The sequence below is a fragment of the Crotalus tigris genome, unplaced genomic scaffold (assembly GCF_016545835.1).
Source record: "Crotalus tigris isolate CLP2741 ecotype Arizona unplaced genomic scaffold, ASM1654583v1 scf7180000024370.6872682, whole genome shotgun sequence".
Classification (NCBI taxonomy): domain Eukaryota; kingdom Metazoa; phylum Chordata; class Lepidosauria; order Squamata; family Viperidae; genus Crotalus; species Crotalus tigris.
In genome coordinates this window covers 2,199,623-2,652,498 of record NW_024100540.1, presented here as the reverse complement: position 1 = coordinate 2,652,498, position 452,876 = coordinate 2,199,623, and the positions used below count along the sequence as shown (strand labels likewise).

General features: G+C 39.3%; 10 protein-coding genes and 1 long non-coding RNA gene across 36 annotated transcripts; 4 read left to right on the top strand and 7 right to left on the bottom strand.

Annotated features, from left to right (window-relative positions):
- The first annotated feature begins 9,337 nt into the window (after positions 1-9,337).
- LOC120301152 (histone H3.3A) lies at positions 9,338-11,384 on the top strand. 2 transcript variants are annotated; one of them, XM_039327968.1, is made up of 4 exons: positions 9,338-9,524; positions 9,994-10,132; positions 10,427-10,580; positions 10,683-11,384. In XM_039327968.1, the coding sequence occupies exons 2-4, from the start codon at positions 10,005-10,007 to the stop codon at positions 10,809-10,811; spliced, it is 411 nt and encodes a 136-aa protein (XP_039183902.1). In that variant the 5' UTR covers positions 9,338-9,524; positions 9,994-10,004; the 3' UTR covers positions 10,812-11,384. The 2 variants fall into 2 exon arrangements, with proteins under 2 accessions (XP_039183902.1, XP_039183901.1); XM_039327967.1 differs by having other exon boundaries at positions 9,343-9,524; positions 9,991-10,132.
- Positions 11,385-11,904: 520 nt separating this feature from the next.
- On the bottom strand, positions 11,905-43,785 carry LOC120301151. 6 transcript variants are annotated; one of them, XM_039327964.1, is made up of 16 exons: positions 42,719-43,785; positions 37,598-37,705; positions 36,280-36,355; positions 34,839-34,995; positions 33,560-33,605; positions 29,870-29,928; positions 29,687-29,722; positions 26,777-26,829; positions 25,077-25,140; positions 21,619-21,815; positions 19,689-19,734; positions 19,524-19,589; positions 14,164-14,223; positions 13,849-13,931; positions 12,946-13,040; positions 11,905-12,140 (listed from the first exon to the last, which is right to left on the bottom strand). In XM_039327964.1, the coding sequence occupies exons 1-16, from the start codon at positions 42,753-42,755 to the stop codon at positions 12,106-12,108; spliced, it is 1,218 nt and encodes a 405-aa protein (XP_039183898.1). In that variant the 5' UTR covers positions 42,756-43,785; the 3' UTR covers positions 11,905-12,105. The 6 variants fall into 6 exon arrangements, 4 of the variants coding, with proteins under 4 accessions (XP_039183898.1, XP_039183897.1, XP_039183896.1 ...); XM_039327963.1 differs by having other exon boundaries at positions 25,008-25,140; positions 34,839-34,992; positions 42,719-43,782; XM_039327962.1 differs by having other exon boundaries at positions 25,008-25,140; positions 42,719-43,777.
- Positions 43,786-45,475: 1,690 nt separating this feature from the next.
- On the top strand, positions 45,476-63,566 carry GALK1 (galactokinase 1). Its single transcript, XM_039328047.1, has 8 exons — positions 45,476-45,726; positions 47,644-47,833; positions 48,940-49,059; positions 50,989-51,124; positions 54,093-54,274; positions 54,764-54,914; positions 56,591-56,753; positions 61,204-63,566. The coding sequence occupies exons 1-8, from the start codon at positions 45,556-45,558 to the stop codon at positions 61,276-61,278; spliced, it is 1,188 nt and encodes a 395-aa protein (XP_039183981.1). The 5' UTR covers positions 45,476-45,555; the 3' UTR covers positions 61,279-63,566.
- A 1,238-nt stretch (positions 63,567-64,804) lies between these two features.
- Positions 64,805-165,091, bottom strand: ITGB4 (integrin subunit beta 4). Of its 8 annotated transcripts, XM_039327912.1 has the most exons (42): positions 164,715-164,814; positions 135,644-135,777; positions 133,106-133,278; positions 131,465-131,547; positions 130,659-130,757; positions 129,725-129,929; positions 126,889-126,985; positions 123,238-123,409; positions 122,065-122,328; positions 120,543-120,632; positions 119,612-119,731; positions 118,128-118,292; positions 117,874-117,950; positions 116,114-116,325; positions 115,036-115,139; positions 114,358-114,453; positions 101,293-101,425; positions 99,578-99,688; positions 98,096-98,202; positions 97,251-97,284; positions 95,600-95,785; positions 93,661-93,764; positions 92,881-92,939; positions 92,546-92,569; positions 90,997-91,145; positions 89,770-89,949; positions 88,775-88,923; positions 86,862-87,066; positions 85,628-85,779; positions 83,860-84,040; positions 82,828-82,965; positions 81,207-81,389; positions 80,508-80,639; positions 76,031-76,252; positions 74,135-74,284; positions 73,710-73,880; positions 71,627-71,779; positions 70,448-70,636; positions 69,735-69,890; positions 69,364-69,528; positions 67,047-67,163; positions 64,805-65,756 (listed from the first exon to the last, which is right to left on the bottom strand). In XM_039327912.1, exons 3-42 carry the CDS (start codon positions 133,182-133,184, stop codon positions 65,614-65,616), a joined length of 5,556 nt encoding a protein of 1,851 aa, XP_039183846.1. In that variant the 5' UTR covers positions 133,185-133,278; positions 135,644-135,777; positions 164,715-164,814; the 3' UTR covers positions 64,805-65,613. The 8 variants fall into 8 exon arrangements, with proteins under 8 accessions (XP_039183846.1, XP_039183844.1, XP_039183847.1 ...); XM_039327910.1 differs by lacking the exons at positions 135,644-135,777; positions 164,715-164,814 and adding an exon at positions 164,971-165,091; XM_039327913.1 differs by lacking the exons at positions 135,644-135,777; positions 164,715-164,814 and adding an exon at positions 164,834-164,936.
- Positions 165,092-176,710: 11,619 nt separating this feature from the next.
- LOC120301218 (SAP30 binding protein) lies at positions 176,711-219,133 on the bottom strand. 2 transcript variants are annotated; one of them, XM_039328129.1, is made up of 13 exons: positions 218,900-219,022; positions 218,366-218,443; positions 217,660-217,770; positions 216,478-216,587; positions 213,785-213,832; positions 193,488-193,530; positions 183,617-183,705; positions 182,576-182,667; positions 181,313-181,373; positions 180,707-180,758; positions 180,323-180,381; positions 178,873-178,954; positions 177,741-177,922 (listed from the first exon to the last, which is right to left on the bottom strand). In XM_039328129.1, the coding sequence occupies exons 3-13, from the start codon at positions 217,715-217,717 to the stop codon at positions 177,741-177,743; spliced, it is 876 nt and encodes a 291-aa protein (XP_039184063.1). In that variant the 5' UTR covers positions 217,718-217,770; positions 218,366-218,443; positions 218,900-219,022. The 2 variants fall into 2 exon arrangements, with proteins under 2 accessions (XP_039184062.1, XP_039184063.1); XM_039328128.1 differs by lacking the exons at positions 217,660-217,770; positions 218,366-218,443 and having other exon boundaries at positions 176,711-177,922; positions 218,900-219,133.
- A 4-nt stretch (positions 219,134-219,137) lies between these two features.
- Positions 219,138-285,072, top strand: RECQL5 (RecQ like helicase 5). Of its 6 annotated transcripts, none has more exons than XM_039328126.1 (20): positions 219,138-219,492; positions 220,230-220,436; positions 222,386-222,507; positions 223,074-223,592; positions 226,012-226,117; positions 227,246-227,357; positions 227,566-227,728; positions 230,397-230,479; positions 264,253-264,480; positions 265,671-265,767; positions 267,524-267,560; positions 268,919-268,977; positions 270,271-270,344; positions 271,630-271,723; positions 273,540-273,680; positions 275,241-275,887; positions 276,275-276,344; positions 279,661-279,912; positions 281,927-281,999; positions 282,890-285,072. In XM_039328126.1, the coding sequence occupies exons 2-20, from the start codon at positions 220,316-220,318 to the stop codon at positions 282,988-282,990; spliced, it is 3,099 nt and encodes a 1,032-aa protein (XP_039184060.1). In that variant the 5' UTR covers positions 219,138-219,492; positions 220,230-220,315; the 3' UTR covers positions 282,991-285,072. The 6 variants fall into 6 exon arrangements, 5 of the variants coding, with proteins under 5 accessions (XP_039184060.1, XP_039184059.1, XP_039184057.1 ...); XM_039328125.1 differs by having other exon boundaries at positions 219,138-219,955; XM_039328123.1 differs by having other exon boundaries at positions 219,138-219,993.
- On the bottom strand, positions 232,878-237,328 carry LOC120301220. The gene is made up of 2 exons (XR_005554836.1): positions 236,283-237,328; positions 232,878-233,570 (listed from the first exon to the last, which is right to left on the bottom strand). It is a non-coding gene; the product is annotated as an uncharacterized LOC120301220 (long non-coding RNA).
- On the bottom strand, positions 238,096-261,685 carry SMIM5 (small integral membrane protein 5). 3 transcript variants are annotated; one of them, XM_039328132.1, is made up of 5 exons: positions 261,347-261,685; positions 252,491-252,580; positions 249,929-249,989; positions 241,823-241,979; positions 238,096-240,376 (listed from the first exon to the last, which is right to left on the bottom strand). In XM_039328132.1, the coding sequence occupies exons 4-5, from the start codon at positions 241,947-241,949 to the stop codon at positions 240,261-240,263; spliced, it is 243 nt and encodes an 80-aa protein (XP_039184066.1). In that variant the 5' UTR covers positions 241,950-241,979; positions 249,929-249,989; positions 252,491-252,580; positions 261,347-261,685; the 3' UTR covers positions 238,096-240,260. The 3 variants fall into 3 exon arrangements, with proteins under 3 accessions (XP_039184066.1, XP_039184065.1, XP_039184067.1); XM_039328131.1 differs by lacking the exon at positions 249,929-249,989 and having other exon boundaries at positions 261,347-261,682; XM_039328133.1 differs by lacking the exons at positions 249,929-249,989; positions 252,491-252,580.
- A 4,170-nt stretch (positions 285,073-289,242) lies between the features above and the next one.
- On the bottom strand, positions 289,243-354,154 carry MYO15B (myosin XVB). 4 transcript variants are annotated; one of them, XM_039328094.1, is made up of 43 exons: positions 354,017-354,154; positions 351,950-352,024; positions 346,267-346,324; positions 341,895-342,025; positions 341,249-341,344; positions 338,283-338,518; positions 338,013-338,191; positions 336,878-336,950; positions 336,037-336,234; positions 335,843-335,937; positions 335,500-335,597; positions 335,231-335,312; positions 333,188-333,274; positions 331,505-331,599; positions 330,085-330,582; positions 327,890-327,986; positions 326,842-326,937; positions 323,166-323,319; positions 322,759-322,843; positions 321,876-322,071; positions 319,017-319,132; positions 317,992-318,051; positions 317,198-317,273; positions 315,725-315,843; positions 314,450-314,568; positions 313,427-313,568; positions 312,766-312,877; positions 311,089-311,249; positions 310,764-310,885; positions 306,891-306,954; positions 305,610-305,682; positions 304,269-304,345; positions 302,987-303,063; positions 301,654-301,784; positions 300,919-301,013; positions 299,423-299,500; positions 298,222-298,318; positions 295,753-295,901; positions 294,033-294,154; positions 293,072-293,199; positions 291,771-291,904; positions 290,482-290,622; positions 289,243-289,775 (listed from the first exon to the last, which is right to left on the bottom strand). In XM_039328094.1, exons 2-43 carry the CDS (start codon positions 351,950-351,952, stop codon positions 289,716-289,718), a joined length of 5,010 nt encoding a protein of 1,669 aa, XP_039184028.1. In that variant the 5' UTR covers positions 351,953-352,024; positions 354,017-354,154; the 3' UTR covers positions 289,243-289,715. The 4 variants fall into 4 exon arrangements, with proteins under 4 accessions (XP_039184028.1, XP_039184031.1, XP_039184030.1 ...); XM_039328097.1 differs by having other exon boundaries at positions 294,033-294,115; XM_039328096.1 differs by having other exon boundaries at positions 351,950-352,081; positions 354,017-354,152.
- Positions 354,155-398,477: 44,323 nt separating this feature from the next.
- Positions 398,478-408,609, top strand: LOC120301196. 2 transcript variants are annotated; one of them, XM_039328085.1, is made up of 4 exons: positions 398,478-398,643; positions 398,835-398,895; positions 402,094-402,181; positions 407,646-408,609. In XM_039328085.1, exons 3-4 carry the CDS (start codon positions 402,175-402,177, stop codon positions 408,566-408,568), a joined length of 930 nt encoding a protein of 309 aa, XP_039184019.1. In that variant the 5' UTR covers positions 398,478-398,643; positions 398,835-398,895; positions 402,094-402,174; the 3' UTR covers positions 408,569-408,609. The 2 variants fall into 2 exon arrangements, with proteins under 2 accessions (XP_039184019.1, XP_039184018.1); XM_039328084.1 differs by having other exon boundaries at positions 398,478-398,715.
- Positions 408,610-411,772: 3,163 nt separating this feature from the next.
- On the bottom strand, positions 411,773-451,121 carry LOC120301153 (LLGL scribble cell polarity complex component 2-like). Its single transcript, XM_039327969.1, has 22 exons — positions 451,107-451,121; positions 446,144-446,463; positions 444,107-444,269; positions 442,236-442,368; positions 441,370-441,424; positions 439,979-440,133; positions 435,440-435,657; positions 433,757-433,824; positions 431,505-431,658; positions 431,269-431,373; positions 428,552-428,844; positions 426,821-426,959; positions 426,170-426,314; positions 424,996-425,112; positions 423,104-423,270; positions 421,919-422,180; positions 421,159-421,312; positions 419,795-419,841; positions 418,832-418,879; positions 416,644-416,686; positions 415,588-415,649; positions 411,773-412,452 (listed from the first exon to the last, which is right to left on the bottom strand). The coding sequence occupies exons 1-22, from the start codon at positions 451,119-451,121 to the stop codon at positions 412,448-412,450; spliced, it is 2,868 nt and encodes a 955-aa protein (XP_039183903.1). The 3' UTR covers positions 411,773-412,447.
- Between the last annotated feature and the right edge of the window lie 1,755 nt (positions 451,122-452,876).

The window sequence follows — 452,876 nt, the reverse complement described above, 5'->3', positions numbered from 1 at the left end:
AGTGTAAGTTAAGGAAAGCTGATCATCATACTTAATCTCATCCTATTTAATCTTTATTGGAGTCTAGGAATTAATTGTTCACATATAATGCTAAACCATAGTATTTATTTGGAGCCAGCCACTATTGTTTGTAAACTACTTTTGGCCATTATGTGTGAATCAGAGTATTATTCTTAGTAAGTTATATATACTGTAAAACAATTGTAGTTTATTTGATAAGTAAACCTAGGCAATAGTGCTGTTATTTGACTATTATCTAGGATCATGGAAACACTGTAGATATTTATTTACTGAATTTCTATTGTATACTAATGAATTGTACATTTACTGTGATTTATAATGTAATTAGAAAAATACATAGTAAAAAACCAATAATCATTCATAAATCCAAATGAGAAAAAAGTCAGTAAGAAACATTGTCATACAGTATTTAAAAAGATAAAACAATGTTGGATACTATCAACATAGATAACTTTACCAAAGGACCCTTGATTCCATTTGTATTGCTTTACAGAACAATGATAATGTTTTTGCCAGTCTGTAATGTAAGAAATGTTGCCCATGAACCTCCAGTTATCTCACCTTCCATGGTGGAGATAAATAACTTTTGCTGTTGAAATGAGCACGTTGGCTGCAATGGATTTTGCCTAGAGAAATCAATTCTGAATGCACCTATGTAGAAGATTTCAAAGGTCAAATGAACTGTATTTGGAAATCTATTGGCAACCAATGCAGCATCTATATTATTGATGTGATATGTTTGAAGCAGTTCTTGACTGCCAAGTACATAGCTAGCTGGATTTTTCAGTAATTTCAGTTTTCAGAGATAGTCCCAGGCAGAGGATATTGCAGTATCTATCCTCTGATGATGAGAGCATGAGTTCCATTTCCAGGTTCTTTCCTCATAAATATGAACACAGTTGGCACACCAGTCAAATCTAGTCGAACAATAATTCCTGATATAGATAGAACATAACAACTACCCTCACAACAACTAGTAAACTCTCCTGTTAGCTTCTTATTTACTATATTTGTGGAACAACCAAAGTACCAATTCACAACAGCTACCCAGGTATTTTGTGAAACAGCAGAAGGGCATGCATAATTATTTGGAGCCATATGGGACATCACAAACTGATTAGTACTCTTCTCCATGATGATTATTTCATTATTTTAAAAAAATCAAATTACTTTCTATTGTACTCAAAAATCAGTGGTGGAGGATGAATGAAGCAGGCATGTAACATTCTTTTGTTGAGTGTTGTTGGGATCTATGAGCATAGGATTATGGTTTGGCTGGATAGAACACTGTAAGGACCCACCCCACTTTGCATCTTAAGAAGACAGAACTCTTGGAATAGCTCTTCCAACAGGAATCCTTTATTAAGAGAAAATGGTTGCAGGCATGCTAGACAGGACTTGGGGTTCAAGCTCTCCCATTCAAGGTTTTAAGGGGTTCCCCAGTAGTCCCACCCAATCAACCCCCCTTCCAGTGATAGTTTCAAGTATCACAATTCCATCCCCTTTCTTCTTCCGTCTGGATGGAGACTTCAGATAACTACATGAAAGGCAATTACTCTTCTTTGATATGTTAAAGCTTAGAGGCCACAATAAACACACATTCAGTCCTTTGAAGTGTGCTGAAGGAAGTGAGGGCCATAAAGCCCCTTTGCTCTCCCCCTTTTCTCCCTCTTATGGCAGAATCCAGAGAAGGCAGAATTGGGAGTTTCTATGTTTGATAATTAAAGATGAAATATAATTGGATTCTGACATCCGGCCCCTCTTAACAATAAGAGAGATCCACCTGAAAGACAACACAAGTAAAAAATTTAGTTAGGCTTGTTAGGATACTCTGTGTGAAACTTCTTCAATAGCTTCGGGGCTCTGACGTGACGTTTATGGACCCACTCATTTTGTGAGGCAGGGAGGTGTTTCCAGGCAACTAGGTACTGAGTTGTTCCACGATATCTCCTAGAGTCAAGGATCTCTTTTATTTCGAAGTGTTGTTCCCCCTCCACCATGATTGGAGGTGGTGGGGGGGGGATTTTTGGCCGTAGAGGTGACTGATGCTCTCTTTTCAGCAAGCTGCAATGAAAAATTGGGTGTATTTGCCTGAGGTTTTTGGGTAATTCTAATTCTACTGTTACTGGATTTATGATCCTTTTAATTGGAAAAGGTCCTATATATTTTGGTCCAAGTTTTTTACAGGGCTGTAGGGACTTTAGGTATTTTGTAGATAAGTACACCATTTCTCCTATAATGAATGGTGTAGGCTCAACCCTTTTTTTATCGGCTTGTGCTTTGTATGCCCGCCTAGCTTCATCTAGTGATTTTCTGACTATTGGCCAGGTGTTTTGTAGGCTTTTCCATCCATTCTTTCAGTGAAGGGATCGTTGGTTCTTTTGGGGTTAACTCTGGCATAGGGTTGAAACTTTGGCCGTTGGCTATTTGAAAAGGAGTGTAGCCTGTGCTGGAGTGGACTGCATTATTGTAGGCAACTTCTGCAAAAGGAAGTAAGTCCGTCCAATCACTCTGTTGGAAATTTAAAAAACATCTCAAATATTGCTCAAGTACCGACTGGCAGCGTTCCGCTTGTCCATCTGTCTGAGGGTGATGGCTAGATGTCAGTCCCTGAGTGGTCCCTAAGAGGGATAAAAATTCCTTCCAAAATGTAGACGTAAATTGCACTCCCCTATCAGAGATGATGCGTTGGGGTGCCCCGTGCAATCTGTAAATGTGCTGGATAAAAAGTTTTGCTAAGGCCTTTGCAGTGGGAATTTTTTGGCAAGGGATAAAGTGCACCTGTTTGGAAAATAGGTCCGTGACTGTCCAGATAACAGTATTCCCATTGCTTTCAGGCAATTCCACTATAAAATCCATGGCTATTTCCCTCCAGGGGGCTGAGGGACTTGCCACTGGTTGTAACAGCCCTGGCGATTTCCCTTGCAACCTCTTTGCTGATGCACAGGTTGGGCAGCTGGCAACATAACTTTCTATGTCCTTTTTTATTGATGGCCACCAAAATTGCCGTTTAATTAAGTGTAAAGTTTTTACAAATCCAAAATGCCCTGCTGATTTTGTGTCATGGCAAAGTTGCATGAAAGTTAGTCTTTGAGTTGTTGGTATATATAACTTTTCCCCTACCCAAGGCAATCCGTCTCTCATTGTGCACACATGTTTGTTTTTCTGGAACCAATCATCTGTTTCCAAACTTTTTCTGAATTCAATCCCAGTTTGGCTGTCCAGTTGTGGTTTTATTTTGGCTTGGGTTCTTGTGGTTACTGGCGCTGCCAGTTGTGATTCTGCCATTATTGGTCTAGAGTCTGTGGTTCGTGCGCTGTTATATTGGGGCATGCGAGATAGTGCATCTGCCAGGAAGTTCTTTCTTCCTGGTAAATGTTTGAGCTTAAATTGGAATTGGTGAAAATGCTGGGACCAGCGGGCTTGTTTGGGATTGAGTTTCCTGGAAGTTTTCAGGGCTTCTAAATTTTTGTGATCAGTCCATACCTGGAAGGGGATTTTGTTGCCTTCCAGGAACTGTCGCCACGTGAGTAATGCCCAACGTATCCCATAAGCCTCCTTCTCCCATACGGGCCAGCGCTGTTCTGTTTCCGTGAGTTTCTTAGATGTATATGCACAGGGTTGCAATACTGCATCATCATTTTCTTGTAATAGCACAGCCCCCACTGCCACATCACTTGCATCTGCCTGTATTATGAAGGGCTTGTCCATATCTGGGTGCCTTAGTACTGGTTCGGCAGAAAAAAGTCTCTTTAGTCTCTCAAACGCTGCTTGGCACTCCATTGTCCATGTTAGTGGCTGGCTAGGTTTTACTGAGGATGTTCCCTTCGTTTTTAGTAAGTTGGTGAGGGGCAAGGCTATCTGTGCAAATGAGGGGATGAATTGGCGGTAAAAATTTGCAAAGCCCAGGAAACTTTGTAGTTGTTTTCTTGTGCGGGGTGGTGCCCATTCTAATACTGCTCTGACCTTCTCTGGGTCCATTTCAATGCCCTGTGGGGATATGCGATAGCCTAGGTAGTCTATCCTTTCCTGGTGGAATTCGCATTTTGAGAGTTTGGCATATAGGTGAGCGGCTCGCAGCTTCTTTAAAACCGCTCTGACAAGTTTGACGTGTTCTTCTTTTGTTTCGGTAAAGATAAGAATGTCGTCCAAGTAAACAAGGACCCCCTTAAACAGGTGCTCCCTTAGAACGTCATTGATTAATTGCATAAAGACTGCAGGGCCCCCTTGTAATCCAAATGGCAAGACTTTGAATTGATAGCACCCCATGGGGCAGTTAAATGCAGTCTTCCATTCGTCCCCTTCCTTGATTCTCACGCGATAGTAAGCTTCCCTTAAGTCTAGTTTAGAAAAAATTTTCCCTTTCGATAGGTGTGACAGCATGTCTTTCATGAGGGGCAGCGGGTATAGGTTGCTTTCACTGATTGTGTTCAGGGCCCTATAATCCACGCATAAACGTAAAGAGCCATCCTTCTTCTCTCTAAAAAGGACCGGGGCAGCCACTTTAGGCTTAGCTGGTTCAATGAAACCTCTCTCCAGGTTTTTTTTTATAAATCTTTCCATTTCCTCCTTCTCCTTTGGGCTCATGGAGTATAATCTGGGCTTCGGGAGTTTTGCCCCAGGCTTGAATTCAATGGTACAGTCTGTGGGTCGGTGGGGGGGAAGCTCATTCGCCCTCTCCTCACTGAAGACTTCAGCAAGGTCCCTATATTCCTCTGGTATTTCTGTTAATCTTTTTTCCTCTCCTATGGATGCTTTTTCTATTCTTGATTCTGGTAGCCTCTCTTGGGGTTTTAAGTCCATAGGGTCCCCCTTCGGGAATTTGATTTCTGTCGTCCTCCAATTTACCCAGGGGTTCCATTTTTTCAACCATTCCATCCCTAGAATCATTGGGCATTCCATACCTGGGGTCACCACAAACGTTAAGTCCTCTTCATGGTTGCCCAGGGAGAGGTGTATTGGCAGAGTGGCTAGGGTAGCTGGCACCCCCCCTGCTATGGATCCATCTAGCTGGCCAAATGAGATTGGTTGTTCCAGTCTCCTGGATGGGATGCCCAGATTCCCCACTAGTGTTGGGCTAATGAGGCAGCGGGTGCAGCCAGAGTCTATTAAGGCTTTCACCTTCACAGCTTCGGGCATGGGGGGGATTAATATAGTCACTGTTTTGAAGATGGGTGTGATGCGTCCACTTACCAGGGGTTCGCCTTCCGAGCTGTCATCTGAGGCATCCACCGTCCCTGTGGTGTAGGCTGGAGTTCTTTCCCCTTGGTGAGCAGAGGTGGGGTTTTCTGCAATTTCCATCATTTTCATGGCTGTTTCTTTTGGCTTAGCTGAATACCCTCTGGGTTTGTTGATTGGGGATCTGTCTGGGTTGTGCTGGGGGGCCTTTGAGCGGCATTCTACAGCTCGATGCCCTTCTCTTCCGCACTTGAAACACCCCATCTGCTTCTTGGCTGTATCCGATGATTTCACCGGTTGGTGTGTCAGCTCAGGCGGGGGGCGGCTCCATTGTTTTCCTCGGCGATGCCTCTTCAATATGTCGATCTCTGCTTCCTCTGCCAAGACGTACCATTCCTCAAGTCGATGTGGGTCTCCTCGGGGCAGGCAAGCATCATATAGATCATAGTTTAGTCCGTCTTTGAAACGGCCAAGGAGGATGTCTTCTGGCCAATTCAGTTTGCTGGCAATGGCTCGGAATTCTTGTGTATACTCAGCCACTGGGCGTTTGCCCTGCCTCATCGTTGTTATTCTTTCACGGGCTTTGCGATCAGCCAGGGGGTCTTCAAACGTCTTCTCAACGAGGACATGAAACGGTTGAAGTTACTGAGTTCTGGGGCATTGGAGTCATGCAGGTTCACCACCCAATCTGCAGCTGGTCCATCCAGGGCAGATTGCACGATCCGGATGCGGGCTTTGTCGCTGGGGATGTCCTGCCCATATTCCTCCATGTAGCTGAGGACTTGGGTTAGGAAAAACCCCAAGCGTGTTGGCTCCCCTTTGAATTTCACCTCCAACGGTGACGTCTTGGAATGGATCGGTGCCTCCATTGTGGGTGGTAGTGTCTTCCGTCCAGATTTCCATCTGTGGTCCGGTAGGGGGTGGGAGCTCCTGGATCAGTAAATGTCCCTGGGGTTGCAGGTTCCACGTCCCCCTCGGTGTCTCTCCCTTTGTGGCTCCAGGAACTGGGGCGGGCGTAGGGCTCAGGAATCTCCTCTCCTAGGGAGCTGAGAGTTCTCTTCATCAGGTCAATAGCTCTCTCTAGGATCCAGTCTGAGTACGGCATACAGCTTCCTCCCTCTTCACTTGCGTGCAGGGATTTCTCCATCTCCTGCTTCCATTCTGGTTGCTTGGTTCCCCGTCTCAGGGTCACTTTTCTTGATTCCTTTCCCCACTCGCTTTTCTTTCCAACGCCCATCGACCAGCGAGGCTTGTGGTCCTGTGTCTCCACCACTTCTTCTTCTGAGAAATCTGGCCTCTCGGATCCCAACATCTGGCAAGGTTCCAACTGGGTCAGCGGCTCTCTTTCCAGGGAGTTTTCTCCCTCTCTTGCTTCGTTGTCTGACATGGTAAATTTTTGCAAAATCCCCCGGCAAGGGTCTACCTTCCAGGTGGATTAATTTTGCAAGTCCTGTCTAATGTAAGGACCCACCCCACTTTGCATCTTAAGAAGACAGAACTCTTGGAATAGCTCTTCCAACAGGAATCCTTTATTAAGAGAAAATGGTTGCAGGCATGCTAGACAGGACTTGGGGTTCAAGCTCTCCCATTCAAGGTTTTAAGGGGTTCCCCAGTAGTCCCACCCAATCAACCCCCCTTCCAGTGATAGTTTCAAGTATCACAATTCCATCCCCTTTCTTCTTCCGTCTGGATGGAGACTTCAGATAACTACATGAAAGGCAATTACTCTTCTTTGATATGTTAAAGCTTAGAGGCCACAATAAACACACATTCAGTCCTTTGAAGTGTGCTGAAGGAAGTGAGGGCCATAAAGCCCCTTTGCTCTCCCCCTTTTCTCCCTCTTATGGCAGAATCCAGAGAAGGCAGAATTGGGAGTTTCTATGTTTGATAATTAAAGATGAAATATAATTGGATTCTGACAATACTCAAAAATCAGTGGTGGAGGATGAATGAAGCAGGCATGTAACATTCTTTTGTTGAGTGTTGTTGGGATCTATGAGCATAGGATTATGGTTTGGCTGGATAGAACACTGTTTTATCCGAATAAGAATTTTAACATTATTACAAATTAAATTGGTATAGTGGAAACCTCCATCTCTTTTTCACAAACATTGCCCAGATGTTCCACTATTTAATCCACCTGTTGCTAAATAGTCACATTTAACCAAAAAACATTGCAGAAATGGCAAGGGTTTAAAATTTTAATTAGATGGGATAAAGAACTCCTATTCATTATATATCTTACAATAACTGATTGATCAAACAGATTTATCATGGCAAAATGAAAAATTAAAATGGTCCTATAAATAAAGAATAGATAATTTATAAGAGCATCTGGAAGGTTATAGGTTGCCTGTGCTGGTTCTATAATAATGTATGTTGCTTAAAACGAATTGTATTTATCTACATTTAAAAATGTAATTATGGTTGGTATTGTTTTATACCATATCTAGTACTTTGTAAACTGACAGTATATTGGCAGTATATTTATATTCTGTATGTGAATGGAAATAAGATTATTATATCCATTTTTTTCTAACTTCAAATCTGATTATACAACAGTATCTATTGTTTTTTAAAAAATCTGGCTGATTGTGCATTACAAATATGTTTTGTGGAGAAGCATTCTCAGTTTAGTAATAATGCCAAAACAAATAAAATTGTGAATTCATTGACAAGCATACTAGTAGTTTATTTTCTGCTTTGTTAACCTAATTTAAAAATAACATAATTATTAATTTGTACCCAGGTTCTGTACATGGTTAGAAATTGGCCATAGGATCCATAAATGCTACATAATTACATTTTTAAAAATATAGTTTTGAGTTCTAATAGACAGTTACATGCATGTATTTATATATGACAGGTCCAAAATCATCCAGACAGCTTTCATGGTTAAGGTGGAACTTAGAATCCATAGTCTCCCGGTTTCTAGCTGGTGCCTTACCTGCTAGACCAGTGGTTCTCAACCTGTGGGTCGGGACCCCATTTGGGGTCGAACGACCATTTCATGGGGGTCGCCAAACAACGCAGTCCGCCATTTTTTTCCCCTTTTCCTTAGCTGTGCTACTCCCTTTTATTCTATTGGCTTTTGAAAGCCAATAGAATAGACTCTCTTGAATAGAGTCTAATTCTATTGGCTTTCAAAAGCCAATAGGAATTGTCCAGGCTGTCTCTGCCCTGCTGAGCCCGCCAAAAGTCCCATTCTGCAAACGGTGCTGCACCAGTTGAGTAGTCCTCGACTTACGACCGGTTGAGTAGTCCTCGACTTACGACCGGCTGGGGGTCACAGCATTAAAAAGTTTGAGAACCACTGTGCTAGACCAAACTTGTCAAATTGAACTTGGTATACATTTTATATCTAAAAAACACTATCAATGTTGTACTTTACATGCAACAGCCAACTGTCATTCTAAGAATCTAGATTCTTTGTAATCAAACTGACATCAGTTTTGTCATTTTACATTTTGTAAATATGCAGCATGCCATTATACATAGTTATTTGATCATGAAAACTAGATAATAGTCTGTTAGTTTTGCTAATAAAATATTTATATCATATAAACCAGTTCTGTGTTTCATGTTATTTCTTTAAAAATGTATTAAGAAACTTTGGTATATGTTGTTATGTTAAAAGTATTAGGCAAATGAAATGAAAAATTCTGGTTTGTGTACTGTTTATAACTGAACTTTACAAATGTTCCTTATTTATAGGTAAACATAAAGAAACTTTGAAAAATGAAATTTGGTATGATGGCAAATGAACGTCAGGTATAGTCAACTACGTCCTCCTACCTCTGCTACCATTTCATATTCCCTTCGTATTTGCCAGGCTGTGTTTTCTCTAATTTGCCCTCCCCATTGAGTCCAGGACACTCAGAACGGGCTGCTTTTCTTTCCCATTGACTTTCCATTGTAGAGCTTTGCAACAAAAAGTAGGATCCAAACCATGTTTTCTATTGTCCAATCAGAATCACCAGCTTCACTGCAATTGTAATTGGTTTGCTCCAGCCCACGATAGCCAATCAGTGTGCAACTTTAACAACCAATCGGGTTTCGAGCTTTCATCCAATCGCGTGTAGGATGCGGGGAAACTGTCTTTGTATCAGTTAACGTCATGGCGCCGGCGAAAGTAGATGCCAATAGCCCCGCGCGTTGCGTCTATGTATTGTGATGTCATGACGTTTAAGGTTCCCTCCCTCTATAAAGGCAGGATCCCAGCAGAGGGAGGAGACAGTTAAGGTTTCTTCGGAGGGTGTGTAGTACGTACTATTTGTGTACCTACAGCGGAAGTGTTTTTTAAAAAGGATTTGTTCCTTAAAGAGGTGAGTTTCGGCTGGGAGCGAGAGGGGAAAATGAGACGGGGGAAAAGAAAGAGGGTTCCTGTGCTTTGGGGAGCAAATTTTGTGACGAATGGGTGGAGGAAGATGTGGAAGGCCGCTTTGTTCTGGGTCCGCTGCTAAGGGAGGGCCGGAGACTTAATGTCGGCGGTAGTTATCGGTGCTGGGAACGAAGTCGGGCTCCCTCTCCAGCATCGCGCGTGAGCAAGCAGGAGAGAGCAGTTCCTGGCGTTGCGCCGCGCGGGCTGAACCTCCTTGGCCCTGTGCCCGCACGGAGGACGACTCCGACATCTGCCGCTGCCCTCCCGCCAAAGCGCTTCCGTCTCGGGGAAGATGAGCACGAATAGATGGGTGGACGCTGAAGTGCCGGAAAGCCTACTTAGTCCGGATCGACGTTCGGGAACCTTGAGAAAGCTGCCGCGTCGTCCATCTCATTTATTTTCTCTTTCAGAAGAGTAAAGAAAAATGGCCCGTACCAAGCAGACTGCCCGTAAGTCCACTGGTGGCAAAGCTCCACGTAAACAGCTGGCTACTAAAGCTGCTAGAAAAAGCGCCCCCTCTACTGGTGGAGTCAAGAAACCTCATCGCTACAGGTAATAAGACAACAATCCTGGAATGTGTATTTTAGGACAACAGCCAAGCTAATCTGTGGAAATAAAAGGATTAGAAGGGAGTGGTGTATGTTGTAACAAAGCTTCTTTTACTGTGATTTTTGTGTTAAGCCTTTAACTATAAATGTCTTGAGAGCTGTTGTCGGTGCCCAGTCTGTAGTGTATTTTTGCGTATTTTTACTTCGTTGAAACTGTTTTGAAAGACATGTACTTAGAAACTTACTGGAATTGTTATATTCTATGAACAGATTGCCTTACTTTTTCTTTCATCTTCAGACCTGGTACTGTGGCACTGCGTGAGATTCGCCGTTACCAAAAGTCAACAGAACTTTTGATTCGCAAACTTCCATTTCAGAGACTCGTAAGGGAGATTGCCCAAGATTTCAAGACAGACTTAAGGTTCCAGAGTGCAGCCATTGGTGCACTGCAGGTATAAACCTATTCGAGTACTGCTATTCTATTATGTGGGGAAAGGAATAATGTGTCCCTGTAAGCTAATGTCTAACCAATATCTTTTTTATCTTTCATATAGGAGGCTAGTGAAGCCTATCTGGTGGGTCTGTTTGAAGACACAAATCTCTGTGCCATCCATGCCAAGAGAGTTACCATTATGCCCAAAGACATCCAGTTGGCTCGTAGGATACGGGGAGAGAGGGCTTAAAAAGGAAGCAGTTTTTATGGTGTTTTGTAGTAAATTCTGTAAAATACTTTGGTTTCATTTTGTGACTTTTTTTGTATGAAATTGTTTATAATATGTTACATTTGTACTTAAGTCATTCCATCTTTCACTCAGGATGAATGCTAACAGTGACTGTTCACATAAAACTCAGTGATGTGAGCCCTGTTGCTCAGTAGTGACAAGTTGCTAATATGCAGAAGGGATGGGTGATCTTTCTTGCTTTTCATGCATGTTTCTGTATGTTAATGACTTGTTGGGTAGCTAAAATTGTAAGGTACTAGAATTGATATAAATGTGTACAGGGTCCTTTTGCAATAAAACTGGTTATAACTTGATTCAAGTGTTTAACAAATTGGGGCTGTTAAGTTTGACCATACATCACTGTGACAGAATGTGGACTTTCTGAGGGATAAAATACAAGTCTTAACCACAGTGTAACTTACAGTTTCCTAAAAAAATGTAAACCTGGCAGCTATAGAATACACTATGTGCATTTATAATAGCTATTTTATATATTGTAGTGTCAACATTTTTAAATTAAATGTTTTACATTCACATGAGTCCTGTCATTGTTGTGGGAAAAGTAGCATTTCTACTTGGGTTTATGCTTAAATCAGTTGAAGCACGTTTATGCTTTGTATTTATTCCCAATCGCAGTAATAGTTTCCAGCAATTATGTAACAAGTCAATGAATAATCTTTCTGATTTTGTCTGTTTATGTTTTCAGAATAATATAGAAACTAGGAAATGCCGCTCAAGTTCTTAGCTTACAAAATTATTTCAGCCTTGTTTCTAGACTAATTAGGTGACTCATGGAAATGAAACTAGGTACGAGGAGTCCAGCTTTCTGTGCTGCCTCTTAAAGCAATAAGCTGTTCCAGGTATTTCAATCCATTGTTTGAGAATATAAGTTTACAGGTTGTTTTTAAGATTCTGCCCTACTTGTTGGGTGACCCATAATGAGTATTTTAAATTTAATGAAAATTGCAAAGTTGCCTGCTGAGAAACTGCTCAGTTATTTGACTTGTTCCATCAAACTTGTTTTCGGCAAAGATACACTACCTTATGCAAACAATTGCTTCAGCTTGATTTTATTCCATTTTGAAAATTGACATTTATCTAGAACAATTACATCTGGACAGAACTTTAATCTGTGCCAAGCGACTCCATAATCCAAGAGTTGACCCATCAAGATATCACTGATTGATATTAAACTTTAGCAGGCCATTGAGGCTCCAAAAGTAGATAGAAGCCCAGCAGTAGAGCATCACATCTGTCAGACAAACCACTCTGTATGTTTAAATCCAGCAGCTAAAGAAACAAACACAGTTTGTCATGCCCAGAATTATTTTTTGGATACATCACAGATAGCTTATTGCTATATTCATAAATACTTTAATGCTAGATGTGTAGTTGCTAGCACTGCGTGGTGGCGCAGTGGTTAGAATGCAGTACTGCAGCTACTTCTGGCTGCCAGCAGTTTGGCAGTTTGATTCTCACAGGCTCAAGGTTGATTCAGCTTTCCATCCTTCCTAGGTCAGTAAAATGAGGAGCCAGATTGTTGGGAGCAATGGGCTGACTCTGTAAACCACTTAGAGAGGGCTGTAAAGCACTGTGAAGTGGTATATAAGTCATGCTAAGTGCTATTTAAGAACCTTATCTATCTAAAGGACATTTTGGATTTTAGTTCAAGGGATGTTTACTCCAAAAGTGAATGAAACAAATGGATACAAGTTTCGAAATCTTCAGACATCAAATATAGGACTATATTATGTTACTGTGCTGCCTTGGCCTACTTTTTTATTTCTTAAGCCATTACCCCTTTATTGAGGAAACTGAATGTAAGAATAGATTAGTTAGAAAGCCTAACCAAAGTGATATCAAAGAACTATGAGCTTTATACTGTATATATTTGGCCATAACTGGGTTGACTTAGCAAAATTTCATTAATACAACAGGACTGCCCATCCCAACCCACGCATTCTGGAGAATGCCTAAGCGGAAGGAAATGTAGAAGAGGTATAAGAAAATGCAGCTGAAGTATAGAGTAATACAGAAACCTTAATAGAATACAATAGTGTTTACTACAACATGTATTCCAAAACGTATTCCTTACCAATCCGTTTGATGATTTCTTCACTTTCCTCTTCAGAATTTGATTCAAAAACTAGACAATCAAAAGTGCTATCTTCTGGAGAGTCAGGTGAAGCTCTATAAAGTAAAGATGGTAACTTTAGATATGCAGTACATTTAAGATAGCATATGACTCATCGCCCATACATATAGCATTACTCTAATGGTCTAACTGACAAACCAGGCTATCAATAAAATGGACTACTTGGTTCTTTCATGCAGGTAACCTAATTCATCTTGGATATAAGCTAGTTTATCAACAATCCAATGTATTCAGGATAACATTCTATGTGGAAGGGAATATTTAATCACACAAACTTTGGTAGAACATTCTAATCAGCATGATTCACAAAGTCTAATACAGTGGTTCTCAACCTGTGGGTCGGGACCCCATTTGGGGTCGAACGACCATTTCACGGGAGTCGCAAAACAATGCAGTCTGCCATTTTTTTCCCCCTTTTCCTTAGCTGTGCTACTCCCTTTTATTCTATTGGCTTTTGAAAGCCAATAGAATAGACTCTCTTGAATAGAGTCTAATTCTATTGGCTTTCAAAAGCCAATAGGAATTGTCCAGGCTGTCTCTGCCCTGCTGAACCCGCCAAAAGTCCCATTCTGAAACGGTGCTGCACCAGTTGAGTAGTCCTCGGCTTACGACCGGTTGGGGGTTGCGGCATTAAAAAGGTTGAGAATCACTGGTCTAATAAGATATTCCTTAAGATTCCTATATTGTCAGTAAAGGACACACTGAAGCATTTGAATGCAATTGACGGATACTGCCTACACTAAAAATTACTACCACTGCCACCACTACTACGTGATTAATGGGACTGGTAAATATGGTCCTGAAATGTCACGTGTATAGATGGTTTTTCAAAATAAAACTTACAAGCTACAAAAAGCAAAGAAATTATTGCTATCCAGACGGCGTCCCACGCAGGAAATGTCTGTATAAGAATAACGGAAAAGAACCTGAAAATGGCAACAATTCTCAGTTAAGGCATTGGTCAAAAGTTCATTTTTTGGAATTATTTTTATTGAATATTAAAACAAAACAAAGATTAGATCTACAATTAAAAATAACAACCCTTAGAAACACTTCCAGTGTCTATTTTAAGTGCGCATTGCCCAGATTATAAAAAATAAATGCAATAAATTATTGAGAGGGCATGATCAAGCACAGTCAGCAAACAAACATTCTAACCTTTGAAGTTGTTTTGTGTTGAACAATTACTTCTGTTTCTTTGACATCAAATAAGATTTCCTGATGAAATAATATTACAACTGTTAATAATGGTGTTAAGTGACAAAGTGTCCCTAATAGAAACTTAAAATTGGACCTGCTATGTTTCCAATTTTCTTTTCCTGTTTTTTCCTTCCACCCAGACAACATCATAGCAACATAGCTTCAACTGAATCACTTTATAGATAAGTGAATTTACCACTTAAAGATCTATGCAATCATTTCTGCAGGTATCTGAAAAAACAATGAAAACCAATCCTTTCAATGTTTCATTAATGTAGCAGTATGACTTTAAACAGTTCTATCTACCGGTATATGCAATGTATAGCAGTTTCAGTTATTACATATTCAACGATGGCAACCTTAGTCAAAGAAAGTGATGAAGTTTGGCCTATTGCAGGGGTAGGCAACCTTGGCTCTTTTATGACTTGTGGACTTCAACTCCCAGAATTCCTGAGCCAGCCACGCTGAGGGGAAAGGGAAAGGTTTCCAAGCTGAACCAAGATGGCTCAGGAATTCTGGGAGTTGAAGTCCATACGTCATAAAAGAGCCAAGGTTGCCTACCCCTGGCCTATTGGCTTCACTTTGCCTTTCGACCTGATATAGTGCAAAATGTTCCCATTAGGCCTTTAAAAACCATCCTGATGCACCTGAGAGAGCTATTATTTATTAATATTTCAGCTAAACAAGAGCAACACATAGACTGGAAAAATGTCTTTTTTATGCCTGCTCAGTGGCATTAATAGGCACCTGATCACATTTCTGCCATATCTCTAAGATGGCAGAGCAAAAATTGAATGTTTGTGTTGATTTGTTATCTAGATCATTACAAAAATGCACAGACAAGTGAGCAACTTGCATTGCCATAGCTATAATATTTGGGTGAGACAAGTTGAACAAGCCAGTCCAGCTTAACACTGGCTGCCAAAGCCAGCCATCACTTAAATTACAAGTAAACCAGGAACAGGCAATTTAGCATCTTTAGATGTTTTGGGTACATTTCCACCATGATAAACACTGTGTGGGATAATGTAAACATATTCTACTTGTTAGAGTTCTGCAGTTCTTTCTGATAGCAGAAAAATCTTCAAGATTACATATATTTGATGGATTTGGCTGTGTAGCATTGCCAGAGTGACCTAGATTTATGTTTCTTAGAACATTTCAAACCCAGGGAAAAAAGGAATACTGAACGAAAACAGGGACACAGGTAGTCCTCAACTTGCGATGGGTCTCTTAGCAAATATTTCAAATCATGACAGACAACCCCCCCCCCTCAGAAAATACTTACAATCCAGTTCCAAAGTTCTAATGGCAGTCCTCCCCACCCCCCAGTCACATAACTGCATTTTGAGTGCTTGGCAACCAGCCTGTATTTATGGCTGTATGCAGCATCCCATGGTCACATAACCACAACTTACAATGTGTTTGGCCAAAACTGGTGTTTACTTCTAATTTGGGGCAAGAATATCCCATAGCAAACAATGGGCTCATTTAACAACCCCAACATTTGCTTTATGACTGCAACATTCACTTTAGGACTGAGGAATTCACTTTACGGCCACTGTTTTCACTTAACAACTGCTGTGTTCTCTTAATGACCACCACAAAAAAGGTTGTAAAATTGGGTTTGGTCACATGACGATTTGCTTTAAGACCATCACAACTTACAGCCGTAATGGGCAGGCACCATCACAGTTGTGATTGGAGAGCTAGCTCTATGCAAAACATTCCATGCATGTACTGCCCTAGACCAGCCAGGACTGAGCAGTCTGTGCCCGGTCTCAAACCCAGATGTTTTTTCCAGGTATGAACCTGATAACATACATGTTCTGGAAGATGTGTTCAGGGATGACAAGCAGCAGGAAAGGAGAGATATGGTGCTGGGAAGATTATGGAAAAAAGGGGCAGCTGGATGACAGTGTCTAATGGTTAAAAAAAAACATCAAAGAGAGGGGCAAAGTGCATAGTGAAGAAAGTTAGGTGAAGATGGGGAGAGGGACAGGTTGGGTATGCTGCACTGGATTCAAATATGGCAGCAGCTGCATGGTTATATAAAGGGAGGAACGAAATTGGAAATATCAGCAGGTGGGAGATTGCACAGCTTTGTAGGAGAAGAGGGGAGAGGGACACCAGGTTTCTCCTATTCATCTCATAAGACCTTTTTTTCCCCTCAGACTTCTGGGAGAAGTATGGCAAACTGAAGACAGCTCTCCAAAAGTAGAATACATGATTATGGCAAAGATCAAGCAACTTGTAACTAGACCGGTTCCTGAAACCTCCTCCTCCTCCTCCAGGTAAAGAGAAGATGAGCAATCGCCACATGTGTTCCGGATGGCTGCTCCCTGTGTGAGAGATCACAGGCCAGCAATTTTCTGCAGGTTTGAGCACTGGGAGATGAGGGGATTAGCCATCTTGCTTGCAATCATGTCAGAGGCTTTTAAAGTACCATATATTCCGGCGTATAAGACAACTTTTGAGAGCGTCGAAACAGCCTCCGAACTCGGGGGGTCGTCTTATACGCCGAGTCGTCTTATACGCCGGAAATAAGGTAGTTTCTAGGCATATAAGACGACTTTCTAGGCATGTGACTCGGCGTCGATCGTCTTATACGCCGGAAATAACGTAGTTTCTGGTGTATAAGACGACTTTCTAGGCATGGAAATACCGGTAGTTTCCGGTGGATAAGACAACTTTCTAGGCATGCGACTCGGCATCAATCGTCTTGCAACCCGGCGTTGAACTAGGGGGTCGTCTTATACGCCGGGTCGCCCTATACGCTGGAATATACGGTATACGGTCAGCCTCATGGGGTAAGCTAAGTAAGAATCACAACCTGATGAGCTAATTCTATTTTATTGTGCAGGTGGTCCTCGACTTACAATGTTTCATTCAGCGACTGTATGACATTACATCATTGCTGAATGAAAGGATTTTATGACACCTGCCCAAAGTTATGGCACCCTGAAGGTCACACGAACTAAATTTGGGAACTTGGCAATCTGCCTGCCCTTACCAACTGACAGCGGGGACGCCTACTGGGTCCCACACCCTCTTCTCCACCACCACCCCATCACAGCTCAGTCATTCACCTTTTCCACAGATCTCCTATGGAGATCGTATTTGGGAAGGAGAGCCAACTGCTCTGCCCCTCGGCCTCTCTATAAAGTAGGGAAGCCACATGGCACTGTCCTGGGATCAGGCACCATTTCAGAGCAGGCATAGTTCATTGTGACCACTTCCCAAATGGCGCCTGCTTCTGGGATGGTGCCACACAGCCTCTGTGTTGGAAGTTCACACTGTGAATTGACTGCTTCCAGAAGATATACAGAAAAGGTGACTGAGCTGTGACAGGAGGGTGGGGAGGTGAGTGTGGAACCCAGCAGGATGCAAAGGCCTGTGGCAACCCAGTGGGGCAGGAAGCAGAGCATGGGGTTTCTCAGGGGATGGAAAAGGCCTTGGGAGGCCTAGGACAAGCCATATTTGAGCTGGGGAGGTGCTGCAGTGTAGGTTTGGGCCTGCGATAGGTCACCCAGAGCCTTCCCCATCCCTGAAGCCCCCCCAATCTACTTAATGACCCCAACCGACATAGCAGGAATTGGGGTCATTAAGCGAGGCAATCACATGGGCACCTCACTTAATTACCATCATAATTTGCTATTGTAATGGGCAAGGTCTATTACAGTCGTAAGTCGAGGACTACTTCTAAAGCTACATTAACAGAATCTTGCAAGCCTGAAAGTACAGTCCTCCCCACCATCTCTTTCACAGCCCAAGACACTAGGAAGGGTCTCTTCTGAAGCTCTTGCCCCACCCATTATCCAATTGCAGGGTGTTCTGTCTCTTATTTGACTGTTCCCTTAGCAGCATCCCTTGGCACAATCTCCAAAGGTCTTTTCCACCATACCTTCACATCACCCTCCCTTCAGACTCCTCACCTTTTCATAACTTCTCAGAGGAAACTGATTGTGGGCTGTAAGATGGGTCACTCCCCTCTTCTGCTGGTAATTCCCAACAGTTCACAAGATCTCCTTTAACTCATCTGTGCTTGTAGAGGTGATTGCTATCCCTCCACAGGGAATCTATTGGACTCCCCCTCTCACGTCTGGCATGCCTGATGTAGAAGGAGCTGTATCATTCCCCACGTTCCCTACTTGGTCAGTCGGTCGGTCACTCACTCACTCACTCACTCACTCACTCACTCACTCACTCACTCATTCATTCATTCATATATTTCACACTTCTTAACTGACCATCTTCCTTCCTCCATTTTGCTATCCCTGAGGCACCCACCACCTCATAGAACAATCTACGGTTCCTCTTGGTTAGTGGCAAATTCCTGCAAGGCCAGGAGTTGTAAAGGATAGTATTTGTTAGAGAATGGTAATGAAAGCAGTGCACCAATTGAGGCACCTCCATATCCACTGTTGCCTCCCATGATTTCCTAATGTGAATTTACCTATAATATAAAGGCCTGGCAATAGAGGATGAAGTATGGGGGTCACCTTAATCCATTATAACTTTCATTCTTTTTTTAAAAAAAATGGTACATGGAAAAAAACAATCGGCTTTTGTGAACTGTCTATCTGCAGAATAGAAATAATTGACGAAATAGATTCCCCTTTACTGTAACAAATCTGTTCCAGAAGATGAAGAGGGCTGAAGTCAATTGGAAAGGTATGGATGATCAAGGAGAAATTCACTTGCGTGAAGATGAGTTGCTAAATGTATCGGGCCGAACTCACCATCATGCAACAGAATAGAATCCGTAACTGAACTTCAGTAGGACCAACTTCCCCCTATCAGCTTAAATATTTTCATGCCTTCATGAACTATTTCTCAATGGGAAAAAAAAGGTCATTGAGGTGTTCAGTCAGTAAATGTGTTGCAAAATGGCATTTGTCTATATCTGCCTCAAACAGTGGATTTCTACTAGTTCTAATCTACAAAATTCTGATACCTGATTTACTTCTCATTCATGACTTAAATGGCACTTCTCAAAGCATTTCCTATTAAAAACAAAAGTTCAGCCACGTTCTGTCTCAGAGACCTAAGGATTACAGAATTTGTTATATAGAAATATGTTTTTATCTAAAATATAAGCCTTATCACCTGTGCTGTTTTCTCATTTCAAATAACCCTATCACCTAAATTCCTATTGGCTTTATTAATTAAATTATCAAGACTGCCATCACAATGGGCTGTAGTGATCAACATTCAATCTGCTTCTTTATTTAAAAACATAATTTAAAATAATGATTTAAGAGGAAAATAAAGTAGTTTGATAAACATTCATCTCTTATTCCCAGCATGGATCTTACCTGCTGTGGTAAACACTTATCTAACACCATGGGTATGCCTACGTCTAATATCTCTTTGCCTCCATACTGGAAAAGAAACCAAGAGATGAAAAAAAAAGTGAGAAAAATGCAGAGTACTACTGAAAACTGAACAAACCCCTTTTCTCTTTAGAAACATAGTCTCACCTTCCCTACATTGGCCTGGCCTATGTACCTCAGATTGTACAGGAGTCTATGGAGAGATGAGATTAAACAGTTAGTTCAAGAACTCTGTGTACAATTTCTTTATTTTCACAATCAAGATACAACGTGTGAAAAAGTTCCAAAAGCAAAGTGAAATTCTTTGCCTTCACAGAAGTTAGGACTGAAGAGCTACGCTTTTTTCCTCAGCCTCTCGTTTCAGTAGTCCTTACTGACAGCACAAGAAGAGTAGTTCTACTACTAAGTAGGCAGTCGTTCTATCATGTCTCATTAATCATGCAATCAAATGGTCTTAGTATCATCAAGACAGAAACCTGAAGCTCTGTTTTTCTAAGAAGGACATATATATGTTAATAGGACTCCTCTTATATTGATTGATCAGTTAAGGTAAAACATATAAATACAGATGATAATAACTATTAAATAATAAGAACAGCAAAAACGATATAGTGGATGACTACTAACAACTGTTAAAAAGACGAGTGGTGTCTCATATTATGGGACTTTTGCCCAGCCTGAATCATAAACATACATTCAAATAATGAGAGAAAAGGAGTATTAAGTAATCCAAAATATTGTTTTTATTGCTGAGATATGAACTCAAATCTTTGAAGTCCAGGAAATGATCGGTTGAGATTCTCCACTCTTTTGCTTCAGGACATGCACCTGCATGGACAGCTCTGCTCTCCTACCTAGTTTTCATGGAGTTCTTCCCTATTTCAGGAAGGGAGGTGCATTCCACTAAATTAATTTTGTATATTGCCAGTTAAAAAAAATATTTATTTAGTATTCAACTCGCAATTCCCAGGATTCACAACTGCATCCCCAACACTTCCAGAGAGCTGGTCTATAATCATCACCAGCAAATTTATACTAGGCAGCTGAGTAAAACCTAGATGGCACGCCACACATGTGACTGAGAAATGCAAACCTGCGTTATTAGTTTTCTCTATAATAATAGATGAAAATGGTGAATGGAAGAAGTTGATCTATCCCAGTTTGGGATACGTTATATAGAGAATAAGCCATATAAACACACCTGTGCCATTCACATTCCACAATGCAAAACATTTCCCTTCCACTGAATCTTGTACTTCCAGGAGCAAGATCTCCTTTACACCATAAGGGCGCTAAAGCTGCAGCTTGTATGAGAACAGGCTGAAAAAAATTGTTTTAAGCAATAGAATAGAATTTCCTAGGCTGGTTTGACCATCAGCTGGCTATTCGCCAACATTTACTAGTGCTTCTATGACTTCCCTGTCACAGTTGATACAGCTTTATAAGAGAACAATGCATATATTATAATGTCTTCTCTAAATCTAATTCTGTTTCTGCACTCAAAAGAAATTGTGTATGTGGTCTTACAAACGCCACAAGGCATTACTTTGCTCTGCCTACGGCAAATGATAGCACAAAGAAATTTGAACCTGACCATAAGTGGTCCACCTCAATTAAAGACTGTTTTCCACCTTTACTCCAAATCTACTACCTTTATTGTAACAGGTAGCCAAACCATGAGTTATAGCACCCATAGGGAAAACCCACTCGTAAAACTAAAGATTCCCCATAGCACTCTCCTAATGCATCTACAATCTGCTGATGATTCAGTTCAGGCAACCTATAACTCCATGTTTTCTGTAGCCACTAGAAATGAGGTTTGTGAGATCTGCTGGACTTCTGTTTCAGGAGGGATATTCAAAAGTATGTGTGTCCCCCACCCTTTATCTGACATTTGAAAGAGGCTGGCTCCCTTCCAGGATTGCCTCTCAGACTAGAGACCGCAAACTGCGACAGCTGAAGGATTGGTGGGTTAGATTTGGGGGAATGACCTATGCACCCAACCAGTGATGATAAGATAGGACTTGTGAAAATCTGCCACACTTTTGTTTTCATAATAGTCCTGAGCAGCCACTACCTGCCTCCTTGCAAACTTCGCTCCTCATTCTCTTCTTTAGGTTTGTGCTCATGCTGGAGTTGGAAGCTGGGGATTTTTTCTCTGAGAACTTTTAGATAGGGCAACAATGGCTTGTACATTCCTCCATCGTGCCATTTCCACCGGATAAGGCGAAAGCTTAGTGGCTTGCCTTTCAGCTTCTGCAGTACTGAACCAGCCTGCAATGAACAGATAAATGGATGATCAGCAAAGGCCTCCTAACATCATCCATTAGATTAGTTATTCCCTGTCCTTGTAATAAATCTGGATCCAGGGAAAGCTGATCTAAATGGTCACTCTGATTGCTACTAGGATATGTCAGTGAAGCTTAACTTATTGTGTATTTTCCTAGTGATTAGAAATCATAACACAGTATCTCAGTTATTATCACAGAGCATATAAGAGTTAACATGTCCTTCACTAGCATATTCTTATTATGGTGAATCCCACAGTCAACAGATGTTTAGATTGGATTTGGCATCTTTATTCACCTATTGAGGCCTTCTCAAGGACCTGGGATAGGCAGATATTGTCATTTAATGATATGAAAGGTACTATGGCAGTGATGGCAACCTTTTAGAGACCGAGTGCCCAAACCACAACCCAAAACCCACTTATTTATTGCAAAGTGCCAGGGCCACATCAGCATTGTGGTGCCCTACGGGGGAAGCGGGGGGGCATGGCTCAGTGGGTGGGTGTGGCTATGGTGATCATGGCAGACTGGGTGGGCATGGCTGGGGTAGGCGTGGCCACCTTGATGTTGCTAATGGGAGGGACACCTGTGGGGGCTGGGCAGGATTGGGATAGATCCAGGGGATCTCTGGTGGGTGGGGTGGTGGGCAGGAGGCTTTTCCTGCAGGGTGAGGCAGGGGGTAGAGTGGGGGTGCCATGGCTGCAGGGCAAGGCAAGGCGAGACAGGGGTGGCTGCTGCCTGACACCATCTGCCCCCACACACAGAGGCCAGCAAGCATGCTCTACCACTTCTACTCGAGCTTGCTAGTCAGCCGCTTCGTCTCCTTTGTGCTGGGCAGGGCTGTTGCTCCAGGCGCCAGCAGTGGCCTAATGGACCTGTGCGAAATGCTGGCGGCGGCGGGCGTGCCCACAGAGAGGGCTCTGAGTGCCACCTCTGGCACGCATGCCATAGGTTCGCCATACTGATCTATGCTGTTCCAAAGAAAGCTGCCTTTTGCAATTGGCCGATGAGTATTATTATATATCCAACATGAAATCACAGCTGCCAGTTCATTAGTTGGTGTCAGCATCCATACACATTATGTTCTTCCCAATAAGCTAGGATGGTGTACAGTAATGTATTTGTATAGAATGTATGTGGATCCAAACCATGTGACCTTTTATAACTAACAGGTGAAAATTTTGTCAACACACACAGTTTCAATGTGGCATCCAAGATCTTTTGGTATGGCACCTGTGTGCCAATAACGACTGGGATTACTGTGGCCAGTTTATGCTATAATCTTTCAATTTAGATTTTTCAAACTTTGATACTTTATGTTCTTTTCCAATTTTTAACATGCACCAAGGATTATTATTTTATGCCAACTTTTTCATGTATAAATCAAGATGGAAAACATATTAATAGATCTGCTTCCCCCCCATAACAATAACTCTGTGAGGTGGGTTAGGCTGCGAGAGATTGACTGATTCAAAGTCAACTACTTGGCTTTCATAATTAAGAGAGGCCTAGCACCTTCAACACTACATCAAAACTGGCTCAGTAATATAATATGTGGATCACTAACAGATTCTTCAGTAAAATGTTGTAGTGTGGAGTGCTTCAGTTTCTATTACCTTCCCGGAAGCTCATTCACATTTTTCATCCTTTCCCTTTCTCCATCACTTTTCTTTCTCAGGATCTGTCAACATTCTGGATTCATCCACTGTATATCCTTGTTGGTCTGTTTTAGAGTGTCCTTCCCTTGTTTCTAAAGACTTTTGTTTTTAATACTTCTGCAAATAGCGCAGTCCCACCAAACGTATCATTGCCTCTTTTTTAAAATGGGAAGATGCTGTTTTGCCTACATCAGTGGTTCTCAATCTTTTTAATGCCGCGACCCCCCAACCGGTCGTAAGTCGAGGACTACTCAACCGGTCGTAAGTCGAGGACTATTCAACTGGTGCAGCACCGTTTGCAGAATGGGACTTTTGGCGGGCTCAGCAGGGCAGAGACAGCCTGGACAATTCCTATTGGCTTTTGAAAGCCAATAGAAATTAGACTCTATTCAAGAGAGTCTATTCTATTGGCTTTCAAAAGCCAATAGAATAAAAGGGAGTAGCACAGCTAAGGAAAAGGGGGAAAAAATGGTGGGCTGCGTTGTTTGGCGACCCCCGTGAAATGGTCGTTTGACCCCAAATGGGGTCCCGACCCACAGGTTGAGAACCGCTGGCCTATATATAGTTATACTCAAAGAATTAAAATTGGCTCTTAGTAAAAAAAAGATTGCAACAAGGTGTTACCATACCTCCTAAGAGAAGCTTCTATATATATATATATATATATATATTACTTTACAGAATTGTACATAACCATTTGAGAGTGATAGGTACTTCAGACAAGATCGGATGATTTTTTAAATCTTCTTTTCCTTTAAAAAGTTCTAGAGATGACACGTTCTTTATCCACACTTCATTTTAATCGTTATTTGTTATGTTTTGTAATGCTAAGAACCATTATTCCAAAGTGTTCTTTGGCTATGACAGGTGCCCTCTTTTTTCTCCTATTTTTTTTACATACTGTATAAAACAGTCTTGATCCTTCTGCCTCAGCAGACTGTTCCTGAGATAAGAGTAGAAATGAATCATCTGTTCTGAGGAAGATAAGGTAGACTAAATAGTCATCTGTGCATTGACACTAAGCATCACTATTCCATGTAAGCCACCCATTCGTCTTCATGATCTCCATGCAACAGACATATAAGTTTGTATCTGAACATTCTATGTTGACTCTCGTAGAAGGTCATCTTATGGAGGGATAATATGGAAGGGGAGGGGATGGGAAAGTATGCTAATAGTGGGGTACTGTTTTAACTCTTTAGCCCTTAAATAACCCACTAATATCCAAAATTTACATTTCTGAAATCTTAAATAATAATCCTAAGTAGAAATCTCATAAAAGTGAAAAGAAAAGGATTTTAAAAACCTGGTACGTTTTCTTTCCCAGTCTTTCTAGATCTCTCCCGCCTTGACTTTTCATCTTGATCTCCAGGTCAAACCCAAGAGTTTTTGTTCAGTACAGTTCCTATAGCAACAATGCCCAACCATCTCTTCCATTTCTTTTCAGGTCAAAGTAGCAGACAATACACCAACTTTCCCTCTTCCATCTCCAGGGATCAGGATGTTCCTGCCTCCCATACCTGTCCATTGCATGCATTCCTTAGTGAAGATCCATTTATCTCATCAATGACATCACCAACTAGTACTACCTCATCCACTTCTGCCTGGGTCTTTGGAAGCACTTCTATTATGAAAATCCGTCCATTTAAATACCTGATATAAAAAAGAAAAAAAATAGAACTATCCTTCAAAAATTGAATTGTTAGAAACTCAAACAAAAGAAGGGAGGAGAAAATAATGAGGTTGGGGACAGCACATTAGGAAAATAATACACCGATTAGTCACAAAACACACATAAAAGACCAAGAGAGTTCCACCCAGAGGTCAATGATGCAGGTGGTCCAGCAACATACAAAATCTTATCCTTCTTCCAAACCTGAATATTTTAGTAAACTGAAGGATGTTACAAAATGTTGGCAAGAGGGGAAAAGGAAACCAGATCAAAAATGCCTGTGCATCAACAACTGTTAGTGGACACGGGGCAGAGAAAGCAGATCTTGTAGAGCAGGTTTTTGTTTGAATGGTTTAGACTACACTTCCATCTGGCCAGCAAAGCTAGTGCTAAGGCATGATGGGAGCTGCAGATCAAAACACCCTGAAACTGGTTATATACTGTACTGGAAATTACCTTATGATGAAGATCTGATGTCAGATGGGGGGTTTTTTTAGGAAAAGGAATGGAAATGGAAAGTTGGTATGATATATGTACTGAATTAATTGAGGAGGGCCCAGTTCAAATGTCTAGCTCCTTGAGACCACTTGCTGATGGAAATGCATTAAGTTGAGATATTGCAAAGAAGTTCAGTTGTGAAGATATAAACCCTATACATCTTCTGGAAATAGTTAAAAATAGTGTATCATTAATTTTGAGCAGAGAAGCAAAACCTCTTTTCCTGCCCATAATTTTTTTGTTTAGCTCACCCACCACTAAGTTCAAAATACTACATATGAAGTTACACTGGGAAGGGGTCAGAATAATTTGGAGGAGGTAATTTACATACAAGAAACATATTAAGTACTCCTTTCCCATCTTTTTTCTCAAATTCGTTTCCAAATTGGTTTCTTCTTTTATATAATGTCCAGGCTTTACAAAAGGCAAATCTATCTGACAGATAGATTGCAAGAACAAAATGCTGAACAATGTTTAATAAACAGCTGTTTTTAACAGAAACAGAAACTGAGTATACTTCAATTATATAAAAACACAGAATTTACTGATGGATGCAGAGTTTATCATGTATGTATGTATGTATGTATGTATGTATGTATGTATGTATATATGTTAAACTTGATTTTCAAGGAATTCTCATAAACTCGCTTCTTCAACCTCATAAGAGCCAAGCCAATATAGTAGTACCTAGCCCAATTATATTCTCCTGAGAAAGTTTTTCAACCTCAGTTTCTATGATTTGTTGAACTTTTATCCAAGTAGGTTTTTTTTTTCATATCCCTTTTCAGCAATGTCCACTGAAATCTCAAAAGTTGAGCAGAATACATAGAACTAAGTTAACATTGTGTGCCAAAACACAACATTTGGATTGGTTTGGCTTAGTGAACTATTATGATTTCTAAACCATAGTTTATTATGCCATTGTTGTATATGAATCCAGATACTGTGATTTATTCAATTAACTACAATTAAAAATCATAGCTTGGTATGATCTATGAATCCAGCAATTGTTTTATTGATTGGATCTTAGTGCTAACTTTCAGGTTAAATTTAAATATTAAACATGGCTGCTAAAACCAAGGGTCGGAAAGCGATATATGAAAGTGCCAAATATCTTACCTCAGCACCATTCCCAATTCTCGGCAGGGGACAGTTTCATAAGTCTGGCACACCTGGAAAACACAATTTGTTAGTAGCACATTTGAAGAAATCCTCTGTCATCAAGCTAATCAACCATTGACAAAAACGGAACATTTTGCTTCTATAGAGCCTCTACATACATCCACTCTTACATAGCTTCTATTAAATGGGATGAAGTATCAAGGCTGGCGAGGTAATTTATTCATTTATCAGATTTATGCCTGTCCATCTCACCTCAGTGACTCTGGGCCACAGGTCGGCAACTTGCGGCTCCGGAGCCGCATGCGGCTCTTTGAGCCTTCCCCCGTGGCTCCCAGCCTCCTCTGCCTTTGCAGAGAGAGACAGAGACAAAGAGAGGCAATTGCGCTTCCCTCCCTCTCTCTCTCTCTCTCTCTCTGTGTGTGTGTGTGTGTGTGTGTGTGTGTGTGTGTATGTGTGTAAAAGAGAGTGCACTCACAGTGTTCTCCGAGGAGCTGAAAAGCTTACTGGGCGGAGCTCCTCCCTTTGCTGCGTCTCTGCAGGAAGCAGAAAGGGCAGGAGAGAGCTAGCTAACCCAGCTAGGCTGACTCAGGAATTCTGGGAGTTGAAGTCCATGAGTCATAAAAGAGACGAGGTTGCTTACCCCTGAGCTTGTTGGACAACAGCTTGAAGCTTGCCAGGTGAGCAGCAGATAGAAGGAGGGGGGGAGAAAGAGAGAGAGAGAAAGAGAGGGAGGGGGAGAGAGAGGGGGGAGGGAGAGAGAGGAAAGAGAGAGAGAAAGAAAGAGAGTGGGGGAAGAGGAGTGGCAGACCAAGGGCAGATAGAGAGGGAGGGAGGGAGAGAGAGAGACAGAGAGAGAGAGACCTTTTGACATCTAAAATGAAGATAACACTGCATATATCCTTTTTTTACCTTTGTGTGTATGTAATTTTATTCTCTTAAAGCATTCTCTTTATCATTGTTTTAATAGTATGGATATTCCAAGAGTCATATTTTTACTTTTATTTTTAGTGTGTGTGTGTGTGTGTATACACACACACACACACACACACACACACACACATACATACACACACACACACACCTATAATAAAGGTAAAAAAGGATATATGCAGTGTTATCTTCATTTTAGATATCAAAAGGGTTTTGCGGCTCCCGGTGTTTTGTTTTGGTGGGAAACGGGTCCAAGTGGCTCTTTGAGTCTTTTGGGTTGCCTACCCCTGCTCTGGGCCCTTTACAAGCAACATCATAAAATAATACAAAAATGTGACTAAAAAAGCACACTTAAAAGCCTACTTACTCTGGGTGGTGAGTTTATTCTTCCATAAGGTAACAATAAAATTTGGGAAATATTTTGTGCAAGATACAATATTTTCTGCAATATTTTGTGCACAGAATATAATTGTGATCTTTATTAGAAGAAATGCATGAACGTAAGAAATTAGGTTTATTGTACACTTGATTTTGAGAAACAGTACAACAAAATGATAACCTTCCACTTGAAATGTTCTATATAAAGTTGACAGTTGTTGAGCGTGGTAACAGTTGTACATAAGTTGTAAATAAGGCATGCCCAAAGATAAATGGAATGCTTAGCAAAAGGTCTAACACTGAGGAAGTGGTAAGTGGAAGTGGTAAGATAAGGACATGTGACATTTCCTTTGCTCCTTACTTGCTGCATAAGATTTGCAGAATGATGATGCCAGAGGTGTGTTGATTAGGATATGCACTTTTTATGCATAGGATGCCATATTGCTAGTTAAGAACTTGAATGATATGCAGAAAATTTAAAATAAAACTGTATATGCACAAGCCATATAGATTCCAAAATTAATGTTAATACTAATGGAATTAACGTAATGAAAATAGCTGTATTTGATAGAAAAAAAAGCTGAGTCAAGGATTTCAATGGCAAATGCTACAGTAAATCAATTATTTGTATACCTGTCATGTTTATGGAGAAATTATATGTATTTTTCTATGTGCATAAGCACTTGAAATGGACTTTATAAAAGTCACCGAAGCCTTGAAATGTCCATTTATTCACAAAGGAAAAAACAGAATTGTTGTTATAGAGTGAAACAATAGCATTAATTGTAGGGAAAGCAGGATTCTAAGGCAGATTTAGTTTCATCACAACTTGAATTAAATTATCCTGATTTTGAGAATTAAGAGGGCAAACCAATCATAGCATGTCTGTATGTTGCTCCCAGCACCTCTCACAATTAGTCATGCTATAGGAGTTGTAAGAAGTCATAATTATGCAAATGCAGAAGCTTATCTCGATTTAATGCACTAGAAACATACTGGGTCAGCCTGAGGCTCAATTCAATAGCATGAAACTATTTTCGTCTTACCATAGTATCTTTTCTCTCCACAAAAGATTATAAACATGTTTATAACAGATACAATTTAAGAACAATTATTAAACTGACAGCCTATTTCCACGATCCAGCAAAAATCAGAACTCTAAACCCTTAGATACAACTGAAATACTGAAAAGGCAAATATTAAAATTTCAACAAAAACATACATAACAAGAGAAGTACTGTTTGAACTTGAGGCTCAAATTTCATAGAACATTTTTTTTTGTAACTGAGGTTGGATGCATGATTAGAAAGCACATTAAAATCTCATTATCAAATTCAAAAACATGCCCCAAATGCAGATTTCTAAAAGTTCCGTGTCCTTGTCACCAGTTCTGTGTAAGATAGTATAAAAATTAAATTCCAGACCCAAAGATGAAATGCCAGTTTGGCCTTCCACTCATGAAAATATTAAGGCTCACATGATCAGTAAAAAAGAGAACAGCAGAATATTATGAGTTATAAATCAGGACAGGAGAATTAATATATATAATTAATTATATAATAGGAGGCATCAAAGAAAGAAAAATTAAACATCTCTTACCGGAAGTTGCCAGCTTTCATCCAAGAAACTGGAATTCTGCAAACAGAAATTCAACAATCTATGATACCCATAATTAGAGATTAAACTGAAAGGCTGAAAAACAGCAAGAATATCAACAAATCCATCATAAGAAAGATACAAAAAAAAAAACAACCCATGATCCAAAGCTATCAACTACTGTACCTGCAAATCTAAGGAGAAATTCATTTCTGTAACCACCAACATCATGGAGAAGAAAGGCTCTGGAAAGCAAAAAATATATATAAGATTTTAGGTCATTACCCAATCACTGACCAGTACTGTAGTAATTTATTAGAATGTCATAGAAATGGTTATGGGGGCACAGCAAATGGACATTTTGTTGCAGTGAGATTCAGACTTCCCAAGATAACATTCAAGCAAATGTCAAACACAGGCAGGATTATAAACTAGGAAAAACTAGGCAGGATTATAAACTAGAAAAATTTAATCTCAAATCAGAAGGCAAGCACATTAAAACTAAGAGTGAGGAGGAAACATATATTCATACCCATAATGCTATGCACTTTCAGAACAAGTGCCTTCACATAAACTGCTGAAAGGAGTAAATTATAGTTAAGCCAAGGAAATCAAGACCTGAGATAAGAAAAGGAAATAAAGCTACATCTAATTTTCATCAGCACTGTTTACTATTCCTCTCTATATACGGTATATATTTCTATTTTTATTTCTACCACATCCATACATTATTTCATACACTGACATTGATGTTCATAATTGTGGCCTCTTTCTTTCAGAGGAACTTCTCAGTTCCTTCCAACCACAACTTTTGCTCTTCCTTTCCTCTCAATCCTTCAAATATTTTAAATACTGTAGTCCAATTCATTCATTCTGCCTATATTTTATTTATTAAATTTATAGCAATAGCACTTAGACCAGTGGTTCTCAACCTGTGGGTCGGGACCCCATTTGGAGTCGAACGACTATTTCACGCTGGTCGCCAAACAACGCAGTCTGCCATTTTTTTCCCCTTTTCCTTAGCTGTGCTACTCCCTTTTATTCTATTGGCTTTTGAAAGCCAATAGAATAGACTCTCTTGAATAGAGTCTAATTCTATTGGCTTTCAAAAGCCAATAGGAATTGTCCAGGCTGTCTCTGCCCTGCTGAGCCCGCCAAAAGTCCCATTCTGCAAATGGTGCTGCATCAGTTGAGTAGTCCTCGACTTACAACCGGTTGAGTAGTCCTTGACTTACGACCAGTTGGGGGTCACGGCATTAAAAAGATTGAGGACCACTGACTTAGACTTATATACTGCCCCATAGTGCTTTACAGCCTTTTCTAAGCGGTTTACAGAGTCAGCTTATTGCTCTCCAACAATCTGGGTCCTCATTTTACAGACCTCAGAAGGATGGAAGGCTGAATCAACCTTGAGCTGGTCAAGATCCAATTCCTGGCAGTGAATAGTGAGTTAGCCTGCAGTACTGCATTCTAACCATTGTGCCACTGCAGCTCCTATTATCTTGCTATAGCGAGCAATTCTGAGTGGCTACATTACCAAGTCAGCACAACATACTTTTTATTGGTACAAATCACTTTATTTTTGTATTCTCTGTAACAATATTTTAGCACCTATTCATTCCTGACCAACCCCTTCTTTTACCACACAGTCCTTAAGTTTCCTCTCCCACTGTATTCAGTTTATTTCTCTTGTCCTAACATACCCAACTTTCACTTGGATATGCAACTTTCACTTGCATATAAAAATCAGACAGAAACATGCTCTTATAAACATTTTTGTTTTTTCATCATTCATTTCTCACAATAGAACTCTTACTGCCTTCCACTTTTTAACCTGCATTTATTTATTTGTCATAAAGTTTCTCCATTCGCTTATCGGTCTTTATTATACATTTTGCCAGGTATAAAAATTCCTCTACTTGTTCTTGTTTTTTTCTCATTTATTCTCCACTCAATCTTCTCTGTTAAATATAACTCCTTTGATTTATTAAGTTTCAGATCCATTCCATTTGTAGAGTCACTCAAGTTTACGGAAGATTCACTTCAAATCATTTGGGAGCCCAGCTAACAACATAGCATTGTTTTCGCAGAACAGTATAGGAACACTCAGGTTCTCAACAAACTTCCAATATTGCCACAAGCACTTAAAAACATCTTTCATAAACAAATTTTAAACAACCCAATGTAACATGACACACCTTTGCCTTACTCATTGTTTAGGGTTGAGCCATTTGCTAACCATAAGCATTACATTTATTCTCCTGGATGTTTTAATTCCATGATGTACAGCTATTTTATCACATTCACTAACTATCAACTTCATATTTGTGCAGAATATTTTATAATTCGAGGTTATTTACTATATCATATGATTTTTCAAAATTAACAAATTTATAGTAAACTTATTTTCTGTTGTTCATTTCTCAGTGTGCAATTCTCCAGATGTACTGGACTTCATTCTCCCAACCATTACCTTGGGATAAGATGGGAGGCCTATAAATTTTATAAGTAAATAAATAAATAAAATAAACCAGCACCTCTAAGTTTTTTATACCGAGCTTGAAGCCTCCAATCACTTAATTAAATTATTATTTTACTCTTCCTCCACAGCTCTTTGAGTGAAATAGCCACTCTGGGCGTTTCACAAGATGACTAGAATGTATAGACAAGTGCTTCATAAAATGCCTTGAAAATAGCTGATGTGCAAATTATCTGAATCCTCATATAAAAGTTTGATGAAGACAAGATGGATTTGCACTTTTCTACATCCCTATGGCGAAAGTTACTTCACAGCAAGAGATAGTCGTAAATTGTTATTAGCAGCAAAATGTGTTTCCTTAATTTAGATGGTAGGGAATAGGATATCCCAAAGTTGCTAGGGAACAATACCATGAAATTAAATTGTACACTACACTGCTGGTGTCCTGGGCATCTGGAGAGCATGGAGCTGTGGAAAGCTGTATTAGCAATTTTTTTTTTCTTGTCTGAGAAAGGAGAAGATTCCAAATGAGAGATATCAGCATAAGATTCTAAGAGAGTTTTAGGATACCTAAAGGAACAAAAAAGAATCAAGCAAGAGCTAAAAAAAGCATTACTAGAAAGAGAGGGGCTGCACAAAATAGGAAGAAAATAGGAAATGGGAAAGAATATGTAAGAATATATAAGGCTATTCAAGAGATACAAAACGGAGAGTAATTAAAACTGAATATTTTTTCTCCTTTAAATATAGCACAATAACAAAAGGCCACGAACATTTTTTTGGATTGGACTTTTTCCAAGAGACCTGGCAAAATTTAAGTTACAGGTAGTCCTCAGCTTACTACCACAATTGAGCCCAAAATTTATGGTGTTAGATGAGACATTTGTTAAATGAGTTTTGTCCCATTTTACAACTTTTCTAGCCACAGTTTTTAAGTGAATCATTGCACTTCTTAAGTTAGTAACAAGATTGTTAAGTAAATCTGGCTTCCCCCACTGACTTTATTTGTTAGAAGGTTGCAAAAGGGGATCACATGACCCCAGGACAGTGCAACGGTCATAAATATGAGTCAGTTGCCAACATCTTAATTTTGATCAAGTGACCATGTGAATGCTGCAACAGTTGTAAGTGTGAAAAATGGTCATAAGTCACTTTTTTCAATGCCATCATTACTTTGAATGGTCACTAAATGAACTGTTGTAAGATGAGGACTACCTGTACTTATATTTTTTTAAAAAACGATTACAATAAAAGCTGCCAACCTTTCTGGGCATAAAAGTATGTGCAAATTCATGAGCTAGGTGAAATTAATTAATTTCCAAAATTGTTATACAGTACAATGATATATTCAAGGAGACATCTTGAGATCGTAGCATAATGATAGAACAGAATTTTACCTGAAAATTCTTCATTGCTCAGGATGGATGTTATTGGATCATAACACTGAAATCAGATTATAAAAACAAACATACAATATACTAAGAATAATTTAAATAAGCTGAAAAATATATGTGTATCATAATATGAGATAATGAGTACAAATCAAGCAAAAAGCGTAAATTTGAGGTTTGACATGTTAAATGTAGAATATTGGAAAACTGTCAAGACTTCACAGGATGTAAAAATAGTAACCCACTCCATTTTTCTGCTAAAAAAAACCCAACGCAATTGGACATTTCCAGTCAGAACAATGTCAACACTATTGCAACATAAGCTTCCCATTAAGAAAGTATCCAGTGTGCTACCAGAAAAAAGCAGAGGACAAGTACAAGGCGCATTGGTCCTTTGATGTAATTAAAATTTAAGTGATGTCTGAATGCAGCTGTGCCTGGGAGGAAAAGCAAAGATCTGAGGGGCAAAGATACCTACACCATTTGTGCATGGAATGGCAGAACAGAAAGCAAAACAAACTAGATGTTAGCAGAGCAGAAATGTCAAAGTGAAACACTGACATTTTGGAAATCAACAAACTGAAATGAACTGAAATGGCTCATTTTGTATCCAGGAAGCAACATATCTTTGTAGACCAGGGGTATCAAACTGCCGGCCCACGGGCCAGTTGCATCATGCAGAGGCTGTGCCCACCCCAGCTCCAGCAATGCGAAAAAAGTTGCGATACAGTGCGACACGTCACATGATGCGGCGAGTTTGACACCCGTGTTGTAGACAAAGAAAAAGATATGCAAAATAGCTGTTATTATTAAGAAAAGCACGTCAAAGTCAGTATTCGGATGCAACACCAAAATGATAGACTTATCTCAGTTAGAATCATAGAATCATAAAGCTAGAAGGGACTTTGGAGGTCTTCCAGTTCAACCCCTGACCTTGGATTGTTGAAGTCCAAGGTAAGTCAATCAATATTACAATACTACAGATCTATTCTCCAACCACATAAACCTTGTTGACACCCCCCCTCCTCCCCAAAATCATACTAATTATAGGAGATAATAATTTCAACATTGGAATCATAGATTCCAGCACTGGATCCAGTCATGTGCTGGCTTGCTTTACAACCACATTGACCCACAACAGAAATTATAGTTCCAATTGTCTCCATAAATTGAAGACTGCCTGTATCTAGTGTTCAAGGACAGGCCTCAAGCAAAAAGACAAAGACACAAATCAAAGTATGGTAATTATTCAAATTATCTTAATTCTTTTGGATTATGTAATCACCTCAAGCAGCCTGGGAGTTCTGATGAGCTGCTGAACAGCAACTGCTAATAACTTCCCATTCAAAGCCAGACGCAGGAAGTACCGCCCTCTTCCTTGAGCTGTCAGCACCTTCTCACAAGAACTTGTTTTCTCAATCATCATGGACAGAAGGGTTCTACTACAAGTGGAAAAGTTCTTGTTACCACAGTCTCTGCTATTGAGTATTTTTAAATGTTGTTTCAATAGTGTTAAAATAGGCGCAAAATAATACAGGCAGTCCTCCCTTAACGATGGCAATTGGGATCCGCAACTTGCTGTGTGCTGCAGTTGTAAAACATGACATCACATGACCATGTCTACTTACAATGGCAGTTGAGGCAATTCCAACTGCCATCATTAGTTGCAGTATCCTGTGGTCACATGATTGCCATTTGTGATCTCCTGCCAGCTTCCCTGTTGACTTGGTTTGTCAGAAGCCAGCAGTGAAGATTCCAAATGGTGATCATGTGACTCTGGGATGCCGCAACTGTCATAACTGCAAGCAGTTGCCAAGCACCAAAATTGGGATCATGTGCCTGTAGGGATTCTGCACTACGAGGAATAGTTATAAGTCTTCTTATTCAACTTTGAATGGTCGCTGAACAAGTGGTCACTGAATGAGGATTACTTGTATGTGCCTTCCATGAATCCTTTCTCTGAAGCAAGTCACGAGATTTTAGCAGCTGTGAATTCCTCACAAAAAGAAAATATTTCACCCTACTGTTCGTTAAAATTATGCTGAAGCTTATAAAATAACAAAAAACACAATTTCTCCATGCCTAATTCAAAAGCAATCATGGGTACGGTGTCAGTGAAACCTGTAACAAGTATGAAAGGCATTAAGTTAGAACAGTGGTTCTCAACCTTTTTAATGCCGCGACCCCCAACCGGTCGTAAGTCGAGGACTACTCAACCAGTCGTATGTCGAGGACTACTCAACTGGTGCAGCACCGTTTGCAGAATGGGACTTTTGGCGGGCTCAGCAGGGCAGAGACAGCCTGGACAATTCCTATTGGCTTTTGAAAGCCAATAGAATTAGACTCTATTCAAGAGAGTCTATTCTATTGGCTTTCAAAAGCCAATAGAATAAAAGGGAGTAGCACAGCTAAGGAAAAGGGGAAAAAATGGCGGACTGCGTTGTTTGGCGACCCCTGTGAAATGGTCGTTCAACCCCAAATGGGGTCCCGACCCACAGGTTGAGAACCACTGAGTTAGAACATCTCTGACTTGCCATTTCCTACTTTTTCAATATGGGACTACAACTCCTATTATTTCCAGCTGACGTGAGCTTTCATTGGATAGGAACGATAGAAGGAAATCAAGTCTGGGAACTTTGAGTTCAAATTGCAACAGTGAGAGAACAGAATCTAATATTCTGAGTTCCCGTTTACAGCATCATCAAAGGCTACAGGAGACTACCCACCTGTGGTGGGTTTCCTGCTGTGGAAGCTGCTCTAGCCAGTGCCAATAGTCCTTCCTCTTGAATCCCAGGACTGGCTCTGAAGTGGGTAAAAGACATCGTTTAGCAAGAATGGTAAGACTGAGAAGTGATTATATCCCTTACCTCCCAGCATACGACTTTTTATCATCTGATAAGAGATAGTCATTTTAGCAGACCTATAATTAGATGATACCTTGGGTTCATAGTGCATTGGCAGAGAATGACCTGGTTCTGTTTTGTGCACACATCAATGTTTTGTGCCTTCCCCAATTGTAAAGAAGTGTTTTATTATTTAAAAACAATTTTGGGGGTCTTTCACACAAAGTACAGTTTGATTACCCATATTTATATATCCTTGAAGCCTGCAAGACATGAACTTTATAAATGTTACATGCAACAGTTTCCTAATGGTGCCATATGTTTCGCAAACTATACTTTACAGAACTGTTACGGTCTGAATCCTGAAGAAGAATATTGAATCAATAATACTAATATTATTATTTAATCTAATAATAGATTAAATATGTAAAATACATACAAAAAATCCTGATTTGAATTTTGGCTGGCTGAGGAATTCTGGGAGTTGAAATCCACAAGTCTTAAAGTTACCACATTTGGAGACTCCTGGTCCAAAGTATGACTTCTTATATCCTTTCTAATTCATTACTCATTCATTACCTTATAGCAGTGGTGGGATTCAAATATGTGAACAACCAGTTGTGTGTGGATGCCATTTCTGGAAGTCCATTCTGGGCCTGGGCAACAAAAAATTAGCTACCGGTTCTGCCAAAGTGGTACGAATTGGCTGAATCCAACCACTGCCTTATAGCCTTTCTAATCCATTAGTGGAATAAACCATGCTCATAGCCAGTGGTTCCTATGGCCCAATGTACAATAATTTGGTATTGCTCATGCTAGTCAGCCTCTATACCAGTGGTTCTCAACCTGTGGGTCGGGACCCCATTTGGGGTCGAACAACCATTTCACGGGGGTTGCCAAACAAGGCTGTCCGCCATTTTTTCCCCCTTTTCTTTGGCCACACCCCTGGCACCTGGTGATGTATAAGTGGTTGGGAGTCACCACAACATGGGGAACTGTATTATGGGGTCGCGGCATTAGAAAGGTTGAGAACCACTGCTCTATACTGAGGCAAATATTTTTAGATCTAGGCTTTCCTTTTTGATTTCAAGAAAAATATTTCCTCATTAGCATGACTTTCTGTAAATCAGGCCTTCAAAACCAACAAACCTTTCAAGTGTATTTCTCAATATTAAGCTGTGGAGCAAAAAACATTACTCACGTTTTAATCCTTTCCGAAGAATCATTTCCAGGATCTCACAAAAAGATTGTAAATGAGGACAGGAATCTGTGTAAGGACTATTGCTTTCCTGAAAGTTGAGAATGCACACTGCAAGAAAATAGAATTTATAAAACTGCATTTTGAATGCAGATTGCAGTAACAGGAGTTAAAATAGCTGTAGAAAAAACCTTTTTTGAAAATATAGTACTGTACATGGTGATTTTGGGGACAAATCTTTTTTTCTCATTTTATAGAATAAAAATGTTAACACATTATCTCAATTATTTAGAATTATTTAAAAACCCATTATTTCTCTTCAATGTAATGGCTTCACTAAACTCTGACACTGGGGATAAAAAGAGATCTCTTAAACCTGACTGAAAGTTTGGGCAATTTTATAGATGATAAGGTGCAGAAATGTCATGTTGTCCCCATCAGCAATTTAGGTATAGCAAACGAGGAACAAGTAAACTTGAAATAAATTACAACATACAGCAAATCAAGCAATCCTATGTTTATTTGGAAGAAAGAATTTGGAGTTTTCGGTTTCAAAACCTTAATTGCTGGCTGAAAACACATCGGAAATCAATAGATTAAAGCAGATTAAACAGTAATTTATATTTAAAATTTAAGATATTTTATAGATTTTATACTTTTCTTTTTTTTACTTTTTTCTTTCTTCCTACTTTCTTGTATTTCCTTGTATTTTTGTCTTTTTATATATATATTATTGTTAACTATTTCACAACTTGTTTAATTAATGTATTTAGATTTGTTAATGGTTTATATTTAAGATTTTTTGAAAATTTTTTAATTAAGCCTGTATTCAGCTCTGGGAAGGTCGGGGGAGGGTATGGGAGGGTTGGGGGGGGTCGGGGAAGGGAACTGTATTGTTTTGTAAAATTTAAAAATTTTCAATAAAAAAAAGCAGATTAAACAGATTAAATCAAGTGATTTGTCTATTTAAATTGTGCTGGACACACCTGTTTAGATGCAATTCTCATTACATTCAGTAAGGCTCAATTTTTCTGAGGAAGCAGGTATAGGATTTTACTTCCTTCTCTCTTTCTGCTTTAATTTCATTAGTAAGAGCATATCCATTGGAAATGTTCTAAGGTGGCTGACTTCCCTTTTAATTGCATTTGCACACAAAGACTAATTTATGGTATTCGCTGTTTTTATAAAATGCTTTTGCTACTTTGGACCTACAAAAACAAGCAAGAAATATTTAATATAAATGTGTGCAAAAAGCCATCAACCATAGGCGTGATGATGCAAATATTGACTGTTCCTTTGAATACAAGTTCCACCTATTAAACTCATTGACTATTTTAGGAAAGAGTTCTTCCTGCTATTTTTTTGTTTACTAAATGGAATAACAGTACTGTATAACAGATCCTGTGTCCTTTCCCCTCTGTCTATAAAGATGATGACTGTGTATTATTTGAATATTTATAACAATTATCTCACCTTCTGCCAAAATGTTCAACATGGTACAATGTGGTACATGTGGTTACATAGAGTTATCATATCTGGGCAGCCAAAATCTGGACCATTACTAGATGGTAGCAGAAAAATATACTGTAGAAGACTAATTCTTTGCTGCTATCTAATGATCATTGATTTCTGCAAGGAACACCCAGCTGGTAAATAGTTTAAGATTGCACAAGAAAGTGCACTGAATATACAATTGAAGCTCATTAATATAATCCCAACTGCTTAGTATTCAGTTTCTTATATGAAATGAATTGCAGGAACAGACTATAATACCTGGCTATATATAAAATGTTGAGCTAACATGGATTCACTTTATGAGTAAGTCTTAACATTTATATCAATCAATCACCCTATATCAATTTGCTTAGGCTCCATTATTGTCACTGTCATCAGTCATTCAGTTGTGTCTGACCCTTGGCAACTCTATGGATCAGCACTCTCCGTGCTCCTCTGTCTCGCAGTGCCTCTTTCAGATCCACCATGGTCATCCTGGTATCATCCTTTATAGGGTCCAGCCAATGGATACTAGGGTGGCCCCTTCTCCTTTTTCCACAGATCGCTTCCAGCATGACTGATTTTTTTGAGTGAGTCAGCTAGCATGACATGGCCAAAATATGACAGTCCTTGTTTTGTGATCTTGGCTTCAGGTAATATCTTAGGTGAGGTTTGGTCTAGGACTTTAGAGCTTAGAGTCCAGGAAGATGAATTCTTTACTATTTCAATGGTCTCACTGTTGATCTACAATCTGACCTGTATGTTCTCCGTAGTTGTCATTACCTTTGTTTTCTTGATGTTAAGGTCAATCCAAATTTTTCATTTTCATTTTTGAATCTCAGGAGTCAAAGCCACTCCAGATCCTTCTTGTTTTCCACGAGCAATGGTAGATTCCTCCAAATGTGCATTTCTCACAACTATTATAACTAGATCCCTCATAACTGAAATTAAAAGTTCACTTTATCCCCTATCGCCATCATTTATATAATCTAGGCACTGTTGTTACACTTATCATTTCCTATAATCAAGTAATCAAGGCCCAGCTAGATTATACTTGTAAGTCCCACCAGTGGTATACATACTACTTATCGAGAACCATCTGGGCTAGACTGTAGTGCAGTGTATTGTATGAACCCAACCTATGTGGTTAAGTTTATTTATCAAATTTACAAACTATCCATCTCCCTCACAGAAGAACTCTTGGTGGTGTACAAATAAAATATTAAAATATTAAAAACTGAATATAAAAAAATTAAAATAGAGGCAAGGATAGCAAAATTTATTATTAAAAGGTAAATAAAAGTGGGGGGTAGGGAGGGCCTTCAGGGCACTAACCAGCCCATGGTTTTGTCTCTTTTGTGAGCCCTAAATGAGATGGCAGAGCCAGGTCTTTAGATATTTTTGAAAGGCCAGGAGAATTGGGGCCTGCCTTGCCTCTGGGGATGGTGGGGGGAGAGAATATTTCAAAAGGCAGTGGGCAACAGCAAAGGGCATTCTTCCTGGACCCTAGCAGATGGAATTCTTTAACTGACGAGGTCTGCAGTATAAATTCCCTGCCTGACCAGGCAGAATGGACTGATATGAAGGGGAAAAGATGGTTCCATAAGTAATCTGGTCCCATGCCATGTAGAGTTTTAAATGTCATAATCAGCACCTTGAATTGGATCTGGAAGCAAACTGTCACCCAATGCTGTTCAGGCAGCAGAGGTGTTGTATGCACTGTTCTTTGGTGCCCAAGATTGCTCACATGGCCACATTTTGTATCAGCTGAAGCTTCCGGGTACTTTTCAAGTGTAAACTCATGTAGAGCACATTGCAATAGTCCAGAGCATGAGAGACCGAATGAGAGATGGCCAGGGCATGAATGACTAAGAGGCAAGCTTCCCTATCCAGGAAAGGGCATTACTGATATACAACATGAAGCTGAAGAAAAGCGCTCCTAGCCATAAATGCAACCTGCTCTTCAAACAGGAGCTGTGAGTCCAGGAGGTTCCCCAAATAACAAGTTCATGGTTTGTGTTGTCAGATCATAGGTTAATTCAGTACTATGTAAACCATGGTTCCAAACCGTGGTTTAGTTGTTATGTGAATGCAGGCAAAAGAATAAAAATCACAATAAAATCCTATGCATGTCTACTGAAGTAAATCCCACTCTGTTGCATGTCATTTATGTCCAGGTAGGGACATGCAAGACTAGTTTGAAGAAAAAGGATAAGGAAACCCATAGGACAAATCATTAAATGAAGAAATAACTTAAAATCAAACTCATCATTTTTAACAATCCCCAGTATGTCACTGCAAAAAATAGATATATGGGGAGATCTGTAATCTATGAAGATTTTATGTCTTGAGACAAAACCTAAACATAATTATATTGTTCATACAAGTAAGAGCCACTACAGAAATTAAGAAGTAGTATTTTTCTTGGTAATGGTTGCATATATTTCTTACAAGATATTGATAGGAAATTAAATTGTTAGCTTCACATGATTTCAGACCTTAGAAAAGTTCATGTTATGTCATGCAAACCAATTTATACTAGTGTGATTCAAAAAAAATGATAAAACATCGTTCTTCTAGGAAAAAAAAATACTTTATCCTATGTGTTTGCACACTTAGACTACAATCCTATCTGATTTATTTTGGGAAAAATCCTATAGAATATAAGAGGATTTACAACTGTACTGCAGTTTGTTTTCTTTATGGAAAAGGAGCAGTGAGAACTTCAGTATTTGCACATTTTTTTCTCTCTGGGCTAGTCCAGTAACTATCTAGTTAGAAAAAAAGATATTTTGGCTGGAAAAAAATCAATGTTTGTAGCTTGACAAAAATACAGTCCCCTAGTTTCTTACTGATGGTCATCAACAACCAGCAGGAAATAGCATTTTAAAAAGTAGAGGCTGACATGAAGACAACAATAAGAAATTACTCTAATAGTTATTCCATACACATTTTTGTCCTTGGGCATCAAAAATGGCTACAGCTATGGACAGGACATTAAATGAAGTAACCCAATATGACAACTAAAAATATTTTTAGTTAAGCAGGACACTGGAGGTGATGTTTCTTACCTGCATATCTATACAGTAGTAACAAAGTAGTAGCAAACATGAAATTGTCTCTTCTATGTATCCCCATGAATGAAGGACATCTGTCTGTCTACCATGATCTTGTCAAGTTTTCATGAGTGGGTGATCATATTACTGGGGGGGGGGGGAGAGACCTGTAATTGACTATACAATGTCCCAACCCCAGCATTTATCCTGCACACTTTGCTTGGACTTCTGGTGAGCAGTTCCCCGATTCCATCCCCTTCTTAACTGGAATCTAGAAATCCAATCTTAAATATTGCCACAAATGAGATAAGAGTTCTGTAATCACTTGAACGTGGGGAGCGGAGAACACGTGTCCGGTTCGGCGGTACCAATGTTCTAACAAAGAACCAACTGCTTTCATCTGACATCTCTACCGGGCTTTTCTTCTCCATGACAACTGGGTGACCATCCGAACCCCGCTCCATTTAAGCCCCAAACGCTACGTAAGACGGCTACTCGGCTCTCTCCAACACTTCGTTTTTCAAACACCCCTTCTTCGCACAACCCGTCACGAGTCTCTCTTTCCCTCACTCACCTTTCAGAGCGCCCAAGAGCGGCTCTTTCCCACTCATCCTACTTTGCTTTGCTCCGCTCTGCCTTCCCCAGACTCCGGCTCAGCCCAGCGTCCCGGACACAGCCTCCGCTCCCGCCTCCGCCCGATGAAAACTGTCCGCGAGCGACTTTCTCCGTCAAACACCCGGCGGCAGGCAAAACTCTGGAAGGTACCATTTCTCCGGCGGGGGAGTGTGTGAAAGAGAATGGAAGCGATCTTCGGGCCGGCTCAGTCGAACTTGCCAGGGTTTGGAGAGAGGTGAAAATAAGCCCAAAAGTTCAGCGTGTATCCTTCCCGGATATGATTAACGTTGTTAGATCTTCCGGGATAACTAATTGTTCTCCCATCTCTTTCGCGTGTGTCCGACGTTGATGTTTTGCCCCGCCACTGCTCGCCAGGAATCAGTTGTTGTTCGATGAAATCTCCTTAATACGGAGCTAAAACTGAGAGCCCAGACAAGTGGCAAACTTTACTAACCGACGTTGGCTCATTTCGAAAGCTGAGCAAGGTCTAACCTGGAGCAGAATGCCCGTGGAATCCTTGAATGGGAAACCAACAGGAAATTCAAGGTTGTAAGCAAGGTCAGCTCAAGGGTCTGTGGTGCCCCTAAGCCACATTGATTGAATGTCACCACCTTCTGCCAAAATACAAGATTTTCCTTTTTAGAATGATTCAGAAGGAAAAGCAGCATTGGCACAGCCCCCTAAATTTTGGCAGCTAAGCCAGTGCCTACTTGGTCTTAACCTAAAGCTGGCCCTGGATGTAAAGCAGAATAGGAAGCGGAAGAAACATCTTTGAGGGTGGCAAGAGTAAATCTGACTTAAAAACAAAACAAAACAAAAAACCTTGCATGGGCATGTCCATGAAGTCAGCAAACATCAAACTTCACTTGAATATTTTACAGTGGACGGTCTGTCATCATACATCTTCATGATGCATGTGACTAATATGTTTGTTAAATACCTGCCTTGTCTTTGAATGTAGCTCTTTTCAATCAGTAGCTGTTTTCAATCAGTCACAAATTCTAGAACAGGGGTCCTCAACCTTGGCAACTTTAAGACTTGTGGACTTCAACTCCCAGAATTCCTCAGCCAGCTTTGAAGTCCACAAGTCTTAAAGTTGCCAAGGTTGAGGACCCCTGTTCTAGAAAGAAATAAGAGAACTGCAAGAAGGAGGCCACCAACAGCAGTTTTTAACTCCAATGAGTGCTGGCTGCCACGTACACAGCATAAGTTGTCTGCCAAGTTTGGCAGGTTTTTCTTCATAACAATAAAGATTCTACAAAGGTTAACTAGGCATCTAACTTTACTACTGAGTGCAGTCAAATTGTTTCTAGTTCACACATGTTCTCTTTTTTATTGTATTTGTGAATTGAGCCCTACACATAGGAGTGCTATGGCACCTTGCTTGTCTGTGATGGTTTTAATTCTCTAGAATTCCATATCTTCTATGTTACTGTTAACTCCCCAAGATTCTATTGCATAATTTTATAAATCTTTTAGAAGATAGTATCAACATCCGTAAAGACAAGGAAGATGGAAGCAGTCATGGAAAAACAAGGAAAATCCCCCCCCCCCAAATCTTCAAATTCAGAAAGAAGTTCCAAACTCAAATTGGTATGTGAAAGAACACCAATAAATAGATAGTAACTGATTTAAAGATCAAACAAAGAAGAAATATACTAAAATTCTATATATCCAAGATACATTAGAACAGGGCCCCCAACCCTTGGTCTGTGGACCGGCACTGTGCTGCAGCATGCCAGAAACTGATCCAAGAAACATGTGAAGCCCCATCCATGGGATGCAGGCAGCACACCAAACCATGCCCCTCCGGTCTGTGGAAAAACTTCTCTCCACAAAACCAGTCCTTGGAGCTCAAAAGGTTGGAGCCACTGCCTTAAAAATAACATGAACTTGTCTTACTATCATAAAAAGTGTTGAATGTTGGTGTAGGAGAAAACATTTGGAATACCACAGATAGACAAGAAAATAAACAAAGGGGTCATAAAACAAATCAGTTCAGAATTCGCATTCAAAGCACAAATGACTGGGCCCAAATTATCGTATTTTGGACCCAATACAGGAAGACACAGTTCCCTTGAAAAGTCTCTTGTGATGGGAACCTGGAAAGAGGGCAAAGAGCAGCAAGGTGAATGGACTCAGTTACAATGGTGGTTTGTGCCCAAGAGCCATTTTGAGGACAGATCATCCTGGAGAAGATCTAATGTAGTTATGTGGTTGGTAAGAAATAGTCCTGACTTAATGATACATCAAATGATTTTGCAAATTCTGAAAGCATTTTCTGCTCAGGTTATTGGGCAGTTAACTTGAACTTTAAGGAGTCCAAGATATTAATCTTAGTTAATTAGTAATCAGTAGAGAGGTTTTTGTTTTCTTTGCACTTTTGTTTATTTATGCGCCACCCTTCAAAGAACATTAACTTAGAAATAACCAATCATTATTTACGTAAACTATAGCAAAGCCTTTGGGGGGGGGGTAGATTTGCACTTTCGTTCCCTCAGTACCAGGACGCTATTTTGCAGCGGAGATAAAAAGCGCAGAGAGTTCTTTACGAAAGAAAAAGTGAAGACAAGATTTGAAGTTACACCAGCGACCCCTACAGGACACATAGGAGCTGTGCTGGCGGAGGAACGAACTGGACGCCCGACAAAAGGCCCGCCCGGCGGGCCGGGCCTTGATCGGAACGCGGATGTTGGAAGTGAGAGCAGTCGCGCGTCTGCGCAGATCGCCGGTTCGCTCTTTCCGGGGACGGTAGTTTTAATACTCGAGACTGCAACTTGCAAGTAGATCGGGATCATGGAAAAAAAGAGCGAATCCAACCCAGTGGGGTCGTTAGTAGTAGCCGCTCGGGAAGTGTACAAGAGGGTTTATGGCGGAGAAGATCCTAAAATTGCAGTGTCGGCCCCCGGAAGGGTAAATTTGATCGGAGAGCACACCGATTACAATCAAGGTTTCGTGCTGCCTATGGTAAGGAAGCAAAGCCGTGCAGAAAAATCAGATAACTTCGGCTGTGCTTCTTCCAGTTTTATGGGGATTTTCCAAAGACATCTCGTGAAATTCCTTCTTGTTGACTTCATGGATGCAGAGGAGGAGAATAAAAAAGCCGCGTCTGCCATTAAGATACTAATGTTGTTCCTAACTATGGAAATGCCGGTATTTAAAGAGATTATTTTTTTGTCAATGGTAGGCAAAGCTGCTGAAGACTACCATTAAAGATTTGGCTCCTTTCAGGAATATTCTTGATCTTTTCCACGTCCAGCAAAGTTAAGCCTGGTTGGATTGCGCAGACGTGGAGTTAAATATTCACTAAATAGAAAATGTTAACCTATTTTCATTGCCCTTCCCTAGCATAGTAATGAATTCAAAGGCAAATGTTCCTTAAAAAGTTGAAGTTTATCTCTAAACATTATGGTTTCCTGTTGCAAAATTTTTACTGGATGAAGAAATATCTTTAAAAATTTAGCAAGACATAAAGTTCCCGAGTGTGAAAATGCTGTTCTGACAACATCCGAAGATATTCACTGAACCTAATTTCTTGAAATAACTCCAAAAACTGTATGTGTACAACATACTGAGTTAACCTGGGGCTAGGTTTGCACAGCACATTCTATTAGAATGTAGTTTTATTGTTTATAGCTTACTACAGTATAATTTGCTATACTGTATGTGAAGTGGTTTCTTTTTTTCTCCTTTACTGAATCTGTTTGCATCTAGAAATGGTTCTTAAGATGTTTGCCTCCATTACAAGTTAAAGGGACAGCTAAATTTTACTACATTAATATTTTACTAAAAATCTATTCTTAAATCCCAAAATATCTTTGATCACCCTCTCCTAACTGAAAGTATGCTTTCTAAAGAAGTTCTACTCTTTCTACGTCTGTGGACCATAGGCTTGGAAGTACTTTCCAGAACTTATTATGGGATGGTACCTACTTCAGTCCATTAGATATATTGAACTATAATGCCCATTGAATAATAAAAATCTCACCCGGATCCTAAAGAAGTACAAATGGAGTAATTGCATATTCTCTGTTCCTCTGTGGGGCTTCATTTGAAGTTGTAAGCCACTTATTTCTTTGTATTGTACAAGATATTCTGTACAGTGATGGCAATTTACGAACATTTGAATAACAGTAGACTAAATCCAGTTTGATGGAAGCAGTTATCTATCTCTATGTGTGCTGTAAGATTCCCTCTGCCTCTCCAAACTCATTTTCCTACCACTTTTTGCAGCTCTGATTTGAGGATATCTGGTAGGCGGAGTTGGACACCATTTTGCAATAATATCAACATTGTTTGAAAAAAAAATAGCTTGACAACATGCTGATCCATAATTTATGTAACTAAATTAATCCAAATGCCTTGGTTCATTGAACTCATCATACTGGCTGAGTTTGCATAATATCAAGCCATAGATTAGTCAGGTGTGGTGTGTGAAGTCAGCAATTATGTATTTTGGGAAACATGTTTTTACACAAAGGCATATTTTTAAGGCAAGTTTTTAAGAACTATATAGGAGAAATCGGTACAAATCAAAGGATTTTCTTCACTATAATAATTATCCATAGTGACAATCTCAAAAGAGTTATTCTTCTGCAGCTACACTCCTACACATATTCCTCCTCCTCGTTTCTATTCATTCTTGTACTCCTTTGCATTTATAAGGGGGAAATACCATGCCAAAAGGCTTTTCCAGAAAGCTTGCCCATCTTTTTTATTCAGTTACAGCACGCATGCCATACCTGTTGTATTCCAGATATTGTAGAACCACAATCCTTAGCAGTTCTAGCCTGTTGTGGGGGACCCTGGGAGTTGTAGTTCATCAACTGCTGGAAGAGTGGATGATTTTCCACTGCCGCCCTATACAGTGCTCTCTTCCTTCAGGCCATACAGATGAGAACAGTGGTAGTTGGGAGTCCAAGGGAAGATGGAATAATATCCATAACTACGACTGCAGAGGAAGCGGAAGAGCCTAAAACTGTGCACTTTCCAGTCCCAAGGGAAGATGAGTCCTTGAAACCCGGAGAACCTTGCTGGGCTAATTATGTAAAAGGGGTTATCCAGCATTATAAAGGTAAGATCCAAAATCAGTCAAAGATCGAGGTTATTACATTGGCAGTTGAGACATCCATAAGGAGGGAGTAAGGAAAGTTTAGATGGCAGCTATAACCATGCAATCAAAACTGCCCTTTCCCCAAGTGACCCCTCCCACAACAAACTCTTCTCTTTGGCAGGAATTTGGTGGTGAAAGACTATAATATAACATTATTTAATAGGGAGATTGAAATATTCCCTATCCTCTCACTCTGAGTAGGTCTTTAGGAAGATTTTCCTGCTAAATCCATCTAATGGGGTGCTAAACCATGGTTGCCATGTAACCCATTAAATGGGTTCCCATCACCCACAAAGCTGAGATAGCAGTGGGATAGGCCAGTGGTTCTTAACCTGGGCGATATTGCCCCCCTGGGGGCAATTTCATTTTTCAAGGGGGCGATGGAATGAAAAGGGGCAACGTGGGGGTGAAGGAACGAAAAGGGGGCGATATGGGGGCGATGGAGCAAGAAGTTTTGGGGACACTTTTGAGATTTTTTCGTACAGTGAATAGCTGTATATCTGTCGTACAAAAACATCAGATGATCGCTATTAATGGATTGAATTGTGTTTTCAAATGTTCCTCCAACTAGCTTCAGTACAGAACACTGTACATATGTGAATATGCATCGCTTATCTTCATGTGCATTGCGCAGCAGCCTCTACCCATACAGTGGCATGCCATTGGCCAGAATATGGGAGATATGGGGGAAAAGACTGGAAATAAATTATTTGCATCGATATGTCCTGATGACAATTTTAAAGAAAACAAAAAAAGTGTTTGCATAAATTGAAGAATTATTTCCTATGTTGTGATTGAGAGGTTATGTTGGGGGGGGGGGCGATGACAACTTCCTCATTGGCTCAAGGGGGCGATTTGTTCAAAAAGGTTAAGAACCACTGGGATAGGCAATTCCAGCCATTTTGTCTTTGACCCCTTGAAAGAAGTGTAGCTCTTTATTTAAAGCATCTTTCCCAAACGGTGACAGATTTTTAGTTAAATCAAAATAGTTAAATTACAGATTATTTGTGGGACGTGCCTTGAATTATGTTGTCTTCTCCCTATGCTGTTTTTCTGTTTCATTGTAGCTGGCCCTCTCCCAGGCTTTGATGTTGTGATAGAGAGTAATGTACCAATAGGTGGTGGTCTCTCAAGTTCAGCGTCCTTAGAAGTGGCCGTGTACACCTTCCTGCAGCAGCTCTCTTCTGGTAAGAATTATACTATGCCTGTGATGAAACAGCAGATTACTTGCATTTTCCTTAAAACAAGTGAAGTACTAACTGGATACTTCTTAGGAAGGAAGGAAAGAATTGTTCTTTTCCTTCTTTTCCATCACTTTAACTTGCCCCACCATCAACTGCCTCTCTTTCAATCCTTTCCTCTCAAAATTTTTTTTTCTTTCTTTCTTTCTTTCTTTCTTTCTTTCTTTCTTTCTTTCTTTCTTTCTTTCTTTCTTTCTTTCTTTCAACTTCGAGAGGGAAGGATTGAAATAAGAGGCAGTTAATGATGGGGCAACTTAAAGTGATGGAAAAAACAATAACCATGAAAGAAAAGGAGAAGCTCTTGTGATTTAAATCATTCTTTAAATAAACAAACAAGGTGCATTTTGGTTTTCATATCTGTCTCCTGTGTTTTCCATCAGTTCAAGGTTATTGTTAATGTTTTAGCCAACTAATCTGAGTTAATGAGAGAGAAAGGGAACATAAAGCTTTATTTCCCAAACCCAGACCATAACCTACCAGGAAAAGAATATAAAAGAACGCTTACCAGTTTAGGGTGCCAACAGTGACATTTGAAATATATTTATCCTCAAAATAACTATAGAAAAATATTAGAACAAAGAAAATTGGTTTCAACACATCCAGCATTATTGGGAATTCTGAGATAGAAAACGACCCATCTGGAGAACATCCATGTTGGGGAAGGTTAGGGACTGAGGTGTAAAATGCAGACATTGAAATGGAAGCAAAGAATGTTTCCTGCCTTTCTTTGCTGCCATCAACCAATTCCAGATTTTTGCAGTAGCCCTTTAGAAGGCTACTGGTCTGAGATATATTTTTCAACCTGAAATTTCTATTTCTTTTTTTACTTTTTTTAGCTAAATGAGACTGACTTGAGACTTGACCACAGCTCAAGAACTTTTGTAGATATGTGTTGCAATTCCTGGCAACTCCAAACTGTTGAGGAATGCTCTGCCAAATTAGAAAGCTGCTACCACTGATGGAAAAACACATCAGGCTAGATGGAGAAAAACTGACCTGTATAGGTTCAGGTGTTCTCTTTTTCAAGCACCTCCATGGTCACTGTTAAAAACAAAATAGTGAATTAGAATTTAGTTAGTGAATGACCCTCTAAGGCAGTGGTTCTCAACCTTTCTAATGCCGTGACCTCATAATACAGTTCCCCATGTTGTGGTGACCCCCAACCAGTTATACATCACTGGGTGCCAGGGGCATGGCCAAAGAAAAGGGGGGAAAAATGGCGGACAGCCTTGTTTGGCGACCCCCGTGAAATGGTCGTTCAACCCCAAATGGGGTCCCGACCGACAGGTTGAGAACCACTGCTCTAAGGCAGGGGTGTCAAACTGCTGGTCCACGGGCCAGATGCATCACATGGAAGCTGGGCCCACCCCAGCTCTGGCAAGGGGAAAAAAATCAAGATACGACATGACACATCACGTGACACGGCAAGTTTGACACCCTTGCTCTAAGGCATTAGTCATTTACAAAGCATAGCAGCTGAATTCACACAACATATCAAGGATTCTTGGAGAGCAACTATCCCTGTTGGGTTCAAGCAAGGAATCAGCTTGGATTCACTATGTAAACGTAAGAGGGCTAGGTGTGATCTCCCCGAATGCTTTAGAGTTTTATCTGCTCATTTCCAGATGAGATCTGCCACTCTGGGGAGATTCCTGTGTAACAGGAAGAGAACAATGGGCTGAATTTCTTGGCCATGCCCATTCTGAAGAGCTCAAATCCTGGAAAACAAGCAGTAGAAGGCTGCACTTTTTATATATATCTTCATGTTTTGGCTTGTTTTGATATATGAATTATCATTTTTTTATGTTTCTGTCTCTCCTTTATATGGAAATAAAGTACTAAACTATCAGTGGATATTTTTCTTCCTTGGTACAGATGACAGAAATCCAGTTACTAAGGCACTGGTGTGCCAGAAAGCGGAACACACCTTTGCATTGATGCCTTGTGGTATCATGGACCAATTTATCTCCGTGATGGGGAAGGAAGGACATGCCTTGCTGATAGACTGCAGGTGAGAATGTGACAATAGTTGACTTCCAGTTCCAGAATACGGCAACGCTGGTTGTGCCTGGAAACTTCTCTCCAGGCTGTCCGGAGTTTCCTTCGCCGGTAGACCCCCTAGGGCAGTGTTTCCCAAACTTGACAATTTTAAGGCATGTGGACTTCAACTCCCAGAATTCCACAGCCAGCAACGCTGGCTGTGGAATTCTGGGAGTTGAAGTCCACATGCCTTAAAATTGTCAAGTTTGGGAAACACTGCCCTAGGGGGTCGAAAGTCGCCCTGGAGGGGCGACCACCGAGGAGGAAGCTGGCTGGTAGATAGGGGAGGGCAGCAGCTTCCCCCGAATCTCCAGCTTCTCCTTAGGGCCAACGGAGCAAAGATCGGCCTGTAAGATGGCCGATCACCCTGCTGTACCAGCCAAAAGTCATATCGTCATCTAAGCGTTAACGACCCACCGCAGATGATCCGGGTGAGATCCCTTTTGTTCCTCTCCATACCCCTGCTGTTTTTGCCTGTAGAAGCTGTTTGTGCTATCATTTCCCTGTCTGGAGAAAGTGGCTTTAGTAATTGTGGGAACAAACGCGTTTTACAAAAAGGACAGAAAAAACAAATAAATATTCATTTAAAGACTATACTCTATTCCTACTTACATTGTGCTGTAGAAAAAAACTGTTTTTTGTGTTTTTTGGAGTGGTATTACATCGGCAGAGTATTTCTTTTTCTATTCTCCCTTTAAAAGATAGAAAAAAGGAAAAAAAACTGATGTTTGAAGAAATTGTTTTAGCTCTCTGAGGACACCTACTGGTCAAAAGTTAATATTGGATTGTTGTTTATTTGGAGATGAGAGAGCTTTGGCCTTCAAACTGTTTTTCAAGAAAAAAGGTAATTTGAGCTAGCTGTGTGATCTGTGGGGGTAGATAATGTTCAACTGTAACCTTCACTAAAAAGGAAAAGGACTCTTCTTCAATTATTGCTAAAATAGAGAAGCCCCAATCACACTTAAATGTAAACTTATACTGGAAAAGATCTATGAGGCTAAAGAAGAAATATGTACTACAATAAAAGAGGCTACTACAGAACTAAGAGCCAGAATCTCTACTTTAAAACTTAAAACTGACTCCCAAACTACACTTGACTACTCTACAAAACAGATTATACAAGAAGAGATTTTAACTGAGGATAAGGAGAATCTTATTTTGCCTTACAAGCAAGACCAGGGAAAGCAAAGACCAAACTTTGGACTTCTGAAGCAACGAGGCTTTATGGACAAGAGAAACAGAGGATTAAATCAGAGATCAAGATGGTCGGTATCGAATCAAGCAACAAAAAGAGACCTATTATCTGGAAGGGAAGCCCTGTTATGGAAACCTACCTGGCAAAAGAGGAAAGCTAGAATAAGATTGAAAAATGAAATTTAAAATTTTTTAAATTGGATTAAAGGCAACCTAGAACTATGGACTGATGTAAGGACTGAGATTTTGAGTTTGAAGTAAAAAGATGTCTTAGAGTTGGAGTGAATCAATAATTAATTGAATGTTAATTAAATAAGACAACTTGTTTGTCCTATAACATGTGAAATTTAAACTTTACTTAAAGGATTGAAATGCTTTAAGGTTTGATATTAATTTGTTAATTCAAAGAGATTGATTAAGTGAAGGATTAGATATCTATAGAATAGTTTGATAAATACATATATTTAGATGTGTTTAGGATAGATTAATATTTTTGTTTAAAAACGAGATATCTTTCTATATAAGGGATTAAAGAAAATTTAGAATATCAGGAATGTTCCTTTTAGAATGTTTATTTCTATGAAAATTATGATGTAATGGAATGACAAAAATTGAAGAGATGTTTCAGATTTGAAGTGAACTAATAGTTAATTGAAATTTAATAAGATGATATGATTTTCTGATATATGGACATTATTAGTCATGATAATTAATTGGAGATTTGAATTTTGTTTAATAGAATGACATGATTTAAGGTATGATATTTTTTTAGCTTGAAGAGATAGATCAATTGATAGATTTGATAGGTACAGGATAGATTAATATTTTACTCTAAATAAGGGAGAGTATTGGAAGAAGAAACAAATAAAATTTTGATAAAATTAAGAAAGTAGAACATATGTGGAAGGGATATTTGAATTGAAAATGTTTTTATTTAAAGTTTATTTGATTATGGTAGAAATTGATGAAGCTTAAAAACAGGTTCAGGTTGAATAAATTTAAGCTAGAATTGGATATTCTAAATATACTATGCTATTTGAGGGAAAAAGAGAGGGAATATTTGACGTATTGATCATATTATGTATATATGTCTTGTTTTAAGATGTTTGATTACCCCAACACCACGGTGTGTCCTGAATATGTTGCTTTAAGAACTTAAAAAAACAATAAAATTTGTTTTTTTTTTTAAAAAAGAGTGTGACAATAGTCGTTCTCTTGTAACTACATAGAGAGATCTACGTAGTTACAAGAGAACATTCCATCTACGTAGAGAGATCACATCTCCACACATCAGTTATCTCATTTAACTAAGCTCACAGTATTCAAAAGAGAAGAATAATGTTGCTCTGTAAAAAAAAAAAAAACTTCCTGTAAAATTCTCAAAGGGCATTCAGATAACCTTTCCGCCTTAAGCACTGGATGAGTTGCTGAGGCTGGGGATAGAGCTAAATCCATATCCTTTAAGTTGATGTTTAAGATCCAATTTTTAATGATTGTATGAATATTTTTATAGAATATTAGACATTGTTAGAATATAACACACACCAAACTCATGTCCGTTTTAGAATTCAGAAAGCAGATTTAAAGTTTAAAGCGTTGAATCTGTAAAGTTGTTTTATGTGGGCAGTGCACTTTGGTTTCTAATGACAGCTCATTTCGATATTTCTTATGTATAAGTAACTAAACTCAGCAACCACCTTTAGCATCATTTCATGTGGTCTGGTTATGTCTTCTTGTTATTCAAGGTCCTTGGAAACTCGCCTGGTCCCTTTGACCGACCCAGACTTAGTTGTTCTCATCACCAACTCCAATGTACGACACACTTTGACAGGCAGCGAGTATCCCACGCGCCGGCGACAGTGCGAAGAGGCAGCCAAATTGCTGGGAAAGGCAAGCCTGAGAGAAGCCACCATGTCAGACTTAGAGGGTAAACATTATTTGGACAGGGTGTCTGTGTGTCAGCCTCCAGCCTTCAGAACAACTGAAGTTTTGTATCTCTGCTCCAGTGCAAAGGGAGTTGAAACGGAGAGAGGCAATTTGCATACTGGGCATATAGGTAGTCCTGCTCCTATAGCACAATTGGGACTCGCAACTCAAATCATTAAGCAAAGCAATTGCTAAGGGAAACCGTGACTGGGCTTATGATCTTACTTAAGCTTGCCTTTGCTTTACAGACCTGCAAAAGCTATAAATGCTAGGATGGACTGTAAAGTTACTTTTCCATGACTGTTATTAATTGTAGATGGTCATTGTACAAGATAATTCCTTGTACATGAGGACTGCTACCCGTACTGTCATACAGGAGGTGACAGAATGCACATTGGAAGCTCAAAACTTTCCACTCGGGGATCATTTTTAACCTTTCAGCCCTAATTGAATCTTGTTTCATTTTGTTTTTCTCGTCTTCTCTCTCCAGAGTCCAGGAGCCTCCTGAGTAAGGAGATGTACAGGCGAGCCAGGCATGTGAGTGGAGAGATTGAACGCACGGCTAGGGCAGCCGAGGCTCTGGAGGCCAGGAATTATAAGAGGTTTGGAGAGCTGATGGTAGAGAGCCACAATTCCTTACGGTAAGGCCACAGTCTGAAGCTGATGTACAGTCTAGGTTATTCCTTTTTATTTTTTTAAAAATTAACATTTACAGAATCAAAGGGCCAGTTTTGGATTTCCACGTAAAGATTTTCCTGTATGTATGTAGATTGGATGTACATGTACACCCAAGCTATTTATTGCAGAAGATCAAAACACCTGGTAGTCCTCGACTTACAATGGTTCATTTAATGACTGCTGCAGCATCCCCAATTGTCACGTGATTTACATTTGGGTGCTTGACAATTGACTCAAATTTATAACGGTTGTAATATAATAAGGTGACCAACCGTCCTCCTTTAGGGAGGACAGTCCTTCTTTTGTAAGTTCTGTCCTCCCTCTAAAAGTGTCCTCCTCCATGTCCTCCTTTTCGATATTTGAAGACTAATCTGCAGGGCTTTTTTTCCCCTCATAGAACGCTCAGAACGGCGTTCCGGCACCTTTTTTTGATGGTTTTTTTTTTTTAACTTTTGCATGAGCTGTGCTACTCCCACTATTGGCTTTCGAAAGCCAATAGGAATTGCTGCTGAGCGCGCCAAAACACCCGGCTGGCAAACTTTGCACATGCAAGTTGTCTGTATTATTGTTGCAATGAATAAAATGTTTCTTTTATTTACGATATTTTTTTCTTCAATTTATTTGTGTCCTCCTTTTCATTGTAAAAAAGTTGGTCACCTTAAATATAACGGTTGCAAAACTGCAGTGATTCACTTCGCAAGTATGGCAAGAAAGGTTGCAGAATGGGGCAAAACTCATTTAACAAATTTCTCACTTAGTAACATCAACTTTGGGCTCAATTGTGGTCATAAGTTGAGGACTACCACTATTGTACATCTATCGCATCTCTTTGATTTCACAGAATTAAGAACACCTTAATGTAGACCTACTATTTATTCCTCTTACATTCCAAATTACTACTGTTTGTGTATCATCAGAGGGACCCCTAAACACAATCTGTCATGCCTTTGGCCAGCTAAGACATATTTTTAAATAAAATAGAGAAAGTATAGACTAGATTGTCAGCCTTAATTATACTTGTTCCACATGGGACATTTCTTCCTAAGAGTAAATGAAGTCTGTTTGGCGTATCATATTCTTTTCCATATCCCATCAACAAAGATCTACATGCAGTGTAATGACATAGAGTTTATCTGTTGCAAGTGATATACTTTAATGCAGGGGTGGGCAATTAATTGTCCAAGAGGCTACATGAGAAATTGAGACTATTGTGGAGGGCTGAACCAACAGGGCTGTGAAGGTGCATAGGCACGAACACATGCACAAAGGTAAACTGAAAAAAAAAAATAGTCACCTTCAAAATGAAAGCAATCAGTTGTATTGTGTGTATAGTGTACACTTATTTACATTTGATTTCTAATTTCTGATTGATCTCATGCGGGCCGGACAGGGACAGCCAAAGAGGTGGATGTGGCCCAAGGTTGTAAAATGCCCAGCTCTGCTTTACTGTATCCCAAGGTGAGAATTGGGTACTTCTGTGATATCAACCCACGTCTATCATTATATTGATTAGGTCTACGAAACTCCTAACCTTCCCCCCCCCCTTGTGCATAGCTTCCTTCTGTATAGTAATTGACAATTTGGGGGGGGGGGGGTTCTCATTTTTGTTTAAAAATCACTTATTTTTTCCTTCCATCAGGGATGACTATGAAGTTAGTTGTCCAGAATTAGATGAACTGGTAGCTGCTGCCATGGAAGTTCCTGGAGTTTATGGTAGCAGAATGACTGGTGGTGGTTTTGGAGGTTGCACTGTAACTCTTCTTGAGTCTGGAGCTGCAGAAAAAGTTCTGAAGCATATCAAGGTATGTGGGGAATCGGGCTATAAGGATGGGCTGCTAGTTCAGCTCTCTAATTTCCAGCAGAGATGAGCAAAATTTTAACATCAGATTTTCTTCTTGGATTCTACGTTTAGTTCTTCTAGATAAAAAGCACTCTCTGTGAGGATAGATATATGTTAGAATAAAGGCTGTAATTGATGCATGCAACTATTTTTGATATCAGAAATTCCAGTAGGTTCATCAATAAATTTCATTCTTGAATTCAGTCCTATTTTTTTACCTGGCTGCCTTTTGTGGTCTAATTCCTCACTGTAAATCTAAGTACAGATTTTTATGAATCTGAACATATATCCTGAAGAGATGTATAGAGTATTGGTTTAGGGGTATGAGTGATATAAGGTATAAGACCGAAATAAAACATGAGGTTTATGCTGTGAAAATGGGTGTGTTCACAATCAAGCTAAGCCAATAGGAGGGCTCTTTGGGCCTGGCATGTTGTATGGACCCAGCTACAGCAACTTATAAAACATGATTTGTGCCTTAGTATAATGGGTGATCCGGGTGAGTAGCCACTATTGTTTTTCAAACAGATTATGATGGCACAGTGGTTATAATGCAGTATTGCAGACTAATTCTGCCCAGAGCCAGGAGTTTGATCCTGACTGGGATCAAGCTTGACTCAGACTTCCATCCTTCTGAGGTCAATAAAATGAGGATCCAGATTGTTGGAAGTAATATGCTGATGTTGTAAACTGCCCAGAGAGTGCTGTGGACTATGGGGAGGTATATAAGTCTAAGTGCTATTGCTATTGCTATGACTAAAGTAAGGCATAACTTATGTTAGGCTTATATCTTGCCCTATTAGCAAATATTTATTTTATTTGTTACAAAATTAAATGGTTTTATTAATTTTATTTAAATCAGCTAGTATATTTGGACAAGTGCTTTTGGATTGTTAAGATTGTTAAGATTATTGCCATTTCCAAAATTTAGATACTCAAAAATTTGCCTGCTTCAGAAAAATGATACATAACTAAAGTGATGAATTTAACAACAAATTTCATGTCCCGGTAGTCCAATTTAATCCACTGAAATGATATACCATCTCCAGAAATAGCTTTGCTTTAAAGATAGAGCATATTCTTGCTAAAATTCAAACAATGCTCTCTATAATTCTTGACAGAAAGGATAAGAATAAGTTACCTTGTTCTTAAAAATGAAATTGACTTGTTTGCAAGTTGACAGTTTGCCAGAATACAGGTGTTACATTTTGAACAAAGAATCTAAATAGATTAAGAGGAATTGTTTCTTGATTACAGGCACTAGTGATTTTATTAATAATACTGCAGTTGGAAAACAATATCAGAACATTTTCCACTAAGGTCAAATTCACCAAAACAGGAGTTATTTATCATTTTACTATGTTTTTTTTATAATTAGTTTTATTTGATTTGTAGTCTCTGATAGATAACCTTTATTATCATTTTTTATTATGGGCACACTGGCGCACATTAAAAATGATATTCTGTTGCCTGCTCTCAGAAGTGTACACATACATAACACACATATAAACATGCTATATACAACATATGTATATACCTGCACCCTTACATATAAATACAACACAGCTGAACAGAACTGCTATTAAGTAGAAAAGCTTCCAGCATCTGTGTTATGGTACAAATCTAGGTTGCACACAGCACGAATGAGTGCATAAAACATTGTTTTATTTTGAACATGAAACAAAATTTTGTATCCTGGAAGTTTTGCTGAACCATTTTGGATCAATTATGGTTTAACACACACACACAAAAGAAGGCAAATCTAAAATGTTTGTGTTGTTTCAAGTTTCAATCTGAAACAAACCTTGTAGGATCCCAGAATTATTTTAAGAAGTGAATATAGCCAGAATGGTGCACATAGTAATAGTAGTAAAGTTGGAAGGGACCTTGGAGGTCATCTAGTCCAACCCCCTGCTCGGGCAGGAAACCCTACACCATTTCGGACAAATGGCTGTCCAGTGTCTTCTTAAAAACTTCCAGTGTTGGAGCATTTACTGCTTCTGGAGGCAGGCTGTTCCACTGATTAATTTTTCTCACTGTCAGGAAGTTTCTCCTTAGTTCTAGGTTGCTTCTCTCCTTGATTAGTTTCCACCCGTTGCTTCTTGTCCTGCCTTCAGGTGCTTTGGAAATAGCTTAATTCCCTCTTCTTTATGGCAGCCCCTGAGATATTGGAATACTGCTATCATGTCCCCCCTTGTCCTTCTCTTCGTTAAACTAGACATACCCAATTCTCGCAACCGTTCATTATATGTTTTAGCCTCCAGTCCCCTAATCATCTTTGTTGCTCTTCTCTGTACTCTTTCTAGAGTATCAACATCTTTTTTACATCGTGGTGACCAAAACTGGATGCAGTATTCCAAGTGTGGCCTTACCAAGGCATTGAAGAGTGGTATTAATACTTCACGTGATCTTGATTCTATCCCTCTGTTAATGCAGCCTAGCACTGTGTTGGCCTTTTGGGCAGCTGCCGCACACTGCTGGCTCATATTTAAGTGATTGTCTACTAGGACTCCGAGGTCCCTCTCACAGTTACTACTATTGAGCATGGTGCCACCTATGCTGTACGTGTGCATTTGGTTTTTCTTGCCTAAATGTAGAACCTTGCTTTTTTCACCATTGAATTTCATTTTGTTAGTTAGTGCCCAGTGTTCAAGTCTGTCCAGATCCTTCTGTACCTGAAGCCTGTCTTCTGGAGTGTTGGCTATTCCTGCCCGCTTGGTGTCATCTGCAAATTTGATGAGTTCCCCATCTATCCCTTCATCCAAATCGTTGATGAAGAGGTTGAAGAGTACTGGGCCCAGAACAGAGCCCTGGGGCACCCCACTACACACTTCCCTCCATATAGATGCAGTTCCATTGAGGACCACTCGCTGAGTACGGCCGGTCAGCCAGCTACGGATCCATCTGGTGGTGGTTCTGTCTACCCCACATTTTTCTATCTTGTCAAGTAGTAGGTTGTGATCTACTTTATCAAATGCCTTACTGAAGTCCAAGTAAATTATGTCCACAGAATTCCTCTGATCCACTAATTTTGTCACTTGGTCAAAGAATGCAATAAGATTTGTCTGGCATGATCTATTTTTGACAAACCTCCTCTCTCCTCTCCTCATCCACGTAGCATATGCACTGGCCTATCTCTCCCTCCATCTTCTCAGCATCTAGCCTGCCTCTCTCTGCCTTCCATCAGCCATGACCTGTCACAAGTGTATTGGCCTATGTGCCTGCTTATTCCTGAGATGATCCCAGCAGGAAGAAACAGGCTCCAAACATATCCTTCTGGATCCTGAATTCCCAGCATCTTCCTTTCCTCCTCTGCCTGTCTCCAGCCACTGATGATAATGTCACACCCTCTATCTGCCTCTCTTTCTCTCTCAGCAAAATCTGAGCATTAAGGAAAACAAAAGTCAATCTTGGATTTCCCCCCCCCCCTTCTTGCTGCCCATTGTAAACCACATTTGTCCAGAACTACCACATTTCAATCCATACTGGAATGAAACACCCTAATTTTGTTCTGTATATAGACCAGAACCTGCATGTATGGAATATTTTTTAGATCTCTAATGTAACACTATTAATTGTGAGGGAAGCATTTTTATGTCTTTAGAGGAATGAAATAGAAAGTGTCTGTGTGTGAGAAAGAAAGATGTTAACAACATTTAGCATCGATAGATGAATTTAGTTCTGAGGAGAAAAGTCTATGCTGGGGAGCATAGAAACTATCTTGGTCCAACTGCTGCTTATCTTCCCACAGTTTCTTTCTTAAGAACTGTTTCTTTCTGCTACTATTAGAACTGTTGTTGTTTGTATAAAAAGACTTCAGTTCAGACACAGGCAATCTGCTGCCTTCTGGGTGTCTAATTCCTTGACATTGGCAGTTTTGCCTACAGTAGATAGAAGACCAGAACATTTGGAAGAAACCAGGTTGTCCATTCCTGGCTTAAATGTCCATTATCAGCATATGTTTTCCATTGCTAAATTTGCTGTTTGAGAAAACTCATATGCTTGCTGATAATATCTTTGGCTTCCCCCCCCCCTTCAATTGTGTCCGATTATTGGAGACTGTTTGAACACGTCTTTGCAGTTTTCTTGGCATGGTTTTTCAGAAGTGGTTTATCTTTGTTTGCTTCGCGGGTCCGAAAGTGAGTAGCCCAAGGTCACCCAGCTGGCTATGTGCCTAAGGCAGTACTGGAACTTATAGTCTCCTACTTTCTGGCCTGAAGCCTTAACCATTGCACTAAAATGGTTCTTGTTTTCGGTTTACCTCTTAAGAATTGTCGTCTGACTGATATAAAGCCATCCGTTATGCCCCAAGTCAAATTTCCACACTTGTGAACTCCCCCCCCCCCGATATATTTTGTGTCCCTTGATCATTCAGATAATTGCATATCATGATTTTTCCTTTTATCAATTAGGACAAATACAGCAGGAGAGCGACATTTTATTTCACAAAACCCGCTGATGGATCTAAAGTGCACCTCCTGTCTTGAAAGCTCTTCCGCCTGGTCTATAGGATTCACTGCTGTACTAAGAAAAACATGATGCTTTGGGACAGCCTCCCTGGACATTAGCTTGGAGCAAAGACTTGACTTCTTCCATAAAAGGGAGCATCAGTCACAGATCAGTGAAGTCATTGAAAACCTGTGCGCGCACACAGATGGTTTTTTCTTTCAACCAAGAGCCCCAAAGAGATTTTTTTTGTCTCCTTTACAAGACAGTTTGGAGCACAAAATTTCCTTTTCAGTGAAACACTGTGATGAGTTTGACTAAATAGTCCTTGATTTCTGCATACAATTTTCTATAAGAAGTTCCTTCAACAATCTGGATGGAAATACTGGGTCGGACAAAGTCTGGCATAAACTCCACAGCTCCAAAGCAATTCCTTTTTTAATCTTCCTAAGTAGAGACTAATGGAACTAGGCTTACTCCTTTAGATTGTGCTCTAAGTATTGCTTCTATTCTTTCCTTCCTGCTTACCCATTAATGAGCCATCTTCCAATAGTGAATTATCCACTAAACATCTCTTGAATAGAGTCACTTTGTGATGAGTTTCTCTATTGCATTCCATATTATCATTTGTTAATGACTAGGACAGGCTGATGTGAGATAATACCCTCAACCCATATAATTGGTATAGTTAAGTGTTGTGGTAGAAAGTGACAACTGTAGTCAGTCACAGTGAAGTCAAAATAAAACAGGCATCATAATGTCTATGAGATGATGTGATTGTGTAATTGCATCATGACTTCTGATGCAAAATTGTGTTATTTGTATGATGCCATGATGCATGTATCTTTTGTCTCCCCTCCCTCTGCCCAAATTCTGATCCAATGGACATATGTAATTAAATTAAGTAAAATTTACAGTAATGATAACCTTTCTTGCAATATGATTTTCAACTTAAAGTAATTGGCTATGCTCCCTTGTATGAAACCTTCATGTGGTTAATTGGTTTTCATTTTAGCATGATATTGATCCAGCATGATTTGTAAACGTTATGCATAAGCACAATGTCTTAATAAATCAGGGTTAAACACATCATGGATTAGTAATGTGTAAGCCCAGCCAATACCTGGTTAATATCAACTGTTCATTAACCAGATTTTAAATTATCAAATACCTAGCCTGTGTTATCATGTAAAGCTTAGTGTTTTGTGCAGCCATTATATCCCAACAGTACTATTTCAACTGTATGTTTTGCAATGGCAACAGTTGCGTTAAAAATGAGCTTCAGCTGGGCACTTAAATGCATTCACAAAAATCATTCAATTATTCTTCACATATAACTCAGCTACTAAACAGATGCAAACTTAACTTTTTCCTAATAATATTTTTTAAAGACAGATCACATTGCTATTAATGCTAATCTTTAATGCTAATCTTGAGTACCTTATCCTTTCAACTATAGCCATTTTAGTAACATTTTCAGTAGAAGTTATATATTTTGCTTGTATTGCCTAAGCCTATTGAGGTTTAGGTCTGTATAAGATTTGCATCGTTGCCCTCATTAGCAATCAAGGGGTTTTTTTTACACATAGCATATTTGGAAATAAAAAAAACAACTGTGATCATAGAGAAAATGTTTATTAAGTGCAATACAAAGCCATCTGGTCCAAAGCACCATCTGTCAGATCTCTGAAATACTGAAACTGCATATGTACTTAATTCCATCAACCTCTACAAGCTGTAATGATCTACAAACATGTAATTTATATTATAATGTGTTTTTCATTATACATCAGTGAAAGCATAGGATGCCTTTTAAAACTTCTATTTAGAATGATTATGTTACTAAAATATGGCCAATAGATACCTCCAGGGACTCTTTGGATTATACCAAGATGTATGGCTCTTATGATGAGGGAAAAGTTTATTAATCAGTAGTAAGAGTTTGCAAGAAACTGGAAATCATATCAGAAAAAGAAATGGGAAGCTCTGGAGATAAAAATTCATGCAGCTTTTCCTAGGAAGAAATTATTTGGAACTCCCTTACAAAGGATCCAGGAAATCATTAATCCTGTTGAATACTAAAGAAATCTCGCCCTTTTAAAAGGCAGTCTGGGAACTTTAACAATATGATTCACAGCACTGAATATGGGATTCTAAGAGCTCAAGATTGAAGCATTTTACCTGAATGGCCCAGCTGCATTACTCTTCCTACTGGCATTGATAAGCAAATGTTTAGTTTCAGGAAATGTTATGTCCATCTGTTCTGAGAACCACACACAACTATGGGGCAAGTCGTGGGGTGCAGGATAAGCCAGTTAGAGTTACCCACTCCTTGCGTGATGATTGGTACTGATGAATAAACTCATTTAGATCAGGGCTCTCCAAACTTGTCAACTTTTAAGACTTGTGGACTTCAACTCCCAGAATTTCTCAGCCAGCATGGAGTTGAAGTCTACAAGTCTTAAAGCTGAAAAGTTTGGGGACCCCTGATTTAGATGGATAAGCTGCCACATAATTGTATTCAGACTTTCTCAGTGAAGAATTCCTGGGCAGTTTCTGAAAAATGCAACCACAGCCTTAACATTAATTTGAATTTCAGTTTGTTTCCAGATGGATGGGTCTTAGGATTATTTCCCCCTCCCCCCCCCCAAAAAAAAACATCATGACATGATTCTATCATTGTCAGTTTACCAGTTTTTATGTGGTTGAAAAAAACAAGACGGAACAAGTAGTAGAAAAATGCATGGAAAACAATGACATTTGGACTATGACTGAGGCTGTTGTAAATGCACCATAAGAGCCTCATTCAAAAGTAACTAAATTGTTGGCTAAAAGAAACTCAGTTTATTTTGAGGGCTTCCTCTGTAATGATATTATCCATAGCACAAAACCAAATATTTGACACTAAAGTTCGAACATTGCCTTAATTGTCCCCATGTTGTATCAAGGATTTTTTGGAAAAGGTTTTACAGGTAGTTCTTATTTAGCAATCACAATTGGGACCAGCAACTTCGTCCTTAAGGAAAGCAGTTGCTAAGTGAAACTATCTCTGCTTGTGCTCTTGCTTTAGCTGTCATAAATATGAGGATTGGTCATAAAAGTTACTTTTTCATCACGGTTGCAACTGTAAATGGTTGCTAAACAAGGCAGTTAAACAAGGACTACCTGTATTTACAGTAGTGGCCAAAATTGTGGAAACCTTTTGGGAAAAGTGTATTTTTGAGGTTTGATGGCTAATAACACCACTTTTTTTTTGGAGTAGCACCATGAATTTATATATCAATTGAAAGATAATTTAATCAAGAATGTAATGCAACATAGTTTGTTCAATTATCTGTACTGTATTCTATGAAAAGTTATAGCCAAATAACCAGAAAAAGGAAGTACAACGTGCTTAGGTTGATATCAGGTAGCTTTCCTTCATCTGATTGTAGCCAATGAGCATGAGTGTTTAGAGAGCCAATCAGGTATCATCTTGTTTAGGCAATGGGCCAGTCAGATCACAGTAGGATTCAGTTATTGATGTCATGTATTAAAGCTGACAGGAGGACATTTGTCAGTGTGTTATGTGATTGCTATCAAGTTGGTTGGGTTTTTTTGTGTTCTTTCATTTAGTGAGCTTGTAAAACGTAATAAAATTAAAGTAATGCTACAAAGAGTTGACTGATTGCCCAAAAAGCGATGTAAAATAGTATTATTAAGCGAACAAGGCTACAGTTATAAAGAAATTAGAAGAAAAATTGGTGGCAACTTAACCAAAGGTGGCATTTCTACTGTATACTTTTCCCAAAGTATTTCCACAATTTTGGCCACTACTGTATTTTAGCAACCTTACATCATAAAATAGGCAACAGTATTTTTGTTAATCTGCCAGTGAGTTCCTATATACTGCACAGCAGGGGATTGTACTTACCATACATACAACAATTAGACTAATTCCCCTGCATTGCAAGAAATGTATGTGACAAACAGGATGTTATCGGAGCTCAGAAGAAAAAAAAACTGAGGATGATCTTAACATCAACAAAGAGGAAACAATCCAGTTAAAATATGCAAAGTTAAAAGGAATGGTCTGAGGTAAAGATTTCAAACCAAATCCAGAGCAGCAAAGCAGATACTTATGAGTTGGACTCAAGAGTAGAACTAGCCAAGAGAGTTTTATAACCAAGTATTCTGCTAAAAGCTCCTTTCACAAGATGCTAGGTTACCAGCTAGGCTGTGTGCAGATACCACCTGGTGGTATTTCAAAAGCAGTGGCCAGTGAGTAGCTTTGGGGGCTAATGGAGCACAGAGGATGCCATCTGCTTCCATCTGAAAGATGGCCACAGAACATGTTGTTGAAATTTGAGTGTCTTTTTGGCAGTTTCCTTGTGGATTTAAGCTTCATAGAATTGTCTCTCTGTCTGTCTGGAGAATGTCCCACTATTGCTGGACATTGTGCTGGTGATGTATTCTTTGGTGATCTGTTTGGTAAGGGTGCCGCCACTCTCCACTCGCTGAGTAGTCATCAGCATCCCATCTGAAATGAGGGAGTCAAATAAAGATTGCATAAACAGCAACTTCCCAGTGGCTAGATTTGCAGATCATACTTAAAGCATAACATTGACCGTTTGAGTTTTGTTGAGTATGTGGTGTAAACCCTGGTTTATAAAAGTGCATTTTGCAAATCCTGCTAATTCTGGTTTATTCACTAAACTGTCATTAAATGATGGGTTATGTACGTTAAATCTGGGTATGTGCATAAACACATGGCCATGCGTATGTGAAAGCTTACATAGTTTATTTTTTGTTTTGTAATCACTAAGCATCACTTTTACGACTTCTGCCCCTGCACGGGGATCTGTTTAGGAACACTCTAGAGCAGGGGTGTCAAACTGCCGGCCCGTGGGCCGGTTTCATCATACCGAAGCCGCGCCCACCCCATTGCCAGCAATGCAAAAAGAGTCGCAATACGTCACGACACATCACATGAGATGGCGGGTTTGACACCCATGCTCTAGAGCCATTTATCTGATACCCCCTAGACCTGTTTAGGCACTTGGGAAAGAGTTAAGCCCCCTTAAAGGTAGTAAATATTCCAGCCCTTCCTGAAGTCATGCTTCTGATATCATCTAAACGACAGACCTCTTTCCTGTGAAATCATCCATAACCTAAAAAGTTTTACATATAAAGCAACATGGACATCTGTCTTAAAAGAGCTCACAGGTGCAAATGCAGGCACTCAATACTGTTTGTGTGATTAATATAATCCTTTCCAAAGGGCCTGAATAGTGTTGGGGTGCTGGTTCTAGTGTGCTTTAAGTAAAAGCTGAGTTTTCTTGAATAATATTGGGCAGAAGTCTCAATTTAATTTTTGCATCAAAAAAGCAATTATTTAACTTAGAAATAACTGCTCTGGTCTTAGCAGTGATAGGAGAGTTTCCTCATATTATGAAAAGAATACAGTACCATTCAGTAAAGCTATGTATGAAAAGACCTGTTCTTCCATCTTTCTGGGGGGGGGGAGGGAAATCTCTTTATTTTTTTATTTTTATTTTTGAAGTAGATTGGAAAACAAGGAAAGAGGCATAAAGGACCACATTCTCTTAACATCAACATAAACATAACTTCAGGAATAGACTGGATTCCTTTCATTTAACTATTTCCGAGTAAAGATTTAAACCTTCCCCTTGTGATCCCAGAGTAGAGATTCAGGTTTGTTCTCCTCTCAGATGAATCCCAGATACTATTCATTAACACTGTTCCAAAGATCTCAGTGAGGTCATTGAAAATCAAGGCATCCCCTATTTCCATCATTCCCTTTTTTTACCTGCATATAAAGGATCCAGTAGGGAATGAGTGATGCTTGTTTGGGTGTTGTATTCTGTAGGGAGATTGAATACTTCCTCCCTGGTGAATTGATGTGTTCCATATTGAGAGAATACTCCTGAAGCAGAAAGAATTGGGGGGGGGGGGATGTAATTCAACGCTTGGATATTTAATTCTCATTCCATCTAATATTATAAAAAATGACTCTGAGAAAAAATACAAGAAGGTGGTGTCTAACGTAAAGCAAAACATTTGTTTTCACAGAGGCATACAAAGCTCTATTCTTTCAAAGACCAAGATGACAAAAAATTATGTTACCTTATTTCCAACTAATCTTCCTAAATATTCAGTTCATTTATTATTTCTCATTTATCATCTATCTCCCATTGAATTAAAATGGGGATGGCAACAGCTTCAAAAGCAGAAACTTGTAAAAATAATTTGCATTACCATGAAGATCAGTTTTCTACTCAGTAAGAAAACATAATTTAGATTATTTAAAATGTCTACCCGTACATGATGTTAAGGAAAAACTGATTTACTGTTCAAGATGCTATATACTCCCATATATTACATTTACACAAATTGGGTTATGAGAGCCCAACTTTGACATATCCATATTAACCTAGCTTTGGGTTTTGGATGCCTTACCAACTGTTCTTTAAGAACACATTCATGTGAGCATTTTTTTTTTAATTTCAAAAGACTTATAGAGCTGCTTATATTGTAACAACTCTGGATAGTGCAGAAAACATTAAAAACAATCAGAATACAAAGTCAGTGAAAACTACAAAAATCCATGGAATCCTGAGACCAAACTTTCCCATACATCTAAGTGTCACCTTACTGGATTCCAGCCTCGTCCTATCCAATGCTTGTGGCAAGAGCCAGCATTTTCAGAGCTTCTAGAACAGGGGTGTCAAACTCACAATATCACGTGATGTGTCGTGATGTATCTCAACTTTTTTTCCATTGCTGCAACGGTGTGGGCGCGGTTTTGCCATGACACATCCATCCCGCGGGCCAGCAGTTTGATACCCCTGTTCTAGAAGTTAAGGAGTATGGGGGCCTGCTGGATTCTGGGAAAAGGGTGTTCCACAGTACAAGGGCAGCTGCAGTGAAGGCATACTTCCTAGGCCCCACCAGAGAACAACATTTAAGGGAAGCAACGTGAAGTATGCTTATCCCTATCTGTCCTTCTGATCTCCAGCCCAAAGCTAAGGCCATTGAATTTTGGGTTTTTCACACCTGATTGGACTGTGCAGTGTTTTACACCTTCTCTGGAAACCAGCTTTGTTACAGGTACAATCTTCAGAACTTCAGAGATTACTGTGATGGCTAAGCAAAGCTTGACATCTGCTCAGTTTTTATTGATCACTTCTTACTAGTTCCTAGTGACACTAGTGACATACAGTCCTAGTGGATAATTACTTAAATATGAGTCAGCAGCATACGGCAGTAGCCAAAAAAGCCAACACAATCCTAAGTTGCATTAACAGAGGGATAGAATCAGGATCATGTGAAGTATTAGTACTGCTTAGTAAAGCCTTAGTAAGACCACACTTAGAATACTGCATTCAGTATTTGGATCCTGCATCCAGTATTTTGGTCATAAAAAAAGATGTAAAGGTCTGGAAAGAGGGCAGAAAAGGGTGGTGGTGGAGGCTAAAACATGAACAGTTGCAGGAATTAGGTTTGTCTAGTGAAAAGAAGGAGTGGGGGTGACATGTTAGCAGTGTTCCAATATTTAAGGGGCTGTCACAAAAAAAAAAGGGGGGGGGAAATCAATCTATTCTCCAAAGCACCTGAAGGCAGGACAAGAAGATGGAAACTAATCAAGGAGAGAAGCAACCTAGAACTAAGGAAAAATTATCTAAAGTGAGAACAATTAACTAGTGGAACAGCTTGCCTTCAGAACAGCTTGCCTCCAGCTCCTTCACTGGAGGCTTTTAAGAAGAAACTGGACAACCACTTGTCTGGAATTGTATATGGTCTCCTGCTTGTGCAGGGGGTGGACTAAAAGACCTCTAAGGTTCCTTCCAACTCTGTTAATCTATTATCCTGCTCTCCTCCAGTTGCTGGCAACTCGCCTTTGTAGCCATTTCAGGTTAGGCAGCAGGAGTAATCAGGCACCACCCATTTGCCCATGGAACACCAGACCAGAGCCAGCACTGGTTATTCCTATAATTTGTACTTTACAGTATGAAAGGAAAGAGGAACTGAAATTTTGTAATTTTTTTACACCTTGGTTGACAATGTGCCCATAACAGCACACCAAGAAGAACAGGTGATAGAAGTACTTTGGCGCCAAAGCATACCTGCGTCTTGAGATTCAATGGTGATAATACCCTCTCTTTCAGGGCCAAAGCCTTGAGTGGTCTTGGCTTGCACTTTGAACTTATATGGAACATTTTCACTCAGGTAAGGCACTGTAAGGGTGGTCTCTGGGTTATCCCCCTCCACATAGATAGTCCTGGGTTCCCCTGAGCAGACAAAAATAAAAACAACAGGTAGGAATAATACATATCCACCCATCCCCTCCTCTTGCTAGATGCTTCATTTCAGGTGATTTTGGTTATTTTATGCAGCCCGGGGCTGTCCCACTTTCTTCTATAAATTGGGAAATGCTATGCTTTAGCCGGGGAAGCGCTGCAACTGAAGTGGGATGTGTTTCAAAAGGCTAACCTACCTCCACCTTGCAGGGTCTCACAAGTGACCATGTAGCCCAGAATTAAGCCATTGGGTTGGCGGGGTCTCTCCCAGCTTAGCTGAAGCGAATCTGGACTCAGGGCTGTGAATACGAGAGGCCCTGGGGCACTGGGAGTGCTCAGGGTAAATGGTGACCCTATCAAATAGAGAAGAATGGTCAGAGTCCTGTTAAAGAGAAAATCAAACCAGTAGCAAGTAGAAGTTCAAAGATTTAGAACAGTAAAGCATTTCACCTTTTCTAATATCTTACACATTTGTTGCTTTGTTGAATCAAGAAAACTAACCCAATTAAACTTGAAATTTACAGGAATTAAAATACTACTCAAGATTCAGTATAATAGTGGATGAATGTAGGATTGGCACTGGGGAAGGCCAGATTTAACTTCTTACTCAAGTTGACTTGCCCTTCTCTCTCTCTCTCTCTCTCTCTCTCTCTCTCTCTCTCTCTCTCTCTCTCTCTCTCTCTCTCTCTCTCTCTCTCTCTCTCTCTCAGCCTAACCTATCTTAATTTTAAGAGAAGATGACACTTCCCAAAAGAAAGGTGGAATATGAATAAAGACTACATGCATTGTTTTCATGAAGAGTAAGCACAGATCTACTTCGAACCACTTTCCCCAAAAGTGCAGCTCAAAAATCAACATTTGGAAAAGTAGTAGCATATCTATGAAATTATAAACACTTCAAAACAATTACCTGGCACAGGACTGAGAGGACTGCGTGGATCCACCTGTGACTCAATAGTTATCACACCTTCTCTTTCTGGACCCCATCCCTCATCACTTTGGGCCTTCACTTTGAAGACATAGGAGTGGTTAGGTAATAGATCATCCACTACCACAGAGTTCTGCATTGGATTGGGAATTGTAAGTCGTTTTATTTCGCCTAAGAAATAGGAGAAAAAACAGCTGTCAATCCCACAAACTATGATAATCAAAACTGCCATTTCTATTGGCAGAATAGGCACTGGTAGTGAATGCAGTAAGCTGAATGCTACAAGTCACATCTTGAGGCAACCATGTGTATAATCTTTTGTTCAAAACCAATTGTGAATGTTTCATGTAAAATTCTTCACAGATGATCAATGCCCTTCATTTTACGATACTTCAAAAGAAAAACTGCATCCTTGTCTCTTTTGTAACACATTATCTCAGAGAAAATGAAAAGAAAACTAAATCTATCAATTCTGTCTGTGGATTATTTGGGAATTAAGGATTTTACACATTTTGAACTTAGTGTTTTTCATCAGGACCCAAATTCACATTACCCCAGTGGTGGGATTCAGCCAGTTTGCACTGGTTCAACAGAACCGGTAGCTAAATTTTTGTTGACTTTGGCAAACCGGCTGAAGCCCTAGCCCTTTTTCGCAAGGCCCAGAACAGACCTCTGGAAGTGTGTGGATGCTGCTTCCAGAAGTCCATTCTGGGCCTTCCGGAAGACGCCACTTCCGGAAATGGCGTCCATTCAAAGAATCGGTTGTTCATGTATTTGAATCCCACCACTGCATTACCCCTATTCCAGTCAAACAGCTCTCTTCTAATAGATCCTTAGATGATATATTAGGAAACAATATTTATTTATTTATTTATTTATTTATCAAATAAATAAACTGTCCATTCCCCTCACAGAGGGTCTATGACGATTCTGCCCCTGCTATGGTGTGTGGAAACATCTGTAAAACATCAGGACAGAGAAATCTGAGCAGTTTAGAAACAGGCCTCAGTAATAAGAAACACCATTTTTTTGGGGGGGGGGAGGGCTGTTCCATGTTACAAACCATGTTCTGATCCCTCTAAAATGGTGCCTTTTGACAAAACAGGATTTTAAGTATATATTTCCAAATCCCACTTTCACCCTAGAGAGAGCTTCACTGACCTCCACTGAGAAGCTGGTATTGCACACTGTATCCTTGTACTTCTTTATCACAGTGGGGTTCCTGCCAGCTGACTTTCAGGGAGGTTGGCCCCAGGGCAGAGAACACCAAGCGAGTAGGAGTGTCCGGAACATTCAGAAGCTGCATTCTAGAATCTGAGACAGACCAGAAAATAGCAGGATTAGATTTGAAGGCAGGGAAAAGACCAAATGCAATCTTCTACATCAGAATGTAGCCAGAAGAAATAAGGGGAACAGCATTGGGCACTGAATGAAAAAAGTGTCTTGGCTGCATTACCTGATAACATATAGCAGGAAAAGAAGAGGAGATTTGAGTTTGTCAGGGAAGCAATTCTTTTTCTTGTCCCCAGGTTCTAGATCCCCAGGGCATGGCAAGGTTCCAGCTGGAGGTTAGATTAAACTCACCCACCCAGACAAACCAGGGCCTAGTCAGAACTTCATGGACATCTTCAGAGTGAGTGGCCTGGCCTTCTGAGGCTGAGGAGGACAAAATGTACCTTGGACTGTTCATTTTGCAGAACTTTTGCTGCTCTCTAAGCCTGGTTGTTTGCTTGCAGACATTTCATTACCCAACTAGATAACATCATTAATGTGAGTGAGTGGGGGTTTTGCTATCTTTTTATAAATAGTAGCTTGCCTTGACAGTTTGGATGGGAATGTAATTTCCTCCTTGGTGGTTTCTTGATTAGAATATCATTTTTTTGCCTGATTGTTTGTCTTGTGTTAAACCCTGCTTATCTGAATATGGGCTGTTGGAGGGAATGTATTCTAGTCTTTTTGTTTCATTCCTAAGCTTTTTCTTGGGTTTTTTTTTTGAACAGTGCATAAATATGGTTTATTTCTGTATGTTTACTGATGGCTGATTTGTCTGAATGTCCTAGGAATTCCCTAGCATTTTTCAATTTGGTTTATGAAGTTAATAGTTTCCCAGTTCAAAGTGAGAAACTGAGTTGGCTGTATTGTGAGATTAAGGAATTGTCTGTGGAGATTCTCAGTCATCCAGGTCATAGTTGTCCCAAAGGTGCTTTTTCAAGAGGCAACCGAACTTTGTTTTTTCTTGAAGATGTTTTGCTTCTCATCCAAGAAATTTAAGATTAAGTTCTTGTTGTGTCTTTCCACTGCTAGTTGGTGTTTCTGAATGTGCTCTGCTAGTCTTTTGCCTGTCTGGCCTACAAAGTGGCTTTTAAAGTCCTTACATTGTTGTTGTAAATGACTCCTGCCTTTTCTGTTTGTTTTGCCCTGTTATTCCGAATGGGAAGGGAACAATTAAATATAATCATAATGGTAGTTGTTCTGCACCCTTGAGAAGTGGAAGACAAAACTATATAGCAATTGTTATTTGAACTACAGCAATTCCTAGAATGTCTCCACCAGGAGATATGGAATTGGTTTCCATGCAAGCTCAAGCCAACCCACCAACGTTTGCTTATCTTCTTGCATCTAGGCAGAGCAGTCAGGAGAGAAAAATCTAAAGCATTTTGCTTCCTCCTTAAAAGATTAGACTCATCTGACCAGACAACCCCTTCCTTTTGTGGAATAAGAAGTTTCCCTCTCTTCCAAATATTTATTTTGGATGCAAGCAAGGTGCTTTCCTTTCTACTGAGGACTAGGTAGTTTCAAAACCAGAGGGAATAGCTGTAATTATAAGGTTGTGAGCTATAATAAATGTAAGCCATGAACCTCAGCAACTCCTTAAACTATATAAATATGCTTTAAAAGGAACATATTGCAATATTTGCCTGTTATGGTCTGGGCAAATGGACATGGAGACACAGAAGAATTGCAGATTGCTAAGGATACTGCCTGAGCACTAACTCCTTTGAGTATGTAATATAGTAATTGAAGTGATGTAGTTAGAACATGAAAGTCAACAAAGTCAAAGAGATGAAAGGTTAGAAGGGAGACCAAATTAGCACATGCACCCAAGCAGGTCTACAAGCAAAGCCACTTGAAGGAACTTAACATGAATAAATTAGCAGTTTATGAGATTTAATCACTTAATTTTAATGTTTAATCATTTAAACAGCCTTGCAGATGATTAGCCATGCTATGCCATTTGTTGTACCTAGATATTTGGAAATCCAAGAAGGCCCATCAGTCATGACTATAGAATCCCGAGCATCACTGCTGTCAGAGTAACCCATCACATTTGCCCTCCTAAAGCCCACATCCTGTGGGATCTGGGGTATCCTTCTACTTTCTTCACACATGGGAGAGAAAACATTCTTGGATGGGTCTAAAGGACATGCCAAAATAGAGAGAAAGAAAGACACACCATTGAGAGTACCAGAAAAGATTGCAGCACCAACACCAGGCACCGTGACTGAAGGAATAGCCTTAGAAAAAAGGATTTTTTTTTTTTCCTATCTAATGCTAACTGGTATGAGAGACTAAGTGAGAGAGAAAGAGCTCAACTAACTGAAATCTCCTTCTGATAGAACACTGAACATTCTCAAATCGCTAACAGATTAACACACATTAGTCACCTACCATGTCCAGACACCGTAGTATACTCTCTTGTTAGCGATGAGTTTCCGATCACTCTTCTCTCGTGGTATACATGTGGACTTAGATGATTTCGGGTTAAACTTCCACTACCAGCAGGGAAGGCAATATCCAGTCGGCCATTCATCAGATGTTCTGGAAATTATTCAATTTGCTGCAGTTAACATCCATAACCAGTGGTATGCATCTCAGCCAAGTTAATTAATATGAGATTTGACATAAAGATATCTTAGAATGCTTGGGCTCACAGTCTGTGCTAATAATGTGGTTTTGTTTTTATTTAGAGAATTCAAACACTACGGTTCATATATCAAGATTCATGGTAGCATGCTGTATGAAATCAGCCAACTGAGGTTACATTAACCAATCCATGTTTAAACAAAATACAGTAAACGGCTCAGTAAGATATGTGAATTCAAAGTTTCTGGTATCAAAATGTAACCAAGTGCCTCCAATAATATTGACTTCAGTTGTATTATTTCCAACCAGATATGTTGGTTGCAGATTAATGGGATTCAAAGCTGAAGACATCTGAAGAGCATCAGTTTGGGAAACATTGACCTCATCTTTATTCTGCTCCTTATCTGTAAAGTACATTTTGGGGCTCCATAAGAACTAACATCCCTTGTGTCACATCACTTAAACCCACATTGCACAAAGAAACATCATTATCAGAATTAAACAAACTGAAAGAACCAATAGTAATAGAGCAAGGGTTAGTTAGGTCAGAAGATGGCTTCATGAATGCCAAATGATGTACCAAATACTAAAGGACATTATATTCAAGTAATGCTATAATTGTTTGAAGAAGAAAATGTTATTACTATGTTAATCCACTTTAAAACAAGCAATCATAAGTTCCAGGCTCTTCGAAAAGACAAGATATGACTATAATTGCTAGCAATTTTAGAGCATTCATTAAGTTCCTGTAAAACTAATATACTCAAATATCTGTCTGGATAATTAGAGACCCTTCATATTCAGAGGCATTATATATACAGGAACCAGATATTAATAACACGCACTCTGGCTGGTCATCTCTTTTTTCTGTTTTCAAGATCTTCAATCAATTCTGTTAACCACTATTGGAAATAATGAGGGCAAGATGGAGAGACATTCTTAAATGAATTATTACAGCAAATGCTCAGGGGAAGGCATTAGTTCTGTCTCAACGGCTCTAAGAATGTGCTGAATTTTTAATAGTTGTTGCAATCATTGGTTGATTACACAATGTAATATCCCCTATTTGGCATTGTACAGATACTTAGGACAACAGGTTCCATCAAGGAGAAGCTGTCACATGAAACAGCTGGAACATACCAATTTAGCATGCTGAAGAAAATCACAGTTGTGAGGTTGCTGTAGCAGACAACACTATTTTCTTATGCTAATGAGATTTCAAATGGGGGGAGGGGACTTCAAAAAGTTGTTGGGGGCGTTCTTCAGAGATGAATGCCAGCAATGGAAAAGGTTGAAGGAAAGAATGGGTGGCACCATCCAGCCTATCTTCTGACCACCATTCCCCCCCCCTCTTTTTTTCACTTCTTCTACCTGGTAGGAGTAGGAACTCTTATTAGATGTCTGAATTGATGGTTTGCAGAGGATTTTTGAAATTAGCATGTGAGTTACATGAAGGGCAGAAATAGGCAACAATTATCTCTCTTTGCACTTCCATTCTGTTTCATTCAATTCCATAGCACCGACTTTGGAGTTAATAACCAATCACAAGCAGTATTCCATTACAAATGCTAAATGTATCATGCCAATAACATGTGCGTGTAGCTTGTAGAGGGGTAGCTTGAATAAATTATATATTCCAAGGCCCTGGACTAGGATGAGACATCATGGTTACTGGGAGGGAAGAAGGTGGCCATCCTTCACCTGGTTGGGGCTGGGAAGTCCCACTCCTTGGTAGGCTGCCGCTGGTTGCATCACTGTCCACTAGCTCAGAGGGGGTGCTACCCTCATGGAGGAAACCCTCTGTGTCCGAGGAAAAGCAACTGCTGTCCGAGTAACGAGGGATCAGTTCTACTGGAAGCCTCCAGGTGACGTGACGAAGGTCCAGCTCGTCCCCCAGCAGCTGCACATATTTCCACCGAGAGCCTTTTGGAACAAGTGAAGGACTTGCATTGACACAATCGGAAGAGTGCAGAAAGCGCCATGAGGGGTACAAAGCAGCTGGTCCATCACCTGCAAGCTACCTGCAATCCTGCCTTAGTGTTTCCTAGCAGCATTTTAGAGGAAAACACAAGGATTCTTGTCGCCCTGAAAGGAGTCTGCGACATGTGCACTGTATTTGTGCTCAAAGTGGAGACCTGAGCAGAATCCATAAGGCCCACTCTCTGATTCTTACCAATAATAGTAGAATTATGACAAAAAAAGCATCTAGAATCAGCAGATCATAGGACTGGAGGTGGCCTCCCTTTACCCTCTATATTTAATAAACGTAATGTTGGATGAGGAATAAAAAAAAATCACAATTAGGTATAAAATCAAATTAGCCATGAACTAGAGTAAGTACTCTGGATATCTCTGAAGCAAGATATGCAGCAACAGGGAGCAAGAGCTAGTTTCTCAAACTGCCTTATTTGCACTAAATTCATCATTAAGCCTTAGTTGTCATCAGATACAAGTAGTCTTCAACTCACAACCATTAGTTTAGTGGGCAAAGTTACAACAGCATTGAAAAATGTAACTTATGCCCATGTTTCACATTTACAACTGTAGCAGCATCCCTGTGGTCACCGATCAAAATTCACATGCTTGGCAACTGACCTGTATTTATGACAGTTGTAGTGCTCTGGGGTCATACCATCACCTTTTGTGTCCTTCTGACAAGCAAAGTCAATGGGGAAGCCAGATTCACTTAATTAACAACTGCAGTGATTTGCTTAACAATTATAGCAAGAAAAGTCATAAAATGAGGGCAAAACTCACTTAACGACCATCTTGCTTAGCAACAGAAATTTTGGGCTCAACTGTGGTTGTAAGTCAAGGACCACCTGTATTGATTTCTTTAATTCAATATATAGCAGGACTCCAAAATCCACATATATCCCATGCAGATTCACCTGAAAACAAGTTTCACGGAGTTATTAATTCAGTAGGATATACTCCCAAATATGCATGTATAAAGAGTTCAGTGTAAGAATAGAAGGGGGAAATCATTTTCAAACTTTCGGTATGATATCAATAGCTTATAAATGGCCCTAATCATACAGCAGCTGAATCATGCTGCATTCAGTTGTGGTCACGCCCAAATAAATCCATCTATGCATTACCGCAACCTCAAAATCACATTACTGTATTATCCTTATCATGTATCTACACACAAACACACACAGGCATACACACAGCTGAACTGAAGCATTGGTTTATAGAATAAAAGATCAGAGCATCACTGTGCTTGCTGAAGCATTTTTTTTCAAATGGCGAAATTACATACAGATAGTTGACTTATGACTGCAGTTGGGACCCGGATTTCATTACAATTAAGTGAGTCACACCCAATTTTAATCCTTTTTTTGCCATGAATATTAAGTGAATCACCGCAGTTGTTAAGAGAATCACATGTTTGTTAAGCAAACCTGGTTTCCCCCATTGACTTTGCTTGTCGGAAGCCAATTGGGAAGGTTACAAATGGTGAGGAGCCTGGAATGCTGCAATCAGTGGTGGGATTCAAATATGTGAACAACTGGTTCTCTGTGTGGATGCCACTTCTGGAAGTCCGTTCTGGGCCTGGGCAACAAAAAATTAGCTACCGGTTCTGCCGAAGTGGTGCGAACCGGCTGAATCCCACCACTGGCTGCAACGATTGTAAATACAGTTCAGTTGCCAAGCACCAGAATTTTGATCACATGACCGTGGGGATCTGTGACAATTTTAAGTGCAAGGAATGGATACGAATCATTTTTTTTCAGTCCCATTGTATCTTTGAAAGGTCATTAAACAAATGGTTGTTCAGTTGAGATCTAGCTGTAAAATGATCAGGTTCTTTAGAACCCTTGAGCTGTATGGAAATTAGTGTATCCACCCCTCTAGTAATCAGTGTTCAATGTCGGAAAATTATAATTGTGGCCTTGTGGATGGGCTAAAGGGGCAGCTTCATTTCAGCACAAGACAATGCAATTTTCTAGTCTCTGGAGTGGTTTATTCTCAAATATGTATACATTGAACAAAACTAATTAAGAGATAAGTGAAGCGGAGCCAGCTACTTCATGGAAGATTATTTCCAAAGCTGAATATAAATAAGGCTGAAGGAACAGCTAAAATGGAAAGGAATGGCCAAGGTAATGCTTGGGAGAACTATACTCTGCAGCAGACAGACAATGTCCAGAAAGAACAAATTATTTTAGGAGAGCCAGACTGGAGGGTGGGGGTGGGGTGGAGTGAGGGTGGGGGGGGGAACCTCTATTCTTTGAAAAGGAAACAGGAAATTTTGCTATTTGACCTTTGAAAACAGATAATTCAGCATCTTTACATATGCTTAACACATCCTAATGTGGGAAAACATTTTAAGATAATATCACTGATTATTTTAAACAATAATTATTAGAATATTTTATTATGTATTACCATCAAGATCTTTTGCTTTAAAAATGCACAGTATTTCCATGATCTGCATTCCTATGGAATCCATAGATATAAGCACTATGTCTGTTCTTGTTCAAAAGAGTCAAAAAATCTTTTACGGCAAGGAATAGAGATGGGGTAATTTCCAGAAGTATGCCTTGGTCAAGACTAAGAATTGGAACTAAATGCTGAATCAAAACCAAATGCAAAATACAGTATACTTGAATCTTGAAATAAATCATATGCCTAAATACAACAACTTATGAACTGCTTCTCATCTATGCATCGTTTATCTAACCCTCAAAAGGGCAAGATTTTGAAATGATGGGCAGTATCCTTTTCTATCTACTACCCAGGTCAAGATGTTAGTGTCAATGCTGCAAATACTGTATATTCTTGCTTTGACAATATGCAAAACTGTCTGGTATTTATTGGGTTAATACTTAGCTTAGAGTGAGGGGGGGGGAAAGCCCAGGGAAAGAAAGAGGAAGTAAACTTTTGACCTTCACACTAATTGGATAATGTGACCTGTGACTGCATGAGAAGGGAGGGGTTTAGCAAGAAAAGCTTGATGCCAGCGAAAGGAAATCAGATTCTGGCATCAACAAGTCCATCATGGTGCCCGGCAAAAATTGTAGCTCTGCAATAAAGACTTTAGGAAACATGCCTGAAAGTTCTTTGAAGTGCTTCATTAGTCGGAACCTGTGACAGTTAGTAGACTACAGGGTCCCATGGCTTAAATGGCATGGATTGATGGGATTAAGAAGTGATTTACCAACATAAGCTCCTCACCTCTGGTGTAGATAATAAGATATGATTGTTAGTCTTTTTGTCCTGGTTTAAATTATTATTGGTTTTGGAAGGCATATTTTGGTTTTTGGATTTGTACTACCTCAATCACTGATAGCAGTTAACCAGGAAACAGGAAATTAAAAAAAAACAAAACCTAAAAATGATGAAATAATTAGTTGGCATAACTATTCCTAGTTATCCCTAACCTGAAACTTTCATTCCCGAGAAACAGATGGCAAAGGCATTCTAATAAGTCCAGGGGTCTAAAGGTGGACTTGTGCCATGATTTTGGGGTTAGATAGAAGTGATAATTTACTATTTTGCTACATTAGAGGAAAATCCGTGAAATGCAAGTACAAAAACAATTTACAGTCTTGTTTTGCTATCAGGGGTTGATAAACCATCAAACAGAAAATTTGCACTTCAAAAGTATGTGTATGGACATTCAGAACTATGAAACCTCCACACAAAATATTCCTCAGGTTTTTTTTAGAGAGTCTAATAGATTCCAAGGGAAAGCACAGGTCAAGTATAGCATCTTAATTTCTCTGTGGACCAACCAGATGCCTCTCGATGCATATGACTGCCTGGATGATGGCATCCTGGAATTGATGTGTGTTGTGTGTATGTATGTATGTATGTATGTATGTATGTATGTATGTATGTATGTATGTATAGATGACTAGAAGGTGCTCTTAAGACTGTTAAATAGGTTGGACCTGATAGCCTAAATGGCTCCTTTGGACTTCTTGTTTCTACTTTTCTTGCCTTGACATTTTCTTGTAGAATTTCTGGAAGCAATAATACTTGCTCTGCCTTAAGATATGTTTGCTTCTAAACAATAGGAAAAATATTTGCTAGCTTGTTAATATGGTGCTCTGCGTGTTCAAGTTGTTTTGCTATTGCTCTTGTATATACATTTTCTCTTATATCTATACATCCTTCAAAAATGGCCATCAAAATTTTTTGCAAGCTATAATGAAGCATACTGTACCAGAGTCATCTGAGACACTGGGGTGCTTGCTACCAGCTGGTGAACGCAATACATCTGTGCTGTACATTAGATAGCTGTCATAGTCTTCTCTTCCTTGTGCATCAATTATTGGTACATCAGGAATGATAGGAACTGCAGAAAGAAAGAAAGAAAGAAAGAAAGAAAGAAAGAAAGAAAGAAAGAAAGAAAGAAAGAAAGAAAGAAAGAAAGAAAGAAAGAAAGAAAAAGAAAGAAAGAATTAGAATTAGATTTTTGATACATTCAAATGTAATGAATCCCAATTTTATATCAAGACACCGTTTGATCTAGTACTTTGATCTAATACCAGACAGTTTCACTGGAGAAAACTACGTCAATGTTGAAGCTCTTTGAGTTAAAAAAAATATGCAAGTTAGGATAACAATTCTGGAATGTGGTTGAATAGTGTGATATATTTCACATATACCATTAAAAGTAAGAATATTAATAAACAGCTTGATCCCTTTTACTAGTGGTGTCACATTAAATACAAAATATATGCCACAATGTATAATTCTCTAAATGTAGCCTATAACACTAATTGTATAATACCTACACAACAGAAGCACAAATTCAAAGGAATATCTCTTAACAATGCTGCATTAGTTCACGTCCAAAACAAAAATTCTGTATTGCAGAAACTTGACTGTACACATTTGGGGAGCTATGATAAAAACTCACTGGACATAGGGCGTTTTGGCTGTGTAGCCAAGTTAATAGTAGCTTCTCTTTCTGGCCCCCATCCAGCTCCATTCTTGGCCTTCACTGTATAGCGGTAAGGCTGTGATTCCCGTAAATTTTCAATCAGAACCATCCGCTTCTTCAGTTCCTCCACCAAGACTTTCTTTACGGGGCCAATGGGTCCTGCAAAATAGAAATAATTTGGTAAGTTTGGTAAGTTTTCCTTTTCATAGGTTGGTGATTTGAACCTGAGGCTTGTTTCTTGCCTTTTCATCACCGGGTCACTGCATTCACAGTGAGTTCTGGTTATATAATATGCAATATGACTCAGTGGTCCAACTCTAGTATAATATGCATATGTGCATGATAGAGTATTTTATGAGAGTGGAATAGCCTTCTACTTCTTATACATAAGAAACTACAGCAAAATCCATTGCTTCCTATCTGAAGATAAAAAAGTATCCAACAGAAGAGAATGGAAATGTGTACTGTGCAGTGAGTAGCTATCCTTATCATTATAATAATTATATTTTTATCCCACCTTTCTTTTTCATATATTTGGTCAACTCAAAGCAGCAAATATATGTAATACTCTTGCCTCCTATTTTCCCAATAGTGTAACAATCCTGTGAAGTGAGTTGGGCTGCGAGAGAGTGACTGGCCCAAGGTCGACCAGTCAGTTTTCCTGCTTATGGGAGGACTAGAACTCATGGTCCCCTGATTTTTAGGCCAGCCCTTTCACTACTGCACCAAATTGGCTCTCAGTGTTGTATTGGATTGGCAAAATCAATCTAATAACCTCTTTTCAATAGGCAAAGGGTTTTATGTGAAGAAATAAGTGCCAGGGTGGAGCAGACCAATATATCTTGCCAAACTGGCTACCTGTATCTTACAAAATTGGATACCCTGAAGTACCAGCAAGAACAGTGTTTTTTTTTTTTTCTAATTGGATTGAGCCCAGAATCTCTTTGTAAAGCAAAAACTTGAAAAGTAAATTTACAGAGAGGAGATAACATTGAATGATGGAAGTCTAGGCACTGTGGGGACTATCAAATAGTATGGAAACAGTTGAATTTATGGAGTGAAAGACAAAGACAAAACACCAGGAATGTTGTAAAACATGGGCTGCCAAATAAACTGCATAAGACTGTAGGATCCAATCTGGGTTGGTCTCTTGGACTAGAGGTTTAGTCTTCCAAACCTTTGGACTCATGCTGGAGCCCATCCTCAGGGAACTTCATGCTAGCCTCTCTGGCGGTGACCAACCCAGATTGGATTCTACAACATTATTCTGAGACACATATATTCAACTTCATTCATGTAATAAGACTGTTCAATAAGAAGTCTAAGCAAGAGAAGCAAAGTCAAGCTTCACACACAGCGCAACCAAGTGTATCCAACCTGGGGAGAGATGGGTGTGTGTTATACTTCCAATCATCGCCATTTAGGGGGTTTTATAGTCTGCAGCTAGGATTAAAAGTTTTGATATCACAGGTTTCAAGAGCAATAGCCCCCAGTGATGTCTTCTAAATGCATGCAACTGAAATACTATCATGAAGATATTGAACCGGTTAGCCTTGATACATGATTTTTAAGGATAGCCCACAGAATTCATGCTTACTGTTTTCCTCGTTGACGAGTCCATAGCTGACCTCATAAGCTGTGATTATGCCGTTTGTTTCTGCAGGCTCAGCCCAGCTCAGCTGCGTCACGGTAGAGGAGATGACGTTGAAAGCCAAGCGCCCAGGCTCACTGGGAACTACAGAGATGAAATGCAGAAACAATTCTGTAACAACTAACTTACAGTATAGCAGTGTTTCCCAAACTTGACAATTTTAAGGCATGAGGACTTCAACTCCCAGAATTCCACAGCCAGCAACGCTGGCTGTGGAATTCTGGGAGTTGAAGTCCACATGCCTTAAAATTGTCAAGTTTGGGAAACACTGCAGTATAGCAATGTTTGAATGCCTTTGAAAGCATTGAAGCGGGAAATAGCACAAGAGCTATATAATACAGTAATTTTAAATCAGATGCCTTAAAAAACAACCAAGTGCTTAATTTAGGATCATTTCAACGAATTCCTTATGGGAATTCTAAAGTTACAATGTGAAGTTTGATGGATAAGTGTATATTAGTTTCAGGTATTAGTAAAAAAAAAAAAAAAGCAACAGACATAGAAAGAGCCAACCAGAAGATTAGTTCAATAATGGTAAACAATAACAAAAGAAATTGTGATGGGGACTCCACATTCATCTTATCCCAAGAACCTAGGAAAACAACCAGGTTTTCAATGATTGTCTGAATGTCATTTGGATGAGAGTCATATGGGTCTTTAGGGGTGATGACATTCCAGAAGGCAAGTACCGTAACAGTGACAGCTCAGTTCCTGGGTTCCGTAAAATGGCAAAGTTTCATTGTTGGGACCTGGAACATACCAGCTCTGTTTGATGTCACTGGATGGGCAGAAATAGTTAGATTCTAACTCCGGGTTAAAGGTCTGGATGCCTCAACATAATCTTCCTGACCAGAGCCCTGTTTTGAGCTTCACCTGAATATGATTCATGAACATGCTGACGCTTGATGGATTAGGCTTGCAGAATGGAGTCCTTAGATGGCTCATTTTTCAATCAAACTCTGTGGGATGCAACCTTACCTTCCTCAAGTGTCCGACAGTGGACGACCTTAGAATAAAGCCCTTCACCCAAAGCGTTATAGGCACAGGACTGCATTTCATAATCACAGTAGGGGTACAGATTGGTCAGCTCTGCCGAAGGTACTTTGGAATCAAGCAGATGAGCCTCTGATTCAGGATCTCCCTGGATCCAATATTTCACCTGCAGTCCAAAGAGAAAGACTTTTTCTTTTAAAACTTTCCATAAGTGGCCAAGAAGTATTTACCATCACACAATTAAAAGATAAACAAGGAAAATTCTCATTCAAAAATGTTACTATCCCTAAACGAATAGAATAAACCAGAGCTTTGCAATGCAATGCCATAATTTTACAAGATGTTCTACGCTTCACAACGTAGTGGACCTAGCCTTTACATTTTCAGAGTCATAATCATAGAGTCAGCCCTGGAAGGTTAGGATGCACATTCCTTAAATTATTAAGGTAATCTGTAAGACTGCTTTCGCTTGTTTTTATAAAAAAAGGGAGTCACCAAATCAATTCAGAATACAATCTATGGTGAGATACTGACTTTCATTTACTACTACTGTATGTTGAATAATTTACAGGCCTAACAGGCAGTGCTTATTCTGATTCTTTGAAACGTTCTGCTTTTCCCCACATTACTCAGTGGCAGCTTCCACAGCCTGACATCACCCAGATATGCTGGGATTGCAATTACCACAATTCCCAAGAATTTAATCTAAATATTTTGGGGCCACCACACTGGAGAAGAGTTAAGGCTTGCGTATCTTTAATAGCTCGGAGCCACACTTAATGTTTTGGTAAATATGGAGTTTTAGTTGATTTTAAATCCAGATTAAAATATATCAGAACTTATGTTGCAGTTTTGTTTGTTTCTCATGTCAAAATGATGTGACACTATGCCTCTGATACTGTATAAACAGTATAACATTGAAAATACTGAAGGGCATTTTTAAAAAATGGAATCATAAGTTAGTATCAACAATGTTAATAGTGATGTTTGCTTCTACAGACAGACCATATGCAAAAGATGTTATGGAAGAAATAGGAAACGAGGAACAAGTTTTATTTCACAAGACAGAGATGGCATTGAAAATAGATCTACAAATATAGATATATGTGCTTATGGAGTGGCTATGCAACTTGTTTGGTCTGAGTGAGGATTGTTCTCTGATGCATAAGGAAAGGCATAAGAGTGAATGTAAAAACAACAGGGAATTAATTTATTAATAATATTTGGAAAACTGAATTCTGATTAAATGAGTGTAAGCAATGTGAATGAATAAAATCTTTAAAATGCAATGCAGCGGTACTTTTGCTTTTTTTAAAATTAAAACAAAGGTGTATTTTCAAAGCAGTTAATATCTATACCTGGATATATAATTCCTGAAAATGTATAGTTAATGCTCAGTATAACATTAGTAAAAGATGAACCACACTAAAGTACATTGAGATTTCATGATATAAAAAAGTACAAATTATTGAGCTTATAAATACTTTTAAAAAGATAAAATAGAATAACATAGCACCCTAAAACTAATATAGATAAGTATTTAATTTCTGACTTCCCCCTGCTTTGTACTCCTACTTGCAATACCTATTGGCATAAACTTTAGGAAGCATATCCTAAGTGTTAGTATTTTCCTTGCGTGTCTAGCAGTGCAGTGTTATGCATGAGCCCCAACTTTAGCGCATGGGACAAGCAAGAGTGTGCTTCCCTCCATACACAACAGTCTTGCATGTCTTCATTGCTTTACTTTCCATACCTTGTATCCTGCTGGTTTGCCTGGAGGGGGCAACCAATTGAAGCGGATCTTTCTAGAGCTTAACGCTTGGGCATTTGGATTAAGAGGTGCTGCAAGAATGCCTCTAGGAGAATATGGAAACTGAACCTCTGATGATATCTCATGCACACTTTCTGGAAGGAGAAAAAAGGTAGAGGAAATTACACTACTTTGTAAACAACTAAAAAAGAGAATCACAGAAGTCGAATGGTAAAGGATTAAGACATGTCATAAACTGGTAGAGGCACAACAGTTACTTCTAGTTCACACACCTGTTAAGTGGTTCTTCTAGAGAAAAAACTTGGGAGAATAAGTGGTATTAAACACAGGCCACATTCTTGGGGCTGATATCTCTCAAAGATGCTAGATGTTCTATTTAGCCTAATAAAAGGTTGTTGCTGGTTCTTTTCTGCTTTTTGCACAATATTTAACATTCTGAAACTGTTTACACAGAAGCATCCTAGTTCACATAAGAAAAATACACCTCAACATATGTTTTGATGATGAAATATGTGTATCCTGTAAGGGAGGTTGTGCAAAGTTATTTGGCACAGTGAAGAATCGATTGGAATAATACATGTAGACATGATACATGTAGGCATCTATTGCAAGGTAATATTGGTCATAATATATCATATTATATGTCATACATTTAGATAACTCCGCAAAGCACAAATAAAACAGGTAATTATAAAAATTATTGTAGTAGCATTTTTATGGAAGTAGAATTATTTCTCTAATTGTATCCCTATTACCACATCAAATAATGGGTAAAATAATATCACTAAAACAGTCCAAATTATACTGGACATACATGATACAGCAGATCTGGCTGAAACTCAAAGCAACGTTGAACAAATAGGATCTAACTCAGTATTTCTCAACCTTGACAATTTTAAGGCACGTGGACTTCAACTCCCAGAATTCCACAGCCAGCAATGCTGGCTTTGGAATTCTGGGAGTTGAAGTCCACGTGCCTTAAAATTGTCAAGGTTGAGAAACACTAACTGTTCACCTACCACACTGATAACTTATGAATGAGAATATACTTTCTGGGAATCACATTATATCAAGTTTCTTAATCTTAAATGCTGAAGCCTCGATGGTTGCGTTTGCCGGAGCCTAGGTAATCAAGAAGTCTAAAAGTCTATACAAATAGGTAAATGATACTTAGACATCAAAATGAGAATTGTCATCAGAAATAAAAGTAGCTCACCTGGGTCAAAAATTGTCACTATGGTTTGAGGATATTTGCCAACTTTTGCCCCAAACCTGGGGTTGATGAGATCTATTGCGAATTGTTTCAGCTGCTGGTTCCGAAGGAGGGTATCAATCTCTGTCAACTCCAGCAATTTGATTTGCATTTCCTTCTGCTTCTCTCCAGGCAGGAAGATCAGATCACCCTCCGTAGAAACATAATCCTGGGAAGGTAAAGAGAGAACACCCTGAACAAGATACTATTTTTAGATTAAAGTATTGAAACATTCATATCCCATCCTTTTGATCCAAAGGCATCACTCAGAGCAACTTACAACATTTTAGAACAGTGTTTCTCAACCTTGACAATTTTAAGGCATGTGGACTTCAACTTCCAGAATTCCACAGCCAGCATTGCTGGCTGTGGAATTCTGGGAGTCGAAGTCCACATGCCTTAAAATTGTCAAGGTTGAGAAACACTGTTTTAGAAGATGGCCTGCACTTTGAGCCATACAAATGTATAGATACATATTTTAAAAGTTCTGTACTATGTAATCGTTTCCTATACTTTATCTATCAGAACCAGAATTGCATTTCACTATTATATATTTCATTCATTCTTTGAGAAAGAAGAACAAAATCTATGTTGACATCTGTAATGCTATTGATTATCCACAAAGTAGCTACAAAGAAATGAGGATGTGTTAGGGGGCCTTGGGAATATGCCCAGTGGGCTGATAATGGACTGAAAGCAACACCAGCAATTTCTTATTCCTAACTTGTTTCTCTTCCTCTCCTGCCTTGGCTATAAAAAGAAGATGGTGTAAGAGCTCAACTACAGAAAAGGCGAAATGTTTACTGTACAAATTCTCCCTAACACAAACCATTGTCTCAGAGGACTTTTAAAGCTTTCGTCCCAATCTTTTCCTTCACAAAATGATTGTGCCCTCTGCTCCACTGAAGCTTAAAAATTCAATTGGCGGGGATGGAAGACCATTTTTTTCTAAGACTTCCCTAAGACAGCCTCCTTCCTCTGAATACATTGGTCTCAATTGTGCCCCAAGCTAAACAAACAAAAAGAAAAAGCAAAAACACTAAAGGCGCACTGCATTTTATCAAACAATGTTTAATCTGCAGTTTTATGTTGCAAGATCTGCTAGTTTATCCAAGGTTTCCCCATTATTATTATTAAATCACCTTTAATTCAGATAGACAGCCTAAGGAGTCCCAGCAATGGAAAGATAAGTTGCATAATAAACAATATATAATGCAGTAAACAAAAAGTCTACAAAGACTAATGAAAAGCCATCTCATGTCAAATTAACTAAACTATAATGAAACCAAGAAGGAGTCAAGATCCAAGTGTCCTCTAGAAGAGTTCTAGATGATTAGGGGTGGAGCCAAAAGATCTCCGAGTGGGAGGTTGTTTGAAAAAACCATTTCAGCCACTGAAAAGAATTACTGTTGAATTTCAGCTCCCTTTAATTCCCTAAAATAGAATTTTTCTCAGGCATAACAAACTAGCCAGGCTAATTTCAGTGGGAAAATGTGGTTGTACAGATAATTACCATCCAAGCCAGGTACTAGGTTAATACCGGGACATCCAAAACTTGTTGGCAACCAGTGTAGGGTCCACAGAGCTAGTCTAATATGGCAGGAATGCTTGCAGATTTGTCAGTCTGCCTTGAGATCACATGTTATTGCTTCCTGCTCTCCTCACAGCTTTATATACTTGGTAACAGAGAGATAACAAAGTATTATTTTACCCATTTGAAAAGCTGAAGCTGAAGTTTGCTTTTCTAAGTGATGTTCAGGATTTCATGCTTTTTTCTAGAAGTTCCCTCTTTTATGCACAGGGCTACAATATGACCATGCAGTGGCCCAATGTTTTTGTGGGACAGTTATGAGAACTCTTTTAGTTTTCACACTTACTTTGCCTTGCTGAGCTGTGAGATCTCGTGTCCTGTATGTTATCTGGGATTTTCCCTTCTCCAATATTTCTCGAACCACAGGGATCTTAGCCAGCTGGTCAAAGCGGCTGTATGAATACACTGGCTCCAGGAAGCTAATGATGCTATTTGCTGAAGAGATACATAGATAATATGTTAACAATCTTAATCATCTAATAAAAGAATGGTTTCATCTAGGCACTATCAGACATACTGTTACATTAACAAGCAGGAAATATTACTTATTGCCTCCATTTCTAAGCTAGAGAACAAGATCCACACTTTAATATTCCTCTAACTAGTTTCTTGATACTTCGCATAGCCTAAGTTGGCAGCCAAGTTCAGAATGTTTTTTTTACTGGCATCCCCAATATTAACAGATATGCCTACCCTCTAAATGGATTTTATGCCTACCCTCTAAATGGATTTTGTTATGTCCTTCACCATTTTCATCCCTCCCTAAATGAATATGAGACTTGAAATACCATAAGCATCTGTTGCCAGAGAAAAATGGAAAATGCGTTTATCACCCGTGATACTGCAGGCAGATCTACTCTTTTCATATAGCTAAAATGATGATCTGTTTATCTCCTAGACCAGGGGTAGGCAACCTTGGCTCTTTTATGACTCGTGGACTTCAACTCCCAGAATTCCTGAGTCAGCCTGCTAATTCTACTTTTTAAAGTTCCGCCAATCCATTTACTCCAACCTTTGAATTTTCCTTTTCAGGGTGTGCTCTGAAGAGTTTGAAGGTGCTCTTAATGTCACAAAAGGAGTTCTTCCACCTCTTGTTTATATTATATAGATAGGACACTTGATTTTTTTCAGGGAACCAAAATGTTTTCTGACTGCCCATTAGAACAGAAGCCTTTTTCTTCAGGAATGTGCTACATTTCACTGTGGTAAATTACAGAAGGCCCGGCCAGAGGTGATTGTCTGACAAACATTTGCCTTCCCCACTGCACGCTATCATACAACCTTGCTCTTTTATTATGGTGATGTTGACCTGGCGACGACCAAATTGCGCAGTGCCCACAGGAATATCCACAGCATCTACTTGCAGCTGTTTTTCATCATCATCCTCTTCCCTGATGAAGAGGGGAACCCGAACATCCACCAACTCTACCCCTTCCTGAAACTCAACCAGGCCGTGGGCATCTGGAGTTTGGATGGAGGCAAAGGAAAGAAGAAGGATTAGCTCACAACTGGAAAGCACTCCTTTTAAAACAATACCTTGGGTTCTTGCTATATAGTTACTTTTCCTTTCTGCATAATACTGGAGCGGTATTTGCATCATCACCATTTATTCCAGGAGTGGGCAACAGTCATTTTACTAGATGTTGCTGAGCTGCTGCAACTCCTAGTATTTGTCATGTTGGCCATGCTGGCCAGGACTGTTGGGAGCTGAAGCTCAGCAACATTTAAAGGCTACAGTTGAGCACCGCTTGGATTTATCTTGACGTTTCGTCTGTCACCGAATATTTATTCAGGAAAGGAAAACAGAATAAGTCCACAGTGTCATGTGACTAGAAATGGCAGAAGCTTGTTTCTGGAATCGCTCCTAGCCTTCAGTGCAAGTGTCAGTCTGCGTTAGGCTGTATGGTTAGTACCTTGACTTACAACAATTCACTCAGTGAATGTTTAAAGTTACAATGGCACTGAAAAAAGTGACTTATGACCATTTTCACGATTGTTGTGGCATCCCCATGGTCACGTGATCAAAATTCAGATGCTCGGCAACTGACTCATATTTATGACGGTTGCAGTGTCCCGGGGTCACGTGATCACCTTTCATAACCTTCTGACAGGCAACGTGAATGGGGAAGCCAGATTCATTTAATAGCCGTGTTACTATCTTAACAAGTGCAATGACTCACTTAGCAACTGTGAAAAAGAAGGTTGTAAAATGGGGCGACATTCAGTTAACAACTGTCTTGCTTAGGGACGGAAATTTTCGGCTCAATCGTAAGATGAGGACTACCTGTATCACTGCTGACGATAGTCATAAAAACAAGAACTCTGCCACGTGTGAAAGAAAATGATTTCCCTCCCAAAAGCTCCCAAATGGGCTCGCTTGCAGAGAAAAAAAATCTATGCCTGGAGGAGCATTCCATCAGAGAAGGCTCCCCCCCACCCCACCCTCCATCAGTCTGAAATGGAGCAGCTCAAACACTAAAACTAAAGAAAGGAGGAGGAGGCCCCTACCTTGCTCAGCAATCACAGTGTAGTAGCCAGGCGACACTTTTAATTCATTGAACTCTCCTTGTGAGACGTGCTTCTCTGTTACTTTGATGATGTCATTCTTGGCTGAGCGGGGAGCTGGGAGCACTGTGTCCACAATCGTGTGGTCCTGCCTGGAAAGGAGGGAAACATCAGGCTGTTTCCCCTGCTCATGCTTTGGTTCTGCCCCTGCCAATCAGAGGCATACTGACGTAGGGCCACGTATGAGGAAGTATGGCGATGAAGCCCTGGTGTCATATAAGAAAAAAAAAACCACGCCCAAATCTCTCAGCCACCCCAGCATGAGCTGTATCCATTGCCCACAAATGCTCACACAAATTTATAACCGCTGATTCACAGACAATGCTGATCTAAAATACTTCTAGCCTTCCGCCGCTAAGGAATTAATGTCGGGTGGCTTCCACTATCCCACAAAAAGGGGCATCTGCAGTGGATTGAAAGACCAAGTAACATGTGGCACCAAAGAGATAACATAGGCTTCTACAGTTTTTAGCTGGTCACACTTCCTGGGAGTCTCTTAATGGCCATATGTCTGCCTTCAAACCCTTCAGGCTAGAGTCAAATCCAAAGACTCACGGAGGAATCTCTCAATGGAAATGTTGAGCCAGCATAATCTAAGTGTAGCTCTTAGCTGCCTACTACAGGTAGTCCTCAGTTAACAGTGGCAATTAGTACTGGAATTGCTGTCACTAAGTGATGCAGTCATAAAGAGGGACAGCATGTGACCACAATGCTTAGCAATGGCAGTTCCTGCAGTCCCACCATTGTTCAACAAGGATGTCACATGAGCACAACTTCCAACTTCCTGCCAGCTTCCCCACTGAGTTTGTTTAAGGCAGGCGAAGGCAACCTTGGCTCTTTTATGATTCGTGGACTTGCTGGCTCAGGAATTCTGGGAGTTGAAGTCCACGAGTCATAAAAGAGCCAAGGTTGCCTACCCCTGATCCAGTGGATCTTGCATTGAGCAGCATGTTGGACTAGATAGTTTGTAAGATACCTTCCAACTCTGAATCTTTGGTTCCAAAAATGGGAGAGCAAGTATTACATGCCCTCTGCATAAAAGCTGGCTCAGAAATTCTGGGAATTGAAGTCCACGAGTCATAAAAGAGCCAAGGTTGCCTACCCCTGGTTTAAGGGAAGCTGGCAGGGGATGTTGGACATCAGGTAACTGCAGGGATGCTGTAACTGTTAAAACTTCGAAGGTCGGTCCTAAATGCTAGTTGTTCATCTCTGTCCTAAGTAGGAACATTCACTGAATAAACTGACATAAGCTGAGGACTACCTGCAATCAGCACAGGTTTCCACATGTAGTAATGAGAAGTTCAGGATAAATAATTTGATTCTCTGCAATGTAAATAAGGCAATGCAGAGAAAAAGACCAGCAGTGATAATGTTAAATAACAACATCCTATTTTCTGGAAGATAGATAAAAACTGTTGCAACAAAGCACAACAGTGGAAATTATTTCTAAGTAGACCTGGAAGTCAGAGTAGAAATGAATGGTTTTGTTTACCTTTTTCCAGCATTTGGCTGAATCCTGGGGAGAAAACAGATAAAATTAATAAATGTCAAGGATTTAATCAAAAGAATATCAAGAACCTTAATCTGACAGACCAAATCAGTATCCTGTACACTTTATACAGTTATTGTAGCATTGGAAAGCTGGTCAGAGGGGAAATTAAATTCTACTACCTCCTCATTCTAGAAAAAAGGACAGTCGTCTCAGCCAAAGAGATATCTCTCATTACATCAGTTCCCTACTCATCTATCATCAACTATTTCCTGTTAAAAAAATAATAATGTTGACTGAGATTTCATTCTTTCTTCCCACACCAGTTATGCTCTCACCTGAATTTTGTCTGCTGGAACTTTTGGACACCTGGGATTATCCTGTACACCTCATTCAGCTGCAAAGAGCAAGAGAGAGTCATTAGATCAGATCCTCAAGAGAACTAGCCCAATCCCCAATCCCCCATCCCATTCATGTTGGAGGCACCATATAAGGTTTAGGATTACCCAGTGACATCACTGTTGCCTGGGGGTTGCCCGTGAGGGCTCCTTTGATGTCCCCATTAAGGAGCCGGAGCCAATGACAGGAGCTCACTCCAACACCCAGCAATACTCAAGTCTCGAACATCAGCTTGCTAATCTCCAACCCAGTGTCCTAACCATGTGAGCCACCACGTTCCTTAACTACCCCAATAATCATCAAGCTGGTACATAAGGACTGCCACAGCTCATCAGATGTTCGGTCAAATATTGGTGTTAAAGGCTTCAGGCCCTTCATCTTCTGCCCTTCACTTGATTTATATTCAGACATCACATCCACAACAGAAGTTGTATCAACACTCAAATCCAAGGAAAGAAACCTTGCACAGGGTTCAATATCTGTGCCTCCTCAGCAAGAAATCTGCATGACGGAGTGTTTGGGGAGGATTCTTTGGTTTATATCTTGTCCTGACTAGTTGGTCATGTTCAGTGTGGACTTAGGGTCTGTCCAAATCTACCTCACCCACCTGACGGAACTATGGTGAGGATAAAAAGAGAAGCAAGTCGTATAGACATACACATACACCCGTCTTATAACAAGGGAGAATTAAAAATAGAACAAATACCCCTACTTCTTACATTTTCCTCCACCTCTTTCTGCACATGCTCATGTTCACGGCTATCCAATTTTGTAAGATTTTGGGTGTAGAGCCGTGTCAATCTGAGAGAGAGCCCATGTGGAACTGGAAATAAGGAAATTAATCCATCAGAATTTGCAGCTGCCAGTCAAGCAACAAGCACAACGAGTTAATACAGAAATATAATGGGAAATAATGATATGGTTCAGCCACAGAGTTTATTTTACACATACCATGTAAACAGTGATTAGAATTCTGAGACACCTATAATCTTGACATAGAGTTTTGCTGGACTTCAAAAATTAAAACCTTACATCATAGTCTTACATTAGTTACACAGTGATTCCTTCTCTGCTTCCAAGATAACTGTAGGTAAGAAGAATGATAGGAATTTCTAACAGATCTATCAGCATATTCAGATCAGAAATTCCAGAGACAGCCCCAAAATTAAACTTACATAAAACATATAGGTTGATGGTGCAGTTACATCTAAAAAAAACTAATGCAATTGTGCTCATGGTCATGAAATATGAATACCATCTCAAAAAACAAGTAGGAGATTTTTTTTTTTTAAATCAGCCTTGTATTAAATCCTTTTCTGTTCAGGAAGCTCTATGGAAAAAGGTAGCTTATAAGTTACCAGTATCTCAGGTTTGAAAATGTGGATAGAGACCATGACTTGTGGGTGTACAGCAGGGGTGTCAAACTTGCAATGTCATGTGATGTGTCATGACTTTTTTTCCATTTGCCGGCAATGGGGTGGGTGCAGTTTTGTCATGATGCATCTTGCCCACAGGCCGGCAGTTTGATACTTCTGGTGTACAGAAAGGACGTGGCTTATTATGCCCATTCATTCTGTGACTGTTCAAAGTTAGGGCAGCACTGAAAAAAATGGAGGCACAGCCAGTCTCCGATATTTCAGCCAACACAATATGCTTGCAGTCACATGACTGTGAACTGGGTGTTCCAGTGCCCAGCTTATGATTGTGACATTGCAGGAAACTGCAGTCATACATCGCCATTTGCGACCTTCTTGCCGGCTTTCCACAAACAAAGCCCCAGAAGGAAAGTTGCAATTCAGTCTAGTAAGTTGCTCCTGATTCTTTATTTCCCCATAGTAACCCCTGTGCCCACGCACAGCTTCCACAGCTTACTTCCAGGCCCTTTCCTGGATCCTGTGACTCATGCAAAGCCTCTGTTGCCCTCCCCAATTCATGCAAAGCCTGCACCAGTTCTCTGTGGCCTCCTGCAACACACGTGCAGCCTGCGCCAGCCTTTGCATGCCCTCCTTTGGCCTCCTGCTCCTTACATGGAATGCTCACCTCTTCCTGCTTAACAACCCATCCATCTTGGGGTTAGGATGGCAACCAGAATTGCCTGGGACTGCTGTCATTAAGCAATGTGAATGTGTGATGTTGTACTTTTCAACCACATTGCTTAACAACTTTAATCCTAGTCTCAATTGCCATTGTAACTAAGGACTACCTGGGCCCTAAAACCCACAGTTCCTCACATACTTTGGAAAGCTTTAGATGGGTGAGACTACATGACTCCTAGATGAGCCGAGGTGGCGCAGCAGTTAGAGTGCAGTACTGCAGGCCACTTTAGCTGACTATGTTCAGCAGGTCAGCGGTTCAAATCTCACCGGCTCAAGGTTGACTCAGCCTTCCATCCTTCCGAGGTAGGTAAAATGAGGACCCAGATTGTTGGGGGCAATGTAAAATATATATATACATTGCTTACTGGTGTACACCGCTTAGAGAGTGCTTGCACTTAAAGCGGTATATAAGTCTCATAAATAAATAAATAAATAAATATTTGAATCAGGTTTCAAACCAGATCCTGAAGGAGTAACTATCCCACTATTGTCACCATTAACTTTAGGAATAAGCTATGTTCCATCTGGACTCTCTTTTCCGCCTTGTAAAATGAGCACTTACTGATATCTTTGGGATTGAGGGCGAAGGATGAGTAGTCTTGCTTGTGCACATTGTTTCTGATCTTCCAGTGGACTATGTCTCTCCCTTTCAAATTACCGCTGCGCACCATTGGGGTGTCCAGGTGATCTGATGCCATCAGACTCTGCCTGAGCAGATAGTGGTCCTCCTTGAAACCAACCATACGACCTTCAGAGAGGGAAAGAAAGTCAATATTTGCACTTCAGGACCTTGGATCCAACTTTACATCTTTTGTATATGTTAAACAGAGTAAATAAACTACTTTTGTCAAAGGAGAAACACCTTGCTTACATTGTAGCATGATTTTCCTTTACCTTTTCCCAGGTGGACCTCATTCTAATTAGTAACCGGTGTTCAGATTGGTAGCAATAAGTTGTATTATTGTTAATGATTAGATTGGCCATCCATGACTTGAATTCCTAATTCTGCCCCTCATTATTGTTATGTCTTACATCTACTTTACAATCATATATTTTAGCATGTGTTCATAATGTATATTCCAGAATCATAATACTATTCTAAAATGCATTTCAATTCACCACATGAAGTTTTATATTTCCTTACATTCTCTAAATACTGTATAAGGGATTATTTTCTCTCTGCTATTCAGAGAGTTAGATGCATAGGTTTTGATCCAGGTTCTCCCAAAAATGAAGAGCTTCAGAGAACAGTTCTTGAAAAGTCCTAATCTTCTTAAGACAGCTACTGCCTAACTGGATACAGGTTGGTAGAATTTATACAGATAATTACTGAGCTGATTTAAGCAACAGGCAGCTTGTATTAAACCTCAGCTGCTAGGTTGTTTTCCCCAACATACTAGCCTTCTTTGAATGTATTATAGGTAGTTCTCAACTTATAACCACAATTAGGACCAGATTTTCTATTGTTAGGCAAGGTTAAGGGAGATGTGCCCAATTTTTCAACCCTTTTTGCCATGGTTACTTGAACCATGGTGGTTGTTAAGTGAATCATATGATCATTAAATGAATCCAGTATCCCTCCCTTATTGACTTTGCTTGTCAGAAGCCAGCTGGGAAGGTTGCAAATACAGGTAGTCCTCCACATACAACCACAACTGACCCCAAAATTTATGTTGCTAAGTGAGAAATTTGTTAAGTGAGTTTTGCCCCACTTTACAACTTTTCTTGCCACATTTGTTAAGTGAATCCCTGCAGTTGTTAAATTCGTAACATGCTTGTTAAGAGAATCTGGTTTCCCCATTGAATTTGGTTGTCAGAAGATTACAAAAGGGGATCACACGACTCTGGGACATGGCAACCGTCATAAACGTGAATCAATTGTCAAGCGTCACTTTTTTCAGTGCTGTTGTAACTTCGAACAGTCACTAAACAAACCGTTGTAAGTCAAGGACTACCTGTACTGATCCCATGACCTTGTATAAATAGATGCTAATTGACAAGGGCCTAAATTTTGATCACATGACCGTGGGAGGCTACAATGATTGTAAGTGTGGATACTGGTTGTAAAGTCACTCTTTTCAATGACGTTGTAATTTTGAATGGTTGCTAAATGAATGGTTGTAAGTTAAGGACTGCCTATACTGCTTTCTTTCAGTCTTGATCTAAGCACACCACTCTAATGCTATTATCACCCATAAATTCAAAAGATGTACCTTGTGGACAACAGGGTAGCAACGCCAAACACCTCTAGATGTAAAAAAAAAAAAAAGTTGATTGGATTTTAATGAAAAGTTCAAAAAAATAAATTCACTGGCAGGAGAATAGACCTTTCTGCTTGTTGCACTTGTTGAAGTGGATGATACAAAATACATTGTTAAGGAGGATGATAGAGCAAACACAAGCTGCCTCCACTTAAAGACACCCATGAAGCGCAACAAGAGAAGCATATTAGCCTGGTTTATATGGCACAGGCACTGTACTAATAGATAAGCCTAATATGACCTTGATCACTTTGGATCAATGATGTAACTGATTATGGCAGTGCATCCTACAAATGCCTTTTCTGCATGCTTATTTCTCAGGCACTTCTCGATATGACTAGTGGTAGAGGATCACTGGCTCTCTTTCTCCATTCATTTTCATTTGCTCTTGGCATTGGTGTTGCAAGGCCATTGTTTCTTTATCTTTCCCACACCCCAATGCCTTCCAATATATTTCATTCCTAATTCCCAATCATTTTAGCATAAAAAAAATATCTCAAATATATTGGAGAAAAGTGATCTTTTAAAATACTGGAAGTTGAAGAAAGTTAGATCTAGATTCTAGAACAAAAATAATGGTCACCACTTAGTCAATATAAAAACTTCAACTAGAAGCTTACACAGAGAAGACAGAAAATTTATACATTGACCTCTAATTCCTACATGATTTGAGAGAAGATTTTAAAAAATCTTCAAATTGTTAGAAAAATGAGTTACAGATTAGATTCAAAACATGCCGCCAAAGCCCCCCTGCCCGCTTTTCCTTTGTTACTACAGGTTAGAAAGATAAATTTTACCTCGCAACAATCACAGTATTTCCAGCATAGGAGGAGCAGCAACCCCAGGAGTAATATCAGAAAAATGAGTAGGGGTATAAGCCAAAGAAAACTTCCTGGTGGACACTCTACATATAATGAAAATTAAAAAAAAACATGTTCCAAATGAATCAAGAGACCAAAGGAAGCAACGTTATCTTTTATTTTCCTGGTTAAGGAAGAGAAAAGTGTTATAGCAAATGCAGCAAATGCTGTAACTCAGTGGCAGAACACATGCATTGCATGTAAAAATTCTGCACCGGCATCTCTAGATAGAGGTAGCCAACTGAAAACTTTCAGAATTCCTGTCAGTTCACAAAGATCAGGCTTCTAGAGCCCAGATTTCAACTCCAAAAGAGTTGGATTACAATCTCACCATCATAGTGATCTCACTAATGCATAGTGATGTTGTGTGCAGTCAATAAATTTTGTACTCTAAAATTTCTGGAGAGATTAATTTAGAGTAGCAGAGTTTAGACTAATTGAGTTGACTTTATTTACTGAAACTTCAGGAGCCACTGGAATTTGAGTGATGGCAACTGGACTTATTTTCTTGTTGGTTTGAGACGTTTCGCTGCCCATCCAAGGTTGATGCAGGAATGGGAAAAGACAGTAAGAAAAGTGACAGACTAAAGGAATCACCTATGCTTCAACCTAGTTTATACATTTCAGTGATTCCCTGTCTTCTCACTTACTCAGACTGAAGAAGCTGCTTGGATGGGCAGCAAAATCTCTCAAACCAACAAGAAAATAAGTCCAGTTGCCAGACAACTTTACCTGAATCTTTATTGACATCCAGGAGCCATTATTGACTGCAGAATGAAAGAAAAGCATGCCTGCAAACACCCTTTGAATCAGGGGGTTTGTTTCCAGGATCAGAAGTCAACTGAGATGTCTTCACATAAAGTCCACTCCTGGTCACTTCAAGCTTTCCTTGTTTCAGCAGCCCAATTTATTTATTTTTTAAAAAATAATTTGTTGTTGCTTTTGCTAAAAGGTGAAGTTAGGTATCTTTGCCAATCAATTATCAGAAAACTACTAGTAGATCCTGATCTACCATGATGCAACCCCATTGATGTGAACAAGAAAATACTGACCAACAGAGTTTCAAAAACAAATGAAAAACTAGTTTACAGTGCCTATTGAAATCTAAATAATAGACCTTCTAATTTATCTTAACTGCTACATTTTGGGAACCCACTCTGTCAGAAATTCTGTTTTATATAAAGCACCACAGAGCAACAAAGAGTACAGTCACCATGTGCTTTACTGTTCAACTATTGTACTATAACAGGAAACAGGAAACTCTCCTCAGAACAAAAAGAAACCATAGATTATAACCATAGATGCACACTAAATACTGCCATCTACTGGCTGAATAATTCTGTAGTAATTTTGTTGCAATACAAAATACATTCTAACATGTATTCCAACATACTCTCTTCATAGAAAGTTAATATTTACCTTTCTTCTTTTGTACAAGAACAGTATTGTTCTGTGATTGATTGGTGTCTTCTTCCCTAGTGTAATGGTAAATGCAATCATCTTCCTCATCTTGAAAGGTACACTTGTTACCTGCAGATTAAAAAAAAAAATCAGATGTAATATTGCCAATTTATGTTGTAAATTCTACTGTTGCAACAGAAAAGGGAGAAGTTCTTATTTTTCCATTTAAGGCCATTCCAAACAAGCACCTTCAGGGTCTGAGTGATTCAATTTTCCAACAGTAAGGGGAAAGAAGCTATCTTAATTTCAAAAGCCTGAACTAAAGAAAATAAGCTTGAATCAACAAGGAACTAAGTTCCAGGACTTTCAATGCAGCTCATCCAAATGTGGCTAATTCAACCCACTATATATCATTGTCATGTAATACATTACATTAGAATATCTGCAATATGTATATAGTCATGATGCAACTCTATTCAGCATGTTTAGATGTGTCTGTGCAAAAGGAGAAGAGGAAAGCTAATTAGTGTGGCATAGCATTTCATGGCTGTATCCTTAGTCTTTGTTCAGTTTATTGGGGGTGTACAAATGCAGTCTTACCAGTAATCACTGATCATTTTCTTATAAGCAGATTATAGTATATTACAATGCTACCCAGCCATTACTGTGACAACAAATCATTAATGAAAATAATGTACTTTAGGTGCCACTTGTGAGATGCTATAAATCGCTAGGGAGATAAGGTCCACTGAGCAGCATGTTTCCACTAAAATGTGATATGTTCACATAATAAGGAAACAGATTTAAACTGCTTATCTTTGCCAACCATCGTCTTGCAACTGCAATTGTGATGTAATGAATATGCTGTGTAACATTGGGAATCAGTTCATTCTTCAATGTTGCATACATGAAAATAGAAACATCCCTGGATTCTTCCTGCCTTCCCCATCCATAATAGATTACTTTGCTTTTAATCAATGTTTTGCATTCTGAAATAGTCTATGCTCCCTGATATGGATGACAAAGTGTATCTTTTTAATTTTGACTATACTGTATTTTAGAAAGACATAATTAAATATATGCTGCTATCAGATTTCAAAAGAAGAGTGAAGTGTATGTAGGTTTTTACCTTACTTTGTGATTTTCTGTCTGGGTACATGTCTTTACATGCATGTCCATTAAAGACAGATGCAGTCATACCCAAGATATTTTACTCCTATGTTTTGGTTCTCAGAAACAAGAGCTAATGGCACAGCAACTGGAACAACTCACACAGTTTTAATAAGTTTTTGCCAAAAGGTAAATTTGAGACAAAACAGGGACAGTAAAAAAAATAGATAACCAAAAACATGGAATGACTTTTAGAACAAAGAAGACTAGGAGTACCTACTGTTTACATCAGGGATGGGCAATTAATTTTCCCAAGTGGTCACATGAGAAACTGGGATTATTGTGGAGGGGCAAACTAAGGGGACAATGAAGATGCATAGGCATAAATGCACACACATATTTTTTTTTTTAAAAAAAAATAGCAATAGCCTTCAAAATAAAAGCAATCCACATGGGATGAACAGGGACAGCCAAAGGGTCAGATGTGGCCTGGGGACCATGAAATGCCCAGGTCTGGCTTACATTATTCTCCCTTTCCCCCCATCCATCAAATTCCACAGTGCAATGTGGAACGTTTGATTTGCATTTGACAATTAAACTGGGCAGCTGAAGAGCTACACTACCTTGATTCAATTCATCCACCAGCTTGATCTTGAACTGGCACTTTGAACATTTCTGTCCCTTCTTCTCTCCAGTCTGCCAAACCTGACACTGGACACAACTTCGGAATTCTTCCTCACATACCCGCTGGAAAGCCTAGACATGAGGGAGAAAGCATGAGAAGGCAGACACTTCACTTCTAGATTAATGATGAGCACCAATAGATAGTGAGGACTGGAGAGATGGATATTTATTTATTAAATTGATTTGCTGCCCACCTTGCTTCGAAGTGACTCTGGGCAGCTTACAGCATTCAGAGCTGTTGAGTCCGTGGCGGGAAAACAGACACGAGAAGCAGCTGGAGTTCTCAGTTTCATTTATTCAGCGTTCAGCTTACAGGAAGATGGCTTCAGCCTCGCCCAAACGCCTCGCAGCCTCTTATATAGGCAACTCCCGGGTAAATGGGTTACTTTTCCCGCGCCAGCACCCGCGCATGCGCACGGCGCTGGCGACAGCCTGTCTGGTCCCGGGCAGCTTTGCACCTGCCCGGGACTGCCTGCAAACGCCCGAGCCGTTTGCAAAGGCTCGGGACATAACACCCCTTTCCCCCGGGCTAAAACTACTACCAACATACAACATTTATTTTATATGACATTTTGCTCCCCAGTGCTCCCACTGTTTACTGGCTTTTGCCTTGCCAGCAATGTTATGTAATCTTCTAGATACTTAGGAGATTTCTTTGCTCTCTGTGACCTTCTTAGCTCTGGATTACTGGCAAAAGTCCCCTGACTGGAGGGAGGCGTGAGCCTGTTCTCTCTATTGTGCCCTGGTGTCTTCCAAGGACTGTGCCCCGATGCCTGGCCTGCTTGCTTGCCCACCGGGCTCGTCAGGCCAGGGCTTCTGTTACTTTGTGACCTGGTTGACCTACCTAGCTGTAGACCCTCAGGCCCCTTGAAGTGATAGCCGCTGCTGGGCGTCTCTGTAGAACCTCCTAGGTCAGTCCAAGACCTGTCAGGAGGCTGTCCATTCCCTGAACCCCATTCTGTGTTTGGGCTCGTGTGGGTTTCTGTACTTTCCCAAAACTCAGGTGTTCCCTGATTTGTGCTAGGGTTGTTGTAGTCGGGACTTGGTTCCTCGACTAGCTCTGTGTATGTTTGACCCCCTGTAGGATTTGGGGTAAGGTCAGGCCAACCTTGGGAATTGTGTGCCAGCTCTCTTGCGGGGAATGATTTGTTGGGATGCCCCCGGGTATCCTCCGTTGCTGGAGTGCTGTGTGATGTGTGTGGAAAGTGAGTATGCCCCCGGGGTGACTCCCTGGCTGGAGTAGGCGTGAGTGCCTGTTGTGTGGGTAAGCTCCATGACTTTCTTTTCGGAGCAATTGCAGAACCTTGGGACGAGGCCGTTTGTGGCTTCCTCAGTGGAGATGGGCAGTAGCTCTTGCCCTTCCCTTTGCTCCAAAGGGTCCCCCTCCCCCCCTGGAAAAGACCCAGGAGTCTCAGCAGAAAAGTCTCGCCTAGAGCGAAGTTGGTCGATGTGCCGACGCAGGACACGACCGTTGTCCAGGGCAACCTCGTAGGAGAGAGGACCTGTGATCCTGGACACAGAAGCGGGGACCCATGTATGACCAGGCCCGTAATTGCGAGCCCAAACCGGGGCACCCACAAGTAGTTGTCTAGGTGCCCTAGGATGTGAGGTAGATGAAGGCAGTCTGTCCGGATGCAACCGGTCAAGTCTAGTAGTAAGTTGGCGCCCCCAACGAAGTTCAGCTGGACTTCTCCCTGTAGAAGTGGACGGTGTGGTGCGATAAGAAAGGAGAAAGTCAGCCAACCTGTGATGCCAGTCCCCGTAGGTGAGTCTCTTCAAGGCGTCCTTTGCGATGCGCACCATGCGTTCAGCCATACCGTTGGTGGACGGGTGAAAAGGCGCAGACGTGGCATGACGAATCAGGTTTGCCTGTAAGAAAGCTTGGAATTCGGAGGAGGTGAATTGAGGGCCGTTGTCGGACACAATGACATCTGGCAGCCCGTGTGCAGCAAAAATCCCCCTCAGTACCTGAATAGTCTTTGCAGTGGTGGTGGATGAGACAGGCACAACCTCAAGCCATTTTGAATGGCTGTCAACAAGGACCAAGAAGAACTGGCCCTGAAAGGGCCCAGCGTAGTCAATGTGCACCCTAGACCATGGGGACTGTGTTTCCTCCCATCTATGCACAGGAGCTTGGGGCATCTCTGGGCGAGATCGTTGGCACAGGTGGCATGCGTGTACCTTAGCCTCAATATCTTTATCTAAAGCAGGCCACCACAAGTGGCTGCGTGCAAGAGCCTTCATACGAACAATGCCAGGATGACCCTCGTGGAGGGATTCTAAGACCCTAGTCCTCATTGAGGTGGGAATGACAACTCTGTTTCCCCAAAGCAGACAACCCTGAGAAAGGGACAGTTCGTTTCTTTTGGACCAGAAACTCTGAAACTCAGGACTAGGGCAGTGCTCAGGCCACCCGGACAGGACCCAGGAGCGGACACGTGAAAGTGTGTGATCTGTACCTGTTTCAGCGGTAACATCCCTGGCACTAAGAGGGAGCTCGGGCAAGGCTTGGATTGATAGAATGTTGACAGCTGGCGCGGGGGTCAGCTTCTACTACTGGCAGAGGCAATCTACTGAGGCCATCAGCATGGCCCATTTCTTTCCCAGGCTTGTGGAGTAATGAAAAATCATATGCAGACAAAAAAATAGACCACCTAAGCATTCTAGGGGAAATGATGTGGGGAGTCTGCTTACGTGTGGTAAACAGTCCCAGCAGAGGCTTATGGTCAGTGAAGACCGTGAAATGCCTGCCATATAGAAAATCGTGGAATTTTTTAATTCCAGCAACAACAGCCAGAGCCTCCCTGTCTATCTGAGCGTAGTTGCGCTCGGCAGAAGACAGTGTTCTGGAGTAGTATGCAATAGGAACCTGAGTTCCATCAGACCTGAGGTGACTCAGGACAGCTCCAACCCCGTAGGGGGACGCATCACAAGCGATGCACACAGGGAGAGACTCGTTGAAATGTGCAAGAACACTGTTAGAAGTGAGCAAGGCCTTGACTTCTTTAAAGCAAGCCTCATGCGCTTGTGACCACAGCCACACAGCCTGTTTGTCTAGTAGCCTGTGAAGAGGCTCAGCTACACTAGCTTTATGTGGAAGAAAAGAATTGTAGAAATTCAGGAGGCCTAGAAAGGCCTGAAGTTCGGCCTTAGACTTTGGCCTGGGTGCATCTAAAATAGCAGTTAGTTTGGATTCAGCAGGATGAATCCCAGCAGCATCAATTTTGAATCCCAGAAATTCAGTAGAAGGCACCCCAATCTGGCATTTGTCTTTTCTGAGCTTGAGGCCTGATTTCCTGAATCTTAACAGGACAGCCCTAAGCCTTTCAGCTAGAATGTGTGTGGAGTCTCCTGCAATCAAGACATCGTCAAAGTAGGGGCAGACCCCTGGTATACCTCGTAGTGTGTTTTCCATAACGCTTTGGAAAATCCCAGGAGCGACATTCACTCCAAACTGTAGCCTTTTTACTTTAAAGGCTCCCCTGTGGGTCACAATGGTCTGAGCTATGGCAGCATCATCATCAACAGGCAGCTGTTGATATGCTTGAGCTAGGTCAAGCTTTGCAAAAACACGCCCCCCCTTGAGAGAGGCCAGGATGTGACTGACCACAGGAACAGGATAGGCATGTTGCTGCAATGCCTTATTGAGTGTGCATTTGTAATCAGCACAAATGCGAATGTCCCCATTTGCCTTTAGAGGCGTGACAATGGGGGTCTCCCACGGGCTGGAATCAACAGGTTCTAGGATTCCCTGTTGGATTAGTTTGTCTAGTTCAGTGTCAATCTTACTTTTTAAAGCAAAAGGGACCCTTCTTGCTTTAATCCTAATGGGAGTGACAGTGGGGTCTAGCTTTAAGGACACAGGTGGTCCTTTGAATGTGCCCAGCTGGGGGCTGAAAACATCTGCAAATTCTGTGCAGACTTCCTGTAGGTCGAGTGTTTGTAAGCTATTGAGTCCTGTGACGTGTATCCCCAGGGCCTCAAACCAATCGAGTCCTATGAGACTCGTTCGTTCACCCCCTACTACTAATAAGTCTAGTGGACCTTCAAAACTCTTGTATTGCACGTTAAGGGTGGCCTCCCCCTTAACACACACTCTTGAGTTCTGAAAATCTGTTAATACAATATCAGAAGGCCTTAACTTGGCCTTAGACCCACTTCTGGAACAAATCTTCCTAAATGTATGCAATGAAATGATGGACAGGGCAGACCCTGTGTCTAGTTCCATAGATAATGGAACCCCTTGTAGCTTCACGTTGAGTGACAGCTTTTTCTTCATGGGCTTGTGTGTGCCTGTTCTACAGATGCTTCTTCGCGAAGCGCAAAAACCTACCCTATTCTGGCTGGGGAATCTGGTACCCTTCAGGCGTTCTTCTTGGGGTTGTGCCTTTCGTCGGCCCAGGCACACAGCTGCAATGTGCCCTTGTTTACCGCATGCCCGGCAGGTAGCGGAGCGGAACTTGCAGTCGGTTCTCCTGTGGCGACCTCCACAACCGATGCACTTGAGCGGAGCCGAAGAGCTTCCCTTCTGGTTCTCTTCCTTCGCGGGGTGTAGACGGTCGACTTCCTCGTCCGGATCCTCCTCGGAGTTTCGTCGGACGTCTTCCTGGTGCACGGACGCACCCTCTGCACTGTTTCTGATCGGCCGCATGTTTTTGACGGCGCCGCCTGCTGCTTCTTCTGCGGTGACTTCCCTTAAGGCGTCTTGGAAGGATAATTCTTCCTTTGCGAAAAGTCTCTGTTGTAGCTCGCGATGCCTTAACCCGCACACGAATCGGTCCCTCAGTCGTTCCTCGAGGTCCTTGAACTCGCAGGGCTTGGCGGCCTTCCGTAACGCGGCGATGTATTCCTTGGCTGACTCACCGGACCGTTGATCCCTTTGTTCGAAGGTGTGGCGCCATGAGATAACGGACACCTTGGGATGGAAATGCTCCTTCAGCAGCTTCTTCAGGTCTGCGTAGCTTACAGACTCTACTGGGACAGGTGCTGCAAGGTTTTCTGCGATTTCGAAGGCGTCTTGGCTGCAAACGCAAAGCAGGGTGGCCGCCTTCAAGCTATCTTCCCTCACTTGGTTTGCCTTGAAGTAGTTCTCCATTCTGGATACGTAGGACTCCCACCGCTCTGGATGTGAGACGTCGAATTCCGAAAGCCTTCCGATTTTCGCCATCTTCGGATCTTCAGGAGACGGGTCTATCAGCCAGCCTACCCCCGAATGCGCACCGGATGGCGGGCAGCTGCCGAGTCGACGCCGTTCCTCTTTCGCCGCTCAGGACTCCTTGGGTAAGCTTACACTTCTTCCTTTCCAGGTAGTGCAAGGCATCCCACCTCGTCGCCAGTGTTGAGTCCGTGGCGGGAAAACAGACACGAGAAGCAGCTGGAGTTCTCAGTTTCTTTTATTCAGCGTTCAGCTTACAGGAAGATGGCTTCAGCCTCGCCCAAACGCCTCGCAGCCTCTTATATAGGCAACTCCCGGGTAAATGGGTTACTTTTCCCGCGCCAGCACCCGCGCATGCGCACGGCGCTGGCGACAGCCTGTTTGGTCCCGGGCAGCTTTGCACCTGCCCGGGACTGCCTGCAAACGCCCGAGCCGTTTGCAAGGCTCGGGACATAACAAGAGCATTCCATGGATATCACATAAAAAGTATCAGAAAGAACAGTACATGCCCCAAGCAAGGAATACTCTTATTATGTGAGATGCAGCCTTGTGAATGAAACCAGTGGAGAAGAAGGGGTGAGTGAGGGAACCTCCCATAGAAAAAGAAACGCTATCCTGATTGGGAACTGGCAGACAGAAGATAAAGCTTTCTACAAAAAGCAGTCTAACAGGGAACTTGATTCTGCTGGGGAATTAATAATGTGAACTTCTATTCTTATGCATATTAAAATACGCCTTGTATCACTGATGTGCCTCCTTCAAAAATAACTGTACCCCCAGTAAACATCGGCAACTTTAGTTTCTCACCACTCAGAAGTAAGCTGCATAGTTTATCCTAGCAAATCATGCGTATCTGCTTTGCCACTTCTGTAGGTATTCTTTAAATTTTATTGTTCTGATTGATTGTTTGATTAATCGATAGGGACAGTTATTCCTGGATTCAGGAAGAGTGAATATTGACAGATGAAGAAAGAGAGTATGCTTTTGTGGCTATATTTGTACAGGCTTATATTTGCGTAATGGATGCTATCAACAACATAATTGCATTATGAAAAGGCAAGGTGATTCAGATAAAGGAACATAAATAATACATTCTTGTTATGTATTTAGTTAAATCATAAGGTCTGTTATAAAAACGGTTAACTGATAGTTCCATTTGAATTATACACTGTCTGTATAACTTTAAGCCTTTTGTTTTAGGTGGGAATGAGTACTTTAAACTGATTGGCCGCCGCCTAGTAGCGGTCTGTATAAATATAAGTCAAGCAGACTGGCTTCTGTGAGAACTTAATAAAGAGCTGTTAATTCAATTCCATGTCTTCAATGTCTCGCTGTTCCCACTACATAACAGTGGCGATGAAGGTGGGATATGCTGCTAGGAGGAAAGAACTAAATCACTAAGGGGTAAGACCAGGCATCAGCACGTTCCTCCCTTCTGCCTGCCAGTATGCAAATGCTGGAGATAGCACATTCCTTGGGACCCGTCCCTAGGAAACTCACAGAAGCCTAGCAGAATAAGGCATTGGAGACGCTGTAACAGCCAGCCATGGCCAAAGTCGGCAAGCTTTCAGAGTTCAATGTAACACACCCCGAACGATGGAGTTCGTACGTCTCAAGAGTAGAAAACTACTTCAGAGTGAACCAGGTAAGAGAAGATAATTTAAAAGCTGCAACCTTCTTGTGCATGTGTGGCCAAGCCACCTTTGATACAGCGGAGAACCTAGTCGCTCCTGCTACATTGGAGTCAATCACCTTCGCTGACTTAAAACGAAGACTCAAGGAGCACTTCAAACCTAGACTGTCCATTATTGCATACAGACATGCATTCGAGGAGAGAGAACGGTAGCCAGGTGAAATTGTTGCTGAATTTGTGTCCGCCCTACACCAAGCGTCCCGGCTCTGCGATTTTCACGACCTAGAGGACCAGCTCCGGGACCAACTGGTATGTGGCTTGAGAAGCAGAGACTTACAGCAGAGGCTGTTTGCTAAAGAAACCCTGACATTCCAGGATGCACTGAAAGAAGTGATGGCAGAAGAGGCCACAGGTGGAGCTGTCAAGGCTTTACATCCCTCAAAGAATTTCCCCAACCAGGAAGAAACCTAGAATTAAATTAAAACTACTAGAAGAAGCCAAAGAGAGAGGGGGATTCAGATTACCTGACTGGGAGCTGTACTACCAAGCTGCAATACTCACCTGGGTGTGGGATTGGATAAATTTAAAAGACAGAAGGTTATTAACTCTAGAGGGTCATGATTTATAATCTGGATGGCTCACATTTTTGTGGGATGAGAGATATAACGTTCATCAATACTTCCAGAGACACCATATCAGAGCAGCATTACTTAATGTGTGAATTAAAGTTAAACAACAGAACTATATAGAAACACCGGTATGGCTCTCAACACTGGAAGCGCTAGTGCATCCAAATTTCATGATCTTGGGAAAAGTAGTTACGTACAGAGATATTCTAAATGAACAAGGGGAACTTAAATCTAGACAAGAATTAAAAGAAAATGGGATACAATTGGAATGGTGGGTGTACCTGCAAATTCAGTTACGTTATAAAAAAGACAAAAAGGAATGGGGTATACAGAGGGATTTGACAATACTAGATAAAATATTATTAGGAATGGAGGAGAAAGCAATTAAAAGAACATATAAATATTTATTGGAATACAAAATGGAAGAGGAGCAGGTAAAAGAAGTGATGATAACATGGGCCCAAAATTTTGGATATAATATCGATTTAGACAAATGGTAAATGTTATGGGAAAGAAATAGAAAGTTAACCTTGGCCACCTCATATAAAGAGAATTTGTACAAAATGTTTTACAGGTGGCACTTCTCCCCAACAAGACTGGCAAAGATGAGAAAAGATATGTCACCACAGTGTTGGAAATGGAAGAAAGTGTTAGGGAGTTATTATGATATTTATTTATTTATGAGATTTATATACCGTTTTAAGTGCAAGCACTCTCTAAGCGGTGTACACCAATAAGCAATGTATATATATATATATATTTACATTGCCCCCAACAATCTGGATCCTCATTTTACCTACCCCGGAAGGATGGAAGGCTGAGTCAACCTTGAGCCGGTGAGATTTGAACCGCTGACCTGATGAACACAGTCAGCTAAAGTGGCCTGCAGTACTGCACTCTAACTGCTGCACCAAATCGGCTCTTGTGGTGGACTATGTGGTGGACTTGTTCCAAAGCCAAAGAATTTTGGCGGCTAATAAAGACTTGGTTGGAGAAAATGTTGGGACTGAAGATAGATCCCAGACCAGAACTGTTTTTATTGGGAATGATAGATGGGAAGTTTAACAAAGAGGAGACATATCTAGTGTTGCATATTATAACAGCAGCAAGGTTGGTCTATGCGCAGAACTGGAAAAACGGAAATTCCCCAGTGGAGAGTGAACTAATTAAAAAAAATTGATATGTGCAGAGATGGATAAACTAACATTAGAAAATAAAGACAAGGATGAAACAGAGTATTATGAAGTTTGGGGTAAGATGTACTATTGGTTAGACTTGAGGAGAAAAAGTCAGAACAAAGAAAGCTCGTCTAGAAGAGAGAAAGTGTAGATTTTCAATCTGAAAGTGAGCATAAGATAGAGATCAGAAAGAATATGAAATAAGAATGGAAATGGAAGTTATGTTGTAAATAGATGTAAATATGTATGTAAATATATAAATAGTATAAAATGCAATATGCAAATGGTATAAAAGATCAATGAATAGGGAGATATATGGTATATGGTATAGTATGTATGGCAAAATAACAGCCAGAAAAGTCATACTGTGTTCAACCTGTTTTTAAATGTTTACTCAATAAAATTAAAAAAAAAAAAGAATTTCCCCAGCCAGACGACTATGCATCATGAAGAGTCAGAGAGAACAGAAGACCCAGATGTAGATATTGAGATCGACCAGGTACAGAAGATCCCAGAAAGAAGGCAGTGGCTGCTTGACAAGGCAGTTTCCTTCCCTAGCTGTCAGGGCTGTGGAGGACGACACCAGCGCTTAGATTGCGGTTTCACGCAGCTGTTTGCCGAGCATGTGGCAAGCAAGGCCACATCGCTATCATCTGTAAAGATCGCCAGAGGGAATTGCCACGTGAAGACTTCCCCAGGAGAGGTAATGGGGTCCCCGGGCAGAATAGAGTAGGGTTTTGCTCCGGAAGAAGGAGCATCCTCAGAACTGGAACTCATCGCCCCCTAAAAGAAAACCTTAGACTAAAAGTCAAGCTGCAAGGAGTTCCATGCTCCATGGAACTGGACACTGGATCAGCTGTGTCTATAATTTCCTATAAGACTTTTAATTTCATCTGCAGACATGGTGGGAAACGAGTCAGACTCAAGCCATCAGATTTAGTTTTGACAGATTTTCAAAACTCCCATATAGCGGTTAAAGGAGAAGCTATGATAAAAGTGACATTCAAAGAGTTTGAGTGTCCCCTCAGTGTCGTGGTGGTGGAAGGCCAGCGAACAAGCATAATCGGCTTAGACTGGTTTGATGCCCTGGGCATCCATGTGACTGGCATCAACAGAACCCAAATGGCAGATTTGGCAGCTGTCTGCCAGGAATTTGTGGACGTATTCAGTCCCAAGTTAGGGAAGTACAAAGGAGCACCAATTACTCTCCACCTTGACCCAACTGTAGCCCCAATCAGAGTAAAGCCTCGTAGAGTGCCTTTTGCCCTTAAGCCCAAGATTGGGGCAGAGTTAGATAAGCTTGTTCAACAGGGAGTCTTGCAACCCGTTGACAGCTGTGTGTGGGAAACCCCCATAGTGACACTGATCAAGCCTAATGGAAAGGTGCGCATTTGTGCTGATTATCAGTGCACTATTAATAAGGCACTGCAGCAGCATGCGTATCTGGTACCTGTAGTTAGCCACATTCTGGCATCTCTACAAGGAGGTCGCTTGTTTGCAAAGCTGGACCTGGCACAGGCTTATCAGCAACTGCCTGTGGATGATGCCTCTGGTAAGGCTCAAACAATAGTTACCTATAGAGGGGCATTCAAGTTTTGTCGCCTGCAGTTTGGGGTCAGTGTAGCCCCAGGGCTCTTTCAGAGTGTGATGGAACACATGTTAAAAACATTCCAGATGTGTTTCCTTATTTTGACGACGTTTTAATTGCTGGGGAGTCAGCAGAGATACTTGCAGAACGTTTAAAGGCTGTTCTTCAGCATTTCCGCGAAGCGGGGCTGAAGCTCAAAAGAGAAAAATGTCAAATAGGAGTCAACTCCACAGAATTCCTGTTGTTCCAGATCGACGCTGCCGGAATACACCCAGCTGATTCAAAGCTCCAAGCTATTTTGCAGGTTCCCAGACCAAAGTCAAAGGAGAGCTGCAGGCATGTCTGGGGTTACTTAACTTTTATCATGCCTTCCTTCCCCACAAGGCTGCTTTTGCAGAGCCTCTACACAGGCTCATAGATAAAAGGGCACCATGGCAATGAACTAGCGCCCATGAAAACACTGCTGTCGTCAGACTCTGTGTTAACACACCTTAACAAAAAGCTGCCTATCAATATTGCATGTGATGCATCATCATACGGGATAGGAGCAGTTTTGAGCCATATAATGGCAAATGGGCAACAAGCTCCCATTGCTTATTATTCAAGGACACTTTCCCCCGTGGAAAGAAATTACACTCAAATTGATAAGGAGGCTTCAGCCATAGTTGCAGGAATAAATTCCATGATTTCCTTTATGGTTGCCCATTTACCGTCTTTACAGACCACAAGTCTCTTCTAGGTCTGTTTACTGCAGACAAGTGAACTCCTCAGATCCTGTCTCCAAGGTTGCTGAGGTGGTCAATCTTTATGGCATCCTACAATTACAGGCTAGTCCATAAGCCTGGTAAGGAAATGGGTCACACTGATGCACTCAGCAGACTGCCCCTGCCTAATTTAGAACCAGACCCCGCACCTGCTGCACGCATCCTGTCAATTCAGGATTTGCCTGAATCGCCCCTTCATGCTGAGGATGTGGCTGCTGAGACAGGCTCTGACAAAACTCTCAGCCAAGTTTTGAACTGGGTGCTGAGGGGGTGGTCAGGAACCAGTCCTGGAACCGAGTTTCAGAGTTTTATTAGAAGACAAGATGAGCTGTCTGCACACAAAGGATGTATTGTATGGGGGCAGTAGGGTTGTAGTCCCACACATGCTAAGGGAAAGAGTCTTAGAATCTCTGCATGGAATAATCAGGATGAAGGCACTTGCGAGAAACTACCTGTGGCGGCCAGGATTGGATAAGGATATTGAGGCTCAAGTTAAAGGATGCCAGGTTTGCCAACAGTCCAGACTTGAAATGCCTCAAGCCCTAGTACATCACTGGGAAACCACGCCAACTCCCTGGTTTAGAATTCACATAGACTACGCAGGACCCTTCCAAGGACAGATGTTCCTCATTGAAGTTGACAGTCATTCAAAGTGACTTGAGGTAGCACCTGTCCCTTCTATGACTACTGCCAGGACCATCTGGGAACTGCGCAGAATCTTCGGTACACATGGCTTACCCGATGTAATTGTATCAGATAATGGGACACAGTTTACTACTGCAGAATTTCAGTCATTTCTAAGGTCTAATATGATTAGACATGCCACCTCTACCCCGTTTCACCCGGCCTCTAACGGTCAAGCGGAAAGGATGGTCAGGACGACCAAAGAAGCTCTTAAAAGACTAACAAGGGGAGATTGGCATCACAGGTTGGCAGACTTTTTGCTCTGTCAACACACAACTCCGTGTACCTCAACGGGTCACAGCCCAGTGGACTGAGATGGGAATGTCGGCTGACCACGAAGCTGGACTGTCTCCACCCAGACAGAGTTGCAACAGAGACAGCACAGCCCAAACCCCTGAGGAATTTGTGAGTCGGCGACCGAGTTTCGGTGAGGAACTATGGTCAAGGGGCACTGTGGGTGGTAGCTATGGTTTGTAAGGTGTCAGGACCACTCTCTTACAAAGAAGTCCTGGCAGATGGGTGCATTTTGCGCAGCCACATTGATCAACTGCGTCGGCAGCAGGCTAGTCAAACCCTTGCTGTTGACCAAGAGGAGAGCCAAGGACTGCCTGACAGCTGTGGTGCGTCTGAGCCACTGGAATCCAGTGCAACTCAAGGAGACATGCTGCACGACTCAGTCATAATTGAGTCGTTACTAACGGAAGGAACTGTGCCCACAGATCAGAGCTTGCTGAAGGAATTATTTCCCAGCATTTCTGAAACAGCTCCGCTCAGAGTCATGGGTACTGGTCTATCCAGACAGACCAACCAAAGAGGGACTGGTCTACCCAGCCAGAAGAAATGAACAGAGACTGGTCTACCCAACCCGAGTAGCTCAATAGACTCTGGTCTACCCAGCCAGCCAAGGGCAGACCAGGAACCTCTGGCTGAGATGCGGCAATCGGAACGATCACGGAAACCGCCAACTTACCTAAAGGACTATGTACATTATATGGATATGTAATTGACCTAGGGGGAAGGGGTGTTATCTATTTAGTTAAATCATAAGGTCTGTTATAAAAAACGGTTAACTGATAGTTCCATTTGAATTATAGACTGTCTGTCTGTATAACTTTAAGCCTTTTATTTTAGGCGGGAATGAGTACTTTAAACTGATTGGCCGCCACCTAGTGGTGGTCCTTATAAATATAAGTCAAGCAGCTGCTAGAGCTTGCTTCTGTGAGAACCTAATAAAGAGCTGTTAATTCAACTCCATGTCTTAATGCCTTGCTGTTCCCACTACACAACAGTTCTTGTACCAACTTTTCCTAGTACAATATAGCAACAGTATATTAAGTCATTTGCTTAACAAATGTGCACTTTCATGCACTTACCGAATATCCAATTTCACAGGTGGGACCAGTATGGGCAGTGGGGTTATCACAGAGGCATCTACCACATTCACATCTCCCTCGTCCATTACAAATCAGCTACAAGAGAGCAAAGTAATTGTTCAGCTTTTTCTTCACTGCATACATGGAGGCAACAGATGCAGTGGTGGGATTCAGCCAGTTTGTACCACTTTGGCAGAACCGGTAACTAATTTTTTTGTTGCCCAGGCCCAAAAGGAACTTCTGGAAGTGGCATCCACACAGAGAACTGGTTGTTCATCTATTTGAATCCCACCACTAAACAGATGGCTTTACCTGATCTTAGAGGCAGATCTCTTTCCATTACCAGGAAACATTTAAAAGAAAGGGAAAGACCGTTCTTCTGCCTTTTTGTATCCAAGGACCACAGATTATACAAACAGCAATAAGATCAACTGTCAAGCTGGCCATACCTCACTAGAGATCTAATCCAATGGTTCCTTTTAAGCTGAATTGACAATACTGGATTCCATCTCCAATTGATTAACTTTGTAATAACTATATATTGGCAGATTTTCACACGGATTGCCATATTAAACACTTTCTGCATCCAACACAGGATTGGGGCGCGGGGGCAACCAATATTTTATTTTCTTCTTATGACCTCTTCTGATAGTTTGTCTGGATGGACAATTTACTCACCCCATTGCTGCTGACACAAATGTCATTGCTTGTGGGACATTCACAGCCAGGGCCTTCCCAACCAGCTTCACATGCACACTGGCCCATGTAGCATTGTCCTCGGTCTGTAGAGAGACAGGTAGCATCAGCACAAAGACATTTAGAGCCAATTTGCCTACATAGCTGGTCTGTTTTTATATTTCTATTTTTAATGAAGTCTTAACTCACCTATTAGCAGTATGGAGGTAGTTCACAAAGAAATATGATACATATTTTTACAGCTAAGTTAAGCAAAGATGTCAAGAATGCATGAATAAAACATCTTTTTTTCCCTTTGTGTTTGCTTTTGTGTGTGTGCCTAATGCATTCTAAAAAGCCCTCAAAGAAAACATATGGACATTCAAAACACTTCTGCATACAACTAGAGATTCCGTTCGAACAAGAACACAACTGGGCCACCTGTCTATTTGCTATAATTATATCTCACTTTTCTTCTAATAAGTTAAAGCAATATGATAGAATCATTCCTTACACAAATGTGGAAGATGTATCTAAGTGATCACTGAGAGTTGACGATGTTTTGATGGCACATAATCAATTAATCATTCCTAACTTGTGAGATAGGATGAATTGAATGAAAATAACTAGCCGGGGGGGGGGAGGAGGGAGGAATTCTAAAGTGACTGAACTCTGCCCAACTTGCATTATTGCAATCCCTATTAGAATTCTGGTGTTTCCTCTTATTAATATTTTCTTTTAGTTGCATGCTCCATAAATAATATAAGACAGGGTCTGACCTGAAAAAAAAAAGATTACTGCCACTAGAAATCTCCAGTTATTCTAAACTTTATCACTGTAGCACCTTGTCTGGGCAAACTATTCTGAACCTTTATCAACAATGGGACATGCCCTCAAAATCACTCTTCTTCAACTTCTTCCAGGGGTGAGGGACTCCAATACCACCAGAGACCCCCAAATTGGCCAAAGCTACTCCAGTATTCCTGATCCATTTAAGAATTGTCTGGTAGTAGTTCACAAGGCTCTATCTGAATGAACTGAGGGCAGAGCGTGCAACATTTTGCCCTCCCCAAAGTTTCACCATTGCAGAGGAATCCAGAAGTGCGGGGACACTGCAAGTTGTCAAATTCACAATACTGTCCATCATAACGCTGGGTGAGATCTTCAGAATAACAATGACAGATCCCACAAAGGCATTCGCCTCTGCCAGAACAGGGTTCTTTATCTCCAGGTCGTGTGCAGGCTGAAGTATCAGTAATGGAGGATGTTGAGCAATTACACAGGTTCCCCTGCCTGTCAAAGAGAGAGGAGGTCAAGTGTGAGAATAGCCACAAGATGCAGAGATATAACATCTTGTACAGCTAATTAGAAGCCCAAGTGATTTAGGGTATTTGACTATTGATAGGGTCTGGTTTCATTTTTGACGAATAGCATAAAGTGCTTTATAAATTGCTATATTTGTTACTGTCCTTAGGAGACATCATTTGATTACTTTTACTCTTACATGGGACTTAGCCAAGCATAGGTAGCTTCTATACAGTTTTTTTCTCCCCCTTACGTTCAATGGTGTCCAGTTCTTAGAGCAGTGTTTCTCAACCTTGACAATTTTAAGGCATGTGGACTTCAACTCCCAGAATTCCACAGCCAGCAATGCTGGCTGTGGAATTCTGGGAGTTGAAGTCCACATGCCTTAAAATTGTCAAGGTTGAGCTGGCTGTGGAATTCTGGGAGTTGAAGTCCACATGCCTTAAAATTGTCAAGGTTGAGAAACACTGCTCTAAGAACTGGACACCATTGAACATAAGGGAAATACTGTCTTAGAGACTATCCAGACAAGTCTCTGCAGTTTTTTGGCAAAGTTTTTCAGAATTGGTTTGCCGTTGCCTCCTTAGGGCAGAGAGAAAGTAACTAGCCCAAGGTTACCTAGCTGGCTTCATACCTAAGACAAGACTAGAACTCACAGTCTCCTGGTTTATAGTCTGATCCCCTAGCCCAGTGGTTCTCAACCTGTGGGTTGGGACCCCATTTGGGGTCGAATGACCATTTCACAGGGGTCGCCAAACAAGGCTGTCCACCATTTTTCCCCCTTTTCTTTGGCCACGCCCCTGGTATCTGGTGATGTATAAGTGGTTGGGGGTCACCACAACATGGGGAACTGTATTATGGGGTCGCGGCATTAGAAAGGTTGAGAACCACTGCCCTAGCCACTATAACAAACTTGGCTAACTATATGGAGAAAGTACTATATGATAATCTTCTATATGTGTTCAAACCTTTACTGGGATGTGAATTCATATACCTGATATACAATATAGACTGGGATATAGACTGGAACTTAGATTGGCCCCCTATCCTTTGGGCCTTTAGGAAAGGGAAGGCACTGCCATCGTCCTTTAGCGTCAAGTGGTAGCAGTGAGCCTTTCCAAAGATTATATTAAACGGGATGTATTACTTGTATTAACCAGCAATCGGATTATATTTTGTGTTTGAATAGTGTAATAATGGTTTTAGGATGATTGAATATTTTTGTTTATATTTTTTATTGTTCTGTGATTTTTAATAGTTGTGAACCACCAATTACATAAATCTATATAAGTGTATATAAAATATAAATATTAAAATATATAATTTTAAAATATATGAATAAAAATATATATGTGGACACTATCTAAAATGTGGGGAAAAAACTTTCTGAGGGGCAAGAAGAGGATTGACCCTCTTATCAGTTTCTCCATTTCATCTACACTTCTTGTTCTTGCAGAAGAAAGGCATAAACTTTCTGGTAGAGGAAAGACAATGGGACCCACACTGAAAGAAAAACCTAATTGTGATACTACTTACCAGCCTGAATTGCACACACATTGTCCACAGACAAAATTTCCATTGTTAAAGCACTTTGGTGATCTAACTTCCTGATTCTGCAAACAAGCAAGAAGACATTACTGGACCTCATTCCAGACACATAACATCCTTTAATCTTACAATTTCTATTAGTAAAAATTGCTCAGACCAAGGTTAAATTTCTTATGTCACATATTGTCCAGGTCTAGAACAATTCTCAGAACTGCTAATCAGAGAAGAGGAAAAGAACCTACCTTTTCACAGGAGCAGGTGTCACAGAGAATTGAGGCATCAATCTCCATTTTGTCACCGAAAGAAGAGGGCTTAATGTGGATAATACCTTTCCGTTCCTTCTCTGGGAGATCACAGATATGCTTGTCATCAAAATGTTTAGTTTTCAAATGCACATTGAAGGTTTTCTGGAGAGAAGAGAGAAGCCTGTACCTTTTTTGGATTCATTTAGAAAAAAAAGCAATTTTATCCACAAATGTGGGAACTGAAAGACTAGAGATAGATCTATTGGGGTTCTTGAGGTCCACCGGAGGTTTTGTTTTATAACTGCATGGTTCTTTATTTCTGGCATGGCTAACTGGGGACCAATGGGAACTAAAATCCAAAATAACTAGTGGGTTCTTTCCTCCTGAATTAGGTCAAAAGCTGAATGGATAGAAACATGGAAATAAGATTTTCTTCTCTTGAGTTTGAAAAGAGGATGCAAGAAGTGCAGGCTTCCAAAGCTATTCTTACTAATTGTTTTGCCTCCCAATCCCTCAAGCAAAGCTAGGATGGAGTCACAACAATCATATAAAATGCAAAGATGATCTGGGATTTGGGACACTACTCTTCTTGATCGAAACAGCCAATTACCAACACTATTAAACCTACTGGCATGGCACTAAAGCTGGGTTTATTTACTGCCACAGTCACTATGGAATAAATTTGATTTATATTCTATCAGAAATTAATACAAATCCAGAATCTTCAATAGATATCTTCAGGGATCAACAGGTTATATCAGTGGCTCAACCTGAGATGATGATATGAGAGACATAGACTGTTCCTATTTGTTTACAGCAGTGATTCTCAACCTTTCTAATGCCGTGACCCCATAATACAGTTCCCCATGTTGTGGTGACCCCCAAGTGGGTGTGGCCACCAATAAGAGGGAGTAGGACAGCTAGGGAAAAGGGAAAAAATGGCGGACAGCATGGTTTGGTGACCCCCGTGAAATGGTCATTCGACCCCAAATGGGGTCCCGACCCACAGGTTGAGAACCACTGGTTTACAGCCAGAGGGCGCTCTTTTGAGCAGGGATATCCTCAGCAGCAGGAATGGGCACAGATACCATGATGCTACTCCAGTAGAGATATGCTTTGGTTTATTTTGTTTTTTTTAATGTTCAGATTTCTGATGTGGAATTTGCTCATTCAGTTATCCCAGATTTACTGGAAAGTGTAACACATGTTTAGTATACGTGGGATTTGGGAGGAAATTGCACTTTGAATCTGTCAATGAATTTTGGCAGTGCAATCTTGAAATGGTGCAAAAAAAAAAAAAAAGTGGTTCAGGAACCGCAGTAGCTCCCAGTTTTTTTCCTGTTGCTTTAAGTTATACAAATTTCTGAATTCAGAGAAGGCCCCCCTAGCCAAAGGAGCTAAATGCCTTTCCAAAATCAAGAGGTTTTTTTGTTTTTAACTGTAAATCATTAAGAGATAGAAATGCAAAATAGAAAGCTTACCAATACACCTTGAACATTATTTAATGAACCAGACACTCTAATTTTATTTTGTAAGGTTATTTCAGTTTTCATGGCTTTTGGGATATCATAAACTCGAACAGTCATCTTGGTAAGAATCCGCTGGGGAAAAAAATAGAAAGAAAACATACAGAACTGGAATGGATTTGGGCGACTGATTTCATAATTTGACTTACTGCAGTTGATCAACAATATCCAGCCATGGCAGAGGGATATATCACGAAATGCCTTGCCAAGCATGATTCTGACCATTTGGTATGAACATTGAGAGAGGGCCTCCTCTTGGTCCCTCCATTATAGGAGGTTAATGGGACTAAACCAGGACACAGATCTTTTCAGTGGTGGCCCCCACTTTATGGAACACGCTTCCCTGAAGGTATAATTGGTCCTTCCCCTCTGTAAGTTTAGGAAAGCCCTCATTACAAGTTTATCTCAGTAGAATGTTTTGGTGCACATTTATATTATTTCTGTTTCTGTTCTTTAATTATTATTTGTAATTCTGATTTTAGGGAAGGAGATAGCCGTGTTATATTCATTTGCTCATATAAACTATCCAGAGTTATATAGATTGAGGTGCTTTATAAATATTGTTATTAATTATCATTTAAAAACTGAATGGGAGTTTATCTGTCTTTTAATCCCCACCAATCCCTCTGAATGCAACTAAGAGCCTACATTTATTGTACAACTCCACAGGCCACCCTTTTTGAGATACGTAGTTTTTACACCCCTGATTTATATCATCTAATTGCCACCTGCCTGGAAATACTTTATGAATTGGTTGAAATAAAAGCTGCTTCAAGAACAAATTGCAAGAATGAAATGTGAGTGAGTAAATCATGTATGGGGAATTATAAGAGAATTGTGTTATCCCGAAAAGTTACAGCATAAAATATCAGATATTGCTTCTTACCTTAAAAGCCGAACGGATCAATTCCACAATGTTAGAAGAATCTTCTTGAAGCCTCCCAATTTCAGAATTTGCAAAATATGTGTGCAGTTTCTAATAAAAAATACTATTTATTTATTATAATATAATAATTTAATATTGTAAGCACAAAATGGATTTAAAATATTAAGAAAACCAAGCACATAGAAGAGTTATTGTTCTATTGTTATTATGACTAACTGCAGAGAAAAACAAATCACCAGTTACAATGCTGCAAAAATTTCCTCTGATTTCTTTCCCTGGATTCTAATGTAATACTTTCCTTTAGCCTTTACTGAAGTATACAAATACAATGGCTTGTCCTTTTAAAATAAATGACACAAAAAAACCCATTGGGTAGACTCTATTCACCTTCGTTTCAACATCCTTTTATAAGAGTTTGATTTCTGAATAAAATTCCCCCAATTCACCTTGGAGGAGCACATAGAGGAAGAAAAGACTGGTTTAGACACATGCAGTGGTGGAATTCAGCCGGTTCGCACCAGTTCTGCAGAACCGGTGGGTAATTTTTTGTTGCCCAGGCCCAGAATGGACTTCCGGAAGTGGCATCCACACAGAGAACTGGTTGTTCACATATTTGAATCCCACCACTGTACACATACAATAGGAAGGCTGGGGTATTTAGCCTTTTCCCTAGGCTTTTTCATTATCTAAGAAACTACTAGTTGCTTTACAAAAACAAAAGACAATTTTCCAAATCACACCTTTGTTTTCTTTCCTATAAATAAAATGTAGTACCATATGATTGAGACTGAGAAAGTGGACCAGAAGAAAGAGGTAAAGTTATTCTCCCTGATATTTCAGCAGAAAAAAAACCCTAAGAACATTGTCCATGGTCTAAAGAAAGTAAATGGAAAGATATTGTTCAAAGAGGCAAGCTAGACTTGAATCTATTGGCATAAATATCTTTTTCTCAATCCAAAAAGCAATAAAACAAAAGATTTAATCACTATAGGATGGAGGTGATAGAAGCAGACCAATGTTTGATGTCATAATACAATTTTGGCTTATCTATGGGTCAAGAGTTATGAGGTAAAAGACGAGATATTTTTGAGTTACCTCTAACATGGATTATTTAGCTAGCCACTGGGTGTCTCCACTGCACTGCAAAAAGCAGATTGAATAGTAGCTTTGGGAAATCAGATACAAGGATATTTCATTTCCCAATCCAGTGTATACATATATATTCTTCAGATATATACAGGCGGTCCTTGAATTACAACCATTCTTAATGACTGTTCGAAGTTACAATGGCACTGAAAAAAGTGGCTTATGACCAGTTTTTCACAATTATGACCTTGCAGCATCCCCATAGTCATGTGATCAAAATTTGGACGCCTGGCAACTGGCATGTATTTATGATAGTTCTTAATTACAAATCTTCCCACAGGAAGCGAACTCAGCTTCTTGCCTTAGGAATAAATAGGTGAGCTAGTTCCCTTGGGGGTTGTTCCCATCTTTTTTCCTGCTTAACGGCATCTTTTACCTCATAATAATCATAGGAGTGGTTGGTGACCGCAAAAATAGGGATGATGTCACTCAGCCTCAGCAGGCGCTCAAGGGTAGACACAGAGGGGTAATCCTGCTTGGTATCAAAGGTGTAAGTCCCTGCTTGATTCAGGTGGCATTTTTCATCGTTCTTTCTCAGGATTCCAGCAAGGACGTTGGCGCCATCAGCTTCATAATGGAAAGCCGACTCAGTGGAGAAGACCAGGAGATGAGCACTGTCATTCCGCCATCCAATATTCTCCTACAGGAATAAGGAAAGTCTAAGATGTAGAGTGGAGCTGGGTAAATCACAGCCCTAAGCCTCATTTTGGCAGCTTCTGCCCTCCTGAATCGTGTTTCTAAATTTGATGGAAAACTACTGAATCCCAGCAGGACAATGTTTTGCACATTTTCAGGAGAAAATAAGGATAGCACACATAACTGTTAACTAAAAAAAACCCTACCCCAAATCATCAAAAATTAAAAAAGCAAAAGTGTCCAATTTTACTTTCCCAAGTGATATAATGTATAATCCCCATAAAAAAGATAAAAATTAGTGTACTTTCTCCATGTGCCAAGAGGAATAGTGGGAATAGCTGCCGGAAGCCCAGAAAGGCCTTTCGTGATGACTTTTGAGAAATATGCTATTCCAGGAATATTAGTAACCACCTGCTATGTCTTTCAAATGAAGCTTACATCAGGGTTAATTGAGAAAAATAACAGTGTCACATATTTGGAATTTCATGCTTATCTTCTCTCCTCAGCAATGAACTCTTCAGCTCCCTAAATTTACAAATGTTATTAGGCACTAGATAGTTTGTTTTTCCCCTGACCTTCATAAAAGTTTAGTTGGTATTGGACTATAATATCCTAACTGCAGGTAGAAGCTGATAATAGCAGAATTTGATAACAGCAACAATCTCTGGGGGAGATGAGTAGTTCAAAAATGTGAAAAATAAGTAAATAAAATAAACAGTCTCCACAATATCTAATTCCAAAGCTCGCCCATTTTCTTATCAAAGTGCAAACAAAGCTGTCTGTGGATTTTTAAAGCAAAAATTTGGCCTAGATTTTCCTACTGCTCTCCCAGTTTGGTATGCAATTAAGATAGTTTTTACCCTTTATAGAGAACCACTATATCTATGCCATCTTCAGTATTCTCTCTGTTTACCTTGCAAACAGTTGTTTGCAATATAGCATCAAAGCCACCTTCAGGAGCATCCAAGTTCCCTGATATACGTTCCTCCATCAGTTCCTGGCTGAATTTATTAATATCATTGGTTAGACGGATGACATTCTTAAAAGAGAAAGGCGGGTCAGCATTAGGCCAAGGTTCCCGCAATCTGAAAGCAAAAGAACAGACAATTTTAATTGGTAACTACCACCAAACTGATTATCAGACATCCTAAATAAGGATCCTTTGCACAAACAGCTTCTTGTTTACCACAATATTTAATGCAATGAATTTGAGCAGAATAGTTTCTATTTAAACCGTAAAAAAGAGATTGCATTTAAATCTCACACTAAAACAAATTCAGCTTTGTCATTTGCAGCACAATATGCAAGCTAGCCATTGTTATTGGTAAACTGGGCTTTAAGGTTTAACACAATATAGGAAACTGCTCAAAGAACCAATGAGCTATAAGAATAAGCTGTGATAAGCAAACATTTTATTAGTAGTAGAAAACAAAGAGGCTTAACATTGCTACTGCTTATGTATGTATCCTACTTCTGAGTAATGAGACATTGGAGCACCAATTCAGTTTCTCAGAATGGTGCCATTTGTTCCTGTTATTTTTGCTTGCTAACACATGATAATACATTTTTATATTATAAGGTTATAAAATAACACAAATACACCCATGCACACAGAGGCTAAAATGAAGAGTTCTTAACCTTAACATCCCTGTTCCTTTTCCAATTGCTAGAAAATTCCATACAATAACACAGGATTTCTTTAAAAGAGCAAACTTGGTTCTCTGTGTATTTTCTTCAGTTTCACCTCAAAGTGATGAAAAAAACAACTACCCCAAACAAGTGTCCCTTCCTACAAATGGATGAGTCATCAAGCAGTTATCAGACTTGCTTGGGCCATTAAAACACTGTTATATGCCCCTTTGTGGGATGATGATGATGATGATACTACTACTACTACTACTACTACTAATAATAATAATAATGTTGAAAGGGACCTTGGAGGTCATCTAGTCCAACCCCCTGCTCAGGCAGGAAACCCTATACCATTTCAGACAAATGGCTGTCCAGTCTCTTCTTAAAAACTTCCAGTATTGGAGCATTCACCGCTTCTGGAGGCAGGTTAATTGTTCTAACTGTCAGGAAGTTTCTCCTTAGTTCTAGGTTGCTTCTCTCCTTGATGAGTTTCCATCCGTTGCTTCTCGTCCTGCCTTCAGGCTCCTTGGAAAATAGCTTGACTCCCTCTTCTTTATGGCAGCCCCTGAGATATTGGAATACTGCTATCATGTCCCCCCTCGTCCTTCTCTTAATTAAACTAGACATACCCAATTCCAGCAGCTGTTCCTTATATGCTTTAGCCTCCAGTCCCCTAATCATCTTTGTTGCTTTTCTCTGTACTCTTTCTAGAGTCTCAACATCTTTTTTTACATCGTAGTGACCAAAACTGGATGCAGTATTCCAAGTGTGGCCTTACCAAGGCATTGTAGAGTGGTATTAATACTTCACGTGATCTTGAATCTATTCCTCTGTTAATGCAGCCCAGCACTGTGTTGGCCTTTTTGGCAGCTGCAGCACACTGCTGGCTCATATTTAAGTGATTGTCCACTAGGACTTCGAGGTCCCTCTCACAGTTACTACTATTGAGCAAGGTACCCCCTATACTATACCTGTACATTTGGTTTTTCTTGCCTAAATGTAGAACCTTACTTTTTCACCATTGAATTTCATTTTGTTAGATAGCGCCCAGTGTTCAAGTCTGTCCAGATCCTCCTGTATCCTAAGCCTGTCTTCTGGAGTGTTGGCTATTCCTGCCAGCTTGGTGTCATCTGCAAATTTGATGATTTCCCCATCTATCCCCTTGTCCAAATCGTTGATGAAGATGTTGAAGAGGACTGGGCCCAGAACAGAGCCTTGGGGTACCCCACTACACACTTCCTTCCATATAGATGCGGTTCCACTGAGGACCACATGCTGAGTACAGCCGGTCAGCCAGCTACGGATCCATCTAATGGCGATGCTGTCTAACCCACATTTTTCTATCTTATCAAGTAGTAGGTTGTGATCTACTTTGTCAAATGCCTTACTGAAGTCCAAGTAAATTATATCCACAGCATTCCTCTGATCCACTAATTTTGTCACTTAGTCAAAGAATGCAGTAAGATTTGTCTGGCATGATCTGTTTTTGACAAACCCATGTTGGCTTTTAGTAATGACTTTATATGCTTCTAGGTGTTTGCTGATTCATTGTTTGATTATCTTTTCCAGAATCTTTCCAGGTATTGAGGTCAGGCTGATAGGTCTGTAATTTCCTGGGTCCATTTTTTTTCCTTTTTTGAAGATGGGAACTACATCAGCTCTTTTCCAGTCCTCCGGTAGTTCCCCAGTGCTCCAGGATCTTTGAAAAATATAGTTCAATGGTTCTGAGATCACATCTGCCAGTTCCTTGAGAACCCTGGGGTGTAATCCATCTGGTCCTGGCAATTTGAACTCGTCTAGGCTGGACAGGTGCTCACTTACTGTTTTCTTGCCTATCTTAACTTGTGTTTCTATTCTGTTTTTTATGGCACTATTTTTGGTAGGTTGGTCTGTTTTTTCCCTTTGTGTAAAGACAGATGCAAAAAATGAGTTAAATAGTTCTGCTTTCTCTCTGTTGCTTGTCATCTTCTTGTCACTTTCCCCCACTAATGAACCAATAATTTCCTTCACTTTCTCCTTATTTTTTATATGTTGAAAGAAGCTTTTTTTGTTATTTTTGACTTTGGTCGCAAGCCTTAGTTCATTTTGAGCCTTAGCTTTCCTCACTTCATCTTTGCAGGCTCGGGCTATTTGCTAATATTCTGCCTTAGTTATGTTCCCCTCTTTCCCCTTTTTATACTTGTCCTTGTTGTCTTTCAATTTATCAGAGAATTCTTTATACAGCCATGCTAATTTCTTTTGAGAGCTGTTATTTTTCTTCTTCATTGGTATTGTGTTAGACTGGACTTTTATAATCTCACTTGTCAAAATTTCCCAAGCTTCTTGCGTTGTATTCCCCTTGAGGATTCTCATCCATGAAATCCTTCACAAGCTCTAAGTTTATTGAAATTAGCTCTCTTCAAGTCCAAGACTCTAGTTTGACTGTGTTCTATTGCTTGTGCTTCCATAATGTTGAATTCCAATATTGCATGATCACTTCCTCCCAAGGTTCCTGTGGCTTCAACACCTTCTATCATTTCATCTCTGTTAGTGAGAATTAGATCCAAAATGGCTAATCTAGCTTTAATGAAGCTATATTCACTGAGACTTTTATAGGCTTCTTAAAAAGGATATTAAAGAGAAGTTTTGTTGAGGGATTAATCAAAGTGATCCTAAATCCATAGAACGAAATGGACTCAACTGACGAATTGATGGCAGAATTAAAAACGAAGGGATTCTGAGTGAGAGCAGATCTATCAACAGTGTGTTAATTGATATCTACAAGATTTGGGTATACGAAGAATATTGCAAGAAAGTAAGAAAGCACTGTCTGAGGAAGAAACATGGGACTAGATGATCACAGATTAGATAAAAGCCTTAATTTTTTCAAAAAAAAAAAAATTCAATGGATCCTGATTAGTTCATTTCCAATGGATCCATCGCTACTACTCACTTTGTGGGCCTCATGTCTGTCTGTGGTGCTGTAACTTTGTCCACAAATTTTCCAAAACCAATAGTATAGTCATCCGTCAGCTCCCTCAAGAAATTTGCTGGCGGGATAGAAGAAAGAAAGGAAGAAAGGAGGAAAATATTTGGGAACTTTAGATTAAATTTTATAATCCCATGATGGAGTTCAGTTACCATAAATATTATGTAGAGTTAGACGAAGTGAAATCATTCACTCCAGGAACCAATTAAAATTTACAGCAAACCTGGGAGATGTTTATGACCATGTAGAGAAAACACCAATGTATTACAAAGGAACCTTAAGGCAATTTGAATATATATTCTTGTTTTTTTAAATTATTTATTAGTATTATGGTAATAAGAGCCAGTCTGGTATAGTAGTTAAGGCACCAGGCTAGAAACAGGGAAATTATTGTGTTTTCAGTTCGTTGGCAATTGACGAAGACACATGGTGAAAACAACAAGCTCTTTATTACTCTTCTCCTACAACCAAGCAAGCAGCAAAAGGCATGCAGGCCTTTTATAGGGCATGAAACCCAGACAGTGTGAACCACTAGGAATTGACCATTTCACGCCTTGCGCAAGTGCACAAGGCTGGCGTCACCCTTTCTGGTCCCGGGCAGCTTTTGGTTTGCCCGCGATCATTTGCAACAATTCTGAGCCTGCTTTCAGCTCTTGCAGGCTCAGGACACAACAGAAACCATCCGTTCTAATTGATAACTCTCTTCAGTCCTAGGAAGCAAGCCATAGCAAACTAATTAAAAAAAATATTGCCAAGAAAACTGAAGGGACTAGCCTAGGCAGTCAATGACTTGAAGACACCAAAATAATAATAAGAGTAAGAAAGTCTCGCTCATTGATACTGCTATACCACCAGGTAATGTTAGGATTGAGACAAGGCAATATTGCAAAATACTAGAACTTGTAGATAGAAGTTAATGCATATGGAGAAAGAAATTTGTTGCTACAGTAATGTAATTGTGATTTGAGCTCTTGGAACAACACCTAAAGGTTCCTCTCAATATTTGGAAATTTTGAATTTATCAGACTTGAACATTTTAATTTTACAAAAATAAAATACACTGCTTGGAACAGCCCACATCCTCAGATGCTACCTTAATCATTCTTAGATCCTTGGTTAGAAGATGAATTATTAAGTTTTCACCATTCTTTGTGAATTTAATTATAGGTTACCCAGGTAAGTTTGAATCTCTCTCTCTCTCTATAGCTTTATATCCTAATTATCATAGGATATGCTAAATGCACTCATTTTAAATCATAGAAAACAACTGTGAAGAGGCTTTATGTTTTAAAGTTCCCTATTCCTTTAAAACATTGGGCTTAATACATTTATCCTTAACCCATCAAAAGTTAAATCTATGTATAAACTATTTATTCACTTTAATCTCTCTATTTCTTCCTCGTATGGTTTTCTTCCCCCTCTCAGCCCCCACTCTGCTTTATCTTAATTTAAGTCCTCTACATCAGGAGTAAATGCCATTTTTGTGCTTTTTGTACTTTGCTGATACAACATAAACAAAAGCAAAAACATGGTTTTTGCTTTTTGAGCTTCAGACATACCCTTCTGAGATTCAAACCTGGGCTGTGTGCATTTTAGGCAGCTGTATTAACCTCTAGGGCACAGGCTCTTTCTCACATTGTCAACTGTATCAGGGAGGGAAGAGACAGGGGGAGGAGATTTACCTTGAGTGTGTGTGTGTGTGTGGTGTGTGTGCGCGCGCGCATAGGAACAGAAATATCCCTTTGAGATGAGCTTGACTGTTAATAACCATGGAAGCCCATGTAGTTATTTGGCAACAATATAGAAGCACTCTTATAGCGTTCTTTTTGGATGTTTTATTAGTTTCCATGGTAGCTACATTATTTCCTGGTGATTACCCATCCAAATACTAATTAGCTTTAACCTTGCATACTGTTTCAAATTAGCTTGGTTGCTGTCACAGGCAAAGAATCAGGACTATTTGTAAGATTGCAGCATAGAAGATTTATCCAAGCCTATACACAAGAATGTGGTCAACTAAAGTTCAAAGCTAAATTGATGCCAGATAATGGTCAATGGAATACAGGAAGGAGTGCACTTGGATCTCTTGTAGGAACGCAAAGACTTTAAACTGATGATGCATTTAACTCCCCCTTCCAGCACTGGCCCATCTTCTATTGTTGCCTAGCAGCCATTAACCTAGGCATAGAATGTGAGGACCACCATGATGAGAAACAACTGAGGAGAATCAAGTGAAGCTGTTAAAATGGGAATAGATCTCTTAGTCCAGTGGTTCTCAACCTGTGGGTCGGGACCCCATTTGGGGTCGAACGACCATTTCACGGGGTCGCCAAACAACGCAGTCCGCCATTTTTCCCCCCTTTTCCTTAGCTGTGCTACTCCCTTTTATTCTATTGGCTTTGGAAAGCCAATAGAATAGACTCCCTTGAATAGAGTCTAATTCTATTGGCTTTCAAAAGTCAATAGGAATTGTCCAGGCTGTCTCTGCCCTGCTGAGCCCGCCAAAAGTCCCATTCTGCAAATGGTGCTGCACCAGTTGAGTAGTCCTCGACTTACGACCGGTTGGGGGTCGCGGCATTAAAAAGGTTGAGAACCCCTGTCTTAGTCCCACATTCCATGCTGAAGCTGGAATAGACCAAGTTTGCAAGAAAAAAAGCCAGCTTTTAACTGCCACATATATAATCCACTTGCTAGTCTTAGATTTTGTTTCCCTCCTTTGCCAACTTCCTTGAAAAATCGCAGAGAATTAACCGACAAACGTCTCAGTCTGCTTTCAAAATGAGATGGTTTAATTTCTCACCAAGGTTCTGACCCATTTCTTTCAGGTTGTCCAAGTCATCAGACATGGAATGTGAAAAATCCATAAGAATGTAGAGGTCCACAGGAAATTCATCGGGCTCAAACACCTTCATGACAATGTTTACTTCATCACCCGGTCGCAGTTTGAGTGATATGTGCTGGGGAGATACTTGTGCTTTCTTCAAAGTTGTATCAATTTGGAAATCCTGCCAGGGAAGATATCAGTAATACATAATGGGGGATCCTGAAAAGATTTAGAGAAGACTATCACAGCAGATTGGTTAAATGTACTGATTCCAAAGATAATATTACAGTATCCCCTATGAGTATACAGGTAGTCCTCAACTTAGTGACCGTTTGTTTAGTGACCGTTTAGTTTAGTGACCGTTTGTTTAGTGACCGTTCAATGTTACAATGCCACTGAAAAAAATGACTTATGACTGGTTTTCACACTTATGTCCGTTGCAGTATTCCCATGGTCACATGATCAAAATTTGGGTGTTTGTCAACTGGCATGTACTTATGACAGTTTCACTGTCCTGAGTGCCATGTGATCACAATTTGTAACCTTCCCAGCAGGCTTCCAACAAGTAAAGTCAATGGGAGAAATCAGATTTGCTTAGTAATTACATGTTTCACTTAATAACTGTAGTGATTTGCTTAACAACAATGGAGCAAAACCTATTTAAATATTGCCTTGCTTAGCAACAGAAATTTTGGGCTCAACTGTGGTTGTAAGTGAAGGACCACCTGTAAATGGTTGCAATAAATGAATAAAACATTCTAACTAATTAGAAATTACTTCATTGAGAATAGCTACTTAAGTTAATTTTTTTCTGACAAATTTTGCATTGGGCTATTCTGGAGGATTATTCAGGTATATATTAATTTTCTTATGTTCATCTCCAGCATTCTTTCACTGTACCTCTACTCACCCTTGTCTTTAATAACTCTCCAGACTTCAGTTTTATGTTGTTTTGGCAGCCATAGCTCCTTAGATTATCTTCCAAATCACAGCGGGTATTTTTGAAGTTCTGGGATGAAAATAATTAGATAGTAAAGTATGCTAAGAAAATAGGCTCAAAATCAAATTGTCTTTAGGGACTCACCTTCTGCCTTAATATTAGGTTAAGGTTAGAATTAGTGGCTCGCTGAAAAATTCTACCTCACTCCTACTGAATTTGGCCTTGTGAAGATGTTATGTTGTAGGTATTATCACAAAGTGGCTGTTATTGTGGCCACTACAGTAGGTAACCAGGCAATCTCTCCAACACCCGATTGAGTTCTCAGCCTCCAAATACAATTTATTTGAACTGTTGTTGTTGTTGTTTGCTCCAATAGGACACAAATTTCAAAGAAGGCATGCCCGTAGAAAATAAAATTATTTTTGTTATTAACCATGTAGACCTCTTGGAGGAAACTTCAGTGAGGCTGGGAATACTTTACAGTCTATAGCCCTCCCTCTCAGTGTTTCTGAGGCGTACTAGTGAGGCAATCAAATCACTATAAAAGCATCTGTGGGTTTATTTTTGTTAATTTGTTCTTTTGTTTTTAATGGGTTTCATTGGTTCTTAAAATGGAGAAACAATGCAAGAAGTCCATATTGTCAGACTGAAGGTGGAGGGAATAACTAATAAAATAAATAGATCAATATCAAATGTTGAATGGACAGGGATCAGAGCCAAATTTCAGTGTCCTAATTCACGTCGTCCTATACTCAATACCTGTGAAAAGCTTTTACCTCATCTGTGCAAAAAGTACAGTTGCTGCTCACTCGGATGCATTCAGTGCAGCTTTTTGCCCTAGAAGCCATACAGCGGTTAACTAGAGAACAAACAAACAAACAAATAGATTAGAACGAAATGGTCTAGAAACAGGCAAAGTTCTAAAATGTGGTCATACCATCATTCCCTTTCAAACTTGCAGTGTCAATGTTTTTTTTTTTTTAACCAAAATTTGATATTGTTCCCAGGAGCTCTCATTTTTTTCAGAAAGGGAGTATAATCACATAAAATTGTGTATTAGTGCAAATGATAATGATGACAATTATGATTATGATCATAGTTGAATTTCCAGGTGTAAAATTCATAGAATTTCATGGTGCCTACACTGATCTTTCATACAATTGGATATGAGGCTTTAGCCATTTTTGCATTTTTACATTTAATCTTAAATGCTAATCCTTTAATTCTTATTTAATTTTGAGAGTATATAATTCCCATTTAGGAGTGCCACTGATTTTATCATGCCTGCAGAGGCATGCTTCCAAACTGCAAATGGCCTGGATTGGGAAGGGTCACAATGCATTCATTATTACATTAATTTACTTCTAGCTTCTGCACATTAAGAGAGCATTGCTTCATTGCAAATGCTCTAACAGACTTTAAAGGAATATATTGAAAAGGAAGTTGTTTATTTTGTTCTATATCAGTGATGGCAAACCTTTTAGAGACCAGTGCCCAAACTGCAACCCAAAACCCAGTTATGCATCGTCGGGTGCCGGATGGGTGTGGCCCATTGGGTGGGCATGGCTAGGTGGTAATGGCAAACTGGGTGGGACTAAAAAGTTCAATCAATCAATTCCAACTTTGCAAGATTTTTTTTTCCTGCGAGAAGTTGAAATTGACTGATTGAGTGGACCTTTTTTTTTTACACGGCGGCGGAGGCCTAAAGCAAAAAGGTTTTATAAAACCCAGCTGATGGCCTAGGACTGGGGCGACAGCATGTGTGCCCACAGAGAGGGCTCTGAGTGCCGCCTCTGGCACCCGTGCCATAGGTTTGCCACCAATGTTCTATATATCTCTTCTCAAGACTTAATTGCAAGAACAATTTAATGGCAACAGAAATAGCATTCAGGAATTATTATGATCTGTAAAGTTCAGTTGGTTCAGTATTTCAGTTACTGATCTCAAGAAAAATACAGTATATCAGAACTGTATGCAATAGTAAAAAAGGCTTATTAAACTATTCTGGAAGGATCAAGTTACGATGGATGTTAGTTGGGCTTGCAATATCCACATGATTAGATTCTCACCGTTTTGGCAGTGTGCTAGATACAACCAAAAAATGGCAAAGCAATTCACTGGTTCTTAAGGGGTTTGACTTATTCCTGGTCTAAAATAATGTCACAAAAAAAGACTCTTGTGTTACACAAGTGTCTCAGCAGCAACAATCCCAAACTTAATCCTTGACTCCCAAACAAGCAATTACAAATTGCTCCATTATCCCCAGGAAAGGGCCAAATTATCTCCTTGGAGGTAGTTAGCCTTAGCCTAGGAACCAATGGTATATATAAACCGTCTTATTTGAAAACAAAGGGATATTTTAGGAATGTTTGGGAAGTAAAAGAAAGTGAAATCAAGAATGTACTTTTTAAACTTACTTTTCTTTCCTTGGCCTAAGATAAAAAGCAGGGAGAACAGAAGCAGCTGGAACCACATCCTTCCCAAGAGCTTGTCCATTCTTCCTGAAATACCGTAGACTGTGGAGTCAGCAATAGCTCAGCTCAGCCTCATCTAATAGTTCTTGAATTCCTTTAACCCAGCCTTCTGTAATCTGGAAGACGTAATTCCAACATAGTTGGGAGCCATCAGATTAGGGAAGGGTTATAGAGGACAACCACAGGTTTCTTACCACTGCTGTTTGGAAGGGTTTGGCATAGAAAATTCCCTGCTGCAGACAAGAGAGACCTCAGAATAACCTGAGATAATCAGCAATATTATGTAACTGAATTAACATCTAGTTCCTGGGCGACCATGAACTAGCAACCAGAAATTCCTGCATGGTTAATATATATACTAAAAATTAAGTTTGTCTCTATCAAATATGAAGTATCGTGCTTGAAAAATTTAGGGATTTGTGTTTGTTTATAAGAGGAGGTGGAAAGTTTTAAAGTCCCAAATCTGAATCTTTGGAAATTCTACTTAATTTCTGAGATTTTGCCAGGCTTTGCTTTTGCACTTTCCAACTACTCTTCACAGGCACAAAATATAAGAAACTTGCTTGGAGGAGAGAAAGAGATGAGTGGGAAGGGATATAGATTCCATGTTCAGTATAAACCAGCCTGTATGGAGCAATGCAGCATCGGTTCATATGATCTTTTGATATTCAAAGAAAGTAACTGAATCAGAGCATCTTCCTAACACTGAAGGATCAATGGCCAGATATTTTGTACAGAAAGGCGCAGACCTCATATTCATGCATGATGGAGCATCCTCACTGGTCACATTAGTGAACTTGCAAATAGTTTGCTCATGTAGTGTTCACGGCTCACATAGTAAACTTTCAAGTACTTTATACATCCTTTCTCTGGTAGTTTTGTGTATTGATGAGGAAATCCATTTCAAGAATGCATTTTCAAAAATGACTATGCATCATTGGCTTGTGCTAAAAGAACATAGAACATATGTTCACAAAGGAGGAGATTTATGGTTGGTTCCACCTCCCAGCTCTGGCCTCTTGTCTTAATTAGTGTAGTGGCATTATAAGCTGCCAGCACTCCAGCATTAGAAGTTGAAAAGGAATGGAGGTATTTATCCATGGCAAGCACAGCGTCAGAAAAAAAGAAGAAGCCCACCAATGAGGCAAGATATGGACGTAAGAATGTAAGATGAGGTTCTTGGTCACAAGCCAGTAGACAAGCACTAATTGCCTGATAATTCTCAATGCTCATCTTCTCTGTGGCTTGCAAATATGTAAACATATCCATGATCAGAGAGCCCTGATGTTCAGTAGATCTGAAAAGAGTCAAAATAGCATACATTGGATTTTTCATTTAAGTAACCATTTCCCAGCCTTGGGAAATTCCCAGTGTGTGTGGACTTTTTTTTTATCAATGGCATGCTGGCCAGGAAATTTGAGGCACTGAAGTGGCTTCTTGAAATCTCTGTTGTTCTTTGCATAAATTCCAGATAATAATGATGCGATTACTCTAATATTAAACTCACCATAACAATAAAATAATTCCTCACTATGCACTGACAGATTTTTATTACAAAACAACTACAGTACCAATCAATGCCTCAGATAATACCACGAGTTAATTGGACATGTTTAAGAGAGAGAGAATAAATTGGGTGCTTTGTTGTGGAACTCTCAAATTATGGTTCTTACACTCAGAACGGGACACTGATGGAAATATTTCGCTTTTATCCCAGAATGTTTTAAGAATGCTTCCTATGTTCATGCTCGTTTCCCCCACTGCAATCACACCAGCAGACAAAATTGCTAGGTCTATAAGTAGGACTTTGACATAGCCCAAAGTCTCTGCTTCAGAGAAGATCTACAAGCAAGGCTAAAGGCTCTTCTTTTTTGCTGCATGTTAGCACTTCTGAATGGACATGTGCCTGTTTGAACTGTTCCAAGGCCATGCAAAGCTTTTGCTACATTGCATCAGTAATGACTATAGCTAGGGAAGGGATAGATTGTTCAGTATTCTTCATAAAACACCCCTCAAATATAAAACCAGCACGTCAGAAAAACAGGCTCAACTGAGTTTGTATACCTAACATGCTGCAAAGACATAATGTATGAGATAATGTCAAAACATAACAATCCACTTGTTCCAGAAGGCACTAGCCTTATTGTATTCCACTGGCCCCAAGTACTTGCTTAAAGTTCTGTTTCAGTTTAGTAAGGTAGGCTTGTAAATTTATTGCAGAAGAAAATTTGCAAGAGGTATTGGATTTTCAAACCAGAATTAGAATATGTTGTATGTCATACTGTCCCAGAGCATTACAAATCTTAATTTAACTTCTATATTTATAGAAGTTCTTTAATATAGTTTAGGAACTCCAATGAACTTGCTCAAATTAAAAACAAATCTGAAGAAATAATCTTTGGAGAGAAAACTATTCAGAATACCAAGGATATACCAAATTCCCTAGCATTAAACCTTGAAACTTCTGTTATGTACACATACCACTGATATGTGGGTGATCTGCAGCAATCAGCCTCCCATGCCAGTAGTTCAAAATGTGCATCCCTCTGCACACATGACTCATGATTCACTGCCAAAACAAGCACCTCTTTTTCCTGAGTTTGGGACTTTCTAGGCTAATAAAAATCAGAGAAAGAGAAAAACAAGTTACAGCTTCCAAACAACACCCTCCTATCAGCTATTTCCTATTGTGCTAACAATTTCCAGCAGCTGTTAAAGAATGCTAGGTGGGGCTGTGGAAAATGCCCAGCCTCCATAGGAAACTCTCGTCTGGGGAGAGCGAGGTGGGTGTCTGTAAACTTGCAAGCTCACATCCTCACAGGGTCTTTCTTTCTTTCTTTCTTTCTTTCTTTCTTTCTTTCTTTCTTTCTTTCTTTCTTTCTTTCTTTCTTTCTTTCTTTCTTTCGTAGAGGTAGAAGACTTGTTTATGGAACTGTTACATGGAATGCTAAACTGTTTTAAATTGGGACACCTTTAAATTGTTCTCACTTTACAAATACTGTGGCTTGGACAGAGAATTTCACTGCAAGCATGCACTCTTCAAGGAAGCCCCAGCAGGTTTTTGGCTTTGGATCTAAAATGCAGCACATTCTAGTGATAATATTCCAAAGCTGTGAGCCACACCCATAATTTATAAACCAGAGTACAGTAGCTGGATTCATACAACAATAGACCACAAAGATAGACTCACTAGATGTCTGCTGCAAACCTGACACTCAGCAGATACCAGCGGACAGCGATACTGTATAAATCTCAACCTTGCACCATCTAATGGTCATCCATAATTTTGCACCCAAATAGGCAAGCTAAATTGTAGTTTAAGGTATTGTGCAAAAACAGCTGATACTTTAAACATTTATTTTTCAGTTCATATCTTGCCTATCCTCCATCTGCTCAAAGTGGCAAACATAGTACTGATAAAGGAGAATATTTGTAGCTCAGGGTTGACATGAGGGGTCCTTGGTGCTCTCTGAGCTTGATTGCTTTCTGGCAAAAAGACTCAAGCACTTCTCCACCAGCAATCAGCACCCAGGTCAGCACAGATTAACTTCAAGGTTAACATCAGACCAACAATCAAGAAAACAGTATCCCAATCAACAAACTGCCAAAGAAGCCAACAGCAACCAGCCCAATCAAAGAATCTCTAAGACCATCCCCACCAACACTGGCAAGCCACCAGAATATAAACTGACAGCAAACAGCACTCCTTATTAGCACTGATGATGTTATCTAGTTTGAATAATGAAATGTCTGCAAGAAAACAAGCAAGCTCAGAGAGTACCAAGGACCCCTCATGCATAGTACTACTCCAACTGGTTCCACCAACAACTCTCTGGCTTTTTCACTGAAAGTGGTCTAAATTGGTCTCCAATTCTAAGTGCAGGATTTTAGCCATTGTACCACATTGGTTGTCTTTCCATGCAAATATTTGGAAAGTATTTCATTAAGGGAGAAAAAAAATCTCTAATAGAAAAAAAAAATGGGAATGTAAACCTGCCTGACTCACCCATACCTGGGCTTAGTCATGCTACGGATTGCATAGAGCAAACACATTGTTCACAAACACACACACACACACACACACACATCTTCCCTGTCTCCTGCATTGAACCACAATATTAACCACTATGCCTGTAGAATAAACTACAGTAGCTAATACTCAGGTATATTATTAAGTTATAAATGATGATTTTCATAGCAAAGCGGCTGGGACCACACATTAAGGCTTGGCAAAAGTCAGATCTGTTCTTCTTTAGTGTGATGCCTGAATAAATCACGAATCTATTCAAACTGGGATTTGAATCCACATAACGCCCTGGAGTCAAACACACCATTCCAACAATTAATATTTTCCAGAACTCATTTTAGCATATTAAACATTTAGGAAGCGTGCTGTAAAATTGTGCTATAAAATGGATGCGTTCTATGCAATTTTTTAAATAAAGTCCATAAAGCTGTTATGATTGTAGGAAATGACTTGGTGGTGCTACATGGGTTGGTTCTGTATGGTTGGTGAATGCAGGAGATGCTTTTAGTCATCCTACTAGCCCTGCAGATAAATAAATAGTTGCCACACAGGCAATTAGCCTCAGGATCAATGAGCAGCTTCTGTACAGCTGGAAGCTGAGCCAGCAAAGGGTTTATAGTGTTGAACCAGCCTTCTTTAGCCCTAAAAACTCACCAGGTGACTTTGGGTGCTGCCTCGCTCAACCTCCCTCAGTCATAAGATAGCTGCTGTGGAGATAATAAGAAGGGAAATCCCCAATAAGTCACCTTGAGAGGGCAGGATAAATCTAACTACATCAGTGGGTCTAGGGGGCCACCAGATGCCTGTCAGGTACAAGGTCCAGCAGCCACTTTATGATCATCAGTATTATTGATAGTATTATTGTACTATTAAAACAAGCAGCTACATTTCTGTCTGCATTGTCCCAAAGGTGCTTTTTCAGCAGGTAACTGGACTTTCTTGTTCAAGAAAGTCCAATTGCCTCCTGAAAAAGCACCTTTGGGACAACTGTGATCTGGATGGCTGAGAATCTCCATAGACATTCATTGTTTCTGGTAATGATATTTTTGTCTGAGCTGTGCTGCATTCATAGAGACTCAAATTATCTCTGCCAGGTAAACATATATTTTTAATTTTTTTTTAAGAGAACAACTCCTGTACTTTAAAAGAGAATGAGCTCAACATGATGGGTTCCCTCATGTTCTGGAAATGTGATGAAGTCTTCCCACCTAGCAGTCGTAAACAGCAGTTGTAGTGACTTGTATGATTACTGATTGTGCATGGAGATAAATAAGATTAACTTCTTCATGCAAGAGCCCTCATCCAGCAGGGGCTCATGTCTAGTTCTAGATAATGAATTATTCTGACATGTCAGTACAGTGCAAAAATCTTTGTGGCTGCAGCTAAGTATACATTTGTGCTATTGGAGTATGTGTGATAATTTAACTACATGGCCAAGTGTGGTGAGGTAGCAATGTCTATTACATCCTTAGAGAGATGAAAATATGAAGCTAATCTATGGTTTAGTTGTACATCAACAGAAGAGTGCATCATGTTTTTGCCACTGAGATTGGCAAAACTGAAAAATGTTAATCTAGTTTGGATCGTTTTCTTTTCTTCTGCAGAGGTGGGGAGCAGGTGAAAAAGGAAACTGTAATTAGCATTTTTGCAGCTTGGCAAGACTTGTCTGTAACTAAAACTAAATATTTTATATAGCAAAGCTCTATAATAACAGACCACTTTTGGTGTCCAATTTATTCCCTGCCTTTTCTTGAGGAGCTGTCAGCCTTTTCAGGTAGGCCAGCTTAGGAAACAGACACACACAAGAAATATCAGAATTCCAAGAAGCTTACTTTGGCCAGCTTTTACAAAGAAAACCTCTATAAAATGTTCTGTAGATGGCATCTCCCACCCATAAGATTAGCTAAAATGTGTTCCAATGTCTCCTCTAAATGTTGGAAATGTAATCTGACAATTGGAACATACTATCATATGTTGTGGGAGTGCACGCGAGCTTGTGATTTTTGGAATAGGATCAAAGAATGGTTGGAAGAAATATTAGAATGAGCGGTAGAGCCAAAACCAGAACTTTTCCTATTAGGTATAACCACGCAAAAGTACAACAAAGGTGTACTTTATTTAATGTTACACATTCTAACGGCTTCCAGACTGGTTTTTGCTCAAAATTGGAGGAATAAAGGAACCCCAACAGAAGAAGAGATCCTGTATAAAATCCTTTCATGTGCTGAGATGGACAGGCTTACAATGATTATGAAGGACAAGACAGAACTCAAATACTTCAAAATCTGGGACAAATTTTACCATTGGTATGAATTAAGAAGAACTGCTCGGATCTCAAGTTAATGATAGGATTGAAATATATATATATAACTGTACATATAATTGTATATTTAATTGTATTATATAGAAGGATGAGACTTATACAGAGGTTAAGAATGATGTATTATGTTTTTGTACCACGAGAAACAAACTGTTAGGCATACTTATTCTGGAATGTCACGCTTGTCCATTTTTGTTTTAATTATATTACAAATAAAAAACTTTTTTAAAAAAAAAAAAAAAGAAATATCAGAATTCAACTCTCTTGATATAGGTCAGTGATGGCGAACCTTTTAGAGACCGAGTGCCCAAACTGCAACCCAAAACCCATTTATGCATCTTCGGGTGCCGGATGGGTGTGGCCATTGGCTGGGTGTGACCCATTGGTGGGATGTGGCCCATTGGGTGGCTGTGGCCCATTGGGGGGGCATGGTTGCGGTGGTAACGGCAGACTGGGTGGGTCTAAAAAGTTCAATCAATCAATTCCAACTTTGCAAGATCTTTTTTTTTTCCCCCGCAAGAAGTTGAAATTGACTGATTGATTGGACCTTCTTTTCTTTTGCACAGAATGGTGGAGGCCTAAAGCAAAAAGGTTTTATAAAACCCAGCTGAAGGCCTAGGACTGGGGCAATGGTGCGCGTGCCCACAGAGAGGGCTGTGAGTGCTGCCTTTGGTACCCTTGCCATAGGTTCGCCACCACTGATATAGGCTATTGTAACAGAATCTTGAAAGTCTTGACAGCATTTTCCTATATCAAAGAAAGTCAAACCAGAGGAAGTTTGACTTTCTTTCCCCTGTTTTCCTGTTTTCTCAGGCTAAGCTCACATGTGCTTAATTTTTTTAATTTCCTGCTCGATATTTTCTTCCAGTCCCTCTCCGAACTCCTCTGCAAGAGCTCAAAACATATCGGGATCTCCTTGATGTAAGCTGGGCTGAGAGTGTGTGACTGGACCAAAGTCACCCAGTGAGATTCGTGGTTGGGGATAAATTTAAAATGGGATCTGGTTCTATATCACATAGACTCCCTACTTTGCATTCCATTGCCGTCTTTGGGAAGATTGTTTACCCTTCTGCAATAGAATGCTATTGATGGTGACATTATCCATTACCACTCCCTTGCTGCCCAGTTCTCACTTTGTCACTTGGAACTTGCAATTTATTTCCTCTGGTTCCAATGGGAGGGGAAGGATTCAGCATTTCCAACTAACTTCTTTCTATCATGACTGTCCTACTGTAATAGGCTTGCCTAATTTCACTTTCTCTTTGCCTGGAATATTATACATAATTATATCAATGATTATTTGCGAGAAGGATTTTTGACCGTTCTTGAAACGCTTTCTCTCTTTTCAGTTATTTCTCCGCCAACTTATATCCAGCAGAATCCCTTCCACTGCCTAGATCCTGTCATCACCCCCAAGGATTTATGTGAACAAATAGTTGCCTCGGATGTAAAGGTTTCAGAGAGAAACTATTAAGTAAGCAATCTTCAAACAGCAGGGGTTCATCTTGCCCCATCTGGCAGCAGGGTTCTTTCACGGTTTTAAAGTTCCTGCCCACTTCATTTTTGAAAAGGATATGTCAAGAATTGAATCTGGGAAAGTAGAAAGGAAGCCAATGACCATTATAGCTAATGGGCAAGGCTGAATGGGGAAATCTTGGAATTCACCTAATGGAATTCATAATTTTTACATTAGTGGGATTACAATGGAAGTGTATTTATTTTCCTCAGAGACCAGTTGATGAGAGGCTGCCCCCCTTCTATAATTCCACCCAGAAATTCCCCAATAGTTTCCATATTTATTTACTATTTCAACTTTTATCTTGCCTTTTTTGTAGGAGCCCAAGGCAGCCTTTGTAGAGGGCATCCTTCATTTTATCCCATGAGCATAGGCATCTGAGTGGAGGGTGGGGGATGAAGCAGGGTTTGGGTGGGTGAAAATTACTAACATGAGCGGTGACATTGCATCTCACACTCTAACTTTGTGCACTTCTTCTGGCAATGTGGCACGTAAGGGGCAAAATTTGTATCATGATGTTGCAACGGTGCAACATTTTGATAAAAGTAATTGATTGCTCTGGATGTTTCTGCCCTCCACAACAACCCCATGAAGCAGATAGCGCTTATGTTTTTCTGTCAGCTGTTTGGTCAAATGGAAGCTTGAACCTGGGTCTTCCTGGTCACAGTTCATAACCTTAATCATCATATTTCTCTGGCTACCTTAAGGTCCAATGAAATGGCTAGCCAGTTTAGAGATGGGTTAAGGATGCTGCATTACAGTACGAGGATTCGTCCACCAGAGACTTCCTGTTACATATGAATGTGAAAGGATCCTTCAGAAGATAGGGATAGGGCCACCTCTTGGGTCTGGGCAGCAGCCCTTTGAGATGAATAAGGAGCAATTTGGTAGTAAGTAACCAATCAGGGGCTGATAGCTTCATGGTGTAAATCTACAACAAACAATTATCATCATGGATATAGAAAACCTCCAGATCTTAGAAAGAACTTAATGCTAAACAACAATCTTGCTGCTTAATAGGACAAAGAAGTCCTCTACTCTTCTTCACAATCTTCAGTGATTAGCATGGGCTGGTAGGATCATGGCTGAAGTTACCTGACACCCACAGTTCAGTGACTGAATACATGGACCACCTCTACCAGAAATTCTTGGTAGCTCTTGGAAAAGAATTTTGGGATCCCCTATCCATATCAGATATTGCTTGATTTCCTTTTATTTCATCTTTTAAGGCCATGTGCACTGCATGCAGGTTTGCTAGACTAGAGCAATCAATCTAGGCAACTGAGGTACAGCAACCATAAGCTTGTTCCTCTGATCAGGGTGGGCTGGGTCGATGGGAACTGAAGCCCAAAATATCTAGAGGGCTCTCACTCAAAAGATCCTGAAGGTACTGTAGTGGCTTTAAAGTGCATTCTTCCAGTTTGTGAGGAGCACCCCCCCCCCAATTGCTATTGTTTGCTTTCCCAGTAGCCAATCTGTCTTCTGGCTTAGTAATGAATGATGCGGTCCTTCTAGTTCTAATGGAGGACAAATGAAGGGCAGCATTTAGTGGCTGCGTCTCTCTTCCCATTAGTGTTCCCACTCATACCTGCCAGATAGGAAAAACAACCATCAATCATTTTCGTTAACACTATGATGTGATTGAGTTTGGCATAGGAAGCTATGAATTGAAACCCTGGCATTCCCTCCTCCACCAGAAAGCATCCAAGCCATGCCAACATCTGAACTATCATATTGAAAATAAATAAATGCCATGTGCTCCCTAGTCCCAGTCTCTGACCATGGCACCATCATGTTTGCTGACAAAACATCTAGAACAGTGGTTCTTAACCTTTTTAATGCCGCGACCCCCAACCGGTCGTAAGTCGAGGACTACTCAACTGGTGCAGCACCGTTTGCAAAATGGGACTTTTGGCGGGCTCAGCAGGGGAGAGACAGCCTGGACAATTCCTATTGGCTTTTGAAAGCCAATAGAATTAGACTCTATTCAAGAGAGTCTATTCTATTGGCTTTCCAAAGCCAATAGAATAAAAGGGAGTAGCACAGCTAAGGAAAAGGGGGGAAAAAATGGCGGACTGCGTTGTTTGGCAACCCCTGTGAAATGGTCATTCGATCCCAAATGGGGTCCCGACCCACAGGTTGAGAACCACTGATCTAGAAATTGTCTATAGAGCAATGTTTGTGCTGAAGAAGATGGAAACACCATTTTATTCAGATTGGCTAACTACAAAATTAGGTAACCTCAGCTAGCTGCTGAAATTTATTGTTTATTTATTACATTTTTATGCTGCCTTTATTATCTTATAAGTAACTCATTATGTATGTGGCAAACATACATAATGCTCCTTCCTCCTCCTCTTTTTCCCCATGACAACCGCCATATGAGGTGAGTTGGGCAGAGAGAAAATGACTGGGCCAAAGTCACCCAGCTAGCTTTCATGACTAAGGCAGGATTAGAACTTACTACTTCCTGGTTTCTAGGCCAATATCTTAACCATTACACTAATGCTGACAATGTCATGAAGACGTGTTACTATAGAATGGTTAATAAGGAACCTTTAAGCCAGGCTTAGGAAGACATATACAGATGAGCCATTAATTCAATATAATGCAGTATAAAAAGTGATATTGTATACATATAACCAAAGTTAGTTTGGATGAATCTTCCTACTGCTGGAGAAGAAGGTCAGTCAGAGTAAGGACTTGTTTGTAGGATATGCTATAGGGCAGCGGTTCTCAACTTATGGGTCACGACCCCATTTGGGGTCAATCGACCATTTCACGGGGGTTGCCAAGCAAGGCTGTCTGCCATTTTTTTCCCCTTTTTCGGCGGGTGCCTTACCTCCCTTGGGCTCAGCCAGCTGGTGGCCGAGTCGGTGGTCAGCCTGCTCTGTCTCTGCCGCTTGCCAGCTATGCCTCGGCCGGCGCAATGGGCCGGGCAGGGAAAGTCCTCGACTTATGACCGGTTTAGTCCTCGACTTACGACCGGTTGGGGGTCGTGGCATTAAAAAGGTTGAGAACCACTGCTATAGGGAAAAAGGAAAATAACAACACAAAAGGCATGTGTCTAGGAGGAGATTATGTAAGGCTGGCAGCATTCTTGCTTGGAAACTAAACACATCTACATCTACATTCTGAATCTGGGTAGATATTTATTCTTTATCTTAAAAGAGTGTAGTACAATCTGGAAAACACATTTATTATGGGAAAGGGAAAGCAAGTGCAAGAGAAGAGAGGGAGTCTTCCTTGACTGTCTAACTACAGTTTGGACTTCTGCCACAATGTGCAAAGCTTGTGAATAATAATTGATTTTAAGGGGAGAGATCAGCCATGCTTAATAAATGTTAATGCTAACACAAAACATGTTGCAAAGTTGTATGTGTGGATCAAATCCCTATTTGATTTAATTAGTTCATCAATATTTAATTTAGTGTCCTCCAGGTAGAAAGTTTCAGTGTCCTCCTGTAACTTTCCGTATGCCCTGCAACTATAGCAGCACAATAAATTGTTACACCAGCTCATCTAGAGGGCACCCAATTGGAAAGGCTGTGTTACTCTAGTGCAGTGGTTCTCAACCTTTCTAATGCCGCGACCCCATAATACAGTTCTCCATGTTGTGGTGACCCCCAACCACTTATACATCACCGGGTGCCAAGCGCATGGCCATAGAAAAGGGGGAAAAAATGGCAGACAGCCTTGTTTGGCGACCCCCGTGAAATGGTCGTTCGACCCCAAATGGGGTCCCGACCCACAGGTTGAGAACCACTGCTCTAGTGTACCCTCTTCTAAGATGCCAGTTACGCAGTTCATGTGTGTACGATGATCACTTAAAAATAGAACAACAGACCACAGATTTCAAGTCCAGACATGCCTACAGATGTACATTTCTCAGAGATATAAAAGCAACACAAAAGAAGGGTCAGGACTTATGGCATTATATGCTAAGCCTCTAGCTTTGGCTTGACCCCACCGAGCTCCCAAAAGCATCTGATGAATTGACCCCATGCTGAAAGGTCTGGATAGATTGATTCAGCTTTTATTTCAAGAAGAGCCTCCGCCACAAAATTCCATCCATACAAAGGGAGAACCTGCGAAAACAGAATCTGCCTTTGTCATTCCATCAAGAACTGTTAAGGAAGGTGGGTTTAGCCCCTAGATCAGTGTTTCTCAACCTTGACAATTTTAAGGCATGTGGACTTCAACTCCCAGAATTCCACAGCCAGCAATGCTGGCTGTGGAATTCTGGGAGTTGAAGTCCACATGCCTTAAAATTGTCAAGGTTGAGAAACACTGTCCTAGATAATTTCTAAATTGTTAGCTAGAATCCAGCATTTATACTTGTCCATGACTGGGCAAAACAATCGTAAGTCTCCCTGAAGAGGCTGGTTTTCACGTGTTCCCCACTTTCTATAAAAGTAAAAATAAGTGTTGGCGGGAGGGAGAGACGACAAAACAGGAACAAAGAAAAGTCTGTTTATGAACCTAAAACCAAACAAAAGAACAAAACCATCTCTCTCCAACCAGCCTTTCCCAATAAACCCCCTTTTATGTCTATTGATTCGGGTTCTTTAATTGAAGGAGGCTCTCTGGAGCTGGACCAACTAGGGAGAGAGAAGAGGTTCAGCCTGACTGGTGGCAGCTCATAGGAATTATCTCCCATTGGGAATACTTGAGCCTGACAGGGAAGTTTTTTAATTTATCTCCCCCCCCCCCAATCCTGATTTGTAGCAGTATATATCTCCATATTTTACCTTCCTAAAGTCTGCAGAATCATATATTGTAGATCTTTGTCATATTTCCATTCTCTGTCTGCACTTACATGGTACTTTTCTGACTTTAACCCATGAGAACACCACCTGAGGGTGGATCAGTAGGCAGAAAAGAGCCCAAATGTAATATATCTGGCCCCCTCTATGGATAAGGTGATTCAAGAGGCCAGTATATAGCTATAGCTTGAGAGTGCCAATGCACACAGTCTCCAGGCCTTTCCCTATTTACACCGGAGCAGGGGTAGGCAACCTTGGCTCTTTTATGACTCGTGGACTTCAACTCCCAGAATTCCTGAGCCAGCATAGCTCAGCATGGAAACCTCTCCCTGTCCCCTCAGCATGGCCGGCTCAGGAATTCTGGGAGTTGAAGTCCACAAGTCATAAAAGAGCCAAGGTTGCCTACCCCTGCACCAGAGAATGGGATTTTTTCCCCCTTTTGTGATAGATGTCCCTTTATGATACTGTTTTCTTGTCATCCCCAGCCCATACCTGCCACAGTCACAAATGGCCCTTAGCTGTGTGTCAGACCCAGCGTGATGCCTACCCATCTATGTCCCTGTATCCGGCGTCGATTGAGATGACGGACAAACCAGGAACTTCCGGTCGGTCCCGTTGAGCTGGCGAGCTGCACCGTTGGCGCTGTTCCTGCATGTTGCCGGCGGATGGATCACGTGGAGTGGGAGGGGCCGTATTGGGCGAGCGCAATGGAATGCAGTTTTTGACTGAGACGCTGGGTCTGACAGGGTTTGGACTTCGGGAAGGCAGGGAGACCAGACTGGGTCTGACAGGTTTCGGACCATTAGTGAGCACAGTACAATCACCGGACTGCGGAGAGACTGGGTGTGGTTGGACTGGGTGTGGGTGGAGTTTTGTCACAGGGTGCGGTGGTTGGGCGTAGCGTGGGTGGAGTTTCCGTATAAGGGGTAATTAGGGTGTGCGCTATGGGCGCGGTGCTGCACTGTATTTAGGGTGCTGGGACGGGGCTCCTCCCAGGGCAAACTTTGTTTCCTACATAGCACATTAAACTTTGTTGGATACTGCAACGTTCCTGGTGTCTTGATTCCCTAAGCACGGCTAGGCCGTTCTTACAATAAGTTTGCCCTCACCCCGAAGCCAGCCGTAACGTGGCGATATGGCAGAGGGAACACGAGGAGAGGACCCGGTAGCGGCTGAGGAGTCTGTAGAGCCCGACGAGCAGCTGGAAAGCCTGGCCGTTGGTGACACAGGAGACGAGCAGCCGGTGGTTCGGCCGAAGGAGAAAGTTCGCATTCCTGTGGCCGTGGAACCAGGGTCCAGGCAGCAACGCTCGGTAGGTGCCGAAGGCGAGTGGTGGCTTGGCCCAGCATTGGGGCTTCCAGAGGATGGCAGGGGATGGAGGTTGGCGCCAAGTTTCACCGGCTGGAGAGAACGCCGGGTGACCGGAGACCACGAGGAGGAATGGAGCTGTTCTACGGCGCCAGGACAGTATACATTGGATGTCCTTAGAGAGCAGTTTGGGGAACGTATTTATCCCGCTACGATCCGTAGCCCCGCCAAGGGCAGCCCGTCCTATTCCTCTCATTTCCACTTGTCAAGTCCGAGGCTTAAATTACAACCAGGTGACCGCTTTACGCTCCAGGACCCTGGAACAGCGCAGGCTGAAACAGAGCGTCCCCGATACGGGCTGGGTGCGCGGGTGATGGGAGTTCAGCTGGCAGGCCCTGATAGGCACGGGGCGGGACCCATGGGAGCAGGACCCCGCCCTATATCGCACACGGAAGCCGTCCCGTACGGAGGCCAGGTGCCAGTCCCATGGCCTCAAAATATGATATGGAATCCTCCCCCGATTACACTCACATTTGATGGTGATCCAGATCGCCTGGTGGTATTCCTTAGCCATGTGCTCAATCATCTGGACCGCTATACCACTCTATACTCCTCCAATTGGGCGATGGTGGTTGCGGTGACGGCATGTTTGCAGGGAGAGGCTGCTGTTTGGGCCGCTGACTTATACAGCGACCAAGCTAGGGAGCTAGCTGATGTAGGTCTCTTCCTCGATGCATTAAAAACGAGATTTGAGGATCCAACCCATTTACAACGGGCGGAGGCCCAGTTAGTGGGCTTACGGCAAAGGGGCAGACCAGTGCAGGAATATATCCGCAAGTTCCAAAAGGTGGCTGGGAGACTGAGGTCGTGGCCAGATCGTCTGCTGATCCATCACTTCCGTGCCGGCTTGGATACCGACATACGTCGAGCATGCGTAGTCAGAGGAGTCGTGGGACGCCTGGTTGATTGGTTCAAAGCCGCTGTGGAGTTGGATCTTGGATTGAGGGATCGTCCCGGAGTACGTGAGGACAGACCACAATCCCGCCGGAATCAGGACCAGCCCGGGGGCAGCACTAATCAGCCCATACCAGGCACTGTACGCCCGAGATCTGTTTTCAGATGCTTCCGCTGCAACCGGCCGGGCCACCGAACTGCGGAGTGTGGAGTAACCGAGCCAACTGGCACGCCAATGGCGATCGGTAGGCCAGGCGCCACGCCAAAGAAAATGGTGGAAAAGTCACGAGTTGCCTACCAGACGGGACAGGTGCCTATCCAGCAAACCCCCGGCGATGCATCCCCTGCGCTGCAGGAATACGAGGAGGAGGGTCCGGTGGAAGATCCAATGGTGAGTGAACCCATAGTCCCATTCACCATCCCGGTAACACTGACAAGCCCGGTTACCGGGGAGTCGATGCCCTTCCAGGCGTTGCTTGACACCGGGTGCACCAGGTGTCTAATTAGTAAGGGGGTAGTGCGACAGATGCGTATTAGGGTGACCCGACTAAAGTCTCTAATTCGCTTTGAGCAAGTGGATGGCTCATTGTTAGGGGGGGGCCCAACCACATTAATAACAGAACCTATCAGAATGGAAGTGGGTGCCCATTGGGAGGTCTTAAGATTTATAGTGGTCCCCTCCATGTCCGAGCCTATTATCCTTGGGTTGGCATGGTTGGATAAGTGGACACCAACCATCTGGTGGGCGGATGGGTCCCGTCATCTAAGGCTTGCAGTAGGTCCCCAACCTCTATCCTCAGAGGATTATAGTAAGGACAGGAAGTTGGAAGCTTCAAAAGCTTTACCGGAGGGGGGTCAGACCGAATATCCGCTGGTGTATAATGATCTCGCAGCGGTCTTTAGCGAACAGGAGTGCAATAGTTTACCACCCCATAGGCTGACAGATTGTGCAATTGAACTTATTCCTGGTGCCAAATTGCCAAAGCCCAGGATGTATCCGATGACATTCGTGGAGCTGCAGGAGATGAGGAAGTATATAGATAAGAACCTGGCTAGAGGCTTCATAGAACCAGCACGGTCTCGGATAGCGGCCCCCGTATTGTTCCAGGGGAAAAAGGATGGGGGGTTAAGATTATGTGTGGACTTTCGGGGTCTTAACGCTGTGTGCATAGAACAGGTTTATCCCCTGCCACTTATGAAAGACCTCCTGACCCATTTGGCTGCCGGAAAAATCTTTACAAAGCTAGACCTCCGTGAGGCATACTACAGGATACGAATTAGGGAAGGAGATGAGTGGAAAACAACGTTTAACTGTCCGCTAGGCAGTTATCAATTCAAAAGTGATGCCTTTCGGATTACAAGGGGCCCCGGCTGTGTTTATGCAGCTGATCAACGAAGTACTGCATGACGATCTGTATAGGGGCGTCCTTGTGTATCTGGACGACATACTTATCTACTCGCAAACACTGGAGGACCACGTGAAACTGGTGCGCACGGTGTTGAGAAAATTGTTGGTTGCTAAACTATACTGTAAGCTATCGAAGTGCGAATTCCACAAGGAACGCATTGATTATTTAGGATTCAGAGTTTCGGCAGCGGGGATAGAGATGGACCCTAGTAAGATACGGTGTGTGTTGGAATGGCAAGCCCCAAGGAACCGTCGTCAGCTACAGCGGTTCTTGGGGTTTGCCAATTTTTACCGACAATTCATCCCCTCTTTCGCTAATGTGGCCCTGCCGTTGACTCAACTATTGCGCACCAAGCATACAGCTAGAAAACCCTGCCCGAGACAGCCTTTGGACTGGACTGTGGCCTGTCAACAGGCCTTTGAGTCCTTGAAAAGATTGTTTGCACGGGAACCTGTGTTAGTACATCCTGACCCAGGCCGGCCATTTGTTATCCAGGCCGACGCCAGTGATGTAGCTGTTGGAGCAATTTTGTTACAACGTAATGGTCAGGGCAATCTACAACCATGTGCCTATATCTCTAAGAAATTCACTGACACGGAACGACGGTGGGCAGTGTGGGAAAAGGAGGCATTCGCAGTAAAATGGGCCTTAACCACCTGGCGCCATCTGTTGGAGGGCGCACAGCACCCCTTCGAGGTATGGACGGACCACCAGAACCTAACAGTTCTCCAAACACCGAGGAGATTGGCGCCCAAACATGTCCGATGGGCGCAATACTTCCAACGTTTTAGGTTCCACCTGAAAGTTGTCCCGGGAGGGAAGAATTTTCTAGCAGACGCACTGTCCCGGCTACCGCAGTACGACAGCAAGAGAGAACAAGTGATCCAGGCCATTATACCTCCATGTAGCACAGACTCCACACGGGTAGAGGTGGGTGCAAAACTGATAGCGTTCAAGGATGAACTGAAAGTAGCTTTGTTAACGGATCCTTGGCTACTAGCTAACCCCGGATTGTTAACCCGCCGTAATGGCCTGGCCTGGTATGGGGATAAGCTATATGTTCCACAGGAGTTGAGGAATCGTGTATACCATCGATGTCATGACTCTAAATTAGCAGGCCACTTCGGATTTGTAAAGACGTTGCATTTAGCGAGACGCCAGTTCTGGTGGCCGGGTTTGAGGAAAGACATCGAAGGGTATGTAAAAGGGTGTCACATCTGCGCAAAGGCGAAGGTGGTACCGAAAAAACCAATGGGATTGCTACAGCCGGTGTCCGATCCAGATCGGCCGTGGCAGGACATCGGAATGGATTTCATCGTGGACTTACCAAATATAAGGGGCTACACGGTTATATGGACGGTGGTTGATCTATTCTCGAAGCAGGTTCACTTTATCCCCTGCAAGGGACTGCCGTCCGCAAGAAGGTTAGCAAAAATGTTCGTGCAACACATCTACCGACTACATGGAGCGCCCCGTCGGATTATTTCAGACCGTGGTGTTCAGTTCATGGCTCGATTCTGGCGCCGCTTCCTTGTAAATATTGGAACCACACAAGGGCTGAGCTCTGCATACCACCCTTGTACCAATGGGGCGGCAGAACGGGCCAATGCAGCAATTGAACGATATCTACGATGTTATGTGTCTTACCAACAATCGGATTGGGTAGATTTCGTGCCATTTGCAGAGCTGGCTTATAATAACGCAGTACATAAAAGCACCGGTTTAACCCCCTTTCAGGTGGTTTATGGGCATGACCTGGTCCTCTTACCCGAGTGCGAATCACAAAAACCCCTCACACATCAGTCAGAGGACTGGTTGTCTCGAGCGAGTCAGGTATGGCGCACGGTAAAGCGGGCGCTGGGTCAGGCGGAACAGGCAGCAAAATATCAAGCTGACAAGGGCCGTAGAATACCAGTCCAGTTACGAGTGGGTGATCAGGTATATTTGTCAACCAAGTATATTAAGTTACAGGTGCCATGCAGGAAACTAGCGCCAAAATACGTCGGGCCCTTCCGCATAGTGCAGGTCATCAATCCTGTAACGATGAAGCTCCAATTGCCAAAACTACTTGGTAAGATACATCTGGTCTTCCACGTAAGTTTATTAAAGCCTGCGGGAAGAGACCCCCATGAAAACCCACCAGGACCCGTCACCCCAGGACGGTATGAAATACAGGACATTCTGGACTCACGGCTGCGGGGGGGTAAAATTTATTACCTAGTATTGTGGAAGGGATACCCCTTGTCCGATGCCTCCTGGGTGCAGAGGGAGGATGTCTTCGCCCCTGTCCTGGTCCGTAGATATCACAAAACATTCCCGCACAGGCCAAGAAGAAAGAGGGGGGTTAAGTAACATGTCATCTCCATGGTCCTGAAGGTGCAATTGATCTGTTACGTTCTATTCCAAGGGGCCTTGTAGTGAGGGGAAGCCAAGTGTCAGACCCAGCGTGATGCCTACCCGTCTATGTCCCTATATCTGGCGTCGATTGAGACGACGGACGAACCAGGAACTTCTGGTCGGTCCCGTTGAGCTGGCGAGCTGCACCGTCGGCGCTGTTCCTGCATGTTGCCGGCGGATGGATCACTTGGAGTGGGAGGGGCCGTATTGGGCGAGCGCAATGGAACGCAGTTTTTGACTGAGACGCTGGGTCTGACAGGGTTTGGACTTCGGGAAGGCAGGGAGACCAGACTGGGTCTGACAGGTTTCGGACCATTAGTGAGCACAGTACAATCAACGGACTGCGGAGAGACTGGGTGTGGTTGGACTGGGTGTGGGTGGAGTTTTGTCACAGGGTGCGGTGGTTGGGCATAGCGTGGGTGGAGTTTCCGTATAAGGGGTAATTAGGGTGTGCGCTATGGGCGCGGTGCTGCGCTGTATTTAGGGTGCTGGGACGGGGCTCCTCCCAGGGCAAACTTTGTTTCCTACATAGCACATTAAACTTTGTTGGATACTGCAACGTTCCTGGTGTCTTGATTCCCTAAGCACGGCTAGGACGTTCTTACACTGTGCTGGAATGTGCACCTGAAAATTAGTGGATCGGAGTTTTGGCAATGCAGAGCTTTCTTAGAATAGACTGCCCAATCCTGAGCTGGAGGGTGTAGAGGGGAAGAGGTTCAGGGTAGCCACACCCTAGAATCTCTCAGGATCTGTCTAATAGGATAGAAGGTTATAGTTTTAGTTTGGCAAGAATCTGTCCAGAATCTGGGCATGATTGGATTTCACTGTGCTGTCCTTGGGCTTCAGCCGGACGTTAGCTGTCCTGGTGTTAAATTTTCCTCTTAAGCTGACAACATCCTGTGACATCTTCAAGATGCATCAAAGCTGATACCTTTTGCTATTGGCATCAAGATCCCTCCCTGGATCCATATCGATACAAGGCTATTGGGTTTGGCAGCTGCCTTTCAAATTGAATGCTTTGGTCAACTCCTCACTTTCCAGCCTGAGGCTTCAAGAACTTCTATTTTGACAGATGGCTAAACCTCTAAGTCTGGTCATGTGCAGCTGAAATCAAAACACCACTATTCAGTGGCAGACCAGAACAAGCACTAAAAGGGCATGATAGGAGTTGGCAGTAGAGGGAGCAAATGCTATGCCAATATATTTTTCTGCTGCCTCAAGGTTGGGTGGAGATGATTTTACCTGAGCTGTACAGTATGCCCTCAGTTCCAGATATAACCTGCAGGCCTATATAGAGATTTGCATCTCAGATCACTGCAAAGTCCACACCCTTCAACTCTGCTAATGATGCTGCTGACGGAGCAGTTACATGGGTAATTTTTCAGGAATATAATTTAGGTACAAAATACTAACAACTACATGGCTTGGTGCCCGTTTTTGGTCTGAGGCCTTTCAGTTCAGAGACAGTCTCAGAGGAATGCATTTGTGTCAGATAGTCAACCCAAATTTGATAATAGTAAATCACATAACCAGTACTGTGGTAGAAAAAGTAATCAAATGCCATAAATTCACTAGAAGAGGAGAGCTATAATATATAAAATAGTCACTTCAGATAGTTCAAGAATGTAAGGTGACCAACCGTCCTCCTTTAGGGAGGACAGTCCTCCTTTTGTAAGTTCTGTCCTCCCTCAAAAAGTGTCCTCCTTCATGTCCTCCTTTTCGATATTTGAAGACTAATCTGCAGGGCTTTTTTTTCCCTCATAGAACGCTCAGAATGGCATTCTGGCACCTTTTTTTGATGGGTTTTTTTTTCAACTTTTGCATGAGCTGTGCTACTCCCACTATTGGCTTTCGAAAGCCAATAGGAATTGCTGCTGAGCGCGCCAAAACACCCGGCTGGCAAACTTTGCACATGCAAGTTGTCTGTAATATTGTTGCAATGAATAAAATATTTTTATTACATTTTTTTTCTTCAATTTATTTGTGTCCTCCTTATCATTGTAAAAAAGTTGGTCACCTTAAGAATGAAATTAATCATCTAGTTATAAGGTAAAGGTACCGGTAGTTAGAAAGTCAAATAATCTGTAAACCTCCGGAAGGAAGGAAGGAAGGAAGGAAGGAAGGAAGGAAGGAAGGAAGGAAGGAAGGAAGGAAGGAAGGAAGGAAGGAAGGAAGGAAGGAAGGAATAGAGTCCAGTATCTGCCAATATTTTTGAACTTGTTATTGGAAATTGCTCAGCAGTAGCACAGCTACATATCCTGACAACCAAAACAGGCATTAACTTTTGCTTTGCATTACAACAAAGTAATGTTATCCTTGCAAATGCTGCTTCTTTAGAATCTTGACATTCTTATTTAACAACATGGAAAACATGAAAATGTGTGAATCCCTTTATTTAATCTAAAGATAATCCATGCACTTGTAGATTTGTTTGTTTAATATAATGGTTTGTGCTTCAAACCCTGGTGAAAATGGTAGCTTGATATAAACAACAAATAACTTTCCATAGGCTAGTTATTAAATAACCTCACCCAATCTGAGCCTTGAATTGGTCTTATTAGTCCTTCATATACATCTCCAGAATAACATCAGGGAACTTTGGCACAAGTTCTGGCTTCATTTGATGCCTAGTTCATTCTGAAATAGTCTATCTTCAAAAATAAATGCACGTAGTGTATGATAGTTATTAGTGCTAGCCTAAGGATATGTGGCATCTAGAGACCATATTGTCTGCTGTCTATTCTATTCTATTCTATTCTATTCTATTCTATTCTATTCTATTCTATTCTATTCTATTCTATTCCTATCAAAAACTGCTAAGCCTCGATGCAAAAATATAGTACCTAAAATCCTGTATTAATAATACTAGAGGTCGATTCATTAAAGATAGAATAAATGTAAACAAAATTTCTTGTGGGCTTTCTTTTCAGAAGGAGGGATGGCATTGGCGTTCCTTAAGCTTTGGCACTCTAATCTACTCAGCCTTGGTCTAAAGCAGTGTTTCTCAACCTTGACAATTTTAAGGCATGTGGACTTCAACTCCCAGAATTCCACAGCCAGCAATGCTGGCTGTGGAATTCTGGGAGTTGAAGTCCACATGCCTTAAAATTGCCAAGGTTGAGAAACACTGGTCTAAAGTTAGCCCTGATAGGAGGGAAATAACATCTTCATGGTAGCCTTCCAAATATGTGCAGTTATGCAGTTGGGGCTAATCGCCATAAGTCCTACAACATTCATGTGATCCTAACTCATTACTGTCATATTTTTCTCTCACTACACAATTATGTGTCTTTCTATCTTGCAGTATGACACCTTGGGGAAAATGTCTTTAAAATCATAAGTGCTTTCCACACAAGGATTTGGTGCTGCTCTTGGATCAGCACCCTACACTCTTGTGACTCCACGCCACCATCAGCAGATTTAGTTCTAGCCCCTCAGCTCAGCACAAATCACACACTTTCTATTTGGCAAGTTGTGAGCCTGGCGCTCTGCAGTGCTTGGTAGTGGGCCATTTCCCCATTAGTGGGAATTATCTCTGCCAATCCCTGCCTCTCTGTAGCTTTCTTACTTTCTTGTTCATCTGCCATTGCCCCACAATGTGTTTATGCCACACTTCAGTTAAAGCAAAGAGGTAGATTTGCAACTAGTGACATTTTTTTCCTCCCATAAAAATAAAGGCGTCAAAGGAAGAAAAGGAAGGATAGGACTAGCTAGAGCAGTAGTTCTTAACCTTTCTAATGCTGCGACCCCATAATACAGTTCCCCATGTTGTGGTGACCCCCAACTTATACATCACCGCGTGCCTGGGGCGTGGCCAAAGAAAAGGGGAAAAAAATGGCGGACAGCCTTGTTTGGCGACCTCCGTGAAATGGTCGTTCGACCCCAAATGGGGTCCCGACCCACAGGTTGAGAACCACTGACTGAATTTTGCACTTTTGCCAGAGTGCTAGTCAGTATGTTTTGACTTCACTTCTGGGACATGGGAATGCTATGCAAAGGGGGGGGGGGGAGTTATAATTATCCTTTATTTCCTCTCTTCAATGATGCTAGTAATGAGAGTGTATGTTGAGAGTGGAGGAGCCTAATTTTCAATGTGTTATTTAGTTCTGGGCTAATGGACCGAGCTGAAAAAAATCCAGATGACCTTTAGATGGGAATCAAGAGTTAGAGTTTTAGGAATCATCTTGCTGGTTGGCTTGCATATTTTGCAGATTGACAGAGTAGTCCTAATCTATCTGTGTGAAAAATGATGCCATCTCTCTACTGCCTCCCTAGAATATGCATTCTTATAGGACGGCATGCAGTTAATGTGATTTTGTATGGTGTTCTGTTTTGTTTTGTTTTGTTTTAAAAGGAACCTAATAAAATGACACATGTAATTTTCCTTATATCTGCAATACTGAACCTAGTTGCTATAAAGGAAAAGAATAAAATCATTTATGGTCTGCATAACACATTTCAATTGCAATGGTGTCACTAATCATGGTTCTGTGGCATTTGCCATGCATGGGGCAATAGCCCCATGGTAAGATGGGCACAAATAAATTTAACAAACAAATAAATACATACATTTGATCAAGGTATAAATTCAGTGGATACTCTGTTCTTTGGCACATTCCACTCCATGGCTACTGAATGTGGAAAAAAAACAAACAAACCACAAAGCAAAAGCTCAATAACCAGTACCCTGAAGACAAAAGTTCCACTATTGGTTATCCCAAACCATGCAATGCTACCTTCCAGCTGTATAAAGTAATGAAGTAAGTCATCTACAATAAAAACCCTCTACTAGATATTTCAGAACTCATTAATTGATGCTAAATAGGAGTGATTTTATAAGTGTGCCCATGTAGTGAAATTTCTGTAGGTAAAGGAGGTGATGAACATTAGGTATGATCCAAGGCCAGCTTTTTGATACAATTAAAATGGACAGAGCAATATACTTTGTAAACAGTTGTTATAATTTTGATATAGTTATCATATTGTTTGATCCTAGTCAAGTAACTGCTTTATCCTTTGGAATGGAAAGGATTTATATATATATATATATAAAACAGATAAAAAACATGATCACCAGGAGAATATAGGTATAAAAATATACTTTACTAAAAACGCCAAGCTTTCGTTGGGGAGGCTCCCAACATCATCAGGGCTGAGAAGCCAGTAAACAATGATGACTTAAATGGGTTTGGCTGACATTTGCACCCGGCTCTTGGACCGCATCACTGGTCCTGGCCGGTCAATCTGTCAATCTCCCCCTAATTTGGGGGAGTGATCTGGGGGAGTGATGCAAGTGATTACACCTTGACATTTTTTAACTGCTATACTGCAGTTTTACTTTTTACAATCTCTTTTGCCTTGCAGCCCCCAACTAGGGGCGTTAAGCAGGCTCAAGTCGCAACTGCAAAACATTACAAATCCAAATTATGGGAGACTAGATGGCCATTTCGAGCTCATTCTGCTCTCGTCAGTTAGCCACACCCTTTTATGGGATTCGAACCTGGGCAGTTTACATACTAGGCAGTGATTTAACCACCAAGCCACAGGCTCTCCTCCCTCTTTGCCAGCTGAGTCAAGGGAGTATATGCAGGAAGTTTTTTAGACAGATGTCTAATTGATTACACCTTGACATTTTTTAACTGCTATACTGCAGTTTTACTTTTTACAATCTCTTTTGCCTTGCAGCCCCCAACTAGGGGCGTTAAGCAGGCTCAAGTCGCAACTGCGAAACATTACAAATCCAAATTTCTTTTTCTGACAATGAATTAAATTGGGAGACTAGATGGCCATTTCGAGCTCATTCTGCTCTCGTCAGTTAGCCACACCCTTTTATGGGATTTGAATTTAATTTAATTTAATTCATATATAAAATAAATATTGGGTCACAACAGGATACACCAATATGATCATTTTTAACCAACATGTAAAACAAAAAATCTACACCGGTGTGCCCAGTTGAACGTAAATGGCTATGGATACATTTTTTTTCTGTAATTAGGGAAGCAGAACTAGCATCTGGAAGACACTGTAGTGGAGATACATCCTTTGCATGCAGAACATCCCAAGTCAAGTGCTGGAAAGTATCTTCCAAACAGTACGGATGTTAGGTAGGCAACATGTGGCCTTCTAATATTGTTGAACCACAACTTCCAATATCTGCCTCCATTGGCCTACCTTACCTAGGCCTGTGAGGGGGGTGACATTCATCAACCCTTGGAGAACTACAAGTTCCCAGACTTTCCACCATGGACACACTACAAGTTCCCACCATTGCCACATTTTCAGTTCCCAGACCAAACTGAACTGGAGGCATTGTCAGAGACTAAAATAATACAAAATACAACTTAGTCTGAAAAATATTGCCAGCCTATGCTTTAGATTGATTATCTTCTAACCTAGGGTTGGATACCCATGTGGCAGCCCTCTGACCACATTCTTCTGGCTCTGAGAGTCCCTAAATTGACTGTTTCTCTTTGCATAGTTTTTGGTTTGTTTTCAGCAATGTTAAAAGACATATCAAAACCTCCTAGAGGTGTAAAATCTAGAATAGGGTCCTCCAAACCTGGCAATTTTAAGACTTGTAGACTTCAAATCCTAGAACAACCAGGAAAACAAAATCAAAGAAAAGAAGAAGAAAACACGTAAGGAATTATGAGCCTTCTCCAATTTCTCTTCCCTTATTTGCCTGCTTGTGAGGGGGATCCTTTGTTAATTTTTCCATCTTGTATGTTTAAGCTTTTGTACTCTGACAGCCGTTCCAACTTGTATGTTTCTGCAAAATGAACTTTTCAATGTGCTGGGCAAGAATCAGTCAGCATTACAACAAGGGAGTGATACAACAGCTCTATTGTTACGCCCAGATCCCAGAAGCTATGAAAGGACTCAGTGTCAGTACACTTTCTTTCTCTCCCTGTCTCTCTTTGGGCATATTTTTTTTTTTCTCTTTCGTAGCTCTGCTAGGCTGCTGGACAACAGTTTTGCATGCATCCCCCCCCCCCCTCAAATTTGTCTCCTGAAGGCCAAATTGCTACTGGCTTAATTCTTAAGCACTTAAAAGTGGTATAGAGCTTATGAAATATAAGATCTCTCCATAGCCGGTATGGTTAATACCCAGATTTATCTCTTGTTTCAGGGTTTGATAATAATAATAATAAAAAAAAGAATGCTCCCTTCTTCTTCCTCTGATATCAATTCCTGGCACTCTTGAAACTTCAAAAAAGGCAAGCAGGCTATGATATTTAAGTCAGTGATAGGCCTGAGATATGTTACAAACTAGGAGGGTCATGTCACATTTGGGCAGCTGGGATGACATTTTCTGAGTTTTCCTGTTTGGGGAAGATCTTTTTAATTGTGATAATTTTGTTTTAGGGCTTATACCTTTTTGCTGTTTGTTTCCTGCCTTAAAATGGTAGAAAACCTCAACACTGAATTTTTTTGGTGAAGAGTTCAAGACAAAGAAAACTTTCAAAAGCTGCACTGTACTCCTAGGATTGCAGGTTGCCCACACCTGATTTAAACAAACAATAAAACTACAGATGCAAAAATATTTGGTTTCCTTTCTATGGGCTAGATCAGGGGTAGGCAACTTTAGCTCTTTAATGACTCGTGGACTTCAACTCCCAGAATTCCTGAGCCAGCATAGCTGGCTCAGGAATTCTGGGAGTTGAAGTCCACAAGTCATAAAAGAGCCAAGGTTGCCTACCCCTGGGCTAGATAGATGGTGGAAGAGTAATGTAACATTTTATCCACATATGTACCTATCACATTATTCACTTTCAGCATAAACAATAATATGCAAAGTGTAGGAAAGGAATGAGTAATAAACAAAAATAAATTTGAAATTTGAAATAAGGGGAAAGTAAAAGAAATGCAGTAATTTAGAGAACACCACTCCCATTCACTATCTCTTTCCATATCTTTCTCCTTAGAAAACCACATCTCCAGCAACACTGGAAGGACAAGCTACTGTATATAAACAGGAAGCAAAGCCACAGTCACTAGCGCTGATAATATTACCTAGTTGGGTAAAGAAATGTCTGCAAGCAAACAACCAAGCTCAGAGAGCACCAAGAACACCATAGATCACCTATAGGCCACAGACAGGTAGTTGACCACGACCCATAGGTTGTGGACTCCTGACCTATTTCATGGCTGGTATCTGTTGAACAGTGTTGGGTTTCAGAATTTCTGACCATGGTCACTAAACTCTGAAGCCCAACATTGCTCAAAAGACCTCCTATTATTCCCTACTTTTCTACCAATATTTAATAATTTTCAAATGTTTCCATCCATTTGATCTTTAATAAACATTCTACCATGATAAAATGCATCTACCTACTCTAATTTTTGCCATCAATATAAAGTTTGCAGTCATTCACTCAATTGTCTGTGCCAAAAACAACTACCTTGATTTTTACTACACTAATTTTCAGAACTATTTTACAGAATTGATCGCATCCTTTCATTTAACATTTGCTGCAAATCTTTTGGGTTCTCAGCCAACAAGGAGGCACTGTCTGCATACTAAAGTGTATGCACATTTGTGTCCCCTAATAACTTTGCACAATGCCTTTTGTGCCTACCCATAAATAAATCAAACAAACAAGGGGACATCATGCATTTGTCTTATTCCAGTGTTAAACCATTTGCTAGGTATTTCCTTTATTCTCATGCAAGCTTCACTTCCATCATATACCACTGTTAGAAAAAAAACAATGAAACTACATCCATGAGAAAACATGAAGTCGAATTGAATATAATTGTTCAACATTTATCCACCAAATAACTTGTCAAAGGCTTGGATGCTTTCAGGCATAGGGCAAGATATCTCCCACCTATTTTGTTACTTTCTTAAAGCTTCTGCTTAAATCCAATCAACTTCACTATCCAGTATATAGAAAGACATGGAACGATAGCATGTTCCTCTACAAATTTGTCTTTGAGAGAAGAAAAAAAAAGTCGCAAGAAGATGGTGCCACACCTATGGTAACATTTGAAGCCATTTCAACTCTTGCAGCAAAAGCCTTGGCAGATAGAAAATGTAAGGAAAAAGATCAGCATTTGAAACAGAGGTCAATAGGACAGTCATTTCAAAGGAGGAAGTACCCTATAGAGAGGGAGGAAGGGAGAAAGAGAAAAATAAAAAAAGTTATAAGACCTAGAGAACATTTTGCAGCTAAAAAGAGAAAATTGGGGGGAAAAAAGAGATAATCCACTTGCAAGATACAAATGGAGGTTTCTGATGTACATAGAGACAATATTACAAATGGCACAAAAAGAGAGGCAGGGACAGACAAAGAGAGCCAAAAGGACAAGATGCAACCTAGCATTGTACCATCTTTTTTTTTTAATTAAAATCTTATTTTGGAACACAAAAGAAATTGTGAGTTTCTATGTAGTAGGTATGTTATGACTTCAGGATGCAAGTAGAGTGAGTCTGCACAAAACCATTGGCAGCACAGGTCATGCTACACTTCAGAATGGAAATGTGTATGCTGCCCAGATGGGTGGCCATATAAAATCAATCAATCAATCAACCAATCCCCAAGGAAATTATTTCCAGACAAAGACATCGGAGCAAGAACTCCGTACCAATGTTCTTCTACAATTACAAGGGCATAATTGCATCAAAGTCCTATCAGAAGATGATCCTGGACAATATACAACTGAAGCTCACAAGGCAGTGGACCTTGAAGCATGCAATTCTTTACTATCGTAGTAACCACGAGGAGACCAACACAGAATTTTTTAATTCTTAAAAGCAACATTAATCCATCAAATTATGATTATAGAAACAGAAACAACACCAAGTCTTAAAACTACCAGAAAAAACAAAAATGGTTAGAAACAATAAACATATAAATGATAAATATATAAGAAGGACAGGTAATCTAATAAGTGATTTAAAAGGTAGATACTTTGAATAGCCTGGGTGAATAGGCCTGTCCTCAGTTTATCAACCTGAAGACAGCATGGGGATGCCACTGGGAAGGCCCTGCTCACGGGCACTGCACTGAAAAAGAAATCCAGCAGGGGGACTACAAATAAACTTCTTCTTTTATAGCATGGATTTTATAGCATGAATTGGGTAAAATTAGGGAAGACATATTTGAGATAAATTTCCCTCTTCCATTCCTTTATGCAAAGAATATGCAAAAAAAATATTAGATCCTAAATGTATTATTTTGACATGTTCCAGATCTCCTGTCATCATATTCCTACTGCCACTCTTTTAGAATATTACTTCCCTTAGATAACCGCTTTTGACAAATTCCAAATTCCAATGAGGCATGAATGGGCATTCCAGTACCATACATGGCCAAAATAGGTGGAAGAGTATTGATAGAACAACAACAACCAAGCTCAGAGAGCACCAAGAATCCCACACAGAAGAGTATATTGAAAACAAACATAAATTAGTCTATACAAGGTGAAACACTGAGAGAAATAAATATCTCATTTGTCTACAAAGCAGTACAAACATAGTTCCCCCCAAACAGTCATTCCGTTTGACAATTCTCATTTTCCTTCCTTCTACAGTAGCTAATGAATACATTTACATGACCAGCCTTCTCATCATAAATAAAGTTAAAAATTACATATTTTCTAAAAGACTTTTTTTTTGCAGATTTTGTTATGACTGCAGTTCAGCTTGATGTAGTATTAAATGGACAGAGGGAAATGGTAGGACTCAACTTTGCATACAAAGTAGGTGTCAATTAGACACACGAGACAACTCTTGTTTCCTTTGTTGCATTCCTCTGTTGTCATAGATGTCACATCACAGATAATACTTTAAGTATGGCTGTTGTAAAATGCTGTGCTCTAACTATATACAGTAAAAGCCAGTACAGCCCTTTTCTTTATCAGAAACATCTTCTGATTTGTCTTGTATTGCTAAACTGTAAAGGAGTCAGCAATCTATTTGGGTCTTGTCTTTCTGTGGCTGAGATATTCCCTCCTTCCCAAATTACCAAAACGTATGACATTTTGACAACTTTTATATGGGGGAGAACTCAGGAACACTTCTTGGAGATCTGAAATGTGACCTATTGCCGTGGCTGCTGTTTTTCCAATAATTTATACAGATATAATCAATTGGCATTGCAGACAATACACTGGTAGTTTTTCCATTAGAGAAAAATTGATATCTACGGTAATATTGCAAACCAGAACAGATATTGGTAGCTAACTGAATCCTTCCTCAGCTAACATCCAAATTGTCTCTCTAACCTGAAAGTGAGCTTAGTGGTAAAGAGAAATATACTATGAATATGCTCTTAACTTCACTTTTTAATTCTCAAGGATCCATATTATAGTTGAGCTCTAGAATTGACTAGAAGTTTTGGAGCTGATTTTTAGTGACTTCCTTATATGCAGACCAATATCATATCTGTCCGTCATCCTATAACCTCACTTTTACCTGTCCTTCTTCCAGATCTGCTGCTTTATCTAGTTTAAACTACTTCTCACATTCAAACAATCTATCCAAATTATCTTAAATCTCATGCACACTGTTAATCTACTTAGCTTCCTCATTCTTACGCCTTTCCTAAACACATTAACATCCGAAATCTGGACAAGTACATTCTTTTTTATTATCCATTATGTTATTCTCAATTACACAACAATCAAATCAGAAAGGGGCTTAAGAGAAATAAAAATGGCATGTGAATCCATGCCTAGAGCCTTAAACATTGATAACACATTAAAAATATCCAATCTCTATCTTCTAACTGCTAGGAGAGTTACTATTATCCTCCCTCTCTCCCCCATTCTTCTCCACTTTTAACAAATTTAACAAATGGCACGACAGGTTGAAATTGATTAATTAAGGGAAACTGTTTCTCACTGTACTGCTATGCCAGGTCCAGCTATGAAGTTGTTAAAAATACAAGAATATTGTGAGGGGGAAATGTTAACATTCTCATTCAGGAAAAGTTCACCTTCCTCCGTTTCAGAAGTTAACGTTATTGTTGATAGCCATCTTCCCTGTAATTTTCTAATGTCCTCTGGAAATGTACACAGAGAGAAAGAGAAATTGCATGGGTATGTGGATGCAAAGGAATTACATGACTAGCCTGGTTAATTCAGATAAAAAGGAGTCTCCCAGCAAGAGACCGAGGGGGGGGGGGAGAAAACGCTCTGTTTTACTGCATCAAACTGGCTGATCAAGAACTTGTGCCAAGTTCAAACTGTGCAAAGAGGGAGTGCAACTTCCATTCTAACTTTAAAGTAGAAAAAAAACACAGAACTACCTCAACGGTTTTGTCTCTGGCTTACCTGTGCACGAAGCCCTGTGTTTCTTTTCACTTTTCGCTCCGATTAATCATTACATTTTTTTTTTTTTAAAAAGTAATATAAATAAACACATAATCAAAAATAAGTGCAGGGACCGAGAACAATTTTTTTTTTTTTTTTGCCACAAACCTCATTCATGCTGGGTCCATTTCAAAGTCCAAATCCTGTGCAACAATCCAAAGAACAGTTACCCACACATCCAGCCAACAACTTCCTCCAGTGGCAAGGGATGTACGTGTGTGCGTGTGCATGTGTGTGTGTTGGGGGGAGAGAGAGAGAGAGAGAAAGAGGCTCCTTTCACTGCTGCATTGTCATTTTCAAATGTAAGATTGGCTTATCCTGACTCCCCCTGGCTCTTCCTCTCCTCCCCCTTTTGCATAGTCCAGTTTTATTTCAGATGCAAAGTTGAAAGAAGGAAGGAAGGAAGGAAGGAAGGAAGAAGGAAGGAAGGAAGGAAGGAAGGAAGGAAGGAAGGAAGGAAGGAAGGAAGGAAGGAAGGAAGGAAGGAAGGAAGGAAGGAAGGAAGGAAGGAAGGGGCTCATCAATTTGACCCACCTCTTCAAGCCTCTTCAAGGTTGCTTCTGATCCAGGGTTGTCTCACACCTTTCCACCCCCTTCACCTTTTTGTGGCTGCTGCCACTGTTTTTTTTTTTTTTTTTTTTTTTAGAACTCACTCTGGCTTGTTTTTCTTTTCTCCAGGAGTTCCTAGTAGCAGCACCTATAGCTGTTAGGCAAGTAAAGTCGGAAAGAAGTAGTTTTCTCTTTATCTCAGGTGTGATTAGGCGTGTTGTATGTATGCAGGGGAGGTTACCTGTGACTCAGGTCTGTCTGGCATTCCTGCGCATTATGCACACCTGCACGGGCAAGAACAGCCCGGGTAGCCAAATCTCTTCTCCATTTCTTCCCAGTACTTTTTTTTTTTTTTTTTGAGGTTCCCACCCACAGGAAAAGGGTGGATGCTAAGCATCGAGACATAGCCCAACCCAACTCTACTTGTGCAACAGAAAGGTTTGCTCGACAGCAAGGATATGAAAACAAACCTCTTTGCTTTTAAGGTGCCCCAGGACAAATTCTTCTAGTTCCTTAATATTTCATCGGCATTCTGTTGCTGAAAGAAAGATTGCTGGATGGCTTTCGAACTTCATTTTCCAATTCTCTCTCTCTCTCTCTCTCTCTCTCTCTCTCTCTCTCTCTCTCTCTCTCTCTCTCTCTCTCTCTCCCCTCCCTCCCTCCCTCCCTCTCTCTCTCTCTCTCTCTCTCTCTCTCTGGATCTTACCTTCCAAACTCCCAGTGCTACCGAAGCTAGATGGTTTTTGTTTTCTGTTATTTGTGTCCAAGGACCACCCTCCAAGAAAAGGTCACCAAAACTGTAACAGAATCAACAATCTCCAGTGTTCTGTTTCCTCCACAGCCGGAGTAAAGCTTGATGGCTAGGCATCCTCTTTTTTGTATATCTAGTGGGTGAAAGGACAGCAGTTTCTTCATTTAGTCTACAGTATTCTTGGACCAAAACCATGATCCATCCAGTTTCCCAGTGTTTGCAGACTTCATGTCACTAACTTGCTGAATAGTCCTGTTAAGGTAATTGATGGCTGGCTCCCTTGGATACAATTCTAGCCCTGTAAGACCAAATTCTAGGAACCTTAAGATGACAACAGACTCCTTTCCCTAAAAAGCCAGCTCTGTTCAAAGTTGGGAATCCCAAGTCTCTCTGTGTGGTCAAATGTAGGGCAAGCACTTCCCCACCTTCTATCACACCCTCTGTCTAAAATCACAAGATCTAAAGCAGTTGACAAAAACAAAACAAGAAAGATAGCAAAGAGTTTCCTTCTGCCCTGTCACTTTGTTGGTGGAGGCATTCTCTTCGTGTGGCAATGTTGTGCCCTCAGCAGGAACTCATTAACAGCATATATTTCCACCGAACTCAGAAATCTGAAATGACTATGCTGTAGATAAGCCTCTGCACATCAAGTATCTTACATCAAAGTTAGTCACAATTGCTCACAATCCCTACCCTAATGGGACAGCCATTAAAGTTCAAAGTAGCGTTAATTATATGTAGTTCTTCCTGATGACTTACCTAAAGGAATCATAGAGATTCAAATCTTCACTAGAAAAAGAGTGATGTAAGGGAAAAAAAGAGAACTTGATCTTTTCCCTTTTGCTGATTTTCATGTGGAAATCGTCTTTCCAGCTGTACTGAACTCAAGGAGGGAAAGAACATTGGTAACCCTCTGATTTCAGGTTAACCACTCTCCAGGGATGTCAATCTATTCAAAAGTCTCTACTGAGTCAAAAATTAAGAAAACGAAGAATATCACAGCACTGAAGAACAGTTGAGACTCTAGAAAGAGTATAGAGAAGAGCAACTGGAGGGGACTGGAGGCTAAAACATATAAACAACAATTGCTGGAATTGGGTATGTCTAGTTTAACGAAGAGAGGGACGAGGGGGGACATGATAGCTGTGTTCCAATATCTCAGGGGCTGCCATAAAGAAGAGGGAGTCAAGCTATTCTCCAAAGCGCCAGAAGGCAGGACAAGAAGCAACGGATGGAAACTAATCAAGGAGAGAAGCAACCTAGAACTAAGGAGAAACTTCCTGACAGTTAGAACAATTAACCAGTGGAACAACCTGCCTCCAGAAGCAGTGAATGCTCCAACACTGGAAGTTTTTAAGAAGAGACTAGACAGCCATTTGTCTGAAATGGTATAGGCAGTGCTTTTTTTGTAAAAAATAAATAAATAAATAAATAAATAAATAAATAAATAAATAAGGTGCCGGAACTCACACATGTCATACAACCCGCCTTGCCTACCATACAAGGTTCTATCCAAAAAAGGTGCCGGAACTCTGTTCTGGGCGTTCTATGACAAAAAGAGCCCTGGGTATAGGGTTTCCTGCCTGAGCAGGGAGTTGGACTAGATGACCTCCAAAGTCCCTTCCAACTTTATTATTATTATTATTATTATTATTGATCATCGCACAGTCAGCCAGATGTTTAGACTGGATTTGGCATTTTGTCTACCTATCGAGTCCTTACCCAGGACCTGGGATAGGCAGATGTGGATGTTTGATGGTATTACAGATATATCGTCGCAGGATGGAAGCAGTTCCTAATAAGGCCGCCTTTTGCAATTGACTAATAGCGAATTTGTCAATGCCAATGGTGTTCAAGTGGTGCTCCAGTTGTTTTGGGATTGCACCCAAGGAGCCTATGACTATTGGTACTACCCTTGCTTGCTTTTGCCACAGTCTTTCTATTTCTATTTGTAGGTCTTTGTATTTTGTTATCTTCTCCAGTTCTTTCTCTCTATTCTGCTATCTCCAGGCACTGCCACGTCCACTATCCAGACTTTTTTGTCTTTCTTATCGACAATTGTTAAGTCTGGGGTGTTATGTTGCAGGTGCTTGTCTGTTTGAATTCTGAAGTCCCAGAGCAGTTTAATTTTATCATTTTCTATGACTTTCTCTATTTTATGATCCCACCAGTTTTTGCTTACAGGCAAATGATATTTTTTGCAGATCTTCCAATGCACCATTGTTGCTACTTTGTCATGCCGCTGCTTGTAATCAGTCTGTGCAATCTTCTTGCAACAGCTTACCAAGTGGTCCACTGTTTCTTCAGCTTCTTTGCATAGGCGGCACTTACTGTCTGTTGCTGTCTTCTCAATTTTGACTTTGTATGCATTTGTCCTTAAGGCTTGGTCTTGTGCAGCCAGAATTAGTCCCTCGGTCTCTTTCTTCAATTTTCCTGCTCTTAGCCATTGCCAGGTTTTATTATTATCTGCTTTCCCAGCTATTTTTTTCATGTATTGGCCATGTAGTGCTTTGTCTTCCCATGCCTCTATTCTGTTCTTCATTTGGTCTTTCTTGTAGGCCAGTTTGGTCTCTCCAGTAGTTAGTAAGCCTTCCTGATATACTAATTTCAGTGCATCTTCATCATTGTTATTATTATTATTATTAATCGCACAGTCAGCCAGATGTTCAGACTGGATTTGGCATTTTGTCTACCTATCGAGTCCTTACCCAGGACCTGGGATAGGCAGATGTGGATGTTTGATGGTATTACAGATATCGTCGCAGGATGGAAGCAGTTCCTAAGGCCCTTTTGCAATTGACTAATAGCGAATTTGTCAATGCCAATGGTGTTCAAGTGGTGCTCCAGTTGTTTTGGGATTGCACCCAAGGAGCCTATGACTATTGGTACTACCCTTGCTTGCTTTTGCCACAGTCTTTCTATTTCTATTTGTAGGTCTTTGTATTTTGTTATCTTCTCCAGTTCTTTCTCTTCTATTCTGCTGTCTCCAGGCACTGCCACGTCCACTATCCAGACTTTTTTGTCTTTCTTATCGACAATTGTTAAGTCTGGGGTGTTATGTTGCAGGTGCTTGTCTGTTTGAATTCTGAAGTCCCAGAGCAGTTTAATTTTATCATTTTCTATGACTTTCTCTATTTTATGATCCCACCAGTTTTTGCTTACAGGCAAATGATATTTTTTGCAGATCTTCCAATGCACCATTGTTGCTACTTTGTCATGCCGCTGCTTGTAATCAGTTGTGCAATCTTCTTGCAACAGCTTACCAAGTGGTCCACTGTTTCTTCAGCTTCTTTGCATAGGCGGCACTTACTGTCTGTTGCTGTCTTCTCAATTTTGACTTTGTATGCATTTGTCCTTAAGGCTTGGTCTTGTGCAGCCAGAATTAGTCCCTCGGTCTCTTTCTTCAATTTTCCTGCTCTTAGCCATTGCCAGGTTTTATTATTATCTGCTTTCCCAGCTATTTTTTTCATGTATTGGCCATGTAGTGCTTTGTCTTCCCATGCCTCTATTCTGTTCTTCATTTGGTCTTTCTTGTAGGCCAGTTTGGTCTCTCCAGTAGTTAGTAAGCCTTCCTGATATACTAATTTCAGTGCATCTTCATCATTGTTCTTCAGATATTCTTCCAAAGCCATTTTTTCTTCTTCAACCATCTGATGTACTTGTAGCATTCCACGCCCACCTATTTGCCTTGGTAGATAAAGTCTGTCACTGCGTGGATGAAGGGCATGATTCATTGTCATTATTTTTCTGGTCTGCCTATCCATTGCTTTTAGTTCTGCTTGAGTCCAGTCCACTATTCCAGCTGTGTACCTAATGACTGGGATTGCCCAGGTGTTGATTGCCTTTATGGTATTTCCTCCATTGAGTTTGGACTTTAAGATCTTCTTCACTCTCTTGATGTATTCACCTCTAATCTTTTTCTTGACTTCAGTGTGCTTGATGTTGTCAGCTTGAAGGATACCCAAGTATTTGTAGTACTCTTCCTCATCCAGACTCTTAATGTTATTTTCGTGGGGCATCTTGATTCCTTCAGTTTTCACTATTTTTCCTTGTTTGATAGTAAGTGTGGCACATTTGTCCAAGCCAAACTCCATTACAATATCTTGGCTATATATACAGACAGTGTTGAGCAGCGATTCTATTTCAGATGATGTTTTTCCATACAGCTTCAGATCATCCATATAAAGGAGGTGGGATAGTCTGGCAGATGTTTTTGATGTTTGATAGCCATGTCCTGAGTTATTCAGTATTGTTGACAGAGGAAACAGTGCAATAACAAATAGTAATGGTGATAATGAATCTCCTTGAAATATTCCTCTCTTGATATTAACCTCTCCCAGCCTCTCACCATTGATCTGCAACTGTGTCTTCCATTGTGCCATCGATCTTTGCACAAATTTTCTGATGTTTCTACTGACTCCTGTTATTTCTAGGCACTTTATTATCCAATCATGTGGCAGAGAGTCAAATGCCTTTTTGTAGTCAATCCATGCCACATTCAGGTTGGTCTTCCTTCTCTTGCAGTTTTCCAAGATCATTTTGTCTATTAGGAGTTGATCTTTTGTTCCTCTGCTATTGGGGCGGTTTCCTTTCTGCTCAGGTGGAAAGAGATTGTTTTCAACTAGATGCTGTTGTACTGCATCAGCTACTACACCAGTTAGTAATTTGAAAGTTGTTGGTAAGCAGGTAATTGGCCTGTAGTTACCTGGTGTTGCCCCTTTTGCTGGATTTTTCATTATTAGGTAGGTTTTCCCAGTTGTTAGCCACTTTTCAATTTCTCCTCCTTGTAGTATATTGTTGAACTGCTTGGCAATGAGTGGGTGTATAACAGTTAGATGTTTCAACCAAAACCCATGCAGTTCATCTTCACCTGGTGCTGACCAATTTTTGATTTTCCTTTGCTCTTTTTTCTACCATTTTTGTTGTTATTACTAGTTCTTTCATTTCAACTTCTGTTTTATTTGCATCCACCTCTTTTAACCAAGCCGCATCCTTGTTGTATTTCTTTGGGTTATCCCATATCTGCTTCCAGAACTGCACTGTTTCTTCCTTGTCAGGTACTGACTGATTCATTGCAGTTTCTCCATTGATGGATTGGTAGAAACGTTTCTGATTGGATTGAAATTGGAGGTTCTGCCTATAGTTTGCAATTCGAGCTTCATATCTACTGATTTTCCTGGCTATAGCTGTTATTTGTTGCTTTATTATTTCCAGTGCTTCCTTGATCTTCCTTGTTTCTAAGTGGTATTTCTTGATTAGGTATTCTTTGGTCTTCTTGTTCTTCAGCTTCTTTTCTTTCATCTGTTCTAGCTTGCTTGCATGTGATCTTAACTTGCTGATCTTATTTTCTAGTCTAACCTTCCATTTTTCTGGTGCACTGTTTGTTTGTTTTTCTTCTTTGTTGATTTTGCATCCCAGGTATTCTGTTATAACTGCAGCTGTGCTGTACATTAGTTGGTTTGTTTCTTGCAGTGAATTGGTGCTTATACTTGATATTGCAGTATTTGCATCTTTTAATGCTTGTGCTAGCTGTTTCTTTGGAACAAGCTTCAATGCAGGCAGCCTTATTCTGTTGTTTTTGTGCTGTTCTAGATGCTCAGTTATTCTTTGTTTCAATTCTTTTATTTCTTTAGTTAGAGGGTTTTGTTCTTCCTGAGGAAGAGGTGCCTGGTTTCCAAATGAGAACAGTTGTATATCTCTGCTGGATTCCTTCACTGCCAACTCCCCCTGGTTTGCCTCTACATTCTGAATTACTTCTGGTAAGGCTTTGATTTCTTTGCCCTGGGTAAACCTTTGCAGTTCGTCCAATTCTGTTTCTGTGAATACTTTATTTCGTGTTATAAATCGGCGTTGATCTGCTAGTCTCTGTTCTGTTATTTCTGATTCTGGATGTTGTTCTTTCCAGAACTGGTGCATTCGTTTTAGATATCCTCTTCTTGTTGGACTTGATCTGTAGTAACAGATCATTATTTCTTTGTTTTCCATCACTGTGTATCTGCGACGGGTAAACACCTTTTCTTCCAGTAGTTCTGCAGCTGCTGGCCCTGGTTGCTCAGCCAACAGTCCTGAGTCCTGTAACCCATTTTTCACCAGATATCCAGGAACTCCGATATCTAGCGCGGACCTTGTTAACCCGGGCGACGTCCGAGCCGGTATGGCATTCTGCAATTTACGTCTCATTATTATTATTATTATTATTAAACATAAATTTAATCAATTTAAACACCTGACTAAGAAACTGAACAAACAGATCTATTTCATTTTGGTCACTTAGCTAGCAGATTTTGCTTTAGTCAGAAGACTCATATTTAACATTATTATTAAGTTGATATGTAATATTTTTCCAAGATCCTATGGATGTTATAATCCAGGAAACTCATCCTTTGGTTCCTACCCCTTCTGAAGCAAAGCCAGCCTTCCTTCCTTCCTTCCTTCCTTCCTTCCTTCCTTCCTTCCTTCCTTCCTTCCTTCCTTCCTTCCTTCCTTCCTTCCGTCTGCCTGCCCCTCCTCATATACTTGCTGTCTTTCCCGCTCTTGGGTTGGTAGAAGATAACCCCATACCCGGGGTCCCCAACCCCCGGTCCATGGACCAGTACCAGGCTGCGGCATGCCAGCAATTGGTCCGCACAAACAAGGAAAGCCCCATCCACAGGATGCAGGCAGCACACAAAACCATGCACCCTCCGGTCCGCAGAAAAAACTCTCTCCACATAACCGGTCCCTGGTGCCCAAAAGGTTGGGGACCTCTGTTCTAGCCCATCTTCCCTGCCTGGCCAAGTAATCCTCTCTGTTGCTCATTCAGACATTCAGAGAGCCTTCAGCCCTGCCTCCAAATCAGTGCCCACCACGGAGTATGAAAGGGGGCAGAAGTTTACAAAGGCAGCACTGCTGGGGGGGAGGGGGGAAATTGGGGGCCCCAGATTCACGGCTTGGCTAATAAGTCCTGCTTCAGGAAGTCTGCTTGGTTTAGTTGAGGAAAGTGGTGAGGCTGCTCTGAGTGTTTCTGGTAACCCAGTCTGCATGTTGGTGCAGCACTCAGGGCTTTGATCTTGTTAGGTGGTGTCTTCAGCTCTTACAAAAGCTGTTGCTGCAGGCTGCAGAAAAGGACTCAGAGAACTGCATGCAGCCCATAGCTGCAGATTGGAGATCCCTGGTTTTAAATTGCCTCTTCCGTGCAATTCCGTGCTATGATTTTAAGATCCGGGGCTGCTTAGAGTCATTTGGCTCCAAGTTAGCAAGTCAAATAGATTTCTGCCCATTTCTCTCTGCAGAAAAAAAGTAAGGAAGGAGAAAAAGGACTTTCTTTTTCAGAGCTTGTGAATCAGAAAGGATTTTGTTGCACTGGATAGTTTCAGCGCTTGATGAGGGCACTCGGTCACACACAAAGAAAGGACACCCATCCTTGCATCCATTTCAGGCATTATTTTCATTAGCAAGCTTAATAAAGTAACAGTTTGCAAGCTGTGGAAGTAGAATTCTATTTGTACAATACAAGCAGTCCTCGACTTGCGATCACAATTGAGCCCAAAATTTATGTTGTTAGGTGAGACATTTGTTAAGTGAATTTTGCCCCATTTTACGACCTTTCTAGCCACAGTTGCTAAGTGAATCATTGCAGCTGTTAAGTTGGTAACACAGTGGTTAAGTGAATTTGGCTTCCCCTTTGACTTTACTTATTAGAAAGTCGCAAAAGAGGATCACATGACTCCAGGACCCTGCAATCATCATAAATATGAACCAGTTGCCAAGCATCTGAATTTTGATCATGTGATCATGGGGATACTGCAACGGTCATAAGTGTAAAAAAATCATCATGTCACTTTTTTTAGTGCTGTTGTAACTTTAAACGGTCACTAAATGAACTGCTGTAAGTCGAGGACTACCTGTATTGTTTAAGCTTAACCAATCTGAAGTCAGGGACTGATCCCACATAATGAAAGAGAAATGGAAGGTTTTAAAAAGATATATCAAAACTGTGTGGACTTTTGGATCCGAAAGAGACTTATGTAGCACTTGTTGGCAACTCATTAGAGCAAACGTATATATTTTTTTCTGGGAATCACATTATAGTTATGGAGTATAGAAGCAGCTATATTAAAGAGTTACTGAGAAGTGCTATGTGAAGCCCTCTAAACCTTTGTAGTGGAAAATTTTCTGGGGATACTTTTATCAGGCTTAAATGTTATCATTTGATTTCAGACGTTAAGCACTGATGCACTAACTTCAGTTCAGCTGAAATGTCTCCAAATCCTTGCAACTCAAGAGCTTTTCACAAATTCAGTTTTTGCAAATTTACTTCAGCGCTTTATCTGGAAGTATGCCCTCCTGCTCTGAAACAAAGAACAAGAGAAGCTGAGGTAGTAGAAAACACTTTGTTTTGTAGTGGGTATTCAAAACAAAACAAAACAAAAAACTCCAATCACATCAGCTTAACATTTGTTTGACAAATAGCAATTTTCATCTGGCCATGTTCTTTGTAGAGCTGCAGAAGGGCTGCTCATATGCCTAGTGGCCTTGATAGCCAAGCAGGCAAGCATGGGCAGGAACTTATCAAAGATGGACCCATATGTATGGAAATCTTTCCTAAAAGGTAATTGTTGTGTCCTGAGCCTGCTAGAGCAGAAAGCAGGCTCAGAATTGTTGCAAACGGTCCCGGGCAAACGAAAAACTGTCCGGGACCAGACAGGGTGGCGCCAGCATTGTGCGCATGCACAAGGCGCGAAAATGGTCAGTTCCTATTGGTTCACACTGTCTGGGTCTCAGGCCCTATAAAAGGCCTGCGTGCCTTTTGCTTTTGCTTGGTTGTAGGAGAAGAGTAATAAAGAGCTTGTTGTTTCACCATGTGTCTTCATCAATTGCCAACGAACGGAAAACACAACAGTAATTACCTCTCTATTTTCTTTTAGATCCTTTAAACATTTTGAAAGTTTTTAATTTTTTAGTTCTTAACAGTTGGGTGAGTTAAACTCATAGAGGCCTGCTCTGGAGTGCTTCCCTTTCCCCACTTTAAGTGCTTCTGTTTGTGGGAGAGTGTTGTCTCCTATTCTCTAGTAACTCACATAACTTGATTCAGATAGTTGCAGCTGTTTGGATTTCCTGAAGAAATCCAAATCATTCCTAAAATTAAAACTATGCAACTTCATGTTGTTCTGAATTTTGCTCTGAGGTCCATGGGAGTGCTATACCCATGAGTATTAATTTTTATGTAAGTTTATTCGAGTTCTTTCTGAAGAAAAGCAGAATCTCTCTCTTTCTCTCTCTCTCTCACAGCAAAATGAATTTATTCCAGACCAGCCCGTAGTTAACTATATACAAAGGAGTGGTTTAAAATGGGCAGAGGAAGGAACATAAAAAGTTTTTGAAGTTTGCAGAGTTGAACACTGAGGGATAACCAGGGCAATCAGTGTATAAAAACAAGTTCATGGATGAGGAGGGAGTCCCTCAATAACCTTTTGATTTAATCTCCAAGAACATTATATTGATGTCAGTGGAGACAAGAGAATAGGGGGAAACTTGCAGAATTGTACAAAGTTTTTTTTTTTCAAAAACCTTGAACTATACCAGGATAGAAATAGGATGATAGTTATTGCAACAACGGTTATATGTACTGTACTTACTCTTCTTTGTACCCTCATAAAAACAAAGGCAGTTCATCCTGAGTTGCTGAGGTAGCTTATATATCCTTTTTTGAAATGTGCTAGGGTTAATCAAGTTCCAACATGTATCATTGCAGTCAGGAGAGGCATTTTTCTTCTCCAGTGATGGTAATATAAAACACACATTATTTCAATGTTTCTTTTTTGATACTTACAATTGCAATGTATTTCAATAGTGGGTGCATCTGAAGAAAACTGCTTTTTTCCCCCTCAACACCCCATTCATTTTTCTTGACACTTTTATGCCCTTCCACTTCCCCCTCATTGCAGGCTGCCAGGGAAAGGATAAATAGCATTTGCTAGAAGTCTGAATTAATTGTATGCAAGCTTGTAGAGCAAACAGATAAATCTTTACAGAAAAAGTAAAAAACAAACAAAAAAAACCTGGGATGGTTAAAAGAACTAAGATTTGAAAATGGGGACTGATTGAGGTAATGCTATATTTAAAAGCAATCTGCAGTAGGCAATCTCAGGATTGTTAAGATTAAAGCCTATCCCAGCATAATTACTGAAAAGCAGAAACTAACTGTAGAGCTTTTGAGCCTACATAATTTTGCCTGAGCATAGCATGGACAAAAGTATTTATTGATATACTACTAAAACTCTTGTATCTGTAATGTTTAACTGGGTGAAATGGTGCATCATAGGGCAAAAGATTTGCAACCAAGGTGCCTCAAATGAGCTAACTTACAGAATGTACCCAAATCATGAGTCCCATGGAATTGAAATTTGGAAAATTTTACAAAACATTTTATGACTTAGCCTTTTATACAATAAGACAAAATGTCATAAAACATTTCCTGTGGTCAAGTGCTGATGTCTGACTGTACTATACAGTTATCTCAAGGTAGATATAACTCTGAATATTTCCCTGAATGTTTAATTCGCAGTATATTAGATGCTCTGCTATTGTTGAAGGCATTGAGGAATCTTGTGAGGAATCTGGTATCTCTGAATGATCCAACAAGTTACATTGTCTAGTATTGTATAAATGGAACTAGTTTTTTTAAAAAGTCAATCAAATTGAACAGATAGGATTTCCTTTCTCTTTGAAAGTAAATTCCAGGATCATCCACCACAAATAATGAAAGATAAAAAGGAACCTTGTGCAAATAAATATACTGTCTCAAAGTGCAGTGAAGGCCTTCAGTGTCAAAAGTTCTCGAAGGGAATTAGAAAAGGATTATGTTAACAATAGCTATTTGTTGTAATGTCAAGGATGCACTCTCTAAATTCTACTAATTATTATTACAGGCTAATAATAGTTGCTAAAGAATTTGAGCAGAAAGGTATACTATTCATGTGTGGTTTGCATGAAGGATTTCAAGGAGATCCAAATGGTTGAAGAAAAAACAGATGGTTGGACTAAAGGGGGGCCTTTATTCTCCTGTATTTTAAATGTATAACATTAAGCTGATTTTTGTTGGAATGAAGAAAATCTGGCTGAACACTTTCATTTGTGCTGCTCCCCCTCCCCATCTCAAGTCCAATGAAATTCAACATTCCCTGAATGTTATCAGGTGTATAATTGATAGCTACAACATAAAACAAATGACAACAATAAAAATGAGACACATTTTCAAAAGTTGTTTTTATATTCGAACATTTAAGTCAAACCAGTAAGAAAGCTTATACAAATTTAAAATGGTAGCATTTTTTAAATTACAGTGGTGAAAATGGCATTATACAATTATGTAGTTTGAAAGTAGGGAACACAGGCAGTGGTTCAGAGGATTTACTTCTGAAACTGCCAACTGCCCCCAAAATGGCATGGTTTGTGAGGAGGGTCAGCATTGTCCAGAGAGAAAACAGAATGTTCTGGAAGTCTCTGAAAATTCTGTTCTGATATCAGTTAAGTTATATACATCTCTATTTGGAACCTTCGTTACTATCACACATACACAAAAGACATCTAAAATGTTTATGTAGAACTCTAACAAAAATGTCACCATACAGATTTTCTATTTGATTTCTTGTTCACATAAACCTTCCTATCAGTTGTGTTCAGATCTGCACAAAGATTCCCCAAAGACAGGAAGGGCTACTAATATGAAGTCTCAATCTTCAAAATGTTCCAGTTCCTGATTTGTGACATTTAATCTAAACGGATTGCATGAGAATAACTCATCTTAGTCCATACGATGACCTCCATGAAACTGAATTGTCATGTACTTTTCTTCTTCTTAAATTTTTGAGGAGTACTGAATCTTGCTTATAATTCTTGGAGGCAAACAGAACAAATAATGCTGCCAAATGGTCCAACTCAGTACAGTTTTTCTTCTAAAAGCTTCTTAAAGAGCTTCACAATCCATGAAGATCCTAAGGTAGTGACAATTGTAATACAGTTTTCAACGAAGTATAACATTGACACGGCGACACTGCATTGCACACAGTACTTTAAGAAGCAGTTATAGCAAAGCCCAAGAGCTTTTTTTTTCACAGAAAATTCCATTATAAATAGGACGGTCCACTCGTCTTTTTCCTATTTGCAAACAATTTTTCATTTCCACATCAGGAAAAGAGTGTCCCTCTGTATTTCAAAGACAGTGATTTTGTGTCAGTCAAATCTGAAAAAAACCGCTTCAGTCACTCAATCTGTGCTTGTCACTGTTTTGCCTTTTTCACTATAGTGCCAACAGCTGAAATTACTGTTGTCTTGGATCCACTTGCACTGGTAGTTACAGTTACAACAGCTGGCAATGTTGCAGTGGTTGTGAGAATGGTGGGCTGAGCTATTGTTGTCACAGGAATGGCAGAATCCCATTTGCTTTTCCTCTTCTGTGCATCTGTGTATTGAAAGAAGCATGAATTTTAGCAGTTTTGGTTAGATAAAATTCTCCTTATCACAAATTTACTTTCTCCCAAAAGTAGAATGCTTTTAAAGTCATCCCATCCCACCTCAAAATGCTGTTGAGGTAATCATTAATCTCAAATGAGTTTTCCAATTCAGTGACATTATTGTCACATTTGAGACTAATAAATGATTGCTATACGCTTGCATGTATACTCTATTGATGGAAACCTTATTTATTTATTTAGATTTATAAGACTGCACAACTCAAAGCCAACTTGGGTGGTGAACTATTAAAACCCATAAAGAATATTAATGGGGGGAAACATGCATCATAACCCAAAGCAACAATACATATCAAATGGGCACATCACCAACACATCCCACAGCCTGGGGCCAATGGCCAGTTTTTGAAAAATGTATAAAGGCTTGCAGGGTCAGGGCAACCCAATCCCTGGGGTTCCAGGAGGCAGGCACTACAACAGAAAAGATGCACCTTCTGGACCCCCTCGAACGACAGTGCTTAATAGCTAGGACACAAAGCACATCCACTGTGTCAGAACCTATGAGGCAGGCAAAAATAATAGGACAGAGGTGATTTCTTAGACGACCAGGCCTGAGTGATCACAAGTAGGAACTTGGAGTCCAGGAAAGGGTACAACTTGTAGCATAGCAGATGAATCTGTGAAGGCCATGAACCTATAGAAGACCCTCTGGTCCACAGTTGTCATGAAGTAATTGGACAGAGGCTGTGAAATCCAGGAAGACTCCCACATTGTATGCCAGTCTTGAACAAGACTATGTAGCCTAAACAGCCTCCAGACACTGAACATATCAGCATCACTTGGTTGACCAGTGGTCAAGATGCACAATGTTGAAAGAGTGGTGGACAAATGAGAAAGCATGAAGGAAAAACAAAAATTCAAACCCAGACTTGTCACTTACCTCCACCCGCAGTGCTAGCTGTTGTGGTGGTTGTAGAGGGAGCATTGGTTGTCCCTTTTTTAGTGCCTGTTACAAATTCAATCTAGAGCAGAAAAAAAGGAAGGGCCATTATACTCTGTGCTTCTGATTTTTATCCAAAGGAATTGAGAACATGCCAAAACAAATGATTAAAAACACTTCTGTGCTCCTGTGTTCTTAATTCTGGCAGGATCACAGAGATTCAATAAATGAGCAGTCAGCTATTTACCAGGAAATAATAATGATTTTTCTTCATGAATAGCAGACAAGAGGGGGTCTCCTCCATTTTCCATCTTATTCAAGTACTAGCTCTCTTAATTAGAATAAAGGGGTTTAAACAATTAATTAGAACTTCATACTATTTAACAGTAAAAACATAAGGAAATTAGAACTTCTAGAATGCATGTCTCTACATGCATAACCTTAACACTTTGTATTAACAATGGCAACTCAGTAGCTGGGAAAAACCCAACAATCTCATCATATCTCAAGAACTGCAAGATCATTGCAGAAGGAGGCAAATTGTAGAATTATGCAATCACACTACAATGCAAGGAACAATTTGAATGGCTGTGACAAGAACAAAAGTCCAAATGTGCTACTGAGAAACCCTCACTTGTATCTTATTAACTATTTGGATAATATACACTAAATCCAGGCCTTCACTAGTTAAATATACTGGGTTCTATAGGAAAAACGCCACTGTTTTTAAAAGATAGGGATACACACATACACACAGTCCTCGACTTACAGTACAATTGAGTCCCAAATATCTGTTGCTAAGTGAGACATTTGTTAAATGAGTTTTGCAACTTTTCTTGTCGTAGTTAAGTTAGTAACATGGTTTTAAATGAATCTGGCTTCCCCATTGACTTTGCTTGTTGGAAGGTCACAAAAGGGGATCATGTGACCCTGGGACACTGCAACCGTCATAAATATGAGCCAGTTGCCAAACGTCTGAATTTTGATCACATGAGCATGGGGATGCTGTAAGTGTGAAAAGCACATCAGTCATTTTTTAGTTATAACTTCAAATGGTCACTAAATGAACTATTGAAAGTTGAGGACCATCTGTGCACACATAAATATAAAAAAAAATTGTAAAGTGTTCCATTATTGAGAATAGAAACATGGGTCTCTCTCTCTCTCTCTCTCTCTCTCTCTCTCTCTCTCTCTCTCTCTCTCTCTCTCTCTCTCTCTCTCTCTCTCTCTATATATATATATATATATATATATATATATATATATATATATATATATACATACTTACTTCTCATCCTTATCTATGCTTTTGGAATACTTCAAAATATCTGTCATTGCTGTTCAAGAAAAGAAGGTCTAATTTGTTTAATTTAATTAACTGCAATCAAAGTGCAAACTGGGGGATGCAACACTTTAATTTTTTACATTCCAAAATGTAACTGATACATACCTTTGTTCGCTCTTTCTTGGCCTTTTCTAGCTTGTCCATTTCTATTTTCTGAGCTTTTGCTGAAAAGAGAGCCACAACAACAGTAAACACATGCAACAGATTCAAATATGTGGGTCAAAGAAGTAGTATCTCAAATAATACTTTCAGCATCTAACCCTATCTAATAAAAACATTTATTCCCCAGATTACAGAATATTGCAAGTTTCCTCTAATTCAGTTAAAGGGGAAATAAAAGCCATAACTAATGCTTTGAGCTCTTTAAAAAAAAGGGGGGAGAGAAAGAGAGAGCTTATAAAGACAAATGCATTATTTTAACCACACATTTTCTCCATTTGGTTAGAACTTAGAAATCTAGAGAAAGTACAAAAGAAAAATCTTCAATACCTAGTGCCTCATAATATGAATCTTCAGACCAGCCATGAGGATCAAACATATCCTAAAAGAAAAGACAGAAAAAAGCCCTGTTACATATGTCGATTTTATATTATGCAATATTTAAAGAAAAGGAACCCTGACTTCACATCCTAGTTAAATGTAGATTATCATAAACAATTTATAGATGTATTAATTAAAGAGATAAAAACTAGAATCATATTGTCATAAAATATTGTGCTTTTTAAAAAAAATTCCCTTTTTTGTATATAATTCAAAACAGTGAATGTATCGAATTGTGCTATGACAATGGGAATTACAATGGACGACAAATTCTGGGAAGCAATGGTTCTAGAGCTTGATCTTTTATTTTTTTGTCCTTGCCATAAGAAAAGTAATTCATAATAATGGCAGAATATGTATGATACAATACATCAGAAACATATCCTATAATTGCTCCAATTTGGCAATACTCCTTTTTTTTCATGCCACAAAAAAAGCTGCTTCTAGTCAGAAAAAAATATAAGCTTCCAGGCTAGGTGGGAAAGAATTTATTTTTATAACCAACAAAAGATCTACAAAAAGCTGTGATCAATCCAGTCTTTTAAATCTACTTACCTTTGGATAATTAGTGCCAAGTTCATCAATTGCACAAAACTGGATCAGCTTCTCATAGATGCTGAAACAAAACATTGCAACGTATTACTTCCATTACTTCATGTCCCATTTCAAGTCACTGAATAGTTTCTGGCTTGGAGTCAACCAGTGTGTGTGTTGGACATATTTATGCTCAAAATTGATATTGGATTATATTAGTTATATTGTTTTTGGGAAGCTTTCCTAAAACACTAGAAAGAATGTCTAAATTTATTTCTCAGAGGTCCGCGGGACAAAGGGAAGGGGGAATCAAGGCTGAAAATTCCCACGAGGTTACCTACTATTGCTCTTCCTCTTCTACAGATGAAATGTTCCAAATCTCCTGCCTACAAAACCCATAGCGAACCATTTAACTGAACTTGGGGGGAATGATTAAGAAGGAGCCATCAACCCTTTGTAGGACATGGTATTCAGAATATAGACTGTTCACACGGCTTGCTTAAAATATCTGTAGAGTGGGCATGTCCAATCTTTTGGCTTTCCTGGGCCACACTGAGTGAAGAGGAATTGTCTTGGGCCACATATAAATAAGTCTCCTTTTTAAAAAAATATTTTTATTATGATCTTGGGCTCCATTAGTTAGTTGTCAACCTGCTCCCAGGTTGTACATGCCTACTATAGAGGATATTTGGGGGTGGGGGGGAGAACCCAAACATCAACCAGTTTGCACATATTTTCATCAAGCTTAAATAATATATTTTACACAGAAAAGCAATTGTTAAACTGTCTTCTCTTCAGTCCAATCCCAACTCATGAAGAATCCACAGATAGAGTGGTAGTACAGTATATATTTCTGGACTCTGGGTCTTCATTGTTGCATATCAATGTGAGAGCTGGAGTTCACAACTGTCAATATTGTGCCGAGGTGGCACAGCAGTTAGAGTGCAGTACTGCAGGCCACTTTAGCTGACTGTGTTCAGCAGGTCAGCAGTTCAAATCTCACCGGCTCAAGGTTGACTCAGCCTTCCATCCTTCCGGGGTAGGTAAAATGAGGACCCAGATTGTTGGGGGCAATGTAAATATATATATACATTGCTTACTGGTGTACACCGCTTAGAGAGTGCTTGCACTTAAAGCGGTATATAAGTCTCATAAATAAATAAATAAATAAATAAATAAATAAATAAATATTATGATCCCAGAAAAGCCCTTGTATGAACATTTGGCGTTCACTCAAGTTTTGAGCTTGGTGGCCTAGAAATGTGCTCCCAGACTACTACTTACCTGGGGTTTCGGAACTCTTTTTTCCTTTGAATAATCAAATTCATGTCCATGCCTTCCTTCATTTTCCTTTCATACAGCTTCTGTATTTTGTCCTAAAGGTAAAATATAAGAAGAGAAGCAAAGGAATGATAATAGTCAGGCATTGAAAGAGAAGGTAAATTGACACTTCCCCCCCCCCCAAAAGAGCAAAAGATGAGGTATACAGAACTTAGTACCTTCCAGATGTTTTGAATTAAAGCCCAGCTATTCTTGGAAGACAGGGTCAATGGCTCTCAAGCTGTTGCTGAACTAGAGCTCCTAGCATCCTCTCATAATTGGCTGTATTAGCTAGTGCTACTTTGGGTTTGTGTTCAGTAATGTCTGAAGGGTCACAGATTCCTCAACCCTGCCTTAATCACACTGCAACAGTATAATATTCATAATCTATTCTGTGCGAACTAGACTGTTCTTGTACAGATAGATGGTTGCACTTAAAAAAATTAAAGAGAGTAGCTATAATTATAATTATGCATGGTCACACTTTAACCATGAATTTTGGTTGATAAACTAAGGAAATGGGTCCTTAGACTGTAAAAAAATATAGATCTAGGGCTGAACATGTCTGAAAGCACAAAAACCTCCTTAATATGTGTGAAAGGTCTCTTAAGAGTTCAGCGTACAACAGCTTGTCTTGAAAGGAAAAGAATCAGATACCATGATACATAAACACAAGCATTCCTCCCACTTCAAAGAGTGTTCTTCAGAATCCCACACCAATAAGTTGTTGTGTTAGATATTGTTAATGATTTCAGCCCCCTTTGTGTTAAAAAGAAACAGGATGAATATGTGAGTGTCAAGTGACAACTAACAGCATCATTTGGCTTAATAATAATCCTGTTAGACAGGATCTCTTTACAATTATAAAGCTATTATAATAGGAGTGAATATGAAAGAAAATGTGCTTGGTCCGATATTTTTGCAGAATCTCAGATTAAGATGGTGATTAAATACCGAAGATCTTAGTGATTACAAAGAAGAAGAAAAAATCAAGGAAAACCTTACCTGTAAGTGGTTGGAACATCTGCCTTGTGGTTCTTGGGGGATTTTGATCTCATCAGGTGACATGTTCCTTACCCGCTCAGAGAAGGAAGCTAGAAAGAAAGAAGACATCAGAATTAGAAGTTTTAGCAAATTAAGCTTATTTGTAAAAGTTGCATCGTGATAATTAACTATAGATAATCCAAACAAGTAAGTGGTTCCTAAAATCTGAGGAGCAAGTTAATTGACAAACAAGTATGCCTACAATACACTTCTTTCTGTATTTTTTGAACTATAATTTTCACAATCTCCAACCACTTCCTACTGGCCACATTGGCTAGAGTTGGGAGAAGCTGCAGTTCATGCTAAAAAGCCAACACAGTGCTGGGCTGCATTAACAGAGGGATAGAATCAAGATCACGTGAAGTATTAATACCACTTTACAATGTCTTGGTAAGGCCACACTTGGAATATTGCATCCAATTTTGGTCACCACGATGTAAAATAGATGCTGAGACTCTAGAAAGAGTACAGAGAAGAGCAACAAAGATGATTAGGGGACTGGAGGCTAAAACATATAAGGAATGGTTGCTGGAATTGGGTATGTCTAGTTTAACAAAGAGAAGGACGAAGGGGGACATGATAGCACTGTTCCAGTATCTCAGGGGCTGCCACAAAGAAGAGGGAGTCAAGCTATTTTCCAAGGCACCTGAAGGCAGGACAAGAAGCAACGGATGGAAACTAATCAAGGAGAGAAACAACCTAGAAATAAGGAGAAACTTCCTGACAATTAGAACAATTAACCAGTGGAACAACCTGCCTCCAGAAGCGGTGAATGCTCCAACATTGGAAGTTTTTAAGAAGAGACTGGACAGCCATTTGTTTCCTGCGTGAGCAGGGGGTTGGACTAGATGACCTCCAAGGTCCCTTCCAACTTTATTATTATTATTATTATTATTATGGATCATCGCACAGTCAGCCAGATGTTCAGACTGGATTTGGCATTTTGTCTACCTATCGAGTCCTTACCCAGGACCTGGGATAGGCAGATGTGGATGTTTGATGGTATTACAGCTATCGTCGCAGGATGGAAGCAGTTCCTAGTAAGGCCGCCTTTTGCAATTGACTAATAGCGAATTTGTCAATGCCAATGGTGTTCAAGTGGTGCTCCAGTTGTTTTGGGATTGCACCCAAGGAGCCTATGACTATTGGTACTACCCTTGCTTGCTTTTGCCACAGTCTTTCTATTTCTATTTGTAGGTCTTTGTATTTTGTTATCTTCTCCAGTTCTTTCTCTTCTATTCTGCTATCTCCAGGCACTGCCACGTCCACTATCCAGACTTTTTTGTCTTTCTTATCTGACAATTGTTAAGTCTGGGGTGTTATGTTGCAGGTGCTTGTCTGTTTGAATTCTGAAGTCCCAGAGCAGTTTAATTTTATCATTTTCTATGACTTTCTCTATTTTATGATCCCACCAGTTTTTGCTTACAGGCAAATGATATTTTTTGCAGATCTTCCAATGCACCATTGTTGCTACTTTGTCATGCCGCTGCTTGTAGTCAGTCTGTGCAATCTTCTTGCAACAGCTTACCAGGTGGTCCACTGTTTCTTCAGCTTCTTTGCATAGGCGGCACTTACTGTCTGTTGCTGTCTTCTCAATTTTGACTTTATATGCATTTGTCCTTAAGGCTTGGACTTGTGCAGCCAGAATTAGTCCTTCGGTCTCTTTCTTCAATTTTCCTGCTCTTAGCCATTGCCAGGTCTTGTTAATATCTGCTTTCCCAGCTATTTTTTTTAATGTATTGGCCATGTAGTGCTTTGTCTTCCCATGCCTCTATTCTGTTTTTCATTTGGTCTTTCTTGTAGGCCAGTTTGGTCTCTCCAGTAGTCAGTAAGCCTTCCTGATATATTAATTTCAGTGCATCTTCATCATTGTTCTTCAGATATTCTTCCAAAGCCATTTTTTCTTCTTCAACCATCTGATGTACTTGTAGCATTCCACGCCCACCTATTTGCCTTGGTAGATAAAGTCTATCAATGTCACTGCGTGGATGAAGGGCATGATTCATTGTCATTATTTTTCTGGTCTGCCTATCCATTGCTTTTAGTTCTGCTTGAGTCCAGTCCACTATTCCAGCTGTGTACCTAATGACTGGAATTGCCCAGGTGTTGATTGCCTTTATGGTATTTCCTCCATTGAGTTTGGACTTTAAGATCTTCTTCACTCTCTTGATGTATTCACCTCTAATCTTTTTCTTGACTTCAGTGTGCTTGATGTTGTCAGCTTGAAGGATACCCAGTATTTGTAGTAATCTTCCTCATCCAGACTCTTAATGTTATTTTCGTGGGGCATCTTGATTCCTTCAGTTTTCACTACTTTTCCTTGTTTGATAGTAACTGTGGCACATTTGTCCAAGCCAAACTCCATAACAATATCTTGGCTATATATACGGACAGTGTTGAGCAGCGATTCTATTTCAGATGATGTTTTTCCATACAGCTTCAGATCATCCATGTAAAGGAGATGGGATAGTCTGGTAGATGTTTTTGATGTTTGATAGCCATGTCCTGAGTTGTTGTTGTTGTTGTTGTTGTTGTTGTTATTATTATTATTATTATTAGTAGTAGTAGTATTTTGCAGGGATCAGGACTACTGGTGTTGTTATATAGCCAAAATTTGCATTTCACAACCTATAATTTTGTAAGTTGCTCGCAGTCATCCAATTCATTAAATTTGTTTAATAAATAAAACAACCTTCAATATGAAAGATCTTCAATTTAGAAGTTTTTTTCCCCATATATAAGCAAACTGTTTGTATATTTTCCCTAAGTCATGTGTTAAATCAAAGGTGTGATTATTGGACTAAAATGTGAGAGCCTCAGCATGCTACAAGATGCTTGTTGATGTTCCTCATTTAAAACACATTCCAAAAGGCACAATCTGATAAATATTCAGCAGGGTTGTGTATAGGCTATTGGCAAAGGAGAGAACTGGAGACACGGGACACCTTACAGGAACAGAAAAATGGCTGCTTTTCTAAGTGTATTATTCCAAGGCAACATTGTGTACTGCACTCCAGTTCTCTCCTCAGCATGAGGCTCTGCCTCTAGTCTGAAAAATTCATTTGTGAACAAATGTTTCTGCTGAATTTTCAATTGTTACTATAAAGAACATAATAGGGTGGGGCAGTTCATGGAAAAGAACAAAACCTCTTTTCATTAGTTTTGACCATTTTAACAGTACTAATCTTTGAACCTCCTCTGGTATATTGCATCTTTATTACCTTTATCTGCCGTCTATGAAAAAAAATACACACAAGTAACGGTAAAGCCACAAGTAAGTGTGTAGCTTACTAAGAGTGACTCTCAGCCATGTCTTTGTTGTGATATATAAATAATACATTCATCTGAATTTTTGTTCTACTGACAAGCTTTGGAAATTTGTTGGAGACGCTACAGTTGGAGCTTTTCTTCTAGGATGGTATGCAAGGCTGAATTCTCCAGCAGTCACAAGTGACAAAGAAATGCTCGTTGACATTTCCAGAGAATGTGTTTTTATGAGAAAAGAAATCTTGCCAACATCTCCAGAGAAACGCAACCTGGTTTCAGAATCTCTTGACAACAAGCTACAGACTTGCTTCAGATTAGCGCTACTGTTTGCGAGGGTTGGGTAATTGTTTTTAATTAAGAACTGCACTTCAGTAGGGGCAGGGGAGGCAAAAAGCAAAACACAAAAGATATTTATTGATCTTGGAGATTAGACAAGAGTCCCAACACCTGGGACAAGATGAGGGGGGCTTTTTTTGGATTGCATAAGGGCAAAATCCTGAATATATTACTTAGCCTAAACCAGTGATGGCAAACCTTTTAGAGACCGAGTGCCCAAAAACCGCCCCCCCACCCATCCCTGCTCCGCCCTGCCCATTGGTCCACCTACCACCTCCACGGCGTGCCACAGATCACCCAGGCAACCCAGCAGCGCCATGGTGGTCACGGCCTCTGCCAATGCCCCACAGCATCATCTGTGCGCAATGTGGCGCAAGGGCAGAGTCTTGTCCCCACTGCCTGGCTACCATGTCCTTGGCTGCGCTGCTTCACGTGGGCCGCGCCCAAGGGTGACTCTCCTCCAGGGGGGCTGCTGGTGAGAAGGGGGCTGTGGGAGGAGGCGGAGATGGGGAGACGGTGCGTGTGCCCACAGAGAGGGCTCCGAGTGCCGCCTCTGGCACCTGTGCCATAGGTTCGCCACCACTGGCCTAAATTGAAATCAATAGAGAATGGAGAACTTAAGTGTATATTTACTGTGTGCCACCTGTAAACAAAAGTTTTGGATTTATCTAAAACGTCTCCTTACATTAACAAAAAATGAAGAAGACATGCTCAGACAAATCACACAGAAACAGCATGCTGCTTGGAGAGTGACTTAACAATCAAATAGCAAATACTACACAGCAGATAATAATTCTCGATTGTGGTGTATTCTATGCTCATTTTCTAATGGGTGCCTAAAGCCCCCCTCGGTCCTCCATGGCCCAATGGGAGACTTGATGCCAAATTTTTCTGTTATCAGTTTAGCAAATAGCTAACATATTATACTAATCCTTTAAGCAAAAGACAGTCAAAGAGAGAAAAGGTTATAATATATATTAAAAAGCAATTAGTGGGGTAGGGAAAGCCTCTGATGGGTATTTAAATCGACTGGATACCTAAGCTTGAGATTAGTACAGTATATCGAAAGAAGAAAACAAAGGGTAATTACATGTGGTATTTTCACTCCAGTATCTTTCCTTTGAAAAGGAGCACAATGCCAGGATACGATGGTAGACATTTATGCATTCTTCCTTATGCGTTTTTGGCAAAGATGGAATTTTACTTTTGTTTTAAGCCCAATCAGTGACACCGGGCTACAGCTCCTGCCAGGGTGTGTCCCCTTGCTGCTTTCCAGACTAAAGAACACTGCATTGGGAATCCAGGATGTTGACTCTAGATATGACTCACCCCTATGAGCACAACCAGCACTTTCGTAAAATAAATAATTATTCATACCTTGCAGCTATGGTTTTGACAAAAGGTTTGACTAAGGCAATGCAAGCCACTGTAATAAGCTGGGACTTGACTGGAATTAGAAATGTATCATGAAATAGTCCAACATCAGCAGTATAAGAAATCTGCTTTGTTCAGGTTTTTTTTAACCCACATACTGCATAGATGTGCTTTATTGGCAGAACATAACCCAGCATTAAAAAATCTTTTCTAGGGGTTGAAGCACCAGGCTAGAAGCTGGGAGACCTTGAGTTTTAGCCTCATCTAAGCCCAAGACCAGCTGGGTGACTTTGGCCAGTCACTCTCTTTCTCTCAGCCTTAAGAAGCAGGCCATGGGAAAGCACTTCCGAAACCTTGCTAAGAAGACTACAGCAACTGGCCAAGGCAGTCGTCGCCAGGAGTCAAGACTGATTCAAAGACACAAAACCTCCCCTGCTTTTAAAGGAGCTCTACAGAGCTGTTATCATCTTGCATTTCTCCAAACCAAGAGCCTTCATGGCCTTATTGGGACAGGTAAACCTCAAGGTACGACCACAACTGAGTCCAAAATTTCCGTTTCTGACAGGGGCCGTTCTTAGGTTTTGACCCATTTTAGGACTTAATTATTGTCACAGATGTTAAGTGAATCACTGTAGCTGTTAAATTAACAACACGGTTGTAAAGTGGATCTGGCTTCCCCACCGACTTTGCTTGTCGGAAGGTCGCAAAAGGGGATCACATGACTCCCCTGGGACACTGCAGCTGTCATAAATATAAACCAGTTGCTAAGCTTTCAAATTTTGATCATCTGACCATGGAGATGCTGCAGTGGCCATACGTGTGAAAACTGGCCTTAAGACACTTTTTTCGGTGCCACTGTAACTTTGAACAGACACTAAACAAATGGCTGTACCTATACTTCTGCCACGTATTAATAGGATGCAGTTTCTGCTCAAATCAGCTACAGATCTTTCCTTGTGCCTCACAGGGAAATGATATTATGCCTTTACCATATTTTCTGAAAACTGAGTTTTTCATTAGTTTTCAAGCTTTCCCTCTAACAGATGGATGAATACGATGAATAAGGTTTACAGCAACCATTTGAAATGGACTGTTTCCTCAGAGAAAGCCTTTCTGTCTAGCAACCCACTAGTTATAGCAGTAACAAAACATCAACAATACAATTACACAACCAACCAAGTAAGCAATCGCAGGAAAATTAAAACCATTCAATAAAAAAAATCATAGAAACAATCAACAGATATGCAATAATATACATAGCAACGTTAAGAATAGTTCCATTTTAAATAATTTCCTAAAGCAAAGTAAGGTTGATTATTTTTGCATGTAGTTATAGCAGACTACCAGAAATTCTGCAACGTGAGTTATAGAAAAGGCATCACCATTATCCAGGTCTGTGCTCTAAAGTGTGATTGTATTGTCTGCATCTTATCTCTCTACAAAGCACAGAAGAAGAGTGTGTTTTCACTTCTATGTCAAAACTTCCCAACCATTTTATGAATTGTTAAACATGCTAGCATAAAATGGCTGCAAACTAGGACAAGGCAATCTAAGTAAAGTCAATCATAATACGATTCCTAAAAAGATTCTGTAAATCATTGCGGCAATATATTATAGAAATGTAACTCTCACTTTACAAAAGGCACATAAGACTGAAACTTGCCTTTTGCTTCATGGAGTAGGAGCTGCCCATGTCCAAGAAAAAGCAAGCCAATTAGCCCTCTGCAAATTTATTTCTCCAAGATCACTCATAAGTCAAACCACACATTTATTGCCCAAGTCAAATGCCTGTTCAATTAACACTCTTATCAACTATTTTTTCCCTCCGGCAACTTGCTAAAACTTAATTCTTCTCTTTATTCCAGGGCCATCAATCATTTTCAACTGTTTTGTGTTCATCTTATGGAAACTGATTCATTCATGCTCTGCTATACCTCACTCCTATCTCTTTCTGCCCTCCCCTCCCCCCTCCACCCAATTTACCTGACAGTTCTGAAATCCCTTTTTTTTTTCATGTTTTCACTGAGCCATTGACTATGCTACAGTCTAATGTGTTGGGCTCTATTTGTATTTGTATTTAATTTTATTTATATGCCGCCCAATCCCAAAGGACTCAGGGTGGCGTACAGAGTTAAAACAATCATAAAACAATAAAATAATACAGTCATACCGCGAGTCCGATCATATCCTGCCCCCCCCCCGGGGACATCAGCCCCAGGCCTGCCAGAACAGGAAAGTTTTAACGGCTTTCTTAAAGGCCGGCAGGGTGAGAGTAGTTCGAACCTCGGGGAGAAGTTGATTCCACCAGGTCGGAGCCACCACAGAAAAGGCCCTTCCCCGAGGGCCCACCAGCCGACATTGTCTGGCCGACGGGACCTGAAGGAGGCCCAATCTATGGGACCTCACCGGTCTCTGGAAACTGTGCGGCAGAATGCGGTCCTGTAAGTAACCTGGCCCTATGCCATGAAGGGCTTTAAAGGTGATAACCAACACCTTGAATTGCGTCCGGAGACCCACAGGAAGCCAGTGCAGCTCGCGGATGATAGGTGACACGTGGGCGTACCTTGGCGCGCCCACAATCGCTCTCGCGGCTGCGTTCTGAACCAACTGCAGCCTCCGAACGCCCTTCAAGGGTAGCCCCATGTAGAGCACGTTACAGTAATCCAGTCTTGAGGTGACAAGGGCATGAGTGACTGTGAGTAAAGCCTCCCGGTCCAAATAAGGCCGCAACTGGTGCACTAGGCGAACCTGTGCAAAGGTCCCCCTGGCCACAGCCGATAGATGTTGTTCCAGATTTAGCTGTGAGTCCAGGAGGACACCCAAGTTGCGTGTCTGCACTGAGGGAGGTAAATTTGCCCCCCCCCGGACTAATGATGGACCATCCAGTTGGCCTTTGGGAGGCAAGACCCAGAGCCACTCGGTCTTGTCAGGGTTGAGTCTAAGCCTGTTCACCCCCATCCAGACCCTCACATCTTCCAGGCACCGGCACATCACGGCGACTGCTTCACTGAAAGGACACGGGGTGGAGATATATAATTGGGTATCATCCGCGTACTGATGATACCTCACCCCGTGTCGCCGAATGATCTCTAATCTCCATGATTGTCATTTCTCAATGACTCTGGTAATTGGAAGATGGCATTTAAGCCAGCAGTTCAGTTCATATATGTATATTAAAGTGTAGGTGTATGTGTGTGTATGTATATATGTATATGGTTGGAAGAGTAATTAAGAGGGGGGGGAAACTAATTCATTATAGTGTTCATTAAGTGGGGTTGGACTGGATTGGTATGATATAGACTGAAGACTCCTGGTTAGCCACAGACTTCACTGGATAGTTTTGGAATGCCCATCTTCCCTCAGAGCAATCTACCTTACAGGATTGTTTTGGAAGTTTTGGTGTAAAATAAGTAGAGATCATCATGTAAGCTGTCTCGAGCAGCATTAAAAAAAATCCCCCCCGCAAAGCCTAACTGTAGTGAAATCATAAGAAGCCAGAGGTAGAACAAAAGCCTAAACATTTAATTTTTGAAGGAAACATGCTCAAGCTTGTAAAAGGAAAATACAAGAATATTGTGCATCTCTCTCGCGTTGAAATGGTTTCCTGCTTTAGCTACATTGTAAAATTATGCTTATATCTAAGTTTTTAATAAGTAATATTAATAACTAATAAATAGGTACTAAAAAAACGGGGGTCAGCCACTCTTTTGCAAAATGGAATTGTCTGTCTACTTATGCCTGGCTGAAATACTGCACCTAAGTGTTCAATGTGCAGAAAAATCTTTGCAGAAACAACAGGGAAGTAATCAACTTTAAACTGGCATTCTCTTCAGTCCAAGATTGTCTTAATCTTATGCAAAGCAGATCAGGTTTTCTTACTTTCTGGCAGCAGCAAAAGAGACATATCAGGAGCATCAATGTGCCAATCAATCATACATTTTGCAACAGAAATACAGTTAACTAACTTATTCAGGGATACACAATGAAATCAACATATTTTAATATTAATTCTTGATAATGTTCCTTTCCCAACTTTTGTATATCACCTTAATAACACTGGACATTTTTGCAAGCACTAAAATAAAATCTTAGTATTGTAACTATTATTTTTTCTAAATGATGGATAACTGTTTGGGTCTTTGATCCCTGCATCAGGAAGAAGCATAAATTCATTTATAGAAACAAATCTGTGGGACCAGGAAGAGATTTGGATTTTTTTTTCTCTAGCAACTTTTCCCAGCAATATCCTCAGTGTCACTCAAGGATATAAAATGGATTCATTTAATAATTAAAGAGAAAATAAACAAAGTGGGTAGAAACGACTGCATGCTCTTCTGTAGTTGGGCCAAAAAAAAAAAAAAAAAAAAAGGATCCCTGCTATAGTTTATGATGTAGATGAACAGGATAACCATTGCCCTCTGTAGCCATTTGAGGGAAAGGAGGAATATTTGGAATGAATGGGAAAGGACAAGCATGAAAAAGAAACAATTGCATAAGAAAAATGAGAATGATAGCTGCCAGAGGTGTAATTCTTACACAAAGGAGGAAAAGTAACTGGTTGTGAAGAGGTTGTGAAGCATGCACTTGAGCAAACTCAAGCAAAGAAGAAGAAACATGAGTAGGCAGAAAAAAGGTCACAGGGAAGAGAAAGGAGTCCATTAAGAACTGTTCTTTTACTGTACATGGCCATCTTGCAAAAGTTAGGCCCAGACTATAAAGACTTTCTTCTTTCACCTCTATCCACTGGCCTTGTCTGGTGTTATAATGAGGACAGAATTGCATGAAAATTCAAAATAGCATTAATTGTTCAAGAAAAACAAGGTGAGGAAAAATAATATTTTTTTACAATACTTACCAACTAACTCCTGCGGATCCCTCTTTTCCAGTTCTGAAAAGTCCTAAGTACAAGCACAGAAGAAAAACAACAAAGGATTAGCAAAAATACCTGTACGGTATTCAGGATTTGTAAATGCCTGAATGTATAGTATTTACTACCCAAGTCTATGCAATAAATTGCTACTCAGAGGTTCACAATACAGATGCTTAGCATGTGCAACCAAGAGCCTAAATTTGGAACAAAAAAGATTATACCTCAATTGAACTGTAGAAAATCAGAATCAACCGTATTCCCAATGTATCATCTTTTTTTTTACAATTTTTTTACAACTGAATGCGTTAACTTATTCCAGTAATGTCTTTGAACTTTGATACAATTTATCTTGCTGTTAGAAGGCCAGCACCAAATTTGTTGTTTGAAATGAAACAATAAAAGGGGGAACCAAAGAGCTTGAAAAGTATCTTTCCAAATTGGGGGAATGAGGTGCACAAATTGCAGGGTAAGATGCTGCACAATGCAGCAAAGCAACCTAATTTTATGTACATGGTCTGAGGTGATGGTACCTGACAGGAAAGTGATTTAGGATTATGGTGGATAGCTCAATGAGTTCAATAACCCAAGGCCAGGTTGCTGTAAAAAAAGGAAAGTTCCATTATGAGAATCCTTTGGAGCGAAGTATAAAAACTAGCAGACATGATGAAATATTGTTTTACTCTTTTGATCCCCTAACCCCAAAAAGAAGCAGAAATGGATAAAATTCTCAAAAGTAAGAGCTTTTGAAGCAGTGGTTCTCAACCTGTGGGTCGGGACCCCATTTGGGGTCAAACGACCATTTCACAGGAGTCGCCAAACAACACAGTCCGCCATTTTTTCCCCCCTTTTCCTTAGCTGTGCTACTCCCTTTTATTCTATTGGCTTTTGAAAGCCAATAGAATAGACTCTCTTGAATAGAGTCTAATTCTATTGGCTTTCAAAAGCCAATAGGAATTGTCCAGGCTGTCTCTGCCCTGCTGAGCCCGCCAAAAGTCCCATTCTGCAAACGGTGCTGCACCAGTTGAGTAGTCCTCGATTTACGACCGGTTGAGTAGTCCTCGACTTACGACCGGTTGGGGGTCGTGGCATTAAAAAGGTTGAGAACCACTGTTTTGAAGGAAGATTATGATAATGGGGTTTTTTTAGGCTTAAGGAAAGAGCCAATAAAAGAGATATGACTGTCTGGATATCAATTGCACATGATTATGGAGAAATGAATAAAGAAACTTTTCTCCCTCCCTCATAATGGCCAATACCAATCAATGCAGCAGTTGAATACAGATAAAAGGGGGAAAAAAACTATTTCTGACAAGCAAAACAATGGAATTCACCAACATGCATGATATAGTTGGCAGGAAGAATATATATTCTCATTATTACATGGGAAACATGTGATAGATTAGGTTTTTGTGTTCATGCCTGGCTTGTGTTATCATAGGTGTGTCTGCTTACCATGAAAAAAAAATCTATTGGATTAGTGCTCACGAATTTCAACCTCAAAGTTAATAACTTGCAGATTCTTCTCCCAATGTTGAAATCACTATTGAGAAAAAAATTGTTCACACATTTTTGTAAGCAAGACCATACAGATATGAACTTGAATGTATTTGAAGAGATATCGGACTTCCGGCCTTACAACTGATTAGATTCAGCTGATAGTGTCACAGCACTATGGTGTTATAGCAGCTTTATGTTTACATATGGAAGAATTTACTCAGAACTCTCCTGTAAGTGCAAAATATGAGAAAGTACTACTACCAGGAGGAAGGGTGCAAGGGACATGAAGAAAAATGGCAAGCATAAAAAGCACAAATTCTTTTTAAATTAGACACCGGGAGCAGTAGCAGGTCTTTTGTAATTTGTCAAGACTTTGCCTTAATATCGAAGGTATGCCTAACACTGCACTGATACTACTCATTCAAATGGGAAACACTCCCATTTGTTACCTTAGCAATATGACTGCCACAAATACTACTATTTCTATTTCGCGTGAGCATAGCAGGGGATTTTGTTTTAGAAGGCCAACATTCAGTGAGTTACTTTGGAAATTGGCTCGACAAAATCCATAATGTTAACATAACCTTTTCTTTAAAAAAACCTCTAAGGGATTAAGACCTTTTCTCAATCATTAAAGATAGTTAAATAGCTTTACATAGTTTTCTTTCCCTAAAAGAAAGTTATATCATTAGAAAAATATTCATCATAAATAGGAAGAATATAGTTTGTTTTCCTTCCTTCCTTCCTTCCTTCCTTCCTTCCTTCCTTCCTTCCTTCCTTCCTTCCTTCCTTCCTTCCTTTGCCAAGCAGCAACCTTTTGCTGCAGCAAACACCATCTGCTTTATTTCTCATACAACTGTGTACTTAATGATACACATTCAAATTCTGCATTAAAGTCAAATATTAAATGCCAAACTACATTTTTAAAGCTGATCCTATGCAAAGATTCCACTTGCATAGCCAATTTTCAAAATAAAGGCAGGGGTAATAATAAAGGCTAGAAGACATAAAATCCAGGAGATTTTTTATAAAATCTAGGAAAGTTTAAAATGTACTAAGTCAGCAGGCCAAAAACTGTTTTCAAAATCAAATAATACTATGGGCAATGTTAACCTCTTAAAACAAGTAATGGCAACATCATTTTAAAAGAAGCATTTCCTTTTGACGCTCACAGAGGTATGGATTCCTCTTAGAAGGTGGCTGTATTACCTAAGCATGAATTTTGCATCCTGAGTATTTTCAAAAAAGGGAAAAAAAAGAGTCTGCAATCATGTCAGCTGGAGCCTGACTACCCATCTCCATATTGTAAAACAAGATCTAACATATCAAGTACGTTTTGATTAATTGTTTGCACTTATAATTGAAGACTGCCTGGACAAGTCCCTGCAGTTTTTTGACAAGGCTTTTTAGAAGTGGTTTGCTGAGAGAAAATGACTAGCCCAAGGTGATCCAGCTGGCTTTGTGCCCAAGACAGGACTAGAACTTGTGGTCTCCAAGTTTCTAGCCTGATGCCTACACAAAACTGGCTGTCCCATTAAGAAACTATTCCTATTCTATTCAAACGGAAAGAACAATTACAAGGCAGTTATCATTGTGCTCTATTGTTCTCATCATGGCTAAGTATACATTCCTGTGTACAAAGGCTAATGAAAAAAAAAATAAAAAAAAAACTTGATGATCCCATCAGAAACAGACTGTTCTGGGAATCTCACAAACAAGGCAGGAAAATAACCTCCCCCCCCCACTCCTGTGTGTTTGTTGGAATCCAAAAGGGCACTATGATGAACATAGGTTCTAGTCTATTCTCAAATACAACACCATAGGTAGAAATTCTAACTAATAATAATAATAATAATAATAATAATAATAATAATAATAATAATAATAGTAAAGTTGGAAGGGACCTTGGAGGTCATCTAGTCCAACCCCCTGCTCGGGCAGGAAACCCTACACCATTTCGGACAAATGGCTGTCCAGTCTCTTCTTAAAAACTTCCAGTGTTGGAGCATTTACTGCTTCTGGAGGCAAGCTGTTCCACTGATTAATTGTTCTCACTGTCAGGAAGTTTCTCCTTAGTTCTAGGTTGCTTCTCTCCTTGATTAGTTTCCACCCGTTGCTTCTTGTCCTGCCTTCAGGTGCTTTGGAAAATAGCTTAATTCCCTCTTCTTTATGGCAGCCCCTGAGATATTGGAATACTGCTATCATGTCCCCCCTTGTCCTTCTCTTCGTTAAACTAGACATACCCAATTCTCGCAACCGTTCCTTATATGTTTTAGCCTCCAGTCCCCTAATCATCTTTGTTGCTCTTCTCTGTACTCTTTCTAGAGTCTCAACATCTTTTTTACATCGTGGTGACCAAAACTGGATGCAGTATTCCAAGTGTGGCCTTACCAAGGCATTGAAGAGTGGTATTAATACTTCGCGTGATCTTGATTCTATCCCTCTGTTAATGCATTGATTCAACCAATGAGTATGTTTTTTCACCAGGAAATATACCAAAGAGAATTCTTCAAGATAAACGTAGCAAATGGAATTTGCATCCTTTTGACAAAAAGGTTCAACATCACTCTCTAACTTTCTTGGGCACCAGCTTAGCTGTGTGGAAATCTCTCCTGGCTCCCATTTCCTTATATAAGAATGAGTAACAAGATATACTGTTCTCCCTTTAGGCAAGGTTTGCATTCTCTGATGTTGTAAACTTACTGAGCAGCAGCTTCTCTTAATTTTTTATGAGGCTGCTACAGCAATAAGGCAACTGCAATCACATTAAGGGCTATTTTGTTCTAACAGCACTCTTCTAGTTTGAATTTGGTACTACAATGCTCTGCCACACAAAGCTTGTGTTTTGTGTTTCTTACTCACTACAGGTACAGTCCTCACACACCTCTAGTTGGAGATCTCATGCCAATTTAACCAAAAGCAGAGCTGCTTCAGTTTTAGTCCTACTTTTAATTTGAAAATGTTTTAATAATAATAGTCATGATTTTGGAAGATCACCACTGTAGTCTTTTGAAAAAGACTAAATGGAAGCATCCCATTCACTGAGTTAATTTGAATGGTACATAAGAACAAATCTAAGATCTACTTGGCCACAATGCCCTTCTCCTTCCAGTACAAGTGTTAGACTTTGGTCAATGTGCAAAGCTATAGAAATAAACCCGTTTCAAACAATAATTTACACAGTTAATTAATATAAACAACTGACCTTAATAAATTATGGTATCAAAATTAACATTTTGAAATATGCAAGTTCCTCCTGCCTGCAGTTAATCTAAAAAAGAAACTTCTACTCTACAAGATCCAATCTAAATTGGTCACCGGGACCAGAAGTTTTAGTCTTCTGAGCTTTCAAATTCGTGCTGGAGCCCATCCTCAGGGAACTTCTCTCTACTAGAATGTGTGTTTCAGGCTATTCTATGTGTTATATTTATCTGGTGCCATCCTATAGGTTGATTGATGTGGTGATGCCCGGGGATTGGCTGTTCTTTCCTTGTGCTGCCAAGTCCTTTTCTATTCTGTCTATGGAGATTCTCAATCATCCAAGTCATGGTAGTCCCAAAGGTACTTTTCCAAAAGGCAACTAACTTTCTTGGTTTTTCCCCTTGAAAACATTTGCTTCTCACCCAAGAAGCTTCTTCAGTTCTATTCTATTCTACTCTCTTCCTCAAAGCTCTGTCTGAAATATATGGAAATCCAGGAACAAGGAAAGCAAATCTTATACCTGTGGCACTCCATTATGTACAAACATTATGTATGCCAATACATTTTAAAGAATTTATTTAAAAACACTACTACAGTACACTAAATACTTCTTTCAGTATTTGGATTGATTCCTATTATCTTTTCATATTTTAAAGGAAAAATATATGGACCCATTCAGTTAAATTTGACCAATAGAAAATTACTAGAAACAGATACAATTTCCCCTCCAATTGGACCAGGAACCTCTTTTAATTAAAATATAGCAGCAGCCAAAACATGGGACTAAAACTTAAAACTAATTGTAGCCTTTGGAGATTTGAAACATATCAAAACCATCAGTCACATAAAGAATCCAAGGTCCTGCAAAATAAAATCAACCTTCAGGAGCTCATCTTGCCCAAAGGATATGAATTCTACAATACCAGATGTTTCAAGACTGTACTAGTCCAAACCACAGCCTGTTATTATAAGATTAAATCACTATCACTGTCAAGTACACCTTTGGGAAAGCCAGCATACAGAGCTTTCAGTTTCATTTCAGACATTTAAACATTCATCACATAGAATTCAATGACAAAGAGACACAATAACTAATCAAAAGTAGATCCAAAGTTACCATTGGCAAACTGGCTTTGGCACTTCAAATGTGCTCTAGTCTAGATGTAGCATTTTCAATGTGGGTTTTATATAAAGTTTCCCAAGCCACAGGACCCTCTTAGATTTTCCCCACACCCTCTTTCTTGAGAGGAAATCAAAAGCTGATTTGAAATCAACAAAGACTGAAAAAAAAGGAGTTTCTGGCTAAGAGGAACATTTTCTGGCAAAAAAGTAATATTCTACACATATGCAGAGTTTGGAAATTGTTAGAGCAGGTGCTTTTCTGATAGTTGTTTATAGATGCTAAATGGGAAAAAAAAATTCAGGATAGTCACTATGTACTTTCAGATCTTTCTGATAAAAGATATTTGACCCTCTTTATAGGATAGTAACGTTCTTCCGATTCAATTCTATAAACCCAGTGATTCATCATTAGTAATATGATTGAGATTGTATGCTGCAATAAAAAAACTGGCTGTTCTTCTGAAGACTGGTGAGTAATATGATAGCTTTTTAATTTTTTAGCTTTCCTTTATCAGTTATTAGATAGGTGTATTGTACAGATACTGGTTTTTAATATCCTAAATCCAAATGTGGTACCCTCTAGGTAGGGAGGGAAGAAATAAAGGGAAGAAACAGAATACAAATGAATAATTTCTGACAATTAGGCTGGTAGGAATTTGTTTCCAGTCTAGGAAATAGTTTTTGATGAATATAACAAAAAGTGCCCTCTCTTACATAGCATGCTATGCATAACTCCATCAAACCTGTATCTCTGTACCACGACTTATATAATTCAGCATGGCCCTGGCAATTTCAAAATCAGATCTTCTGCACCAGAACCTGGATCCATTCTAAAGATTGGTTATGCTTTTAAAAAGATTTCTATGTAGCTTTTTTGTTAATAGTCAACATTATGTGAAAGAAAAACTGCAAGATATTCACGATTATGCCTATATCACTGGAGAAAAAAATTCTTCTCGCTAAATAAAAATGTTACCACCAGACTATATACAAAAAGAAGATACACTGGCAGACAGTCATCAAAATCTTAAAAACAGCGTATACTGCAAAAGCCTAGAACCATTTTAGGAATGGCCCAGTTAAGTGGCAGCCCCTTGTCAATCAAGGCTGATTTTAAAAAGTGAAGCAACTGTTGGATCTGATTAGGATTTGCATTAATCATCCCTAGGAACTCCCAAGGTTAGAGTGGGAAGTCAAAAAGTAACTCAGAAGAATGCAACTACAAATCAGTTTTATACTGTTGTCAGAAAACAACATGGATGTGACCATAAACCCATCAATGATCACGCTCAATATGAAAGGAACTTTTAATCAAGTTTCTCCTGCACATTCCAAGCCTAAACATCTATTTGAATTCGGGGGGGAAGGGGAATCACATTGAAGATCTAAGTTACACGGCAGACTCATTTTATGAAACCTATTGGTATGCAGAAGCTTCCAACATATTACATAGATTTCAGTGTACTTGAAGCTATACTAGAATACTGTACTTTTTTTCCTTGCCCAACAATGGTGGTGGTGAGGTGGTGGAATGCTAGGGAAATGAAACCTTTAAAAATATTTCCTATGGGTGCATCCTGTTTGCCAGCTTTGTGACAGCGCTCCAGGCCAAATGCCAAATTTAAGATAGTTATGTTAAATTATGGCTCAGTGGAAACAGAACAGGCTATGCTAAACAAATTTAGTGAACAAATGTACATATGCCTCTATCCAGAAACCCAATTTTCTAGGTTTCTGCAGGACAATTAAGTTCATTCTACAGAAAAAAGTAGTAATTTGTTCGCAAATGGGAAGGAGCAACCGTCAAGGAGCAACCATTTTATTCCTTAAATGCTACTCTCTAACACCATCATAGTACAATAGCAAGAAAATGTTACTCCTGCTTTTATTTTTAACGTGTATTATCAATACCGTGCCAATCCATAGCACTGAAATAGTTGGCTCCCAATTAAGCCAACAAGATCTGGCAAAAGATGATTGGTTATTGAAAGATTTTAAAAACAGGGATTCCTAATATTAATTCAACAATAAATGATAAATCCAGTCCTGTCATCAATACATTTTACTACAAAGAAGTTCACTGGTCAAGAAGGTACGATGGAAACTGTTTTCACAGATTATGGCAAATGTTTCAACAACAGTTCATTGGGGGAAGGATACTGTCAACAGTAGTTCAATATTGTGTTTAATTGCTCAATATTTTATAATGTTTAAATGAACCCAGGACGTATGCTATCACTAACACATTAGTTCTATTTTGTGAATAACTGTTAGGAACAAAACTAGTTAAGAATGGTAGATTTCAACTGTTCCTGGGCCAGGGTCAGGGCCAAAATTCTTTACAGTTTCCCAGTATCTGCTACCTTCAGTAAGATCAGTGGTTCTCAACCTTTCTAATGCCGTGACCCCATAATACAGTTCCCCATGTTGTGGTGACCCCCAACCACTTATACATCACTGGGTGCCAGGGGCATGGCCAAAGAAAAGGGGGAAAAATTGCCAACAGCCTTGTTTGGCGACCCCCGTGAAATGGTCGTTCGACCCCAAATGGGGTCCCGATCCACAGGTTGAGAACCACTGAGTAAGATGCTATGGATGCATTGCACACTCTCCAGAATGAATACCCACTCCCTAATCTGCAGCTATATTTGGACAGCTACTGAAAACTACTATTTCTGACTGAAAAAAAAACAGGAAAAAGGCACTTTTCTGTACACGTTTAAGAAACACTAGAGACACTCATGGAAGAAAGGAAGCCTATTATTAGCTTGAATATGAGAATTCCCCCTCCCCCTCCACAAATACTTAAAATACTATAAATGTTCATTCAGGTCAGCCAAGTAGGTGCCGTAGATTTCATTTTCCACAAGTGAAGTTAAAGCTGTTTATTAAGCAATAGATTGGGAAGAATACCCTCAGGCTAACTCTTTTTAATTAATTCAGAAAATTAGCTGGAACATTGTCTAAAGGACCAGAGATGTGGAACCATTCACATTTACTCCAGTTTGTTTGACAGACTTAGACAGGCAAATTTTTATTTTTTTTTAACAAATGATAGTCTAGGAGCAATAACGAAGCATCAGTTTGCGCAGCTAAGTTGTTAGATTTGTCAGGAAGGGGCACACGGGGCGGATAATAATGTAATGTAATAATGTAAGCCAATGCAAACAAAAATACCATTTCTCGTTTGGAAGCCACACCACACCCATGTCAGCAATTTGTGGTATTCAGGACTGAAGGAGTCAGGAGGTTGTTCTAGCTTGTATTTGCTGCTAAGGAAGGACCAAGCAGGCATGTAAGAGACATGCCTTGTCCTCTAAAAAGTACAGAAAAACAGTTTAAAAGCAAAGAACCTACAAACCCCCAGGAAAAACAATCCTTTGCTTCCTTTTATAATATACAGAGTTGGGGAGAAAGGACAATTATACTGAAGGGACACTGGAGAACCTCTTTTTATGATTAATACCTTAACACCGGATGAAATTATACTATCTGTGGTAGGTGACTATATAGCTTCTACTAAGGTATAGGTAGTGTGCGACTTACAACCACAATTGAGCCCAAAATTTCTTGTTGCTAAGCGAAACATGTCAAATGAATTTTGCCCCATTTTACGACCTTTCTTGCCACAGTCACTAAGTGAATCCATCCAGTAAATCCGTTAATAACATGGTTGTTAAGTGAATCTGGCTTCCCCATTGACATTGCTTGTAAGGAGGCCACAAAAGGTGATCGCGTGACCTGGGAACACTGCAATTCTCATAAATATGAACCAGTTGCTCTGTGTCCGAATTCTGATCACATGACCACGGGGATGCTGCAATGGTCGTAAGTGTGAAAGTCACTTTTGTAACTTTGAAAGTCACTAAGCGAACAATTGTAAATTGAGGATTACCTATAGTTGAAGATTACGGCCATGTCTTTCTCCCAATTCATTTTGCTGGTCAGAAGACAGCAGTGAAAGCCGCAAATGCTGATCACATGACCATGGGGGACACAACAACTAACAGAAGTATGAAGACCGGTCCTAATGACCACCCATTGAGCGCCGGTGTAAGTTCAAATGGTTTCTGAACAAGTGGTCGCCAAGTGAGGACTGCTTGCATTAGAATGATATTGAACTTCACTCCTTTTTTAGTTCAACAACAAGAAAAAATATGAATAAAGACTGGAACCTAAATACAGTCCTTCCGATAACAGATCTAGATCCAATGTATGCATAAGTTCATTCCTGACAGAAAATCTGTCGGATACAGAATGTCTCTCTTTAAAAAAGGAAGCAATTCTCAGAATGTAAAATGTGCACTTTATCTTAGTATTTGGGAAAAATGCTTTCATGGTTTAATTGTATGGCTTCTATGTTTTTTAAAGCGATATTTAACAGGAATTGGGCTGCTGAAATAGCTACCGTACTTTCCGGCGTATAAGACGACTTTCGAAAGCATTGAAATCGGCGTCAAAGTCGGGGGTCGTCTTATACGTCGAGTCGTCTTATACGCCAGAAATAACGGTAGTTTCTGGCGTATAAGACGACTTTCTAGGCATGCGACTCGGTGCCAAAGTCGGGGGTTGTCTTATACGCCAGGTCGCCTTATACGCCGGAAAATACGGTATTTGTTTCTGATTCTGTTAGTCAAACAGATTTCTGGAAAGTTAAGAAAAGCCTCCAGAAAGAGGGAGTTTTGGGGATGGCTATATCTCAGTTTCTACAGAAAGTTTGAATCAATCTCCTTCTTAGTGAAATTCTTAAGGATGAGTTTTAAAATACACCACTGTTTATCTTTCTATAAATTTGTCTAGCTAAGCATTATTTCATTCTTAAATTTCACTGGGCAGGGTTGTTTAGCTATATAAAAAAAGAGAAATATCACCTATATTTTGCATATGGAAAAAAAACTATTGCAAACCATAAGCTGAATCAAATATCCTAAGCTTATGGGTTTAATGTCAATTAAAGAGAGACTATACCTTTGGTATAGCATAAACTCTGTATACAAGCCGAGGTGGCGCAGCAGTTAGAGTGCAGTACTGCAGGCCACTTTAGCTGACTGTGTTCAGCAGGTCAGCGGTTCAAATCTCACCGGCTCAAGGGTGACTCAGCCTTCCATCCTTCCGAGGTAGGTAAAATGAGGACCCAGATTGTTGGGGGCAATGTAAATATATATATATATACATTGCTTACTGGTGTACACCGCTTAGAGAGTGCTTGCACTTAAAGCGGTATATAAGTCTCATAAATAAATAAATAAAAGAGGTTCTAGGGTTATTTCCTAGCCTCTCTAGACAAAGATAGGATCCTACCAGGGACCCTGAAAGCTACCACTGTTATTGCATACAACATCACATGAAATGAGCCAATGGTATGAGTTTGTATAATGAAGCATTATACTACATGAATTTGACAAAAAAAAAAAAACCTATATGTAGTAATGTATGGAAATGGAAAAAGGACAAATAATTAGTACAGACCCTTATTTGGATTCCTTATTTTTTATGTAAAATACAATACAATCTATATTAGTGATAGATTGCTCTAGAATTAGCTCATAATTCGGAGATCGAAGATTTTCAATAGACTCAGAATCACCTGACCAGAAAGAAAATAGAATTCATGATACAGTAGTTGGTAGATAGTAAACAAATATTTGGACTTTGCCACTCATAAAGCAATCATTAACATGTACAAAGAGAAATGCTAAGAGTCACTCTTACTTGGAACCACACATATTCCATTGTAAACTGAAGACTCTTATAATCTCTTCTACAAAGCCTGCAATTTCCCTTAACTAATATTTCCATTGGAGTTACTTGACAGTTATTTTAAAGAAAGTATTCAGAGCTAGAATTAGGAACTTTTAATGAAAACATGGTTTCATCAAACAAGATACCACTGTATCACACAGTGGCGGCGAACCTATGTCACGCGTGCCAGAGGTGGCACTCAGAGCCCTCTCTGCGGGCACTCGCACCATGCCCCGGAGATGGCAACTGTCCCTCTTCAACCAGCTGCCTGATAACTCGCTGAGGCCCCACATGGCCGGATACATCCCGGCATGGCTGGTTTCCCTCCTCCTATCCCATCCCTCCTGGCCTCGCATGCTCTCCTTTTCCTGGGCACGACTCACTGCATCGCCTCCTCAGCTGTTGGCCGGCCATCCAGCTCAGAGGTGGCTTCTCTGAACTGCTAGTGGCGGGCTGCAGCTCGCTGGTCTCTGTGTGCGGGGGCTGATGATGTCAGGCAGCAGCCACCCCGACCCTTGCCTTGCCCCATGGCAATGGCACCCCCACTCTGCCTCATCTCACCCCTCAGGACGAGCCTCCTGCCTACTGCACCACCTGCCAGAGATCTCCTAGATCTCCCCCAACTCTGCCCACCCCCCACAGATGTCCCATGCCATGAGCAACATTGAGGTGGCCACGCCTACCTTGGCCACATCCACCCAATCTGCCATGACCACCACCCAGTGGGCCATGCCCACCTGGCACCCGGTAATAAATAAGTGGGGTTTAGGTTGCAGTTTGGGCACTCAGTCGCTAAAAGGTTCGCCATCACCGGTATAACAAATGTAACATACTGCAACATTTTATATATGAAATTACTGAAAATCTACAACAAAAGGAAGAGGCAAGAGATTTTAGTGTCCAAGACTATATCCATCTCCTCAAAATTTGACAGTTATTAGTCAAACAAGCTTTCAGGCAAATATTAGCTATTAACCAATAATTAAATTAGTCTGAATAGCTACAGTTATTCCAAACTTTTTCATTTAGATTCAACATGGTCGTAAGCACCATGTTGCTTTTGTTGGACACCAGGCAGCTAAAAATATTGAATGTTTTTGCATGTCTATCATTTGTAAATCATATATAAGAAAAAAATATTATATCAACACTGCAGATCTTTACAATTCACATAGAGATATTCCACAGTGCTAACACCAAAGAATAAATTGGATCAAGGGTATAATAATAAATAAATTAAATAAGATTAAAGGCTGGAAATTATGGCTAGGGACTCATATTTTGCTTTGTAAATATGTGTTCTTTTAAGCCAGGTTTCCAACCTGACAATATTCTCAATAAATAATTAAAAGGGAAGTAGCAGGGGATTCTACTGTAGGCACTCCTTATGAATTGTTAAAGGTGGGTATTGAAATGTGTCCATGGCATGACTCTATGGATGAATGTGCTTATGTGACATCAGACTAGCCCTCATGGATAAAATTAATCATTCGCCTGGGAACGCTCCCTCAAAAGCTTAAGCAGAAGAGTTAGTCATACAGTGTTTATTACCTATTGTACTACTCTATGTTCATAAATATATGATTACTATTCAAAATTCTTTCCAGACTGGTATAACATCAAAGCTATAAGGATTTTGGATTGTTAAAAACAACTGTTATTTACATGATTATTTTTACATCAGCGTTGTAAAATAAAAGCCGTTCTTTTAAAAGCTGTCCTCAATTGCAGCTAGCCTAGCCCTGGAGCTAAGGAGAAAATTGCTACTTGACATCCATGTCTGAATTTATAAAGCTGACTTGGACACGCTGTTCTGTTATTCAGCATGAGTATAAAAAACTTTTAAAAGGAGCCTTTTGTAAAAAGAAAAAGAAGAAGTCTCCAGAAAGAGAAAAAAGTAGTTTTAAAAATGGCACTGAAATCTACTGGGGCAGCCTGTTACAGATATGCCTATATAGCAACAGCAAGAAGAACTTATTGAAACAAGATCCCCAAATCACAACCCATCACAAAAGTTTTGGACTTCAACATAATTTTGTGAAGGGTAATTTGACAAGTCTTCTGCCCAGAGTTGCCTCAAACTGCAAGATGGGTGATAGATAAATTAAACGAATAAATAAAATAAAGTCTGGCTGAAATCTTGAAGCTTACACCTCTGCATGAAAAAATGACAATATTTATGATGCACTGCTGAAAAGAGTTCAATTTGAATTCAGAATGGCATAGGCTACGCCTAGGGAGGAAATTGGAACACATAAAAAGCGAATTAACCATGAATAAAGTATCAGAAATACGTGTGTCCAAAATAATTTTTTTTCTGTAGTACATTTTATAAAACTCAAATTTTAAAACACAGTTACAAATACTAGTGTTACTTCAGCATTCATATATAGAAAGCCTAGATTTTGATGTTATTTGGTTCAGTATAAATTTCAGATATTTTAAAAAGAAGGATCTTTATAACTTTTAAAATATTTTTGAAAAACAGAAATGTATGCCTATCTGAATAGAGATAATTGCTAAGTCTACATTTAAAAAATTCAGTTCGGATGTTCTTTATCCACTAGGCTTCTTATATTTGGGTCATTAATAAGACTGGTCAAATTATTAACCTGGGTTTGTCGGTTGCGTCACACAGTTGATACACCCTGATATAATGAAATTAGAGGGTTAGAAAAATTAGTGAAGAAATACTGCCACTACATGGACAACACAGTTAATTAACAACAGAGTTTTTAATTAGCTTTGAAGTCCCAGATGTTTTAGATACTGACAGGCATACATTTGGAAAGAAGCATAGTTTTAGGATGCTTTAAAACACTCCACAAGTATTTTCCTAAGTAAACAAACCAAATAAATATCTCATATATAAACAGAAGAGAGAGAAAACATCTAATCAACATCACACTAAGACATCTATTTACTTATTACATATAAATCCTCTTTTCCTTCCTGAAGCTCAGTAGTTCCTCCTCCTATTTTGTCCCACAACAAAAAACCCAACATCTTAACAATTGTTATCACACTGGTTCTCTGTGGTATCGATTATAAGAGACATATTTTTAGATGTACGTGATTTCTTCAGGGTTCAGTTTAAAATATTTGAGTACGTGAAGCAATATTTTAACTTCAACCAAGTGATAGTAAGGAAACAGATGAAATTTGTCCAAAATACATTATAATGCCTTCTTCCAGCAAGTTTATACATGTCTCTGATGTGTAACATATGTATATGATGGGACAACAGTTTATATTCCACATTTATATACATTTATATTCAGTAGATGTATTTACAGATCACTCCAGCAGGACTGATCTGTAGCTATACATTTAAAAGTTATATATGTGCTGAGAAATTAAAAATTGATCCAAAACTAGCAATATACGAAAATTCTCATCCACCAACATTCCAATGAATTAACCTCACATTCTGTTTGCCGTAGTAGAAAAGTAGGTTTTAGAGAGATCCTCGTGACATTACCTTCATCTCAGCCCCATCTCACTGCTGAGGCATCCTATAGCTGTCTATAGTTGTTCCAATTTGGAAGTGACCTTTCCCTTCTTTTCCTGACACAAAACTTGCTATTCAAGACAATTTAGGGCAGGGCTTTTCAATCTTTTCACTCATTGTACCACTTTTACGATATGGCAATATCCAAGTACCACCAGTCGCCTAGCAAGGTGTCAAAAACTTGATGACAAAAAAAAAAAGGGAAAAAGCGATGAAGTTCAGGTAGTCCTCGACTTACAACAATTCACTTAGTGACTGTTCAAAGTTACAATGGCACTGAAAAAAAGTGCCCCCCAAGCCACAGTCGAGCAAGATGCCTGTCTGCCCACCCGGCGGTGCTCTTCCTCCTGTCCGAGGTTTTCATTGTTGTGAGCATTTCTGTTGAGGACTGGCAGCGGCGGTGGGGTGGGTGCTTGGTTTTTATTCCCCCCATCTGCTGGGTGGTTGCAGCAGGTTTTGGTCACATCACATGATCTTGGGACACTGTGACCATCATAAATATGAATCAGTTGCCAAGCATCTGAATGTAAATCACAAGACTCTGGAGATGCTGCAACATTCCAGCTGATCGGCACTTCTTCTGGGCTCAGCAGTAGCGCTAGGATCAATGCTGAGCTCCAGCTGGAGCCTGGCACTGATCCTAGCGCTTCCGCTGAGCCCTGACAACCCTGCAACTCCAGCCATCTCTCGCTCAGGTTTGTGCGGTGCTGCCACCGGTTCAGTTCATTCCCCTCCCCCGCTACCACTTTTCTAGGATGGTCGCGTACCACCTGTCAGGTGTCAATGTACCACAGATGATACCCGTACCACTGGTTGAAAAGCCGTGATTTAGGGTACCTAAGCCCTGAGCCTGGGAATAAAACAGGGATACAGGTAGTCCTTGATGTAGGACCACATTGTGGACCAAAATTTCCATTGCTAAGTGAAACAGATGTTAACTTGAATTTTGCTCCATTTTACGACCCTTGTTGCCAGACTTAAGTGAATCACTGCACTTAAGTTAGTAACAAGATGGGATTCTTGGTGCTCTCCGAGTTTGTTTTCTTGCCGACATTTTGTTACTCAAACTAGGTAACAAAGCATGATAATGTTACCTAGTTTGGGTAATGAAACATTTGCAAGAGAACAAGCAAGCTCAGAGAGCACCAAGGACTTCTCATGTCAATCCTGAGCTACAAATACTCTCCTTTACTGGTAACATGGTGTTAAGTGAATCTGGCTTCCTCATTGACTTTTCTTATAAGAAGGCTGCAAAAGGCAAAACTGCAACTGAAAGACTGCAACCATCATAAATATGAGCCAGTTGCTGAGTCTCTGAATTTTGATCATGTGACCATGGGGATGCTGTTACGGTTAAAAGTGTGAAAAATGGTCATAAGTTACTTTTTCCCCCCAAGGATGGTGTAACTTTGAACAGTCACTAAATAACCTGTTGTAAATCGAGGACTACCTGTAGCAATCTGCTTAGCTACAATAGGCCTGGATCATTTGCTGCAGAAAGGCTGTCTCCCGGCCTAGTTTCTTGACATGACAGTGATACAGGTGCTACCACCAGATACCTGGCCTATTTCTTATACCAGAATACACTGGCATATAAAGCTCCCAGGAGATCAGCTAGCTGAATCTTGATCTTGGACTTGGGAGATTGTAAAATATAGAAAGTATGAAACACACGTGCAAACACAGTGATCAAATGAAAGTTGGGAGAGACAAGAAACCTTTTGCCTTACCAAAAAGGTTTTAGGTGGGAAACTGGCAGGAGAGAAAAGAAGGAAAGTTTTATAGACTTTGTAGCACTGGCATCCCCTGGTAGTTGGGCTTCACCGCTTTATATTTCAAATCAGTTCTACCAATTATTCAAACAGATTGGGGTTGGGAGATAGGGACTGCTTAACGCAGAAGGTTATGCACCAATTACTTTGGTTGATGGACCCGTATTAATGCAGGTGGACACTAAACAGCAGCATCTATGCAACAGTTTCATGGGACTAGCAATCTCCCTCTCTCTCCGTGAACCTTTCAGATTCTCTTGAACTATTTTAATAGGCTCTGGCTGCAAGAAAAAATCTGCTTGTCATTTTACATATACATAAAAGCAGTGTTATGCATGTGTGTAATCCTATTTATCATTTAATAGGTGCTGAACAAATGATGGTTGCGACTGGTCCTTGAATTCCAGACATCTCGGCACCCCCATGGTCACGTGATCACAATCTGGGTGCTTGGCAAGTCATTTGCACTTATGACCGGTTGCCAAGCGCCCTACAATCACACAATCGTCATTTGCAATATTCCCTTTGCTGGCTTCTACCGAAAGTCAATGGGGAAGAGAGCAGGGAAGATTGCAAGTTGCTGGGGTAAGTTTCCGCCACTCCCTCTGTGCCCACCCTGCAGTGGTCACTTGTACACCAAAGCACCCACTCCAACCCTTGCTATGCCTCCCCTCATACTCTCGAACACCCCCTTACACGTAACCCAATCCACAACCCCATGCATTATTATATGGAAAGGGACATTACTGGAGCATTGCCACAGCCCTAAATATTTAGAGGTCACTCTAAATAGGGCTCTAACACATAAGCAGCACTGTACCAACACTAAACTGAAGGTCAGTGGACAAAAGAACATCCTCTGGAAATTAATAAGCTCTACCTGGGGTGCCAAACCAAGGATCCTTAAGACAACAGCCCTAGCTCTTGCCACTCAGCAGGTGAATACGCTTACCCAGTCTGGTCTAAATCAGCACATGGTTGGAAAGTAGATGGTGCTCTGAATGAAGCCAGCAGAATTATTACCGGATGCCTTAAACCTCAATATAAAATCTACCACCTAGCCGACATTGCCCCGCCTGCTGTTTGCAGAGAAGCAGCAGCATACAGAGAGAGACTCAAATCATCAATATCTAGACCAGTGGTTCTTAACCTTTTTGAAAGAATCGCCCCCTTGAGCCAATGAGGGAGTTGTCATCGCCCCCCTCCCCCAACATAAACTCTCAATCACAACATAGGAAATAATTCTTCAATTTATGCAAACCCTTTTTTTGTTTTCTTTAAAATTGTCATCAGGACATATCGATGGCAATAATTTATTTCCAGTCTTTTTTCCCATATCTCAACTGTGTGGAAATTTTTGCTGCCACCCATCACTTTATTCCCAAACTTCGTGATACATGTATTTCATTATTATCTTATTTATTCAAGACACTTTAATGTAATGACCACTGAAACAAAATTCAATTGCAAGAAAGTGAAATGCCCGAAAAGAAAAACAGTAACATTTAATGATTGAATTACAAGTGAAATTTAAGACACAAAAAGAAATATAAAAAGGATAGAGGCTGCTGTGCAACGTGCATAAAGATAAGCGATGCGTATTCACATATGTACGGTGTTCTATACCGAAACTAGCTGGAGGAACATTTGAAAACACAATTCAACTCACTAATAGCGAGCAATCTAATGTTTTTGTATGACAGATATGCAGCGATTCACTGTACGAAAAAGTCTCAAAAGTGTCCCCAAAACTTCTCACTCCATCGCCCCCATGTCGTCCTCTTTTTGTTCCTTTGGCCCCGCATCGCCCCTTTTTGTTCCATTGCCCCCCTGAAAAATGAAATCGCCCCCTGTGGGGCGATATCGCCCAGGTTAAGAACCACTGATCTAGACAACGCCCTCTCTATGGCCTACAACCAGCTCAACAGAGACTAAAGTCCAGGAAAAACTTCCGTAGGTTGAAAGAAGACTTTGAAGAATTTGAAAGCAGAGTGGACCAATGGAAAACTACAAAGAACCAACACTGGATGGAACCAGTGGAGGAACTGGGTTCTAGGTCTGACGAAAGCTGGGAATTATGGAAGTCGTTGAAAGAGACTGCGCAAAATCCAGACTCCCTGAACAAATGGGGTTATCTGGTTGCTTCTGCTCTTTGCAATTGTGGTGACATGCAGATAATACATATACAAACATACATATATACATAAATACATACATAAATACATACATACATGCATACCTGCCCTTTGTGCCCTGATCAGTGTACAATGAGAACCTCATGGCAGCATGACAGAACCCAATTAACGTTGCTAGTTTCTAGGCAAGATGTTTAATTTGTACATATTTTAATCTTGTATTTTACATTTTAAATGTTAGGTTATACAGACACCTTATTTTACTTGCGACACTTCTGACACGAATAAACACACAAAACCCATGCACTTTCCCTGACCCACACAATGCTTCTCACATACTCCCTTATACCCTTCCCAACCAGCACCTTTCACACACTCCTTGCACTTTCCCCAACCTGCGCAGCAACTCTCACACATCTCTTGTACCCCCTGACCTATGTGGTACTCTCTTGCAACTCTCACAGTTTCCCAGGCCCTCTCTCACAACTCTGCCATTGAGCATATTCTCTCCAATCCTATCACCCCTTTGCTTCTTTCCCCACCTTCCTGTAGGCCTGGTACTTGTAATTTCCTACCAGTTTCCCACTAACTTTGGTTATGGGAAGTTGTCTCACCTAATGACTGTGACATAGTTAACAATGGCAACTCTGACTGCAGAGATTGCTGTTGCGATGTGGTCATGCATCACTTTATTGATTAAAGTTCTGTTATTATAAATTGAAGAATATATATATATATATATAGTCTTATTGTTAACAACCCCAAATTAATCTCAAGCACTGCATGAACATCACCAATCACACTAAAGATGAAAATTTGGAAACAGATTCTTAATACAATTCCGTGAAACATATAAAACTCCTTTTCAGACATCTGCATTGTTTCTGACCATTAGTGTTAAGAGTCCATACAAAGCATAATATTCCATTACCTAATAATTAGCCAATCTCTGATACGGAAGATTAACTTAGTTACTCATATGTACTTTGTAGAAGGAGAAGTGTGGTGAGTCTATGGTAGGATCAAAGTTAGAAGTCTGGTAGCACTTTTTTTTTTATTAACCATAGTTGCATGTGATGAACCAAGTTGTAATTCACAAAATCTTATGTCTTTTAATAAAAGTCTGTTAGTCTGAAAAGCACTCTCTGAGTCCTCCCGACTTTTGTATCCATCTCAGGAGCCATCTCCCACTCCCCAAACAAGAGTTAGCTTGTCAAGAATAGAAGATACAGATGACTAACTAAATCACGCTATTATGCTTTGCAGTGTATTCCCATCCCATCATAATACTCTTCTAAATACCTTCAGATCATCAGCCTCAGGTTTTTCAGTCTCTGAATCGTCATCTTCCTATAAGACAAAGAATGTACAGAATTAAGCTTTAAATTGTCAGCAAGTTCTTGCATATTTGGCAAGGGACTTGCACTAAATAGCCTAATTTTGCTTTTTAATTCAGCTGGGTTGCTCTCTCAGCTTCTTTCTCAAACCCTGTTAAAACAGCCATTCAAGGAAAAGAAAATATAAATAAGTTAAGTTTACTTCTAAGAAGTCAGGGTAGATTCTAAGAACCCACACAATATTGGATTTCTTTTTTTTTTTTAAAGGCATTAAAAGTCAGCAGATAGGATAAATTTTTATGAGTTGAGATTTTTTTTTTGCTAATTTTATTCTAATAAATAAAGCAGGTTACATTAGGCAAACATGAGGACAACTAGCCAGGTTCCCACTTAATAACATAAAGAATCTTTGATTCTAGAGCCTCCAAAACAGTGTTTCAAGATGGTATAATGTGCATTCATAAGAAAACAATTGAAAATGTTGGATACAATGGAATGTGGGGTCCCTGGTGCCCTCTGAGCTTGATGGTTTCCTTGCATACAATGGAAAGAATGGAACAATGGACCAAAGAGTAGTATATAACTACTACCATAGCCCTGTATTATCGATCAATAGCATGCCCCAGGTTTTTCATTGCTAAACAATGGCCCTGAAATTCTGTAATGCATCTAGTTTAGAGTTCAACAATAGGTTACAGCCTCCACATTTATTATCACATCCACCTTATCTTTCTGAAACTGAAGTTGTTATCCAAGTTTCCCACCTAGATTCTACTTTAGGTACTTATTTCAAACTCAACATGAGATTAAATACTGAATTATCACAGATATAGGAATGCCCACAATAAAAAGGATCACTTAATTCTTTTGCTACCGTATTATGAAGAAATTATAAAAATTGCAAATATGCTTTCTTCAATATGAAGACTGAAATTATGGATACCATTATTTAAAATTAAGCTTAAAAGAATTTACAAAGATAAACAGCATTATGTCGTAATTTAATTTTAACTTATAGCTGCATGAAAGATCAATATTGGGAACATATGTGGTAGACGTTTGGGATGAGGTACCAATATTATATTATTAATACCCTGCTCTCCCTCTTATTGCTACCATCTGATCTAAGAGACATGGCAGGAATCCTGAACAGGTGTCCTGGATGTATCTTGATACAGATGAAGAAAAAAAAAATTAAGACAATAGTATACAGTAATAACCATCTGCATGAGGGGATATCAAAATAAACAGGATGGTAGACAGAGTGTGGCATTGCTGATTTTGAGCAAGTGTACTGATGTATACAGATGAGTGGGATTTGCATTGTGATGTTCAAATCTTTGTATTGTGATTTCAAATAGACCCCCATCTGCAGATGCTTTTGATAGCACTTGTAGGTTCTGCCAATCAGTGTAGAGATATACAATCTCACTCAGATGAACTGTGCTCCATTTATGAACTTATTCTGAGGTATTCATGCACTAGCATTATCCTGAATATTGGATGTTGTTATCAGCTATAAAGCAAGGTTTTTGTTTTTTTTGAAAAATGGATTTCCCATGCTTTAAATATCTTTGGGACTTATTTACATGGAAGGATGCTTCTTGAAATAAAAATTATGGTCAAATAACAATATATATTTATCCTACTACTCAGATTAGAGTCCCTTTATCTTCTCAAGAGGTCATCCATACATGTCATATTAAATTTCATTTTAAGAAGGAATCAGAAGTATTTTCAGGCCACTTATTTATAAAAATTATTTATATATCTAAATAATAGGTATTTGGAGATAATGCAAAACTGAATAGAGATACACATAAGAAAGGAAAAGTTATAGGAAAATATTGCTTCCTTCAAACTAGTAAAATGTATAGGAATTCTCATTTACAACCCCAGCTGAAAGGATAATCCATTATAAGAGGAAAATGTGTTTGGAAAATGGCACAGTATTTTGGTATAAATTATCATTTGAAACTCTGACAATTTTAAAATACTATTTGAAGACTTCTTTTAATTAATCAATTTATAGAGCTGCCCAACTCACAACTGCACCTCTTTTAGATTAAAAGCAAGAGAACAAAAATATGCCAAACCCATCCAAAGAGTTAAAAAAAAAAACACATCTCAGACTAATCAAAAGTTCATAGAATGAGCTCATCTAACATCCTGGCCAAAAAAGGAAATATTACCTAAAGTAAAAAAATGGAACAGAGTAGAGAAGCTACATTTTAAAAGCTTTGCAGGAATAATCAGCTCAAGCAATGCATGGGGTGGAAGAAATAATGATGTATTGGCTACTATCGTAAAATCATGTTATAGGTTATTTTTTTATCAATTTATGTATTTTTTACTTTTAGATTTTAGAATATAGAAATTTACTTCTAGAATATAGAATATAGAAACGTCAAGTGTACATCAACTATAAAAGGGATCATTCTATTTTTACATTAAGATTTGATCTTGCAAACAAAAAGGCATTGCCACTGAAGGAAGTTAGGGATAAGTAATGGGCTTTTTCATTTTATTTAAGCATTCCTCTAGCAATTCTGTGATAACTTCAAATACAATATATGTAAAGAAAAGCAACAAAGGCACAAAAGTTAATATTCCTATATTGCCATAGCAAGTTTGATTGCTATGTAATAAAATACCTACTGACTGTCTGCTGTTTTCATCATCGTCTTCATCATAACCATCCTCTTCTCCTTCCATTTTACTGAAGTCGTCTTCTCCATAGCTTTCTGACACCAAGCCAGCTTTTTCTTCTAGGCCATCCAAAGAAGGAAGAAAATGGTTAATAGTCATTTTGCAATCCGGCAGAAGATTGATACTGTTGTACAAATCACATATATAGATACACCTGCTGAAATAAATAAAACAACCCTGCTAAACAAGAAATATTATCTTTTACTTAAGTAACTTTTCTTCAGCCCCTCTAGTATAAGTTCTTTCTTGCTAACTGTCCAATAGAATATCAGGCATTAGTTCTACTATGTTTTACATATACCATGGTACTTAAAGGTGTGTGAACTTGTTTAAATATACAATATTTCTGCAGAAATATAACCTAAAACATGATCTGTTCACTATATAGATAAAGCTAAAGAGAACCCAATTAAACAAATGACTCCAAACATTGTAATTCATTTATTTACTGAGGAAAACTACAGACTTTTGTAGAGTGGCTAAAGTAAATGACCCTCTAGGACAGGGGTGTTAAACTGCCGGCCCGTGGGTGGGATGCGTCATGCCAAAACCGCGCCCATCCCATTGCCGGCAATGGAAAAAGTCATGATACGTTGCGACACGTCACATGACATTACAAGTTTGACATCCCTGTTCTAGGATTATCCATTCATTTGAAGGGGGAAATTAGAGTCAGGGGTTTCAATCAATGGGAGGATAATCAGGTGGGAGTGTGGAAGGTTTACGTTATTTAAAGAATGGAATTCTGAGTATTCCCTTTCAAAGTCTGATCTTTGCAATAGGGAAGTATGTTATGGTTCAAATGAGATTTTTTTGAGCATCTCCCAAAAACATTGTTGATTCTTACCAGGCTAGAAAATGTTGCAAAACTATTTCCAAAGAGTTTGGATTCTATCAGTTCACTCTCAGGTAGACTATGTGCAAATAAAGATAATTCAACACCACGATTACCCTCACCAGGAGTGGTTGATCAACTATGATCATACAAAAGGCAAGGTGTGTAATACTTCAGGAAGTCTCAAAGAAGCCCAGAGTAACAGAGTAAAAGGAACTAAAGGCCTTTTTTTGCACTGGTGAATGTCAGTGTTTGTGAAACCATCATCAGGAAAACACTGAACAACAATGGTGTACCTGGCAGGGTTGCAAGGAGAAAGCCATTACTCTCCAAACGAAGAAAATTGTTGTCCATCTACCATTTGCGAAAGACCAGCAGATAAACCAGAAGGCAACTGGAAGAATATTCTGTGCATAGATGAGACCAAAATAGAAATTTCTCTTGAATGAAAAAATTGTTTGGTGAAAGGAAAACACTGCATTTTAGTATAAGAACTTTATCCCATTTGTGAAACATGGTGGTGGCACTATCATCTTTTGGGCCAAGACAGCTCACCATCATTGATGAAACTATGAATTCTGAACCTGCTAGCAAATTCTACAGGAAAATATCAAGGTATCAATTTGTGAATAGAAGCTCAAAAGAAGTGGGTCATGCAGCAAGGCAATGATCCAAAATGCACAATTTGTATCACCAAAGAATGCTTAAAGTAGAAGAAAGTTAATGTGTGGAAATGGCCAAATCCTGACCTTAATCAAATTGTTATGGAAGGACATTTCATGGGAGGAAGCCCACCAACTTCCCTGAATTGAAGCTCCCCCATAAGGAGGAATGGCCTAAAATTCTTCCAAGCCAATATGCAGGACTGATCAATGGTTACTAAAAACTTTTAGTTGCAGTTATTGCTGTGTGTGGGGTGTGTGGGATGTGTGTGTGTGACATCAGTTACTGAAAGCAAAGGTTCCTTTTTCCCAATAAGTAATTGAATATGTTTTGACTCACTTGTTTAATTGGGTTCTCTTTATCCAGGTTTAAGATTGGTCGGGAGAACAGATCACATTTTAGGTCTTTTAAGCATCACTGTATATACAAAAACATACCAAGTCAAATGTCTGATATTTTATCTAACTAGTACGGTATGGTAGAACTCACACTGAAGAGGATGAAGAAAGCAGTCACTGTAAATAACTATTGGGTTAAAGTTAATTAACAGCGTAGCCAAATAAAAAGGGGCTTCATATTTTCAGAAAGGCACCTTTTCCCATAACCATCTGCCACAACACCCATCAGCCAAGAATACAGGGGCTTACAAACACTTTCGGGAAACGGAGGATGGAGGGAAGAGAAAGCTTCAACAAGGGAATAAAATCATTTAACATATCTTCCCTGAACACAACTCTAAGCCAAAGCCAACCAACCGTAATGCATTAGCACACCCAGCAAGCAGATTGGGAGTTATCCCGATCAGGTTCCAAAGAAGAAACGAGGCATGGCGTCTTATTAAACCCAACCAAACCGCTCCCCCCAAGGCCTTACCCGTCCCTCCTCCTCGATCGCTACCGGCCCCGCCGGCCTCGCTATCAGACTCGGGCTCGGAATCTTCCGCATAAACCGCCAAGGAAGATAGAACGCTTTTTTTCGCCGCCGCCGCCATCTTTCTTTTCGAACTCAGTTGAATTCTCTTCCGGCGCAAGAATATGGCGTCAGCGAAGCGCTCACCGGAACTACCGTCTTTCTTTTAGGGACCGCGATAGGTGCGGACTGATTTTTCCAGGGTATCTCCTTCGCTCAAAGTGGAGGAATTCGTGTACTGCTGGATCTCGTTCGAAACAGACGAAAAGAAGAGCATTTCCCCCCCGCCCCGCGTCCCGGCTCTTCAACGGCCTCTTACGTCATCAACTCGCGCTGAAGCGATGCCGATGCGAACCCAGATGCTGCCGGAAAATGAAGCCGTCTGAATTAACCGGGATTCTGGCAGCGGCTGCGCCTGCACTATGAGGCCTATGGCTCAAGAATATAGTTTCAGAGAGCTGGGAAGGAAGAAAGTATAATAGTTAGTTTGTGGATGCACTAAAATGTTTCCCCGCGGGGCCGCGGTCTCCGGTTTCGGTTTTCCTCAGATGGAAAAGGTTGGAGTGGCTTTACCTGGAGATTATTTTTATCCCGCCGAGTTTTAATCTCTATCCCCGGACAAGGATCTAAACTTTTCATCGTACCTCTTAAACCTGCTAGATTTTCTCTGGCAGATCTGCGTCAGAAAGTAATTTAAGAAAAGTGATAATAAGAAAGTCAGGAAATTTAAATTGGTCTCGGAGTCAGGTGTCGGTTAAATAGCAATTTGTTCTCCAAGCCTATCTTTTCCGAAGGCTAAATATTATATCGTGCGAAATTAAAAGATGCGTTTTGTGGAGCATTTTCTGAAGACTAACCTAAAAAAGCTAAGCAGAGTTGGCTTAGTACTTGCATGAACACCATTGATTTATCCCAAAACTATCGCCTAAACTGGGAACAAGAAAAACATCCTGAAACACATCTATTTCCCTATTGCTTGGAAAATCGAATGGCATTGAGCTCCACGTGAAAGAAACGAAGGTTGGGACACAGGGAGCTGCAAGGCAATAGAAGTAGTAGTACGTATAAAACAGTAATCTGCATTCCGAAAAAGCAAGAAAATAGTTAAATTTCTTGTGCCTAGGTTCTTTTAGTCTCTGGATTATAATCCAATGTATTTATAGTTTTGCTTTTTCTATAGGATAATGAATAGCAAGAACTCTTTTGTATTTTACTAAATCGGAGAATGGTGATGGTTGTGTAAAAACCATAAAGAAGATAGTATTATTGAAATAAATCTGTTATGCCTATACAGGTGATGGTTTGCAAGAAAAGAAAATAATTGCATGAAGGTCCTCTCTTTACCTCTACTTTGAATTATTCCTAGTATTGGCATTTAAGATGAGTAACAGTTCTTCCTCAAGATTGGAAGATAGAGTTCTGCAAACTCTGACAAAAGTTTTTGGATTTAACTCTTTCAAGACTTCATTGCAAGGAAGTGCAACTATGACTGTGGTGAAAGGTAAACTGCAAATACTTTTTATGACCGTATAAAATATTTTTAACATGTCATTCAAAGATTCCCAGCTTCCCAAAATATGGCAAGTATAACATTCTATTCCCTGCAACAATAAGAGAAAAACATACAGTGAAAAAGCTCTGAATATTATAAAAGACTTTTTTCTACTGCTGAAAATACAGAAAGTCTTTTAGCTTCATTATTACAATTGGAGATTTTCCTAGACTATCTCTTAAGATGAGTAATTGATCTTGGCCAAATCTGTAGTAAAAATTTATTTACCTGGGAATAAACCCCATTAAACAGACTGTTTTCTAAGGAAATGAATTGTCAGTTCCAAAGGTTATGCTAGCTGAGAAGTCATGTAAATGTATTACAAACCTAATAGATTTAGAGCAGGCGTGTCAAATTGCCGACCCAAGCCGGATGTGTCACGCCAAAACCACGCCCACCCCATTGCCGGAATTGGGGAAAAAGTTGGGATACATTGTGCAACGTCACATGGTGTCACGAGTTTGACATGCCTGATTTAGAGAATGCTTGGCTGGTGATGGATTTTACATCAATTTGGATGATGCTGACTTAGCTTTGTAAACTGAGATGTGATTTACTACTATCTATACTGAAAGTTTTCAGTTAACAGTAATTTCCCAATACATCCAAACTGAAGAGCTATGGACTGGAGTCAGATTTGGTCACCTAGAATGGAAATCAAATAAAATAAATCAAATAGAACTGTACAGGTAGTCCTCAACTTATGACCACATCGAGCCCAAAATTTATGTAGTTAAGAGAAAAATTTGTTAGGTATTTTTTGTCCCATTTTACAACTTGTCTTGCCACATTTATTAAGTGAATCATTGAAGTTAAATTAGTAACACAGTTGTTAAGTAAATCTGGCTTACCCATGATCTTTGCTTGTCAGAAGGTTGCAAAAGATAATCACATGATCCCAGGACACTGCAACCATCATAAATATGAACCAGCTGTCAAGTATCCAAATATAAATCGATCACCAGGCATGCTGCAATGGTCGTACCGTTGTAACTTTGAATGGTCATTAAATGAACTGCTGTAAGTTGAGGACTACCTGTAAATCATGACTATTTTTCTGACCCAAAAAATGAATCATTTCACCTTAATCCAACATGCTATTGACTGGGAAACCCAGTACCTCTAGTTCTTTCAGCCTATCTGGAATTAAAGCAAATAGAAATCCAGTCCCATCCGTCACCCAGAAAAGGAACAGCTGCAAAGAGCTTGTTCTCCTCACCATGACATTCTGCTCCATCTTCCATTTGCCCTGCAGCTGCAATACCAAAAGAGCACGTTGTGCCAAAAATCTGGGAGCTGATAGTGTGCATGCATGCAGGGCTTTTTGAACAATGAGTTGTTTTCTTGTAAAAGCAATTTATTATATGCAAATTCAAATAGTTCCAGTTATATTTGAATAATTTCATAGGCATCCCATGTAAGAGTGAACTGTATGGACACATTTTAACAACATCAGTGATTTAAGACATTTTCATTGCTAAGGGGCTTTGTGGCCTTTTGATGGCCAATTTAGAGCCCTATTTAAATAATATCTGGGTATATAATACCATTTTACATATCTAGGTATATAATCCCAGAATCCACTCATTAAACTTAATCTATGGTATCTTTTTCCTGGACTCGGACTGAAAAAAATTGGATTCTTCTAGTGAATAGCAGAAAGTCAAGCTCACACTGATCTAAAGCATTTCTTCTAAATCATTTTCATAGTACACCTAGCTTTAATATGTTTTACTACAGGGTATTGCCTCGGTAGTGTTGTGCTTATATGGATATATGTAAGATTTGATATCCTATGCACAGCCTGGGAAAAAAATGTTCTGGTCTTCAAAACAGAATCTGGAGACACTTGTAAAATAAAAAAAAGAGCTTTGAACGTTTTGTTGTTGCTTTTGCAGGGGAAAAGGATGTGTTTATATGTATGCCAACAGGAGCAGGGAAATCCCTGTGTTTTCAGCTTCCAGCAGTTTTGGCAACAGGCATCACCATAGTGATTTCACCATTAATTTCGCTTATTCAGGTATCTTCTACAATTATGTAAAAGAAGAAATATGCTTTAAATAGAAAATATGTTTTAAAATCTGCCTTTTCCGAAGAGCTTGTTAGCTTAATTCAGATCAGTAACTACAGATTATTGTATAATTCAGTCTCATAAGTGAAAGTAATTGGAATTCTGGAATTAGCATTTTCTTTCGCCTTCAGGTATTCCTACAGTGAGATTATGTATGTAATTGTTCTGAATTATCTTTTTGTATCAAACTTTTGAGGTGTTTAGAAATTTCATATAAATAAGCATTCAAGGAATTCATTATTTCTAATCTTTGTTACCATGTCAGATGATACTCATTGTCATCTTTCTTTAATCAACTTGTTTAATTAAATAGAGGCAAATCAAATAGTGTATGTAATTTCAACCATTTTAATTTAAAGAATGCTCGTTAAGGACCTAAAATTAAAAAAAAATCTCACGTGTAGTAAATGTGTTTGAAAATTCTAAATATAGTTAGATGATCATAAATGTCTTCATACTGCAGCAGTTTGCTGGTCAGATTCTTTCTGTAAAACTACCTTTCTCTTTTCTCATAGGATCAAGTAGATCATTTGCTCTCTCTCAAAGTCAGAGTGAGCTCTTTTAATTCCAAGATGTCCGCTCAGGAGAGAAAAGCCATCCTTGCTGACTTGACAAGCGACCATCCTAAGATAAAGCTGCTGTACATCACTCCAGAGATGGCAGCTTCTGCTTCTTTTCGGCCCTCCTTGGAGCGTCTAATGTCTCAAAAGCTTATCTCTTACCTGGTGGTTGATGAAGCTCACTGTGTTTCCCAGTGGGGGCATGACTTCCGCCCAGACTACCTGCATCTTGGCTCCTTGCGTTGTCGCATGCCCAATATACCCTGCCTGGCCCTGACAGCCACAGCTACGAAGCAAGTTCAGGAAGATATTATAGCCCTGCTCAAGCTAAAGCAGCCTGTGGCTACTTTCAGGACACCTTGCTTCAGGCCCAATCTATTCTATGATGTGCAGTATAAAGACCTTATAGCAGATCCCTATGAAAATCTGAAGGATTTCTGTCTGAAGTCTCTTGGACGGCAGAATGAATTAGGGGTGAGTGTTTTTTTTTTTTTAAAGAAAGTTATTTGTGGTTTATTGGTCTGAGGGAACGTTCAACTAACATGATAAGACAAAATTTGGATTTCCTTTGCTACTTGTTTAGAGAGATGAACTCCCTAATGGAACATACATGAGAGATCATATGCATCTATTAAGAGATAATTTTTCCAGATAAAAATTAGGAACTTAGTTGGGAAATATACATGGAGCTTCATGGCTCATATCAATATTTAATTTAGGTTCAAAAGTATATAGTTCATTCAAAAGTATACTCGGGGTTTATTTCTGAGTAGACATGCGTAGGATAATTCTGTTGAAGTCACTTTTTTTTTCCAGAAAAACAAATGATAGAGTAGTATTACAGAAAAAATAATTATGTACAGGTAGTCATCAACTTACAACAGTTCATTTAGTAACCGTTCAAAGTTACAACGGCGCTGAAAAAAGTGACTTATGAACATTTTTCACACAACTCTTCCATCATCCCCATGATCATGTGATCAAAATTCAGATGCTTGGCAACTGGTTCATACTTATGACCATTGCTGTGTCCCAAAGTCACGTGATCACCTCTTGCGACCTTTTGACAAGCAAAGTCAATGGGGAAGCCAGATTCACTTCACAACTAGGTTCCTAACTTATCAACGGCATTGATTCACTTAACCAATTTTGCAAAATTTACTTAGCAACTGTCTCACTTAGCAACAGGAATTTTGGGCTCAGTTGTGGTTGTAAATCGAGGATTACCTCTATGTCCAGGAAGGGAAGCTGTGATCCTCTGAATTTTATTCAGCGCTAAATCTCAACAGCCCTCAGCATTGCTCACATTAACTTAAGCTATTGGAAGAGTTTATTTTGCAGTGTATGGAGAACCATAATCCCACTCTTGCAATATTACTTATAAATATGCATGAATAAAGGAGGGATATAAATAAATAAGTACGTAGGTGTTATGTATCCAAAAGCTTCAAAAGAAAGAATCCAAAATCTTCAGATTTAATTTAGCAAGTATGAACTTTTCAACAGCACATTTGAATTCTGGATTAGTTTAGCAGAGTCAGATCAGAGCAAAAGGACAGTACATGAAACTGCAGATTATGTAAATATTATGTAGGAATATAAGATTATATAAACTTACATAAGTTCTGTAGAATCCTAGCTTATTGTGGAGTAAATATAACCTGTGTCACCACATGGGAAATTGGATAAATATAATATTAATTTATTCTTTTTCCATAAGGTGACACAGGTACAGTCTATTGATTTTTTTAAAAAAAGAAAGCTATGGTTATTTTTTAAGTCAGTGAGGCATTGGGGTTAACGCTGTTGATCTCAAGTTCGTATCCAGGATCAGTCATAGACATTCTTGGGCCACTCACTGTTTCTTAACCCAGTATGCCCCACAGAATACATCAGAGAAAAGGATGCTATGTATGTTATCTTGAGCTCCCAGAGGAAAAGCAGGATATAAGTCTAATAGTATATACTAAAAAAAAAATACTAAATTAAAAAAAGTTGTGTTTTACAAGTTGGGCAGCCAAATAAATCTTTGAAATAAATAAACATCTAAAAAAAAATCTTTTGAAGGTACAACTTTCAGTTTCCTCTGCATATGTGTAAATTTATAGATCTGTAGTTCAAACTGCAACATCAGTTTAAGGGCACATCACCTTTAGTCTGTAGTACTTTTGTCTGTTTAGTTAAAATATTTGTATGCAGTGGTTGTCTCCAAGGACTAAGGATAAATACCATTTATTTAGTCTTGTTATAATTTTGAATGGTCACTGAATGAATCTTTAGATCTGTAGTTTAGAAAACATAGGTATTTCTAGAAACTCCTTCTGTCACATTTGGCATCACTGAAGATTGCCGAACTTTCTATTAAAGTCGACATAAGAAGTAAAGAGGGAAGAATGGTTTATGTGAGGTAATAGAGAGGAAAGAATATTGCCATAGAGAACTGAGAATTGACCTTTTATAATCAGGAGTGGGAAACTGTGGCCCTTTTATGACTTATGGACTTCTGACTCCCAGAATTGCTGGGAGTTGGAAGTTCATAAATGATCAAGGGGCCATAGTTCTCCACCTCTGATCTATATGGATGCTTGGAGTCAGAGAAAATAAATATTGTCCACTGGTAGTCTCTTTGGGCTTGACTGTTCAGTGTACCAGATACTGTTCAGACTTTTGTATAAGTTCTGCTTCTATTTGGAAAAAGGAAAATCAAAAGGTTCACGAGAAAATGAACATTTAAAGTCATACGTTGGTTTCTGTATAAAATATGTCAAGTGTTAACCCTAAGCCAAGCCTATGAAAACTTCTCTCTTAGTACCCCATATCTGTAGCTTAAGTATTTATTGTTGCATTTCCATATGATGCTAATGTTAGCTTCCTTCTCTTTTCTTCTGTGCAGGGGTATCCTGGCTGTGGAATTATCTACTGCAGGATGAGAGACGCTTGTGAGCAAGTGTCTATTCAACTAAGCAATAGGGGAGTAAAAGCCAAGGCATATCATGCAGGTAATGAAAACTGTTTCTTTCCACTCCAAGCAATTATTTAGTGTGCAAAAAAAAAAATATTTCTTTATTCTGGTGTTAAAAAGGACTCGTCATAAAATGCAGAGACCACAAATTCTGATTCTTCTCTCCCTGCTTTTTAATTTTTTGGGCAACATTCACACATCACATTTTCTGAGTAGAGACCTTCCCAAGACAAAGGTACTGCTCACTGCATTAAAATTAATAAATGAAGTTTTTTAATGATTTTAATGTCCATATGATCCGGTCTTACTATCTGAGGTCTGCCTGTCTTCGTGGATGTTGGGGACTAAATCTTGATGATTCTAGTGTACAAGTAGTCTTCAACATATAACAGCTTGTATAATGACCAAAGTTACAATGGCATTGAAAAAAGTGAGTTCTGACCGTTTTTCACACTTATTCACATTGTAGCAGCCCCATGGTCACTTGACCAGAATTCGGATGCTTGGCAACTGCTTTGTATTTATAATGGTTACAATGTCCCAGGGTCACGTGATCTCTTTTGCAACAAGCAATGTCCATGGAGAAGCCGGATTCACTGTTACTAATTTAACAACTGCTGTGATTCACTTAACAAATGTGGCAAGAAAGGTCGTAAAATGGGGCAAAAGTCACTTAACAAATGTCTCACTTAGCAACAGAAATTTTGGGATCAATTCTGGTCATAAGTCAAGGACCACCTATATCTTAAGAGGAGGGCAACAGTTTGGGAGTGAGGACTGCCCTGGATAGGATAATCAACTCCGCAAGGGACAGGCTCAAGATTTTCAAAATCTGTATTAGCTGCCTCTTAAAGAGGTAAGAAATGCTCTGCTCAGATTAGGTGAGGTGCCCAAAGTGAGGTTTGAGCTTATAGATTGATTGGAGATTTACCACTAGCCTGAAGATCAGTTCTTTTTCATGTCAGGTTTATTGCCTTTCATTTTTTACTCTTCTGTTCGTTTCTTGAGATAAAAGTGAGTCAGGTTTGATGACCCATCTACAGTCTATAAGATGCTGTTCCAACATGTATTTCATGACATATAAATGTAAGAAAAGATGAATAAATGGCTGGATAAAGACAAAGTCTGCTGATATTATACTATTGTCCTTTGTTTTTTCTTTAAGGGCTGAAGCTGATAGAGCGAACCTCAATTCAAAATGAATGGATGGAGGAAAAATTTCCAGTTATTGTTGCTACTATCAGTTTTGGAATGGGAGTCGACAAACCCAATGTCAGGTGCGTGCAAAATGATCACTGATATTGTGCTTTCAATATCAGGAAATATATGCCTTTGTTTCTTTTTATTTAGGGACAGGAGGGAAAAAAAGGAATTGTAAACTGGCCTACATTTATTGTTGTTGTTATGTTGGTCTTTAATATGGACGTATTTTTAAACTTTTAGATGAAGCTCATGTAAAGAGTTTTATTGGTTTACATCATGCAGATTTGTTGCACACTGGAATATTTCAAAATCGATGGCTGCATATTACCAAGAATCAGGAAGGGCAGGGAGAGATGGGAATCCATCAAGCTGTCGCCTTTATTACTCTCAAACTGATAGAGAACAAATCTGCTTTCTCATCAGGAAAGAAATTACTACGCTTCAGGTAGGGGCCTTGTGTGGTATGGCTTAAGTGATTTTTTTTTCTTTGCCAAATCAACTCATAATTAATAATCCTTCGTTTACTCTGTATTATAGTTTACATTTCAATGCTCACAAAAGCAAGTTTAATTTTGTATTTGAATAAAGCAGGTAAGATACATCTTAATATGTATTTTACTGCTTCCTATTTGTGAAGGAGACATGTTATGTTCGTTAATATGCAGACAGATTATTACTAGTAACTTGCAGGCTACATCAGAAATAAGGAAGCCTTCTCAAACTTGCCGTTCACTCTTTTTATATACCTCTTCTGTTCTACTCACACGTAATACGTTGCAACCCACAATGGGTTTTTTTGAGGCACAAAATTTTCATATTGTACAGGCTCTGCCCCTTGATACCACTATTGTCCATATTCCCTCCAAAATCAGATTGTTGCCTTTTTTAGCAATGATCTCACCAGTTGTAATTTATTCCTTATTCTGCACTTGAATATAGACAGCATCTTTCATCTTTCTTTAAGTTCTATCAATTTCTTCAATAAACTAGTCCTTCAGTCGTTGCACAGAGTAGGGTCTAGGAGTTTGATGTTTATTTACAACTTGGGCAAGTTCCCCACATTTTACTATATCTAAGATACACATGATCTCACAAACGTAGAGGAGGTAAAGCCTTAGTAACCCCGCCCCCTATTATAATGTTACACTCTGTTTTCTTATCTATATTTCAGTTGTTCATACATATCTCCCCAGTCATTTTGTGAATTTAACAAAATACTAGATGCTGGTAATGTTTACAAACATTACCAAATGTTTACAAACATTTCCCATCAGTAATTATGCTGTTGACTTTTTGTCCAAATAGAATTTATTTTGTAAGCTCAAAGACACAAATAAAAATCAGAACCATCCAGCTTCTCTAATATTCTGTTTGCAGTCTATATAATTGTTTCTACCATCCCATTTAAATTGGCACAAGACAGGTACACTTGCCAATAATACTTTCAATTCATTTAAATACATCTTATATATCGGCATCCAGGGAAATTCCATGTCCTATAACATCAGCTACTTTAATGGAGTTTTCAGAGTAGAACAAATTTTGCTCAATAATTAGCCATACCTAAAAATTGTTGAAGGTTTATTCTTTGGGTTTGGCATGCTAACAATAGCTTCAGTCTTGATTTTAAACCAGATCAGTCTATGTCAATTTTCAACTTTTGCCTATTTAACTTCAGATGGCTTACCTCACACCATTCCAGAACCTTGTTCCTGTTTATCCTGATCCTATATCAATATATCTTCAATGAACAATACATTTTCTAAACCTTCCAGAATTTGTAGCTCAGTACAGAGTTTCATATACCTCTGAAGCTGAAGAGATATCAAATGAATTGGTACCTTCCAAAAGGTACATTGACTATACACAACTTAGAATGTCTGTCATCTAACTGAATTTTCCAGAATTCATTGCTTGATTTAGGACAACAAACATTTGGTCTCCCACTAAATTAGTTAGTTGCATAATCGCCCAACCTGGTAAGAATATGCTAAAAAAATTATGGGGGCATTAATACCTCCCTTTTGTTTCCTTGTTAACATTCTTTTATGGTACACAGTGATTTTCAGATTTCTCAAGAACATTTACAGGTTCTGCTTTTCAGACTACTTATCTTCAGATTAGAATGCATTAAAGACTTATGTTATTTCCTCCCTAGCAACATGCATAATGAAGCTGCCTGTGGTTTCTCATTCTTTTTGTTGGCTCTACTTCCACACAATAAAGCTCAAATACTGCTTTGTTCCCATTTTCTCCAGGTTTTTTGTACATTTCCCAAAAAGCATAACTGTAGGCTACTGCTGGTCCATGGCTGCATGGTATTATCCATTTTTTTTCTCTGTTGATTTCTTACATATGTTTTATTCCTTAGCACAACAAACATAGAAAATACACAGAAAGACAAATTCAAATAGGGAGATGGGTTCTACCCTTGCAAAAGTAAAGAGCCACATGCACACACATCTGGCTCCTCTTATTTACTCACAAGTAATGTGTTGCAATTGATAATAATACTGAGAAAAAAAATGTGAGAAGGCTTATTTTGCTGCATTCTTATATGAAGGAGAGGTATACCCATAAAGATTATGGTTTCAAATTACTGCAATACTTTTACAGGATTTAAATAAAATGCATGTTTGTTTGCAGCATCGTTATGCACCTAAAACTAATGGGACATTATTGTGACTACCGTATATTCCGGCGTATAAGGCGACTGGGCGTATAAGGCGACTGGGCGTATAAGACAACCCCCAACTTTTGAGAAGATTTTCAGGGTTTAGAAAGTCGTCTTATACGCCAGAAAATACAGTACAATATTGAATTTCTGTTTATAGATGAGCACAATAGGAGCTCCATTCCTTTGCTGCTAGAAAGCTTTGTTCTATTAGTGTTTATTTCTGTAAAAAAAAAAATAGGGCTGGCCAGTAGGGGGCAGATTGGTTTTAAATTCAGAGAACAGCTACCCGTATATTCCTGCATATAAAACGACCCCCGACTTTTGAGATTTTCAGGGTTTAGAAAGTCGTCTTATACGCTGGAAAATATGGTAAATGGTTTTTCGAATTCAATGCTTCAGGACATAGATTTATTTATTCAGTTTTATGTTTCCTCAGGAGAAACGAGGTTCCTTGAAGGAGTCTGATAAAGCTGTGATGAAAGCCTTTGAGGCCATGGTCGCCTTCTCTGAAAATCTTGTGTAAGTATGGATGGGTACTCAGATGGTTGGTAAATGTCTATTGGCCTTTGGAGGTTCTTTTCTATGCTACAGATATATTTATAGATATAATGTAGTAATTTTATTATTTGATAAGATGGGCAGGGCTAAGGTGTGTTCTTTCAGTTTTTTCTTCAGAAGATCTGTGGAAAACCTGCCTTCTATATTACCATTTTTGGGAACCTTCTCTTCTTTGAAAAAAAAGGTGTGAAGCCTAACAGCTTGAGGATGAAAAATTAAATAGGATGCTTCATGGTTACTGATGTCCTTGTGTAAAATAGGAGCTGCAATATTCAGTAATTAGTGTAGAAATTACAACCTGTGCAAAAATAGATTCTATATTTAAAATAAATTGTGCTGTTAGAGTCATGAGGAACTTACTTTTGTAGCAAGACAGTAATGTATAGGTGCTAAATATAGGAGAATATAGGTTTGTATGTAGCCTAGTGTGCCATTGCTGGATTTCTAGAGGGCATTTAATGTATTATAACACAGATAGATGCCAGGCAATAATAGACAGGACTGTAGGTCATGTGTGGGTAGAGAAGAGATATTTTCTTACATAGTTTTGGTGGCTGTAATTGAAGGTTGAGGGCTGTAATAAAGAGGTTCAAAAGCTTTCTCTGGATGTACCTTCATTCAGCTGAAGAAACATCATGATCAGTGCTATCAAATATTTAACAAATCGCAGTCATTTACCGAGTGCTAGTTTGTTAACTTCATCCATATTATGGTATAATAAGAATAAAAACTCAAGACTTTGTGTTTATATGGTTGTATTTGCACAGTTGTTTTGGCAATTGTTTGTGCTTGCCATTGGTTTGTTCCAGGATTTTTTTTTTCAACTTTCCGATCTAGTCTACAGCTTCAAGTTTCAATAGAAGAGAATGTATGTAGCTTGAAGTTGAACTATGGAGTCCTAGGTGCTCTGTAAGCTTGCTTATTGGCTTGCAGATGTTTCATTACCACATAGGTAAATCATCAGTGCTCAAACAGTGGCACAGATGATATTCCCTAGTTAGGTAATGACATGTTTGCAAGCAACAACCAAATTCAAAGACTCTCAAGAACTCCACAGCTTCCAATTTCCTGGTAGTTCTCCATCCAAATGCTGACCAGGTTTTATACTGTTTTGCTTTTTTCAAGATCAGCCCAAGTTGCCTAAATGATGGTAACTGTTGTGGTAGAATACAAGAAGATAATAAAATTTTGTTTACATTATTCTTGCATAATTCTCATTGCTCATGGGTACTACAGTGTCATTTCATATATTTATTTACCTGCATTCCAGTGTTGAATAAGAATTGTAAGGTGAGCTGATGTATTCTGAAATAAATTATTTTTTTATGGGGGTGTGTGTTGCTACCTAAACCTTGGAATAGTGGAGGTTTATTTGTAAAGCTATTGGAGTTTCATATATTTTGTATGTTTTCTTCCAGAGTTTAAAGTAGAATATGATTCTGTATTCACTTTACCTTTTTTAAGATAGGTTTAAATAAAAGTAGGAAATATAATATCTGGGCAACATTGCTCAATAGTTTGGGGCCAATTATAGACATGATATCCCTGGTTTTAGTTAGGTGTTATGCTTACTCTGCTTGAAACGAATAGATTTTTCATAAACACGTAGAAAAGACAATTGAAAAAGATTTTTCATACATGTAGAAAAAACAGTATAAAGCAAATTGTCCTTCAGGGACTTGGACTGACCCTTAGCTAAGTACTTTTCATTAGGGCAATGATTTGAATTAAGAGCATATCTGAATCAGCAGCTTTCTGTGTGTGTACTTCACACCTGTTAGGAACACTTTGAAGCAACTGCATCTTTTCCTAGGGCCACACAGCTGCCTTCTACAGCTGGCATGCAAACCCAGGAAAATTCACATTTGGCTTAAGGTATTTTTGGCCATTGGTACAAGTATCTTCATCTGTGGGTCAAATGACATATCTTTTGAATTGTTGCCCAACTCTAGCTTATGGCAGTTGCCTGAATTCAGGTGAGAATAGAGATTACTCTCATAACATATTTTATCTTATCTCTGGCTGCTTCAGGTCATTTTTTTCTCCTATTCTTGAGTTGTTCTAGGTTACATATTGGTTAGAATAATATTGGATATGTAGATTTGGGTACATATTGAATGAGTGACAATTGGGGCCCATTAGAATGAGAAGGTTTTCATTGTTTCTTATGGAAATTCTAACTATCCATAATGGCTCCAAATAGTTGGTAAAAATTTTCATGAAATCAACATTCACATGTGTTACTCAGATGTAGCATCCAAGTATCCATGGCAAGCCATCGTGTGCATGTAGGAATTTGTACTTAAGTTGTATGAAAAAATATTACAGCATATCTACTTGGATAACAGAGTAAATTGTATAAAGGGTTAGGGCTATTCTTTATTTTGAATAACAATTCGATTTTTTTTTGTTCATAACATTGATTTTAGATGTAACAAATGCTGTAAGTAGGCCAACGGTCAGGTCCTTTCGTACATAAAAAGTTTGCTAGAAAAAAAAGTTAAGTAGATGATCTTCAGAAAAATTAGACATAATCTGAAGTATTGTATTAAAACTGGCCTTTTGAATGATTAAATGTAGATTTCTGAGATCACAGCTATTTCTTGTTCAGGTTTCCATTGCTAACAGACACCATCTTTGAATCAAAGACACAACAGAAACATGGTTGCTTGATGCAAACTTCACTTGGAGTCAGCCCTCAGATGGTAGTTGGTTTTGTGCTTTAGCAGCACCAGTTTCTTCTCTTGATACATTCATTTCTAAACTCAAAAGATAAACAGCAAGAAGAAGAAGCTCTTTATACTGCTCAGTCACTCTAGTTCCAATTCCGTAAAGGCAAGTGATCTGATGATTTACTCAGAACTTAGTTTTTTCTTTGAGTTGAGCAGCAGCCAAAGATCACAGCAAACAAAATGAGGACAATGATGATAGTGACAAATGAAACCATCACCACCAGTCCCCCAAGAACCCAATCATCCGTCAGAATCCGTGTTTTCATGTCTTCTAAAAATTGAAAAGCTGCTTGCTTTGCATTTGCCATTGTCTCCAGGCCCTGAAGAATGCAGGAAATGAAATGTGTATGTACACTTATTTAATTGACAATGTTTTAAAAAAAAATCTCCAGTCAAAGTTATTTCCAGGCTAGCAATTCTCAAACAATACAGGTAGTCCTTGACTTATGACCAGTTGCTTAGCGACTGTTCAAAGTTACAATGGACCTAACTTCAGGCTACGTATGGCCCAGATTCTAACTTCCGGCAGTCAAAGCCCCTCATTGGTTATGTGACCAAACTTTGGGCACTTGGCAACATGGCCGCTTTTCCAGCCATTTACAGGTTCCTGCAGTCACATGACTGCATTTTACAATGGTTTTTGCCAAAAAATGGCACTTACATCCAGTTTTCAGCAAAAACTGGTTTGCTTAATGATTGCAGTGTTCGCTTAACAACTGCAGAATTTGCACTTATAGCCACAGTGTTCATTTAACGACCGCTGCAAAAAATGTAAAATCGGGTCAGTCATGTGACTCATCTATTTTGCAACAATAACGGGCAGGCTCTATTACGGTCATGTATCAGGGACTACCTGTAGAAGTTCTTAGAGATGTCTCTAGGAATAAGGTCACTAGATACTATTCCCCACAACAAAGAGAAGCAGAGATGGTTAAATTGGTTTTTTTTATCCAAAGAAGAGAATATATTTAATTTTGTTTCTATTTGGAAATTGCTTCTGGATTTTGTGCTTGCAGTGTGTGTGTGTGGGGGGGGGGGGAAATATGAAACTTTGATTTTGTTTTTGCTGATTAGATAAGTTTGTTGCTATAGAAATGGCTAGTATATGCTGTTGTGTAAAATAAAAAGTTGAGGTTGTAATGTTATCTTCTACTGTGCTGAAGAGAGTTGGAAGTCGATGCCTTTTTTTTAATTTTCCCTCTTTATTCCATATTTTCTCTTTTCCCCTCCCCCCCCCAGTTTCCTATTACTTTTTAAAAATTCTCTTTGTATTTTATACTTAAAAAATGTATGGGGAAAAATGGAATAAGATTACTCAATAGAGATAGTTCTTGACTAGCAACCAAAATTGGGACTGGAATTTTGTTTGTTGAGCCAAATAGTCATTAAGCAAGATGCCCATGTGATCCCTTTGCTCAGTGGCCGCATTCTGGGCTCTCCCAGTTGCAGTCAATAAGTGATTCCGTGGGTCGTTAACTGGGGTGCAGACTGCCTCAGGTGGTGGGGAAGGTATATTGCCTACCAGCACATGAAAATTAGCTGCAGGCTGGGAGGCCCTTACCTTCTTCCCACTCAGTTACACCTGGGAGGCCCAGGTTCTCTCCCCGCCCCACCACACTAGGGTCCATATATCTTTGCATTCTTCCGCAACTACGGACATGTGCACCCAGCCTATGCAAGGCACAGCCTTCCTACCAGGGCCTCCTTGTGCCATTCTGCAAGTGGGCTCCATTCTCGCAATGGTTTGGAAGGCTCCTTCTGCAAATCACATAATTTGGAGGAGGAGCTTCTGAATGACTGCAAGAATGATCACGTTTGCTAGGCTAGGAAGGGTAGGAAGCTAGCAAATATTGTCATCCTGAAGGCCTGTCATGTTTTGCCAACAGTCTCCTTCTGACAGCCAGGATATTTAATCTTATTACTTATCACATTCCCAGTTAAGCTGCCGAACATGTCGCCCCATAATATTGTAGTGATCACAACATACCGTATATGTTAAAATAGACTAAGGAAAAAATGAATTGAAGTACTGTTCTGATTGCTTCCTAATATGGACATGTCTGATATAGACTGGCAAAAGTTGATTGGCTGCTAACAAAGCTCTGCTACTATTTAAACATAATGTGAACACAGGCTAACTGGAATTTCACATTGCGCTAAGCAATAATGTGTCTGTTTTTGGCTTAACCCATCCAATTCTGGTTTATTTAAAAAACATGTTTAAACCAACTATGACTTAGTATAAATCAGGCATTGTGATGTGTACTAGGATGTCTGGACAATCCAGCTATTTTTTACCTTTCCTGCGATTAACAATAGTGATATTGCTGGGCATAAATTTTTCTGTGTCTCACAAATGTTAGTATTCTACCTTTCAAATAGAATTTTCTCATATTTAGCATTTCACTTTTTAAGTGACATGGCTAATTATCTTAGTGTGAAATGTCATTTTAAAAAAATGCAACATGTTAAAGCTATTTTCACCTTTAAAGTAATTCCCCTGATTTGTTTTCATTGAAAGTACCGTATATATGAATTATGCATTGAATCAGCAAATGTAAAGACTGAAAATTAAACATTAGCTGGATTCAGCCTGTTTATATTTAGTCTTGCTTTCCAAATTTTGCCTTAAATCTGGTTTGGATTGAAAGGGGCAAGAAAAATAATTTCTCTATTATAGGGACAAACTCAGTTTGAATGTTTGAAACATTGCCATTTATCTGCATATTAGTAACTCCATTTATCTGAAGCATCCTTATAGCATTACACATTTGATTTTGAAAGGATCTTTTATTTATTACTGCATTCAGCCAGACTAATACAGATAGAAGCAAGAAAAAAAAACTTTTCTAAAAATTCATTTGTGAGCCTTTAGGACTTTTTGTAATCCCAGAAGCATTTCCTATAGAATGATGACAACTTTGCCAAAAGCAATCGCTTCAACTCCCAAATCCTTATAAAACAGCTATTTAGTTGTAATAGTTTTAATATACTTTGAGAATACAAAAGCAAAAGAATGACTCTGTTCTTACCTTTGTGTAGATTTTTTCTGTGCTGTATTGATTTGCTTCTGTGAAAATCTTATCAAATGCACTCTTGTCTGCTAGAAGACCTTATTTCACTTACGTGAATTACAAATACAGAATATCTAATATGGGTATTTATTCTTTAGTAAATCATTAACACACCAACAGATTATTTCTCCTCCAATACAGAAGTTTCTAGGGGACAGGTGTATCTGCAGTTCTGTTACGAATACTGATGAATTTATTTTCAGCATGATTAATCCACCTCCAAAACTGAGTAGTTACGTGAATCTGGCTTCCCCATTGACTTTGCATGTTAGGAGATCGTAAAAGGGGATCACATGACCTCCCCGGGACACTGTAACTGTCATAAATATGAACTAGTAGCCAAGCAACCGAATTTTGATCATGTGACTACAGGGATGCTGCAACGGTCATGTGAAAAACGGTCACAAGTCACTTTTTTCCAGTGATACTGTAACTCATTAACTGTTGTAAGTCGAACATTATATTTCTGGATTTACTTTTAGTCCCTTTCCTAGATATTTGCAAGGGTCCATTTACTATTGCAGGAGTATCTGACATTTTGGATGAAGTTTCTTTTCTGCACAATTCTTGATAATTCAAAAGCATAATTAGGAGTGGCTTTTGATTTTATTTTTGTAAAACTATATAGTATTCCACATACTTTATAGCGTTCAGGGGAAATTCTGCTGTCTATTCTTTTGCATTTATTAAATTAGCCAAAAATCAAATAAAACTTTGGTAATTGAAAATCTGGGCATGTAAGGCTGTAGTTTCTATTTAAGGCTACATTAGAATACAATATAAGTGAGTAAAATGTTAATATAGAAATTTTGGATAGATTGAGTTATGGAAGCTAATCTTAGAAAAAAATCTGCATTTGGGAATTTGCATTCTTGAAAAAACTCAAGTACTTTGGCCACCTAATGAGAAGGAAGGATTCACTGGAGAAGAGCCTAATGCTGGGAAAGATTGAGGGCAATAGAAGAAGGGGACGACAGAGAATGAGATGGCTGGATGGAGTCACTGAAGCAGTAGGTGTGAATTTAAATGGACTCCAGAAGATGGTAGAGGACAGGAAGACCTGGAGGAACGTTGTCCATGGGGTCGCGATGGGTCGGACACGACTTCGCAATTAACAACAACAACAACAACATTCTTGAAAAATGGTAGTTTTATCTTTTTGAAGGGGTTCTACCTCTGTTTAGCAAGAAGATGTTTGTTTTATTAATTTTTCATTTAAAGTCATTATAAAATGTCATACATAGGTGCTTCTTGAGCAGGCAATTGTTCTTTATATTCTATGAAGAATATGGCAGTAATTTAGCTTTTGATAAGGAATGAGTTTTATAATTTCCTGTAAAGAGCAATAAATATTTTACAGAGGATTAAAGCCAAAACAGTAATCCTCCCCAAATGATGATGTGAATGATGACAAAAGTACACACTAGACTTTTCTTTTAGAAACAAAGTATTAGTTGTTTTATGTGCCTTCACTGAAGATCTGCGAAACTAGTATTTCAAAAACGGTGCTTATTTTTTTTTTCATTGCAAGGCCTTTCTCAATACAACACATACTTTTGATCCTTTCCTCTCCGCCTGAAATCTCTTAATAGTTTTGTGAGAAAAGTAGATGTGTCCAATAAAAGAGTTGAATATTTTCTCCTGGAAGACTTCCTCCCTAATCCTTAAAAACAGTTATTTGGGTCTACCATTGGTTTCAGCTTCTTTTAATCCAACATTTTTTTCAGTGTAATACTTGGTTTAAATTTATTATAGTATTAATGGAGATTTGGGATATTGTACCATTTTTTTTTCTGTTGCACACTGTCATTGTATTGTTGGAAAAGGGTAATGATTTAGTATGGCATCATTTTGCGTAACTGACTTGTTCTCTCCAGTCTGGCAGCTGTGCAATTATAAAAAAGCAGCCATGTTTGAAATCAAGTTAATCTTTGTGTCTGTGTGGTTGCTGATGCTGTTTTCTTATTCCTGTCATTTGTACAAGGGAGTGACTTCTGAAACAGTGCACACCCAGAATAAATATACTGGAAGCTTTTCATCACTCTTCATAGCATATAGAAATAGAACTTGCTGGCAGATGTTGCTGAAATGCAGTTCCCTGCATCTCTCATCTTTACTTACGTTAATTGAGGTTCTTCCCAATTATAGCTCTAAATGTCTGGGCCCTAGGTTTCTTATCCTTCCACTAAGAAAAACAATTTCAGTTGTACCTTAATGCAGCAACACTGCATGACAACTCGGTTGGATGCTTGATAAATTTGGTTTTGCAGCTTGCCTGGGACTGCAGAAATTTGGAAGAATTAAATATTTGCAGGCACAATATATAACAGGTGCATTGCTCTAAGCTTGAGTCAAAAAGGTATAGAGTTTTAATTGAGGTATGGCATATATATTCAGCATATTTAAAGTGCCGAACCAGAGTAAGGGTTTATTAATCTATTATTAATAAATAATAGATTAATCTGTTATATAATCTATTATTGAAAAGTGTGGATTCATGGGATATTACTAGATATCTATGAGATTTTGTATTGTGATAACAGGTAACCCTATTTCACCTTAAATTCGGAGTCAAACCTCTTTGTGGTAAATGAGTTAGTTAACTTATTACTAAATAGGAATCTTAGCAGTCTTCCTGGGGGTGATGACAGATATAGTCCAATACCTCTAAAGAACAGCAGAGATACTGTTATCCACCACCAACTTTTCTATTTCCACTTACACAAGTCAAGTGCCATTGTTTCTCTCTTGTTCACATGTAACCTCCTTTGAAATCGACTGAAGCAGAAACTGTCTCTTTGGAAAGGGATTTATACTCTGTTGTAAGCTGTAGCTGGGTAGCTCATTCTTGGTTATGTTTTTGCTGTACCATTTAGCATAATGCTGTTGTCCAGCTGTTGCATACATTTCCTGAATTAAACCAACTCTTACAGTACTCTGTCTGATCTCTCTGTGTATAAATTCACCTTGAAACACAGGATCCCAATAAAGGGAGCAAAGGATTAAACTGCAAATCTCAATGAATGGTTGGAAGAATTCCTGTTACCATGCCTCTTCCTTGAGTATAGTCCAAGAGTTGCCTTTTTCCCTCCTTTGGTATATTTTAATTGCCTTAAATATAATATGAACCCATAACAACTATAAATTATTCACAAGAGTATTCATAGAGGACATGTATAAATCTTAAGCCCAACATAAGTTCGAGCGATTCTTTTGTTCCCTCTTTTTGAGTTAAGGATTTGTCATATACAAAGCTTAAACAGAAGACACCAAAACATTAAAAAGGCAGTAATTTGTATAGACAAGAAATAATACAGCATTGTGAGCATTATCGTATCCTTTCGGCTTTCCTTGGGTATACAGCAGCTACAGCATATGTGCTCTCTTTGACAGTTGTTTATTCTTTTATTTAGTAGGGAAGGAAGAATAGAGAACTTGTTGCTGCTTTTCTTTGCTGTCTCTGAACTTGTTTGTCAGCTGTCAAGCCTGCATATTTTCTGAATGAATGACTTGCTTAGCTATTGCGTCTCCGGTTAACTTAGCTTTAAATGGTTGAGCAGACTTCATTCTGCTGAATGCTTACGCATATCTTGATCTCTCTGGGGCTTCCTGAGCTGTTATGTGGAAATGAAATCTGGTGTAACTTTCCTCTGCATGTTTGCCCAGATATTACACTTGGAATTCTGTGGAATTTTAAAAATAGTATTGTCTTGATAGATTGAGAGAGAGAAATATTGCAAGTGGTGCATTTTCAACATATCAAAAGCCTTGTCGTAAAGCAGAGTCCTGTGTTCAGGTTCAATCTCTTTTTCCTTCTTTCTTTCTCTGTCTCTTATTTTATCTCCTCATTTACCATTATGTTCCATGGGTTGGTATGCCATGTTGGAGTCGTTCCAAGTCTTTCCCCAACTTCAGTGTTCTTTTTTAAATTCAGTTTTATAAATCATCTGCAGGCTGAACCTCAATCCTTTTGGCCTTCTCTTTTGGTTTTCCATCGTAAAAGCACCTGCAGCAAAAGCTGCAAGCTATGATCATCATTGAAAGTATCGTAACTGAAAGGTGAAAGAAGACAAAGAATATTGGCTTTGGAAATGGACCAGAAATGAGAACCAGCCCAGCCCACTATGCAGCGAGTAGAGCAGATGTATTCCAGATGTAGCTTTGGAAAGTAATTTCTGAGATAGCTTATAATGCCAACAAAATACTAGTTGGTAAGAATTATTACGTTTGATATTCAAATTATAAATTAGGGCTTAGTGTTTTTAATTGTTGAGCTTCTTGGGCTTAAAGTTGTTGTTATGCTTCCTGCCACATTCAGTGAGGAAATGTGGAAGGAGAGGTAGGTATAGCTGAATGCCTGGTGCAGAAAAAGCCTAAGCAAAGTGTTTGGGTATGTGCACATCCCACCCTTCTCCTTATACATAGACATGAGGAGAATTTTAGTGGATTTAGTTTCACTTCCCACAAATCCTGGGTTTTCCTCTTCTCCGGGCCACTCAGAAGGGGAGGAATAGACTCAACAATTTGCTTAGATTTGTTCAGGCTAGTCTGCCAGCCTCTCCTTTTTACACTTTAACTTATTCTTCAGCTGCTTTTATTTATGGTTATATTCCTAAAAATTAATGGGCCTTAATTAAATGTTCATTTGTTCTGTGAACTCTTTTACTCCTCCTGATCTAGTTTAGAGCTGGTTCAAATATGCACATGTTATTAGAATATTTCAGAAGTAAATATGTTCCATGGAAATATAATCCCAGACATTTCATATTGCTCCACACAATCTGCTTCCTAATGCTTCAAGTATCCCTTCTTTTTACAGTGATAAATGCCCAGTTATAAGTGTGTATACTTTGGTATAATGTTGAGATGTGTATCTTTACAATTAAAGGTAGTCTTCGCTTAGTGGCCACAATTGGGACTGGCAACCTGGTCATTAAGCAAAGCAGTTGCTAAGTGAAACCATTCTAATGATCTTAGTTCAGCTTTCCTTTGCTTTACAAACCAGCGAACATCACAAATGAGAGGTCTGGTGGTAAAGTTACTTTTTTGCTACTGTTGTAACTATTAATAGTCATTAAACAAGGACTATCTATGCTTAGTGTTTATAATCTGGAACAAAAATGATGCTAGGACAGGTTTTAAATCAGAAGCCTTATTCTCATAATTCTTACTTTGTTGATTGACCATGCTGATTTGGAATAAATAGTAGGCATTGTAGCCCTGCATATCTGAAGCCATCCAGTTCAAAAAGCTTGGTTTAAATATTGTATACATGTTACCATATTGAAAAGCTTTGCTGTATTGCACTATACATAAAGACTTAGATTATCCCATTCTAAATTAAAGCATTTAGTTTCTTCTGAACTTTATAGTCTTTAACAAATCAGAAAAGATTTAAATTACAGAATAAGCTTATGAAATAGTACTATTTAGAGCTCCTGTCAAACATGGTAGCTGAACCCAGATCTGTTGCAAGCATCAGGAAGGTGTATACTTACCAATGAATAAGATAATAATAAAAAAACAGACAATCTCCAGTGGGTCAGCTTTGGGTAGTCTCCGGAGTTTAAGCCATAATTTGTAACCAATAGCATTGAGCTCCGTCTGAAACTCTTTGAAGGACATTCTGCTGTTCTCAGTCGACACCTTGCAGCACTGGGGCACAGAGAGGAAGGTAGAAAATGTGTTTTGCTTTAGTGTCAGCTTGGGAATGCCAGGAAAAAGACCTGCCTTTTATTTGAAGCCAGCAAAAAAACAAGATCATTAACAAAACAAGTTTATCCGGGCTGTGCCCTAGGATTTTCAGACAGCTGCTTGGATGAAGGTTCTCCAAAGTTATCGAAACATAAAAATACATTGAAAGCAATCAAATGCTAATTTGCATTTGCCTCATTTTAGAGTTGTAGCACGAGTGTGGCATCTCCTTGTATAGAGCCCAAACAATTAATCATGGGCATATGTGTTTATTTAAAGTATGTGTGTTGTGTCTTCATAGTACATTATCAATGGTTTGTTCTATTGACAGCACGCTGACAGTTAAGGAGGGCTTATAATTCACTTGCTGACTTTTCTTGATCTTCCATTGAGAAAATAATCTGTTAGTGCTCCAGTTACTTCCATCTCAAAGTAAAGCAAGCTTGGAGCAAATCCAGCCTGAAGTGCATCATATTGCCTTTCACATAGTAAATGATGTTCTAAGTTCTACATTCCATTCCACTAAGAAGTATTTGTTTCTGTTCCAGAGTTGTTGGGGTTCTATCTGGTACATTCCAAAACGTCTAGTTTAAGAGTGGCATCACTATTTCATTCTGAATGTTTTGTTCAGTGCTATTTTATAGTATAATTCAGATTAGATATATTCTAAAATATAGCACAGAAATTATGAAGGTGTATATACTACCAGAAAATAATAAGAAAGGGACCACAGAGAAAACATCTGTTACAATTTCATTCTTTTTGACCTAGCTACCAATTTGTTGTGAACTATGTATTGCCTTAAAGCTGTAAAAAATGACAGTGTAATAGCATGTAATATAATTAAAATCTCAGAGAAACTCCTTAACCTAAGGAATTAGACTAGCTTCAATTATAGTATTAGTGACATTTAACTTGGAAATGGATTTTGGCTACAGATGGTGGGGGAGATCAGGCAGTTTGAGAAAATTACCCTATCATTTGGACAGACAGTGCTTCCACTTACCCTCCCCTGGCAACTCAGAACATCATATTTTTTTTACCTTGAAATATAGGCATATTTCTAAGCAAACGGGTAGTTACATGGAAGTCCAGAGATGTAGTTTTGAATAAAGAAAATGCTTGACACCAGTGCTTTCAAATGAGACTCAAGGAAGATTGTTGGATGCTGAAACAGGTGCCCATAAAATAAATTGCCTATAGACATCTCATAACCTACAATTATATTTATGTGAGGTTCTTGTTATGGTATACCTTGTATTGCTTATTTTTTATTTTAAATGATAAATGCATGTGGTTTTATACTCTACGTGTTGGCAGAAATATGGGAATTAAATTCATAAATACCTAAAATCTTTCAAGATTGAATCAGTAATTGCTAGCATTATGTCAAAATAATGCTGATTTTTTTCTTGTATATCTTGTATATCATGAATTAGAGGATTATTATCTAAGCAGTGTGTTAAGGTATTTAATAGCTGAAACAGTAAAGTGATTAATAGGCCAGAACTTACAGTGATAGTTGATTGGTTGAAGAGTATGAGCTCCTGAATGGTACAATCTATGTTATGATTGGTTGCTGGATATAAAAGGGAAGTTTCCCCTTTTCCTGCCTTCTTTCTTCTGCATGCTCTGTATGCTGATCTGTGATTTACCTGATGATTTACCTCACAATATAGTGATGTGCCTGACTATCTTATTTGCTGTAAATATAGATGTTAAATATATTTATTTATATAAAACTACAGCATCTCTGACTCATTTGGACACCTGCTGCGCAATTCCCTGACATGTTATGGGCCCAGAAGCATAAAAAATTCTCTGAAGTAGGGCTCAGAGAAAGGTTGAGGATTATTGGCCTGTAAAGATATCCCAGTGCTATCTGTTACGGGAATGGGAGGAAGATTTCCTTTGGCTCATCTTAATAGGACAAATTATCTCTCATAGAGCCTAAAATTGCAGATGTTTCTGTGGAGGGAAGATTTGTGGACAACTATAAGCAATCCTCCAGCAGATCTCAATGAGGAACAGCAAAAACTAAATGAAAAAGCACTAACCAGCATTCTTTTGTGCTTGGAAGATAGTCAGGTGCCTTACGCAGAATTTTATGTCAGGGAGACGACATGCAGCAAAGTAACTCTCACCAAAAATTTTTAGAGAGCAAGGCTACAGATCACCTCCAGTTCATGAGGAAAACCTTCCACAAATTAGAAGAACAAGGAATGGTGTTTTCAGAAGCGCACAAACTGTATGTTGTGCTGAGCTCCCTTGATGATACATGGGACATATTGGTAGCAAGCGTTGAGTTCATAAATGAGAATGATTTAATTGAGTTATGTAACTGGGAGGCTTTTGGAAGAAGAACAGAAAAGATTAGAAAGAAACAAATGATATTAATATACAGCTCAGTCAAAATGAGCGCATTCCAGAGTGATAACAAAATGTGAGAGAAAGTCTGTTTAGTAAAACGCTGCTTTGCATGTGGATCCACTCAACATTTCCAGAGAAATTGATCAGTAAGAAGATTAGAAGAAACAAACAGGAGAGAAATGGCACAACAACAGAAGAAGGAAGACACACAGGTTTCTGTGGTGAAAGCAAAAAACAAAGACATTAAAGACATTTAGTTGTTGAAGGTGGGGCAAGTGACCATATTGTAATAATGGATCCTTCCTAGACATCCTGATCTAGGAGGACCACAAAACTTTTTTCTAGTCTGGGACCAGTTGCCCAGGAATACGTGAGCCTGGCAAATAGTAATAATTATTTTGCCCAGGAGCAAGGAACAGTATATGTACCATGTATTGGTAAGTCGTTTGATAAGGTTTTGTATGTACCAGATTTAGATCACAATTTGCTGAGTGTGTCTTGCTTAGAGAATGAAGGGTATGACGGAATTTTTGTAAAGGGTACAGCAGAGTCCTAAAGAATAATAGATTGTGTGCACAAGGTTTGAAACTGAAAAATTTATATAATTTGTACCACAAGGAAACTAGTGACAGTGTGCAAACAATAATTTCTAATGAACCAAAGCATAATGAGTGTGCATATTTATTACACAGAAGACTGGGTCATGCAAGCTTTAAAGTATTACAGAAAATGTCTGACTTGGCTGTAGGTTTTAATGTAAAAGATTGTGACAACTATTTGGATTGTGTTATTTGCAAAGAGGCCAAATTGAAAGTATACCATGTCAGCAAAAGAAGTAATAGGAAATCTACTTCCGGTTTTGCGTGGTAGTGACCAGTTGCGGGCTTGCGGATTCTCCACACTCCTGCAGCTAATTTTACCCTACCAGGGGACACTAAATGGGTCTAAGTCACCCCAGAGCAGTGGCAAAGAAAGAGGGGTGCCCCAGTGATTCTGGAACAGTGGTGGCTGTTCTGTTCGACTTGGGGAAAGTCTTCTAATCTGACAGCAGAAAGGCTGGCCGTACTTCATCAACCAGCCCAAGCTACTAGCAACTGAAGTCCAAAAGTACTAACCAGCACAACTGTGAACAGCGTGCTTGAAACTGGGTGAGGAATTCAATGTTCTCTTTTCTATTCTATATTTAATTTCCTGGAAAAGATCCCCAAGAAGCAAAATACCTCTGAAAGGGAAGGAGGGGGATTTCCGCCCCATTCTTATACTAATGGAAGCAGCAAATTAATCTTTCTATGGAGGATCAAAATATATGGAAATGAAATAAATATAAAACCTGAAATATAAAACTTAAATCTGGATAAATCTAAAATTGTTTGAATGGTTAAGACTCTCATTTTAAAGATAATTATTCATTTTGGAAATTGAAAAACAAATAGTTGCTGGAATCTAGTGGTGGATGAAGACTATGACAGCTATAACTTTAATATTAGACTTGGCAAAACCTGGGAAAAGCTAATCTGTATTTGTGACCTTCAAAGCTTTAACAACAAAGAACAGCTGTGACAAAAAAAAGACAATAATCTGGGCTGTAGACAAAGAGAGAATTATAAATTTCAGAAAAAAATTTTTTTTTGAACTATTTGGATTACAAATATCTATTTAATTGGGACTTAAAGCTATTTGCAGAAAAAAGAAAGGAAGAGAAAAACTCAAATTCTTGGCCATCATGGATCAGAGACATGTAGTATCAGGAAAACATAAATACTCCACAGAAGGAGATATATAGTATACTGTAACTAATTCAAACAACGGTGACTTTAAACCACAAAGAAATCCAAAATAACTTTGAAAATATAAATCAATCTATTTCCAAGTTAACTCTACAACAAAAAAATTCCCAGAAAACAACAACAGAGAAGGAGCAGATAAAACAAATAAACAGATATAGAATTGAAAATAGACTTAAAGATGGAACTTAACAAAACAAGGTAACATGATTTAATCCTAGTGGGGAAAAAAATTACAAGAATTGGAAAAATCAACTTATCCCTTAAGACTACAAAATAAATCTGAGGACAAGAAAAGATTGGATAAAATGGACTTAGAGATGTCAGGAACATCGGAGAGAAAGGAAATGATAAGAGAAGCAGAGAGAAAGAAAAAGATTTTCAACAAACATGGAAAGGCAGAAGTCCCGTACAAAGACACTTCACTTGATTTACTTTTTATATCTACATAACATTTACGAACATATGGAAAAACTTTTTGATTCAGCAAAATACATTGATTAAGAAAGATACTGGGCAAAGGAAAAAGACTAAAGTGGAAAATAGACAATGGGACTTAACCAGAGAGAATAATTAAAAAAGAAACATTTGTTTGAATATGATTAAAGAAATAGAAAGGATTTGAAATATATATGTCATTTTAAGAGGGATGAATTCCCTAAATAATATAGTATGCTTGTTTCCCTTTTTTATTCTCTTTCTTAATATGAGTAATATAAAAAAGTTGAAATGACTTAGATAAAGGAAATATTTTAGATATTTAAATGTGATCGAATTTAAGAAAATTATAATGCATAAACTGTTTTGAATAAGAGTTAAAGGACTAGATGACTAGATGTATTAAATGGAATATTTAAAGATTAAACATATTTTAATTATGGTTAAAAAGAATAAGAAATTTTGGAAACAAATATATATTAGCTTAGAAGGGATATATATTTTAAGTAGTACGTTATTTTTATGTTTTTTTACTCTTGCTCTCCTTTTTTTACTGTTTTGTCTATTCCTTAAGAAATGTAAAAGTGTGAGATGGTTCATATGGAAAAAATAGAGTTAAATTTTTAAATGTAATAAATTTTTGAGAATTTATTAATTAATTAATAATTAATTAAGAATACCTAGAATTTGGTGGGAGAAACAAATTAAAATAAGGACTGTAACAGGATTTATTATAAGGCAACCAGCATGATTGGATAGAAAAGAAATATTATATTGATGTGATTATTATTTTTAGGAATATTGGTAAAATTATATATTTAATTGTTATCTATCAAAATAATAAGAACTGTACTAACTCATAGATGATATTTTGGGAAAAGAGGAAATCAACTAAAACCATTATGTGGATTATGGATTATAGAAATCAATTGTTAGTGATTGTTTTACAAATGTAAACCCGAACAACACACTGTTCACCAATTATTAAGTGATTTATGTTTTTAAAAAATCAGTAAAATATATCACACAAAAAAAGAAATGATAGGCATTTTTCAGTTAGTACATGCTGATTTAATTGCCCCTTTATCTCCATCAATGGGATGGGCCAAATTTGCTTTGGTAATTGATGATTTCCCAAAAATATGGGTTTTGTTATTTACTAGAATGCAAAACAGAAGTGTTTCAACAATTTAAGCAGTGGGTAGTATTTGTAGAGAGGAGGTATATTCAAAGGGTATGTCAACTACAAACAGACAGAGGAACAGAGTTCATGTCTAATATGTTTCAGCTGTGGCTGAGAAAGAAAGGCATAATTCATAGAAGAATGAACCCCTACACTTCGGCAGAGAATAGAGTTGCTGAATGCAGGACTGGTGTGTTACATTATTAATTAAACTATTAATGAAACTCCATATTACATGTTATATAAGACAAGCATCCTTGGCACATTTAAGAATCTTTAGCAGCAATGCATGGGTACACATTCCCAAGACAATTAGAAGGAAAGGACAGTCAAAGGCAAGGAAAATGAAATGTATAAGTTATCAATCAGGATCAAAGGCATATAGATTTACAGATGGACCTAAAAATGTTATTATCTCACGGTCTGCAATTTTTTCAGAACATGAGAATTGGGAAAAGGTATGTGCCAGTAGTGAAATTTTAATGCCTCTTAGTCAAAGGTCTCCAATGAATTCACAAAGGCAAGTTAAACAGGAATGCTTTGAGAGTGAGATTCCAGTGAAACAGGAACAGTTTATTCCAAAGAGGTGTAAAAGAGCAAATAAAGGTGTTCATAAAAATTCACAGATGAGGAGGTAAAAGTATGTAACATCTTTTATGAGCCCCAAAATTATCTAGAAGTATTAAATTTATCTCTGGCAGAACAAAAGAAATGGAAAGAGGCTATAGATAAAGAAATGTTGTATATGCAAAAACATAAAGTTTTCATTCCAGTGAGGTTACCAGAGGGAGAAAAAGCTGTTGGGTGAAGAAACTTTTGATGAATGATGAAATACAGTATAAAGCAGGGTTAGTTGCTCAAAGCCTACACGAGTCTGGTTAGGAATTAAAGGAATACTATGTTATTTAAAAGGAACATGGATTTTTGATTACATTTGCAACCATCAAATGAATTTGAATTGAAATGTTCTGTAGACAGTGATTGGTCTAATGATGTACAAAATAGAAAGTCAGTGTCAGGATTTGTCCTAATGTTTGCAAACACACTAGCTGATTGAAAATCTAGAAAACAGGTTTCAATTACAATTTCCACAGCTGAGGCGGAATTCATAGCATTGTCAGAATTGTGTTTAGAGTTAACATGGTCTATACAATTGTTAAAGGATTTGGATATTGAAGTGAAAGGAGCTATAGTAGTATTTGAACATAACACAACATATATACAAATGGCAACAGGTGAGAGAGTAAAAACCACAAGCAAGCTTGATGACATAAAATATTGTAATGTCAGAGAAGCAGTGAAAGAAAATATAATAGACCTAATTTATTGTCCATCAGAAAACAATTTAGCTGATGTCATGATAAAACCATTGAATATACAAAGAAACAAAGATCTTGTGAAACAACTTGATTGAATACTGTCCAGCTATAAATTGGAGATATTTTTGACATGGTGCTATTGTTTGGTCATTTCTGTTTTCTATGCTGTTTTTTGACTGAAACCAAGAAGAAGGAATGAGAATGAAATACAATACTTTAGTTTTATCACTTTAATCTTATATTTTATATTCATATTCTATCAAGAGGTACGATGAGGGACAGGATGGCAAGTGTTTTCTGTGTGGGATGCCCTCCTTTGGTAAAGCCTGCCCCACCTGGCGAGGATCGCTCCCATGCTGCTTCCAAGGGGCTTGTAAAAACCTGATCTATTAGGCAGATCAGTCTAGATAACAAATTGCTGCTTTTTCTCAAAAATAAGTATTAATTGTTGCACTCTGCATGTTTTTCTTTCTTTCTGCAGATGTACAGAATATTTTTTTTTTATTCTGGACATTAGTCATGTTAATGTTACAAGGCTGAGTTGGTTCTGGGAGTTCTTTCTGCATAAAATATCAGTTTGTATCTCTGTTAATTGTCACATAGATTGGTGTTTAGATAAGCAAAGTTAGGAAATGGGATAGCAGGGATCCTAGAAATGCTCTTTATTGTCGTAGGACCTAGTAGCAGAGTCTTGAAAGCCTCTTAAGAGGTTCTCTGTTCCACATATTAATCTTAAACAAAATGAAAACAGAGTTAATTTAGAACTCCATTCCCACACTTTTTATGTTTCCACAGTTGAGCTGCTGTTTCGCCTACCTTAACATTTAATTGGTCCCTTTTCCTTCTCAAGGCTTTCCAAGACCAGGTCTATATCATGCTTAAAGTGAGGTGAAAAAAAATTGGTTAAAAATTAGAATTAGGGTATTTGTTCCATGCATTTGTAATGAGTAATGTCTAAAGAACTACCAGATATTTATGAAACAAAAACAAAAGTTTGATATTTTTTTATGAAGGCACAGTGTAGATGTTACAATAAGAAAGCCATAGCTCGGGCATGAAAAGATATAAAAATGTCAGAGGAAAAATGTGTATATTCAGCATGTGATTTTAATGCATGTTCACTGGAATTAAGCTCTGAAGCTGTTACAGAAGCAAACCATGTGAAATTAAGCTAATGTTGGAATGGCTTTGGCAATTTTGTAAAAGGCAAGGAATCATTTTGTAAAAGGCAAGACAAATTTTGAAACCCCGCAGGCGGAGAGAAAACCGTTCATGAAAATTTTTTAAAAGCTCAATTGATTATGAAGGTATCATACTCCCACTGTTTATAGGCCAACAAGAGTGGTTGGAGGTAGTCCTCGGCTTACGATCACAGTTGGGTGCAAAATTTCAGTTGCTAAGCAAGGTGTCTTGTTAAGTGAGTCGCACCCCATTTTACGACTTTTTGCACAGTTGTTAAGTGAATCACTGCAGGTGTTAAGTGAATTATGCAGTCATTAAGCAAAATCTGGTCTTCCCACATTGACCTTGCTTGTTGTAAGTTGGCTGGGAAGGTTGCAGTTAGTGATCATATGACCCCATGATGGTGCAACTGTGATAAATACATGCCAATTGCCAAGTGCCCAAATATTGATCACATGATCACAGGCATGCTGCAATGGTTGTGTGAAAACCAGTCATAAGTCATTTTTTTTCAATGCCATTATAACTTCGAACAGTCACTAAACAAACAGTTGTAAGTCAAAGACTACCTATATTTCTAGCATTCCCAAGCATACCTTCAAATGTGAAATGTCAATTTTAGGTCAAAAGCTAACTTAAGGATTTGAATTGGGAAAAATCTAATCAAGTTTTTAGGATTTAGCGTGAGAAAGTAAAAAATGTATCCTTGCAAGGCTTAGGAAAAATTTGGGGCATATGATAAATAATGTTGGCTTGTGGAATTGCAGGTAAAGGAGACTTATTTTTTCCTAAATTTTATATATTGATATTTTTAGATGTAGACTTCCTTTGCAAAGCCTATTTTTATATGTAGATTTCCATTGCAGTACCTATTAAGCAATGAAAAAATGCTAGACTAACACAGTGAACTGCATATAAAGCATATTCTGGAACTAGATAATTTAATAACAAGTTGGGAATTCTGCATTAGATTTCCTTTTATAAATTATGGTTGGGAATTTGGAGAACTCTCATTCTCCACTTAGATGCAGCTTTTAAAGCCAAAATTATGAATTTATTTGCTTATTCCAAGCAAAATACATAATAAGCACTATTATGCACTATTGTGTACCATTTCATTAAAAAACAATTCTCCATAGAAAAATCCAGCCACTTTAAAACAAGCTGTTCTTAAGCTAGATCAGGGGTTCTCAACCTTGGTAACTTTAAGACTTGTGGACTTCAACTCCCAGAATTCCTCAGCCAGCTTTGCTGGCTGAGGAATTCTGGGAATTGAAGTCCACAAGTCTTAAAGTTGCCAAGGTTGAGAACCCCTGAGCTAGATTTATTTTCTTTGAATGCCATTTTCCTCAGTGAAATGCAATAACAGGTCAGCTCATACGAATATTCATTACAGTGTAAAGCAGTCTTAATATTTTGCTTACATAATGGTAAGCTATAGTAATGTTTTTAAACTTGTTTTTCCTGTATGCTTTCCTGTCAGGTGGTAATGAATTGCAGACAGATATGTAGGTATCCTCAACCTTTAGGTTGCTTCTCTCTGAACCCTGATGATGGAGCAGACATCTTTCTCCAGAATATGTCTATAGAAGGAAGTCATTCTTCAGAAGTTCACTATCCTTGACAGCAGCTTATTGATCCTAAGACTCCACTAAGTGAAATACACTGTTTTGTGCAGAGCCCCCTCACCAACTTAATGTCGGCATCTGCTCTACCTTTGTTTCATAGAGGCACTACTGGTTTGAGTGGGCAGTCCTATAGGTGTCCAGGTGCCAAGTCATAAAAGGCTTTATAGGTTGAAAACAATGTCCTAAATAGTACCTGAAAACCAATAGGCAACCAAGGCAAGGTCTGGAAAACCAAGTGTTGTATATTATCACATTTAGGAGGCCAGAAGTTATGAGTCACTGTATTTTGAACTAATTGTAATTTCTGAATAGCCTCTAAACACTGTCCCAAATGGAGTACCTTACAGTAGTCTAACTGGGTAGTGATGAGGTAGTGAGTTACTGTACTGTAGCCAGGTTCTTCTGTCCCAGGCTCAGGGCATAGCTGGCACACAAGACCTTCTGGCAATAGCTTCCATCTGCTGTTCTAGCAGGAGCTGCAAATCCACAAGGATCCTGAGTGGTGAGCCTGTTCTCTGCCAAGTATTGCTTGCCCATTAAGAAGGCAACAACAGTAACTCTGACTTACTTGGGTTCAGCTTCAGTGTGCTCACTCCCAAAAACACCTTGATTGCCTCCAGACACCAGGCAAGAATGACAACAGCATCTCCCTCGTGACCTGGGGTGGTGATATACAGTTGGTTATCATGAGAGCTCAGGCATTCCTTTCTTTATGACCATTTGTTCAGTGACCATTCAGGACTTACCGTAGCACTCTATGGTTGTGGAAGTGAGGGGGCTGATATAAAGGCTTGAGTGTAGTTCAGGTTGCTGGTTATCACCTTTAAAACTATATAGCAGTGGTTCTCAACCTTTTTAATGCCTCAACCCCCCAACCGGTCATAAGCCGAGGACTAAACCGGTCGTAAGTCAAGAACTAAACCGGTCGTAAGTCGAGGATTTTCCTGCCCGGGAGCGCCGCACATGCGTGGTGCCGCCCCCTGCGCCAGCCGAGGCGTAGATGGCAAGCAGCAGAGATGGAGCAGGCCGACCACCGGCTGGGCCACCAGCTGGCCCAGCCCAAGGGAGGTAAGGCACCCGCCGGAAAAGGGGAAAAAATGGCGGACAGCCTGGCGACCCCATGAAATGGTCGATCGACCCCAAATGGGGTCGCGACCCATAGGTTGAGAACTGCTACTATATAGCATGGGACCTGGTTATTTGTGGGGTTGTCTTTTCCTAAGATTGTCCATCTGTCTCACTAGATCAAATTGGATGGCCATGCATCAGATCCCTTCTCTGAAATCTTGCCATCTCCAAATTCCATCATTGCACATTTTTTTTCATATGTTTGTTGGATAATATCAAGTAAAGAATAACATCTTCTACTCTCCTCCACTTTCTGAAGGAGAAAATTGGTGTCAAGTAATAAATTTAATGCAAGGACCATGGTTGACATGGTTTGCTCTTCCAGCAGAAGTTGGGGCAGTTAAACTGCTCCATCATTATTATTACTGTATCTTTTTGAAAGATGTACAATTTGTTTTTGTAAAGCAGTGGTTCTCAACCTGTGGGTCGGGACCCCATTTGGGGTCGAACGACCATTTCACGGGGGTCGCCAAACAACGCAATCCGCCATTTTTTCCCCTTTTCCTTAGCTGTGCTACTCCCTTTTATTCTATTGGCTTTTGAAAGCCAATAGAATAGACTCTCTTGAATAGAGTCTAATTCTATTGGCTTTCAAAAGCCAATAGGAATTGTCCAGGCTGTCTCTGCCCTGCTGAGCCCGCCAAAAGTCCCATTCTGCAAACGGTGCTGCAAGTTGTCTGCAGCGAAGGCGAGCTGTCTGGAAGTTTCCACCCCTCCCTGCTGAGCAACTACTAAAAATGTAAGTAAAAGAGGGCCAGGGATGGGAGGTGGGAGGCCGGCGGGTGCAGGGAGGGTTGCTGGCATGCGTGGGGCCCGGTGAGTGCCTTACCTCCCTTGGGCTGGGCCAGCTGGTGGCCCAGCCGGTGGTCGGCCTGTGCCATCTCTGCCGCTTGCCAGCTACGCCTCGGCTGGCGCAGGGGGGGACACCACGCATGTGTGGCGCTCCCGGGCAGGGAAAGTCCTTGACTTACGACCGGTTGGGTAGTCCTTGACTTACGACCGGTTGGGTAGTCCTCGACATACGACCGGTTGGGCTTGCGGCATTAAAAAGGTTGAGAACCACTGTTGTAAAGTATTATCCAAATTCCTTCGTTAGGAATAAAGGTACCAATAACAATATGATTTTGTTAATGCAGCCACTTATTTTAATCCAGATGTTCTCTACTGTTCTTTCACTTAGATTGCTGCTCTGATGCAGTTATTTTTTCATACACAGGGCAACGCCTCCCATTTTATTACTACAGGTAATCCCCGAGTTATGAGCATTCACTTAATGCTCATTCAAAGTTACATAATGAGCGCCCCCTAGTGCTTACGAGCAAGTCCCGAAGTTATGAATATTGCAGCACCACGGCATTTGTTCGCACTTATGAGTGACATTCACCCTGGTTATTCCCTCCTTCCCCACCCCCGCCCCGGGTCTCCCTAGGCACCAAGCCTTCAACCCTGTGAAGATCAAGATCCTTTGATTTTGTGGCTGCTCCAGGCCTTTGGTGCATTTGCAGAGAATGGAGGCCTAAAGTAATGCAAGATCACGTGAGATCAGTGGGGCAAGATCTCATGCAACTGAACTCGCCTGATCTCATGGTACTTTAGGCCTCTGTTCTCTGCAGCAGAATGGAACCAAAGATGGGGGGTGCTTCCATGTGCCTCCCGATGCTGGATCGGGGCTCTGAAGGTCTTTTCCAGGCCGTTCCTGCCCAAATTTGAGGCTGGGGGACACTTCTGTGCCCCCTGCCTATGGCCCGATCTGGGCTTCGGGGGCCTTTTCCAGCCCCGATCGGGCCGCAAGGGCTGCAGAAGCGTCCCCTGGCCTGAGTTATGGGGGGGGGGCGGCAGCCTGGAAAAGGCCCCCAGAGCCTGGATTGGGCCACGGGGGGCACGGAAGTGTTCTCCAGCCTTAGGTCTAGGCAGCAGCAGGAACCGCAGCAGAGAAGAGACGGATCTTTTCCAGGTGAGTCTGGCGTGGCAGGAAGGGAGGGGGAAGCATGTGGTATCTTAGTGGGTTGGGGAGGCCTTGGAGGCCTGTTCCATCACTAGGCCCTCTATGGCCTTCCCCACCCTGAGATGCCTCATGTTTGCTTAACATGTGTTTTAACGAGCAAGGGAATAATCTCGTTTGAGGTACGAATCTCTACGAGTTTTTAAGTTATGAGTGTAATGGGCAGGCTCCATTACACTTGTAACTCGAGGACTACCTGTATGGGAAAAATCTTCAACCTATAGCATGAGAAGAATATGACTGAAGTTCTTGTTAAGGAGACTATAATAATTGTAATGATAAGCATAGTACATTTATAGCCATCTGTGAATTAGGACACCAATACTTATACTGTCTTTGTGTTCGTTGAAAAAAAGTATAGTTGGTTAGTTATACTTTTCCCAGTTCTATCCAAATACCAGAAGGTCGTGAATAGAATAATTCTCCTTCACATTGAATGCAATATTTTGAGAGCACTGATTAGAACAAGTAACTAATTTGGCACTTTTAAAAATTCGAAGCTTTAGCTTTGGCATTTTTTGCCTGCCTGCCAAATGGCAATTGCTGTATGTGACCTGTGAAATACGAATGGGCAGGAGAAGAAATTTTTCAAAAGACTGAATGATCTGGATAATTGAATGATTTAGATAATTATAGTGATTTCTTCAACCAAAATAAAGCTATGTAGTTTACCACGTTTCATTACTGTCCAATCTGGATTTTATTTAGCTGTATTGTTCGCTGGATGTTCAGTCTGGCATTTGGCTGCCTTTGCCAGCAAAATATGCATATGCATCCACTACATGGGGGAAAATAGTTTCTTTAGGAGAATGATCCCATCAAAGGCTCTTATATGAGTGTGTGTGTGTTTGCTTATTTGTTTGTTTGTTTATTGGCTTATAATTTTATCCCCACAACTAGCAATAGAATGTGATACAGAATTGATTTTCTCACATTTTCCTTCGCTCTGCATTTTTTTCTAACTTGCAGAAAGACACGGAGATTGCTAGCTGAACTCTCTGAGAACTGCAATCCCCTCTCATTGAACTGAGTAGCTGGCATGTGGGATGAAGCATGGGGTTTTTTTTTTCTATTATATTCCACAAAAAAGGCAAGTTTTTCATTCAGACATATATACATTCCTTTTCTGTGCTGCCAAAAATCTAAAGAGAGAGGAAACTGATTAGGGGAAGATGAGTGTCTTTCTCTAAGCCACAGAATTAGTGGCTCCTGGTGACATTCTTTTATTAAAACTGCCAGTTGCTTATACTAAACAATTGGATGTGGGAAATGCATTGTTCATTTCCTCGCCTTATGTGCAGGAGCCCAATATGGTTTGACTAGCTTAAAAGAGCCTTTCTTAAATGTACTATTTTGAACAAAGCTTGTCTGTTGTAGGGAGTGGTTTGAGAATGGGCCCCGTTTGGGAAAATAAGGAAAGCTCTTTTAATTAGCAAAAATTTGTACAATATTTTTGTATCTGTTTTTGTATGCACATATTCCAGAATGCCTTAAATAACTTGCCTCAAGAAGCAGCACTGGATAACAAATCAGCAGGCTGTGATCATCTGCATACATTCAGATATTTGCTGGGGTGTTTCTACTATGGCCTGAGAGTGCTTTACCCATTGTTTTAAAGCACGGGTGTCAAACTGCCAGCCCACAGGCCGGCTGCATCATATGGAGGCCCTGCCCACCCCAGCTCCACAATGCAAAAAAAGTCATGATACATCGTGACACGTCACACGATGCGGCGAGTTTGACACCTGTGTTTTAAAGTGCTGTCTCTTAAAGTGAGTACAATGATACAGATATTCAAGAAGTGGCCAGTGTTATTTTCACAAAAGGGATCAAGTCCAAATACTTAGAGAAATAAAGGACAATACGTTTTTGTATTAATGTTTCATCTAGATATTGTTCAAAGTTTTTGTAAAGTGAATGATACTTTGCTAGCCTGTTGCTGTGCCTAGCCCTGGTAAAAGCTATTTGGTAGTTGTGTTTAAGAGCAGCAATTTAAAATGTGGGGACTCCAGCTTGTTGGCAGAAGAATTCTGAGAGTTGAAGTCCACGTATCTTAAAAGTTGCTAAGGCTGAAAAATACTACTTTAGAAGACTAAGAGGCCTCTTTACTACATGACAGCTGGCAATGCAAGCAAGGGCTTTTAGGTTGAGACATGTGTTTTAAATTGCATGTTTCCTTCTAACTGCTGCACACATTTCTGGCCAAATGTTGAATTCTTTTCTTTTCTTTTCTTTTGGTCACAGAATGTTGGACTGTTTTTCCTCCATCTTTTAGCCTTCTCTGGAATCTTTTTTATTTAGCCTTCCTTCCATTCTCTGTTTTCAGCTAACAGCAGCAAGAGGTCTTGCAAGAGAAAGACAGTAGTATTTTTCCTACTTAATTAAAAAAATAATAGTAATTTAATTGTCACCTCCTCTTTGCTGAATGTTCTAAATGTATCGCATAACAGATTACAAAAAAGAAAGAAAGATCACCCTAAGATCAGCTGGATCTACACTGAACCTGAATTTGTATCAAAGGTTTAAGGTGAATTAGGGAATTCTGGAAAAGGTCCTACTGTGGAGTATTTAGCTTGAGGCTTCTTTTCATCAAGACTGTAGACTTCTTTGAAACATTATGCTGTATTGTCACCCAGAAGTGATTGTAGAGCCATTACACTAGTAATAGTTTGACCTAATTAGCTTCATGTACAAAGGGGAAAAAGGGTTAATTTTTATCTCCACCAAAAGTAACTGAAGTATTTCAGTAAGGCAAATCCTTACTGAAGCAAACCTGCTTTCTGATGTGTTTGAGCAAATTGTCCGACTTTAAGCATAGAGACCTTATATGGTTAAAATGAGCCTCTTTACAATGTCTGAGTCCTGTAACAGTATTATTTAATTATTTCTTATGTTGTCACATACCTTATGACCAAGAGTCAGAAGGTTTGAGACTATGAGTTATCCCATATTTCACAGTTAACTAAACTGGAATCAAGGGTAATAATAGAGTTTTAAACCTCTGATTTATTGCCTATGTTGTTGCATATTTAGAAAAAGCTAATACAAAAAATAGTGTTGTGTTTTGGAAGCCTATATCGCCAACGCTCAGAATGAGAAAAACTTTAGTTTTCAGTCCTAGATTGTTATGGAAAAACAATTAACAACTGGAAAATTTATCCAGAAAAATGTAGAAGCAATAATGGCAAGAAATTTAAATGACTGATCTGTGCAGATGGAATTATTTATTATTTTGTACCCCACTTTCTTATTTTTGCAAATAATTCAAGATGGCAAATATATCCAGCATACCTTCCTCCTCGTATTTTCCTCACAAATTCAAATTTAGCTGACAGAAAAGGATTTCTAGGGACAAAATTGACTCACAGAAATCTGTCTAAAGATTAAGATATTCCTCAAAAGATTTTTCCATTGACCTCTTTCCTTTTGGAAGTGAAAGGAATATTAACTAGAAACACGGACTTTTCTTCCTGTGGGAGCTTGCCATTGAAATGTTTTGTATGATGCAAAAACAGGTTTTGTAGGCCTAATAAATTTCTCAGATTTTAAAGTTTAGGTTGTTCCAATTCTACTATATTAGTTTAACTTTGCCTTTATTATATTTATCATTAACAACTTTAAATGGAGGAATGATATATAATATAAATATAGTATATTTATATTATGTATAATATATTGAATTATATATAATTTAAATAACATAAAGGACTGCTTCACAATCCAGTTGAACCTTGCACATCTCAATTTTGGTTTTTGTTCTGTATTGTTCCTAACTAAATGTAGTCTGACAACTGTTGCCTCTGTTTTTATAGACTTCTGGATCTGTTTGTTTTGTTTGAGGCTGCTGTTACAGACTATCTTGAAACTACAGCTAATGCCAAATTCCTAAGAAGGCCTTTTTTTAAAAAAAAATTCTGTCGTTTAGCTGCCTGGGCCTCTCATTTTTTAAAATTAATTTCCCTATAACACTTTAGATTGTGGAGAAAATTACTATTTCTCAAGTAAATTTTGAAAATAAGTTTTGGAAGTCCTCAAACTAGGATTCAGATTATGTATAGTTAATCTTCTGCCATAGCTGACTATTAATTTTCTAAACAATAACTGCTGTGTAGGTACTTAAAATCTATAATTGTACTAGTTATTGGTATTAGCTGGAAGCTGATATTATGTGCTGGTGAAGTCAGGCTTGGATATAACCTGAAAGAAAATATCAAATTGTACCTCAATGTTCCTTTATAAAAGAACATTTTTCTTTCCTTTACACCAGGGGTGTCAAACTGCCGGCCCACAGGCCGGGCACGTCACACGGAAGCCACGCCTACCCCATTGGCGGCAATGGCAAAACTGTTCCGATACATTGCGCAACGTCAAATGATGTCGCAAGTTTGATATGTCTGCTTTAGACAAGTCTCCTCAATTTTCTCACAATTTGTTTTCTTGGGCAAAAGCTCTTCAGATTCAAAACTCTCTTTAAATCTTTTAAAGATGATAACCTGTTTCGGTTAAAATAATTATATATGTTATAGTATCTTGAAGGGTAACAAATATATTGGAACATTTGCTTTTATATGTATTTATTTAGAAAATGTATATGCTGCCAACTACATTGATGCCTTTGGCCAACTTACAGGATGCAATAATAACATACTAACCACATTTATTACAAACAAAATATAAAATAAGCTTCAAAAACTGTATTTTTTAAAAGATTTAGAAATCTTTTACATGAAGAAATGTAGTATATATATGTATAACCCTAAAAATAGGAATAAGAAAAAAATCAATTTATAGTATTAGATCAAGCCAATCAATGCATGTTTGGCCTCTTTCAAATACAGATCTTCCATAGTGAATAGTAAAATTAACTTTTAGGTGATGTTAGGTGAGTACCCAGGTTTATTTGTTAGCACAGGGTAAATGTGAGAACAGCCATATTTTTTATTATACACTAGTCTGTGTCAAGATTTCTTTAGGTCAAATTTACTGTGGAATTTATCAGAGCTTTGGGCTGGTTTTATTTTGAAGCTTTTCGGAGGAATCTTCTTACAGGTTATCCACGATGTTTGGAATGTCATCCTACAGGTTTCTGGGAGCTACCCTTTTAATGCTTTGGGGTTTTTTCTTACACAGAAATTTGCCAATCCAGAAAGGTTAGCAACAGGAGTATTGGCAGATGAGTATCGGCAAATATGACATGCTTTTGAATATGCAGATAGGCAAAACATTAATATTGCTGATCATTTTGGAACTGAATTTCTTCCTTATTGTACCTCCATGAGGTAGCCCATTGTGACTATGTCACTAATTGATTCAGTTACTTTTTTTCAAATACCTGCATTACTCAAACACCACACTAACCTGGCCAGTGCTTCCTAATAAATAAGCTCAGATTTCCATTAAAACTCCAGTCTGTTCTGAAATTATACTCTGCTTGGCTATGCACACTTCATAAGATATTTGAAAGAAGGGTTTCCGTCCTCAAGCAAGCACAGCGTCTCTGCTATTTGCTAGAGCAGTCCTAACCTGAGAAAAAGGTGTCACTGTTCTAAAGAATATTACTAAATGTAATGCAATATGAGCAGCTGAAACATTTTCCTTCACGTTGTCTACACAACGGTAATAATAAATTACACATCAACATAAATTGACATAGAACTCCTTGATAAAACTGACTTTGTTAAAAGCTATCTTCCCTTCTGTCGCTGCTGGAGAGTGAAGTGAAAACACACAAATTTTGATATTATTCTCCTACTTGTTACAATGACAATTTCAGTGAGTCAAATTTCAGTGGCTGTGCAACAGTAATAGAGTTCTCTTCTTGAAGACAAAGATTTCACCCTCTCAGGGGAAAAAAGTGCTACAATAAGGATTGGCAACTCCCAAAGTGTTCCTTCAACATCTATAGTTGATTTTCTGAAAGTGCCATATAAAGCGAGACTGGGAAATTCCTGAAAATATTTTCCAAAATTCTTGTTCGTAGTAGTAGTTCGTTTATTTAGAATAATGCCTACATTTCAAACCAGCAAGGAATATATGTTCCTTTATCTTGCATAAACAACTGTGGGTGCTCAAGTAGTAGTTGCTATTTTTCCTATTTAAGTTCTGGGTGCTGAGTTTCTAAGGAATAAGAATACAAGTCAACATGCAGAAACTGATCTGTTAGCATACTTTTCCTACAGCGCACAACTTTGCCAGCCTAGCAAAAAGCTTTTATCTCCCCACCCAGCACTCCCCTGCCCCGGTGTGTCCTTTCTACACACTTTCCTCTGGCAAGCTCCGTTTACAAATACTTACTATATAACTGTAAGTTGAACAGATCGGTCTTCCTCTGTGATTCTACTTGAGAAGAACTTTTCTCCAGCGGTGTTGAAGAACTTTCTGTTTTCTCTGTCCTTTTTTTTTTCTGTCATTGTCCTTTCATACCAGCTCCCATTGCATTTTTGATTCTCAACGCGTATCTCCTTCCTCTGTTTCTCTTATCCCTGTTACTGACAGCCAGCTGCTTTCTCTGCCTGCGTGTGCATGCGTGCATGCGTGCTGGCACTCTCTCTTTTTGTTGTTAGTAGTCCTGGAGATGTAAAGTTTCATATTACATGCTCACCGAGAAGGTGGGGGGGGGGGGACAACAACCGGAGTCTCACTATTGCCACAAGGTTCCCCAAATCAAGAGTTGTTGCAACTTTTTGTTGCAACTCCTGATTGCATCTGAGAAATTTCTTCAGCTCTTTTCTCTCACTGTCTGGGCAACTCTTGAGTTCTTTTCCACACCACTGGAGACTGCTAATTTTGTGACTGATGTTAGAAAAAGAATGACTTGCCCTTAGTAAAATCAACAGAATTGAAGAGATAACTGAAAGGCTCTTCCTCTACAGCAGGATACAAGAACATCTTTGCAGGCTTTTTTTTTTCCTGTGAAATACCCCATGAAAAAGAATCAAAAGACCCAATTTATGCAATGAGAGAGAGAGAGAGAGAGAGAGAGAGAAAGAGAGATTGATTCTGATTCCTTGTATTCTGAGTGTCTTCTTCTTCTTCTTCTTCTTCTTCTTCTTCTTCTTCTTCTTCTTCTTATTCTTCTTCTTCTTCTTCTTCTTCTTCTTCTTCTTCTTCTTCTTCTTCTTCTTCTTCTTCTTCTTCTTCTTATTCTTCTTCTTCTTCTTCTTCTTCTTCTTCTTCTTCTTCTTCTTCTTCTTCTTCTTCTCCTCCTCCTCCTCCTCCTCCTCCTCCTCCTCCTCCTTCTCCTCCCTCCTCCCTCCTCCCTGCTTCCCATCCCCTGCCTGAATCTAACACTTTGTAGAGAGTTTGCTGCCCTAAGGTCATGAATAAAGTATTCCAAAGAAAACCGCTCTGACTATTCTAAGACAGACCATCAGCCCCTTCTAGCCAAGAAACCAACTGGCAACTCCGGGCAGTTCTTGTAACTCTGCCAGAGATTGACCTTTTGAATTGAATCTGTAACTCCATTGCCTCCACCACTAATTAAAAACATTGCCTGCATTTTTATTAGCTGGTATCATTTTAAAGGTGAGAATATGGCTTTAGTTGTACATACTGAGTTCTTCTCTGTTATCTTGGAAGCCCTGTGGGAGTGCTAATAATTAAAAAACAAAGTTGTTCTCCTGGCTGTAACCAAATTATATTTTGTTTTTTGTTTTTTTCTTTTCTGGAGAGAGAAAAAAAAAATGGGACTGCCAAAGACTCTTAGCATTTCCAGCTGGGTAATGTTAGCAATTGCTAGGAGGGCATGAAGAAAAAAATTCAACCGGATAATCTTTCATTGGTTGTGAAAAGAGGCTTTCTTTTAGCCCAAGAACAGTGTGAGTCAGTGTCACTTTGCAGATCTGATAAGGGTAGCTTTGTAGCATTTTTTTCTCTTACACAGCCTAACTTTTTATATTCGGGGATTTCAAACCAACTGAGTATCTGATACAGATACAGCTTTCTCAACCTGGTGGGTACTATGTCGTCCTGTGTTAGCACAAACAGGTGTTTGTTTTATCTGTACATTTGCTGAAATAGTCCTGACTCTTGGAAAGTTTTACTCCCTCCTCCTTAGAATTCAGTAGAGAAATGCCTCAAAAGGCATTTTTTTTAAAATGCCACAAAAATGCTCTGCTACCATGGTTCATATCTTTCCAACATAAGCCTGTCTTCAAATGGAAGATGTTTTTGATTTTCATATTATTTGGAACGAAAAGTGCCAGTGCTTAGAAATATTGCAGGTGAACTCCTAGGATATTGTGCCTATCATAAGAAATATAAGAACTTATCAGTTCTAGCAGAAATGACAAACTGGTGTTCTTCTTTTACTACATTTCTTAATGGACATGCTGTGTAATAAACATGAGGCTACAAAAGAATATTTTAAATCAGTGCATTGATAAAATGAACCCTACATTTTTTGGGGGGTAATGCAGAAGGAGACAAAATATATCTTCAGTTTATGTGTTTATAACTGCATTTGTGGTGTGCTTGGAAATTAATATACTAGGAAATTTTTTTTTGAAAAACTCTATTAAATAGTAATTTCCACCTCATGAAGAGCCTGTGCTAAATGGCAAGGATGGAAATGAGAATGTTGGTTCATTGGCATTTGTCCTGTTGGTTTTTTTTAATGTTGTCAACAGAAATAGTTTATCCTTCTCCCAAAGGTATCTTTTAGCCCAGTCAACAAGGGCTGCTTTTTATTGACCTTTTATGGTCTGTACAGACAGTTCCATTCATCCAGCCATTAGGTGGTTCCTCTGACATGAACAGTATTCAGCATGTTTTTCCACTTGACACTCTGCCCAACAACATTCATAAGAACATATATGGAGGGAAAGGTTAATATGAACTAACCCTGAAACAAGCCCTCAGTGTAATTTTAAATGCCTGTGGTTTTGATGTGTTACAACTGCCTTTATAATTTCTGGTTATAGATTAGTAGGAGAGGTTGTCAACAGATTGCTAAAGTTACCAAACTGTATATTCAAATAATCTCAAAATAGAATGCTAGCATTTTTCAGTGGTCTAGAAAACATAGAAAGCATATAATGCTCTTTGTGTCACTGTGTCCTTATCCTGTGAGTATTTTTAACTTGGCCACCTTCAGAAAGTCTCTGAACCTTCCAAACCACGTAAGAAAAGAGTTTTCTCTGTTTCCTTCCTCCCCCCCCCCCTCAATCTAACATTGCTCCTTTTGCCTGTTTGCTTGTTAGTTGTCGTCATGCTGCCATAGCCAACTACTTTGGAGATGATGTTCCCCAATGTAACAGAAGCTGTGATTATTGTAAGAATCCAGCAGCAGTGAAGAAGCAAGTAGAAGCATTACAGCATAGTACCAAAAGTTGGAGTAGAACCTATATTGGACCTTCTGCTTCATCTTGGAATGCCTGTGACCCTGAGCTGTATGGAGGAGGAAAGCGAGGCTGTGGTGGCTTTGAAAGGTAGGTCTGCATTAACTAACTGGGAAGAGGCATTTTTGTGGCCAGTGTTGTTAGTGACAAATAAGAACTGTTCTTCTTTCTCTCCCCCCCCCACTTTTGGTGACTTTGATTATTCTCCTGAGTAAGGAGGACAAAAGTTAGGCTTTTTTTTCTGCATAAGCGGACTAAAGTGATGATCTCAAAAACCACAACTTCTTCATGAATCTGTCATTTCAGTAGAGTGCACAATTATTCTTTGTAGTTCAAGTTTGGAAGTCAAAAGGGTCAAGAATAAGGAGACTAAGAACTATATATGGTTTAAAATTGTTATAGAAATGTTTTTACATATTTAAATATAGTTATGCAATTCTCTTAATACAAAGATTAAACTGGATCTCAGAATGCATTGAGTTGTGTAAACCTGTTGCAAGTAAAAGCTGCTGTTCTCCCTTGTGGGGCTGCCCAATTATTCTGCCTTTTTCTATTTCCTTACTTAAGGGAAGGCTGCAGGCCCTTAAAAACAAAATAGGGAGAAGGAACATGTCCATGTGGGGGATAGGACTCTCCTGCTCATGCTTCCCAAATTGACTTTATGTTATTCTCAAAAATGCTCAGAAAAAAATGACAGTTTTCTTAGAACAATCTGCCAAATCTTGTTGGTAAAAAAGATAATTTCATAATTTCTGTTGGAAAATTAACCATACATTCAGCATCACTTTCTTCCTGTGAGTGAGAATGAGAGCCAAGTGTTTAGCTTAACAGCTTACTCTAATATTTGTTTTTAATCTTTGCAGCACACTAAATGAAAGTTAAGGGCATTTTCTTACATTACATAGTTATACAAAATTGTTTCCATTATATTTGTGCTGGGGCAGGCAGTATATGACCTTCTAGAGATGTTGTTGCAATGCAGATCCTATCAATCTTCATTAGTTGTCATGCTGGCTAAGTTAGTGGACTTCTAAATAGGCTTGAAATTTAACACGTTGCCCATCAGAGTTGATTCAACAAATGCAATTAGTAACCTTATTTACATGAACAAAAAACATTTTACTCTGTAGTAAAACTACAATCTTGTTTATGCAATGGTCCACATCTTGATGCTTAATCCTGATGCCTAGAATATTGGCCTTTGATCCTAATTTAAAATTTGATATAATTTTACATGACTCTCCTGTTCAACTTCCAACTCTTTCTGAGTTACTGTTCAGATATGATGAAGATACCAGGAATGTGGGCGAAGTTAACGAGGACAGCCAGAAAAAGGCATGGAACATTTTCTATAACAAACAGATGAAGTTGCGCAGGGTAAGTAGAAGGGCTTTCTATAGAAGTTAGAGGCTCACCTATACATGTTTGGATTGGGTATGCCATGCAATCCTGATATGTTTCCTAAATAAGTCACACTGAGTTAAATTGAACTTAACTCCCCCAAAAATAAGACTTCAGAATTGATCTAAAATATTAAGACTCAACCTTGTACAAATACTAATAGAAAGAAACTCATTCAGTTGCTTTAAAAACTGGATATTATTCTCTGTTACTAAGAGAATCATATTTTGAGGGTAGATTTAGTGCTTCATCACAGATACATGACCAGAGGCTGCATAGCATGTAATAATAATAATAGTAGTAGTAGTAGTAGTAGTAGTAGTAGTAGTAGTAGTAGTAGTAGTAGTAGTAGTAAAGTTGGAAGGGACCTTGGAGGTCATCTAGTCCAACCCCCTGCTCAGGCAGGAAACCCTACACCATTTCGGACAAATGGCTGTCCCGTCTCTTCTTAAAAACTTCCAGTGTTGGAGCATTTACTGCTTCTGGAGGCAGGTTGTTCCACTGATTAATTGTTCTCACTGTCAGGAAGTTTCTCCGTAGTTCTAGGTTGCTTCTCTCCTTGATTAGTTCCACCCATTGCTTGAGAGGCGTCCAAAATAGGTAGAACCATGTAGGAGTGGGATTTTGTCTTTATTTTGTTTTGTTTTTAAATTGAAATAGTTGAAAATTGTTTCAGGGCTTAGAGTAGAAACAGCAGGCATCAAAGACAGTCATTTATGTTTAAAAATCAAAGATTAAAGTGGGCAAGATTTTAGACAACATTTGATAAAACCACAGAAATCTTGTGACTGAGGCCATTTTACAATAATTTATTTTTACTTATTTTATTTACTTTTTTCTAATGTACTGTACCTACAGATTAAAGATCAGTTAAATCAATTCAATTTCAATGTACTTTTTTGTAAATATATAATTAAGAGCCTATTTAGGGGAACCACCGTTCTTGGATTGCCAGCCCTTGCGCTGCATTTTCATGCATTTCCTATTTCAACATAGTGGGAAACCTTGCCGCTGAATTTGGACAGCATAATGAGAATCGTTTAATTTTATTTATTCATTTATAGCCTGCCTTTCTTGTTTTTATAAATAACTCAAGGCAGTGAACATGCGTAATACTCCTTCCTCCTGTTTTTTCCACAACAAGAACCCTGTGAGGTGGGCTGAGTTGAGAAAGTAAGTGGCCCAAAGCCACTCAGCTGGCTTTCACACCTAATAGGGAACTCGAACTTAGGATCTTCAGATTTCTAACTTGGTACCTTAACCCATAAGGCCAAGCACAGAGTTCAAGTCAGGGGTAAGAAGAATAGGATTTCTTCAACTGTGAGACTGCAGTTTTAAATTATTTCTGTTTCTAACCCCTTTCTTGTTTTCTATATGACTAGAATATTACCTAGTAATATTCGTCCAAAATTTGCTTGCACAGGTCAGAAAATGTAGGATGAAGCTATTGTAGATGTTAAGTTTAACAGATCTCTACTTTAACCAGCTAAAGATAAATTACCGTAATTGCCAAATGCATTAGGGGACTCTCCAGTTTTTAACCCTTATCCTGTTTGGCAAAGAATTAACCCTATTTGGTTTAAAATATCTTTTTAACTATTTAAATACATTGGTGTTTTTTTTTAGTTCAGGTTTCATATTTTTAGTTAAGCTTTAGCATGCAACATTTTTAAAAACATTTCCTATCTTTCTGTTTAATCTCTGTAATTTCCTTCTTTTTTTATATCTTTAGAGCAGAGAATCTGAAAACGATAACTTTGTTCCTCCAGGTAAAAATTATTTCAAATATCAGTTTGGGATAAAGTTTTCATGGGTGTTTCTGAAGAGTTGACGGTAATTACAGCCTTGTAATATATAGTTTAGCCTTGTAAGATAGAGGGATTCAGTTAACACCAGCAATGGGTGCTCTATTGGAAGATCTGAAGTATCAGGTGGGGATACTGTGTCCAGGAGAAAATTGATCCATGTGGTCGTTAACAATTGATTCCAACTTGGGGACAAATAACCAGTCAATCAATGCTTTAGCCTGCATAAACCCCAGTATGAGAGATAATTTTGTAGAGTTAGAAGCAAATAATTGAAAATAAATGGTAGTTTACAGTAATGTAGAACAGATGGGAACTGTTCATCCTGCTCAAAAGAGAGACGCTTGCAGCCTCTTTTATCACACAAACAGAAGAAAAAGGTGGAAAGATTTGGATTTCGATTTCATTATAAATGGAGTTTGCATTTTACACCTAGTAGTTGCTGGAATTCTTCTTAGTTTTTCTACTGTAGGCCTGCATCATTTATAGGTTTAAAATTTACCACCAGCAAATTGCTTGATGGATATTAGAACGCTGTTCTTTGTATATATGACATTACTAAGCCTAGGATTCCACGTTGGATTGAACTACAGTTAGTATAATCGCCTATGAAGAGCTCCTTGCTAAAGCATTTGGATTTAAACCCAACTCTGGCAAAAATAGCTAAATCAGACTTTCACTAGAACTTTGCAGCTTTCTCAGTGCCAAATACCATTCTGGAAATCTGTGATAAATATAGATGGCGCTTGGGCATTATGTAAATGTGTTTTAGAGCTATCTCATGAGTAAGATGACGTACAAGACAGCCTAATTGATTCTGTGACATAGGTGGCACTTAATAACATGGAGAGAGAGAAAAATAAACCCTGCCTCTCCTTTAATTGGCCTCAGAATGGCTTTTATGCTATTGAAAATTTCAGATATAACTAAAAACAAGCAAAACAAAGCATAATAAATAGTAGGTAAATATCAGTAAAATGATACACTTTCATTATGATCTAGCCCAAAGATGAAATCACTGGCAGATTTCCAGATCGCTAATAAGATGGATCTTCATCACATGCATCAGCCAACAGGATATAAGCCAGAAACACCCAGAGCCTTAGAGAATCACATGAATTCTTCCAGTGTAAGAATAGCATATGCCGGGAGAGGAAGTTTAAAAAAAAATCTAGACATGGGTTGGTGAAGTAACAAAACACACAGGTATACAGAAAAAGTTCTGTTCTGCAATTTGATGCAGTTATAGTTCCCATCTGTGAAAAGTTTGGCAACATATTAGAAATTGTTAACTTAGGTTCTATATTTACTCCTTTTGATAGATAGTGATTGTCCCTTGAAGGATGCAGCCAATAGGAAAATTGCTAGAATTACAGTAAAGGTAAGTGGAATTTTTTTCAAGACAGGTTATTTTAGTGCAGTCTACTTATTGTTTGTTGTCAACTGATTAAGTTGTGATATTCAAATTAAAGACTAACTGAAGAAAAATATAGCACAGATATGTTTCCTAGGTAAAGTCAAGATCAATCAAAATTTAGGTGGAGCCACCCCTTCACTACAACTCTGTCTCTTTACAGCACTCTGTGAGCAGTTTACGGAGTTAGTGTATTGTGCCCCCAACAATCTGGGTCCTTATTATACCAAGCTGGAAAGGATGGAAGGCTGAGTCAACCTTGAGCCGGTCAGGATTGAACTCCTGACAGTGAGCAGTCAGCCTGCAATTACCACATTCTAACTGCTGCGCCACCAGATGCGCTCATGCATGGAATTTTGAAAGCAAGAGAGAGACATTTTAATATTGGATCTGCTTAATAATGTAGAAAGATTTCTAAAAGTTATTTTGGATTACTTTGTTTACTACTAGTGGAGCAAATATCTTCATTCAGTTAAAAAAAAAAGTCTTTGTGCTGTTCATCTGAATATTCATGTTGTGATGAGGGTTCAGGTACCTTTCTTTCTTTCATTGCTTCTTCCACATCCAGACCTAAAGAACCATAGCAGCTCTTAGCCCCAGCTTTCACGCAGTGCAGTTCAGTTCAGTTCATTCTGAACTACTTGTCTCCAGTGTGATGTAACATTTCACACGCAGGTATTGATTTATAGCTTTGAAATGTCTTCATGATTATTTATTTATTAGTACCTGTGCTTTATTTCAACTTTATGAATGGTCTAGAAACCATTCTGTAACCACCACACAAAAAAAATGTCCAGGGAGTGCTTATAAATGTATTTTCAGAGTCCCATTAATAAATTTGTATTTCTTTTTCTGATTTTTTTTTAAAAAACTTGTCTTAGACCATGGTATAGACTTCTCCAGTCCTTATCATCCCAACTCTATGAAACCTTTTTATTGAGGCCCTAAAACATGTTTAAAAAAAATCAGTTAGTGATGATATTGCAATTTGTCATAAGTACCCTGATTTCGATGAGTGCACCAAACGATTATTGTGTTGGGCTCTTTCTTACTTCATTTTAGACCTGGGTTAATCTTTTTAAAGAAAAAGCTTAATAAGCAAAAAGTAGGCCTTGGCTGTAATGTTGTAACCTCAACTTATTGGGGTAGCAGGACAGATAGTATCCTGCTGCACATACATTAAGTTACACATTTGGAAAGGATGGTACCTTTTCCCACCACAACTGGAACACACTTCCATATGTCCTCTTTTTATTTTAGGCTCGAGAACACTGCCTTTGGATGCTGGAGGAAGCATTGGTCACCAACCGGCAAGCGGCACCCATGACAGATAGGTAGATCTAATCCAATTTGGTGGAAGAGTCCCAGAGCCCTCTTTGGATCCTTTTTCCTCCCTGCCCCACTCAGACTAAGTTAAGGGCACAGAAGTAGACCAAGTATAAGAGCTCTCTACTACATAGAAGAGCTGCTATGTATAAGGCTTCCGGCTGTTCCGTGTATTTCCATCGAGCCTTTCCTTCATGGCCCTTGCAAGGGACACATCCAGGTGAAATTTTTGGATAGGGAAGGAACTACTACTCATTTGTAGAGGTCCTGCATTGATATTGAATTAGATGGAATTGAATCTAAGTGATATTTAAATGTGATCTATTGGCAAGGTGTTTTGATTTATTCTGAAATTCTTCTTTTACTGGTTTACTGATATATATATGAATTTGGATTGCTAACAAAGAGTTATTTCAAGCTCCTTAGCTCTCATCAGCCAGCTATACCCTTTCTTCTTCCCATATTTGGGCTGACTGGGTGCATCATAAAAAAACAAAAAAACACACACAAACACACACACACAAAAAAAACAACCATATATATATTAGTCTTTAAAAGAGCTAAGAAAACAAATAACTTCTGTGGGGATTTTAGGTGGGTTTTGTTTTTGTTTTTTTGGTCCTATTACTATTGCTATTTTTGTTCTAAAGTTGTCCTGGGAATTGTTTTATCTTGCTGAAAGACAGTCTATAAATGATTAAACTTGCATACCACTACCATATTTTGAACCATGCAAAAATTTAAGAGTATTTGCTTAAGTCAAATGTCATCATGCTTCAAGTTAAAGCTCTAAATATGCACATTGTTAGGGATGACTGTGTTGGTTCTCCAGCAGATCCCATTATTGGAACCAAAGTAGGCAGTTATGAGGTCCTTCTTGTATTACTGGGTAAATTACACGACTGTGGTTATCTGAATGACCCACATATAATTTGCATCTTTTCTTCTGTGATCTAGATAATGCAATTCCCTTTGTCCCCACTAGAGGGTAGGAATGTATCATGCAAATACATGGTACTGCAAAAAGAAATAGGCAGATTAGAAGTACTTGTTCAATAAACTAGAAATATTTGAAGGGAAATATAACTTAAAGTTATTGTTTCTTGTCTCCTTATTTGGGGAAGAATAGGCAGTTGCCAATAGTATTTTTGCACTCAGGTAATAATTTGGAACTGCCAACTGCCTCAATGTGGATTGTACGGTGACATCTCTTATAAGAAAACACGGAGCATATCCTTTGTATTTGGAGAAATGCCTTCAGCCACTGCTACTCAAACTGTGGGTCTGTTTTAGTTCAGGTCTTCTAGCATGTGCTGTAGAGATGGAATATGAAGCTTTCCGGATCAATAAGATGGCAAACCTATACAAGGCATCAGTTCTAAAGAAGGTAATAAACAGTTGTGGAGATTAACACTGTGGGCCAGAGTTCTCTCTGATAGCTGGATTTCTTGAAACCTATGGTCATAAAGGAAAAAGGTTGTGTATTTATTGCTGACTTACTGGAAAATGCTGTTATCATTCCTATAACACTATGTAGATCTTTAACTTCAACAGAATGCAGATTCAGTAATAATCATATTTGTAGATCAGCCATTGAGAATAGCTTCTCAAGAATGTATGCTTTGAAATAATCTGCAGTACAGTGTCCCTAATTCATTTCTGAACAACCATTCTTTAAAATTATATGGTTGCAGCAACAGAATAAAACTTCACAAAGGAATAAAGGAAAAAAACCCCTTCTTCTTCTGTAAATGTTGGCAGGGCCTTCTAGTTGAATGAAAGTAGGTAAGCGGCTTGGGATATCTAGAAAAAAGACATCGCTCCAGCAGCTGAAGTTGTAGTCATTTTTGCATGCTTTGGAAGCCATTCTCTAACTCTAAAATGGAGACTTGCACAATTTTCCCTGTGGGTAGGTCTATAACAGTGTTTCTCAACCTTGACAATTTTAAGGCATGTGGACTTCAACTCCCAGAATTCCACAGCCAGCATTGCTGGCTGTGGAATTCTGGGAGTTGAAGTCCACATGCCTTAAAATTGTCAAGGTTGAGAAACACTGTTCTAGAAGAATCTGATGTGTAAATAAGTGTCAGTTTCAGTGGCAAAAGCTTCCTTTCAAGTGCAGAAAAGGAACACTGTTGTCCAAAAATTAGTAACAATTGTAGATTCAATTTCTAGCACTCCTCTGTAATTTCCAGAATCTCACTTCATTTCAGATTAGTATAAATAAGTGGCTTGAAAGACAGGTGCCTAAAGGTCTGTTGCCTTCTCTTTGAAATTGCCTCAGTGGGTGATGCTAGAGGCCCTGTCCCAATGGTGGATTGCCCTTTCTTGAATTGATTGTTTGGCACTACACTGGAGTTTTAAGCACAACTCCCAGAATTTATATTTATCCCATAATTCACTGATCACTATTGTTTTTAAGATTTTGCCCTTTTCTTTGTTAATTTCTCACATTCCTATATTTAAGCTTTGGATAGGATATGCATTTAAAAGTGGGGTGCATCTACTTTGAACGAATCTTAGTAAAGTAAGAACTTTATTTTTTGACAAAATAGGAAAAAAGTCCTTGCTATCTGTGCTCAAGACATTTGAATGAGAGTTCAGACAAGGGAAGAATAGCTGAAATAATTCCCTGTGAATCCAGGTTAGGTTGTTAAGAACCTGATCAGGAATGATGGTAATGCTGCATTAATTGATTTGAATAAGAAAAGCCTAATTCCTCAATATCTCCTTACATGGATTTCCTACTTGTTGCTACTACAGATAATCCTCTCCTAACATCCACTCATTCAGCAACCATTTGAAATTACGACAGTGCTAAACAAGTGATAGTTATGACTGATCCTTATACTTAGGTCAGTTGCAGTATCCCACAATAACAGGATCACCATTTGCAACCTTCTTTCCTGACTTCCTACAAGAAAGTCAATGAGGAAGCCAGCAGGAAGTCACATGTAGTGACCACGTGAGGTCCTTGCTTCACACCCAGAGTGATTTGCTTCATAATGGCAACCAGAAGTGCCAAACATTCTGTCACAAAGCAGTGCAGTGATACGACTTTGCACTTTCTGACTGTGTCAGTTAGCAGTGGAAATTCCAATGCTGGTTACTATTTATACTAAATGAGAACTAGTATATTGAAACAAACACAGTACGGTAGCAGAGACAGAATCCTCTTTACTCTGTCCCTTTTTTCAATAAAGGTTACAGAAATCAACAAAGCTTCCAAAAACGGGGAATTGTATGCTATATCGGACTTGGGAATCAGTGACAACCCCAAGATGAAAGGTGAACCAACTGCTAAACATGATGATGTATTCTGTCAAGCATCCAAAGTGAATACTGTAAGTGCTTATTTGTTTATAATTCATTATTGGGTAGGTGGTTTTGCAACAAATTTTGTCTGATGCATAATTTCTTTGAGCTTTCAGAGATCTCTGTTATATTTGCCATATAGGAAAAAATATCTATCCATATACTACTAGAATTCTCTTTCCTGTAACCTTGAATTGGGTGAAATGGTACACCATAGGGCAAAACATTTTGAAACAAGGGACTTCAAATGGGCTAACTTTTAGAATGCATCCAAAATCTGGGATCCATGATTCCCATAGAACTGAAATTTGGCAAATTTTATACAACATTTTAGGATATAAAAATTAACACCAAACGGTGTATGACATAACACCAAACAGTGTATGACATAATACAAAATGTCATAATACATTTCCTGGGCTGATGTTTGACTGTGCTCAACACTTCAACGTGGGCTATTTCAAGGCAGATACATATCTCTGAATGTATCCCAGCTTTTCCAGTGAAGGAAGTACATTAGTTCTGTCGTTGAAGGCATTGAGAAATCTAATAAGGAAATAACTGCAAGGATGACACAAGGGAGTCACATGTTGTCAAGTATACTACTATTAAAATTCCCCTGTTTGTCTGTGTGTAACTTTAACTGGCTAAATTGTACATCATATGGCAACCATTCTTTTTTTTTAAAAGTTTTTTATTTGTAATACAATTAAAACAAAAATGGACAAGCGTGACATTCCAGAGTAAGTATTCCTAACAGTTTGTTTCTCATGGTACAAAAACTTAACACATCATTCTTAACCTCTATATAAGCCTCATCCTTCTATGTAATACAATTAAATATACAATTATATGTATAGTTATATATATATTTCAATCCTCTCATTAACTTGAGATCCGAGCAGTTCTTCTTAATTCATACCAACGGTAAAATTTGTCCCAGATTTCGAAGTATTTTTGTTCTGTCTTGTCTTTCATAATCATTGTAAGCCTGTCCATCTCAGCACATGAAAGGATTTTATACAGGATCTCTTCTTCCGTTGGAATTCCTTTATTCCTCCAATTTTGAGCAAAAACCAGTCTGGAAGCCGTTAGAATGTGTAACATTAAATAAAGTACGCCTTTGTCGTACTTTTGTGTGGTTATACCTAATAGTTCTGGTTTTGGCTCTACCGCTCGCTCTAATATTTCTTCCAACCATTCTTTGATCCATTCTTGAAGCAAAATACCCTAAATGGGATAACTTAGTGCATCCAAAATCCAAACCCCATGATTCCCCTGAAATTGAAATTTGGCAAATTTTCTAAAACATTTTATGGCCTAATAGGAAATATAAAACATTTCCTATGGTCCTGATATTTGACCAGGCTACACAATTCAACCTGGGCTATTTTCAAGGCAGATAAATATCTCTGAATATTTCCCTGAATTTTTAAAAATGTTTCCTAGTGAAGGCAGTATATTAGAAGCTCTGCATGCATTGTAAATAAAAAATAAACAGCTCAAATGATTGTGCTTTTGATTTCAAATGTTCATAGGCAAATTCAAATGTTTTAGAAGTGTAACTCTTTTCCATCTCTTTCCCCAAGTTCAAACCCAAGAGAATGGGGATTGGATTTCGAAGGATGTCTGACATGTTCCAGTCTGCTTCAGAGGTTCTGTCGGCCAAGGAAGGAGATGAGGTTAATGTTGTAAAAGAGGAAATTGGTTCAGACTGGAAGGAGGACGGTGGCTGTGGTCCCAAGCCTTTGGATATGGGTGACAATCTTGAGGATAAGGAGGAAGCAACCAACAAAATATGCAAAAACGGTGGTGAATCCCCTGAAAAAAATACTGAAAATGATACTGCTGAGGCTGTCACCTCCTTGGCAGTTAGTCTTGAAAAGAGAAAAACTACTAAGAAGCAGTTGCTGCTGGCAGAAGCAGCCAGGAAAGAATCTCAGAACATCTCGAAATTTTTCTCCATCCCCAAAGCAGGATGTGAAGCCAAGGCTTCAGAAATTGATTTGGCAGAAGAGAAAATCAACTGTCTCAATGAACTGCCTCAGTTTACCTCCCGAAGAGCGTGTGAAGAGAAAGCTGAACCTAAGGAAACGGCAACTGTCTTTAAAGAAGAACTAACGAGTTCACCCCCCAAAAAAGAGCAGGAATCCCAAAATATAGAAAATCTGTCTTTGAGCAGTCAAAGATTAGGGAGAGAGTCCTCATGCTCAGGATCAAGTCTTGAAAAACCAACGTGAGATATGTTTTTCTTTGCCTCTCAGTTATTACCTTTCTGAAATTAGGATAGACAGTGGGCAGTTGAATACAAGCAATGATTCAACTATAGTTTCTCCAGCCAAAGTTGAGATTGTAGTATATCAAGCAATTGGAATTTAAGCTTGTTGCTCATCCTGAGAGCTGTCACAGGTTGTATGCGTATAACTGAAGGTAAAAAAGCTAAACCTTAGCCTGAAATTGAGCAGAAGGACAGCTCAGTGTATAGATATTGGAGATCTGAGTGTAGGCTAAGTTCAGGCATTTCTTTTGTCTCCACAAAGAGGTTATTTTTAGAAGACATACTGTATTTGTTATCCTTTTTTTTTTCTTGAAGGGCTGAATCTGTGGTCTTTTTTTCTTGAAGGGCTGAATCTGAAGAAGATATGACCAATGATTGTGAAAATCTTAATGGAAAAAGACCAGGATCAGCTGAGGTGAGTTATATTTTATTAAAATTATCTGTCTGTCTGTCCAGACAGACAGACACACACACACACACACACACACACACACACAGACACAGACACACAGAGAGAGAAAGAGAGAGGGGGGGGCACATGGAGGGATGGCCCTGAGATTTGATGACAGGAATATAGGAGTGAAGGAATAGGAAGTAGCAAGTGAGATGATTTCTGTTTGCCTGAACTAATTCCCAAATGACATTTGCAGAGAGGCCAACTAAGATTCGGGTGGCAATTTAATAAATTGATAAATACATGATGCTTCATCCGATACAGGAACACTTGACTCTTGAAATACAATGAAAAAAGAGAGGTCAGTTTCTTCTTTATAGAATTTGACTCCAGCGCTAACTACCAAATGGCAGTGACATTAATTAAGGCTGGCTGGCTTAATAAATTAATTAGCCATGCATCTGAAGTATGTGAGTGGGTGGGGAAAGAGAGAGAGACTGTATATATACATATACAAAAAATAAAAATAAAACACACAGCAGCCAGAAAAGTAATAAAAATAGCCATCAACATAAACAGGATCTTGAGTGGGTTGCCTCTAGAGTTTAATGCTAACAGTATATTGGTTTTATTGCATTGTGTTTTAGCGATGTTAACATCATACTTAGGAACTGACATGCTTTTGGTTATTTTTGACTGTTCCTTTTTTAATGTGTAATGTTCATTTATTTTTCTCAAACAAAGACTGTCCTCTTTAGGTCACATAAATAGCAGAAAGTGGGCAATGGCTAATACTCGCATCAGAAGATATGTAGACAAACAAGCCTTTATTATAGTCTTGCTGCTTTTGTTTGGCCCAAGTTAAAGCAAAAGATCAAACAGAGTAGAGGAAGAGATATGATTAGCACTGAAGATGTGCTTGTTAATTTGTGTTCCGGGATATCTGTTTGATCCTTTGCTTCAGTCTATTAATGAGGATAGAACCAGGCTTCAGAAAAGTCATGATAATTTCTCTTGATGCGTGTATATCTTTGAGGTGCTGATGCATCTTGACTGAGAAATGTAAATAACACGAATATTCTGTTACAGTGCTTTGCTGGGCCTGCCAAATTTCTATCTCCAGAAGCGTTCACTATCTCGGAAAGGTTTCCGTTGTATCTTTTGTATATAAAAGATATTTAACAAGATATTATTGAGTTATTTCCAAAAGAAATTAGAACTAAAAAAAAGCTGTTACACTTTTTTGATAGTGACCTTCCTGATTAACTATATAATGAACCTTCGTATATCAGTAAGTGGAAATATTAGAGGTTTCAAAAATATAAAGGGATCTTTTAAAAATATAAGTGAAAATTTAAGAAACTGATTTTGTGAACCTGCTTTCAGGCAATGAATTTCATATTGCTTCTTGTATCTGTCATTGTTACTGTTGTTGTTCTTTTTAGATCTGCCATTTGGTTTGGGATGAACAATTAAGCAAAGCAAATCTTGTCATAACTATAGAGAATTAGTTAATTACCCAATGTGATTATTTTTATTTTTTGTTGTTTTTAATGAATATTTTGAGTAACATTAAAATGTTTTTCTGCTTCACATTAGTGTCTTTAAATAATTAAAACTAAGCTGAAATACTGTTAAAATGAAAGTGTTCTGACATTCCTTAGAGTGATTTTTTTTAAGTGATAAGGAAACCCTTTCCATGTGATTAATGTGCTTTGGGGTCATTTAAGATTAGCCTCATTGGGAGTGAGCTACTGTCATGGTTCCTAGGATGAAACTCATCAAAGAACTTTGAGGCATTGTTTACCTTAAAGAATCTTTATTCAAGTAGCATAGCATTGGCACATACACAGGCCAAGCCAAAATCTGAATTCCCCTCCCCTGAGCACATAATATCCAAGCATAATTCCCTCTACTAATTAACATCATAAATCACATTCTCCAATTAGTTTAAAATGCCGGGCTTTCCCTCCAGTTCTTCAACCTGGCCATTTCTTATCTCTTATTTCAAAAAACCTTGGTTCTCACCCTTATACAGTATTGTTATGTCTAACTAAACTCCCATGCACATTCCTCCTCTCCCTCCCCCCTGTGTCATCTAATTCTAACTCTAAGAGTAAAACATAAAGTAAAGGAAAATGGCTGCATCTCCATATGTTGTCAAAGCAAGAACATCCGATGTTAGCAGCATTGACAGCTACATTGCTTTAGAAAGATTGGAGAAAATAATGTTGCAGTAACTGCGATCAATAGTCTATTGCAGTGGTTCTCAACCTTTTTAATGCCGCGACCCCCAACCGGTCGTAAGTCGAGGACTACTCAATCGGTCGTAAGTTGAGGACTACTCAACTGGTGCAACACCATTTGCAGAATGGGACTTTTGGCGGGCTCAGCAGGGCAGAGACAGCCTGGACAATTCCTATTGGCTTTTGAAAGCCAATAGAATTAGACTCTATTCAAGAGAGTCTATTCTAATGGCTTTCAAAAGCCAATAGAATAAAAAGGAGTAGCACAGCTAAGGAAAAGGGGAAAAAATGGCGGACTGCGTTGTTTGGCGGCCCCCGTGAAATGGTCGTTCGACCCCAAATGGGGTCCCGACCCACAGGTTGAGAACCACTGGTCTATTGGGATATGTGTGTCAGTAGAAATTCTCTTGCAGTTCCATTTTTAACTTACAGTATAAGAGCAACGATTTCTTAGCTTTTAAGGAGATAAGGAGCAGAATGTGAGTTCAACACAGCTATCTCCCTGCCAAGTTTGTGAATCCACGAAATCATCCCCCCCTCTTTGCCCTCTGTGACTTTTACACATCCATATATGCAGGCACACAAAAAGACACTATATTACGTTCTAGAGTTGCGAGTTGTTATGGAGAAATACCTTGTTCCATGCCGGAATAAAGTTGTTGGAGAAGTCACATCCAATTTTCTTTTACAACAGTGATAAGTACAAATGAAAATTAACCTCTTACTCTGTGGTTATGGTATTACTTAACATTTTTTATAACCTTTTTTTTTTTTTGCACTTTTGGTTTTGTCTTTTTCTTATCTCCCCCCCCCTTTATTTTAAATATTGAATTAGTTCTTACTATTTTCCATATTTTTTCTTTGAAACTTTAATAAAGACACAAAAAAAGGAATAAGGTGTTTTTTTCCTTTCTGCTTCTTGAATTAAGGAATCAGATCACATTATCATCTCTGACGCATGCAATGTCGAGGGTTTAAATTGTAAATCATATAGACAAAAAAATAGGGTTTCTTGTATTTCAGGAAGGCTGCTTAGGTTTAGCCATGTAAAGTTGCTTTAGTTTAAAGGATTTCTATTTCTGCCTTTCCAGGACTTGGAAAGCCCTGCTGAAAAAAGGCTACGGATGATGAACAAGTCCTCCATTTTGTCACAGTCAGAAGGGAAAGCTGTTGGGCTGGCAAAAAAGAAAGTCACTTTTGATCCAAATTTATCACAGGTTGATAAAGAAGGGACCACAAGAGTCATCCAGCCACCTTCAAAAACATTGTCGCTTAAGGAAACAGCAGATATTGTTGTAAAATATTTGACTCCTTTCTACAAAAGTGGGAGATTTGCATCTAAGGTGGGTTATGAATTATTTAATTCCCCCCTCCTGTGTTTGATTTATGTTTCCATATCAGTTAAAGCCTCTATGGTGACACAAAAGTTATGTATGAAATTAAACGCTGTTGCAGATAGTATCTAAGGAAATGCATGGGAAATAAAATTTCCACAGTGGTATCAGTCCTTTGTAGGATGGGGATGGGACAGTGTTGGACAGAGCTATTTTTTTTTTCCTTCCACTGTATTCCAGTGAAATAAGCACAGTACTTTCAAACAACAATTGCATGTATTTAACTTGCTTTATTTATGAGCAGACAGCACTATCCTCCATTTCCATCAATTTCTAACAAAACCCATTCAGGGAGAATAATGTAAAATGGCAGCAGTGTTTTGGGGCAGGTAAGTAGTAGTACCGTAGGTAGGGGTGTGCAAACTGTGATATCGCAAAATGTTCCACCCTAGAACAAAACATTTTGCGTGATCCAGAACTGATCTGAACCTCAAAATGGGCTTCTCCAAAGACTTCAGCAGCAGTTTAACAAATTGGAACCCTCTTGAATGGCTTGTTGCAAGGCAGAGCTCTCCCATCCCAGGGCTGAAGTGCCCACTTCAAGGCCAGAGCATTTCAGGAGAGGATGTTTTGCGCATCATCACTTAAAAGCCCACCGTCTGGAAGCGCCTTCTCGGTTGTAGTTTTCATTCATTGAGGAATATCCGTGTAAGTTGGCAGTTATTCCTCTTCAAGACATTGATGTCTGCCATGAGCCTCTGTTACATTCAGTTCAGCTATTCTTCTGATCCTGTTTGGGGGTGACTGTGCATTTAATGAGAATGGTAACTTCACTAGAGCCGCTTTGCTTTCTTACCAGGGCAAAAATGTTGAATTCTAAACTTGCTACTCTTACCACAAGGATAAAGAGCTACAGTATGCCCAGTAAAGGCCTCTATGAGTTGGAGTTGGCCCAGATGACTTCAGCACAATCTATCAGATAGGGAACAACCTATTGCTTGCTTGCTTATTCATTTAAAATGTGCAAAATGCTGATATATTCAGTGATATCTCCCTTAGACTCAATCTAGCATGGAACAAAGCAAAATACAAACATCAAGCTTCTGTTTTATTTCCAAGAATGCTTCTGGGGTCTAGTATAATTCCTAGAAAATAAAAATGGCAGGTGTCTTAACCCTGTGCTTTGTAAATACGCCTGTCTAACTCCTCGGGGGTGGGGGGAAAGGCAAAGATAGATGAAGTAGTAGAAAAAACTGTGACAGTTTTGGGTGGTTGGCAGGGAGCAATTTCTTCATTAAGGGGAGTCATTGTATAAAACAGATTCTCAAAATTAAAAATTCAAATCCCTTGTAGATCCCTGGATCTAATACTATTATACCCTTATATTGGTAATTATAATCATCTAACGCAGGCCTGGGCATTTTATGGCCCCTGGGCCACATTCGGCCTTTGGCTGTCCCTGTCCAGCCTGTGTGAGGTCAGTTGGAACTTAGAAATCAAATGTAAATAAGCCTGCCGCAGGGGGCAGGAGGCAAAAGCCAGGTCAGATCCAGCTCTGTGCAGTCGCCCTGCATCCCTTCAGTCAGCTGGCAGCCGCAGCGGGAGAAGGGGTGGGTGAGGAGAGATAGCACTGTTCTGCTCCTGTTCCTTAAATGGAGCAGTTGGAGGAGTTGAGGTGATGGAGTTTGAAGACATCAAATCCGGTTACATCAGTTTGGCTCTTCACTGCAGTCCCAGTTTCTCCTATGGTCCCTTTGGAAAATTAATTGCCCATCCCTGATCTAGAAGAACTTGGATATGATTTGAATTTCACAGCCTTGACTGCCTTGCAATGTCCACATGCACCTTGTATTTAAATCACAGATAGCATGTTCCGTATTGTATGATAAATAGAGCACCTGATTATGAGGCTGCCCAGCGAGGCATCAATTACTTTGTCTTGCATAGAAGCACAACAGTTAGATGTTAATGAGGGAATCACATTCCACTCCGCTTATTCTGCTCTCTTATCTCTGCCTGGCAGGATTTGTTCAAGGGATTTGCCCGACACCTCTCTCATTTGTTGGCTGCAGACAAAAGCAGTTTCCGCAAAACAGGTGAGCGGCCAAATAAGGGACAGGGTGAAGGAATGTCTTGTGCTTTGTCCCTCTTATTTTGCAAAATTGTTGATGTAGAGATCTCTAATTTTCAGCTCTTTGGGTTGGGGATAGTTAAGCTTGGTTAGTATTTATGATGTCATGGTAATGTTTGAAAATGTTTGTGTTGTCAATAAAATATAGCTTGCTCCTGGGGAGGAAAGCCATGGCAAATCTAGACAGCATACTAAAAAGCAGAGACATCACCTGCCAACAAAAGTATGTATAATCAAGGCCATGGTTTTCCCAGTTGCAATGTACGGCTGTGAAAGTTGGACCATAAGAAAGGCTAAGCGCAAAAGAATTGAGGCCTTTGAACTATGGTGCTGGAGAAGACTCCTGCGAGTCCCCTGGACTGCAAGGCGATCAAACTGGTCAGTCCTAGAGGAGATCAACCCTGACTGCTCCTTAGAAGGCCAGATCCTGAAGTACTTTGGCCACCTAATGAGAAGGAAGGACTCACTGGAAAAGAGCCTAATGCTGGGAAAGATTGAGGGCAATAGAAGAAGGGGACGACAGAGAATGAGGTGGCTGGATGGAGTCACTGAAGCAGTAGGCGTGAGCTTAAATGGACTCCAGAAGATGGTAGAGGACAGGAAGGCCTGGAGGAACATTGCCCATGGGGTCACGATGGGTCGGACATGACTTCGCAACTAACAACAACAAATATATATATTCTAACTAACTAACTAACAGATATTCTTCTCCTGTTGATCATATTTTGCAGACACCATTTGAGCCAATAGGCACAATTTGCATTTGGTACTTAATGTATGTGCGTATGAGAGGAGTGATAAGTAAATTATGATTGAGAATGTCATTGTCTCTGGTGCCACTTTTCCTGTTTGCAGTGAAAGAAGAAGCGCAGAGGCTGATCAAGTCGTTTTTCAAAAGACGGGACAAGTGTGAAAATGAAACAGACTGGCAAGAGCTGACCCCTTTGGAAACGTGACTCACAAAAGGCCCGGCTTCGCTTTGCTGGTTGTGACAGAAGACTGTCCCTCCAAGTTTTGCTGTAACTACTATGCTTTGTAACCGTGCAATGGGGAAGTGGAGGGAGAGGGCAGCTGAGGGAGAGAGAGGTGTCGGGGTTAAGGATTTTATCTGCACAGCAGATTTTCTCTTTCTGGAAAAAAATAATAATAAGTCATGTCGTTGTCAGGTTTTGAGTGCAGCCCACTTTCCTTCTTCTAGCAAGTATGAGTGAACTGAATTTTATTATTTGGCTAGGCATATGATTGTGACTGGAGAGTCTCCAGTCTTTTAATACAGATTTCACTGGCAGCTGCCTTAAATAGAAGATAAGGCATTTGCTTCAGTCAGGGTTTGTTTGCTGTGAGAGTAAGGTGTTGGAGAGTACTCTGGGGAAGATCAGCTAATTTATAATTGGGAGGAAACCCAGAAGGGTTATTTTGGCCAAAGCTTTTTAGATTTCTGTTCTTTTATGGTGTTGACATGTTTCTTTTATTCCAAAAGTGTTCCCTTGCACCAGAATAATTTAAAAAAAAAATTCAAGTTCATAAACTGTAACAAAATGTGCTGAGTTGACTGGGCAGCATATTGACAGTACTGTATTTTCCCTGAGTTGGTAATATAATAACAAATGCAGCAAATTAAGGGCATAGCAACCAGTACTAATTAAACACAGGCAGCGCTTTGTTTTTTTAAGAGCTGTTTAGGGAGGAATGTGGGTAACAAACTTTTTTAATCCTTAAGCTTTCCTACATTATTTTTGTTCCCAGTTGCTGCTCCAGTAACCCTGCTCTCCTATGAAGTTCTAAATGCGCAATTAAGGAATTCTGTCTTCCTTCTGCATCCTGTCAGTATTTGCTATGCGTATTTCAGGGACCTCCTTTCAGCTGCCCTGTTAGGTATCAGTGTACAGTTTTCTTCATCTCTCACCAGTATGACCAGGGTCTTTGCTGGCTGAGATGGAAGTTATATCTTTAAACTGGGTTTGGGAAGAGAGTTCTGAAAGGTTATTTTTAAGGAGAGAATTAATATTGTATCTTGTTTCTGTTATTAGTTGGCAGGTCTTTCTTTATCCAAGAGAGACCAATCACACCTATTATGGTTGGAAGTGTCTAGTTAGAAGCAAGTTTTTCTTTTCATAAAACCTCAGGAATAAAGGTCCATACACCCCCTTCCCAAAGATTTTGTTTGTCGATATTAATCGAATGGAAGTGCCTGATATATTTAAGGAAAATGGCCGTTGCAGTATCAGTGCACATTGCTCTAAATTTATGCAGTAGTAATATTTTACATTGCATTTTTATTTTTGCATATGGAGTAAATTTTGGACCCTTACAGAAGATCATTATTCACAAACATTTTCAGTGGATTCTTGCAAAGCTGTTACGCAGATTATTTATAGGGTGAGGAGCTGTAACATTTTTGGAGACCCTTGGATTTGCCACACTATAAAACATGGATTTGTTCTATTAAAAATAGTTTTAGGTAAATAATGTAAAATTAGCACTTTAAAATATGAAAAATGTGAGAAATTTATCAACTACTGTAGTAGTCTCCAATTCCCACCTTGAAGTTGAGGTGCTTCAAATAGTTTTGTTTTTTTTAGGCAGGGAAAAAAAATGTTTACAGTCTGCTCACATTCCCTATCATAAGTAGAGAAATAAATGTGCATTTGAAAGAAATAAACTAATTCTTTTCGTATGTCACATACTTTAAAGCCATACTACTGGACTGTGCCTCCCATCTAGACCTAACTAGTAACTCAGTATTATGGCAAAGTGACCTACAGCTTATAAGGAAAATGCTGCTTTAATAATATTTAAGAGGAACTGGATATATTTGGGGAATCTTGGTTAAAATAGTAGTTTTTATCATTGTGGTTTTTTGACCTGTGCCTTAGATCTGTCCCTAGAGAAGCCACTGATCTTTCTAATGTTGAGAGCTGATAGACAAAGGCAGAATTGTGGAAGAGATCTTCAAATTAGCTTCTGGTGAAGAAATAGGCTTTGTAACTTTAAAGGTACATGGCAAGCTGCTAATAAAGTTAATGTTAAAGATGTTACCCTAGTGGCTTTTATTTATTTAGAACAAAACTTTGTGTGTCTGGTAAAGTTAATCTGCGAGTACTTAGCATACTCTGTGAACTAAGAGAATTTCCAAATGGGAACCATTCTGCATTCCATATAAAATGCACACAATTGTTTGTGTTCAACAGCTGAGCTGATTTATTTCTGACTACAGTATATCTTAAATGACACAACAAATTTTCCCACTTGCAGCCTACCAAATGTGCAGGTGGGCTGATTGATTTGATTATTTGTTTATATCAATTTTTTACATAGAATAAAAGGCTAATCAAAAGAAAAAGAGGAAACAAAGGAACAGAAAGAAAAAAGTACAAGAAATGAAAAAGAAAGATTTTGTACCGTATACAAAATCAGTTTATCATGAACCTTTTCTCTCTCATTGTCCTCAAGTCCCAATAAACAGAATTCTAGTTTCTTTGTCTATAAATTCTTTGTACCAGGTGTGAATTTGTATCCAAAATTTCTTAGCTTTTTCACAAGTTCACCATGATAAAATATTCCCTCATACTTTTTACATTTCCAGCACTGATTTGAAATGCCTTCGTACATTTTTTAAAATTTATTTAGTGTCATATACCAATAATACTTCTTTTTATAAAAAAAATACCTTAAATTATGCAATGTAATAAATTATCCACAGTCTCTCCCAAGCGTCCATCTCCGTTATATCCAAAGTTAATAGCCCATTTTGTCATATAGTCTTTAATCTGTTCTTCTATCAAATGTTTATACATTTTTGTGATTGCATATTCACCATTTGTACATAATTCAGTTTCAATTTTTTTTTTGCATTTCAATTCAGATAGTCTTTTTATCCATATTAAACCTATCTATTAACTGTGCACATGAAAACCATTGAAAGCTATGTCCTTTTGCAATTTCCATAAATAAGTGAGCTATTGCCTATTACTGAGGAAATGGCTTTCCTCCCTCTTCTATGATATAGCCAGATTCTCCCACCCCCACCCCCTTTGCAGAAATTCAGCTGCTGTAGAGCAAATGTTCTTAAACCAATCGACAGCTGGAAGTTTTGCACCTGCTCACAGCAATGACTGTTCGGCTGGGGTGGGCAAAGCCCTGGGCAAGCACCCAGAACTAAAAATATGGATTCGGGGCCACTAACTGTGCACTGTTCTTTGTGCCCTTCTACAGGATGGAAGACCTGAGTGGTTCATGCTAGTCTTATGTTTTGAAGTTGGTGGCAGTGAAGACCGTTAGTTAACTTTAAACTGCTTTTGAAGAATCAAGGAGTAGAAATTGTAACGATGTGAAGATGCCCTTGATTATCCAAGGATTAATAATATTGTTATGCATAGTTTAAGACAGAAGTCCCCAACCTTTTGTGCACCAGGGACCGATTCCGTGGTGAGAGGTTTTTCTGCGGACCGGAGGGTGTGTGGTTTTGTGTGCTGCATGCATTTTGTAAATGGGACTTTGCTTGTTTGTGTGGACTGGTTGCTGGCATGCCACGGCCCGGTACAGGTCCACGGACTAGGAGTTGGGAACCCCTGGTTTAAGAAATACATATTCCTTTCTTGTTTGTTTGCAAGAACATTCTGATTAAATGAAACTAGCAAACAGCAACAAAAATATCAAAAGTTCAAAGCCAGATTAAGGCCCTAAAAAGAGGCAGGAAAAAATAGACCTTTGATTTTAAATCTCCTCTCAATCTCTCTCAATCTCATGATCCTGGTTTCTTCTGGAATGAGGGAGAAAAAAAAGATCTCTATTTTTGCTTTTTATAAAGTGTGTGCAGTTTTATACATCTCTATCATTTCCCATGTTTTCTAAACTAAACATCAACAGGATATTTGGACAGAGAACATTACTGTATTTGAAACTTATAGTTTACCTCAGGGGTGGTGATGATAATATTATGTGGAGATTATTTAAAATCATCCAAAGGAAAAGTTATGTTTGCGTGTGTGTATGTGTGAGAGGCACAGAGCGCCCCAGTAGTTTTTTTTTCCAAAACAGCTTTATTAAATTTCAAGAGAAAATAAAATACAAGATAACAAAAAATGGGAGAAGGGATTCAAAAGGGGGAAAGTTAAAAAGTGAGGGGAAGAAGGTTGGAGGAATAAGCAATATATATATTAAAAAGACATCCAATTTTCCTCAGTATCGATACAAATATATAACTAGACAATCTCTTATTCTAAATTAAATATAAATTAAACATAGCATAGCCAATATTTAAGTTTAACATGTACAATCTACAATTAGTAATTCAAAAATACTTATTCATCATTATCAAACAAGATTATAAAAATAATTTCTAGTTTAAAAATAAACCTAACAAAATGTTAAGATAACCAAAATATTCAATTTCAGCATCTCTCATCAATTCATTTTTCCAAATCCAGTTTTTCATTACCATTTTACCTTTGTTTCATCTCTGTGTATTCTGTTATCTAATAAAAAATCCTTTAAAAATTCCCATATTTCCTCCATCAATCATAACAAAAGTTTCTAATCTCAGTTATACATCCCATCTTTACATTCTTACATAAATCACAAGTTCATTCCTTAAATTCACATATTTACCCATAATCAAAATTAATACTATACCCCAGTTTTAGAAGTTTAATCTTAATTCACTATCAATTAAAAAATCTACCAGTACTTTGACTATAAATCGCCATCATTAATACATAAATCTCTACTAAAATTTATTTTCTCATCTAAGCTCTCTATCAAATATATGTATGCACATCCTTTTCTTTTTGCAGTTCTCTTATTATTAACCCAACCTTTCTTTAAATAAAAATAATTTACTCAGCATAATCAATAAAAAATTAGAGGCCATCTTATTATGAATCTGTAACCAACCTTCATTATAATGTAGCCCCCCAAAAATAACTGTTACAGTCTATATATGTAACATATTTTCTCTTTCCAACATATGCTTCCTATTTCTTCCAGTTCCTTATCTATAATCTCCAGGCTCTTGTTCAACATGCATTTCTTTCTGTTTCTGTTAAATTTTGATCAAAATATAGTACATTTCCAGTTTGAAAATCAATAATCCTTGACAAAATATAGCTTGATCTATGAAATACAGTGTTTGCTTGGCGTACATCTAGTAAAACTAAAATGTTCCTCTCTTTTTCTCAAGCTCCATGTAGAGGTTTCTTTCAAAATAGTTATATTTAGATTTTCAGCTTTTAATCTTAAATGAAAATGATCATAAGAAAACTTGTTCCTGTATTTTTTTCTTTCTGTAGACCAGTGGTTCTCAACCTGTGGGTCGGGATCCCATTTGGGGTCGAACGACCATTTCACAGGGGTCGCCAAACAACGCAGTCCGCCATTTTTTCCCCCCTTTTCCTTAGCTGTGCTACTCCCTTTTGTTCTATTGGCTTTTGAAAGCCAGTAGAATAGACTCTCTTGAATAGAGTCTAATTCTATTGGCTTTCAAAAGCCAATAGGAATTATCCAGGCTGTCTCTGCCCTGCTGAGCCCGCCAAAAGTCCCATTCTGCAAACGGTGCTGCACCAGTTGAGTAGTCCTCGACTTACGACCGGTTGAGTAGTCCTCGACTTACGACCGGTTGGGGTCGCGGCATTAAAAAGATTGAGAACCACTGCTGTAGACAGTCACTTAAGATGTATTTATAAGGTGTCCTTCCTTAATTTTAATTTCCATTTTATATTTTATTTGTTTATGTTCCATCATATATAATTTATTATCCAGTAATTTTTGAATTCTCTCAAACTTAGCTTCTATGAACTAACATCTCTAAAAATGAGGTGTGGTTTCCTTCTCCCCCACCCCATCCCCCATCGTATTAAATAGCACGTTCTAGTGGCCAAGAGAATAATTGCACATTATGATTTCTCAGAGAAGGGGGGAGCAGACACAGAGAGCTCTTCCAATTACATTCATCGATAGATCCAAACCGAAATTAGAAAGGAAAAGAATACAGCTTCAAATATCACAGGTACAGATTGTTCAAATTTAAGTTTTCATCCTTCAGTAAAAAAGCAGTTTAGCCTCTTCCCCAAAGAGTTTAAAAATCCAAAATGTTGTCTTCTTGTTCTATAAGCTAAACTCCAAGTTTGATGAGTTTCAAAGCAGTTGAATACCAAGGTACCATTGTAGGGGTGTGTATGTGTATGATAAATCACTGTTTCAGGAAAGAATTTTAATGATTTGTATTTTTATTGTTCTGGAACATTTGGACAATTTAGATACAAATACAGTAAATGGATATCAGAGAGGAGTAATCTTCTCTAACACAGCAGCTCTTGTGTATTGGAACACAACTTTAATACTATCTATACTTGTATTACAATATATTAATCTAAGTTTTCTCCGTGGTCAAAAGAATAAGAACCAGCAATGCTTTGTAAATATGCGGTTAGGTGATCCACCAAAAGATACTCCAAAGCAGCTATGGTACATTTTATGGCTTGGAAGTTGAGAAGCTGCTTCTGCTGTCTGCAAGTTTAAGGGCTGGAAGTGATGCAGGGACGATGATAGGAGAATGGTGAATGGTGGTTCAGAAGAATGACGTTTCCATAGCTCACATCTCCCTGGGAGAAAGCACTTGCCAAGTAGACACATCAAAAGAGTACTGGCAAAAGATATTGCAGCCAACTTCTCTTGGTTGTCACTAAGCCTGGGAATCTGATTCGTTACCGATGATTATAATTAAATGATATAATACTTTAGCCTGTCAAAAGAGAAAGCAGTAGAAAATGCTTTTTTTTTTTCTATTCATTCATGCAGTTTCTCCTTCCAAAGCAAAGTCTCAAAATAACTTCTGTCAAACCTTCCATATAATTCTCTTTGTGCCTGTACAAACACAGCATATAATTTTTTGGGTAACCTAATGTTCTTTCTTCATAAAAAAAAAGTATTTGAGTGCTTTAGAGCCATAATCAGATCCATCAGAATTTTATCTACTCTCCTAAGTCCATCAACTGCTTTTTGCTTGGTCATATACCCTTGACCAAAGATCGATACCCTCCTTCAAACTGGGAGCACGCAGTTTCAGGAGAAATGCACGTGGAGCGGTGAGGTGCCTAGCCAACCAGATCAGCTGAATCAACCCTGGCGACCTATGGGGTGATAGATGTCACAGCCAGATCACCCTCACAGAACACTGAGGTAAGCAAGCAAGCCACAAAAAAAAATAAAGGCTATTGGCAGGAATAGTATTCTCCCTTTCTCTTAAAGCTAGAACAACCCCATTTCCCCCAAATATATACACTGAAAGCTGATGTTGCAAACCAGGGTTTGTTTGTTTTTTACACTGCAAAGCCACAGCTGCTGCCTATACTGATCTATGCTGTGCTATCTTTGGCTATGGTTTTTAAAAAGATAAACAATAAACATGTAGAATATTTCTATAAAAAGATAGCACAATTGATGTTTACCTGTTGTAATTCAAACCAGATTGTCTTGGGATTTTCTACTGAGCCATAGTTGATTTCTACGGCTGGAAGGCCAGCTGTGCTGAGTTGGCATAAGGTTTTCATCCGTAGTATCTGGTTCAGTGGAATGATGATCTGATTGCTCTGGACATGAGGAAAGATAAGCATAGTGGACACTGCAGAATCTGTCACCTTTTTCATCCTTTAATATTCCATTTCACCTTCAGTCAACTCCCATTAAGGGGAAATGTTCTCAGTGAAGGCCATGATTACATGTCAAGAAATGTTGGGAATGATTTTTAAAAGTAAATCTCAGGCATGTTAGTTGTCCAGTTTGATATGTGTGTGCGTTAAAATACATCAGTAAAATTCCATTGGGGGGACTGAATATGGCCAATAGAATTCAGATAATGTGAACACAGAATGTTGCTATCCTCACAGAATTGTGTTTTGACAATTTTGGTATGAAAGATTTGACCTAAAACTATAAAGGGTTTTACTAGACTTGTAAACTGCTCCAGTTGTTACTAGCCCTGAATGGCTAATATACAAACAAGGATAAAACATGAAGCAGAAGAAACACTGATGGCAATAATGTGGTACAGGTAGTTCTCAACTTGCAACCATTTGTTCAGTGACCATTCAAAGTTACAACAGTACTGAAAAAAAGTGACTTACGACTGATTTTCACACTTAATGACCGTTGGAGCATCCCCATGGTCATTGATCAAAATTTGGGTCCTTGGCAACTAGCATGTATTTATGACAGTTGTACTGTCCCAGTGTCAGGTGATCATCATTTGTCACCTACGCAACCAGCTTGTGACAAGTCAATGGGGGGAAAGCCAGATTCGTTTTAACAACTGCATGGTTCACTTAACAACTGTAGTGATTTGCTTAACTGTGGCAAAGATCATAAAATGAGGTACATCTCATTTAACAACTGTCCCACTTAATTAACAATGGAAATTTGGAGCTCAGCTGTGGTCGTAAGTCAAGGGCTATCTTCTTCATGCACCAGGGAGCGTTAGCATTGGCTTAAAAACATATCAGCCAGCAAGACTTAATGAAATGGCTGGATTGTATTTGCTTTTTAAAATCTCAGCATGGCTGATGTTAGTAACCAAATGTTGTGGGGAATAAAGAATAAAAATATCTTCTGATAAAGTCAGGCCAAGGAAAGGTTGGTATCCTTGAAAGAGCCATGAGGCCATGTCCTGACTTGAAGTGGTATCCTATGCTACTTATGTTCCAGTGTTTCATCCATTGTGACATTTCTGTTCGAACCTTACCTGGGTTTCCCTGCTCATTACAACAATCTCCTCCTGGTTCACTCCTACGATGCAAGGTGAGGGGATATCTGGGGCACTGGTCCTCTCTGCAGAGAAAACATTATAGCCAAAGAGCGGCAGCTGAATCACATGCTCTGCAAGAAGAGAAACAAGACAGGAATGGAATGTCAGACTCGCCAAAACCACTCCAGCTGTGCATCTTTTCCAGGGCAAATTGCCATCTCTGCGGAAGCAAGAATGTGGCCCAAAGCCAAGCCGTTGAAGCTGTGGCACTTTCAAAGCTGCCCAAACCTCCATTTGCATACCCAACAATGCTTGCAGTTGTGGTTGGACATCTACTGCCATATGATTCCCTGCCTGCAAATCATCCCAAGTGGGCAATTACAGCAACCTTGGGAAAGCCTCTGTTTTCATGACAGCAATAGGCGAGACTACAGTTACTTTTCATGACGCTAAGGAGGTTTGCCTTTCAAGGGATTATTTCTGTGCTTTTGTTAGCTCCATTAACTAAAAAATCAACAAATCAACTCCACAAAAGGGCTAAAATGTCTTTTATTGAGATTGTAACAGAACCTTGTAAGCCTGTGATGTATAGATTCTCTTCTTGTAGTTCAATGAATTAGGAAGATGTCCGTGAGCTGTTTCTAAATGTTATCTGGCTGTTCTGAACTTAAAATATTTTTTTCCCCTTGTTGCCTTGGCAATGGAGCTTGCGTATCTCTGTCAAAGCAATTTTCCTTATTCTCTTGTTGATCCATATAGTCTTTGCCTCTGGCCTATATATACAAATGAATATTTATACAAGGGTCCTTTCACAGACCACAATTGTTGCTATATGTTTGGAGAAAATGGGTTTACGCATGTTGGCTAGCTGTGCAAGTAAATCTGGAAAGCTTTGCAATAATGTCTTGAGCAGATTTAAAATAGAGAACTGCCCACAACTTGCCCCATATAATGAGCGGGAGAGATTCTGCAGTGAAACACAAACTGAAATCATCCTTGGAGGTCATCTATGCATGCACAGCTTTGGCAACAATATGCAACTTATATGCATATAGAAATGATATAGCAATAAAGCTATCCCAAAATCTTGCCTATTGCAAGGATCTAGCCTACTTTGAGGATAATTATATAATGCATGTAGATATACAATGTACATACAACTTTGGAGGAAATTAGATATAAAAAAATAAAACATTCCCTTCAAATCCCACACTACCACGTTCAAAACATATTTCAGGTAGCAGCATAAAACCAGAACAAAGGTTAAGATGTTTATCAAATGCAGCTGTTGAACTCACCAATAAAACCTATTTGTGCCTGCAGTGGCTCCAATGGTTCTATCGTCTCCAGCTGATAAGCCATGGCAATTTCAACAATGTCTGGGGTGATGTTGATTGAAACAGGGATATAATTCTTCAGTTCCTCTCTATTTAAATAAATAGGAAATATGGACTTGACCATAAACTAAAATTACAGAGTATTCAGAAAAACTCTTCCATACCTGGGGAAGAATTACAGAGGATTTCTTGCCATTATTCTCAAGGTGAGCCAGAAAAAAACCTCATGCATGAATGCCAAGTGTTAGTGTGCAACTTGCAATTCCATGAATAAATACCGTAGGTATGGGAGAATTGATTTGGATGGAGCAGAGGTGTCAAACTGGTGGCCTGCAGGCCAGATATATCACATGCAGGCCACGCCCACCCCAGCTCCGCAAAGGCAAAAAAGACGTCACGATACGTCAAGTGACGCGATTGAGTTTGACATCTGTGGAATAGAGAACCAGGATCCTATGTAAAAGCAGGGGAGCTTAACTGGCTGCTGTTAAGAATCACTCTGAGGGAGATGGGCAGTTTTTAAATTATACACATACACAGACATATTCTTGTCTGAGGCTCTTGTTTTTGTGTATGGTAAATTTTTCATTTTATGTATGCTTTTTTGAAAATGCATTCAAAGAAAGCTACCCTAGGTTTTTGGAAAGAAAGAGAAATTATGCAATATAATTTGGGGTGTTGCAAGGCTCTGTTGAGTATGCTAACAGAGGTATCGGCATCTGTAAAGAACTGCTTTAATGGGAAACACATAGAGGGTCAGGGCAGTGACTCATTTCCTTAACACTATAGGTCTAAGCACACCATCTTTTCCCACTTTGGGGCCACTGCTTAGACTGCATCAATCAGTAAACAAACACCCTAGTCTACAATCTATTCTGAATTGATGTTCCTATCTCCATTCCAATACTGTAGAAAGCCTTACCTTGTAGGGACCGACTTAGTTCCTCTGGCCCAGTGCTGAAGCAAAGTCAAGGTGCCCAGCTGCTGCCCAAGTTTGCTGGTGTGCTGCAACGACAGTGAACCTGTCATATAATTCTGCAAGACCTAGTAATAAATAACCCAGAAGAGAGTTTGCTTTGTAGTTCTCCATAGTAGGCTTTTAAAGCAGTTATCACTGAAGGAACATTTGTAATTGCACAGGTTCTGCAATTCCTAGCATTATCCTGTGATAACAAAAAAAAATGTTTAATAAATAAGTAAATACAGCAAATTCAACCAAGCGGGAACAGGAATTTATCATGTACTCCTAGCCAATGCATAAGTCACCTTCCATAAGAATTAGTCAGCCATCCTTTGCGTTATTATCAAAATCATTGTCATCATCATCACCCCACATCTTCTTCAGGAGTTCTAGAAGGCATCCAAGGAGACCTGTCTTAATTTTATCCCCACAACAACCCACTGAACTACTTTGGGCAGAAAGTGACTGACACACACTCAATCCCTCCATGTAGTAGTAGTAGTAGTAATAGTAATAATAATAATAATAATAATAATAATAATAATAATAATAATAATAATAATAATACAAAATGCCAAATACAGTCTGAACATCTGGCTGACTGTGCGATGATCAATAATAATAATAATAATAATAATAATAATAATAATAATAATAATAATAAAGTTGGAAGGGACCTTGGAGGTCATCAAGTCCAACCCCCTGCTCAGGCAGGAAACCCTATACCATTTCGGACAAATGGCTGTCCAGTCTCTTCTTAAAAACTTCCAGTGTTGGAGCATTCACCGCTTCTGGAGGCAGGTTGTTCCACTGGTTAATTGTTCTACTGTCAGGAAGTTTCTCCTTAGTTCTAGGTTGCTTCTCTCCTTGATTAGTTTCCATCCGTTGCTTCTTGTCCTGCCTTCAGGTGCTTTGGAGAAAGTTTGACTCCCCTCTTCTTTGTGGCAGCCCCTGAGATATTGGAATACTGCTATCATGTCCCCCCTTGTCCTTCTCTTCGTTAAACTAGACATACCCAATTCTAGCAACCGTTCCTTATATGTTTTAGCCTCCAGTCCCCTAATCATCTTTGTTGCTCTTCTCTGTACTCTTTCTAGAGTCTCAACATCTTTTTTACGTCGTGGTGACCAAAACTGGATGCAGTATTCCAAGTGTGGCCTTACCAAGGCATTGTAGAGTGGTATTAATACTTCACGTGATCTTGATTCTATCCTCTGTTAATGCAGAGGGATAGGACTGTGTTGGCTTTTTTGGCAGCTGCAGCACACTGCTGGCTCATATTTAAATGATTGTCCACTAGGACTCCGAGATCCCTCTCACAGTTACTACTATTGAGCAAGGTATCCCCTATACTATACCTGTACATTTGGTTTTTCTTGCCTAACTGTAGAACTTTACTTTTTTCACCATTGAATTTCATTTTGTTAGATAACGCCCAGTGTTCAAGTCTGTCCAGATCCTCCTGTATCCTAAGCCTGTCTTCTGGAGTGTTGGCTATTCCTGCCAGCTTGGTGTCGTCTGCAAATTTGATGAGTTCCCCATCTATCCCCTCATCCAAATCATTGATGAAGATGTTGATGAAGATGATGGCCAAGTCCTAGTCCTAGTCTAGACCTTAACCATAATCCCATACCAGCTTTTTACAGTCTTAACTAACAGTGCAATACTTTTCCTTTCATACCTGGTTATAATGAAAGTTGATGTAGACCTCATTATCAAGGTGTAGAGGAATCTTCCAAGTGATCCTACAGAAACTTAGTCCTATTGAACTTTCGTCTAACAAATAGTCATGGACATATTCCTCCTGGTGCAAAGGCCTTATCATTTTGCCTGCATAGGATTAAAAAAAATGATGATCACGCCATCCCCACCCAAAGCACTGAGCTCAAAGGCAAATATTTTAAATATTTTCCCAAATACAGGTAGTCCTCGATTTACGATCACAAGTGAGCCCAAAATTTCTGTTGCTAAGTGAAACACTTGTTAAGTGAGTTCTGCCCTATTTTACAATCTTTCTTGCCACAGTTGTTAAGTGAATCACCGCAGTTATTAAGTTAGTCACACAGTTGTTAAGTGAATTTGGCTTCCCCCTTGCCTTTACTTGTCAGACATGATCCCAGGACACTGCAACCGTCATAAATAAGAGCCAGTTGCCAAGTGTCTGAATTTTGATCACATGACCATGGGGATAAGTCACTTTTTCAGTGCTGTTGTAACTTTGAACAGTCACTAAATGACCTGTTGTAAGTCGAGGATTACCTGTATAAGGCAACCTTATCCCCTTTACTATAAGTTTACTGCATGGTAACTTTCCAATTTTCAAGCTGATAGCAAAGTATAAGACGTATTAAACTCATCCAGCTTGTCTGTCAATTTTCACTGAACTGATAAGCATAGCTTATCAGACTTCACCAAAATGGTAACAATTTTTTTTTCTATCTCAGTCTTTCCATCTTCGTCTCATAAAACTTTTAAACTTTCTTTCAAAATTAGTTATTCCATACAGATGCCAAAAAAATGGTCATGACAGAAGGATAATATATATTTGGCATCATTTGAAAGCAAAACATGACATCTACACCTACACTTAAAAGGAACAGATGCAATTTAAATGTTATTTTTTAAAAAAAGCATTAAAGGAGCTGGCAATGAACATATATGCCTTAACTAGCAATGAGATTTTAACATTGGAAATGCTAAAGTAGTGGTGGCTACATTCAAAGAGGCAACTCTTAGTGCCACCAAGCAAAAGGCCCTGATAGCTTTTTCATATCCCCTACCTCAATGAATTTTCTATAGAGAGAAAGAGAAGAATGGGTGTGGCAAATATGGGGAAATTAAAAAAGAAAGGTGATAGTATTTGGACCCTCCATCAAATGTTACGAATGAAACAAGAGATTGCTCAACAAAAACCAAGATGCTCTGAAAGTACAAGACTTAAATTAAATTCCCTTAAAACTGTACATTACCATGATCAAGTATGGCAATTAACAGGCTGTGATTTCTAGAAAGGGTTACAAACTTGCTATTGTTGTATTAAAAAGTGGTTCAAAAAGAAAGAAAAAAGAAAAAAAAGAGTCCCCTACTGCTACCTGAGAATATATAAATAAGTCCAGATCCAAGACTCCTGGCAAATCTCTTTTAATAAGGAGTAGGAAGCCAGCCAAACCAAGCATGGAGCAAACCACCACAAGCCACACTTTAAATAAATAGGTGCAAGATCCTCTATGCATATCATAATGTGGCCCTAAAATCAATATCATGGCTATCATCCTAAATACATTCTTCATATTCAAGCTGTCATGGTTCTGACAGATGAAACTCTTCAAAGAACTTTGAGGCATTGTTTACCTTAAAGAATCTTTATTCACGGAACACAACATAATCGAAGCAAAAAACTGAATTCCACTCCCCTGAGCACATAGTATCAAAGCACAATTCCCTCCTTCAATTAACAGTCATAAATCACATTCCCCAATTAGCTTGAAGTGCCAGCTTCCTCTCCAGTTCTCCAGCCCCCAATTCCTTATCAGCTCTGGTTACAATAACTTTGCTTCTCACTCGGCTAGGTCTATTGTTATTATATCTAGCTGGACTCCCCCTCCCCCAGCATCATCTAACTCTAAAAGCAAAAGGTAAAAGATGCCTACATCTCCATTTGTTGTCAATGTAGAAACATCCGATGTTGTCAGCGTTGACACAAACCTTGAAAAATTACTCCGCCCTCTTCGAGTTCTATGGTTTTATGTATCAGGACATAGTAAAAATCACCTGGTCCGTAGCAGTGCTTAAAAATAGTTAAATACAACCTCAGATGAACAAGACATAAGATATTACACTACTATGTCATTATTTATTTTACAAAAAGAAAGGCAAAATGGACACGCCATGCCATGTGTTGTTTTTCATCTAAGATTGTATTTAATGACTTTTTAAGAACTGCTATGTCAATCAATGCTATGTCCTGATATGTAAAACTATAGAACTCAAAAAAGGGTTTACTTTCTTTTTCACAGGACCGTATACAACCCCAGAGAACTAGGACCCTGGCAGTAGAAGTCCATGGGAAAGAGAAAGCTTCATCAGAGTGAATCTCCATATTCAACAGATTTCACATATTGAAGTTGACTATCATCCACAGTACACTTGCCTTTGTCTTTGCTGGCTAGGATGGCAAATTCTTGGATCTCCTCCAACTCGGTAACTCCTATGTGCTTACAGATTTGCTTTAACACATCCGCTGTAACCTACAATCAGAAAAAAAATAGTCTATTTAAGCGTGTGCAAATTGCTTTGGACAAATGTAGTCCAAAGGTGTAAGGGAGATAGACAAATGAGATTTAAGTCTTGTTTAATTCCATTACTTTTAAAAATCTCTTTTTTGTTATGTAAGGAACAACCACAGATACCAAAAAAAACCAAAACCATGTTGAGAAACAGTGGGTGAAACAAGCCCTCTCGGTTTTCAGAAAGATGATCTGGATTCAATCAGAATAGAGCTGGAAGGGACCTTGGAGGTCTTCTAGACCAACCCCTGCTGAAGCAGGAGACCCTATACCGTTTCAGATAGATGGCTAGGAAGTTTCTCCTTAATTCCAGTTTGCTTCTCTCCTTGATTTGTTTGCATCCATTGTTTCTTGTCCTGCCCTCTGGTGCTTTGGAAAATAAGTTGACCCCTTCCACTTTGTGGCAGCCCCTTAAATACTGGAATACTGCTATCATGTCACCCCTATTTCTTCTTTTCTCTAGACTAGCCGTACTCAATTCCTGCAACCGTTCTTATGTCAAGCGAGAGAGAATTTAGCATTATTATGAGTTTTAATCCAAAGTATGATTGTGTCTATACCTCTCAGCAAGCAGGTTACAAAGCTTTGCCCAAATCAAAAAAGAAGGGAGAAATTGGGAGGGATTCCTAATGTGGCATATTAATATTACAAAGAAAGGAACACAGGGAGTTATGCCAGGCCATTGGAGTATTTGTTGTCTGCTGTGACTCCCAAGTTCAGGCCGTTCTCATCAACAATTTTATCTGCTTTATTTTTAATCCAGGGATGCAAACTACTGTTGCCAAGTTCCCTCAACCTTCCCTCCCCCCCCTCCCCAAAAGGCTAGAAAAATGATTACAGGTAGAGTTCAAGTAATAAGACACAAGAACTTCAAAGAGTAAAACTGAGTAACCAAAGATGGAGATTGGCTTCTTAAAGGTCTACATCAAAACTGCTCTTTGAATGTCCTCAGTAAGGCAGTAAGGCAACATCAACATTAATTAAAAGGGGGGGGAGTACTCATCATCATGGATTTGTGAGCACCACTCCACAATATGCTGTTTAATGGAATAAACAGGAACTTACATCGAATGTCTTAATCCTTGCATTATAGTGCAGACCTCCAGGTAAGAGGATTGACATCCGGCGGAAACAGTGGCCCTTCTGACAATAGGAAAGCAAGAATCAGCACAGTAGAGGCATTTTGTGTTCCTAATTGAAAGCCAATTCCTGGCAAAACTGAGCACTTTTGAAACAGAATTAAGAAACAGAATTTCAGTGCAGGTAGTCTGCAATTTACATTGATTCATTTAGCAACCATTCAAAGTTACAAGGGCACCCAAAAACGTGACTTACAACAGATCCTCACATGATGGTCACAGCATCCCCACAGTCATGTCAGAATTCAGGTACTTGGCAACTGGTAAAATCTGGCACTGTTCAATTAACAACCACCTTGCTTAGCAACAGAAATTCTGGTCCCTATTGTCATAATTCAAAGACTACCTGTATTTTTTATCCTTCAAATCAATGGAACTTGAAACTATGTTTTAGTTTAACATTTAATTAAAAAGATAATTTTGATGAAAGCAAATACATATGTGAGCAACTTGAGCTAGTCTTACTGGTTGTCCTTAGCATTAATAAGTAAAAAATCTATTTCTGGGCCATTTCTGTAATCACACATATGATAATGATTCAAATAGCAGGTATGGATCTGTTTTCCTTCAAATATTGTTATAACATCTTTTATTCGAGATACATTTTTTCACATAACACATGTTTTATCTTAAATGTCTTCCCTTATAACTGCTTGTAATGATCTCAAAGAAGAATTCCTTTGAACAACATATTCTTCTGACTTAATTCTTCAAAACTTAATGGACACCAAGGATGTACATGAAATTTATAAATATATGTATGCAAATGATTGTGACCTATCAAAACAGGTTTTGTCATCACATGTCCACTATTTGCCTCCAAAAATTCATCATGCCAAAGTCTACTTTTACAAATAGTTAGTCAAAAATACAGGAAAATTGTGCCCCAAAATAATGAATCTTGGGGTAGTTGTGCTCTTCAAGGTGATGCTGCCAGAGGATAAAGGTGGTCAAAATATTAAATTCTAAGACAGGGGTTCTCAACCTTGACAACTTTAAGACTTGTGGACTTCAATTCCCAGAATTCCTCAGCCAGCAAAGCTGGCTGAGGAATTCTGGGAGTTGAAGTCCACAAGTCTTAAAGTTGCCAAGGTTGAGAACCCCTGTTCTAAAACATTTGGATGATTCGGCATAATTCTGGACATCAAGACTCCCTAAATAGGCAATACTACGGTAAGCAGCACACATAAACCTTCGCTCAAAAAGCCTGTTTTCTCACATATCAAATTGCCTTCATAAATCATATTTATGCAAATGATTCAACCTCAAGTTGCACATTAAAAAGCTGCTCCATTTCCAGCATTTGCTTTGTTTTATCATCTTCCCCAGCTAGGCTCTTTTCTGCTTTTGTGCCTGGGAGATTTGCATCAGCACTCAAGCGGAAGACACTCCCACCATGACCCATATCTGCATTTCATTTACCAAAAATGCATTCATCTCTGCCAAAAATGGCAAGTGTTGACGGCCTCCATACACAATCAGTTTCCTCAGGTTGCTCTGGCAATCCTGCACTATTCCTGAGGATTAAAAAAGACACAAGGATGAGCATACGATGTAGGAAGTGTGGCTGACATTTAAAGAGGCTTCTGCTAAAAGAGAATTACTGTATATTCCGGCGTATAAGGCGACTGGGCGTATAAGACGACCCCCAACTTTTGAGAAGATTTTCAGGGTTTAGAAAGTCATACGCCAGAAAATACAGTACAATATTGAATTTCTGTTTATAGATGAGCACAATAGGAGCTCCATTCCTTTGCTGCTAGAAAGCTTTGTCCTGTTAGTGCTTATTTCTGTAAAAAAAAATAGGGCTGGCCACTAGGGGGCAGATTGGTTTTAAATTCAGAGAACAGCTACCCGTATATTCCTGTGTATAAGACGACCCCCCCCCGACCTTTGAGAAGATTTTCAGGGTTTAGAAAGTCGTCTTATACGCCAGAAAATACGGTAGTTGCTGGAACTCATGCATGAGTTCCCCACCTACATTCCCCACACAGGACTGAGGCTTGGCTGTTGACTATTAAAAGGATGTCAAGGGGCGTACAGAAATGAAGGTTTGGGGGTGGATAGACTGTGAGCATGGAAAATTCCACCAGCTTCTTCCCAACTAATGAATTAAAAACTGCTCTTCCAGTGAATAGGAGAAGGCGTGTTGTGTACCTGAGCAGTGGTGGGTACTATCATAGCAGATCTGCTGCAAAAACTGAGTGATGTAAGGCATCAAGGTACTGGATGGGAGGAAGTATCCAGTCAAAAGGCTGAGGAGCCGCCAGCCATGGTGACAACTGTCCCTGGAACAAAAAGTAAGAATTGTGACAGACTTTGAGCCCATGATCACAAATGAAAAGATTTCTTATTGACTAAAAGGGGGGGAAAAAAGAGAGAAAACGCTGAGGAGAAATAAACGAGAAAAAAGTGGGAAATGAAAAGGTACAAAGAAGCAAATTTGAAGTGGGAAATGTGAAAACAGCTAGGTTAGCCCCCAAATAGCCATATCACAATTTAAAAAACACCAGTGAATCCACCCCCACCCCCATAACTCCCTGCCTTCCAAAAAATGGAAGTGAGGATGTGATCATTGAAAGATTGCCCAACCTGGCACTAAAAAAGAAAAAACCTAAATCCAAGATCTGGGAAGAGCTTTCTATAGGACTGCTATAGTATCTTTAAAAAGAAACCTATGAGATAAGATATTTGAAATTAAAACTAAGACAACCCCACATTTATCTGGAGCAGCTGCCTATCACTGTTTAGCCTATAATACTCTGTAGAACTTTGCAAGAATAAAAGAAAATGTAAACCAAACATATAACAAGATAACAGAAAAATAAATTATCTGTTAATTCCCAAAACGGAGTCCATCAGACTGATGAGTCACTGCTCCTATCTTTGCTTGTTTTCTTTCCATTTATTTATTTGTTTGTTTGTTTATTGCATTTATATCCCATTGGAATCCAACGACTCTCTACAGCTTACATCACTTACAAGATAGGCAAAATATTAAAAATACCATGTTATGATTAAAAATGTACTAATAAAATCACACTAATAAAAACCTAGAAACCCAAACCAAAAGACACTATATTACCAAAGTAAAATACTACAAAAATAAATAATTGGAATCGAAGATGGACTGGTGCATAAACTCAGTTAAGACATTCTCTGATATCTGTTCTCTTTTAAACATTTTTCTCAGAGACAGCAAAGAAGGGCCAGCCTGAGATTGAGAGCACTGGTACCACCATGGAGAAGCAGCAGCTTCCGGTTTTGGTTCCCTTGACCTCTTGGCAGTCTGGGGCAATGAGGAGTTTCTTATTAAATGAACCAGAACTTTGGGCTGATACCAATAGGGGGAGATACTCCTCCAAGTGGCCAGGTGCCACACCATAAAGGGTTTTTTAAAGTTAAAGCCAACACTTAAATATTTGTCAGGAATCAATCAGCAACCCATGCAAGGTGTGGAAGAATCAGCATTATATTCTCTGGTGCTTACAGATTAGGGTTCTCGGTGATCTGCTTGATAACCTGGCAGTAAACTTCATCATGCAGAGTCTTCTTCTCTTTGCACAACTATAAAAGCGAAGGGAAAAAATGTGAAGGAATTAGTTTCCTCTTTTCTTGTAGGCCACATGGAAGGCACTAAGATTACCCCGATCTGAGAAACACTGGAATATTAATTTTTCTGCAATGGTCATTAATTGTACTTTGCAATCCTGAGCCCCCAAGCTTGGAGTGCTATCTTGCACTTTCACTGGAATCTGAGGTCAGATTGAGGTCAGTATCTTGCGATAATCTTCATTGTGGTTGATAAGAATATATGAAAAAGCCTTTGGTCCTGATGAAGAATCCAGAAAGCAGGACTTCCTATTCCCCTTAGCCCATTTTTGTGCTGGATGAGAGCATTATTGCTTTAGCAAACAGAATTTGGAGGCCAAAGGGGCAGGTTTTGTGTGCCACAGAAAAGGAATCAGCAATGAATTCACTGCTGAACTCAGAGCAGAAGTTCAGACCTTCTCAGCAACTTTAACAAAAAGGTCCCAAGGCAACAGAACTAGCTTACCATAGTTTGAAGTAAACAGACCAAAGTACAGTCCATATAAACTCATTAGTGATAAGAACTCATATTTTGAAATGACTCTTTGAGAACTTGGGGTGTTTAACTTCTTTCCTTTCCTAATACTTTTGTTTCCCTTCCCTCTTCCCATTTCCTACTTTAACCTGATTGTCAGTTGTATATATTGCTTCCTCTTGATATCTTTGATCTTAAAGCAGTGGTTCTCAACCTGTGGGTCAGGACCCCATTTGGGGTCGAATGACCATTTCACAGGGGTCGCCAAACAACGCAGTCCGCCATTTTTCCCCCCTTTTCCTTAGCTGTGCTACTCCCTTTTATTCTATTGGCTTTTGAAAGCCAATAGGAATTGTCCAGGCTGTCTCTGCCCTGCTGAGCCCGCCAAAAGGCCCATTCTGCAAACGGTGCTGCACCAGTTGAGTAGTCCTCGACTTACGACCGGTTGAGTAGTCCTCGACTTACGACCGGTTGGGGGGTCGCGGCATTAAAAAGGTTGAGAACCACTGTCTTAAACTGTGCATATATATATAATTTAAGGTAAAAGTTCCCAGAGTTTGCCAAGGGGAATACAAAGGGGAAATAAGCATCTCAAAATCAATCTCCTTTCAAGGCTATCAATGTTCCTTCAGCAGAAATATGATTTCCTTCCAGGTCTCATTCAAGTCATTTTTATCTATACAAATCCATCACAAGAGCCACAAACCTGAAGGATTTCATAGATATAATCCATCTGATCTTCTTTCTTGAGGCCTGGCTGGTCTCCCATGAACCTCATCAGAGCTTCAAAATAAAAATCAGCATTGATCTTAACTGAATAAGTAAAATATAGGGTTATGGCACTGATTCCTAAGAGGAGATTCAAGGGCCTCTGTTTTGGTCTGTATTATCACATCAAACACAAACAGTAAGATATCATCTAAATTTATCTTCCATTTAGAAAACAGAAACTGCCAATGAATTTGTGAGTTTTTTTTAAGAGGATGATTCAAAGTAAGAATTAGCAATATAATTGTTGTGAACATCTGTTGATCCCTGATTATATGCAATAAAATAAAACTATAGACTCAAATGCACGTGATTTCACTGTTCTTATAAAAGATCTTTGAAAATTCTCAGAAAATGTGGGAGAGGAGATGCATAAGCACTACCTCATAAGATCTTGCAGTGCTGTCTAGTGCAGTGGTTCTCAACCTGTGGGTCGGGACCCCATTTGGGGTCGAACGACCATTTCACGGGGGTCGCCAAACAACGCAATCCGCCATTTTTCCCCCTTTTCCTTAGCTGTGCTACTCCCTTTTATTCCATTGGCTTTTGAAAGCCAATAGAATAGACTCTCTTGAATAGAGTCTAATTCTATTGGCTTTCAAAAGCCAATAAGAATTATCCAGGCTGTCTCTGCCCTGCTGAGCCCGCCAAAAGTCCCATTCTGCAAACAGTGCTGCACCAGTTGAGTAGTCCTTGACTTACGACCAGTTGAGTAGTCCTCGACTTATGACCAGTTGAGTAGTCCTTGACTTACGACCGGTTGGGGGTCGTGGCATTAAAAAGGTTGAGAACCACTGGTCTAGTGTCTAAAACTATTCCTGATTCTTACTTCAGAATGTGCAACTATTTTTAAAGGGAGGTGGGTGGGAATCAAGCATTGCATTTAAAAAATGTTTCTCATTTCAACAGCGTTTAAAATGTCTCTGCATAACCAAAACCCTTTTTACGGGTTAAGTGTCTAATATAAGTATTAGAATGCATCCCCTTCTCACATTTCATTGTAAGATGATGACTAACTGCTAATCCTTTCTCTCCCATCTCTATCACTTTTCTTTTATTTACCATATTGTCAGCTGGAAAAGGTTTGAAGAATTCAAAAGCAAACCTATATGGAAGTTGTTCTGGTAAAAATATAGTCCTATTAGTTGATTTTCAGAGAGCTAGTAAAAGTAGAAATGTTCTCAGTACCTTTCCTGAATCCATAGCTAAATTAAATAAAAGTTTAATCAGTGCTTTGGCAATAGACTACCCATCACTTCACTAATGGAGCATTACGTACTCAAAAAATTTTTTGTAGCCAAGTTATTCAACTCATCATCAGAATGAAACAGGAGAGCTTCCTGGATTGGTACCTACAAAGTCAGAAGGGAGAGATTCAACAGAGGCAGTGGATTCTAAAAAAGATGAGCAGAAAATGACGGATGTCCTTTTTATTCAATGAAACGTAATATGTGACTAAGCAACACCTTTGGGGGGTCAATTTTCACAAGAATAATTCATTGGGAAAGGGCACATTTTACACCTAATGCTGGATGGGATCAGAGCCAAAAATGAGTAAAGCACCCAACTTGCTTTTCTTTTCATCATACCTTTTTTTTCCCCCTCTATCTCACCTTCCCTTTATTTTGTCTTTCCTCCTTACAGAACAGGCTCATATAGTGAAAGGATCACACCTACAAAATGTTTGGATTGATTCCTTGGAAAAGACCTGCGCACCTTCGTCAAGGGCAGTATATGGTTCTAGGGTAGCCATGCCTAATTGAAAGAGTGGGGAACTTGGTCCTTAAGTGGCATGTTGGAACATTCTACACAAAGTGGGTCTCTGTGAGTAGGAGCAGAAGAAAAACTAAATTCAACTGAATCTAGCATTCATTTTAATTCAGATTTCATGTAATTACGTGGAATATGAATACTTAATATGAATAATTCCCACATATTTAATAATGTTTCCTGTAGTAGCAAAAGTGTAGTTCGATAGGAATCGTTGGAGGGGTGGCAGGAGCCATGCTATAGCTCCAGGGGTTGCTTCCAGGGCTTGGGTTCAGGTTGCTTATTCAGGTATCAAAAATAAAACTTCTGTCAATTAGAGAAAAGACAACATCTACATTTATTGCTGACTGCAAACCCCTTACAGACGTCTTGCAGAAAACAAAACAAAACAAAACCCCAAACCAAACTTATGATTTATAGTTTTGATTATTAGACAGGATAGATTATATAAAGAATACTTTTGTAACTTTAGAGAAACAAGCAAATTTAGAATTGTACTTATAACTGCTGCAATGAAGATGGGCAGTGACTTCTTTGTGTCTTGTTTTCCTTTCTCTTCTAGTTTGATTTTTCCTTTCTTGCCTTTTTTAACTTTCTCTTTGATTGCTTTTTCTTTTTTACTTTCTTACGTTATATTAATTTGTATTCGTTTTTAATTTCCTTTTTTGGAACTTTTAATACAAATATTAAAAAAAACGAGACTTCTGCCCCTTACCCATCTTTTAACTTTCTATATCCCAAATGACAAAGAGGAGGAGGAACCCAGACAGGCGGATTCCTCCTGATTTACCTTTGTATGCTGAACCAAGAGAGCGGGGTCCATCTGTTCAACTCCCATGCCCTTCCATCCTAGCCTAGCAGAAACACAAAATGGGGATTTTGTTACCTACAAAATGAATCATGGGAAGCCACAGGAGATGCTCCAACCTTTAGCACGCGCTCATTCCTAGCTTCAACTTTTGCTCAGTGGAAAAACATACAATGATTTGCAGAAGGTCTCAGGTTCTACCCCTCACTTTTCCAGATTAGTTACTTGTGTTTTACCACCACCCCTCCCCAAAACAGGTAGCATATGTGAACAGTTTTTGGCAGAGACTCTAGAACAGGGGTCTTCAAACATGGCCCTTTTATGACTTGTGGACTTCAACTCCCAGAATTTCTCAGCCAGCATGCCTGGCTGAGGAATTCTGGAAGTTGCAGTCCACAAGTCATAAAAGGGCCAAGTTTGAAGACCCCTGGTCTAGAATTAAAAAAGAAGGGTTCTTTATAAAATCAAATATAACGACTGGAATCATACACTACCATTAGCCATATTTTGCTTAGCAGAGTTTGTTGAACAATCAACATTGTTGGACTCACAAAATAAGCTATGCTAATACCAAAATACCTTTGTAAGGAACGTGTCAATCATATGCATGTTAGAAAGCAGTCATCTGTGCTCATGATTTTTGAAGTATGGTCTATATGAGTTCTAATCGATTTGTGAGGCAATAACTTATATCTATGCTAAAGGGCTGACAGAATTCCCAGGACATCTTTAGACCCAAACATCTTTAAATTAAAAACTTTTAACATTTGGTTTAAAATACTCAGTAGAATCAGCTGCATACATGTTTCTCCGTCCTGAAAGAATAAATAGGGCATGTAAAAAATAGGAAGCTTTGTTGGGAGGGAGAGGGAAGTCCATCTATGCAATAGATTTATGTGACTATAAGTACAGTATTTGGTACCTTCTATATTTTTATTTTAATGATGCAGCTTCATTGTTTTTATTATATTGTGTACTGTTTTAATAAACTTTGTGCTCTATTCAGGTTTTCTTGCTAATGAAGCTCAGGAGGTGTTAAACAATGAAGGACTTCTGAGCAAGCTCAGTAAGTCACAATGATTTCATTATTTTCTTTTGGGTGCTGAAGACAGAAAAACCCACTCCCCACTCTTAAGGAACGTGACGAAAACAATCATGTGCTTTGCATCTTGAGCCGCATACACCTTTACCTTATTATCAGTCCTTGAAATGGTTGACAGCTTATTCTCAATCCTTCTTTGCTACATAATATTTACTTGACAAGTCTGCCAGAAGTAACTGGTCTTGTGGCAGACGATCTTTCCATTTACCCAACTCACCTGATTCTGCCTTTGTGAAATGCAAAAGCTCTAAAATTAATGATTATTAATTATTAATTTAACATATTTAAATTAATATTTAATTTACTTATTAATTAAAATTATTAATATTGCTAGACACTCAGTAAGACTAATTCCATGAACTTTTTATGAAAATTTGGGATTCTGAAATACCTTGTTCTCTAACAGCACAGGCTTAACTGACCAATGTAAATAGCCTCTAATTGGAACTCAGAAATACTACAATAGTTCTTATCTAACTGTGACCAGTCTTACCAGCATTAGCTAAACCTGAACTAGTTAAGTGAACTGGCAGGCGTGCCAATCTAAAATCCTCTAGCAAGGCTCTGGAAACATGGTTTCTTCTATCTGAAAAACAAATTTTGATTTGTCCCACTTAGGGAAATGCTATCCACCTATTAATGAGGAAATGTAATTATGTAAGGTATCTTAATCTTTCTGGGGTGAAATATAAAATAAAATGATCAATAGCTATGCTTTCAGAGCAGATCACATCACTTTTTATTTTATAAACCTGCAATGAAGACAAAAGCTATGATGCCAATGGAGTTATTAATAGAGAAGACTTCAAAGCATCCTTAAAACCAGGTGTGCTGGAAGGGAAAAAGGATACACAAAATCATTTGAAATTCAAAACCTCCATTTCAAGTAAGAAACACCCTACTTCAAATTCAAAATAGCTGCTTTGATTGGAACATGGGTGTTTTGAGATTCCAAAACATTTAAAACATCCTCTTTGATATATCACAACAAAGGATTTCAAAGACTCAGGCTCATTTCTGAGGGGCATCATATCTAGAAAATGCTATCTTACTAATCATGATAAGTATTCAAACTCTCTGCATGAGTCAAAGATGAAGACATCCCTTTAGATATGCTTTAATTCCTCAATAGTCTGGGATTTGGTCTTATCAGCAGACATGCTTCCTCTCAGATTGAGACAGCACCTGACAATCTGTTTCTTAGCTCCATGAACCTCAGTGCGCTGTTTATTTAAAACGTCCACATACTTTTTTCAACATTTAATTCTTTATTGACATATATTTTAAATATATAAAAAGCAGATACTTTGTAAGGCTATTATACAAAGGTGATTATAACAAATCAAACGTTAAACGAAACATTGCAGATTAAATAAATACACTAAAAAGAACTGATTACAGCACCTCAAGAGTGATTTCACTAAACAAAATGGTGGAAAAAGAATTAAGAATTGAGATTTGGTTGAAATTTAACAGGATGAAGCATAATAATTTATGGGAGTGTGTTTGCTGTGGGTGCATGCATAGAAATGAAATATAAAAATATTTATTTTGAGATAAATCAGGAGGGGAGGGGAGGAGAGGAGAGAAGAGGAGGAGAGATGCTTCTTTTGCATACAATTACTTGCTGGCTGCAATGGATGGCAATTTTGTACACAGCCAGTATTTTCCATATATTGTAAAAAATGTGGAAGTTCATTGGGACATTTTTCCAGAATTACCCAGTTATTTCTAATCAGTAAATTAGCAAAACTTCAGCTAGCCAAGCAAAGAACATTTTTGTCACATGCTTTTAAACCTTTGAACTGAAAAGCATTCCTGCCACGAAAGATTTCCAGTAGAATTGATGAATCAGAAGGAGTCTTGGGGAAAATATATCTGAGCAGCTAAGAATCGATGTAGCTTCTCTGATCATTTTGACAGCATAGTAATGTCTTCCAAATAGATCACCGGCCCATTCAAAACCCTGGTCCCACTCTATCTCTGGGATAGGAAATCTTTTTCAGAAGGAGGATCAGAAGGCTATTTTATAGGATTGAATGAATATATCTATCCTTGACAATGTAGTTGATCTCATGAAGATCCCCAAAGATATGAGTTTTCAGTTCTCAGTTGGATAGGAAAAAAGTGCCTTGTTTGCAAATAATAGAACAGCTCAGTTTCCTCAAGATATCTGAAGAGGAATAAAGATGCTAGAAGTATTCTTTCCTTTGCATGTTCTTTTTTTAGCTGGCTGATACTTTCATTTTTCCACAGTGTGTATTATTAATGAAAATGTGATTCAGAATTGCAATGTCTGAGGCATCACTGAAGGTTCAACTACTTCTATGTCCCTTAAGACTCTGAGAAACAAAAGACCCCAAAAGTATATATAACAAAAAAGTTTGGAGAAAAAAAAAACCTGTGCCCAAATAAACTTGACAGTGGTAAACAAAGGTTTTCCACAAGGTGCAGATCCTCCCTGCATTGATAAAGGAATGGGAAGCACAGTCCCAGATTATTATTCATTGGTTTGTTTAACCTATATGTACACCATCTTTTCATTAAAACAAGAAATTAATTAACATCACCTAGATAATGTCTGAATATTTGCACACAACACATATGAACAAGGTTACAACCATCAAACAAAGAATCTTTTCCCATGCCGGTGATCACATAAGAAATACATAGGGGGCCACAGCTAGCAATTAAACTGAAACAGTAGATTGCAATAGTGTATGTTTAAAGGGGTTTTGCTACAGAATACCTACATGAATTGGGCTTCTCGGAAATGGGCCATCGCAAACTCCGTCATAGTGTAGTGGCAAATATCAAGATTGTTTACAGGTGTGCTAGGCCTGGTAACTTCTGACTCTGTGCTGGGGGCAGAGTTCTGAAGAGATAGAAAATCAGTCATCAGAGAACTGGTACTCTTGATAGTGGGGAAAAAAAATCATCCTGTGATATTCATATTCCATCTCTTGCGTAGTCTTCTTCAGTCTCTGCCGATGATTTGCGTTTCTTCAGCAACAACATAGTCTCCTCCCTTCACTTTCTTGCGTGACTAATACCCTTGGTCTCTGCTTGAACCCTCACCTCCTTGTTAGCTATTCTCTCCTGTGTGTTTTTCTTCCAGCCGGTTCGGACTTCTTCCTGTTGATTCATGTGGAGGTTGAGGTAATCGGGAGCTGCCACAACCTGCACCATTGCGGAAGGGAAAAGGCCAGAGCGCCCACCAATAGAGCCAAATTGCCAACCTGAACAGAAAATTGAAATTAGGCTGGCCAACTTTAACTTACATGGTCTTTAGATTCAGTCACAGTTTGTTCCATATAGCACCAGCCTTGTGAACTCTCAGGCTTCCTCTTTCTGCTGTGTTTTCAAAATGGATAGTGATTAATATTTATATGTGTGTGTATATATGTATATATGTATATGTGTGTGTGTTGTGTGTGTAGGTATATATATGTGTGTGTGTGTGTCTGTATATATATATATATATATATATATATATATATATATATATATACACACATACATATACTATATACATATATATACTATATATACATATACACATACACACACATATATGTGTGTGTGTGCGTGCATGTGTATGTGTATGTATAGTATATGTATATATGGCATATGTATATATATATGTGTGTGTGTATATATATATGTGTGTGTGTATATGTGTGAGGCATGTGTGTGTGTATATGTGTGTGTGTGTGTGTGTTTAGGTTGCTAACAAAGAATAAAGAGAGAACTGGTATAGCTATTTCGAGTTCCTTTAACTCTCTTCAGCCAGACTTACTCTTCTGAGATTCAAACCTGGGCTATCTGCATGTTGTTATAACCTCTAGGCTACAGGCTCTCTCTCACTTTGTCAGCTGTATCAGGAGAGAGACAGGGGGAGGAGATTTTACCTTGAATGTGCACCCTGTCAGCCCAAATATGGGAGAAAGAAATCTTCTTTCTTTTCTTTTCTTTTGTCTGTATCAGCTCAATCCAGAGCCATCCACAAGCAGCAGTCGCCATCTGCGACATCATTTTACATTTTTTTTATATATATATATGCATGTATGTATATATGTGTGTGTATATATGTATATGTGTGTTATGTATGTATGGGTAGATATATACTTCTTTTGAGAGCATTTTTCATTTTTAACATGGGCCAGTGTGCTCATAGTAAAAAAATAACAACAAAAGTTATCTTATCGTTACAGCTTATTTCCCATAGGGCAGACTCCCTCTCTTCAATCCTGAATACACTACTGCTTTGTGAGTTTGAAACTCCCCAGAATTCTTTAATCAGCATAGCTATTGAGAACTGTGTCACTCAAATTAGCTAACCAATGTTCTTGTCTGATTGAAGCAATAGTGTGTGTGTGTGTGTGTGTGTGTTATTGTGGACTTTTAATATTAGTTATTTGTGGCTGGATGATTTCACAGAATTGAGTTCCTGATGGACAAGAACATTGCTAAGGATTCAGTGATGTCTAAGGTCTCTTTCAACAAATGCAGACCTATTTGAATTTGAAACACCCTGTTTTGAGCTTGAAACTCTTTGTTTCGAGTGCGAGACAGCAGGGCAAGAGATATTGTGTGTATGAGCTCAGAAGGAGATAAGAGATCTGTTTTGAACATGAAATTCTAATATGCTCAAAACCATGTAATGTAGTTGGCAGTCTTTGAAGCAGCAGCTTCACTCTTGACAAGGGATATTTTGAGGTTGAAAGAGGATACATTGGACTCAATCTTTCTTACCTGGCTCCAGTCCCTTCATGGGAAGTAGTCGAATGAAGTCACCTTTCTTGAAATTTAAGAGGCTCTTGTCATCTGTGACATAGTTACGCATAGCAATGACATAGTTGGATTCCTTTTGGAAGGATGGGAGAGGAAAAACAGAGGTAAGGGATTGAAATTACAGATAGTCATCAATTTACAACAGTTCATTTAGTGACTGTTCAAAATTACAGCACTGAAAAAAAGTGACTTGTGACCTATTTTCACACTTACAACCATTACAGCATCCCCATGATCATGTGATCACAATTCAGATGCTTGGCAACTGGTTCACACTTATGACCGTTGCTCTGTCCCAAGGTCATGTGATCATCTTTTGCAACCTTTTGACAAGCAAAATCAATGGGGAGGCCAGATTCACTTAAAAACCATGTTACTAACTTATCAACCACAACGGTTAGGTCATAAAATGGGGCAAAGCTCACTTAACAAATGTCTCACTTAACATGAGAAATTTTGGGCTCAGTTGTGGTCGTACGTCAAGGACTATTAGTATTGGGGGAAATAGGTTGACGTTAAAATATTTGCCTTTGAGCTCAGCGCTTTTAGATGGGGTACCTGTACAATCCCTCTATAATCAGCCTACAAAGATTCATGACTTGCACAATGATCTTGTACTTACCTGTTTCAATTCTTTCAGGAAGATTTCCACTGTGGCCTTGATCTGCTGAGCTTTTTGAGAATGAAGTATGAGCTGCTCATTCTTCAGAGTGAACTGAAGGACATTCCGACTGATCAGCTCCAAAGAAAGGACATCTGCATAACTGAAAAAAAAAAAATAAGAGAACATGAATTCCCTGGCTTGTTTGGCTTTCATTCTTGGCTTAGGTCTTTTGCAACTACTTTACTAAGCCTACTGGGACAGTTTTTGTTAGGACATGCCTTCTGAACTCTTAAATGATACCTGAAATCTACTAGCACAAAAAGTACTAAGACAAAGGTCATCTGCTCTCCCCGTTTATCAAGTTATAAACCTGTACTTGTTGATCTCTCTAATCTGCCCCAATGCAATCTAGACCAGATAGTGCTGCAGCAAAGAAAGAAGGAAAAAAAAGCAGGTTGAATAACTCAAAATGATTCAGACAAGTGAATCAAGCATGAATTGAATGAGAAGATCAAAGCAGAGCAAAACTTGTTTTATTTTGTATTTTAATGGGAGTGTGGGAACATTCGAGTTTTTTTAATTGAATACGTATAGTTGTACGTATGTATGTTGTTTTGGTTTATCAAACTAAACTATCTAAAGTTTATCGAATAGTTAAGTAATGCAGAGGACTAAAATAGGCCCTGCTCACCAGCATGAAATCAAGTAGGGTAAGGAATAAAAAAAAGAACTTGAAAGAAGAAATGAAATGCTTCGGTATAGCTATAAAAAGTCGTATGCTTTTAGAAGTCTGTTGGGAATTAATGTGCTGTGCAAAATCAGGTCATAAAGGAGTTTTGTTTTTTTTTGCCAAGCTGATGTTGATGTTCTCCAACGTGCAGCCAACTCACCTGCGTTAATTGCTGTAACCACACTCAGCATTTGTTTATATCTTTGCCAGGGAGCCTAGAGTAGGTTCATGGTATTCTACTGCCAAGGAGGCAATGGCCTTCCTCATGAATTTAGCAAACAGTTCTATGCCTGGATTTTGTTGCCTCTCACCTGAAGCTGCAAAGGATCTTCAGATGTTCAGGACTGAAACTGGCTTCTTTGGATTTCTTCAACAGCTGCAGACCCCGGTGAGAAACTCCCAGTATTTGAACATCGCTTCCATTTTCTCCCTATTAGGAAGGGAACAGACAGCAGCAACAAAATGGTTGACAAAATGTTCCCATGGTTTGCTTAGGCAGCAGTGAAACGTTTGTGAGAGGGGGAGCAGTTGCTTTAGTGGACAATCTGAACAGTCGGTCTCTATAGACTAAATGTTTGATGGATGAAAACTACAGCTTCTTGCTCTGTTTCAGGCCACTGGGCCAAAAGAAAGAGGAACACAAAAAGAGGCAGGCCAGGTCTATCTTTAACAAATTATTCCCCCGAGAACATACCCTTAGGACAGTGTTTCTCAACCTTGACAATTTTAAGACATGTGGACTTCAACTCCCAGAATTCCACAGCCAGCAATGCTGGCTGTGGAATTCTGGGAGTTGAAGTCCACATGCCTTAAAATTGTCAAGGTTGAGAAACACTGCCTTAGGACAAAAACAAAAACAAAAAAAACTTACCTATTTTCATTCTGAGTTTTGCAGTTTTACCCATCCAGATTAAATGAGATGATGGGACAAGAAAAAAAAAAACTTCAGGTGAAGAAAAAAAAAATGTAGCTTTTCTGGCTTGGCTCAGCAGTACAGGGAAATCCAACCATTAATACTTTAGACTATAGACTATATTTAAACAAGTAGAGCTTAGCATAAAAGGGTGAATCCAGTTAAATAATAAAAATGACAGCCATGTAGTGGCTAAAGTGCTGGTCTAAAGACTTTGATGTCTGGTCCTCCCTTAAGCAAGGAAGCCAGGTGGGTGACTGGGCCAGTCATTCTCTCTCAGTCTGGCCCACCTCACAAAGTTCTTGTGAGGAAATTAGGAGGTGGGAGCATTAGGTATGAATGCTGCCTTGAGAATACAAAAAAACAACAACAACAGGACAACAAACAAATAGTAGTATGTTCTGGAGATTGGCTTAAACATGATAGCTGAAAACTTCCTGGTGTGCTAAAGCTTTCCCACACAGTCTACCTACTCAAGGTCAGTTTTTCAACAATGTCAGCCTTCATTACACAGGCAACCTCTATGGGGCAGAGATCCTGGTTCAGAGGGCTGCCCTATAACCAATTTACCCATAACAGCTGAAGCCCTGAGGGGAAAGAAACCTCTGAATCTTAGTGGAAGGATGGTAACAGAAGTGTCAAGTTATGGAAGGCTGAGATAGGGCTAACTTACTTTTACTGGGAAAAGGCGAGAGAAATAGCTGGCCCAGTTATCACGAGCAGCCACCACAATTCTTTTCTTGATCCCTTCTTCTGTGATGGAGCTGACATCCATGCCCACGTGGAATTTGGCTGACAGCAACAATACAAAGGAACAGTTTAATCAGCAGGCCTTCAGGCTAGGGATCATTTCCCCTAATGGAAGCAAGCCTCAGAGATGACTCAAGTTAGCACACTTAGGAAGCACATCAAAGAGTGCGCTGTTTCCAAGGGCAGCCTGCAAGCAAGGATCTGATGTTCTGCAGCCAGCACGAGAGAGCCTTCTGTTGCAGTTGGTCAGAATCCCTTAATTTGCATCGAATAAATTGTTTTAATAATCTAAAGCATTTGATTATATGGGGAATTTGTGGTTGGGAATGGCCACGGCACTTGAGAATCTCTCCTTCTTTTTGAATAAGAATCCATCAGAATCTGGAACAGGAGGCAAGGTCCAGCAGAAGGAAACAAGCTAAGGCTTGTGCATGTGAAAGTTAGCAATTTTGTGGCCGAAGGGAGAAGAAAGAAATGCAAGGTTCTAAGTGAAATGGTGGGTGCAACTTCAGAGGGCTACCCCTACTGTTTCCTGCCTTTTAGAAGTGCTTGTTTGCTTCCGCTGATCTTTGCAAATCAAGCAAATAAACATTTCAAAACTCTAGTGCAAATTCACCTCAAAGAAACAAATCCTGATAGCACTGCTCTAAGACATTTTGTCTTTTGGAAAAAGTAGGAATGCACAACAGAGCTTTATCCTGTATACTGCAGTGAGATTAGGTTGGATCAGGTAAGTTTGGGATATGTGCACGTAAAGTGGGTAGCAGGAAGCACTCTGGATTGTTATACTTGTGCACCAGCATTTCTTTGGGTTATGCACAGCAACGCTACCTTTTCTCAACCTCTCTGGAGTGGGGATGCTGAAGAATGATTTGCAGGCAGGAGATTGTATTGCCCAAGAAAAACATAATGCCATGTTGCCATGCCGAGAAAGCAGTTAGATTGGCACCTGAATCTTCTTTTGATGGAAATGATACAGAGTAATAATGCTCTCCAAGGTACCCAAAGGAACAGGCTATCTCCTGGGGTGGAGAATAACCTATGTGCCATTGGCAGTTCTGTCTTCCAAAGGAAGGGAGCAGTTGGGTTGCCTTGTGTTATTGAATGGAAGGAAAGCCCTGAACATCTGGACCTTGGGAGTGAACAGGAATTCATCTGGCACATTGCTGCTAATTATTTCAGTCCCTAAACTCAGTTATGACTGAATGAGGAACTTTTAGAAGTGGCTTATTTTTCTTAGCAGGAGAATCGTATTGGGTTCAGTAACAGATTGTGAGGGCAGAACATGATCAAACTTATAACAGTTCCCATAACTCTAATGAATAAAAGAATGCAAAATAATTCTTCAATTTTAGATATTTGAGGACCAGGAAGGACACATGGCTGGCTTCCTTACCTAACAGGTCTTTCATTTTGCGCCTCTCCTCTTTGGAAATTCGAATGCATGACTCGGAGTAAGTATCCCTCAAGATCTGGGAAAGGACAAAAATGAATTTCAATTTCAACACATAACCGTTATGTTATAATGTAAGTGTCAAGCTTTGAGACACAGCATATGGAGTAAACCAGGTACAGACAGTCCGTGACTTACAACAGTTCATTTAGTGACCGTCCAAAGTTACAACGGCACTGAAAAAAGTGACTTAGGACCATTTTTCACACTTACGACTTTGTAGCATCCCCATGACCGTATGATCAAAATCCAGATGGTTGGCAATTGGTTCATACTTATGACCGTTGCTGTGTCCCAGGGGGGGGTCATGTGATCCCCTTTTGCGACCTTCTGACAAGCAAAGTCAATGGGGAAGCCAGATTCACCTCACAACTGTCTTACTAACTTAACAGCAGTGATTCACTTAACAACTGTGGCAAGAAAGGTTGTAAAAATGGGGCAAAACATTTTAAATGAATGTCTCACTTAACAACAGAAATTTTAGGCTCAACTGGGGTCATCGGTCAAGGACTACCTGTATATTCTTTGAAATTCTTCACATAGTGAAGAAGAAAAAAGAAAAAAGATGGAGTCCTTGATGCGGAGGCTGATGTCCAAAAGAAAAGTGAGTCTCTCTTATCTTTCATGCACACATATGTGCGCTCTCTCTCTCTCTCTCTCTCTCCCTCCCTCCCTCCCTCTCCCTCACACACACACACACACACACACACACACACACACACACACACAATACTTACCTGGTCACATAACAAATTCAAGCAGTAAGGATGACTAAAATTTTCCCTGGGATAAAAAACCTATTGAGGAAGAGATCCAACATGAAGTTATTTTCGCACATGCAAAGAATAAAGTCGTGACTCAAAATAGTAAGTGACTTTGTACATTAATATATTCAAACGCAATTCACTGAGTGAAGACAACATATATTTATTTCATTTTTGGCCATTCATAGTGGCTTATCGACACAAAACTCTCTCCTGGCATAGGAAAAGTAATCGAAGTCATCCTTTCCTTTTGAATGCTGCTCTTCTCCAGCCAGTCATACAATCAGACAATGTTGCTGCTAACCAATCTATATTAATCTCCATCACAGTGAGTGGGTTACTATATGCTTTCACACTGTAATTAAAAAAGCTTCCATTTTTTTCCATTTATGATTTATTATTCTTATTTATCAAGTTTATTGGCCACCTATCTTACCACAGGGTAACTCTTTTGTCATCATCCTAGCCTCATTTTTTTAGATTTTTTTAAATCCCACCTTTATTCTTTTTATAAATAACTCAAGGTGGCAAACACAGAGAACGCTTCCTCCTCCTCCTATTTTCCCCAGCACAACAATCCTGTGAGGTGGGTTGGACTGAGAGAGAGTGACTGGCCCAAAGTCACCCAACTGGCTTTCATGCCCAAGGCAGGACTAGAACTCACAGTATCCTGGTTTGTAGCCCAGAGCCTTACCACTACACCCATCTCAACCCTGCACGATTGATGACTACTCATGATACAATAATCCATGGGCAGCCATCCCAGATTTCATATTAACCCTAAGTGTAACGTCCATAATAAGCATACAGGACAGAAGGCATTGAAATTATCCAAACACATTTTGCAGAATGGGAGCTGCAAGAGGATTAGCCACCAAGTCTCCGAACTGTGGGAGATGCTGTCACTACAGATGGACATGCTGAACAATCAGAGGTGCTAATTTTAATAACTAAGCATGACGGGAAAAGCAATGCAAGGAGGTAGGACCACGACACACCTCTTTCCGCAGGAAGAGTTTCCAGGTAGGATTAGCATAGGAGAAGCTGACACTAGCAGAAAGATTGAAGAGCTGGGTTTTGACATTAGTGTCTTCCAACACTGTCTTAGCTGAATCTAAGTGCGAAAGAAACAGAAAAAGAAGGAAATGTAGTATTCTAGTATGTATAGGGGTTTTTTTTAAGTTATCCTCAAAGCAACTAAGAAAATTTTGAAATATTTCTGAAATCTTTTTGATCCACAAGTGCATTCTCAAGTTAAAAACAAAATATCCATCTCCTCTTAAAATGGGATCTGAGTAAATATTCTGACGACAAACTACCATCTTCATAATATCTATTTAAAACTGTATAAAACAAAACTAATTATGGAGCAATAAACTATTCTCTGCTATAATAAATGCATAGATTGCCCTCCAATGAAAGACACCCAATGTAATAATTCAATTTAAAGTAATAAAGGAAAAAATGAGTAAATTGGAAAAAAAAATCACACCAATAACCATGAGCAATGATCTAGCCAGGAGACCGAGGCAGCCTTTCCAAATTATGATCCGTGGAGTTTTGTCAGAATCTCAGTCAGGGAGACAACGATTGGTGAGAATGGGAGCTGTGAACCATTAGCACAGGGGTCTTCAAACTTGGCCTTTTTATGACTTGTGGACTTCAACTGTCAGAATTCCTCAGCCAGGCATGCTGGCTGAGGAATTCTGAGAGTTGAAGTCCACAAGTCATAAAAGGGCCAAGTTTGAAGACCCCTGCATAAGCATCTGGAGATCTCTAGTTGAGAACAGCTGCATTAAGTTAAATGGTTAAGGCATGTAGATGAGCTATGCAGAGAAAGCCATGTGAATTAAAAGGTTATATTAAAAAGAGCTGAAGAAGCTTCTTGAATGAGAAGCGAAACGTCTTCAAAGAAAAAAACAAGAAAGTCCAGTTGCCTCTTGAAAAAGCATTTTTGGGACAACCATAACCTGGATGACTGAGAATCTCTATAGGCATTACATTAAAAAGGAGTATTATGATCTACTGCAGACATGTCAAACTCGCAATGTCACGTGACATCGCACAACATATCAGAGCTTTTTCTCCATTGCCGGCAATGGGATGGGCATGGTTTCCTGGTGACGCGTCTTGCTCGCGGGCCGACAGTTTGACACCCCTGATCTACTGGAATATTTTGTTTCTGTTCATCATTACCATCTAAATATTGTCTGATGTGTTTTTAGAACATTTATAATCTACAGCAGGTCAGCGTTCAAATAGCAATAGTACTTAAACTTATATACTGTTTCATAATGCTTTACTACACTCTCTAAGCCAGGGCTTTTCAACCAGTGGAACAGGTACCACCTGTGGTACATTGGCACCTGGCAGGTGGTACACAACCATCCTAGAAAAGTGGTAGCGGGGGAGGGGAATGAGCTGAACTGGTGGCAGCACCACACAAGCCTGAGCGAGAGATGGCTGGAGCTGCAGGGCTGTCAGGGCTCAGCAGAAGTGCCAGGATAAGCACCAGGCTCCAGCTGGAGCTCAGCGCTGATCCTGATGCTTTTGCTGAGCCCAGAAGAAGTGCTGATCAGCTGGAATGTTGCAGCATCTCCAGGGTCTTGTGATTTACATTCAGATGCTTGGCAACTGATTCATATTTTTTGGTTATCAAGTTTTTGACACCTTGCTAGGTGACTGGTGATACTTGGATGTTGCCATATCCTAAAAGTGGTACAATGGGTGAAAAGGTTGAAAAGCCCTGCTCTAAGCGGTTTACAGAGTTAGCATATTGTGCCCCCAACAATCTGGGTCTTTATTTTACCAACCTGGGAAGGATGGAAAGTTGAGTCGACCCTGAGCCCTGTCAGGCTCGAACTCCTGGCTGTGAGCAGAGTTAGCCTGCAATACTGCTTTCTAACCACTGCATCATCATGGCTTTCAAATGCTTTCAAAATAAGATATTCATACTGCAGATCCCATCAGTCAAGGAGTTTCAGCTGGCAGGATCCAAGAGAAGAGTCTTCTCTGCCATGGATTCTGCCCTTTGAAATATATTACCCCTAAGATGAGATTGGATCCCACCCTCCTGACTTTTTGTAAGAGCCTTATGACCGGGCTCTGGCAGATGGCTTGGGGACCCAATGAGGGAGCTTCATACTGGAAGTGGTTGACTAATTAAAAGCTAATCCCTCCCCCTCCCAATGTATCCAGGTCCCTCCTTCGCCGTCTTGTGTTCATGATTTTAATTTATCTACTTTGTCATTGTATATCTGATGGTTTTAATATTTTTATGCTGTAAGCCGCCCAGAGTTGTTTAACATGAGATGGGCAGCAAATGCATTTTAAAATAAATAAATAAATAAATATACAATATTCAACCTTTTTTTTTTTTTTGCTCCTGATACCATATTATAGAAACTCCCAAAAAAAGTGAATTAAAATATTTTGTGGAAATGACAAATTCCAAATAGCTACAGTTTTACTTCTGTGCTATAAAAATAGGTTACTTGTGAAGCATAATGAAGACTAGACTCTATTGCACAGTTTAAGCTACATTAGCCAAAACTCGATTAGTTTTATGAAATAAATGTATCCAGAGTTACACCCAAAATGCTTACCATTTTTTCCCCAGGAAAAACACTCCACCTGTAAAGATGGCTGCTTCCTGATTTAATCAGCAGCGGATGTGCCAAACAAAGTCTACAGCAGTGTTTCTCAACCTTGACAATTTTAAGGCACGTGGACTTCAACTCCCAGAATTCCACAGCCAGCATTGCTGGCTGTGGAATTCTGGGAGTTGAAGTCCACGTACCTTAAAATTGTCAAGGTTGAGAAACACTGGTCTACAGGATCAGAGAGGGTGTGCTTACCTTTTATGCCAGTTGTTTCATCTGTGACAGAATCTGGAGGAGAAGAAGGCGGTGGGGGTGGCCCAGGAGGGGGAGGAGGAAGCACTGAGCCGTGAGGAATAAAAATATTTGCGAGCGCCAATTGTTTTTCTTTGATGGTATTGGAGGGTTTAGCTGCTGGCGAAGGTGGTGACGGTTTAATTTTTTCAGAGGGGACCTGGGATGGGGGAGAAGAAAGGAAGAGTAAGGGCTCAGTTCAACCATAGCAATGTCACTCACGTATGATTAGCATCTCATTCACATCACACAGCTAGGAAGTTAGTCTCTGACAACAAAGTGTAATATAAAAAGCAAACAATAATGTAAGCTGGAAGCTTTCTGGCAGAAATCTTCTACGTTACTGAAGACAATTGTCATTTAATTTGTTCATTTCATTTGATAGATTTCTAAAGATGGACCCATCAGGATGATTTCAATGGGGCAAACTTTATAAATGCTATAACAATTTATTAGTAGTAGTAGATAGATTTTAACAGCATCTAAATAGAGTTAGTGGTGCCTTGTCTATAAGTCAAATCACGGTGTCTCTTGGTTCAGACTATCAAAATTATTTTCAGAAGATTGAGTTCCATTCAGACAGAACATTTCCAAAGATGCTGACTGAGTGGAGATAACTACAGCCATATAGTCAAGTGTTATTTTCATACGTTATGAAAATTAGTTTTATTTTCCCTTTGGTGGCAGATATAGATTTATCTGATTTTTATCCATAGGCTGAGCAAAGAAAAGGTGAATTATTCAAAGCTTCCCAATGAGTACTATAAGCTGAAAATTTAAGCCTGGAAATTTTGATAAGGCATTTCCTTCAGCACACTACATTGAAAGTAGCCTATCAAATACTCACCGATGAATGATCCAGCCCTAGAGTCTCCAGTTTTGCTAGAGCTTCATCCTTTGGTTCACATTTTGTAAGAGATTTAGGGATGTCTCTGCAATTAAACAAAAACCAGCTAAGATGATCTGTGGTGTGGACCACCATGGATTGTGCGCATCAAAAGACCTAACCTTAGAGACTTTGTTTATAGAGGTTCTCTTACATACATAGATACAAAAGCTCCATGGCTGTTCCCACTCTAGGAAGGGAATCCTGTGACGAGATTATGCAAGAAATGTCCAGTATCTGGAGACAAATATTTTTAACACACTTTCCACCTTCCCTCAAATTGAGAAGTTCTAGGGACGGCCTGAATGTTTCTTTCTGCCACTTTAACCACCAAGGGAGATCTTTGACCAACTTGGCACATTTCTTACCTAACAGGCATGATGGGTTTTGGTGGTGGGACTGGACGCTTCTTGTGGTTTTTAATAATGTTCCGTATCTCCTGGCTTGGTTCAGGCTGTTCAGGCTTTGTATTCTGGAATTTCCTCTCCTGATAATTTTCCAGTTGTGTAGGAAGTGGTAAATCTGAAGTAAAGAATTAAGAGTATTTTTTTTCTTTTTCTTTTAATTACAACCCTATTAAACCCACACACACACACACACACACACATACACTATTTTGGTATTTGCCAATAGTTTCTAAACAGCTACTTTCCAATCTCTTCCACAAAGTTCTTGCTTTCTTCATCCTCTGTGTGTGTCTAAGAAACTAGAACGGGCAGTGAGATGAACAGCAAAAACCAACTGTTTCAGAATAGAAAAGTTGAAGGAACAAGATGGAAAAGTAACCCCCGGTTGCTTGGATAGACAGCTATATAGATCTGTTGAATGAATGAATGAATGAATGAATGAATGAATGAATGAATGAACGAACAAACATGTCACCGTCTCTTTATTCTAACCATAACCCTTTCTGTAGAGATTAATATGAAGGACGCCATTTGGGGTGCAGAATCATACTCTCACCCACAAAATACTATTACGACATGTTTTGGAACTTCTCAAGAACATGCTGCAGTGTGAAAGATGAATAGAAAAATAGAAGGTTCATGTAAAAAATCATGGGACTGTCCTGCAGTTTGCTTAGTTCAAAGAGCAGTTGACATCTACCTGATGTCTTCTTCCATGCATTAATGTTTTGGCATTATTATTTCTTTATCGTATCTGATAAAATCAGGTAAAATCTTCATCATATCTTATAAAATCACCAAGATTAATACCAGACCAACAATCAAGAAGTAAACAATACCCCCACCAAGAAACTGCCAAACAAGTCAACAGCAAACAGCCCAACCAAAGAATCTCCAAGATCACTTCTACCAATATTGACAGGACAAGCCATTAGAATAGAAACTGAGACCAAACCCCACTCCTCATTAGCACTGATGATGTTACCTAGTTTGGCTAATGAAACATCTTCAAAAAAAAAAAAAAACAACCAAGCTCAGAGAACACCAAGGAGCCCTCAAAATCAGCTAATATCCACACAAAAATCTGCTGCAACAAATATGTCATTCCCTAAACTTGGTACTGTAGCATCTAGGGCTCTCTTGCAGCACCTTTAAGAATCAAACTGTTGCGACTTCTGGTTCCAGTTCGTGGCATCTCTAGTTGCACATGGAGACTCGCCTCCTCGTCAGCTAGCTTTCCCTCCGCTGGTATACCCTTATGCGGGTCCAAAGTCGCCCTGGAGGGTGCGACTTCTGTTGAGGAGGCTCTGCTCGGCTGATGAGGAGCGGCGGCTCCTTTAGCGGTCCGAGCTATCTCTGAGGGTTGATGGAGAAGAAGATCGGCCAGTAAAATGGTCGACCAACCTGCTGCTTCAAACCGCAAGTCAAAGAACATCTAAGCTGTAAGAACCCCCGTGGTGAATCCGGGTGAGACCTTTCTTTGCTATTCTCTCTATTCTATTTTGTATTTGGTACTTGAAAGAGCCTTGTTGGAATTACTTCCCTGGCTTGAAAAGGCAGCTTCTACATTTTTTGGGAAGAAAGGCGTTCTATAAAAATAGAACAAAATTTTAAAGACTGTATTTACTTTTATATTTTTTGGGGTACAGAAAAAAAAATTTTTCTTTTCTTTTCCTCTTTTTCTAAAAACTGTACTATCATCCTATGCTGGAAGATTATTTCTTTTTCACATTATACTTTAAAAGATAGAAAAAGGGAAATGGTGTTTGGAAAAGACCTTTTTTAACTTACTGAGGACATCTAGTGGCGAAAATTTAATACTGAAACTTCTGGTTACTTGGTTTGAAGATTGCTGACCATCAAAACACTTTTGAAGAGGAAAGATAAGCTGGGTAACTGTGGGAACTGTGGGGGTGGATATTACCTAAATTATATTAAATATAGCCGCCACAAAAAAGAGACTTTTTTAAATCACTATCAAAATGGAAAAACCTCAGTCACAATTAAACTGTACACTTATATTGGAAAAGATCTATGAGGCTACTGCAGAAATATGTGCTACAATGAAAAAGTTTACTACAGAACTAAGATCCAGAAATTTCACTTCAAATGTTCAAATGGATGTCCAGGCTACATCTGACTATGGTATAAATCAAAATATATTAGAAGAGGAATCAACAGAGATAAAAGAGGAACTTATTCTATCTTACAAACCTTCCATCTGCAACTTTGAGGAACAGAAGAAGCAAAGATTGAGATTTCAAACTACAAAGCAACAACACTTCAAGGAGGAGAGAAATAGACGTCTAATGCAGAGGATGGGATTTCTATTATTTCAAAGGCTACTGCAAGCAACAAAGATAGATCCACTGGCTGAAAGGGAAGCGTCCCTATGGAAACCTGCTTGGCACAGGAAAAAAGCCAGAATTAGACTGAAAAGAGAAATTTAAAATTATGTAATGGATTAAAAGGCAATGTTGGATTTATGGTTTGCTTTAAGGATTATGATTTTAGAGTTAGAAGCAAGAAATATATATATATATATATATATATATATATATATATATATATATATATATATATATATATGTCTTTGGTTGTTCGTGTTTTCTCCCACGTAAAATTGGAAGTGTCTTGGCGACGTTTCGACGAAGTCCCATTCGTCATCTTCAGGCTGGTGCTTTCAGCTTCGTGCCTCGAGGCACTGCTGCTCGAGGCACGAAGCTGAAAGCACCAGCCTGAAGATGACGAATGGGACTTCGTCGAAACGTCGCCAAGACACTTCCAATTTTACGTGGGAGAAAACCCGAACAACCAAAGACCTACATACAAATACCCGCGAAAACCTCAGAAAACATATATATATATATATATATATATATATATATATATATATATATATATATATATATATATATGAGGGTGATTTTCAGAACGGATATTTTAAATAGATTAAGAATACTTTTTGGAATAATAGATATATTTTGATGAAAATTAGGTATTGGAATTGAAAAAATGTTGATTTTTTAGATTGGGATGGTTTTAATAATTAATGGAGTGTTTTAACTTAGATGATTTTTTTGTACAATAACATAGATGTGATAAGGTATGATAATCAATTGGATGAAATTTGAAGTTTGTGTAACGAATTGAAGTGAATTAAGGTTTAACATTATTTTTTAACTAAGATAGCTATTGTGTAATGGAAGAAGAAATAAATGAGATTGGTGATAAAAGGAAGGATGAGAGAAATTAAGAACTAGAATGCATCTGGAAGGGATACCTGAATTGATAACTTGTTGATTTAAAGTTAAATTTGATTTTGGTAATTGTAAACTGATAAAGTTTTAAAACAGGTTTAGTATAATAGAAATTTAATTTAGAAATGGAATATTTTAAATGTATTATGTTATTTGACGGAAATAGAGAGGAGACAGTGAATGTATTAAGTTGAGTTGTTTGTTTATGTTTTTACTTTTGACTGTCTGATTACACAAACACCACGGTGTGTCCTGAGTACTTTTTCTTAAAAATTAAAAAACCAATAAAATATTTTTTTTAAAAAAAGAATCAAACTGTTGCAAGTGTCTTGCATGAGCTTTTTACAGTATTCAGATGCTGATTAGCCACAGCTTACCTGAATTTGATTCTTGGCTGGTACCCGGGTCCTCTGACTTTTCTTTTGTTCTATGACTTTTTGAATTTACTTTCTTCAGTGGAATTGTTTCAATTCCTATATACAAGAAGAGGTTCAGGCATTGATCAATGTTTTGTTCTAACTTCAGTCTAAGCAAAATCTGCAAGAAGCCAGACTCACAGGGGCTGCAAGGGACTTAAGAGACTGATACAGCTAAACTTTACTTTTTAAAAGTGTATGGATTATGGACAGTCAGAAGTAGAGTGTACAGGTAGTCCTTGATGTACGACCACAACGAAGCCCAAAATTTATGTTGCTAGGTGAGATATTTGTTAAGCAAATTTTGCCCCATTGTATGGCCTTTCTTGCCACAGTTGTTAAATGCATCATTACAGTTGTTAAGTTAGTAACACAGTTGTTAAGTGAATCTGGCTTCTCCATTGCCTTTGCTTGTCAGAAAGTTGTAAAAGGGGATCCCATGACCCTGGGACACTGCAACGGTCATAAATATGAACCAGTTGCCAAGTGTCTCCATTTTGATCATATGGCCATGGGGATGCTGCAATGGTCGTAAGTGTGAAAAATGGTCACAGGTCACTTTTTCCAGTGCCATTGTAACTTCAAGTGGTCAGTAAACGAACTGTTGTAAGACTACCTGTATACAGGGGGAAAGAACTGCATTGAGACATAGATGCCACTACAACAAAGGACGACTTTAGCAAATCAAAATTTTGATTATTCTAAACCATGTAAAAATATATTAGGAAATATGACTGGAAATATTTTTTTGTCCTAAAATCCTAATAGTCGGACAATGGAGGAGCAACGATGGCTTATCATTCAAAGTCTTCATCCTATTCCTGTTATCAATATTAATTTCTATTTGGAGAACTGAAAAGACTAATTATATCCCAAGAATTCATTCTTATTCTTACAAAACACACTTTGCTTGGAAGTAAGTATGAGAAAGCTGCAACAAAGATTTTGTTGCATCAGTATAAAAAATGAAAATATGACATTCTGAGAAGGACATTGGCTTATAACTCACCCATTCTCTGGAAGAACTCAACTTTCTTTTGAAAAGTCCCCTGAGAGAGAGAATCCATTCTAATGTCTACAGGCACATCATCTTCCAAGATGCGGATCTAGGACATATACCAGAAGGTGTGTTACAATTTGGATTGTATCTTTGAGCTCTTCTTTAGAGAAATAGATAAACTGTAGAATTCAAATATATTTTTAGATCCACTTTTCCCAATCCCAGATGAGTAATAAAAATACTCATGGAAAGCATTTGATCAAAACACATTAGCAACACTGAAGGAAAAAAAATAGATATTGTCTCCTCTAATACTAAGCAGATGGATGCTTTTTGTGGCAATTCTGTCATCTACCAAAAATCAAGCCTATTTTTTACAATTAGAAAATGTGGTGGCCAAGCAAAGTCTGTGAGTGTAAGTAACAAAATAATCTTCTATTAAGGAAAATCCGTCAGGATATAAAACAAGTCTATGGAGATTCTCAGTCATCCAGGTCATGGTTGTCCCAAAGGTGCTTTTTCAAAAGGCAACTGGACTTTGTTTTTACTTGAAGATGTTTCACTTCTCATCCAAGAAGCTTCTTGCAAGAACTGGGCATAGCTAGTCTAGTGAAGAGAAGGACCAGGGGTGACATGATAGCAGTGTTCCAATATTTGAGGGGCTGTCACAGAAAGGAGGGGGGGCAATCTATTTTCCAAACCACACGAAGGCCACACAAGAAACAATGGATGGAAAGTCATCAAGGAGAGATTCAACCTAGAAATAAGGAGAATTTTTCTGATAGGAGAACAATCAACCAGTGGAACAGCTTGCCTTCAAAAGTTGTGGGTGCTTAATCACTTGAGGCTTTCAAGAAGAGACTGGACACCCACTTGTCAGAAATGGTACAGGGTCTCCTGCTTGAGCAGGGGGTTGGGCTAGATGACCTACAAGGTCCCTTCCAACTCTGTTTTTCTGTATTCTTCAATTCAGTTCAGAACAATACAAATTAAAACAAGATGTCAGAGGAAATGATTTTATTCTAGCCTTTTCTCAGTTACTTTCATGGTACATTTTAGGTATTTGCATATTTTAGTGTACTTATGTTAGCTCAAAGATTAAATGGTAGAATTTAATGCAGGTTTATTTTTACAACAGAAAGTGGATTTACCTTGTTCACATGTTGTTTGTAAAATTTGGGGCAAGTCTTTTAAGTTAAGAGCAAATATAATGGCAGAAATCTTGAACTTCATTTTATTTATTTCACTTAAATTTATTAGCGACCTAACTCCAGAGGACTCTGAGCAGCAATCTCTCTCCTCTTTTCTCTTTAAACCTTGGGAGCTGGGCAGAAATAATTGTTTTCCCTTATGAAAGTCTAATCAATATTTTGTCCCATAGCATTTGATCAAATCAGCAAGCACAGGAAGATATGAATTATGGACCAAAATACAAAGGATAATGACAAGGTATTTCTCCAGTCCATTGGTTTTCTTTTCCAGTTCTACAACTTATGTAATTTGTAACTATATGACTAGTTCAATTATTTAGTATAGCCAGAAATTTAAAGAACTGAATATAGTTAATCCTATAGGGTCAACTGTAGGATTAACACCCTAACTTTCAAATCTATGCTCAGATATAAAACTTTGGCAGACAACTAAAATGAAATGAACTTATCTATGAATTCTGAGTTTCTTGGAATTCAAATACAACAAATATATATCTAGATCAGTGGTTCTCAACCTGTGGGTCGGGACCCCATTTGGGGTCGAATGACCATTTCATGGGGGTCACCAAACAACGCAGTCCGCCATTTTTTCCCCCTTTTCCTTAGCTGTGCTACTCCCTTTTATTCTATTGGCTTTTGAAAGACAATAGAATAGACTCTCTTGACTAGAGTCTAATTCTATTGGCTTTCAAAAGCCAATAGGAATTGTCCAGGCTGTCTCTGCCCTGCTGAGCCCGCCAAAAGTCCCAGTCTGCAAACGGTGCTGCACCAGTTGAGCAGCCCTCGACATACGACCGGTTGAGTAGTCCTCGACTTACGACCGGTTGGGGGTCGCGGCATTAAAAAGGTTGAGAACCACTGATCTAGAGGATGTCACGTACTACACTCCATAAAATGAAGTGATAGGATTCTTTCCCTCTCTCTTCCATCAGGCAGGAATACTATCACGGAGTATTATCCAGAAAAAAGAATTCTATAAGGGATACTCAGTACCGGTGATCGTGGTGGATGTGGAGGAGGAGAAGAATCTTGTATCGGTCTTGAAGATTCAGAAGGCTGTTCCTTTGTTGATACCTTTCTTGATCTTGAAAGTTCAGGAGACCTTTTGAGAAGTAAAGTTTCCTTTGGGCTTGAAGGTTCAGGTGACCGGCTCTTTGGGGATATTCGTCTTGACCTTGAAGCTTCAGATGACCGCTTCCTTGGTGATATTCGTCTTGATCTTGAAGCTTCAGGTGAGCTTTCTGATGATGATGATGATGATGATGATCGCCTTCGTCTTAAATGTTCGGGTGTCCTCTTCTTTGGTGATGCTCGTCTTGGCCTTGACAATTTAGGTGAACTGTGTGGTGAGGCTTGTCTTGGCCTTGAATATTCATGTGATCTATGTGAAAATAATTGGTCTGAGTGCGAATTCTCAAGCGATCTGTACTTCTGTTGCCGCTGCTGATCTTGTTCTGAAATTTTCATGGCTTGAAGTGTCATCTGTTGAGCCTGCAAAATCAAGTTCATATTTTGTTACTCCTTATTTACTTTGCGGATTTATATCCACCAACATTCAGATCTCAGATTACTTTTAATCACTATGATTGCAACTCTGATGTTTTAAAAATTTCCCTTTTTCTTGTTCTCTTCATGTGTTTCTCCTCTATATCTATTATTCTCTAACATCCTGCACCTTGCTCTTAAGTAAAGCTTAACACTAACGCAATGAATACAGTAGTCCTTGACTTAAGACCACAACTGAGCCCAAAATGTTTGTTGTTAAGTAAGATATTTGTTAAGTGAGTTCTGCTCCATTTTACGACCTTTCATGTCACAGTTGTTAAATGAATCATTGCAGTTGATAAGTTAGTAACCAGTTGTTAAGTGAATCTGGTTTTCCCATTGACTTTGCTTGTCAGAAGGTCGGAAAAGGTGATCACATGACCTTGGGACACAGTAGTGGTCATAAATATGAAGCAGTTGCCAAGCATCTAGATTTTGATCACGTGACCATGAGGATGCTACAAAGGTCATAACTGAAAAAGTCAAATTTTTAGTGCCATTGTAACTTTGAATGGTCACTAAATGAACTGTTGTAAGTCAAGGACTACCTATAAATATGATACCACTGGTATAGCTTTAATTCAGGAATTTATTCATTTGTATATTTCAATCATGCACAAATTTGACAAAATAAACCCCAACCCTTCCCAGGAGGCACTTTCTCTCTATTGAACCCATTCCTTAGTATTAGATGCTCAGTCATAACTTGGCCTTTTGATGCCTTACATTGCACAATAAATTATTTCTTTAGATTGTTGTGGGAACTGACAAAGTAGGCATGACTCACAGCCAAGACCCTTCCCAATTCACAGCCAAGACAATCCATGCAATTCTTGCATACTCTTTTCATTCTAACCCTGTCACATACCAGAAACAGGGCTTGTTGATTGATAACAGATTGTTGCTGTGCTGCTGCCTGGTTGGGATCCACTGTTGGCATCATGGGCTGAGTCATCATCATGGCTGAAAGAAAAAGCAAGAGAGAGAGAGAGAGAGAGAGAGAGAGAGATGTGGTCATATAGAATCACAATGCAGATAGTCAGCATCCTCCTACAGTGTGTCCCCACAAGCTGTTAAATGCATAGCAATTCTTCAGTAAGCTAACCTCTACCTGGATGAAGAATGTATAAAATGTGTATGTTTTCCAAAGTCCATTGGAGTTGGAGGTGGTGGTAATAAATTCAAATAAAAAGTTTAAAAGATGATTGTTTTCCTAGCGGAATTATCACTGCCAGAGAATAAGAATGTAGAAATTAATATTATAGCTGGATGAAAAGCAAGCTGTGCTTCTTCTTCTATAGTGTTTATAGCAACAGTTAAGCAGAAAGCCACTGAACCAATCCAAACTATGGCACAATGGTAACAACCGTGCAGAAGTGCTACAGGTTATGTCTGACTTACATTACCAAACCTCTTGCTGTACCCCTAATGGTGGTGGCTGAATGGTTCAGCTGTGTGGTCCTTAAAAGGAAGATTTTTTTTTTTAAAGGCAGATTGGCAGAATGATGCAACAAGACATCGTTGTCTTAGGTTGAAGATTATGTTTGTGTAATCTCTTGCCCGCCCAGCCCTCTTAAAATACACCACAGATTCTCTTGGTGCTGGAGTGACTTTATATCATACAGTCTTTCTACTTGCTTCCTATTCTTAAAAGCCACACACCAAAACACAGAAAGCCTGGATCCGGAGTTGTAGCTCCTGATCCCTCAAACACTGCCTACTCCTATTCTAAGTCCTTCAGGAAAAAAATTGAGGGATCAGTGTACCACAGTTACCTGCCATTAATGAGAAGAAGGATGTTTTTGCTTACAGGTTGTCCTTGCTTGTTCATAATGACAGATCTCGTAACTTCCCAGGGCTATTTACAACCCAGATTTGAGGTTCCAACAACCGTTACTTCCCTGTGGTCACTTGATCATAATTTAGAATGGAGGGGTTTTTTTGCTAGAAACTAGCTTTTACTTCCAGTTTCTGGCAAAGAACACTCACTGCGGACCACGGATCCGCTTAACCATTGTGGCACTCGCTTAACGACTGTGGTATTCACTTAACCGCCGCAAAACGGATCATAAAATCAGGTGTGATTCCCAGGTGACCTGACCAGCATGACTTATGACCATAATTCCAGACTCAGCTATGATCATAAGTCTGCCAGAGGATGTTTATCCACTGACAGACTATCAGGGACTATGATAAATGAGAAGCGTAGCCCAGTTAAAAAAAAATTAACACATATGTACATCAAATTTTTATTTATGTTATATTGCATTTTGGGGATGGATTTAAGCATGTGTCAAATTATTAAAAATTATTTGCAAATAAAACTTTTTTAAAAAAAGAAATCACGCTCATAATCACGCAATTATAATAACAGGAGCAAGTAGCAAAGAATGGATAGAGGGAAATGCTTTAAACACTCGCAATGTGATGATTTAATACTGAAAAATCTAACATCGTTGGGAGGGTTGTTGGCTTCTCCCAGGGACTGGGTGTTTTTTTCTCTGCTGGGTTTTATCCCATCTGAGCCCTCAAGTCATTGTGTTCTTGTTACCTGGCATTCCCGGCATGGTGGCTGGCATCATTCCTCCCATAACTGGCATAGATGGAAAGGCTGGCATGGTCATCATTCCAGGGTAACCTGATGGATGGAGAGAAGACAGTCTGGCTTGTTCCCATGAAACTAACAACCAATTCTTGCTCCCTACTTTGGGTTGCGTGAACCTGGATGACTGCTAGATTTCAATAATATGCTGTCCTTGCGTTTGTCTGGAGTTTTGCAGCCCAGATCTGATGGCCCTAAATAGAATTCACTTGAAGTTCTCTTCATATCCATGATAGGGAAAATTCTCCAGTTTTTCAATTAAGAGCGCATTTTAAATACTGTAGTAAGGGGCATACAATACAGGTAATCCTCAATTTATGACCACAATTGAGCCCAACATTTCTTTTGCTAAATGAGGCATTTGTTAAATGAATTTTGCTCCACTTTATGATCTTCCCTGCCAAGTTGTTAAGTGAATCGTTGTTAAGTTAGTAACACGGCTGTTAAGTGAATCTGACTTCCCCATTGACTTTACTTGTCAGAAAGTCACAAAAGGGGATCGATCGCATGTTTCCAGGACACGGCAACTGTCGTAAAGACAAGTAAGTTGCCAACCGTCTGAATTTTGATCATGTGATCGTGGGGGTTGCCGTAACGGTCATAAGTGTGAAAAACAATCGTAAGTGACTTTTTTCAGCACCGTTGTAACTTTAAATGAACTGCTGTAATTTGAGGAATACCGGTAGAGATACAACAGGGGGATTTCGTCACCCATCATGTCATGCAATGTGATATGAGTCAAAGAGACTGCTGGCTCACTGAATAAAGACAGTGTGGAAAACAGCAACAAAGGAATTGTATATTTCTCAATACGAAGCTCCTGTCTCAGTGGTTGGTTGTAGAAGATGCTTATTTAATCAAATTTCAAGGCTGTCCAACTCTTTGACCACTCTGGGAGGCTTACAGGTGTAAAAGAAAAACAATACATACCAAAAGAGATCCTGGCAGACTTAGAAGACCATAACACCCAGCCACAAACTACCCAAACTGAAGGGGGCATCCAAGGCCTGGAAGGCCAAAGAGACTTTTAGTAATTTCCTAACCATCATAAGAGTGGGAGCTGCTTTAATCTCGGGGGGGGGGGAGTAGGCACTGTAATAGAGTAAGCACATTTCTTGACTCTCATAGGATGGCACTGTTAGAGTGATGGGACTTGGAGTGCCCCCACACCCTGTCTGATCATACCAGATGAACAGAAACAATGGGAGAAAAGGGGCCCCTCAGAAAACTAGCCCTTATGACACAAAAGATTTTAAGGGTGACAAGCAGCTGGAAGCCAAACAGGAACCAGTGCAGCTTGCAAAGCAATGGGGAGGAGGGGTCATGTCAGTCTCACACAATGTCTCTATCATGGCTCGTGCAGCTGCATTTTGGATCAGCTGTAGCTTCTGGATGGTCTTTAAGGGAAGCCCTTATTAGTCATTGTATTTTATAGTACTGACATATTGTTAGTTATATTATTATTATTTATTTATTTTTTTTTGTTAAATTTTGACATTTTACAAAGACAAAACAGTCTTCCTACCAACCCCCCCAACCCTCCCTTTCCCCCCCCCCGACCTTCCCAGAGCTGGATATAGGCTTAATTAAAATTTTGTTTAGTTATATTATTGTTACGTATGTTTACATATGTTTTACCTTTGTAAAAGATACATGCAGTTATAAATGCATTTGATCATATGAGCATTGTAACATTTTTTTTTAATGTTTCCCTCTATACAGGAATTACCACATCTGAAGCGTACAGAATTCTATACGACAGTTTTTAGAGATTTTTCATGTTGTCCTTGTACAGTGGTTTTTCCCCTCCACACACACAAACACCTTTTTTAAAAAAAAACACCTCCCTAGTTGCAGGGAGAAATATTTAGGCCAATAATCGTCATCCCAGCTGTGTGAATTAGTTCCAGAATTGCTAAAAAAAAAAAAAAAAAAAGAACAGCCGCAGAAGCCACCACCTACCCTACCTCCTCCCCATGTTCTAACTCGTACCTGAATAGGCTCCTTGGTTCATAGGTCCAATTTTCCCACCTCCTTTCATACGACCAGTCAGACTTGCCTCACTTTCCATATCCTGCAGGGGAAAAAAAAAAACCCAACATTTAGTTTCAACCCTAGCTACTCCTGGAGATCATGTATCTAAACGTGTGGCAAAGAGGCAGTGATCACGACCACCAGCACATTTCTGTTCTCAGTGCCCTCCAGTACCAGAACATGGTGTATGAGGAAGAGCAAAAAACTTAGAAAAAAATTAGACTTACTGACATCTGAGATCTGGAGCCAGCATTTAACATGGGTTTAAAGAGGCCATCCACGTAGTGATCCAATTCTCTAAGAGGAGTTGGACTGTCCATGATGTCTAATTCGGGAGCGGGAGGAGGAGGGGATAAAATCCTTGTTAATCAAAGAAATACAACTCCTGTCACTCTCCATTACCATCCCTTGCTCATTTTCTTCACCTATCCTCAATGCATTGGTTGAGTATCTCCCCTTCCCCTCCCAGATCCAAATACAGGGAGCTTTAATGGCTTCAGGGTGCAAAGATCACACAGTCCCTGGCATTCTCAGAGGCCGTTGAACTCCTGACCTGAGACTGAGACTCACCTGGATGGACTGCCTTGTGAAACATGGGAGGCAGGGCAGGTGGGGGGAATGAAGGGGCCTTAAAGGTTGGTGCAGGAGGGATATCCAAGGACATCCTATCAAAAAAGAAATAGAGCGTGGTCTCAAAAGCAGAGATTTCTAGGGATACAAAGGAGAGGTTGTTGGATACAGGAGGTAATGAGGCAGTCACTTACCTATTTGGGGAGTTATTTTGAGAATAGCTCACATCCCTCTCAGGGATAATAGGATAATGAGAGGAGGACTGAGAAGGGCAATTTTCTTCCTCCATTTCACCAATGAGATCCAAGACAAAGTCACAGCCTGCTAAGTCCTGCCACTTGTTGCCTGTGAACATTGATACGGACCATCCACGAGGGACTGTATCCAGACCCCTGAGATCAACAAAGAGAGGAGACATAGTGTCACAGGAGGTAGCAGAGGATGCCATGAAGCAGTGAAAAAAGACCAGGACGATGGTATGATATGGGAACAGGGAGGAAAAATCATATGTTCCTCCTTCAGTTTCTGCACTATTTCTTACGTGCTGGTTAACATCTCACATAAACAATATGCATAAGAATATCATAAAATGCCCTAGAAAAGCTAACAGATTTCGGGTGTCCTTTGAGGCATCATAGGTCTATGCAACTGAGATAGAGTTGGGCTTTATGGCCCTGCAAATTAATGAAATAAACCAAAAGAATATCAAATCTCTCACTGCAGAAAAGTCACCACTGAATAACTAATATGGGCCACTGAATTCAGAGGATGGTTTCAAGAGTAAATGAAACAAACGTTATCATTTTCCTTCAAAGTTCTGCTCTTCCTAAGCCTCTAAACTGTCTTGCAATGGCTTAAAAGTAATAAAGGTTAGTTTTGTAGACCATTTGGATGAGGAACAGGAGATCTCTGTTGGAGACCACAAATCCTATCAAAGAATATAGTCTTTAGCTTTGGTGGATATCTAAAAACAACTAACTGGCTTTAAAAAAAAAAAAAAGAGGCAAATCCCAATTTCTCTTGCCTTTAGATTACCTTGAGTTTAGGATCCAGCCTGCATATTGCTCTCCTGTGGTCCAGGATTCTATTTCTGCTGAAATCCTCTCATCTAAACCAAACAAAGAGAGAGTTTAAAAACTATGAATATAACCTATAAGAAAATCTTGCTCTACTGTAAAGTGTGTACCCTCTAGTCATATTTCTTTCCTATTCTCCCCATCCTTCCAAAATATATTGTTTTGCATATATGTTGAATTCTGCAAGGTTCAATTTTTTCTGGACACTCTCTTGTAAGTACGCAGGATGCCATCCTGATAACTGAAAGGACTGCCAAAAGTGAATGGGCATGCCAGGTTGCAGTGTGAGTAGCTCACTGTAGGGACAATGCGAGACTGACAACTTAATGTTATATATTTATTCAGAAATATTGTCAGCTCTACTTAGAAACTTCCATACCACCATGTTTTTACTCCCTAAATCCTCAATTTTAAAAGATATAGCAGACCAAGGTCTGTTCTCAGCTCCTGGGTTTCTGATTTTGCTCTCATGCTAGCATTGCACTATAAATTGCAGTGGGACAGCAAAACCCTGTCTCTCTCTGTAGACCCAAAGGAAAATAATGGAACATTTTGTACGAGGGTTTGTTGTACCAGCAGTCTTGCTGATCAGAGTAAAACCTTTGGAACAGAGAGATTCACTACATTCCACAAACAGTGTCAGAGTCCACTTGTTTACTCCCATAAACATAAAGTGAGACAAGAAACAATGGATGGCAACTAATCAAGGGAAGAACCAGTCTGGAATTAAGGAGAAACTTCCTAACAATGAGGACAATTAACCAGTGGAACAGCTTCAGCCTTCAGAAGTTGTGGGTGCTCCATCGTTAAGAAGAGACTGGACAGCCACTTGTCTGGAATGGTATAGGGCAGGGGTAGGCAACCTTGGCTCTTTTATGACTTGTGGACTTCAATACCCAGAATTCCTGAACCAGCCATGCTGACTCAGGCATTCTGGGAGTTGAAGTCCACAAGTCATAAAAGAGCCAAGGTTTGCCTACCCCTCGTATAGGGTCTCCTGCTTGAGCAGGGGCTTGGACTAGAAGACCTCCAAGGTCCCTTCCAGCTCTATTCTGATTGACTGATTGAGTGCTGAATAAGAAAGCAATGATTACCTTTATAAGTACAGACCTCCAGGACCATCTTGCCTTTCCTCTGATTGGCAGTCCACTCCAGATGGGTGGGAGGGAAACTGCGGGACAGCTCCAAGCAACCCTCCGTTTGCTTCATTGAGGTCAAGAGTTTGCGCTGGCACATTCCATCGTAACCCTCCAGAGCATGATCTGACACAAACCTACATCCCAGCAAGTGAAGAGCCTTCAGCAACTACTACTATTATTTCAATGCTGCCCGAAACCCAGGGAGGAAAAAGCCCCACTTCTTACTTCAGCAGAGGCTTCTCCAGAGCCGGTGAAGGTGTGAAGGCGCTCAGGAGGGTAGCCATCAATACCCAGCCTTGTTGGCATTGCTCCAGATCTGGGTTTTTCCACAGCTGGGTGGCCACTTGGCTCAGCAGCTCATTGCGTAACGGGAGGCTGGCCAGTCCCCGGCTTGCTATGTAGTTTCCTAGAAGCTGTTTGTGGACGCCCTGCAAATCCCCATCACTGATGAATCGCAAAATCTGCAGCAAGAGGAGGGATGTACAATAAAAACAAGGGGCGTTGATGTCAGATACGGATGGAAAAAGTCAGGATACTCTCATCTTTGATCCCTTGCAAGGCATCAGGGCTAGGTTATCCCCTGGGCACAAGGGCCTGGGACTTCCAAAATTCAAAGAAAGTTATAGCACACGTTCCCCATCTATTTCATAGAAGTTATGATTACACTATGGAACCTACACATCGGATAGAATGCAAGCACAGAATCAATTTATAGTTCTAGTTTGGCAGACTATAATTCTGAAAATGTCCAGAAATGTCAGTCTTTCCTGAAAATATAATTCTCCCTCTCCATCCCGAAAACTAAACTGGAGATGCCAGGAACTGAACCTTAGGTCTTCTACATACTAAAACGGGAGTTCTGCCAGTAAGCTATGGCTTCTGGAGATTATTTTCCCTTTCTATCCATGCTAGTGAAGTAGGTTTATTTTTCTTATTGCAGCTGACTAAGAGATACAGTAGGAGGCAAAGAGATATATTAATTGTTAGGAATTTAGGATTAGGGTGCTGTTCCCATTCTTTCTTCCCTCTTTCTATCCTCAAAGTACTACTTGTAATATCTCTAGGTACAAGCAACAGTAAAAGGTGGTTTTCCTTCTTTTCATATAAAAAAACCCAATTAAAAGTTTTAAAAGAAAATAGTATAATTAACAATGAGTAGAAACAAGTTTTCTTCTCCCAGGATCATGAAACTATGATTTATATAGCCATATAACATACACACATAATAAAGGTAATGTATTAATTGCATTGTTCCTGACATCCTTATCTTATCTCTGCCTTTTTGAATGACATCACACCCAAGTAATGAACCACTTTCTGTACAAGCCCAGTAGATAAGAACAGAAACCTGAGGGCAGATAAGGACTACCCAATATGTTTTTAAAGGCCATATAAAGTTTCTGGACAGGGTCTATTATCAAAGGTCTAATTATGATAGTTTCTCAATCATACCTTATCCACACAAAGGTTGTCTGAGCCTTTCGGCACAATTCTAAACACAATTTAGATATTAGATCACAAGGAATCCTGTGGTCTCTGGACAAAAAAAGATTCTACATAATAGGGAAGAAATTGTGAAAACAGACAAGAGGCAAGACTTTTTGTCCAGAATACCCAGAGAAGCTGCATAGGGCGGAAGAAACTGGATTATTTTTTTAATTGCTCTCCTGCTCCTTCTATCCCATTCTTTTCACCAATGACTCCATGCTGCACTGAGCAGTAGGAAGAAGGGAAGATTGGCAAACAGCCATGTGTATCTGAGAAGATGTCTGAGTAAAGAAGCCGGGGCTCAGATACTTGTGCAGGGTCCAGTTTAGGCACAAACAAAAATATTTCTTGTTATTCTTAATTGCTGAAAACGTTTTTGTTTCTGAATTCCACTATAAGCCATTGAATTACAAATCTTAGCGTCTAGAAGATTTTGGGCCTGATCTGGTCATCCAGAATTTCCTTCCTCAGAAGCTACTTAAAATCCTTCCGTTACGTGAACAGGAATAAAAGCCTGGAAAGGCCTTGAGGTTCCTGGAAGCTCCCTCTAACCTAAAATAGTCCCTGTAACCTCAAGAGTCTTTGTAAGTTTAGTTTGTTAAATCTGTGCCTTCATTTAAACCAGGGGTGTCAAACTGTCAGCCTGCAGGCCAGATGCGTCACATGGAAGCGACGCCCACCCCATAGCCAATGGCAAAACAGTGCCGATACATTGCGTGATGTCATGTGACATCGCAAGTTTGACATGTCTGATTTAAACCATGCATTGATTTAAACTGGATTTGATTTTATTTTTTTGATCAAGCCAGGGACGTAGTTTTTCCCATGGGTCAGTTAGATGGGCAAACACAATAGCATGACTATTAAAAGAAGGGGATGAAGCTTTACCCATTAAGGTAAAGTGTGGAGTCCCATATATGTAAGTGAAGGATTGGGTAGCATATTTACTTCCAAAATATATTTTTAAAAACTGGCAGTCTATCCCAGCTCATGCAGTTGGGGTAGAGAGTTCTTTTGGATATATTTTGCAAAAGTTTAAAAAGCTAGACACGCTGGTCCATGAAAATGTAAGTTAAGTTGCTAGTCTAAATAATACTTTTAAAGGGAATAGCCAAATGCCATCAGGTGAGAAGCTACAAAAAGCAAAAGATGGGGAAAGAAATGAATCCAGACATCCATACCATTAGATTTGCAGTTTGCACTTTCTTTGAAAATAAAGATTGCAGATTATATGAACAGTCCCCATCAGATGTTAAATTACACCTATCATCATAGGTCAAAAATAAAATAAAAAGTTTAAATTCTTATTTTTGAAAACATGAAAAGAGACATAACTCAGGGTTTTCTTCTTGCTATGGGCAAACTCATAGATTATGTTTGTACAAAACCCTGGAGTTGCAAATGATTGGGTTTTCATGATGCCTTGGTCCACAAATAAACTAAGAATTTCAATTGTTTGCGTTGTGCAGACAAAAATAAAAGAGGGTCAGTTGTGTAAATTGTGTGAACACAATTTAAACTTTTTGATTAAGAAGAATGCAAAGTCAAAGGGAAAGAGGACAGCTAGTGGAGAAAATGAGAATGACATTCCACCGTGAATCATAGTCATCTCTCAAGACCTCTTTACATTTCTGGAAAAAAAAAACACGTTGCCTATTTCTAGCTAGATCTGCTGGTTCAGCTGCTGCTTTGTTTCTTCTTACCAGCTTGTTGAGCTGTAGAGCGTTTTGCCTGTGCTCAGCCTGGAGTTGGGTCAAAGGCTCTCGCAGGGGCTGTCCAAGGGCTGGAAAACTCACAACCTACAAAGGACCAAAGATAGACAGATGGAAGGAGTGTGGCACTACCTGCATTTAGGTCATAAAAAAAATTGTCACATTTGATGTATGTATTTCTTTGTAGCCCACCTTTATTATCTTTACAAATAATCATATCCAACACACTTCCTGTTCCTATTTTCCCCAGAACAACAACCCTGTGAGGTGGGTTAAGCTAAGCGAGAGTGACTGGCCCAAGATCACCCAGTTGTCTTTCATGGCTAAGGCTAAGGGATTTGAACTCACGGTCCCCTGCTTTCTAGCCTGGCACCATAACCACTGGACCAAATCGGTATTTTTAGCACTAGCATTTGTTGACAAATGGGCAAGCATGAGCTAAAGGACCTTTTACATATATATAATGACAGCCACAGCCAAGGTAGGCTGGAAGATGAGATGACAATGCTGCAGCCCACCTCGCTCACATGACCTGCTTTGTCCATCCAACAGACAGGAAACAGGACAAAAAGATCCTAGGGATAGTTCTGGTCATAAGGAAATCGGGGGAACCCGTTTACTGACCGTGCAGTCTTACCTGGAAATGATTTTTGACAAACGTAGAGAAGGGAAAGTTATTTATATCAGGAGGGAGTGAGAAGGTAGCTTTTGTTTTGACTTCTGGAAGGGACACCTCAGTGACTTGATTATCCTGAGCACGGTTGTGATCTAAAAAGGATGGAAAAGGGACAAGTTAAAGTTGTATTTTCCATGTATTTTTCCTGGCAGCAATGCAATATGAATCTCCCATGAACTGCTGTGCAGTTTCTGAAGTTTTGCTTGATAAAAAATTCAGGAAACCAGAAGTTGCCTTCAAGCTTTATGTTTTTATTCAGCTGAACAAAGATGGGCTTTTCTAAAAAGAGAAAAAGCCCCAAATATCAGAAAAGCTTTATTTTTATACCTTCTTTGATTACATAAGCAATTCACCCAGCAAAGCTGACACACGTAAGATAAAGACTTCGCCCTTTAAGGCTGTCACACTGTAGATAAGAAGGAAGAAAGCAGAAGTAGCTAAAATGTTCCCTTTTGGGTGTTCCCCCAAGACACCATATGTTCCCTTTTGGGTGGTTTAGGATATTGGGTGTTTCTTTTGCTGTCCTTTTATGACCTTGCATTCATGGTTCTGCAAGTGGCTAGAGATAGCGGGGCCATCTGCATGTATTCACAATTGATACTGTCCCCTAAGTCCGGATCAACAATACTTTGCTGCAGTAACCAATGCTTACATGTATGAACATAACAGGATGCAGTCAACAGGTTCCAGGAATAAGCAGACTGGTCATCCCAACCTGGGGGGGCCTCTTCACGTGCATGGACTTCAATTCCCAGAATTCATTAGCACCATTGCAATTGCAGAGAATTTAGGAAATGGAAGTCCACCAATATAAAGCAGACCAAACTGAGAAAGGTTGTATTACACAGTGATGTTTCCAAATTCCTTTTGGTTGTCAAAATGTGATCTGGCTGAGCTAGAATTCTTATTGTCCTTGTCCTGTTCATTCTTGTCAGTGTTACCATTTTGCTTTAATAGCATCACATGCTTATAGATGCTAATTATTTCTGAGGATTTTTTTTTTCAGCCAAGGAACTTTGCCCACTGACTTTGCCCATGGGATTATTTTCCCCCAATCCAACAGTAACTGAAGTCTAAATTAAATGGGCTTTCTAGAAGGTTGCTACAAAATATGAAGAGGCTACTCACACACTCAATGATATTTTTGTGAATAAGGTTTCCGTGTGATTACATAAAATCCTTGGCTTACAACCATTTGTTTAATGAGCATTCAAAACCATTCATTACACCTTTACTGAATAAAATGGCTTATGACTGGACATTGGGCTTATGACCGTTACAACATTTTACATGGTCATGTGATCAACATTTGTGCACTTGGCACGTATTTATGATAGTTGCAGCATCTAAGGGTCATGTGATCACTACATGCAACCTTTCCAGATGGCTTCAAACAGCCAAATTAATGAGGGTGAACTGGATTCACTTAACAATTATGTTATTCACTTACCACAGGGGTCTTCAAACTTGGCAACTTTAAGACTTGTGGACTTCAACTCCCTGGCTGGCTGACGAATTCTGGGAGTTGAAGTACACAAGTCTTAAAGTTGCCAAGTTTGAAGACCCCTGACTTAGCAACTGCAGTGATTCACTTAACAAATGTGACAAAAAGGGTTATAAAATCAGGTGTGATTCACTTTACAACTGCCTTGTTTGGAGAGGGAAATTCTGGCCACAGTTGTGATCATAAGCTGAGGACTATCTACTGTGATTTTTACTATTTCATCGCAACTTATGAGTTCGGGAACAACTGCAGTGATATGGTGAATAATATTTCAGTTCCCTAGAGAGAAAGATGTGTCCTGTAAAAATGTTGGATGTGTCCTGCTGTGATTTTCTTTAAGAAATTGCTCTTGTTTATCCATTTCTGCTGTTTATGGATCTGCAAATTTACTCTTTAAAAACTCAGAAAACAACCCTGCAATTGTTGGCCAACGGGGGGGGGGGGGTGCATAGGAAATGTTGGTTTTGGCTGGCCCTCTGCCTCTGTTTTTACTGTTCTCTCACATGCCCATTTTGCAATGGGAGAGAGACAACTAGCCAAAATCTAGGGCAATAAAACTATTCCTGAGAGCAATAGGAAGAAGGGAAGAAGAGGCTGTACAGCTCTTTGGCTTCAAGGAGCAAGGAGACAGGATGAGGCAAGAGCGCCCCCCAGTGGAAACTTACCATCATGTATCTCCAGAGGGGATGCTCTAAAACTGCCTTTGGACTTTGTACTCCCTATGGCCTCTGGAGCATAAACAGAGGTGAGCTAATTGGTTGCCATTTCCTCATAATTTTTGAGAAAGGAATTATCTATAAAGGGTGTGTAGATATTCTTCCTTCCCCCTTTAATGCTTCCTAGGCCTTAATAATGCTTTACAATAGTATTCATGAAAAGTGCCAAAGGAGATTATTGTATCAAGGAATTATTCCTAGAGAACAATGCTTGAGATATTATCTGCAAAAAGTCTGATGCTCCATAGATCCTTTTCCTCAGTTCAGAATCAGTGTATGGACTGGAGACAATATTCTGTATAGGATAGCATTATCTTTCAATATAACAAAGGTGTGCCTATTCATGCACAGCATCCAACATAAGAATGAAAAACCAGATGCCCCAACTGTGACTGTCTTTGCATGACTTATGTGCATATACATGTCTTGATATGTATAATCTTAAGAAGAGCAAGCAGTATTCCAGATGTGATTTCAACATAAGAAATGAAGTATGAGAGATTTCTTTTGAAAAAGTTAATATTTAGGTCAAGTTTATCTCCCAGAGTCTGTCTGACTTACTTACTTACTTACTTACTTACTTACTTACTTACTTACTTACTTACTTACTTACTTACTTATGATTTGTTTGCTACCTATCTTGTTGCAAGGCACCTCCAGGCAGCTTACAATTTTGGCAGCAGTTTGTTATTATCTTGTTCCGGGATGTTTTTTAACATCCCAGTCTAGCCTATAGCCTTGGAATTCTCCCATGGTCATGCCATCTAAATATTAACCAAGTCCCACTATTCTTAGTTCCCAAGCTTAAAAAAGGTGTCCAAGTGCTGAGACATAAAGACATATTAAGTATTTGCTAAAAGGCTGTTTTTAGTCTGTGGAATTTGAATGTAGAACAAACACTTTTAAAAGAATAGATGTTGCATTAAACAAGCCATCACGGTATACATGTTGGTTAGGTGTCATTTAGTCAGGCTTGATTTTGGTGACTTTAGGGACAAATGCCCACCATTCTAACCTGCCACTAGAAATAATTCATAGTCCCAATAAAGGAGAATTTTTGTAGCTCAGGGTTGAAATGAGGGGTCCTTGGTGCTCTCTGAGCTTGGTTGTTTTCTTGCAGACGTTTCATTATCTGATGATGTTACCTAGTTTGGGTAATGAAATCTCTGCAAGAAAACAATCAAGCTCAGAGAACACCAAGGACCCCTCAATTCACAGCCCCTCCAAAGACATTCCGATGATTTGTTTGATATCATATCTTTTCTTCCATTTCTATCTTCTTTCCAATGCACAATAATTTTTCCCAATGATCTGCTGGTAATACTTCACTAAGATATGTGAGTTTGTGCTTGTTGATCACAAAAGCATCTACTCCTGTTTTGGATTGATTGATTGACTGTTCTCCTTGAAATCCACAGTATACTTAATTATCATCTCCATGTTTATAATTTGATGTTTATTTTCTTTCTCTCATCTTTTCTCAGTGTAAAGATTTCATGAGCCACATATTATTACCAGAAATATCATTGTTTTAATAATTCCACTAAAATCCTTCATGTCCTTGTCTAAGTTTGTCTTCTATAGGATTAAGTTTCTTCTTATTTCTCTAGTAGGCTCTTCATCTTTATTCTTGAACCAAGAAAACCAAAACTATCAGTTTAACACTGTTCAAATTTACCACAGCCTTGGAATAAGTAATTTACAACCTGTACTTGAACTTATCACTGTTACACCACCCCCATGGCCATGTGACTGCAATTTGGGCACTTGGCAACCAGTTCTCATTTACAACTGGTCACACATTGACTACACATGTATCTTGGGGATTATCAAATTAAGTCCAACCTTTAAATACTTTTTTTCTAAATTTAAAATTTAATATGAGAAATCATATTATCAAATAAAAATAACCTCACTTGGATCTGAAGTACTTTGAAAATATTCAAGCAGTTGGAGAACCGCAGGAAAGTACTGGGTGGGGGAAAAGAATCCTAATTTTTAAGGTGATCTTTAGATTTATTTTAAACTTGTTCTTTGGAAGTGAACTGAAAACATTCTGCAGGTCAAGGACACAGTCTTAATCCAAATGCAAGCCCCAAGGCATCCTACTCACCCTGAGCCAAGCGGAGGAGAGCTGCAAGCTCAGCAGGAATTTCGAGCCTTCGGACATCCTAAGGGGAAGAAATACGACAAAGGCACTTCGTTGGTTTAATTCCTTTCCTCATGTAAAATGCAGTTTATTTGATTAAATAAAAAAACTAAAACCCTCACTTTCATAATAAGCATATATAAATAAATCATAAATTCGATTTATGGGGAAACCATTAACAATACTAAAAAAAAATAATCAACCACGACTAGGCAATAGTTTGCTGGCACGATGCATAGAATTGTATATGTATTCTAAAGAAAGGAGGAAAAAAGGCATCTGCCTTATGAGATTCTAAAGAGTTTATTTTTGTAGGTTGCCAAATGGTCCCAGAAAAAGCACCTTGTTAAGCTTCAGTCAATTTAGGTTCTTCTAATAACTGCCTTTTTCCTGGTTACTTACTGAATTTTCCATATATGTTGGATTCATGGCTCATAAAACTTTTTTTAAGCTACTTAAAGTTATTTTTACAAGCCACGATGTTGACAGTTGGCAACTGTTGAAAGAACAAGTTCCTGTTATAATCCAGCCGCACAGATTGTAGACTGCTGATCAGATCAACTGATCACTTCTACATTGAAGCAGTATAAGCAGAGGTAGATCTGTCTCTACTGCATTATGTGTTAGTGATGTTTTTATCTCTATTTCTATCACAGAAAGGATGCAAGCAAGAGATAGTGCCTTATAGACCAAAGCACCTGAAGGCAGGACAAGAAGCAATGGATGGAAACTAATTAAGGAGAGAACCAACCTAGAACTAAGGAGAAACTTCCTGACACTTGAATAATTAGTTGGTGGAATGACTTGCTCCAAAAGTTGTGGGTGCTCTAAAACTGAAGGTTTTTAAGAAGAGATTGGACAACCATTTGTCTGGAATGATATAGGGTTTCCTTCTTGAGCAGGGGTTTGGACTAGAAGACTTCCAACATCCCTTCCTTCTCCATTATTCTGTTATCTTTTCCTTGCTCTTGTAAGGAGTGAAAATGGCTGTCTAATTAAAGCTTACTTGGGTAGCTCTGCTTAAACCAGTCTTTATCTTCCTGTTAAATACTAAAGACATTACAAATCCATTCACAAATCAGATCAGGGTACAATGACTAACATGCAACTTAGTGGAGAGCATGTTACTTCATATTGTTGGCACCATAAAGCTATAAAATACATTCCATTTCCTTGTGGATACACACGGCTAAGAGAGCCACAAGGAAATGGTGTAGTGGTTAAAGCACCAGAATAGAAACCAGGAAATGGTGCGTTCTAGCCCTGCTTTAGGCACAAAGCCAGCTGGATAACCAGATCCTCCCTCTCCACTCTAGGAAGAAGCCAATGGCAAAATCTTTGCAAGGAAACTGCAGGGACTAACACAGGCAGTCACCAGAAGTCAAAAATTGACTTAAAGGAACGCAAGCACACGCACACACACATTCACACTGCTAATAATTGCTCAAAGGAAGAATATTTTCTTGCATCAGCTCAACACAACACTTGCTGGAATGATACAAGTAGCTGTTATGAGCAGCCCATCATAATGGCAATCCAAAACCCGTTGCCAGAATGGGTTTTATAATATCCAGCGTCAGTGTTAACATGGGTAAAAGAATGGATAACTCTTAGAAATAAAAGATTGCTGTACTTGGAGAAACATGACCTACAACTTGGTTGGCATGCTTTTTTATGGTATAGAAAAAAATAAAATACATAAATACTTCCAAAACCACTATATTAGAAATGTACTATTACTAACATGGGAAAAAATAAAATGTGAGATCTATTTGAAAATTTCAGGATGGCTCTCAACAATGGAAGCATTTGTACATTCCAAATCTAGTCAGTCTCGATAAAATATGGACATAAAAAGATATTCTAAATTCTGAAGGGAACTTAAAATCTAGACAAGAGATGGAAAATCAGGGCATCGATTTAACATGGTCACATTTACAAATACAAGTGAGATATGATAAAGATATTAAAATATGAATTTTACAAAGAGCAAACTATGTTTGACGAGGCATTACCAACTTCTGACGAAAAGTTAATTAAAAAATGTACAATTTCTTATTAAATCTGAAAATAGAAGGTGAACAAGTAAAAGAAACAATGATAGTATGGGCAAATAATTTTGGATATAATATAGATAATATAGATTTAGAGAAGTGGCAAAGGTTGGGGGAAAGAAATTATAAATTGACAATGTCAGCCGCCCGTAAAGAAAATCTATACAAAATGTTTTATAGATAGCACTTGCCACCAACAAGATTAATAAAAATGTTTAAAAATATGTCAGAGAAATGTTGGAAATGTAAGCATAAGTCAGGTATTTATTATCATATGTGGTAGACATGTGTTAATGCAAGGAAATACTGGACAAAAATTCACACTTGATTAGAAAAAAAGTTTAGAGAAACATATAGATTACAAACCTGAATTTTTTTTACTAGGTATAATGCCAGAAAAACTTGATAAGCAAAGGGCATACTTGATTTTACATGTGATAACAGCCGCAAAAATTATATTTGCACAATACTGGAAGAACGAAGAAACACCACCAGAAGAAGAAATAATTAAAGAAATACTAGTCTGTGCGGAAATGGACAGACTTACTTTAAGATTGAAAGAAAAAGAAGAAACAGAATATTTTCAAACTTGAGACCTATTTTATCAATGGTTAGAGAAAAGATTTAGGGATTAGGAATTTAATTTGTATTAGTGAATAAGATACTCAGACAACACGTTTTGTTAAATGATTACTATTGAATTCTATTTAAAAAAATCAATAAAACTTTATAAAAAAAAAATAATGGCAATCCAAAACTGAAAACTAGGAGCAGCCTAAGATTTTAATATTAGGTAATGACTGGGGCAAATCTGCACTTGATTTGTTGGGTTTCTCCAATTGTTGGGTACATGCCTTTATTGCATCTTAGACTCCATGAAATAATGTGTCTTTCAGAGACATTACATATTATTCCTCCTTTGGGCAGAGGGTACAGGTGGGAATCAGAAGAAAAAGAGTTTCAAGCACTGTAGAATTTCACATTGATTGTATTTTTGATCCCACTGCTTTAAATTAGTAAATTACTCATAGAGGAATTAATGAGGAATGGGATATTTTTCTGTATATTATTACCTCCATTATACCACTCTAAACCCATTTGTTTCTACCTGTTTAGGTTTAAAGAATAACTTATAGGTTTTAATTCCATAAAATAAATTACTATTTTCTGATTTGCAATGCTTTGATTCTTATTTATTACAGAAGATTTATTTGATACCCTAAGCATAGACTGTGGATAGTTCACAATCAGAAAAAATGGAAACCAAAACTTTTCCTACTAGGTATAACCTAGCAAGGAATATCATAATTTAATGGGATATATGTTTACAACACTGCAAGAAAGACACAATCTGATTGGGAAGTTAAACTTGGCAAATGCACAGCAAAAATAACAGTATGCTTACACAACAGAAATGTAATTAAATTCAAGCAAGAGTGAGTCATACATACAAATACACACACACAAACACAATGCATCATCCGACATGGTACAATCTGGCTTTTAAAAGGGCCTGAATGTATACAAATATTGCAAATTAATAAATGTATAAAAAGGGAAGAATCAGAAATCAACAGTTCCAATTGTTGTTATTATCATGGTTTGTTGCACAGGTGGTCAGACCTGGAATAAGCAGGCTGTTGTTTGATGGTATTAGAGGTATCATTGCAGGAAGTTCCAAGTATACAGCTGTCTGTTGCAATTGACTGATGGTGAATTTGTCAAATGATGCTCCAGATGTTTTGGGATTGCACCCAAGGTGCCTATTACTTTTGGTACTATCTTTGCTTTCTTTTGCCACAATCTTCTACTCCTATTTGGGAGTCTTTGTGTTTTGTTATTTTCTACAGTGCTTTCTCTTCTATTTTGCTGTCTCCTGACACAGCAATGTCTACTCTGCAGACTTTTTTGTCTTTCTTATCAATAGTTGTTAAGGTGGTGTATGGAAGTTGTTTGTCCATTTGAATGAATCTTTTTCCTGAAAATTAAAATCTGCTTCTGGACCTTCTAAGTGGAAAGGCATCTTACTGGAACTGAACCCACACAACTGGCAGAATCTTATTCAGAGCATGATGTTCCCTAGATAAAAGGGCTCAAAAGATCATCACACATTCAACCATAGTCTGAAATAACTTGCCAGCTCTTAGAACAAGAGTTCTGCTGACATGCTTCTCACTCATCAGCAGGTATGTTATTGCATTCTGCAATAATTGCAGTTTTTGAATAGTCTCCAAGGGCACGTCCAAGGATAGTGGACTTCAGTAATTCAAGTACAAGGTGATCAGAGCATGAGCTATTGTCAAAGCATCTTATCCCAAAACAGCTACATTTGTCAATGTTGTGTTACATTAATCTGTGGGCAAGTCATGCAAAAATATCTTATCCAATCTAAAATCGATCCACTCAGAAGGTCTGCAATGAAAGGGAACAACCATAGATTAAAGCCTTGGTTCTTTCTATGTGTGTTGATCTCTTATACATATACAAAGGAGCGAGGCTTCAATATGTGGTTGTGTCCACCAGTTGGACAACCCCCTTGGAGAAGCAATAAATTACTAAATTACTCCTACAAAAAAATTAATGAAGAATGGGATATACTATATACTATAGTATGCCATACTATAGCAACATAAACATATATTTGTTTCTATCCTTTGTGATTTAAACAATAATCTACAGAGTTTAAGATCAAAATCTGATTAATACAATTATGATAAGAGTTTTCTACAAGAACATTTAACTGACAGAAAATCTCTTAAAATTCAGATTTTAGTACTTTGGCTATTCTCCAAACTTACTTAACAGAGAGTGGATAAAGTATTTTGGAAGTGGGCCCTACACTCAGCCTAACAGTTTGGAAAATAAAAAAGACAATTTAGAGCCTCCACTCCACCTCTCTCTGAGGGCATCTATCCATTCTGCCATTCTGCCAGATAGTATATACAACAGACATGTTCCGGGTCCCTTCCCTTAAATATTGCCATGTAGAGGGACCTAGGAAATGTTTTTTTTCCGTGACAGCCTTAGGATACTCCACCCCTAAAGATCTAACAGACCCTCCCATATCCTCCTTGCTTTCTAGACACTCTTGAATTGCTGGCTCATCCCTTAAGCCCTGCCATCAGATGAAGTCAGAGCTGGAAGGTAATGGCATTGGCTTGTTGAAGGGGAGTGGTTGTGGGGCCAGGTTTTTATTTCTGCCCTTGGGTTTTTTTTTGCTTTTATTGTTTTATGATGTTTAATTGTATATAATAGTTGTGAGCCACCTTGAACTGTGTTTTTAATGGATGGCCATACAAGTCAAATAAATAATTGTCTTTGCATAGTAAGTACCATCATACATGGAAATTGGAAAGAGAGAGAGAGAGAGAGAGAGAGAGAGAGAGGGAGAGAAAGAGAGAGAGAGAGAGAAGAGAGAGAGAGAGAGAGGGAGGGAGAGAAAGAGAGAGAGAGAGAGAGAGAGAGAGAGAGAGAGAGAGAGAGAGAATATTCACACTTTGACAGATGATCCAACAATGCACAATAATAAATGTATGCATGTACAGTTTTGGGTGTTGTCTGATGACATCCTGTACTTTATGAATTTAACCTACCATTTCCAGGCAACTTCTGCTCCCTTCAGTACTTTTGATCAGTGACTTGTTTCTCTGCCTTCTGTCTTCAGACCTCTGGAACGAGGACCGTTTTTTTTAAAAAAAAAACAGTATGCATGATCAAGCTAGACTCTTTCAAAAAAAAAAAAATCTTAGCATTATGAAAAAGAGAACTAAACTCTTTGCTTCTTGTAAATTATATAGATTTATATTGCAGCATATACATTTATTCCAATTTCCATAACCTTACGGAAAGCTATATTTTCTCTCTTCCCTCACCTCTGGCTTCTCTTCCAAATTTCTTTTACTTTCACAATTAACAATGTGTGCACTCTACTTTAGTACTGTTGTGACAATGCTATATGTATACATCCATTACCCTTATCCATAGAATTTTAATCCACATACAAATAAATCTTCCTAGCGACATCTTTATTCATTAAAAGCCGCACCCAGTTTTAAAAAGAAGTGGATTTCTTCCTCAAGAACTATGCAGAGGAAAGTATAACAGGAATATGAGACACCATCAGCTAGATTGTATGCTTGAGTTGATGTTTGATGCAGGAGGGGTGAACTTTTGGTCCTACAGATGAATTGCTGAATTCCAGCTCCCAATAGCCCAAATAGGTTAGTATGGTGGTGGGACTGTGGTCCCAAGAATAACTCAGTCCAATACATTCTAATCCTTGTCACTGGAGTAAAGCTAGACTGGAACAATACTGTGTATGATTCTTCTACTTTATAGTATTTCTGTAAACCTGAACTGTAATGTTTTGCTTCCTCCTCCTTATAATTCATTTAGATTAAGGCCAAGCATGATTCAAACATCATTTGGACATATTAAAGTGATTCTTAACGTACTGTAGCCATTCTTGGTTCAGGTTCACATGGAAGCCTGAACAAAGTTATGGTTGCTTTAATTAGTAACAAGGAGTGCTATGCTTGGGTAAAATCAGTGGTGGGATTCAAATATGTGAACAACCAGTTCTCTGTGTGGATGCTGCTTCCAGAAGTCCATTCTGAGCCTGAGCAACAAAAAATTAGCTACCGGTTCTGCCGAACTGGTGCAAACCGGCTAAATCCCACCACTGGGTAAAATCCAAAATCTACCTCCCAAATTGTTTTCAAAGGATCCCTACCGAAGATGTAGTTAGCAAAGTTTATCTCCTGAACAATCAACAACATTTTTCAAGATGATGTATAGGCTGCAAATGCTAGGATGAACTGGGAAGCAGGATCCTTATGGTAGATCCCAAGTCTTTTCGCCTGTCCTTAAGAGCATATAAATTGTACAACTGCAGTTGGTGGCCCTGTGTTTTCCAGACTTTTTGATACACGACCATCGAGGCATATAACAGAAGGTGTACATTTTGGAAGGCAGAATTTATCCGCTACTGTTCTGATCTACCAATATTCCTTGCACAGTTGTCACAAAGTGCTTATGACCCCAAATCATTAATTGGCCTAATTTGGAGGAGGAAATTTTAAATTGCTGTTAAATCACCTGCAAGGTTTCTAAAAATGAAATGTGTATTAAAACTTTTCAGGCTAACACAACAACTATCTACCTACTTGATTTACACAATACAACCTTAAAAATGATTGTCCATCAAAGCTAGCCTCCTGTCTCCTACAGTATCTAGCATATGAAGCTCCTGGAAGTTTTAAATGCTCAAAGTAGAAATATATATATATATATATATATATATATATATATATATATATATATATATATACACATACATATATACATATACAGAATACTTTGCTCATTACCATTAAATCCCAAGCTCTGTTTATTAACTAGTAACTGAATTAACATTAATGTTGTAAATGATGTGTGTAACTGCAACTGCCAGTTTAACTCAGAAGAGGCATTCATTTCATCTTTATCCTCTTACTATTCAAGTCCCTGAAGAGGATGACTGAAGATATTTTAACTAGTTCTGGAAAAGATGCATCATGTTTCTTTTTCCTCCTAAGAGTGACAGATTGAACTACAATAATCAGCTCCTCCCTGGCTTTGTCTTTTCTGTTTATAAACCCGTGTTCCCCAAAGGTACTTACCAGTTTCGCTGTTAAGTGATATATTGAGTATTTTTCCTCTTCTTCCCCACAGCCCGGTTTTTGAGTGGCAGTGAACAGAGACAACTAGCTGCCTGGTTAAGACTAAAAGAGTGCTAAAGTCCGTCCAACGCAGTATCAACAGGAGGAAAATGAACAGGGAGGGCCTGCAACTCTAAGAGTGAACTTTGAGACCTTTTATTGTAATTCTCCCATAAAAATCTCTATGTCATACACTAAACACAGAGGGCAGGGATGGTGAAGCAAAGGTATAACTTTGCTTTGCTCCTAGCACAGCATCACAGGGAGCCATTAAAAGAGGGAAGAATAGATGCAGAACACACACCTAGGCTAGGAACTGAAGTTAAAACTCCATAATAAGCTAGGCCTGCAGTGGATATTTTCTTGGGACCTTTTCTGGCAATTATTGTGTTTTATTTAATTATATCCATATATTAACTCATCAACAGAAGAACAGATTATTCCTTCTCCCTGCCTTCCCCTGTTTCCTTTGGGGAGTGGGGGATCCCTGAACAGATTGTGCAAGGGGTTCATAAAAGAGAGAAATCTGAAAGAAAAATCCACTCACATGATACTGTATGTAATTTAATGCCATAGCTTTGAATTATACAATAATACCTGAGAATATCAGTCAATTTTTTGCCAGGTCTCTCTCTTTCTTTTTTTAAAAAAATTAAATTTGTATACTACCTGACTCTCAGCGGCTTTTACTGGAAGTAGTCATCTCAAGGGAAAAGGGAAATAAAGATTGGTTTCTTATGCTAACTTTGCACTTTTGCCCCATGTATCAGTTGTGCACCTTTGATTTAAACCCAGGTTCTCTATACTTGGTTAAAAGCCCAAAGTAACAGAATCACAGTTCAGAAGTTTCATTTAGCATATAACTTCCCAAGAAGCCTATCTAGTAAAGTGTTCCAATGTTAAGTTCCAAGGATGTCATTTTATAATCATAATATCCACACTCCAAAAATTATTAAAGTACTGATTGTTTATGTACAAACAGATGGTGATAAAGATATATATATATATATATATATATATATATATATATATATATATACACACACACACACACACACACACACACACATATATATATACACATACATATATATATATATATATATATATATATATATATATATATATATATATATATATATATATATTACAGATCCTAAAACGTGTTAGATGTTAATAGCCATAAAAGCATAACTTAATAGTCATGCTCAATGCTGTTTTGCTGATAGGCCCATCTGGACCTATCAATTATACACAACTCCAGATCTTTTCACCACAGAATGCTAATGATATACTGTAGATAAGGTAATGGCATATTCTGGCAACATTTGGAAGGATGGGAAAGAGTGATTCCTTTATCTACCATATTCCCCATAATACTCCCCTGCAGAATTTTCTCCTGCTCACAGCAAAGTTTTATTGTTTCCTTCTATTAAAAGAGATTTTTTTTGTGTGATAGAGAAAATAAATGTAGCACATAAAATGGAGGCTGCACCCTTCTGAGACCCTTCCCTGTCTTTTGGACATGACCAGATCAAACCCAGCTCCTGTCTTTGCCTAATCCTATCAGATACAACTGACCCTCCCTTTGTCAGGCCCCCAGACCAAGCCTGCTGCAATCCCATCTAAGGCAAAGAATAAAAGCCTCCACACCAGCCCATAGCACAAGGGCAGCCTTAACAAAGAAATTGCAACATAGTGAAACCTCAAGGTCCACCATCAATCAGAGACATTCCTCTGATTACCTTAAAATTCATTTCCTTAACAATGGGCTTCCCCTGAATGGTGCCTTCCTGAAAGGGCTTAAAAACAGAAATAACCTCAAGTAGGAGCAGGACCTACTTGACTTCCCCAAAAAACAGCCAACAAATCAGATTCCTAGTATTTCCTACCTGCACCCCTCTAATTTCTATAAAAATCTTGTAAAATATTGTCCAGGATTCCTCTTTCAGGTAAAGTTGGGCTCTAACAATTGTTGAATAAATGACTGGTTATTTGCCTTCAGGATTGTTCTCTTTCTTCTCAATTTTACTTGCTGGTAATAATGTGGCCCATCAGGAAGTGGGTTATCTTAAACTTTCTCCAACTCATTGCCCATAAGTTCGTTACCTTGCATTCCCTCATTTTGTGAACCAGGTTCCCAGAAACAAGTACGGCCACCCCAAAGTGTAGCAGAGTTTTCTTCAGTCTTTGGTATCGTTTTCTGAAGGTTACAAAGAAAGGGTAAAGTTAGAAAACAAGACATAAGTGTGGGACTTTGAAAACCTCTGTTGGGTAAAGCTGCTATAACAGTTATAGTATAACTCATTGGTGTCAGTAAATCTACCAGCTGATGTCAAAAGTAAATGGAATTTCCTCCAATATTAGGAGCATTATATGAGCCCCGCCTGCTTGATCATTGTTTCCTGACCTTGCCAGATGACCTCGGAAGTGAGCCTGGATCACTGTGATTTTCTTCCTGAAGACCTGAAACTGCCGACGGTTGATGAGCCCTCTGAGGTAGCGCTGGAGGGTGACAATGGCCCATGTCAACTTTTTATTTCGCTGCTTCTCTAGCATCTGCCATGTCTTTTCTTTCAAGAACACCTGAAACAATAGCCAAAAGCTATTGTTTTGGGGCAAAAAAAATGGGAGGTCACCTAACACAGAGGTAACTTTCACACCCTCACTGTCTTGTCTAACACAAGTGATAAACAAGGAAAAGAAGAAGTTGTTGAATTAATTTTAACAATCTTTATTCCATTCATGAAGTACGATGACTTAGGACATCAAAATATTTAACTGTATTCATGTCCAAGGCATCTACATTTTACCAGTTTGATTAATGATTTACCTTGATCATCAAGGACAGTAAAAGAAATAGAATACAATAAAACAATAAAAATATATTTATAGCAATTACACCAGTAAATGCAATAGACAGTAGCCAGCAGGCACAGAAAACTCTTTGTTCAATTAATAATCTTTTACCAGAGTCAAAATAAGTAAGACAATAAGGTGTTGAACAGATGACTAGTCTCACAATTATATATTTCCATATGCAATATGGAAAAAATATTCTTGAGAGAAAAATGGATGCCACTATGCCCAGGAACAGAATGAGAATCCAAATGGGAACCTGGGAAAATCCTTTTCGATAAAGCAACATACTAAAATATGACCATGAGGCTCATTCTAAATTTTGGCAATAGGTAAGGAAGTATCAGTTCAGGACAAGCCAATGAAACTAATATCCATATTTGAGCTTTCTAAAGCAGGCACTTAGACCATCTACCTTGGTGATTCCGATCTGATAAAGCTTTGAGATATCTCCCACCACATGTGAAAGCACAGCAGCACAGCCATCTCTCTTCTGCATGCAGCTGGGACCTTGACCAGCCAGGACTCCATACCTGAGACACACAAAGGAGGATAATGCTCACTTTGCAAATTACTCTAGTCTCACAAGATATATTCAGAGAAAATACAAATAAATCCCAACACTTCAGAGGCACATATTTCTTATCTGACCATTGCTTGGCTGTGGCTGTTCCTCCTCCTGTCTCTCAAGGGTATTCCCACAAACCATTGCAGATGTTTACTTTAAGTGTCTGAGAGAATCCTTCCATATCTTGGAGAGGGATGCGGGTGCCCCCTCCAATTAAGATAATTAAAGGTAGAGGAAAGTATATCATTTGCAGAAGTAACTTGTTAGGTTGTTTTCTTGCCTAGAAATAGCCATTCTGCCTTGTTCTCTGGCCTGCAGGTGCTGCTACTGCTAAATGTCAGGTCAATAAATAATAAGATTTCTCTCTCATGTTGGCTAGATTCACTAGCAGGCTGCAGATTCTACTAGTATATTGCCCATTCTGAACTGACAAAGGAGGTCTTGAACCTGACTTTCATGGCTGGGACCCAAGTAGCAGAAGCAAAGCCTTTTTTCAATGCTAGGCAAATACTTTTTATTCTCCCAGATCATTTAATAAGATGCTAAAGTGGCTCTGATAGTTTTCATTGCTGTTTTTACTCTCTGTTCTGATTTCATTGCTTATTATTTTGTATATTTTATTCCAATATGTTAGGCAATATTTTTTTAAGTTGAATTTTACAAAAAAGATTGAAATGGAAGTAGAACGTAAATGCTTTAAATAAATTATTATGTGCTGATACAGCAAAGAGAAGGAACACCTTTACCTAGTTAGGAAGTGGTGGAATGAGAGGTGAATAGGATAGCCTCCTTTGCGGAGGCAAATGGCTTCTAAAATCCCCAAATGTCTCAACTGACAAGCCACGAATTCTGTATCAAAGATATCTGGCACCTAGGATCAACATGCAAAAGACGAATGGAACAAAGACAGAAAAGACAACTGAAAAAGTTCAGTACATTAATAGTTACCCACTATGCATCTACAAATTGCAGCTGTTCGATTTTTATAAAATAATATATGTAGCTGGGGTCAAAATGAGGGGTCCTTGGTGCTCTCTGAGCTTGGCTGTTTTCTTGCAGAGGTTTCACTACCCAAACTAAGTAACACCCTCAGTGCACTGATGGGCCCCTCATTTTATAAAGAAAATACACAGCCAACTATCTAAACTGATTGTGTTTGGAACAGAATCAAGTGTACTATTCCAAAAGGCCATGATACACATGGGAAAAAAGAGGATTGTTTTAAAATGAAAAATATTTCACAATGTCAAAGAACTAGGCTAAGATACATGACTTGCTCTTCCACTGGACATGTTTAAGGCATCAGGGAACTAAGTCATCTAATGTCCTACTCATTTGGCTTACCTCTGTGCATCAAGGTTGGTCAGGAAGTAGCCACTGTTTCAGCCCTCACAATAGTGGCAAGGCTGAGAAAGCGTTTCCTGCCATTTCTCCTGCTATGGTCTCTGTCTCTGTCTCTGTCTCTGTCTCTCTCTCTCTCTGTAGCAGCTGGTAGAGAAAGGATGATTTTTAAAAATGCTTTCTGTGGATTGGATAAGCATTCCTTTTGTAAGTACTTCACCTCTCTTATAACTGCATAAGAGGGGCTTGTTGTTGTTGTTAATTGCAAAGTCGTGTCCGACCCATCACGACCCCATGGACAACGTTCCTCCAGGTCTTCCTGTCCTCTACCATCTTCTGGAGTCCATTTAAATTCACACCTACTGCTTCAGTGACTCCATCCAGCCATCTCATTCTCTGTCGTCCCCTTCTTCTATTGCCCTCAATCTTTCCCAGCATTAGGCCCTTCTCCAGTGAGTCCTTCCTTCTCATTAGGTGGCCAAAGTATTTGAGTTTCAACTTCAGGATCTGGCCTTCTAAAGAGCAGTCGGGGTTGATCTCTTCTAGGACTGACCGGTTTGAACGCCTTGCAGTCCAAGGGACTCGCAGGAGTCTTCTCCAGCACCATAGTTCAAAGGCCTCAATTCTTTGGCGCTCAGCCTTTCTTATGGTCCAATTTTCACAGCCATACATTGCAACTGGGAAAACCATGGCCTGGACTATACGCACTTTTGTTGGCAGGGTGATGTCTCTGCTTTTTAGTATGCTGTCTAGATTTGCCATAGCTTTCCTCCCCAGGAGCAAGCGTCTTTTAATTTCTTGGCTGCAGTCCCCATCTGAGGTGATCTTTGAGCCCAGAAAAACAAAATCTGTCACTACCTCCATTTCTTCCCCATCTATTTGCCAGGAATTGAGAGGGCCGGATGCCATGATTTTGGTTTTCTTAATGTATAAGAGGGGATACTTTAGCCTAAAAAGAGTTGTTCACACTAAAACTAACTCTTTTTTCGGTTAGCTGTTAGCTTAACTGACCTGCAGTGTTCACAACATAAACTTTAATTTATGTTAATGTTAATTTAATGTTTCCTTATGTTCTCCGAAGCTGATGTCTCATTGTGTAATGGTTGAATTTCATTATTTCCTTACTTCTCTCTTGCTAATGCCATTAAGAAAACACACTTATCTGGATGAATGAGATGCAGATACAGTGTTTGAGATTGAAAGCATTGTATAAACTTCTGAGTGAGCAAAATGCTTTGTCTGTTACTTTTTGTCTGCAATTTTGTGCAACAGCCAAGTCCTGCTACGCATATTGGCTGGCATTCTCAGTTGTTCTTGGTTGCTGCTTGTTAAAAAAAAAAAAAAGTAAGTTTCTAGCTTTAAGAAAGAACTCAAATACTCAGGTGCAAATCTCCCTTGGTTTTAATTCAGTGGCTCTTTATAAATGAAAGAGTGCTGCTATCTCTTCCTATACTTCCAAGGTTTATTTCTTTGTCTCTTGTCACAAATATTCAATTCTTTCCCTTTACAAGTGCCTGACAACCGCCTCAGTTCCAGTTTTGCAAAAAGAAATCATTTTCTTACCTTTTTGGAATTGGGTTTGATGCACTGAACAAAGAATACATGGCTCCTGTAAGGTATATGGGGAGGGGGGAAGGGAAACATTGGAAAATCAAACACTATTTTCTGATCTGAAAGTCAAAGCTTAGGAGAGCTATTATAAAGATGGAAGAGGAAAATATTGTTAAAATAGACACAGATTGATTTTTGAATTTACTTTGACTCAATAACAAATTAAAATTGTTTCATTGCTATGAACGAATGTTGAAGAATGTATCTCACATTTTCATGGTATTAAGATGATGTTAGTTACAATATTTATTAACAGACTTTTTTTAAAATAATAAAGTCATTAATGAATGGAATGAGATGAATGGCTCTAGGCCAGTGGTTCTCAACGTTTGTGTGACGGCGACCCCCGTCACACAAACGTTATGCGCATGCGTGGCATGCATGTGCGGCGCCCCCATGCGCGGCGCCCATGCGTGGTGCACATGCGTGGCGCCCATGCGTGGTGCACATGCGTGGCACCCATGCGCGGTACACATGCGCGGCGGCGCCGCCATGTGCAGTGTGCATGCGCGGCAGCCCCCCGTGTGCGGTGCGCATGCGCGGCGGTGCCCCCATGCACGGCGCGCATGCGTGGCGGTGCCCCCTGAGGGGAGAAAATGGAGGATCGCCGCCTTTGGCGACCCCCGAAAAGTGGTCGATCAACCCCAAATGGGGTCGCGACCCATAGGTTGAGAATCGCTGCTCTAGGCAGTCACTACTACTCATGCCAGATACAGAAAATTATTCTAGTTAGCTACACTTGTTAGGGAAAGTGATAGGAATTAAACCACCTTTCCTTTGTTTATTTTAAAGTTAAGTCTCCTCCAAGTCAAGATTTATTCCTGTTTCCATCATTGACAGATCTATATGGGAGTTGGGGCAACATTCAGCTGTTAATTTCCTCTTGCTTTCTTTAAGGATATATTTTAAACTTCCTAATTCTAGCCTAGGGGTAGGCAACCTTGGCTCTTTTATGACTCGTGGACTTCAACTCCCAGAATTCCTGAGTCAGCATAGTTGAAGTCCATGAGTCATAAAAGAGCCAAGGTTGCCTACTCCTGTTGTAGCCTATAGCACTGGGATTTTCCTGATGGCCTCCTATCAGAATAGTAATCAAATTAAATCCACCTTAGCTTTTTTTCCTATTCCAAGCACATAATACACCAATGATCCCGAGATTATTTGAAGAATTTCTGGGATAATGTATAAGGAAGTTTCTAGATACAGTATATCTCCCGCAAATATGTCAACCTGACATAACACAAATTATAATTTTAACATATGCTGAAACAACACATTGTAAGTTTATCTTTAAAATTGTCACCCATATATATTTGTGACTAGATTCTCTTTCAGTTATTGGATACTATTTTAATCTATCCTCATACGTGCATTCCAAACATAGATATGGTAACATAGGCACAGGAAAAGGAAACTATATAATTATATTTCCTTACCTGTCTAATTTAGCAATGATATCTTGTAAAGATTGTTGAAATCTAGATACTAATGTAGATGCTCGATGTTTTAGCCTTTGGACTCTACTTTTCGACTCTCTCTGGTTGACCTGCTGTCCCCCGACATTCTGGAAAAGACTGGAGACCAGCTTCAGAGAACACAAGGAAAGAATCAAAGACACCCCTCATTAAAATGACATCAAAATATGAATGAAAAGTTAGCAAAAAGGTGTGTTTCAATTCTTCCAAGACCTGAAAGAGGCATGTTTTGACCTTCAATAAGAGAACGGATGGGAGTATAAAACATTATGTTATAGAGTCTACTACAAGTTCTATACCCCCCAAAATGGATCATGTCAATGAGCAGACTGTTCCAAGATCCAAATATTCCATGAGAGGATATTGCAACAGAAGAGAATATCTATCTCTATCACTAATGATGTTACTTAGTTTGGTAATGAAACATCTGTAATCAAATAACCAAGCTCAGAGAGCACCAAGGACTCCACATGAAAAGATGTTCTGCATTCCCCTCTACTATATCTTGTTCACAATCCCACTGCATTCCATACATGAATGTTTGATTATAGAATATTGTCTGAACAATAAATACATTAAGAAGTCCATGTCATGAATGGAAAATAAGCACATACCGATAGTACACAGTAACCTAACCCATTCACTATACCTTGAGATGGCTGTGTGAAAAAATGTCCAGGACTTCTGGGCGTAACTGATCATGATTTTTATTCAGAAACTTGTGAACCTGAAAAGCCAGAATTTATATCATTCTCATAGTCAGTTCTTGTTCTTGATTTTTAATTTATTTAATGGGAGGTGGTAACTTCAATGGATTTACCCAGGCAGTACAATCTATTGAACACAAAGAAGCTTATGTCTGGGAAGATGTGTTCTGGATTGCACTGTGGCTATCCTGCAATATATGTTTCTCTTATCCATTTCCAGACTTCTTCCAAGATGGTTCTTACCTCACTGTTTTACACAAGAGTCAGCCAGAATAACTAAGGCATGCTGCAGCTAATTAGGGTCTCTGCGGTTCTTACTACAAATGAGATCTCTTACAGCAGGGGTATCAAACTGCATCATCCGGAAGCTGCGCCCACCCCATTGCCGGCAATGGTAAAAGCAAAACCAACACGATACGTTGCACAACGTCACGTGACGTCGCGAGTTTGACATGTCTGTCTTACAGGGATTGAGAATATATTAGCCATTAAAGTGTAAACTAAATTTAGATCCTGATTGTTTTATCCTATCAAACCAAAATTAAACATTCCACCTGATTTCAAATTTTAACTGGGGAAAAGAAAGACAAGAGTCTGAATGCAAACATTCCTCAAATTTCTACCATCAGTAAGTTCTTGACAACTATAGTACTGTCCTTAACAAATAATGATCTTAACAAATAAGATTGAACAGTATACAAATATTTGTTCATGATCAAAAAACTAAAATTCTCAACAATTCTGTCTTATTATTTTGCCTGTATTATTAAATTAAAATTGTGCTTCTATTTTAACCTGTAAAGTACAATATTTCTACACTCATAATAATGTTAGACTTTAGTTTTTCAATTTGCCTTTTAAAAAAAAGTTCTCATTTTTGCAGAGAACCATTTCAAACCATGGTCATAATGTGTGTAATGAGGACATTGAGAAAGGACTTTTAAAAGAAACAGCACACTTGTGAGCTAACATTAGGCTTATATGTCCTTTTTGGAGCATCAAGCCAGCATGAAAAAAAATGCCATTAGCAGATTCATTTTCTTAGTTGTTTATTGAAAACTGACAGCTAGGAATGCTGTAATTAAAATTCCTTCCTTTATAGTATCTACCTCACTTTGTTGATGAAACCAACACCATTTGTCCCACTTAATAATTAAAATTCTGTCATCTCCCCGTTTACATTCAGACACATGAAATCAGGCATGTTTGAAGTTGAAGCTTCTCGGTGTACCTGGTAAGTAACTGGTCCTGCATAATGTTGTACAGTGAAGATGGGCAAAGGCAGATTTGGCTTGACATAACACTGATTATTGGCATGATGGTAATGGCACTTCTGTAGGAAGGTATGGTCTGTAGCCTGAATAAAGAGATTAAATTTCTAGGCACAAAACATTAAGAGTCAGCAATAACATCCATGCTATCCTTTGGAAGGAAGTGGAAGCTTTAGAGAGCCACACCCACAAATTCAACCAAATGCTGTAATATTTCTGTATATACAAGAGATTATTTCTTAGTCCTGGGTTTATACTGTTCTCATTATAATATCATTACTATACCTTTGTAAAGCAAAGGCATATCTTGCTCTAGAACAGAGGTGTCAAACTGCTGACCCGCGGGCCGGATGCATCATAGCGAAACTGCACCCACGCCATTGTCAGCAATGGCAAAAAAGTCGCGATATGTCACATGACATTGCAAACTTGACACCCCTGCTCTAGAAGCCAATCTAGGTAGCCTTCCTACCTAGTTATTTATTTAGCAAATAAAAATGAATAACCATGGCTGTAAAGGAGGTGGCAATCTAGCTGATAGTACTTTTCCTAGGTGACTAGTTGAGTAGAAAGAACTCAGCTCTTCCAGGAATTAATAAAAGTATTGAAATGTCATAATGCAGTAGGAATGGGATGAATGAACATCCTTATGATATAAACATCCCTATAAGAAAGGTGAGAAGGAGTCTGAATCTCTATCTAAGCTTTGACCGTTATTGTGGTTGTTTTGGTGCCTTCAAGTCAGTGTTAACTCCTGCGACTGCCTGGATAATTGCCTATAGTTTTCTTAGCAACATTTTTTGGAAATAGTTTGCCATGGCCTGCTTCCTGGGGATGAGAGAGAGGGACTGGCTTAAGGTCATCCATCTGATTTTATATCAAGGATGGGACGCACAGTTTCCTGGTTTCCAGCCTGGTGCCTTATCCACTATAGCAAAGTGGCTCTTGGGTTTTGAGTAATTGATGAAAAATATATCCAGTAAGATCCTTACTTGTCCAAAATCTTAACAATAGTTGTGGATGTAATTCCCTACGTCCGGTTAGATAGTTCCCTACGTCCGGTTAGATCCCACAGGCTGGGCCTCCTTCAGGCCCCGTCGGCCAAGCAGTGCCATTTGGCGGGGCCGCGGAGGAGGGCCTTCTCTGTGATGGCGCCCACGCTTTGGAATCAGCTCCCCCCGGAGATTAGGACCGCTCCCACCCTGTTGGTCTTCCGTAAGCTACTTAAGACCTGGCTTTTCTGGCAGGCCTGGGGTTTATAAAACCTTACCCCTGATGATTGTTTTTGTATTGTTGTTTTGTTATATTTTATGTGTTTTTTATTGTTAGCCGCCCAGAGTCCTTCGGGAGTGGGGTGGCTTATAAATTTTAAAAAATAAAAATAAAATAAAAATAAATATAATTAAGAACAATTTCAGCTGCCAGTTTTAACAGTGTCAAGTTTTAACCTTTTCGCTGTCAGCTATTTTTGAGAATTGGAATATATCTTCAGAATAACCCTGATGCTTAGGGAAATGTAGTTCTATTTAGTTCTATTTAACATCATCAGGTTTCTGTCAGAAAACAAACTGCTGATAAGATTTCTATGTTAATTTTATTAAATCTGGAAATATGAGAAGTTTACTATGAGATTGACTATACATTCATATATGCATATGCCTTTATTCATGACATGTAACCATGGGAGAAAAAAAATGAAGTTTCCAGATGCTATTTGTGCATAGTTGCTTCATTATGCCCATATCTTGTTTATAAAATATGGCTATAACATAATCTCATAGTAACAAAAACATGCATAATTTTGTAAAGAAAATGCAAAATCCGGAGATGGGGACTGTAATGCCTTCATTGGGATTAAGCAAAATGCAAGAGTGTAAAAGATTCTGGAGTTTTCCAGAACTTGTCATCTGGCCATCTGGATCCAAAATCAGGGATAAGCTATACAGCAAAACAGAAAGGTCATTCTGCATTCCAGATGCAAGGAGGAACATGAACCCTAATAAAGTCCTGACCTGTGACAGGAGAGTTTGCTCGTCCAGGATTTGCAAGATCCCATGGGGTTTTGCGGCTACCAGATCCAGGCACAATTCAGAAGTCCTCTTGGACACAGGACTCCAGAGGAGATTTTCTTGGGTATATTCCTCCTAGTAGTCAGAGATCATCCAAGTAAAATCCCACTGACATGCAAAATTCTCATAATTCTAAGTAAGGTCTTAATCAATGTGTTGGTGTTCCCCAGGGCAAGTACAAAACCATGCAGATTGCAGACATGTTTGCATAAGTGTTGCAAAATTTACAAAGTATAGAATACGACCCAGATAGGAGATTTTTGCCCATGGTGGGCAGCATGAAAGGATGCAAACGAGATTCATGTTTTATACATTTATATGCTAGATTTTCAGCCTGCCTACCTTCCAAAAGCTTCAGGTAACATGCACTGGATTCTATCCAACTTTTCTCCCAGAAGTCCTGAAGAATAGGTTGGGCTGACAACATCATCCAATAAGCTCAGGGTAGGCTTGGTCTCCCCACTCCTAATGGAAGAACTTAACCCTATACCACACTTCCCTCTGCACAATGCGGGGACAATTACACCAAACTGCTTCTGTAAAAGCTGACATTTTCTTTTGTATCTTTATGCAATTGTGCACTCACATATTCCTATTGTGTGTCTTACCTCCTCTTGGGTGACAACTATCTGATGGAAGAAGTGCTGAAAACGTTCATTGGCAAAATTAATGCATAGCTGTTCCAGGCTGTTCATCCCAAGATTCTGCAGAGGGAGGGAGGGAGGGAGGGAGGGAGGGAGGGAGGGAGGGAGGGAGGGAGGGAGGGAGGGAGGGAAGGAAGGGAGGAAGGAGAAGGAAGGAAGGAAGGAAGGGAGGGAGGGAGCAAGGAAGGAAGGAAGGGAGGAAGGAATCTAAATTTCTTTCATTTCTAATTCACAAGTTCTATGCCCTTAGGACAAGAAATAGAATATAGTTTTGAAAATGTAACTATCTGAATAATATGTGTATTTTAGACATAACTACTTTGTAATGAAATTAGGGAAATTTGGGCTACCCAAAGTTTAAATATTACGGTTATTAAAGGCCAAATTGGAATATGGTTAATTGGAATTAGGAAAAAATTAAAAACAGGACTTGGATATGTATAAGCAAAATACATATATTGACAAATGTATTGAATGACTGAGCTATAATTAGAAATGTATTAATTTGAATTTGATATAATAATTAAGGGAAATAGAGAGGGAGCTTTTAATGATGTAATATGAGATATGTATGAAAGATTTTGTTATTGGACTATTGACTACCCTATCACCGCGCTGCTTCCTAAACACTTGGCTGTAAAACTGAAAAACTAATAAAATTTCTTACAAAAAAAGATCCATGCACTTAGTAATCAGTGTGCTAGGGTCACTCCCCAAATGATGTGTAGGAATAGGACAAAAACTGAAGTTGACTTCATCTCATTTACCTTCACTTGAAATTAAATACATGTAATATTATTCTCCAATCACCTATTATGTTTAAGGAATTTCCCTTTGTCAACATGAAGACTTACAAATTGATAAAACAATACACTCCAACTTTTGGGAGTGGGCACATGCATAGGACCATGTAGCCTTGAATTAAGCATCTTTGCAATTAGGCCCTGCTGGCTTTAGCATGTACTGCAAGCTGGACAGACTTCAAATGCTGAGAATTGAAATTGTTATTGTTCCTTCACAACAACACAATGCTGATTAAGGTTAAAATATTTACATATATCTGGACTTTTCTCCTCTGCAGGGAAGCTATGAGTCATCTTCTTATTGAAATATTGGAGTCATAAAAGGGATGGAGAGAATGGTTCTTTTGCATTTCAGCTTTCTTTATTGGAGATAAGGAGGAGCCACAACACCTTGGGAAGGTTTCCCCCACCTAAAATCATGAACTAAGGTGTGATAGCAAGTCCATACATGCCCTGATATGCAAAGTAGCTGAGGGGGGGGGGAAGCAAGATCTGTTCACTACTGCATTCAAGTTCCATTCAAGAGCCAGAGTGTGTTTGCAGCTATTGGCTGCAAGGTTAAGACATTTCCACTTGATCCTCTTCATCATAGACAGAATGCCTGGCCTTGGTTTTACAAACCTCCACTGAGCAAAGTGCTTCAGGTAGATCTTCATCAACATTTTCACCTATCCAAGTAGAGCGCAGATCATAAGCTAACCCTCCCCCCACCAAAAGCATATGTTATACGTAGAAAGTGACCTCAAATCCATGCATGTCAACAATGCCAACAGTGCTGTCCATTTCCAAGGGAGCCAACCACTCATTGATTTTCATCAGCAGCCAATCGAACAGCTGAGAGTACAGGATTTTGGCTATAGAATCCCTGAATAAGGAGGAAAGGGGGAGAAGGAAGGGAAACAAGACAAGCATTAGTATCTGGATGAAATGTTTCAGGTGTCAGAGAAAGAAAAAGAATCTCACCTGGCATCTATAGCACTTTCTACTGACAATGGACAAAGTATCTGGTCATAATGTGTTTCCTAGAAAAAAAAAGAGTACTGAATTTGATATGACTTATCATATAGTAGAATTCATAGGGCTGAAATGAGGGAAGCATTTTAGGCAGTGAACTCCAATCCCCTGATCAGTCCAGGATTCTAGATTAAGATATCCTTGACAGATGGCTAAATTGTGCTCCAATAAAAGGGAGCCTACTGCCTCTCAGAATAGTCGATTCTACTGTTAAGCTGCTATTAGTACTGTCAAGTTCGTGTCCGGTAAGAAATCCATTATGGTGACAGAGAAACTTTAAGTTTCATTATTCTTCAAAGTATGTTCACATCTTTCCTCTTAAAAGGTATTAATATAAAGTGTGCATTCCTTTGATCATCTGGTTTTGAAAATAGATAAAAAACTGCACGTTACAAATATCTTGATACCCAAAACTGTTTGCCAGATTAGCACTAGTTATTAGGGAGAATTTCTCTCCCTCTCTCTCTCAAGGTATGCAATAAAATGCAAGCTCTACCTGAGAAATCTATATAGTTAAAAATACTTTTCTTTTGTTTATATCACCAAAGCAACGTAGTCATAAAAATAACATACAGGATAAAACCAACCAATCATTTAGTAGTGTCCTGATAACCTTCCGAGAACTCATGAGATGTGAAAAAAGGAGTCTGCAAGCTAAGCATCTATTCTATATTTCTGAATTGTGAAATGCCTTTGAAGGCCATTGGATAACTTCCTCTGTCTTCTTCAGGCCATTGACCAGATTCAGGCAAATACTGATCTCTGGTTATATTTCAAATGTAATAGGAGACAAGCGTTTAATAATAATAATAAATGGCACAGCTTTCCTTCTCTTCCACCAAAACTCTGCCTCTCTTTCAAATTAAATGAAGGATTGATAAAACTTCTAAACTTATGCATGGCAATTTTGCAAGGTGACTTATCTTTAACATCTACCGAGCCATCTATTCTTGCCAGAGAATTCCTTTTCCACAATGCTGAGGGAGACTTGAAAACAGACACATGATATTGCCCTTGTGCTACATATCTTACTATCATCTTCTTAACAAGTAAGAATTCATTATATATACCCTTGTGCTTCTGCCACTGGCAAACTGAAGCAAATGAACAAAGTGTGAGTGAATGGGAGCAAGAGAGAAGCTTTTGCAAGCACCGTATGAGTGAATGGAGCGAGAGAGAAGCTTTTGCGAGCAACATGTGAGTGATTGGGAGACATGATAGCAGTATTCCAGTACTTGAGGGGCTGCCATAAAGAAGAGGGTGTCATGTTATTCACCAAAGCACCAGAGGGCAGGATAAGAAACAATGGTTGGAAATTGAACAAAGAGAGAAGCAACCTGGAATTAAGGAGAAACTTGCTGACAGTGAGGACAATTAACCAGTGAAACAGCTTGCCTCCAGAAATCGTGGGCGCTCCATCACTGGAGATTTTTAAGAAGAGGCTAGATAGTCACTTCTCTGGAATTGTATAGGTTTTCCTACTTGAGCGGGGGGGGGGGCTGTACTAGAACAGTGGTTCTTAACCTGGGCGATATTGCCCCCCAGGGGGCGATTTCGTTTTTCAGGGGGCAATGGAACAAAAAGGGGCAACGCGGGGCAAAGGAACAAAAAGGGGGCAATATGGGGCCGATGGAGCGAGAAGTTTTGGGGACACTTTTGAGACTTTTTTGTACAGTGAATCGCTGCATATCTGTCGTACAAAAACATCAGATCACTCGCTATTAGTGGATTGAATTGTGTTTTCAAATATTCCTCCAGCTAGCTTCAGTACAGAACGCCGTACATATGTGAATATGCATTGCTTATCTTCATGCACGTTGCGCAGCAGCCTTTACCCTTTTTATATTTCTTTTTGCGTCTTAAATTTCACTTGTAATTCAATCATTAAATGTTTCGGGCATTTCACTTTCTTGCAATTGAATTTTGTTTTCAGTGGTCATTACATTTAAGTGTCTTGAATAAATAAGATAATAATGAAATACATGTATAAAGTGATGGGTGGCACCAAAATTTTTCAAACAGTTGAGATATGGGAAAAAGACTGGAAATAAATTATTTGCATCGATATGTCCTGATGACAATTTTAAAGAAAACAAAAAAAGAGTTTGCATAATTTGAAGAATTATTGCCTGTGTTGTGATTGAGAGGTTATGTTGGGGGAGGGGGGCGATGACAACTTCCTATTGGCTCAAGGGGGTGATTCTTTCAAAAAGGTTAAGAACCACTGGACTAGAAGACCTCCAAGGTCCCTTCCAGCTCTATTCTATTCTAAGCGAGAGGCTTTTGCTAGCAAAGGGTGGGGTTTGCAAGTGGAGGGTGAGAGAAAAAGGGAAAAGTGAGAGAGAGAAGGGAAAAAGAAAAGAAAAGGCATTGATTTCTGAGTTCCACTGTTGCAGTAGGAAGGAAGCATTAACATTGAACCTCAACATTTTACTTTTCCATAATATTATAAATTAGCCATTTCTATAACAACAAATGAATCTAACCAATAAAGCTCACCCCCCTTTTTTTTTAGTCATCAAGTTTTTGACACCTTGCTAAGTACTGGTGGTACTCGAATATTGTCATGTCCTAAAAGTGGTACAGTCTGTGAAAAGGTTGAAAAGCCCTGCTCTACAGCAGTGTTTCTCAACTTTAGAATTTTAAGAGGTATGGCCAGAATCCCCAGCCAGCAAGGGAATGCTGGGAGTGGATGGCCACACATTTTAAATTGAAGGCCAGCTGAAGGTCACACATCTTAAATTTGCCAAAGTTGAGAAACATGGCTCTACGGAGAGCCCAGTGCAAAGTAGTGAGACATGGCTAAGAGGGGGAAATGATACTCACAGTGACCCGATGAGTGATAGCTCTCTGAAGAAGATCTGCTGAAACATGCAGGAGTTTGGCAACAATCTGGATTTCGGTTTCACTGGGGATGACCACAAGCTCAAAGGATTCTTTCTAAGTAACAAAAGAATGTATGTGTGTGTGTGTGTGTGTGTGTTCACTCGTGCATGCAATAGAATAGAATAGAATAGAATAGAATAGAATAGAATAGAATAGAATAGAATAGAATAGAATAGAATAGAATTCTTTATTGGCCAAGTGTGACTGGACATACAAGGAATTTGCCTCACAGGATACATATAAACAGCAAGTAATAGGTCATAGGCAGTGGTGGAATTCAAATATGTGAACGACCAGTTTTCTGTGTGGATGCCGCTTCTGGAAGTCCATTCTGGGCCTGGGCAACAAAAAGTTAACTATCAGTTCTGCCGAAGTGGTGCGAACTGTCTGAATTCCACCACTGGCCATAGGTCATAAATCATAGTTACAACATTAATCGTAAGTTACAAACAATTGATAACTCATAAGAAACCAATAGGAGAAGATAGTAGGAAAGATGAGAAGATGAGAAAAGATGAGAAGTGAGACAGTAGGAATTAAGTGTTCAGCAGAGTGATGCCACAGAGGAAACAAACTATCTTTATGTTGTCATGGCATCCAATGCTCTATAGTGGCATCCTGAGAGGAGAAGTTGAAATAGATTATGTCCAAGAAGTGAGGGGTCTGTAAATATTTTCCCAGCCCTCCTTCTGGTTCGTGCAGTGTACAGATCCTCAATGGAAGGCAGGCTGGTTGCGATTGTTCTTTCTGCAGTCCTAACTATTCATTGAAGTCTGTACCTATCCTGTTTGGTTGCTGTGCCAAAGCAGAAAGTTACTAGGTACAAACGACAGACTCAATAATTCCCCTCTAGACCAGCAGATCCTTGGGCAATCTGAGCTTTCTGAGTTGACACAGGAAGAACATTCTTTGTTGTGGCTTTTTAATTATGGTTCTGATGTTAGGTGTCCATTTCAAGATCTTGGATATAACAGAACCTAGAACCTTGAAGGTCTCTACTGTTGATACTATGTTGCCTAATATTGTAAGAGGTGGTACAACAGGAAAGCTTCTTCTAAAATTTACTATCATCTCTACAGTTTTAAGAGTGTTCAGCTCCAGATAAGGACATTGTAAGAGTGTATATGTACTTCATGCCAAAATGTAGTAATTAATCCACATCATTGGTGTAATAGCAACATTCACTATGCAATTATATGAACATATTTTATTATTTAGTGTTTTATAGTGTTTGATACTTCTTGCTTTGTTGTATACCATTCAGGGTTCATAAGACATAGTTCACAAATACTGTAACTAACTAACTAAACTAATCTAAGGATAGCACATCTGATTAGTCTAATATGAATAGCAGTTCATGTACCTTCTTCTAGGACAGTGATGGCAAATCTATGGCACGGGTGCCAGAGGCGGCACTCAGAGCCCTCTCTATGAGCATGCACGCCATCACCCCAGTCCTAGGCCTTCAGCTGGATTTTATAAAACCTTTTTGCTTTAGGCCTCCATCGCCGTGTGCAAAAAAAAAAAAAGGTTCAGTTAATTTCAACTTCTCACGGAAAAAAAAAAGATCTTGCAGAGTTGGAATTGATTGATTGAACTTTTTAGTCCCACCCAGTCTGCCATTACCACCGCAGCCACGCCCACCCAATTGGCCATGCCCACCCAATTGGCCACGCCCAGCCAATGGGCCACACCCACCTGGCACTTGACAATGCATAAGTGGGTTTTGGGTTGCAGTTTGGGCACTCGGTCTCTAAAAGGTTCGCCTTCACTGTTCTAGGAGAAAAAAAGGTGGCCCAGTGCAGGGAATGGATGGGACATTAGGCTCAAGCAGCATCATGAAGACTGCCTGAAATTAACAAGAATGCAACATACCTCAAAAGAAGTAAAGCAGATATTTCCTAATTGCAGGATTCCAGCAAGGACTGCCCAGATGGAAGTCAGCTGGTCTTCAGAAAGGCCAATTATCTGGAGGGCTTTAATCAAGACCAGAAAATCTTGATCATCATGTTTCTCTGAAACCTTGCATGTCCTACCCTGGAAGAGTCAACACAAACGTCTCGTTAATTATTAACTTGAATCATGAATATCTTTATGATATTTCCTGGCTCTGCCTATTTTTTTTGTCTTTGGCCAGTAGACACTTGGAAGTAGAGGCCCCGGCATACCATTTATGGGACCAAAATGGTTCTCAGCCTAAAAGGGTTGAGCACCTTCGTCCCAGACAGAAGAAAAGCAGTTGATTAGACTGAAGGCAGTCAGAGATAGAAATCTTGATTCATATAATTGCCATTGTATCTGGTGAATAGTAAGAGATCATCATCAGACTTTATCGGACCTCATAAAAAACTGACTGAAACTGAAAAAAATGTGGTGTGAACTGTTCTGTTCTTAGAAACTGTAGTCTCATAGAAGTACTAAGAATTCCTCACAACAGAGAATGGTTATTATATTACTCGTCTTTATTTTAGAAAAATCTGCTCTTCAGTATTTAAATACTCCTCTTACCCATGACTGACTCTGTTACATGTTTGTTGGATAGCTTTCAATATACAATAAACTTCAAAGTATAGATAATCCTCAATTTACGACCCTTCATTTATGACCATTCAGAATTGCAATAATGCTGAAAAAGATGACTAATGACTGGTCCTCGCACTTACAGCCGTCATAATGTCCTCATGGTCACATGATCAAAATTCAGGTGCTTGGCAATTGGCATGTATTTATAATGACCGCAGCATTCTGGGGTTATCTGATCAGTAAGGCTCTACATTTAGGCAAGAAAAATCAAATGTACAGGTATAGTATAGGGGGTACTTTGCTCAATAGTAGTAACTGTGAGAGGGATCTCGGAGTCCTAGTGGACAATCACTTAAATATGAGCCAGCAGTGTGCTGCAGCTGCCAAAAAGGCCAACACAGTGCTGGGCTGCATTAACAAAGGGATAGAATCCAGATCACGTGAAGTGTTAATACCACTTTACAATGCCTTGGTAAGGCCACACTTGGAATACTGCATCCAGTTTTGGTCACCACGATATAAAAAAGATGTTGAGATTCTAGAAAGAGTACAGAGAAGAGCAACAAAGATGAATAGGAGATTGGAGGCTAAAATATATGAAGAATGGTTGCTGGAATTGTTTATGTCTAGTTTAATTAAGAAATGATTAGGGGACTGGAGGCTAAAGTATATAAGGAACAGCTGCTGGAATTGGGTATGTTTAGTTTAACGAAGAAAAGGACAAGGGGGGACATAATAACCATGTTCCAATATCTCAGGGGCTGCCACAAAGAAGAGGGAGTCAAGCTATTCTCCAAAGCACCTGAAGGCAGGACAAAAAGAAATGGAAGGAAACTAATCAAGGAGAGAAGCAACCTAAAACTAAGGAGACATGTCCTGACAGTTAGAACAATTAATCAGTGGAACAACCTGCCTCCAGAAGTTGTGAATGCCCAAAAACACTGGATGTTTTGAAGAAGAGACTGGACAACCATTTGTTTGAAATGGTATAGGGTGTCCTGCCTGAGCAGGGGGTTGAACTAGAAAACCTCCAAGGTCCCTTCCAACTCTATTACTACTACTACTACTACTACTACTACTACTACTACTACTATTATTATTATTGCCACCATTTGTGACTTTCCCAGCAAGTTTCTGACATGCAAAGTCAATGGGGGAAGCCAGTTATAATTAATGACCATATGATTCGTTTAACATACATGGTCATTCGTTTAACAACCACAGCAAAAAGTAATAAAATCAGGCATGAATCATTTAATGACCCTCTCACTTAGCGACAGCGGTTCCAGTCCCAATTGTGATCATAAGTTGAGGGCCACCTGTAACGTTTTTATGGAATGGGGAAAGGACCGCAATGGATAGTTTTTCCATGTGTGGCAGAAATTAAGATTTTCTATTTTTTATGAGATGTGGATGATTATGTGTATTTGTGTATTATGTGTACACAAATATACATATGTAGGCAGGAAGACACCTACACCCACACACTATTTTCCACTGTTTTACTATATTCTGTCCCTCACAGTGATAAGAAAATTTAGCAGTGCAATCAAAAGGGCTTTGGAGGCCATTAAAAAAAATAACCTCAGGGGCTCATTTCTTCTATTCTTGATGTACAGTAATGCAAGGACAAATCCTGTTATGGCTGAATCACATCTCTGGAGTCATCTGTTTACTTGCCTGGTTGAGATAAAAGTAAGTCTCCGGCTCTTGCAAATACAGTTCTTCTTTCTGTTCTATTGACAGGCCAGCCAACAGCTCATAAAATATGTGAAAGCTCCTCTCATGACACCCCTTAAAAAGAAAAGGGAAAAGGAAAGGAAGGAGGCTTCAAAGCAACCTATCTTCAGCCTGCTACTCACCAGGAATTGCCCAATACATGTGGAAGGTGCCAGACTAGGGGGAGAATCTCTTAGGGAACACTGCCAAGAGCACTGCAATTTAAAAGCATCTTTGTGAAGCTGAGGATCAAAACCCAATTAACTGAGTCTCTCTCTAGAGCCAGTAGTAGGAAATTAATCTGTCCCCTTCACAGGATTTCACAGGAATTCTAGATAATTCCACTTATAACCCTCTTATCTTTTCTATCTTTTCTGCTGCCACCAAAATAAGAACAAAGGAAAAGAAGGGGGGGGGGGAATGCAGAAGAGCTCCACAAGGCCTTTTATTTGATGATGGGAAGGTGAATATATTCCACGATTATTATTATTTTTTAGCTAAACATTCAGTTCTGTTGAATACTGCATGGATTTATCACACAGTTAGGATTCTTCGGTAATTATGCGATGTATACACATAACCATCTGTGGTCTGATACACATAGATGTTTGAGGCTTACCTGGAAAACAACTCTAGATTTTTCCAAAAGGTACTGAGAGATCGAAGTACCCACAATGAAGCCACTATAAGGAAAAATATTATTATAAAAGGAGTCGTTTTATGCGAATGAAGGTAAAATGTTGCAGGATCCAATCTGAGTCAGTTACCGGAACCAAAGGTTTATTCTTCCAAACTTTTGGGCTCATACTGGAGCCCATCTTCAGGGAATTCCTCTCTCTCCAGAATATGAAGTTTGGAAGAGTAAACCATTGGTCCCAGTGACTGACTCAGATTGGATCCTGCAGTCATTTTACTCTCATCCTGACCGTAGACTTTACACATGAAATCAAGAAAAAGAAGTAATACCTAGCAAATGTCTAACACTCATTATGAGAGGTCTTTGCTACTATATTTAAATTTACTTCCAAAATCAATACTGGCATCTCAGAACTGAAAGAGCTTAGATCCTCCTTCTCTGGGATTCAAATACTAGAACAACCAGTTCTCTGCGTGGATGCAGGCCTGGGCCTCCGAGGCCTAGAACAGACTTCTGGAAGTGGCATCCACGCACTTTCAGCGGGCCGTTCTAGGCCTGGGAGGCCTCCTCCAGGCCTCCCAGGCCTAGAACGGACTTCTGGAAGCAGTGTGCATTCAGCTGGTTCTCTGAACTCAACAAAATTTAGCTACCGGTTCTATCGAACCATTGCAAATCGGCTGAATCCCACCACTGGCTAAAACATTGTGATTTAGCATTATGTGTGATCTTAGCCAATGAATTCAGCATCAATCAACTTTCAAGAGATGGCACCTGGAGATTGGAGCTGTTGATACATTATTGCATATCTTGATAGTTCACAACAAGCTTTAGCAGTTCTGTCATCCAGTGGGTGGGGAAAAAAATTTAAGTCCTTTCCATGGTTTAGTTAGATTTTTACCATTTAAGTGTCAATAAACAGATTGGGTTTGCACACTGTGCTAAATCATAATATAATTGATTTTGGATTAACTTGCTATATAAACTAAATCAACCACGTTTATTCCCAAAATTATAACAAACTAAAGATGGGTCAACTCTGTGAATTACTCTTTAACTCTTTGAAGTGTAGATCATGATATTAACAGCAATTTAATTTTCCCCATAATAAAGAGAGGCTTGAATAGTAGCCCAGCTTCTGACAGACAGAGTTCTCAATCATGAAAGCTTGGTTAAGCTATTAGATCAAGGGTCTTCAAACTTGGCCCTTTTATGACCTGTGGACTTCAACTCCCAGAATTCCTCAGCCAGGCATGCTGGCTGAGGAATTCTGCGAGTTGAAGTCCACAAGTCATAAAAGGGCCAAGTTTGAAGACCCCTGTATTAGATTATAATAAATTGGTCCATCATAAATTGATTTAGTTACTGGCTAAAACAATTAATAAGCATATGTTTCAGAGGGATAGTTGGAGCCACTAAAGTTTAAGGCAGGAATAGGCCCATCTGAATGTCTTTTTCTACTGGTACTCACTGTCTCAAGTGGAAGTGCAAGAATTTCCCCAAACGGCTGGAGTTGTCATTCAGGATAGTCTTTGCATTTCCAAAACTTTCTAGGATGGGGAGCACATTGGATGGCTATAAAGATAAGATAAATACTGTTGTTCTTATTTAATACAACTGCAATTTAATAAAAGGAAAATAATGGAACTCTTGTATGAGTTTTAATTAACAGGACAAATGCACTTATTGAGGTGGGCCAGCACCCAGGGACAGGATATGCAGAGATAATCAGCCATAGCTAAAAGTTTGCTGGCTTCACAATAAGCAGTGGTGTGCTGCTAGGTTTTGTTACAGCTTTGTGTCCATCCTGTCCATCCCCCCCCCCCATAATTGTTCCTTCTAACTGAAACTAAACAGATTTTACAGAAAGAATGAATGAGAAGGTTCAGGATCCTACAGGAGGATCAACCTAAAGCATACCCTAAAATGTCCTATTTGACTCTTAGCATACTGACAAATCAACAGGAGCAGCTGAGCCACCAAAGCAATAAACCTCAATTCCCAGCTCACTTTGTTCTCTCACTTCACAGATCTCCATTTCCACGTGGAGAGAGAGAGAGAGAGAGAGAGAGAGAGAGAGAGAGAGAGAGAGAGAGAGAGAGAGAGAGAGAGAGAGAGAGAGAGAGAGAGAGAGAGAGAGAGAGAACTGCAGTAACTTACAGATACTTAGCAGCCCCCACAGGAATTTCAGACTGCTCCCTAATTGATCAATTAAATTTGCATAAATTGGTGACTAAGCACTTGTCACTGAGGTCAGATCATAGTAATGTTAAACATAAGCTAACAATGAGCAGGGACTGAGTTACTTGCATATAGTGGACTGAGGTTGGTGGTTTTCTTCCAGATGTTTCAATACCAAACTCAGTAACATCATCAGTGCTGAACACTGAATCTCTGTTTATCTAGGTTTTGATTGCTGGCCAGGTGGTGTTTTGGTTGTTTTGTTTCCTTTCTAGCTTTTTGATTGTCTCTTTTGAACAGTATGTAGATGCTGTTTATCTCGACATGCCTATCTGTTGATTTGTCTGAGTACCAGGCTTCTAAGATTAACACCAAGATTAATTCTAGACCAACAATCAAGAAGTAAACAATACCCCAATCAAGAAAGTACCAATTCAGACCAACAAGCTAACGGCAAGCAACACCTTAATCAATGGGCTATCAAGAACACTCCCACCAACACTCACAGGTCAAGCTGCTATATATAAAGAGGGAACAAGCCCTACTTCCTTCTAGCACTGATGATGTTTAATAATAATAATAATAATAATAAGTTGGAAGGGACCTTGGAGGTCATCAAGTCCAACCTCCTGCTCAGGCAGGAAACCCTATACCATTTCGGACAAATGGCTGTCCAGTTTCTTCTTAAAAACTTCCAGTGTTGGAGCATTCACTGCTTCTGGAGGCAGATTGTTCCACTGGTTAATTGTTTTAACTTTCAGGAAGTTTCTCCTTAGTTCTAGGTTGCTTCTCTCTTTGGTTAGTTTCCACCCGTTGCTTCTTGTCCTGCCTTCAGGCACTTTGGAAAATAGTTTGACTCCCTCTTCTTTGTGGCAGCCCCTGAGATATTGGAACACTGCTATCTTGTCCCCCCTCGTCCTTCTCTTCATTAAACTAGACATACCCAATTCCAGCAACTGTTTTTCATATATTTTAGCCTCCAGTCCCCTAATCATCTTTGTTGCTCTTCTCTGTACTCTTTCTAGAGTCTCAACATCTTTTTTACATCGTGGTGACCAAAACTGGATGCAGTATTCCAAGTGTGGCCTTACCAAGGCATTGTAGAGTGGTATTAATACTTTACGTGATCTTGATTTTGTATTCTTTGTTAATGCAGCCCAGCACTGTGTTGTTGTTTTTTGGCAGCTACTTAGCTTTGTAATGAAATGTCTGCAAGAAAGCAACCAAGCTCAGAGAGCACCAAGGACTCCACAGTTCAACCCTGAGCTCTTCTATCATTACTTGCATATTGTTCTATCATGATAATGATACGACCATCATACTTGCTTTCCTCCATGGCATTCTTGCTGTTGGTACAGCCTAGAGAAGTATAAGATAATAACTTTGACAGCTTCACTCTTCCCTGAGCCACTCTGTCCACTGCAGCAGAAAACATTTCAAAAGAAAATTTCAGTTTTGATCAGCATTTTCATCAGATCATCTTGATGCAATAGAAAAGTGTTTATATTTTTATTCATTAGAACATATTGCCTAGTTGAGATCTGTAGATTCACACGTACATACACATAAGGGATACAGTAATAAAACAAAAGTCTTAAATCATTCCAGCTATCAAAAAGCACATAATACACTTTATAAAAATACAATAATCCATATACTATTTCAGAATAATTGGGACTTGAAATAATACATCTTTCCAGCAAAGTGGTTTGGTTGCATCTATTGTTCTAACGTATTATAAAAATGCAGTACAATAAATTCTCTAAATTCCTTCCTTACAATATAAATTATACTAATTTTACCGAAGAAATACCATATACTTTTAAATTAATACTGTAATGATGAACGTATATGCACTCTTCAGCTGAAGTTAGGACAATCTAATTAGGATATTATGTTCCTCCTATCCTATTTAAGATGCATCTATGGGGTCTTTGGTTTGAGTCTGGGACTCATGGTTTTAGCCTGACTTAAATCAAGAACATACATTCAAACATTTTGAAGTAGATCCCCAAATACACATTTTGGTAAAAGATCTGACAAAATTGAAATGTACATATCAATCATTAGAACCACTAAACAGCTAATCACAGACTGTATCAGCAACTCTTTTCCAACATTTCCATTATATTGCTTTTCCCAGGGGCGCCGTGCCATTGTGACAACCTCAAGGGATCGGGAAGAAAGCCCTTGGAGATAGGCACTTGGCCAGAAAGACGGGGGAGGGGGGGACTTTGCTCTGCCATTTCCACCACCAGCCTTTTCCAAAAGATCATAAGAACCATGAAACTCAGTTCTGCACCTGAAGTTCTTTTGTTGGGGACAGTTAAAACTTTCCCCAACCAAGACATTTAAGCATTGCTCTTTTTTGGCTTTTTTTTTTTTTGACTTGTCAACTCACTTTTGTTTCAAAGTCCCATCATTATAAAAATCTCACTCTTTTAAGAATAATTGGTTTCTCCCCCCCCCCAAAAAAATGATATCTGTTTCTTTCTACCATATGTAGATCTTCTGACTAAAAGCCCTCAGTAGGTAGGTAAGGGGAGTTGGATAGGATGCAGAACACAAAGCCAGATCATTTCTGTCTTTCCTTTTGGCCAAACCAACTGGCTTAGTGAGGCCAGTTAGGTGACTTAATCTTCTGGCCTTCTGTCCCAAACATCTCCAAATTAGCTGCCCAAACTACAAAGTCCTAAAGAAAAGAGAAAGTTGGAGGAAGAGTTGAAAACAGAAATAACTTCACTGAGAAGCCTGGATACATGAAGGGGACAAGCAACAGAAATCTTCTCGGTTAATTTGCATTTATTCAAGATAACAAGGAAATATCAAACAGAGAAAAATATGAAGTTATCTTGACAAAGGTACCTTTACTTTTACCTGATAACAATACACTGTTCTTTCTCTGAGTTCTGAGAGAAGGCATAAGCCATTTCCGCTATAGCGAAGATGTGTCTGGAAAGCCACAAAGAAACAAACACAATTTTCTTAATATACCCACCAAACTTCCAACTCTGCTCAGCAACGTTACCTCAGTGTTATTTGTTTCAGAAATAAAACATAATACCTACATGTGTATTCTTCCCACCTTAGCCTTCAGTAAAAGAAATAAAAAAGTATGCAGAAACTGAAATGAACATTGGAAGGGGAACATACTAAAAATCAATTCCCAAGTCAAAGACACAAAGGCTGCTTCCGGTGGTTAAAGCGGTGGAAATGGCGGCTACTTTGTAGCCGTCCTCCTGAGATGGTGTCAGATCCGCGGAGCACAGCGTTCATCAGCTGGCCCGCGGCTCGCAATCCCCTTCCCGGGCGAAGGGAAGGGGTAGAGATCGCATGAATAGAGGTAGAACCTCTTAACCCTCCCTGGATTTTTTATTTTAGGGGGGTAGAAAGAGTGCTCCCTCGGAGTTCATTGCCTTCTCCGCCTCTCAGCTGTCTTTGTTTCTTTGGAAACAAAGCGAAACGCCGCTACCATCTCCGTATTTAAAGTAACCGTGAGTAATCTTAAACCGGACAGAACTGTTTAAAGGATTTTATTTATAGTTTAGTTTTATTTTATTTTTTTTAGTTTATTTAGTTTATTTAGCATGTGTTGATTTTTTCTTATTTTTTGAGCTTTCCCTTTTTTTTTTCTCGGGCGGAAAAGTGAGAGTGAAAGTAAAATGGCGTTTTGAAAGTTTTTTTTTTTCTTTTGAAAGACGGACTGGCTGAATTGTTGTTTAATACTGCTTTCCTTTTTAAGTTTTTCTTTATCTTTTGGGAGCTTTTAAATTGATTTCATTTTATCCTATTTCACCTTATTTTTAACTTTTGGACTATTTACTTTTTATTGGTATTTTTATGAAGAAAGAAAGATAAATTGAAATGGCTTCAAAACGACAACCAGCTACTACAGCTCCTAAGGTAACTTCTTCTCCTGCTACCTCTACTGTGCAACAACAACTTAAAATAATACCCTCAGTGCAGCAACCTAAAACTACTCCACCCTCACCTCCCCCATCTGGCACATCAGCACAAGACATTAAAGAAATAATGGTAAGTGCTGTGTCACAGTTTAGGGAGGAAATGAAGCAACTTTTGGAACAGAATAAATCTGAAAGCAAGGAAGAAATGAAGAAAGAGATGAAGGAGCTTTTAGAACAGAATAATACTATATTGAGGGATGATATACTTCTAGCTTTATCTGGAGTGGCCTCAGTGGTTGTGAAGCTGGACTCTAGAGTGGAGGAAATTGAAGAAACAGTAGAACTTTTGGACTATAAATTCCAAGATATGGAGAAAAAAGTGGAAACTTCACAAGATGATATTCTTATGTTCCAGTATAGACAGATGGAATATGCTTTGAGAATAAGGGGCCTGAAAGAAGATAAAACTCAAGATCTGATGGAAATGGTGATTAATGATTTGGCTGTTATTTTGAATATAGACAAAGATGAGTTACGTGGGGAAGTGGAAAGAATTTATAGAGTTAATTCTTGGATTGCAAAACAGAGGAATCTGCCTAGAGATGTGGTGATATATTTTGCTAAGAAATCCTTGCGAAATCAGATTCTGCAAACTTTTTACAATAAAAGATTCCAGATTGCTGCTCAAGATATTATTATTTTAAAGGAAATTCCACCTAAAATTTTAAGAAGCAGAAAAGATTTTGCTTTTCTAGCAAATGAACTTAAAGCAAGACAAATGCCATTTAGATGGGAGATTCCGATGGGCATTGTTTTGAGCCATGCGGGGACACGTTATAGACTTAATACAGTTGCTAAAGCTAAGGAATTTTATAAAACGGTCCTGGGTGCAGGCTCACCTTTGCCCATGATGCACAAAGTCCTGAGTGATAAAGAGATGGAACAGAAATCTGAAGATACAGGTGCGATGACTGCTGGACAGGTGGTATGGATGTCTCAAGCAGAGGTTAAAGAACAGAGAATGACCCGTGCAGCACACAAACGTAAAGAAAAAGAACAACAGAAAAAAGAAAAAGAAATCAAAGAATCTACTCAGCAAATTGTTTCAGTGCCGGTGGGAGGAGCAAGACCCAAAAGCTCTGCAACATATTCTTCAGTAGTAGAATTTGAGGGGATCTTCTCCAGGCTTAAGGCCAAGAGAGATGGCAAAGCTCCTGACCTGGAATGTTAATGGATTAAATATTCCTCAAAAGAGAAAAAAAATCTACCATTATTTGAAACAACACAACAATGATGTTATTTGTTTGCAAGAAACTCATATTACATCTAAAGACCAAAAATACTTAAACAATCCTCGTTTGGGATCTCATTTTGTATCTCCCGCCCCTGGGAAAAAAGGGGGTGTGGTAATTTATGTTAAACAGAACTTATCTGCTACCCTGTTAGAATCAGATCCTCATGGAAGATATGTTATGCTTGAACTTGGTTTATATGGCAAGAAAATTCTTATTGTGGGGTTGTATGCACCAAACCAGCAACAGGAGCAATTCTATAGGTTGCTACATCAGAAAATAACTTTGTTGGACTATAGATCTGTGATTTTAATGGGAGACTGGAATGGTGTCTTAGATATACAAAAGGACAAAAAAGGCTCTTCTACCTTTTTTAAACAGGCTAAACTACCTAAAGCCTTCTTTGACATGAAAGAAGATTGGGAATTGAGGGACTATTGGCGTGAACGTAATCAAGAAGAAAGGGACTTTACCTTCTTCTCAGACAGACACCAATCTCTTTCAAGAATTGATTTCTTTTTGATTACAACAGACTTATACAACAGGGTGAAGAATGTAAAAATTTTTCCTAGGACATTGTCTGACCATAGTCCAGTATGGATGGAACTGTTTGCTGAGAAAGAAGACAGGAGATCCTGGAGGGTGAATGAGAATTTATTCAAACAAGAAAAAAATGTTCATAAATTAAAGGAATGTTTAAAGGAATATTTTGCTTTAAATATGAATAAGGGAACATTCATGTCAATGGTGTGGGATGCAAGATGCGTGGTATCTTGATAAAAATGAATAACTTGCATAGACAGAAACAGACTCAGAAACGTAAAGATTTAGAAGAGGAGATTAAATTAAAAGAGAAACTTTTAATCTCAAATCCTTTAGACGAAAAGGTGAAAGGAGCTTTAAAACTGTTAAAAACACAATTTAATATGTTGATGGCTGATCAAGCTGCAACCAATTTATTATTTATGAAACAAAATATATTTTGTAATGCTAATAAACCAGGGAGATGGCTGGCTTATCAGTTAAGAAAGAAACAGAAACAGAGGAATATAGATAAAATAAATTATAATGGTAAATTGGTTTATCAGAAAGAATTGATTAAGAAATCCTTTTTAGAATACTATCAAAAATTATATAAGAGTGCCAATATTCAAATTACAGATATAAACAATTATTTAGGTAAAGTTAACTTTCCTAAATTAACAGAAGATCAGGAAAAAGAGATTAATGGCTTAATTACTAAAGAAGAAATTGTTACAGCTATTAAACAATTGAAATTGGGCAAAGCGCCGGGTACGGATGGGTTGACATCTATCTATTACAAAACTTTAGTAGAAGAGATGACTCAACCATTGTGTGAATTGTTTAATAACTTATTACAGGGTTTAGAGATCCCTCCATCTTGGCGTAATGCATTTATATCATTGATTCCAAAAGATAATCAGGATCTTACATTGCCTAAAAATTACAGGCCTATATCTCTTTTAAACGTGGATTATAAAATCTTTGCAAAAATTTTAGCTAATAGGTTTATGGGGATCTTGCAGCAGTTTATACATAAGGATCAATCGGGTTTTATAACTGGAAGGTATATGAAAAATAATGTTAGACAAATTATTAACTTATTAGAGTATCTAGAAAAGAATAACCAAGTCTCTGCAGGCCTGATATTTTTGGATGCTGAAAAAGCCTTTGACCAAGTGAATTGGCAGTTTATGTTATGTTTAATTAAGGAGATGAATTTTGGACAAAATATATTACAAGTATTATCTAATATATATCAAAAACAGACTGCTCAACTTATTGTAAATGGGGGTTTGTCAGAGGCTTTTGTAATAGAAAAAGGAACAAGACAGGGATGCCCGTTATCTCCGTTATTGTTTGTTTTAACATTGGAAATTTTGTTGATTAAAATTCGGGAGTCTCAAGAAATAAAAGGAATAGAAATTAATAAAAAAGAATATAAATTAAGAGCCTTTGCAGATGACTTGGTTGTTACTCTGTCTCAACCTACCTGTTCGGTGGTAAAATTATTACAATTGATTCAACAATATGGATGTGTTTCTGGTTTTAAAATTAATAATAATAAGACCAAAATATTAGCTAAAAATATGACTAATGGTGATAAACAGGTTTTAGTTAACTTAACAGATTTTGAAATTGTTGATAAGGTAAAATATTTGGGGGTCACATTATCTGCTTCTAATGCAAAACTGTATAAAAATAATTATGAAAAGCTGTGGATGGAGGTACAGAAGGATTTAAAAAACTGGAACAATCTACAGTTATCCCTTATGGGTAGAATTGCAGTTATCAAAATGAATGTCCTGCCAAAGTTTATTTTTTTGTTTCAAATGTTACCTATTTTAAAGAATGAACGTAATTTAGATGAATGGCAAAAAGGTATTAATAAATTTGTTTGGGCAGGGAAAAAACCAAGGGTGAAACTTAAAATAATGCAAGATTTTCGTGAGAGAGGAGGACTCAAGGTACCAAATATGAAATTGTATTATGATGCTGTAGTATTAACATTGATCAGCGACTGGGTGAATTTAACAAATATAGAAATACTTCATTTGGAAGGTTGGGACTTACTTTTTGGATGGCATGCCTATTTAATATTTAATAAAAAAGTGGATTGGGTTTTTAAGTCTCATATTATAAGAATCTCTTTGCTTAGAGTGTGGAGAAAGTATTATAAAAGTGACTTCAAAATACCATTATGGGCTATACCTCGGCATGCCATAGAAGGCATAAGGAAAGGGGTTAATATGGATATGGTCTCTTATGCACAGTTACTTAGATGGGATGGCCAAGATTGGCAGTTAAAATCTTTGGAAGAATTAACGCATGAAAATTTAACTTATTCATGGTTCCAATACAGACAAATAGTGGACAGATGGAAGATGGATTGTAAAATGGGCTGGCTTAGAGAAGATGAAGCTCTTTTAAAACAAGTAAGAGATCAAAGGCCAACCCATATTAAGAGAGTTTATGGGGTTTTAGTGGAATTGGACTCAGAACCTGAATTAGTTAAAGATTGTATGATTAAATGGGCACAGAATATTGGTGAAACGATTTCAATGGATACCTGGGAACTTATTTGGATAAGAAATGTTAAATTCACACAAGCGCAAAATTTAAGAGAGAATTTTTATAAGATGTTTTATAGATGGCACCTTGATCCAAAGAAAATGTCTATTATGTACCCTAATCTGCAGCCGAAATGCTGGAGATGTGGACATTTGGATGCTACTTATTATCATACTTGGTGGACGTGTAAGCATATAAAAGCTTTTTGGATTAAGATATGGTGGAATATCCAAAGAATTTTTAAACGGAGGGTAAAATTTACTCCGCATTATTTTTACTAGGTATTGTTACTGATTGTGATGCTAAGGAGGTTATATTGATGTTAAATTTGATTACAGCCGCTAGGCTGTTAATAGGGCAATATTGGAAGAAGGAATCCTTGCCTACTTTGCAAGAGTGGTTTCACAAAGTTTCGTATCTGGCAGAAATGGCAAAGATTTCGGCTTTTTTAAAGGAGCAATCTCAAGAGAAATTCTTTGCAGTATGGGAAAAATGGATAAATTTCATACAATATAATTTGGATATGGAAAAATACCATTTAGCTTTTTTATAACTTGTAATGATTGTTTTTTCCTTCTTTCTTTCTTCCTTTTTTCTTTACGTATTATTACTTATATATATATTTTTTTATATATATGTTCTATTTTTCGTCTACTTTTTTCTTTTTTTCTTTCTCTCTCTCTTTTCTTTTCCCTTTTTTTTCTTTTTTAGTATATATTATTCATTTTAAAGCTTATGTTATGCATATTATTATTATATATATTATTATATATATTATTATTATGACCTTTATTATTTTTATTAATTATCTTATAAATTGTAAACGTTATTTTTTAAAATTTGTTAAATAATCCTATATTCAGTTCTGGGAAGTCGGGGGGGGGAGGGTGGGGTGGTTTGGGAGGGGGGGGGATGTTTATTTGTAAAATTTTTGAAAAATTTCAATTAAAAAAAAAAAAAAGACACAAAGGCTGTAACCCTTGAGAGTTACTTGGATGAAATCTTCGGTACACAATGGAGCTTCTTTCCGGGTGAGGGCATGTAGGGCCGTGCTTGCTAAAGAATCTACTAAAAAGATTCTTAGTAATATTATTTTGGGGATACTTTTTCTGACTAGATGTTCAATGTTCTTAACTTTGACACAGCCATAGCCTAAGATGTAATGTCTACAACTCAAAGAAACTTATGTTCTTAGTTTTTCTTCAGCAGAATATTATTTCGCCCGCTATCGTCAAACCTGATGCCTATCAGTTTGGAAGTGAAACTGGACCACATCAAAATAAGGTGCTCCAGGTACAAAGAACCAGTGCTTTTTTTTCTAAAAAAAAAAAAAAAGGTGCCGGAACTCACACACATCATACAACCCGCCTTGCCTACCCTACAAGGTTCCATCCAAAAAAGGTGCCGGAACTCTGTTCTGGGCATTCTATGAGAAAAAAAGCCCTGCAAAGAACTATAGTTGTAAAGTAATGATACACTTTAACAAACAAAAAACTAATCCTATGCACTAAATGTTGTGGATACAGAAATAAGAACATCTGAGAACTTATGTCTCTTGGTCTAGTGCAGCGGTTCTCAACCTGTGGGTCGCGACCCCATTTGGGGTCGAACAACCATTTCACGGGGTTTGCCAAACAACGCAGTCCGCCATTTTTTCCCCCTTTTCCTTAGCTGTGCTACTCCCTTTTATTCTATTGGCTTTTGAAAGCCAATAGAATAGACTCTCTTGAATAGAGTCTAATTCTATTGGTTTTCAAAAGCCAATAGGAATTGTCCAGGCTGTCTCTGCCCTGCTGAGCCCGTCAAAAGTCCCGGTGCTGCAAGTTGTCTGCAGCGAAGGTGAGCTGTCTAGAAGTTTCCACCCCTCCCTGCTGAGCAACTACTAAAAATGTAGGTAAAAGAGGGCCAGGGGTGGGAGGTGGGAGGCCGGAGGGCGCAGGGAGGGTTGCTGGCGCACGTGGGGCCCGGCGGGTGCCTTACCTCCCTTGGGCTGGGCCAGCTGGTGGCCCACCGGTGGTCGCCCTGCGCCATCGCTGCCCCTTGCCAGCTACGCCTTGGCCGGCGCAGTGGGCAGCACCTGGGTGCTCCTGGGCAGGGAAAGTCCTCGACTTACGACTGGTTGGATAGTCCTTGACTTATGACCGGTTGGGTAGTCCTCGATTTACGACCGTTGGGTAGTCCTTGACTTACGACTGGTTGGGGGTCGCGGCATTAAAAAGATTGAGAACCACTGGTCTAGTGGGAATATTTGAAGGTTCTTTAATTCAAAGGCCTTCTGTCTTGGATGCTACTTGTTGTTCAGTACATCAGGGTAGACATTTGGGCTTCTAGGGCTGTAGACCCTGTAACAACTGCTCTGACTCATCCCAATGGCAAATAAATGAAGAATATAATCTAGCAACCCTCATGAGTCCATTAATATGAAAGGGAGGGCATCAGCGAAACCTCTATTTCTAAAGCCCAGGATGACATAATTGTATCATCCCTACTGCGATAGTAAATCATAGCTACAGATTTCTCTATTGCAGTGGCCGACCACCGGCTGGGCCACCAGCTGGCCCAGCCCAAGGGAGGTAAGGCACCCGCCGGGCCCCAAGCGTGCCAGCAACCCTCCCTGCGCCCGCCGGCCTCCCACCTCCCACCCCTGGCCCTCTTTTACTTACATTTTTAGTAGTTGCTCAGCAGGGAGGGGTGGAAAATTCCAGACAGCTCGCCTTCGCTGCAGACAACTTGCAGCACCGTTTGCAGAATGGGACTTTTGGCGGGCTCAGCAGGACAGAGACAGCCTGGACAATTCTTATTGGCTTTTGAAAGCCAATAGAATTAGACTCTATTCAAGAGAGTCTATTCTATTGGCTTTCAAAAGCCAATAGAATAAAAGGGAGTAGCACAGCTAAGGAAAAGGGGGAAAAAATGGCGGACTGCGTTGTTTGGCGACCCCCGTGAAATGGTCGTTCAATCCCAAATGGGGTCGCGATTCACAGGGTGAGAACCGCTGCTCTATTGCTTCTGCGGCTGACTCATATTTATGATGATTGCACTGTCACGGGATCATATGATCACCTTTTGGGGAAGCCAGATTCACTTAATGATCATGTTACTAATAACAACTGCAGTGATTCACTCAACAGCTGTGGCAAGAAAGGTTGTAAAATGGAGCAAAACTCACATAACAACTGTCTCGCTTAGCAACAGAAATGTTGGGCTCAATTGTGGTCGTTAAGTTGAGGTCTACCTGGAATTTGCAGAGATCAGCAAGAACTTCTGATTTCCAACTTTTTATCTATAGAGGCATAATTTTTCCTCAAATTAGGTTGTTAAAACATCAAGGAAAAATACTATGCTCAGTGATAATGAATACGCTGTTTTGTTTAGTTCCAAAGATGGTTTTAGTCAGAAGAAAGTATTCTAAGATCCTGAGGGACAACAAGAATTTTAACTAATTTAAACTGAATGATACATTTACAGGATGTAAATTAGGTATTTAACTTATATAGTAACCCTATTTGGCTCACAGAACAGCAATCAAAACAAAAAAGTTTAAACAACACAATATGAATTCCCAGAGCCCAAAGGGAACACTTCTCCATACATCCATATTCAGCTATACTGGTTCTAGCCTTACTGTATCCCAACAAAAACCCCAAATAAAAGAAGAATTAAAAATACAAACATACGGGGCATTTCTAGAAAGCATTCCTTTCTGGTACTGGATGATTGCATCGTCTGAATAAAGATTGAGAGCCTTGAATGGATTCATGCTGATCAAAATATGACCAACATAAGTCTGGGAAAAAAACAGAATATGACTTCATTATACTTACGCTCATTAACTTAGCTGGCATGTCAACAAATAGTTCCATTTCTCTTGTTGAGCATAGGCTTTGCATGAAAGATCTCCCAAGTTCAATCTCTAGAAGACCAGGAAGAGCTAGAAGAGATCCTCTGGAGAGCTGTTGCAAGACAGCTGCTTCCCTTCTATTGTATATTCAAGATGATTATGGATCTTTATAGACAACACGTTCCCTTCCCACACCCCATCTTTCAAACACATACAACAATCAGAGAAATTGCCAACAATCATAGATTTTCAAAAAGCAATGGTCATACATAGATAACATCTTGATGGAATCTCTTCTTCAGGCACAACAACACTGAGCTTTCACAGGCTTCCCTAAGAAGAAACAGAGATATTGTAGCTATTCTTAATATTCACGCACCTAGCTTTTATTAACCACAAACTAGAGTCAGGTGAAAATATGATTAGTCTTTGAAGTAAATAATGATATACTTTCATTTCCAGTGATGGACAAGTTTCAGAATGTAGAGAGTTCCACTGTGTTTTAAGAACTGTTTCCCTAATATTTTGGAGAGGAAATCAATGAAGGGCTAGAAAAATGGCATTGTGAGGGATGTTCTGCAAATAATTACCCGTTTTTTACTTACTCCAGTCTGGAAAGGTCTTCTGTCTTTTCTAGTTCAGTGTAACAATATCCATCTTTATATACCTGGAAGAATATGACCAAGATATTTCTAAGATATGTAGCATCATTTTAAACAATTATCACCCATAAGGATCCTTTATTCATGTGGCTAACCACAATGCAAGCGCTTTATAAAAACAGTTTTAAAGACAAGTGTGTGTAGGATAAGATAGTGGATCTGTGATTGCAGATATATTTGCACATATCAGGTGGTATATCCTTCAGCCAAACATCAAATTCTGAGGAAGCATGGAATGATTTGAACGGGATTTGTATTGACCTAAAAAGGAGACAGATGGGTCTGAACTTATATTATTCCAGTTATAGGCTGAGCAAAGCTGTAGAAATGTTTCCCTTAACGTTCAAGCAAACCAGTTCTATCCCTCAAGTCAGACCACTCTGTTTCTGAAATGACTCAGATTGAATCAAGCTATTTCTGCAGCTGTGGATCAGGCAGTTTCTATAAGCCTCGAGTCTAGACCTAGGTTCACGTTTGGGTAGCCTAAAAAAGAAGTCTTTTGAAACAAGGGCAAACTAGTGCCAGTAGAGTGAATAACAGTGTAAGACAGTTTTCTATGTTCCTAACCTGTTTCTGGGCCATGTCCTTCTGAAGAGTATCTTCAGTGACGTCTTCTGCCTCCCATCTTTCCAACAGTGATTTTTTTGATTCATGAGACTGGACTGGGCCCTTCTCTTTATATAAAGTCCACTTGCTTAGGTTCTCAATGGTAAGCCGTGGAAGTAACATTTCAGAATTCAACCAAGTTGTAGGGTCACATGTAAGAGGTTGATGCTGAGTCCAGTGTAATTGCTCCGTGGTTTCTGGTTCAGTTCTCTGAATGAGGTCTCCCATATCTTCTTCCTCAAAGTGCCTGGGAGAAGAGCCCTGTGACCTTTTCTCTTCCACTAAAAGAAAAGTAATAGCTATAACGATGACTATTGCTTATATTTCAAGATATATGAGTCTGAGGTGTCTACTTAAACCCTTGGTCCTTCCAAAAAACACTGCAGAGATATCACAGTATGGATGTCTTAAAAAATGAGAACATATTGTTTGGTGCATTATTTTCCCTCTCAGGTTTTACTTCAAATTTTTAAACAATGACACATCCTTGGAAAGAAGTTTACCTTTTGATTTGGTGATATCTAATTTCTGCTAAAATTAAAAGAATAATTGCAGAATCATTCTAAATCGAAACTGTAAATAGCACAAAGAAAAGATGTATTTTCTAGAAAAGAGAATGGGGTAGATAGATAGATAATCTCCTTTGACAATATCACATTTGAACTTTGTTACTAATGTACGTATTTTGGAGAACAATAAAGATCATGCATATTGGACAGTCTGTTAATTTGTGTGTTGTTCATTTCAACGTCCAACATTTTATTTATTCATAGTACTGCAGAAGGGAAGAATATAATCAACATGTGAAATGGACTCAGCATGGCTAAAGCAAGAGTAGAGCAGAGAACTGGGAATCATCTCCTGGTAAATTTAGATTCTAAGAACCAAGAACATATGTAGCCATTAGTGAGAAAATGGAATTATATAGTAGCTGAACCCAGAAAGAAAATGCACTGGAAAAAGAGGACATGGCAAAAATATTTAGAAAATAACCAATTGTACATGTTTGACTTCAAAGTCTTCACATACCACAAAAAATTTTCATTTACTTTAGACAGAATAGAATAGAATTCTTTATTGGCCAAGTGTGATTTGGCACAAAGGAATTTGTCTACAGTGCATAACCTCTCAGTGTAAGTCATAGACCATAAATTATAAGATACATTCATAAATCATAAGATACAATTGATAAATCATAATATACCAACAGGAGAAGGTAGTAGGAAAGATGAGAGGTGAGAAAGATGAGAACATGAGAAGAATCAGAAAATGACAAGCATAATAGCAATACAACCTACTACATAGGTAAATATCTTCAGACACAATATTGGAAGAGTTAGATATTTAGCAGAGTGATGGATTTCACATGATTGGACTTACTTAGTATGGGTTCATCAGCTTGAAAACTGCAAGGAAATCCTTGAGTATTTCTTTTCCCCTTATTTCTAGAGATTCCATGAGAAACATTTTTCGAATTCACTAATTGGTGAACCTGGGGAAATACAATGGCGAACTTATTGTCAGTAATATGATTCTTCTCTTCCTCAGATAGTTCACTGGACTTCATCCATGAAAAAATAGCTTCCTTGAAGAGATCATTTGAAGTCCTTCCTTCTTGCTCATCCTTTTCTATTAATGTCCCTTCATTTGAAATTTGATCACAATTTGATGAAGAACAAGAATATTCTTTGATAACCAAATCCTTTCTCCTGTGTTGTCTTATTGAAGTCTTATTACACTTCTTGGCCATCTCAGCTAAATTAACAATTCTGATGGCCATTCTTCTCCTGAATCCATATGGTTGGGTGCTCCTCATCCTCTTACCAAACCTCTTAGAGAACCATCCTGAGATGCCAACTGCACGCACTACCTTTAAGAAACGATGTTTCAAGCTTGCTTTTTTGTGAGGTTTCTGGCTAAGCCAATGGGTTACTTTTTTAAATGCTGAAATTGTTTGTAGAGATTTGTGTCTTGGTTGCTTAAATATTAATTGTTTTTTACCAGTAGTTTGTTCCCATGAAATCTCCTCTTTTCTACCCAGAGTCTGGTGTGCAACTGTTTTGACCTTTCCTATTTTTTCCCCATCTGCATCTTTCTTCTCAGCAGAACATTCTTTCATTTTCAATCTTGAAAGTGTTTTATTTTTTCTTGTATTTTTTTCGAAATGGATACTTTCAGTTTCCTCCAATTCAGAACCAATTTCTGTTTGCTTTCTGCGAGAAAAAAGCTTGCTAATTGCCAGCAGCTTGGTTTTAGCATGTTGGCTGTCTACCTTCAGCAGAATTTGAGGCTGAGAATTTGGGTGAGTATATCTTTTAGCCAGCAAAGCTACTCCATCCACCCTTGTTCGACCTGCTTGGTTTGACTGCTCTTCTAAACGGGAGCTTTGTTTGGCTGCATCAAATTTATTAGGAGCTTGACTTCTACATTTTACCAATTTTGAAGTTGTGCTTTGTATACTGGCCATTTGGTCACTGACACTTGCCTTTTCTTCTACTATGGTGCTCTCTTGTAGGGACCTAATCAAGCTAACATTATGGAACTTTGATCTTGTCACGTCAAGAAATGCTGTTACTTGGTTCATGCCACTTTTCTCCCTACTTATCATATTTACAGTATCTTCACTTCCACATCTATTTTCCTCATAGTTAGACTCTTCTTCACCCCTTCCATGTTCTGGTGGATGTCCATGGTTCCAAGAATCTCTTTCATCTTCAGTGTGGCTTCCACTGTAGTTTTCTGGGCTGCTTTCATCATCAGTTTGCTCATGGCTATCACCCAGTGGAGCTATTCCTGTTACTGAGCTTCTGTCCTTCCTCTTTATTTCTTCATCTCTCTTAAAATAATTCCCTTTAGTTTGAAACTCTTTTTTCTTCTTTTTGATCTCAGGCTTTTCTTCCCTTTGCCTAATGGTTTTCTGAGATGTCCGGTAACTTCTTCTTTCTCCGACAAACTGACTTTCTGTAGAAGCTGGTTGCCACTTCTCACCCAAATTATCTTCCAAAAAGCTTCTCTTCTCTGTTGATTTGAACTTTGCCTTGCCTGTCCCTTTATTTCCACTTCTTTGGTTCCACCTGCATTCCTCTTGGGAGTCCAAACATGATGAATCTTCTGAATTCACAGGAGTTGCTTTGGAAAACGTTTTGCCTGATTTCTTAGTCTTTGTTGCTTTGCCTTCCTTGTTTTTTCTGTTGCACCTCTTACCGCTGTTAGCGTGAGCCACCCATTTAGATTGTTTTCCAGTTTTATTATAATTTCTTCTTTGGCATGACTCTTGCTTCCAAGAGAAGTCTTCCTCACTTTCTGTTCTGAAAGATTCTGCATCAGGAGCAGTTTCGTACTTTCCTGCTTGCCCTTTATCTTCCTTTTTCAATGTGTATTTCTCATGGTCTTCAACGCCTCTAGGTTTGTAGCTTTTGACAATGATGTTGTGTAGTTGTTCTGAACTCTGATATTCCGGTCTCTGGGTCCTTCCTTTAGTCTTCTCTCCCAAATAGGTTATTGGTTCTCCATAGCTTCTCTTTGAATGGTCTTCTCTACTTTGTCTCTTTTCTTTTATTTCTTCGAAGCCACTCCTCCTCTTTTCTCCCTGTAGCTTTGTCAAATCTTTCTCACTTTTTGTCAGGCTTTGTAGGGAAAGATCATCCCCATCTTTATTGGAGAGCCTATAATCAGAATTAATTTCTTCATTGCTCTTTCTTTTCTTCAGTCTTTTCTTCTGCCTTTTGAATTCTTCAGCATGCTTTTTCTTTTTCTGGGAAGGACTGCTGGATTTCTTTTTTCTGCATGTTTTTTGTTCTGCCTTAGATTGAGAAGGTGCCATTTTTCTTTATTTGTGAGCACATCTGTGGGGGGGGGGAGAAAAATGCCATTTCTATGTCCAACTGTTTGCAAATAACAACCCTGATATGCAGTGCAACACACTTACAGATAAGATGACCAATTTCTGTATTATCTGAGGTCATTCTGTCCTCCAGGATTTTAGGGACTTGTCAGCCCATCCAACAGTTACGTTTTACTTTACATATCAAGACAATAAGGACATCAGAGTTTTATTATTCCAACACACCTATGATATTACAACCAAATCTTGTGCAAAATATTACACAGAAATGAAGAACTTATTTGTATATTTATATCTTACACCTAGACTTTAAATACAATTTCTTTTCTCTCTGCATTGAGATTGAGGACAATTTTTTTGCTGCTCCTAAATGAAAGAATTGGGAGCATTCAACTGTATAAATGTAATTCAAATGCAGACCTAGGAGGAAAGATGGATCCTATGCAGTTTATGATAATGTCCAAAATTAGAGTTTCTGCTTGTGTCAAATAAATCAAACAACCAGGCAGCTGCACCAATGCATTGTTTCATTAGAAGGAAAGATGCAAAACTAAGGTAGAGGCTCACTGAGTACAGAATGTAATTAAGCTGTTTAATTTTTCTCATATGCTAAGCAGCTGCAAATTACGTTCTTTTACTTCTCCTTAGGAAAATGCAGCAGTCCTATTCCATGGAAATTGAAAAGAATTGGGTTCTAAAATCAAACAATCAGTGTTGTGCCCCCAGCAACAATTATGTCAAAGTCTGCTAATAGGGAGTATGTGAAAAATATTATTGGCTATGAGAAAGAAAACTCTACATTTGGTCTGATATTTAGATAGGGTTTCAATTTTTTTTCAGCTAGAATAATTGAGATTTCTTACAAAAATGGTGATATACATAATTGCTAGCTTTTAGCTACGCTAAACATTTGCATTGTAACACAAATAAAATTCAGGCATGCAGATAGTCCTATTTGTCTATCTTACATTAATAAAAGCTACTCTGATAAAATTTAGTAGACTGTCCTTCATCCCAAATGGATGGTATGACCACAACAATAACATTTTATTGACTCAGGATTTAAACCCATATTTTCAGTGCATCCTGATTTAAAAATGTTTTCATTCTAATTAAAAGTTCTGTTTTATCTTAATATCAAAATGTTGAAAAAGCAAGCATATTTTTTTCACTTGTTCTTACTTACCTGTCTACTCTGATTTCATTAGTTGTGGAATTAGTTGTGATGAGATTAGCAGAACTGACACTTTTGCAAAACTAAGCAAACCGTGTTCCTTATTTCTCTAATAACCAGTAGAGGTCCTTTCCAATATTTATAAGAATATCCACTTTGATAGCAAACTTTGGTTGAACTAGGAAGTCTATGCAATGAGGAACAGAAGGATGAAGGGAAGCTAGTATCAATAATTCAAGATTCTTTTCAACCAACAATGGCACCAGGTGGCTAGCAGTCCTCCAGAAAAATAGAACCGATGAGTTTTGATTGAATGTAGAGGACATGCCAGATTCAGACACAGTGGCAAAAAAACCAAAACCCAACCCTGTAGATTTTACATCGGAATTAACTCGGGAATCATTATGGCTGCATTTTTAATTTATGTATTCCTGATTGTGACATGTGGATTTAAATCTGGATTTTCTTCAATAATTTTGTGTATTAAAAAGAAAACAATGACAAAGAATCTTACAGCATTCGAAAAGCTAATGAATGAATTGTGGTACAAACTTCTATTTGCCAGTACAAATGTACTGCTAGGCACAGAGAGAAAGCACACAGAGAAAGAAAAGAGTCAAATGAAGTTCAGCAAAAGAGATTTCCTAAAGTGGAGAGAATAGGAGGCGTGTGTGTGTGTGTGTGTGTGTGTGTGTGTGTGTGTGTGTGTGTGTGAGACCATCATCAAATGGTAGAAGATCCAATTAAGGTTGATGTGCCCCTATCCCAGCTAATAATAGTAAGGTAAAAAACTGTAATTGTTTCCAATTACTTTCTGTAGCCACTCTAAGCCTGAGAGTGTTAAATCTGCATATCAATTCAAAGCCAGCAACTTTCGGCTGGGGCCTTTTCTTTTTCTGTCGAAGCCTGGTAGGTGGGTGGGTTCAACAAAATTCAGTCCCAATATTTCGGCAATCATTGGGCTAAATGACAGCAGAGTACATACAATTAGACCATCAAATTGTATCAAAGTTACTGATCCTAATGTTAGGGCTCTTGTTTTATGTAACTTGCTTGGAAGATGGGGAGATATACCTGTACTTTGAGAAATATTGGTTTTTTTGGGTTCTGCTTGATGCAGGGCAGCTTTGAGATGGAACCAAGAGAAGAGAGAGTGAGCCATGCAAAAAAAGGCAATGAAGTATCCACACCTCTTGTCTATGCGTGAGAAGGCAGCTGGCTTTACCTCTAGCACTGATGAAGAATTGGCAAGTTGTTGTTCTCTCCCCCCCCCCCCAATCACTGTATTTGTGGTTGCACTGTATGACTGTTTGTTAATGGCGTCCCACCTGAAAACTTAATTGACAAGCTCTCCCAAACACTCTCTTCATCTGATATATTAGAAGATGCTGCCCTCCCCTTCCATCTATACATATATATACTGCTCAAAAAATAAAGGGAACACAAACGTATAGGATCCTATACGTTTGTGTTCCCTTTATTTTTTTTGAGCAGTATATATATCTCCACCTCTTTTTCCATCCCAGTTGCTGAGTAAATCACCTTTTCTTTTTCTGTTTTGTAGACCATGGATTAGAGGATGGGGGCTTCTTACCTACATAGTAATAAAGCCCCCTCGTTGCACCATGCCTACCCACTCACCACTCACCATCACCTTATCAAGAAAACTCAGGTGCTGGCGGGAGAGCCATAGACTGAACATCAGTTTTAAGTAGCACATACTCATCCGGGTTTTTGCAAGCTACTTTGTTCGGCCTGCCTAGGGGCGATGGAAAGAGCAAGAGGGAAGAGCCTGAGGCGGCGTTAACGTGCTTCTTATCTATTGTTAAAAAAGAAAAAGGCAGCTTGATCCTGCACCCCCGCAAGGTCGTTAAGATAAGACCTGGATGCTAGCCCTTCTTTGCATGTTGGGTGGGGCCTGAATCTCTCCCTCGGCCCGTAAGAGGTTACTTAATTAACATCCACTTACGTTGGGGGGGGGGCGGTGGCGAGAGGAGAGGAATCTCCAAAAAGCCGATCTTGATTTACACTTTTTCCTCCCGTCGGTTTCCAACCAGATAGACTTCGCTTTCCCCGAGAGCTCGTTCCCCGAGGGTGAACGTTCGGAAAGAAACAGAGGTGAGTTCGGGTTTTCAGGGTTTTCTCCCTTGTGTATAGATTCCTTGTAATGATTCCCAGTTTGATTCCCATAAAAGTCGAAGGCATCTCAATTCGAAGTGGCCCTTTATTTCCCGTTGGATCCGTCTCGCCCGCTTCTTTCTCAAGGCCAGACGCTGCCAGGGGGAAGCCCTGCAAAAGAAGAGGCCGCGGGGATAGTTTGGGGGAGGCGGGGAGGGCTGCCCCTTCCCCATCAACACTCATCCCTTCCTGGGTCGAATTGAGACTTATTCCCTTCTGCCCCGGTTTCTTCGCTGGCCATTCGGAAGTGGCCGGGGTACCTTTTTTTTTTTTTTTTTGCAAAAGACTCTGCTACGGCCACATTGGCGCGTTGATTTCCACCTTTCGTTGCGTGGGGTCTCCTTGTTTTTTGAATGCCCCTTTGAAAAATAATTGAATCGGTCAAATCAGTGGTTCCCCCCCTTTTTTAAATTTTCCAACGGGTGCAGCGTGCCCTACGTGGGCTCAGGAGCATGGGGTAGGAAGGTGGATTTCTTGCACGACCCGGATCTGAGAAAAGATCCAGGGGGCTCCCGTGCCTAGCTTCCTCTTTTCCAAGGCCAAGCGAGGGCCCAGCTGTACGACTCTTCCTCCCCCTCCGACTCGCAAGATTTTGCTTAAACCAGATTTAGAGGCAGCACCGAATGGCGGGGTCGCTATAAAAAATGTCTGCGTTGGGGAATTGCTCAGGATCGCGTGGCAGAAGAAAAGCGGGCATTCGCCGTGCTAGGCGAAGTAACCAGCAGTGAGTCGCGGTGTTGCGACTTCGCTTGGTTTACGGGACAGGTTCAGCCTGCAACCCCAATTCACGCGCTCTTTTCAACGAAAAGGGAAGGGGGCTACACAACTCAGTTGCGAAAGGGGAACTCGTCTGCCAGGGCCCGCGACGGCCTGAGCTCAAAATACACTGGCATCGGCTATTGGAGAAAGAACGGACGTGACTGTGACTCCTTTTCACGGGCAGTTTACATTCGATCGAACGCTTCAGAGTGCCGCTTAACCCAGTTGCTGAGTCTTAATTATAAAGGTCCTCAGGACGTTGTTGTAAATGCATGGCATAGCTTGTTTAATTTGGATACAATAACGGAAAGGGGTGCTTCCCCCCCCCCAGACTAAAGCAGAAAAATAACCAGAATCTTGCAGTTCTTCTATCTTGTTTTGGTACCACTTTACACAGTGGAACAAGAGAGAAGGTGATAGGCTATAAATTGTATTTATGAAGGCCACCAAGATAACAGATTCTAGGAAGAAAGGGGGGGGGGAAACTGCTGTTCTCAGGGTATTCAAAGTCCACTTTGAAGCAGCATTGTATTCAGCAATAGGGGATGAAATGGATTTTGAAGTTCACTAACCCAGGTACAATATCAAATATGACCAGGTTAGGCCATAAACTTGCTAACTTCAAAAACCCCATCTAATCAAATTCTTAGTCACTCATCTAGTATCATCCAAAGATGGCTAACTACCATCCAGGGATTGACCAAGTGGACTGTTATTTTAAGGAATTTACCTTGAAAATCAGCACTGAAGTTCGGAAATGCTGCAAAAATGAATACCCATCATGGAAATGAACTATAAATATATATTTTTTTAAAATTTGACTTAAACCTCTACACCAGGGGTCCCCAACCCCCGGTCTGTGGACCAGTACTGGGCCACAGCATGCCAACAACCAGTCCACACAAACAAGCCAAGCCCCATCCATGGGATGCAGGAAGCACACAAAACCATGTATTATCCGGTCCATGGAAAAACTTCTCCACAGAACTGGTTCCTGGTGTCCAAAAGATTAGGGACCTTTTCTCTACACCAATGCATTCTGGAATGCCAGTTTTAATATGAGAGCGAATTGGGGAGATATAAAGAATAACCTCTGCAAAATTATTAAATTAATAAATAAAGCAACTGGGGAAGATAATTTGAGAGAAAGAATATCCTCTGTAAAAATAATAATAAATGGAAGTAATCTTGCGTGCTTTCCAGTTTCAAAGAGAGAAAAAAACTTATTGTAACTTTCAACTGGAGAATAAATCATATGACATTACCAGTTCCCAAGAACACCTAACCCAGTGATGGCGAACCTTTTAGAGACCGAGTGCCCAAACTGCAACCCAAAAACCCACTTATGCATCCTCGGGTGCCGGGTGAGTGTGGCCCATTGGGTGGGTGTGGCCCATTGGGTGGGTGTGGCCCATTGGGTGGGCGTGGCTGCAGTGGTAACGGCAGACTGGGTGGGACTAAAAAGTTCAATCAATCCCAACATTACAAGATCTTTTTTTTTGCCCCACGAGAAGTTGAAATTGACTGATTGATTGAACCTTTTTTTTTTGTACACGGTTGCGGAGGCCTAAAGCGAAAAGGTTTTATAAAACCCAGCTGAAGGCCTAGGACTGGGGCGATGGCGTGTGTGCCCACAGAGAAGGCTCTGACTGCCGCCTTTGGCACTTGTGCCATAGGTTCGCCACCACTGACCTAACCCCTTTGGATTGGCCTCCTCCCTGAATTCATTGGAACAGAAACTCCTATCCCCACACCTCTTTCTCCTCTTCTCTATATGTTATATTTTAGAGATATTTCTATTATTAATATTTTGAAACTTAGAATGACTAAGTTTACTTTAAAGCAATTGTTGAAGACAGCTTCTACCTTCACATTAATGGAATGAAAGGCATAGATTTCATGCAGCTAGATCTTTGCAAATACAGTATTGAGGTGAAATATAAAACAAGGGTTTATATTTACTTTCCCTTGACATGGCCAAAATCCCTTTAATGACTGCAAATTTTGCCTGTTCTGGATCCCATTGATAAAATGATAAGACCTAGCCTTGCCTCTTATGACACCTGGCCTCTTGAGCAACATACCCTACCCCCAAGATTCATACAGCCCACCTACTCTGACCTTATTTAAATAAATCTTTAAAACCTGGCTCTATCCCCAGGACTTTGGCTACAGTCGAAGATTAATCCCTTGGATGATGGTACTTTTTTTCTTAAACAATTGTTGTCTTTTTCCAGTTTTTTGATGTTTTTTTTTGTCTTTTTGTCACACTTTTATTGTTCTATTTTGTAAGTCTTCCGGTGCTGTAACTAATTGGGTGGCCTATAAATTTCATAAGCAAATAAATACATTAAATATTTGGTTTCTTTGTGCCAATAGAAAGCAGTGATTCCAGTGATGGTTTTCAGCCTGCTGTGTAATTAAAGATACAAGTATTTCAGAAGAAAACACTTTTGGAGAATGGAAGGTAATAAAATAATATGAAATTGATAGTCTACAAATACACACTTCTGGCAGGAGGCAAAATAAAATGTTGACTCTTCAACAGGAAATGGTTTTGTTTAGCAGATGCATGCTTTTACATTCTTTTGGAGAAAAAGGACCATTTCTAAAAATACATTTCAATAAAGCCCACATTAGCCAAATTGGAAAGTTGTAAGCTCTGAATTAACTTTTTCTGTGCCAGGCCACAGGAAGGTATTTCGGTATCCTAATTTAATACTAAAACTAATATGGTTTTAGTGCTTCCATTTTTCTCTTCAAAATTATAACAGAATAAAAAATTGAGGATTATTCTTCTGTTTCTATCTTGGTTTGCCATTGAGCAGTTCAAAGCAGTACACATGATTGGTTCTCCCCCTAATTATTTTAATAATATTAATTTTACAAGCATTCCAAGGACAATTTCTTCTTCTTCTTCTTCATCTCCTTCTTCTCCTTCTCTTTCTCCTCCTCCTCTCTTTTCCTTTCTTCTTTTCCTTAGTGTTTCAATTTACATTCTAATTTTCCATTCTTAAAGTGGAAAGCATCCTTGCTTTGTAAAAATTCATTGATGCAGAAATAGCAGAAAGTATTCACACCACTGTGCACTGTAAAATATGGGTGTATTGCTAATAACGATGCATTACTTTTTTGTGGTTTGGAGAATCATAAAAGCTGGGTGGGCATTGTCTTTCTGTGGTAGAATTCCTGGGATTTTAAGACCAAGGGCACATCTGCATATCCCACTGAAATCCTGCCAGATTGTTTTAATACTTTTATTAAAAATTACAATGAAAAATAACTATAAAGAATAAAAAGAAATGCAGAATAGGAAAAATAGAAAGAAAACTAGAAAATAAAATAAAAATATATAGTAAAGAAAAGAATAACTTGTCCTTCATCGCAGCTATAAACAATTTTAGTAACTTTTCACCTTCTTTTAAAGATGATTTCTTTTCATATCTCATCTCTTGTCTATAAACAAACCCTTAAAACCTCATCATTTCAGTCCTGGTCAACAAAAGATTGTTATGACAGCATATCTATTTGAACAAATAAACCAAATTTGTATTTGTTCCTTTCAACGATTTGAATCCTGACCCCTCAAATAATGTCCAAGAATTTTATTTCTTTTCATTTATAATTGTTCCTTCTCACAAAATTCTTCAAAGCTTTAACAATTCCCTTTTGCCATTTCAATATTAAAAAGTTATCCAGGTCACTCTTTTGGTTTGTTATTTGTATATCCCTTTAAATTATTAACATATCAGACGGTTTCATTTACATGTCCAGTGTAGCATCTTTTTCCATATCATTCTTCTAGCCCAGACATGTCAAACACAAGGCCCGGGGGCCGGACGAGGCCCGCGAAGTGATTTCATGTGGCCTGCGAAGCCATCCTGGAAACAGTGAGGGAATGGCCCCTACTGCCTTGGCCCTGGCCAAGGTTGGCCGGGAGCCAATGTACAATTTTGTAGTGGCCCTCTATGCTGAAATGCATTCAGTCTTAGCTCCACAAAGCCATCTGGAAACAGCGAGGAACCAGCCCCTGCCGCATTGGCCCCGTCTCCTGGGTGTATGCTGGGGAGGTGTCACCCTTTGTGAGGAATGAAGAAATGTGCTATCGCCTGGAAGTGGCCAGCAAATGGCCCTTGCCTACTTCACATATCCGGCTTGATGGGCTCTAGGGGAGGGGTTTCAGCAGGCAGTGAGGCCCCTCCAGTAGACGATGCCTTGGCACTTGCCCTGGTCCCACCCCCTTCTGCCAGAGACCCTCAGAACTATCCCACTGCTGCCCAGGCCCCCAGAGACACCCTTGATGCAAACAATATAGAGCTGGCCATGCCCAGCCAATAGGCCACACCCACTCCATCCACACCTACCCAGTAGGCCACACACCCCCGCCCCACCTCCCCCGCAATGCTGATGCGGCCCTGAATGAAATTGAGTTTGACACCCCTGTTCTAGCCAGTCATTTTTAAATCCATTTTTCCGATAATTCTCAGTTTTGTCTGATAAAATTGACTTCTCTTCCATTAAACACAATCAAAAGTTAAAATTAGCTTCTAGGTCCATTGTTCAAAAATATCCTTCAATATGTCAATGTTAAAATAGTTTGCTCCATTCTTATCATTAATATGTGTTATTCTCTTTTAATTGTAATCTTTAGTTCCTTCTAGTTCCCTCTAGTGTCCAAACTTCAAAATCCCATCCTATCATGTTGTAGACATTCTCATGAGCTCTCTTGATTGGGAGAGGAATTATGAAGAGCTGGTCTATTTGTCAGGTCTTCATTCTGTCACGGTCATTACCATTTTCACTATTTTTCCCCTGGAAGTCAAATCCTGCCAGGTTTCTTTTAATTAAAGTGTTGAGGTCAGCATATGAATTTCAGTAATAGTTGAAAGAAAATTGTGGGAACAGGCATGAAAAGGATAGATTCAAGAAAAGCAGGGTTGCTACTCAGCTCAAGATATTATGTGCATGAATTAATTACTGAGCTGGCTTGGATAATTTACACACACACATTAAAGTAGATATTATTGAATTGATATAACATTATTATTCTAATTTTGCATCCTCGTTGGATTAAATAAGAGATACGTCTCTCTATATTTTTCATGGAAAAAATGGTTATTAATTAGCCGGGAAAATGTATATGGAGTGGCAGAACCTATTTAGAATCCCTAAATAGCCACGAACTAAGTTGATAGTTCCTTAAAATCAGTTGATAGTTATCTAACTCCAGGTGCTAACCATTAGTTGAGAAGATTCCTGTGTATAAGCTTTTTAGCAATAACTTAATTTAATTGGTTCTTCATATGTAGACTTGGTCTTTCCTTTCTGACAAAAATGCTGTTTCATAGTTTTACAATTTCAATCAGATAGCTAATTTTAGTCAGCTAATAAATTAGAAGCCAAATGGGTTATTGACCAGGGTGTGACATTTGGTATTATATCCCTTTTGTTTAGTAACCATAGTTTCTGTAACCCAGTTGCAAGTGAATCAGTGCTGTCTCCACCCACACAGAGCCCCCACTTTGGTTACCCAGCAGCTTTTGAATTATCTCCCCAATTTGCTTCTGTGCTCCAGGAGATTGTTACTGCTTTGAAAAGGAAAGAAAATTCATATCCAGTCTCTTCCTCAAAAGAAACCGGAGACATTTACTAAAATATTCATGCCCAGGAAGAGAGAACCAAAGCAATTAAATGGCACACATTTAGAAAAACTGTTCCCTTATATTTCACAGATCCTTTGTTGCCTAATAGTTGGTCACTCAGTCAGGCTCAGGGGACAGATGCTGTTGTAACGGAAGTGCTGGCTCTCCTTCTGGATCCCCAGAAGTGTCATAGGTCAGAGAATTAGGCTGCTCTTTAAAAAAAAAAAAAACTCTCTTCAATTGTGTCCAATTCTCAGATTGGATAAGTCCCTGTAATTTTCTTGGCAAGGTTTTTTGAGAAGTGATTTGCCATTGCCTTTTTCCTAGGGCTAAGAGAAAGTGACTGGCTCATATTACCCAGTTGGCTTTGTGTGTAGGGCAGGGCTAGAACTCCCAGTTGCTGATGCCTTAACCACTATACCAAACTGGCTCTTCTTAACCACTACACCAAATTATTTGGACAGAAAGGTGCAAGCAAAATATTTATATTGCAGGTGAATAGTACGTTATTTGTTGATTCAGTTGCCTGTTTGTTTGTTCTGTGTCTTTAAGTCAGTATTAATTCCTGGCAACAGCCTAGGCTAATCCCTGCAGTTTTTCTGGCAAGATTTGCCCTTGTCTCCTCTTTAAGGCTGGTGAGAATGACTGGTCCAAAGTCACCCAGCTGGTTTTGTGCCTAAGGCAGGACTAGAACTAATGGTCCACTGTTTTCTAGCCTGTACCAAATTTGGAAGATCCAAACTTATGGAGCTGTTAGTGGGATTTGTTTAAAGGGCTTCTTATTTATTAGATTTCTATGAAGAGGAAGAATGAAATAGCCCATCTGATAATAAAAATATCAAACTGTCTAAAATCATGAAAAGGGTCACAAAGATCAAAGCAAAAAAAAATGTCTAGATGTAGAACAGGCACATTACTGTAGAACAGTGGTTCTCAACCTTTTTAATGCCGTGACCCCCAACCGGTCGTAAGTCGAGGACTACTCAACTGGTGCAGCACCGTTTGCAGAATGGGACTTTTGGCGGGCTCAGCAGGGCAGAGACAGCCTGGACAATTCCTATTGGGTTTTGAAAGCCAATAGAATTAGACTCTATTCAAGAGAGTCTATTCTATTGGCTTTCAAAAGCCAATAGAATAAAAGGGAGTAGCACAGCTAAGGAAAAGGGGGAAAAAATGGCGGACTGCGTTGTTTGGCGTCCCCCGTGAAATGGTCGTTCGACCCCAAAAGGGATCCCGACCCACAGGTTGAGAACCTCTGCTGTAGAAGGAAAGCAAAAAATTTGAAAGGGCTTTGCTGCCATCTAATGGTCACCCAGAATTTTGCAGGGCAGATCTGGTTGCCTAATCAAGACCAGCATATGAATGCAATTTAACATTGCAACTGCCTGTGATATTAGAAGGATCTTATATTTGAAAAGGCTTGGTAAGCAGGGTCTCTCCAAAAGATCTAGACATTGCGTCCTTGCTCCTTTATATCAAATCCAAAAGTCAGTAGAATCTGAGGATGAGATTATGACCTCCCATTCTGTTTGATGCAGTGGAATCAGGCAAGTGATATGCCATTTTTCTCAATCTGGTAACCTGCTTTGGATTTCCCACAGTTCCCTGCCAGCACGGCATTTGATAGAAATCCAGTATGTCAAGAGAGCAGCAGATTGGGAGTGGCTTCTGCAAGATTCAGGGCTATCTTCTCTGTGAGAGCAGCCACAGGTGGACTATGACAGCATATAATTGGAAAGAAAAACAATTTTGATTTCTTGGGTGCATTGCTGCACTGTAAATCAGTGTTTCTCAACCTTGGCAGCTTGAAGATGTTGTGGACTTCAATTTCAAGAATTCCCCAGCCAGCATGCTGGCTGGGGAATTCTAGGAATTAAAGCCCACACATCTTTAAGCAGCCAAGGTTGAAAAACACTGCTTGTAAACACATACAAGATATTCAAGGTTTCCCAGCTGCAGCTTTGGTTAGAGATAGATTCCATGTAAAAAGTGCATCCTGGCTCAAATTAACTGATCATTTGTTCCAAATTATTGACGTCAGAATGCTTGTGACCCTGGAAAGTTTGGATCTTTGTCCCAACTGCTACAGCTTCCATGGCTTAGGCCACGAAGCTTACTGCAGGCCTGTGAGATCTAGAATGTGTGTTGCCAGGCAACACTACAGCTATTCCTACATCAATTAGAGACCTGGAGGTGAGGGAAAATACTAGAAGTACTACCCTTTAGCAAATTACATATTAGAAAGCTCTTTCATTGACTTTCTCTTCTATCTCAATCTTTAAATTTCAGAAATTCTTACGGATTCAGCAGCCACAAAAGATAAGATGGCTGTGCATCCCAATGACACAGAAAAGCCAAAATCTTGCAGGGAGAAGTTTCTTCAAGCATGGAATGAAAAGCTGAAACTCCAGCCATGTCCCATATTGTATTCTCAAACAGTAGCATCTCAGTCGGCAGTTGATATTTCTGTCCAGGAAAAGCAGACAAGGAACAACAAGGCCCTGTCAGATTTACAAACAAGGGCCTCATTGCACCACAATGAAAACGCCGTTTACTTTGTGAAAGTAATGTCTCTTCCTCCAGAGCAAATGCATCCAACTGGGGCTGTATGTGTAGGTGAACACTGGTCACCGCAAGATGCTGTGGCATCTCAGCATAGCAACTGTGATGTTACAGACAAGAATGTGCCAAGTGGATCCATGACAAGTGTTGAAGAGGAACTCCTACAGTTTTGTGTTTCTGATTTACTGATGGAGTCTCCAGCACGGAAGAGGCCTAGATTGCTGCCACCTCACCGAAAGATGCATGTGGAGGTGTGGAAGAAAGAGGCATCACCGCCATTGCAGAAACATGCAAGAAATCCAGTCCCACTGGCATACAATCACCTGGTAGATACCATGTCAATGACCAATCTTGCTGACCTCCCTGAAGTGGAATCTTTTTATCGCAGATTTAATCCTAAATTAAAACAAAGTTGTGATAGGAAGAACAGTCCAATCCAGTCAGGTGCTGAGGGCTTTTTTCTTGCCAGGAACACAGATGTTTCTACCTCCCAAGAGGCTGGTGGAAAAACTGCCAAGCAACATCAGCAACTGAGCTTGAACAGAAGTTCTCCCTTACCTAATCTTATGGTGGCAAACATAGAATCTATGAATTTCTCTCAAAATATCCATCTGCCACCAAAGAAACGATACTGTCATGGCTGCCTCTAAAAGATTTGCCATTAAGTTGGCTGCATGCTATACTAGATGTGCCTAAGACCAAAGCTTTTTAACAAATCTTCCAAATGATAAATAAAATGTATATATTATTTTACAGTGGTTAATGTAAGACGTTACTTTTGTATTTTTGAAATAAATTTTTTAAAGTATGTAATTGTCTTTCAGTAATTCTTAGTAGCTTTAGAAATAGGATATTATTTATTTTCTCCCCTTTCCACCTGCCAAAACAGATATTTTGAAAAACACTTCTATCCAGTGTGGTTCCATCAACAGTGAAGTTGGATAGTCCATTTTTACATGCACACCCACAAGGATTATTTCAGAGTATGAGGGATATTGTAGAAATGTAGGATGTCACTACTTTGTGTATATAGCAGTGGTGGCGAACCTATGGCACGCGTGCCAGAGGCGGCACTCAGAGCCCTCTCTGTGGGCACGTGTGCCATGCCCCCAGAGATGGCGAGGGACTGGCCCCCGCCACCCTGTCTGCCATGACCACTGGGGCCACGCCCACCCGGCACCTGTTGATAAATAAGTGGGTTTTGGGTTGCAGTTTGGGTACTGGGTCTCTAAAAGATTCGCCATCACTGGTATATAGCATGTGACACAACCATACACTTGTCCATTGTATGTGTGCAATTTACTTTCTTTAGCAATACTTTTTTCCAAGTTTGGCCAGGAAAAGGATCTTGTATTCTAAAATAAGAACATGTAAAATGTCCCATATACCTGCTTAATTCTATAGTAGCTCATGTTTTCAGACTGTAGTCTGAAGCCCAACAATTCTAGGAGATTGAGTACAAATCAGAAGCTGTACCTTTGAGATTTTCAACCTTTCACTTTGTTTCATCTGAGAAATAATTGTTTTCTAGAGAGAGGAGCAGTGGCACATATTTTTCACAATGGATATAAGAAAAAATGAATATATTTGCCTTTGATTTTAAATTCCCCTTTTAAATTGCTTTTCATCAGCTAACATATTCAGCTTTGGTATTACTTGAATGTTATTTGTCTTATTTTAATAGTTCCAGTCCCTACTCCCTATGCAGGAACCACCATATAAAGAGGGCTGAAATAGTCCCAAGGAATTCTGGGAAACAAGGTAGTATTGGAAAGAGGCAAACTCCATTCCGATTCACCAGGATACAACAAGAGGGGAGGAAAAGCACAATTAGACTTGCAAGACTGACAGCAGCCCATATTTCACTGAAATAGGTTATAACAAAGTCTTGAGCAAGACTAGTTGTTAGTCATTTGATGAGGTATTTATTAAAGTTCATTGGACCACAGGAAATGGGAATCACCTTGTCTTGTACCTCAGATCGTAATTTATGTCTCTCAGTCTTGCAAGAATAATTTGGGTCATTGTTCAATATACCAATACTATTTTCTCTAGAGCAGTGATGGCAAATGTTTTTGGCTTGACATGTCAACATTTCAGAAATGCCTAACTCAGTGGTGGCGAACCTATGGCACGCGTGCCAGAGGTAGCACTCAGAGCCCTCTCTGTGGGGGCACACGCCATGCCCCGGAGATGGCAACCATCCCTCTTCAACCAGCTGCCCGCTAACTCACCGAGGTCCCACATGGCTGGATGTATCCCAGCACCCATGTGCTTGCTGGCCTCTGTGTGCGGGGGCTGATGGTGTCAGGCAGCAGCCGCCCCGGCACCTGCCTCACCTTGCCCTGCCTCGCCTTGCCTCACCTTACCTTGCAGGATGAGCCTCCTGCCCACCACCCCACCTGCCAGAGACCCCCTGTATCTCCCCCAACCCTGCCCCCACAGGTATCCCTCCCCATGAGCAACATCGAGGTAATCACGCCCACCTTGGCCACACCCATCCAATCTGCCATGACTACCACGGCCACGCCCACCCAATGGCCCATGCCCACCTGGCACCCGGCGATAAATAAGTGGGTTTTGGGTTGCAGTTTGGGCACTCGGTCTCTAAAAGGTTTGCCATCACTGGCCTAATTTGACTCTGTTGGCATGTCACACGCTGTCCTGAAACTAAAGAGAAACAATTCTTTACGTGTTCATTTATTTTAAAAAATACAGTCCAACTGTGCATGATCTCCAGGATCTGCCGTGTGCAGCTTACTTCCAGACAACGTTCTCTTTGTTCACAAGTCCCTGTGGCCTACCTGAGGCTGCTCACATAAGGCTTTCATTTCTTGAGGTGGCTTCAGAGAATGATCTTTCTTGGCCTCTGCAGCCTCGGAAAACTACACAAAAGCAAAGCCCATTCCTAAACAACTTTTAGAGGGCCGAGGCTGCATAAGAGCATGGCCTTCTCAGGCGACCTCTGCAACCTCCAAATATCACATGAGAATGGGGTAGGCATACAAGAATAGTTGTTGGGTGTTGGTAAACACTAGCATGTCCCCAAAGTATCGTGGCATGTTACCTTTGACAGACTTGTCTTAGGACAGTGATGGCGAACTTTTTAGAGACCGAGTGCCCAAAATGCCCAGTAGGTGGCCATGGCCAATTGGGTGGGCATGGCTGCAGTGGTAACGGCAGACTGGGTGAGACTAAAAAGTTCAATTAATCAATTCCAACTTTGCAAGATTTTTTTCCCCCCGCAGGAAATGGAAATTGATTGGATCTTTTTTTTTTTTTTTGGCACACAGCGGCGGAGGCCTAAAATGAAAAGGTTTTATAAAACCCAGCTTAAAGCCTAGGACTGGGGTGACAGCACGCAGGCCATAGGTTCGCCACCATGGTCCTAGATCACCATCACTGTCCTAGAGAAGCACTATATTATATAATCCTTTGCACAGAACTTGGAAGTAAAGTTAACTGACAAAGATTCAGTCAGGATAGCTATGTGGAATTTACTGGATTAGATTTACTTTCAATGGATTGTAATAGGACTCATACTTACATAGAAAAAAATGCATTAATGATTGTAATGAAAACTTGTTTAGGGGCTATATTTGGTCTATAGCATCTCTTCAAAGTGAGAAGGATGTACTTTAAAATATACAGTGTGTGGAGAAATTGCCTATATAAAAAGGATTTTGCAAAACTGCTTGTGAAGGAATGATTTTGATGATTTTAAGTGTAAAGTTAAAAGGATAGCAAAACATGGGGGGGGGAACCAAGCATTTAGAATTTATAGATATTCTAAACATTTCAGAGACTGTAAAATAAAGATAGTATCACAAAACGTCTTGACCACAAGAAAAAAATAAAGGTACTTTTTTTTATTTCAAGAAAAATTAATGTAGTGTTCCCATACAAATCAAGTTAGATTTGATTAGTTTGCTCACATCTGAACAGCTACAAAAATAATCTACCCAGTCTGCCAAACCATTTAACAGTACTGTAATACGACAAAAACTTCATTGGAGCAGCCACAGGGATTTAAAGTGACATATATTATTTCAATCATTTTTTTAAAAAAGCACACTTCTAAAATATGCCTCTATTAAACACCCATTATTATTTTAAAAATGTACAAAAAATAATAATCTTAATGGAAACAGTACTTATTCTTAAAGTCTGCTTCCAAAACAGTAATTTTTATAATTTAAAACCCATCCCAGTACAAATATATATATATATATATGTATATTTAAAAAGGAAATAAATTGTGCAAACACTTGAAAAATTGCAAAACACAGATCCAGAGGCATAAAAAGGAAGAGACTAGAGTGGTTCCAGCCTCTTCACAAGGTGGATAACTCAAGGTAGGTACAAGCTTCAGGTGAGGCACAATGAGGAAAAGGATGCAGCCCTTCAATTTTATCCGAAGCCCTGGCCAGGGGATGCTTCTCAGCCCTAATGATGGTGTACCTATGACCGTAGTGTTATGGCACTCCTTTTAAATGCCCAAATCTCACAAACGACACGCCAAGGCACAATCATTCTGTTGGAAAGAAAAAAGCAGTTACTCTACATAACTCAAAAGACTTAACATATCATTATTCAATTTACAGCAGTCTTTGCCAACCTAGTACAATAACCAGTGTGATGGATTAGAAGTGCCATGATTTCTAGCTAGTTTATACAGTCAGTTGACTAATGAAACACTGAATTGATTTGAGCCAGTGCAAGTACTGACCACACAAGTGAATAATTAGCTTGAGCCAGGCAGTGAATTTAATATCTGTAGATTTTAAAGATCTGGGACAGAAATAATCTATATACTACTTACTGGTATTTCCCCCTAGCTCAAATTCTCTATCATAACTTATCTTACTATTTACACAATGGTGTTTGATTCATCCAGTAGCTTCTAATAGGACTGAGATGGTAAGAAAGTCCAAGAAATGCCAACCCCGTCTCTCCTGCAGCTCCAGCTAGAAGTGTTCTACTGTTGCTAGGCCTTTCTGAGAAAGAAGCCAAGCTATTCTTCCCAGAAGGAAAAAAAGAGGGCCCAAACGCTCTGTTAGTATGTTGGGTTTTGTAGTAAACTCTGGCTAGGTTCCCAGTAGTCTGTCTTAAAGGGAGAAAAAGAATATAGGAGGAAAATGAGAAATAAATCTTCACCATTCATTTGAAGAGAAATAAGAGTCTGGAAAAAAAATACTGAACGGTCTTTTTGACAACCATAATATCAAGAATTGTCATGACAAGGCTGTCTTTCAAGAGCAAAATAGGTTTTAAGAACAGCCTTTTCTTGTCCTGGATAAAACAAGATTAAGGTTTCCATCAAGATATCAGGCCATAGTAACCGGACAAGGAACTAAAAAAAAAAAAAATCTGACTGCAGCAAGAATTCTTTATGCATAAAAATGGAAAGATGCATTAATATCCACAATGAAAGAATGGAAGGAGAAACTGATGGAGCTAACAGAGATCACTGAATCAAATGCTTTAATTGAAAAATACATCCAGTTTTGTTTCTACTTGGAAATTGCTTCTAGACTGAAGACAGGAAAAAAAATGAAATTTTGACTTTAGGATTTGCTGATTAGACACATCTTTTGTTATAGAAATGGCTAATATATTAAATATGAAAAAGGCGAGGCTGTACCTTATTATTTTTATTCTGAGCAAAGTTAGAAGTTCACACATTTTTCTTCTTTTTCTCCCTACCCTACATGTCTCCCCCCTTTTTTCTTTTCCCATTTTCCTGCTGTCTTTATTTTCATTTGTATTTATATTATGAAAATTTAATATATTTTTTTTTTTACAAAAAGATCAGGACACAATCCAGGCTTTCAGTGAAGCAAGGTAAGTTGGTGCCCACATTTTTCTCCACTCTGTGCATATTGCAGAGGCATTATAACTGAAAAGGCAGCTGGATGCGAGGCCCAGACTGCTGAAATTTTCTCTGGAATAAAGATTGCCCTGGAGATGCACATATATTCCTTATTGGGAAGAATAACCGCATATAAATTTTACTAATAAATATGTACTCAACATCTGATTTTTGTGAGCAGATGGCAGAATGGCAATTAACTGAGAGTTGCAGATTCCACCCTGCCCCTGAGCCCTAAATGCAGCCTTTCATGGATTCAAGACATGATCCAACTTCATCTTTTTAATCACTCTGGAGTTTAATATTTTTGGACTGCCTCTTTAAGATTGAAAAACCTTCAGAACTGCAAGCCTACAAGTTGCTGGCTGAGTTGTTTTTTTTTTTTTTTTAAAGAAAACCACATCTTTTCAGCTTTGTAAAATATTTATTTATTTTTATAACTTTTTGCAATATACAGCAAAGAAGTGGCTTTAGAGTTTTTAGAGTTTAAATGCTAATGCTTCAGGAAACTGGTTTAGAGAAAGACTTTGAAACTAATCAGAAAGAACCCTTTCTGAAGGAAAAGTCTGTTTTGTTTACATTTCAGTGCAAAGCAAGACTCTGAAGGTTTATTACTAAAGCACATGATAGAAAACATTTAATGTGTGGGCATATGAAGTCCTTGATCTTTTTAACTCTTTACTGGAACTAAAAGTTGCTACTGAAAATGAGTAAACTCCTTTGAAGAAAACAGACTGGATTGCAAGGTGGACTTATTAAAACTTACAAATTACAAAAATGAGATGGAAATGCTGGATTTACAAGTAGGAATTGTATGATCATTTAAAAATCAAAAAGGGCATACAAACAATGTACCCTAAGAGCAATGTGAACTAGTCTTTTAAATAGAAATGTGAGAGATTTATTGGAGTTAACTTCATAGAAATTACATATGGACTTGGATAAAGATAAGAACTTCAAGAGAAGAAGCAAAGAGACTATAAGAAAAATGGAGTTAGAATTTTATCTATGGGACTTAAGGATGGCTGAGAGAAATAAGGAAAAAAAATCCTACAAAATTGGTTTATTTGACTGTAGTCAAATAATGATTTGTTATCTTTGGTGATATTTCATGGTTATCTGGTTTGGAAATGTTCAATTTGTAATATTTATGTTATCATTTTTAGATATGTAAAGGGGTTATTTCTGGTAATATTTATTTTATTTTTATTTTATTATTCTTTTTTAAAGTTTGCTAAGAGAATATAGAATAAATGGAAAGGGGTTTTATACTTATGTTATTTTTGTATTTTATTTTTACTGGGCCTTTATTGATCAATAAAGAGAGCTGAAGATTTAGAGATGACCCAAATTGGATCCTGCAATTTAGAGATGTGTTTATAGACAATGGGATGAAGTATAGAATGAAGATGTGTATCTGGTTAAGAGACAGTCATAAATTGTTAATGTTGAATATGTTTGCTAAGAGGAAAGTTTCTTTTTCTTACTATCTTGGAGGGATTTTTGTTCCCTTACTTTTTACATTTTCTTTTTTATATATATTTTTCGTATTAGGTTTGTTAGTTTTATTAATTTTAATAACCATGATGAAATTATTGGGAAAAATTCAAACTAGATGCAATGCTAGTTTGCTAACATTCTCACGTTCAGAGAAACTAGTGGTTTTCTATTCAAGTTAAAGGGGAAAAAATGTATAAGACTGTTCAGTAGTCCCAAATAAAGAGCAGGAAGCAATAACGAGCCATAGTTTATTATGTTTCAATACCTACTGCAAGTAAAAATATAAAGTCAACTTACCTCCTCCATTACTTAACGTATGCCCTACTTGGATTCTTCCTGAACTTCTATTATAGTAACTCCTACCAAAAAACAAACAAAACCAAAAAACAACAAAAAATGAAAAACAGGAGATTATGAGACAGCCCGTTTATGTCATATCATTTTCATATTCAGTATACAGTGGCAGTTTCTTTCCAAGCAAACATACATGCAAGTAATACATTGCAACAGTATTTCATGGATCTCTGAGTCAGAAAAAGCAGCTGTGTCTATGGCAGGGGTCCTCAACCTTGGCCACTTTAAGACTTGTGGACTTCAACTCCCAGAATTCCTCAGCCAGCAAAGCTGGCTGAGGAATTCTGGGAGTTGAAGTCCACAAGTCTTAAAGTGGCCAAGGTTGAGGACCCCTGGTCTATGGAGACTCTCAATCATCCAGGTCACCGGTGATTATCTCTTATCCAAGAAGCAAAACCTTTTCAAAGAGAAAAACCCAGAAAATCCAGTTGCCTTTTGGAAAGGCATCTTTGGGACAGAAAGCAGCTGTCTTTCTAAAAAGAACTCTCTCTCCAATGTTACAAATTGAATTTATTGGAAAATTAAAAACCAAATTCATACAATACCAATCAACTTTCAGTTTTTGTTCTAACTGGATACACACACAGTATGGATATATCATACACACATGCAACTTCCCATTTCTAAGCAAATTTATTTACTACCATCTCTAAGCAAATTTATTTACTATTTAAGAAAGACACTCTCCTCCAAAACAAAACAACTCAATTTCATACTCTAGCTATCGAAAGGAAGTTTTAGTTTATAAGTCTTAAAAAATGACTTATTACCACTTAAAAACTCTTCATAAAACCAAAAATACATGCATCACATCCAAATTGGCTAAAGGCTGTGTAATTAGAATCCGAATGGTAACATCGCTCTTCCTTCAGAATGTTTTATCTCCAAAATATTATAGATCTCTCCTGTGCTATCCCCTTTCCATTAATATATCTGAACTCAAGACCTACCAAATTAATTCCTTAATGGTCATCATAAATATGGGCGTATCATACTCACCCTCTCCCACCTTCCAGAGTGCTTTGGATTTCCTTCAGAACATCTGAAAGGAGAGAAAAAAATGAGTTGTGAGAAATATAGGTGCCTATACCATCATAGCCTGGAAGAAAGATAGAAACATCTACTTATAACATTCTGGAGTTGCAGAATGTTTTGTACACTGACACCTCTCTCAAACTGTTTTGTTAGGCAGGTTATCATTATCCATTTCACAGATGTGGTATTGACCATTGTGCCCAGAACAGAAATAGAGTAAATGTGGTTTTTAAGCATATATATTAGCAATTGAATTATGAATGACAGCTGGAAACTATGTGATGCAAGTACACACCACACATAAAAGGCCAGAGAAGGGCAACAAAGATGATTAGGGGACTGGAGGCTAAAACATATAAGGAACGGTTGCTGGAATTGGGTATGTCTAGTTCAGGGGTAGGCAACCTCGGCTCTTTTATGACTCATGGACTTCAACTCCCAGAATTCCTGAGTCAGCTATTCTGGGAGTTGAAGTCCATGAGTCATAAAAGAGCCGAGGTTGCCTACCCCTGGTCTAGTTTCATGAAGAGAAGGATGAGGAGGGACATGATAGCAGTGTTCCAATATCTCAGGGACTGCCACAAAGAAGAGGGAGTCAAGCTATTCTCCAAAGCGCCTGAAGGCAGGACAAGAAGCAACGGGTGGAAACTAAGCAAGGAGAGAAGCAATCTAGAACTAAGGAGAAATTTCCTGACAGTTAGAACAATTAACCAGTGGAACAACCTGCCTCCAGAAGCGGTGAATGCTCCAACACTGGAAGTTTTAAGAAGAGACTGGACAGCCATTTGTCCGAAATGGTATAGGGTTTCCTGCCTGAGCAGGGAGTTGGACTTGATGACTTCCAAGATCCCTTCCAACTTTATTATTATTATTATTATTATTATTATTATTATTATTATTATTATTATTGAGGATCATCGCACAATCAGCCAGATGTTCAGACTGGATTTGGCATTTTGTCTATCTATCGAGTCCTTACCCAGGACCTGGGATAGGCAGATGTGGATGTTTGATGGTATTACAGATATCGTCGCAGGATGGAAGCAGTTCCTAGTAAGGCCGCCTTTTGCAATTGACTAATAGCGCATTTGTCAATGCCAATGGTGTTCAAGTGGTGCTCCAGTTGTTTTGGGAGTGCACCCAAGGCGCCTATGACTATTGGTACTACCCTTGCTTGCTTTTGCCACAGTCTTTCTATTTCTATTTGTAGGTCTTTGTATTTTGTTATCTTCTCCAGTTCTTTCTCGTCTATTCTGCTGTCTTCAGGCACTGTCATGTCCACTATCCAGACTTTTTTGTCTTTCTTATCGACAATTGTTAAGTCCGGGGTGTTATGTTGCAGGTGCTTGTCTGTTTGAATTCTGAAGTCCCAGAGCAGTTTAATTTTATCATTTTTCTATGACTTTCTCTATTTTATGATCCCACCAGTTTTTGCTTACAGGCAAATGATATTTTTTGCAGATCTTCCAATGCACCATTGTTGCTACTTTGTCATGCCGCTGCTTGTAGTCAGTCTGTGCAATCTTCTTGCAACAGCTTACCAGGTGGGTTTTTTTTAATTTATTATTATTATTATTATTATGCCTGTTAGTCCTCTCAGATATATTACAAGTAGTCCTTGATTTACAACGGTTCATTTGGTGACCGTTCAAAGTTACAATGGCACTGAAAAAAGTGACCTATGACCATTTTTCACACTTAAAACTTTTGTAATAGCCCCATAATCATATGATCAAAATTCAGATGCTTGGCAACTGATTAATATTTATGACCGCTGCTATGTCCCAAGGTCATATGATCACCATTTTCACAAGCAAAAGTCAATGGAGAAACCAGATTCACTTAACAACCAGGTGATTAACTTATCAACTGCAGTGATTCACTTAACAACTGTGGCAAGAAAGGTCGTAAATGGGACAAAACTCCCTTAAGAAATATCTCACTTAACAGAAATTCTGGGCTCAGTTACTGTCATAAGTCGAGGACTACCTGTATTAAATCTGATCTATTAAACACTTAAAACATACAAGTCAAAAAGAAATCTATTGAAGTTATATGTCTTTGGGTGGAAAAACAAGTAGTTGAAACTGCATTAGTAAAAGCATTCAGGATAATTCCCATCAAAAGTCCATTTCACAAGCCTTTTTCTTACTCTCATCATTGAGGAGGGCGTGTTCCATCAGCCTACCAGTCATTCTTTCTAAAAAAAAATCATATTAATATTAAAGCAAGTAATTCTCACAGTCTAGAACAAAAAATAGGACTTTGAGTGTAAATGTATCAACAACAGAGAAAGAAAAAACAAATGTTTTAAAAGTTATTAAAATGGCTGACAGATCCTTAAATCCACTGAATAACTTAGGCCATGACTTGCTTCTGCATTCAAAAACCCAGTTTTGAAATTCAAAACCATGCATGGATATGGACATTAGCAGCTGTTAATTAACTATTAATAACAGTTATATTAGTAGTAGTATTAGTAGTTATGCTTTAATGGTTCCATTTATTCTTGCAAGAGTTAAACAAAACAGCATTTGGCTGTAATAAAAATAAGGTAAATCAACGGCTTGAACCTACTGATGAATTGGTTATAGGAATGGGAAGGAATAAAAAAAATATCTATTTCCCCATTTATTTCCAGACCAAAAGATGCTAGGGTTTGGGGGTTTATTTAAATGCCCTTAGAATGGTGTTTCTCAAACCTGACAACTTTAAAATATGGCAACTCAAATCTGACAACTTTAAGAATTCCCCAGATAGTTGTAGAGTTTATTTAAATAACCAAAAATTAACTCTTAGTTAAGAAGGCATGTGTATGTAAGGGTGTGTGTGGTGATAGGCTTGTGTGTCTGTGCAAGCAGATGGGGGAAGTTTCGGATAAATTGTGATAAACTGTTTTCTTCCTTGTTGTTTCAGCTTTTTGTGTGAGGGAGGGGATTTTCATGAAGTTTTCCAAAATGGTTTATAAATATTTTGGCTAATTTGTTTTGCAAGTGTAATACCCAGTTGTGTATGGATTGCCAATACAATCCATACTATGGGATACAAAACGACCCCATCGTTTTCTATGATAGACACAAAAGCAACTGAGTTCTAAGCACCATAGTTTACTTACCATCACCACCAGGTTCACCGGAGGTTTGTCTTGGTTCCCTAATATTGCTTCAAAAAAGGAAAAAAGCCAGTGAGACAAACAGTTCAATAATTCTGGCTTAGAACATGATGTTTCAAGCAGTACTCTTTAGTCCTAACATTACAGCAAGCCATGTTTTATTTTAAGTCGCAACTTGCAACATTTACAAAAAGAAGACCTAGAACATTCCCCTAGAGGGGAACAGATTGGCTTCACTGATAGATCTATATTCTATCCACTTTACAAGAGTTAGGAATCTCAGGCTTCATTTGCCCAGAAATACACAACTAAACAGGCTAAGGTTATTGAAAAGTGATACACAGATAGTCCTCAGTTAAATCACCACCCTCAAAGTTCTGGCACTCCTGCTGTTACATGATCAATCTGGGTGCTTTGCAACTGGTTCACACTTATGGGGGTTGCAGCATCCTGAAGTCATGTAATCATGATTTGCAACCTTCCCTGCCGGCTTCCCACAAGCAAAGCCTTCCCTGACAAGGAAGGACTCAAATTGGTTGGGTAAATTCTCTGCCCACCCCCCATCCATACACCCTCCCCAAGCTCCTCTGGGGTTGTGGCATGTCTTGCCAGCTATCCACACTCCTTGTGAGAGGGTGCTCAGTTAATGACCCTCAATCCTTGCTTGATGCCATAGGGACTGCAGGGATTGCTATTGCTAAGTGATATGATCATATAGTGCCTCACTTTATGACCTCATTGCTTAACAATGGAAATTCCAGTCCCAATTGCTGTCATAACTCGAAGACTGCTTGTACTGGTAAATCCTATAAATCAGTTGATTGCACATCAGGGGACAAGCAGACACACTGACAGGTTATGCTCATATACAGAGTAAAGAACAACATCTATTCAAATCTGTATCACATCAGACATGGATCTCTTTTGGACATAGGTCTTCCCATAGTCTTGTGAATTATACATTCTAAAAATTATAGCAACACGAATGTATGGGCAATATTATCCGAGTATTGTTCACCATTGGCCAGACTCCCTAGGGCAGTGATTCTCAACCTTTCTAATGCCGTGACCCCATAATACAGTTCCCCATGTTGTGGTGACCCCCAAGTGGGTGTGGCCACCAATAAGAGGGAGTAGAACAGCTAGGGAAAAGGGAAAAAAATGGCGGACAGCATGGTTTGGTGACCCCCGTGAAATGGTCATTTGACCCCAAATGGGGTCCCGACCCACAGGTTGAGAACCACTGCCCTAGGGATTTGAGTTCTTCAACAACAACTGAAGGCTATTAAAATATCATCCATACTGTCAAATAAGTTACACTTTGTGTTACAAAATGGACTGTTGACTTGAAACTCTGACAGACATACTTCGATTTCTTTGAAGTCTTTTCTATGCCAAATGTACTGTGCCCATGGCAGTTTTCTCTGTTTTCCAATGGATTCATGAGACATCGAGGTTCAACCAGCCACTTTGGCGAAAGGGAAAATCTTTCAAATTCTGATGGGGAAATGAGATAGAACCCTGCGGGGAATGAGGGAGAAATGGCCAGTTGAGGAGGGACAGATATTACGCAAGGGGTCTTATTTCCTAAAGTCCTACATATGCACATTCTCCCTTCTAAGCAGATTAACATACATAGAAGCTATGAATATACACCTGTTTGGAACTAAGTGCACCTGAGACTTAAATTCAAAATATACGGAGCAGACTACATGATCAACGCCCAGTGTCACATCTGAACTAATTCAATTGATTTTTATTACTGAAGATCCCAATGAAGTATCTAACCTTTTCTGAATGAGTAGGTTAAAAAAAAGTCCTAAGGATGAAAAACTGCAACTAGGATATGGATATTGATTCCTTGGGTTGTTACCTCATAAAGAATACTTTTGTGCAAATATTAAAGTAGAGAGCACTTTGTTAATAGACCAATTTAAATTTAGGTTTCAGTGCAAAAGGAGACGATTCTTCTCCCTTTCCCCAACCCAGTCTTCTTCCTTAGCCTTCCAAGCATTGTAAGTGCAAAGACTAAACATCTCTGTGCTCCTCAACTTGAGGCATCAGTTCAAAGGTTTCAAAGACCTAGCACACCAAAGTATGGTAACTCATGGATGATCCTCATATTACCTTGTCCATATCGGGTGAACACACAGGAAGCAATGCCACTCACATCCTCCTTGCGAATACAGGGATAACGAGCTTGGATTTTAAGTGAAGGCAGAGAGATAATCTGGATGTCTCCCTGGTTTGTCAGAACAGCCAAGTCATTCTCACTATGCTCAGTCTTAGAGCTGATGAAGTTGGCAACAGCCATCTTCCGCACCCTGGAGCCTTCCAGAGCTGTAAGTTTCAGCTTCAATTTGGAGACCACTTTGGGTAATGTGAAAACCTGCCAACATGAACAAATTCTATCATTTCCTTCCTTAGTGGAAGAGTTACACCAAAACCTCCACTAGTCAGCCTTTAGTGAGAAAAGTGCAGTATTTCCCTCCTTCACTAGCAAATGAGCCTGTTTTGTTTTTTTTTAAAGCAGTGAGAAAAGCTATGATTTGCTGCCTCAAGCTACAGAAAGCAATTTATGAATTTTCTACAGGGCCAGGATTTGGCTCTCACTACTTGCAAATATCTTTCTACCTACAAAATCAGAAAATGGGGTATACCTTGTTATTGGCAGAGCCCCAGAATACAGTCTTCAATTTGAGCCTATGGGGTTCTTTTTAAGGGAGACATCTAATCAAATATAAACTGGGGAAAGTTGCCAAGTGAAGAGCTAGTAATGATGAAACAATGTTCAGGTATTAAGTAGTTGGGGGAGGAGGAAGGGAGGGTTGAGTCCACTAGCTCTGTTTGCATTCCTGTCTTTTCAAATAATTGTTCTCTTCAACTTCCAGAAGCAGAAGGAAATTACCTACAGCACAGGTCCTCCTATATTAATGGAGACACTGCTCAATTTAGGGTCCCGATTTTCCATCCATTCTCTAAAATTTTCTTGGGTGATGGTGGAATGAAGATAATGATGACTCAACTATTCTTCCACCTATATAGAAGTCATACATGTGGAGAATGCGTGACGAGCAAACAAGATAAAACTGAGAATTTCTGCCACATGCAAATCAACCTGCCTAACTTACAGGCTGATTGTTCAACTCTGGGCAGCCTTGTTTAGTAATACATGTCACTGAATGTCTCTTGAAAGCAAGGAAGAGACAAGGAAGTAAGTCCATATTTCCAGAAGTTCTCTGAACACTGCATTCCAAAAAACATAAGACAATCACACATGTACAAAACCATACATACAGGGAACCCGGTTACCTTAAGTTGTTCTTCAGACACTACAAGAAGCTGATGACAACCTTGCATGTTGGGACTTTTGGAGAGATCATGTGCTACTTCAAGTGGTTCAGGAAGAGGAGTACTTTGGCCATCCAGAATAATAATGCCAATAACTGGAGCTCTATGCATTAGCTGGATCTCTTTGGCTAAAGAAACGAGAAAATACATACAGCAATGAGGCGAGGTCTAGATCCAAGACATCGGTGAAAAAGCTGCTTTGCTTTGGGATCTGGTTTTTTTTTGTTGTTGTTTGTGTTTCTTTTGATTTTCCTTTATGTTATTTTTATGGTATTTACATTGTTATTATTACTACTACCTAGTCAATTGTGCTATTTTCTAAGCTGCTTTTTACGTAGCTTTAGCTTTTTATAATTGGTTTAGCTCATGGCTTATTAAAACTGTAGTTGTCAGGTTTTATATTAGGGGAAGAAGTCATTCTTTAGCTAAGCTTTGCATGCATTGTTACTACCTTAATGATTTCATCATGACTCAGATGAAATTCAAGAAGAGCCAATGTGGCTTTAGATTATGAATGGAGAGACCTGGGTTTCAAATTTCTAATTTCCTTGTCTAGTTACTTTCTCACAATCATACTTCTCTCACAGGCAATTGCAAAAATAAGAAATAGGAGTAGACAAATATATACTGCTCTGAGCTCCATATTAGAAAGATAAGATAATTGTAAAAAAAAATGCAAGAATTAAAAATTGATAAATGGGCAAAACCTTAAAGCTTGGACAATTGTTTAGCACCGATAAATAGCATATAATGTTCAAAGGGAAACTACTGGATAATTTTATCTGAAAATCATCTTCATCATCATCATCATCAATAGATTATATATTCAGCTTGTGCAATTAAGATTGCACAAACTGATTACAAACAAAGTCATAACACCAAAATGTTATGTCAAAATGACTTACTGAACACCTGTAAAAATATGATATATCATTAATGAAAAATTGGTGGGAACATAGAGCTGAAAAAGTAGTTGAAAATGAATAGGTTAAAATATGTGGGATTTTCGAATACAGACTAATAAAAGTCTTGGCTCACAACACATCAGATATGATTATGGTTGAACAGAAGAAGTTTGATAATATCAGGGGCTAATAAGGGGCTCTTGTTGCTCTCTGAGCTCGGTTTTTTGCAGATGTTTCATTACCCAAACTAGGTAACATCATCAGTGCCACCTGAATGGGATTTTATACTCAACTCTGGCACTGACAGCCCCGCCCAGCCGGCCCACTTCTTCTGACCAAAGGAGCAGCTTCATTCTGCAGCTGCATTCTGGCCTGCATTTTGCAGTCAGGCCTTTCTGGATGGCCTGTGCAGTCGAGTACCAAGCTATAGATTCAATCATTAGCTCAGTTCTCGGCTGTAGTGGCCTTCCGGAAAGACCTGTGACTGAGAAATGCAGGCCTGGCTGCAGAAAACGCCACAGAAGAAGTGGGCTAGTGAGGAGAGGCCTGCCTGCAAGGTGAGTGGGTGATGGGCGTGTGGGGCAGCTTCACATCCCCACCCGAGCTTGATTTTTAGGTGTGTGCCTCACCCCCACACTAGGGCTTATTTTTGGAGTAGGGCTTATATTAGGCCCACCCCCAAAAATCAAGCTAGAACTTATTTTTGAGGTAGGCCTTACTTTTGGAGAAACAGGGTAAATACTACACAAATCATCAGAGACTGCACATCCATTCACCAAATATCTAAGGGCTGGTAAAATACCCACCAAAGTAGTTTTCTGATTTTCTGTTACACTATGAGCTCATCACCCTCAAGGCCAATGTCATGCGTTAGCTCTTTACAGTAGAATGGATGAGATCATCACATCCGTCAACCCTAAATGAAGTTCATTAATGTGTCTCACTCACCCTGCTCGGCTCTCACAGGCTCATCAGTTCTTCTCTCTGCTGGAGGAATGCGCAAGCAGAAAGCGTACACTGTGCCCCCATTAGTACCTGCCCACAAAGAAGGGCTATGCCGAGAACCTGAAAAGGAGTAACAGAACTCAAAAGTGGAATTCTCATGCATAGCAAGTGATGAAAAAGGATGGTGGTTTTTTTTTGTTCACACTGGGCTCAGATCTCCAATGTAAGTACAGAACTTCTCTGACTCAGTCCAGTCCAGTCCAGCTCAAAGACACAATGAATAATGTGAACTAAATGCTTTCTTAAAAAATCTTTACATTCCTAGCATTGGTGACAATGTGAAGAGAACTGAAAAAATGGAGACAATTATGAGCCTGGACCAGAATCTGTACATCCAAACAGCCCTAATGAATCAGATAAAAATGTGCTTAATCCAGTATTTCTTTCTTTTAACATCTGTTGTCCAACAACTCTAATGCATGCAGCCTCTGAATCCAAGAGGTAGCATTTTCTTCTATATAGTAGGTTGCTATGGAGAAAGCCATCATGTAGCCCTTTTTTTCACATTCCATGTTGTTTGTAAAAGTATATACAAACATACCATTTTTTTTTTCACTGAATTAAACAGCCCAAAACTTGATGGCTACAAATGCCTTCCTCATCAAAGCACATATTCCTTTTCTTAACGATTTATTATTCAGCTTCTAAAAAATTATTCTAGAAATTCTGCATCTTGAATAAATGGCAAACACTGAACAGTGTGCCTACTCCAGGTGATTTAATATTTAGTGTACGGATGTATGTGCATGGATGTATGTGTACATGTTGCTGTTTAGATTCATTAAGGGGGTGTGGAGTATTCTTTTCCTTTTAACCAATATTTCCTGATCCAAAACTAACAAACATGTTGAAATACTTCACTTTCTAAAACCTTTATCTAGAGGAGAGCATATTTCATTTAATGTCAGAAAACCGTAATTGTTTCCAACCAATTGTAGTGACCAGTTATAAAGCCTCAAGTGACCCATGCATTCAGGCGTGTTTTGCAGACATTGGTGGAGAGTTAGATTTTAACCAATGATGACCAGGAAGTGATAAATGCTCTCTACTAACTATTATTTGTTCTCTGAGCAGAGACACATGGCAAGTCTTCAAAGGGGAAGTCTTTCTTACTTACTGTCTCTTAGGAAAGTGTCAGCAAAATATAAGGTGCGCACAAAGCCCGTGAAAGAGTCCTCTGCTGATCGTGCTTCAATCTTTCGTTGGACTGGAGCTAATTCAATTTCTTGTAATGCATCACGGTGATGCCTGGAAATTCCCTCCTGCATTGTCCCATGGGGAGAAAAACGGGTAACCATTGAATATCACCCTTTGCATCTCTCAAACAAGGAAAACTATTCAGATTATGATGCTGCTACTCCACTTTTACTAATCTAATAGTTGAGAACAAACACATCGAGTCCTTATGTAAAAGATTCAATTGGGTCTTATAAAACGAAACCAGACTGCTGGATAATAATCTAGGCATCAAGATCCCTATTGTAAATAAATTGAAGACTTCTGAATGGACTATCTTCTGAGTGCATGTATTTCCTGAAATGGCAAAAGGGAAAGAAAGAATTTTTCCTTTCTACTAATCCAAGAACCCAATTCAACTTCACTCAGAAGCAACATTCCCATTTGAATCTCATTCTTTTCTCCTTTTAATGTCTTCTTCCATGTCAGGGCCAGGGAAGGCAATATCGAGATTCACCATTGACCTGTCATTTAAAAAAGGGGTTACAACTATGTGAAGCCAAAGGGTCAACTATGTGATGCATTGTCTCACCTGGGCTGTTGGCCGCTTCTGATTTGACACTCTGCTCCGTCGTATCCTGCGGAAGGACTGGCGGAGAGACTTCTTTAAGGACTTCACCCTGGAAAGTGGACCTTCTAAGGCCAGGTGATCATTAGGATGGAGGGTGCACCTAGAACGAAGCCAGTAGCAAGTGCTCTAATATCAGGGCATTGGGACATATATTTTTTTCATTCAAAATTCTAAACTGTGCACTTGATATACTTCTCTATGCCAAGATTGGCTATTCTTTACAACCAACATGCTGGAAAAATATTGGAAGCCCTTCTCTCAGTCAACACAACTGATTAGTTTCCATGCCAAACTGACCTGGTGTTTTAAAATTATATAGCTGCTTAATATGGATGAAAACTAATCAAGAAGAGAAGCAACCTGGAATTAAGGAGAAACTTCCTAACAGACAATGAGGACAATGTGAGGACAATTAGCCAGTGGAATCTCCAAGGTCACTTCCAGATCTATTCTGATTGATTGATTGATAGTAACTTCCGATAAACTATCTTATCCTTCCAATGGAACACCAGTCTTAAATTCATAAAGAATCCTCCTCTCAACACCTCCCCACCTAGCAATCTTTGATAGACAGGAGGGCTTTGCTTTTGTTTTGCCAGAGAAACTGCTAGAAGCAGCAGAGTTTCCACCTATTCTAGAAGTGTTCTAGAATGGTATTAACCCTCTTCTCCCTTAGTCAGGACTGGCACCCATGTGGTACATTTTGTATCTATGTTGCATCTGAACTATTTGGAGCTTAAGCTTTTTTGTAGGATTTAGGGGAACAGGATTCTTCTCAATAGCTTGCCCAGACAATTCCATCTAACTATACAGATGTACTGTTTGATATTTTTCCCATTATTCTTCAGGTGCCGAGTACAAATTACAACTAATTTAATGGACAACAAGGAGGATAATGATTTACCTAAATCAGGAGTGAGCAATGTTTTGATGGCTAGTGCAGTTAGTCCTCAGCTTACGACCACAATTGAGCCCCAAATCTATGTTGCTAAGGGAGCAATTTGTTAAGTGAGTTTTGCCCCATTTTATAATTTTTCTTGCCCCATTTGTTAAATGAATCCCTGCAGTTGTTAAAATAGTAACACAGCTGTTAAGTGAACCTGGTTTCCCCACTGACTTTGCTTATCAGAAGGCTTGCAGAAGGGGATCACACGACTTTGTGAAAAATGGTCATAAGTTACTGTTTTCAGTGCCATTGGAACTTTGAACAATCACTAAATGAACTATTGTAAGTCGAGGACTAACCTGTAGTCACATTTAACAGTTTGGGGAAGCTAAGATTGAAGCAGGTAGAGCAATGCTAACCAGGCACGGCTGCGTAGTGCCCATTTACGATAGCAACAGGAGTATAAGTGGGTTTTGTGGGATGGGCTTTTTATTTTCACAGTTAGGTTAAACTTCTAAGTCTTACTTCTCACCTCCAAATTAAAAGCAGCCATACTGCTGCTGTATGGTAGTGCAGCTCAAAAGAGCTCCAGGAATGTAAAAAACTGGGACTCGGTGACCAAACCATTCCCTGCCTAGGTTAGATTTCATTGCAAAACCTCCAGCTCATTATGTAAAAAAAAAAAAAATGATAGTAAATCCAGAACTGAAAACATAACAGTGCTCCAGGAAAGCTTTAGAAGCTATATACCAAGCATGTCACATAAGCCCTCTCTTCAATATCTTCTTCCCCAGAAAGTAACTTACTTCACAAAAACCAGCCGCTTCTGCTGATGATCAAACAGCCCAAACCCATGGCTTGTACCAAAGGCCACAAGTTTCCATTCTGAATGAAGGGCCAGTGATGTGACGACTGCTGGAGGCTGACATTGGACCAGGACAAATGGCTGAAAGCCTGGCTCAAACCGGACAGGCCCATCCCTAGTTTTCAGGCGTTCGTGACCCTTCCACTTGTAGCCTTCCTGGTCCTGGAGAAAGTCTGCTTCTGCGTGATCAATCCCTTGTTCTGCTTCTTCATCATTCAGTTCCATGACAAGGACCTTCAGACAGAGATAGATTTCATTCAGAGCTGCCCTGTGAAATCTCGATACCGCAAATCCCACATTATATATACTTCCTCCTTTGAGCTTTTCCCAGTGCAAAACAATTCACCATTTCGTTTATTTTTCAGACTGTTTTGTTTTCATTTTCCTCTGTAGGGGCAGGGAATTCCAACCATCACATTTATTTTGGGACATAATCCAACAAAAGGATGTTGCTTTAACACCCAAAGAGTCCAAATAGAATAGAAGCAAGATGTAAGTCTTTTCTGGTAGTAAAGAGGCTGTTAACATCTTGTTTATGCACATGCAGCTTTTAGGGGAACGCTTACAATACTATGACCAATAACAACAAGAAAAACAGCTAAACGTTTGGAAAATTATGCTTTGTGAGCTCTGTGTAAGAAATCTAAGATTTTGTCCAGCAGTGCAACAGGAGATTTTTACATGTATAGAGAGTGCCACTCCAGCTGCTTGTTGGTATTCATTTTATGGCCGCCTTTAAAAAACAGTAAAAGAACAATCATTTGTAAAATTACTTGAGCATGACAAGCTGCTACCTTTATGTTTATGGAGACTGGGCCAAGGGCTAACCATCAAAAAACACCATTTGGCAAATCAGTACAAATGCTTCTTGCAGTCAATGCCTAAATAACTATAGAGCCATGGTGGCACAGTGGTTAGAATGCAGTACTGCAGGCTACTTCTGCTGACTGACAGTTGCCTGCAGTTCAAGTCTCATTGGCTCAAGGTTGACTCAGCGTCTATCCTTCCAAGGTCGGTAAACTGAGGACCCAGATTGTTGGGGGCAATATGCTGACTCTGTAAACCGCTTAGAGAGGGCTGTAAAGCACTGTGAAGCGGTGTATAAGTCTAAGTACTATTGCTACTGCTATCAGTTTTTAAAATCCTTCCAGCAGGAATCTAATTGATGTAATATATTTCAATGAAAATCCAACAGAGACATTAAAAGCAAATTTGTATCTATGGGAATGCACTTCAGAACAAAGAACATATATGATTTATTTGTAATAACTGTCCTTCCCTGCTCAAATATATAGTAGATGACACATCATTTACACACCAAGTACCCCTAACTGTATGTCTGCACTGGGTTGGTTAACTTTACAAGCTGCACTGGTTACTGGCTAGCTTCCTGGTGCAACTCAATGTGTTGGTTATAATCTATAAAGCCCTACGTAATAGAGGCTAGTTGATGCACTCTGGATTTCTTTCAAAAAAGACCGTCTACTGGTTACTTGATATTTTACTTGCCATCTCCTATGTTGTCTGTCCTAATTGACCTCCTTTGGATTTCTCTGATTCAAAAATGCCATCTATTGGCATTGTGGAAGTGTGCCTCCACTCTCATGGTGCTTGCCCTCCGGAAGGAGGTTCCCCTGAAAATTCTCATCTTGATTGTGTTCTGGGCTTGAGTCTTTTCCCACATTTTGGGCTAGTTTGGATGGAGCCTCTTGCTGAGCGTGTATGATATGTGTGTTGCTAGTTGGATTCACCATCATGTTTCATGTTTTTATTCTGACTGTATAGTTGTTATTTATTTCGTTATTTTGGCTTTAGTGATGGTCAGCAGGTACTGGAAGTTACAGAGGGAGGAGCAATGGAGCTCAGAGCGGTCAAAAAGGCAGAGAAATGGGGGAGACAGGTGGAGGGGGGAGCTGAAGAGGATCTGAGTATGGCAGGACAGGAGAAGTGTGAGTTCCTGACCTAACAATGGCATAGTCCTAGCCCAGGGATAGGCAACCTCGGCTCTTTTATGACTCATGGACTTCAACTCCCAGAAATCTTGAGTCAGCATGCTGACTCAGGAATTCTGGGAATTGAAGTCCATGAGTGCTGGCTCAGGAATTCTGGGAGTTGAAGTCCATGAGTCATAAAAGAGCCGAGGTTGCCTATCCCTGTCCTAGCCTAATGAACTGCAGCCAGGACTACCAAAACTGCTGTTGCTAAGCAATCCGGTCATGTAATATTTCATCTAATAACTGTTTTGTTTAGTAATGGATATTCTGGTCTCTGTTGGGGTTATTAAGTGAGGATTACTTGCAATTGTAGCTGTATTAGGGGACACCACATGTTGAGTAAATAGCAAAACTTGTGCACTGCATGCAGAACGACTGCTGAGAAGATTTGGCTTGCTAGAGTATGGAAATTATTTCCCCATTGTGCAGTGAAGAGACCATTGTCCGAGAAACCACTTTTCAGCCAGAACCAGCACAAAAAGGACACAGTATCTGAGCAGGAATTGATTGCATCCAGTTTCCACAATCCTGAAATTGTTAGGATAATAGAGACAATCTAACAGTTCGGTCTAATTAAGGATAATTGTATAGCAGTGTGAAAGCCCAGGTCTCTAAGTTACAATAGCCCATCCAAATCCATTTGATACATTAATCCTATTAGTACCTGTCCTGCTGTCCCTGCTACAGCTAAATAGCCACTGTATTTGCATAAGAAGATCTTCTGGATCCCAAGTCTGGGGTCATCGCTATAAGGGTCAAAGGAGCCAACCTAATGCAGCAGAGAAAGAAGCAACAAATGCCACCTGAGCACAAAAATATAGCCTATAGTTGCAAAGAGCACTTCTTTGAAAGTAGATAATAGGGAGCAAGCTTTGGCTTCAGGAGGTTAAGGCTGCTTACCTTGCGCAGTGGAGGCCATTCCTCCTCTCCCAGCTGGTTCATATTGTCATTGAGATCTGCATCAGTGAGAAACACCTTCACTGTGGTCAGTTTATACAGGAGGTTCAGACACACACCAGATGCATTCCAGAAGCGCACTGTGCCATCCTCATGCCTGAGCCCAAAGCAGAAAGGCAGGTTATACCAGAATCACTCCCCGATTTCTAAGCAGGAGAGATGCTGAATGACTGGCTGCTCCTTAATCGAGGCTAGCCTGGTGGAAGCATTTTAGTCAATACATACTAAGTATTAATGAAAAAAATAATAAGCTGAATTTCCTCTTGCTATTCATGTAGGCCAGTGATGGTGAACCTTTTAGAGACCGAGTGCCCAAACTGCAACCCAAAACCCACTTACGCATCGTCGAGTTCCGGGTGGGCGTGGCCCATTGGGTGGGCATGGCTGTGGTGGTAATGGCAGACTGGGTGGGACTAAAAAGTTCACTCAATCAATTCCAACTTTGCAAGATCTTTTTTTTTTCTGCAAGAAGTTGAAATTGACTGAACCTTTTTTTTTTTTTTTTTTTTTTTTTTTTGCACATGGTGGCGGAGGCCTAAAGCAAAAAGGTTTTATAAAACCCAGCTGACGGCCTAGGACTGGGGCGATAGTGCACGTGCCCACAGAGAGGGCTCTGAGTGCCGCCTCTGGCACCCGTGCCATAGATTCGCCACCAATGATGTAGGCTTACAAAACTTTAATTATGCAAAATACCCTTTTCACGCTGATCTCGCTGCGTGCACCTCAAAGCAGTTCTGGCAAAATATTGTAGGGCAACCTTTCCCTACCTGGTGTCTCCAGACAATTTAGACTTCAGTTCCATAATCTCTAGTCAGCATGCTAACTAGCTATCCGTGTCATTGCAGGTCAAGACCACTTGGAGGTCATCAGACTGGGACAGGTGTACAGCCTAAACCTATACAGAGTTGATCTTTCCATTGCCTAGTGCAAAAAGAAGACCTGCCTTGGTCACATCTTGGTCACATCAGTCTGGAGGTGCCTAGCAGCAAGTCTTTTGAGGATGCTTGCCGGCTCCTCCTCGTTAGTTCACCCGAACACTAAAAAAGCAGGGTAGCTATCCATATTTGTTTCCACTAGTTCTCAAATGTATTAAGGAATATTTACCTGGAAAGGGGCTTTTCTTTCCAATGAGCGTTCTGAAGTAGCTTCTCTTTCATTGCTCAACTTAGTAAACCAAATGTAAAAGGAATAAATTGACCTACACAATTGAATGTTTTGTCAGTCTACTTTTGGCTTACTAGTCTTGGGCTATCCTTCCATACCATGGTTATTACTCTGTCTAATCATTACACAGCTCTTAAATAATTGGTACCTGGAGTTATCAGTCCTCCTCTCTCCAGTCCTACTCCTCCTCCATTTTCATTTCTTAAATTACGGCTACAAAATTTTTGAATTCTTTTTTACCCTCCAGATTTATGCAGGATAGGTATAGGAGACCTATGTAAACCACAGCTATTTTTTAAAAAATGAATGTGGTTGTTAAAATGTTGGTATTACACCTGTGTATGTATACACAGAAACACATACCCCATGCACGCGCAAGTGAGATCAAACAGAGATATATTTTTTTGTGTGGGATAAGGACTGATCTGTTCCCATTTTACTGCTTACAGCAATACATCAGAAATGGATTTTTATCCTATTAGTCAAGTGAGGTTTGGCGAAGAAGTATCATATTTCAGAAACAGCAGCCGTAATAATTCCAGAGCATCAGTACCATTTGGATTTCAGGACTACCATATGTCAACTCTTGCATGCAAATATCTCTCTTTAACTTAACTGGCAAAGTGTCTGGATCTTTAAGTACAATCTTACCAGGAATTTACACAAGAATCCTGAAAATCCTTTTAGAACATTTTTGTCTCTTTTTGAAATTCCAGATAGAAAAAGCAGCCATATGAGGCTACTTAATGTGCAGAGCATGCAGAATTAGATCACCTGTAGCATCCTAGCTCACTTGTTTACTCATATGTTAAAAGGTTGTTTTAAAAATGGAGTGTTCAGAAAGTCAGTTTAAAGCCTGTAATACTAAACGGCCAAAATGATTGGCATCTCATTTATTGCTGCAAAGGTTATGGCTCTCATTTTCTATTGACTGCTTGTTACAGACTAAGCAGAGGGGGATGAGACAGTGAAAAATTATTGTTTCTACAGGAGTAAAAAAGCCAAGGGTGAATTTGCATGCTTATACCTACCCAGTGAGCAGTAAATCCCGCTGGGGAGGATCTGGAGCCTTGTTGATACCCCCATTAATTGGCCAGGGCTGGGAAAAGGGAAAAGAGAAATTGTGGGAGGAGAGTTCACAAATGTTTATGGGCAGCGATGTATTTACAGAATAAAAGACTTGGTAGCAGAAAGCAATTAAAAACCATCAACCACTTGTTTATCTGAAATGACTCCATGCATGTATGATTGCGTGCGCTCATGTACAATTTTTCCCATGTGAGGATGGTGGACTGAACACAAATCCCATCCATACACATTCAGAGTCCCCCTTCTCTTATGCTATATAAATATCTTTATAACAGAGTTACTGTTATACAGGACTGAGGAACGTGGATATGATGGAGATCAGTAACAGCAGGTAGGGCTGGTTTATGCAACCCATTATGCATCTTCCAGCTTGCAGGAAATCTTAACTTTCACACTCTTGAGTGCTAATGAAATCTGACCCAGTTTTTGAGCCCTACCAATCGACAAGACAACATCGTTTCATAAATTTCAGAAAGATACACTTCCCTGATTTGCTTGGGAATAATAGAAATTTAACCTGAAATTTTAAAAATCCTATCAGATAACTATACAATTGGGCAAGATTTAATATAATTACAGGATCCGGTTACTTTTAGTTAAAAAGGAAGATTAAGTTTCATTGCATGACATACAAGAGTGGCATACAAAAAACAAAGGAATCACTACAGATAGACTCGACTTACAAACCATCTAGTGACCATTTGAAGTTACAACGGCATTGAAAAAAGTGACTTATGACCTTTTTTCACACTTACAACCATCGCAGCATCTCCGTGGTCATGTGATCAAAATTCAGACACTCGGCCACTGACCCATATTTATGACGGTCGCAGTGTCCCCGGGGTCACGTGATCACCTTTTGCAATCTTGTGACCAGCAAAGTCAATGGGGAAGCCAGATTCACTTAACAACCATGTTACTAACTTAATACCTGCAATGATTCACTCAATAGCTGTGGCAAGAAAGGTCGTAAAATGGGGCAAAATTCACTTTACCACTGTCTTGTTTAACAATGAAAATGTTGGGTTCAGTTGTGGTTATAAGTCGAGGACTATAAACTATAAACTAGCTTTCTACATAACAACAAACTCTTGGATAGTTTTGTGGCTAAAATTATCCACTAATAATTTCATTAGTGAGCGATGCAATATTTTGGAATTGATTTGGGGAAACTATGGAGCAGGCCAAATGAAGCACCTGTCTCTGGCCCAATTTAAGCGGTTGTCCTTATTTCCAGGAATACTGCAGCAAGCCCCCCTCTCCCCGAAAAATAATGCAGTTGCTTTAATGAGTAGCAGGTAAGTGCTGGATTCAAACTTCTGCTACATTGTATTAGTACTAGCAAAGAGTACTTTATCACCATGACAGGATTATTCACAATCACTAATTCAACTTATACTCTTATTTGTCCCCTAATGTCAATCAAGTAGGATCCACATAACTTAACAAATGGAATTGGTGCTCAGATGGCCATTTCCCCCTTTGCTCCTATATTTCATTAGAAGTAGGAATACTTTATACCTCCAAAGTCTTATTTGAGGTCATTCAAAATCCAGGAGAAAAACAATCACAATCTGCATCTACTTCAAATGCATCCTTATTTCACTAGGATATGCAATTCATACCATATTAGAAAACTGAACGTTCTGCTTGTTCCCAGCATTGATGATCCTTTCCCACAATTTTAGAGGAATGTTGGAGACATGGTGAGAACATGTGATGGCCGAGCAGTGGAGAGATGCAAGATACGGAGGTTGGATAGATGGCCAGCCAGGAGACTTCAGGTCTATTACTACTAGTTCTTCTTCTGCCAACACCAGCATGGCAGAAGGATCGTCAAACTCTGCAGGAGAGAGGATCATCTATAACCATCATTTCACAGAAGGGTGCACAAACTCAAAATGCTAGTAACAAGGTTTATCTAGGTTAAAGGTTCAGCAAGAATCAAGTATTTGAGTTAGGAGAATCTCACATTTTTACATTGTAAACCACTGAATGTCATTTTTGTAAAATCTAGGAACATATAAATACAATAAAGTCTAAGAGATAAAAGTGAGTGTTTATATTTTTCCTAAATGTCCTAAAGTGGCATCAGACTGCACTTTTATGGAAGGGAACTTCATAGCACTGGAGCCGTCACCATGACCTTTATAACTGAAGGTAACTCTCTGTCCAAGATGGCATACTCAAAAGCCTTTTATCAGAGGAACATAGTTCCCAGGTAACTATTTAAAGAGGAAGTCATTTCAAAACATTTAGAAATTTTAATGACATTTGAGTATAAACCTACTGGGGACCAACATGGCTTAGTCATTAAATGCTTAGACTTGAATCCAGTTGACAGCTTGGCTGATTTTTCAAGGGCATCCGTCCTTTCACCAAATGGATTACAACAGTCCAATCAGATGGTACAAACCCATGGATATTGGTAGCTAGATCAGATCTTTCCAGGAAGGGACATAAATAAACCATAACTAGAGAAAAAAAAGGTCCCTTCTGAAAGGCTGAGCCACCAAACTCTTTCATTTGTCAAGATTCATTTTTAACCTGCAACACCTTATCCAGTCCATAGTCTGGCCCCAGGGACAGTTTGAACTTAGGCCAATTTGGTAAATTTCAGGTAGTTAAAATATATCAACTTAGCTAGTTATGGGAATCGTTATCTGAAGAATAAGAATTGCGTTATAGGTTTGACACTACTTCTACTGGAGAACTTGTTAATTTGCTTTTGGAAAAGAAAATGCAGATAAGCGAGCATTAAATTTCAGTTAAAACACATACTATTAAAACTGAAGTTAGCAACACAGATTCTTCCCTGTGATCACTATACACACATTTCTGTAAAGCACTATGAAGTGGTATATAAGTCTAAGTGCTATTGCTATTTCCTTTCCGAAGAGTCACAGCGGGTACTTTCAACTAATGCATCGTTACAATTTTAAATTACAGCAGCTTACAGTAGATTCTGAAAGATCAGAAAATTTGTTATTCAAGTATTAGTCATAGCCTATGCCGCTCCAAAATGTCAAATCTTTAAAAATATCTAAAATTTTATACTTAACAACCTCATCACATGCAACTTTAAATTGTCATGTGATCTATATGTAAAAAAACAAGTAGCAACATTTAATCAAAACTTAATTAAGGCTGTCCATATTTAATTCCAGGCAGAATTTGATTCATTTTTTAAAGTATTATTTTTAAAAAGTGAATGGATTTTTCCTTCTTTCCATTAAAAAACTTCTTTAAATCACATATCTGTGTAACATAAAAGATACGAAGATGTAAACAGATTAACAATTAAAACAAATAATGATGAACTAAAACTGCAATTTATTGGAAAGAGTAAGTTACACTGAAAACAGGAATTTTTTTGGCTAGGATTGTAATCTCCGTTTAAACAAGTGGCAGCATCTATAACATAACTGCAAGTAAAATTATCATTAAACATTTTCCTATTACATCTCATCAGTCAATACAGTAATTGTAGTACTGTCTGAAGTCTGACCAAAAAACATTTCTATATTTAAGGACGGAGATAAGCAAAATAAGAGCCTTCTGGAACAAACAAATGGCTTGTTCCTGGGTGTTGATGATACATGCCTACTTTTGCTTTCATTAAATGTACTAAAAAGGATGTGCAAAATGTTCTATGCATAACTGTTGTTCTGGGAAGTAACTGCTGGTTTCATGCCCAAATCACCTGCACTCTATCTGAGTGAAGCCATGCCAACCTCTCTCTAACACTTCCCCCAGGCTGCCTCTCCTTAGGCCCCACCCCCTCCCCAGGCACAAGGAACCCTCCCCATTTCCATCTCTCTTCAGTTCCTGGAATGCCTGCTTTCATGCCTTCTCACTCCAAGAGGACCACGTCCCACGTCCTGTGCCTCCTAGACAAAGAGGCAGATGTTCGACCAGCCGGACCCGTTTCTTGTCAGTCAGAGTTAGAATTTCAACCCCACATCAATGTATCCTCAAACCAGACAGGGTTGTGGTTGCCCCTGCCAACCCTGTCCCCCTTTCCACAAAACAGAACTAAGATGGAGATGTCGCTTCAGGCCAAGATGCTGGACATGACTCACACAGCAGATGAATCTGCCTGGTTATGAGCTGTTTTTCTGGCCAGCCCAATCTCAACCAGAGATATGTGGGTTCACAGGAGATGGTGAGTTCTTCTGGTTTCTATGCCAAACTGACATCTGTCTGCCTGTCTGTCTGTCTGTCTATCTATCTATCTATATCCCACATCTTCATTGTTAAAAGCCTATTCCACCTTACGCAAAAAGTGGCCCAAGAAAACACCCCTGCAAAATGCTTTGTAAGCTGGTACCACTGCAATGTAAACTCTGCTAAGCACTACTGATAACATTCCTTCATTAGGTGTTGCTAAGCCAAAGTACAAAGCCATCTGAAATGGCCACATCTGGTGGTACATTTCAGGCAGAAAACACTGTATAAAAATGTACAGTACAAAAACAGAGTGCTGTTTCTCCACAGAAGCATTTCTTGGTAGATATTCTCCACTCATACTGTTTCTAATTGGCAGAGTAGCCAGCATTTTTATACACTCTCCCCAACCACCTGTCTTTTCCGAAACAATCCCAACGGATCGGAGCCCAGACCCTAAATAAACAGAACAGCATAAACAGAACAGCGTGCAATTACAGGAGTATTACTCATTGACAATGAGTGACCGAAGGGCTCAAAGTGCTGAGCAGAATAAACAGTAAGCAAGATTGGCTAAGGCTTCGGGAAAGCAGCCACTGCAAGCCACAGAAACCTCAGATGACTGAACAATTTCCTGGATTAAGCAGGCAAGTTCCGGTTTACACTGCAATTCGTGTGGTTTGTGCCAGCAGCTTTTTCAGCAAAGCACAGTCCCTGAACTTCCAAGGGACTGAGGTTGCGCTACCTCTTTTGGCAGCAACACTGAAGAAAGCTGAGCTCAATGCTTATGTTTTTATTTCTCTCTCTCTCTCTCTCTCTCTCTCTTCCTCTCTCTTCCCCCACCCCCAAGGAACAGGAATGCAGCACAGCATTAACAGTTCCTTCTGTCTGGAAGCAACTGAAGCAAAGCCAAGGATGGAGCAAGACCAAGATAAGGAAAAGCCCAGAGCTTCACATGAAGAAAGCTTACTCATTTGCAGATACTTAAGATAGGCTTCCCAAGTAGTAAGAATCTCCAGTGCTGCCTGGTAAATTAGGAGTCAAATCTTTGAGGGAAGAAAGGATGGCTTAAATCCAAAGGACATTTTGGCCCTTTCACCTTGAAGTCTGTTTCTCATTATTTCCCAGCAATCACCAATACAAGAAACAGGTCTAATTTCCTTCCTGCTCTAAACTATTTGTTTGTACAATTAAATGTCCCAGATAGCAGTTAAGGATAACAAATCTTTGGTTTATTGAGGCAAATCAGAAAAAGATGTGTTATGAAACAGTTCCTGCATTTCAATAAAGTAAGGTTTGTTTCAGACTGTTATATCACTGTAAAATCAATTTTCCCCAACATTTTATATTTTACTCTTTAAAATACTATTTAAATATCGAATACACTTTGTGTATTTAATACAAGCTAATGGAGTAAGATCAGTGTGTAATATATGTGAAATATACTACAAGAAAACAAAGAATCTGATGATAGCAACCTACAACAAAACCACTGACAGATTAGAGAACATTTCTACCTACTGTACTGTATGAAATAAAAGGCTGGATATAAAACAATAAATGAAAATGAAAGTGCTTGAGTGAACAACAGTGCCCCTAACTTGACATCTAAATGTTTGCAAAAGAGATGATAGGGATAAACTTCACAAAAGAATATTCCAAAACCAGGGCACACAACACAAAATTATTTGCAGAAGGAAGTGATACTTGGCAGAATGTGCCTCTGCAACAAAGGTATTTGGAGCAGGGTTATCAGAAACACATTTTGAGTTATGGGCAAGTTAATCATCGCTTAGGTCTTTAAAAACTTAAGTGACTTAGGGTTTAAATGTAACTGAACTTAAAAATGAACAGGCAAGCAGATCAGTTCTTCTAAACTGAATACAGAGGAATGGTGTGACAAGGGAACAAACCACTCAGGAATCAAATTAGTGAATTAGTCTTCAAGAGTCCAGAAATGACACTGCATTAGATCACTATTTCAGCTTTCTACATACCTGCGAATGGTTCAGCACCGGCAATGACAAAGAAATCTATCACTCGTGATGTGAAGTCAAAGGCAATCTGCCGACTGCCATGAACAACCGTGATGCTATGCCGGTCACCGTAGCTGGCTCGAGGCATCCCTCCTTGGAATATGAGGTAAGGGAGCCTTAAAGAAAAATAGATAATATTCTGAGTCTTCACTTTAATAGCATTTCATAGCTAGAATTTTAAAAAACAGCCTTACTGAAATCTCTCCATCTTTAGAATTAGCTCCTTGAAGGAAGTCACTAGCAAGGGATAAGCAAAGTGTGCAATACAAGAGAAACATTGCAAGGCCTGAATAATGGTGCTGGTGTCTCAGTCATGGAACAGCCTCGCACCCGAGATTCTGAGGGATCTCTAACTTTTCAGCATTCCTGTGGGGTTGGGAAATCTGCCTGTTCCTCCAAGCACTGGCCTAGAATGGAGGTTGAGCTGTGAGGAGGATTGATCTGGAAAGGTACTTTTGTTTTTAATATGTTTTTATGTATTGCTGTGAGTTGCTTAGAGTCATCATGTGAGAGGCAGCCACAGTATATAACTCCTGTAAATAAGTAAATTTACTTATATGCATATGTGACATTGTCAGTCCTCCCTAATAAATCAGACCAGAAACTTGACCAGATGACCTAATTCTAATTTTAAGGTAAGGCTACATATATGGTAAGGCTACAAGTCTGAAAATACAAATCTCACTATCACTTTTATCAATTCGGGCAGGTCCTTTCTAAGTTTCTTTCTCTGGATATTAAGCACTGGGGGGGGCTCTTGCCTGGTTGTTCCCAAGGCAGTATCTCTTCCACGTATCCCTCAAGGCAAATTCCTACATACCGTTACAGAAATGGACCCTGCTTTTCCAAAGCCCCATTAAAGAGGAGCCATTCCTTGTGGTAGCAACTTATTGTGGACTTTCTCTCCTCAGGGTTCTTTGATAGAGTCTTGACATTCATTCTATCATTTTCAGTGGTATTTAAGATTCTTCTATCTAATCTTTAGCTGTCATTTCTATCCATTGTATTTTCTACTGTTCTCATTCCGGCTTTCACTGAATGATATGAAATATGGATATATGCTTATAGAATTGTACAATTACAGGATAATTATTTATAGTTAGGTGAGAAGGAAAGCCTGCAGCAAAAGGCAGATTACAAATTTGGTACACAAGGACACAACATCAATTCAAAATTGCCTAAAGGAAGGCAGTAACATTTTGTCTCATAAGTCCATACAGATCTTTATTATATGTAGAAAAGAGCACACAGCTGTTACTTAACCAGTTGCAGGTTCCCAGGAATAGCCTCTCTTGTTACTAAAATGTCACTTTATACAGACAACACACAACATTTTCAGCCATAATACTCACCCATTCTTTGTTGTGAGCCAGTAAATTTTTGAAATGGCCTTACAAGGGAAGGGACCTACAACAGAATATTTACAAAGACTGTACCATTTATTAAATATATTTTTGTATTGCAAAACTCACAAATAGTTCTAGTAAACCTGACACAACATGATAACATCTCTCTGCATAACTACTCTGCATATAAGTTGCACAGTCAGACAGCTTCACCAACTAATTATGCAGATCAACGTACACTCAGATTACCTTTTCATACATCTATTATGACATGAAGGATAAAAGGAAAAACTGATCCAGTTTCATCTATTTTCTGGTAAAAAACAGCTACTGTAATTCCAAGGGCTAAAAAAACCCCTGCCATCTCCATATATCTCCAGAAGGTTTATTAAAATTGTTGGAATTAGTATTGCTGTTAGACATCTAATTGTCTAGCAATTGAGATAATTTATTTTCCATGATTTAGCAGTCTATTGTTTTAATATGAGTGCTTCTTTTGATACAAGTTTTAATCTCTGGTCGTAGAATCATTCAGATAAAAAACTTACGCTACACATAAACCCTGTAGCAGTTAATCGTGGCACTGTTTTATTATATCACTTGATGAAGCTCTAGCAATGTGAATCAAAGCTCTAGAAGATTTACACAATATATTGTCATGTGATTGGTCAGATACTAAACAATATTCTTGCTTTTTATATCCATATATGATATTTGAACCAAACAGGCCTTCTTGAAATAGGTCCAGAGTTTCTAAAGTCAAGCTTTGAATTTATTTATTAAATTTATATGCCACCAAAGGCGACTTCCAATAAAATCAGAATCAAAGTTGATACCAAAGGCTTAATCTTCCCAGCTTCCCTCATACTAACCGTAATGTACTTTGCTTTCCAAAGGCTCAGGCTGCCTATCATCGCTTGAAATAGGCCACTGTGTATAGCTCCCATCATAATGGCAACTGATGATATGATGGCCATCCCTCATCCAGAAGAGATTTTCTAGTTGCTGGGGAAAAACAAAAGACACATCCTGAAGTAGCAACAGGGTTGATTTGTTCACAAGGTCTGTATTTAAAACATAATCAATTAATTCTCCAGCTTTTATTTCGAACCCTTACAGAAATATCATGTGCTGGAAATTTAAGAGTTCATTAAGTTGTTAGCTCAGCGGTTCTCAACCTATGGGTCACGACACCATTTGGGGTCGATCGACCATTTTTCGGGGGTCGCCAAAGAAGGCGATCCGCCATTTTCTCTCCTCAGGGGGCGGGGCCGCGCATGCGCAGAACGTTTGTGTGACGGGAGTCGCTGTCACACAAACGTTGAGAACCACTGTGTTAGCTGGATCTTCCCTCCTGAAGCTAATGCTTTGAACTAGGCCATAGACTAATAGGAGCACTGACTCTGATCTGCCTCTTCCCTTTTAGATACCATCACTCTGAACTGGCCAGATCCAGGCTGTGGTGATGCTGCTACAGGGACTAGACAGTGTGCATTTTCTCACCAGAACAAAGGTGGAGAGCATATACCAGTCTGGATTCTTGACCCATGAAAATCATTCACACATTCATTCATCTGCAAATCAGAGAAGTGTGCTTTATCTGAGTGGCACATCAGAGGTCACACATCCAAAAACAAGTGGGGCCAGGACAAAAGCTAAACCAAATGTAATTTGAATAGTTAATGTGATTGCTGCTGATAGATTTAATCATTTCTTCTGTTTACCCATGGCCAGTGCAAACTTTTGGAGAGGAGCCACACCCACAGTTTTGGGGAAAGGTTGGGTGCCTTTTTTCAAACTGAACTAGTACATGTGATCTTCTAATGAAAAAAATTAAATATTCTCATCTAGAAGAGTACATATGTGATAATGTGGAAATAGTGCTGTCAATCTTCTTCACTTTTATGGTATAAACAACAAATCAGGCCAACAAAGGAAGTTCAACAGAGTATTCAAAAGGCTCCCTCCATAGCACGTTCTCCCATCTCCTCATAGGTCCCTACGGCCTCTTGTTTCTCTATTAATCCTATCAGTGTAAAGCTTGTCTTTTCAAGTGGCACTTCGGACTGTTCAGTCATATTGTTATTCTAACCGGCAATCTGAGCATTTTAATATGCTATTGGAAAATGTTAATGAAGAATATGAATTCATATTCTAGGGACCAAAGATCTTGAGGGTTAGCTATATGTTAATAAACTGGTATAATAAAACCCTGATAACAACTTTTTTTTGGTTTGTTTTCATGTTTCGGATGAGAAACATGCATTTCCTATTCTCTACCTTAGAAAGAAGGATGCTGAAAGGATAAATTGCACGGAAAAAAAAAAAGAATTTTCTTTGTAACACATTTCACCTCTCTCTTGCCCTGCTTGTTAAAAAAAATGTGCAAGGATCTCATAATAACTGCTAGACACAAGGCATTATCAATGTCCAAGCAGATTTCCCGCTTTTTGTTCTGCCCATATTTTACAGTAAACTATAGTTTATTCATGGTTTGAATCTTTATTATAGTCAATGACCAGTCCATTTAATCCTAGCGTTATTAAAGTAAAATCTGTCAGGGCCACACCAAGCCATAAACAGTAGTTTACAAAAAACAATAAACGGCCTCATGCAGTTTACTAAGCCAAGTTCAAACCAACCACATTTTGGCTTATCGATTTGGATGAACATAAAACTGTAACTTGCTATGTAAGCTAAGGAAACAGGGCCTTCGTTCAGAACTTCCAGAATTCACGAGTACCTGATTGCCAAGTAAATGATGTGTTGCTTTCTTATTTATCAAATCCCAGAGAACAATGAGGCCCCTGCTGTAACCAATCAAAATCTGATTGGGATTCCGAGGATGTTCCCGTAACACTTCTACCAATTCCAGGGACCTCCTGTTCCGATAATCTTCTGGCACTCTGTGAGGAAACACAAATGGAGCCATTATTGTGCAAGCAAAAGGAAGAAACTTAAAATGTGCAAAGAAACAGTTGCACATATGGTAGGGCTCCACCTTCCTCTGCACCATCATAAGGCCAAACATGTGGCTTCTTGCCAGTGCCTCTGCTTTCAGCTCAGATCAGACCAAGCTTTTTCACCAGCAGGCTTCCAGGCCAATTGTTGAAAGGGGGGCTCATGTTCCAAAGAAACACTTCTATTTTTAAGCTCATGCTTTGCTTGAGTGCAACATATTTAGCTAATCCAATTCAGTCTATTTTTTCATAGGGTGTGTTTAAGGAAACAAAATGGTACTTTGACCTATCTGAACAGTGTGGTCACAACAGAAATCTTTAAGTGGTTACGCTGTGGAAGCTAAACCTTGAAACACGTACATCGTCTAGGTTATTCAAGACTGGACAAACTCAGTGTTTTCATAGGCTACCCCAAATGTTGCTCTTTCTCTGGCTTTAGGGCTTGCTGCCACCTGTTCTTAGAAGGAGACCTCAGCAGAGAATTGGAACATTTACATCCCAACAACTCTCTGCCTACTCACATAAGGAGCCTGTCCAGATTAGGTGAGAAATGAAACCTCTCTGGAGGACATACATGGGATCCCACTAAGCAACTTGCTCAAACCGAAGAAGCTTAGATAAGCAGCAAAACGTTTCAAACTGACAAGACATCCAGTTGCTATGACTTCACTTCCAGACATCTTGTATGACAGACAAGCTGTATGTTGATCGAGACTTGTAGAGTCTATACCACAGGTCGGCAACCTGCAGCTCCGGAGCCGCATGCGGCTCGTTGAGCCTTCCCCTGTAGCTCCCAGCCTCCTCTGCCTTTGCAGAGAGAGACAAAGACAAAGACAGGCTCTTGTGCTTTTCTCCTCCTCCTCTCTCTCTCTCTCTCTCTCTCTCTCTCTCTCTCTCTCTCTCTCTCTGTGTGTGTGTGTGTGTGTGTGTAAAAGAGAGTGCACTCACAGTGTTCTCGGAGGAGCTGAAAAGCTTACTGGGCGGAGCTCCTCCCTTTGCTGCGTTTCTGCAGGAAAGAGGAAGGGCAGGAAAGAGCTAGCTAGCCCAGCTAGGCTGACTCAGGAATTCTGGGAGTTGAAGTCCATGAGTCATAAAAGAGACGAGGTTGCCTACCCCTGAGCTTGTTGGACAACAGTTTGAAGCTTGCCAGGTGAGCAGCAGATAGGAGGGGGGGGAGAAAGAGAGAGAGAAAGAGAGAGAGAGAGAGAGAGAGAGAGAGAGAGAGAGAGAGAGAGAGAGAGAGGAAAGAGAGAGAGAAAGAGAGAGGGAGAGAGAGAGAGTGGGGAAAGAGGAGTGGCAGACCAAGGGCAGAGAGGGAGGGAGGGAGGGAGAGAGAGAGAGACCCTTTTGACATCTAAAATGAAGATAAACTGCATATATCCTTTTTTTACCTTTGTGTGTATGTAATTTTATTCTCTTAAAGCATTCTCTTGGTGATCATTGTTTTAATAGTATGGATATTCCCAAGAGTCATATTTTTACTTTCATTTTTAATGTGTGTGTGTGTTGTGTGTGTGTGTGTGTATACACACACACACATATACATACATACACATACATACACACACACACATACACACGCACACACACACACACCTATAATAAAGGTAAAAAAGGATATATGCAGTGTTATCTTCATTTTAGATATCAAAAGGGTTTTGTGGCTCCCGGTGTTTTGTTTTTGGTGGGAAACGGGTCCAAGTGGCTCTTTGAGTGTTTTGGGTTGCCTATCCCTGGTCTATACCCATCTATGGTTGGATTTATAAACAGGGCAAAATCTCAGAAATGTTATAGGTAATAATTTCGGTGTCTGACGTCACCTTTGTAATACTTCTTCTGGACTGATGATCTGGTCTTCTAGCACCCTGAAGGATGGGAGCTCTACCACAAACACATTACCACTTTCAGTACCAAGATACAGAAGTTCTTGAGAAGAATGTGCCAGGATTGCTGTTATTTGGGTAGCACTTGGAGGGGAACTAGAGGCGGAGAAAAACAAAGAAAAAAATGTTTTAAGATTCAGGCGAATGAACTTGATATTGCAATCAATATTTATGTAGCATCTTATGAAATAAAAATTTGATCCAAAATCTATTTGCAAGAATTGAGAAAGGACTACTGAAGACAAGTTATTGAAATTCTAACTCCAGAATCTCGTGGCAGAGAAACATATATGAAACTGAAAATGTTATATGGTTTATGAATAAACTTGCAAGAACATAATAATAATAATAATAATAATAATAATAATAATAATAATAATAATAATAACCCCCAGTGAGGCACTACCTTGACGTGGGTGTGGGGCTTGTGTACTCTGAGGAAGATGAGAGCTATGCTAGAGGTTCAACCATACTGGACAGGTCTCATCAGAGGAGTCAGACAAAGAGTGTCTCTCCCATAAAAACTATGGTGAGACGTAGACGTAAATTTCAGAATGCCATACCGGCTCGGAAGTCGCCCGGGTTAACAAGGTCCGCACTAGATATTGGAGTTCCTGGATATCTGGTGAAAAATGGGTTACAGGACTCAGGACTGTTGGCTGAGCAACCAGGGCCAGCAGCTGCAGAACTACTGGAAGAAAAGGTGTTTACCCGTCGCAGATACCCAGTGATGGAAAACAAAGAAATAATGATCTGTTACTACAGATCAAGTCCAACAAGAAGAGGATATCTAAAACGAATGCACCAGTTCTGGAAAGAAAAACATCCAGAATCAGAAATAACGGAACAGAGACTAGCAGATCAATGCCGATTTATAATACGAAATAAAGTATTCACAGAAACAGAATTGGACGAACTGCAAAGGTTTACCCAGGGCAAAGAAATCAAAGCCTTACCAGAAGTAATTCAGAATGTAGAGGCAAACCAGGGAGAGTTGACAGTGAAGGAATCCAGTAGAGATATACAACTGTTCTCATTGGGAAAACCAGGCACCTCTACCTCAGGAAGAACCCCTCCCTCCCCCCCCCCCCCCCCTCTAACTAAAGAAATAAAGAATTTAAACAAAAGAATAACTGAGCATCTAGAACAGCACAAAAAACAACAGAATAAGGCTACCTGCATTGAAGCTTGTTCCAAAGAAACAGCTTAGCACAAGCATTAAAGATGCAAATATTGCAATATCAAGTATAAGCACCAATTTCATTGGAAAGAACCCAAACCACACTAATGTACAGCACAGCTGCAGTTATAACAGAATACCTGGATGCAAAATCAACAAAGAAGAAAACAAACAAAAGTGCACCATGAAAAATGGAAGGTTAGACTAGAAAATAAGATCAGCAAGGTTAAGATCACATGCAAGCAAGCTAGAAAGAGGAAAGAAAAGAAGCTGAAGAACAAGAAGACCAAAGAATACCTAATCAAGAAATACCACTTAGAAACAAGGAAGATCAAGGAAGCACTGGAAATAATAAAGCAACAAATAACAGCTATAGCCAGGAAAATCAGTAGATATGAAGCTCGAATTGCAAACTATAGGCAGAACCTACAATTTCAATCCAATCAGAAACGTTTCTACCAATCCATCAATGGAGAAACTGCAAGGAATCAGTCAGTACACAAGAAGAAACAGTACAAGCAGAGGATAACCCAAAGCGGCTTGGTTAAAAGAGGTGGATGCAAATAAAACAGAAGTTGAAATGAAAGAACTAGTAATAACAACAAAAATGGTAGAAAAAAGAGCAAAGAAAATCAAAAATTGGTCAGCACCAGGTGAAGATGAACTGCATGGGTTTTGGTTGAAACATCTAACTGTTATACACCCACTCATTGCCAAGCAGTTCAACAATATACTACAAGGAGGAGAAATTGAAAAGTGGCTAACAACTGGGAAAACCTACCTAATAATGAAAAATCCAGCAAAAGGGGCAACACCAGGTAACTACAGGCCAATTACCTGCTTACCAACAACTTTCAAATTACTAACTGGTGTAGTAGCTGATGCAGTGCAACAGCATCTAGTTGAAAACAATCTCTTTCCACCTGAGCAGAAAGGAAACCGCCCCAACAGCAGAGGAAAAAAAGATCAACTCCTAATAGACAAAATGATCTTGGAAAACTGCAAGAGAAGGAAGACCAACCTGAATGTGGCATGGATTGACTACAAAAAGGCATTTGACTCTCTGCCACATGATTGGATAATAAAGTGCCTAGAAATAACAGGAGTCAGTAGAAACATCAGAAAATTTGTGCAAAGATCGATGGCACAATGGAAGACACAGTTGCAGATCAATGGTGAGAGGCTGGGAGAGGTTAATATCAAGAGAGGAATATTTCAAGGAGATTCATTATCACCATTACTATTTGTTATTGCACTGTTTCCTCTGTCAACAATACTGAATAACTCAGGACATGGCTATCAAAACATCAAAAACATCTGCCAGACTATCCCACCTCCTTTACATGGATGATCTGAAGCTGTATGGAAAAACATCATCTGAAATAGAATCGCTGCTCAACACTGTCCGTATATATAGCCAAGATATTGTAATGGAGTTTGGCTTGGACAAATGTGCCACACTTACTATCAAACAAGGAAAAATAATGAAAACTGAAGGAATCAAGATGCCCCACGAAAATAACATTAAGAGTCTGGATGAGGAAGAGTACTACAAATACTTGGGTATCCTTCAAGCTGACAACATCAAGCACACTGAAGTCAAGAAAAAGATTAGAGGTGAATACATCAAGAGAGTGAAGAAGATCTTAAAGTCCAAACTCAATGGAGGAAATACCATAAAGGCAATCAACACCTGGGCAATCCCAGTCATTAGGTACACAGCTGGAATAGTGGACTGGACTCAAGCAGAACTAAAAGCAATGGATAGGCAGACCAGAAAAATAATGACAATGAATCATGCCCTTCATCCACGCAGTGACATTGATAGACTTTATCTACCAAGGCAAATAGGTGGGCGTGGAATGCTACAAGTACATCAGATGGTTGAAGAAGAAAAAATGGCTTTGGAAGAATATCTGAAGAACAATGATGAAGATGCACTGAAATTAGTATATCAGGAAGGCTTACTAACTACTGGAGAGACCAAACTGGCCTACAAGAAAGACCAAATGAAGAACAGAATAGAGGCATGGGAAGACAAAGCACTACATGGCCAATACATGAAAAAAATAGCTGGGAAAGCAGATAATAATAAACCTGGCAATGGCTAAGAGCAGGAAAATTGAAGAAAGAGACCGAGGGACTAATTCTGGCTGCACAAGACCAAGCCTTAAGGACAAATGCATACAAAGTCAAAATTGAGAAGACAGCAACAGACAGTAAGTGCCGCCTATGCAAAGAAGCTGAAGAAACAGTGGACCACTTGGTAAGCTGTTGCAAGAAGATTGCACAAACTGATTACAAGCAGCGGCATGACAAAGTAGCAACAATGGTGCATTGGAAGATCTGCAAAAAATATCATTTGCCTGTAAGCAAAAACTGGTGGGATCATAAAATAGAGAAAGTCATAGAAAATGATAAAATTAAACTGCTCTGGGACTTCAGAATTCAAACAGACAAGCACCTGCAACATAACACCCCAGACTTAACAATTGTCGATAAGAAAGACAAAAAAGTCTGGATAGTGGACGTGGCAGTGCCTGGAGACAGCAGAATAGAAGAGAAAGAACTGGAGAAGATAACAAAATACAAAGACCTACAAATAGAAATAGAAAGACTGTGGCAAAAGCAAGCAAGGGTAGTACCAATAGTCATAGGCTCCTTGGGTGCAATCCCAAAACAACTGGAGCGCCACTTGAACACCATTGGCATTGACAAATTCGCTATTAGTCAATTGCAAAAGGCGGCCTTATTAGGAACTGCTTCCATCCTGCGACGATACCTGTAATACCATCAAACATCCACATCTGCCTATCCCAGGTCCTGGGTAAGGACTCAATAGGTAGACAAAATGCCAAATCCAGTCTGAACATCTGGCTGACTGTGCGATGATCGATAAAATAGTACTAACATTAATAGTAAAAAATAACATCCCTGTTAAGAAAACACATGTTCTCAAAATGTTAGGGTCACTCCCTAGTTTACGTGAGTGGATAGCCGATTTGTGTGTAAGTAAATATAATGTTCCAAACATTATTAGAGATATCTCCAAAAAATTGGCACAAGTTGATGGCTATAGATCTGTAACCAATTTTTTTCTTGTGGACATTGCCGCAACACAGTATTTTGCCACTGCATGCGTGATAGAAGGATTTGAGTCCTGGAGGAGAAAGCCTACATAAAAATTGTCTGCCCTCCCTGGCAATCCCTCTTATAAGGGGAGAATATATACTGTCCTATAAACTCGGTATAACTCACAGTACAATAAAACATGTGAGATATCTTCGACTTCTCCTTTACCACATATATATACACATTCTGCTATTGGTGTTCTCCTATACCTGCCCTGGAGGAGTGCTGAGGGAAGAATGTTAAATCTGGCTCTGAAGAAAGCTATTCTTTGTTTTGGGAAGGTCAGATCATTCAGATATCTTGCCGATTCCCACACACCTGTTTGATTCTATCCCTACTGTGGCAAGGCAACCTATTTAGTTCTTCTTGGAACTCCATGTCCTTTATTCTATTGTATATTACTTGCTTTGCTTGGTCAAAGCCTAGGGACATTAAGAATATCGAAGAGAGCCCATAAGAGCCCAGTTTATGATCTATCGCCTGCTTCCAGGGGGAAGGAAAGTTGTCAGTCAGCACTAACAGGGACAATCCCTCTGGAAAGAAATGCATTTTAAGCCAGTGAATGATCATCATTTTCCAGGCTCTTACCTGGATTTGGGGCATTCCTGTCTCAATTCTTAATTGGGGATTTGGGGTTCCTTTGGATGCAGCTCAGATAGCTTGCAGGAATTTGGATCGTATGGTTTCCAGCAAGTTTTTCTTTGCAGGGATTCCTGTTTGTGCCCCATATAGAATTTGCGCCAATGTTTTGGCCTCAAAAAGTTTTAAGGCAGCAGGTACTAATTGACCTCCGCCTGTGTAAAAGTAATGTTTGATTGCATTTAGGGACCTATTGGCTGCTTGCAATGTATGACCCAGGTGTGCCTTCCATGTCCCTTGCGAGTGGAAAACCACCCCAAGGTATCTGAATATTCTAACCTGTTCCAAACTATGTCCTTCTATTTTCCAGGAGTATTGGCTGGGTCTTTTAGCAAAACTAAAATTTTTGATTTATCAAAGTTAAGGACCAACTTGTTCTGTCTGCAGTAGCCAAGTGTCAACATATAACATCTTTTCTAATCAGCTTATGTTTCAATTGTATTTATAAAAGCCATCTTATTAGTCATTAATTGTCCTGTTTTCAAGATTCTTATTTAAGCTTAATTTCCCTTTAGTATTGAAACCACTCTTACCAGTCATAATTTTCTCAAGATTCATTATCTTTGAATATCCAAACTTTTCATTCAAATACATCGTTTCAATATTTTTACATTTCATATATTATAAAAGTATTATATTACTTATATCTTATTCCTCTTACTATAGGTATGTCCAAGCTTTGTCTATTTTTTTGACCATGTTCAAACAAGTATTTAATCATATAGTACACCATCTTGCAATCTTACTATAGGGCCGCTTTATATCCAAACTTTATATTTTTAACCATATTCAAACAAGTGTTTAGTCATATAGTATTCCATCTGGTAAATTGAATCACATCTCTTAAATCTAATTCTAATCTTCTTCTTTTGCTAGGTCACTTTCCAAATCAGTAAGTTTAGCTTGCCAGATTGTATTTTTGTAGATATTGTTGGAGATATAAAAAGACAAATTAAGTAGAATATTCATTTTTTTGTCTCCCACACTTTAGTGATTCTCCTGACAGTTCTTTAATCCATTTTATTAAATCTTCTTTTTTGTCCTCAAGTTTGTTTTGAAGTCCTGGAAGATAAAACATCTTTTTTATTTCCTTTGTTGTAACAAGATTTTGCGGATTTTCTTTTGTTTGTATTAAGTTGCAGTTCTCTTCATTTGTTGCTTCCTTATCATCTGGTTTGTATTCTATTGTCTGATTTGTTTGTTCATTCTTTATCAACATTTTTTGAGTGTTGTTTAATTGTGAGTTTAGGTTAGAGATACATTCATTTATGTTATCAAAGTTGTTTTTAATCTCATCATGATTTAAGACAATTTTCATTTGAATCTATCACAGCATTGCATATATTTTATCCTGGAATGTATTTGCTTTGTCTTGAGTCATTGTTCCTGCAGATCTCTGATGTTCCAAGCTGGGATCTTCAGCAGGAGGTGTTAGGTGTGGTTTTCTGTCACTTTTAGATAAATATACAACATCCATTAGCCAAAGGCCAAGGTTTTTCTTTCTCTGAAAACAGTTCTTAGACTTAAAAATGCAGCTCAGTGTGTTTATAATCCCAGAAGGTCAGCAGTTTCTATAGTTTCACTCTGTAGTAGATAGCTCAATGCTTTGTTTCCAGCTGTTTTTTGCTATTTCTGGGCATCTTGACAAATTCTTAGTCAATGCAGCTATAGTTTTCTCTAATCCTCTACTAGATGCCAGTAGCTATTCATTTCTCAACT

What these genes read in the sequence shown, in the direction of transcription:
- ITGB4 (XM_039327910.1), bottom strand. Translation starts at nt 133,184, where the DNA reads ATGGACAAGCTCTTGGGAAGGATGTGGTTCCAGCTGCTTCTGTTCTCC. An exon ending in ACTCCTATGATTATTATGAG is followed by an intron (nt 120,633 to 122,064) that starts GTAAAAGATGCC and finishes ATTTTTTATTAG; the next exon opens with AAACTGCACACATATTTTGC. An exon ending in TTGGATTTCCAAATATCTAG is followed by an intron (nt 71,780 to 73,709) that starts GTACAACAAATG and finishes GGTCTGTCTCAG; the next exon opens with ATTCTAGAATGCAGCTTCTG.
- MYO15B (XM_039328094.1), bottom strand. An exon ending in CTCTACAGCTCAACAAGCTG is followed by an intron (nt 338,519 to 341,248) that starts GTAAGAAGAAAC and finishes CTCTTGCTGCAG; the next exon opens with ATTTTGCGATTCATCAGTGA. An exon ending in CAAGGATTAAGACATTCGAT is followed by an intron (nt 298,319 to 299,422) that starts GTAAGTTCCTGT and finishes TTCTGATTGTAG; the next exon opens with GTTACAGCGGATGTGTTAAA.
- LOC120301151 (XM_039327962.1), bottom strand. Translation starts at nt 42,755, where the DNA reads ATGAGTGGGAAAGAGCCGCTCTTGGGCGCTCTGAAAG. An exon ending in GCTCTTGGGCGCTCTGAAAG is followed by an intron (nt 37,706 to 42,718) that starts GTGAGTGAGGGA and finishes ATTTTCTTGCAG; the next exon opens with TGTGCATTCTCAACTTTCAG. An exon ending in CAGCAGGAAACCCACCACAG is followed by an intron (nt 34,996 to 36,279) that starts GTGGGTAGTCTC and finishes TTCCACTTGTAG; the next exon opens with TAGAACCCTTCTGTCCATGA.
- RECQL5 (XM_039328126.1), top strand. Translation starts at nt 220,316, where the DNA reads ATGAGTAACAGTTCTTCCTCAAGATTGGAAGATAGAGTTCTGCAAACT. An exon ending in AACTATGACTGTGGTGAAAG is followed by an intron (nt 220,437 to 222,385) that starts GTAAACTGCAAA and finishes TTGCTTTTGCAG; the next exon opens with GGGAAAAGGATGTGTTTATA. An exon ending in AAGCATCCAAAGTGAATACT is followed by an intron (nt 273,681 to 275,240) that starts GTAAGTGCTTAT and finishes TCTTTCCCCAAG; the next exon opens with TTCAAACCCAAGAGAATGGG.
- SMIM5 (XM_039328132.1), bottom strand. Translation starts at nt 241,949, where the DNA reads ATGTCCTTCAAAGAGTTTCAGACGGAGCTCAATGCTATTGGTTACAAA. An exon ending in TATTATTATCTTATTCATTG is followed by an intron (nt 240,377 to 241,822) that starts GTAAGTATACAC and finishes TTCACCTTTCAG; the next exon opens with TTACGATACTTTCAATGATG.
- LOC120301218 (XM_039328128.1), bottom strand. Translation starts at nt 219,017, where the DNA reads ATGGCGGCGGCGGCGAAAAAAAGCGTTCTATCTTCCTTGGCGGTTTAT. An exon ending in AAAGAGTTCCGAAACCCCAG is followed by an intron (nt 181,374 to 182,575) that starts GTAAGTAGTAGT and finishes GTTTTGTTTCAG; the next exon opens with CATCTATGAGAAGCTGATCC. An exon ending in TTGGCACTAATTATCCAAAG is followed by an intron (nt 180,759 to 181,312) that starts GTAAGTAGATTT and finishes CTTTTCTTTTAG; the next exon opens with GATATGTTTGATCCTCATGG.
- GALK1 (XM_039328047.1), top strand. Translation starts at nt 45,556, where the DNA reads ATGGAAAAAAAGAGCGAATCCAACCCAGTGGGGTCGTTAGTAGTAGCC. An exon ending in AAGGTTTCGTGCTGCCTATG is followed by an intron (nt 45,727 to 47,643) that starts GTAAGGAAGCAA and finishes CTCTTCCTTCAG; the next exon opens with GCCATACAGATGAGAACAGT. An exon ending in GAGAGCCACAATTCCTTACG is followed by an intron (nt 54,915 to 56,590) that starts GTAAGGCCACAG and finishes TCCTTCCATCAG; the next exon opens with GGATGACTATGAAGTTAGTT.
- LOC120301152 (XM_039327968.1), top strand. Translation starts at nt 10,005, where the DNA reads ATGGCCCGTACCAAGCAGACTGCCCGTAAGTCCACTGGTGGCAAAGCT. An exon ending in AAGAAACCTCATCGCTACAG is followed by an intron (nt 10,133 to 10,426) that starts GTAATAAGACAA and finishes TTTCATCTTCAG; the next exon opens with ACCTGGTACTGTGGCACTGC. An exon ending in CAGCCATTGGTGCACTGCAG is followed by an intron (nt 10,581 to 10,682) that starts GTATAAACCTAT and finishes TCTTTCATATAG; the next exon opens with GAGGCTAGTGAAGCCTATCT.
- LOC120301153 (XM_039327969.1), bottom strand. An exon ending in GCCTGTGAGAGCCGAGCAGG is followed by an intron (nt 423,271 to 424,995) that starts GTGAGTGAGACA and finishes TCGTTTCTTTAG; the next exon opens with CCAAAGAGATCCAGCTAATG. An exon ending in CGGTGAACCTGGTGGTGATG is followed by an intron (nt 418,880 to 419,794) that starts GTAAGTAAACTA and finishes ATTTTTTTTTAG; the next exon opens with AAAGAATGACTGGTAGGCTG.